Genomic DNA, 563,000 nt, shown 5'->3' on the forward strand with positions numbered 1-563,000 from the left:
GGAGAACCAAAAAATGATTGAATTTTTTCCGAATTTTCGGAAAAAATTTATTTTCGCTTTAGTGCGCATTAACAGGAGTTAGTGCGAGCTAACTCTCCGTTAGTGCGCACTAATTCTGCCAGGAGTTAGTGCGCACTAAAGCAAAAATCGGGGCCCCCGGAAACCCCCTCCCCCCGAACTGCAGGAAAAACGAAATTCCTGTGGGGGCCCCCCGAAATGAAATATGATCCTGAAGCACATCTCTAGTTTCTTCACAGGCGATAAAGTACCATGTCTCATAGCACCAGGGTCACTTCAGACATGTAGAGCAAGCATTTAAACACAGGTTGGCAGAAACTCTAAGCCATGGCTCAAACGCTGTTCTTCACTGTCCCTTGCTGGCAGCAGGTTCTCCAGTCCCTTACTGGATATTCCTGGATTAGCAACTCTAAACCAAATTCAATCTCATCTCATTAGCCTCTGGTTTATGGTTTATTGGTTTTTCTATACCACCACCTTGGCGTTAGCCTTCACAACGGTTTACAATTTAAACAATAATAAGAAATACAATAAATACATCCAATAAAAGATAACAGCTAAAACTTTAGAACTAGATTAAGGGGCAGGCTCACTGGGTAACAGTCCAGGGCAACAACTGTAAGGCTGCTAAATATCAGTTTGAAGGGGAACCAAATTATTAGCCTGCCTGAGGGTAACTTTGGTCCGATCCTGCTCTGCTCCTTTGGGCGGCCTCTGCCCCCCTGGCAGTTTGCTTCCACAAAAAGGAGACTGCATTCTTGCTAAGAAAACCATTATTTAACCTCACCTGAATTTCCCAATGCATATCATATTCCTCTACAATCAGTTCCTTCCTTCTGACTGGCTTTAGTTTAAGATTCTCTGGGACCACACCTCCCTAATCCTGTTGGGACTATAACTCCAAGCAGTCTCCATTTCTCTATTCCTTCCTAAAAGGGGCATTACCTCTTGGATTCTCTTTAGTGTTTTCTATATCTCTGGCTGGCTATTTTCACCCCATCTGTTGGCTGTTCCAATCCTGGACATGTGAGGTATCTACATCATCACACAATACTTAAATTGTAAGCTCTTCAAGGAAGAACATATTTCTGTATTATTTCTTTATTCAATATTAGATATAACGTATTCTTTTAGCTTTACAAATAATAATTATATGGTATGGATGACCCTGAATATCTAGCTGGAAATATACTACCCATGTGCTGGATGTTGGTATCAAAGCACTATACCCTCTGCTAGTTTCTGCTTCACTAGCTACTGTCTGTATCATCATTCAAACCACTGCCTCCACCAAGCTGAATCCATCCACTGCGGCTGCCTCCAGATCTTATTTCTCATCCTCTTAAGTAGGATATATAGCCTAGTGATTAGAGCAGCGGAATATGAACCAGGAAAACCAGAGTTCAAATCCCACTACAGCTCCATGTGATCTTGGGCAAGTCACTTTATCCTTCTGTTGTCTCAGATACAAACTTAGGTCTAGATTCATCAAATCATGATGATTTTTCGCAAGAGGGGACCTATTGTGGGGTTGTTGCCATGATAGTGGGGCCTCTTCCCCAAAAACACATCATGGCTGTATAGCACATTTATTTGATTTGCAGCCAAACACTGCGACACAAAAGGATGCTGCAAGTGGCCCTTTAACGCAATGGTGGCCCCTAAACTCAAGGGATCACCATCATCTTAAGGGGCTGATGCCCCATCCACAAAAAACCATAGTCAAACAGGGAGGTTGAGACCATTTCAACCTGGGGCCACAGACTTCCCAAAAATGAAAAATAAGTGCAAATATGTGCTCACAGTGGCCCCCCAGACCCCCCCAAAGTGTCAAGCATCTCAACCCCTAACCAACCCTGAAGGCTCAAGCCAAACACCCCCAACCCAGCAGCACACATGAAGGATCAAGCTGCTAATCTTACCCCAGTCACATGGCTGGGGCAAGGTCATGTCAGCATTATTTTGGAAAATGGCGCCAACCGATATGGGTGTGAGGGTGCACCCATCCCCAATGCAGGATAAGAGGGGCTCTGGAGGGGGGGGGGCCTTGAGTTTTTGGGGGCACATTGGGGACATAACACTTTGGGGGGGCCAGGGGTGGTGGGATTAAGCCTTTGTGCTGGCCAGGGTGGTGGGGGGCTTGACACTTCTGGGGGGTGGGGGTTAGCTGCTGCATGCATATTTGACTTATTTTTAATTTTTGGAGAGTCTAGGCCACTTCAACTGGTGGCTCTGGGTTGAAACAGGGTTCAGCACTGACCCCCGTTCAACCTCCCCGTTTATTATAATTTTTTTAATGGCCTCTTTAAACGTGCGGTGGGAGCCTCGGGACCCACGTTAGGATCCCAGGCCTCCTGCTGCACATCTAATGCTTCCCTAGGAGGTGCTATTATTTTATTATGGATGACCACCTTCTTGGTCAGCTGCGACGAAATCTTAGCATCAAATTGCGTATTAATGACATTCTTTGCTTGCATTTGAATTATTCCTGCATGCAAATCACATGCAAAAACGTCATTGTAATAGGAGAGGATATCTGGGTGAGGAGATGCAAAATATTGCGCATAAATCACAATATCGCCGCAATATAACACGCACTAGTCCTAACACAGCTTGATGAATTACCCAGTTAGATTGTAAACCCTCTGGCGATAGGGAAATACTTATAGTGCCTGAAGGTAATCTGCTTTGAAGTGTGGAAAAGTGGAAAACAAAATACATACTTAAAAAGATTAAAGCATGAAAGGGGTTGCAGAGAATACCAAGTTATTTATAGCCACCCCCTCCTCCCCATCCACAAACACCAAACTTCTGTTTCATGAAGTATGGTGCAAGACAGTTGCCTCTATTCCCAATTCATGCCTTGGCACTTATCTTAATGATATAGGGTTTTGGGGTATCAATTGTTGGTGTAAGTTTATTTATTTTATATTCTGCTTTTGAAGAAGCAATGCAGAAATATATAATGGTCTATAATGTGGTGATGAGCTGGTGAACCATTAAAGGTCACTAATTCCCTAAACCATTTTGCTGAGAGATTATAAATTAAGAGCTATTGGTAATACCCCTTTCACTCAGTATAATTACTACAGAAAACAATGTATGTGATTCAGACAGATAGCCTGCATCAGAGACTCTTAACAAGGGTTGCCAGCAGGTCTGATTGTCACGATATTCACAATATTCATTAGCAGGTGAATTTTAAAAGGCTGGCATGTCCCAAAACTGGGAGATATGCGAATGTCGGGCCAGCGCGCACAGAGTGTATTTTATTTTTTTTAATTATTTATTTATCATTTTGCACAAAATTCACAAAGAATGACTTTGTATGAAACACATTCATGAGATACAGGAAAAAAAGGGTAACAGGAAAATCAATAAACATAGATAATCATATGATTCTGGCTACATCTTAGACATAACCCTTCTCATAATTTTGTATCTCAGTAAATCTATATAGGAAACTTTGGGGGGGGGGGGGCGTATTTACTATATAATTGAGAAGATATTTACTTAATACAAAAAGGAAAAATAGGCGTACTAACTGCACAGCTTTAACTATTCCTATTCATCAATGTGAGGAGGTTGACTTTTACTAACAAGGAATTCTCTCAAATGGTCCGGATTAAAGAAAACACATACATTATTGGAAATTTTTACCACACATCTACACGGATAGCGAAGATGAAAACTCGCTCCTAGTGCCAACACCTCCGCTCTCATAGTTAAGAAAACTTTTCGCCGCAACTGTGTCGGCCTAGATAGATCAGGAAATATACGGACCATTTGACCTTGGTACTACTCTTTCATATTCTTAAAATAAGCTCTCATTATAAAGCTGAAATCCTGTTCTGAATAAAATGAAATAAACAATACAGCTCTCTCTGTTACTTCTTCTTCTGAATTTTCCAAATACTGAGAGATTTGAAAAATCAGGCCTATTCCCCTCTCTTAAAGAAACATTACCTGTTCTTTGAATCAAAAAGCTGATTTTTTTCACAGGTGGTATCTGCTCAACTGGGATCTTTAAGGCCTCTTGAAGGTATCTTTTAAAAGTCACAATAGGTATTTCACCCATAATCTTGGGGAAAATTAAGAGTCTGATGTTCAAGTGTTTGAGGAAACTTTCAACAGCTTCCAAATGCCTTGAAGAGACTAAGGAGTCCTGCACCAGACCTGTAGATATGCCCTGTAATTTCCTCACTTCCAGCTTTAATGACTCAGTAGCTTGCACTTGCTCTTGTTGTGCCTGAAAACTGTCCTTAGACACCGAGTCTAATTTTTTCCCCAAATCTACTATTCGAGAAGTTTGTTCCTTTATTAGTTTAGACATATCTGCCATCATTCCCCAAAGGGAATCCATTGAAACAACCTCTGGTTTGACCAAATCCTCTGTCTCCAGATCATAGAAACATAGAAATGACGGCAGAAGACGACCAAACGGCCCATCCAGTCTGCCCAGCAAGCTTCACACTTTTTTTTTCTCATACTTATCTGTTTCTCTTGGCAACCTTTTGGTTCTATTTCCCTTCCAGCCCCACCATTAATGTACAGAGCAGTGTTGGAACTGCATCTAAGTGAAATATCTAGCTTAATTAGTTAGGGGTAGTAACCGCCGCAATAAGCAAGCTACACCCATGCTTATTTGTTTATCCAGACTATGTAATTCAGTCCTTGTTGATTGTTGTCTGTATATAGATCCACTTTTCTTCATTTCCCCTGCCATTGAAGCAGAGAGTTATGCTGGATATGCATTGAAAGTGAAGTAGCGGTCTTTCTCCCCTGCCGTTGAAACAGAGAGCTATGGTGGATATGCGTGAAGTAGCGGTCTTTCTCCCCTGCCATTGAAGCAGAGAGCTATACTGGATATGCGTGAAGTAACGGTCTTTCTCTCCTGCCATTGAAGCAGAGATCGTTTAATCCAATCTCTCCTGCTAAGCCACGCTCCTCTCCCACTGGAGAGGTCACTCCTCCAACCGCTCCTCTCTCCAGGGGGTCCGGAGCTCACGACAGAGTAGAGGTAGGGAGTTCTTCCGGGTCACCGCCGGTTCTCCCCGCAAGCACAGACGTTCACCGTCTGTCGATGCTGAAGCGGCAGGCTTTGGTGAGGACACTATTAGAGGTTGTTTTGAATCTGGCGGGCTTAAGGTGATTTCCCCGGGTGATGCAGAGCAGATTTTAAAAGCCACCCGAGTACCTGCATATCTCCTGCTGCATGGACAAAGGTTTGGATAAGTTCTTGGAGGAGAAGTCCATTAACGGCTATTAATCAAGTTTACTTAGGGAATAGCCACTGCTATTAATTGCATCAGTAGCATGGGATCTTCTTAGTGTTTGGTAATTGCCAGGTTCTTGTGGCCTGGTTGGCCTCTGTTGGAAACAGGATGCTGGGCTTGATGGACCCTTGGTCTGACCCAGCATGGCAATTTCTTATGTTCTTTATGTAAATGAAAAGTTTCAAAAAAAGGGGTGGGGGAATGGGCGTGGTCTGGGCATTCTTGGATTTCAATTTCAAATTAGTATGGAAATACTTATGTGCACAGACACATGCCTGGGTCCCCTGCTGTGTAACTTTACTTTTGCTATGGAGGATGTGTAAATAATAAAGATAAATACAGAGATCGGTGGGATTGTAAGGGTTGGGGCTAGCAGAGGAGAAGGGAGGCTGTTAAACTAGGGGGGGGGAAGGGGGTTTAGAAGTCGCTGTTGGGAAAACTGGTAATGGCATTAGCAAGTGTGCCTATTAAAATTTTCCACTTACGCGGCAGATACGGCATTTGCACGCATCTACTTAAAACTGCACACTTTCAGGCTATTTTAACACATGTGTGGGCCGACAAATGTGTGCACATGTGCGCCCGCATGCCTGTTTATAGTCTTTGAGCATCTGTATATATATGGTCTAAGAACAAGACAAATTTTCATAGCTTGGTTGATACTAGACCTGTTGGCAGTCGTTAAGTCTCAGCCCTGAGAACCTCTATTTTACATACTGGATATTTTTATGATATCTTTTAAAGGTTCACTGCCCGGACTCCCAACTCACATATTTAAATGAGATATGATAAAGGCAATAAGTATAAAGCATTACACTATTGAAACAAAGAAACTTAGGGGTAATTCCCAAAGCCATTTACGTGCATACAACACATGCTTGTGCATGAAAATGACTCCATAGAAAACTGCAGGGAGTTTGTACGCATAAAAGTTTGCATATAACATGATTTCACGCATACTTTTATGCGCATAATAGAGTTGTTCCTGGGTATGGAGTTGGAATTTACATTCATATTTTTAATTTAAAAAGCATGACAATAACTTTTAAAACGTGCACTATTGCTTGTGCTCCCAGTTCACCCAGGTAAGGGATAGGATTTCCAACCCCCCTCCCCAGTTTAATTGCCTCCCTTCTCCCCTGTTAGCCCCAGCCCATAAAACCCTGCCGATCTATTAATTTACCTTTATTTTATTACCTACACATTCTCCATAGCAGAAGTGAAGTTACACGGCACCTGGCGCGTGCCTGTGAGTGTAAGCCAATTTGAAGTTAAAATCCAGGAACGCCCAGGCCCTGCCCACTCCCCATCCCTTTTTTGGAACTTTTCATTTGTGCACTTTGAAAATTGTGTGAACTGCGCATAAATTTGCTGTGAAAATGGGTGGAATTTATGTGCAAAACTGCTGCATGTGTTATCCACGACATTACAAAATGACCTAAATGCAATGAAAACTCTTCAGTTCTGAACAAACTTAAAGTCATATGTCACACTGATCACAATATTTTAAGATATATCTGACATCAGGAAAAGTCAGTAGGCATTACAACTGATTTAGTTTAAAAAACTGTGATTGCTTGTGTACTGACCCACTGGGGGTTCATTACTAAAAGAGGCCCTAGTTAACTCCTTTTATAGCTAGGACAGTAAAGGTTGGTAATGAGGGGGAGGAACCATTCGTTTACAGTCCCTCCCTTGAGGAAGCTGGGATGGCCGACTCCCTGGGAAGTGATAGTAGCAACTGTCTACTGAGAGAGTGGAGGCAGTGCTTTGATGGACCGATGCAATAAGACATGCGTTAAAACGGGCACTCAACAAGCAACATCTGAGGGCCCAATGCAATATTTTAATGAGCTACCGGCGTTAAAAACGATGCTCTAGGTAATTATGCATTCCTAGTGCTCAAATACAAGCATACAATTTATCCCGATTCAGATCAATTTTGCCCAATATACACGCACAATAGCAAAGGGCAAAATTGGCCTTGAGCGTGTATATGGTGCATCTCAAATTTTTTTTTTAACTTCCTAAACACTAGGAACCACAGAGATCAATATTTTTAAATTTCTGCTGAGCCCTTGAATCGTGGATTGACTTAACGCCAGCTCTGGGGCTGGAGTTAATTGTGCCACGTTAAAAAGTGCACATTGGGCAGCCAGGGATTTTCTGCACTGGGGGGAGGGGGGGGGGGGTAATAGCTAATAGTCTCGTCTACATGGAATCTACACGTGATCAGCACTATTGGCTATGCATTTCTTTGGGCATGTGTTTTGGGCGCGATAATCTCCTTATTGCATTGGATGCTAGTCTAGCGTGTCCAAAATGCACATCCAACTGTGCGCAAACCTCTGCGCTGGTCTAGGCGCGCTTTATTGCAGCGTCCCCCGCGTTTGAGTTAGGTGGCAGTCAGGTGTGTTTTTCTTGAGTTGAAATTTGGACCTACTTGGAGGATCCAGGCAAACTCTGTCTGGGGATCCTGAGCAACAGTTGGGAGGCTGCACAATCAGTCCTGGGAACTGAACACAAGTCTTCTGCATGGCCACTGAGCAAGTCCCAAATATCTTTAGTGAGTTTTGTTTTGTTTTTTTAAGAATCTGTAGAGATTTCTTTAATCATATAAATGATCTGTTAGCTGAAACAGGTTTCATAGAAATGAACTGCACGGTGCCTAACACTGTCTGTTCTGCAGAGATTTGCTCTTCAAAATTCTTTTTATGAATAAATACTCTCTCTCACATTTCCTCCATCTTTTTACTTTACAGCTTTATAGCTTTGAAAACAAATACTGGCATGCCACCATTGTAATACAACCTGTAATTTACTTGGATATTTGTGCACTATCAACTTTAGTGCTTTTTGCACTGACCGGATGAAGACAGCAGAGCTCTGGAAAGCTAATCACAAAAACACATCTCTTCTGTTTGAATGAATATATCTGAACTGAGGAAGGAGGATGAAAATAATATATCACATTGCAAGGATATGAAAAACAGTTATCTTAAAAATGGGAGGTAAACAGCGTGTACGAAAATACATATTTGTTTTCCCTTTCTTGTGCTGTAGCTATAAAATTAACATTTTTAATCAGATTAAAAAATGGATCCTTTATTTATTCTACTATGAAAAATAAAACAGAATTGCTATTAAATATAATTTATCTGGCACTAGCTCTCAAGCTATGGAGATAGCAAGTGTTGCTTACCTGTAACAGGTGTTCTCACAGGACAGCAGGATGTTAGTCCTCACATATGGGTGACATCACAGGATGGAGCCCTGTACGGAAAACTTTTCTGTCAAAGTTTCTACAAAGCTTTGACTGACACTGGCACACTGAGTGCACTGAGCATGCTCAGCCTGCAATTATCCCTGTGAACCACAGGTGTCGCCCTCAGTCTCGTCTTATAGCTAAAAGCGCAAGCAAAACTAAAATAAAAGTAAAAACGTATACAGACCCAACTCCGCGGGGTGGCGGGTGGGTTTCGTGAGGACTAACATCCTGCTGTCCTGTGAGAACACCTGTTACAGGTAAGCAACACTTGCTTTCTCACAGGACAAGCAGGATGGTAGTCCTCACATATGGGTGAGTACCGAGCTGAGGATGCCTGAAAGTGCACCAAATGCACCCAAGACGCGCAAAAGGCGCAATGACGGGGGTGGAATTTGGAACGGAGGGCATCCTGAAACCCTTAACGGGTTGGTGGAAGGATGCTGGGTAGTTAAACCAAAAAGAATAAGAGTAGACGGACTGGCCAAACATGGAGCATGCTGGCTAGTCGTATCTAAGCAATAATGGGCTGTGAAGGTATGGAGAGAGCTCCAGGTTGCAGCCTGATAAATATATACAAGCAGCAGCGGCAGAGGGGAAGCTATTGAGGCTGGGACAGGCGCAACAAAGTGTGGTTACATACAGTGTTGTAGTGAAATGCCTGCTTGTTCGTAGGAAAAGAGATACAGACCATCAATTAGGAGGAATAGGTCTGTTTGCCCACCGGAACTCGCAGCTTGACTTTTGCCACAGAAGGAAAGAGTTAGGTGGAATTCCTACGGAGTGTAGTGCGATCTAGATAGAATGCAAGAGCACTATTACTGTCCAAGGAGTGGAAAAACCTCTCGCTTTGGTGAGAGGTGTTGGGAAAAATGGACAGAGTACATCCTGAGTAAGGTGAGATGCAACGTCTATCTTAAGGATATGAAGTTGAATACGTAAAACCACTCGGTCACGGAGGAACACAGGGTCGGATGAGTATGTAACAAGGTGTGTAACTCACTGACCCTGTTGGCATAAATGACATTTATGAGGGAAAGAATTTCCCTTGCCAAACTGTGAAATGAGAGGAATGGAAAGGCTCGAACGGAGAACGATGAGACTGATAAGCACGAAATATAGGTTCCATTCCGTGACTAGTGAAAACAGAGGCGGCTTGATCAGTGGATAATCCATGGTAAGCTGACTTAGAAGGGGTTTACCGTTAATCAGGTAACCCCACTCCCAAAAGATACATCAATTGGAACAGAGGTGTACCTATGTGGAGGATTTCTGGGGAGCAGAATCCGAGGGAGGAAGAGAAAAGAGTGGTGTAGAAAAAAGAAAAAGGGTAATATCTTTTTTGTATGCGTCACGTGGGAAATCATGCCATTTTGAATGGTAGGATTTATGTGTGGAAGGTTATGTGACGCTACCAGTACCTGAGAACATCAGTGAGTCTACGATTTGTGACTGACTGGTGAGAAGGCGAATTGGTTACTGGTGTGATAGATTGAGAAGTATGGGAGGCATACTGGTCTTGGCCAGGACGTGGGTCTGAGGAACAGTGAACCCCTGTCCCGGTTCAGCATTAGAAGAGTGCTGGCTATGAGAGGCAGCGGAAGAGACACATTTAAGAGGCCCTTGATGGAAGAAAGGCGTCTATGGGGACGTATTGGAAACATGTGTAGGGAGTAGAATCTGTGCACCGTATGGTTCGATTCGGACGCAGAGGGCAAGTTCAACTGACATCAGCGCTAGAAGATTTTCCCCACTACACATGTAGTCAGAGATCATTCGAGAGTATGGAAACCTATATGGAGAAGGTCTGCTAGTGCGTTTGGTAAGTCTCTTAGATAAGTGGCCCGAGGATGCATGGAGTGAGCAAGGGCCAAGGGTAGAGCTGCGCAGCTTCCTTGCAGAGCAGCGAAGAGGTTGTGCGTACTTGTGTGTTGGAAAGCACATTGTCCCTATGCTGTCTGTCTGTATGCACAAAGATTTGTTGCAGAGGCAGTATTGGAAGGCATAAGGGTATAACTCATGGCTACAAGCTCCAGGAAGTTCCTGTGAAACTGTGCCTGGAGTGGAATAGACGCATATTGGGTTGAGAAGATTTTAGGTCAAACTTTACAACCCTGAGAAAATGTGAGCATGAGCAGAATCAGACTAGGTTTTGGTTCTAGAGTTGCAATATGGATGAGGGACGAAAGCGGTTGAACAGCTTAGACCCACTGATAATGGAATTTCACTGAATCTAAACCATAGCAGTTTTGGATCTATGAGGAAAGTGCATAGTGAAAAAACCCATGGCCCGAAAATGAAGAATTGAGGGGCTGAGGTTATGGAATATGCGCTCAGGGACATGTAAGAAGTTATTAGAATGTCTGCGTGGATGCTGGATAGGAAGGGCATTGTGACTGTGGTGTCCAGAAGTGTTGGTTAAGGGATTTATGGCAGTGACAGTAATCCCAGGTAGTAATGTATAGTGAGTCATGTAGAAGTTAGAGCTCCTTGCGTAGACTGACTGTGGTTATGCAGCTGTTCATGCAAGGAAAGTGTGAATGATGTTGAAAGAAAGAATAGTGTAATTAAAAGTCCCCAACCCCCCCCCCCCCTTCTGCACTTTAAAGCATCTGGTGGAGTGTACCGGGAACCTTGGTACAAAGTGGGGTGGCCGCTCTGATATCCGGCCAGTTGGGAGACCAGGAGGTGTCCAACTGGAGGGGCTGATGTAATCTGGATATCATGTAAGCTCCCACGGGAGCGTGAGCGGTAAAGTCTTACCCGCATTTCTGTGTGCTGTACAAGGAGACATCGAGACCTGTCATCAGGCTTCGAGGTGGACTTGCACTTGAGGTAGTATTTGCTGGATCTCGTTTTTAGCAGATCAGCGAATGCATCTGGAACTTTGGTTCTGAATTAGGAACCAGAAGCCAGAGTATTAATCAGTACAGAGCCCCGTTGCTGAAAACGGGAGGATGTCCTGATGCAATCCCAAAGAAATGATAGAGAGGTTCTCTTGGTATTGTGGCTGGCATAGCGATATGTGACACTAATACGGTTCTTGAAAAGGTACATGACCTAGAACATTTTGAACCATGTGGCCCGAATTAGAGAACACATCTCAATGGGAATGCCGCAGAAGTGGGCACTTACCATCCCACGTGGATCGCCGAAGGATGAGCCAGTGAAGATTTCTGGCTCTGTGGGTTTCAGGAGTCATCGAGGGAGTAGACGCCCGTCTCAACTCTGATGCCTGGTATGGTGGCGCAAGTATAGAGGAGACAGGCTGAGCATGGCTGGCGCTACCACAGTAATATTGTGGAGGGCCACAATCCCGCACCGATGTCAGTGGGGCATGCCTCGGGAACAGGGGAGCCATCTTTGGCTCATGAACCCGGCCCTCGTCGCAGTGGCTCGATGTCTCGTGACGCCAGTGCAGAATTCTTCGGAACTCGTTCCGGTGTTTCTGGAGCACCAAGGACTGTGCGGAACAGTGGCGATGGCAGTGGTGATGTTGCTCGGCCTGAGCATTCTCCAACACCGAGAAGGATAGCACAGACGTGCTGGATGGCGTCGGTGGCGGACGGTCACCGTGTCTGTGACGATGCATGCCACGGTGCTCGGCCCGGTCTTTCCCCAGCACCGAGATGGATGCCCTCACTGTCTTGGATGGCGAATGATGACGGACTGTCAGCATGCCTGCACTGCTTCTGGCACTATGTAGTGTCGTAGGCTAATACGGGGCTTTAATAAGAACCCAAAGCATGGAGCACTGTGTTTAGGCGAGGGCATTACGTGGAGGTGCTATGTCGGTATTGACGGTGTCGATGGCGGCTGAAGCGGCCTTGAGAGTATCGTCAAAAATATATATGAGAAAACGTCGATGATCCGGGCAGCAACGATGACAGTGACGGAAGCACTGACGGCATCGGCGTAGGTATCTATGAAAACGATGTGGCATTGAATAATCGAAAAAACATCGTTGGCATCGGAAAAATGATACCGCATCGAAGGCGTCGATGACTGCATCAATAGGAACGTCGAAGACACCGATGGAAGCGACATGGGTGTCGAGGGCATCAATGTATGGAGGTGGGCGCCGACGGCATTGGTGGCATGGCCACGGACGTCAACGGTATCGATTGGATCAATTCGGGCACCAATGGCGTCGTTGGCATCGATGACACAGACATGGGCACCAATGGAATTGACCCTAGCATGGATGCCCATTGAAATGACTCTGGCATCGATGGACGTGCCCTGGACGACGATGGCATAGACTCTGGCATGGATGGCACAGACGACACAAAAGTGTGGGTCGATGGCATCCATCTGGGTGATGATGGCACCAATGAAACCCAAGGAAAAATCAGTGCCATGGATGAAAAACATGGATGGCACTGATAGAAACGATGCAGAGACCGATGGCATCAGTGTACCATGGGGGGAGGGGTACCGATGGCATCTAAGAATCCAGGACGGTCTGAAGGGAGTACCGACGGTAGTGATGGGGGCATCGACTGTGCGAGGGTACCGAGGAAATCAAAGGACCTGAAATCGACAGGGGCCCTGGCGGCAACAGAAACCATGGAAGTCCCTGTCTCACTAGCGCTAATAACCAGGTAGAGTGTCACAGAGGGACACTCGCAGGCTATGTGTGGCTAACTGAAAACATAGGGAGAGGGAAGGCCGCAGTCGGTTGGCAGGCCAGGGAGGTGACAGGAACCGACCGAAAAAACAGGGCATAGTACTCACTGAGCATCGAATAAACGTATACGAAGGGAGACCAGTGCAGGGAAAAGTGTTTGTGAAGTAAAAGTTTAAGTGTTTCCATGTAGAAAAAGTGTTAGAATTTCTCACAGAGTTCCTAACTGCTATGCTTTCTGCAGAGTGGAAAAAAGAAGAGTGAGGGAGACACCTGTGGTTCACAGGGATAATTGCAGGCTGAGCATGCTCAGTGCACTCAGTGTGCCAGTGTCAGTCAAAGCTGTGTAGAAACTTTGACAGAAAGGTTTTCTGTACAGGGCTCCACCCTGTGATGTCACCCATATGTGAGGACTAACATCCTGCTTGTCCTGTGAGAAACAATGAGTTCTCAAGAATGATTTATAAGAAAAGGCTTTGAATGGTTTGCTTGAAAAACATTGATTTGATTTCTGAAGACTAAATTTAAAACAGATTTTCAAACTGTTACATACCATATTTTATTTTATGCCGTAAATTGTTTAAAATAAGTAACAAAAAACATCTTTTCTTATTTTTAAAAATCCTTACGGACTATATATACACATATGTATATATTTACACAACAGATTAATGTTGCAAAATAGCTTAAGAAATCATTTTGTTTCAGCTGTTCAGTTGTTTTAAATGAAATGTTCACTTTAATGTCTCTGATTTTAATATATTCGTTTGGCCTTAACTCTTCTGCTGTCATGCCAATTAAATTTCTTTTTTATCATTCAACTGTACTGCATTACACATTATTTCTAAAGCGGTGGAAAATCTCACCAATTAGCAAGCAGGGGGAAAGCATGAATGTCATATACTCTCTAGTATATCATCATGATAACCGAACATTAAAACAAAATGCGGCCACTTGTCTGTACACAAAACAAATGATAAATGAAATGGCACATATACGTAGTTACAAAATAAAATATACACATTCATATTAAAATAGCACAGTTTGGACACACATACATCTTTATAATGCAATTGTTCAAGGTGACTCTGCTGGTTTATAAATTCTATTCAAAAAGATTTCTACGTTATCACCACCCAAATGACAGATGTCTAGGATGCAGATGACATGCAGCCTATCCAGGTCACTGGCCGCTTTCACAACTTCACCTAGAAGACAAATACAGATTGCATATATTTGTAAGGAGGTAAATATTTAACCAATATTTTATTTCATGTGCTCTAGTTGCATTTTTATCTAGGTCTTCCTTTAGAAATAAAAAAAACAAAACAAAACTTATTTAGGTACTATGCTTAAACCAGGGCTTCCTAAACCTGCTCTAGTGACCTCATAACCAGTTGCATTTCCAGGAGAGACATTTGCATACATTGGGTTTCCAATGTCACAAAAACAGCAGATAAATTTGAGGGCATTGTGATTCTGGTCCATGAACAGTCCATGATAGAGATTAAAAGCCAACTAATTTAAATGTGAGCTAAAAACATGGCTATGCAAAAACTCTTATGAATTAACTTAAAAAAATTAGAATAGACAGTGCCAAAGACAAGGTGGACAAAAAATAATCGAATCATGAAGAATAAATCAAACGAGAGAATGTAAGATTCTCAAAACATCCTACTGACTAAGATGTGAAAACTATCATTTCATTTTAATTTTCATTAACCTTTGCTTTAAGTATTTGCTCAATCATTAATATGTACTAGAAAATTTCAGGTGATAAAACTACCACCTCTGTAACCAATCATTATGTTTGTAACGTTATAACTATGAATGTTACTTTGTAAACCGTTGTGATCTATACATGGGACGCTATATAGAATGCCTAAATAAATGAATATCAATTATTATAGGAAACTATCTGATAGCTCTGTGCCTCAATTAGTTAGTTACTGGGATAGAGCCAGGTTTTTAACAAACAAATTTGAAATTTTGTATGTAAGAACAGCAAAGGTGCCTGCTCTATACATACTTCCTAAGGTTCCCACCTGGACATCCTGTTATTTCAGGACTGGGATCTGTTCTGAATCTCTCTGTCTGTATTGATAAAGTTCTGAAATCATTTATACCAGCTTTTCCATCCTGTTAGGGATTCTAAGAAAATGTTCACGTGTGATGAGAGCATTCTTTCGGTTACATTGGATATTCCCTCTCTCCATATTAAGCCACCTTCATTAGATATATTTTGCTTTTGTACTCTGTGTCAAATTGATTGGGTATGGCTAACATGCAATGTAGGCTGCGATTCAGTGGCTCTCTAGTCATGCACATTTTGGCAATCATTTAAAAATATTTTGCTGTTTTTCTCCCTAACGCAGAAGGTGCTCTGTGAGAGCTGGATGACTGATGATAACCTTGAGAGGATTTGCATAGTATATTGTTTTTTTAAGAACATGGTATCTCTGTCAACAAGGTCCTCTTTTGAAGAGCTCCCCTTGCAGCTTTATGCAAAACACAGACCAACACATCTGATATAATTTTTGCACTCTCTCACTTGATCACTTTAATATAAAAAGAAAAAACTGCTTGTGGTTAAACGATTACCATAAATAGATTAACATACAGCTCGTTCTAGTTATTCATATATTTATGATAACCTCTTGAAGTTATTTTTAAGTTCCATTTCTTGTGCTGTGGTATTTGAGATACAGACCATTTCCTTACACATTGCATATTATTAATGGATATTATTTTTGCCTCTTTTCTCTTGTGAATAATTATTTATACCATTCAAGACTCCTAATGTGGGGTAGATTTCAAAAGATGCGCGCACAGTTCCCAGGGCACACACATGGACGCATGGATTTTATAACATGCGCGCGCATGTTATGAAATTTGTGGGCTGCGTGCACATGCGCGCCAGATTTACTCTGTCGCTTTAACTGTTGTTATTATCCTAATCACTATGTTCCTTTAGACCTTTCTTTCTAGCAGTCTTTACTTCCAAGTTTACTACCCTTGTTGAATGTAACTTTGTCCTTCCGTTGTAACTATGGTTTCTGTTATAGTTTCCCCTTTTCGATGTAAACCGACCTGATATGGTTCCTACCATGAAGGTCGGTATAGAAAAAGTGTTAAATAAATACATAAATAAATAAATTTTAAAATCCGCATGCGTGGGTGGTGCGTGCGGGGGGGAGGGGGGGGGTTTAGTAAATTACATGCAGCGATGCAATCGGGCCTTCCCCAATTCCCATTAAGGAGCAGACTGGGAGGGAACTTCCCTACCCCCCCCCCACCTAAACTCCTTCCCATCTCCTCCCCACCCCCTAAACCTGACCCAGCGACTTACGGTTGTTTTGTTTTACTACTTACTGCTCCCCTGGAGTAGAAGTAGTTTGTGTGCGCTGGCCGACTGCTGGTGCATGCTTCCCCCAGGACAGTGGCTAACGGTCGCTGTCCTGGCCACCTTCCACCTCGCCCAGACCACATCCCCCCTTTTTTCGGGGCCCAGCAAACGTGCGCGTATTGGCACTTAAGGCCGTATGCGCGCGGCGCACGTAGGGCCCAGCCACACGTGTAAGTGTCGATTTTTATGCGCACGGCCATTTAAAAATTCGGCCGTAAGTGCTTAAAATTTGAAAACCTTCTAGCAGTTGATGGGGGTGTACAGCCTGTTCCATTAGGGGTTTTAGATTTTTTTTTTTTTGTCTTACTCAGGGAAACTCACAGGGCTAACAACGTATGCCGCGCGTGCAGGGAATGATAATGATCATCACTGTAATACGGTCCCCATTGATAGGTCAGATGACCTGATTCATGGACTTCTTAAAAAACAAACGCTATTTAAACACATCATCCCCTGTTACTTTATGACTGAATAAAAAAATGGGAAACTTCCAAGTGGGAAGAAGGTGAGTTATGACTATTAGAGAAGGCAATCCTCAGGTTAATAAATATTCTCTCTCCAAAGATCAACAGCTCTAACAGTAAAAAAAAAAAAAAAAAAAAATTGGTAGGATTAAAGGCTGTCTGAAATAAAACTAGGACCATAATGCTTCAGAGAAAAATCAACCAAAATGCTCTTCTCCTTTCATTTGTCTCTTTACTAAAGGTAAGATGCAGTTCTGGCTAGTTTTAGACCTCTACTACTCAAAACTGAAAAAGGAGAAAAGGAGACAGTGAAGGAGTGAGGAGAGAAATGATGAGAGGATAATAAAGGGAAACAGTAAAAGGGAGGAAGGAGGGGCCGATTTCAGTCTAACTGCAAATGAATTGTTTTTAGTTTCACATCCTCAGTCATCAATAAGTTATCTGAGCACGGCATCAGCCAATCCTGCCTCACTCAAACAAGGAGGCCTAGTTTTCTGGAGCACGGAAGAGGCATTTGCACATTGGTGATTCCTGGTTACTTCCCATTTGGCAAACCCAGGAGGCAATGTCTCTACCCCAACCCCCTTTCTCTCACCAAAAATGAACATTAAAGGCTGAGGAGCTCAGTTCTTACCAGGGCCTGGAAACTCCTGGGACAGCCTTGTATTACTATTCTCGTTAAGCTGACAAGTAGAACTAGATGACAAGAATGACTCGTTGTGAACATATTTGGTGCCAAATATCTGAGACGCTTCAGAAGAAAACACAGGCAGATAAGCAACGTCTATTGCAATTTTGTGATTTATTCCTGTTAAAAAGAAATAATTATTTTAGAAACATTTCTTAGCTTAAACAGCACTGAATCATCATTGGTCATAACCTTTACTTGTTACTACATTGAAATCCACAAATATGTAGTAAAGATATTTTCAATCAAAAACTAACTTAACCTGTAAACGCCTCCAAAACCAATGTTCCCTCATTTAGCTCATTTTACTAAATGGATTTACATCTATTAGTATGACATATTAAAACAAGATTGTGACAGAATCTGTACATCCAGGAGGAGGAAGAAGCCAGAAACCACACCACAGGGAAGGAGAACAGATGTGCTAATAAAGTTCTATGAAAAGAGAAAAAAAAAGAATGTTCAGGATCAAGCTCCTCCCAAACCAACCACACTCTGTTGGACCTACTCAAGGGACAGAGGAGCTGCAGAAAGAGACTGAAGTCCCAAGGAGGGAATGGTACAGCCAGAGAACTAACTGCCAGTGAGACCCGACTGCAGAAGGCAATCAACGATTAACTGATGGGCTTCTCAGAGCACAAGCAGAGAGCCAGGGAGTAACTAGCCAAAAACCTCCAGCACTTTTGATAGACATAATCACTCAAGGCTGGGGGAGCTTGCCAGTAGTCTTGGAGGTTGGTCGGGAGGTCACACTCAGTCACAGACGAGGAGCTTTACAAATAGTGGCACAGGTAGGATTTTTGAAACCCAAGGCGAGATGGAAAGGCAGTCAGCGAAGCAGCCACACTGTTGGCCATATGCACAATATCAGAGAAACAGGGAGGAAGTCACCATGGAAATACAGAAGCTGTTGAAATGTGGGGCAGAATACTATCTATGCAACAACAGAACCAGCTGCAAGTCTTTCATCACAGCAACAGTTACAAGCACAGCAAAAAGCCATACAGCAACTCATGATAAGCTGGCTGGTCCACAACCCCTCCTGAAACCTATTCCTGGGGGAATTGTGCGCAAAGAAATATAAGATCCTGCGCACAAAAACTTTAACTTCTGCAAACTTTATATAGGTCAAAATAATACAATCTACATGACAGTCTTTAAGTAATTACATTTTAAATTAATACAGAAAAAAGTTATTACATAAAGATGCAGAATTTTAAATATTTTGAGCAGAATTTCCCTAGAAATTCACTGTAAGAGTGTCCCTTCCACTTGCTCTCCCTATTCCCCTGGCCACTTTGCCCTCTCAGGCCCCAACTCCTCCACTTACCAGAATCTCTCCCCTCCACCTCTAGGCTCAACTCCTTCCGCTCTATCGCCAGTCCCAGAGTTTGACCCCATTCTCAGTACTGCCCCTCACACGGGCTCTCTCTGTCCCTCCCTCTCTTACACACATGCTCCCTCTCTAATACACATACACATATCCTCATACAGGCTCCCTCACTCTCTCGCACACACACATCCCCTCATACAGGGCCCTCTTTCTTGCATACACACCCATACAAGCTCCCTTTCTCTCTCACACATACATCCTCACACAGGCTATCTATCGGGCCGATACAGTAAAAACGCGGGAGAGCGGGCGAACGCCCTCCCGGCGCGCGCACAGGCCACTCTCCTGTGCATGCAATACAGTATCTTAATTTATTTAAATTAGGCCCGGTGGTAAAAAGAGGCACTAGGGACACTAGCGCGTCCCTAGCGCCTCTTTTTTGACGGACGCGGCGGCTGTCAGCGGGTTTGACAGCCGATGCTCAACTTTGCTGGCATCGGTTCTCGAGCCTGACAGCCACGGGCTCGGAAACCAGACGCTAGCAAAATTGAGCGTCCGGTTTTCGACCCGACAGCCGCAGGCCCATTTAAAATTTTTTTTTTTTTTTAATTTTTTACTTTTTCAAACTTTCGGGACCTCTGACTTAATATTGCCATAATATTAAGTTGGAGGGTGCACAGAAAAGCAGTTTTTACTGCTTTTCTGTGCAGTTTCCCGGTGCCGGCAGAAACTAGCGCCTACCTTTGGGTATACTTAATAGGGCTATCAACATGCATTTGCATGTTGCAGGCGCTATTAGGTTCGGGGGGGGGGGGAGGTTTGGATGCGCGTTTTGGACGAGCTATTACCCCTTACTGAATAAGGGGTAAAGCTAGCGCGTCCAAAACACGTGTCCAAATGACGGCTAACAGTGCGCTCTGTCAGAGCGCACTGTACTATATCGGCCCGACTGTCAACTCTAACACAAAATTTTCAAAAGGGAAACTTTGATAAAATAAGGAAAATAGTTAGGAAAAAAATGAAAGGTGCAGCTGCAAAGGTTAAAAGTGTTCAACAGGCATGGACATCGTTTAAAAATGCAATCCTAGACGTGCAGTCCAGATGTATTCCACAAATTAAGAAAGGTGGAAGGAAGGCAAAACGATTACCAGCATGGTTAAAAGGTAAGGTGAAAGAGGCTATTTTAGCTGTGTTTAAAAAAGGATTGGATAAGTTCTTGGATGAGAAGTCCATTACCTGTTATTAAGTTGACTTAGATAATAACCACTTCTATTACTAGCAACGGTAACATGGAATAAACTTAGTTTTTGGGTACTTGCCAGGTTCTTGTGGCTTGGATTGGCCACTGTTGGAAACAGGATGCTGGGCTTGATGGACTCTTGGTCTGACCCAGTATGGCATGTTCTTATGTTCTTAATCTCTCTCACACGTACACACTCCTTCACAATCTCCTCATATAGTTTCCTTAGCGATAGTTATGGTTCCTTGTAAACCGGGGTGATATGTATACTATACAGGAACCCCGGTATATAAATTCTTTAAATAAAATAAATAATATAGGCTCCCTCTCTCTGAAACCCACACTCAAGCATCCCCCTCTTACCTCCCATGCTCTCTCTCACCTTCCCCCCACACCCCTCTCCCTGCTCTCACCCTCCCCTCCCCTACACCCCCTCCTCTCTCTCTCTCACTCACACACACACACACACACACACAGTTCTCTCTCACCGGGGCGTTTACCTTCGTCGCGAGCGGAGCACACTCCGTTCACAGCACATGGTGGCCTTCCATCTTCGCCTTGAGCGGAGCACACTCCGTTCGCGGCACTCGGAGGCCTTCCATCTTCGCCGCAAACGCGCGCCCGGGTCTTCATCTTCGAGCGAGCGAAGCGCATCCCGCGGTACATGTGGGCCTTTGTCTTTGCACACTCTGCGGCATGCTGAGGTCTCCTCTGCTATTTTCTGCGCAGAATTTGGCAATTCTGTGCAGGGGGGAATTCTGTGCTCTCTCTCTAGCCCCCCGGACCAATCTATAAGCCATTACCTTATCTGCTCTCCCTAGGCAAGCTTGCTTGGGAGCCATCAAAAAGGTCAAAGTCTTTTGTTCAGGCATTCACTGTTTCTCTGCTCATACCCAGCAAGGCCAACTCATTCCAATAGCTGTTTTTCTCCAGCCACGTTTTTGTTTTCTTAGTATTAGTTCTTCTCCAGCAGTTCTCTAGCTGCAGCAGTCCCTCCTTGAGACCCCAGCTCCTTTCTGATGCTCCCATGTGTGGTTGGCTTGGGAGAAAAGCTCGGTCCCTCCCTCTCCCTAAGCTCCTGTCCCAGTGATGCCCTTTTTCCTCCATTTTTTACTTTTGTATAACTATTGACCTTTCTGTTCTTCCCTGGAGCATAGTTTGGGGTTTCTTTCTCCTCCTGAGTATGCAGAATCTGTCACAAAGATAAACAACTTTTAATTTGTATATTCTTCTTTGAAATTTTAGATTGGCATACCAAACTTTTCTCCTGCTGCTGTTGCTAAATATCAGTGAACTTTACGAAAGAAAACAAATGCTGCAGTTTGCGCCATGACTTAAAATGATCAGAATGTAGAGCAGAGTTCAAGTGCCACAACTGAGCACTAAGCAAGCAGAATAATTCTCATAAAACACCCTAAAACTCACCTCAATCTAAATGTTATGTTTTAACTTTGGTCTTCTCTCCCAACTATGTAAATACCATTTAATTCTAAGCTTACTTAGCTTGTTTGTTTTTAGTCTACAGTTTCAAATTCAGTAACATGATTCTTAACCTAGAGCCCCATAACAGTTGATAAAACAAGACCGGTCTCTAAAGGCAGTAGAATAAACTATGCAGCCTCACCAACCTAGGGCAAAACCAGACTCATACCAACTGACTACAGCACATGCCAACCAAACAGTTTGATTCGCAACAGATGCTTGGCAACCCTAAAATATAGAGAACAAACGGAAAAGCCGAAATGATGAAAACTGTTATAGCAGCCACAATTCTTGAGAAGTGACATTCCAAAGTCCCATAGCAGCAGCTTTCCACATAGGAGCAGAAGGGGACTTTACAAACAGGACACACAGACACACACACAGAAGAGCAGCTGATACATCACACAAAGAACTACACTCAAGAACGCTAATCCCAGTGTCTACGTGACAGGCAAATGGACTGATCGGTCATTGGATCGTCCTTATTTGGATTACGTATACCATAACATTTTTTGTTGTAACTGACAATGTATTTTCTGTGATAGAATTTATGTGATGGACCCTACAGTCACATCACCAGTAAGACCTGGGTAACCCTTCTGTTTAATCAGTGAGTGCACAGGTTAGCATGAGGGGGAGGTTACCATTCAAATGCAGCCCCTCCTTTTGAGAGGGCTGGAATGGCCGGCCCCCTGAGAGTCTATTTAGCAGCTCTTCAGAGAGAGTTTAGGAGGCAGTCCCTTTAGGTTTATAGAGAGACGACATGTTGAGGAGCTTTTGCCTTTGTGGTTTTATCAGACTCAGTCAATGGAACTAGGCTAACCCAGCTTGGGGATACTGACCAGGATCGGGAGGGTTTCCCTTCCAGTCTACTCACTAGAAAGCTAGGATATCCCTCTGGATCATTTTCAGGCATTTGAGATTTTTTGTGGTAGAAGCCTTGTGAGACATCTGGGCCTTCTTGGGCACAGGGATTGGGGAACCCTGGGTTTGGGACATACAAGGAAGGGAAGACCTGCCCTGAAATGGTGGTGACCCACTGCAAGGAAAAATTCTGGTGTTAACATCAGTTTTTGGGGAAAAGAAACTATTTTGTTAGAAGATCCAGGAGGAAGTTTTGGCTGCCCTTCCTTCCTGTGCGAAGCAAGAAGGCTGCTCGTTTCAAGGGGATCCTTCCATCAAGGTTCCAGGGAGAAGAAAAACTATGTAAGAACCACAGAGATCCTGAAGATCTACTAACCATGAGTAAAGGAAAGCAAACATCACTGGGGACACCCATCCAGTGTTTCACTACCCCGGGGAAAGAAAGATTTACTCTCTGTGCCACAGACGTTTATCAATTTTATCAGTTTTGGAAGGGGTTTTGACCATTCTAAAAGACCCTGCCCATAAGGGAGTTCATTTTTCTTAATCCAAGAGAGTGGATGTTTACCTGGCCCTGATATAAGTAAGTCCTGCATAGATTGAGGGAAGAGACTAAGTAATTGAGAAGAGAATTCTGTGGTGCTGCTGTTTGAGTTTTGTGCCATTCATCACCGGTGTTAAACAGTAAAGACTAATTTTAGACACTAAATCATTGACTCCAGAGTATTTTATTTAGATTTTTATATTCCGCTTTTCCACACTTCAAAATGTACATCAAAGCGGATTATTTTCAGGTATCAAAGGTATTTCCTCAAAGGGAAGGGCTGCATTTGAATGGTAACCTCCTCCTCATGCTAACCTGCACTCTCACTGATTAAACAAGGGTTACCCAGTCTTACTGGTGATTTGACCGTAGGGTCCATCACATAAATTCTATCACAGAAAATACATTCAGTCAGTTACAACAAAAAATTATATTTCCCTATCCCTATAGGGCTTACAAACTAATTTTTTACCTGAGGCAATGGAAAGGAAAATGACTTGACCAAGGTCACAAGGCGCAACAACGGGATTTGAATCCTGGTTTCCCTGGTTCATAGCCCACTGCTCAACTAGGCTACTGCTCCTCTACATGCACCTTAAGGACAAGTATCCTCCCCAAGGGAGTACAAAGGACAAAGGAATGTGTAAAAAGTACATCTCTATTACACTGGGCCCTGGAAGTATATCTCTCCCCCCCCCCACACACACACAAAGGATCCAGCCTTGGGAGTAAGAGGGAATGTGAAAGAGCTGGCGGGTGATAGGTTCCAGCCCTGAAGAATAACAAATTCTTTTATGGCTCCACCCATGCAGGATAGGCATACTGGGGTTACATTTACATAATATAATTGCATATAGTGATGAAGGCATGCTTTAGAATTATTGCAGACAGGGGGGCCGATGCAATAAAACACGTTTAAACAAAATACGTCCATTAGGAACGCACGCATTTTGAATGCGGGCACATTCTGTCTTATCCCAGATGCAATATTTAAATGAATAGCGTGCGAAAAAGGCACGCATTGTTCAAAACAGAGCATTCATAGCGCCATACATTTTATTGCATTGGACGACCAGTATTGCATCGCAGGTGCGATCTATGTATGCGAATATTTGTCAAAAAGGCTTTTGTCAACTGTAATAAGAACATAAGAAAATGCCATACTGGGTCAGACCAAGGGTCCATCAAGCCCAGCATCCTGTTTCTAATAGTGGCCAATCCAGGCCATAAGAACCTGGCAAGTACCCAACAACTAAGTCTATTCCATGTTACCATTGCTAATGGCAGTGGCTATTCTCTAAGAGAACTTAATAGCAGGTAATGGACTTCTCCTCCAAGAACTTATCCAATCCTTTTTTAAACACAGCTATACTAACTGCACTAACCACATCTTCTGGCAACAAATTCCAGAGTTTAATTGTGCGTTGAGTAAAAAAGAACATTCTCCGATTAGTTTTACAACAACATTTTAACTAAAAATGCAATATTTGAAAATGGTTTTGCTCCCCCAGTATGACATCAGTATGCGTGTCATAATCTTATCTGCAGGGTATATAAATCGCTGCCGCGAGGCAAACTTTCCTTTTGTGCTGAGTTCAATTGGACCTGTACTTGCCACAGACTGGTGTAAACTGGTGCCTTGAATTCCTGCGATTTTTGCTTTAATTTCTTCATTTTCCAAAGGTAAGAGGTGGTTGCTTTCTGCTTATTTGTATGTCCGCAGACTTATTCATTTTTTTTTTCATGTTATATTTTACCTTTTGTCGGCATGGAGGAGCAATTGGACATCCTTGAAACTGTTATCAACGCTCAATTCTTGGACGTTGATCGGTAGAAAGCATCCACAAATTTTTTTTTTGTAATCAACGTGCAATTCCTGGATGTCCACTTTAACATATGAATGGTAGACAGTCAGCCTCTGGGCGCTAACATTCTTATCCAACTTTTTGAGCGTCCTTGCATTCCAGCCCCCAGCAATCGCTTTAGCGATGCCCAAGTCTTGGATGTCGATTTCAGGCCCAGGCCTTGTGTGTTGGCCTGTAGGGTCCGTTAAAGGACCCTACAGGCGTATAAAAATTGATCATCTGTAAACAAGCCTTTTTTTTGTAAAGGATGCCCAATTCATGTATCCCGAAAGGCTGGACTTTGGCTCCATTAAAGCCCACTTTTTTCCTGCTTCCAGGGAAGCCATTGTAATTCCATGATTGCCTGTCTTATGTTCTTATGAGTCCCTTTTTCTTATCTGTTCATGCTGTCTGGGAGGCCTTTTTCTCTCTGTCTAGGCTCTCTGGGAGGCCTGTGGCTTTGTTGTTCTTATGATAGATAGAAAAACAGACTATCTGTCCTGTTTTCTCATGTATCATGCTCTTTTTGAAACTGCCAATAACAGGTGTAAATTACTTTTGTTCCCTGTCTCTGTTTTAGCAGCAAGTGAAATGGAGAACAATGGTCACAATGCTGATGGCCAAGTGGACGGACAGCTCAATGGATGAAAAAGAAAGTTGCCTCAGGAGGATAGATAGGCGGCTGCACAGGAAGAGCAGGCAGGCCCCAGTGGTCTTCAACATCCACTGAAGCGTGTTTGTGATGTGTGCTTCTCTGATGCCGAGAAGGAGCAGCTGTGTCGGAGCTTCTGTGAGAACTACAGGGTGCTCTTCAAATCCAAATCTTCTGCATTGACCAAGAAGCAAATCTGGGCGCTGATTGCACGAGAGGTCAAGGGGGTCAAGACATGGGATGTGAAGCAAATTCAGCACCGCTGGTGTGACACCCGCATGGAGGTTAAAGAGAAGGCAGGCAAAATTGTGGCTTCATGAAAAAGGACAGGTTGTGGACCTGCTTGCACTCTGACACTGACTCCCCTGGAGGAGCTGATCCTGTGAACTCTGCGCCCAGAGGCGGTGGATGGAGTGTCCGCACCCGATGGGTGTGACTCAGGGCGACCATCGAACAACGTGACCACTCAGAATGTGGAAGGAGATTCAGACTTTCCTTCCACACCTCAATTCATGTTCCTGGACATTTCTGATAAGCACCCTCCCACTGAGAGCCAATTGGTCGAGGAGAACCAGTGCGAGGAAGAGTGGACACTAACCCTGCAGGAGGCCACCCAACACAGTTGGTGGAGACTACAGGGTCTCCAGTAGAGCAGCAGAAGAAAGTGATTGGCATGCCTATCATTTGACTGGATGAGCTGGCCAACAATATGGTGACTGACCTGATTGCACGGCAGCAGGGTCACAACATTACTGTTGCCGAGGGGTGGACTGCAGTTCACACTGTTCTCCAGCAAATGCAGCAGGAGAACGCTGAATTCCTGACCAATATGACCTCCCTGCAGGGCCAACTGGTTGTGGCCATGCAGGACTTATCAAAAGCCTTTGGGTCACCTAACCCACAGTGACAGTTTCTATTTCTTACTTTTTCCAATACAATAGTTGTGTGTTTTTACAGGCTGCAATGTCTCTCATTATTCCAGTGTTTTATAGTTATGTTTTATGCCTTCATACGATTTACTCAGCTAGGATCAAGCGTTTCCCCAAACGTGGGAAGCCTGTGAAGAAAAACACAGGAGATAGTGGCATAACCTATCAAGGAGCCACTTTATTGTAGCAGAAGGTCCCCTTTCCCATTATCACTTTCTTCCCTCTTCCCCCAACCCCAGACATCATTGCCATCCTCATTATCTTGCCTCTCACCTGGTATCTTCATCTACCTCCCTTCCCAATCCCCACCTGACCTTGGCATGACCATTGTCATTGTCCTCTCCCCCTACCTTCTCCATCGTATTTTTGCCCCTGCACATTACAGGGACAGCAATGGAGGTTATTGCTGGTCATAATAGTTGGAGAGCCAACAAGATAAGCAACACATTTTGAAATGTTTATAATTATTTACTAATATATATAAAAATATGTACAAAAAATAATAAAAAAAAAAAAAAAAAAAAGGAAGGGGTTGGGATGGAGGGCAGGGATTGCATTTATGTCCTTGGGGGATGAGGAGGAGCGTCACTGGAGGAGGCCCACTTGGCTGGGGCAGGGCCATGAGCGATTGAGCTCTTGCTATAGACAGAAGCTCAATCACCTGCTGCTGGCCTTGTACCAGCTCTGCCAAGTTGGCCCCCACATACACCAGAAGCCCTTCCATTGTGTCCATCCTGCAGTCCAGCCGAACGAGCAGAGTGAGCACAGCATCCAGGTGTGTCTTGAGTGAAGAAGGCCTTCCTCCATCACAAGGCACATCCTCAGATGCAGCCTCTTGCTCCTGCAGATGGCGGGCCGCAGATGGAGCATCTGTTGACTACCCTCCTCGTCTGGCAGGGACACAGAGTGGGAAATGGGCAGGGGTGGCGGTGTCTTGGGCCGTGGTGGTGTTGGAGGTGGTGGTAACAGCAGAGGTGGCGGTGACGGCACAGGTGGCAGTTCGCCCTCTTCTTCCTCCTCCTCCTCTCTGCTTGAAGTGCTGGAAGTGTCTGAAATAATAAATACCAAAGTGTTGGGGAAAAGGAAGACAGAAGGAAGGGTGGAAGGAAGGTAGTGGTCAAGATGCATCGATTTTACACAACTCATATAAATAAATCAAATTCTGTTTCCTATAGGCATGCCACTCTGTTGAGCCTTATCTCTACTCACAAAACCAAATAAGATTTTTATGGAGTAAAGAGCAGGTAATGGACTAATGCAACCATCAATTGCTATTTTCTCAATTTTTGGGGTTGAATAATTGGCTGTGATTCTTAATATACTCACCATCCGACTGCCCACATCTGGCACGGAGGGCCAGGAACCACTCCTCCTTCTCCTCCTATCTTAGACGCCTGGCCCTCTTTTTCAATGCCTCCACTTGACGGCAGGAATTAAAAATGCAAACATTACTATATTAAGAAAATGATGCAGGGCCTGCACCTCCCACCCATTCCACAATTCAAGCTATTTTTAGCGTTTTTGTGTCAGTATTGAAAATCTGCTATAAGGTCCAAGCTACATTTCCTGCTTTAATACCCTACTCTAGGTCTCACCCATACTCACTTCTCTTGGGAAAAAGGCTTGGGCACTGAATTTCACCCTGAGCACCAGCCAGGCAACATCTGCCCTTTCCTGGTTCCGCCGATGCCCAGGGTGAAAAGTGGTGCCTTTAGTCATCCACTACCATGGTGGCCAGTAGGCATATATCCCCCTCTGTAAAATTCAGCAGTTGGCCGCGAGGCATGCTGCCAACAGTTCCACACAAAATGCACGTCTGGGCATGGCTGCGGGGGATGGACGTCGTAAAACATGTGCACAAAGAACCGTGTGTAAGGATGATAAGGGACATCAAAGTTCAGGGCGTCTCTTAAAGGTGCCAGATTTGGGCATCCGAACAACCTGTGATGGGCGGCCCAAATCTGGCGCCTTTAAGAGACACCCCAGACTTAAGCATCCGTCGATGCGGCCCCTCATGGACATTGAAGTCCAGGGCATCTCTCAAATGGACACTGGGCAGTAAGGATGTAAAAGAATTACAATAAACCACAGATACACTCAGCTGAAGAAACGCAATTTATTCACTAAAAAGAAATCAGAAAACTAAAGATAATAATAGAACATCCTTCAGTGCCTCTCTCAGACTCCAAATACAACTCCTGAAATAGAAAACACAAAAGAATGGATTTAGATTATTCCAAATATCTTCAACAGAGGAGAGGGGTTATTTGTAAGACCTCTAAGAACCTACATGAGAAATACTCTGCAATGACCGGCAAACCTCTGAGCCTCGCATGGTAATGGTGGGTTGCTCGGTAAGTAACAGTAGCTATTGAAAGTCTTGATAGACTACCAGGTGGCAAGGAGGAATGCAGGACCCTGTACAAGTTAATTGTTTTATCCAGAAAATATTTTGGTACTATTGTATTAAGGAGTCAGTCCACAGGAGGCAAGGCAAGGCTGAAGTAATGGAAGAATGGATGAGTCTCAAGACATAGAAACATATATAACATAGAAATGACGGCAGAAAAAGAGCAATTGGCCCATCCAGTCTGCCCAGCAAGCTCCCACACTTATTTTCCCATAGATACCTGTTTCACCAACCACCAATTTCAGGGCCCTTGTTTGATTCAAGTTTCCTGCCATCCCCTGCCATTGATGCAGAGTAATGTTGGAGTTGTATCAAAGGTGAGCATAAGGCTTAATGGCTATGGGTAGTAACCGCCGCATCAAGCAAGTTACCCCGATGCTTGTTTACCCAGACTGCACAGATCATTGCTTTGTTGGATGTTGTCTAACGTAAATCCTGTTTTCCACATTTCCCCCTGCCGTTGAAGCAGAGAGCAATGCTATATATGCATTCAAAGTGATGTATCAGGCTTATTTGGTTTAGGGTAGTAACAGCCGTAATAAGCAAGCTACCCCCATGCTTATTTGTTTACCCCGATTGTGAAATTCAGTCCTTGGTTGTTGTTGTCTGAATGCAAATCCTCTTTTCCACATTTCTCCCTGCCGTTGAAGCAGAGAGCAATGCTGTATACACATTCAATGTGATGCATCAGGCTTAATTGGTTTAGGGTAGTAACAGCCATAATAAGCAAGCTACCCCCACGCTTATTTGTTTATCCAGATTGTGAAGTTCAGTCTTTGGTTGTTGTTGTCTGAATGCAAATCCTCTTTTCCACATTTACCCTTGCTGTGGAAGGAGAGAGCAATGTTGGAGTTGCATTAACCTTGCGAAGGCTTATTGAGTAAGGGTAGTAATCACCAGGTAGTAGTCTCCACTCCAATAATCCACCCCCATGCCTCTTCTCTTTATTTCCATCATCTAGCCTTTATGGATCCATAGTGTTTATCCCATGCCCCTTTGAAATCCTTTACAGTTTTAGTCTTCACCACTTCTTCCAGGAGGGCATTCCAGGCATCCACCACCCTCTCCATGAAGAAATACTTCCTGACATTGGTTCTGAGTCTTCCTCCATGGAGCTTTAAGTCGTTACCCCTAGTTCTACTGATTTTTTTCCAACGGAAAAGGTTTGTTGTTGACCATGGATCATTAAAATCTTTCAAGTATCTGAAAGTCTGTATCATATTACCCCTGCTCCTCTTCTCCTCCAGGGTATACATATTTAGGTTCTTCAATCTCTCCTCATAAGTCATTTTATGAAGACCATTCACCTTTTTGGTCACCCTTCTCTGGTCCGCCTCCATCCTGTCCCTTTGGAGATACAGTCTCTAGAACTGAACACAATACTCCAGGTGAGGCCTCACCAAGGCCCTGTACAAGGGGATCATCACTTCCTTTCTCTTATTAGATATTCCTCTCTCTATGCAGCCCAGCATTCTTCTGGCTTTAGCTATCGTCTTGTCACATTGTTTCGGCGACTTTAGATCGTTAGACACTATCACCCCAAGGTCTCTCTCCTGCTCCATGCACATCAACCCATCACCCCCCATCAAATACAGTTCTTTCGGATTTCCACATCCCACATGTACGACTCTGCACTTCTTGGCATTGAATCTCAGCTGCCATATCTTCAACCACTCTTCCAGCTTCCTTAAATCCTGTCTCATTCTCTCCACTCCTTCCGGCATGTCCACTCTATTGCAGATCTTAGTATCATCCGAAAATGACAACCTTACCTTCTATCCCGTCAGAGGGCAAGGCAAGGCTAAAGACATGGAAGGCCGGACAAGACTGACGACATGGAAGGTTGGACGAGGCTGAAGACACAGTTCGAAGCAGCAACACACACTACCAGGAGGTAGACAACCCATTGCTGAGGTGTTGCATGGCAGAAGTTTAAATACCTGGCCATGTGATGTCATCAGGAAGCACTGGAGAGTTGGTTTCCCGCCATGGGGCCTTTAAGTGCCAGCGCACCTAGGAAGCAACAGGGAGAGGACAATGGTGCGTCAAGAGGCTGCAAGAGCAGTGGTGTCCAGCTGCGTGATGATGCCTGCTGTGCTTCGGCGTTGGGGTGAGTGAGCAGGCTCATGCAAGCCAGCAAACATACATTTTGTTTTTGGGGGTTTTTTAAACTGTGTATTAACAAGCTTTTACAATGTATTCTAGCTCTTCAATTTGTAGCTGTGTGTGTACCGTTTGCATATTGTACACCATTATTATTTTATAGTGATGTATAATTTATAATTAATTTTAATACATTTTGCTTTTACTGTTTATATACATTATTACTCTAAACTGCCAAGAGCTGATGACTGAACGAAGAATAAAACAGAGAATATCATAATGCCTCTGTATCGCTCCATGGTATGACATCTTGAGTATCATGTGCAGTTCTGGTCATCACATCTCAAAAAAGATGTATCAGAATTAGAAAAGGTACAGGGAAGGTTTCCAAAAATGATAAATGGGATAGAATGATTTCCCTATGAAGAAAGGCTAAAGAGGTTAGGACTCTTCAGCTTGTAGAAGAGACGACTCAGGGGAGATATGATAAAGATCTATAAAATGAATAGAATGAAACAATTAAACATTAATCAATTGTTTATTCTTTCGAGGGAACACACAATGAAGTTCCTAGGTAATACATTTAAAACTAATAAGAGAAAATATTTTTTTACTCAACGCATAATTAAGCTCTGGAATTCGTTGCAAGAGGATGTAGTGAAAACTATTAGTGTAGATGTGTTTAAAAAAAAAAGGTTTGGACAAGTTCCCGGAGGAATAAACCATTATTAAGGTAGAGTTGCAGAAATCCACTGCTTATTCTTGGAATCTGTCTACCCCTTGGGATCCTGCCAGGTACTTGTGACTTGGATTGGCCACTGTTGGAAACAGGATACTGGGCTTGATGGACCTTTGGTCTGACACAGTATGGCAAATCTTATCTTCTTATTTTAAAGAAATAAAATATGTGCATAAAATCCTACTACCAGTTTTACTTGGCTAAACAGTATAATCCTGCTGTTATCCAAAATAATGACAGATTATCCAAAATAATGAGTTATCTGTGCTTTATTTCTTATATCTACATATTCTTATTTTTATGCATGTGTAGGCAAAATGTCAATATACAACGTAATATCTCTGTCACTTAATGGATGTATTTTATATATGTTTGTGCTTTATTTGTTAAATGTATATATCATTATTTTTATGCATGTTTTATTGTACATCGCTTCAGCCTTTTTGTGCGAAGCGATTAATAAACTTTATTAAATGAAATAAAATGAAACATTAAAGTGCTGGACTGGTCCAATGGAGAATACCCTTTCAGAAGCAGCCATTTTCCATCTGCTTCTGCTGTGAAACGTGCTTCCTCCTGCACAAGGCTCCTCCAGTCTAAAGTGATATGACCCACCCACCCCCACCCTGTGATATCAATCCCAGCAAGGTTAAAGAATCACGGATGAAGCCAGAGACATTCATCATTTACAGCTTGCACTCCCTTCCTACCTGCTGGTCTGTCCCCGTGAAAAATACCCCTACCAGTGGCAACACCTTTCCATTTGCTGCTGCACATTTCCTTCAGTAGCCAGTTCCCTGGTCTAAAGTGATAAGACCCACTCTCCTGGTAACGTCAGTCCTGGTGGGAGTTAAAGGACCACATGAAGGAGCTGCTCCTTTGTGCACGCCATGTGTGAATTAGTGTGCTCAACATGATTCTTAAAACCTATGATGCATGTGTTCTCTCTTTGGTGTTTTATCTTTGTTTAATGGATCTTGGTGCTTACTCTGATTTGTTCCCCCTAAGGCTTATACCTGTTATTGCTAGCCATGGTAGGTATGGGAAATTAGGCCACTGGAAACATCATATGAGGTACTATAATCATTATTGTTTACTTCCTGTTCCATTAGATGTCACTTATGGTATTAGTAAAGTGATACGGAAGAAGATTATGTTAGTTAATGCCAAGCCATTAGAAAAAAGATCCCTGTTTTTTTTACCATTTTGAGATCTCATACACCTGATTTTTTAATGTATCACCGAAACTTAGCTCTTGGAAGAGGATGCTGTACTGATTAACCAGAATTGACCACCTTGTTTTCAGCTGTTTGTAAAACACTGTATAAACAAGTGTGATGGTGGCTTATTATTTGCCTTTAAGGAAGAACTTGGTATGACATTGTGTGATGAGACTATAATCTTGCCTTTTGAAATGTTAGTACTCTTATCTTACTTGTTAATTATTTGCCATGTTATATGCCTTCTGGTCTCAAGTCACTACATTTTTCATCTTTAATATAATGTTTGGCAAGTCTTGTTAATTTGTTCTGGGTGACTTCAACTTACATGTAGATATAGTGCCAAAATCAATCCTTTGTGATCAAATTCTGGATGTGATATTAGCCTTTGGGTGGGATCAGATAATTTGTAATGCAACTCACAAAGCAGGTCACGTATTAGATCTGATATTCGTGAATCCCACAGATTTTCAGTAATGTTTCCTGGTCAGAATGACATTGTAAAAGTGCCTTGGACAAATTACTCTCTCATTACAATGAATAGTTTTTTTGCCAATGTCATAAGACAGATGGCGGTGAGATCACAGTTTATAAAGAAAAGAGCTGGATATTGATGCATTTCAGTCAGAAATGACGTCTGCCTGTACCAGTCTGAGATTGTCTGATGCTACGACAGCTGTGAATGACTTGGGAGAATACTACTCTTCATGAGGTACTTGATGAGTTAATGAGAAATTACTACTTACCTGTAATTTCCTTTTCATTAAGGAGGATAGGTGGATCCACAACCAGTGGGTTATGTACCTCTATCAGCAGATGGAGCAAAACTGACGTCATGGTATATATATATATATATATATATACCCCTTTACTGACATCAGCCTGCTAGTATTCTCTGCAAAAGCCAACTGTGGACAGACCTTTTAACCATGACGGTAATCGTTTTGCCTTCCTTCCACCTTTCTTAATGCGTGGAATACATCTGGACTGCACCTCTAGGATTGTATTTTTAAACAATGTCCATGCCTGTTGAACACTTTTAACCTTTGCAGTTGCACCTTTCAGTTTTTTTCTAACTATTTTCCTCATTTTATCAAAGTTTCCCTTTTGAAAATTTAGTGTTAGAGCTGTAGATTTACTTATTGACCCCCTTCCAGTTATTAGTTTAAATTTGATCATGTTATGATCACTATTGCCAAGTGGCCCCACCACCGTTACCTCTCTCACCAAATCCTGTGTTCCACTAAGAATTAAATCTAAAATAGCTCCCTCTTTTTGGTTCCTGAACCAATTGCTCCATGAAGCAGTCATTTATTACATCCAGGAACTTTGTGTCTCTAGCAAGTCCTGATGTTACCCAGTCAATACTGGGGTAATTGAAATCTCAAAATTATAATCAAAGAGAGTCAATACAGTAATCCGTCTGGTAAACTGTAAACAATGAGGGAAACCAAATTTATTTTAAATATAGCCTAAGTGACGGTGTCAGCAAGCCTGATGTTGTAATTTCTCAAAAAGAACCCAACCGGTCTTTTGATCATTCACCATCAAAAATCTTTTATTAGTAAATCAAAAAATATTTGTGTCTCTAAATTTTTATCATTTTCATTAAAAGTCTAAATAGACATTAAGTTCCAATATAAATCCATGAAGAAGGTTTTGGCAGCAATCTCTTTGCCATAAATAATTTATTTATTTAAAACTTTTATGTACCGACGTTCATAGACATATCACATCGGTTTACAGGTAACAGGGGAGTAATGTTTTGAACTGAGAGAGAAAGATAAAGTTACATGTAACAGGGATAAAGAAGAACTTGGGAGAGTGGGAGAAAATAAAGGGTCAAGTGACCTAGGAAAGGATTTTTCAAGAGAGAGAACAATAACTATATTACAATTGCTTGTTGATTTTGGGGGGGAGGAGGAGTTAATAGGGGAAAGTGACACGGCGGAGGGAAATGATTCAAGTGTATGCTTGTTCAAACAGCTAAGTCTTTAGCTTTTTTTTTTTTTTTGAAGGTGGCTATGCAGTGTTCCTGGCAGAGTTCAGATGGCATATAGTTCCATAATGTTGATCCCGCTAAGGATAGCGCTAGTTTTTTGGTGGATATGAGTTGGGTGAGATTATGAGCGGGAGTGGCAAAGGATCCTTTGTAAGCAGTTCTGGAGGGTCTGTTGGAGATGTGGTATTGGAAGGAGTCGTTAAGCCAATTAATGTTTTGGTTGTGCAGGGTTTTGTGAATGATTGTAAGGCTCTTATGGAGGATTCTGGATGGGATCGGGAGCCAATGGAGGTCTATGAGGATCGGGGTGATGTGGTCTGATCTGCGAGAGTTGGTTAGAATTCTTGCTGCCGCATTTTGCAGCATTTGGAGAGGTTTGATTGAAGTTGCTGGAAGGCCCAAGAGAAGAGAGTTGCAGTAGTCGATCTTCGTGAAAAGGGTGGCCTGGAGGACTGTCTGGAAGTCATTATAGTGTAGTAAAGGTCTTAGTTTCTTTAGTACCTGCAGTTTGTAAAAACAGTCTTTGGTTGTGTTGTTGATGTGTTTTTGAAAACTGAGATGGTTATCAAGGGTGATGCCTAAATCTCTGACATGTTGGGAGAAAGAGAAGGGGTGAACTGAGGGAGGTGGGTTAAGGTGAGCTGGGGAGATGAAAAGGAGCTCCGTTTTTGATGTATTTAAGGCCAGCTTGAGGTTGGTGAGGAGGGAGTTGATTGAGGAAAGGCAGTTGTTCCAGGTTTTTAGAACATTGGACACTGAATCTGTGACAGGGATGAGTATCTGTACATCATCAGCATAGATAAAATGAGTAAGTCCAAGGTTGGCAAGGAGTTGGCATAAGGGCAGAAGGTAAATATTGAAAAGGGTAGGGGAGAGGGAAGATCCTTGTGGTACACCATGTGTAAGATTAATGGGGTTCAATTCATGGTTACCAATTTTGACTATGTAATGGCGGTTGTTTAGGAAAGATGCAAACCAACTCAGGGCTATTCCTGAGATACCTATGTCAGTATGGCGATCAATAAGGATATTATGGCTGACGGTGTCGAACGCTGAGGAAATGTCTAGCATGGCGAGGATAAATGATTGGCCCTTGTCCATACCTTTCAGGATGGTATCAGTTAGGGATAATAAAAGGGTTTCTGTATTGAAGAATTTCCTGAAGCCAAATTGAGATGGGTATAGGAGGATATGTTTTTCAAGGTGATCTATAAGCTGTAAGTTGACTACTCTCTCCAAAAGTTTAGCAAGGAATGGGAGGTTAGATATTGGTTTAAAGTTAGCCGGGTCCGAAGTGTCTAGGTTCGGTTTCTTTAAGATAGGTTTGAGGATGGCTTGTTTCAGAGCAGAGGGGACCCGCCCTAGGGTGAGTGAACAGTTAATAATTTCTGATAAGGGTTTGGCTAATGTGTCAGGAATGGTAAGGAGAGATTTTGTAGGGATAGAGTCCTCGGGGTGAGTAGAGGGTTTAATTTTCTTTAGTAGTGTTGATATCTCAGAAATGGAGGTGGTATCGAAGGAGTCTAGGGAGATGCAAGAGATTTTGTGAGTGGTATAGGGAGTGGGAGGGAAGGGGGAACTTTGCGATGAGGTTACTGATTTTGGTATGGAAAAAGGTTGCTAGTTCATTGCATTTGTTTTTTGCATCATTGTCTGTGAATGGAGGGGGTGTTGACTTTGTGAGGAGTGAGACGTAGGTGAACAGGGCTTTGGCATCATATTGGTAGTGGTGGATTTTTTGAGAGTAGTAATCTTTTTTGGTTTGCAGGATTGAGGTTCTGTAGGAGTGGAGAGTGTGTTTGTAGTCTGCTAGAAAGGAAGGGGAAGGGTTCTTGCGCCATTTTCTTTCTTTGGTTCTTAGTTGTTGTTTAAGGGTCTTAAGTTCTGCTATGAACCAAAGTTTTTTTTAGTGTTAAGTGGTTTTATTTCTTTGGAACTGATAGGACAGATTTTGTCTGCAGAACCAGATTTTGTCTGCAGAACCAGGGAGGAAGACTCAGAACCAATGTCAGGAAGTATTTCTTCACGGAGAGGGTGGTGGATGCCTGGAATGCCCTTCCGGAGGAAATGGTGAAGACCAGAACTGTGAAGGACTTCAAAGGGGCGTGGGATAAACACTGTGGATCCATCAAGTCTAGAGGACGTGAATGAAGAGGGGGTGACTCGCGGGAATGAAGGCTACTACCTGGAGATAATACCCTTATTCAATATACATACACACGGTTAATGCGACTCCAACATTGCTCTAAGCTTCAACGGTAAGAGGAAATGTGGAAAAAAAAAAGAAGGATTTGCATTCACAAAAAAGCGGGGTGTAGCTTGCTTGTTACGGCGGTTACTACCCCCAAACCAAATAAGCCTGATACTTTACTTTCAATGCATATCTAGCATAGCTCTCTGCTTCAACGGCAGGGGAGAAAGTCTGATACTGATTCTTCACTTTCAACGCATATCCAGCATAGCTCTCTGCTTCAACAGCAGGGGAGAAAGTCTGTTGCTTCACTTTCAGCGCATAGCCAGCATAGCTCTCTGCTTCAACGGCAGGGGAGAAAGTCTGTTGCTTCACTTTCAGCGCATAGCCAGCATAGCTCTCTGCTTCAACGGCAGGGGAGAAAGTCTGATACTGATACTTCACCTTCAACGCATATCCAGCATAGCTCTCTGCTTCAACAGCAGGGGAGAAAGTCTGATACTTCACTTTCAACGCATAGCTCTCTGCTTCAATGGCAGGGGAGAAAGTCTGTTGCTTCACTTTCAGCGCATTGCCAGCATAGCTCTCTGCTTCAATGGCAGGGGCAATGTAGAAAAGAGTATCTATCTATCTATCTATCTATATATATATATATATATATATATATATATATATATATATAGACAACAACCAACAAGGACTAAATTACATAGTCGAGTGAACAGAAGCATGGGTGTAGCTTGCTTATTGAGGCGGTTACTACCCCTAACTAAGCTACGTATTCAATTGGATGCAGTTCCAGCACTGCTCTCTACATTAATGGTGGGGTGGAAGGGAAATGGGACTGAAAGGTACTAACAGCCAAGCGTAACAAGTAAGAGGAAAAAAGAAAAGTGCATGGCTTGCTGGGCAGACTGGATGGGCTGTTTGGTCTTCCTCTGCCGTCATTTCTATGTTTCTATGTCTTTGGTAATTCTGTTCCAAGAGCTGTGGGCTGTGTCGATGTTAGTGAGGTCCAATTTCTCAAGTTCGATTGTGAGAGAGTGGATTAGATCTTCTTGAGAGCATGGTTTTCTGTAGTAAATGATATTGCTTTGTTTTTTGTTGGGATAAAGAACTTTATTTATGGTGAGCTTGGACGTTATGAGAGAGTGGTCCGACCAGGGAACTGGGGTGCATGTGGGGGATTGTGATGATGTGAGATGTGAGATGATGTGAGAATTAGTGAATATTAAGTCTAAGGTATGGCCGGCTTTGTGTGTAGGGCTGGATATGATTTGGGTAAAACCCAGGGCTGAGATAGCAGATAGGAAGGATTCACAGGATGGGGATGGGGGAATGCGGTCAACGTGGAGATTGAAAACCCCCAGGATGATGGCAGGAACGTCCATGTCTATCTTATCTGCAATAAATTCGATGAGAAGGGAGGCATTGCTGTTGAGGAGACCGGGGGGGGGGGGGGGGGGGGGAGTGTAAACGAATCCTATTTCGAAATTATGGGGGGAGTTAACCATCTGAGGGATTAGTTTCAATTCTTTCTTTGAAGCCAATAGGAGACCACCCCCTCTTTTTTTGTGTCTGGGGAGGGAGTGAATGTCATAGAGGTCAGTGGGAAGTTGATTCAGTAGTACTATGTCGGTTTGTTTGAGCCACGTTTCTGTAATAGCACAGATGTCTGGCTGAGTGTCTAGTAAAAGATCATTCAGGATCGGGGGTTTTTTAGTTAGAGATTGGGAGTTGAAGAGGAGTGTTAGTGTGGTTAGGCAGAGGAATTCTGCTAGGGGGGGCGATCATAATGGATACTAGTAATCTCAGGTTGGACAGGGGAGAGGGGGGGTAAAACCTTTTTTGGATATAGGGTTGGTGGCTAAGTATGGGGATAGGATATGATTCCATGTTGGGGGAAGGAGTGGGTAAGTTAAGTGGAGTTAGGGTGTAGGGGGGGGAAGGGAAAACACTAACCCAGATGTTGATAGGGGGTGAGGTGTATAGTAAGGGGAAGTGAGGGACGGTGCTGGAGTAAAGGTCTGAACTGGAGGTATGAAGAGTTTGAAAATGATATGTGTGTGAGGTTATTCTGAGAGGGAAAGGACAAAGTCTCAATGGGATAGAGTGGTTTAGGTAGGGAGGGGTGATGGTTTTGTTTTTTGGGGCGGTTGGGATAAGTATAAGAGGCAAGTAGTATGAGGGGAGAAGGGTGGGTGCACTAAGGGGTACACCAAGGGGCCTGCTCCTTTGTTGCGCTCCTTAGGCGCGTGACGTCTAGGTCACGGCCTTACTTTTGTTGGCTGGAGGAACGCCTCCCACAGCTGAGGTCACCGAAGGTAGGCAGAGCAACAAGAAGGAGGCGCGGCTTCAGGCGGGTCGAGGGCCTTGCGGCCTGCTCCGGACCCCGATGGGTCGGCCGCCAATCGCGGGAGAGTGGGCCGGGGTTGGGACGTCGCGGAGGAGGTCGTTGGATATACAGGCTCGGCACTGTTAGTCCTATGGGTCTCAATACAGATCTCGATCTACATATGTTTTTGGGATAAAAGACCCCTGATACCATCAGTCTGATAGGTCCAGGAACAGATAGTTATTCATAAACTTTTTTCTTTAAAATAAACACTTAATATTTCTTTGGGTTTGATTTTCTAATTCATTTATGAACTGTTTATATATGATTTGCATTTTTAAGGACATTACTGTCTGACATAGCTTCTGTCTGGGTATTTAATGAGACGTTCACGTCAGCCTCTTTTCCTCTTTCTTATGGAGAAGACAGTGGAGACGCCGAGTCCATTTTGAAATGGTAGCCTGCGATGCCAAGATAAGAACTTGTTCTTCCTATTATTATTTATTATTAATACTGTTTTGTTGATACTTTCAGGCAAATACTCTTGTATCATCATCTCTCATATGCTCCTGAGGAAGCATTACCGCGAAACGCCGGCTGTGTAGGGCTGTGTTTATTATTTATAACAAAGAGATTGCTGCCAAAACCTTCTTCATGGATTTATATTGGAACTTAATGTCTATTTAGACTTTTAATGAAAATGATAAAAATTTAGACACACAAATATTTTTTGATTTACTAATAAAAGATTTTTGATAGTGATGGTGAATGATTAAAAGACCGGTTGGGTTCTTTTTGAGAAATTACAAAGTCAGGTTTGCTGACACCGTCACTTAGGCTATATTTAAAATAAATTTGGTTTCCCTCATTGTTTACGGTAATTGAAATCTCCCATTATTATTGCACTGCCAAATTGGTTAGCCTCCCTGATTTCTTTTAGCATTTCATCATCTGTCTGACAAATTTGTCCAGGTGGACGGTAGTATACTCCTATCACTATACTCTTACCCAACACACATGGGATTTCTACAGATATAGATTCTACTGAGCATTTAGTCTCTTATTTATTTTATTTATTTATATTTATTGGTTTTTATATACCGACATTCATCAAAGATATCACATCGGTTTACAGTATAACAAAAGCATACACATGGAGAGCGTTTGACATAGAACAGGAATGGGTAATTAAACATCAAAATGGCAACTAGGGGGGGGGGGAACTATTTACAGGGATTAAATGCAAAGCACCGTAAAATTATAAACATTACTGGAGCTGGTTGCTGATGAGACAAAGGGGAAAAGCTTAAGCTAAATGTTGTATACATTCCAGAAAGTCTGTCGAAAACAAAACAGGAAAGGAAAAGGAGGATTCGGCTGTGTAAGCTATGGAGGTATGATTTAATCGGGAAGAGAGCTTTTAGGGGACGGAGGAGTGGAGTCTCTTGTATGATCTTTATCCCTTTGGACTCTATACCCTCCCGGACATAAAATGCCGCACCCCCACCAAGTTGATTCTCCCTATGACAAGCAGCACAGACGGTAAGGCACTTGGGTTTCTTTGCTATAGGCGCCATCAGTCTGCCAGTATGTTCTAAGGGACGACTGAGAAATGTGCATCCAACTGTATCCATGCTACAAAAATTAGGCATTCAAAATTTAGGCATCCACATTTTCAGTGTGCAACCCTGTGCTTCGATGAGCGCCCAAAAAACTGAGTGCCCACAAGGCCGCTCAGATTGTACATATAGGTAAGTGCGTGCATGTAAAACACTCAGACACCCCTATCAATTGGACACCCAACCAAGCGCCCAACTCAGCATCCAACTAGCCGCACAAACTGGGCGCTCAACTAGGCGCACAGCCGGCACTCTCTCACAACAGATGTCCCTGAAGAGGGCAGCCTAATGTGCAGGAAAATGTGAATTGCTGCCACAGCCTACCAAGTAGTGAACAAGAAAAGCCTGAGCGCGAGGCCTAGTCAAAAAGGCTGCTCAACCCGCCAGGCTGCCCACATCCCCTAAGCTCCCCCAGAAGCAGGAACAAATGTTGGATCAGTATGCTGAGCACGGAGACCGGAGGGAGAAGGAATCCCTAAAAAAAACTCCTGCTCTTTTTTTTTTTTTTTTTTTTTATTCTTAATTATCTGAGCTCAGCCCATTGAGTACAGAGCCAGTCTTCAGCTGTGGGGGGAGAGGGCATTGGACTTCACCACCACGCCCGGCTTCCTGCACCTGCCTGCCTTTCAGCTGTTTTTTGTTTATTTTTTTACAACTAAGTCCATGCCAGCTAAAAACCAGCTACCGGACCAAGGCAATCATCTGAGGGAGGAATCCAGTATATTACCTCAGGAATTCTCAACTGAGGGAGAGACCATATGGTATGACCACAGATTAGAGCGAATTAAATTTCTTTCTTCTTTTCTCCATCTAAAAAAACTTTAAGCAATCTCTCGGCAGAGGTGTATAACTCACTTGTTCTGGATCCACCTGTCTAAACACTAAGAAACATCTGTTAAGTCTATCATTAAACATTGTACCAACAGCACTCCTTGGTACATCATGTCTCTTCGAGAGATGAAATGTCATTTACAAAAAACTGAGCGCAGCTGGTGGAAATCTCAGTCTTCAATTGACCATGGCTATTATAGATAACATTTGGGGTTTTATAGAGCAAAAAAAAAAAAAAAATTTTAGTAGGAGACTCAGTCTGGTTATAAATCACGCGAGTTATCTGGACCTTTGAGCTTTTAATGCTTTTTAATGCTAGCAATCTGATTGAACCAAAGGCTATTAGTTTCACCTAATTGTGAAAAAATTTGCACTATATTTTGAAAATAAAATCAGGATTATTTTTCTGGGTTTCCAAAAACTGCCTTTAATTGCTGAACCAATATGTAGAGAGTCTAGCTGGGAGGAACTTCAATCTTAAGTGTGCTTCTGTTTGACCTCTTTCTAAAAACTACGTCTTTGAACCACCACCCCCATTTCATCACTGCTATTCTTACAAAAATTAATTGAGGCAACTATATTAAAGCAGCTTAATGACTACATGGAGGATTTCCCTATTATTGATCCCTTTCCATTTGGATTTCAGAAGTCATTGAATACTGAGACATTGTTAATTTCTGCTGTGGACATCATTTGGCAGGGATTTGATTCTGGCCAAAGGTATTGTCCTTATATTATTGGACACCTCTATGGCATTTAATACCGTTAATCACTTATCTAATTAATCACTTAAAGAAGTTTGGAATCTCCTTTTTGCATCTTACCTGTCAAATCGCCAGCAGTAGGTCTGTACTGAGTCCGGTATTGAGAGTGGGATCCTGCAGGGCTCGGTCTTTTCTACCACCCTTTTTAATATGTTGTGTATTACCTTGTTTTGGTTTGAGCTATAGGCTATACGGCATTGTCATTCAGTTATTTTTCCTCTGTTATTTTGGGCCTCCACTTTTTTACTTCATTTCACTTATGCCTTTCAAAAAGCAATCTATGAGACAATCAAGATTTTATATTTAACATTGCAAAGGCTGGTATTATGATTTTGGAAAAAATATGTGCTAGTGATAAACTCTTGAAATTTATGTTTGAGGAGGGTGAGATACTGATTTTAGCTCAGGTTAAGAGTCTGGCAGTTGTTTTAGATTCCAGGTTAACCATGCATCCTCAAATAAATGAGTTTTTTTAAAGTTAAGAATGCTCTACAGGCTAAAACTATTACATTTGATTTTGGACAATATTGCAAGTGCTGTTTTTATTTATTTATTTATTTTTTTTACAGGGACTGACTCAAAACTCCCTTTATCTTGGAGTGTGTTTACCATATTATCGGGCCAATGCAATATCATGCATTGAGCCTAGTGCACAGGTTAACGAGCGCTTGGATGCGCGTTTTGGACATGCGTCCAAAAACACGTGTCCCAACTCGCACATAGCTAATAGCGCTCATCACATGTAAATTCCATGTAGGTGATGCTATTAGCTATTACCCTGAGATGCAAGAAGTCCCTGTGCAACTGAGGCACACATTTTAACCTGTCAAATGTTATGCATCCCTGGAATAGGCATAAAGTCTTCCCGCACGTCAAGGGCTCAACTTAAAAACAAAAAAAGCTGCTTTTCTGTGGTTCCACAGAAAGCAGCACCATGCAAAAAAAAAAGTCTTGACTAAAAAAAAAAAAATAAATTTCAGGGCACACAATATACTCGCTCAGGGCCATGTATACTACGTGTGCGTAATGTGCCAGTAAATTAGTTGCTGCGGGATAAAACGGACGCTCATAAATCGAGCATCCATTTTGGTAACTTGCACACACAGGGCACTTAATATTAATTTATTCACTGCTTTACTTACTTCCAACTGGTTCATTCACTGTCACATGTCAGTGAAAGGACCAATCCTCTTTCAGAAGGCTGTCCTGAAAGGGGATTGGACCTTTCCACTGACACTCGTCAGTGAAAAGGATCAATCGGGCACAGCCTTGCAGGGGGCTGGGGAGGGCGCTCTGGCCAAGCTTTTGTGAAATCACAGCCACTTCTCCTAGGCGGCCGATGCAGAGTGCTAGGGACGCACAAATTATCCATTGCGCATCCCTTTCAGCGAGGCAGCTCATTTGTGTATTGCATCAAGCGCCCAGGAGAGGTGGATGTGTGCGTGTTCAAAAAACATGCATCCAATTTGGACGCACATGTTTTTTATGTGCATGATATTGCACTGGCTTGTAGGAGCATTGCAGATTGTACAGAACTTGGCCGCCTGCATTTTGACTGGTACAGGTGGTAGGCAACACATTAGACCTGTTGTGCATGAGCTGCCCTGGCATGTAATTGCTGCAGGAATTAAATATAAAACTGCCACAATTATCCATAAGCTTTTGCAGAATGCTAATTCTCTGTGGATGTGTGTTCTACTGAAAATCTGTAATCCTTCATGTGGTGCACTTCGTTCTTCTCAGTCCCTTCCATTAAAAGGGTGTGTTTGTATGAAACTCATGAAATGGCAGGACCAGCCTATTGGAATAGTCTTTCTTAAAATTGAGGATGACATTGTGCATTAAAAAATGATTGAAAACTCTTTTCAGTTAGCATTTATTCCTTCAGTGTAATTGGATCTCTAATTTTTTTAAAATTTGTTTGTTTGTATAAGCTTTTAATCATTTTATTTAGTCTATTTTTTTTGCTATTTTACATATGTTCTTTTGTGAATCGCTTTGAACTAAGTCTAAGCGGTATATACATTTCTAAATAAATGAAAGATAAAGCCTGGAACTTTCTTTGAAGATGTTTTGCTGGATTAGCTAAATAAGAAAATACAAATCAAGCAGTTGTTTAATAATATTTATACTTTTCAAAAGAGTGTCTCAGATACATAGCTACATTTGCAGAATTCACACTTGCTTGAACAAACTAACAGGCAGAGTTTCATATAATAGCACGTCTAAAAGGCACAGTGGCTCGCCAAAACTCACAGCAAAACAGAGGTTAGAGTATTTCACCACACGTTTAACCATACAAAAGCTGAACTAGGAGGGAAGGGACTGTAACTTGCAGCCTTAAACTAGCGCCTCTCAATAACAGATGTTGATGTTACTGCTCCCCCTTGCATTTTGTAAGTCAACATGCACCTAGCTGAGCACTGGGCTGGAATTTGGTGCTTTCCAATTGTTCTGGGATTCAGAATGAGAAGTACTTTACTAATATTTTTGTTGCCCTTTTTTTGGCCAATATGAAATGAAACTTTATTTGCATCTTTACAGAGTGCTCACCAGCTCCATAGCATGAAATCTACTTCTATATCTGAGCTGGCCATGTAAAGCTGAAAAATTGTTGATTTCATGTCCAGTTATCTTTCTTAATTATTTCTTAATTATTGATTTGGCACTCCTCTGTGACTATATGCAAAGCAGTACACATTAACAGAAGAAACAAAATAATCAGACCTGTTTCTTTGATATGCTACCAGGTAAACCTCTGTACTTTGTGTGTGATTCATACTCATTTACATAAATTTAGCAAAGGTCCACTGTGCATGTATATTCTTGCTTACATTAACACTATTTTGTAAGGAACTAAAAATTGTAACAGCTTGTATAAAAAAAATGCAGACGGTAATAACCAATTACTAAGAAAGTTTAAGAAACCAGGATAGTAGTTTTTAGGTTCAAAACACGAGTCTTGCTATTTATATAATTTCATACTTTACTATGTGGATGTGAAGTGTGTAATCAAGTTTTTGTAAAATAAATATTACAACTTTACTTACCCAGTATTGTCAGCTTATAGTGTCCGAGGTTGGTGGCAGTCTGTAATTCATGTATTTCTTTATTTGACTTGCATACATTTGATGAATATTTGCCAGGATAAAGATTGTACTGCTGCATAAGGAAATCTTTATGCATATAATTAAATTTTTGTGGGATACTTTCAGGGAAAATATGACTGTACTGTAAATGTTCAGTTAAACTGTCCTTCACCTCTGTCCAAAGGTCACTTTCCCATGAACCACTGGGAGCCTCTGTTGTCCTTTTTTCAATAGGTTCTTCACTTATTCCACATTCCTCTGCAAATATACAAAAAAGGAACATTAAATGGACCTCTGAACTGATAAGACAAAGCAAGCACAAAGTATAAGCAGAGATGGTAACTTTAAAATATGGGCGTTCACACCCATGAACACTCATACATAGGCGTGCATGCGCATAAGAGGGCATTTTGCAACGTGTGCGCAAATATGCACACACTTTGTAAAATGTGCGCATAAAGACGTGGCTGGTTATGTACATAGGTATGCGCACATTCACGCACACACACTTCTGCGAGAGCGGAACTTCCCGGGTGTGCTGCCAAGATGCCTCAACCAGTGTGCCAGCCCAATTTAGGTACAGAATGAAAATAATCTGTTTCTGTGTGCTGGTATGAAGAGCAAACTCAGGAGGACCTCGCACGCCTGGGAGGTTCTGAAGGAGGCCTTCAACAGAGGAGCCTCCCACAGACATGGAGTAAGTAGTGCATTGGGGGGGGGGGGGGGGGGGCCAGTAGGGGCTGGGGATGGGTAAGTAGTGCATGATGGTGCTTCAGGGGCACGTATGTAGTGCATGGGGGAGGGCACATTTTCCGTTTTATTCACCATTCCCTTTCTAATAATTCCCAACATTCTGTTTGCTTTTTTGATTGCCGCAGCACACTGAACCGACGATTTCAATGTGTTATCCACTATGACGCCTAGATATCTTTCTTGGGTTGTAGCACCTAATATGGAACCTAACATTGTGTAACTATAGCATGGGTTATTTTTCCTTATATGCATCACCTTGCATTTATCCACATTAAATTTCATCTGCCATTTCAATGCCCAATTTTCCAGTCTCACAAGGTCTTCCTGCAATTTATCACAATCTGCTTGTGATTTAACTACGCTGAACAATTTTGTATCTGCAAATTTGATTATCTCACTCGTCGTATTTCTTTCCAGATCATTTATAAATATATTGAAAAGTAAGGGTCCCAATACAGATCCCTGAGGCACTCCACTGCCCACTCCCTTCCACTGAGAAAATTGACCATTTAATCCTACTCTTTGTTTCCTGTCTTTTAGCCAGGTTGCAATCCACGAAAGGACATCGCCACCTATCCCATGACTTTTTACTTTTCCTAGAAGCCTCTCATGAGGAACTTTGTCAAATGCCTTCTGAAAATCCAAGTATACTACATCTACCGGTTCACCTTTATCCACATGTTTATTAACTCCTTCAAAAAAGTGAAGCAGATTTGTGAGGCAAGACTTGCCTTGGGTAAAGCCCTGCTGACTTTGTTCCATTAAACCATGTCTTTATATATGTTCTGTGATTTTGATATTTAGAACACTTTCCACTATTTTTCCTGGCACTGAAGTCAGGCTAACCGGTCTATAGTTTCCCGGATCGCCCCTGGAGCCCTTTTTAAATATCGGGGTTACATTGGCTATCTTCCAGTCTTCAGGTACAATGGATGATTTTAATGATAGGTTACAAATTTTTACTAATAGGTCTGAAATTTCATTTTTTAGTTCCTTCAGAACTCTGGGGTGTATACCATCCGGTCCAGGTGATTTACTACTCTTCAGTTTGTCAATCAGGTCTACCACATCTTCTAGGTTCACCATGATTTGATTCAGTCCATCTGAATCATTACCCATGAAAACCTTCTCCATCATGGGTACCTCCCCAACATCCTCTTCAGTAAACACGAAGCAAAGAAATCATTTAATATTTCTGCGATGGCCTTATCTTCTCTAAGTGCCCCTTTAACCCCTCGATCATCTCACGGTCCAACTGACTCCCTCACAGGCTTTCTGCTTCGGATATATTTTTTAAAGTTTTTACTGTGAGTTTTTGCCTCTACAGCCAACTTCTTTTCAAATTCTCTCTTAGCCTGTCTTATCAATGTCTTACATTTAACTTGCCAACGTTTATGCATTATCCTATTTTCTTCTGTTGGATCCTTCTTCCAATTTTTGAATGAAGATCTTTTGGCTAAAATAGCTTCTTTCACCTCCCCTTTTAACTATGCCAGTAATCATTTTGCCTTCTTTCCACCTTTCTTAATGTGTGGAATACATCTGGACTGTGCTCCTAGAATGGTATTATTATTTTTTTTTTAACAATGACCATGCCTCTTGCACACTTTTTACTTTTGTAGCTGCTCCTTTCAGTTTTTTTCTAACAATTTTTCTCATTTTAACAACTTTTCCCCTTTGAAAGTTTAGCATGAGAGCCATGGATTTGCATACTGTTCCTCTTCCAGTCATTAATTCAAATTTGATCATATTATGATCACTATTGCCAAGCGGCCCCACCACCATTACCTCTCTCACCAAATCCTGTGCTCCACTGAGAATTAGATCTAAAATTGCTCCCTCGACAGCTGTATATACTACCCATCACTTCAAACCCTGTCAGAGTCACTTCAAACCCTGTCAGAGTCAAACACACAGCCCGTTGCACATGCAAGGCAGCATCAAACAGTCAACTGAAATAGGTACTTTGAATATCAAAGGATTTTTCTATTGGTTAATCACACTTGTAAGATGTCATAGCCTCAGAGCTGTTAAATTTTTCCTTCCCCTACACCTTCCCAACTACAGCAATACCCTCTAAAGGAATGGAAGCACATGACACACTATTGCTGTTCTCTTCACAGATAACTCATCGCCGGAGGAGGAGCATGAGGAGGCCGGCGACTACCCAGTCCTAGACCCCACTGTTGCAGCTGCCATCGCTGGGGAGGAACAGGCTGCTCCTCCCCCACCCCTGCCACTATGAGGAGGAGAAGCTGCAGCTATGGCGGTTCCCCACCTCCAAGAGCGACGGATTGATAAAGCAAGAGGGTAGGCTGTCTAACAAAGCCGTTTGGGCAATAATGCAGATTAGAAGCCAAAATAGTCCAAGTGTAAATTTTATTAGGATGGAGACATGAATTCATACAAATGCCCGACTCAGGCAGAGTTTTGCCTCAGTTGGGGCTGCCTCAGGGGCTGTATATAGTTGTTCTCTTTATGTGTTTATGAAAACTGTCTTGGAATTAATGCACCAAATGCTTAATAATCTGGTGGTTTAATTCTTGATACTGTAGCGAGTAGTCTTCCTTCCGGTACAGCAAGGACTATTTTGGCTTCTAATCTGCATTATTGCCCACCTCCAAGAGCTGCATCCCGGGCCACAGCATCCTCTCCTCATCCCAGTTGGGTTTCCTCCGCTTTTGGACTGGGGGAGTAGGGATGCGGAGACCCAGACTGGCCAGCCTTTGCTGGCAAAGGAAGGCCTGCATCATTCTCCACTTCTTCCATCATCATCTGCCGGCCTGGCTGGAGAACCAGGCTCATCGTCTGGCGCACCAAATCCAGGCAATGAGCCTGTTTCTCAGTGGCAGTTTTTCCATGCCGTGCAGCTGATGGTGGAAGAGCAGAGGGCGATATGAGTAGCCCTTGAGGGAATGGCTGCTGCAGCCGCACGCCAAGCTGAGGTCCAGCAGCGCCACAGCCTGGCACTGCTGGCCTTAGCTTGGTTCATGGGTATGTTCCAGCCAGGCCCCTAAATCTGCTGTCTCTGGCCTCCTTACTGCTCTGGCCCCCTTTTCTGTTCTTGTAAATAGTTTTAGTCCCTAGTTGTTCCCACGTCAGTAATTGCTTTTTTTTTTTTTTTTTAATATATGCAAATAGTTCATTTTTTTTAATTTTTTTTTTTAGATTTTATGAAAACGTTTTATAGCCCTAGCTCTACCCCTCCCCCCATCTCCCTCGCTTACATCACAACCACGAGAGCATCTCTCAAATCATTTGAACCCACTTCCACCATGGAGATAGAAGCCATACTAAAGAAAATGAAACCCTCCACCCACCGCTCCGACCAAATCCCAACTAAGCTACTTCTATTGGTGCCAGACACCATTGCCAAGTTTCTGACAGACATAAATTGCTCTCTTTCACAAGGAATTTTCCCTGATGCTCTAAAACTTGCCACCCTCAAACCTTTGCTTAAGAAACCAAATCTAGATCCTAAGAACCTGAACAACTTTCGGATTATCTCGAAGATCACAATATACTCCACCCCTCCCAATACGGATTCTGCAAATCGCTAAGCACCGAAACGCTCATCTCCCTCACAGACCACCTCAACATGGGCCTAGACAAAGGGCAATCCTTCCTGCTGGGGCTCCTCGACATATCGGCGGCCTTTGACACGGTGAACCATGCCCTCCTCCTAAATCGACTTTCCGACATTGGGATAACAGGAACAGCCCTTAGATGGTTCGACTCCTTCCTCAGTAATAGAGGATTCAAAGTCAAAGTCAATAACAAAGAGTCCCCACACATCAGTTCCTCAAGAGATGTACCTCAGGGCTCATCACTATCTCCCACGCTCTTCAACATCTACCTCCTTTCCCTCTGCCAATTGTTAACAAACCTAAAGCTGAAACACTATCTATACGCCGACGACGTGCAAATTCTGATCCCTATAACTGAATCCCTGACAAAAAGACTTATGTTTTGGGACAACTGCCTCCAGTTCATCAATCTCCTCCTCAACAGCCTCAATTTGATACTCAACCCTGCCAAGACGGAACTCCTCCTCATATCACCGGAAAACAACGATACCTTCCAGCTGACCCAACCCAACACCCTAATCACTCAAGCAAGAGACCTGGGAGTAATAATTGACAGCCATCTGAACTTAAAGAAGTTCAATCACACTACCAAGGACTTCTTCTATAAACTTCAAGTACTACAAAGACTTAAACCTCTCTTACATTTCCAAGACTTCAGATCAGTTCTCCAGGCCATCCTGTTCTCCAAAGTAGACTACTGCAACTCCATTCTGCTTGGTCTTCCTACCGCCGCTACTAAATCTCTTCAGATGCTCCAAAACGCGGCCGCTAGAATCCTGACTAACATCAACAGAAGAGAACATATCACACCCATCCTCAGAGATCTACTTTGGCTTCCAATAAGCTACAGAATCCTTCAAAAATCCCTTACCATCATTCATAAAACCATTCACCACCAGCTCCCCATCGACCTGCAACTCCCACTCAAACTCCACACTTCTTCAAGACCCATTAGGGAAGCCTACAAAGGATCTCTGCACGCCCCTTCCACCAAATCCACCCATCTGACAACCACCAGAGAACGGGCCTTCTCGACAGCGGGACCAGCCATCTGGAATGCCATTCCTCCTGATCTCAGACAGGTACCTTGTCTGTTAACCTTCAGAAAAAAACTTAAAACCTGGCTGTTTCAACAAGCCTTTCACCCAACCTAGGCCTGCATCAACAATGCCACAGATCACATACTAAGTCCGCCTGTTTAGTGCACGCTATCTTAGACAATGCATTTACTTTGTTATAGTTATAGAGTTACCTCTACACTTCCGGATTCCTCTCCTTCCTAGTTCCATTACCCCTGTTCATTGTAACTTTTGCATCTTCTTCGTTATTGCTGTTAATCCCCGTTCCATGTAAACCGATTTGATATGATTTATTTATTTTATTTATTTAAACATTTTTCTATACCGTCGTTAAGTTAAATACCATCACAACGGTTTACAGAAGGGCACGATAAAGAGAAATATGGGTGGTATAGATTACAAATTACTTGTGTGCCATCATAGTATGGTAACAATTTAAAATAATAAACTAGGTGTGTAAGTTAAACCTGATTGTTAGGAACAAATTAGGCAGTTTGATTTTAACATTAATATGCTTATGTAGGTTACTAAAAACTTCTAGCTTGGTGCATCCTTATCGCTCAACTATTTTTCTCCATCTTTATAAAATGCTTGTTTAAAAGGCCAGGTTTTCAGATTAGTTTTGAATAATTTCAGATTTGTCTCTAGTCTTATTTCGCGTGGCATGGTATTCCAGAGTACAGGACCAGCCAGTGACAGTGCTCTTTCCCTTACTTGCGTGAGATGTGCTGATTTGATAGAGGGGACAGTTAGTAGAGCTTTATTTGCAGATCTCAGGTTTCTTTGTGGTACATGCACGCGCAGTGCCGTGTTAAGCCAGTCGGCTTTATCATCGTGGATTAGTTTATGGATTATACAAAGTGCTTTATATTGTATTCTTTGTTCAATTGGAAGCCAGTGGAGTTCAGCAAGTGTTCCTGTAATATGGTCACTCTTTTTTTTGCCTGTCAAAACTCTGGCAGCGGAATTTTGCAATATTTGCAGAGGCCGAATTGTAGATTGAGGTAGTCCTATAAGCAGGGGGTTACAATAATCTGTGCTAGCGAATATCATTGCTTGTAGAACTGTGCGAAAATTGTTAATCGTTAATAGAGGTTTTAGTCTTCTCAGGATCATTAGTTTTGCATAACCTTCTTTTATTTTCTGTGAGATGTGTTGTTTCATGTTTAGCTCAGGGTCAATTATTACTCCTAGATCCCTTCATGATTGTATCATGAAGGTAGGTATAAAAAAAGTATAGATAAATAAATATTTTCAACTTTGTATGTGTGTCTTTTCTTTTGTAGGGCTGGATTAATTGTGTTTCACAGGTTACAGGATTTATCTTGTTTGATCAAAAAAACCCCTCCAATGCTAACAGTGGGGCCGATGCAATAATTTTCACGGAAAGCGGGTACTGACTTTTCAGCGCCCGCTTTCTTAACACACGCATGGCGCCCGCAAGGGGGGGTGCCATACAATAGGCAAATTAGGGGGTTGCGCTAACAAGGAGGTGCTAGGGTCACTTGTGTGACCTTAGCGCCTCCTTGCTAAAGCGACCCCGTGTCGGCTGCTGGTTATGAAGACCGACACCGGTAAACTCGGCATCGGTTTTCATAACCAGCCGTCTGCCAGTAATAAAAACAGATGCAGAGTTTAGTACAGCCATCGGTGGGGTGTGCGCCGACAGGCCGCCGGCGCACACCCCACGAATGGCTGAAGATTTAAAAATTCTGAGGGGCCATTGCCACTGCATCCCAACATGCCTGAGAGATGAAGCAGCCACGAGACATCCTCCCCACTGAAGATTCAAGTAAATAAAGAGGAAGAGGTCTGGGTGAGAGTGAGGGTGTGATAACCTGTGTGTAGAAAAGAGAGAGAGCATGTGTGTTGTGGGTGAGAATGAATGTGAGCATGTCTGAGTGTGTGAGAATGTGAGTGTGAAAGCATGTGTGTATGAGAGAGGGAGTGTGTGTATGTTTGTGTGTCCGTGTTTGTGTGACAGCATGTGTGTTTGAGAGAGCACGTGTGTACATGGGAGCATGTGTGTGAGAATGAACGAGAGGGACCATGTGAGTGAAGAAAGGGGGACCATGTGTGTATATGAGAGAGGAAAAAGATTGTGTGCCCCCTCCTATTCCACAGCAATCTCAGGGCAACTGGAGGTCAAACGTTCCCAGGTATGGAGAGAGGAATTTTTTAATCCTTATTAGATTTGTTGGCTATTATTTGATGTGTCTGTTTTGAAATATTTTATTGGTGTTTGTGAAATTAAATAATTTATGAGTTTTTATTGGATGTTCTATATAAAAGTTTTGAAATATTCTTTTTATTAGTATGGTTTTACTATTATTGATATTTTATATTTCTTGATTGTTTAGTTTGATGATATATGAGGAATGCAGTTTTTTAAATTTTTCCATTGTTGCACTGTGGTTTCCAATTCAGTTTTTATCTGCACTTTTGAATTTATACTTTATGGTCTCTTTATTTTGCATTTGGCAAGGGTCTGACTGTGTTTTGCATGAGTGACTTAGGTGAGATATTCTGTTGGCATGTAGTTTCTATATAGGAACCTACAGGAGCTGGACTTGTTCAGTTTTCCTAACAGGTGGTGTATTAGTGTTTTAGGGCCTGTGGTAATATTTGCAGTATTGCTTCTTCATAGGTAGGATTGCTACTATTTGAGTCTGGCAGTTAGGGTGTTATGATATGGCAGGCTTCCTATAGGAATATCATTTACCGGCAAATTAAAGGGACAGCTATGGGGACCACTATGGCCCCCAATATTGCACGCCTTTACATATACAAATTCAAAATACTTTTTCTTTCTCTCTCACATTTTTGGCAGTTTAATTTTTTCCTGGTACAGATATATTGATAAAAAAAACAAAAAGAGCACTTAATGGGTCCTATGTATCAAAATAAAACAGCAAAAGGCACCACTCACTAATAATTATATATTGATGGAGGCTCCAAAACAATAATCAATATTTCTTTCACAAAATGTCAATAGTTATTTTATAGTTTAGACTTATATCCCATCTAAATAGTTCATATAACATCCATCAAAATTGATTAACAAAAAATCTAAAAATGATATACACTCAGTATCGATGGTTGTAATATCACTGTCAATATACCCCAGGGGTAAGTATACCTTTAAAGACTACAAGAAATATATATAATTAACAGGCAGATAATGATGCCAGGGGACAAAGGAAGAGGGGTGGAGGCAGAGGGAAGGAGATGATGATGGGGAGGGGGTGAGGAAGAGGGAAGGTGAAGATGCAAGGGGTGAGGAAGAGGTGTTGGAAGGTGGTGGTGATGCCTGGGGATAGGGAAGAGGGATGGAGGGAGAGGGAAGGTGATGATAATGCAAGGGTGGGGGAAGAGGAAAAGTGATGGACAGGGGTGGTGGGAGAGGGAAGATGATGATGTCAGGGGGGTGGGGAAGATGCCGGGGAGTGAGGTTCCTTTGCTCTATGAGGGCAGCTTAAGCAGTAGCAGAGCTCCATCATACAGGAGCTCCCAGTTAGGGCAGCTTAAGCCCTTTAAGCTTCCAAAAGCACAAAAAAGAGGCTAGCCTTAGAATTTATTTTGTTGTACCTTTTTTTTGTAAATAAATACACATTCAGGTTCGGAAATATCTTTGTATTAGAGTGGTCCTTTCTTGTATAGCCTGCCTTTGATTCATGCAAAGTATCTCCTCCAATTGTGCCTGAGTCAGCTCCTCTTCCTCCTGATTCTCATTGTCCCTCTGGAGGAAGCATATGTGTTTTTGGCAAGGTAATGTAGCATACTGCATGCTAGAAAGATCTCAGACTTTAGGTGGGCTGTATAAAGCATCCTCCTGATCTGTCCAGACAGCGGAAACTTGTTTTAAGTAAGCCAAAGGATCTCTCAATGACAGCCCTGGTCTTCCGGCATGCCCGGTTAGCGACAGTCAACTGCAGTCCCTGGGATAGCTATGGAGATCATGAGCCAGGTTTTATGTGGATAGCCTCTGTCATCTATAAAGGAGAAGCCACGGAAAAGCTGCGATAGATATACTTTTGGGTTTGAGAATGGGAAAATTCACAGGACCAATTTTTAGCAGGCCTGCCGTGCCAACACTCAGTCAACCTAAATATAAGGGACACAATAGGAAGCAGTGAAATTGGTATGTGGTAGAAGGGATATGTGCTTTCCTACCTACACGCCATCCCCCAGTGATGCGACCTTGCTGGAAGCGGTCATTAATTCTTGATTGTGAGAGAATGTAGACATTGAGCGTGGATTCTGGAAACTAGGGTATGACGTTCATGATAATGCCCTTGGCATTGCAGACCACTTGCATACTGAGAGAGTGGAGTTCACCTACCACAAACCACAAGGACCTCGACTAAGCTCCCAAGAGAGGGGAAATGTGCAAGTTAATATAAATCAGTCATTATTTAGTGTTGCTACTGTCTTCTGCTAGGAAAAGATATAAAGAGTTGCGCCTTCCTAAGGCAGCAACCAGGACCTGCTCTATACACAAAGGTGGTAGACTGACTGATTCCAGAAGTGACCCCTAGAGGTGTCTGGAAGGTGCTGGTAGCAAAAAAGGCAAGGGTGATAGTGACCTTGACATGTACTGGCAAGGCATGGCCTCTTTGGGTGGTAGGTTGCAGGTCCTGCTCTAAAAGCTGACAGATCCAGAAACTGCACCCTAGCCCTGTAAACTCTGTGTAAGGTGAGAGATATGTGCAGATGTGGGAGCCCAGGGAATGACTGGTCCTTGTGTGGCAGGGCCTGGCCAGTTCTGCTTCACTGGACAGAAAGACAAGTCTAATAGCAACATATGGAACACTGAGGGGATCTGTAGGACATGTGCTTTGAGTTAGCAGCCAGAGTCTCTCAGTATGCGCTGCAGGGGCAAGATTTGAATTCTGCACCCGGAGGAAAGGGGGGGGGGGGGGGGGGAATATATAAATAAAAACTGTTTTTTCCAAAAATCAGCAAAATAAAAGATCAAAGAAAGGAAAGGATGTGCTCAGCAATAAAGGAACCAGTATGAACTGGAACAGAGGTACTGAGAAGAAGTATACCAGTTAGCCAGTCATGTGCACAGATAGTATATAGGATGGGAGGATTCATACAGAAACTTGTAGAACTGGTTCCAGGCACCCAGTGCTTTGTATGGGTTCAGCCAGTCTCTATCTAGGAAGAAAGGGGGACAGCTTTGCTTACTACTCTCTCTGCTTGAGATTTAAACGATTTGTTTTTACCTTGTGCTTGCTGTCTACTAAATAAAGTTAATTCCATTTGTAAACATTTACATTTTACATCTATGTAGTTTATTTCTTTCTGTTATCAAGGCTCAGGTAAATAAACGAATTAAAAGGAAATTTAGACAAACCGGGAACAAACTCACCGAAGGTTTAGCCCAAAGCAACCTTCTGATATATATATGCTGAGGTTGTGAGGAGACAGAAGGGGGCTAAACAAAGGGGTCTCCTCCTTCTCCTCAGCCGTACTGATCTGAGTACCCATGCAGCCAGGTTTTGTGTGGATAGCCTCTCATCTATAAGGGAGAAGCCCTAGCCTCCTTTGTAGATCCCGGTTCCTGTCTCGTCCCTATCTATTACTCTAAGCACCAGTCTACACCTGAATACCTTATTAAATCAGTGGAGTCCTCTTTATCCCTGATTCATTAAATGCAAGTCAGGTGTATATCCCTATAACTCTCCCAGAGTCCCCCCAGTAGGTCCCAGTCTGTCTCCGACACACTCCCTCCCACCCTGTGACCTGCATCTGTGTCCACTCACCCAGAGAGACCAGCCCAGCAAAGGAAAACACATGACAGAAAATGAACGTTTGCACTGCCTTGCGTAAGCAGGCAGTAGCAAATATGCACGCGCTGTATCATAAGAGTGTCCCTCTTATAAAATACGTCAAAAGCGAAGCCCGTCTCAACCCACCCATTTTTTGTGTGTGAACAACAACATATGTGCACAAATCCTGGCTTTATGAAATAGTGTTCCTGTGCGCCCGGCACAGATGTGCGAGTATCCAACCATTTTCACGCACGCAGGCCTTTTAATATTCACCTTTGAATGAAAATATTATCACTAAAGTCAACCAGGAAATACAGTAAATTACTGAGAACGAAGGTAAAGAAATTAAGTTCAGTAGCAGAGGCTAGAATATAATGCAATAGTAGTGGGTCGGTTAAGGAAGAAAAAGCAGTGTCAGTGCTCGGCTCAGAAGGAACAAAGGCAGCAGGGCTACAAGAGTGAGTGAAAGCATGAAATTGTGAGATTAGGTTGTGTACCATCAAATGACCAATCACAAAAGCTATCTCACAGGAGATTTCCTGACTCATTTCATATCTAAACATACTGATTGATATATCTACCTAAGCTTTATTACCTAGATAAATATATGCATCTACAAGTATGAATTATGCATTCAACCAAACAATTTTGTTTTCTTAAAACAAGAGTCGGGGGAGGACAATTTTCATCTCCCCTGAGGAGCTTGCAGTTCAGTTTCCCTTTGAAAATTCATCCACCATGCATAATGGGGTACAAAAGTCCCAACATATTTGTACTTGCATGGGAGCAGGTGCATAATACTCACATGAAAGTACAGACAGATTTGAAACAAATCTCCGTACACACTTTCACTCCTCAGACACAACCCTGCCCACACGTTTATGCATGCAGTGAAACAGCAAGTGTACTTTTACCCACGTATCGGGGAGGGGAGAGTCAAAGTGTAATTATTAGAGTAAATATTTTGATTACTGCCCTCAAGATTAGCAGTATTTCCAGGCAGAAAAGCATTCCATCAAAACCTTACACGCTGAAAGCAATGAGACATGCAGCTTTCCTGACAAATATTATTCAATTATAAAAACCATTTCAGCATTATACCAAGTTGCACTGATTCAATTTTTAATTTTGAGTAACTACATATACACATCTGGCCAGAAATCTAGTTGAAAATAAATACTACTGGGAAATGTGGTATATTACTTTAGTACCCTCCAGATTAAAGTGAAAATAGCTTATTTGCTGATTTTATTGTATTCAAGTTCAAACAGCCTAGAGTAAGCCTTCCTCCTCCTGAAATTGCAGTCATGTCTTGTCTTCTTTTTTCTATTTGTAGCTTGAGGCTCAAGTTTTCATGTTCTATTTCTACACTTGTTATTGAATTAACATGAACAGATGTAAAACGAGGACAGTAAGCCATTGGCTATGAATAGTAAGCTGTTGCAGCCAATGTTTAAGAGACAAATGGCAGGAAGATAGAACATGATTTTATTTGGAAGGATAAAGCTAATCACCTTTGTTAACAGATCATATATACAAGGAGAAAGCCACCTCCTACAACATAAGGGAAGTGGCTACTCTTTACATCAAGGAAGCGAGAAGCCAGCACATCCATCCATACAACTGATTATTCATACCAGCAATTTCCTTTGGCTCCTTGGGCATTATTTCAAAAGGAACCAGCTTCTTCTCATGAGACTTCACTCCCAATGACTGGGGTCAGACACCCCACTTTCATTTTGTAGTTTGGATTTCATTAAATGGAAACATAACCCCAAAACAAAATCATGTCCCCTATAGTTTCTGTTCATCTCTTGATGGCCATACCTATGCATCAGTAGTAGCCCCCTACCTCCTTTGGGACATGCCCTCAGTGTTGCTCAGTGGCTGGTGAAGTCTGCCACAATCATTTCCCCCTCCTCAGGCCTGGGTGCACTACCTCTTCAGCCACAACAAACATTATGTGTCATGCTGGGCAACTCCCAAAAGTCCATCGAGCCCAGTGCCCTGTCTCCAACAGTAACCAATCTCTCCTTTAGTAGTGCCTCCAGCAAAGTATACCCAGTATTTTTCCCTTTCTGAATCACTTTGCACTTATCCACATTAAATTTAATCTGCCAGTTCTCTAGTCTTGCAAAGTACTGCGGCAATCCCTCAGTCTGCTTATAAGAACATGCCATATTGGGTCAGACCAAGGGTCCATTAAGCCTAGCATCCTGCCTCCAACAGTGGCCAGTCCAGGCCATAAGAACCTGGCAAGTTCCCAAAAACTAAGTCTATTCCATGTTACTGTTGCTAGTAATAGCAGTGGAGCAGTGGTTATTTTCTAAATCAACTTAATCAATAGCAGGTAATAGACGTCTCCTCCAAGAACGAATCCAATCCTTTTTTAAACCCAGCTATACTAACTGCACTAACCACATCCCCTGGCAACAAATTCCAGAGTTTAATGCGTTGAGTGAAAAAGAACTTCCTCCAATTAGTTTTAAATGTGCCACATGCTAACTTCATGGAGTGCCCCCTAGTCCTTCTATTATCCGAAAGAGTAAATAAGCGATTCACATTTACCCGTTCTAGGCCTCTCATGATTTTAAACACCTGTTTCATATCCCCCCTCAGCCATCTCTTCTACAAGATGAAAACTTCTTTAGTCTTTCCTCATAGGGGAGCTGTTCCATCCCCTTTATCATTTTGGTCACCCTTCTCTGTACCTTCTCCATTGCAACTATATCTTTTTTGAGATGAAGGGACCAGAATTGTACACAGTATTCAAGGTGCGCTCTCACCATGGAGCGATACAGAGGCATTATGACATTTTCCATTTTATTCACCATTCCCTTTCTAATAATTCCCAACATTCAGTTTGCTTTTTTGACTGACACAGCACACTGAACCAACAATTTCAATGTTTTATTCACTATGATGCCTAGATCTCTTTCTTGGGTGGCAGCTCCTAATATGGAACCTAAGATTGTGTAACTATAGCATGGGTTATTTTTCCCTATATGCATCACCTTGCAATTATCCACATTAAATTTCATCTGCCATTTGGATGCCCAACTTTCCAGTCTTACAAGATCTTCCTGCAATTTATCACAATTTGTTTGTGATTTAACTACTCTGAGTAATTTTGTATCATCTGCAAATTTGATTACCTCACTCGTCGTATTTCTTTCCAGATCATTTATAAATATATTGAAAAGTACGGGTACCAATACAGATCCCTACGGCACTCCACTGCCCACTCCCCCCAATACAGATCCCTACGGCACTCCACTGCCCACTCCCCCCAATACAGATCCCTACGGCACTCCACTGCCCACTCCCCCCAATACAGATCCCTACGGCACTCCACTGCCCACTCCCCTCTTGTCCATTTAATCCTACTCTCTGTTTCCTGTCTTTTAGCCAGTTTGTAATCCACGAAAGGACATCGCCACCTATCCCATGACTTTTTACTTTTCCTAGAAGCCTCTCATAAGGAACTTTGTCAAACGCCTTCTGAAAATCCAAATACACTACTTCTACTGGTTCACCTTTAACTACATGTTTATTAACTCCTTCAAAAAAGTGAGGCAGATTTGTGAGGCAAGATTTGTCTTGGGTAAAGCCATGCTGACTTTGTTCCATTAATCCATGTCTTTCTATATGTACTGTGATTTTGATATTTAGAACACTTTCCACTATTTTTCCTGGCACTGAAATTTATTTATTTATTTATTTTTATATACCGACATTCTTACATCAAATGCAAATCATACCGGTTTACATAAAACAGAAAAAGCAGGAAATATATTTCCATAGTCAAATACAATGAATATTTATAAAAAATTGTTAACAAGCCATAAGGTAAGAACTTGGAAAAAAAGTTAATTAACAGAAAAAATAAATGAAAGAATTTTAAATGAAGCACAAAGGGTTGCACTAACTGGTCTGTAGTTTCCCAGATTGCCCCTGGAGCCCTTTTTAAATATTGGGGTTACATTAGCTACCCTCCAGTCTTCAGGTAGAATGGATGATTTTAATGATAGGTTGCAAATTTTTACTAATAGGTCTGAAATTTCATTTTTGAGTTCCTTTAGAACACTGGGGTGTATACCATCCAGACCAGGTGATTTACCGCTCTTCAGTTTGTCAATCAGGCCTACCACATCTAGGTTCAGCATGATTTGGTTCAGTCCATCTGAATCATTACCCATGGGTATCTCTCCAACATCCTCCTTCAGTAAACACCGAAGCAAAGAAATTATTTAATCTTTCCATGATGGCCTTATCTTCTCTAAGTGCCCCTTTAACCCCTCGATCATCTAATGGTCCAACTGACTCCCTCACAGGCTTTCTGCTTTGGATATATTTTAAAAAGTTTTTACTGTGAGTTTCTGCCTCTACGGCCAACTTCTTTCTTAGCCTGTCTTATCAATGTCTTACATTTAACTTGCCAATGCTTATGTATTATCCTATTTTCTTGTGTTGGATCCTTCTTCCAATTTTTTAATGAAGATCTTATGTATTAAGTACTTTCAATATTTTTGTGTCATCTGCAAATTTGATCATCTCAATTCACTACCCTCTTTTTCATATCATTAATGAAAAAGTTAAACACTTGTTCCAGTACAGATCCCTGAGGATTTACCTCTTTCCATTGGGGAAAACTGACCATTTATTCCTACTTTATTTCCTATCCACAGTAAGACCTAGCCTCCTATTTCATTAATTTTTAGTTTACAGTGGAGGAAATGCCTTTTATCAGACACTTTCTGAAAATGTAAATAAGCTGTACAGACTAGCTCACTTTTGTCCACATGCTTGTTTTATACCTTGAAAAAATTCAAATAGATTAATGAGGTAAGATCTCCCTTTGCTAAATCCATGTTGCTCTTCCCCATTAAACCTGGTTTACCTATATATTTATAGTGCAAACCTATATTTCCTCTGCTGCATTGCTATGACTAGATCAATGGGGCTGGGCTTATTTCCCTCATTTTAATCTCCCTCCTGTCTAGCCTAGCCATCACAGTGTCCACAGCTTCCTCCAGAACCCAGCAAATATGTACCCCAAGTCTGGGCAATAGCTGTCACTGCTGAGTGATGGCTGAAACAACATCCCCTGGGAGCTGTGAACACTGGCTCCACCTCAGCCTGTTCGAGGAGCAGAAACAGGGATCGGAATGGATTTCAAGCAGTATGCAGAAGGTCCGTTATAGAACACTTTCACTACTATATTAATTACACCATATCTATTTTGGGGATATAAACAATTTGATATTACCAAAGTTTGTTGCAATTTAGTGTGCAAACATTTAGTAGTCAATAGAAAAGTCATGTATACAATATGAAAGATAACTGAAGACTTGGGAAGCTTAATTTAGAATTGGCAGGGCTTTGTAACTCCCGCGGTATGGGAAAAATACTGTGGCTTAGTGAATAAGCCCCTAACTTTGAAGGAGGCAGTTGCCTATGCAAAATCCAGGCCTGAATGTGTGTCATCAGTAACACAAAAAACCACATTAATACAGAGAAAATTTAAATGAGCTGTGGTGCATATAGATGCATGTTTTTGTGTTCAATATAAATCAAGTTAAGCCACACAGTTTGGATTAATCCACTGGCTAACACAATAACAACTACATTTCAAGAAGTGCAGTTAACTTTTTTAGCTGGCAACTGTAGTTAATGTATTTATCCATGCCAGACTACCGCACCTCATCTCACCCAGAGTGTGATGAAAGGGCCTTCTGCAAACCAATTCCCTCTCTTGATGAACCAAGTGGGCCACCTAGGGCCAAGTGCCTGCCTTATCCATGAGCTCGGACCCCACCTTGCTTCAGTCCCACTCCCATGAGCTCTGGCCCTATTCGTTTCTGCCTTGCTCACAGATAATCAAAATGGTACTGGTTGACCTAAAGCTCCCCTTTGACCTGTACGAGCCTATATTACCGGCGGCAGGAATGCAGCAGCATTACCAGTTATGGGAAAACCACTTTAATGCAGTACATGTATGGAAACTGCATATGGTTTTTATGTAAAAATATTAAGAATTATGTACATTTTAATTAGATTATTCAATATCAAATATGCTGTTGTCACTGAATTGGTTAATTTAAAAATACAATTTTAAAGAAAACATTTGCAGTGGATTAATGCCACAAATTATAATAGATTTGAATATAATCAGCTGAGTATTTACATGTATATGCTTCCTAGGAAAACTGTAAAAAGTGCAGAGTTTGTCTTGCCAGGTTTGCATGCTTCCATACATTTACACACATTTCTAGACTCCTAGAAGCATATTATTTTTTATTTTTGAGGTTGGACAAGCTCTGAGAGCTCAGTCTTGAGTTGATGTTTTTTAGATTTGGAGACTAATCCCTGTGTTTGTGTTATGCTACACCACGAACCCTTAAAGTTGCTTCAGATTTGTGGTTTTATTTTGAGATTTTATGAATGTTTTATTGTACACCGCTTTCAGCATTGGAGTATATCTATTGATTGAAGGCTGTGCTCAGCGAGGAGGCAGACTGTTTCCAGTGTGCAACTAAGGAATAACCGTTTTTATTAATTTATAATTATTTTAGAAGGCTTCTGTGTATAATATATTGCTGTTTGTGCTTTCATTATAATCTTTCTCTTTCTAGATATTGATATTGTATATTAATTTGCTATTGGGTTTCTTTAAGATTCAAGGAAAAAAACCAACAAAAAAAAACCAAACAATCTAGCTTTAAATTAGATAAAATCTCTCTCTGTATTTTAATTTAGCTGTCACTAATAATCTCTGTTTAGATATTAATATTGGGGCATACATTTGCTGAGGGTTCATTAAATCATTCAACAACCAACCTCGTTTCCTTAATGCAATAATTCTGCAACCTCCAAAACGTTAAGGAAACCCCTTGATGTGTGGTTTGTGTGTGGTTGCTATCAATGCATCAGCCACTCAATTTAGCTGGCCCATTAAGATAGCTCCGGTGTTTTATTCTTTAGTTTTCTTAAACAATTTTATTTTCTTTTTCTTTTTGTTTTTTCAATTTTTGCAAATCTTCTTTAAAATTGCGTGCTTCTGTTCCCCCGATAAGCGGTACGACCCACCATTCTCTTATTAATGCTTTTGTAAAATATTTACTTATCTTTTAGTTGCTAAATTGCTGCCGCTGTTTATGGGTCCCACTCCACTTGCCCGACACTGGCCATGTTTCGGCAGCAAAGGACAAAAAAATTCCAGAAAGTGTCCTGCTCTACCTAGCTTGGGGGCTGCTGACTCAGAGCCAGCAGGAGTCAATCAGATCCATTGTGGGCTATGCTCAGCGAGGAGACAGGAAGCATTAAATCTTCTTGTGTCCAGCTAAGTAAAAGTTTAACTTAGTAAACCAATCAGGGGGAGGGTCTTTTCAAACTCAATTGCAGATACAGAGTCCTGAGAACAACCTTGACCAAGGGTTAACTGTGACCCACAGACACCTGTTCTTGACAGCTGTGCAGCCCACAAGTCTATTGCCCCACTCACACAGGGCATTAAGGAACTAAAAAAACAACAGGATTACAGTGGGCTCTGGTAGAATTAGACCTGTGATGCGGAGACACACGCTGTATCAAGTGACAAGTACAAAACGCCTTCTCTGTATTAAATATCGAAGAAGTTCTTGAGAAAGAGATTGAAGTGTTATCCGAAAAGAAAGAAGAAACCCAATACATATAGAAATTCCATAAAATGATCAGTCACCAAAGGAAAAAGCTCATTGTGCTGGGTGACTGTCATCAGAGGCACTAATCTGGGAACTCTCAGCGAGGGAAACACTACAGTTAAAAGCCTCCCAGGATCATCGGCCAGCAGAAATGCTATTCAAATAGTCAATGTGATCAAAGAAGAAAGCAAAGACTTTAAAGTTGATATTATCATCCATCTGGGAACCAACGATCTTGCTAGAAACAGCATCCAAGTGGTACAGAGTGATTTCCAATCTCTAGCGAAGCAGATTAGTCACATGGCGACAACCATTGCCTTTTCAGAAGTGTTACCGGTTCATGGAAAGCGGAAGGAGAGGCTAAGCCATATTAATAACTTCAATGTATGGCTCAAATCCTGGTGTAAGGAACAAAGTTTTGGATTTATTAGAGGCTGGGGCTGTGTATGGAACAGTAACGCTCTTTGTCAAAGATGGCTTACATCTGTCTGAGGCAGGAAAAAGGATCCTAAGAGAAATTCAAATCCTATGTCATAAGGCATTTAAACTAGATGCTGGGGGTGGCACCTCCCAAACACAAATGCAAAGGAAAAGGGTGAAGTTGATAACAAAACTCAACTAAATAAGTCACAAAAGAAGTCCAGGAAAAGCAGTAACCTGAATGAGAAAAGCTGGAAAGCTATGAGCACAAATGCTCGTAGTTTGGGCAATTAAATCCTAGATCTGCAAGCCCTAATGGTGGAGGCGAACTTGGACATTGTTGCTGTCACGGAGGCGTGGTTCATAGAATCTCATGATTAGGATACGGCAATACCGGGCTATAACTTAAGGAAGGACAGAGAGGACAGGAAAGGGGGGAGGAGTGGCTCTTTATGTCAGAAACAATATCCAAGCATCTGAGCTGCAAGGAAGATGGGGCAAAGAAGAAGCACTATGGGCCACCCATTTTTATTGGAGTTGTTTACAGGCCTCCAAATCAAAAGGAAAAGCTTGACAGAGATCTGGTTGAAGACATCCAAAAGATGGGAAAGAAGGGAGAAGTGGTGATTGTTGACTTTAATGTGCCGTATGTAGACTGGAGAATCCCTTCTGCAGAATCTAACAATAGTAAAGAGATAGTGGATGCCCTACAAAGGGCTCTGTTCAAACAAATGGTAATGGAACCCTCGAGGGAGGGAGCTATACTCGATTTAGTGCTCACTAATGGAGATAATGTCCAGGTGGGTGCCCACCTCAGCACCAGTGATCAAACGGTATGGTTTCATATCACAAATAGGATACAGAAAAGAAACACAAAGACCAGAGTTTTGCAGTTCAAAAACACAGACTTTGATGAAATGGGGAAGTACCTGGAGGAAGAACTAGAAGGCTGGGAGAACAAGAGAGATGTGGATCAACAGTGGACCAATCTAAAAGGAGCAATTACCAAGGCAACTAATCTATATGTTAGAAAAGTAAAGAAAAGCAAAAGAAAAATGAAACCTATCTGGTTCTCAAAGGAGGTGGCTGCCAAAATAAAAGCTGAGGGGTAGATTTTTAAAAAGTGCGCCTTCGCGTATTTGTTGGCGCTCCAGGCGCAAACAAAAGTACGCTGGATTTTAGTAGATACGCGCGTATCTGCTAAAATCCTGGATTGGCGCGTGCAAGGCTGCCGATTTCGTGTAGCCAGCGCGCGCCGAGCCGCACAGCCTGCCTCCATTCCCTCCAAAGCCGCTCCGAAATCGGAGTGGCCTCGGAGGGAACTCACTTTCGCCCTCCCCTCACCTTCCCCTCCCTTCCTCTATCTAACCCACCCCCCCGGCCCTATCTAAACCCCCCCCTACCTTTGTCGGGGGATTTACGCCTCCCCGAGGGGAGAAGTAAATCCCCGCGCGCCAGCGGGCCGCTAGCGCGCCTAGATACAACCTGGGGGCTGTTCCGGAGGGCGCGGCCACGCCCCGGACCGCCCCGGGCCGTAACCACGCCCCCGGGCCTGCCCACGAAACGCCGCGTCCCGCCCCCAAAACGCTGCACCGCTCGGCCCCGCCCCTGACACGCCCCCTCGAAAAACCCCGGGACTTACGTGAGTCCCGGGGCTCTGCGCGCGCCGGTAGGCCTATGGAACATAGGCGCACCGGCTCGCAAGGCCCTGCTCGCGTAAATCCGGGTGGATTTACGCGAGCAGGGCTCTTAAAATCTGCCCCTAAAAGAACAGCGTTCAGGAAATATAAATGATCCCAAAGGAGCACAAAGAAGAATATCTGGTGGAACTGAGGGAGACAAAGAAAGTAATCAAGACAGCAAAAAGTCAAGCGGAAGAAAGGATTGCCAAAGAGGTAAAGCGAGGTGACAAAACATTTTTCAGATACATCAGAGAAAGGAGAAAAGTTCAAAGTGGTATAGTGAAATTGAAAGGTGAAAAGGATCAAAGTGTGGAAAGAGACGAAGAAATGGCAGAAATATTAAATAAATACTTCAGTTCGGTGTTCACTAAAGAGGACCCTGGAGAAGGACAGTCGCTAGTTAACAAGAAACTGGAGGGAAGTGGAGTAGATGTAATTCCGTTTACAGTAGAGAATGTATGGGAAGAGCTGGGGAAACAAAGTGGACAAAGCCATGTGGCCTGATGAGGTTCATCCCAGGATACTGAGGGAGCTGAGAGATGTGCTGGCGGATCCACTGTGTGACCTGTTCAATAGATCCTTAGAAATGGGAGTGGTGCCGAGTGATTGGAGAAGAGCGGTGGTGGTCCCACTTCACAAGAGTGGGAGCAGAGAAGAGACTGGAAACTACAGGCCGGTTAGTCTCACCTCGGTGGTGGGAAAAGTAATGGAGCCGCTGCTGAAAGAAAGAATAGTGAACTATCTACAGTCAGAAGAATTGTTGGACCAGAGGCAGCATGGATTCACCAAGGGAAGGTCCTGTCAGACTAATCTGATTGACTTTTTTGACTAGCTGACTAGGGAAATAGATCGAGGAAGAGCGCTCAATGTCATCTACTTGGATTTCAGCAAAGCTTTTGATATGGAACCGCACAGGAGGCTTGTGAATAAAATGAGAAACTTAGAAGTGAGTTCCGAGGTGGTGGCCTGGATTGCAAACTGGTTGACGGACAGAAGACAATGTGTGATGGTAAATGGAACTTACTCTGAAGAGAGAGCGGTGTTAAGCGGAGTGCCGCAAGGATCGGTGTTGGGACCGGTCCTGTTCAATATTTTTGTGCGTGACATTGCGGACGGTATAGAAGGTAAAGTTTGTCTTTTTGCGGATGACACTAAGATCTGCAACAGAGTGGACACACCGGAAGGAGTGGAGAGAATGAGACGGGATTTAAGGAAGCTGGAAGAGTGGTCAAAGATATGGCAGCTGAGATTCAATGCCAAGAAGTGCAGAGTCATAGATATGGGGTGTGGAAATCTGAAAGAACTGTATTCGATGGGGGGTGAAGGGTTGATGTGCACGGAGCAGGAGAGAGACCTTGGGGTGATCATGTCTAACGATCTAAAGTCGGCGAAACAATGTGACAAGGCGATAGCTAAAGCCAGAAGAATGCATGTTACAAAATCGGCGTAGATTTGGGCGCACAAATCTACGCCTGCGCGTAAGTACTAAAATTTGGCCCATTTCATTTTTTGTCCTTCGGATTGCTGTTAACCCTATACTGTTTGGTCTATCTTAGTTGCAGTGACATTGTCTGGTCATGAACTGGCAAAATGGAGATATCTTTTCCTGGGGTAATCATTGTTTCCAGAGCTGTCTGCATTCAGTACATCCCCCAATGCAACTCTTAATTGGACCTCCCAGCTCTTCTAAGCCTCCCCATGCCCTATGCATCCTTTGTGGATGTCTTCAGCAAGAAAAAGGCAGAGGTCCTCCCACATCATTGTCTGTACAATTGTGCCATAGAGTTAATGCTCAGTAAAGCATCATCCCAAGGTAAAGTGTACCCTCTTAACCATCCCTGAGATAGAGGTGATGTTTGAGTGCGTCTGGGAGATCCTCGAGAAAGGTTTCTACTTCCCCTGCGGGGGCTGACTTCTTATTTGTTGGCAAAAAACTTGAGTCCCTACACCCATGTATCTACTACGACCGCAGCTTTTTAACATATTCATAAAATACCTAGAGTTGGAACAATTAGTTAGGTGATCAAATTTGCTGATGATACAAAATTATTTAAAGTTGTTAAATCACAAGAAGATTGTAAGAAACTGCAAAACCACCTTAAAAAACTAGAAGACTGGGTATCCAAATGGCAGATCACATTTAATATGGACAAGTGCAAAGTGATACTTGTAGGGGACTAGTGGGCACTCCATGAAGTTAGCATGTAGCACATTTAAAACTAATCGGAGAAAATTCTTTTTCACTCAACGCACAATTAAACTCTGGAATTTGTTGCCAGGAGATGTGGTTAGTGCAGTTAGTGTAGCTAGGTATAAAAAGTTGGATAAGTTCTTGGAGAAGTCCATTACCTGCTATTAATCAAGTTGACTTAGAAAATAGCCACTGCCATCACTAGCATCACTAGCGTGGGATATACTTAGTTTTTGGGGACTTGCCAGGTACTTGTAGCCTAGATTGGCCACTGTTGGAAACAGGATGCTGGGCTTGATGGACCCTTGGTCTGACCCAGTATGGCAATTTCTTATGTTCTTAGGGAAAAGTATCCCAAATTACAGCTACACAATGCAAGGTGCCACATTCAGAAGCACCACCCAGGAAAAGGATTTAAATATCATCGTGGATAATATATTGAAATTCTCTATTCAGTGTGTGGCAGCAGCCAAAAAGGCAAACAGAATGATAGGAATTATTATGGAAGAAATGGAGACTAAAACATCGCTGTATCGCTCCATGTTGCGACTATACCTTGCTTATTATGTGCAGTTTTGCCCAATGCATCTCAAAAAAGATATAGCAGAATCAGAAAAGGTACAGAGAAGGGCGACCAAAATGATAAAGGGGATGGAACGAGACAGCTGAGAGGAGATATGATAAGAGGTCTGCAAAATAATGAGTGAAGTGAAACGGATAAACGTGAATCGGTTGCTTACTCTCAAAAAGTACTAGGGGACACACAATGAAGTTAACAAGGTAATACATTTATTTATTTATAAACTTTTATATACTGTTGTTTGGAACATGCCGTCACAACGGTTTACAAGCAAGAAAAAATAAACACAAGAAAATTAATGAATTGGAAAATAATAAAAAGATAATTAAACAAGATCTGAACATAAAAATGGTTAAGAAATAATTAACTAAGTACAAGCCTTCAAAAATAAAATAACATTATGAATAACTACTAGGATAAAAATAAGAAATCTAAATACTTATTTAAAGACAAATAGGAGAAAATATTTTTTTGCTCAATGCATAATTAAATTCTGGAATTTGTTGCCGGAGGATGTGGTAAAAACTGTGGGTGAAGCGGAGTTTAAAAAAAGGTTTTGACAAGTTCCTGGAAGAAAAGTTCATAAACCATTATATTAAGGTGGACTTGGAGAAATCAGCATGGACTCTATCAACCTTTTGGGATACTGCTAGATAGTTGTGATCTGGATTAGCCATTGCTTGGATAATAGGCTTGATGGACTTTTGGTTTGACCCAGTATGGCAAATCTTATGCTTTTATGTAAGTTGGGGCTTATGGGAGGAATGGGCTGTGATTGTTGTGTGTCCCTGGACTCCTGTAGAGGGCCCCAAGCCCAAGGGTTACATTTGTATTATAGAATGGGAGTTTTTATTGCCTACGTAGAAAAGATGTGGAGAAAAGTCTAGGGGTGATTCCACATGCATTGGGCATAATACTGAAAGAAGCATGGTAGCATGGTAGCCCCAGGCTTCAGTGGGATGGACCAATGATAAAAACAATACTAACATTAACAAAATGTTCTATCTAGAAACAAATCTAACTGACTTTCTGGGATGTATGCATACGCACACATCTGCAGTCTACACATATTTATGTATAAATGTATAACCTGCACTTCAATCCAGTTTGAGGTGGCGTGCAAAAAGGAACAATCATAAAATTTGATACAAGGTCAAACAACCACATAAACAGTCTTTATATTCTTTCTCCTACAATACAGATGTAACCTGCCAGGCTCATAGTTAAACTCTGCTTCTCTACAGCCCAAAAACCAAAATTGGAAATCGATAATTACACCATCAGTCTAGGCAAAAGCTCACTGGAAAAAAAAAGTCTAGAGCTTATTTTGGAAAGTCTGTGTATATGTTACAAGACGGAGATGCTTTGGTAATAAGTCCTAAAAGATTAGGCCCGCTACTGAATATGCCCTCTCTCAAGTCTCAGCAACCTGAGCTAGATGCAATTATAGAACATCTAGAAGGCCCCCTTAGGAAGATCCAAGTGCATGTGTAGGATTATATTGTAAATGTGCAACATGGCATTAATCCATAGAAAGGTATTATTATTCAAAGGTTTGTGCATCATCATAGCTACCTTATATTTAATTTGCCATTCAAAAGTAGCCAATGAAGGTCATGCAATATCGGTGTAATACAAGTTCTTGGTCCCAATCCTGACAGAATCTGGGCAGCCACGCTCTGTAAAATCTGAAGTGTTCTCAGCTGGTATCCCTATAGAAGTTGAATTACAGTAATTCAAACTGGAAACCAGTAAAGCCTGAAGCACCGACCAAAATTCAGTTGTGCCTAATAGGGACTTAAGCCTACATAATAAGCACAACTTAAAGAAACTGGCCTTGACTATAGATGTCACATGGTCATGCACTGAAAATTCGAATCTGACTCTCAAGCTTTTTGCTTGTGATACAATGGGTATTTTACAGGCCTCAAAACTACAGGAAGAAGGAACATTTTCAGGGACTGATATCTAAAGAATGATTAACTCAGCTCTTTCCAGATTGAGGGCCAATTTGTTGTGAAAGAGCCATTGCTTCACTGCCTTCAAGGCAAATTGAGACCATGTTAAATGTAGCTCTCCAAATAGACAAGACAGGAATAAAAAAAACTGTGTCATCAACATACAAGCTATAATCTGTGCCAAGTCCAGAAAGCAACCTACAGATAAGAGCCATATATGTTAAATGATAAAGCCAACAAGGCCAATCCTTCCAGGACAATAACAACAATAAGATGATAATTAGATGTGCTTGTGCCAATTCTGACATGCTGGGTTCTCTCTGCAAGATAAGATGTAAAGCAATTTAATACCATTTCTGAGATTCCACACTCCCTAAGATGGTAAGTTAAAATCTGGTGATTGAATGTGTTGAATGCACGGAAATATCCAGCAGGACAAATACATAACACCAGTCAACATCAAACCCTCTTCTAATTGTAGCAATACTGAGAGATTTTTGAAAACCAAGGATGAAACTCATCGAGGATGGAATGCTCTTGACTTAATCATTCAATATTAGAAAGGGCAAAGAGAAATTTGGACAATAGTTTGCAAAATTTATAGAGTCAAGGGAAGACTTTTTTTTTTTTTTTTAAACAATCATCTTACAGAAGCTTGTTTTAAGCTGGATGGCAACCTCTCTTTCACTAAGGAAAAGTTGAAAGTATTTGCAATAAATTGACATATATGATTTCTCACTGCCTTCAAGAGAAGTGAGAAATGATATTTGTTGAAGGACATGAAGAAGAATTCATTGCTGCAATTGTCTGAGTAAATTCAGACTGTGTCACTCTTCTAAAATAGCCCCTTTTTCCTCCACACCTTCAAACAAGAACATAAGAAAATGCCATACTGGGTCAGACCAAGGGTCCATCAAGCCCAGCATCCTGTTTCCAACAGTGGCCAATCCAGGCCATAAGAACCTGGCAAGTACCCAAAAACTAAGTCTATTCCATGTTACCATTGCTAATGGCAGTGGCTATTCTCTAAGTGAACTTAATAGCAGGTAATGGACTTCTCCCTCCAAGAACTTATCCAATCCTTTTTTAAACACAGCTATACTAACTGCACTAACCACATCCTCTGGCAACAAATTCCAGAGTTTAATTGTGCGTTGAGTAAAAAAGAACTTTCTCCGATTAGTTTTAAATGTGCCCCATGCTAACTTCATGGAGTGCCCCCTAGTCTTTCTACTATCCGAAAGAGTAAATAACCAATTCACATCTACCTGTTCTAGACCTCTCATGATTTTAAACACCTCTATCATATCCCCCCTCAGTCATCTCTTTTCCAAGCTGAAAAGTCCTAACCTCTTTAGTCTTTCCTTATAGGGGAGTTGTTCCATTCCCCTTTTCCTCCCCCTTAGTATCGGGACAAGTCAGAGACTTGTCCCGATACTAAGTAGGAGGAACCACAGGAAGCAGCACGATCAAGCTGGGTAGAGAGAACCTTTCATCCCCCCAAATCACATTAAATCTTCACTGATGGTAACTGTACTATTCGTACCCATGACTGTGCATGTAAAACTGCCCCCCAAAACCCACCCCACTCCCCAAACCTAACCCTGAGTTCATAATGCCCCCTCTTATAGTGGTACAAAAAGTTCAATTATAAGTGAGTCTCCATAGAGGCGCTCTCTCTGTCTCTCTCCCTCTCCCATCCCGAACCAGCATTTGTGATAAATACCATTTCAGCCGGTAACGCACAATGAATGCAGGCATAACGCACAGAAAAAAGGTGTGGTTATTTCCAGCATTAAAACCTGTGTTGCTGTGCATTACTTTATCGCACGCCATGTTAACCGACCCTCATTTCTATTTACTTTGCCCAAACTCCTCCCCATCTGAATACTAATTTGAAATTTGCATACACATTTAACAATGCGGTATTTATCACGTGAGTATGGGCATTATCACATGCATTAGGGCCCTAACGTGTGCGATAATGCCCTGACACATTTTGATAAATGACCCTGACAATTCATTAAAACCGCGTCTGTATCAGTTAACCATGTTTCAGTAATACAAAGAAAATCTGGAGCTTGAGAACATAAATCGTAAAGTGTTGGAATTTTCTTGCAAACAGATTGAGCATTAACTAGTATAGTCAAAGATCATAGAGGTATCTGTAACAAACAGGAAGAATAGCACTGTAGTTTCTTATGAGTAAAGTGAGAAAGTTCGCCAAATCTGATTCTTTCAGAATAACTAGGGGATCTCCTGGGATGATTCAGATTTCATAGTCAATGTCGTCATGCAACCAATGATGGAAAGTAAAGTACTTGGCCACACTCAGGAGCACACACTGCTCCAGCAACTCTGCCAGCTCTTCATCCCCCTACCCCGCACCAGTGACATCTGTGTGTGTGTGTGTGTGTGGCGGGGGGGCCAGAGCTAGTGCCAGACAGTGAGAGCACAGCGGACAGACCAGCTCTCATGCGGTTAGAGCAATTGATGGATGCAGCCTGAATGGCCATTGGGAAGAGGCAGCACACGGGCAGAAAGGCTGCTGGAAACCCCAGGTACAGTGTTATCCACTGGCACTTCACCCACCCTTGCACCCACACCAGTGACATCACTGGGAGGGTGGGGCTAGCGCCAGAGAGTGACAGCACAGCAGACAGGCAAGCTCAGTCAGGCTCTCCCACTGTAAAAGCAATTGAATTGGATGTTCCAGCAGGAAGAAATGTATGTGCGGATCCGAAAAAATCCACCCCAGTCAGAATCCTCCTGTCCCCCCAACATATCCTCAAAAATGCTGTTGATATAACACCAAACAAATTACTGGGGGAAGCGGGGAGACCCACAGACACACACACAGAGATGGTGCCTTAATAAGCCTTTTTTACTGTTGGAAAGTAGACTTTAAAAAAAGAAAGAAAAATTAAGAGGAAGGACATAAAGAAAACCTCTTTTAAGGCAAAGAAAGATATTTTAACTTTTTGTGGGAAATGTTTCTTCGAGGTACACTTGCTTTACATACTATACAAGAGAAAGTTATAGAAATCAGAGCAACAATGGAGGAAAAGAGATGGCAAACCAATGCAAAAAAAAAAAGTTAATAAATCACCTAAAGGATAAAAAGTTCCTAAAATTTAACGTAATTGGTATTCTATCTAAAGGTTTCAAAATTATTTCCCTCAATTATATTTATCTTTAGCTGATATCTTGAAATAGAGTCTCAATTCACACTATTACCAAATGCAATCCTTAAACATCCCAGCTGCCTGTAGTCTACAATTTTCACATGTTTTCTCCTTCATTTTCCACAGGAAATTGGCCTAAATAAATATCTGCAATTATCATGGCATTTTCTGCAATTTCCCAGAAACTTATGTCATGTGATATTCTCTCTAAATCAAGATGCAATTAATTTGCCCATCAATTTTCTCCTATTTAAAAGAAATAAAAATAAACACTCTTACTCAAGGGACATTTGTTGAGGGTCTAGGCCATTCTATGGAAACAATTATGTTGATCCCTACTTATAAGGGGTTTTTTTTTTTTGTTTTTTTTTAGAAAATCTCATAAATGTAACTATCTTTGTGAACACAGAATGACCTTTTCAAGAACTGCACATTCCCTGCACACTTCAGCTATGTATAATATGGAAATGCAACATTACAGAATGACAAACAACCACTGACAAATTCTGCCATAATCAAAAGGTGACAGGGAAATCCAGTACTTTAATATTTAAATTATACGGAAATCAGCATAGACAAACTACCGCAGTGTACAGGCCAGGCATGGTGATAAGGTACCAAAGGCAGATATTTGATCCATGATAATTCAAAGCAGTTCCACCAGGATACGAGCATAGTAAATCATTTTTTTTAGTTTGATATGTTGTGTCAAATTTCACTAAACTGATACAATGTATACTGATACAGGGAGCCTGTGAACAACTGGAGGGGAATGGCTCTTGTACATAAAATTCTACAATGATTTTTTTGCATTATACCAAAGTATATAGAAATATATTGGCACACCCAAAATGATTAAACAATAACCCACTTTCTAAAGCACAGGGAAGATATTAGAAGATCCAGCTAAGTTAAAAGTAAACTTTTATGACCCATCAATAAAAGGTAATGAATTAGGAACAGCTGCCAATCTCTTTAAGATAAGCCTACCTTGTTCCTTTATTTTATTGTTTTATTTATTGTTTTTTTTTGTTATACCGAGTTTCATGATAGGCATCACATCAACCCGGTTTACAAATAACAAGGAGTGTAAAAGCATAACGTAACGTAAAAAACAATATTTTCAATAAGAACCTTGAACTTTAAATACAGTGAATCAGAAAAAGGGAGAGGGAAAGTTACAAAAAACAAGGAAAATAAACTTGGGATGGAAGGGGAGAAATTGAACAGCACAATATAATTATAATTATAATTATAATTGCATGTTCCTGCAATTAACTTTAAAATAGTTATGTATTCACATTTCACAAGGGTCTCTCTGGTAGGTAACTCACCTTCACATCAGTAGCTTGAAACTAATTAAGTTCAAAATCCTCCATCTATGGCATATAGATGCCTATAGGGGAGGGAACTTTTCAAAGGGATTTATGGGGGCCTGGCCGAAAATTGCTCTCCTCAAATGCAGTTAACAGTAAGTGCAAGGTTTACAATGGGCATGGCTTTGGGTGTCTTTAAGTCAGGAGAAGAAAATAGTGCAGGTACTTGATGTTTTCCAAAGCATGCATGCTATTATCCTCAGCTTGGCAGAAGTACAACCGAGCAGGTAGAAAGCACATGGGCAGTTTTAACACATGTACTATATGCAAGTTTTCCCTCTGAAAGTCTGGGTAAAGTGCACGTTAAAACTTTCCATATACTTTGCAACTATGCAGGCTGTTTGAAAATTGCTCCCTTACAGCAAAATATTCCATCCATCTTCTACTAAAGGAACATGGATGTCACATGTCAGAAAGTTTTCCAGAATGCTATGGCTGCTGTGTCTTTTCAGTTCTACTGCCTACAATGAACCCCCAATTTAGCAAAATAGGGGAATTAAGAATTAATAGGATATACATTTACATGATTTTTGTCGTCAAAGGTACTTTCTCAAAGGCTAAACAAACTAGTTTTTTTTTTTCTTACTATTTGATCATTCCATAAATACTAAGAAATGATGTGCACCTACCGCCAGTATCCTGGCAAGAGATTGGCTCTGGTTCATTAATATCTTCTTGCACAGAAGTATCTTGCTGAATTGTAGAATAACTGCTAAAATAAAGCAAAATAAGGTTAAAGGAAACCAGAAATAAAATGGGTTCTGTGATCCTGCTGTTCAATATCTTTTAACCAGTGACCTTTTCCATTCAGATAAAAGAAAAACCTCTCTTAACCTGATTGACTTTTGTTACTATATAAATTCTGTGCAGGATTAGTGATGCTAGGAAATGGACCCAGTAAAGTGCTTTGATAAAAGCACCATTAGCTGAACATACCCACTGTGCAAAACTGCAGATGCTCAGGGCAAGCAGCAAACCAAAACAATTGGAAGGAAAGCTTCAGATAAAGAATCCCCCTTTTTTTTTTTTTTGGTTGATAATTTGTTGCCAAATAGTAAAACTTTTCCCCTTTAGGTGCTTGTACCAATGTGCAGGTAAAACTGCTTAATGTTTAGCAATTGCTCCTTAAATGCTGTGCACTTGTCAAGGAATCACCTCCTCATTCCCAAAAGGAAAATCTAAACACAATGCACTAACCTGCAAGAATGAGCTCGTTAACGCACACATTTCTCTCATGGAAGTGGCTAATTTGAATATTATTACTTTGAGGGTCTTTTGTATGCGATAAAGCCAGCATGAAATCACAGACCTTATTGCAAAAAAAAGATAACTTTACCTCCCTCAGGTATAGTCAAGTTTCATGGAAAATTGCCAATTTGCGTAATCTTCTGCACCTAATTTTCCTACTGTGAAGTTGCTAATGATTCAATTTATATGATTCTTCAGCTCATTAGTGATTTTTTTTTCAAACAGCTTTGTAAATACAAACTACATGTGGACATGCAGCAAATAATGCATATAAAAATTTGCAAATGCGATTATGTGTGCTATTTACTGTCTTTTTGTGGGTAATTGTGTTTGCGAAGCTGTTCCTACTTTAGAGCATCAGTTTCAAAGTCTATTTTCAAAACCAAAATAAATCTGTATATCTCACATCAAGTCAAAATTAAAGAAATATATATTAGCATCCAAGATGGCATTTGCTTTACGGGACAAGGCTGAACTTGTCGAATGTTGAACACTTGACGAGTGTTGAATACCCTTATTTTGCCTTTTTAGGACGGCTAAACGTAAGACTAAACTCAAAGTTGTGCTGGTAGATGCAACGACACAGCTCCATTCTCCCCAACTTTCAGAGAGGACTAATGCTGAGAATTAGAACAATCACTTACATGCTCATCCCCCAATGCTAAGACTCTACAGGTGCCAAAGCATCAGCAAACAAATTCCTTGGGTCTTGCTGTCCTGGGGCTGAGGAAGGCAGATATTGCCAGCTGAAAATTGGACCACAGGTAATAAAGCAAAATGTTGCTTACCTGTAACAGGTGTTCTCACAGGACAGTTCTCACAGGATGTTAGTCCTCACATATGGGTGACATCATCAGGATGGAGCCCAATCAAGGAAAACTTCTGTCAAAGTTTCCAGAACTTTGACTGGCCCCTACTGGACATGCCCAGCATGGCACTAACCCTGCAGCCAGCAGGGGTCCTCCTTCAGTCTTATTTGAAAGCTACAGGCAGTGCCAAAAAATAAAATAACAAAACGTTACGAACCCAACACTGCGGGGCGGCGGGTGGGTTTCATGAGGACCAACATCCTGCTGTCCTGGGAGAACACCAGTTACAGGTAAGCAACATTTTGCTTTCTCACAGGACAAGCAGGATGGTAGTCCTCACATATGGGTGAGTACCGAGCTGAGGATGTCCGAACATGCACCAAATGTACCCAAAGGTGTGCAACAGGCACAACAACTGGGGCGGAATTTGGTAGAGGGCATCCTGAACCCCACCGGGCAGGCAGAAGGGTGTTGGTACGTCACGTTGTAAATAGGATACGAAGGACAGACTGGCCGAAGATGGAATCTTGTCTTCCAGCTTTGTCCAAGCAATAGTGGGCTGCAAAGGTGTGGAGAGAACTCCAAGTGGCAGCCCTACAAATGTCAGGAAGCGGCACCGATCGTAGGTGTGCTACTGAAGTCGCCATGGCCCTCACAGACTGTGCTTTAACATGGTCTTGGAATGGAATGCCCGCTTGCTGATAGCAGAAAGATATGCAGTCCGCTAACCAGGAGGAGAGAGTCTGCTTTCCCACAGGCTTCCCTAACTTGTTAGAGTGGAAAGAGACAAATAATTGAGTGTTTTTCCTGTGGGCAGCTGTACGGTCTAGGTAAAACGCTAGAGCCCATTTACAGTCAAGGGTATGCAGAGCCTGTTCTCCTGGGTTGGCATGGGGCCTGGGAAAAGAGGTAGGTAGTATGATGGATTGATTAAGATGAAAATCCGAAACTACCTTAGGCAAGAATTTAGGGTGAATGCAGAGTACCGCCCAGTCCTGCAGAAGTTTAGTGTAAGGCGGATAGGTAACTAGGGCCTGCAATTCACTAACTCTGCAAGCTGAAGTGATAGCCCAAAGGAAAATCACTTTCCATGTGAGATATCTAAGGTCACAAGAGTGAAGAGGCTCAAATGGTGGTTTCATGAGCCGACATAGAACTAGATTAAGGTCCCAAGAAGGGGCCGGAGGACATAGCGGAGGCGTGATGTGGAGCGAGCCCTTCGGCCAGTCTGTCCTTCGTAACCTATTTACAACGTGACGTACCAACACCCTTCCGCCTGCCCGGTGGGGTTCAGGATGTCCTCTACCAAATTCCGCCCCAGTTGTTGTGCCTGTTGCACGCCTTTGGGTACATTTGGTGCATGTTTGGACATCCTCAGCTTGGTACTCACCCATATGTGAGGACTACCATCCTGCTTGTCCTGTGAGAAAGCAAAATGTTGCTTACCGATACTTTTATGGAAGGCGGCTACCGCACTGACATGCATCCTAATGGAGGAAGTCTTAAGACCTGACTCTGATAAATGCCAGCGATAGTCCAGAAATTTCGGGATTGAACAGGAAAAGGGGTCAAGGGACTGAGAAGAGCAACATGACGTAAACCTTTTCCATTTGTAAGAGTAAGCTTTTCTCGTGGAAGGCTTCCGTGAAGCAATCAAGACACAGAAAACTGACTCAGAAAGGTTAAGTGGTTGAAGGAATAACCTTTCAACATCCATGCCGTCAGGGACAAGGCTTGAAGATTGGGATGTCGTAGGCACCTGTTGTTCTGAGTGATCAGAAGCGGGTCCTTTCCCAAGGGAATGTGCCTGCGGATGGAGAGGTCCTGAAGTATTGGGAACCACACTTGGCGTGGCCAGTGAAGTGCTATCAGGATCATAGTTCCCTTTTCCTGACGTAACTTCACGAGAGTCTTCGAGAGAAGAGGAAGTGGAGGGAATACGTAGAGCAGATTGGTTGCCCACGAGAGGGAGAATGTGTCCCTGGGTTGAGAGTGTTTGCTGCGAATGAGAGAGCAGTAGTTCTCCACTTTGCGGTTTTGCGGGGACGCAAAGAGGTCTATCCAAGGATATCCCCATTGTTGGAAGATGGCGTTCGCTACCGAGGGGTTGAGAGACCACTTGTGCGGTTGGAAGACGCGACTCAGCTTGTCTGCCAGCACATTGTCCACTCCCGGCAACCAGGTGGCCCTGAGGTACATTGAATGGGAGAGAGCTTCCGCCCAAATCTGCACAGCTTTCTGACACAGAAGGAAGGAGCCTGTGCCTCCCTGTTTGTTGATGTACCACATTGCCACCTGGTTGTCCATCTGAATTAGGATGACTTGATTTGAGAGGCGATCCTGAAAGGCCCTGAGAGCATATCTGATTGCTCGAAGTTCCAGGAAATTTATTTGGTGTTTGGCTTCCTCTGGAGACCAAGAGCCTTGTGTCTGCAGATCGGCTACATGAGGTCCCCACCCGAGGTTGGAAGCGTCAGTGTTGAGAATGATTTGAGGATTTGGAACTTGGAAGGGCAATCCCTGGAGGAGATTGGTCTGATTTTTCCACCAGGCGAGAGACAGATGGAGTGAGTCGGTGACATGGACAATGGTCGACAGAGGCTGAATAGCTTGAATCCATTACCTCAGAGTCCAGTGCATGAGTCTCATGGCCAAGCGGGCCATTGGTGTGACATGGACTGAGGATGCCATGTGTCCGAGGAGGACGAGAAATTGGCGTGCATTTGCGGAGTGCTGAGACTGCAGCTGGTGAGCAAGGGACGCAAGAGTCAGTGCTCGTTGTCAAGGCAGGAAAGCTTTTGCCTGTAAAGTGTCCAAGTCTGCCCCAATGAACGATAAGGTTTGAGATGGGACTAAGTAGGATTTGTCGTAATTGATGAGAAATCCTAACGAAATTAGAGTGTGTAAAGTTAGATTGAGGCACGACAGAGCAGCTTGCTGAGTGGGAGCCCTTATTAACCAATCGTCCAGGTAAGGGTAGACGTGAACATCTTGGTTTCTGAGGAAGGCTGCGACAACTACGAGGCATTTGGTAAAGACTCATGGTGCAGAAGCTAGGCTGAATGGGAGCACTCGATATTGATAGTGCTTGGGGCCTACTAGAAATCTCAAGAACTTGCGATGAGCTGGAGTTATCGCAATATGGGTGTATGCGTCCTGGAGGTCCAGAGAGCAGAGTCAATCTCCTCTTTGTAGAAGAGGTAGAAGCAATCCCAAGGTGACCATCTTGAAGTTTTCTCACTGGAGGTACTTGTTGAGGGCCTGTAGGTCCAGAATATGAAGGACGCCTCCCGATTTTTTGGGGATTAGAAAGTACCGGGCATAGAACCCTAGGCCTTGCTGAGTGTGTGGAACGGGTTCTATTGCTCTTGACTGGAGAAGGAGGGAAACGCCCTTCTCTGTACTTTCTCCAGTGCAACTATATCTTTTTTGAGATGCGGCGACCAGAACTGCACACAGTACTCAAGATGCGGTCTTACCATGGAGCGATACTGAGGCATTGACATTTCCATTTTATTCACCATTCCTTTCCTAATTATTCCTAACACTGTTTGCTTTTTTGACTGCTACAGCACACTGAGCCGACAATTTCAATGTATTATCCACTATGACACCTAGATCTTTTCCTGATTGGTAACTCCTAATATGGAACCTAACATTGTGTAACTATAGCATGGGCTATTTTTCCCTATATGCATCACATTACACTTGTCCACATTAAATTTCATCTGCCATTTGGATGCCCAATCTTCCAGTCTCACAAAGTCCTCCTGCAATTTATCACAATCCGCATGTGACTTAGCTATTCTAAATAATTTTGTGTCATCTGCAAATTTGATCATCTCCCTTGCCAGATCATTTATAAATATATTGAAAAGCATCAGTCCAAGTACAGATCCCTGAGGCTCTCTCCACTGTTTACCTTTTTCCACTGAGAGAAATGACCATTTAATCCTACTTTCTTGTTTCCTGTTTTTTAACCAGTTTACAATCCACGAAAGGATATCACCTTCTATCCCATGACTTGGGGCCATTTGGTCTTCTGCTGTCATTTCTATGATTTAGTTTTCTTAGAAGCTTTTCATGAGAGTCTTTGTCAAACGTCTTCTGAAATTCAAATACACTACATCTACTGGTTCACCTTTATCCACATGTTTATTAATCCCGTCAAAAAAATGTAGCAGGTTTGTGAGGCAAGACTTCCCTTCCCTTCCACTCTACGCACAATTAAGCTCTGGAATTTGTTGCCAGAGGATGTGGTTACTGCAGTTAGCGTAGCTGTATTCAAAAAAGGTTTGGATAAGTTCTTGGAGGAGAAGTCCATTAACTGCTATCAATCAAGTTTACTTAGGGAATAACCATGTATAATTTCATCAGTAGCATGGGATCTTCTTGGAGTTTGGGTACTTGCCAGATTCTTGTGGCCTGGTTTGGCCTCTGTTGGAAACAGGATGCCGGGCTTGATGGACCCTTGGTCTGACCCAGCCTGGCAATTTCTTGTGTTCTTGCATACATTTATGCTGGCTGTGTTCCATTATTTATTTATTTAACATTTTTTTCTATACCGACCTTCAACATTAAACTCTGTGATTTTGATCTTTAGAATAGTTTCCACTGTTTTCCCAGCACTGAAGTCAGGTTCACTGGTCTATAGTTTCCCAGATCACTCCCGGAGTCCTTTTTAAATATTGTGGTTACATTGGCTACCCTCCAGTCTTCAGGTACAAAGGATGATTTTAATGATACTTTACTAATTTTTACTAATAGATCTGAAATTTCATTTTTGAGTTCTTTCAAACCCTGGGGTGCATACCATTCGGTTCAGGTGATTTGCTACTCTTTAGTTTGTCAAACTAGCCTACTATATCTTCCAGGTTCATCTGAAACATCATCCTTGAAAACTCTCTCTGGAACCGGTATCTCCCCAACATCCTCAATAGTAAAGACAGAAGCAAAGAATTCATTTAATCTTTCCATGATGGCCTTATCTTCCTTAAGAGCCCCTTTAACCCCTAGGTCATCTAACAGTCCAACAGACTGCCGTGCAGGTTTCCTGCTTCGGATATATTTTTAAAAGTTTTTATTATGAGTTTTTGCCTCTACAGCTAACTTCATTTCAAATTCTTGCTTAGCCTGTCTTATCAATGTTTTACATTTAACTTGGCAATGCTTATACTTTTTCCTATTTTCTTCAGATGGAAGGAGGATCCAATTTTTAAAAGGACTTTTTTGGCTAAAATAGCCTCTTTCACCTCACCTTTTAAACATGTCGGTAATCGACTGACCATCCTTCCAACTTTCTTAATGCATGGAATCATCTGGACTGCACTTCTAAGATGGTGTTTTTAAATAATGACCACTCCTGTTGTACACTTTTAAACCTCTGCAGCTGCACCTTTCAGTTTTTTTTTCTAACTATTTTCCTCATTTTATCAAAGTTTCCCTTTTGAAAATTTAGTGTTAGAGTGTAGATTTACATATTGTCCCCCTCCCAGTCATTAGCTCAAATTTGTTCATATTATGATCACTATTGCCAAGTGGCCCAACCACCATTACCTTTCTCACCAAATACTGCGTTCCACTAAGAATTAGATCTAAAATAGCTCCCTCTATCATCGGTCGTTTATTTCATCTAGGAACTTTATTAGGAAAGGAATGGGTAATAAATTGGAAAATGTCATAATGCCTCTGTATTGCTCCATGGTGAGATCGCACCTTGAATACTGTGTACAATTCTGGTCTCAAAAAAGATATAGTTGCGATGAAGGTACAGACAAGGGCAACCAAAATGATACAGGGGATGAAAAAGCTCCCCTATGAGGAAAGGCTGAAGAGGTTAGGGCTGTTCAGCTTGGAGAAGAAACTGCTGAGGGGGGATAGGATAGAGGTCTTTAAGATCATGAGAGGTCTTGAACAAGTAGATGTGAATCGGTTATTTACACTTTTGGATAATAGAAGGACTAGGGGGCATTCCATGAAGTTAGCAAGTAGCACATTTAAGACTAATCGGAGAAAATACTTTTTCACTCAACGTACAATTAAGCTCTGGAATTTGTTGCCAGAGGATGTGGTTAGTGCAGTTAGTGTAGCTGGGTTCAAAAAAGGTTTGGATAAGTTCTTGGAGGAGAAGTCCATTAATTGCTATTAATCAAGTTGACTTAGGGAATAGCCACTGTTATTAATTGCATCAGTAGCATGGAATCTTCTTGGTATTTGGGTAATTGCCAGATTTTTGTGGCCTGGTTTGGCCTCTGTTGGACATAGGATGCTGGGCTTGATGGATCCTTGGTCTGACCCAGCAAGACAATTTCTTATATTCTTACGTCTCTAGCATGTCCTGATGTTACATTTACCCAGTCAATACCGGAGTAATTGAAATCTCCCATTATTTCTGCACTGCCAAATTGGTTAGCTTCCCTGACTTTTCTTAGCATTTCATCATCTGTCTGATCATTTTGGCCAGGTGGACTGTAGTATACTCATATCACTATATTCTTACCCAACACACATGGGATTTCTACCCATATAGATTCTACTGTGTATTTAGTCTCTTGTTGGACTCTATGCATGCCCTCCTGGACATAAAGCGTCACACTCCCACCAAGTTGATCCTTTCTGTCATTGCGATATAATTTGTACCCTGATATAGCACTCTCCTATTGGTTATCCTACTTCCACCAAGTCTCTGAGATGCCAATTATGTCTATCTCATCATTCACTGCTATACACTCTAACTCTCCCATCTTACTTCTTAGACTTCTGGCATTGGCATACAGACATTTCTAAGTTTCTTTGGTATTTGTATTAACAGCCTGCTTTTCAGTTTATAGGGATAATATGGAATCCTTTTATTCAGGTGATTCTTTATTTATAGGCACATGGACTGTGTTTGCTTTTATTGGAACTTTTCTGTTAAGATGCCCTAACTCTCCTGTTTCATTAGTATCATTTGAAGATACCTCCCTCCAAATCATGCACTGCTGAGTGACTGTCTGCTTTCACCCTTGTACTAGTTAAAAGCTGTTCTCTTTTTTTAAAAAGTTAGTGCCAGCAGCCTGGTTCCACTCTGATAAAAGTGGAGTCCGTACTTTTGGAAAAGTCTCCCCTTCCCCAAAAAGATTGCCCAGTTCTTTACAGAACTGAATCCCTCTTCCCTGCACAATCGTCTCATCCACGCATTGAGACTTTGGAGTTCTACTTGTCTCTGAGGACCTGCACATAGAACAGGGAGCATTTCAGAGAATGCCACCCTGGAGGTTCTGGATTTCAGCTTTCTACCTAAAACTCCTAAATTTGGCTTCTGGAACCTCCCTCTCACATTTTCCTATGTTGTTGGTGCCCACAAGTACCACAACAGCCGGTTCCTCTCCAGCACTGTCTAAAATCCTATCTAGATGACACATGAGGTCCGCCACCTTCGCACCAGATAGGCAAGTTACCATGCGGTCCTCATGACTACCAGTCATTCAGCTATCTACATTTCTAATAATCCCTCCTGGGCAGAAGCCCTAGGATACTCGTCCTCAGTGCGAGAGGGCAATGCATCACCTTGAGAGCAGGTCCTTGCTACAGGATCACTTTCTGCTAAACCAGGGTGATGCTCTCCAACCAGGAGACCTTTCTGATCCAAGGCAGCACCAAGGCTGCCAGACTGGATTTGGGACTTGGCTATTATGTCCTTGAAGTTCTCGTCAATATACCTCTGTCTGCCTCTGCTCCTCTAGGTCTTGGACTCATTCTGAGAGCCAGGAGCTTTTTGCACCAGGTGCACACATATAACCTCTCACTGGCGGGTAAAAAAATCATACATGTGACACTTGATGCAAAACACTGGAAGGCTCCCCCCCCTTGCTGCTGGACTGCTGCCTTCATAGTTAACTTTAGGTTGCTGTGGGATTAGGAATGTGTACAATGTGTGTACACATTGTACACATTCCGGAGTGATTTGTAGTTCTTACAAGAACATCGGTATATAAAAATTAAAAATAAATAAATAAATGTGAGTGTTTTAAATGTATAGGTGTATTCACTAAATCTGATAGTGACCTATAAGGGGATGATTAAATTCTTAGTAAGGATTGTTGCAATAGTATGATTCAGATAAGAGCCTGATTGATTTTTAATGAGAAATTGTCTCTTGCCTATAAATCAAGGATGAGTTAGGGTGGGTGGGAGGAAGGGAAAGAGACCCTAGAATTAACTCCCTCTGGATTGCTTATCTCAGACACACACAAACTCTAAAGAATATACCCCACTATTTCATCTCTCTCCAAACTTATTAAGTCGTAACATTTCCCAAAGCAATACTTACCAATCCTCTTCGGACACCAGCAAGATGATCTCTCAATGCTACCACTAGATTGAGAGGTTTGAGTTTCAGCACGCGCTTCCAGTCCTCTTCTACTGCAAAGGGTGCAGGGCATCTGGAAGCGGTGCTGAGGAGTTTGAAGTCTGGATTGCTCGCTGTGACCTCTAGAGTCCTCTCTCAGGTGCTGCTGCGAACAGTATGCAGATGAGCCTTCCTATCCTCTTCTACTGCAAGGGTTGCGGGGCTTCTGGAAGCTGAGGCTGTGGCGTTCGAAGCTTAGATCACTCATTGTGACCTCTGGAGTCCTCTCCTGGGGACTGCTGGGAACAGTATGCAGATGAGCCTCTGGTCCTCTTTTACTGCCAACTATTGCAACTTCCTGCTAAATGGGATCTCCAAGACAAACTTGAAACAGTTACAACTCATACAAAGCATAGCGGCCAGACTCCTGGTAGACACCAAATCTTCAGACCACATTATGCCCATCCTTCATAATCTTCACTGGCTTCCTATTGAAAGGATAAAATTCCAGATCCTTTTTTCACCTCAAATGCATGTACAAACAGGCCATGGATTATCTCTCATCTCTTCTTACTCCCTACACCTCATCCGGAGAGCTCTGGTCCTCAGAGATGGCCCTTCTTGCCTCCTCTGATGTCCACAAAACTACTGCATGAGAAAGAAAACCTTTAGCTGTTTTGCTCCCAAACTCTGGAACAAGGTCCCGCTTCCCATCAACCTTGAACCATGCTACCTCACGTTCAGAAAGAAAGAAAAGCCATAACTATTTAACCAATCCTTCTCTCTATCTCATAATCTGGCCTAGTCTCTCCACCCAGGAACATTTTCCATGGAGGGCAATTAGAGCTGTTCTAAACTCTGATTCAAATACTGTACTTCTATTCCATTTGGAGATTCTATCAATCTGCTTTGTTAAATTAACTAAGTTCCGCTGCCCTGAGCACTCAGCTTGGAGGTCAATAGAGCTACTGTTTATTAGTCTGGTTCTGGCTTGACCTTATATTGAATGTTAAATTAAATTAGCTCTGGCACTGACTGCCAAAGTTCGACCTTATACTTATGTTAACTGAATTCATTTTAGTACTGTCAAGTTTGAACTTCTGCTCTGAATCTGACTTGTTAAGTTATTCTAATTTATTGTAATCTGCTTTGAGTCCAGTCTGGATAAAAACGGAATATGAAGTGTTTGGAAATAAAATAATGTAATACTGAAATGTGTTTATAACTAAATTTGGTTGATTTAGTTAGGATCAGTATATATTTTAGTTGCTGATTGCAAACTCAGTAAGCAAAACAAATATATGTAAGATGCACAGTCTAGTTTGTTTCCTATTAAGAGGAAAATGCCTTTGCTTGATTTCACCTTATTGATGTTCCACAGTGCTGAGAATCAGGCCAGTGGCTTCAAGCTTTCTTCTAAGTACAAACAGAAGATTTCCAGAGTGATTCAGGCTCAGAAGGACAGGTTCCAAGCTTTCCTTGTTGGTGAACTAAAGTCCACTTGCTTGAAACTGGTGATGGAAGGCTCAAAGTGCTCCAACAAAGAGTTCCTCAACCTTCTATGTTCAAGGACAGGATCAAGAGCTGAGAGAAATCTTACTCACTCTGCTTAAGTTGAGACCAGGGCTCTCACCATTTGAGTAAGGAGTCAAAGAAGAGTTGGAGAGGCAAGAGGTATAGGAGGCTCTGTATTGTCCAAAGTGGCCACATCTGAATTTGAGTTCTGTCTCCCAAGCCCAGTTGAAGTAGAAAAAATATTAAAAAGCAAGCTAAACCAAGATCAGACTCTTCTCAACCTAGATGCTTCCATAACCATAACCAGCATCACCTGCTATATGTGAATGGACTTCTTGGTACGTGCTACATTTGTACCATTATTCAGTATGTACATATTGAGTGTAATGTTGTAACATCACACACAAGTTAGCCACCAGTAAATATGTGCATAAGTAGTTACACCAATTTTTAAAGCAGACTTACATGCATAAGTCCATTTTGAAAATTATCCTGGTGATAGGAGTCGTGGTACTCACCCGCTCCTATGCGGCAGAAACACCGCCAGATCCAGCCGCCATACTGCCTCACCCTGGTCTTCCTGTAGGCATATGCACATATGTGCGCAGTGGTAGGAAGGAACAGACCAGTGCTTACTGATGACATCACCCGCCGGCCCAACTTAAGCCAAAGCCCCACACTGGTTCCTTGCCTCAGCAATTTATTTATTTATTTAAAATTTTTATATACCGGAATTCCTGTATGCAATACAAATTAGTCCGGTTTACAAGTAACGAAAGAGGTTGCCCTGGTCTGGGAAGTTAGACCTGGGTTTTTTACATAGAACATGGAACAATAACAATAAACCATTGAACATTATTACAAGTAACATAGAATGTAACAATAGCATTTAACAGATTTAACCTTTTTTACAAAGAACTTTAGTAGCGAATATGGTCTGCAGTAGACGGTTATATAAAGGTGAATAATGACTGTTAGAATTGCGAATAAGCAAGTACGGTATGAAAATTAAGTGGCAAGGTGTTGGTGACACCCTGCAATGGTTGGATCTGAAAGTCAGGAGGAGGTGCCTATTGGAAAGCTTGCCTGAAGAGCCAGGTTTTTAACCTTTTTTTGAACTCTAGTAGATTGGGTTCGAGTTGAAGGTCTGGTGGGAGCGCATTCCATTGGTGTGGTCCCGCAGTGGAGAGTGCTCTTTTTCTTAGTGTTGATTTGGCAGGAGCTGCGGCTAACGTGCCTTTGTAGGCGCTTCTGATGGGTCTGGAAGATAAGTGTGGACGAAGTTGGGTTTGTAGAGATATAGGTGCGACGTTGTGAATTGCTTTATGAATGATGGTTAATGTTTTATATAGGAATAGGTCTCCTGGTGTGCCTTGGTCCCAGTGCATGTTACTCTTTGCGTTGTTCTTGTCTTGCTCCCTGCTGTTCCCTGCCTTCTTCCTTGCTTTAGTTCTTGTCTTGTTCCATACTATCTCCTTGCCTTGTTTGTTCCTTGTCCTTGTCTTCTTCGTCTTCTCGGTCTTGGCTTGACTTCCTGGATTCTGATCCTGGCCTGGCCTTGGACCTTTCTTGATCCCTGCTCTGACTTGACCCCTTGCTTTGGACTTGACTCTGTGCTGTCTGTTGCCTGCCCTGACCATTGGCCTAATATCTGCATCTGCTGTCTGCCCCGACCTTCACCCGGATTTGGACTGTCGTCTTCAGATAGCCTTACAGACCCACCTAAGACCTGCCGGCCACCAGAACCAAAGGGCTCAGCCTGTGGGGGAGGTGGCTGGTATAGGGGAAGCTCCAGTCCATCCCACTCCAGGGTTTCTCAGCTAGCTGTCGGAATGGGTCTAGTGGACCTACTCAATAGGCAACGCCAATCACACAACAGCACCAAGAGTCCACTAATCCTATGGAATTTACCTCTGGCAAAACTAAGCACACACAAATTATAGCTGCTTGGCTGCATGTAATTTTGCTAAGAGAAATTACACACATTCTTTTTCAAATAAAAAAGTATGTGCATAAGTTTCAACCCTGCCCAGACTCCATCCTGTGGAATATCTCTCCCGTATGCACATAAAAGTACACACATACAGTGTGAATGCTTGTAATTTTACACACACATCTGTTGTGCGATTTTCTAAAGGGCCAATTCTGTGGGTAAAGTACTACTTACCAACAGAAGTCCCTTTGAAAAATGACCTTCAATGGAAAGAAATCCTGAATGCAAACACATGTATTTGATTTTTGTTTCCACAGAATACTCATTCAGCTACCCCATATGAGCATATAAAAATAAGAAATTAGAATATCCTGTTTATTATGCATCTGTCCCAAGATATGCATAGATTTTAATGTTTTAAATTAATTTATATATATAGATACATATCTCTGTCTGCATAATGCTAGGGGTATGGTTGAGTACTGCAGTATACCTGCGCATGTGTGCATGCAGCAGTGCTCACCCAGACCTGCTGAAGGAGGGGCTGCTGCTGTGGGTTTCAGGTAGCAAGGCAGGTTGGTGGGATCAGCACCATGGGGCCAGCAGCAGAAAGGTTGGTGGGGTTACCCAGGCCCCATGGCAGCAAGAGGGCTCGAAGTGGGAAAGAAGGTTAGGGGGTGGACAGGAGGGAGTGAGAGAGAAAAGTTGAGTTGGAAGGGATGGAAGTGAGTAAGGAGATGCCAGAGTAGGAAGGGAAGGCTGAGTGGGGATGGGGGAGTGAGAGAAGAAGGGAAGGGAGAAGCGAGTAGTGCAAGGAGGTGGAGAGAGGAAAAATCACAAGTGTATACACACACACACACATCTCACACCCCCTTGCCATTCCCCTTCACACTACTTCCTATTACCCAAACACACACAATCCTACCGCATCAACCCCCTAAACACACCAGTGGCCTCTGTAAGTAAGCTCTGAAATCCACTCATCTTCTTACTGTTATACATAGACTAATTCCTGATGTGCAGCAGGAACTTCTGGTGTGTCGCAAAACAAAATCTTTTTGCAGCTCTCAGTCTGCTTTTTTGCCCTGCCTTTCACAAACACAAACAGTGCCATCACCTATGTAATTATACAAGGAAGGAAGAGAAAACCATTTTCATATATGGATTTTCTAATGTTTTTCTGAACTTATTGAAAATGACCTTACCCTTACTGGATCAAAGAAACTGTCCTGGCACCTACCCTGATGAACATGTTCCACCTTCCTTGCAAGTTTGGGCTCAAATGGCCACATTTTGCAGACGTTATCATGCCCCCAAATGGATGAATTGAATCATTGCTATAACGCTTTCAGCTTTGGTTTAAAAGTGTTAAAATGTTAAATTCTAAGAAGAGGTGGGCTAACCATGAACCACATTTGGTCTGTGGGATTTTTTTTTTTTTTTTTAATCTAGCCTGTGGCAACAAGTCTTGGCAGAATTGGAAAGAGCCGTCAGAAGGGACAGACAAGGTGGGCAACTCCCAGGGGGGAGCCAATGTGTCTAATCAGGAGGTGGGGCAGCTGCTAGAATGTGGCTACATCATCAGAAGGGTACTTAGGCCAGGCCACTGTGTCACCCACTGGGGACTCCCCCCTCCCCTCCACGGCTAGACCTTCTCCCAGACCTGCTGGGGTGTTGTTCGGCCTGACAACAGGTCTTGCATTGGGTGTAGATGGTGCAGTCACGTCACACCTTCATCAGTTACCCTGAAGAAAGCAACAACAGACCAGGAGAGCCGCTGCAGTGCTCCATTGGAGTCTCTTGCTCCTTGGCTCTTCGGCAGACCTCCTTCACCTGGCAGTATAGGGTGCCACCCAACGTGGTCTTCAGGTCAAAATGTTTTCCCACTTCTGTTAAGAGTATGGCAATTTTTTTTAATTCACTGAATATCACTGGAAATCTCCCATTACAACAATTTACACAATGTTTTCTCTTCTCTAATACCCTATATCTCCAGCTGCTGTTCACGATATTAAAATTGATCACCTACTGTAGAAAATGGAATTCAAAAAGTCAGTAAACAAATTTTGATCGCCGTGGTTACTTGTTATTCAGCTCAGTTATAAATCTAACTAGATCAAGCTTTTTTCTGCTAAGCTAAAATAGATAAACTAAAACTACTTATGGTAATCAGCAATACATAGATGTACTTTGCATTTTAAAAAAGATTTTAATTAAAACAACAAAATGCACTTTGCATTTTAAAAAAGATTTTAATTAAAACAACAAAATGCACACTGTGTGTGCAAGGCCCGGCCACGCACATAGGTCTTTGAAAATTCACTTGTTAATGAGGATAATGTTAAAATTTTATGGATACAGTTTTACCACCTTAACTTGCACCACAGTGCGCATTTTACTCTGGGCCCGGCCATGCACATAAACCTTGGTATGCACCCAGGTGCCGGCCGAGGGAAAAGGGGCGGTTGTCATGGGGGAAGCATGTGCCGGCTATCGCACGGAGATTACTTACTGCTCCAGAGGAGCAGTAAGTAATCAAACAAAAAAAAAGTAAGTAGTTAGGAAGGGGTTAGGGGTCAGAGAGGAGAGGAGAGGAGAAAGGGTAGGAAGGTTAGGTAGGGGTATAGGGAACTGGGGAAGCCCTACTCTTGTTGCCGCGCATGGGCTTTTAAATCCCCCCCCCCTGTACGTGGATGTTAAAATCTGCTGCACACGTGCCTGCGGATATCATATTTTATAACACGGGCGCGTGTTATAAAATAGCCACATCCATGTGCACGTGGGTCTTAAAATTGACCCCAAAATGTTTAACATTTCACTAGATTTCCCAGTAGATGTTGCCAGAGCATAGTACTGTCTCATTATACCATATAATTAAGAGAAGGCTAACTCATGGGCGGGCCTCTATGATTTGGTCATAACACTACATGCAGGAGATCTATGTTCATGTCTCCCTATTTGATAAGGACAGAGCTCTAGAGCAGAAGGGGAGGAGGCTGTGGAATCTTTGCTGGTAGCAGAAAGACTCAATCTCGGAATAAATTTCCCCCTCCAGCCAGAAAGGGAACTCGCCCAGAGATGCCATCTGTGGAAGGGGATATTGCAAAGTTATCTGTATAGATCAATAGTATGGCTGCACCTTGAGTACTGTGTGCTCAAAAAGGATATAGCAGAGTTAAAAAAAAAAAAAAAAAGTACAGAGAAGGGTAACAAAAATGGTTAAGGGGATCGGACAGCTAACTTATGAAGACAGGCTCAACAGGTTAAGGCTCTTCAGCTTGAAGAAGAAATGATTAATGGGGTATATAACTGAGGTCTACAAAATCATGAGTGGAGTAGAACAGGTAAATAAAGGACAATTATTTACCCTTTCAAACAACACTAAGACTATGGGGTACCCCTTTAAGTTAAAAGGCAGGAGATTTAAAAACAATTAGATAAAGTATTTTTTCACTCAATGCACAATCAAGCCATACAATTTGTTGCCAGAGGATGTGGTCAAGGCAGCTAACATAGCTGGGTTTAAAAACAGAGAAATTCATGGACAAAGTCCATAAATAGTTATTAACCAGGTGATTCAGGGAGATTCACCACTTGACATAGGGAGGGGGAAGCAAAAAATTCAATCTACTTTTAGAAATTGATCACTGTTTGAGGCAGGATACTGGGTTCAATGGATCTTTAGTGTGACCCAGCATGGCACTTTTTCTTCTGAAGACACTAATTCATCAGTCACATGAGTTACATGAGCAAAACTCTCTTTGCTCATGCACAGTACTTTATGCTCTCCTGCATATCTAGAAGAGGCCTTATAAATTCCAGTTCAGGTATCTGATTCAGACTGGATTTTGGGTATTTTCTTTTTTGAGCGGTCATTTTCCTCATGCTTCTTTGTTCTTCTAGATGAATCGAAACCAGGGCTTCTGGATAAAAATGGCTTAATGGGGAAGAGCCAGCCTGGTTTTAGCAAGAAGTAGTAATGCTTTATTAATCTATTAGAATTCTTTGAAGGTGTAAATAAGCAAGTGAATAGGGTGAGTCACTTGATATAGTAAACCTGGGTTTTCAGAAGGCATCTGATAAAGTCACTAATGAAATACTCTTAAGGATAGGAAGCAATGCCCTATATTATGGATTGTTAACTGGTTAAAGGATAGGAAACAAAATGGGCAGTTTTTCCCAATGGAGAAAGGTAAATAATGGAGTGACCAGGGACCAATATTGTTTAACATACTCATTAACGATCTAGAAAAAGGAACAAATAAAATTTCTGGATATCACAAAATTATTCAAAGTAATTAAAACATAGGCAAACTGAGGGATTGCAGGAGGACCTTATGAGACTGGGGAACTGGGCATCTAAATGTCAGTTGAAAATCAAGGGCAAAGTGATGCACATAGGGAAAATAATCCTAACTACAGGCATACATTGCTAGGTTCCACATCAGGAGATACCAATCAGGAAAAGGATCTTGGCATCATGGTGGACAATACACTGAAATCCTTAGCTCAGTGTGCAGTAATAGTCAAAAAGCAAATAAAATGTTAGGAATTATTTAGAAAGGAGCAGAGAATTAAACTAAGAATATCATAATGCCTCTAAAACATTTATGGTGCAAAAGTAGAAAATGTACAGAGAAGGGCAATAAAAATGATAAAGGGAATGGAATAGATCCCTTCTAAAGAAGGGCTCTTCAGTTTGGAGAGGAGACAATTGACAGGGCATATGAGAGAGGTTTATAAAATCATGAGTGGTGCTGGGCCTAACCCGGGAGGCAGCGTTGCCGAAGAGGAGCGATGCTACAGAAACTCGGGGAGTGGGGGTGAAACCCTCCAGAGAGCCCCCTACCATCGCGGGACCAGATGAACAAGTTACTCTATCCGAATTTCGACAGCAGGAAGAGGAGGTAATAGACTTTCACCCATTAGATCTGGTGAAGCCCGCACAGCTCAACTTAGAAGCTATTTGGGATGCGATATCTTCCCTAAATATTAATATCGCCTCACAATTGAAACCGGTAGTTAAATCATTAAGTGGGTTGGAGAGCCGTGTGAGTACTATGGAATTACCGATTAAAGAATATGAAGGATGGTGAAAACCTGAGAAAAAAAGTCTCAGCCATGAAGGATATGCAATGCTTAATTGTGAATGAAAATGTAAGCATAAAATATATTTTATTTATTTATTTAATATCTTTTATATACCGACGAACGTTGGGAACATCTCGTCGGTTTACAGAGAACAGAACTTAGCAACAGGCTTTACAATTATCACATGTTTATAAGAGGAACAGTAATTATAATAACAATAACATATAAATAAGAGGGTGGATTATAAAAGTAATAATTAACTAGGTGGGATACAGGGTAGGGGTTACCTAATAAAGGGGGGGGCAGGGAGGTTCTGATAATTTGGGATGGACATCAACATTTGTAGGACGTAAATATTTGTATTTACAATTATTGTCAAGGGATATATACACGTTTGTGAGTAAAATGTTCTTAATTACAATCTGCTGTCCTGATAAATTGGCTTTACGGGATGCATGGGGGGTGGCTTCATGTTAAGTAAAGTGGGAAGGGGGTGGTTGGGAGGTGGGATGGAAGGGGGGGGAGAGAGGGGGGGAGGTTAGAGAATGGTAAGGGGGGTGCTGGTAAATGTGTGAATGTTAAGTGTATGAGTGTCTGAAGAACCAGGTCTTCAGGTTTTGCCTGAATATTTTTGGGCAGGTTTCCTGGCGGAGGGAAGTGGGTAGTTTGTTCCAGAGCAACGGACCTGCTAGGGAGAGGGCTCTTTCGTTTGTGGTGCGGAGTTTAGTAAGCTTCGGTGAGGGGGTGTGTAGTGTGGCTAGATATTGTTTTCTTTTTTTTTTTGTATTTAAAGATTTTTATTAAGGAAAAGTCATCCACAATACAATGGCGTATAAACTGAGACAATACATGAATAACAAAGTGCGAACGAAGGCTCATAACAGAACAATTGGATAACCCTCCTAGTACATAATAAGAGACCTCCAATCCCCCCACCCCCCCCTGGCAACGAGTAGCACAAAGTAACTTAAGAAGAACAGTACAAATAGGAAAAAGAGAGAATTAGCTAAAGCATCCTATTATGTTGGGGCGAAAATCAGTTATCACAACGGTGAGGGAGAGAGCAGACAACAGCTAACAGCCCCAGTGACAACAGCTAACAGCCCCAGTGACAACAGCTAACAGCCCCAGTGTAGATATTGTTTTCTGGTGGGTCTGTTACTGTTGTGAAAGGAGAAATGTTCTTTGAACCAGTGCATGTTCTTGTTGTGAAGGGATTTGTGTATTAGGGTGAGGGCTTTGAAGGTAATTCTAGATGCTACAGGTAACCAATGTAGATGTTTGAGTACAGGGGTTATGTGATCATTTTTGTGGGTGTTGGTAAGAATCCTGGCAGCTGCGTTTTGTAGGAGTTGTAAGGGCTGGATGGTGTTTTTAGGCAAACCTAGTAATAAGAAGTTGCAATAATCTATTTTCGATAATATGAGGGCTTGTAATATGGTGCGGAAGTCGCTGAGATGTAAGAGTGGTTTGAGTCTTTTTAGGGTGTGCAGTTTATAGAAGCAGTCTTTGAGGGTGTTGTTGATAAATTTCTTGTAGTTAAGATGACAGTCAATGAGTACTCCGAGGCTTCGTACATGGGTGGGGAAGGTGAGGTCAGTGGCAGGGCCATTGTTTTGTGTGAGTGTGGGGGTCATGAGAAGGGTGGGAGATATGTTGGGGGGTGATATTAGGATAAGTTCTGTCTTAGTAGCGTTGAGGGCAAGAAAGTTGTTGGATAATAGGCTGCTAATTTCAGAGAGGGCAGATTTCCAGGTTTCAATGGCTTTGTGTATTGAGTCTTTAATCGGAATAAGTATCTGCACATCATCGGCATATATGAAGTGCGGGAGGTCAAGTTTGGCAAGGAGATGGCAGAGGGGGAGGAGATATATATTGAAAAGAGTGGAAGATAGAGATGAACCTTGTGGTACCTCCTTGAGCGAGGTTGTGGGGCTTGGAGGTGGAATTTCCCATTTGTACGCTGAATTGTCTTTCAGCTAGGTATGAGTGGAACCATTGTAGAGCGAGGCCTGAGATACCAATGCTGCTAAGGCGTTCTAATAGGATTTGATGCTTAATGGTGTCGAATGCAGCGGAAATGTCTAGGAGAATGAGGATGTGTGAGAGACCTTTGTCAAGACCTTTCAATATTTGGTCGGAGAGTGAAATGAGTAGGGTCTCTGTGCTATGGTGTTTGCGAAAGCCAAATTGTGAGGGGGCAAGGATGTTGTTTTCATCCAGGTAGTCTGATAGCTGTTTGTTTATAGCTTTCTCAAGGACTTTTGTGATAAGTGGAAGGTTGGAAATAGGTCGGAAATTGGTGAGATCAGAGGGGTCAAGGGAGGGCTTCTTGAGTATGGGTTTCACAATAGCATGCTTAAGGTTTATGGGGATACTGCCAAGTTCGATGGACTTGTTTATGATGTTGGAGATGGGTTTGGCAATGATGCCGGGGATGGTGAGGAGATGTTTTGTGGGGATGGTATCTGTAGGATGTGTAGAGGGTCTGATTTTTTTAAGGATAGATTCGATTTCTAGGGATGAGGTGGTGTCAAATGATGAGAGATTAGTATTAGATTGTTGTTGTGTGGTGTCTTTGGATGTTTGGTTGAGGGGGAAGCGTGACATTATATTGCTGATTTTATTGTGGAAGAATAAGGCTAGTTCTTCACATTTTGTCTGGTTGTCTATGTCTGGTATGTATGGAGTGCAGGGTTTAGTTAAATTGTTTACTAGTTGGAATAGGGCTCTAGGATTGAATTGAAGGTGGTGTATGCGCTGCGAGTGGAAGTCTCTTTTGGTTTTGTCGATAGCAATTCGGTAGGCGTGCATGTGGGATTTGAATTTATTTAATTGGGTGGCAGTAGGGTCTTTGAGCCATGCTCTTTTGAGCTTTTTTAAATTGGATTTCATGTTTTTTAGTTCTGGTGTATACCAGGGTTGTTTGTGTTTTTGAGACATGAGGCAAATGAGGCAAATGACATGAGGCAAATGAAAACTGAGCTCGGGCAAATGAAAACTGAGCTCGGGCAAAGAATATACGATTTATTAATTTTCCCAAGGACTCTCTAATCTCACCAAAAGATATGTGGAGAAAATATCTGTTGGAAAATCTTAAAATACCAGAAGAAACCTTTCCTCTGATATCAAGATTTTATTATCTTCCACCTTTTAAGAAGGGAACTGAGGATCAGCGAGGAGGTCAGATTTTCACTTTGCTAGATTCACATTTGGATATTACAAATATTATTGAGACATCACAGAAGGACACGGTCTTACCAGCCACACTCATGGTTTCCTTTCTTTCAGACAGTGATAAAGAATGGATCCTTAATTCTTTAGGAATCGTGCTGAAAATTTTCTTGGATTGAATGTGCCTGCGTTTCCCGATTTAGCCCGAGAAACTCAAAAGAAGAGGAAACAATTCTTGATTTTAAAACCACAGGTTATAGAAATGGGGGCAGCTTTTTTCCTTACGTTTCTGTGCAAATGCATAATTAAATATCAAAGTGCCTCTTGTGTTTTATATACCCCTTCACAGCTTTCCTCTTTTGTTAGTGAAAAGTATGTACCTTTGGCTAGCTCTTCTCCCATTACCTAAAAATGTAGGTCCAGCAAGGATACCGTTCGTAATGAGAGTGCCTCGTTATACCAGTTTTTTTTCCCTTGATGTTTAAAATATAATTTTCCTGGGGTTGTGGTATTGGATCCCTATTGAGGACTAATACATATTTGGTAAATGATTGTTTGTTACCTCAACTACTTGTTTCAGATATATTATGGAATGCCATGTATGGTTTTTTTTATTCAAGTATGTAATTACTTCTTGAATATGTAATGGAAATTAATAAACAAAGAATTATTAAAAAAAAAAAAAAATTCATGAGTGGTGTGGAACACGTTAATAGAGAACAATTATTTACCTTTCAAATAGTACTAGGACAAGGGGACTCTCCATGAAATTAAATGGCAGCTGATTTAGAAAAAATATAAGGAGGTAATTTTTCTTTTGACAATGGAATTACCACTGACGATCCATGTGAGGATCATAGGGGTCTGGAAGCTATGGATAAAAATAGCCTTTCGCTCAGGTAGATAGGCTCGTCTCCTCTTAGGCCTCTGTACATCAGTATCTGAGTTTTACATTTCATTCAGTATGGTATTGGTAACCAATGTACTTTGTGTAGGGTGGGGGTGATGTGGTCATGCAGTTTGCATCCTTCTCTCAGTTATGCAGCGGAGCTCTGTACTATCTAGAGTTTGTGGAGGGACTTATCTGTTTAGACCCTTGGCACACTGCATTGCAACAATCCAGCCATGTGATTACTATGGTAAGAACAAGTGTGTGAAGGGGGTTTTTTTTTCTCAGCAAATGAGCGCAGTCTTTGTAAGTTGCGTAATTGAACATGGCAGCTCTTTACTGTTGCTTGGATTTTCAGCAGCATGGCAAGTTCAGAGTCCAGTGTGAGATTGCGGTTTTTGACCTGACCTGTGTCTTTAATGGGATTTCATAGGTTCCATGGGATTTTTAGGTCAAGAGCTTATTTTGTATCCACAGATTCTCTGTTTTGTTTATATTACACTGATTAACCCTTGCAGCCTGTTGAACTACCTCCCATTGTAAAAATGTTAATTTAATGTAAATATCTTTATCTAATGTTATCCTCTCCCTTTCTTCTCTACTCCCAGTTCTAGTACCTTGTTATTTGTAACTGCTTCCTCCTCACTAATAGGTTACTCATTTGTTCTTTGTACACCCCTGTTCTATGTAAACCGGCATGATGTGATTGTATCATGAATGCCGGTATATAAAAATTTTAAATAAATAAATAAATAATTTAGATGAAGTATGTTGTTTTTTTTTTTGTCCATTCTTGAATGGTTGTAAGACAATTAGCTTAGTTATCACTGTAGATAACCCCAGGACCATCAGTAACACAGTAAAAAAGCAAGATCATATTAATGTAGTGATTTTAATTGGAAACTGTCTGCCTCCATAATATTCAAGCAAGCAAACAACTGTCTGATAAGAAACAGTCAAGATATAATTTTCCTGTAGAACCTCATGTAGTAATTAAAGAGTAGAAGTACATAATCCTCAAAACAGATTTGTACCTATAAAATGAAAAAAGAGGAGTGTGCTGGAAAACCTTATACAGATTTCTGTGTCCTGCTCATGGTCATAATTCTGGCTTTGAGAGATTCATTGGTGTGAGGAAATTAATCTTTCTATGTCATAGTTTCTGGTTTTCAGACTGCTGATTCAGTAAGTTGGTGTGCTGACATTGAAAAATATTTATTGGTTGTGAGGTAGCTATTCCTGTTGACATATGCTTAGCTTTAAAGAGATGCTAGTTTTATGGAGGGCATCTTCTGTTGAAAACGACTGGAAGAGATGCTGTAATTGCTAGGAAAGTTTCCTAATCATGGAGTAAAAAAAAAAAAAAAAAAAAAGAAAACACTGAAAATTTGTGGCAGTAAATTAAATAGAAACCTATTAAGCTTACACTTTGCTCATGTTTCTGTAAAGTCAGTTCTGTTTTAATGCTTTTGTATGAAAGCTGTCATATCGCAAGACTGAATTGCTATCAGATTTTCTAAAGATTGTCATGTGGATTGCTTCATTAGTCAGAGATAAAACAGCTATAAGGTACTGTTGGAGGTCCTGCAGCTGAACTAGTAAGTGTATAAAGTCAAACAGTTTAACTTTCTTCTGCCATTTCCTTATCCTTCTGAACTGCTACATTCGTTCCTATGTGAAACTTCGTTATGTTAAAACTTAGTTATTTATATCTTATTTTGTTAATAGTATGCTTTTGCTCTCTACTCTCCCACTCTGTAAACTCCCTGTTCATTGTAACTCTATCTTCATAGTTTATTGGTTACCCCTCGTTTCAATGTAAACCGGTACGATAAGACACTAGAGTCTTGAGTATCGGTATATCAAAAGTATTTTAAATAAATAAAATAAATAAACTGCACTGGGAGGATTCTAAGATTCATTGGTGAATAACAGAAAATGGCGGCTTGGTAAACCCTTACGAAGTGCAGCTGGATGCTATCGAGGTTTACTGGTGAATGCAAAGTATTGTGGTTGCAGTGTCAGTCCACTGGAATACGTAGAAACAGGTGAAGGAAAAGAAAGTTTATGAGATTGCTGCATCTGTGTGTGTCTCCCTAATAACTTTGCTTGGTGTCCTATCAATACCAAATTTTCAGGAGTGTTTTTATCCAGATACATGCATATATAGGGACTGTGAACACATGTGTGTGCATGTCCCAGAAAGTACACTCCAGTCCTGAGTGTAGCTTCTTGTTATTGGACTAACTCAATACATCTGTGACTTTCGAGAGCTATACTTCCTTCTTCACGCCAATGCAAGACCTAAAAGTCATTTTTTTATGCTCACCAGTGTGTTCCTGAAATGTGCATATTAATCAGTAAATGAAAACAATCCCTATGTGCCTGGCTTTTAGTCTAACACAGCCTCTGCATGTATCTCACTAAAAAATGTGCATGTCACCTCCGTTTTTCATATTTTATTTGGTAACAGCAGTTTGTAGAAAAATACTTCATCATACTTTTTTTTGCTTTTATTTAGGGTTTTTTGGTTTGGGTTTTTTTTACATATAGGGAGGCTAATTTTTTTTTTTTTTAACAGCCCCGCATATAACTCAAGTTTGTGTGTACAGAGTACACACAGACTTTAGCCTGAATTTGCAAAGCAAACTTGCATGCTGAAGCTCACTTTGAAAATTGCTAGCAGGTGTAAATCTGTGCGAGCAGATTTATGAAAGCATGTGTATAAATGGCTTCCTACTTCAAACTCTGCCTCCTGGAAGGCTTCTCTCTCATGCATGTAAAAGTACGGGTGAAACTGCTTTCAAGCACAACTCCTTGGGCGTTTTTCAAAAGTCCAATTATGCGCATAAATAAAAAATTAATATAGGTATAACACAAATTACCAGAGTAAATCAGCCATCTGATAATTGCCTCTTCCCTCCAAGCAGCTAGAAGTCTGTGTGCTGTTTCACGATGCAGGCACTTTTATCCATATTTAGGGGAGGCGTTTCTTGGGATGTGTTTTGTGCAAGATTAGAAAATAATGCATATAGACTGCATTTTAAAATATATGCACCTTTTTTTCCATTGAAATTATCAAAAGCATAAAAAGCAGATGCAAAGTCTGTGGGTATTTTGTACCCGTGGCAATTTTTAAAGGGAAAGTATGCATATGCTTTCCCTTTAAAAATTAGTTTCAACGTCCATGGGTACAATATACCTATGGACTTTAACCTAGGCAGGACTTTTGAAAATTGCCTCTAAACATTTATTTGATTTATATTCTGCTTTTTTATGCACATTGAACACTTCTTTTTTTCCAACAATTTTCAGTTTAGAAAATTGTGTATGCTTTAATTTTACAGGAACAGATTGCAGCACTGCACTGGACTCACAATGGATTAATGTTCCATATTCAAAGATTTGAGATAATAACAGAGGTGGACAAATCCCAGGTGCCAGATTGTCCAAGCGTCTACAATTTGGTGCCTGCTGCCGGCCCGAGTGGAACCACAGTAGCTGTGGCTAGGCTTCAGAGCAGCTGCTGTTACTGGGCATAGTATGGTTTTCAATGGAGCTGCTGCCATTGTGGTCAGGTCCAGGCTCAAGAAGAACTGTTGCCGCCATCAAAGAAAGAAGCTGCTACAGTCAAGAAGCTGGGAAGATGGAAAGGGAAAGAGTCAGAAGAAAGGAGAGGGAGAAGCAAATAAAGGGGAGAGCAAAGACGAGTAAAAAGATTATTTAAAAAAATGGAAACCACTTGTTATCTTAATAAGGAGGAAGTCAAGTCATCTGGAGATTACAGTGGGGGAGGAAACTCTTTGTATGCCATGTAGTCAAAGGCTGTTTCTCAACCACTAATCAGTACTTTAATCACATTTCTAGGATGTAGCTCAGCATAATGTTTAGAGAACAAATTGTTCCTACCATATTGTACTACTCCCAAAATGGTCCAATATACTATGTAACGTCATCATGGGAGTAGGTAAGTCATCTCATCTTCCAATAGTTTCTGCTAGTGAATCTTAAAAAGGCAACTATTTGCATTAAGGGGCAGTTCCTTAGGCATAGCCTTTTGGTGTCAGTTGCTGTGGGCTTGGTCCTAATTTAAAAGAGACAGCCACGTGATCACAAGGTTGCATGGCTTCAGCAGCGCCATAGGTATTAGAGTACAGGCTCAGCAACAGCAGAAAACCAGAGAAGATAGGAGGAACTCTACAGAGGGAAAAATTGACTACCAAGTAGTAACTTTACGTGTGTCTTCAATGGAATTGGCCCTGAGATGAGCCTCTGAAGTCGCTATGGCTCTCACTTGATTAGCCTTGACATAGTCTATAATCTCTAAACCAGCCAGCACATAACAGCATGCGATACATGTCGTTAGCCAATTAGACAAAGTCCATTTGACAACTGCCCTTCTCAACTTATTGGGATCAAGGATACAAGCAGTTGAAAAGCTTGACAGTGTGGTTGAGTTCTCTTTTGACATTACATCACGGCTTTTTTACAGTCCAAGGCTTTTCACTACTTTCTCCTTTGTGTGCATGCAGACTTGGAAAGATGGTTGGCAGCACAAGAATTTGATTGATATTGAAAGCAGACAGTACTTTCAGAAGGAATTTAGGGTTTGTATGCAGAACCACCTTGTTCTCTTTCTTTTTTTCTTTGATGTATATTACGCTTTCAGCCACGTTAAAGTGGATTACATTCAGGTACTGTAGGTATTATGAAAAAACGGCAAGTATAACAAGTAGAGACAAATTTGCTTACTCTTCGAGCCAAAGTGATAGATACAAAAAAACAACACAATCGAAGGAAGGTTTCATGAGTAGAGCAAAGACTATGGTGAGGTCCCAAGATATTGAAGGTTTACTGAATAGAGGCTTGGAATGCAACAGTACTTTCATGAACTTTGATATTAAAGGGTGGAGAGTAATCAGAGCCCCTTCCACCTAATGGTGATACACCACAATGGCACTAAGATGAGCTTTAACTGAAGAAGGGCTGAAGCATGAGGAAAAATAGATGAAGTCTACTGGGTTACAGGAGAAGGGATCCAACTGGCAGATCCCACACCATGCCAAAAACCTCTCTCAAACTCTAGGATTTTCTAGTTGAAGAGTTTCTAGCTGAAATCAGCACAATGTCCACCTCCTTAGGAAGGAGCAAAGAGGAGACTACTACGTGTTCAACATCCCCGCTGTGAGGGCCAGTGCTGGCAGGTTTGTATTGCAAATCCTGCCATATTACTGTGTGATAAGAGTCAGAAACATCCCCAGTAGTATCAGAGACTGCACTGACAGATGGTCGAGATATGGATATCACAATTACTGTGGCCAGGCCGGTGCTATGATTACCTTCATCTTAACCTGAAGGAAATTCTGGACATTCCTGGCAATAAGAGGAATTGATGAGTATACAAAGTAGGCAAGCGCTCCAGTCCAACCAAGCTTCACCCATATGAATGCATGATCAGACATTTCCAAGGGCCCAATTATAACTTCTGTAATTTGAGAAAATAAAGAAGTGGGCTCTAAAAGATAGTCTATCCGGGATTGGAGGCATGAGCACGTGAAACGTGCATAGTCACAGTCTATGGAATGTAAGGTGCGCCATGCATCCAGAATATCTAACTGCTGAGATAAAAATTGTATTCCCTTATAGTGTGAAAATGTTTCCATAGGCCCAGCATGAGACTTATCTAGTTCCGGATCATGCACCACATTCATATCCCCTCCAAAAACCAAGGGACCAGATTGAAAACCATGTAGTTGATGAACAAGAGATGTGAAAAACGTATGGTCAGAGGTATTTGGGGCATAGACATTACAAAAAGTGATAGGTTTGCTTATGAGAGGCCCTTTAAGAACAAGAAACCTGCCTTCTGGATGCTTAATTGGAAAGAGATTCTTATTTACCAATACCACAATGCCTGCCTTGAACATTCCAGCGGAGGCGCAGAAAACTTCCCCAACCCACCGTTTGCTACGTTCCAAATCACTTAAATGCCTCTCTTGAAGCATAGCAATGTCAGCTTTCTGGTCTCTTGAATGTCTTTATGATCTTCTGCTGCTTAATCAGGGAGCCTATCCGTGAAACATTGCAGGAAATAATTTTAAGGCCAGCAACATTCATGGAGGTTTCAGTTGTGACATGAAGAACAGGCCACTTCCCCTAGCTTGGAGCAACCTGCTAAAAACTAATAACCCTGTATTCCCCCACCAGCAAAACGTACTGATAATACAGAAACTGTGATCTTTTCTTCTCATGACTAGTTATACATTGACCATCCCTCCCCCACTTCCCCCCTCCCTATTCCCTGCCACCCATTCCTCCCCCAAACTATTCCTACCCAACCCACTTCATTCCTAAGAGAATATCCTCCAGTTTAGCGGCACCTCCCCAGTGAGCCCCCCTCCCCCACTCTCATCAACCTAGAAATATATTTGCAGCCAGCACGGCCACTTGATAATACTGACAAGAACTCTAACAAACACAAAGCAATAGCAATTTGAAGTTCAAGACAACAAAGGCACATAGTAATCCTGCAAAGGTAAAAACAGAAAGAGACAAAAAAACCCACAACACCGCTTCAAATATAGGAGCCAGCAGTTGTATTTTGAGACAAATATCAAATCCTCCACAGAAAATCTAAAGAAAAAGCCAGTGGTTCATTCCATTCCGGTTTCTTCATAAGCAGCGTAGGATCCAATTAGAAAAACAGGAAAAAAAAATCAAAACCGGGATATCCTGGTCCTATGTTTATTGAGGGAAATCCAAACTGGTGACAATGTGTACTTGGAAGTCAGTCCAGTTTAGGTCTTGGACCACTGACATGCTAAAATATTTGTTCCACCCAAAGAGCTCACCTTTCACAGTCACAAAGCTGACCTGGCCTCCTCATGGTGGCATATTGAAAGACTACATAAAGAGCCATCAAGGTCTATGACTGGTCCTCATAGTTCTAGGTCTAATGATGCCCGGCCTACATATAGCTCAGTTTCCAAAAAGGAAGGACCAGTAAGCACCAAAATCAAAACACACACATACAAAAACAAAACAAAACAAAACAAAAAACCCCACCCAAAGAAAAACATAAAAAAAACCCAAAATTATTTTAGGCCAAAACAGGTATTCTAGGTGCTGACCACACATTTTCTCAGCATAGCAGAAAATATTAATTCCTCCCCTAGTGTCTGCAGAAAGCGCTAGGCTTCTTCATGAGTGTTGTAAGAGAGGTAGCACCCGCATGAATTATCTTTAATTTTGCTGGATACTGCAATGAGAAACGCACTTTCTTGGCAAACAAAGCATTGCAGATAGGAGAAAAGGCTCTTTGAAGCCCAGCCAGCTTTACAGAATAATCCTGAAAAATAAGGATCTTCCTCTCTCCCATCGTAGGCTGGACTAGCCGACGGATCTCTTGCAATACAGCTGTTTTGTGCTGCAAATTGAGAAAGCGGGCTATTACCACCCAGGGCCTGTCCTGATTATCCTGTCGTGGGCCAATTCTATGTGCCCTCTCGATAACGGGCTCAATGCCTCTGAAAGCTGCAATGATGCCAGCAGCCACTTTTCTAAGAATTCCTGAAGTTCAGTATCTAGCAGGGTTTCCGGGAAGCCTTATGAAGCACGAGTTGTTATGGCACAAATGATTTTCAAGGTCCTCCGCCTTTGCCTCCAACGCTTCTAATATTTCTCCCGCTTTACTCACTGTGCTGCCGGTATTATGAGCGCCATCCTCCAGATCAGAGATTTGCTGCTCAATTGTGTCAAACCTTCGCCTCGTAGTTTCAAGCAAATCAGACAGCACTTCAAACTTTGCAAATACAGCTTCAAATTTATCATCCAGTTTCATGTCGATTGCTTTTCCAACTGCGCAGGTAACTGTTCCAGTCAGGGTATTCATGTCCATTATGCCAGATGCATCCCTGGTTTTGCTAGGGCCATTTTTTTTTTTTTTTAGCAAGTCTATTCGACATGACCCATTGCACTTTCTGCTGTCCTAAAATGGTTGCTTCCCGTTAGAGCCCAATATGAATTTTGGCATTTAATGTTGTAGGATGTAGCTCAATGATGAGGGATATGGGGAGGCCCAAAGAGCAGAGCCAAGATGCGTCTGGCTTCTCTCATAGCATCACGTGATCTCTCCCAACCCCATTAAACTCCAAAATTTTAACTTTTGCAGCCCTCAGAATCCCTCCCCCCCAATCCTTTCCTTTCTCTCCGCCCCTACCTTTATTTAAAGTTGAAGTCCAGGATCACAGGAGAGGTTCCGTTATCCGCAGTAGCCGGTTAACAGGACCCCCTCTCCAGAACACCCCCAAAATGCCCCTTTTATATCTGGCTAAATTATAGCCGGATAAGAGGCTCAATATGTTGTTTAAGCCATTTTGATGGATAACTTGTGAGTTACCCGTCTAAATGGCTTTTGAATATCTACCCCTTTTACTTGCATAAATTTAAAATTTAAATAAAAAAAAAAAAAAAAAAAAAAGACTGTCACATCATAGTATGGACTAAGGCTAATGATTAATGATAAGGCTATAAAGTCTCTGTTTATCTTTGCCGGTAATGTCTATTCTGAAGGTCTTTGAGATTTAATTCAGTATTTGTGCATGAGGGTTCTATGTTCGTTGTATATTCTTAGTTCCTCTACACCATTCCATTACACTCTTATTCACCTGTGGTCGGTATTTCTCTTCTTCCATAGTTGATCTGCATACAGTCTGGCTTGTGATTTCCAGTTCAGTTTTTGCTGCACGTTTCTATTCATGCTTTATGGTCTATTAGGAATTTGGTGAGGGTCTGTCTGTGTTTACCATGTGTGAACAAGGTGAGGTGCTCTGCTAGCTTGTATTTTTTATTTTTTAAGTGGGGATCAATAACAGTGTTTCTTCTGTTTACTTAATAGGAGGTGTATTGGTTTTAGGGCCCAGTATAATATTTACAATGTTGCCTTTTCATACAAAGGATTGAATGCTGGCAGTTAATATTGTTTAAGTATGGGAGGTTTAGTATATTGTAATTGTAATTCAGTTTACTCTTGGCTTTCTGAGGGCCAAGTCTACACCTAATATGCACTACCATGGAATCAATATGGTATTAGGCCTAAGTGTCTTTGTTTTTTTTCTTGTTTTGCTGGGTTTTCTAGTTAGCACCACAGCAATGCATGCAAATATAATATACATGTGATATTTTTATCTCAGAATGCCCTTTTTCATGTAAAATCTGAATTATGTCTGGGGAAGGAGTGACCCCAGTGGTTGGAGTGGGGCCCATGACTGCAGGGTTCTGAAGGAAACCTTGGTACATGGCTTCCAGCCCAGGACTGACACCGCAATGACTGGAGTAAATAAAGTTAGGGGGGGAAAAAAGATTTCCAGGAGTTGTGAAGAGTCCTGGCGCCAGGATTTCTGTACTGGTTCCGATTGAGCTGGAAGCCCAAGGAGCGAGAGGAAACTACTGGGTGAAAATAAAACTCAAAGCACCCTCCATTTAACAGTCTCCTAGCTCATGATGTTATATGTTGTGCTCAGGATGAGGGTGCACTTTTTCACTTGGCCATAGGTGCCACATGGCCTAGCCTCAGCTCTGATATACAGACATCTATCGCAGGCAGAGATTTAATGGGGTATATTCACAAAACTGCTATGAAAGGGGAAGTGTATTACTAGATCATTTCAATCTTCTGGATGTTGACTGCTAATGGTGGTTTAAATGGCAAAATCGCCATTAGCGGTTTCAGACCGCAGCAGAGAAAATGATCAGATATTGGACACTGTAGTTCAGAAGCAACTGCCTTGAAGCAGCCTCACGGCGAAACATCAGCTGATGTTGGCGTACAAAGAATAATGAATGGACTCTCTTAGCATTGTTGAAAGCACATACAGATAAGTCCAATCGTTATGGTATCTGCAAAGCCATTTGAAATTGTTGGTTTAAAGAGTCTATTTTCTACAACTTTTGAACAACATTTTTGATGAATATTGGACATTGAGTACAACTGAAACACATGTACCTGTTTTAAGGAAATACAAAAATAGAAACAAAAAAATCAGTATTAAGAATAAAATGAAAGTTTGGATGCTTGGAGGGTTTTTTTTTTTTTTTTTAAAGACCAGTGATTGTAAACCACCTCTTACATGTTGAATATTCTATCTAGAACAAACATGAGATCCTGAGGTCTTTTTTCCTCCATATTTTAACATCTGAGTAGATTCACACAAAACGTTTTGGCTAAAATTGGTGTTCTGAAGTTTTCTTGTTTTTTGGAAATTGATAATGCAATTAACATGTTTACATACAATATGTACTTAAGTCACATATAATGAAGAATTGCAATATCACATCATCTTCAGCTTACTATGCAATGTTACATCATTTTAAGCTCACTATACTCTGAGGGGTAGATTTTAAAAAAGTGCGCCTTCGCGTACTTTTGTTGGCGCACCAGGCGCCAACAAAAGTACGCTGGATTTTAGTAGATACGCGCGTAGCCGCGTGTATCTGCTAAAATCCAGGATCAGCGTGCGCAAGGCTGCCGATTTTGTGCAGCCGGCGTGCGCCAAGCCGCACAGCCTGCCTCCATTCCCTCCAAGGCCGCTCCGATTTCGGAGCGGCCTCGGAGGGAACTCGCTTTCGCCCTCCCCTTACCTTCCCCTCCCTAAACCCCTCCCTACCTTTGTCGGGGGATTTACGCCTTCCGGAGGGAGAAGTAAATCCCCGCGCGCCAGCGGGCCGCTAGCGCGCCGAGACGCGACCTGGGGGCAGTTCCGGAGGGCACGGCCACGCCCCCGGACCGCCCCGGGCTGAAACCACGCCCCCGGGCCCGCCCCCAAAATGCCGTGTCCCGCCCCAAAACGCCGCGCCGATTGGCCCCGCCCCCCGACATGCCCCCTCAAAAAACCCCGGGATTTACGCGAGTCCCGGGGCTCTGCGCGCGCCGGTAGGCCTATGGAACATAGGCGCACCGGCTCGCAAGGCCCTGCTCGCGTAAATCCGGGCGGATTTACGCGAGCAGGGCTTTTAAAATCCGCCCCTGAATATCTGGCTATTTGATTTTGCAATATAATCTTAAGCCTACTTAATTATAAATTTACAGAGTTGATTTTCATGGTCATGCATCTAAACATGCTAAAGAATACACAAAGTATCATGCTACATTTACTAGATATTATGGGGTAGATTTTAAAAGATTGTGCGCGCACATGGATGCCCGATTTTATAACATGCGTGCGCAGGTGTGCGCATGTTATAAAATCGGGGGTCGGCGCGTGCAAGGGGGTGCACAATTGTGCAACTTGCGTGCGCCAACACCCGCGGCCTTCCCCCGTTCCCTCCCAATCTCTCTCTCTCACACACACACAACCAGTCACCTGCCTGACCAATTTCTCTCTCTCATATACAATAGTGACTTTCCTGAGCAGTCTCTTGCTCTCACACATTTCTCTTACTTACACACACCCACATATTCTCTCATACACTTACACATATGCTGGCTCACTCTCCGTCTCACTCACTCCCACCCACAGCGCACGGTAGCTGGTATGCTGTTATTAAAAGCAGAGTCCTGACAGGCTGCAAACTGCAACAGGAGTGACCTCCCCACAGCGCTAAGAAGGCAGCACTCAGCTGTTTGCTTGTGTTGCGATCGATCGCGGCACAGAGCAATCAGCTGGGAATGTAATTCTATGCCTTTTCTTCTCCCCACCCCAGCCTTTTATTTATTTTTAATTTTTTGCAGTGTGATTATTATTATTTATTTTATGTTTTCTTGCTGGTGTTGTGCTGGCGAGAGAAGGGGAGGTCAGAGTCGGGGGGGGGGATGGGGGGCAGCGGCGCCGTACTCCTGCAGCCCCTGGGCAAAGTGGCCAGCCAGCACCGATCTTCAGCTCCGTGTCCAGGCAACTAATGGATGAGATTTCCCCAACAGCTACGCGGCAGGAAATCCCGGCGGCCGCGATGATTGCAGCACAGGCAAACTGCTGAGTGTAGCGGGGCTGGGGAGAGCCTTGGGATGTGATTTCTGGAGCAGCAGCATGCATGGCCTTTTCTTCTTCCCACGTTCCCGGTAAACATTACTTCCTCTTCCGGGCCACAGGGGTGGGAAGAAGAAAAGGTCACGTTCCTGTTGCCGGCTTCCACAAATGCTGCTGCCTTTCCCCTCGGGTCTCGAATGAGCTGATAGCCCAGGCAGGAACGGTAGCAGTGTTTGTTTCGTTGAGGTGAAAGGGGGAGAAGAGCAGCGGGTGCGTGACACACCTGCTGGTGCTTCGCGACACACTGGTTGAGAACCGCTGTCCTAACCTAACCTCCCTTCCCCTAACCCTCCCGCCCCCAGCCCTATCCTAACCCCCTCCCCCACCTTTATTTTACCTGTTGTGCCTGCCTCTGGAGAGGCACAAGCTGCGCGTGCCAGCAGTCTGCCAGATGCCTCTGGCCCCGCCCCTTTTTCGAAGCCCCAGGACATACATGCGTCCCGGGGCTTTAAGCACATTGCCGGGCCATTCTAAAATAGGCTCGGCGCGCATAGGCTTTTAAATATCTACTCCTATATTAGCCTTGGTTACAGCAGGTATTGCTCACTTATTTTAACATGTGTAGTTCATGAATAAAAGTTTTTTTTTAAATCAATTCCACATTAGTGCTTTTTTTTTCCCCTTTGGGAATTTTTTTTATGAATGATGTAGTTTGAAGATTCATCGTCTTTTATATATTTTACAAATTTGAGAAACAGCAAAAGATCCTGTCAATTAAAATTTGTCAAAAGTCCTTGTCTAGTATATGTATGTGGATTAAATTATTTTCCATTACTAGATATTTATAAAAGTAAGATAATTTAAATACAAATATGGGACAGATTGCCAGTAATGAATAGGCTGTCATCCTGTGTATTTTGTCTACTGCTAAACACATTCCTCCTGTTCTTTAATTAATGCATCATGTTACAGGCATCTGTCTGACATTACCTTTACATGGAGCAAGCATTTTAACATTGTTATGAAGCAAAGTGTGACAGCGCATGCAGTACTAGAAATAAATACATGATTCTTAGTAAAGCTGGCTCATGTCTGTCCTTGTGGCCAGCTTCTAGACACGAAGAGGAAAATTTTCAAAAAGGTACAAAAGCATCTAACCATAGGCAACTAATTATCGAAAGAACATCTAAATATAGCTGCCTAGATAACGTGATTATATTTGGTCACTGTTAAAAGATGTTCCTGGTGAACTGTCAACTGTATGCAAAAGGTTTCTCCCCCTGAACCCCAGCTGCTTAAACAGCAAGGACATAGTCTGGGGTATATTGTTACCAGCATATTTTTAGTCAATTTTGAAAGAGAAAGAACTAGGGCAGTTTATCTTTGAAAACTGGCTAAAAGGTATGTGGATAAAAAAAATACCCACAGAGTTTGCCACTATGTGATTTATTAAAATTTGCCCCCCCCCCCTAGAAAAATTGCTTTAAATGTACATTAACGCCTAATAGGAAAGCTGTTTATCAATATATACACACTATTCTGAGACGGCCTTCCCAGGGCAAAAGCAAAACAGAACAAACTCAGAATTTATGAGAATAGGGCTCACATATGAGCATATTAACAAATTTAATTGTAAACTGACACATTTTCATGTTAGTTTATGGCAAATTATTTCCCACAGAATTTAATGAACGGCTCTACCCAAGTACTACAATCTAGTCAATCCCATAGTAATTTTCCACAGTCCTGGCCATGGCAACGTACCATGGCAAATCCCCCCATCCTGAGGCCTGCAAGGCCATGTTAAGGTCCCTTCAAACCTCTGACCAAAAATCCCTGGTGGTCTTATAGACAACTGTCCCAACTTTCCCCAAGCCCCCACCTGGTCCATAAATTCAAAATTTGAGTTAAGCTGGTTAAGCCCCGGCCCTTTAAAACAAAACAATCCACACCCTCACCAGATGCCTGCCATGCTTAACATAAACTTCTTGGTGGTCTAGTGTGAGCAGGAACAATGGCCATTTGTTCTTGCCCAGGCACTTCTTTGCCCCGCAAGTGAAGAAGACTGATGTGAATATAGCAAGAGAGATTACAGTAAGCTGGAAAATGTTTCTTTGGAGGCAGGTACACTGGCCAGCTAACTAGAGGAAACAAACTGGATGACACACACAGTACTAGGAGGAATGCAATGAGTGTAACTCATTGGCTACCTAGATTATTAGGACAAAGAGGATCAAAGGAAGAAACTATTTGATTATAATGGCTTCACACATTCAAATAATCTTTATTACAACTTTTAATTATCAACTTCAATCTGATCATTTCAGAAGTGTAAATTCTATGCAGAAGCATACAAGTGAAAGCGAGTTCAATTGAACTGACCTAAGTAATGTTAGAAAGCTAATTAAAGCAGCTCTGTTTCTAGAGAGGCAGTTAAAAAGTCATTAAAACAGCTGCGCTCCTGAAGATTATTAATATATATTAATGCATGTGTTTGCTCTGATTTTTCATCTTAATTTTAGAACTTTTTCTTTTCCTAGCCAGGACATATCTCTGTGCTTCAGGATCCCTGATAAACTCCTAATCCCATGCAGCAGACTATAAGAAGTTCCTAAAAATATAGAACCATTACTTGCTATTCTCTCCATCACAATTTTTTTTTTTTTACTGTTGACTTTCACTGGCAGTCCATATTCAATATCATTTGTAACAATATATCTATAACTGCCCAAATCCCAAAACAAAACAGAAAATGAACCAGTGGTTAACAATATAGAATGATCCGTTAGCTCTGTCAATATGTCTCACCAATAGCTGACAGATCACATTTTAGTAAATACAGACTGGCACATTTGCTTAGTAAACAAATAATTACTAACCCCTTGGAAGGGAACTGTATCCTCCAAAGACATTATTATTCTTAGCAGGAATAAGCAAGTAAATCCCAAAAGTTGAATTATTACAACACATTCTTATATTAATTCAATAAAAAGTATCTTCTAAGATTTCAGCCTTCATTTGCTTTTACTGATAGTTCTGTATCCTTGCTTGTCAGTGGCAGAACAGAAAGGAAAGACATTTTAGAGGATTTTCCCTTATACATATCAATGGTGTATATAAGGGTATACTATATGGTGTACTATATCGTTTTTACTCTTAGGAGAGCTTTGTTAAACTAAACTAATTCTTCCTCTGTCAATTGTCCTGTATTGTAATGCCTGTTCATTGTAACTTTCTTTCTTCTGGTTATTGGTTTTTCCCCTGATTATACTGTAAACCGGTACGTCTTGAGCATCGGTATATTAAAAGAATTTAAATAAATAAATAAATAAATAAATAAATAAATACATAGACATACAACTGTTAAAATTTTCCTCTAATGCACGACTGACACAGAGATCTAAAATCAGCAAAATAAAAAGTGGATCACCATGGACACATCTGAGTTACATGGCATCCGATGCATGTAAAAAGTGAGATCTAAAATAAAATCATGTATTAAATTACTAATGATTGTCATCAGTTAGGAAAAGTAAAGACACAAAAAACTATTAAAGTTATTTTCCACTGAAATGTCACCTTCACAAGAAGTAGGTGTTGCAGTAACTTTGTTTCTAATGGACAATTTCCTTTGAAAAGTAGATTCAAGGCCCATAAGCGATCTGCACCTAGATGGGGGAGTTTCAAAATTGCCCCCTAAATATAGACAATATTCTTTACTTCATGTATCAAGGGTATATAGCATAACATGGAAAACGAAATCCCTGATATAATCAAGGCTATTTGTCTTGTCTTTCTTTAAAAGTTCAGTCACACAAACTAAAGGAAATGACAAAAATGTACAATACACTATGAGACCGATGAAATAAGCTACTCAGTAAAACAGGCGCTCGTATTGAGTGCCTGGTTTTTGTTTGTTTTTTTTAAACACGCACACAGCTACGTCTCCTGGATACGTTATGCATATTTTAATGAGCTGCTGCATTAAAAGGGATGCACTAGGGATAAACTGTGTGTGTCCCTAACACGTGCAAGGCATTGGGTGCCCGGGAGACGTGGCTGAACTCGGGTTAGGAAAACGGGCACTCAATTCACAAGCATCCGTTTTCCTAACCTATTCACAGCCACAGGTTAGGAAAACGGATGCTTGTAAATTGAGCGTCCGTTTTCCTAACCTGACTGCCGTCAAGACATTTGTTTTTCATGATGCTACTTTCTGTGGTTCTTCCTACTTAGTTTCGTGATGATATTAAGTGGGAGGAACCACAGAGCAGCAGTATTTTTTGCTTTTGTGCTGATGCTTGGGGTGTGTCAAGACAACGCCAGCTTTGGGGCTGGCGTTAATTTTTCTGTGTTAAAATGTGCGTGGACGCACGTTGATTTTTTGCCGGGGTAATAGCTAATATTCTCATCTACATGGCATTTACATGTGATGAGCACTATTAGCTATGCACTGGTTTGGATATGTGTTTTAGACCGCTAATCCCATTATTACATCGGGAGTTATTCTAGTGCGTCCAACATGCGCATCAACATGTGCACACCATATTGCATCGGTCACTACATGTGAATCTCTTTTTGGCTATTCCAGAGAAATATCTTTTTACAGAATTCAGCTATATCACTTACCTTAGTTTTTGACTTGCAGAGCGTGTGATATACCTGGGCAGGGACATATCCACTGCAGGCCATTGTTTCCTGGAACATGTTCATAATTTAAGAAGTTAGTTTATTTTAGTATAGATTACATGCTGATAAACAATCATACTGGTCATCTGAATAACTTCTGTATTAATAAACCAAGCCGAAGAGAGAGAAAGAAATATTTTTGCATAGTCAAAAGCATGAGACAAAAAAACAGAAATCCTGAATGAATGAGATGTGGTATTTTCCTGGTAGACTACTTACTGCCTGAACTAGGAAAACTGAAGAGCAGAAGCTCAAAAAATCATTACAGTTTCTGGATATATAATGGGTTTGTTACTCATACTTGGTAGTATTAATTTTGTGTGCTGTATTCCTATCTGCAAAACCAATAAACATGAATGATTACAAAGAAATATCATTAAAGCAATAGACTATCTGGAAATTCTTAAACAACAGTCTGGCTATTCCATACTCTTTCACTTCTTCTTTAGGTTTATTCCCAGATCTCTTTCCTTTTTAACTAATTCTTACTTTTTATACCATTTTAAATATAAATCCTGTTCAGTTTTTATTAGAGTGCTGGATACGTGGAACAGCTGCACAGTGTAAGTAGCTGAGGCCAAAACACAGTAGATGATGGCAGATAAGGATTACCTAAGTCTGCCTAGTTATGTTCATCTACACTTCTCTAGGTAATATAGCCCAGCTGTCGGCTGTACAGTCTTCATCGCAGGACATCTTGCTCTGTTCAGGTCTTTGGTTTGTTTTCAATAGCTAACCATATAAGTTCCCATACTGAATTGAAATACTGTATGCCTTCCCTTAATGTCTTCTACTTAGTTGCTCAACCCTGTTCCTTCCATGGCCATCTATATCCAACCAAAAGATGCTTAAATTCTGACATAATACTGGCCTCCACTACATCCACTGGTAGTCTGTTCCAAACAGCCCAAACCCTCTCTATAAAGAAGCATTTTCCTTACATTTCCTCTGATCCCCCCTCCATCATATTTCATATCATGACCCCTTATTCTACATATCTGAATGTTTCATTCATATAGGCCCTTTCCCTTCTTTTCTTCAGCGAACAGATAATGGGGGTAATTTTCAAAAGCACTTATGTGCATAAAGCCCGGTTTTACACTCATAAATGGCACTTTGAAAAAGCCCCAATGTGTATGCAAAAAAACTATGCATGGAAGATGATTTTGCACAGATTTTTATGTGCATATTAAATACGCATTCAAGGGCCAGCGCCGAAGCAGAATCAGGATTTACACACATACTTTCAATTTTCCAAAGTATGTGAGAAAATCTGCACAAACTATGTGTGTATGGCACGCATGGTTCTGTGCACACCTGCAAATTTTCAAAGCAGATTTATGCATATAAATTTTCATGTTTGAAAATGAACCCTCTCAAGTATGTTAATTCTTGCTGGGTAGGCCCCGTTTCATTTTAGTAGTGATTCTCTGAACTGCTTCTGTCCTCTTAATGTTCTTACAATGGTATGACCTTAGAAGTGAATGTAGTATTTAAGATGGGGGTCTCACCTAGATAATGATCTATACAAAGGCATTACTTCCTCTTTCCTGCTAATTCTAGCACTAGACAGCATGGAAGAGGCACAAAAGATCCTTAGACACAAGGATGTGAAAGTAAGTAGGCTTTGTGGTCTTCTATCAGAAAGGAGAAGACTAGATGGACCTTGCAGTCCTTATCTGCTGTCATTTTCTATAGTTTTGTTATGATCTCATTTCATGAGCTCATGTTTCAGCAGTTTGAGCTGCATGTGTCATCAGTGTAATAGCTGCTTGAACTTCCGCCATGTGCGAGAAAGGCAGCCCCTTAATCTAAATAAATTCATAATGGATAGAGCAGGTGAACCTTTATAAATCTTTATTCTGGGGGGGGGGGAACCTAAGATGGCCGCTCCCGAGCAGGCATGTTCGCAGCAGCTCCCGTGATCTTCCTTATCTTACCTGTCTTTTTTTCTGCGTTCTCATTTTCCTCATGGGGAAAAGAGAGTTATAAAGAAGGCGATGCCTCCCAAGACGGCAGCCTCTCTTCGTCAATCCACCATGCTTTAACACATGATTACTTGTTCCATGGCTTGGAACAAGGAAGAGTCTAGCTTGGCAGGAATTGGGGAGCCTTGCCTGTCTGTGGTGGAAGTCTCTCTCTCTCTGCTCCAAACGCAGCTCCACGCTGCGTCCTCCTGGTAGCACTGCTTTTTTCTGGAGAGTATTAGAAGCCCCAAGGTTCTTGCAGCGCCATCAGACAGCGCCTTTATTCTCAGCCCGTGGAGGCCTTGTGGCTCAGCTCGGCAGGAGTTGGTTTCGATCACCAGGAACCGCTGGAAAATTCGGAGACAGTTGCTGCTTTCTCTGCTGTGTCTGCAGGGGCATTGGATGTAAGTCCTATGGCTCCTTTACCTCACTCGCTGGCTCTTTTTGGAAAGTTTGTGGGCTGTTATGATGTCTATTGTAAAGTCGGTGTCCTCACTTGTGTTAACTACGGATTTAACATATTTCAACATGTGGAAAGATATCGGAGGTTGAGACCTCTTTGGAGAAAGCTTGTGATGTACAAACTAATATGATTAAGGATCTCACTTCATCTTCTCGTAGGATTAAAAATATTGAGAACTCTTTCAGGGGCTCTGAACCTGAAATTAATACTTAATTTTCCTCAGATTTCCTTGATTGCTCCAACTGAGCTATTTAAAGGAAGCCTTGTTATTTCTTGAGGCTACATTACCTCCTATTGAGAAAGCTTATTATCTGCCATCTTCTAAGAGAGCTACAGTTCCTGGTATGATGGAAGTTTCCACTAATCTATCTAATTTCCTGGAGAATTTTAGTGAAGAAAATGTGGTCAGGTGAGCTACTGTGCTAGTAACTTTTGTCTTTAAGCAAGACTGTAAATGTTTTTAGTTTGATTTTTCATCATAAGGATTTCTTATTTAAAGGACAAAAAATCTGGATGCTCCCTGACCTATCTAGAGTGACACAGGAACATAGTTATGAAACCTGAAGTTCTGGCTCTAGGGGCCACCTGCATTATTCGCCATCTTTGCAAGCATGTAGTAACCCTAGATGCAACTAGACTTCTTCTTCTTTGATCCATCACAATTGAGAGTGTTTACAGATGATAGACACAGCTTTGATCCATCACAATTGACAGTGTTTACAGATGATAGACACAGCATTGTATAACCATTAGTTTCTGATATGTGGGTTGTGTTAATGGGTAATGTTTCTGCTCAGAAGATCTGTCTCTTTTCATTAAATTAATTGGCCTTTTCTGTTCTCCCCCTTTTTATTAGGGTCTAAGTTGGCGATATGCTAAGGTGAACTTTTCTGTATCTATCTTTCTTTTTTAGCATTTGCTTGGCATTTAGCCTAGTTTTCTTTTTCAAATATGTTGTATATTTGATTTGTACTTAAATGCATAAATAAAAAGTAAAAATAAATCTTTATTCTAAGAAACAGAAGTCAGGACAAGAAAGGGGATATTAATGATTTTCACTGTTTTAATACAAAACTGAGTTATTTATTATTTGCTAGTGGTGGTGGTTATATATGCCTTGTTTCTTTTCACGTGCTTTGTTGATCATGGCTCACCATGTGAATGTGATTTTCTTTGCAAGATACTGCAGTGGTATGTCATTGCCTTGTTCACCTGATCTATCCAGGTAATTGACTATTAAATACTATCCAGACCTGACTTTCTTTACCTTCCAAGATCTGCCTAAGGGAGCAATTTTTAAAAATATGCAAATTGTTGTATAGTTCGCAGGCACTTTTCACCACGGATTCGGCACCAATTTTATGTATTTTTTTTTTAATTTGGTATTTTTCTGATGTATTACTTTTGGTTAGGCTTTGTATATCATCTGAAGCACTGGACAGGTAATTACAAAATTGCAAAAGACAAAGGAAAAACAGGTACATATTTTCCCTTTGAAAACTGTTCAGGGAAAATGTACCTGCAGAGATTTGCACTCCTTGTGGTCAATACTTTTTCCCTGAAAAACATGCAGGGTTTTCAAAATACAAAGCCTTATGAGTTGTTGCAGCCCTCCCATTGTAATTCCCATGCATACTTTTACCCACAAAGGGGCCAATGCAAAACAGTACACTCAGCTGAGCACACTGTTTAATCCATGGTTGGACGCGCGTGCACAGCCCCTTATGCTATAAGGGGATTAGCATGTCCAAAACACACGTCCAACCTGTGGTGAAACTAATAGCGCTCATCACATGCAAATGCAAGTTGATGAGGCTATTAGTTATTCACCCCTGATCTAAAACAAAAAAAAATGTGCGCCCAACCTGTACATTTTTAGGCTCAAAAATTAACGCCTGCCCAGAGCAGGCGTTAATTTCTGAGCAGCCCAAAACGTTGCACAGAAAAGCAGATGACTGTGCTTTTCTGTACATCCTCCAAATTAAAATTGTGGCGATATTAAAGTCGGAGGAACCAAAAAGTTTAAAAGGTTTAAAAAAAAAAAGTGCTGGGATTCAAGGTTAGGGAAATGGACGCTCAATTAAACAGCATCCATTTTTCTAACCCGTGGCTGTGCACTGGTTAGGAAAACAGATGCTCGTAAAATTGAGCGTCCGTTTGCCTAATCTGCTGACAGCCGACCTCTCCTGGGTGCCCGCTAATGGTGCAAAATTGTCCCTAGCGCCTCTTTGGCAGCGCGACCCCTCATTTAAATACTGCATCACGCACCCAGGAGAGGTGCTTGGGCGAACAATAGGAAAGTAAGTGCTGAACCTTGAGCATCTGTTTTCTGCGTTCAAGTATTGCATCGGCCCCAAAGAGTGGACAATTTTCATAGCCCTTTTTTCTTGGGTAAATGCAATGGATAGAAGCACCAGGAATGTTCTGTCATTGCCAACAGAGTTGAGGTGTGAGGTCCTCCAAAAATCTCGACCTTTCCCTTCTCTTGTTTAACATCTTTTTACATCCTTTGGGCAAGCCTCTATCAGATTTAGAGTTAAAGGGGTATTTTTTTTTATAGTTTATTAGTTTTTATATACTAACATATCGGGGTTCCATCATATAGGTTAACAATAAATAAACTTAAAACAGTAAAATCACAATCAATAAGCACAGTAGAACATTTAAATAGGTAATACATAACTTCTAAAATTATGTCAAAATATTGGGACAATATAAGTATAATACAGACATACAGATTGTTGTACCAATTAATGAAGATAAGTTCTTGTTCTGTTCTAAATTAAATAATAAGCTGATGGAAGTCTCAAGTTATAAAAATATCCTTTTGATAATACTTATTAAAATATTTTAAATAAAGTTGTTTATTGAGAAATTGGTGACAAGCACTAAAAACAGAGCAATCAATGATTGGAGACCTTGATTTATATCCCTTTCCTTTGATGATTAAGATGGGAGAGGAAATGGCAAAGGCTACAGCTTATGTTAAACATCCAAGCATCTGGAACGGCAGGTTTCTCAGATAGTCTGGTTCAGGTTCCACCTTTTGGAAGTTCTGGTTGGTTAAGAAATTGTGCCCTTTCTTGAATCTGGGGTGATTTTCATACCTGGACAATTTTAATGGTCTGGGTGTGGGCCCCTCTGAGCAGCTCACACACATGATGTAGATAATTCAGAATGCAACAGCCAAGGCTGCACACTGAGAACTTCAAGCTCTCCTGTTTTGAGCCTTCTGCACTGGTTGCCAATTAGGGCTTGAGTGTAGTTTAAGATACTAGTTCTCATTTTCTGGGTGTGGTGGGTCAAGTTCTGGAAAAGCTGAGAAATAAATTGGATCACTACATTTCAAAAGTTGAGATAAAGTGATACCTCTGTTTAGCGAGGTGACAAGTATACCTTCAAGCCATAGCATTTTCAGTTATTTCATCGACTCTATAGAATTCACTTCTCATGGATATTTGGCAGGAAAAGAACTATGGTTCTTTTAAAAAAAAAAGGTTAAAACTTCGTTATTTCCACTGGTTGATTTCTTTTGGTGTTGGGTGGAAATGTCCTTATCAGTGGTGAGGGATGTAGAGTGACTTTTTTTTTTTTTTTTTAATCTTGGAGAGGGCTGGTAGCAAAGATTTATGTATCAGATATTTATTAAGGATGAGGCATGGTTTTATTTTACTGTATGCCTTATGATTATGTATGCCTCTTCTGTACATCACTTTGGGTGATCCTTTGTTGGATCAGTGATATGGTTTAACACAAATATTAAATTAATAAAATAAATATAGCTTTTGAAATATTGCCCTCCCCATACAAAAAAAAATGAGGCCAATAAAAAATAATGTGAACCCTATGACAAACAAATGTCTAACCAAAATGACTGCAGAATGAAAGAAATCAAATATTGACACCTCACACTTTTTTTTTTTTTTTTTTTTTTTTAATAGCTGCTGGTTTTTGCATAACTCATAGTAGTTATCTTCTTGAACTAAAGTTTAGCCACCAAACAAGTTTTTTTTGAAGGGTGGCATTTCAATTCGCTATCACAACTGATTATCTGACATGCCATTCACATAAGATTTGAACAAATCTCTATACTTGAGTTTGTTCTTCTTTTAAATGTCAAAACTGCACTGAAAACAAATAAAATAACATTTTGCCTTGTGCAACATAAGTATTAACTGTAAATAAAAAGGATCAGAAGTTATATTTAACAAATACCAAGAAAACCAAACTTCTAAAATATAAGAGACCAGAACTTAAAGCTCTGCTCTACAAACAAAACAAAAGGCAAAACAACTCTCTATGCACAGACTTACCGTTTAACTCTTGGTTGGTGCTTTTGGGTTTTTCTCTTGACAGGGCTGGCTACTTTACTCTGCTGCTGTTCTTCCGGAGAACTTTGCCGTGAGCCACGTACATGGCTATTTTCTTTATCCTGGAAGCATCTGTCTTTTTTATTCTGAATGTCTCTCTCTTTAAGCAGAATAGCACTGTATCCCGTAGATGCTTCAGCATTAGATGTTAAACATGGCACTTCTTCCTGTGGTAGGAATTCATCAATAATCAAAGTTTCATTCAAACCGTAACCTCCTCCCATTTTGATGGCAATATTTGTGACAGAAATTCGATTAGAGAAGCTCAGAAATGAACAGGGATCTAATAAGTACTGAAAGAGAGGCCAATTGCTCAGTATTCACTAGAACAGAGGATAAAGCAGACAGGACAAAGTAAAACAGACTCAAATTTCCTGACTCCGTAAAACAAATCAACGCCAGTTCACACCAAGAAGCTTTCTTAATATTTCCATAATCTCAACTTCTCTACTCTGATTTTCTGGAGTAAGCAAAGCAACAAACCATGTTGACCCATCCAAAACAGTCTATCCAGAGCTTTCTTTCTGGAAAATAAAGTGCCGGTACTCATAATGCAGAATTAATTTTTTTTTTGAGGCACCTTGGGGCAAATCAAACAGGTGGAGGAAAAAGGTGCTAGTACTCCATACTGGCATATACCCCGTATCCCCCAAAAAAGAAAAGCCCCTAGATGTATCTAGCCCCCTGTTTCCCTGAGGAGTTCTTGTGACAGCAAAAGGATCAATAGACGACAAGGAGATATCTCCTGTCGCAGGCGGGACTGAGTTAATTCTTGGCTCTGTCTTTGAGCCCGGGGCTGTGGGTTTCCCGGAGGGCTCAACACAGAGAGCAGAAGTATTAGCTTCCTCTGTGGTAAGGGCTTCTACTCCTAGAGGGAACCATCAAACATCAGGGGAACTGAAAGTATAATAGGGAAATCAAGGTACTCTGTTAAATCTATTGTGCCCTGCTATTTCTAAATCTACTGAAATCACCATGGATTCTATCTGGAGTGCAATAATGGTGTTGGAAAATCTATTTCCTCGTTAGTGGATGTGACTTCAAATTTCATGGGTAAATTCCAATCTATCGAATCAAAAATTCTTTTGAACACTCAAAATATTGCAACTTTGGACTCTAAAGTCACTATATTGCAACAAAATCAAGAGCAATTGATTAAGTCTGATTTAATATAGCAGAGGAAATTAGAAAATATGGAGAATTCCATTAGATATCAAATTTTGTGAATATTAAATTTTCCATCTTCAAAGCTCATACCTCCAATGGAAATGCTTAAGAAATATATAATTGAAGTCTTAAAAATACCTGAAGAATTGATGTCTACTTTAGCTAGTCTATATGACTAAAACCTTTGTGATTGAAAGGTTTGAACAGATTTCTGAACCTGACTTGGATTTGACGCAGTTTTTGGAAACAGCTATAGAAACAAAGATAACTAAACTAGGAACTTTGTTTATACAATGTGTTTTTTCCCAAGATAGAGAAATGATCTTAAAAGCTTTTTTTCGCAATAGGAAACCTCTTTTTTTTTTTGGTCAGTCTGTCTGGGTATTCCCGGACATTACACATTCCACTCAAAAACGTAGAAAAAAATTCTTATCCATGCGTGCTGAAGTAGTGGGATAGGAGCTAGATTTAATCTTAGATTCCCATGCCAATATATAGTGAGTATGCAGGGTGCGAGAAATGTATACCTCGAACCCTGATCAATTGCGTAATTTTTTAGACGCACATACCTTGGTAGGTCCCATTTAACATGTAATTTTTGATTACGGTATGGTAAATTTGTAAGTAATACGATATCCTCTAATTGCTTAAATCTCTATTACCTTAATGTGTCAGCTTATGTATATTCACTTTTGAATTTACCTTATTTCTTTAATATTACATAGGTGAAGATATTGCAGTTAGTAACTATATTAATCTCTTTTTTTTTTCTTCTTCTGTCTTTTTCATTGTAATGTAACTGTAATCCCTATCTGTATTTTGTCTTACAATTACCTGTATTATTGGTAAAAATTCTACAAATAAAATTGAAAAAAGGAAAAAAAAAACAACTTTGGTAAACAACCAAGTTTTAAATTGTTTCCTAAAGTTTCCATAATCTTTTTCCTGTCGCAAGGGCAAAGGCATAAAGGAGGAGCAAGAAAAGTAAAAGCCAGTTGGTTTTGCTATCTAGTTTGGATACAATCTGAAGAGGCTTTTGACAGTGGAATAAGCTACATTATGGTACTTGTAGACAGCTCTGCCACTTTCAACACATTAAATCATCAGATTCTAGTTTCACGTTTGCGCAGTATTGGACTAGTGGGTAGTATGTCAAATTAGTTCACATCATATCTAACAGAGTAGACAAGTTAGAATTAAGCCATCTACATCTTCACAGCAGCCAATTTCTACTGGCATCCACCAGAGTTCTGCTTTATCAGCAGTATTTTTCAAATATCTATATGGTCCTACTTTAGGCCTAGGGATATGCTACAAACTATAATGTCAATGGATTTACAATTCTTCATTCCTAATATGTCATTTAGGACTGCAACCTTGGATGTTGCTACCATCTGTTTATCTGACCTACAGCATTGGTTATTCCCTAATCATTGAGTACTGAACATAAATAAGACAGAATGATTGTTTTAAGCAGATATCCCTCTACCGATACCCTCTCCAACTTTGTTTTTGAAGGCTGTAATATCCCCATTCTAGGACAAGTATGCAATCTTGGCAACACACTAGAATCTGACCTATCTATGCAGCCCATATTAAAATTGTAGTTAAGACCACATTCTACAATATAAGTGCCAAATGCTCCAAAGCTAATACCTTTTCTAAATTTTATACAGTACTTCAAGCCCTCATTTTAATGAGAATTGACTACTGTAATTCAAGTTTTATGGGCCTACCTGCAAATATCCCGAAGGCACTGCAAATTGCACAGAACACTACGGCACATATGTTAATCAACGCTAGCATTCAAGAACATCTGTTCTCCATTTTTACATTGGCTCCGGGTTGTATGGAGAGTCAAATATAAATTAGCCACTATAATACATAAGCTCTTAAATATTCAACCTCATGGATCAATTCAATGCTGCGTGTCTACTTTTCTTCATGAACATGAAATCAGAAAACCATGGCATTTTAGAAGATGGCATTCCCACGAGATGCTCACCTGAGAGTCGAAATCAAGCTTTTTTCGTAGCTAGCCCACTTCCCTTCCTGAATTCCTTGCACATGACTAGCTATATGAATTATTTTTAAAAGGCTTTAAAGACATTTATTTAATTGATCCTTCAATTCGAAGAATGATATTCATTCAGTTTGAAATTATCATTCAGTTATGAGGTTTATGTGGTGATAAGTTATTTGTCCCTCCTATATTATTTTGTCCAATTTCCCTGGTATTCAGTAAAAGCTATGTGTCTGAACTATAATCTGAGATTGTTTTTTTTGAGAGCACAACTAAAACTGACTATTTTGCTTGCTATTTCAATCTTATACTTGTACCTACATATTTAGTTAATTTAAGTAGTCTATCAGGCACAATTCCTGCCCTTTCAGCACTACAACAGTGCCACTAAGAGCTCGTCTCACTTGTCCAGTGCTACACTGGCCCTCTTTATCCAGCCTGAATTTGTTGCTATGCTCCAGAACATGTTTCCTTTCGTTTGTCTTACATTACAAAGCAATATATTGGGTTTTTTTTAATGTATTTTACTCTGTTCCCCATCATTTACTAATCTCATAACCCGTTTTATATTATTTATTTGTTGCTAATTCCGCTCTACCTTTCTTTTCTGGCTACTTTAGCCCCCAAGTTCAATGCCCTTGTTTTAGTAACTTTGCTTGTTTCAGCCTTCTTGTTTGGTTACACTTGTTTATCCCCTAAGTTCCATGTAAACCGGCCTGATGTGAATTCTATTCATGAAGTCCGGTATAGAAATAAATGTTAAATAAATAAATAAATAAATCATGAACTGTGGATGAGGGTTATAAAAAAGTCCTCCATCCAAACCATAGGATTTCCTTGTGAAATCCTTCTTGAAAGTCAAGAAAATATGAGATACATTCCCAAACAGATTCAAGGGTGGCAGGTTTACCATTTCAACTTCTAGGCTGTGAGACTTAGAAAAATAATGTTGGGATGTTTTAGCAGACTCCAGTCCTGAGTGATCAGTGTTGGGGAATTCCCCAATCTGAATATATCTTTAATGGACATTTCCCAGAAGAGCGAGAACTGAATCTCTCTCATACAATAGGGAACTATGAAGATCATAGTTCTCCTATCTCCTCTCAGTTTCCGTAAAAACTTGTGACCAGAGGAATTGAAGGAAATGCTTATAGAAGGCCCTGACTCCAATCTAATGTGAAGATATCTGATACTAACTGGCATGTGCTTCTCTTTTGTAACAGAAGTTCTGGGACCTTTCTGATCAGAAGAAATGCAGACAGAAAAATCATGGGTGTGGTAACCACATTTGGATTATCTAATCTGTTACTTCCCCAGGACTTGACTCAATCTCCTTGCCCATGGCTCTGAAAACCATTCTGTGCGAGATGGCCCAGTGTCACAACTGGACAGATTCCTGCCACCATAGGTACAAACCCGTTCCTCCCTACTTGTTGATGGAGAACATGGCTACCTAAATGTTTGTTTGAAGGGAGACAAGTTTGTTGGCCAATCAAACCCTAAAAATCTTCAGAGCATACCTACCACTCTTACCCTTAGCTCGAAGATGTTTATGTGATGAAATTCCTTCTGCGCAGATCTCGGACCCTTGGTATGGAGCCTCTCTATATGAGCTACCCAAACCAGGTTGGATGTATTCATGATTAGGACAACTTGTACCAGAAAAATTTGAAATGGATCAGCCACCAGAATAGAAAGTACCACAAAGGCGGAAAGATGTGGATGCTATCCCAGAGGTGCTGAGTGGCTGAAATCCATTGAGATCTTAGGGTCCATTGGACTTTTCGATTGTGAAGATGTACCACAGAAGTAATGCATACAGATAAAGCCATAAGGACCAACAACCCTGACATGTTTAGCAACTCCAACACATTACAATTTACCCAAAATTCTACCTCGCGACTGATTTCCAGCTATCCGAGAAATGTCCATATTATTCCAGTTTTAATTCATTTACATTGGCTCCCCATCTGCTGGTGCATTAAATTTAAGGTTCTCAAACGTATCTTTTGATCAGCTCATGGTTTACTACCACATAGTTTCCTGATCTGTCTAGTTATTGTCCTTCTCATGCACTATGTTCTTATTCCAAACATCTTCTTGTTGTCCCATCCCATAAAATAATATTCTTAAGGAAACCAAATATAGGATGTTTCAGGTTGCAGGGCCTAATCTCTGGAATGAGCTCCTGAAATCATTAAAAACAGAAAATGACTACTTACATTTTAAAAAATCTTTGAAAGCCTACTTATTTTCTAAGGTATTTAATTCACCATTATAGTGCATGAACTGATTTCAGGGATTTTAATTAGGACTATAGACAGTCTAGGTGGGTATTATAGTGTTTACAATTTTGAAGTTGTCTGCTCTCTCGAATATGTCCCTTTGTCTCGTTTATGTTTTTTTGGTGATTTAGATTTTTATCAATGTTGTACTGTAGCCTGCTGAGTTTCATAGACCAGACGGCTATACATTTTAAAAATAAACAAATAATCATGAATGGTTTTTGCTCATTAATTTTGTGGCACATCTTGAGATATGCTCTTTACCAATTGTCCAAGAGGAGAAACCTGCACCCCTAATTTGCATAAGCGTACAAGTTCCACTGCAAGGCAATCTGTAAACTTGAAGGGTATTGTCATGTGGCCGAAATTCAGCATTCAATATTGTAAGTGTTGATTCTCTATTGCAAATATGAGATATTTCCTGAGAGCTGGAAAGATCTCTGTGTGGATGTAAGCATTCCTTATGTCTAGTGAGCTCAGCCAGCCTCCTTTCCTAGAAAAGGAATCCGAATGTCTAGGGAAGCTGAGTTTTCCCTTACTGAATACTTTTGTTTGAATGCCCTCAGATGAAGGATGAGCCTGAATCCCCTCATACACTTGGGAATCAGGAAATACTTGAAGCAGAATCCTGTCCTTTTACCTCTGGTTCCACTCCATGGGTCTCTTAAGAGCGAGGAAAACGCCTCCTGTAGCAGTTTCTGATGCTGAGAGGCTGCCATTGGTGATCAATTTGGAAGAGTATCCAATAGGCATACTCTCCTCTTCTGTTTATGCTGAGAGTCAGAGTCTGAGATATTCTGGGACAATGGTTTAAGAAGAATCTCATCCTTTGCTCGATAGGAAAATTCTGAGACACTGCCACTGGAATCTAGGGTATGCTCCCTCTGGTCCAGTCAAAGAGCAGTGCCAGGTTTTGGCTAGGTTGTGGACTGTGGCTTTTGGGCCCTCTGCTGCATCAGGAGCAATAGGGCAATGGGGCAATGGGAATCATCTCCTCCCTCTTTGGTGACCCACTTGTGAACTCTTTGGCTATAGATGGTATGACTGGAGCAGCAGTGGAGATGGTGTGCAATAGCCTTATCACAAGCCTTAACCCTATTGCAATTATGTGGATTAAAAATGTCAAAGGTCAAATAGACCAAGTGTTCCATACTCCAGCATCTTGTCTACTAATGACTTTCAAGAGTCACAGTGCTTTGAAAAAGCTGCTCTGTCTGATCTTGCATGTACTGGAACTGAACAGCTGATAGAAAGCTATGCAAATACTGAGCACAGCCTCCAATTTGCCTTCCTCCCAAGAATGCCAAGGGTACGACAGTGAGCCCTAAACTTCTTGTTCTTCCTGAGGGCAGATTAGATTGATGCAGTAGCTGCTGCTTCTCAAACCCTGGAGTCTATGGGGGAGAACCCAAACATCTGTGGGTTAGGGGAGTTTCTCTCGTCAATGGGAAGGAAAGATGAACTAGTATATGGGCAGCAATTGCCCATTCCCATCAGTACAGCGGTGCCAGAAGGGACAGGACGTCAGTCTGCACTGAGGCCTTGCTCCTGTGCGCACTAGGGCCTCCTGTAGCTTACAGCCGAATTCCTCCTTGAAAACTGCCAATGGCTATGACAATACACTAATGAAGGAAAGCCTACAGTCGCTCAGCAGCACATGGTTTGGAGGGAGGTATTTTCGAAGGATACTAATGAAACAGTAGAGTTAGGCTATCCCAATAGAGAGTTCCAATAATAGTAAAAGTAGTCCATGTGCCTATAAGTAAAGAATCACCTGAGCTAAAAGACTCTAAATTATCCATGTCAACTGAAAAGCAGGCTACTAATACAAACAAAAAACACTCTTTGAAATATATGCATGTCAATGTCAGAAGTCTAAGAAGTAAGATGGGAGAGTTAGAGTGTATAGCAATGAACGATGAGATAGGCAATTGGCATCTCAGAAACATGGTGGAAGGAGGATATAATCAATGGGATACTGCCATACCAAGGTATAAATTATATCACAATGATAGGGAGGAGCAACTTGGTGGGGGGCGGGGAGGGGGAGGAGTGATGCTTTATGTCCAGGAGCGAATAGAGTCCAACAGGATAAGGATCCTGAAAGAGTCTAAATGCACAACAGAATTTTTATGGGTAGAAATCACGTGTGTTGGGGAAGAGTATAGCGACAGGAGTATACTACTACCCACCTGGCCAAAATGTTGAGAGACGATTAAATGCTATAAGAAATTAGGGAAGCTAACCAAACTGGTAGTACAGTAATAATGGAGATTTCAATTACCCCAATATTGACTGGGTAAATGTAACATCAGGACATGCTAGAACGATAAAGTTCCTGGATGGAATAAATGCCAGCTTTATGGAGTAGCTCGTTCAGGAATCGATTAGAGAGGGAGCTATTTTAGATCTAATTCTTAGTGGAGCGCAGGATTTGGTGAAAGAGGTAATGGTGGTGGGGCCGCTTGGCAATAGTGATCATAACATGATCAAATTTGAATTAATGACTGAAAGGGGGACAATAAGTAAATCCATGGCTCTAGCACTAAACTTTAAAAAGGGAAACTTTGATAAAATGAGAAAAATAGAAAAAAACTGAAAGGAGAAGCTACAAAGAAGAGTGTTAAAAAATACATCTTAGAAGTGCAGTCCAGATGTATTCCACACTAAGAAAAGTGGAAGGAAGGCAAACGATTGCCGGTATGATTAAAAGGTGAGGTGAAAGAGACTGTTTTATCTAAAAGATCTTTCTTCAAAAAACTGAAAGAAGGAGCCATCTGAAGGAAATAAGAAAAAGCATAAGCATTGGCAAGTTAAATGTAAAACATTAATAAGACAGGCTAAAAGAAAATTTGAAAAGAAGTAGAGGCAAAAGCTCATAATAAAAACTAAAATATATCCAAAACAGAAAACCTGCAAGGGAGTTGGTTGGACTGTTAGATGATCAAGGGGTTAAAGGGGCACTTAGAGAAGATAAGGCCATCACTAAAAGACTAAATTAATTATTTGCTTCAGTGTTTTCAGAGGAGGATGTTAGGGAAACACCCAATCCAGAGACTGTTTTCAAGGGTGACGATTCAGATGAACTAACCTGAATCACGGTAAACCTGCAAGATATAGTAGGCCAGATTGACAAACTGAAGAGTAGCAAATCACCTGGACTGGATGGTATACATCCCAGGGTTCTGAAAGAACTCAAAAATGAAATTTCAGACCTATTACAAGAAATTTGTAACCTATTATTAAAATCATCTGTCGTACCAAAGACTAGTAGGTAGCCAGTGTAATCCTCGATATATAAAGGCTCCAGAGGTGACCCAGGAAACTATAGACTGGCGAGCCTGACTTCAGTGCAGAGAAAAATAGTGGAAACTGTTATAAAGAATAAAATCACAGAACATATAGTCAGACATGATTTAAAAGGTCACAGCCAGCATGGATTTAACCAAGGGAAGTCATGCCTCACAAATCTACATTTTTTTGAAGGGATGAATAATATGTGGATAAAGGTAAACCAGTAGATGTGGTGTATTTGGATTTTCAAAGGCGTTTGATAAAGTCCTCTATGAGAGGCTTCTAAGAAAACTAAACAGTTATGGGATAGGAAGAGATGTCCTTTTGTGGACTGCAAACTGGTTAAAAGACAGGAAGCGGAGAGTGGAATAAATGGACTGTTTTCACAGTGGAAAAAGGTAAACAGTGGAGTACCTTAGGGATCTGTACTTGAACTGGTGCTTTTTAATATATTTATAAATGATCTGGCAAGAGGTACGATGAGTGAGGTAATCACATTTGCAAAGTGGATTGTGATAAATTGTAGGATCAGTGTGCTGAGGAAGTCAAAAAAGCAAACAGAATATTAGGAATTATTAGGAAGGGAATGGTGAATAAAACGGAAAATGTCATAATGCCTCTGTATCGCTCCATGGCGAGTCCAGGGGCCGGAGAGGCTATGTGGATTCAAACCGGGACAACTCTTAAAGGGTTTGCTAGAAACCATCTAGCCTTGGTCTCCAGCATTCCGTGTAAACAAAGTTACAGAAAATTGTTTACTGAGATAACTGCTTCTTTTTGTAACTGCCCAATCTTTCAACTATTTCCTATCCCCTGCCCCCTCTTTCCCCCCTCCCCACTTTTCTCCCAAACCCATCTGAGTTACCAGAATTTCTTGAAGTTCGCAAAGAACCTGGAGAACACTTATTTGAGCGCACAGGTGCCCCTCCCCTACGGTCCGTCCATATAACCATAGACACAGAAGAAAAATACATGTATAGAGGCTTACAATAACCAGTTTAACATTCCAGAATGAAATAATGCAATCTCACTTAATTAACCCCTTCAACACCGAAGTTTATGCCAGTAAGTTTTAGCCTCTCACAGTCTAATATCAGAGAAGAAATAAGAACAACAGGAGGGGCACCCAGAGAAAGCAGCTCACGTGATCTCCTATTATGTATGTTTTATTGTAATCCACCTAGAATATAGATAGGCGGGCTATACATATTTTAAATTGGTAACTTCCACACATGCTCAGTAGAAATGAAAGCTCTACTAATTTGGAGATGAGTCTGTTTGGTGCCGATGGATGACATCACTCACATGTAATGGCTAACCCAGCCTGTTTATCGATGGAAAACATTGAAATTTGTCCTCTAGAAGCATTACATTAAATACAAATTATTGAACAATGGAAAAGAGTTTATAAATTTAAAAAACCTCAAACTATTCTGAGAAGGCTTTGGTTATAACTGAGTTCCAGGGTAAAAATAAAACAGAACAAGAACCATGGTTAGACTAAGAATTTATGAGAATAGGGCTCACACAGGGGGCTTTTTAAATAATCCATGGTAAAATAGTGCATTCTTGCGCTAGTTTACTGCAAATTATTTCCCACAGGATTTACTAAATTGTGGTGCTTAGGACTCACAGTTTAGGAAATTTCATGGTAATTTTCCTATACATCCCTGGCTATGGCAAGCACCCTATCCCGGGCTCGTCATGTTTTAAAAGGGGCAGCAAGTCCATGTTGTCTCTCCCCAATCACTGTCCAAAACCCCTGGATGTCCAAGGGCGTCCATTTTTCTCTCTCTCTCTAAGCCCTCACCTGTGCCATAAATTCAAAATTAAAGTTAGCCCAGCCCCATTTATAAATCAAAATAAATTAAAAAAAAAAAATTAAGGCCCCCCCCCCCCCCCAAGCTCCTACCATGCTTATCATAAAATCTCTAGTGGTTTAGTGGGGGCAAGGATTCATCCTCAATTGTTCCTACTTCACTGGCAGACCTCAGGAGCTCCTTTGCCTCATGTGTGAAGATGACAGATATGCAATTATGGTAACAGAGACTGCAGCAAATTGAGAAGAATTTGTTTGGAGACTGAGAATAGTGAGGAAGTTCAGGTACCCTGGCTTTCTAAGCTGAGGTAACAAATTGAATGACACAGTAGAAGGAATACAAAGAGTGAGACTCATTGCCTACCATAGATTATTTGGACAAGAGAATCTTGAAGGAGGAGTAGCCTAGAGCAGTGGTTCTCAACCAGTGTGTCGCGAAGCACTGGCAGGTGTGTCGCGCACTCCCTGCTCTTCCCCCCCCCCCTTTCAGCTCAGCGAGACAAGCACTGCTGCCGATTCTGCTTGCGCTATCAGCACATTCAAGCCCCAAGGGGGAACGGCAGCAGTGTTTGTGGAAGCCGGCAACAGGAACATGACCTTTTCTTCTTCCCGGCGGGAAGAAAAGGTCATGTTCCTGTAGCCCAGAAGAGGAAGTGATGTTTACTGGGCACGCGGGAAGAAGAAAAGGCCATGCAGCAGCAATCGCATCCCAAGGCTCTTCCCGGCCCCGCTACACTCAGCAGTTTGCCTGTGCTGCGATCATCGCGGCACAGAGCAGTCAGCTGAGAATGTGGCCGCTGGGATTTCCTGCCACTCGGCTGTTGGGGCAAGTCGTCCATCATCTGCTTGGACCAGGAGCTGGCTGGCCACTTTGCTAGGGGCTGCAGGAGTACGGTGCCGCTGCCCCCCCCACCCCTGACCTCCCCTTCTCTCGCCAGCGTGGCATCAGCAAGAAAACATAAAAATAATCAAACTGCAAGAAAAATAAAAGGCTGGTGTGGGGAGAAGAAAAAACAAAATTGCATAAGCAATCAGCTGAGTGCTGCCTTCTTACCACTGCGGGGCGGGGAGGTCATTCTTGCTGCAGGTTCTAGCCTGTCAGGACTCTGCTTTTAATAGTAGTATACCGGCTACCTTGTGCTGTAGCTGCCATGTGTGGTGGGGGTGAGTGAGTGAGACAGATAGAGTGAGCCAGCATGTGTGTAAGTGTATGAGAGAATGTGTGTGTGTGTGTGTGTGTGTGTGTGTGTGTGTAAGTAAGAGAAAAAACGTGTGAGAGCAAGATACTGCTCAGGAAAGTCACTGGTGTGTGTGAGAGAAAGATTGGTCAGAGAAGTGACTGGTATGAGAGAGAAAGAGATTGTTCAAGGAGGTGACTGGTTGTGTGTGTGTGTGAGAGAGAGAGAGAGAGACATTGGTCAGGGAGGTGACTGGTGTGTATGAGAGAAAGAGAGATTGGTCAAGGTGATGTGTGTGAGAGTGTGTGTGAGAGTGAGTGAGTGTGTGTGAGTGAGAGTGTGTGTGTGAGTGAGAGTGTGTGTGTGAGAGAGTGAGTGTGTGTGTGTGAGAGAGTGAGTGTGTGTAAGAGTGTGTGTGTGTGTGAAAGAGACTAGTCATGGGCACTAAGGAAGAAGAGCTTGAGGATAGAACTTCAGCAGCCCTTCCTGCTTCTGGTATGTGCTATTGGCCTACAAGGGAAAGGAGTAGGAGAGTTACTGGAGAGGGTAAGTAAAGGTGGCTTTTTAAGTTTATCTTTCTTGATTGACTGCCATTTTAATTAGGTATTATGTGATGTGTCTGCTTTTAGAAATATTTTATTTATGTTTGGAGAATTTTTAATAATTTTGAAAATTTTTTATGACTGGATGTTATTCCATTTATCAGTTGTTTTAAAACATTTATTATATTCTAGTTTTAGAATTATTTTATATTTCTCGAGGAATGTATAAATAGAAATGTGGAGCAAAAACTGAACTGGAAACAGCAAGAAGCCAAACTCTGTATGCAGTGCAACAACGCAAAAACAAAAACATTAGCTTTGTCTTCACTTTATTCTGTATTTGGTGAGGGTCTGTCTGTGTTCTACATGTGTAACCCAGCTAAGGGTGTTCTGCAAGCTTGTAGTTTCTTGGTAGGGATCTATAGCAGCTTGGCTTGTTGTGTTTTCCTAATATGAGGTATATTGGTGTTTAGGGCCTGGTGTAATTTTTGCAGTGCTGCCTTTTCATAGGTAGGGTTATTACTGTTTGAGTTCCATAATGCAGATGTAACTTTGTGCACATTAGATTGTGTACATTATTGCAGATCCTGGAAGTCTGTTAGGTGCTATATTTCTGTTTTGCACAGAATGCAGAGTGGCTTTTTTGGGTTTCCATTCCAGTTTCTGTTTCCATATTTGTAATTTGTGGTCTCTGTACTTGGTGAAGGTCGATTCTATATGTGTGACCGAGGTGAAGTATGTTACTAGCATGTAGGCATTTGTATTAATATTATTTGTTGTGTTTTCTCAATAGAACACGCATTGGTGGTAAATTACTGTTTTTTTCATAAGGAGGGCTATTGCATCTGATAGGAGAGAGGGTGTTTATGTTGCTGTTACTGAGATGACACCAGAAATCTCTCTTTTGTATGGTAAATTGAACAGGGAATGTCCTAGTTCTGTTCTGTAGCCATTGTTGAAGGGTCAGGGTGGATCCTGTAGATATTTTTTTTTTTTTATTTAATTTTTATATACAGACATTCATTGGAGTATATCACATCGGTTTACATTATAACTAATGGAATAGTAAGACTAAAGTGTCTTATTATTGATACATTATAACATTAAGGATATAAAAAATTAAAACTAATGTGCCTTATAATTAATAGATTATAACATAATAATTTGAGACTAGGGTATCTTATTATTGATACATGGTAACATAGTAACTTTGAAACATCGAAGCATAGTAGCAGTGACACATCGAAACAGAATGAGGTGTCTTTGCTGAGAGGAAAGGTTAGAAAGATCTGCTAAGGGCATGGGAGGGAAGGTCAGGTGGAACTGCAATGAGGCAGAGGGAAGGGGAGGTAGGGAGGGGGAGAATTAGTCTGTGTGTTGGTAGGCTTTTTGGAATAGCCAGGTTTTCAGGTATTTTTTGAATGATTGGGTGGAGGGTTCCAGTCTTAGTTGGGTGGGCAGCTTGTTCCAGAGGGAGGGTCCCGCTACTGATATGGTGCGTTTTCTGGTGGAGGTGAGGTGAGCTAGTTTTGTGTGAGGAATGGCAAGCAGGCCTGTGTTTTGGGACCGCAGGTTTCTCTGGTAGTTATGAAGGTGGGGAGGGTCTTTTAGCTATTTGGGTTTCTCATTGTTGATGGTTTTGTGCAGTAAGGTGAGGATTTTGTATTGTGACCTGTACATTATGGGAGCCAATGGAGTTCTTTTAGTATGGGGGTGATGTGTGAGGAGCGATTGCTGTTTGTGAGGGATCTGGCAGCTGCATGTTGCAGAAGCTGGAGGGGTTTGGTGGAGGAGGCAGGGAGTCCCAATAGTCCAGCTTGGAGAGTATGAGTGCAGTAATCGTGGTTGAATAGTAGAGGTTTGAGTTTTTTGAGGACTTGGAGTTTGTAATAGCCCTCTATGATTGTTAGGTTGATGTGTTTTTTCATGTTGAGTTCAGAGTCCAGGGTGATACCAAGGTATTTTACTTCGTTGGTGAGTTTAATGTTTGGTTGTGTGGACGCAATGTCTTTATGATCTTTGTGGCGGGTTTGTTTGAGATGTGTAGTATTTTTGTTTTTTTGTGGTTGAGTGTGAATGATATCTGAGTGAGGAGGTTTTTTATTTGGATGGAGAGGGATTCCCATAGTGAGATGGTGTTTGGTATGTTTTCTTTGATGGGGAGTAGAATCTGGACGTCATTTGTGTAGTTGCAATATGGGAGGTCCAGGCTGGAGAGGAGTTTGCAGAGGGGGAGCATATATATATTGAACAGGGTGGAGGAGAGTGAGGATCCTTGAGGTACGCCATGGGGGAGTGGGAATTGTTTTGATTTGCAGTTGTTGAGGTGAACTTTGTAGGATGTTAGAGAGGTAGGAGCCAAACCATTTAAGGGTGTTTTCACCTAGGCCAATCTCTTTTAGTCGGGTTAGTAGTATTTCGTGGTTTACGGTGTCGAAAGCGGCTGAGATGTCCAGCAGTATCAGGAGATAGGAGTGACCGGTGTCTATGCCTCTTAGGTCTGTGTCTGTGAGGGATAGGAGGAGAGCCTTGGTGCTGTGTGATTTCCTGAATCCGTGTTGGGTAGGGTACAGTATATTATGGTTTTCCAGGTGTTCCGAGAGTTGGAGATTCACATGTTTCTCTATAATCTTGGATATGAATGACAGGTTTGAGATGGGTCTGTAGTTGGCAGGGTCGGAGGGGTTTAGATGTGTTTTTTTGAGAAAACTTAGATTGTAAGCCCTCTGGGGATAGAGAAATACCTACAGTACCTGAATGTAAACAGATGTCATATCTCAGATCGAATGTCGGTACATAAAAATAATAAATAAATAAATTATGGCACATTTCAAGTCTTTAGGGAAGATGCCTTGTTCAAGTGATGTATTTATTATATCAGCAATGAGAGTTTTGACAGGGATAGGGTCGAGGGGGTGGATGGCTGGGTTTATTTTTTGAATGATTTTCTTAACTTCGGTTGAGGCAATAAGTTCGAAATTGGACCAGGTGGGGAGTACGGTGTTGAGTGGGCTTGGGATATCCTTGTTTGTGTAGGGGTTGGAAGCTTTAAGCTTTGTAATTTTGTCTGAGAAGAAGTGGGCAAGTTCTTTGCATGCCTTTGTGTTGCTGCCTGTGGTGGGAGAAAGATGGTTGGGTTGCGTCATTTTGTAGAAGAGGTCAAATAGGGCTCTGGGGTTGTATTGATGTTGATGGATTTTCTTTCCGTAGAATTCTCGTTTGGCTTTATCGGTGTCGGTTCTGTAGATGTGGAGTAACGTTCTGTATCGGTCGAGGTGGGGTGGAGTGGGATGTCTTCTCCAGGTTTTTTCTGCTTGTCTAAGTAGTCTTTTGGTGTTTTTCAGTTCTGGGTTGTACATATACAGAGTATATGTTTACATTTAGTCCCGTGACAGTCATGTGTTCAGTGTGTCACGCATGTGAGAACCATCTGTCAGGTGTGTCCCAAAAGAAAAAAGGATGAGAAGCACTGGCCTAGAGGTTAGATCAGTGGGCTACCAACCGGGAGACCAGGGCTCAAGTCCCACTGTCGCTACTTGTGACCTTGGACAAGTCACTTTACCCGCCATAGCCTCAGATACAAACTTAGATTGTAAAACCTACAGTACCTGAATGCAATCCGCTTTGAAGTGCTGAAAAAAAGTGTGAAAAGCGGAATATAAAAATCTAAATAAATCAAACGAAGAAACTGACTATAATGGCTTCAATTCACTCAATTTTTACTACAGCTTTTTGTTAATTATAAGTCTGAACATTTGAGAAGTGTAAATTCCAAGCAGAAGTATACAAGTTAAAGTGATCTCAACTGAAATGACCTAACAAATATTAGAAAGCAAAAAAGATCTAGGCATCATAGTGGATAATACTTTAAAATCGTCGGCTCAGTGTGCTGCAGCAGTCAAAAAAGCAAACAGAATGTTAGGAATTATAGGGAAGGGAATGGTTAATAAAACAGAAAATGTCATAATACCTCTATATCGCTCCATGGTGAGACCACACCTTGAATTCTGTGCATAATTCTGGTCGCTGCATCTCAAAAAAGATATAGTTGCGATGGAGAAGATACAGAGAAGGGCAACCAAAATGATAAAGGGGATGGAACAGCTCCCCTATGAGGAAAGGCTGAAGAGGTTAGGGCTGTTCAGCTTGGAGAAGAGACGGCTGAGGGGGAATATGATAGAGGTCTTTAAGATCATGAGAGGTCTTGAACGAGATGTGAATCATTTATTTACACTTTCAAATAATAGAAGGACTAGGGGGTATTCCATGAAGTTAGCAAGTAGCACATTTAAGACTAATCGGAGAAAATTCTTTTTCATTCAACGCACAATAAAGCTCTGGAATTTGTTGCCAGAGGATGCGGTTAGTGCAGTTAGTGTAGCTGGGTTCAAAAAAGGTTTGGATAAGTTCTTGGAGGAGAAGTCCATTAATCAAGTTTACTTATGGAATAGCCACTACTATTAATTGCATCAGTAGCATGGGATCTTCTTAGTGTTTGGGTAATTGCCAGGTTTTTGTGGCCTGGTTTGGCCTCTGTTGGAAACAGGATGCTGGGCTTGATGGACCCTTGGTCTGACCCAGCATGGCAATTTCTTATGTTCTTAAATTAAAGTAGCTTTGCCTTCTAGAGAGGCAGCTAAAGTAATTGAAAGATGTCTGCATTCCTGAAAATTAATGGAGACATTAATTACTTGATAATTTTGTTTCCCTTAGTGTAGACAGATGGACTCAGGACCAGTGGGTATTGTGCTCTTCTGCTAGCAGATGGGAGATGGAGTCAGATTTCAAAGTTGACATCATTCTAGATATACCCCTGCAGTAACCTCAGCTCTTTAATATTCTCTTTGAAAAGCCATTGTGGATATATCTTTGCTTAAATAAGTTGATTAAATTTGATTAAAACTTGAACTGGTTCAACTAATTTCAAAACTGGAGACCGCCAGTGCACTCAACCAATTAATGCTGACACCGGACAAACTGTGGGTGCCTTGAATTAGGAGTAGGCTGCGGCTTACCCGTATGTGCTTAGTCTCGAGATTTGTTATCCGAGGTTCTCCTTTTCTGGGGCAGCCATGGGCAGGATGCTGAATCCACCTGTCTACACTAAGGAAAACGAAATGATCAGGTAAGTAATTTCTCCATTTTCTAGCGTGTAGCCAGATGGACTCAGGACCAGTGGGATGTACAAAAGCTACTCCTGGACAGGGCGGGAGGCTGCCGGTGGCCCACTTAGTACTGCCCTTGCAAAGGCTGCTTCTTCTCGGGCTTGAACATTTAGGAAGTAGAACCTGGAGAAGGTGTGTATGGAGGACCACGTTGCCGCCCGACAGATCTCGGCAGGTGACAGTAGCTTGGTTTCTGCCCAAGAAACTGCCTGTGCTCTTGTAGAATGAGCCTTAACCTGTAGTGGTAAGGGCTTCCCTGCCTCTATGTAGGCTGCATTGATTATTTCCTTGATCCAGTGGGCTTTGGTCGCCCGCGAGGCCGCTTCTTGTTTCTTCCCACTGTGAAGAATGAACAAGCGGTCCATTTTGCGCACCGGTTCCGATCTTTCCAGGTACCGCACTAGGAGTCTGCTGACATATAGATGGCGAAGAAGGTGTGAGTCTTCCGAGTCCTTATGTTCGTCCGGAGATGGTAGTGAGATGGTTTAGTTCAAGTGAAACTCGGAAACCACTTTCGGGAGGAAGGAGGGGACAGTGCGCAGTTGTATGGTTCCAGGGGAACAGTTCCCGACAGGATAGTGCCTGTAGTTCGGAGATGCGATGAGATGAACATATTGCCACCAGGAATACCGTCTTCAATGTTAAGAGGCGTTGTGACAGATCGCGTGTTGGTCTGAAGGAATCCCCAGCTAGGAAGTATAATACTAGATTGAGATTCCATAAAGGCACTGACCACTTTAGGAGTGGTTGGCGTTGTTTAACCCCTTTCAGGAAGCGGGACAAATCCGGATGGGTTGATAGCCAGATACTGTCCACTTCGGCTCTGAAGCAGGCCAGTGCGGCTACTTGGACCTTGAGGGAGTTGAGTGACAACCCCTTCTTCATACCGTCCCTGTAGGAACTCCAGAATCTTGGGAATCTTGGCTGTCCGCGGGAGTATCCCGCGGTCCTCACACCAGGCTTCGAATACTCTCCAGATCAGTATGTATGACAGGGATGTGGAGAACTTGCGCGCGCGGAGCAGGGTGTCAATCATGGCCTTTGAGTAACCGCGCTTCTTCAGGCGAGTCCTCTCAAGAGCCATACCGTAAGAGAGAATCGAGACGGATCTTCATGGAGAATCCGGCCCTGCCGGAGAAGGTCCCTGTGTGGAGGTAGGCACAGAGAGTTCCCCGCAAGGAGCATTTGCATGTCTGCGTACCATGGTTGCCTTGGCCAATCCGGGGTCACTAGTAGAACTAGTCCCCTGTGGTGCTCTATCTTGTGGATGACCTTGCCCAGTAGCGGCCATGAGGGGAAGCGACCAGTAAGTCTTCTTCTGGCCAAGTCTGGACTAGAGCGTTGATTCCTTGGGAGTGTGGCTCTCATCTGCAGCTGAAGAACCTGGGGACTTGGGCACTGAGACGGGTAGCCAGTAGATCCATGGCTGGGAGGCCCCAGCGATTTACTATCAGTTGGAAGACTGTGGTCGACAGCGTCCATTCTCCAGGGTCCAGGCTCTCTCTGCTGAGGAAATCTGCTGAGATGTTGTCTTTTCCAGCAATATGGGAGGCCGAGATCCCTTGTAGGTTTATCTCCGCTCATGCCATGAGAGGGTCTATCTCCAGAGACTCCTGCTGGCTTCTGGTTCCTCCCTGGCGGTTGATATAAGCAACTGTTGTCGCGTTGTCCGACAATACTCAAATTGCTTTGCCTCGGAGTCTGTGGCTGAATTGCAGGCACGCTGGTCTGACTGCTCGAGCTTCCAGGCGGTTTATGTTCCATTCCGCCTCTTCCTTGTTCCATTGACCCTTGGCCGTCAGTTCCTGACAGTGTGCTCCCCTCCCTCGCAGGCTCGCATCCTTGGTAAGGTCCAGTTCAGTGGGGATAGGCTTACTCCTCTGCTTAGGTGGTCTTCCTGTGACCACACTGGAGCTGAGAACGTACCACTGCTGGTAGTTGGAGGCGAATTGAGTAGTCCTGGGACAGTGGGTTCCATCGTGACAGTAAGGCGTGCTGGAGCGGTCACATATGGGCCCTTGCCCACGGGACGACCTCCAGGGTTGATACCATGAGGCCGAAGACTTGAAGATAGTCCCATACCTTGGGGTGTACATTGGTCATCAATCGTCGTAATTGTTACATCAGTTTTTTCTCCTCGGAAAAGGGAGGAAGACTGTTCTGTTTGGTGTCGAAACGGGTCCCCAGGTATCTAGCGTTTCAGAGGGCTGCAGACTGCTCTTGCCCATGTTCACAACCCAACCGAGTTCCTGCAGTAGGCTCTTGACTCTGCTGGTCACTTGCCATCTCTCTTCCGAAGACTTTGCCCTGATCAGCCAGTCGTCCAAGTAAGGGGTACCAGGATCCCTTCCTTCCTAAGTGTTGCCGCCACGACCACCATGATTTTGGTGAAGGTTCTGGGGGCAGCTGCTAGGCCGAAGGGCAGCACTCGGAACTGGTAATGTTGACCCAGTATTGCAAAGCGTAGGTGATCCTTATGGACCGGGAAGTAAAGTTAGGCTTTGGAAAGGTCCAGGGAGGTTAGGAACTCTCCCAGTTGTACTGCCATTATTACGGAGCAAAGAGTTTCCATGCGGAAGTGTAGTACCCACAGATGACGGTTGACGTTCTTGAGATCCAGGATGGGCCAGAATGATCCTTCTTGGGAACGATAAAATAGATGGAATAGCGCCCTGTATTTTGTTGGGGTGTGGGAACCTGAGTTATTTGCCTTCAGACTGAGTAGTCTTGTTAGAGTGTTTTTTTCTACTGCCTGTCTCTTGGTGTGGAAGTGGCAGGGTGACATCATAAATTTGTCTTGAGGGATACTGCGGAACTCCAGAGAGTAACCTTCTTGAATGATGTTTAGTACCCATTTCTCAGACGATATCTCGACCCATCTTTGGTAGAAGCAGGCAAATTGACCCATCTCCTCTTCCTGTGGATGGGTCGGCCCATTCTTTTGTGGAACACAGCTAGAGCCAGCCCCCGGGCCTGCTCCTCTCTTGGTCTGTCGATTCTGAAAGGGCTGGGGGACCTTTAGACCCTACGAGTTCCTGTAGGGTCTAAAGCGCTGTGACCCTCTGCCCTTGGTTCTTCTGGGGAGGGACGCTGAAATCTTTTACTCCTATCTTCTGGTAGCCGAGGCCCTGGGGATTCGCCCCATTTGCTAGCTGACTTCTCCAATTCGTTTCCGAATAAGAGCGATCCTTTAAAGGGCATTCTTGTGAGATTCGCTTTAGATGTCGCGTCCGCAGACCAATTTCATAGTCATAGTTGTCTTCTGGCTGCCACTACCGAGGCAATGCCCCTGGCTGAGGTGCGCACCAGGTCTGAGCTTGGTCCGCAGGAAGGCTGCTGTAGGTTTCATCGTCTCACCGGTATACTTTATGGAGTTATTTGCCTCTCTCGAGAGGAGCAAGCAGGAACATGCCACCAGTGCGCAGCAGGAAGCAATCTGCTGTGTCATTGCTGTTGCGTCGAAGGCCTGCTTAAGGATGGATTCCAATCGTCTGTCTTGAGTATCCTTAAATACAGCCCCTCCCTCAACGGGAATTGTTCTTTGCTTTGAGACGGCACAAACCATAGCGTCCACTTTCGGGAAACGCAGGCGTTCCTTGGTCGCTGGTTCTAGAAGGTATAGGGCTTCCAAGGCCCCGACCCCCTTTGAAGCTGAACTCCGGGGCAGCCCACTCCAGGTCAATCAGTTCCTGAATGGCTTCCATCATTGGAAAGTAGCATGAGGCCTTACGAAGGGACACCAAGATGGGGTTCTTCTTTGGTTCCGCCGTAGGGTCCGTGCCTGGAATACTCACCGTCTTTAGAGTCTGGGAAACAAGGGCTGGTAATTAGTCCTTGTGGAAGAAGCGAAGCATGGTTTGGTATGGTTCTATTCCTGGAGGGATTTCTCCTTCTTCCAGGGAGTCACCGTCATCATCTGAGGTGTCTGGGTCCCTGTCAGGGAAGTTCTTGGTTAGGTGAAGCATGTCGAGGCATCCGAGCTGGGCGGATCTTGTGCTTCTGGCAGGGGTTGAGAGCCTGGGGCGCAGCCGGGGCTGACTGCACCTGAATAAAGGCTTGCAGCCCTTGGAAAAATTCCAACCAGGAGAAGGTCCCTGGGTCCATGTTAATCCCAGGGGGAGTCGGAGTAGGGGCCCCAGAGGTGCCCTTCTGTGGGGAAGCCATCTCAGAGATGCACAGATCAGGGGAGCTATTGTCAGTAGTTCCGGAACCATCTCCTAACAGTAAGGGACTAGGCTTTGGTTCCCCCTGGGCTTCTTCGCAATGTTGACACAGACAGGACTCCAATTCAGGCTGCGCGGCTCTTATGTGGCAGGCTGGGCAAAGAGAGTGCCTTCTGGGGCACCTATGCCATTGCCTGTGTGTGTTTGCGCGCGTGGAGTTGCAAACGCAGCTGTGCGTGTAGTTATGCGCACAGGTGCGATCAGTTGTGTGCATCAGGTGCACTCAGTTGTGCGCATCGGGTGCACTCAGTTGTGCATGCCGCTGTGCGTGCATCTGTATTGGACATGCGCAAGTTAGGCGCATCGACCACCAGGCCTGCCCCATGCGTACCACCGGTCGAGAAGGGAAGATGGCGCAGACAACCCCCCATGCGCAAGATGGCGCCCCCGAGGGTCTCCACATGTGTGGACCTTTGCACCGAATTGGGGCCTAGCCCAACCAAGGCTGCTCAACCCGATCAGTGCTCCCTTTTAACCTCACCGGAGAAGAATTCGGTACGGCAATCCGAGCTCTGGAGACCGGAGACCTGAATTTAAAGATTTTTTCTTACCTGGTCTCGGTGCTTATCGATCGTGAGCCGGACAGTCTCCAGCTGCGGGGGGAGAGGGAATTACCTTTACCGCCATGCTCGTTTCTGCAGCCATTGCCTTTCAGCCACACTGGTGGCTAAGTCCACGCCGGAAACCGGCTACTGGACCAGGGCACACCCCTGAGGGATATCGGAGATCACCTCAGGAATTCTCGACTGGGGGAGGGACCCTTAGGTTCACCACAGGAGAGTGGGGCTCGATCTTCTTTAAGGTAAATTTTGTTTCTTCTTTGCTGTAATTCTTAACACTATTCTAGTGTGTGGATAGTGTCCGCATCTGCTAGGAGATGGAGAGATACTGAAGAGCTGAGGTTACTGCAGGGGTATATCTAGAGTGACGTCAGCTTTGAAAAATGACTGTCTCCCATCTGCTAGCAGAAGAGCACAATACCCACTGGTCCTGAGTCCATCTGGCTACATGCTAGGAAATATATGGTTTTGCTATGATTTTTCATCTTCATTTTTAATTTTAGAACTTTTTCTTCTCCTGGCCAGTTACATATCCTTTTGTGCTTCAGAATTCCAGATAAAACCCTAATTCTATGTAGCAAACTACAAGAATATATACCAAGCAATTCTCAAAAATACTAAGCTATTGCATGCTATTTTCTCCATCATAATAAAATTTTTTTTACTGGCAATCCATATTTGATATTCGTTTTAAAAGCACCTCAAACTGATGCAGCTCATCTTCCAAAACAAAAAAAATGAACTAGTCAAAAATATAAAATGAACTGTTAGTCTTGTCACTACACTAGTAGATGACATGGACAAATTTTCTTTTCCTGTACTTATGTTAGAAAGGTATCCTCTAGTAAATATAGACTTGCACATTTGCTTAATAATGTAACTACTGGCCCCTTGGAGACTTTACTGTTCTTAGCAGATTTAGCAAGTATACTGACATTTAATACAAATTATGCACTTTGTTGCTTGTTTCAAAATCCCATTGTCATAATTCTTCATCTGTGAAAACAAAACAATGCACACGCAGAAACCAACAGATTCTAAACAGCCTTGGTTCTATATGTCTCTATAGCTTCCCATTCAATCTTCCACGCAAGCATGCCTCAGATCTTAACTGTTTTGCTGCATTTTTCTGTCTAACTGAAATATCTGTGGATCTTAAATAAAATTTATTTTGATTTTTTTAATGCTTTCATTGTGATCCCCTGGGCCTCACACGTGAATCCTGCTCCCCATAACATGAATCCATCTCCCAGAATCTGCATGAGTTATAAAGTGCTCAGTAGTCTCTAAGGGTGACCCTTGGAGCACAATCAAGATGATTATTAAAATGTGAAAAGTGAATGGCACAACTAAGACCATAACATTAGGATACATAACCTCAAAATAATAATATAGAGATCTTCAAATTAGAGTTCAGTATACTCATTTGTTAAAAATATGAATAGGCTCACTGTGAGACCTATGATTATAATATGGATCCATGCTTTATGTTTAAGTAAATGCATAAGGTCTTGAAAGAGTTAATACTCTTATACAAGTATACTGAACTCTCTAATATGAAGGTCTCTATATTTTGAGGGGTTGTGAGCACTAAATGTCTGTGGTTGTTGTGTTTTGGCTTTCATCTTTAATACCTCAGTTATATAAGGTTTTGCTATTTACAACTAAGACCATTCTTGGATGATCAAGCAAAAAGGAGACTGATCAGGAAGGCACCCAAGAGGCCATTGACAACTTTGCACTGAAAACAGGAACCTATTAAAAACTGCCACTGGGATTGATTGTTTACTAGCATGTTCTAAAAGGCACTTGTTTCCACTGTTTTGTAAGATTGCTGAAAGTGACTGATTTTGAGTGAACGTTTTCCCTGTTTCAAAACACAGGCCCATGTGGGAGTGAACAAGTAGAAGCATTTAGGAGATGCAATCGATTTTGACACCAAGATAAGCAAGCTCTTCTTACCATAAATGGCGTTTTCTACAGACAGCAGGATGAATTAGCCATGCTCAATAGGTGTCGTAATCAGGCGGCATGACGTGGAGCTCTCTCGCAAACGGGCCGATATAGAAAAACCCTCGGGAGAGCCGGCGAGCGCCCGCTCTCCCGGCGCGCACCCAGACCACTCTCATGGGCGCGTGATTCAGTAAACAAAAAATATGCTGAGGGCCCGCGGTAAAAGGAGGCGCATAGGGACACTAGCGTGTCCCTAGCGCCTCCTTTTTGACAGAAGCGGCGGCTATCAGCGGGTTTGACAGCCGATGCTCAATTTTACTGGCGTCGGTTCTCGAACCCACTGACAGCCACTGGTTCGGAAAACGAACGCCGGCTAAATTGAGCGTCTGTCTTCCAACCCGCGGGGCAGATTTTTAATTTTTTTTTTTTTGGGGGCCTCCGACTTAATATCATAGCGATATTAAGTCGGAGGGTGTACAGAAAAAGCAGTTTTTTCTGCTTTTCTGTACACTTTCCTGGTGCTGGTCGAAATTATCGCCTGCCTTTGGGCAGGCGTTAATTTCTGGAAGTAAAATGCTCGGCTTCGCTGCACCTTTTGCTTTCTGTATCGCGCGGGAATGACTAATAGTGCATCGAAAACGCATGTTGATGGGCCTATTACCCCTTACTGCATATGGGTGCCCTCATGCGACCAAAGGTTCCAGAACTCTATTCAGTCGATAAAGCTAGCTAATTCAGTTCGAGTTGTTGCTGTCCAGGAAGGAAGAGTGGATTTCACATAGCTAATTCATCCTATCTACAAAAAAACTGTTTATGGTAAACAAAACTTGTTTTTTCCATCAATAAGCAGGCTGAATTAGCCTTCTTCAATGGAGAATCCCAAGCTGAGAATTGCAATGAAAGTATAAAGATTTTTCTTCACTTATTTTTTATTTTTTTTATTTTTTTGCATCATTTGCAACCTGTACTCCTTCGTGGACAGCATGCTAAGATTTAGTGGCGCAATTGAGCATTGCTGCTCCTACTGAACTGTCAGTTGAAGCTGCTTTATCTAGGCAGTAATGTGAGATGAAGGTGTGAATAGATGACCAACTGGCGGCTTCCATAGAAATATTATTCAAGTGTGCAATTCATGCTGCTGTGGCAAGAACTTGATGTGCCCTCACTGAGAGGTGGAGGGAATGTGCAGTGTAGCAGTGCCTGATGCAGGTCGTGATCCACTTAGAGTGTGTATGTTTTGTCATTTGGATACCTAATCTGTTTGGATTGTATGAACTGAGTAACTAAAATCCTTATCAATGACAGAGTCCTTTTATAGTAACCTAGAGCTTGCTTAGAATCAAGCATGGGAAATAGTTTCTTTCATTCTTGTGTGGTTTTGGGAAAAAAGTCAGTAGTCAGATGATCTGATTTAAGTGGAATGGTGATACCACTTTTGGTAAGAACTTTGGGTGCACACAAAGCATCATTTTTATTGTGGAAGAATTGGAGATAAGAGTGGAAAGTGGACTAAGGCCTGGATCTTACTTACTCTGCATGCGGAGGTGACAGCCATCAAGATTATTCTCCAGGTGAGGAGTTTCAGCGAGACCAAATCCAAGGGTTCAAGTGAGACTTCATTAGAGATGATAGGACTATGCTGATATGTGGATTAATCTTGAAGGTAGACTTTTGATTAATTATATTGAGAATTCTTATGTTTACCCACTTGTTTATGTAGTTTATTTAGTAGTATTATTGTTATCTAAAATAATGAGGTTAGCTCCTCTAGACTTTTGATTAATTATATTGAAAATTGTTATGATACCCGCCTATAGTATCATTTATTATTATTATATATATTTTTTCAGTGTCTTGTTCTAAAGGTTCACTAACCCCTGAAGAAGCTGCACAGTTGCAGCGAAACACCGGCTGCTGTCGGGTACCTTCAAGATTAATCCACAAACTGTGTGTACTCAGTCTTTATGGACAATATATGAACTTTTCTGACGGGACATATATATACTATATTGTTACTATTGAAGTTTTGTGAAAAAATATATATTATTGTTTAAGATATATGAATTTTTTCTGATGGGATATATAGATAAATATACTATATTGTCACTGTTGAAATTTTGTGAAATAAGTATATATTATTGTTTTGGAGCCTCTATAAATATTTGACAAGAGTGGTGCCTTTTCCTATCTAAAATAACACAGTCATTTAATCAGTGAGGTGTGAGATACAAATTTATCAGTAATGTGTTACAATACAAAAAGTTTAACAATGAAACTAGCACAATGAAATGGCTTTGTATACTGTTACAACAAATGGTTAATAAGTAACAGTATTCTGGCTCATGAACAATGTATAACAAAAAAGTTCTGCTAACTCTAATCTACCTAATTGAACAATCCATAAAATGGCTATGTACATATTCATATGTCAACTATGCAAATCTATATACATGTGTTTTACTCATAACACCTGCAAAGCTTATTAGAAATTCTAAATCTGGTAAGTCTCCTTTTCACAGTGGTCAAATATAAATATATATATAAATATATATATATATATTTTTTTATTTATTTATTTTATTTATTGTTTTTGTTATACCGAGTTTCATGATAGGCATCACATCAACCCGGTTTACAAATAACAAGGAGTGTAAAGCATAACGTAAAAAACAATATTTTCAATAAGAACCTTGAACTTTACATACAGTGAATCAGAAAAAGGGAGAGGGAAAGTTACAAAAAACAAGGAAAATAAACTTGGGATGGAAGGGGAGAAATTGAACAGCACAATATTTACATTTCAGCCTATTGATACATTAGAATAGCAAGTGAAAAAATAAGATATATATATCCATCCAACAATGCGAGCCAGACAAACGTTCAGCCTCGATGCACAGGTGTGAACAGACATCAGGCACTCAGGTGACTTGCGCAGAAAAAGCGCGCGAACACCATTGTGACCTACCATGCACCATCCCAGTGAAGCCTGAGAGCAGGGCCTAGCCCAAAGGGTCGCTCAACCTGCCAAAACTACCGCGACTCTGCAAGTCTCCCATGGAGACAGGAAAGCATGTCGGATCAGCGCACAAACGCTTGGAGACCAGAAACAGAAGAGGGGAGAGTAATACCTAAATCTCCCTCTTCTTCCTCTTTTTTTTTCTTAAAAACTCTTTACCTGATCTCAGCCCATCCCAGTCGAGTACAGAGTATTTCCAGCAGCAGGGGGAGAGGGCTAATGCCTTCACCGCCATGCTCAGCTTCCTGCACCCACTAACCTCTTAGCTGATTCTCTACTGGCAGCTAAGTCCATGCCGGGAACCGGCTACCAGACTGAGGGAGGGGTCACCTCAAGAGAACTCAACTGAAGGAGGGACCATAAGGTATCACCTCAGGAGAAGCAGCGTGTGATTAATCCTTCTATTTTCTCGTTTTCTTTTTTCTTAAAACAAGCAATCCCCAGTAGGGAGATTAATGTCCACCATCTGCTGGAGTCAGAGAATACTGGGAGAGCTGATATCAGAGCAGAGGTATATATACTGTGATGTCAGTTTTGCTCCACCTTCATCTGCTGGTAGAGGTGCATAACCCACTGGTTATGGATTAACCTGTCTGAATGCTGAGAAACATCCATGCGGTAGAATTTAGATATGCATGTAATGTATGCAGAAGGTATTCCTCCCCCTGCATTAATAGATCTGGGTTGAGGAACAATAGCCTCAATCTAATTGAAAATCTTTGGCATGAGTTGAAGACTGTTGTCCAGCAATGCTCCCCAAGGAACTTGACAGAGCTTGAATAGTTTTGGGGGAAAAAAATGGCCTCATACTGACAAATTTAGGTGTACAAAACTGATGACCTATACTAACAGACTCACAGCTATAACTGCTACAAAAGGTGCTTCCACCAAGCATTGACTCAGGGGAATCCAATTGTTGGGTTTCAGTTTTGGATAACAGATGCTTTGTCACCCAATAAAACACCTGTAATCTTGTAAATGTTACTGATTACAAGATTTTTAAGAAACAATTGAAAGCATTTTACTTTCAGCTGATTTTTACTTAAGCTCCTGTGTTTTATATATAATGTATTTTTGTTCAGTTTTATGTTTTGTAATATGATTTTATATTATTTGCCTTGTATTTATTTTGTTGTAAAACACTTAGCATAGTTTTTCTGATATAGGTGGCATGAAAACATCTGTAAATAAATAAATTAAATAAATAAATATTGGCCCTGAAAGATGTGGTGCATGGTGTGTTGATGAATGGAAAAAAAGTCTGATGCACAGACAACAAAACGTGAAATATGATCAAGAAGGTGCAGACTTTCATAGCCTCTGTATTGTTAGTACAATAAAATGGCGTCCTCTACTTCAAGGGTTCCCAACTTTTCAAGGACTATGGACCCCTTTTCAGCTTCAAAATGTTTAATGACCCCCAGACACTTCTCTTTCATTTTTGTATGCCATAACAAAAGAAATAATGCTATGCCCTCCAGAATCATTCATAATCTAAGCTGAATACGTACAGTGGGCAATTTCCAAGGCTACTAAAAAATTGCCCTCATAACTGAAGGTTGAGGCCATTCCACCTTCCAAGCTTGCAGCAATGGGGGAAAAAAGGAAGCAAATTCAAAAAAGGTTCCTTGCTGAAAACTTAGTATGGCTTGGCAGAAAATCAGCACTGGTGTCCACAGACCTGCAATCTAATTTTCAAAGGGAAACCGCCCATGGAGTTTCCTTTTGAAAGCTTGGGCTGGTGGGGGAAATTAGTACTTTTGCTCCTGCGTACTTTTCATCTGTTTTGAAGCAGGTGCACAAATTTTAATAAAATTTCCTTGTAAGTGTTTGTTAACATTAAATAATACTAAGTATATTTTTATGGAACCAGACCAGTTGGAAAAATTCCTCAATTCAAAAAGTGAAACTACTCCCACATCTGAGAACACTGGTGATTAAATTGAAATAACCCAACCACCCTTATGTTTTCAATAATATTAGGGTAAAATTTATTATTAAAATTGCTCCCATGGTTTTCTTTTGAATTAGGCTCTTTCAGTTTCATAGTATATGGAAGGTGAGACATTATGTTGCAGATAAGCTGTGTATTAGGTTTCTTTTCTTCCTTTTTTCTTTTTATTTCTATGGGAAACAGCAATTTTAAACGGCCTTGTTACATGAGTAACAGGTGTGTACCCACAAATGAAGTACTGAAACTTACTTGAGGACTTGCTTTTAGTCTGCTTTTCTTTTATGATTCTTAAAAACACATGCAGAAAATGATAGTCACATAGTAATTTAGATTTTAGAAAAAGCTACACACTAGCCTGCATTTCAAAGGGAAGAAGCTCCATGTCTATCTGTGTGTCCCCTAAATAACTTCGGGGCAGATTTTTAAAAAGTACGTGCGCGCGAACTAAAGTACGCCGGATTTTAAAAGATACGCGCGTAGCCGCGTGTATCTTTTAAAATCCAGGGTCGGCGCGCGAAAGGCTGCGCATAATCGGCAGCCTGCATGCGCCGAGCCGCGCAGCCTGCCTCGGCGGGAATTTTTTTTTTGTCCTCCCCCACCTTTCCCCTTCCTTTCCCTATCTAACCCACCCCCCAGCCCTAACTAAATCCCCCTCCCCTACCTTATTTCGTTGAGTTACGCCTGCCTCTGGCAGGCATAACTTGCGCGCCTCGCCAGCTCCCTGCCCCGGCACAGGCCGCTGTGCCGGAGCACTCTACCTCCCCCCGGACCGCCCCCACGCCTCTGGCCCCGCCCCACGCTCCCGGACACGCCCCCGGACCGCCACCACGCCCCCCAAGCAAAGCCCTGGGATTTGCGCGCGCCAGCGGCCGATGCAAAATAGGCGCGCGTAAATTCGGCAGGATTTACGCGTGCAGGGCTTTTAAAATCTACCCCTTTGTGTTTAATGTCAAATCCAAACCTGGCTGTTGACTCGTCCTCCCTCCTCCTTGATCTTTGACGGTAATCTTTCCCTTCTTCTGTGATCCTCTCTCTCTCCCTTTCTCTCTACTTCTATCCAGCATGATTCCTGGGGGGGGGGGGGGGGTCCTCTCCTCCTCTCCTCTGATAGCCTGCAATCCACTCTTACTCCCTTTAACCAGCTCAATCAAATATTCCTGTCCCCCTCATCCTCCATGTCTTCATTCCTATCTCAATCCTTTTTCCCTGTCTTTGCCCACATACTGCCAACGCTAGCACCATTTCCTCCTTTCTTCCTGGGAGCCGTTCTACTCACTTTGTTGGTGCAGCTCTCCTCTGCGTCAGGCCAGTGGCAGAGCTTGTGACAGTCGTGGGAAATGCTTCTCACCGCTGTGATAACCTAGCTTTCCTCATCATGCAGCAGAAGCTGAAATGATTCTGACAGCCACAATTGGCCCTTCTCTTCTCCACATCTTCAGGGAGTGCAGCAATGGGGATTACAGTCAGTCCCTTCTTTTCCACCTCCACTAATCATGCACAATGCAATTTGAGGCTTCTCATGGGTGTGAATGGCCCCCTTCTCTGTCCCTCCTCCTCCTAGTCTAAAGCAATGTGAGATGAAGTTTTTGGGGTCATAATAGGCCCCCGCCCTCACTCTCCTGGACTATGGAAGCAGCTCTACTAGTCACAGGTAGAAGCAGCCAACTCATTTTCTCTCTGGCTAAACTTTCTGGCATCCCTTCTGGAGGACACCCTGGGATAATCTCACAGACCCCAGGTTGGAAACCACTGCTCTACTTTTTTTTTTTTTTATCTTCATGCCTACATATTCAGTGATAGAAATTTAAGTCACTTTTATCCATTCTTTAGTACAGATCCATCTCTCATACTTTCCATTACTAGTGCAAGGACATAATTAGGTATATGTGTGTGCGCGGTTGTGGTGATAAGATAACGGACGGGATAGGTCGGGTTGCAGTTATAGCTTTGTTTTTATGGTCAGCTACCATTAGAGATTGCCATTTGTGAAAATAGGTCAAAAATTGGATTAATAATATCTGCCAGAAGCCATTTCCAAATTTTCACTATTTAATCTACACAATAAGAAAACAGGAAAAAAAATGGGACTGGGTGCATTCATACCAATGGTTAACTCATAAAATTGGATCACAGATCTTAAAATTATTAATTTTAATCTAATCCTTATACTGAAAATGTTTTCTTTAAAAAAATGTAAACTTGGCAAATCCAATCCGTGAGCATGGAGTCTGAATTGGATGCTGGGTGTGGGGAATGAGAGCTAGGCATGCAAACTGCAAAATTAAACACTGTACCTGAACTGGTCCTGATCCAGAGGCATCGTCAGTCACCCTACTGCAGCTGACGTATGTTACTGCAGCAATTATCCCCTGAATAGCAACACGCTTATGCTCCCTATAATGTAGGGTTTCAATCTCCTTCTTAAGTTCACGTGTAGTAATCAGAACGGATTCAACTGTAAAAAAATGCAATGAAAGCAGTGGCACCACAAAGGGATACAACTCTTCAACAGCTATATGATTTTTAGAGATTTTTTTCTTGCCTCCCATTTTTTTCATTTTGAATTTTAGAGCAGTTTTCACCCTTGTACAGTTTCACCTCAATATATTATGCAAGACAGATAGGCAAACACTTTGATTAGAAAAAAAATGGAAAGTATATATATACTGGTCTTGGACACCTCTAATATTTTTTTTTACAATGTTAGCAAATAATATTCAGAATCTTGGTTATCTATCTCTTGTGGTAATAATGAATACACTTTTCATGTCCATCTAAATCTCAACCACTGCTAGGTTCTGAATGGGAAATGGCCTTTCAGCTTTCAGTGAAGGGCAAGACAGTGAAGGAGTGAAGTGAATAAATTAGCTATGATAGCTCTTGGTACTTATATATTAACGAGCCGATACAGTAAGGAGCGGTAGGAAGAGGTGCGTTAGTGCCGGGCGCACCTGCGTTTGCCGCACGCACAGTCCGGCTCACCTACCGCTCGATACTGTATTAAAATGGCATGCAAATGCAAGCCGCGTCCAAGAAGCGTCCGTGAAGCGTTAGGCCCGCGCTATCCATTTTACTGTATACAGCGCTATACAGCGCCTATACAGTAACCTGGGTGCGCTGGTACCTGTCATTTCAAATGACATTTGAAATGACAGGTACCAGGAAGTGGACGGTTCTCCCACGCTCGGGATGGCCAGTCCTCTCTACCCTCCTCCCGAAGCAACGAAAAGCGAAAAAGGAGAAAAGCGAAACGACATGTGAAGTGTAACTTACTTTTCTTGCAGCCCTCCTCCGGAGACGCGCACCGCGGCTCCCCTGCCTCCCGGGGGCTGCTCCCTGCCTCCCGGGGGCAGCCGGCGGTGACCCTGGCGAAGATGGATGCCTGCACGGGCCCTCTGACACGATCGCTCCCGGGAGAATCCTTTACTGCGCTGCGGCCACTTCTCCTGCGTGCATTCAGCCTGTGCGTGCAATTTGGCCGCTCAAGGCGTGATGTCACTACGTTTGGAATCACGGCATGTGACATCGGCTTTCGCTAATGCACTGCCTTGAGCGCCCGTGCAAGCATCCACCTTCGCCGGCGGGGCCGCTTTCGCCGCCGGCTGCCCCCGGGAGGCAGGGGAGCCGCGGGGCGCGTCTCCGGAGGAGGGCTGCAAGAAAAGTAAGTTACACTTCACATGTTTCGCTTTTCTCCTTTTTCGCTTTTCGTTGCTTCGGGAGGAGGGTAGAGAGGACTGGGCTGCCCCGGAGACCGGCAGCCATGGAAGCGGCCAGGGCAGGTGAGCGAGGGCTGGGGGAAAGTTGCCGCCTACCCTTACCCCTGCCTCTAACGCAGGGGTAAGGGTAGGCGGTAAGTTAGCAGGTTAAACGCGCGGCAAAACTGCAGGTTTAAAAAGCGATAATCGGGGCGCGGGTTACTGTATGGGAGGGAATAGCTAATCCGATCGTTTACATCTCATATACATGCCGCGGGCGGAAGGGGTTACCCGTTGATTTAAAGAGGCGGTAAGGATGGGTTAAAAGGGTTAGAAGCAGGGTAACCGCGGCCGCACTTTACTGTATTGACCTGTAAGTTAGCAGAAGGAGATAGATTTTACTCCTTCTGCTCTGACTTTTTGGTGTTCCTGCGGGGGTGGTCTGGGTCCATCAATCCCAGCATCCTGTTTCCAACAGAGGCCAACTTAGGCCACAAGAACCTGGCAATTACCCAACCTCCAAGAAGATCCCATGCTACTGATGCAATTAATTTATACTATTTATTTATATTTGATATCCTGTCTTTGTGCCATAAGTCTGAAGTGGCAAACAAATTCACTAAAGAGTGGAGGAGTAGCCTGGTGGTTAGAGTAGCGGGTTACAAACCAGGGAAACCAGGATTCAAATCCTGCTGCCACGTCTTGTGACCTTGGGCAAATCACTCTGCCCTCCGTTACCTCAGGTACAACCAGATTGTAAGCCCTCTGGGGATAAGGAAATACCTACAGTACCTGAATATAATCCACTTTGAAGTGCCAAAAAGTAGAATATAAATCAAATAAATAAGATGAACAATAATAAAATATAATCATCACACAACAAAACAATTACAAGCCATAATCAATCATTTACAAAAGAAATCCTATAATATGCCAATCTCTCCTATCCTACCTGGGGTTTGTCTGGTTAAGTCCCAAACAAACCCGTTTGACTATCAACCTCAATGAATCCATTGGTAGCAGTGGAAAACAGTGAACTAAAGCATGCTATGTGGCTGCTAGGATGTGGAATCTGCCACACATGCCAGGGGAACTCTTGGGTTATTCTCAGAAGGCTCTGGAAATGTGTTTCTGATGTCATCCATCAGTGTGACATGCTGATTCATTTTGCCTTCACAAAAGAGGCATCTATGCAACCACATAAACTGGGATCTGACAAAAATGGCCATATAATAGGTTTGCCAACGGACTCTACATTTACTGATTAAGCTTATTCAGTTCTAGTTTTACTTGCATTAATGGACTTGTAGTTCTAGTTGGGGAGCATAGCAGGCAAGATAGTTCATCAGTGATAGGGAGGGGTCAGTGTCTGTGTGTATGAGGGATAAGAAGGGTTGGAGCTGGCTATCATGCCAAGGTTGGGAGCAGTGGATTTCCCAGGCATAAAGGCCCTTTAATTTGGGGCGAAATTAGTACACAGGTACATCCAGAGAATGGCAGCTGTGCTAAAATGTTTTACTTAGAGCAGCCCTTTTAGTGCATTAGCATTCTGTATGATATAGTATTAGTAAATCTCATATTATAGTTTGATTTATCCACATGTGATTTTGGAAGACTATCCAGAGAACATTTATATTTTTACATATAAGACCCAGAACTAATAGAAGAACGCTATAGCCCATGCCAGGTTTGGATCAGGTTGCTACGATAGCACATTTAATTGCAACGCTCACCTTTGCTGTCTTTACAGTACTGTTGAAAAGTAGGTGGAGACGGTGGAAAGGGATAATATCCCCCAATGACAGATCGTGTTTCTAGTTCATCTTTACTTTGAGTTTGAATCCACTGGATGAATCCTTTCACTTTTACATCTGTGATATACGGTTGGCTTCTGTGGCACCCTTAAAAAAATTAATTCAATTAACAAAGCATCTAAAAATAAATCACAGAACTGTTTTAAAGGAAGGCTAAACACTTCTGCAAGCTCAGGTGTAAATTTTCAGCAGCGCAGGTGGTTCAAGCTAATTTTCAAAAGGAAATTATGCTAGCAGTTTCTCCTTGAAAATTTGCTTCAGCAAGGCATGTGGGTACATAGGCACTTTGCTTTAACTACAGGCAGGGTCCATGTGGGAAAGTGCACACAGATTTGAAAATCAAATCCCCATGCATACCTGCCCTCCTCTGTCCACTCCTTGCCCCCAGAAATGCCCCTCTTCTCCTGCAACTAAATCCAGCTGCCTCTTGAAACTTGGCTGCTAGATGCAGCTGCTCAGAAGAGGACAATTTTCAGGCCAAGGGAGTTCATTTTAAAGTCCTTCCCATGTCCACTCTGTAGGAAACACAAAGGCTTTGTCCAGGTTAAAAGAATTTAAAACTCTCCATTCTGTAAAACTTATTACACCTGCTGAAATGTATGCAGGAATTTTTCAGGAAGATTTACATGGATGCTTTTTAAAATCCAAGTCTGCACAGAAGTGCAAATCCCTCTTCATCTCCTCCTCTAGGAATGCCTCCTCTCAATTGAAGATAAACTTATGCACGAGCAGCACACACGTGTGTATGTATACCTGCATATCAAGGGGGCAATTAAAAAGAAAACAACTTCTGAGGGCAAAACACTTTTGTGTGCATGGAAATGCTTTTGGAAAAGACTCTCCCTATCTTAATTAAAGAAACAGTTTGGTCCTGCAATGAGTATCTTTAATCCACTAGGGCAGCCAAGTGAGAAACAGAGTTCTGCAGTAGACTGTCCTGAATATTCACCTTAGAATCTATAGACTTGAAAAATGTATTAAATTAAGTCATCTGACTTGTACATGAGACTTGCCATACCGGGTCAGTCAAAGGTCCATCAAGCCCAGTATCCTGTTTCCAACAGTGGCCAAGCCAGGACACGGGGGGGTAGACAGATTCCAAGCTGCTTAACCCCAGAATAAGCAGTGGATTTCTGCAGATCTATCTTAATAATGGTTTATGGACTTTTCCTCCAGGAACTTGTCCAAACCTTTTTTAAATGCAGCTACATTAGCATCTTTCATCACATCCTCTGGCAACAAATTCCAGAGTATGCCCATGCACTAAAATATACATGGGGAAGACCAAAAAGAAGTCTTAAAATGCTTATCTCTGAACATAAAAGCTGTTTAAAACACAAATGGCTTGAAGCATCACTGGTGGTGCATTCTGCTGAGACATCTCATGAATTTTTAGATTTCAGGTGTTTTGTGATAGATACCTTCTCATCCTCGGGGAGATGATTGTGACAATTGTTAAAATAAAAAAAAAATGATGGATCCTTCGATTATGATGTTTACAACCAGTGGGTTTCAGTAGCAGCATTGAGTGGGGACATTTTTTTTTTAATAGATTTTCTATACATTTTCAAGATACAATGAAAATTTATTTAACTTCGTTCTGATTGGTTATTCAATTATTAAATAGCTGGAAGAAAGTGTTGCCTCCACAGCCATTTTCTAAGACATGCATTTTATTCATAACAAGTAAGGTGAGCATTTAAGTGCAAGCACAAATTGGTAAGTGGTATTACAGAAGCAATGCTCTTATGTTTTGACATAATTCAACTGTTTATTGTTTCTTTTTAAGATACCAAGTATTGCTTTGTGAATTTTTTCCTGACACAGCCCTGAGTGGGAGAAATGTTTACAGCATCGGAGGATGCCAGGATTCAAAGTCTAAAAATTGCAAGAACTCTAAGTTAAGTTTATTAGTGCTTTTATATGGCTTACAATTGTTTTTAATGTTTAATCTTTTTATTACAAAATGTTAACAACATAAACAATAGCCAGGGTGTGGGTGCTCTGCAACACCCCAGCAGCAAATACGTACCAAAGCAAACAAACAGACTGAAACCCCCCACTCAATCCTGCCTTCCCCCTCCCACCTCCAATAACAAAGCACTCAAGGAAGCTAGAAAGAAATTAAGATAACCTGTAAATACATTTCTTGGCTAGTAAGAGTACCTTCTGGCACCACAGTTTAGTGTAGCCATTGGGGAAAATAGAGGAGCATAAATCAAAGGGAAACACTGTAACATTCCAAGTTAATGTGACATTCGTAACGTTAGACACAAATGCCCACACTGCCCTCCAATTTGTATGAATATGCATACAACCCCAGAAGTTATGTCCCAATGTCTCAGGTGCCTGCTGACATTTCAAGCAAGGATCAAAGGGCACTAAGGCACATTTGAACGCTTGAGACTGAGAGCAAAACGCTTAGAGTAAAAATTTAAACAGAGTCTCCCACAGTGGAACAGCGATAGTAATCTTCCATGCCCTGGAAAGACAGTAGAATAAAAACTCCCCTGTTAAAACTGCACTCAACTCCCAGTTCCAGCTCTGCGCTACATTCTCATAACCCGATTCCCGACTATAGATCCTCAAGGATTTATACCAAAAGAAAATGGAGTGTACCTCCAGTTCGTCTTCAAACGAATCCAACTGGATTTCGCATTAATCCCCTTGCAGGGCAGCCAGATCCAAGGAGCTAAGGTAATGGAGCAGCTGAAGATATGCAAAAACCTTAAGAACATAAGAACATAAGAAAATGCCATACTGGGTCAGACCAAGGGTCCATCAAGCCCAGCATCCTGTTTCCAACAGTGGCCAATCCAGGCCATAAGAACCTGGCAAGTACCCAAAAACTAAGTCTATTCCATGTAACCATTGCTAATGGCAGTGGCTATTCTCTAAGTGAACTTAATAGCAGGTAATGGACTTCTCCTCCAAGAACTTATCCAATCCTTTTTTAAACACAGCTATACTAACTGCATGAACCACATTCTCTGGCAACAAATTCCAGAGTTTAATTGTGCGTTGAGTAAAAAAGAACTTTCTCCGATTAGTTTTAAATGTGCCCCATGCTAACTTCATGGAGTGTCCCCTAGTCTTTCTACTATCCGAAAGAGTAAATAACCGATTCACATCTACCCGTTCTAGACCTCTCATGATTTTAAACACCTCTATCATATCCCCCCTCAGTCGTCTCTTCTCCAAGTTGAAAAGTCCTAACCTCTTTAGTCTTTCCTCATAGGGGAGTTGTTCCATTCCCCTTATCATTTTGGTAGCCCTTCTCTGTACCTTCTCCATCGCAATTATATCTTTTTTGAGATGCTGCGACCAGAATTGTACACAGTATTCAAGGTGCGGTCTCACCATGGAGCGATACAGAGGCATTATGACATTTTCCGTTTTATTCATCATTCCTTTTCTAATAATTCCCAACATTCTGTTTGCTTTTTTGACTGCCGCAGCACACTGAACCGACGGTTTCAATGTGTTATCCACTATGACACCTAGATCTCTTTCTTGGGTTGTAGCACCTAATATGGAACCCAACATCGTGTAATTATAGCATGGGTTATTTTTCCCTATATGCATCACCTTGCACTTATCCACATTAAATTTCATCTGCCATTTGGATGCCCAATTTTCCAGTCTCACAAGGTCTTCCTGCAATTTATCACAATCTGCTTGTGATTTAACTACTCTGAACAATTTTGTGTCATCTGCAAATTTGATTATCTCACTCGTCGTATTTCTTTCCAGATCATTTATAAATATATTGAACAGTAAGGGTCCCAATACAGATCCCCGAGGCACTCCACTGTCCACTCCCTTCCACTGAGAAAATTGCCCATTTAATCCTACTCTCTGTTTCCTGTCTTTTAGCCAGTTTGCAATCCACGAAAGGACATCGCCACCTATCCCATGACTTTTTACTTTTCCTAGAAGCCTCTCATGAGGAACTTTGTCAAACGCCTTCTGAAAATCCAAGTATACTATATCTACCGGTTCACCTTTATCCACATGTTTATTAACTCCTTCAAAAAAGTGAAGCAGATTTGTGAGGCAAGACTTGCCCTGGGTAAAGCCATGCTGACTTTGTTCCATTAAACCATGTCTTTTTTTTTTGATGTTTAGAACACTTTGATGTTTAGAACACTTTCCACTATTTTTCCTGGCACTGAAGTCAGGCTAACCAGTCTGTAGTTTCCCGGATCGCCCCTGGAGCCCTTTTTAAATATTGGGGTTACATTTGCTATCCTCCAGTCTTCAGGTACAATGGATGATTTTAATGATAAGTTACAAATTTTTACTAATAGGTCTGAAATTTCATTTTTTAGTTCCTTCAGAACTCTGGGGTGTATACCATCCGGTCCAGGTGATTTACTACTCTTCAGTTTGTCAATCAGGCCTACCACATCTTCTAGGTTCACCGTGATTTGATTCAGTCCATCTGAATCATTACCCATGAAAACCTTCTCCATTACGGGTACCTCCCCAACATTCTCTTCAGTAAACACCGAAGCAAAGAAATCATTTAATCTTTCCGCGATGGCCTTATCTTCTCTAAGTGCCCCTTTAACCCCTCGATCATCTAACGGTCCAACTGACTCCCTCACAGGCTTTCTGCTTCGGATATATTTTAAAAGGTTTTTACTGTGAGTTTTTGCCTCTACAGCCAACTTCTTTTCAAATTCTCTCTTAGCCTGTCTTATCAATGTCTTACATTTAACTTGCCAATGTTTATGCTTTATCCTATTTTCTTCTGTTGGATCCTTCTTCCAATTTTTGAATGAAGATCTTTTGGCTAAAATAGCTTCTTTCACCTCCCCTTTTAACCATGCCGGTAATCGTTTTGCCTTCTTTCCACCTTTCTTAATGTGTGGAATACATCTGGACTGTGCTTCTAGAATGGTATTTTTTAACAATGACCACGCCTCTTGGACATTTTTTACTTTTGTAGCTGCTCCTTTCAGTTTTTCTCTAACAATTTTTCTCATTTTATCAAAGTTTCCCTTTTGAAAGTTTAGCACGAGAGCCTTGGATTTGCACACTGTTCCTTTTCCAGTCATTAAATCAAATTTGATCATATTATGATCACTATTGCCAAGCGGCCCCACCACCGTTACCTCTCTCACCAAGTCCTGTGCTCCACTGAGAATTAGATCTAAAATTGCTCCCTCTCTCGTCGGTTCCTGAACCAATTGTTCCATAAAGCTATCATTTATTCCATCCAGGAACGTTATCTCTCTAGCGTGACCCGATGATACATTTACCCAGTCTATATTGGGGTAATTGAAGTCTCCCATTATTACTGCACTACCAATTTGGTTAGCTTCCCTAATTTCTCTTAGCATTTCACTGTCCATCTCACCATCTTGACCAGGTGGACGGTAGTATACCCCTATCACTATAGTCTTCCCTGATACACAAGGGATTTCTACCCCTAAAGATTCAATTTTGTATTTAGTCTCATGCAGGATGTTTATCCTGTTGGACTCTATGCCATCCCGGACATAAAGCGCCACACCTCCTCCCGACTGCTCCTCTCTGTCATTGCGATATAATTTGTACCCCGGTATAGCACTGTCCCATTGGTTATCCTCTTTCCACCATGTCTCTGAGATGCCAATTAAGTCTATGTCATCATTTACTGCTAAGAATTTCAAAACGGCACCAAAATGTTCTGGGGAATTAGTATATGATAATCAAGATATATAAGAGACACCCCAGTAAATTTTAAATTTTGAAGAATTACTAAATTATTAATAACAATTCTCTGCTCGCAGCCAAGTCTTTGTCTGAATGACCATTGAGAAAAAAATTTTTTTTTGAAAGGACAACCGCAATGTGTGGTGAAACACTTGCAAGCTGCCTGATTTACTAAAACACAAAAATTTTTAGACAAGTAGAGGAAGGGTTTCATATATAGATTTTTCAGCCCAACACAAGGTCTGCCAGATTTCCATGTATAATCATCAACCAATCCTCCTCCACCTGTTGTATTATTTTTAAACTCCGTGCAACCCTAGTGAAAACTGCAACACATTTTTTTGTCCCATTTTTTTGTCGTTGGTGCCCACGTGTACCACGACAGCCGGCTCCTCCCCAGCACTGTCTAAAATCCTATCTAGGTGACGCGTGAGGTCCGCCACCTTCGCACCAGGTAGGCATGTTACCAGGCGATCCTCACGCCCACCCGCCACCCAGCTATCTACATTCCTAATAATCGAATCACCAACTATGACGGCCGACCTAACCCTTCCCTCCTGGGCAGTAGGCCTTGGGGAGATATCCTCAGTGCGAAAGGACAATGCATCACCTAGAGAGCAGGTCCTTGCTACAGGATCCTTTCCTGCTACACCTGGTTGGTGCTCTCCCATTATGAGACCTTCTTCCTCCAAGGCAGCACCAGGGCTGCCAGTCTGAAGTTGGGACTGGACTACTATGTCCCTGAAGGTCTCATCTATATACCTCTCTGTCTCCCTCAGCTCCTCCAGGTCTGCCACTCTAGCCTCCAGAGATCGGACTCGTTCTCTGAGAGCCAGGAGCTCTTTGCATCGCATGCACATGTACAACTTCTCACCGGTGGGTAAAAAATCATACATGTGACACTCGATGCATAAGACTGGGAAGCCCCCCTCTTGCTGCTGGACTGCTGCCTTCATCTCAATTTTGATCAGTTCCTAGTTAAGTTTTAGGTTGCTATGGGAGTAGGAATGTGTCTAAGTTCCTTTAAATGTATTAGTGAATTCACTATATGTCTGGTAGTGGCCTACTGGGGTCTGATCGAATTCTCAATAAAGTTTTTGTTGATGGTTTGTTTTTTTTTGTGCAAGTGGCACCTGCCTATAAATTAAGGGATGAGCTTGGGGTGGGTGGGTTGGTTGGGAATTACAAACAGTCTAACTTTAGTTAGTCAGCCTGAGTGACTCACAGCTCCCTTGATTAACAAATGTTGTTCCCTATTCAAACCTAATCACACAACCTCAACACCTTTCCAAGGTGAGTAACTGAGCTGAACTATTCAACTTTTTTACTTTGGTATATACTGCTCCTAGCTTATTTCTAGCTTCTGGCTACTTTTTTGTGGGGTTTTTTTTTTTGTGGTTTTTTTTTTTTGTTTTTCAATACAATGCACTCAGTTATTATTAAATAAAACACTTTAGCTCTTTAAAAGTCTGGAGGACACTTTAATAGTCAGGCAGACTTTTAAAAAATAAACACACTACCTACTGCTACCTTATTGACTGACTAAATACAAACAGTCTAACTTGTTTATTCACTGTCAACCTACTGCTACCTTATTGACTGACTAAAAATACAAACAGTCTAACTTGTGTATTCACTGCCTACCTACTGCTACCTTATTGAATGACTATTTAAAAATGCAAACAGTCTAACTTGTTTATTCACTGCCTGACTATTAAAGGCACAAACACACAAACACACTAAATAATATTCCCAAATAGTTAACTTTGCCCCAATACTTTTAAAAAAGTCAATGTCAATGTCCCAAGCAAAAACTTACTGATTCCTTTCAGCCACCAGCAAGGTGATCCTCTCCTCTCAGTGTTTCCACTGAGAGGAGAGGATGGGATGGGATGTCAAATTTGGTACATAGTGCAGCAAAGGGCAAAATGGAACCCTCATCAGTTAGAACATGTTTAAGCATATGCCCTTATGTGTCCATTCCCGAAAAGGTCGAGTACAAGAGCCCAGCCCAAAATCCACATTTCCAAGAAAGGGAAGGAAATGCGATATGCAATAATCAGCTTTGGTGAGTTTACAATACCAGTGCCATATTTTTATTATGGATACTATGAGAACACTACATTGAAGGGGGGCCGGCGAGGCTAAGTGAGAACTATGCAAAATGATCCGGGGGAGCCACCAATAACTGCTTGATGAGCATAGGAGTATAGGGGTATAGAAAGTCATCCCCATTAACCAATCCCCTATATGCTGCAAATTACATGCTGCATTATAATACCATATATTGGCTAAGCCCATCCTTGTAGAAGAAGCGAAGCATGGATCGTGTGTTTCCGGCAGGGTTGAGCCCGGGGCGCAGCCGGGGCTGATTGCACCTGAACGAAGGCTTGCAGCCCTTGGAAAAATTCTAACCAGGAGAAGGTTAATCCCAGGGGAAGTCTGCGTAGGAGCCCCTGAGGTGCTCTCTTGTGGAGAAGCCATCTCAGAGATGCACAGATCCGGGGAACTATCATCTGTAGTAGTTCCAGACCCATTCCTAGACAGTGAGAGACCAGGCTTTGGTTCCCCCTGAGCTTCCTCGCAATGCTGGCACAGACAGGACTCCAGGCTGCGCGGCTCTTATGTGGCAGGCTGTGCAAAGAGAGTGCCTTCTGGCCTTCTTGGGTGCTGTGCTATTGCCTCTAGCTTCAATGTGCGTCTGTAGCTGTGTGCGCGCTGTTATGCATGCCCCTGCGCGCGCAGTTATGCACTCCGCTGGGCACACGTCTGTATTGACGCACACAAGTTAGGCGCATCGGCTGCCCGGCCTGCCCCGCACGTACTGCTGGTCGAGAAGGGAAGATGGCGGTGATGCCCCCTGTGCGTAAGACGACGCCCTGATGGTCTCCACGTGCACTCTTGCACTGGATCCCAACCAGGGCTGCTCAACCCTATCGGTGATCCCTTTTTACATCGCTGGGAAGGAAATCGAATCGGTACAGTAATCCAAGCCTCAGAGACCTGAATTTAAAATTTTCTCCTTACCTGGTCTCGGAGCTTACCGATCGAGTGCTGGGACGGTCTCCAGCTGTGGGGGGAGAGGGCTTTACCTTTACCGCCGTGCTCGGTTGTGCACCCGCTGCCTTTCAGCCACTCTGGGGGCTAAGTCCATGCCAGGAACCGGCTACCGGACTAAGGCACACCTCTGAGGGATATCGGAAATCATCTCAGGAATTCTCAACTGGGGGAGGGACCCTTAGGTTTCACCGCAGGAGAGCGGGACTTGATCTTCTTTAAGGTAACTTTTCTTTTTCTTTCTTCTTTGCTGTATTTGTTAACACTATTCTAGTGTGTGGGATAGTGTCCGCATCTGCTAGGAGACAGAGAGATACTGAGGAGCTGAGGTTACTGCAGGGGTATATCTAGAGTGACATCAGCTTTGAAATCTGACTCCGTCTCCCATCTGTTAGCAGAAGAGCACATAACCCACTGGTCCTGAGTCCATCTGGCTATACGCTAGGAAATTTGATCTTCTAAATTAATATATAGGTCCAACAAAACACCCAGACTCTTCCCTTGGGGTCTCAATGTAAGAGGAACCAAATCTAATATAAATTGAGAATATCATTGGATATGATTTACCAAACCAAAGAATCTTTGTCTTAGAATGGATTGAAAGGTAATCCATTACTCCTCATCCATACAAAGATTTCTGTCAGACACAGTAACCTTCAAAATAAAACTTGCATAGTCAATACTTTGAAAACAAATTTGCACATCAGCATAGCATTGTAAGTTAAAACTGAATAATCTAATTATTTTCAAAAGAGGACAGATACATATTAAAGCATGAAGAACAAAACTGTTCCTTGCGGAACTGTACAATCCAGATAAGCTGGAGAAGAAGCCCTATCCTTCCATAAAGCTGTGATCTACCAAAGAAGAAACTTTCAGACCACTGTAAAACCCTCTAGTTAGTAAAATCTCAGTCTCAATCAGGCAGTTTATAAATTCAAAAAGCCCAATAATGAGAACCTACCTCTATCCAGAAGTAACCTAAAGCCATCTATCAAAGATATTAAAGTCATCTCGTATTAAAACTACAGCAAGAGACTGACTGGAAAGGATCCAAACATTTACTACCTTTCAGGAAATCCTCTAACTTCTCCAAAAATGGCCATTCAATCAGTTTAGCCAAGAATGGAAGATCAACAAAAGGACAATCATTTTCTATTTGGTACAGATCCAGCAAAGGCCTTTTTTGGTAGCATTTCACCAGGTCAAATATTAAAGTAGCTAACAAAGTAGTTTTTTCCCCCAAAGTGAGGGGAATTGGGCATTTCTACCATCTAAGTAAAATCTACAGCTGGGACACCTAGAGATTTCTAGGAGGCGCTATACCAAATGTAAATACATTTTAAAAAATTATTTTGTTATGAAGATGTAAAAGGAATAAAATGGATCTCAACAATAAGAAACTACTCCATTTTCTGAAAATTGGTAAAGAGTATTTGCTTTTTAGAAAATCTTGTAAGGATCTATGTACCCTTTAAATGGTGTAGGATAATATTTCATGTTCTAGTGCCTTGGTGGGGAGATGGAATATTTTTTAGAATTTGAAATGTATTGTTCATTGTTTTTGTGTATATTTTTGTGTTGTCTGTGCTTTTAATTTTTTAGGATGTATTATAGTGTGTTTTTCTATCTGTTATTTTATGGTGCTTGTTCTGGGATCAGCTTTGGCTAACAAATTGAACAAATAAATAGATGGAATGCCTCTTTTATTGTTTTAAAAAAAAAATCTTCAAACTTCTGACAAGACAGTTTCTTCCTGCTCCTTTGGAGCTCCAGCTCTGTCAGAACCAGTGTTGGGATCTTTCCCCTATTTTATAATCTTACCTCCAAAACATCCTCAGCCATGGCCATGAAACAGGGATCTTTCCCCTATTTTATAATCCTACCTCCAAAACATACTTAGTCTGGGGACAGTCCTCAGCTATGGCCATGAAACAGGTCTCCCTCCAGAACCCTGAAATCATGGGCCCTGAATCTAGCCATTATTTATCTATCTGTAGATCTCCAGACCCCCTTCCCTGACTGACAAATGCCCACAATTGTATATAAAAACCATATTTTATTTATTTATTTATTTTATTTATTAACTTTTATTTACCGACATTCGTGAAGCACATCATGTTGGTTTATATACCTAGAAATAGGAATAACCTTGAGCGATGACTCCCCTTGTTCCACAAGGACTTTGCATGCTGCCCCACTGAGAGAGCAGAAGATCTGACACATTTTACAGAGGCAATTTTCCAAGGGAGTGTTCGCCCATGGCAAAAAACCCTTTGAAAATTGTTCCCTGCATACGAAAGTATGCAGCCCACAGTTTCAAAATTAACTTCACCATAATTTCCATTTATTTCTTTTTAATCACACTGACCTTAATTAAAACACTAGTATCTGTCTTCAATGGCTCAGTTTGCTGTGTTTAATCTTCGCCTTTTTCTTAGCACTTTCAACTGAAATAGCTTAAGATGATACTTGAAAACTGAAATCCAAAACATTTTGAATAAGCTCCAAGTTTAAAGCGAGGACCTACCTCAGATCCATAATAGCTTTACAAATCAACTCTAATATGGTTTGGAAATTCAACAGTCTCTCTCTCAGTCCCATTTTTCAAGAAGTCTGTATTTAACTCTTGAACAAACAAAATCAGTCTCACTTTCCCTCCTTCAGCGCCAATCCTAACTCATGATCCAGCAATTGATAGTGATAAGACTCCCATGAAAAGTATGCTAAGCATTCTGATCCACAACTTCAGGAGACAAATTTCCAGGCTGAGAAATAGATCCAAAATGGGGGAAGATGCCATGGACCCTACACTGCCATCTGCAACAGCTGCTGCATTCAATAGCCCACTAGCTTGTATGAAATACACATTCATTGGGCATGATATTAACCTTCGATGTATCTTCCAACTGATATGCACTTGCTTTTCTTCATGTTCCCCCACATACCTGCAGGGCTCAACCCAAAACAGAAATAATTCCATATCCCCAAAACACCAATCTAAAGAGCAGCATAGTGAAGAGCAATCCAAACACACTTGAATAGCAGGATGCAAGTTTGCTTTTACCTTGCTTATAAATATTTTTAAATAGCTCTTTTCCCTAGTTGTAGTAATCTTATTGACAATAAGTAAGACGACATTCACCTTGATAGCTATAATTATGGGCTTCGATTTTGAACATAACTGAACTGCTCACAAAACATCAGCACTTTTTAAATGTATTTATTTTATTTTTAAATATTTTTCACCCGCTTTTCCTACATTCAGGAGATAAATAAAGATATGCAAGTGGTATGATACAAATATTTTTCAATTTAGGCTCCATTTTAAAATATCTGGCCTGTATCAGTGGTTTCTATTTAAAAGCTCCTATGCCAAACACCATGACATCCTTCTGAAAAATTCTAATGCTCCTTCATTTAAAAGAAATAATGTGTCCGATAGCAACCACCTTGCATAAGAACATAAGAAATTGCCATGCTGGGTCAAACCAAGGGTCCATCAAGCCCAGAATCCTGTTTCCAATAGAGGCCAAAACCAGGCCATAAGAACCTGGCAATTACCCAAACACTAAGAAGATCCCATGCTACTGATGCATCCATTTAAAAACTGTACATTATGAGTATGAGCATAAATAGGACTTATATTGTTATCTGGGTATTCAATGGATTTAGGGGGCTTCTTTTTTTTTTTTTTAACCGAATTAGGGCTGAAATAAATTTTTAGGATCTTGATCCTTTTGCAATTTTTATATTTTTATTCTTTGTGTAGTAATATTTTGTTTATAGTTTACTTTATTATTTTTATCACCATTGTTAATTTTGTTATGTTTTCTATTTTTGAATTCTGTTGCACCATGCCCTAAGCACCTTTGGCAATAGGACGAGTAATAAAAGTTTTAAATAAGCAAATTGTCATGGCCATACTGACACTGAAATTGGAGTGGGGCTGGATGCTGACAAGATCGGCTTGTGCAGAGCAAGGTTCAGGTATTATTCTGCCTGTGCAGTCACTTTCACTCAAGTTGAGTCCGCAGTTTCAGGTACCAGCAGGACTTAAAGCAGTAGGTGCACTCCGATAAGACTGAACTGCAAGGAACTGAAAGGTGCCCTCCAAAAAATGAGAGACATGGAACACACAATAAGACTAGGGGGCAACCAGACAAACAGAACGGAACAAAGACAAGGATGTCACAAACTGGGACCACAACAAGAACAGCAAGAGAGGAAGGTCTCAAAATAGGGTCACACCGAACAGAACAAGCATTGAGACAGAGCAAACCAACAGAACTAAAAGGCCACAAACGAGAGCCAAACAGAGTCAAAAGAGAAGGCTACAGATTTGGACCAAACACGCGAGGACTACAACTGGGGTTAACTAGGACCCAAGCTGAGGCAAGTTGCTTACTGTGAGGCTAGCTTTTAACTGTGGCAGTGCAAGAAGAACATGGCCACCAGCAAGACCTTCAAGCCATAGAGCTTGGAGAACTAACCAACGGGTATTCATAGCTCACTGAGGACCCCTGCTGGCAAAAAGCACACACTGCCCACAGATCTTCACACAAATAACAAATATTCATGACTGGAGCAACCTTACTTCCCTATGGCCATACATGCCACAACCTCCCCTTCAGTGGCTGCACACACCAGCAGTGGCTACAGGTTGCAATGCTTCTCACCGAAGGATCCAACAGGATAGGGGTTTCATAGTAATGATGACTTTTTCTATTCTTACCATCTTCAGGTAGTAACTGCCACAGCAAGATATATCATTTTTTTGTGACACAGAACTGGGAAAGTTTTCTGTGCTATCAGAATAAAACTTCTAAATGCTACCATCACAAAAAAAAAAAAAAAAAAAAAAAAGGAATAATGTACTAGAGATTGCTCTTAAAACTCACCAGAACACAGGTGTGTACTTCCATGGTACATAGGATGTCACAAATAAGGGCAGCAACATTTTATATTTAGTTATTTGCTTTGCAAACATGATTACAGCAATAATGTCCCAAAGGGACCAGCTGGAAAGAACACGCTCCTTCTGCTGGTTAGAAAACAAAAGTTCACTTCACTATACCAAAGTTTTACTTAATATCATCTACACCACACATTTGCCTTACTCACCATACTATACAAAATTCTGTACTTGCAATATTAGGCATAAAATGCTTGCAGTTTTATTGTCCAAAAGTATAAAACAATCTATAATTATCTGTCAATGTAAAATGAATTTCAGAAGAGCTTATACATACCAGTAATAAATATTTCACTTTCATTAGAAGTTGTGAGGTAAACAGACATAGAAGAATTTTCATCGATATTTCGTACAATCCTCATCTGTGTGCACACTAAGTAGGTCACTAGAGATGAGGAAAAATATGTAAACTTTAATCAATTCACTACCATGGTGTTCTGAAGTTCACCAAAATGAATATTTTAGGCTCCATTTCTTTACAATGGAAGTAGAATTCTGCAAACTGTACCTCAAAATAAATCTGATACATGGGTACTTATTAAACACTTTTTGCTATGTTCAAGATGTAAACTGCATGCAATGAGAACTAAGACTGACATCTGATAGATTGTGCACTTTCTTGCTGATTTAAAAAGCCCATTTCACAATTCTTATTTGTAAAATCAATGTACAAATAACATACAAGTAGAAACCAACAGATTCTAAAGTGCCTTGGTTGTATGACTCCACATAGCTTCCCATTCAACCTCCCACATATGCATTTCTCTGCTACATATCCCCTCAAGTAATTATGTCCCACCAGTCTAAATTACAAAGGTAATAGCCTTACCTAAGATCCTCAGTGCCCTGGCTGAAGCTGTTTCCAAGTTATAAAAGGGGGGGGGGGCGGGCGGAGAAGAGGACATGCCTACATAGACACCAAGATGAGGTCATACGTCTCTCTTCGGATAGACTCAAAGTCTAAAAATCATGACACTAAGTTCTCTAGCAAGGCATGAATTACTTTTATAAATCTGATCATCACCTTTTCATTTGTTAAAGATGACAAATTTTGAGCTGATAAAAGCTCTCAAACTTGGATATTGTAACTTATTGTAAGTACATGATGAATATTTTTCATTCTACTAAAGACATTTCTCTGATGCTGATTTGTAAAAAGTATAATGCAGTGACAATGTGAAGGCAGAGAGTATCTTGAGGAGTTAGATCATCATCATAAGGGCCATAGAGTGAAGGAAAAAATAAAAGTATCTAGTAGCAAATGATCTAATTTAAGAATAAAATGTCACCCTCAAGTGAATTCGAGAATGTAAGACACTAACAAGGCATGTGTTTGTGCGAAAGGCACAGAACAGAGAGGGAATTAAGATGTCCTACATGGCATCCCTCACTAGCTCTACATTTTCTGAAAGCACAAAAGTATAAAACTGCAGGTATCAAGACAGAAAATGTTCACTTTAAATGCAATCAACTTTAATTTTCCATTCACACAAAAAAATTAAAGGGTTAAAGTACATAAGAACATGCCATACTGGGTCAGACCAAGGGTCCAACAAGCCCAGCATTCCGTTTCCAACAGTGGCCAATCCAGGCCATAAGAACCTGGCAAGTAACCAAAAACTAAGTCTATTCCATGTTATGTTTGCTTGTAATAGCAGTGGCTATTTTCTAAGTCAACTTAATTAATAGCAGGTAATGGACTTCTCCTCCAAGAACTTATCCAATCCTTTTTTAAACCCAGCTACACTACCTGCACTAACCACATCCTCTGGCAACACATTCCAGAGTTTAATTGTGCATTAAGTGAAAAAGAACTCTCTCAGATTAGTTTTAAATGTGCCACATGCTAACTTCATGGAGCGCCCCCTAGTCTTTCTATTATCTGAAAGACTAAATAACCGATTCACATCTACCTGTTCTAGACCTCTCATGATGGAGAAGAGGAACAGAATCAAGTATTTTTGCTGAACAACTGTTTAAGAAGTATATATACTTCTTACAAACTTTATAAAATCTTACAGTTCCACAAAATAAAATATTTTAGCTTGATATTATTTACTATAATATACTCATGTAAATCATTTTCATAGTAGTTTGCTGATTTGGTTATAGAAAAAAAAGTTATGAAAACATTTTAGATGTACTAAAATACTTTTGTCTACAAAGATGTACAAATATCAGTTAAGTACTTGGATGAATATGCTCAAATAGGTCAGGCTGAGACGTTGCAAAGAGCTCCAGGACAAACGGTTGCTCTGAGGTCCCATCAATAATTTGAACCCAGCGATATAACCAAAAGTCTTCACTGTTATCTGATGAGATAAAATGTTGCAAAAGCAAATATAAATCACACTAAACACAGAAATCTTAGCAATCTTTTCTAAATGATTAGAAAGGATTAAACTGGAATGCAGTGGGCCAATCCAGTGCCTCAGTGGCAATGCTATGCATTGTCATGCAAAAGGTCCCCGAGTCAGGTCTTCTGTTTCCTGGGTTGGCTGGGGGTGGGAGTGGAGGGGAGGGAAGATATACATTAGAAAGCACCCATAGAAATTGCCCTTTAGAAAAGTTCATGAATGATACACACGTAAAATTACTCTCATACACATTATATGCATGTACCTTTACGTGCATATAAGGGAGAGGTGTTGCAGAGAGTGAAATCTGGGCAGGGTTGGAACTTATGCGCACACAATTATTTTAAAATTGTCTCGGAAAAACTATGCACCCTAAACAGATGTAACTGTGTGTGCTTTGAAAATTGGTATAACTTGGGCGCATTACAGCCAACCAATTTATGCAGTCTGATATAAAATTACTTCCCCCATGTGAAAATATCCCAAGGTAGTTGCAAATGAAGGCTCAGGGTGCTAGGATCCCAGTTCTTAAACCAAATGAGCTGGAGACCCAAAGGAGCAGGAGGAAGCTGCAAGGTTAAAAAAAAAAGTATGCAGTACCTTTTATTTGATTCCTTTCAGATCTCCCTACAAAGGTTACCAGACCAATTACATCACATGAATGGTTGTGTGGTAGGTCATTTAGCTCTAACCTAAAAATAAAAACATTTTTGAGTCTCAGTAATACAGTTTTTACATTCAAAACCTAAAAGAATTGTTCTTCAAGGCAGCTAAGTATTCACAGCAAAGATTCTTACGTGAGGTAGAGTATATGCCAAGTTCAAACACTGGCCTTGACTACATAGTGGACATTATCATGCCTATTTTATATGCTATTCACTGGTGCAAAGGAAGCCAATGTAAGCCTATAAATATCGGAGTGATATGTTCATTACGCTTTCTTCCAGTGATGAGACATGCAGTGGCATTTAATAGTAACTGAAGCTTTTGTAATGAAGGATCAGGAAGACCAAGATAAAGTGCACTGCAGTAGGCAATGTGAGGAAAAATGGAGGCTTGAACTAGAGTGTGGAAATCACTTTGATGTAGGAGATGCTTTAAACCCGAAACTACCTGCAATTTATAGAAACCTGTTTTAATAACGGTTTTAATGTGTGGCTAAAAAGAAAAACTGGAGTCTAACCATACACCCAAACTTTTAATACTGTCATTGATAGAAAAATACATTTTGACAATAACAATGGAGTAATGTTGAATGACTGAATAGGGTCTTTGAAAGAGCAGAAATTCTGCTTTGGACATATTGAGGGCTAACTTGTTATGATGGACCAGATAACACCAAGGAAGTTGAAGACTGGGGGGCCCTTAAAGAACACAGAGTGAAAGCAAGTCTTTTAGATGCTCCAGTACTCATTAACTGCAGATGTCATCAATATGGCAAATATTGTCTTAAAATGAACTAAACTGAAAACACTGATCCTGAGGAAAGGAATGTTAACTAACAGGTTATGTATTAACTACTTAAGATTGAAGAAAAAGGGGCAATATTTTATAACTATTGACCTCCTCACTAGCCTGTGTGTTGCCTTATGAGGCTGAAAATATATGACAAGGAGAAATTACTACTTATCTGAAAATGTGCTTCTCTAATAAAGACAGGTTAATTCACGACCATTGGGTTATGCACCTCTACCAGCAGATGGAGACAGAGCAATGCTGACATCACGGTATGTATACCACTGCTACGATAATAGCCTACCAGTGTTCTCTGCAAAAGCCAACTGTGGACAAATTAACATTTGATTATAACCATTAACAGACAATATATATATAACATATATACAACAGTCGGTATATAAAAATAAATAAACAAACAAACCAACCAACCATTCAAGCACTCAGTAACAGGAAACAATGAGCTCAGCCAAAGAGTGTAACATCACTAATCTAGGGATTGAAATGACACCTACCAGTTATCCCCGGAATGCAGCCACTTAGGAGGACAATAGAACCATAAACCGGCAGCCAAGGGCAGGAAGGTGGATTAATCTGTCTTCAATTTCCTTTTCTCTAATATCAGGTAAGTAGTCATTTCTCAGCACTCAGACAGGTTAATCCACGACCAGTGAGATGTACCCAAGCTACACCCGAAAACAGCGGGAGGCTGTCTGTGTTCCGAACACTACTGCACACGTAAAGGCTGCATCCTCCCAGGCCTGTACATTCAGACGATAATACCTGGAAAAAGTATGTAAGAAGGACCATCTCGCCACTCAGCAAATTTCGATGGGAGACAACCATCGAAGATCCACTCATGACACTGTGAGTCCTAGTGGAATGAGCCCTAACCTGCTTAGATAACTGCTGCTCAGCATCCACTTATGCGGCCATGATAACCTCTTTAATCCAGTGGGCTATTGTAGCCTGCAACGCTGGCTCACCTTGTTTACTCCCTCCATGGAGCACAAACAGCTAATCAGTCTTCCTAAGAGGTCTAGCAACCTCTAAATACCTCAACAGATGTCACTTGACATCCAAGATCCACAACAGATGATATTCTTCCGCATCTCTTTCCACATACAGCATCAGCAAGAAAATCGATCGATTCAAGTGAAAGACCAAAACCACTTTTGGCACAAAAGACAACAGGCGCAGCTGGACCGCCCCGGAGATACTCACAAGAACAGTTCCCAGCAAGAAAGAGCCTGCAGTTTGGAAACTCTATGCGCAGAACGAATTGCCACCAAAAAAACCAGACTTCAAGGTAAGTAACCTCAAGCAGAGGGTATTCAGTGGCCGAAAGGTGGAAGCCACCAGAAAATCCAGAACCAGATTAAGGTTCCACAAGGGCACCAGCAACTGCAAGAGAGGCTGAAGATGATTCAACCCCTTCAAGAATCAGGCTACATCCAGATGTACAATGATTCACCTGGCCCCAGAAACAGGCAATAGCTGCCACCTGTACCTTCAAGAATTAAGGCCCAAGCCTTTAAATCAACCCATCCTGCAAAAAGTCCAAAATGAGTGTGATTTTAATCGAACAAAAATGAACCCCATGTTCCTCATACCAAGCCACAAACACTTGCTAAACGTGAACAAAGGCTAAAAAGATTGAGAACTTCCGAGTTCGAAGTAAGATGGAAACCACAGCAGTAGAATATCTGTTTCACCAACTGAGCCCTTTCAAAGACCATACCGTAAGACAAAACAGTCAGTCCTTGTGAAGAATAGGCCCCTGTTGCAACATCTCTCTTTGGAGGGTAAAACGGAGAGGAGAGCTGAACAAGAGCCTCTAAAGCAGAGCTTTCCAAAGTGTGTGTCGCGACACTTTAGTGTGTCGCCTGAGGTGTGCCGCGCAAGCCCGGTGCACGTGACACACCGGCAAGTGGGAGCCAATGCGGCTGCCGGTGGAGCTCATCCCACTGGCGGCTAAGCAGTGAAGAATCGTTGTACTGTGTGCCGCAGACACACAGCAGGAAGATCGGTAAGGCCGTGGTGAGTTCACGTCACCACGGCCCGAAGAAAAAGGGCACGTCTAAACGTGCAGGTGCTCCGCCTCCTTCCTGCCCACGCGGCCCCGGAAGAAAAATGTTGCCGGAGCCGCACGGGCAGGAAGGAGATGAAGCAGCCGCGTGCAGAAGAGGAGCCGCGTTGTTGCAGCGGGCGAGAAGAGGCCCGGTAGCAGGGCCCCCACCGCGGATCGGATCGGCCCGAGAAGATCAGAGTCGCCGCGATCGGCCCGAGAAGATCAGGGCCGCTGCAGAGCCGATCCTGCAGCGACCCGTGAAGAGGAGGCCCAGAGGTAAGAGAGAGGCTGAGGGCCCGTAGAGTGCGTGTATTAGCTGAGTTGAGAGATTGGGTGCCTGTATGAGCTGAGCTGAGTTGAGAGATTGGGTGCCTGTATGAGCTGAATTGAGAGATTGTGTGCGTGTATTAGCTGAGTTGCGAGATTGGGTGCCTGTATGAGCTGAGCTGAGATGAGAGATTGTGTGCGTGTATGAGCTGTATTGAGAGATTGTGTGCATGTATGAGGTGAGTTGAGAGATTGGGTGCCTGTGTGAGTTGAGAGATTGGGTGTGGGAGTGAAGACCTCAATATTTGCAGATACAGCATGTGAGAGCCTGTGTGTGTGAGAGAGAGACAGCATGTGACAGTTAGAGCCTGTGCATGAGCAAGACAGCATGTGGGAGTGAGAGAGAGCCTGGGTGTGTGAGAGTCAGACAGCATGTGTAAGAGAGAGACTGTGTATAAATGATTGTATGAGAGAGAGAGAGCATGTGAGAGTGAGAGCCTGTGTGTGTGTGTGTGAGAGAGAGAGAGAAAGCATGTGAGAATGAGAACCTGACTGTATGTTTGAGGGAAGAAGATAGATGGAGAGAAAAGAAATAGAAAAAAAGACAATATGAAATGAATTGGCAAAAAAATAAGAAAGGGGAGGTGGAACAAAAAAGCCTGGGACCAACCGATTAGAAAACTAAGATCAGACAGCAAAGGTAAAAAAAAAAAAAAAGAAAGAAATTACTTTTTACTGATTGGCACATGTAATCTTTGTTAATGTCAAGAGTAGCACTTTCTCTATGCGGATCTCACAATGTATGAGATCAACATGGAGGAAGTGGAAACCCACGGGGCCTGCACAGAGGAGGCAGCAGAATGGGCTTCAGTGCCAATAGCAGCAATCAGCGCCTCCCCAATAGCCATGCGGCATCAGTGGCAGCAGAGGAATGAGAGAGGCTCCGAGGTTGCTGGCAAAAGAAAGAGAGGGGGTCTGCCTTTAGTGTGTGCATGTGTATGAATGGGTGCCTGCCTGGGGGTGTATGTGTGTGAATGGATGGGTGCCTGCCTGGGGGATGGTGAGGGAGTGGTGTGAAAATGAATGGGAGCCTGCCTGGGGGGTCAGTTTTAGTGTGTGAGAATGACTGGGAGCTTGCCTGGGTGTGTGTGTTTGTGTGAGAATGACTGGGAGCTTGCCTGGGTGTGTGTGTTTGTGTGAGAATGATTGGGAACTTGCCTGGGTGTGTGTGTTTGTGTGAGAATGATTGGGAACTTGCCTGGGTGTGTGTGTTTGTGTGTATGTGAGGGAGCCAGAGAGAGTGTGTATGAGAAAATCCAGGGGAGTAAGAGTTTGTGTGTGGGGTGTGTGTGGAGGGGGAGAGAGTGTCTTAGAGCCTGAGAGTGTGTCAGTGTCTGTGAGAGCGAGAGGTTATGGTGGGTATAAGAGCATGAATGTGTATGTATGTGACAGTGTATGTGTGAGAGAGAATGGACATGTGAGTCTGTGTGAGAGAGGATAACCTCTGGGAAATTGTAAAAAATGTATATGATTTTAATTAATAGAAATTCTATTTATCAGTAGTTTTAAAATATTCTTTTATTAGTATGGTTTTACTGTTATAACTGATGCTTTATTTTCTTGATTTTATTTGTTTTATGAGGAATGGTGGTTCTGTTTTTCCATTGTTAATACACAGAGTCTGGCTTCTTGGAGTTTCCATTTCAGTTTTTGTCTAATTTGTGCTCCTTTATTTTGTATTCGGTGAGGGTCTGTCTCTGCTCTGTGTGTGTGACCATGATGAGAGATTCTGCTACCATAGGGATCTATAGCAATCTGGTTTGTTTTGTTTCCTCAGTAGGTGGTGTATTGGTATTCTAGGACCCAGTGTAATATTTACCCATGCTTTTTCACAGGTAGGGTTATTGTTGTTTGAGTCCTTGGTGTTATTACTGTTATGTTACGATGGGATTGCAGTATAGATTTTGAGTGTCTTTTTTACGAGGTTTTATTTTAGTTCACAATGTGCCTGGCAGTGGAAGGTGTTTGTGCTGCTGTTACTGTGAGGTGACACCAGAATTTGAAAATATCTTTTAGTATGATGAGCTGTAAGGGAAAAATCCAAGCTCCATTGTTTGGGGGATTTTCAGTGGATGCACACAGTTACAGAACTGGAGGTGCAGGATTTATATTGACATTCTGTCCCTTCCTATAAATTCCAGATTTCACTCTCATAGCCATATAGAATTAGTTGAATGAGACTATCAAATAATTATATAGTGTGAAACTGGCCAGCTTTTTAAAATTATGCAGAAGACCCTTTGGACTTTTTTATTAACACCAAATATTCAAAAGCTGTGTTCATCCCATCAAGCTCATATATCTCATTAAAGAGGTAAATTGAATAACACAATAACTTTATTTTATTATTGTTACTCATAAATTATAACAACATTAATCTTGGAATATTATATATTTTTAATATAAACGAAAGGTTTTCACAAGATATGTTGTGTTGTGAAACATTTTATTATGTATATATTTAAGGAAACATACATAACTTGTCGAAATACATTTCATTCATTTAACCTTTAACCTCCGGTTTGCTTGTAGACTAATTACTGTGTCCCGAAATTATGTTTGTCTAAAAAGTGTGTCACCAACATGAAAAGTTTGGAAAGCTCTGCTCTAAAGATCTGCGTACCATGGCCTTCTGGACCAGTCAGGAGCCACCACAAACATCATCTCATTGTGCCTCTCGATCCTCCAAACCAGCCTGCCCAACAAGGGCCATGGGGGGGGGGGGGGGGGAAGGCATACAGAAGCCTGCTCTTCAGCCACTCTTGCACTAGGAGCATCGATGATCAGAGACTTTGGATCTCATCTGCAACTGAAAAAACAAGGTACTTTTGCATTGCATGATATCGCTAGCAAGTCTAGATATGGTAGGCCCCAGCGGCCCACTATGAGCTGGAATGCTTCGTCCAACAATTCCCATTCTCCTGGATCCAGACTCTGACTGCTGAGAAAATCGGCTCTCACATTGTTTTTTCCTGCAATGTGGGAGGCAGAGATCTCCTGGAGAAGTACCTCCGCCCATACCATGAGCTGATCTATTTCCTGCAATACTTGTTGATTCTTGGTGCCTCCCTGGCAATTGTTGTAAGCCATTGTCATCACATTATCTGACATCACTCAGACCGCTTGACCCTCCAAGCAGTCGGTGAACCACATGCATGCCAACCGAATGGCACGTGTTTCCAGACGATTGATGCACCAGAGCGACTCCTCTGCACTCCAGGGGCCCTGCGCATGTGAATTCCCAACAGCGAGTCCCTCACTGGAGGCTTGCATCCATAGTGAGCACCAACCAGCCAGAGCCTGCAAGGAAATACCCTTCATAGATGGTCCGCCTGCAACCACCATTTCAGTTGGATGCCGATCTCCACTGGTAACTGAATCCATATCAAATAGTCCTGAGACTGTGGACTCCACTAGACAAGCAGTGTGCACTGAAGAGGACGCATATGCATCCTTGCCCATGGAACCACCTCTAGGGTGGCCGCCATCGAATAGAGATCCTGTAGGTAAGACCATACTGTTGGGTGAAATGCTTCTATCAATGGTCACACTTGAATCATCAGCTTCTGAATGAGGATCTCTGGCAGAAAAACCCTGCCTTGCTTCATGTCAAAACAAACACTGAGATACTCCAAGCATCTGGGATGGCTGTAAATAGTTCTTGACCAAATTCACCACCCAAACTAACTCCTACAGCAGGGAAACTGCCTTGCGCGAGGCCTGACAACATTCTTCCAAGCTTTTGGCTTGAATTAGCCAGTCGTCTAGGTACGAGTGGACCAGAATGCCATCTTTTCTCACCCCCTGCTGCTACCTTCACCATCATGACCTTGAAGAAGGTTCTGGGAGCGGTGGCCAAACCGAAAGGAAGCGCTTGAAACTGATAATGTCGCCACAAAACAGCAAACCGCAGAAACTGTTGATGCTCCAGATGAATGGGAATATGTAGATATGGCTCTGACAAATCCAGGGATGTAAAACTCCCCCATCTGTACTTACACTATTACCAAGCGTACCGTTTCCATGCGGGCCCGAGACACTCACAAATGAGGATTGACTCCCCTGAAGTCCAATATGGGCCAAAAAGAACCCTCCTTCTTGGGTACAATGAAATAAATGGAACATCAGCCCATATTTTCTTGTGATTATGGCACTGGAATCATGGCCCTCAAGCTCAGAAACCTCGACAACAGGGAGTTGCAGAGAGACTCCATGAAGATGTCCCAAGGAAAGTTGAGAAATTCCAGAGCATAGCTGTCCCTTATCACCTCCAGAACCCAGTGGTCTGACATGATCCTGACCCACCTCAGATTAAAAAAAAAAAAAAGGAAAAAAAAAAAAAGAAAGATAGACAACCCCCTATCTCCTGCTCCAGGAGGTGGGTCGGTACACCTTCATTGAGGGGGTCGGAAGGCACCGCTACCCGAGCCTGCACCCCTTCTGGGATGACTGGGCCGAAAGGTCTATGACCTACCCAAATATCTAACCCTCTGTGTTGCCGCTCCTCTGTAGGTTTGAAAATGTCTGAAACCCCTAGTACGGCTTCTCATACTGAACAGGTGCAGCACCTGTTTATCTTCTGGCAACTGAGGAATATGGGATTCACCCCACTTATCAGCAATTTTTCCAACTCACTTCCATATAAGAGTGATCCTTTAAAAGGCAATTTTGTAAGATTAGACTTTGAAATTGCATCTGCTGACCAATTCCACAGCCACAGCTGACGTCTGGCCACTATCACCGAAGCCACCCCTTTGGCAGAAGTACAGACCAGGTCACAGTCCACATCCACCAAATAGGTGGCTGCCGGTTCCATCACTGCCTTGGAATTCAAACCAGTTTCATCGACCTCCTGAGATAGAATCAAACAAGAGTGAGCCACCAGGGAGCAGCAAGAAGCTATTTGCAAATTCATTGCTACTGCTTCAAAGGCCTGCTTAAGGATAGCCTCAATTCTTCTATCCCGAACATCCTTCAGTGCCACTCCTTCTACCGGAATGGTCATCCGTTTGGTGACAGAACACACCAGTACATCCATTTTCAGAAAATGCAACTGCTCTTTAGCCACCAGATCCAGGACATACAGACCTTCCAAGGCTCGCCCCCCCCCCCCTTTAAAATTAGCTTACGGAGCGCCCCATTCAAGACCAACTCTTGAATAGCATCCATAACAGGGAAGAAACATGACGCTTTACACAAAGTAACCAGACATGGGATCAGTACTCGGTACTCCCAGCATCTTCAGTGTCTTAGAGATTAGCGCTAGCAACTTATCTCTATGAAAGAAGCACAACATTGTTCTATAAGGTTCCAACCCCAGAGGAATTTCCCTATTCTCCAGGAGAAAGGATCACCTTCCTCGTCCATGTCATTCAGGTCCCCCATCAGTGTGACACGCAACAGCCTGAGACGCCTTCCGACGTTTACCTGTGGCACCAGCTTTGCGGGATTTCGAAGCCTGCAAACCTGAACTTTCATGTTTGTCTGGCTCTGACGAACGAGTCTGTACAAAGGACTGCAGTACATGAAAAAATTCCATACAAGAGAAAGCAGAAGGGTCCATACCACAACCAGGGTTCTGTCTGGTGCCCAGTGAGTTGCCCGCCCCTGCTGAGGAACCAGTTTGGGGAGTCTCAAAACCAGGCGAAACTTCTGAAAGGTCCCCCTCCTGTTCCCTTCTTATAACCTGTTGGGAAGGGCCTTGCTCAGCAAAATCAGTTGGAGATAACTCGCCATGAGCCTCCAAGCAACACTGACAAAGATTAGAGGGAACCCCCAGCTGTGATGCCAGAATATGGCAAGCCATGCAAATCACAAGGCGCTTAGGCTTCTTTGCTACCAGCGCCATGGAAAAAGGACTTCTAGTGGCAGCACGCTCAACACCACAAACATTGAACAACTGTGCATCCAACAGTGAGTCCGTGTCCAGCAAGCTTGGATATGACGCCCAAAAATTAGGACATCCAATCATGTTGAATGCTCATACTACACACACCCAAAACTTGGACATCCAATCACGTGCTCCAGATGGACGTTCAGTCTGGATGTGCAGGTGCGAACCAACATCAGGCACAGCTTTCGCGGGTGACTTGTAAAGAAAAAGTGCACAAACGCTCTCGTGGCCTACCACGCGGTGTCCCAGTGAAGTCTGAGAATGGGGCTAGCTCAAAGGGCCGCTCAACCCGCCATGGAGAAGGGAACACACGTTGGATCGGTGCACAGAGGCTTGCAGACCAGAAACAGAAGAGGGGAGAGGAATCCTTAAATCTCTTTTTTTTTCTTTTTTTTTTTTTTTAAGAGTAAGAAGAAAGTCTTTACCTGAGCTCAACCTGTCCCAGCCAAGTGTAGAGTCAGTCTCCGACAGTAGGGGGAGAAGGCTAATGCCTTCATCCCCACGCTCAGTTTCTTGCACCGACTAGCCTCTCAACTGAATCTCTCCTGGCAACTAAGTCCATGCCAGGAACTGGCTACCGGCCCGAGGCATTCGATAGTGAGAGATCACCAAATATTACCTCAGGATTACTCAACAGAAGGAGGGACCATAAAGTATCACATCAGAAGAAGCGGTGTGGGATTAATCCTTCTCTTTCTCCTTCGTTTTTTTTTTTTTTTAATTTAAAAAAAAAAAAAAGCAAGCCTCAGTAGGGAGATGCATGTCCATCATCTGCTGGAGACAATACTGGCGGGCTGTCAGAGCTGGGGTATATATACAGTATTGTCAGCTTTGCTCCATCGCCATCTGCTGATAGAAGTGCATAACCCACTGGTCGTGGATTAACCTGTCTGAATGCTGAGAAAAACCATTTTATGATCTTACCATATTGTCTATTGCCTTCAAATTGAATTGACTAGGGAATTCCTCATTTTATGCTATGACTAATCAATATTTAATTTTATATTAGGCTGTGCAATTTTATCACAACAATTAAAAAGCATTACAAATTTAGAATATATATACATAGACATCTAAATGAATAACTGGTTATAGATAAGAGTGTTTAAAGTGGATGAAACAGTGCACTACTGTTCATGTACACCAACAAGTGTCTGTTTGGACATTCAGAAATGAACAGACACCAGCAAGGTTTTGATCAGTTCTAGTTGCCCCATCTCAGAAATGACTGAGTGGAATTAGAAAAGGTACAGAAAAGGGCAACAAATGATGAAACAGATGAAATGGCTCCCTAATGAAACAGCAGGTTATGGCTCTGCAGCTTGGAGAAGAGATGACAGAAAGGATATAAACCAGAATTGGTTACCTGTAACAGGTGTTTTCCTAGGACAGCAAGAGTTAGCCCTCACACATGGGTGACATCATCGGATGGAGCCTGGCATGGAAATCTTTCATCAAAGTTTCTGGAACTTTGACTAGGCACACTGAGCATGCCCAGCATGCCCTAAATCCATGCAGGATCCCGCTTCAGTCATGTAACATAGAATTATGATAAAAATAAATTAATAAACCATAGGAGAAACCCAACTCAGCGGGGTGGCAGGCAGGTTTTGTAAGAACTAACATCTTGCTGTCCCAGGAGAACACCTGTTACAGGTAAGGAACTCTACTTTCTCGTAGGATAAGCAGATGGTAGTCCTCACACATGGGTGAAGCCCTAGCTACAGGCTGCTCCCCAACACAAAAGAGGACCAACAAGCACCAACCAGGTGCTAACAGGCACAACAACTACAATGCAGTTGGTAACAGAGGCAGAGACAGCCTGAACCTGTTTGAGGGTTCTGGAACCTGTTTGAGGTTCTACACCTCAAACAGGTTCCAGAAGACAGACTGGTCGAACCTACTGTCACGTCGGCCATCCCTATCCAGATGCAAATGTATGGAGAGAACTCCACGTTGCAGTCTTGCAGATCTCCTCCATGGGAACTGCTCGCAACTGGCCATCGATGTTGCCATGGCTCTGACAGAATGAGGCTTGACATAACCCCCCAAGATGCAGTCCTGCCTGGGCATAACAGATGAAGATGCAATCTGCTAGCCAATTGGATAGTGTCTGTTTGGCAACAGCAACTCCCAACCTATTCCTGTCAAAAGAAATGAAAAGTTGGGTGGACTGTCTATGGGCTTCTGACCACTCCAGAAAGAAGGCTAAGGCTCTCTTGCAATCCAAACTGTGCAGTGCTTGTGCGAATGGGCCCTAGGAAAGAATGTTGGCAGAATGATTGACTGGTTAAGATGGAAATCCAACACCACCTTAGGCAGGAACTTAGGGTGTGTGCGCAAGACCACCCTGTTATGATAAAACTTGGTATAAGATGGATAAATCACTAAGGCCTGGAGCTGCTGACCCTGTGCGCTGAAGTGACCGCCAGCACAAATATGACCTTCCAGGTTAGGTACATCATGTCACAGGTATGCAGTGGCTCAAAAGGAGCTTTCATCAGCTGAGCGAGCACCATGATGAGGTCCCAAGACACAGCGGAAGGCCTTAGGGGAGGCTTCAACTGAAGCAGGCCCCGCATGAAGCGTACAACTATGGGCTTTACAGAGATGGGCGTTCCCATCTACTCCTTGATGGTATGCTCCAACAGAGCTCAGGTGAACCCTAAAGGAGTTGGTTTTCAAGCCAGCATCTGATAGGTGCAGAAGGTAGTCACGCAGTTTTTATGTGGAGCAGGAGACAAGATCTAGGCCTTTTTGCTCACACCACACAGAAAACCTCCTCCACTTTAGTCTGTAGGACATCCCTAGTGGAAAGCTTTCTAGAAGCTTCCAGAACCCATGATACATCTTCAGAAAGATCAAGCAGCTGCAGGATCAGCATTTCAACATCCAGGCTGTGAGTGACAGGGCCTAGAGGTTGCGATGAAACAGCCTGCCCCGATCCTGCATGTTGAGATCTGGGGAGGTCCCCAGACTGATTGGTTCCCAGAAGGACAACTCCCGTAGGAGAGGGAACCAGAACTATCTTGGCCAATGGGGTGTTATAAGAATCATAGTCCCTGGTCCTGTCGGAGCTTCAGAAGAGTCTTTGTGACCAGAGGGAGCGGAGGATACACATACAGAAGACCCTTGCCCTAGTGGTGGGCAAAGATGTGCGAGGCAGGTTTGCTGTCTGACCTGTACAAGGAGCAGAACCGAGTCACCTTTCTTTTGCAGGGGGATGCAAACAAGTCCACATCTGGGTTCTCCCAGAGGCAGAAGATCCGTTTGCTACCCTTTGGTCAAGTGACCATTCGTGGGACCTGAAGGTCTGACTCAGTCTGTCCACTATGTCGTTCTCTGTTCCAGCCAGGTACATGGCCCGGAGCACATCCCATGGGACAGAGCCCAGGACAATATCTGTACCACTTCCTGACACAGGAGGTATGACCCCCATGCCTCCCTGCTTGTTGACATACCACATGGTAACCTGGTTGTGTTTGGATCAGGACAATTTTGTTGGACAGTCTATACCTGAAAGCTCATAGACCATACCTGATCGCCCAGGGTTCCAGGAAGTTGATTTGACACTATACTTCCTGAGCGGATGACAGACCCTGGGTGTGGAGCCTCTCTACATGGGTACCCCACTCCAGGGTGGATGCATTCGTGATCATGACAATTTAGGTAGGGAGATTTTGGAAAGATAGTCTCTGCTCCAAATTCGAAAGGATGTGCCAAAAGGACAAGGAGTCCTGGAGGAACGGCGTGACTCGGAATACGGTCCTAAAGTTCTGGGTGGCCTGGCGCCACTGCGAACTTAATGTCCATTGGGACCTGCACTTGTGCAAACATTCTAAGGGAGTGATATGGACGGTTACAGCCATATGGCCCAGCAACTTCTACATGTGCCGGACTGACATCTGCTGGCTCTGCAGTCACCTTCGCTATGGACATCTACTGCCCTGGCACACGGAAGGAAGGCCTTCGCCTGAGCTGTGTCTAGCAGGGCTCCTATAAACTCAAATTGAGGTGATGGGCTGAGGTGAGACTTTGGGTAATTGATGACGAACCGTAGTGACTCCAGCACCCGGATAGTCAAGTGCAAGGACCGATCTGCGTCTGCCCACGAGGCGCTCTTGACCAGCCAATCATCCAGATAAGGGACAACATGCACTCCCAGTCTGTGGAGGTGCACCCCCAGCATGGCCAGACTTTTGGTAAAGATACGTGGGGCCGATGCTAGCCCAAACAGCAACACACTGTACTGGAAGTGCTGTTTTCCCACCACAAATCTGAGATACTTCCAATGACCTGGGATGATCTTTATGTGAGTGTATGCGTCCTTTAAATCAAGGGAGCATTGCCAGTCCCCTTTTTGTGCGAGGGGAATCAGGTGCCCAGGGAAACCAAGTTGAACTTTTCTTTTCTTAGAAAACTCGTTAAAGGCCCTCAGGTCTAGGATGGGACGGAATCCCCCTGTTCTCTTTGGAATCAGAAAGTACCAGGAGTAGAATCCCTGCCCTCTTTGCCCTGGTGGGACAGGCTTGAACACTCTGGCCGTTATGAGGGTGGAGAGCTCCTTAAGAGGTACCTCCTGATGTTCTACCGGCCCCCAAAATGGGCAAGGAGGAGAATTTGGTGGGACACCCAGTAGACTTGACGGATGAGGGACAGAACCTACTGGTCTGAAGTTATACTGGGCCAGCGATTTGCAAAGAACCATAGCCTGCCCCTGACTATGGGATGTCCAGTATCTTGGGTATGGGTGACTGGCTGATGCTCCCTACAATCTAGTCAAAACCCCATCCTGGGATTTGGCTGGGACTCCGGTTGGGGCTTGGGAGTCTGCTGCTGCCTGGGATGGCCACGAGATCTCATCCTCTGGGAACTGGAGCGAGGGGCCGGAGGATAGTACTTCCTCAGGCCGTCCCCATGGCTGAGGAAAGCGGGTCTGAAGTGCTAGAGGAGAATTGTTGGATGGTGGCCCAGTTGCGGGATTACCACGACATCGCATCCCTCACCTTATCTTCGAAGAGATTCTCCCCTGTGAACAGCAGGTCAGGGAGTCTTTTCTATACCTCTGGTCGGAGATCAGAGGCCCGCAGCCAAGCCATTCTGTGGGCATAGATTCCCGCTGCAGAGACTCTCGCTGCCATCTCGAAAACATCATAGGTGGATCACATCTCGTGTTTTCCACATTTTAGACCCTGATGCACCAGCAACAGGAAGGTGTCTTGCTGCTGTTGAAGTAGCCACTTGGCCACCTCCTGCACCTGCTTTCAGAGGTTGCAAGAGTATTGGCTCATGTAGGAAGCAATGCAGGCAATGGTCACAGCCCCCTGAAAAACCTTATTCCCAAGGTCATCCACTGCTCTGTGCTCTCTCCCCAGGGGCACCAAGGCATGGGTCCAAGAGCGCTTGGCCGTCTTGAGAGCAGATTCAACCACTATCTATTGGTGTGCCAGCTGGTGCTTGTCGAATCTGATAGCCTGTTGGACGAGGTAAACCCCGTCCACCTTCCTGTTAACAGGAGGTACCGTGAGGGGGTGCTCCCAAATCCTCAACAGCAACTTCTTAAAGATATCCTCTGAGAAGGATTCCGCAGTGTCGTCCCTCAGGGGTCATAAGGCGTATCATTCTCACTGTAATCCACATGGGATGGGGCCCTAAGTCCTCGGCCTTCGTCCTGGGGTCTAGGCACCGGTAGTACTGGCACCGAAACCGGCAAAGCTACACAGGGGACTACAGGCCCTGGGGCCGGCACAGACAGGGCTTTCTCCTCGGAGGAACTGGCAACAACTACATTGGTTGGGGGAAGCATTGGTGCCCCACCGAGCATAGATGGCTCCCCAGGAACCAGCAACAGCTGGGTTGACAACACACCAATGAGCACATTGAGACACTCCAGCAGCGGTTCCAGCAGGGAGAACCTGAGTACCAATACCGTTGATGCCACCAGCTCGATAACCCACAGTGCCTGGTCGACCGCCAGCTGGACTCTGCACTCCAACTCTTCCTCGAAAGCTGCCGATGCCAAAACGGACTAGGAGGTAGGAGGAGTGGCCAGATCTTCCTCACAACCACGAGGTGGATCGGCGATAGACATCTGGACCATAGGAGACCGTCTGGGGTCCCCAGCATCAATGGAGGATAGGCACTCCTCACCAAGGGGTTGCTTCGGAGGCATCGCGTCAAAAGCCGGCACCAACCAGAGTCTGGCACCGTGCATCAAGGGTGACTGGTGCCAATGCTTCCTTGGCTTTCCCCAGTGCTTGGTCCAGTCTTTCCCCACTGCTGAGGTTGAAGACGACGATGTTGATGTCCTCGACCTGGAAGAGATTGACAGCAGCCGGTCCCTGGCACCCCTATCCTCCAACAGCATTGGCGGAGCGTAAGGCCTCGCTGGTGTTGATGGCTCAGTGTCCATCGGTGTGCCTCCTGGTCCTTCGGCGTCGATGCCACTGTTGCCAAAGTTGATGGCTCGGACTTCCTCATGCCGAAGAGCTTCTCCATCTTGTCGAGGCAAGCACGACATCCTTTAGGAGTTATTTGGTCGCATATGCAACACCCCTAGGCAGAGGATGCACACCTTGTGCGGGTCCATAATGGACATGGTCCTTGGGCACTGAGGGCATAGACGAAAACCCAAGACCATGGCAAGGCAAACTGAAGGGATGAAAAAAAACAGTGAAAGCAGCGGGCGACCGATGCTAGTGGGCACTGAAGCACAGGGGATGGATTGAAAGAAAACTTACGAGAGGGAACCAAAGAGGGACCTGCGGTAGGAAAAAAGATAATACATACGGAGGGGTGGGGGGGGGGGGGGGCGGGGTGTAAGTTTTCCAAAATATACTTTATGAAAATCAACACAAGCTCAGAAACCACGATGTGACAGCTCCAGGAAAAGAGAGATTGAAGAGGGACCCCACGTGGACGTGTGGATTAGGGCATGCTGGGCATGCTCAGTGTGCCTGGTCAAAGTTCCAGAAACTTTGACGTTTTCCATGCCCGGTTCCATCCTATGATGTCACCCAAGTGTGAGGACTAACATCCTGCTTGTCATAGGAGAACAGAAGTTTATAAAAATATGGGTGGAGTAGAACAGATGAATACGGAGCAGTTATTTTACTCTTTCAAGTAGTGTCATGGATTGCAGGTAGTAGATATAAAACAAATAGCAGAAATTATTTTTTTCACTCAACACACAATTAAGCTATAGAATCTGTTGACACAGGATGTAGTCAAGACACCCAGCACAGCTGAGTTTATAAAGGGTTTGGACAAGATACTGAAAGAAAAATCCATAAATAATAATTAGCCATGCAGACTTGAGGAAAGCCACCACTTATCATTGAGAGTGGGCAACAAGAACTGGACTAATCCTCTGGGATCTGCTGGGTACTTCCTGAAGATCAGGATTGGCCACTACTGGACAGAGGATGGCATGTTTGATGGACCTGCGTTTGACCCAGCATGTTCTTAACTCACTAGTGTAGGCAATCAATAAGTAGGTACATTGTCAAATATCTCTGTTTTGCAGTAAAGTTCATCCATTTTTTTTTTTGACACTTAGGAAAAAAAACAAACAGTCTTCTTACCTTGTGATAAACTGATATTTTACTTCTGGCAATTTCCACTCTTCTTTAACTAGTTTTTCTGGGATAATGCGAATTTTGGCAGGCGGCTCTCGAGGGTTCAGACATATTTCTGAAAAACAACAATTACAAATACTTTCCAGTTAGGTAGTAGTAAAACAAGTCTGCTTACTTGTAAACGGGGTTCTTTGTAGCTAGAGGATCAATTAGCCATTATGTGTGAGCGACATCTGACACACAGACATGGACCCAGCTCTCAGAACTCTGTAAAGACTTTACAGAGCATGTACAGGAGTCTTCATGTGCACGCAAGGAGGTCAACTTTCCAGGGAGGCGGATAGATAGTAAAGTATGGCTAATTCATTCTATCTACAGAGAACTGTTTACAGGTAAGAACATTTACTTTATCCATAGACAAGCAAGCACGAATTAACCACTATACATTGGGAGTCCCAAGCTGAGGGTCATAATGTGGAGCAACTACTGAAACAAGCAACATAGACACTACCAGAGGAAAGTGGACTACTGGGCAAACAAGCTTATTCTACCCCTAGTTTTTTGTAACTGCTTCCCCTTTGCACCAGTTTAGTTCTACTGTTCTATGCACCCCTTGTTTCTATGTAAACCAGCATGATGTGACCTGTTCATGAATGCCGGTATATAAAAAACCTAAATAAATAAATAAATAAATAAATAAAACAAAACAAGCTGCACAAAACTGCTTGTCCAAATTTATGATCCCTTTAAGACATACTATTAAGACAGTAGTGGAAAATGAAGGTACGAAGAGACAACCAAGAAGCAGCAGACACGCATGGGGACCCCTGTACATGGCAAGTCCGAGTTCTAACAGCTGGGTCTATATTTGCGCCATCAGATGACATTACCCATACATATTTACATCCCGGGAAATTATGCAAGTAAAGTACTCCCCTAATAGTAATACAATCTGGCAGATTATTTGGTCACCTCAAGAAAGTAATTATTTGAACTGAGAACTAAGTAATTTGGATACATTTAATTTTTATGTAGCTATAATTTAGATTTTTTTGGTACATATTTTCCTGGGGTGTACAAAATGATTAATTCAAGACTGCTTGTCTATGGAAAAAAGAAACTTCCATAACACTATAACGAACTACAAAAAATATATTTTTACACTGTGCCTATTACAGAGGCAATTTTTGAATTATTTAGAGTGTGATCCAGAGGTGTGGCCCATTCTAGGTGTTTTTGATGGAAATTATTTATCGGGATCAAAATCCCAGATTGATATTTTTGTGATACAAAAAATGTTCTACGAAAAAAAAAAAGTTGCCATTCATAGTTACTAATGCAGGGCATAAGTATCTAACTAGATAAACGACGCTTGACCGACGTGCCGCAAATGCGCAGTAGAGAGCAGCTCTACTGCGCATGTGCGGGCGAGCACGTCGGTCTTAGGCAGCGTCAAAAAAAAACAAACATGGCGGCGGCGGTGGCGGTAGCGGGCGGCGGCGGCCAGTAGCGAGGGAGGGAGGGACGGACTGAGAGGGAGGGACGGACTGAGTGGGAGGGAGGGAGGGAGTGGGAGGGACGGAGAGAGAGAGTGGGAGGGAGTGACTGACTGAGTGGGAGGGACTGAGTGGGAGGGAGGGAGGAGTGGGTGAGTGTGTGGGAGAGAGGTAGGGGGTGGGGAAGAGTGAGGGGAGAGTGAGAATGAGGGAGAGGTGAGAGTCAGGGATGTGAGTAAGTGGAAGGGGGAGAGGGAGAATGAGGGAGAGGTGAGAGACAGGGCCGCAGTGGCGGCGGCGAAGACGGGCGGCAGCAGTGAGGGAGGAGAGAGAGAGGGAGGGACTGACAGAGAGAGGGAGGGACTGAGTGAGAGGGGAGAGAGAGGGAGTGGGACTGAGTGAGAGGGAGGGAGTGGGACTGAGTGAGAGGGGGGAGGGAGGGAGTGGGACTGAGTGAGGGAGTGGGACTGAGAGAGAGTGAGTGGGACTGAGTGTGAGTGAGAGGGAGGGAGGGAGTGAGTGAGACTGAGTGGGAGGGAGGGACTGAGTGAGAGGAGAGGGAGGGTGGGGAGGAGTGGGTGAGTGTGAGGGAGGGGAGAGAGAATGAGGGGGAGGTGAGAGACAGAGGGATGTAGCCCGTTTTAACGGGCTTAACGGCTTGTTTAATATATATTAATTATAGGTCTGCAGGTGAATTCAAACCTTTTACTTGTCAAACAGATGGCCACAGGCAATGTGGACTACACCTGCTTAATCAACCAGTTTAGTTTGTTCTGATGAAACAAACCCTTGAAACATACCCACAAGCTGGCTATGTAAAAGTTATGAAGTTCCACTTCCTCATTAGCATTTCCCTTAACAATTAGAGAGAACATGCTATAATGTAAAACTTCAAATTATTACATCACCCAATACTCCTGAATTGAAAGCAGACGGTTTAAATTCGTATACAATAAGCATTTCTACTTAATTTCCCTACAAACATCTTAGAGGCAATTTTCAAACAGCCAGCCTAGATGCAAAGTATGAGTATCGCGCATCTAGTTTTCAAATAGAAAGCATACATGTGCTTTTCCTTTGAGAACTGCCAATGAGTACAAGAGACCTGTGGACTCTGCACCCATTTTTCCTGTGAGAAAGAGTTTACTGAAAAACAATGGGCCAGATTTTAGTAGGTACGTGCGGGCGTAGATTTGTGCGCGCAACCCGGTGCACACAAATCTACCCCCGATTTTATAACATGCATGCGCAGCCGAGGGCATGTTATAAATCCAAGGTCGGCTCACGCAAGGGGATGCACAATTGTGCAACTTGGGCGCGCTGAACCGCGCAGCCTTCCTTTATTCCCTCTGGCCCCCCCCCCCAATCTTCCCCTCCCTTCCCCACCTAACCCGCCCTCCAGCCCTATCTAAAACCCCCTCCTGACCTTTGTTTCATACGTCACGCCTGCCACTGTGCCGGGCCTATGCAAAATAGGCCCGGCGCATGCAGGAGCGACTTTAAAAGTATTACGCACGTAACCCTTTTAAAATCCGCCCCAATATGCCTACATTTAAAAATCCTAACTATGCGCATTGTTTCCCATCTCTGTTCCCTGGAACACCTCCCCTCAACCCAGAAAAATGTACATGCACTATGGAACACTACACACATACGTTTTAGCTAGATTGAGTAATGGCAGTTATCAGACAACCAATTTACCCAAGTATATTGTTATTTACCCAGGTAAAAGGCTTTGAAAATTGTCCTCCTAATTTCCAATATTTTGCATAAAAGCTGAAGTACAATTTACAGAGCAATTAAGCCACAACCAGTAAAGGATCTGCATTTATCACAGCCTGTATATAATGAATCTTTGCTCCACATGAAGACATGCAAGTTATCCAATGCAGGACTAATGAAAGGATTATACTGCTGAATGCTAACATTTTTGATAAAGTACCAAAATCTCTAAAGCCGGTGAAAAGCCATGAAGATTCAGACTTCTAGATGTGTTTAAATTTCTCTCCAGAACTTTGAAAAAGCTGTTGTTAAAGTTGATTAGTACAAGAACATTGCAATTTACTGTAATCTTTTTCTAGTGATGTAGTCAAAATTGTTTATGTGCTTTCAACTTAGCTAGTGCCAGTTTTTGGATTGAAACATACAATTATATGATAGAGAACCAAAGCAATGTATAAAGTGTAATCTACATAAATAATCCACAAAGTTAAACTGAAAAATGATGAAAAAGCAGCTATAAAGCTAACATTTTATTTATAACTTTTCAGTACCCAAATTCATAGATGCAACTTAATTTGTTCTAGTTCATTTCTATAAAGGGCATCAAGCAGAGTGGCTTACCTGTAACAGGTAATCTCCTAGGACAGCAGGATGTTAGTCCTCACATGTAGGTGACACATGAGATGGAGCCCGGCACGGAAAACTTCTGTCAAAGTTTCTAGAACTTTGACTAAGCACACTGAGCATGCCCAGCATGACACTATCCACATGTCCATGTGGGGTCCCCTCTTCAGTCTTATATCATAGAATTTGCGAAAAATAAAACAAACCTAAAGAAACCCAATTCCGCGGGGTGGCGGGCAGGTTTCATGAGGGCCAACATGCTGCTGTCCTTGGAGAACACCTCGGAGAACAGTCCCTTTTCAGTCTCGAAATATAGAATTACGAACAAAAATAAAACAAACATAGGAGAAACCCAACTCTGTGAAGTGGCGGGCAGGTTTCCTGACAACTAACATCCTGCTGTTCTAGGAGAACACCTGTTACTCTAGGACAAGCAGGATAGTAGTCCTCACATTTGGGAGAATATCTGGCTACAGCCTGCTCTCATATACACATGGGACACACAGCACTTAACTAGGTGACAATGGGCACAACAAGCTAGTGCTGGTGGCAACAAAGGGAGTCAGCCTGAACCCGAAAAAGGGACCTGAGGCAGAAAGAGTTGGGTTTAATTACTGAAAAAGGTTTTGCAGGACCGACTGACTGAAATGGCTATCATGTTATTTACACTTTTGAATAATAGAAGGACTAGGGGGCATTCCATGAAGTTAGCAAGTAGCACATTTAAGACTAATTGGAGAAAATTCTTTTTCATTTAATGCACAATAAAGCTCTGGAATTTGTTTCCAGAGGATGTGGTTAGTGCAGTTAGTGAGGCTGGGTTCAAAAAAGGTTTGGATAAGTTCTTGGCAGAGAAGTCCATTAACGGCTATTAATCAATTTTACTTAGGGAATAGCCACTGCTATTAATTGCATCAGTAGCATGGGATCTTCTTAGAGTTTGGGTAATTGCCAGGTTCTTGAGGCCTGGTTTGGCCTCTGTTGGAAACAGGATGCTGGGCTTGATGGACCCTTGGTCTGACCCAGCATGGCAATTTATATTCTCATATCAACCTTCCCTGTCTAAGCACTAGTGTGAAGCAAAGGTGTGGAGGGAACTCCATGTCACAGCTTTGCAAATCTCGTCCACAGGGACCACTCATAAGTGGGCCACTGAGGCTGCCATGGCTTGAATGGAATGCGCCTTGACATGGCCTCCTAGCTGTAGATCTGCCTGCGTGTAGCAGAACATGATGCAGTCCGCTAGGCAGTTGGACAAGGTCTGCTTGGATACAGCATATCCCAATCTAGTTTTGTTGAAAGAAATGAGTTGCGTGGATTGTCTAAGGCCTGCTGTTTACTCCAGACAGAAGGCTAAGGCCCTTTTGTAATCTAGGCTGTGCAGAGCCTATTCACCTATGTGAATGAGGCTTAGGAAAGAAGGCTGGCAGGATGATTGACTGATTAAGGTGGAAATCATTCACCACCTTCGGTAGGAACTTAGAGTGTGTGCGTAGGACCACCCGGTAATGAAAAAACGTCGCGTAGGGTGGAAAGGACACCAGAGCCTGAAGTTCGCTGACTCTGCGCACCAAGGTGACCGCCACCAGAAAAATGACCTTCCAGGTCAGGTACTTCAGGTCACAAGAGCGCAAAGGTTCAAAAGGAGTCTTCATCAGATGGGCCAAGACCACGTTGAGGTCCCAGGAAACCACAGGGGGGTCTGAGGAGAGGCTTCAGCTGGAGAAGACCCTGCATGAAACGGCCTACAATAGGCTGTACCGAAATGAGTGAACCATCCACCCCCTGGTGGTAAGCCCCAATCGCACTCAGATGTACTCACAGAGGTGATCTTCAAGGATAATTTTAGAGGGCCTTTTAGTGATTCAGCCCCACAGAATATGAAAGAGAAAATCTTACACTTAAATAAGTTAAACACCCAATTATCAAGGGGCACATCAAAAGATTCCAGCATTTAACCCAAAGCCAGTTGTCCTGAAATAATTTGTGAAGTACTATAGAATATGATTAACTTTATAAGTCATACTAGTAGTTAGTGGGACACTATATTTCGTTCTCATGGTACAAAACCAAAGGCTGCAGGATATTAACTCAATAATTCAAATCTCTCCAATATTTATGTATGGAAAATTCATAGGATAAATTAACATTTTACATTTTCAAACAGATTCCAGGTCCACCATTATTCTTGAGAAGGACATATCCAACCAAGCCAGTACCTAATCGGTTTCCTCCCTCACCCTTAAACCATTTTAGGCATGCATCATCTCAGCCCACATGAAGATTTATAGCTTAAAACAGTGCTCTGATCAGGCATCCTTGTAAACATTTAGCTTTTTTTTTTTTGTATAACTAAGGATAATTCACCAAGATGCAACATTTCATTTCCAATGTCATTCTGATCCAATGCATCTGCAACTTGAAAGAAAATGGATCATGTTGGTTTTGCTGCAGAATTTGTCCAACATTGGTGGTTTATAGTGCTATCCTCTCTTTTAACATGGTCCATAAATGGCTAATCCATCAGTCTATGACAGGCAATTTTTCTTAGTTCATTCTGGAAGGAGCAAAAATGTCTAGCTACTTGTCAAAAAAAAAAAAGAAAAAGAAAAACACAGCTGTAAAATGGAAGCCGCTGTACCCATTCATAAGGAGATAAATGTGGCTAATTTCTACTCTACACGTACATGTGCAGCAAGGATACAAATGGCTGCAAGAACTCACTTGCTCTCATATAAGAACAGAACATTTATCACTTGTTACCCTGCATTATTAGTTCCTAAATTGTTTTTAAATATTAAAAATCTGGATTGGAGGGTTTTCCCCATTCAGTCCCAAAGATTCTTCCAATGTTAGCACCCGTTCACTGCTTGCAGGAAAGCGTAATGCTGACATACCAAAACCAGGTTTGTTTTTAATTGACTATTTGGACTTCAGTAAGGCTAACACTTTGCATAGAGGACTTGTGAACAAGACAGATGGTATGGGCAAGGAACCAGTTCAGCAACAGAATACAGAAGGTGGTGTTGAATGAAGTAAGTAAAGTGACCACTGGGGAATTATTCTGCCTGGTGCTAGGACTGGTTTTTTTCCCCCAATATCTCTATTAACATCATCACACAAGGACTTGCAGGAAAATTGCAGATCAAACAAAAATCAGTAAGACAGGCTGGAAGGGATTAAAAAATGAAAGGGGTCTTTACAAAAATTGAGTGGTCAAGTGTTTGGAAAATGAATTTCAGTGTTAAAGTATACAATCATGCCTTTGCGGCACAAACAACAAATTAACTACACATTTAGAAGGACAACAACGTAACTGCTAAACAAGAATGATATCTAGGATTTATCATTTCAGGTGTCCTCAAGTAAGTCAATGAACATAATAAAGCAATAGGGAAAGCTAAAAGTATGTTTAGTTATATAATTAGATGTAACAGGAGCAGGAAACAGGAGGCAATATCACTAGTGAGACTCCAATTTGAGTACTGTATTAACTTCTGGAGGCCATAGTTTTGCAAGGACATCAAATGAATGAAAGTGATTCAGAGAAGAGCTTAAAAAAAAAAAAGATACATGGTCTGCAATACAAACCCCATATAACGAAAGACTCAAGACTCTTGGGAGGATGCAGCATTGCAAATAACTCACCCTTCACTCCCTAGAGAGCAGAGGTAAATGGAGAGGTGATCAAAAGAAATAGGAAGCATGAGGTAGCCAGGTCAGAATCATCAGGCTACAACTGTGCATTCATTGGTTGATTTGTTTCATTCATTTCGGCGGTACACATATATCTCACGAATGGATAGTGTGTATGCAAAATGTATGTGTAGTTTGGCAACAGACGCAAGAGTTCACTGTGGGGCAGATTTTCAAAGGGATACGCCCAAAAATCTGCCCCAAGCTCCCCCTGCGCGCGCCGAGCCTATGTTGAATAGGCTCGGTGGCACACGCAAGCCCCGAGACGCGCGTAAGTCCCGGGGCTTTCCTGGGAGGGGCATGTCGGGGGTGCGGCCGCCGTTCCGGCCTGGGGCGTTTCGGGGGCGTGGCCGAGGCCTCCGAAACTGCACGTAACTTTCAGAATAAAGGTAGGGGGGTTTAAATAGGGCTGGGGGGTGGGTTAGGTAGGGGAAGGGAGGGGAAAGTGGGGAGAGGTGGAAGGCAAGTTCCCTCCGAGGCCGCTCCGAAATCGGAACGGCCTTGGAGGGAACGGAGGCAGGCTGCATGGCTCGGCGCGCGCAGGCTGCTGATTTTGCACAGCCTTGCGCGCGCCGACCTCTGATTTTAAAAGATACGCGCGTAGCTATTAAAATCCGGCGTACTCTTGTTTGCGCTGGGTGCGCGTACTTGAAGAATATAATCTGGACATAATAAATAAATAAATAAATAAAAATTAACATGTTTGCATGATGCCGCCCAAACAGATGCACAATACTCAGCAACAGAGTACTCTAGAGCAAGTGCAGCTGTTGAAGGATCTAGTGTCAGCTCCCCAAGTACTGGACAGTTTCTGTATAAATTAAGGCATGGTCTTCAGTTTTTGATATAATTTTTCAATACGGCTCCTAAAAGTGAGGAACCTATCAAGCATTATATCCAAATATTTGCCATGGCTAGTGATTCACAGGTCCCTTCCGTGAACCACCATACTTACCCTGATACCGCAGAAAAGGCCCGACGCTCCTCTGGGCTGTCTTAGTCGCGTACATGCATTCCTCCTGCCATCTCTTAAAAGGGGCGCTGTGGGAAAGTCCCTACAACGCCTTTTGATGTCATCACCGCTCCTGACTACTTAAACGCTGCCCTGGACACTACTCGATGCCTCAGCAACAGGTCTCCTGGAGTTCCTGTACTCCAGTGCATGTTGCTTCTTTGCCCTTGCTTTTCCTTGTATTGTTCTGTCGGTGTTCTTACCTTCTCCTTGTTTGGTCTCGTCCTCATTGTCCCTTGCCTCTTCTGTTCCTTGCTTGTCTATCTTCGTCCCCTCAACTTGCTTCTTTGTTGTCGATCTCAGCGTTAGATCTGAACTTCCTTTGCCTGCTGCCTGGAACTGACCCTTTGCTTCAGATCTGACCATGCTGTCTGCTGCCTGCCCCAACCTCTGGCCTGTTCTTTATATAAGCTGCCTGCCCCAACCTCTAGCTTGTTCACCGTCTCTGCTGTACGCTGCCAGAATCCACCCACATTTGCTTGGACTCACATTTCTGAACTGCTCTAGGGACCCACCTAAGACCTACTGGCCCCCAGAACCCAAGGGCTCAACCTGCGGGGAACAGGGTTGATATAGGTGAAGTTCCTGTCTGTTCCGCAGCAGGGCCTCTCTGCCAACTGATGGGGTGGACCTAGTGGGTTCACCCACTAGATGGTGTCAACCATTTCTCAGCAACAAGGGTCCACACTTCTGAAAAGCTTTACAGTTTACTGAGGTGCTGGACCTGGCAGAGCTCAGTGCGCTCCAAGCCATTCTGAGCCTGAGTCAACGGATCCAACAGCAACAGGGAATTCTCGACCAGATGACCAGGCTCCTAGAGACACTAGCCATTCGTATGGATGCCTTAATGGTGGCACCTGTGGTACCACCTGTGATGGTACCACCGCCTCCTTCACAATCGTCTTCATAGCTTCCACCTCCTCCACACTACCTCAGAGACCCTGAGTGTCGCAGTTTCACTATCCAGTGCCACATGTGTTTTGAACTGCAGCTGGCATTATTCCCCATGCACTGGACCAAGATCACGTACATGCTGTTTTTGCTTGGTGGCACCGTCACGCCCTTATGGGAAAGGGATGATCCATTGTTAGAGAACCTGCCAGAGTTCCTGCAGCAGTTCAGGCTCATATTCAAGGAAACTGACCAGGCATCCGCTATGGCAGCCGAAATCTTGAGGATCTGCCAAGGGTCATATACAGTCAGGGAGCACATGATCCAATTTTCTACCCTGGCATCAGAACTACATATTTTGGCAAGTCCTTTCCAGCTATATTATGATGAGTTAGCAGGCCGGGAGCTCCCCCCTACACTGGTCGCTCTCATCTCCTTTGCCAGTCATATTGACCGACGCTTCTAAAAGCATGCCCAGAAAGCAAAGGCCTCCTGATATCTGGTAATTTTGGCACCCCATTTCCTAACCGGAACCAAACCCCCACAGAAGAACCTACACAGTTGCATAGGGCTAGTCTCTCCCCTGAGGAGAAGCTTCGTCAGAGACAGCTGGAGTTATGCCTGTATGGTGCTGGACAAGGGTACGTGGTATTACAGTGCCCTCTGATGTAGGGAAACATCCATGCCTAGGGTTGATTGAGAAGGTAAACCTAGGTTGCACCCTATCCTCTCCCCAGTTTCCTGTCCCCGGTTTACTTGCCATGGAAGCTTTCCTGGATTCCGGCACTGACAGGAATTTTATAGATGAGGCTCTCATCTGCAGATTCCTACCACCACATTACAACAACAATTTTAAAGTTAATTCTGTAATCAATACCGAGATAGAGAGACCTGGACAAGATTCATTACATTTAACATTTAATTTTGATCATTAACTATGTTACTGAACCCTATGGCACTTTTGTAATCGGACAAATTGCAGCGTTATTACTTTTATGTGCCTTAATGTAAACCGTTGTGACGGTCCCCACCAAACGATGGTATTTATTTATTTAGTAATTTTTATATACCGACATTAGAAAGGCACATCATGCCAGTTCACATATTAACAAAAGCGAAGAAAATACATTATAACAGGGGAAAGGGAAAAGGGATAAAGAAAATAACTAAGGCAGAGGCAAGAAAATATAGGAATGTAACATAGGTTAAATAGGTTCAACAACAACTGAGAAGCAACTAATAAATAAGGAATAAAATAAGTTCAAGAACAAATGGTAGATAACATACTCCAATGGAGGGGGTAAGAATTTAATGCTATATAGGGAGAAGGAACAGGGTAAAAAGGTGTATTATACAAAGACAGTTCTGGGATTCACAAAGGGAGTTAGATTAGATTTAGGTATAGAAAAGATTTTAAATAAATAAACAAACAAACCAACCATGATCATCGCCTCAGAATATGGGGCCTCCCAGGCTACCTCACCAAAGTGACCAAGCCTATTATCTTCCAGATGGAGGCCCTCCACAGTGAGACCATCTCCCTGTATGCGACACCCAGGGCCAGGAACCCAGTCATTCTGGGCCTACCGTGGCTTCAACTTAACCTTTGCTGGATTGGGAATCTCTGGAATTGGCCTGTTGGGGTCCTGTCAGGCCAAGTGTCTTTCACTCATTCAATCACTAGCCATACTGACCATGGTTACCATGTTACCTGGGCTTCTGCCATAATATGCAGTGTTCACAGATGTTTTTTCAAAGAAGCCAGCCAAAATCCTACCTCCTCGTTGGATATTTGACTATACCATTGATCTCCTTCTTGGCAAGATGCTGCCCAGAGGTAGAGTCTACCCAATATCTGCCAAGACAGAGGCAATGAGAAAATATATCCAAGAGAATTTGGACTGCGAATTCATCCGCCTGTCTTCTTCGCCTGCCAGGGCAGGCTTCTTCTTCATGGGCAAGAAAGATGGGACACTGTGCCCCTGTATTGATTACAGAGGTCGTAACACTATCACGAAGAAAAAACGCTCCCCCCTGATCTCTGAGCTATTCGACCATCTATGAGGTGCTTTTTCACCAAGTTAGATCTTCATGGAGCCTATAACAATCTAGATCCGCCATGGCTACAAGTATAAAACTGCCTTAGCATCCCGAGGTGTTTCAATCTATGATAAACAAGATCTTTCGGGACTTGTTTTACTCCCACATGGTGGGCCTACTTGGACGAAATCTTGATCGTTTTCCAGGTCCTTGCCTGTGTGAAACAGGTCCTCCAGAAGCTACAGGAACATAGACTCTATGCAAAGCTGGAAAAATATGTATTTGAGCAACAGAACTCCCCTTTCTGGGGTACATTATTTCCCTTTCAGGGCTCAACATGGATCCTGCCTTGATGAAGGCCATCACAGAATGGAAATGTCTAGTGGGACTCAAGACAATACAGCATTTTTTTGGGCTGTGCCAACTTCTACAGGCACTTCATTCCCAATTATTCTTCACTGACCACCCTGCTCTCAGCCCTAAGAAGGGGGCAGATAATAAAAACTGGACAATGGCCCCCTTATGGCTTTTGAATCACTGAAGGAGGAGTTCACTTACGACACTTGCCTCCACCATCCAGACCCCATCAAGCCCTTCATTTTTGGAGGTAGATGCATCCACCCTTGAAGAAGGCACTGTCCTCCTGCAGCATAATCATGAAAACACTCTGGTAACCTTTTCCTACTTCTCAAGTAAATTTTCCCCAGCTGAGAGGAATTATACCATAGGACAGAGGTTCCCAAACCTATCCTGGGGGGGGCCCAGTCAATCAGGTTTTCAGGATATCCACAATAAATTTGCATGCGCTGGGCAGCGAGACAATCTGCTTCAGTCTGCTAAAAAGCTAAAACTTAGGAGAAAGTTTACTTTTCAGCAGGACAATGATCCCAAGCACAAGGCCAAAGCAACACAGGAACAAAAAAATGTGAATGTTCTACAATGGCCAAGTCAAAGTCCACAACTCAATCCAATTGAGAATCTGTGGCATTATTTGGAAATTGCAGTCATAAGCATCATTGAACCAATCTGAACAACCTGGAGCAAATCTGCCAGGAAGAATCAGCAAAAATCACTCCGAAATGGTGGGCAAAGCTGGTAGAAACTTTACCCAACAGACAAAGCTGTTATTGCAGCAAAAGGTGGTTCTACCAAGTTCTAGTCTGAAGGGGCTAAATACTTATCAAGGAGTATTTTTCAGTTTTTTAATTTTATTTTACACAAAATGCAGATAAGTAATGAACTTTGACTTCGAAAATTTACTTTAAGAGCATGCTGGTTTGCAATAAACCTGTCTGAAAATCTGTGTGTTGTCTAATCCTCACAAATCTGCTGACTTTTTAGGGGGGGGGGGGTCGAATACTTTTGCAAGCCACTGTATTTAAGAAAAATAGAAAGTTTTACTCCATGCATAATTAAAATCTGGAATTCATTGCCAAAGGAGGTAGTGAAAGCTGTTAGTGTAGCTGGATTTAGAAAAGATTTGGACAAGTTCCTGGAAGAAAAGTCCATAAGGAGAAATTACTACATACCTGATAATTTCCTTTCCTTTCCTTTAGTGAAGGGTAGATCAATCCCAAGTGGGTTATGCACCTCTGTCAGCAGATGGAGCACAAGCTGATGTCACGGCTATATAGTCCCGCCCCGACATCAGACCGCCAGTAATCTCTGAAAAAGCCAAACTGTGGACAAACCTGATTAAACCTGAACATTATTAGCAATAGTCAACCATTCGTGTTTCTCAACCAACAGGAAAACTGAGCTCAGTCAAAAGAGCTACAGAAGTCACTTGTAAGTTATCAATGAAGAGCAGGAATCATACTCTGCATCGCTCGCCCTAAGAAGGCTAACTATAAAATCCAAATCTGGCAGCTGAGGGCAGGACTGGGATTGACCTATCCTTCACAAAAGGAAAGGAAATTATCAGATAAGTAGTAATTTCTTCTTCCTAAGCGTTCAGGTACGTCAATCCCAACAAGTGGGATGAATAAAACTAATCCCAAAAAGGGTGGGAGGCTGCCAGCAGCCCAGTCAAAACTGCCTGTGAAACAGGCTGCTGGGCTTGATGGACCCTTGGTCTGACCCAGCATGGCAAGTTCTTATGTTCATTGTACCTGAAGACTGGAGGGTGGCCAATGTAACCCCAATATTTAAAAAGGGCTCCAGGGGCGATCCATGAAACTATAGACCAGTAAGCCTGACTTCAGTGCCAGGAAAAATAGTGGAAACTATTCTCAAGATCAAAATATTAGAGCATATAGAAAGACATAGTTTAATGGAGCACAGTCAACATGGATTTACCCAAGGGAAGTCTTGCCTAACAAATCTGCTTAATTTATTTTGAAAGGGTTAATAAACATGTGGATAAAGGTGAACCGGTAGATGTAGTGTATTTGGATTTTCAGAAGGTGTTTGACAAAGTCCCTCATGAGAGGCTTCTAAGAAAACTAAAAAGTCATGGGATAGGAGGCGATGTCCTTTCGAGGATTACAAGCTGGTTAAAAGTCAGGAAACAGAGAGTAGGATTAAATGGTCAATTTTCTCAGTGGAAAAGGGTAAACAGTGGAGTGCCTCAGGGATCAGTACTTGGACTGGTGCTTTTCAATATACTTATAAATGATCTGGAAAAGAACATGACAAGTGAGGTTATCAAATTTGCAGATGATACAAAATTATTCAGAGTAGTTAAATCACAAGAGGATTATGATACATTACAGGAGGACCTTGCAAGACTGGAAGATTGGGCATCCAAATGGCAGATGAAATTTCATGTGGACAATCAAGTTGACTGAGTGAATGGCCTCTGCTATTACTGGCATCAGTAGCATGGGATCTTCTTGGTGTTTGGGTACTTGCCAGGTTCTTGTGGCCTGGTTTGGTCTCTGTTGGAAACAGGATGCTGGGCTTGATGGACCCTTGGTCTAACCTATGTAAGGGCAATGAAGGCTCACACCTAGCTTTCCTGCGCATAAAGCGCATCTAATATATATGCAGAAAAAATGTGCATACAAGCCCACACATCTAGGCCACTCATCCTACTGGACGCCCAAACTGAACACCCAAGACAGATGCCTAAATTGGGTGCACAAGGTTTGCATGCAGAAGGAAGAATGCCCAAATGCATGCACAAATGTGAATGCACATCCAGGTATGCAACCAATCATGCGCCAATGGCCTGAAGCAAAAAAGTACCCCACAGCCTACAAAATACCCAAAATGGGAGACACCTGGAAGCGGGGGCCTAGCTAAAAACGGCTGCACTCTCACAAAACTCCCCATAGACATGAGCAGAGCAGCAGAATGCAGAGGAAACCGGCCTTTCTCCTGCTATCTTCCTGTCACTGACTCCTAAAAGTAAAAAAACAAAACAAAAAAAACACCTTTTTCTTGAGCTCAGCCCTCCCTGGCTAAGAGAAGGAACGGGTCCCGCCGAACCTCTCTCGGCTTGCAACCACTAATTGGAATTTAGGTCTACGCCAGACAAGGCTACCGTACTGAGGCACTCTACAGAGGGAGGAACCGCACCGTATCACCTCAGTAGGCAAGCGGTGCTACACAGACATCTCCTTTCCACTTTTTTTTTTTTTTTTTTTACACTCACAGGCAATCCCCCGAAGGGAAATGCATGTCCACCATCTGCTGGAGATGGAGAATATTGGTAGGCTGATGTCAGGGAGGGACTATATAGCCGTGACGTCAGCTTTTGCTCTGGCTCCATCTACTGGCAGAGGTGCATAGCCCACTCGTTGGGAGTGACCTACCCGAACATTCAGGAAACCATTATTAGGGTGGACTTGGAAATCCATCGCTTATCCCTGGGATAAGCAGCGTGGAATCTGTCAACCTTTTGGGATCTTCCCAGATACTTGTGACTTAGATTGGCCACTGTTGGAGACTGGATACTGGGCTTGATGGACCTTTGGTCAGACCCAGTGTGGCAAATCTTGTTATTAGGAGATAATTGCTTCTCTGTGTTTCATATCAATGTGGATCAGGTTCCCACCAAGCTCCCTCCCTCTCTGCTCCTCACCCCTACCAGTCACCCTCTAGCTCACACCTCCCTCATCCCCACCTGTCTTCTCCCTTTTTCTCTCTCGCTCCTCTTCCCCACTAGTCTCTCAATCCTCCATCCTTGTTCCGAGCCAGCCATTCCCTAAGCATACCAACCAATCACCCCAGTTCACCAGTCAATTTATCCATTTCTCGCCAATAAGTCATCTACTCCTCACACCAACCCAGTTAGCAGTCAACTCCCAAACGCCAGACAGCCCATCCTCACTAGCCAGTTCCAGATGCACTCTTCACCACCCTCCCATGCCAAGCTGGCTACAGCCAGCCAAGATTCCAGTCTTTTATTCTTCCCTCTGACTGTGCTGGCTGCCATTGTTGTCCTGGTCAAAACTATTATTGCTCCCTGGTTGGCACTATGTTGCTCTCATGAGTTTGAGATGCCCAGTGCCTGAATGCTGGTACTAGTCTTGTGAGGCTGTAAATCAGTGAGAAAGTTCAGGGACCACATGGCTCAAACTCACTGAGAGCCACATAGTGATGACAAGAAGAGAAAAGCAGTTCCAAAGAAGGCAGCAGAGACAAGGGAAGCTGGGCAGGAAAATTCTGGGCACACAGCAAACCTTCTGTTCACCATGGTAGCCAGGATTTGTCAAACCCTGATCTAGTCAATGGACAAATCTGCTTCCAGAAAATAAGTTAAAAAAATCTGTTTTTAAGTTTGAAAATAAAAAATGTTATAAGAAAGTGAGTTATGTTGACAAAAGCCTATGGCCAAGAATGGAATAGATATATCACATACTTTATTATTTTGACCAAGAAAGCTGGATTCAGAGCTTGTTTTTCAACTGGATCTCGGAAGTATAAGGAAATAAAATAACTTCCTTAAGGTCACAGAGAGTGGGGATTTCTCCTAAATTAAAGTCCAATGCTGTAATCCAATGATTTTCAGTTCAGTCCCTAATCCATCTAGTTTTCAGATTACCTATACTGAATATTCACAAGAGACATACAACAGGCTAAGAACTCAGTTGATGAATACCAATTTCCCATACATATTTATTATGAAAACAAAAGAGGCTAAACTGCTAGACTGTCACAAGACTTAGGATGAAACATCTCAACAAATATCTTTTGAAATAAGTATAATATCTTGATAAACAGATGACCACAATTAGAATAATGAAACTGAAAAATGTTCAGCAGGCATGACACCTGAATACTTTACCAATTCCAGTAAGTCTTTTGATCTCTGAATTCCCAGGAGTTGGCTGTGTTCTATAAGGATAACTTTGCTTGATGGTATACTGCTGTAGAAGAAGTACAGTACCAACCTTCAACCTTTTAAACCATTCAGGGCACAGAGCATGCCATAAAACCATAGACATCATGCCTGAATGGTCAGCAACTTCAAAATAAGCCTAGAAACAATCACAAAAACAGCAACATGGTTAAGCAAAAATCTACAGGTCTCATGAGCATCTTCTAAACTATTTTCAAAATGGCAAAAAAGAATTAATACTACAATATTTTATCATAAGGAAGTCTACAGTTGACATCACTAGATCCAAGGACCAACTAACAATATACCCTCTTGAGAAAAGCAGAACATAAGAGATATGACTGTGGGTCCTATTATCTGAATATATTCTTCATTCTATGATCATATTAAAAATCTATTTTAAAAACAAGTTATTTGAACAATGTATATGCAAAAGAACAAACAATCAAGAACAGCTTGAGAACCAGATATTTTATCCTCATAGAATGGTTTATCTTTGTAGTTAAAGGTTTAACTGAATATAAAACTTGGCATCATTTACCTTCAATAAATAAATATAGGGGCTTAGGGGGGGGGGCCTAGTCATTTAATAAATGAAAGAAAACCTTTGTACACTGTCCTCTCTGGGTTCCTCATGAAAACATGGTATCATTGTATTTCGTATTATGCTGTCTTTCCATGTAATTTTAAGACACACCTACAATGCTTTCCAACATTCTGTGAAAAAGATTATGAGCGACAAAGCCTTAGAACATAAGAACTGCCATACTGGGTCAGATCAAGGGGTCCATCAAGCCCAGCATCCTGTTTCCAATAGTGGCCAATCAAAGTCACAAGTACCTGGCAAGTACCCGAACATTAAATAAAATAAAATCTCAAGATACTACAGCTTATTAATTAATAGCAGTTTATTGATTTTTCCTCTAGAACTTATCCAAACCTTTTTTAAACCTAGTTACACTAACTGCCGTAACCACATCCTCTGGCAATTAATTCTAGAACTTAACCATGCGCCTTGTTGGTCAGAGCCCACAGACAGTTTTAGGGGTGCCAAAAAGGTTAGTAAAATGGGAAATGGAAAAAGGCTGACAATTTACAAATCGAAGCAATTGAGTCAATTCTTGTTACTCTGCTGAGACTCTATTGCTCCAACTTACATAATTTTGTTGCTGCAACACAGCAGGACACAAATGTTCACCACTGCAGCATGGCACGCCATAACATGAAAGCTTTCAAGCTTTAGTAAAAGGGCCTGTAGTTCCTTCACTAAAGGTCTATACTCCTGTTAGGGTGGCAGGGAAACTAAACCATTTGCTATGACACCATGGTATGGGCCAGGCTATTGGTCAGAGGGTATGAAGCTGAGAGCGCAAGCAAGAGAAAAATCAAGTTTCTTATCTCTTTATGATTTTGGAGAAAGGGAAAAGCCTGTTCCCATCATCTCCAGAGTCATATAGTGAGTATAGAGGGCCACACAGACAGTTACTGTAGTGATTTTTTTGATACTTTACTATAAAGTGGCTGTTTCTGAGGGATCCAACAGTGGGGTAGAGAGGATCCTCACTCTGGGATCATCTTTCTGAGGGGGAATAGAGGACCCTGTTCTGTGATCAAAGATCTTTGAGTGAGGAGCAAGAAGTGTGTCAGGTACCCATCCAGAGGTAACCAGCAGTGTGGAAAGGAGAAAAGAAAAGAGCTGTCCTTCTGGTGTTCCAATCAAGGGAGTCCATTTGAAAGAAGGAGAGAGGTATGCAGCAGAAAGATTCAAACACTGCATATTCAGATGCCAAAATGGATCCTTGGGAGTCAGGGAGCCCAGCACCCCAGGAAAAGGAAGAAGAAGAAAAAAAAGAGAGGATCCCAGGAGGGTATAACAGCAAGGATTAGCAACCGGCTTCTGAAATCTCAGTAGCCACTTTTTGACTTTCAATAATGAAAGACTAATTTAGAACTTTCTAATTTTTACTTGTTTTAGTAAAGACTTGTTTTTGGAACACCAATAACTTGTGTGCAGTGTCTCCTTGGTGTTACGTCATTAAAACACCTTGAGTCCTTAAAAGTAATCCTTCCCACGCTGGAGGATTCACGCAGGGGTTTTGCTGCCAATCTTAAAGGTGTACCAGAAGTGGGGGCTACACTTTCATTAAAACACAGTAAAATAAAATCATTTCAAAGACTAGAAGTTGGGGAAGCGACGTCATCCCATTAAGATGGATGTCTAAACGGTGTTCTCCCGACCACATTTCCCAATTTGTGTGATAACTATATAAGTGTGAGAAACCCGACTAATTCCATCAGCCCTGAGTTTGCAATTACCTGGACAATGTCGAGCGCTGACAATCAATTGGATCTGAGTCAGTATTCATTCAATGTGATCGGATCCCATTTTGAGGGCCTGGCAAGCATGACAGAGCAAATGGAAGAAAATGCTACAGAGGTGAGCATGAAAGACAAGGTATCTATGCAGATGGCAGGGCAGAGTGAACCGCAAAAGAAGGAGGAGGCTGAAGATGCTTCACCCCCTTCAAAAAAACAGGCCATATCAGGATGATATAAGGAACCACCATTCATCGGGCCTCTGAAACAGGCAAGAGCCGCAACCTGTACCTTCAAGGAATTATGGGCCAACATTTTATTAAACCCATCCTGCAAAAATTCCAGAATGAGCGGTATCTTAACCGAATGAGAAAGAACACCTCGACCCTCACACCAGGCCTCAGACTCTGCAAACCCGGACATAGGCCAAGGAAGTGGAGAACCTCCGAGTGCGGAGCAAGGTAGCAATCATTGCAGAAGAATATTCATGCTTCAACAAGCGAGCCCTTTCAAGGGCCAAACCGTAAGATAAAACCAAAATCGGATCTTCATGAAGAACAGGTCCCTGCTGCAACTGATTCTCGTGTGGCGGAAGATGAAGAGGTGTCTCTACTAGGAGTCTTAGCAGATCTGCATACCATGGTCATCTGGGCCAATCCGATGCCACCAGGAGTACCAGCCCCCTGTGGCTTTCGATCCTGAGAATCATCCTGCCCAACAAGGGCCACGGAGAAAAGGTATAAAGCAACCTGTCTTCCAGCCAGTCGTGTATGAGAGCATCTATGCCCAGGAACCACAGATCTCTTCTGCGACTAAAGAATCGAGGAACCTTCGCATTGTGAGAAGTTGCTAGCAGATCCAAGAATGGAAGGCCCCAAGCGATCCACTATCAGCTGAAATGCCTCATCCAACACCACCCATTCTCCTGGGTCCAGACTCTCCCTGCTGAGAAAGTCTGCTCTGACGTTGTCTTTTCCTGCAATGTGAGAGGCCGAGATCACCTGTGGATGTCCTTTTGTCCATTCCATAAGTTGGTCTAGTTCCTGCGACACTTGCTGGCTGTTTCTTCCCCGTCGATTGATGTAGACTACCATCATCCTGTTGTCCAACATCACTCGGACCGCTTGACCCTGAAGTCTGTGGCTGAACTGAAAGCATGCCAACTGGGCCACCCAGGCGATTGATTTTCCAGAGGGACTCTTTGGCATTCTGATGCCCTTGGGCTGTCAGCTCCTGATAGTGAGCTCCCCAACCCTGGAGACTCGCATCTGTCGTGAATATCAACCACGTCAGGGAGGTCACCCTTTCTCAGATGAGCCTCCTGCAACCAACACTGGAAGCGAAAACTGATTTCCATCGGCAAGTGGAGGAGAACTGAATAGTCCCGAGACTGCAGGTTCCAGCGAGACAGCAATGAGTGCTGAAGATGACACAAATGCGCCCTCACCCACGACACCACTTCCAGAGTTGCTGCCATCAAACCAAGCACCCGTAGATAGGACCACACTGCCGGGCATATAGTGCTCACCAACTGATGCACCTGAGACATCAATTTCTGAATCCGAACTTCTGGCAGGAAAACTTTGTTCTCGCTCTTGTCGAACCAAACACCCAGATACTCCAATGACTGATATGGTTGAAGACTGCTCTTGGCCAGGTTCACCACCCAACCAAATTCCTGCAACAAGTTCACCACCTTGCGGGTCACCAGGCAGCTCTCTTCCTGAGACTTGGCTCGAATCATCCAGTCATCCAAATACGGGTGTACCAGGATCCCATCTCTTTTCAACACCACGGCTACTATCACCATAACCTTGGAAAATGTTCTGGAAGCAGTCGCCAGACCAAAAGGCAGCACCCAAAACTGATAATGGCACCCCAATACCGCAAAACGCAGAAAATGTTGGTGCTCCAAACAGATGGGAATATGAAGGTAGGCCTTAGACAGATCCAGGGAGGTCAGAAATTCCCCTGGCAGCATGGTCATTATCACTGAGCGTAAGATTTCCATATGAAAATGAGTCACCCTCAAATGACAGCTGACACTTTTGAGATCCAGGATAGGATGAAAGGAGCCCTCGTTCTTGGGAACAACAAAATAAATGGAATATCATCCCATAATTTCTTGAGACATAGGCACTGAATCCACAGTCCTCAGCCAGAGGAGCCTTAGAAGCATAGATTCCACTGCCTGCCTCTTCTGCGGGAAGTGGCAAGAAGAAACCATGAACATGTCCTGAGGAATACTGCGAAATTCCAGCGCATATCCTTTTCATGTCACATCCAGGACTCACTGTTACAATGTGATCTAGACCCACCTTTGATAAAAGAGAGAGGCATCCCCCTATCTACTATTCCCAAGGTGGGTCGGCAAACCTTCACTGGGAAGCTTCGGGGGGGGGGGGGGGGGGGGGGAGGGAATCTACCACCCGAGCCCGCTCCTCTCTTGGGCTGTCTGGGACGAAGTGACTGACATCTATTGAAAGGCTGCATCCTCTGAAAGGTTGACCCTCTATAGGGACAATGCTTGGAACCCAAAGACGAATCCTCATACCAGAGGGGCACTGCAACTGCTTCTTATCCTCCGGCAAACAAGGGACTGGAGACTCGCCCCATTTACTGACCAGTTTCTCCAACTCACTCCCAAAAGAGGCTTCAACTGAACTATATTACAACTATAAATGATGTCTGGCCGCTACCACCGAAGCCACTCCTCCGGCCGAGGTACGGACCAAATCGCAGCCCACATCTGCTAAAAAAAAAAAAAGCGGCAGCGGGTTCTATAATCACTCTGGAATTCACTCCAGAATCATCAGCTTCCTGAGAGAGAAGCAGACAAGATCATGCCACTAGTGTGTAACAAGAAGCTATCTATGAAGTCATTGCCACTGCTTCAAAGGCTTGCTTAAGGATAGCCTCAATCCTCCTATAATGCACATCCTTCAAGGCTGCTCCTCCCTCCACGGAGACTGCATCTACCTAGAGACACCACAAACCATTGCATCCACTTTGGGAAAATGCAAATGCTCTCTCACTGCTAGATCCAGGGGTACAGGCCTTCCAATGTCTGACCCCCTTTGAAATTTGCCTCTGGGGTGCCTCATTCAAGATCAATCAATTCCTGAATGGCATCCATGATAGGGAAAAAACAAAAGGCCTTACACAAGGAAACCAAAATGGGATTCTTTTTTGGCTCAGACATGGAATCTGCACCAGGAACACCCAGCATCTTCAAGGTCTGGGAAAGCAGGGCCGGCAGTTCAGCTCTATGAAAGAACTGCAACATAGTCAGATACGGTTCCAGTCCTGGAGGAATTTCCCCATCTTCCAGGGAATCAGGATCTGCCTCATCATCAGTGCCATCTCTGTTCCTGTCGGGAATACCTGCAGCGAACCTAGGTGTGCTCCGGCGCTTAAACATAGGACTAGCAGAAGGAGGGGCCATCGGCTGAGGATCCGATCTGACAGGATTTGCTGAAGCTCAGGACTGTGCCGAAGAAAGGATTGCAAACCCTGAAAAAACTCCACTGAGGAAAAAGCAGCCGGATCCAGGCCAAACCCAGAAGGAACTGGAGCAGGGCCTACTGAACTGCCCTCTCCTGCAGAGGAACCAGACAAGGGAGTTCCAAGATCCGGCGTACCTCTAGACAGAGCTTTAATCAGACCATCATTTGGCTGGGAGGATCCAGGCTTAACAAAATCAGGAAGGCAACCCTCCCCGAGTCTCTAAACAGCATTGATACATGTTAGAGGACGCGTCAGACTGAGATGCCCGAATATGACAGGCAACATAGAGAGAAAGGCGCTTAGGATTCTTGCTCACTGGTGCCATCAGTACACAGGCGACGGAGAATGTGTGTCCAGCTGGATCACATTGAAAAATTTCAAACACAAAATTTATGCACACAAAAATGAGGTACCTCAAGAGCAAGTGCTGCACAGAACACATGCACAAACTGTCCACCAAAGCCTGGGCACACCACCACGCTTAAAAAATTTGAGTGCGCAAAAGGCGCACCCAAAAGTGAGCGCACAACGCGTGCGCAGAGCTGATGCACTGCACACACTGATGTCTGGTAGAGGGTAGTAAAGTGCACACAAAAACGGCACCGCAGCCTACCACGTGGCTCGCAGGAAAAAAATCTAACTGCGGGGCCTAGCTAACCGGGGCCGCTCAACTTGCCCAGCTGCCCAGTTCCCCAACCCCAGGGGAGTGGGAACAAACATCGGAATGGCACGCCGAGCACAGAGACCAGAGAAAGTCCTGCAATCCCCTCTACACTGTCTCTGCCTCTAAATTCCTTTTTTTTTTTTAAACTTAACAGAGCTCAGCACTTACCGGCTGAGTATAGAGATGGTCTGCAGCTGCAGGGGGAGAAGGCATGTGCCGTCACCACTACGCTCAGCCTCCTGCACCCGCTGCCTTAAATCAGCTAAGTCCACTCTGGGAAACCCAGCTAGCGGACCAAGACACACATCTGAGGGACCACGGAAATCACCTCAGGAATTCTCAAACTGGAAAAGGGAGCATCTGGTATAACCACAGGAGAGCGGGGATTTTCTCTCTCAATATTAAATTCTCCTTCCAAAATCTAAAGCAATCCCCATAGGGAGATGCACATTCACCATCTGCTGGAGATGGAGAATACTTGCAGGCTGGTGTCATTGCAGGGGGTGTATATTAGATGGTGATGTCAGTACTCCTGGGGGAATTCTGCGCAAAAAAATCTAAAATTCTGCGCACAGAAACTTAAAATTCTGCAAACTTTATATTGGTCAAAATAAAGACAGTCATGTAAATTGTGTTAAGTAATTACATTTTAAATTAATACGGAAAAAAGAATTTTAAATATTTTGAGCAGAATTTCCCTAGAAATTCACTGTAAGAGTGTCTCTTCCACTCGCTCTCCCTACTCCCCTGGCCACTTTGCCCTCTCAGACCCCAACTCCTCCACCGGTCAGTATCTTTCCCCTCCATCTCTAGGCTAAACCCCTTCCACTCTATCGCCAGCCCCAGAATTTGACCTCGTTCTCAGTACTGCCCCTCACATGGGTTCCATCTGTCCCTACCTCTCTCTAGTACGCATACACATGCCAACTGAATAAAAGTATTTACAGAGAATTAGAGAAGTTGAGGCAAGAGTAACAACTTCTGGAAGCAAAGGATACAGCATATAAGATGGATCTGATAAAACAGGAATATGGGTTTGGAAACAAGGCTGGAAAGCTTCTGGCACATAAATTAAAAGTGAAGTATACACAATCTCAGATAGTTCAACTCAAGGATAAAGCAGAGTTGATTACCTGTAACAGCTGTTCTCTGAGGACAACAGGATATTAGTCCTCACACATGGGTGACATCAGATGGAACCCCAATGCGAAAAATTAGGTCAAAGTTTCTAGAACTTTGACTAGGCACACTGGGGGACTTTAAGCAATCAGGGTTATTATTGATGGAGTTGCCACAAGAATAGTTGATATCAAAATTTTCTGAAATAAACAGAACTGTTTGTAATTCTCAGTGGAAGAGAGATTTGTTCTGCACCAGTGTGCCTGAGTACTTGTACCGAAGCAAAACCCTTGCACATCCGCATTATAGGTTTTAATTACCCCAATATTGACTGGGTAAATATAACATCTGGACAGGCTAGAGAGATAAAGTTATTGGATGGAATAAATGAGTTTTATGGAGCAATTGGTTCAGGAACCGACAAGAGAGGGAGCAATTTTAGATCTAATTCTCAGTGAAGCACAGGATCTGGTGAGAGAGGTAACTGTGGCAAGGCCGCTTGGCAATAGTGATCATAATATGATCAAATTTGAATTAATGACTGGATGGGGGACAGTAAGCAAATCCTAACTTTCAAAAGGGAAACTTTGATAAAATGAGAAAAATAGAAAAAAAACTTAAAGGTGCAGCTACAAAGGTAAAAAGTGTGCAAGAGGCGTGGACATTGTTAAAAAAAAATACCAGCCTAGGAGCACAGTCCAGATGTATTCCACACATTAAGAAGGAAGGCAAAACAATTAGTGCATGGATAAAAGGCGAGGTGAAAGAGGCTATTTTAGCCAAAAGATCTTCATTTAAAAATTGGAAGAAGGATCCAACATAAGAAAATAGGATAAAGCATAAGCGTTGACAAGTTAAATGTAAGACATTGATAAGACAGGCTAAGAGAGAATGTGAAAAGAAGTTGGCCGTAGAGGCAAAAACTCAATGTAAAAACCTTTTAAAATATATCTGAAGCAGAAAACCTGCGAGGGAGTAAGTTGGACCATTAGATGATCGAGGGGTTAAAGGGGCACTTAGAGAAGTTAAGGCCATCGCGGTTAGATTAGAGTTCTTTGCTTCGGTGTTTACTGAAGAGGATGTTGGGGAGATACCCGTTCCAGAGAAGGTTTTCATGGGTAATGGTCAGATGGACTGAACCAAATCACGGCAAACCTAGACGATGTGGTAGGCCTGACTGACAAACTGAAGAGTAGTAAATCACCTGGACCGGATGGTATACTCCCCAGGGTTCTGAAGGAGCTCAAAAATGAAATTTCAGATCTATCAGTAAAAATTTATATCCTATCATTAAAATCATCCATTGTACCTGAAGACTGGAGAATGGCTAATGTAACCCCAATATTTTAAAAGGGCTCCAGGGGCGATCCGGGAAACTACAGACCAGTTAGCCTGACTTCAGTGCCAGGAAAAATAGTGGAAAGTGTTCTAAATATCAAAATCACAGAACATATAGAAAGACATGGTTTAATGGAACAAAGTCAGCATGGCTTTACCCAAGGCAAGTCTTGCCTCACAAATCTGCTTCACTTTTTTGAAGGGGTTAATAAACATGTGGATAAAGGTAAACCAGTAGATGTGGTATCTTTGGATTTTCAGAAGGCGTTTGACAAAGTTCCTCATGAGAGGCTTTTAGGAAAAGTAAAGAGTCATATAATAGGTGGCGATGTCCTTTCGTGGATTACAAACTGGCTAAAAGACAGGAAACAGAGAGTAGGATTAAATGGACAATTTACTCAGTGGAAGGGAGTGGGCAGTGGAGTGTCTCAGGGATCTGTATTGGGACCCGTACTTTTCAATATTTATAAATGATCTGGAAAGAAATACGACGAGTGAGGTAATCAAATCTGCAGATGATACAAAATTGTTCAGAGTAGTTAAATCACAAGCAGATTGTGATAAATTGCAGGAAAATTGGGCATCCAAATGGCAGATGAAATTTAATGTGGATAAGTGCAAGGTGATGCATAGGGAAAAATAACCCATGCTACAGTTACACAATGTTGGGTTCCATATTGAGAGCTACCACCCAAGAAAGAGATCTGGGCATCATAGTGGATAACACATTGAAATTGTCTGTTCAGTGTGCTGCGGCAATCAAGAAAGCAAACAGAATGTTGGGAATTATTAGAAAGGGAATGGTGAATAAAATGGAAAATGTCATAATGCCTCTGTATCGCTCCATGGTGAGACCGCACCTTGAATACTGTGTACAATTCTGGTCGCCGCATCTCAAAAAAGATATAGTTGCGATGGAGAAGGTACAGAGAAGGGTGACCAAAATAAGGGGAATGGAACAGCTTCCCTATGAGGAAAGACTAAAGAGGTTAGGACTTTTCAGCTTGGAGAAGAGACGGCTGAGGGGAGATATGATAGAGGTGTTTAAAATCATGAGAGGTCTAGAACGGGTTAATGTGAAACAGTTATTTACTCTTTCAGATAATAGAAAGACTAGGGGACACTCCATGAAGTTAGCATGTGGCACATTTAAAACTAATCAGAGAAAGTTCTTTTTCACTCAACACACAATTAAACTCTGGAATTTATTGCCAGAGGATGTGGTTAGTGCAGTTGGTGTAGCTGTGTTTAAAAAAAAGATTGGATAAGTTCTTGGGGGAGAAGTCCATTACCTGCTATTAAGTTGACTTAGAAAATAGCCACTGCTATTACTAGCAACAATGGCATGGAATAGACTTAGTGTTTGGGTACTTGCCAGGTTCTAATGGCCTGGACTGGCCACTGTTGGAAACCGGATGCTGGGCTTGATGGGCCCTTGGTCTGACCCAGTATGGCATGTTCTTATGTTCTGTTCAAATGGAACTCCAAGACCACCTTAGGCAAGCAGGAGGGAACCGTACGCAGCTTCGGAGGCACCCGAAGGAACTCTAACTCGAAAATGCGACACGCGGAACATATAGCCATCAGGACCACTGGCTTCAAGGTCAATAACTGCAAGGAAGGGCTATGCAGTGGTCGAAACGTAGGGCCCGCTAAAATATCCAGCACCAGGTTAAGACTCCACAAAGGAACCAGCAACTGCAAGAGAGGCCGAAGTTGCTTCACTCCCTTCAAGACACGAACCACAACAGGATGGGACAATAGGGAGGCACCACGTTCCGTGCCTCTGAAACATGTAAGAGCCAAGGAATTAAGAGCCAATCACTTCTTCAACCCATTCTGCATAAAATCCAGAATAAGTGGGATCTTAACCAAATGAGGAAGAACACCGCATTCCTCGCACCAGGCTTCAAACACTCTCCAAACCCACACATATGCTAGAGAAGTGGAGAACTTCAAGCACAGAGTAAGATAGCAAGCACTGCAGAAGAATATCCATGCTTCAACAGGCGAGCCCTTTCAAGGGCCAAACCAGATCCTTCTGAAAAACCAGCCCATGCTACAACAGATCCATACGTGGTGGAAGACTAAGGGGGTCCTCCACCAGGAGTCCCCGCAAATCCGCATACCACAGATGCCTTTGCCAACCGGAGCCACCAGGAGTACTAGCCCCCTGTGGATTTCGATTCTGCGAATGACCCTGCCCAGCAAGGGTCACGGAGGAAAGGCATAAAGCTACTTTTCTACCAGCCACACCTGTACGAAAGCATCGATGCCCAGGGACCATGGATCTCTCCTGTGACTGAAGGATTGAGTAACCTTCGCATTGCGAGAAGTCGCCAACAAGTCTAGGGCCAGAAGACCCCAGCGATCCACTATCAGCTGAAACGCCTCAGCTGAGAACGTATGCTCATACATTGTCTTTTCTTGAGATGTGAGAAGCTGAGATTATCTTAAGATGTCCTTCCTGCCATTCCATACATTGGTCTATTTCCTGCGACACTTGCTGGTTCCTCCCTGGCTACTGATGCAGGCCACAGTCGTTGCGTTGTCAAGACATCACACAGACCGTTCAACCCAGCAGTCTATCGCTGAACTGCAGCATGCCAACTGGACTGTCCGGACTTCCAGAGAGCCTCTTCGGCCCTCCAACATCTCTGGGCTGTCGGTTCCTGACAGTGATCTCCCTAACCCTGGAGACTCGAATCTGTTGTGAGCAATAACTAGTTTGGGGAAGATGAAGAAACTCCCTCTCTCAGATGAGCCTGCCGCAACTACCACTGGAGGCGAGAGCAGATTTCCATTGGCGAGTGGAGCTGAACCGAATAGTCCTGAGACTGCGGGTTCCAATGAGATAGCAGTGAGCGCAGAAGAGGATGCAAATGTGCCCTCGCCCACGGCACCACATCCAGGGCTGCAGTCATCAAACCGAGCACCTGTAGATAGCTCCACACCATCAGGAGTATAGTGTCACCAACTGAGCCACCTGAGACATCAACTTTTTGATCCGTGCGTCCAGTAGAAAAACCTTGCCCAGCCTCGTGTCGAAGTGAACTCCTAGATACTCCGACTGAGAAGGCTGGAGACTGCTCTTGGCAAGGTTCACTACCCAACTCGAGCTCCTGCAGCAAGGAAATCACCTTATTGGTAACCTGACTGTGCTCCGCCAAAGACTTGGCCCAAATCAGCCAGTCGTACAAGTATGGGTGTGCCAGAATCCCATCTTTTCTCAACGCCGCCGCCACGACCACAACCTTGGAAAACATTCTGGGGGCAATGGCCAGACCAAAGGGCAGCAACCGAAAATCATAATGGTGACTCAGCACCGCAAAGTGTAGAAAACGTTGGTGCTCCAAACAGATAGGAATATCAAAGTAAGCCTTGGACAGATCCAGAGAAGTCAGAAACTTCCCGGATTGTAAGTCCAATATCACAGATCGTAAGGTTTCCAGGCGAAAATGAGTCACTCGCAGATGACGGTTGACCCTCTCTTGAGGTCTAGGATGGGACAAAAGGAATCTTCCTTCTTGGGTATAAGAAAATGAATGGAATAGTGTCCCATATTTTCCTGAGACGTAGACATAGGAACCACAGCCCCCAGCCAAAGGATTCAAAGAAGCATAGACTCCACTGCCTGCTTCGTCTGCGGGGAGTGGCAAGGGGACATCATGAACACGTCCCAAGGAATTCTGCGAAACTCCATATCCTTCCCATATCACTTCCAGGACCCATTGATCTGATATGATTTTGACCCACCTCTAATAAAAGAGAGAAAGGGCTTCCCCTTATCTCCTCCCGAAGGTGGGTTCGCAAACCTTCATTGGGAAGCTCGGGATGTTCTGCCACCCGAGCCTGCTCCTCTCTTGGACTGTCGGAGACAAAAGGACTGAGACCTACCAAAAGATTGAGTCCTCTGAAATGGAGAAATTACTTACCTGATAATTTCGTTTTCCTTAGTGTAGAGAGATAGACTCAGGACCAATGGGTATAGTGTACTCCTGCTAGCAGTTGGAAACGATCAGATTTCAATCTGACGTCAGCCCCTAGTAGGTGTCCTGGAGATTTGCTTCCGCCCAGGCCATCAGGGGGTCTATTTCTAAGGAGACCTGTTGGCTTCTGGTTCCGCCCTGCCGGTTGATGTAGGCCACCGTCGTGGTATTGTCAGACATCACTCTGACCACTTTGTCTCGAAGTCTGTGGGCGAACCGCAGGCAGGCTAATCTGACCGCCCGTGCTTCTAGGCGGTTGATGTTCCATCCTGCCTCTTCTTCGTTCCACCGCCCTTGGGCGGTTAGCTCTTCGCAGTGTGCTCCCCACCCGTGTAGACTGGTATCTGTGGTGAGCAGGGTCCAGGATGGGGAGGATAATCTTGATCCCCGGCTCATGTGGCTGGTCTGTAGCCACCACTGTAGCTGGGTCTGGACTCTGGCCGGTAGTGGTAGACGTACAGTGTAGTTCTGGGATCGTGGACTCCACCGTGATAGAAGTGAGCGTTGCAGGGGCCTCATGTGGGCACGTGCCCATGGTACCACTTCCAGTGTGGATGCCATTAGTCCGAGGACTTGCAGGTAATCCCCATGCTGTGGGACGGGAGGCGCACAGTAAGGTCTGGAGCCAGTTCCACAGCTTTGATCTCCTCATGGGGGGTCAGGCTGACCTTGTCTTCCTTGGTGTCGAATCGGACTCCTAGGTATTCCAGCGACTGCGAGGGCTGAAGAGAGCTCTTGTTCATATTGACTACCCAATCTAGGCTTTCCAGTAGAGTTATGACTCTGCTGGTTGCTTGGTGGCTTTCTTCCGGCGATTTTGCTCTGATCAGCCAATCGTCCAGGTAGGGATGAACGAGGATTCCTTCCTGAGTGCTGCCGCCACCACTACGATTATCTTGGTGAACGTCCGGGGTGCAGTGGCTAACCCGAAGGGTAGTGCCCGGAACTGGTAGTGTTGATTCAGGACCTTGAAGCGTAGGTAGCGCTGGTGTTCCTGATGAATTGGGATGTGTAAGTAGGCCTCCGACAGGTCCAGGGATGTGAGGAACTCTCCTGGTTGTATTGCACGTATGACCGAACGTAGGGTTTCCACGCGGAAGCGTGGGATCCTTAGGTGTTGGTTGATCGACTTGAGGTCCAGGATGGGCCTGAATGTACCCTCTTTCTTGGGAACAATAAAGTAAATGGAGTAATGTCCAGTATTTATTTCCCGTGTAGGTACCGGGGTTATGGCCTCGAGGGCCAGGAGTCTGGTCAGTGTAGCTTCCACTGCCGCCCTCTTGCGGGGGTCGTGGCAGGGAGATTCCACGAACTTGTCCGGAGGGGTTCGAAAGAAGTCCAGGTAGTACCCCTCTCGGATGATGGCTAGGACCCACTTGTCCGAAGTTATCTCGACCCATCTGCGGTAGAATAGGGTTAGCCTGCCCCCTATGGCTTTTTCCCTTGGATGGGTCGGCTGAATCTCATTGTGGGGTGCGGCTGGGGCCTGGACCCGAGCTGGTTCCCCTCTTGTTGTGCTTGTTCCGAAAGGACTGGTTCCTGCCCATAGGGCGGGGCGCTTGATAGTTGTTCTTGTAAGGGTTGAAGCGCTGTGAGCTCCTGCCTCTGGTGGACCTGGGGAAGGGGCGCTGGCTTCTCTTCGCCTTGTCCTCCGGCAGGAGAGGTAATGGGGAGTCACCACATTTGTTGGCCAGTTTCTCTAGTTCGCTGCCGAAGAGGAGAGATCCTTTGAAGGGCATTCTCGTGAGGCGTGTCTTGGAGGAGGCGTCAGCAGACCAATTTTGAAGCCAGAGTTGTCTCCTGGCTGCCACTGTGGACGACACTCCTCTGGCTACTGTGCGCACTAGATCGGATGCCGCATCCGTGAGGAATGATAGTGCTGATTCCATGTCTTCTCCCGGGGTGTTGTTCCTGGCTTGGGGTAAACAGGAACGTGTCACCATGGTGCAGCAGGCCGCAATCTGCAGGGACATGGCTGCCACCTCAAATGATTGTTTCAGTATGGCTTCCAGGCGCCGGTCATGTGCATCCTTGAGCGCCGCTCCTCCCTCCACTGGGATGGTAGTGCGCTTAGTGACCGCGCAGACTATGTCGTCCACTCTAGGGCACGCCAGAAGCTCCTTGGTCGCTGGGTCCAGGGGGTACATGGCCGATAAGGTTCGGCCCCCTTTGAATGAGGTGCATTCCACTCCAGGTCAATTAGCTGTTGTGCCGCCTGTAAGAGAGGAAAATGGCGAGACATCTGTCGCAGGCCCTCCAGCAGGGGGTTCATTCTAGGTTCCCCCGAGGTGCCTTGGCCCAGGATAGTGAGTTCCGATAGGCATTGGGATACAAGGTCCGGAAGCTCATCCTTTGAGAAGAAGCGTCTCATGGTTCGGTGTGGCTCTGTCCCCAGGGGACGTTCTCCCTCCTCAAGGGGCTTGACTTCCTCTTCGGAGAAATCCGTGTCCCCGTAGGTGGGGCTTCTGGGTGGTGGGAGCCTGTGCCTAGGCCTCGAGGGTCCTGGGGCGTGAGGGTCTTCTGGTGGTGCATATGGCTGGTCCGCCCGGGGTTCAGTTTGCATCTTGACAAAGGAGTGAATCCCTTTAAACAACTCTACACAAGAGATCGACGCTGGGTCTAGGTTGAGAGGCGCCGGTTCCCTGGGGGTCCCCGTTTGTGGGATGGACTCACTGGGGCCTGCTAGGTTCAGGGTGCCTCCTGAGGAGCTTGCACTGGGCCCTGGGTGGGACTGGCACTGACCTGGATCTCCCAGGGCCTCCTCACAGTATGCGCATAGGACGTCTGCTTCCTCGCTCTGTGCGGCTCTGATGTGGCATGCTGGGCAGAGGCCTTGAGCTTTTATTCCTGTTTCTGGAGGTGCCATTTCTGTGGGCGCATATGTTCTTATGCGCTCCATTGCGTCTGATATGTGCGCGCAGATGTGAGTCTAGCCGTAGATAAGCGCCTTGTAATGTACGCGTAACTTATGCGCGTAAGGTTTTATGTGCGTCTAAGATTATGCGCACAAATAATTTTGTGCGCTTAGCTTAGTTTGTGCGCTCGGATCGGACGGCGAGCGGCGCGGCGAACAAGGCCAAAATGGCAACGGCGAGCGTGCAGGCAATATGGCGACCTCCTCGGAGGGTCTCCACGTGGGCAGACCCTGGAACAGCCGGGGCCTAGCCCTGCTAGGGCGGATCAACCCGGTGGCACAGATTCCGATCGCCGACCCGTGTTCTTCCTCGATCTTTGGAGACCGGATTAAGTAGAAGATTTCCACCTTACCTTGTCTTTGGTGCTTCCCGGTTTCGCCCCGGGCGGTCTCCGGCAGCAGGGGGAGAGGGCAAATACCTTCACCGCCGCGCTCGAGAGGATGCACCCGCTGCTTCTCAGCTGCGCCCGAGACCGGGGGCTAAGTCCTCGCCGCGATTCGGCCGCTGGACCGAGGCTGCTTCTGCGCCGCGCCCGAGGATTCGGGGGCTAGGTCCCTGCCGCGAATTGGCCACCGGACCGAGGCTCACCTCCGAGGGACCACGGAAATCACCTCGGGAAACTCAACTGGGGGAGGGACCCAAGGGTATCACCGCAGGAGTACGGGGCTCATCTTCAGGTGGGTTTCTTCTTTAAATTTCTTTAATTTTGGTCCAACGCTCTGAGAGCGTGCAGATAGTCCCTAACTGCTATGGAGACGGAAAATACTGAGGTGCTGCACTTCCTGCAGGGGTATATGTACTAGGGGCTGACGTCAGATTGAAATCTGATCCGTCTCCAACTGCTAGCAGGAGTACACTATACCCATTGGTCCTGAGTCCATCTGCTACACGCTAGGAAAGGTCGGGTTTCTGTAGTGATGAAAAACGCTTGGACACCCCGATACGACCCCTCATAGAAAAGAGGTGCTACAATAGCTTCTTATCCTCAGGGAACTGGAGATTCGCCCCACTTTCTGGCCAGCTTTTCCAACCCAGAGTGAGCCTTTAAAGGGCATTTTTGTAATATTAGTTTTGGAGGCTGCATCAACTGACCAATTCCGCAACCACAGCTGACGCCTGGCAGCCACACCTCTGGCCAAGGCGCAGATCAAATCACAACTTGCATCTGCCAAAAAGGTGGCAGCGGGTTCCATAACTGCTCTGGAATTCACCTCAGAATCATCCACTTCCTGTGAGAGAAGCAGATGACCAGAACATGTCACAAGAGCGCAACAGGACGCAATCTGCAAGGTCATTGCCATTGCATCAAAGGCCTGCTTAAGGATAGATTCAATAAGACTATCAGGCACATCCTTCAAGGCCACGCCTCCCTCCATGGGGCTAGTCGTTTGTTTAGATATGGCACAGACAAACGCATCCACTTTGGGAAAATGCAAACGCTCTTTTATAGCTGGATCTAAAGTGTATAGGCCTTCCAATGCCCGACCCCCTTTTAAATTTGCTTCTGGCGTCCCATTCACAATTATTCTTGAATGGTGTCGATAACAGGAAAAAAGCAAGGATTTTTACGCAAGGAGACTAAAATGGGATTTTTCTTGGCTCTGACATAGAATCCGTCCCAGGCACTCACAGCATCTTCAGTGTCTGGGAAATCAGGGCTGGTTGTTCATCTCTATGAAAGAACCATAACATGGTTCGATATGGCTCCAAACCAGGAGGCATGCCTTGGCGCTTAACCATAGGTTTGGAAGAGGGAGGGCCACTAGCTGAGGGTCCGACCTGACTGGAGTGGGCAAAGTGGAGGACTGCACCTGAACAAAGGCTTTTTAAACCTTGAAAAACTCCACCCAAGAAAAAGCAGCCAGATCCAGACCAAGCCTAGAAGGCGGGCCCAATTGAACTGCCATCTCCTACAGAAGAGCCAGTCAAGGCAGTATCAAGATCTGGAGCACTTATTTATTTAAATGTTTTATATACCATCATTCCATGTGAGAATCACTAGTTCACAACAGTTTACAGGTAAAACATTCATAAATAAAATGAGTGTAACAAGGTGGATAGACAATGATAGAAACAGAAGTAATACAATGGTAGACTTCTAATGTAGAAAGAGTAAAGCCAGCCAAAACTGTAACCAGACCATCATCAGAATGAGAGGAGCCACGGGACATAAGAAAAATATAGCTTGGCATTTCCAAGTTTAAAATTACTAGTTTTGGGCTTCTGTCCCTCCCGACACAGCTGGAGTGGTGAAACACTCGTGTCAGGGGACCTACTTGTATTTCATCTACATACCTCTACTTAATAAAGACTGATGTCGCTTGGCACCTGTTATACTGATTGATTTGAAGTTTAAGGATCTGCACGCATCTTGCCGCTACACTTCAATATATTGTGGTTTCCCCACTGTGGGTACCACATCACTTCTCCACCCTTATTTGTGCAACAAATTAACAGTGACATTTCTTTTTTTGGCAGTGCCCATTTAAACACTAAACCAATTATTTTTTGACCGTAGATAATAATAGAGACATTAAGAACTACAAACACAAACAGTTGTTTTCAATACCATTTTTGCAGATAAAACTATTTTACCCGCATTTCAAAAGGATGCATGCAATTTTTCTCAGTAAGTGAAAAGACAAAGGAGATCAGTGTAAAAAGGTGCCTTTATTGAAGCTTGCCCAACTCTGGCCGAGTTTCGTTCTCTTAAGAGCTGCCTCAGGGGCTACTTTTTTAAAAATATGTATCGGTTAGTTTTGATTTTGAAGGATTCAGTTGAAAGTCATCAGAGATTGTAATTGGCCACTCTCAGTGTTGTTGATACAGTGGATCACGCATCTAATAATATATCTATATGACATCGCATGCTGGCACATAGGCTGTTTTAGTGCCGAATTGTATCTAGCATAACAACTTTCTGTATTTAGACCGTCATTGTGAACATCGGGAGGAAACTGTGACGCCTACAGTTGGGCAAGCTTCAATAAAGGCACCTTTTTAAACCGATGTCCTTTGTCTTTTTGCTTACCAGCATATTGGATCGGCTTCCGCTTTGTTTTTTTGGGTGCAATTTTTCTCAGAAAATCTACCTGAACAAATTAGCAGATACAAAACATGCGCGGGTGGTTTTGCTGGGATACTTTCCTTTGTGAAATTTGGTGCAAAGTCTGCAGGTAAAAAAGTGTCCACTCTCTGCAACAATACAGGCAGTTATAAAATTATCTCCCCCCACCCCCAAAAGTATTAAAAAAAAAAAAAAAAAGACATGGAAGTTTAAAATTTAGCAAAGAGTAAAGGAACAGACTTAAAGTTGTACAAGTTGGACCCCACCTCAAAGGGCTTAATCTAAAAGATGACAACTAAACCACAAGATCTATAGGGAGGGTTTGCATACTGTACTGTCTCTCTCTTACCTGGTAAGGTATATCATGTTTTTTGTCAGGCTTCCCAAAGTACCGTAATCTGGACTTGTGTAAAATTTTCACAAGCAATGGAGGAAATGATTTTATACTCCCCCAAAGCATTTCCAGGAATAAAAGGGAGGCTACTTTTGATACTAGAAGGAAAAAGAAAAATAACTTAAAAAAAAAAAAAAGTCCAACAAAATGTAAAGAATGTTTCCTATTGTTAAATAATCACACCCTCAAATTCACAATACTTGACATTGCCTGCATAACTCTACAAAGCATTAACTTTCATAAATAAACAGAAGGGCAAAAAACACAAAGGAGAAATTACTACTTTCCTGATAATTTCCTTTCCTCTAAGGAAGGCAGGCCAAGCCACACAAGTGGGTTGTGCACCTCTACCAGCAGATGGATACGGAGTAAAAGCTGAAGTTATGGACATATAGCCCTGCTCCAAAATCAGCCCACCAGTATTCTCTGGAAAAGTCTAGCTTTGGATAAATTGATTATACTTAGGGAATACTAAGCTCAGACAAAAGAATTAACCAGCCCCTCAGTTTAGTGAATGTTAAGACACTTACCAGTCCTCCAATGAATAGAAGGAACAACACTCTAAAACATCCATACTTAATGGGCGAACCAAAGAAAAAAAAAAATTGGCAGCCAAAGGTGGGTCGTGGATTGGCCTGCCTTCCTTAGAGGAAAGGAAATTATCAGATAAGTAGTCATTTCTCCTCTCTCTGCACTCAGGCAGACCAATCCACACAAGTGGGATCTACCAAAACTACTCCCAAACAAAGCAGGAGGCTACCCGCGGTCCAGTCAACATTGCACATGTGAAGGCAGCATCCTCCTGAGCCCAAACATACAAGTGGTAATGTTTGGAAAAGGTGTGTAAGGAGCAATATGTTGCTGCTCTGCAAATTTTGACAGGAGAAAATAATCAAATCTCCACCCATGATACCACCTGAGCCCTCGTGGAATGTGGTCTAACCTGCTTTGGCAAAGGAATCTCAGCATCCACATAGGCAACCATGATAACTTCCCTAACCCAACACGCCAAAGTTGCCCGCGTCGCCAGTTCACCCTGTTTACATCCACCATGGAGCACAAACAGTCGGTCAGACTTTCTGACAGATTTAGTAATCTTCAAGTACTGCATCACATGCCACTCGACATCCAAGGCATGCAAAAGACAATACTTGCTCATCTCTATCCCTGTCCAGTATGGGCAAGTTTTCAAATAAAACTCCAAACTACTTTCGGCATAAAGGAAGGTATGGTCTGAAGCTGAACCACCCTCGGAGTCATGAGCAGAAACAGCTCACGGCAAGAAAGAGCCTGCAGTTTGGAAACCAGACATGCTGAACAGAATACCATAAGAAAAGCTGTCTTCAAGGTAAGCAGCTGCAAAGAGACCATGTAGTGGTCGAAAGGTAGGACCCGCCAAGAAATTCAAAACCAGATTAAGGTCCCACAGAGGCACAAGTAGCCGCAAGGGAGGATGGATTTGGCATCAAGAACCGGGATATCGCTGGATGACAAGACAAAAGACCCACCATTGACTTGCCCCCTATAACAAGCGAAAGCTGCTACTTGAACTTTCAGGGTGTCAAGGACCAAACCTTTAAGCTATCCTTCCTGTAGAAATTCCAAAATCATTGGAATTTCCAATTTGAGAGGCTGAGAACCTTACTCTTCACACCAGGCTCTAAAACTCTCCAAGCTCTAACATAAGCCAGAGATGTAGAAAATTTGCTGGCCTGGAGCAAAGTGGAAATCACTGCAAAAGAATAACCACGCTTCAACAACTGAGCCCTCTCAAGGGCCAAATCTTAAGACAAAACTGACCTGGATTGTCGTGAATAGGTCTCTGATGCAACAGATCCTTCCTGAGAGGCAGTCTGAGAAGATTGCCCACTAACAGCCTCTGCAGATCAGCATACCACAGCCTCCGGGGCCAATCCGGAGCCACCAGAAGTATAGTTTTGGTCTGGCTTGCAATCTTTTGAATGATACTGTCTATCTGTGGCCATGGCGGGAAGGCATACAACACCCCGCCCCGAGGCCACACCTGGACAAAAGCATTGATATACAGAAGAACTGCAGAACTTTCTTATTGATGGAGTTCTCCAGTAGCTCCAGATACAGGCGATCCCAGCACGCCACTATAAGCTGAAAAGCTTTGTCTGCTAATTTCCACTCTCCTGGGTCAAAGCGCTGCCTGATGAGAAAGCCTGCCCTTACATTGTCCTTTCTGGCAATGTGGGAGACATATTTCTTGAAGATGTTGCTCTGCCCATACCATGAGCGCATCTATCTCCTCCGACACCTGTTGGCTTCTGATTCCGCCCTGATTGATGTAAGCCACCATCTTTGCATTGTCCGACATTATCCTGACCACCTGAATCTCTAGACACCGTATGAACTTCAAGCACGCCAGCCAAACAGCACATGCTTCCAATCGATTGATGCTCCTGAGCACTACAGTGGCTTTGCGCCACCAATTCCTGACAGCGAGATCCCCAACTCAGAAGGCTCGCATATTTCGTGAAAATTAACCAATCCAGTGTCTCCAAGGAAACTCCCTTCCTGAGATGATCCTTCTGTAACCACCACTACAACTGGATGCTCACCTCCAATGGCAAGTGAAACCTCACAGTGTGCTCCTGTGACTGCGGACTCCACCGGGAAAGCAATGTGCACCACATATGCAATCTCGCCCAGGGAACAGCCTCCATCAAACTCAGGACCTGTAGATAAGACCACTCTGTCGGGTGAATAGTCCTTCTTAGGGCTTGAACTTCAGCAATCAACTTCTGAATGCGAGACTCTGCCCTGCTTCATACCGAAACGAACGCAGATATACTCCAGTGTCTGAGATGGTTGTAAGCTGCTCTTGGCTAAGTTCACCACCCAGCCTAGATCTAGCGAGAAGCCAGGTGACTCTCTTGGCCCAAATCAACCAGTCATCCAGATACGGATGAAACAGAATGCCATCCTTGCACAAGGACACCGCTACCACTACCATGGAAAAGGTTCTGGGCGCAGTGGCCAGCCCAAAACAAATGACAACATACCAGAATGGCAAACCACAGGAACCGCCGATACTCCTTGTGAATGGGAATATGCAGATATGCCTCTGTCAGGTCCAGAGACGTGAGAAATTCCCCTGATTGCACTGCCATTATTACAGAGTGCAGAGTTTCCATTCAGAAATGAGTCACCCATAAATATCGATTGACACTTTTGAGATCCGGGATGGGTTGAAAAGACCCCTTTCTTTTTGGGTCAATAAAATAAATGGAATAGCAGCCTGCATTTTCTTGTGATTTGGGAACAGGAATCACAGGTTTCAAGTCCAACAGCCTCTGTGAGGTAGTCTCCCCTGCCACCATCTTCTGTAAAGAGTTGCAGGCAAAAACCATAAAGGCATCCGGAGGAATGGGAAGAAACTCTAGAGAACAGCAGTCCCTTACCACTTCTAGGACCTGTTGGTCTGATGTGATCTGGACCCACCTCAGATAAAAGCAAGATAGCCACCTCCTTTCTTCTGCACCAGTAGGTGAGTGTGCACACCTTAATTGTGAAGATCAAGGTGTTCCTCACCCACAGCCCATATCCTTTTGAGGCTTTCTGGGCCTAAAGAACCTAGATCTACCAAAGGGAGAAGGCCTCTGAGTAGTCGCTCCTCTACAAGGACAAAAATGTCTAATTTCTAGAGCGGCCTCTTTCCCCCAAAAGGACGCGATGTTGGCTTTTAATCCTCTGGCAAACGAGGGACCTATTTGCCATTTCTCCAACTGAAGAATAAAAGAGAACCCTTAAAGGGTTGTGAGATCATTTCTATCAACCAATTTCACAGGCACAGCTGACGTCTATCTGCTATCACGGAAGCTACCCCTCTGGAGGCACAGCCCGCATCAGTTAAAGCGGCGGCTTCCGGTCCGAGACGATCCCGCTCCTTCACCTTCCTGAGAAAGATGCAGTCTAGTTCGAACAATAAGGGAGCAAGAAGAAGCAATCTGCAAATTCAAATTCATCACAATGGCCTCAAAGGCCTGCTTAAGGATAGCCTCAATTCTCCTACCCCGAGCACCCTTTGGAACTGCCCCTCTCCTTCTACTGGAATAGAGGTCCGCTTGGTAATAGAACATACCAGCACATCTACCTTCAGGAAGCGTTAACTGTTCTCTGGCCTTCAGATCCAAGGGGTACAGACCTGCTAAAGTGCGTTTCCCTACCTTGAAAGTTTGCCTCTGGAGCACTCCATTCAAGGTCAATCAACTCTTGAATTGCCTCCAAGAGGGGAAAGAAACTTGACATTTTGCGTATGGGGTTCTTCTTTTGCACACCCACAGAGTCACCCCCAAGCCACACCAAGTGTCTTCAGTGTCTGAAACAACAGATTCAGCAACTCATCTCTATGAAAGAAACAGAACATAGTCTTATTTGACTCTAAATCCAGGGAAATTTCTCCCTCTGCCAGAGGGAAGAAAAACAAATCCCCATAGTCAGACGTATCCTCATCCACATCCTTCTGAACATCTCCAGGGACCACTTCACCACAGTGCTTGCATGTAGTGGCTGACAAGTGGAAACCCCGAACATGTGAATATGATTTAGAAGGTATCGCCATCTCCATTAGACGACCCTGCAGAAAAGACTGTAGACTTTGGAAAAGCAGGGTCTACACCAAGTCCCATAGGCCAAAATTGGACGCACTCAGACACAACAGCCCCCCGAAGATGCCTGTCATCGGGAAGGAAGACGAAGGGAACACCCTCGTGTCACCTTCAGCCCTGCTCCCCTCTGTCCGACGGGATGGACAGACATTGGCAAAATCACCTCAAGCATCCAGACAGCACCGACACAGACTCACAAAAATCTCTAGCTGTATATGACAAGCAGCACAGATCGCAAGGCACTTAGACTTTTGTCACTGGCACCATACTTCCCCACACTGAGCTGTACACAGCTTCTTGTGTGCCCAAAATTAAGGTACATGCACAAATACGTGCTCATCAGAAGGCTGCAGAAGTACATGCATAGGCAACCTGGCACGAAACTACACAAATAAATATAGGCCACGACCTTATGTGCACAAGTAAGCATGTACACGGGTGCCAATGCCGCTACACTGCTTTGCGGCGAGAATGCACACACACAAGCATATAGGAAAAAAAACCGCCACCACAGCCTACCATGCGGCTGGAGAAACCAAGCCTGAGAGCGGGGCCTAGCCAAAGGTGGCTCAACCTGCCAAGCCTGTGCTGCCTCTACACTTCACTAAACTCTACAGAAGAGCAAGAGGAAAGAAGGGAAGACGACACCAATCACCAACGAGGAAAGATGACCCAGTAAGGAAAGTATTAGGGAAAATATCACTTCCCTAATATATTCTTTTTTTTTTTTTTTTTTAAACTTTCCTTTACCTGAGCTCACCTCTTCCTGGCTGAGAGCACAAACAAGTCTCTGGCTACAGGGGGAGTGGGTGAAAGCTGTCACCACCGAGCCTCCCTCATACTCCAACAGTTTTTTTTTTTGGGTTTGTCCACATCTGGTTAGGCTGCCAGACTCAAGACACTCTGAGGGAGGGATTCACTGGTGTCACTTCAGGAGCTGAAGCAGTGCTTCCAAACCTCTCTCTTTTTTATTTTTTTACTACACACAATCCTCAACAGGGAGATGCATGTCTACCATCTGCTGGAGATGGAGAATACTGGTGGGATGATGTCAGGGCAGGACTATACATCTGTGATGTCAGCTTTACTCCATCTCTATCTGCTGGTAGAAGTGCATAACTCACTCGTGTGGATTGGCCTGCCTGAGTGCAGAGAAAATGACTAATAACACACAGGACAAAAATCAGTGGAAAAGTCATTGTTTCATTTTCAGTTTTGATCAAACAATGAAATTCCTAGAGAAAATAAAAACTAAAAACAAAGTTTCTAATTGTATTTAAAAATCATTAAAAGGTTTCATCTACAAAACAGATTGCTCAACTTTCACAGTACAACTTTCCATAAGTTAAATTCCAACATGACTTATCTTATATGACAGTGGCTTGAAAACCTGTACTGAAGGACTATCAGCCAGTTGGGTTTTCAGGATTTGCACAATGAATACACATGAGATAAATTTGCATGCACTGCCTCCATAGCATGTATATTTTTATCTTCTGCATATTCATTGTGGATACTCTGAAAACCAGATTGGTGGAAGGTCCCCCAGGACAGGTTGGGAAACTCCGTTATATGAAATATGCTCTCAGAACACTACAATATACTAAACTTGCACTCATAAAGCCAACTGCCAGCAGATACTACATTTCAATTTAAACCGGACACAGGCCCACGTTTTGGTAGACTGCTCTACCTTTCTCAGGACTAAATGTCTTTCCCTTTACTTTATCATATGCTCACAAGTGGTTTTTCAAAATGGCAATTGGTCGTCAAGTTGTGAAAGTTGAACAATAGCTTATATAGATGAACTCTTTTAGTGTTTTTTGCATACCATAGACTGCATTATAAAAGAATTTCCAGAACTGGTACATGACAGAGTTTCAGTGCTATATTCTGATTCTGCTTGCAGCCCTTTGCGTGACAAGAGACAGTAGGTTAAAAGCATAAGCACATTATATTACGCTGATACCAAGTTCTTAAATTTATTGAAAAAAATCTCTTGAATAAAAATTTTTTTGAACATAAAATTTGGTGACTTGCTTTTTGTTGATATAATTTTTTTTTTACATTTATTGAATTATTTAAAAATTATACAAAGCTTTAATACCTTGCATTAGAAATACATGAGTATATAAACAATCAATTCTACTTGTCTACGCCCCTCCAGGTGTCCTGGAAACAGACCCCTCTCCTCTGGTTGAACTAACCACCTCCCTCATCAATCTGGACGCCCCAGCCATAATCTTAGGAGACTTCAATCTCCACGTCGACAACTCTATACTATCACCCAACTGCGAAGCCTTGCTAACAGCATACTCCGCTTTAGGTTTCTCTCAACTAGTCAACAAACCCACACACAAAGCTGGCCACACACTTGACCTTATCTTCGTAAATACAGCAATCAAACCGGTCCAGCACCCCATCTGCACGAAGGTCCCTTGGTCAGATCACTCCCTTATAACAGCGTCATTCTCAATAAAAGATACCAGTCCATATCGCATTCCCTCCCCTTGCTTTTCCTACAGAAAAACATGCCCCACGGAAGATCTTAGCAATCACATATCATCACATCTCAGTCAAGTAGATCTCACCAATCCGAATTCAGCTCTACGATCTTGTAACAACATCACAGAATCCATTGCCAACAAACTATGCCCGCTAACAACAAAAAAACCACACCCTAACTCATCCAAAAGGCAACCGTGGTTTACACCAGAGCTAAAAAAGCTTAAACGAATGCTAAAACAAAAAGAGGCTAAATGGCGCAAAAACCCATGCACCATCACCCTATCTACCTATAAATCAACTCTCCACCAATATAAATCCAATACTTTAAAATCCAAGAGGAACTACTACGCATCCAAGATACACCACCTAGTCTTCGACGCTAAAGCCCTCTTTAGCTACGTTTCTAACCTCACACAAACAAGCCCTCCAGAAATCGCTCTCACCCAAGCTAAATCTAAAGCGGAAGAACTAGCAATATTTTTCAACAACAAAATCAGCAAACTTCTAAAACAGCTTCCCCCCAACACCGTCTCTACATCAACCGCATCTCAGACCGCCGTCAACAATACCCGCTTAGCCGAACTGGAACTCACCTCCTCCATCGAGATCCAAGATACTCTACGGAAAATGAAACACCATCCTCTCACCCATCAGATCACATCCCTTCAAAACTGCTCCTATCAATTCCAGACTCTATCTCCAAATCCCTGGCAGACATCATAAATTGCTCAATAACACAAGGATCTTACCCAGATGACCTCAAATTGGCCTCGCTTAAACCACTACTCAAGAAACCAAACCTAGATCCTAACGACCCAAACAACTACCGACCGATCGCCAACCTCCCCTTCATAGCCAAGATCATGGAGAAATTGGTGAACACCCAACTCTCAAACTACATAGAAGAAAACAACCTCCTATTCCCATCACAATACGGATTCCGCAAATCACTTAGCACGGAGTCCCTCCTCATCTCCTTAACAGACTACCTCATCCTGGGCCTTGATAAAGGACAAGCCTTCCTACTGATCCTACTGGACCTTTCGTCAGCCTTTGACACCGTTAACCATTCCCTACTCATCAACCAGCTAGCCTCCTTGGGTATCTCAGGCACAGCACTCTCCTGGTTCATATCATTTCTCAGTAACAGAAGATATAAGGTCAAGCTTCAGAACAAAGAATCCTCACAACACCCTTCATCAGTAGGAGTCCCACAGGGCTCTTCCCTGTCTCCTACTTTATTTAATATTTACCTCATACCATTATGCCAACTTCTCACCGACCTCAACCTCAAACATTTCCTGTACGCGGATGATATCCAGGTCCTGATTCCCATTAAGGATTCCCTTGCAAAAACGCTGACTTTCTGGAACACATGCCTTCAAAAAATTCAACTCCTCCTCACCAGCCTAAACCTGGTACTAAATTCCGGCAAAACTGAACTCCTGCTCATCACCTCTGAGAACAGCACCATTTCATCGACACAAGACACACCAACAATCACACAAGTGAGAGACCTAGGAGTCCTAATTGACAATCGCCTGAATTTCAAAGCCACTATTAACAAAACAACCAAAGACTGTTTCTACCAACTACAGGTGCTGAAAAGAATTAGACCTCTTTTCCATGCCCAAGATTTCAGAACCATCCTGCAAGCAATCATTTTTTCAAAATTAGACTATTGTAACACCATCCTACTTGGTCTTCCCGCTTCTTATACTAAACCGCTTCAGATGGTACAAAATGCAGCTGCACGAATACTGACAAACTCCAGGAGAAGGGATCACATAACCCCCATCCTAAAGAGCCTCCATTGGTTACCTATACACTTTAGAATAATATACAAGGCCATCCTTACCACATACAAAAATATCCACCTACTGGCTCCCATCGACCTACAGATCCCTCTCCGACTACATAATTCATCAAGACCAACAAGAGATGCATACAAAGGATCGCTACAGGTACCACCGTCCAAATCTACCAGACACATCACACTAAGAGATCGGGCATTCTCTACAGCCATTCCACCGTTATGGAACTCCATCCCCTCAAACCTCAGACTGGAAACATGCATCTCAACCTTCAAAAAAAGACTAAAGACATGGATATTCACACAAGCATTCCCGGACTCAAACTGATCCATCTCTTCCACGCCAATCCTCATCTTCACATACACCATGACTAACTATCATGTTTGAATTTGTATATTATTTTACACTATTGTTTACATGTTTGAATTAATAACCTGTCCTCTCTCTTCTCTCTCTGCCAAGTTCTATTCTCCCTGTTATATGTAACTGCCTTTTTCCGCACCATTGTTTTAGTTTTGTTTACGATGCACCCTTGTTTTTTATGTGAACCAGCATGATGGGACTGCGTTCTCGAATGCCGGTATATAAAAACCCGAAATAAATAAATAAATAAAATAAAAAGGCAACCACAAAAAGGAAAATACAAAACACATTACTACTCGATTCCTGAATATCAATAACACATGTGGTACCACTACCAAGTTTGGCCACCAGATGTCACTATCCCTGTAGTATAACCCTCTAATAAGGAGCCATCGCTCAGTCCCTTCCACCTGGAGGTTCTGGATTCAATGCCTCATTACTATTTAGCTCAGCCATTTTATTACACTGTGGGGTTCAGTTTGAGAAAACAAGTGATGAGTAAAGATATATTTTTTTCCCACACTCTGGTAGGGCCTTCTGGCCTTGCCCAAAGGAGTTTTCTTTTAGAACAGATACTTCATCATGCTCTCCCTGCCCGAGGGTCCTCCTTATTATAAGTTACAGAGTGTTTGAGTCAGATATCCTCTTGGGGCGAAAGGGCTCTCATCCAGAGGACTGAAGACCTGTGAGTCTACTCTCAACCAGAACTGGGCAATCACAGATCCTGCAGGGAGAGAGAGTGAAGGCTAGAAGAATCTTGTTTTTGGAAGAGCCTGAGTTTCACCCTGCTTCTTTGTGGAAGGTCATCCTCGCCGGCTGTACTCAGAGGATGGGGATTGAAGACCAGTGAGCCCATTCACACTCTGAATGTGGCAAGCACCCATGACAGCAAGAATACCGGTCAATTTTAATTAATACGTCGCCACTCAATAAAGATTTGGCAAAGATTTTTTGGGCATCTATTTCTTCGTTGTTTCCTCAGGAGATCCCATCCAGATTTCCACCCAAGGGACCAGGACAGGCTGGGTGTCTGATATTGTTTGGGATAGTTGTGGGTGGATCCTTGGGCCGGTGGCAGATGACCACGCACCCGGGGGAAGATCCCGAGAGGGACCACCGGTCAGGCTCAGAGTTTGAAGACAGTCACACACCAGTTCTTTTATTAAACAATATTTTGAACCACCAGAGATGGCAGTAGTGAGCTGGAAAGCCCGGCTGGGCTGTAGTCCCTCAGACTGGAACAGCAATCCCTGGGGGCTGAGCTGTAGAGAAACTAAGATATAGTGAGTAGGAAGGGTATGCAGATGGTAACACTCACACAATGTCCCAATAAAGCCCAGGAGCTGGAATATATAGGCCCCCGAGGAGCGAGTACTTGGTTCCAGGGAAAGCTCAGAGAGAACAATGGTAACTCACAGATGTAGCTGATATAGTTGGTAGAGATGACTTCCAGGCAGAAGGGTATATGAAACAAGTCTGGGAACAAGGGCCCTCGTGGAGCGAGTACCGGTTCCAGACTGTCACCTGAAAAACAAAGGAGAGAGCGAGGCCCCCCGAGGAGCGGGTATCTCTGGTAAGTCCAAGGAGGCAAAGTAGCTTAGGTAGCGAAACCCTTGCTAACTCGATGTGTTAGCAAATACTGAGACCTTAAAATATCCGTCGCGGGTGACGTCATCTTTGGGGGATGCCCATTGCCGGTATTTCAGTCAGGGCCGCACCGCGCGCACACCCCATGGCCTCCAGGAACATGGCGGAAAGCAGCGTCAAGCCAGTCAGGGAACGCCCGAGGACTTGCGGCAGAAGGACGCTGCAGCAGCCAAACTTCCTGCAGACGGAGAGGGAGGCGCCAGAGAGGTAAGGAGGATGGAGAAAGGGCGTCGGGCACCGAAGGACACAACAGTACCCACCTTCAAAGGGCGATTTCCTCTTCGGTTACCATGCTTAGGTTTTGAAGGATAAAGCATCTCTTTGTCCAGGATATTGGTCTGAGGCTCCCAAGAGATCACTTCGGGGCCGAAACCTTCCCATTTTAGAAGGTATTCAAAAGTCTTGCCTATTTTACGAACATCCAGAATCTCTGTGATTTTGAGTTCTAACTCGTCTTCTGTACTGAAGATAAGTGAGTCTTGAGATATTGAAAATAGTTCACTAAGAGTTGTATCATCTTCGTCCTGATATATTGAAGAGCATTCATTGATTAGTGTATTGTCTTCGTCTCGAGGTATTGCAGAACCTTCACTGGTTATTGCATTGTCTTCTTTCCCCCCCCCCCCCCCCCCCAAGGCAAATGTCCACAACTCTGATGGTTTTGTAAAGCCCTTCTGGAGATTTTCTCCCATATTTTCCGACGTTGCCTTATTCTCAAAAGCTGTAAGAATGTTCACCTGTCCTTTCAGAGGCTCAGCTTTAGACTTCTGTCGTATGACACAGTCATAGGGCTCCAGTGGAGACAGAATATCAACTACTTCTTTGGAGAAGATATCCCCGAAGGGGGTGTCTTGGAGCGGCAGGCCCGGTACTGCTGGAGTCGCAGGTCTGGCAATAATAGGTGATATCTCCTTAAGGCATTTCCCATGACATTCTGGGCCCCAGTGGGAGAGATCCAGAGATGCCCAGTCGAATTGGGGTTGGTGTACTTGCAACCAGGGTAACCCCTGGACGATAGGGTGCACAGCCCTCTCCAGTACGAAGAAGGAGAGCGATTCCGTATGAAGAGCTCCAGTGCAGAGAGTAACTGATTCAGTTTGGCAAGTAACATCTCCCGGTAAGGGCTCTCCATGAACGGGGGATAATCGTAGTGGGTTTTTCAACTTGATGAAGGGAATCCTCAAATATTCCACTAGACATCTGAGAATGCAGTTTCCTCCTGCCCCCAAGTCCACCAGGGCAGGAGTCTGAACCGTGACTGGTCCATAGGTCAAGGAGACTGGGAGAGAGAGCGGAGAGGGCGCAGTAAGGCCGAAGAATAGTCCTCTTGTAGGACTTTGGCCCGTTCGTGCTTTTGGACAAATAGAGCATTAGAGACATCATGGCCAGACTGACCACAGTACATGCAAAGGCCACTCTTCTTCCGAAATCTTCTCTCTTTGGTAGTCAAGTGTCCACGACCAAGATGCATAGGTTCATCTGTATCGGCAGCAGGGACTAATGGCACAATCCAAGGTGTAGAGACAGCACTGACCTGTTTCAACCCGGGTACCAACCTAGGCCAGAGTTCCTTCACCCTGTCCTGGAGTCATAGATCAATCCGAGTAGCTAAGGCTATTAATTCGTCCAGCGAGTCAGGTGTTTGGCAAGTTGCCAGCTCGTCCTTCAAATGGTTATCCAGGCCTCTGCAGAAGAGAGTCTTGAGACATCTGGGGTCCCAACAAAGTTCTGCCGCAAGAGTTTTGAACTCTATGGCAAATTCAGCCAATGATCTGTTGCCTTGCTTCAAGTCCACTAAAGCAAAACCGGCAACAGAGGTTCGAGCAGGGTCATCAAAAACAGATTTAAACAAGTCCATAAATCCTTCTATGTCCTGCAAAATCGAGTCCTTGCGTTCCCACAAGGTGGATGCCCAAGACAGAGCTCTACCATCCAGGTATGAAAGGATGTGGGTAGTCTTGGAGAGCGCTGTACGAAATAGAGACAGCTGTAAGGCAAAGTGCATGCAGCACTGGTTCAAAATGCCCCGGGACTTCTGGATTTCTCCAGAAAAGTGGATTGGAGCCACCAGGGGTACAGCAGTCTTCAAAGTTACCTCCAATGACTGACCTTCTTGGTTGGAGGTTGTGCCTTGAACCTTCTGTGTGTAGTTGATGAAACGCTGAAGTAAGTTTCTCCAAAGTGTCTTGCTGTTCCACAATGCATTGGGCCAGGCCCGGTATGGCCTGCAAATCACTGGGTTGTGCCGGATCCATGGAGTTAGCAATCTGATATTGTTTGGGATAGTTGTGGGTGGATCCTTGGGCTGGTGGCAGATGACCATGTCCCTGGGGGAAGATCCCGAGAGGGACCACCGGTCAGGCTCAGAGTTTGAAGACAGACACACACCAATTCTTTTATTAAACAATATTTTGAAACACCAGAGATGGCAGTAGTGAGCTGGAAAGTCCGGCTGGGCTGTAGTCCCTCAGACTGGAACAGCGATCCCTGGAAGCTGAGCTGTAGAGAAACTAAGATATAGTGAGTAGGAAGGGTATGCAGATGGTAACACTCATACAATGTCCCAATAAAGCCCAGGAGCTGGAATATATAGGCCCTCGAGGAGCGAGTACCTGGTTCCAGGGAAAGCTCAGAGAGAACGATGGTAACTCACAGATGTAGCTGATATAGTTGGTAGAGATGACTTCCAGGCAGAAGGGTATATGAAGCAAGTCTGGGAACAAGGGTCCTCGAGGAGCGAGTACCGGTTCCAGACTGAAAAACAAAGGAGAGAGCAAGGCCCCCGAGGAGCGGGTACCTCTGGTAAGTCCGAGGAGGCAGAGTAGCTTAGGTAGCGAAACCCTTGCTAACTCGATGTGTTAGCAAATACTGAGACCTTAAATATCCGTCGTGGGTGACATCTTCGGGGGACGCCCCCGAGGTTCGTGCCATTGCCGGTATTTCAGTCGGGCACGCGTGCCCCTAGGCCTCCAGGAACATGGCGGATAGCAGCGTCGAGCCGGTCCGGGAACGCCCGAGGACTTGCGGCAGAAGGACACCGCAGCAGCCAAAGTTCCCGCAGACGGAGAGGGAGGCGCCAGAGAGGTAAGGAGGGCGGAGAGAGGGCATCGGGCACCGGACACAACAGTGTCCAAGGAGAAGATATCTAATAGTAGGACTTTTCAGTAAAGTTTGGGGACACCTCCATTAGGATTCCTGCACAGCCGTTAGGAGAGTTATGCACATTTAAAATCACCATGGGCTCTACCCAGAGGTCTGGAGGATTAAGGACACCTACCTACAGAGGAAAAACAGTAATGTACTATCAGTCAGATATAAACTCACACTTCTGGATAATGGACTTTAATTTATTATTAGCAATCAGTAAACTTTATTTTAACACTCAGACCTGGCCCTGTCTGGCTCATCATCTGGACCATAAGCAAGAGCTTCCCCCCCCCCCCCACCCCCAGGATTAAGAGTCGGCATGGGATGGAACGGTTAGCCGGAGCAGTCCCAGAAGACTTAAATTAGTTGTGTACCCTAAGGAGGAACAATCCTCTTAAAAAAAAAAAAAAAAAGGGGGGGGGGGGAATTACATACACACAACAAAATGGAGGTACAGAACTAAATGGAGCCCTAAAGAAACAATTAACAAAAATGAAAAGTAGCTTAACATGATAGCTGTTACTCTATAATGGATCACCACACCAGACTTAATTGTTATCCAAAGAAGATAAACACTCTTCTTGAATCCAAAAAGGATAACTGTCCGGAGAGAAAAAAAAAAATAAAACAATCATCCTGATACTTATTGATACATTTACATGGACAACTAAGAAGAGCAATGGTGGCCTGACTTAAGGCCAAAAACGCCTTCCTTCTCTCCTGCATCACCGGGGCTAAGTCAGGAAATATTCTAAGCCCTTGGCCATGAAATAAAGATGACATAGATCTAAAATATTTTTGCATTACAGAACACAAATCTTGTTCATTAATAAAAGAAAGTGTTAACTCTTTCAATAATTTCTATTGCAGAACTCTCAAGAAAGTTAGGTTATCGAAATCCACTGCCATATCAGTAGGCCGAGGAGACTAAGACTGAGAAGCAGATGGTAAAAATAAGCTCCGTTAATTGAGGTGGAACTTGCACTGGATCAAAAAAGCAGAACGTCAAGAAAGTATCTTTTCAAAGTAACAATAGGGGAGTCCCCATATTTCTTAGAAAGTTAAGCATTCGCAAATTCAAATGCCTAGATCTAACCTCGTAGATAGATCATTCTGATCCTTTATGTAGCAACATTAAAAGACTGAATTCCTTTCCTCTCAGAATCTATTATGGATTTTTTCCTATTAATCTGTTATTTGACCTTCATGTCTCTCAACCATAGGTTCGATCTTAGCAGACAGGGAGTTAAACGATAAAAAAAAACAAGCAAAAGCAAAATTAACAAAATCTTTCCCATCAGGGTAGCATGAAAACCTAAAAACTAGTATAATGTCTAACAATTATTTACATTCCTCCAAAAGGAACTACAAAGAGGGAAGATTTTAAGTCTTTGAAAACAAGGGAGTTCATCTGTAAGACAAAAGTTTACTGAAAGGGCACTCCACGATGAGGGGCCCACTACTGCGAAAACTTGCTTCCATGTACTCTCTCTTTTTACAACTCTAGGGGTTTCTTACCTTTCCCATTACACTTTTAGTTTATGACCTGGTGGATCCTCCTCCACTGCTATAGCATTATCAATCGGTATGCCTCAGGACCTCTTTCCTTCTCCCTCTGCAACTTCTTCCCTCTGTGCTCTGACCTCCTTTCATGGCTTTTAATTCCTGTGGTAACTTGGTGATAGCAGCTTGGAAACAGCCAGAAAGAACAAGGCACACTGCTTCCCATTTGTACAATTTATTTACAGTGGGGAATAAAGAGTAAACCAAAATCAACAAATGACACAGCTCACTTCAACTCCAGGTAGATACACAGTCCTCAACCATAGGAGGTTTTCTCATACACGGCTTCCTGAGGCCTGTCTAAATCTTCCAGGTCCTGAGCTCTTAAACTCTAGTGAGGGGCTCCTCCTTTTCACCCAGGGCTCCCTGCGAGTTTGCATTTTAAGGCGGACTGGGTAAGACAGCTGTGCCCGGTCCTTTAAGGTTGAGGTTCTATATACTCCCTCATAGTATCATCTTTATGAACATGACTCCCAGATCTCTCAATCTGGTCTCAAATCTAAGCTAGCTTGTCTTACATTGCCGCCTAGATTCTGCGCCCCCCCGCCCCCACCAACCTTAAAAACTTAACATGGCTAAAACAGAACTCATTATCTTCCCCTTTAAATTCACCTCCCCTCTTTTCTCTATTTCTGTGGATAACTAGAGTCAGCGTGTAATGATAAATGGAACCTATTCTGAAGAGCGAGTCATGTTGAGTGGCGTGCCACAGGGATCAGTATTGGGACCAGTTTTGTTCAATATCTTTGTGAGCGACATTGTAGAAGTGATAGAAGGTAATGTTTGCTTATTTATGGATGATACTAAGATCTGCAACACAGTGGATATGCCCGAAGGAGTAGAGAGAATGAAAAGTGATTTACGAAAGCTTGAAGAGTGGTCGAAGATATGGCAGCTGGGATTCACTGCCAAGTGCTGCAGAGTTATGCATTTGGGACATGGTAATCCAAGAGATGTATGTGATGGGAGGTGAAAGACTGATGTGCACGGACCAAGAGAGGGATCTTGGGGTGATAGTCTCTGGCGAAAATGGCGAAGCAATGTGACAAAGCAATAGCTAAAGCCAGAAGAAAGCTGGGCTGCATAGAGAAAATGGAGGTGGCGATGCCCTTGTACAGGCCCTTGGTGTGAGGCCTCATCTGGAGTACTGTGTTCAGTTTTGGAGCCCTTATCTCAAAAGGAAGAGAGACAGGATGGAGGCGGTCCAGAGAAAGGGCAACCAAAATGGTGTGGTGTCAGTATCAGAAAACCTATGAGGAGAGACTGAAGGATATGAATATGTATACCCTGGAAGAGAGGAGGCGCAGGGGTGATATGATACAGATCTTCAGGTACCTAAAAGGTTTTAATGATGCGCAAACATCAAACCTTTTCTGTTGAAAAGAAATAAGTAGAACTAGGGGGTCACTGAAACTCCAGGAAGGACACCTCAGAACTAACGTCAGAAAATATTTCTTTACAGAAAGGGTAGTGGATGCCTGGCATGCCCTTTTGGAGGAGGTGTGAAAACAAAGACAGTGAAAGAATTCACAAGGGCATGGATAAATACTGTGGATCCCTAAAGGCTAGGGGATGGAAATGAAGAAAAGAGTGCACAGAGTAACTTGATGGTGCGGCAGTTATTACCCTTAACCAATAAGCCTTGATACTGTTGATGCAACTACATCAATGCTCTCTGCTTCAATGGCAAGGGGAAAAGAGGAATTGATTCGTTCAGCAATCAACGAGGGCCCCAACTTTTACGGTCTGGGAAAACAAGTATGGGGGTGATTTGCTGATGTGGTGGTTACTACCCTTAACCAATAAGACTGATACTTTGATGCAACTCAAACATTGATCCCTGCTTCAATGGGGAATTGGATTCAACAGCAATCAACGAGGGCCCTGACGTTTATGGTCTGGGAAACAGATAAGCATAGGGTAATCTACAAAGCACAGCAGATACTACCATAAGCTTACTGGGCAGACTTGATGGACCATTTGGTCCTTTTCTGCCGTCATTTCTCCCAGTTCTCAGTCTGTAACCTTGTGATTGTCTTAAACACCCCTCTCTTTCTCTACATACATCCAAAACACTGCTAGAATGTGTTATTTACCACCAAAATCCATCCCTTTTCTAAATATGCTATCAAATTCCATAACCTATCACCTCCTGCTCAGACTATTGTAACCTGTTCCTCACAGGTCTCCCACTAAACCATCTCTCTCCACTACAATCTATTCAAAATCCAGCTGTATGACTTATGCTCCATTACTGTCATTACACCCATAACTTCTCTTCTCAGGACACTCTATTGACTCCCAGTCCCTTCCCACATACAGTTTAAGCTTCTCTTGTCCATTTACAAGTGCATTCATTCTGCAGCTCCTCAATCTGTCTCTCCTCTCCCTACAACCCATTCTGAGAATTACACTCATCAGGCGAGTCACTATTATCTATGCTCTTCTCCTCCATCCTAAACGCCAGACTGTTCTTCCTACCTTGCTTTGTTGGACGCCTGGAAGAGGCTTCCTCAGTTGGTAAATCATGTTCCCTCTCTGGCTTTATTCAAATCCAGTCTAAAAATCCACCTTATTGAGACTGCTTTTAAAATCTTAACCACTGGGTCTTCTGATCATGTTCCATAGTAAATGAAACTTCCCTTAAGTCTCTTATTTGTCCTGTCTGCAGACTCTATTTAGGGACTCTTCTATGTATTTATGCAGCGCTGTGAACATCCAATAGCACTACAAAAATAAGTTGTAGGAGAAGTACTAGGAGCAGCAGCACGGTGATGGAATTTAAAAATGCTTACAGCAGATATAGAGAGCCTTTTGCTGCTTTGCAATTTTCTGGTAATTGGACTTTTCTTCTTGTAGCACCAACATTTTGGAACTTTTTTTTGTTTTGTTTTAACCGAATTGAACCATTTCACCCTTCCCCTCCTCTCCTAGTAGAATCATGCCTATAGCATCAATCTACTCCTCTCTCTCAGATCATTTTCTCCTTGCCAGGTCTCTAGCAATCGAGTCTTACTTCTTCATTTAACCAGAAATGTTTTCTCAGCTGCTGGTTGTTGTGCATTTATAATCTAAAATGTTTTGGTGCAATTGTTTCCGAAAAAGGGAATGTTATATATAAACTAATAAATATAGAAAAAATATTTATTCTGTAAGAAAAGCAGCAACTCAGTCACGTAAGCGAGACTGAAATTGCTGGCCCTTATGTGTCAAAATTATACTTAAGCCACAAATAGCAAATAGCAGAGTGGAAAAATGTTTTGAAAACAGGTGCCAGCCAAACTTTAAGACCTACGGAAAGTTTTTTTGTTTTGATTTTGGCAATTTTATTCTTTGCTCTCCCCGTTTCCATCCCAACTTCTTTTCCTCTCTCCAGGAACTCTTCCCTCCTTCCTAGCTTCTTCCCTTCCTACAGATTCTGTCCTTTCACTGGCAGCAGCTGCTGCAGTATTACTGTGTTTTGCTAGCTGCAGCCTTTGCCACAGCTCCCTCTGGCCAGCCCAGGCACCAAACTCTTTACTGTTGGGCACCGGGCCTCAAGTTTTAGGCATCTGGACAATCGGGCTCCCAGCATTTTTCCAGTTCTGAGGCATATTACTTGAGGATGTTTTTGGTATCTGCTCTATACAGTAATCATGCTAAGAGACTTTTTACAGAGCACAATAAGTCGCTGGCCCCCAATTATGGAATAGCATCTCCGAACAGCTAAGGATTGCCCCCACCTTAAAATCTTTTAAAAGAACTTGAGGAGGCAGGGAGGAGAGGACTGGCGAATCACCTGGAAAGAAGCAGCAGATCCCGGGGGTAGCTTTGCTGGCCCCGACGTTCTCCAAGCAGGGAGGAGAGGACTGGCGAATTACCTGGAAAGAAGCAGCGGATCCCGGGGGTAACTTTGCTGGCCCCGATGGTAATTACACATCTATCGTTGTCTTTGCCTGCTTGGGGCATCTACCGGAGGCGAGACCCAGAAGTGATTATAAATTTTGAACTGTCTGCGGCACGCAGCAGTCGCTGGCGTGCTAAAGCTGCGCGCGCGGTCAAGCAGGGCTTTGCCGGGCTTTCGCCAGTTTTGCCTACCGAACCATGGATTGCCGGACTTTGAGACCTGATCAACATCTTCAGGTAGGATTTACCTATGCCTTCTCTCCTCTAAGGCCTCCAAAGTGAAATCCCTGTTTTGTATTTATACATTATACCATCTAATACAAGTTTAATGTTTGGATACCAGTATCATTTTCCTTGCAATTATGCCACACACTAAAAGGAAGGCCAAGTTAAGGCCCCCTGAGATGTGGCTAGAGTAGAAATGGGACAAAAAACTGTATTGGAATGGTTAGACCCTCAAAATACCCCACATGGGCAGACCACTGTGGGAGAAGTATTAGAACGGAGTGCCTCTCCTCAGGTCATCGAAACATCATTGAGCCCCGGGGCGCCGGCTCCGCCATCACCACCTGGAAGAGAAAGGTGTTTCTCCCCGGTGAGCCCAGGTGGTTTGCACGAGGAAATCTTAAATCCTCTAGATCTTCGAGATAAATTAGAACAATCTAATAGAAATATGGAACCCTTTGAACAGAAAAGGCAAGAAGTAATACAACTGAGCATGTTGGAAAGTTCCACTGTTTTACCGAAAGAGACTAGTACACTAAGACAAATTAACTCTGTTAAAGGAAAACAAGATAATATTGATGTAATAATTAAATCGAATATTTTGCTAATGAAACCTGCAAATATAACTTTGGAAAGTCTGTGGAATTACATGGTAAAACTAGATGTTTCAATAAATAAGTTAACCGAAGTTGTGATGAAAACTTCCAATTCGTTAGTACAAAATACTGCAGAGTTGGAAAAGCAAAAAGAGGATGCGAATGTAATAGATAAGCGTGTACTTCAGATTGAAAAAATTCAGAGTCACCAGATAAATGTAGAAGAAGTAGTAAACAAAAGATTAGAAAATCTAGAAAATGTAGTAAGATCATTGAACTTAAGAGTCAACAATTTTCCGCTTATAAAAAAAAATAGATCCATTGGAATTATTCAGGAATTATTCATTACAAATCTTAAAAATTCCTGAAAAATGCTTACCAGTGATAGTTAAAGCCTTCTTTTTAGGGGGCAAGAAAAATGAGACTGAATTAGATTACATAACAAAGAATGGTAAAGGAAAAGAAATTGGAAGTAATTCCATAGATTTATCTGATTTGTTACAATAGAAACAAAGAGAATTTGAGTGAATGGTGCTGTTTGACGGCACTTTTTGCAGACCTCAATCTGATCGTTGCAGAAGGCTGCAGAGTGAAATTCACTTGTGGTCTTACAGATGTTTGATGAGCTCACATATACTTTTGAGGCGTTAACATTACAGATAATAGCCCTGCTTCAATTGATTGCCCCTGAGGCAGCTCTGTGAGAAAGAGCGAAACTCGGCCAGAGTCGGGCATCATCTAATAAAGGGCATTTTCAACTACCGATTCTCTTTGTTTCTATTGCTACACAGCCAACTGGATCGGCTACCGCTTTGTTTTTTGGGTCCATCTGATTTGTTACAAAAATCTCAGGAAGAACTAGAAATAAAAACAAGGGGGACTATTAGTTCAATTTGCGTTTTCCACATCAGGGACAATATAATGAAGCCTTTTTTCCAAAACAGATCAAATACTTTCTACGGTCAAAAAGTATGGATCTTTCCTGATCTTATAAAATCTACAGATCCGTAGAAGACATTTTTTGCAATATAGGAAGGAAGTAGTAGACAAAGGGGGATATTTTATTTTAAAATACCCATGTAAGTGTATTGTTAAACTGGATGGTAAGATCTATTCATTCATAGACCCAGATGGCCTTAAAGACCTCCTCGCAATAAAATGACCGGCATTAAAATAGAATTAGGTCTTAGATAATGTATATTTTCCTTTAGCTCTATTTTTACCTGATTTACCGTTCAAAAATGAGAGGATTTCACTTATATTTCCTTATACAATTACTAATGACAGAGGGTTGATAAGGAAAAGAATGTAAATGATTAAATTATGTTATTGCCTGATTGGTCATAATTCAACTCAGTCATTATGATGTTTCATTGTATTTTGTTTATTGTAATTAATTGGAAAGCAATAAAAGAATTTATAAAAGAACTTGAAAATCTATTTTTTTGTTATCTGCCTTCAAGTCAGATGATGGGTCCAAAAGTTGAGTCTGTTTTATTTGTTTGATACCTGCTCTTTTGTGTATGGAGAAGCAGCGTGAGCTTGTCCCACGTTGCTGAATGTAACACGGAGCAAGCAGGGAAGCTGATAGGGAGTTGGGGGGGAGGGGGAGGGAACCCATAGCGACGGCAGCAGTTTGAATTGCTGCCTCGCTATTGGTTACCAGGGGCTAACGAGTCTTGCTTCAGTCAGCTCGGGCAGCGAGGCAAAGGGCAGTGCTTGCTTTCCCTCCCGCCCTCCCTTAAACGATGGATGGTGTAAAGGAAAGATGAAGGAGGCGGAAACTCGAGCCCAAAGTTATAAGTTTTGTATGCGATTATAAAAGATATCGGGCTAGATTTTAAAAGCCCTGCACGTGTAAATCCGGCCGGATTTACGCGCGCCGGCACGCCTATTTTGCATAGGTCGCCGGCACGTGCAAGGCCCCAGGATGCATGTAACTCCCTGGGCTTCGTAAAAGGGGCGGGAGGGCGGTCCCGAGTCCCCCGGCACTGCGGCCTGTGCCGGGGGATGCTGAGGCGGCGCGAGCAAGTTACACAGCAAAAGGTAGGGGGGGGGGGACGCGGAGGGAACGGAGGCAGGCTGCCGATTTTGCCTTGCGCGCGCTGACCCTAAAGAACAAAAGTACGAGCGCGCGTATGTTTTTAAGATCTACCTCATTGTCTGTGTGTCGGGGGGGGGGGGGATGATCTTGTGTAGTTTGGGGCTACTACACAGGATGGCCGGTGAGCGGGGGGGGGGGGGGGGGGGGGGGGCGCCGATGCTCTGGCCATAAACCTACCCTCGTTGGAGCCGTGGCGGGGTAAGTGGAGAGGGGTGACGATGTGGCTTACCATTGGGACGAGGTGGTAAGCGGAGTACAAGAAGAAGAAGGGGTGGAAGGAGGCTGGAGGGGGAATATTTTGGACTTATTGTATTAAATGTTTAAGGGCTCGGGTTAAGTTGTTTAATAAACTGCGGCCCATGCTTAATGCCAAATTGGAGTTTGTGATCCTTGTGCAAGGGGTGGGGGGGAGAGTGTCAGCGAGCAAACAGTCTTGCCTACCTGTGTTATGTTACTATTATGTTACTTTATTGTGAATGCATTTTTGTACTCCACCATGAGCATTTATCTAATCGCATAATATACATTTTAAATAAATGAAATGCGCAAGAAAGCATTCATGCACATCCTTTCACTGTTTTATCCCACCTCTCCATATTAGACTGTCATATGCGAAAACCTCCTATAGAACTGAACTTTTATGAATGATGAAACTTTAGTAAAAGTTAAAATCTGAATAGATTGTTACTTTGATTTGGATTTAGTTACTTGCCTTTCCAAATCTGTGCCCAATGCCAGTTACAATTCATAGTACAATCACGTGAGGGAAAGCTTTTTTGACTCAGGACCACATTAGTGGCTCTTGCCTGAACCATGGGCCAGTGGGAGAGGAAGACAACACCGAGGAGTAGAGGGGAGGGGGTGACCTGGTCTCTTTGCCTTGCCTCTGGAGGAAAAGAGGTCCAGTTAAAGCACTCAAGTGCATCTGGGGCCATGCAAACGCATGTGAATGAGGCTATTACTCATTCACTCCAAATGCAAAAAGATAAATGTGCATCTCAGAGCAGGCGTTAATAGCTGAGCGCATTGAAAAGTACAAAAAAGCAGAAAAAACTACTTTTCTGTACTTTTTTAAAGATAAAAAAAAAATAAAATAACTCGGCAGACTGCCGAGTTATGAAGACCGACGCCGATAAATTCAGCTGCCGTTTTCATTACTGGCAGACAGGCAGGTTATGAAAACCGAGGCCAAGTTTACCGTTGGTCTTCATAACCAGCAGCCAAGGCGGATCGCGTTAGCAAGGAGGCGCTAAGGTCGCACAAGCGACCCTAGTGCGACACCCCAATTTACATATTGCATGGCGCCCCCCTTGCGGGCGCCATGCGTGCATTAAGAAAGCGGGCGCTGAAAAGTCAGCGCCCGCTTTCCACGAAGATTATTGCATCGGCCCCTCTGTTCCTTTTCTCCTCTGCTGGCTGTTGTCACTACTATTAAGAACATACGAAAATGCCATACTGGGTCAGACCAAGGGTCCATCAAGCCCAGCATCCTGTTTCCAACAGTGGCCAATCCAGGCCATAAGAACCTGGCAAGTACCCAAAAGCTAAGTCTATTCCATGTTACCATTGCTAATGGCAGTGGCTATTCTCTAAGTGATCTTAATAGCAGGTAATGGACTTCTCCTCCAAGAACTTATCCAATCCTTTTTTAAACACAGCTATACTAACTGCACTGACCACATCCTCTGGTAACAAATTCCAGAGTTTAATTGTGCGTTGAGTAAAAAAGAACTTTCTCCGATTAGTTTTAAATGTGCCCCATGCTAACTTCATGGAGTGCCCCCTAGTCTTTCTATTATCCGAAAGAGTAAATAACAGATTCCCCTGAGGCCACTCAGCCATGCTTCAGGAACACCTGAACATTCAACTTCATATATTCAGGAAACATGAGGATAAGTAATGTAAGTTATTTGAGCAGCGTTTATGTACCCCAGGTTTTCCAGCCCGATGCTGCCGGGGACAGACAGATGTTCCTGGAAGCACGGCTGTGAGCCCTTATAGAAGGGAAATGGTAGCTGACAGAGAGGGTGGTACAAGGCACTGAAATACTCCCTGGCTTTTCTTGGGAGCTTCACCACCATTGGGCCATGGATTGGAACTTATTTTGCCGCAGGCTGCACAAAAACAGAAGGACTGGATTTAGTCCATGAGCCATAGACTGGCCACCTCTGACATATATTGTAAGTCTTCTGAGAAAGGGACTTAAGTTGGTACCTAAGGCAATGAAGGGTTAGATACCTTGCCCAAACTCACAAGTATCAGTGAGAGAAACAGGATTTGAACCCTGGCTTCCCTGGGTCTCAATCTGCTGCTCTAACCACTAGGCTGCTTCTCCATTCCAGTTTCTATCTTGATAACTATGTTAGATCTGTATGATAGTAATGATGAAAATCAATATATTTGTTCATATTGCTGAACTTACCATTTATATTAAATTGTTCCTCTGGCAGATTTTTAATCCAGATGTCTCCATATGGATCACAATTATTCCATAACGGGAGATAATGCTTTCTTTCACCCATCAGAGGAATATCAGGACTTTGTGTATTTTCTGTTTGTCTATATGAAATTATGCTTGTGTCAGGACATTCTCCTCCACAGTCAAGCTCTTCTATACATACTACACCACAACTTAGTTTCTTTTCATTGTATACGTAGGCACACTTTATAATTTTCACTTCCATACCACATCTAAGCATGTTTTTTTTGTACCAGAAAGTTTAACCGATTTGAAAGTTGCCATTTTTCTTTGCAAAGCCCGTCAGTGAAGGTAACGTCATAGCAATAGGAAGGAGGACTACAGCCAAGGTTTTCTGATGGGTTGCTGCACCAATCTGCCAGATATCTCTGAATTGCAAGGATAGTGACAGGAACTGCATCTTGCAAAAATATCTTCAGTGTTGGAGAGTTGATCAGCTTTGTGATGACAGTTTTTATCCAAGAGCTTTCTTGTGAGATATAAGCACTAACCACGGCACCATTCGTAGCAGTGCTGCTGCACTCAGGGGCTACCACATTAGTCATCATTCTGCAGTCTATATAAAAAAAAAACAGTTACACATAGGCATCAGCCATTAAAATATACATTCTATAATCTATGCCTTCAGGTTCAGATTTGGCAAGAGATAAACGGAAATCACATACACATATGTCCAAACAAATCAACTACCCATCTGCACTATTCTCCAGTCTATAACATCTACATCCATTTGTAATCTAAACACACACAACTGAATCGTGCATATCTTTGAACATTTAATTACACACATGCATTCCATACAAACATCCACTTACAAATGTACTGCCCTGAGGTTTACAACAATAAACATTGAACCATCAGCCCGGCATCCATGTCAACTTTCACTTTCACTTATGCAGCGTCCTCAGACCGTACCAAGCATTCCATGGCGGCCGGAGCCGGGGGTAGAACCTGCGCGGCGCTCTGAGTTCGGTTCAATCCTCCCGGGCCTGGAGGCAGAGCGCACTCCTCACCAACCCAATACCGAAGGGAGAGGCCGCCTCCTGTGCAGCTGACGTCATAAAGAAGCGGCGAGAAACCGGCAACGCACCTCCTTCCCCCGCTTTTTCTCTCACTTTCTCTCAACCGCGCTGCACAGTACGATCCACTTCCAAACAACCTTCCCTTCCGCACGCCGTCTTGACCACCACAATTTTCCCCACCCTCCAAGCTGCCGGAGCAGCCCAATGAGGAACGAGGAAAAGCGGGGCTTGGTCCTCAGTGCTGCCAATGAGCGGCCACGGAGCAGCGCGCGCGATTCGTTTAAAATAAGTGCTCAAGCTGCATTCGGACGCGTAACTGCTGCTCGCGGTTATGGGTTGCATCTGTAGTCCTTGCTCTTTATTTTTTCAGCAGCCTTGCGGCACCATATTGTGATTGAAGGTCCCATGGCCTGAAATCGCTTTTCTTTTTTAGAGACTTATGAAGATATTTCGAGCCCATCTTCGTTTTTTCTCCCATTGTGTGACTTTTTGATGGCACCAAATTACTTGTTCCAGGGTTAATGAGAGAGAGAAAGAGAGAGCGTGCATACCTTTTTCGACATTATCGTTTGTCTCCCTGCAAAAATTACTCTTAATTGTAACATGTCTCCTAGGAATTGTTAATACTGTTCATAAACATATAACACAGAGTATGATGACAGAAACGAGTGTGGCGTGGTTATTGTAAAAGGGCAAATGCAAGGAGAGGTCTGAATCCTGGTTATCCATATTAATAGACCTCTATCATATCTCCCCTCAGTTGTCTCTTCTCCAAGCTAAAGAGTTCTAACCTCTTTAGCCTTTCTTCATAGGAAAATTGTTTCATCCTTTTAATTATTTTGGCCACCTTTCCTGTACCTTTTCTAATTCCGCTATATCTTTTTGAGATGTGACCAGAACTGTACACAATACTCGAGATCGCACCATGGAGCAATACAAAGGCATATTGATAGTCTCTGTTTTATTCTCCATTCCTTTCCTAATAATCTCTAGCATTCTATCTGCTTTCTTGGCTGCTGCTGCTGCACACTGAGCAGAAGATTTAAATGTATTTTCAACGATGACACCTAGATCCTTTTCCTGAGTGGTGACTCCTAATATGGAACCTTGCCTTTCTTCCCTAAGGGCATCACTTTGCACTTATCCACATTACATTTAATTTGCCGTTTGCATACCCAGTCTCCTAGTTTTGCAATGTCCTCTTGCAATTTGTCACATTCCTCTTGTAACTTAACCACTTTGAATAATTCTGTGTCATCAGCAAATTTAATAACCTCACTTGTTATTCCTATTTCCAGGTTGTTTATAAACATATTAAAAAGCAGTTGTCCCAGAAAAGATCCCTGGGGAATTCCATTATTCACATTTTCCATTGGGAAAATTTACCATTTAGCCCTAGTCTCTGTTTTCTATCTTTTAACCAGTTGGCAGTCCACTATAGCAGCGATTCTCAACTGGCGTGTCGCAACACACCAGAGTGTCACCAAGGACCAGCAGGTGTGTCGAGGCTCCCAGTGTCCCACTGCCCCACTTGTGCTTCCCTTCTCCCCAGGGACAGACTGGCCGATGCAGTTGGTAGGGGAGTGCCGCTGCTGGAAGCCAGGCCAGTGGAGCCGAAGAGCGGAGAGATGCTGCGTGCCACCGTCAGAAGCCAGGCCGGCGGTGGTTGAAGAGCGGAGAGACCCTGTGTGCCGCGCCGGAGGCCAGGCCGCCAGGACCAAAGAACGGAGAGACCCTGCGTGCCACCGCCGGAAGCCAGGCCGGTGGTGGATGAAAAATGGAGACCAGGTTTATTGGGCCAAACAATGAGAAGAGGTACTCCAAGTGGTTGGGCCTGTATCTGAAGAAGTTTAACAATATCTTCCATGATACAGTTTCCACTCGCCCCAGTGTCTATGAGAGCGGTGGTGGCGAAGAAGCGTGTCTCCCCTAGGAGAGAGATAGGGAGCAATAGTTGAGGGCCAGAAGCAGTAGCACCTAAGCTCTGGACCCCCGCCGGGCTCAGGCTTTGGAGTTTCCCGGACGCACGGGGCAGGTTTGAAGAAGGTGACCAGAACCACCGCAATATAAGCAGAGGCCTGCTTTTCTGCATCAGAGACGTTCCTCTGGGGTCGAACGACCGCGATTGATTTCCATGGGCTTCTCAGGAGGCTGAGGGGCCGGTAAAGCCTTCAATGGAAGACTCACTGCACTTGATGGTTGTGGAGCAGAAGCTCGGAGGGCCCTAACCTCCTGATGACGTTGTTGGAGACGGTAGTCAATTCTACCGGCTAGGTAGATCAATTCTTCCAGGGAGATGGGGATCTCGAAGGCAGCCAGTTCGTCCTTAAGAGCCGGAGACAGTCCCTCAAGGTACAGTGCCCTTAAGCAGTCTTCCTGCCAACCAAGTTTAGTAGCTAGTGTTCTGAACTCTACTGTATGTTCAGCAAGCAGGTGCGAGCCCCTAAGGAGGTGGAATAGGTGGTGGCCAGCGACCGCTTGTCGGCCTGGGTCCTCAAAGGTCCGTCGGAAGAATGAGATGAACTGGGGGAGCTGGTGAAGGATGGCGTCAGAACGCTCCCAAAGTGGGGAAGGCCAGGGCACGAGAGGATAAACTTTGGGCAAGACTCCCTGAGTTGGCCATGACAGTCTCCTCCAACTGAGAGCATAGTCTTTCCACGGAGGAGGCCAATGTTTCCAGGACCTGTTGTTGTTCTTGGACACAATTAGCCAGACCAGGAATGGCCTGCAAGGCGGGAGACTCCACCGAGTCCATGGCCTTGGCAACCTGTTGCGCTGGAGGTGGACCCTTGGCCTGGTGCAGGATTGGTACGGCCCTCTGGTCGGACCCAGAGAGTGCCCACCACCAGGAGGCGGAGCACACAAGGAGACAGAGGCTAGCTGGAGCTTCACCAATAACAGTCCGGGGTTTCCGCAGGTTGAGCCCTTGGGTACCCGGACCGCCTGAACTTAGGTGGGCTTCCGGTGGTCTCCCAGAGAGGTATCAGAGAGGTGTGCCCACCACAAGCAAGGGTGCATGGCTGATGCAGAGTGGATGAGCTAAACCTGGACCGGCAGCTCCGGAGACCTCAGGGAGACAACAGTTCAGGGATGTCCTCCGGATGAGAAAGGCAGTGCCTGCAGGTCTAGTCACATGGAAGCCGCGGTTGTTATCCGAGTATGTTGGCCCAATGGTCACAGGGGGCCAGAAGAGAGTGTCCAAGTGAAGCGCAAGAGTCAAAGCCAGAGTATCAGTCCAAGAGAGGTCAGCCAAAGTGGGGGGTCAATACCAGAATCAGTCCGTGTGTAGTCAAGGCAAGCGAAGGTCGGTTCCAGGCAGCAGACAGTAGAATGGTCAGGCAGGCAGTGTCAGTTCCAGGCGGCAGGCAAGAGAATGGTCAGGTAGGCGGTGGTCAGTTCCAGGTGGCAGGCAAGAGAATGGTCAGGCACGCAGAGATCAGTACCAAGAAGTCAGTCCGGATAGGCACTACCTGGGAAGGATACAGGAACAAGGAGATGCTGGAACAGGAGATACTTGAAACAGAGGCAAACTATCACACCAACGGTGTCGACCCGATTGCCAAGGCGAGGCTCTGGGGAAAGAGCATCGCCTTATATACCAGGGCTATGTGATTAATCTCCGGGCACCGCAGACCGAGTTCCCGCACTTGGCCCTTTAAAGAGAAGAATCTGTTGGTGTTTGCTCCCCCAGAAGGGCCTCGGAGGGAACTTTTTTTTTGTCCCCCACCTTTCCTTCCCTTCCCCTATCTAACCCACCCCCCAGCCCTAACTAAATCCCCCTCCCCTACCTTATTTCGTTGAGTTACGCCTGCCTCTGCCTCTGGCAGGCGTAACTTGCGCGCGTCACTGGCTCCCTGCCCCGGCACAGGCCGCTGTGCTGGAGCATTCGGCCCCACCCCTGGACCGCCGTCACGCCTCTGGAACGCCCCTGGACACACCCCGAATGCCACGCCGCCCCGACACCCCCCCCCCCCCCAAGCAAAGCCCTAGGATTTTCGCATGCAGGGCTTTTAAAATCTACCCCTGAGTGTTTATTACTTACACTACTAGAGCGGTATCATAACAGACTGCCACTCTGTGGGAGCCAACCCACAACAGATCATTAACTCCGCCTACGGAGTATTACAAATCGCTAGCTCCTCCCCTTGGGGAATCAGCACTGAACAGATTGCTAACTCCTCCCATCTCGAGGAGTGATCCTTAACAGATTGCTAACTCCTCTTCCCTCTGGGGGAGCAAACACCAACAGATTGCTAACTCCGCCTCCCTGGCGGCCATATATATAACAGATTGCTAACTCCGCCCCCTTGGCGGGGAGATCCATAACAGATTGCTAACTCCGTCCCCTTGGCAGGGAGATCCATAACAAGGATGGAAGTTCTCTAGCTGCAAGTTCGTCTTTCAATTGGCATAAAGACCGTCCAAATAAATAGCTCGGAGACAATCCTCTTGCCACGCCAATTCAGTGGCTAGAGTCCGAAACTCAATGGTGTAGTCGTTGAGAGGTCTCTGACTGTGTCGTAAACGTAAGAGATGGGTACTGGCCACAGCCTGCCTGCCAGGATCATCGAAGGTCTGACGGAAGACGGTCACAAAACGTGACAATTCTTGCAGGAGAGAATCCGAGCGCTTCCATAAGGGAGAAGCCAATGCCAATGCCTTGCTTTCCAATTGGGAAAGAATAAAAGTCACCTTTGTTAGTTCTTCCTGAAGATGGAAGGTTGCAGAGCAAACTGCATATAGCACTGGTTTACAAACCCTCTGCAAAGACGAGGATCCCCGTTGAAGCGGGGTGGAGTGGGTAGGGCTAGCAAAGCCCTGGTAGGCTGACTAGTGCAGATGTCGGAACTGTGACGCTTGTGTGAGTATCCAGTCGAGCGTGAAGACGTTCGACAGAAGAGGCCAATGCCTCTAGGAACCACTGATGTTCTTGTATCTTCAAGGCCAGGCCAGGAATGGCCTGGAGGGTGGAAGGCTCTGCCAAATCCATGGCCTTGGCAATCTGTTGCGCTGATGGTGGACCCTTGGCCCGAGGTGGAGTTGACGCTACCCACAGGGCAAGCCCTACGGGTCCCCTCCGTCGATGGCAGAGCAGGCTAGGAGACAGAGACCAAGTGGAGCTTCGACAATGCCAGCCCACGTTCCCCTTAGGTTGAGCCCTTGGGTGCCGGGGCCGGCTGGACTTAGGCGGGCCTCCGTGAGATGACTCCCAGTTGGTGTAGACAAGGGTACGCCAGAAACCAGCAGAGGTGTTGATAGGCCGAGGACAGTCCGGACGAGGCAGGGTTCCAAAGACCTAGACGCCAACAGGAACAAAGGGAGACAGGGGGCGTCTAGGCCCCTGTCTCCCTTTGTTCCTGTTGGCCAGATCCGTAGAGGACAAGAGAGTCCTAGGCAAGCTGGAATCAGGACAGGCCGCAGAAAGGCACAGTACCAGGAACAGAGCTGCGGTCAGAGCCAGGAGATAGGTCGGATGTGGTCAGACAATGCGGAGGTCACATACCGAAGAATCAGTTCAAGTGTAGTCCAAGCAATGCAGGGGTCAATACCAGAGAATCGGTCCAAGCATCGTCCAGGCAATGCAGGGGTCAATACAAGAAAATGGTCCAAGCATGGCCCAGGCAATGCAAGGGTCAATACCAGAGAATCAGACCAAGGAACAAGGAGAAGACGAGGAGACACGCAGGGGCAGGAATGAGGACAGATACTGAAGACAGGAACGAGACGAGGACAGTAACCAGGAACGAGCAACCAGTACACGAACAATGTGGAGACCTGTTGCCAAGGCAGGGAACAAGTGGCTGGGCCCTGCCTTTTATACAGAGGCCCAGTGATGTCATTATCCAGGACCGCAGGCTACTTTCCCGCCGTGGCCCCTTTAAAAGAGCAAAAGTTGTTCTCGCACCTAAGCTGGACCCCAGAGGAAGCAGGGTAGCAGTGTCACTCCACGGCCCACGCAGGGAGGCCCACTGGGTGCCAGGAGGAACCGTGCAGGAGTCAGAAGCGGGAGAGGTGGCTGCAGGCGCTCAGGGATGGAGGTGGCTGCCCACTGCTGCGAGGAAAGGTGAACCGCAGCTGGCAGCTGAACTCCCGGGGTAAGCATGGGCGTGGGCCATACACGGCTGGGACACATAACACGATATATCTTGCAAGCCCCTGCGGACAGACTTCCGACCTCTATTGTACATAATATTTTAATTTCTCCCCTTAGGAATGCTTGGATTGCCTTAGCCAAATTGATGAAGATGCCTCGGGTTGGTGCTTACTTGTTGCCAATTCAAGGTAACCTGGACTTTACTCCAGGGCTCTCAATCTGCTGGATTCCAGTTTTGGGCCTCTAAGGGAATCACTCAGTTGAGGCATATTCTGGACAACACAGGCCATATGCTCACGCTGCAAGAGCTGACACATTTATATAACCTTCATGGTACTCAGACATTCCCGTATTTACAAATACAACATTACGTTAAGTCCTTGCCAGTTGCCTCTTTGCCGACAGCCGTATTTCATTCTTTGGACGCTCTGTTCCATTTTGATAAAGCACAGCGCCCCTCTTTATACTAATATTACAAAAGTTTAAAAAGTTTCACACGTATAGATAATTGTTCCATATTAGCGGAAAGATGGAATATGGATGGGGGTTTTCACGGTGTCTGCACCCCTTCTTCAGTCTTGTTTTAAGCATGTGTCTGCTGTCTCCCCGAACATGTATTATAGAGAAATGCAGTACAAGTTCCTTCGGAGAGCATATGTGTCAGCCTTAGTGGCCTTCAACTCGAAACTCTTTCCTACAGCAGTCTGTGAATAATGCCACATAACTGTTCGTACACTATCCCACTCTTTTTGGTTATGCCCTTCTATCAAGCACTTTTGGGGACAGATTACATGCTATGTAGCCAATTTGTTAGGCATTTCATTCCCGCTCTCTCCAAAACTGTGGTTCTTTAACTGCATTCCTCCTTTACTGGTTCGAGGTACAGGGCTGCGTTTATTTCTTAAGAAAGCAAATTTAGTGGGGAAAAAACTGATTCTCCTATGTTGGAGAGGATCTGAGGTCCCGTCTTTCTGGGCATGGTGTAACTACTTACACCATATGATGCAGATGGACAATATGACATCCCACTTTTCTCCAAATCACCGACACAAATTCCTGCAGATATGGGAACCATATATTCAAGCTCTACCACATAGATCCAGGAGTTTGATTTTGATTGACTGATATCCATTGGCATTGACATTGGTTCTGTACATTGATGGCCCAGTGCTGGACTTGTCTTTCTGATTATGGTGGGGGAGGGGGTAAAAGGGGATAAAGGGTAGGGTTGTCAACAATGTTTGCATTTTATTTATTTATTTTTTAATACTTATTAAACGCCTAACACAAAAAGGTCTAGGCGATTTACAACATACATACATAATATCATTAAAACAAAAACATGACAAATGTATAAAAAAACACAAATCATCAAGTTTCATAGAAACCACAATCTCAACAATATTATGTAAACACATAATACAATTGTAATCAGACAAAGATGAATCCTAAATCATACCTAACAAAAAAAGGTATAAAAATCTGTCACGGTCATAAATTCTCATGTTTCTACTTATGGGTGCATCAGAAACCCTGCATCCTAAGTCTTGCTGATTATTTACCATTTAAGCTAATAAAACTATTTGAACAAAAAATTGCTATTTTCACGAATTACTTGTTTTTTTCATATTTGAACTCTTCAGTATTCTTTGCAGCTTTTGTTACAGGAGCTTTTTTATTATGGTAGTCAGTCAGATTTAAAGTTAAATTGGACATATCAGAGCAATGGCTATCGGGAAATGGAGTGCAAACAAACGGGTGGGGCACCACATTAAAATGGCTAAAACATGAAATTAAATACTTGGGTTTATGGCTCCCTGATATCCTACATTTATTGCATTCTACTAATGTCTCCAAATTTCAATTGGCCATGAAGGTTGCTTTGAGGACGTGGACACATTTAACTCTTTCTTTAGGGGGTAAGATACAATTATTTAAAATGACCATCTTTCCTAAATGGCTCTATAGGATGAGTGTCTTTCCTATTGTTCTTGAAAAAACAGATATTCGCTTACTCCATAGAGAGCTGAGATACTTCTGATGGAACGGAGGGAGACCAAGAATAAATTTGACTCATTTGATGTGTGTTGGGAAGCAGGGAGGTATGGGATTACCTGAGATTAGTCTTTATAATTATGGTGCTAATTTTCAACATCTGGGAGATGGACTAATGGATACCTCTTGCTATTGTGATTTGACATTTGAAATGGCAGTAGTTTTCCCTCAACGAAATATAAAATAGCAAGGTGTATTAACCAGGCACCCTCAAAACATATAGCAAACAAAGTATAAGGTGCCTGAATAAATTTAACAATATATTTTATTAACAAAACAATGTATTATATAAATTACAGAAAACAACCACATATGCACATACAATATTGCAGTATTAAAAAATAGTTCCCACATTCCCAACTAAGGACCCTATTTTCACCGATGAAGCCAGCTTCTTCAGGGGACTCGATAGCACACACAATCTAAAATCCCTGCAAGTGCACACAATTCAACATGCTTACTATACCGTTTATATAAAAACATTCAAATATGTTTTAAAATGCAGCTGCCTGTATGATCATGGTATTGAACCTTTATTAATTTCCAAAAACAGTGAATAGCAACATACCTGCAATAACAAAACAAAAAATATTTTAACAAATAATACAATGGACAAAAATCCCATATACTTAATCTAAATACATATTAAAAAAATCAAACCATTTACACTATCAGTCACAAAGCTGTATACCCGAATTTTACCACACCCTTATACATCCAGGATATAAGCAGCGTGTAAAAGTGGTTTATTCCAAAACCGATCAAAATGGATAATCAAAAAACATAATAATGCAGAAAACTAACATTACCACAATGAACCATTACTTATGAAAGTGTATCACAATGATATCTCTAAAATATCCTTACAATTACTCCATCATGGTGTCAACTAGCAAAAGACGCCTAGCATGCGCATAAAATATAGACTTTACATCTGCTATGGATGCCATTGCCGTGTAAGTTAAAATTTAAAGAAAACTAGGCAGATCTGTGGGTTTTAAGAGTTGGAGCTAACGGGGGAGTAAGGACAGAATGGCGTCGGTGTACGCCCCTTTAAAAATTCCCCGATTAGAATGGTAGAAGTGAGATTTGCATGCACCCACTTAAAATTTGGTGCACATGAGCACCTGGCCAGGCTATTTTATAACATACACACATATGTGTACGTATGTTATAAAATGACTGCGTATCTAGGTGCATAATGATGAATGTGCTCAAATGTGCACTCGTGCGCTGGAATGAAAGTTACCATCTGTGTCAAACCACTCCTACAAGCCCTTACTATGAAATCACAACATATAAATCAAATGAAACATTCGTAGCAAAGAAAATACTCCTTTTATTGTTCATCTATAATAGCTTGCCCTTATACAATTTGTTCCTAGAGCAGGTACATTAAATGAGAAATTACCGTACAAAATCGCCAATACAACATAGCACACTAACCTAGATATAAATAGCAAAAACAAATGCAAAATTTTCAGTGTTTGTCCTTCCTGACTACAATATCCATTACACTGCTGGGACTCTTGTGCCGCATAATGGTTTTCTCTCATTTGTTGAGAGGATGTTCAAAAAAACCTAAATGCAAAAAGCTGTATAACCAAAGTATGCGGAATGAGGACAGAGTGCTAAAAAGAAAATGGCTGTTGTCTAAAAACAATCTTATCTTTTACATTTGTCATGAGAACAAACAAATAAAATAAAAGGAATGTTTCGTATTACTGCGAGGGAGCTTTCTCGCTAATACACAGGATGGCACAGTCCAGGGCATAAGATGAGTATTTGCAAAGAGTAGACAACGAATGTGCTTTGGGATTGTTTTTCCCTCTATTATCCCCTCAGTTCTTTTCCAATCTCAATGTTTCCTACAAAATAACAGGAATTCATGAATAAGATTAAAATACCATGTCTGGTGAGAACCCAGCAAACGTCTTTAGCTATGGCCTTTAAACCATCACTGTGCCACAAAGATTAGCTTCAGATGGGTAGGATATCAGCAGGAAGATTCAATGAACCTTTATTATCTGGCAGCTAGGTTCATTGCCCACTGCTTAGAGCCACCCCTCCTGAAATAGCATTTGTTTTTCTGTAGATTGCAGGTTGCTTGTGTTTCATTTACCTTAAATACAGTTGTCTAAGCTCAGCACATAAACTGGCAAATGGACCAACCAAGCAAGAACAAAGAAACCTTTGCAAAAGCAAGATAAAATTAAAGTGCCAAGTTTCATTTAGCTTTAAGTGAAGACGGGTAGTGTGCTAGTCTTACAAATTATATTTTAAGAGCATTTTCTGTGTTGCATGACTCAACTTCTGTTTTGTTGTCTCTTTTCATATTGGATGTTCAAATATTAAAGAACAAGGGTATACAAATTGTTATGGGGTTTCAGCATAAAACATTATATTGTTTTCTCCAGTTTCAGTATGTTGCTGACTTTCAGGTCTTCTTTTGGGAGTTGATATTAGAAAGGCATATTTTTATAGACCACTATAAACCATCAGTGATCTGAGTTTAAAAGCTTCATAATAGAAGAAACTTTAATGAGTATTTCAAAAGGATGGAATAGGTAAGCCATAGCTTAAATTTCATTGCTCTGGACGACAATCAACTTGCTTCGCTCTGTATAATCTTTTTAATCAAAGCACTGTAGGAAATAAGGTCTATATTATGGAAACTATCTAGCTGTCATAATTCCAGAGAGAAATTATACATTTAAAATAAATTTATAAAAAACAATTGAAATATCATCCCTTTATTACCACCATTCTACTACTGCCCAAATAAAAATGTGGAGGGTTTTTTTTGCTGTTACTTGAGAAAATATTTTCTGTCACTTGCCAATCTTTTCTCAATGTTACAACAGAAAATTTGCTGACTTATAAACTGTTCTGACAGTTAAGTAAGAAATTATCTTTATTGAAGAAATCCCATCAAGGGTTCAAAGATGGCTGTCAGTCAGATTCTGGAGATACCCCTAATTGTAAGGAACTGGGTAACCACCATGGCAGTTCTTGACTGCTCCTGATCTATTTGATGAGGATAATTTGGTTATTTCTTTTTTGATTGTGAACCCCTTTAGGTGCATTCTTGGGGCTACCTTTTGTTTTATTTGGTTAAGAGATTGGATTATTCTGCAGTCTTTGCAGTTTATCATGAAAATAACTAAACTCGTTACTTTGCTGTTTCCTTCCATGGATTGTGAAATTTCTCTGGTTCTGCACATGCTTAATTGTCAGGTGCAGAAAAGGCAAACTGGTTTGCAAGTCTGTGTCCAGGGGCAAGCCAACTACACTTGCAAGCCATTTTACATTGCTTGGGGCTAGATTCATCAAACTATTGCATGTGAAGAGGGGCATGTTTTATGATAATAGCCTATTTATCACAATGTGCACTATCTTAGCACAGGTATTACCACAGAGTGCAATACCTTTTTTGCAGTAATACCACAATTATTGCAGCTCCTACCTGCAAATACTGAGAGAGAGAGACTAACTAGATATAAGGGCTGTCTAGTCTAGTAGTTAGCTATTTATATCTCTATAGGAGGCCCACCTAGTAACTCGAGGTAAGGTTTAGGCAGTAGTGTAGGGGGTTAGGGGCCACTTTGACATGCAGAGTGAGACGTACGAACAGAACAGTACACTCTTGTGAAGATTTGATGTCCTTCAGAGTGAGGAAATCACACAAGATAAGATTTGTACAATGTTCTCTCAACGTAGATTGATGTTACCCAGGTAGAGAGTCCATCAAGCTAGGTTGAGAGAACATTGTACAAATCTCATCTTTGTGTGAGTTTCCTCATTCTGAAGGATGTCAAATCTTCACAAGAGTGTACTGATCTATTCAGAGGTGGATTGGCCTATCGGGGCTTTGGGCATGCCCCTGTGGGCCGGTCACCCCAATCACGTGACAGGTGTTGCTCGCGGCCACCAGCAGCAGCCATCCGCCTAAGAGCTGCTTTTGTATTTTTGCCACGGCACCAGCCCCGGTTTCATGGGAACGACAGCAGTGTAGGTAGAGGCTGGCAACTGTGGCTGGCCCTTTTCTTCTTCCCACACCTGCCCCCCTGGCCCGGAACAGGAAGTGACGAGCAGTGGGGGGCACGGGAAGAAGAAAGCCATGCCACATGAAAAAATAGCGGCGGCAGTGGCGGCCCCGAGCAAAATCAGAAGCAGCCAGAAATCGGCACAGGAGACGGCAGAATTAGCCTCCTGTGGCCGATAGGAATCTTCTTTCTTGGCATGCGGGGACTAGAGGAGGAGGCTGCTGCAGCTACCGTTTGTGCTCGGGGGGGGGGGGGGGCAAGAAATGAGAGAGAGAGAGACAGCTTGTCTGTAAGTGAGAGAATGTATGTGTCATTGAGAGTGTTCATGTGTAACTGTGACTGAGAGCATTTGATTGAGATCATCTATGTAAAGTGTGTGAGAGAGAGCATGTGTGTGATTGAGAGAAACTGGTCAGAGAGGTGATGTGTGTGTGTGTGTATATATAGGAGAGACAATGGAAGTGACTGGTCAGGGAGATGACTGGAGTGTGTGTGTGTGTAAGAGAAAAACTGGTATGTGTGTGAGTGAGAGAGAAAGTGATTACGGGAATGAGAAGCCTGTGCATGTGGCGAGAGCTAGCATACGAGTAAGTAATCTGGGTGTGTGTGAGACGCCTGTATATGTAAGATAGAACATAGAAGTGGGAAGCCTGTGTGTGTGTGTGTGTGTGAGAGAGAGACTGATCAGGAGATGATTGGTGTCTGAGAGACAGAAACTTGTCATGGGGGTGTGACTGGTATGTATGTGTGTGAGAGAGAGAGAGACTGGTCATGGGCCCTAAGGAAGAGAACCATGAGTACAGAGCTGCATCCACTATTGCTGCTTCTGGTGTGTGCTACGGCCTGCATGGAAGAGGAGTAGGAGAGCTGCTGGAGGGGGTTAGTAAAGGTGGCTTTTTAAGTTTATTTTTCTTGATTGACTGCTATTTTAATTACTGAATATTATGTGATGTCTCTGCTGTTTTGAAATATTTTATTGGTGTTTGGAGAAATTTTAAATAATTTTTACGAGTTTTTAATTGTTGGATATTATTCTGTTCATAGTTGTTGTGAAACATTTATTCTGCTTATTAGTATAGTTATACAATTATTTCTGCGTTGGGATCTATAGCTGCTTGGCTAGTTCTGTTTTCCTAATAGGAGGTGTTGTGGTGTTTAGGGCCTGATTTAATATTTAAAGTGTTGCTTTTTCATAGATAGGGTTGTTACTGTTTGAGTGCATTCCATAATACAGGTGTAACTGTGTGCAGATTAGTTTATGTGCATTACTGCAAATCCTGGGAGTATGTTAGGTCGGTTCTGTGTATGTGACCAAGGTGAGGTATTTTACTGTATCAGTCTTATTTGTTGTATTTTCTCACGAGGACATGCATTAGTGATAAACTGCTGTCTTTTCATAAGTAGGGCTATTGAGCCTGGTGCTTGGAGTTTGTGTTGCTGTTACTGAAATGACACTAGAACCAGAATATATTTTTTGTAAGGTGAGTTGTATGGGGAATGTCGTAATTCTGCTTTACATCCATAATTGTGGGTCAGGGGGTTCCGGTGGATGCAAACTGTACTTTTACATTTAGCCCTATGATGTTCATGAGTTCTGTTATGGCTATGGCTGCTGTGCAACCGCCTCACCACCAGGGGTCCCTCAAAAGCAGGCTTTCCTGACTGGCCCAGTCCATCTTCCTTGTTTTCTCTATGTTCTGGACTTCCCCTTATAACCCTGCCTGGCAGTTCCCTCGGTGCTTCGGCATTGAGCTCGTTTGGGATCCCTGCTCTAGCCTTCCTTACCTTGCTGTGCGTGTGACCTTCGGGCCTTCTGCTCTGCTTTGCCTTGCCTTGCTGTGCGTGTGGCCTTCGGGCCCTCTGCCTTGCCTTGCCGTGTGTGTGTGGCCTTCGGGACCTCTGCCCTGCCTTGCCGTGTGTGTGTGGCCTTCGGGCCCTCTGCCCTGCCTTGCCGTGTGTGTGTGGCCTTCGGGCCCTCTGCCCTGCCTTGCCGTGTGTGTGTGTGGCCTTCGGGCCCTCTGCCTTGCCTTGCCGTGTGTGTGTGTGGCCTTCGGGCCCTCTGCCTTGCCTTACTGTGTGTGTGTGTGGCCTTCGGGCCCTCTGCCTTGCCTTACTGTGTGTGTGTGGCCTTCGGGCCCTCTGCCTTGCCTTGTTGTGTGTGTGTGGCCTTCAGGCTCTCTGCCTTGCCTTGCTGTGTGTGTGTGGCCTTCGGGCCCTCTGCCCTGCCGTGTGTGTGTGGCCTTCGGGCCCTCTGCCTTGCCTTGTTGTGTGTGTGTGGCCTTCAGGCTCTCTGCCTTGCCTTGCTGTGTGTGTGTGGCCTTCGGGCCCTCTGCCCTGCCGTGTGTGTGTGGCCTTCGGGCTTTCTACCTTGCTATAAGGTTCCTTGACCCTGCCCGGATCCTGACACTGTTTGCCTGCCGCCTGCCCTGACCCAGCCTGGACTTGACACTGTTTGCCTGCCGCCTGCCCTGACCCAGCCTGGACTTGTCACTGTTCACCTGCCGCCAGCCCCGACCCAGCCTGGACCCTGTCGCTGTTTGCCTGCCGCCAGCCCCGACCCAGCCTGGACCCTGTCGCTGTTTGCCTGCCGCCTGCCTAGACCCAGCCTGGACTTGGACTTTGTCCCAGCCTATACCCTGCTCCACATAGTCACAGCCATCGTCAGAGACCTTCCAGCCATCCCTGTCTCTCTCCACCTGGAGCCACCCTTTTGGGTGGTGTTCACGACACCGGACCATAGCTCAAGCGTAACATGTTCAGTGTGTCACGCATGTAAGAACCATCTGTCAGGTGTGTCCCGACAGAAAAAAGGTTGAGAAGCACTGCTCTAAAGCCCACTCAGACTCTCCTCTCTTGGGCCCTGCCTAGATTTTCCCTGACCACCAAAGTTTTTTTACTTATTCACAGACAGAGGGAGAGAAAAGCAAACATAAGTGAGCATATCTGAATGTATGAGGCAGTGAGGGTGTGTACGTCAGCATGTGTGAGCGTTAGAGTGCAAGTGTGTCAGTGAGCATGTGTGCAAGGGAGAGAATGACAGCATGTGTGAGTGTGCATAAGTCTGAGCATGTGTATGAGCGTGACTGGACAGATGAGTCAGAGTTTGTGTGCCACTGAACATGTGTGAGTGTGACAGGGCGAGTGTGTCAGTGAGCATGTGTGTGAGGGAGAGTGAATGAGTCAGCACGTGTGTGAAAGCATGCATAAGGCCGCGCAAATTATAAAATCGGGCGTCCATGTATGCGCACTGGGTAGCACGCCACATATACGCCTGTGCGCAGGTCTTAAAATTTACCCCCATGTACATATGGAAGAGTAGCATGCATCTATAGATGAGATTCCAACATCTTGTAATATGTTGTGCCCCTGATTTTAACTGGCTATAATGAAATGTCTATTAAAGGAATTAATAACCTATTTTTCCCTGATCACTCAATATTTCATTTTGAAACAAAAGTATGAGAAGATATTTTTTTCTTTTTCTAAGTCTTAAGTTCCAGCAGTGATTAGTTTCTAAAAACTGATTTTAATAACTGCTATAAGCAATTTCAAACTGTATCCTCTATCAGATGCACCCACTGCAACATAACATCGTATTCTCTTTCAAAAGGTATCATTTAGAATGCAGGTACCCGATTGAATCTCTCTCAGGCCATGCGATCAATAGCGGGTGACCTGTCTCAATGAGAAATCAAATACACGTCTAAGTTTATTGCTGTTATTGTATATCTAGTATTTTGTTTTGATGCAATCAGCAACGCTTCAGGTCTCATGAAGCTGGAAGAGACTGTCAGAAGATTGCATAAGATTAATAAGAAAACCTCGCAAGACAAAATAGTCTTGAGTCTGAAGGATACAGCCATGCAAACAAAATTATATGTGACTTTGATTAAAGTGGTTTGGAAGGATACTAGTACTGGAAACCTCCAGTACTGCACATGATTTTACAGAACAGATGCATCTTAAAATTATTATGTTATTGTTTTAAGAACAAAGTGATATTGCATAGTCCAATTGCCCTTGCCCTTGTCATACAGACTTATTGTCTGACCTTGAGCAAGCAACTTTATCCCAGTCCACCCAGACCACTACATGCATGTTTGGAGGTTTAGAAATAAGAAACAGTATAGTTAAATATAGGTAAATGTTTTAACAGTATTACTTTATTATTAGTCTTTCAAATATACAACTTTATAAAGATATCCAGGAACATTACAAAAATACAATATAATGCTAATTTGTGTGGTTTCTATTTACAGTACATGAGATGTTTTAGAAAAAATACATTGGCAATAACAATAATTTGGGAAAAAAATGTAAGAAGTCCAATACTGCTGGAAAAATACACTTAGAGGGAGCGATTTTGATACTGGCTGTCACCTGTTCATTTTCAAAGGGAAACCACCACTGTTGCACCCCAGGTATTTTGCACGTGCATTGAAGCAGGTGCAAAGTACATGCATTAAAGTACCGGTGGAGATTTCAAAATTAAACTCCACATGTACTTTCACTCCCTTGGGTCTGTCTTTAGCCCATTTGGGGGTCGAGGGGGGTGGGAAGCTGGGTTGAAATTTTCCAAGAGGCTTTTTATGTGGGTAAACATGTTCACTTGCATCACAAATTTTGAATACTGCTTCCAAAGTGTATACAGTAAACAAAGCAACCAGAAGGTAAAGCTCTATAAAATTCTGCCAGGAGCTCAAATTACCAGACATTAGGAAGGCTATATTTAATGATGCCAGTTCCTCAATGATCATCCTGAATCCTGATGCATTTTTACTGCTCAATAGCACATAGGCAAATGCATGAAAGGAAACAGAATTTGGTAACCATTAACCTGAGCAGATATGAACTGGAAATCATAAAACAGTTTCACATAAACAGCATCAAGGTCAAACTTTTGTGACTTTTCCAGAGGCTCAAGATTTTGGAAAATTCCCTCCTTCTCCACCAACTGATAAAGAGATCACGCAACAGAAACTAAGGGGGTCATTTTCCCTTGGCAGTGCATTCGACCTGCACTACTTTTCATGATCTTCCATTAGTTGACCTCGCTTTTGGCACAGAACTCAAATAAAAGAGAATACATTAGAATCAGGTAAAAAAATAAATGCACAGGATGTGATGGGCTAAAAGAGTTTCTCCCACTTTGTCTTGATGGGCAAAATGTTTTTTTTATATAACTAACCCATAATGACTGGACTTGAAAACATGGAGAAATATGTAGTGGAGTTATAGAACAATTAGAAATGTAGAGATTTCTCAGGGGATCGAAGCTGACAATTCTGAAGAGTTGTAAACTAGCTACAGAAAAGGGAGAGACCGAACTCTAGTCAGAAGCTTTATAAATCTTAACAATTTTATTTTAAATATTATGACAACACGGACTAGAGCCAAGCTCACAGGAACCTCACATTTCACTGTCAACTTCTTTGAGTGTTGTTTGCTTATGTTTAGTCCATTTTTAAGACGTTAATCCAGCTATAAAATTTTCTTCTGAGGTAGAAGCCTTCCTGAACTCTAGAGTAATATCCATGTCTGCCCACGCACCCTCTTCAATACATATTATCAATTTAGATTTAGATCTATTAAAATTTCTTTAAAATTTTGTTGGGTGGAAGCTACCCATTCTGAGTCCCTTTAGGCTATGCAGAAATCTCTCTTGTGCCTCTTATCTCTGATTTTTGCCTGTAACCGCTGATGCGATGATAGCTGGTCTTTAATGTCCTGAATCTGCCCTGATCCTTATTTTTTTGTGCATTACAGCTGACATGTAACTTTTTCACAATGCATTTCAAACTGGTTTCAGTTTTAAATGCTTTCCATTATGGTTAAAACCACTTTACAATTTAAAACCAGTCTGAAACTGGTTTCCAAACTCGTTTGCTAAGAAACTTAAATGAGGACTGCAATGTACTCTCTATGCACTCTCTTCAAAAATTCAATATTTACCATGATAAGTTTAGTTACTTTCTAATAATGGCTTTGAATTAATTTAGCAGTGAGCTCTTTGGAGGTTTCTGCCCCGAGATCACTTTGAAATTGTTTCTTACCTTTGGTCTTCCTTTTTGAGCCCTAAAGAAAAATAGTAATTGAATTCTTGGTGAATCTTCAGAAGCCTTTGCTTTTCTATCATATATGTACCTGTACCTTTTGTACTATCTGTCTGAACACTTGCTTTGCTGTTCTTATCACTTTCTTGTACCTTTTTCTTAGTCTATATATAATCTAACTCTCACTTTTCTAACGTTTGACAACGCTCATTTCTTTGTATGCCTTTTTCTAGTGTCACAGATTTTAACAATTTTCAAACATGTTTTCAACCATGTCTAATTTTCTCTCTTCCAGTTTTCTTTTCTATGTCTCTATTTTCTTCTGGTTAAGGCGGGCTACTGAAGCCTTCTGCAGTAGCTGGGAGAAGCTGCAGTGCCCATTCACTGACTGGTTGGTTCTGGGGAAGGAGCATTATTGAACCATCAAGGCTGCTTCAGTGACAGCGCCCCCCCCCCCTCCCCCCCTCCATCAGATCAAGCTGTAGAGCTCTTGTAGCAATCTGGAACCCAGATCTCTCACGTAACAACAATACGTACAAAAACAGGTTTACTTCACCACTGTTGTATTTCTGAATACATTCAGTAGTGCAGGATAAATTCTTCCTGTAGAATTGGTTGATTTATAGTAGGTTTACTTCTCTCCTAACCATCTCTGAATGCTGATTTCTACTTTAATCTCTCAGTTATTTTATCCTTTCTTCCCAATCATCCTTTCCATGACATGTAGAGGGACATTTTCAAAGGTATTTACACAGGTAAAATCACCCGCTTGAAAACCATCTTCCTCAAAAAGCTGCTTAAAGTATGGGGCAGGTTACGCAGTGTGGACCTTTAGCTCCGTTAAAAAGAGATGTTTCTGTGCACGTTTAGGTCAAAGGAGGAAAAACGGCATGCGCACATGGGATTTCCAAAAGCACGTGCGCTATTTTGTCACCTGTTTGGCATGCCACACAAATAACAGGTGCAAAATAGGTGGACGCTTTTAATGTGCATACATTGCTCCTGTTTATTTTCAAGGGGAAACAAAATAGGTTTCTCTTTTGAGAAATGATGCATTGTACATGGCTAAAATAGCCATGCATCGCGCACACAACACCGGCTATTGGAAATGACTCTGACTATCAGGTGAATTTTAAAAGCCCGGTGCGCCTCAAAATTGAGAGATCTTAAGTTGGGCCGGTGCGCGCTGAGTGGATTTTAAAGGCTGCCCAAAAATGTGAGTTTCTTCTGTTGCGCACACAAATGAAATATTAAAAAAAAAAAAAAAAAAAGGGTGGGGCGTAGTTTGGCGGGGTATGGGCATTTTGAAATTAGCCTGTAAATACTTGCATGCACAGGCGCATGCCGGGGTCCCCTGCCGTGTAACTTTACTTCTGCAATTTATGACATTTAAGTAATAAAAGTAAATAGACAGATTGGCGGGGTTTTAAGGGTCAGGGCTAACAGGTGAAAAGGGGAGGCTATTAACTAGGGGGGGGGGGTTTGGAAGTCCTATCCCTTACCTGGGTCAACTGTGAACTGGGAAAACTGGTAACGGCATCTGTGTGCGAGCCTTTTAAAATCCCCCCACTTACGTGGTAGAAGTGGCATTTCCGTGCACAAGCACGCGCCCACTTAAAATTGTGCGCACGGTCAGGTTATTTAATAATATGCGCACACACACACGCATGTTATAAAATGGCCGCGTCCCTGGGCGCGGGTCAACGAACTTGCACACATGTGCACCCGCGTGATTTTTCCCATCTCTTCTCCTCGTCACACTTTCCCATCCTTACTGAACACTCTGCACTCTAGATATTTACTCTTCCCCCTTGTTTCTTTGTCACATTTTTCATAGGTTTAACGTTGCCTCGTTTTTCTCAACCTAAAGGTATTATTTTTTCCCCAGCAATTTATTTTGTCTTTGCCCGCTGCATGCCAACTTCCATATTTCTACTGCTTGTGTTATTACTTTTAATATCGGCTATTTCTCTTTTCTAAGTTTTGATTACATTGATTTTCTGTTTCCCTTTGACAAGAGACTCCGCCACTGTCCTTGACTGCAAACTCCGTTTTATCTAGCCTCCACAGTTAACCAGATGATCTTCCGATCGGGTAAAACTCAGGCATCGTTGAAAGTTAATGGATCATTTCAATTAGAATTCTCTCCACTTTCTACTCGGCCGGAGCCCTTTTTTTTTTTTATATGTTCTTCCTTCTTTCTATCTCCATGCGGTTAACGACAAATAAAATGTTTTCACACTGCTGTTTTGTTCCATTTCTCTCCCTTTCCCGGCCTCCCTGTTCTTTCTGAGCTTTCCTCTACGCACGATAACCACGCTCATTGGGCAGAAAAAAACAACTGAGTTTTATTGGAGACGTAGAATGGGAGTAGCTATTCTCCCAGAATCAGTTTTTAGATCATTAATGATTATAGAAGTACCACAATTGTTTGCGCTGAAAAGAATTATAAACAACACTTCTTCACGAGGAAGTGCTGATTTCTGCTAGTATTGCATATTCCAGAAAAGAAAAACATTTGGAATTTTCTCTCTCTCCCCCAAGTACAGAAGAGCTGTCAAAATGTTTGATAGTTTCTAAAAATCTTTTAATAAATCGGTTCTTTGGATATACTATTACTACATTAACAATGCAATACTGGTGCATACTGAAAAAGTCTATTTACAGGACAACAAATGTTACTGATGGCCTTTTCATTACCTTAAAAAATAATACACCAAGTTAATACTTCATATGTACTGGATATATGAATCCTGTCGACCTTGGTTCTGTAACATTAGTGGATGCACAAAAACAGGTAGGAGTAAGTTTCTGCAGGACACAACTAAATATCCTCGAGCCAGCCCGAGTATTTTTCTTTTTCTTTGCAGCATGAGGGGAAAAGGAACTGGATAATTGGGTGATTTTATGGCTCAGGAACTTTTTCACAAGTGAGGCCACCATGGATTTAGAAAAAAATATTCTACAGTAAATATTTGGCAGCAATTATGTCTCACAAATGTCTTACAACCCCTACTCTGTTAAGCTTGTTCGCTAGCAGACTTTATGCCATTGGTGTTACAACTTCCTTTAGAGCGTGACAAGCCCATCTAAAACACATGAAACAAGTCAAAACAATTAAAAACTCAACATGGTTTTTGCCACTATTTATCCAACAGTTTAGTATATTACATATTGTAAATCTTTCTATACACATGCTGCTGTCCAAGTAGTAGTACACAATCAGAATGATAAAAGAATTACAGTAATTGTGCAAAACCAACATTTTGTACTTGCGTGGGAGTACACAGAGTTTGGTATAATTATTCTGTAGAAGCTACATTTCTCCTTGTAATTACTCAGTGCTACATCTGAAGTCCAGCACAGCCCCGTGTAACATCTTTTAGTTTAAAAGATGAAAAGCAACGTTGCTCTCATTTTTGAGGTGCTGACGAGAACGCTGGGTTTGCACGGGACAGAATAAGTATAATAACTGTAGATCCATTAATACTGATAGGGTATTTGAATGTAAAAAAAAAAAAAAAGAGAGAGGTGCAGACTGATGGGCAAAACTTCACATGCCGAGCACTAGTATGAACTGCTGGAATCCGCCAGGAACCTGAAGCCTTTTTCTCTCGTGACAGCTTTCACCAATTGAACAACACATTTTGTCCGAGTGTCATGAAGTAAATTTGACTGCTACCACCAGACTGGACTGTTGCAAAGAATACCTTGAAACAAGGAAATGGGTGGGAAGTGGTTAGTACACAGTGCAAATGGAATTGCGTTCTTTGTACTGCTTGCAACCAATTAATGTTCCCATGGAGATGATGAAAACCGTATACTGGAATTTGTATGTCAGAACAAAAAAAAAAAGGCAGACTTTTTACGTTTATTTTGTTGTACCCACTTTAAGAGAGTCTGCAAAAGCGGAATCAAGTCAACATAAATAAATAAATAAAAACTGGTATAAAATATTCCTATGTGAATTACAGTAATTGCTGACCTAAGGCCTGAGTTACTAAGCTTTTTATTCCCCCACAGACAGAATGGGAGACTAGTCTTACTGAATCAGGCCCCTAATTTGGGAAATAATTTAAAAAATTCATTACCTTGTCGTTTCTTTCACACAGAAACTTTAGCTTTTGTGCTTTCTTGTGCATAAATACACCTTCCAGATTTCCTGTTTCCCCAGAGCGGAGTTCAATAGCCTTCTCTCCCCAGCCCATGACCTGGTTAGACTGAAGATAAGCTAAACAAAAGGACAAGGCATTCAGAAGTTAGAGACACACCACAATCATAAATGGTCTCCCAACAACCGACAATTATGGCACCAATTCAAAACCTTCTGGAATATTCTGCATCACGGGCAGGTGTCAAGTGTCAGTCGGCACAGGCCTCAAGCAAGTCTGGATTTCAGGATGTCCACAACATGTGTACATGACATTTATTTGCATACACAACAGCTCTAGCTTACAGCAATTTTACATATTTGCTCGTTCTGAAAAACAGGCCTGTTCGTGGCTTTCCAAGGCTGGAGATGAAATTCCCATTCTGCACCACTGGACAGAATTCTGTGCTAAAGCGACCACACTGCACATTTTAATAGCTTTAATACCAACTGGTGCACAGCTGTAACAATCTTCAGTACTGAAACAGATCCTTTGTTTTCAGTTGCTTGGAATATCCCACTAATCTTTTGCATGCAGCATGTGGACCAACAGCAAATATCTGTTATCAAATTCACTCAGATGTGCAGGTCAAAGAGAATGGGCATCTGATACAGTACAAAATAAACCCTGGTGCTTCTGTAGCTTCCAAGCTAATACTTGATCTCTTGGCTCAGAACACAGAAGACCCTCTGGAAGCCTACAGCCCACAAATAATGCAGTCCACTATGCTTCTTAGATTGCATTTTGCTGTGAACTGATGAGAAATGTACATATAAAAATAATAACACTTCAGAATAAAATATGGCAAGATACATATTTACTCACTGTACATAAAAAAATAAAGGTCAACAAACAAGCAGTAGGTGATACCTTTTATTGGACTAATTCAATACATCTGAGAATAGAATACACAAGTTCTAGGTATTGCCTTTTTAATGCACTAACATAATTGCATTAAGCTAGTTCAATAAAAAAGGTATGATCTACATCTTGTTAAATGTTTGACTGTTGTTATTGTTTTCTTGGATGACTTTCATTGTAACCCATCTTGGACAACTTGCTAGAAAGGTGGGATATAAACTTAAATATTTCCAAGCATCCTAGTGGACTAAAACAGCAATATATTACTAGGATGCTAGTTGGACAAAAGTATTCTTAGTGCTGCTTGCTACTACCATACTGTAAATTGGCTCAGATTGATTAAATTATTGACTGACAACTTTTAGTGCATCCATGGGAAAAGCCAAATATTGACTGAAAGAACATAGCTCCTTTTAACTTCTTTCCATCATTAAAATGGTTTTTCATTAAGCTGTTTGTTTTATATTCTGTGGTAAAAGGTCATGCTAATGCTGCTTTTTCACGCCAGAAAAAAAAAAAGTGTCCATCATGTTCCTGTTTGGAGTGTTCTAAGTCCAGACAAGCATTTTGCTTATATAATTTATACATCAACTATGTATGTAAGTTAATATTGCTTGCAGCTAAGAATATTTGGTATGATGCAAAATTATATTTTGCAATCTGTTTGTTGCTGTTGTGACCGTCGCTGCCCGACGTCTCCACCCTGCCCACCTTACCGCTGTGGCGACTCCCTCTTTGCTTGTTGGATGTTTGGCTGCTGCGGCATCATCTTGCCGCCTTCCTCCGGCGTCCCCGGACCGGCAAGATGCTGCACTCCGCCATGTTTCTCAGAAGCCTAAGGGTGCGCGCGCGGCCCCGACTCAAGTACCAGCAGTGGCTCAAACCTCAGGGGCGTCCCCCTGAGATGACGTCATCCGTACCGGATATTTAAGGTCTCTGAATTCGCTAACTAATCGAGCTAGCAAGAAAAGGTTTTCTTACACTCCTAGTTACTCTGCCTCCTCAGACTTACCAGGGGTACCCGCTCCTCGGGAGCCTCGTTTCTCTTTTGCCTTTCAGGTCGCCGTCTGGAACCGGTACTCGCTCATCGAGGGCCCACGTTCTCGGACCTGCTTCTGAATACCACTTTTGCCAGGAAGTCATCACTGCCTACAACACCAGTGAGTTACCATCTTTCTCTACATCCTGGGATCGCTGTTCCAGTATCTGAGGGACTACAGCCCAGCCGGGTGCTTCCAGCTCACTACTGCCACCTCTGGTGATTCAATATACTGTTTAATAAAAGAACTAGTGTGTGTCTGTCTCCAAACTCTGAGCCTGACTGGTGGTCCCTTTCGGGATCTTCCCCCGGGGGCATGGTCATCTGCCACCGGCCCAAGGATCCACCCACAACTATCCCAAACAATAACAGATTGCTAACTCCATGGATCCGGCACAACTCAATGCCTTGCAGGCCATACCGGGCCTGGCCCTGCGCACTGTGGAGCAGCAACCTTGGAGAAACTTACTTCAGCGTTTCATCAGCTACACACACACAGAAGGTTCAAGGCACAGCTTCCAACCATGAAAGTCAGTTACAGGAGGTAACTTTAAAGACTGCTGTACCACTGGCGGCTCCAATCCGCTTTTCCGGAAAAATCCAGAAGACTCAGGGCTTTTTAAACCAGTGCTGCATGCATTTTGCATTACAGCCATCATTGTTTCCTACACCTCTCTCCAAGACTATCTACATCCTTTCATACCTGGATGGTAGGGCCTTGTCTTGGGCATCTACCTTGTGGGAACGCAAGGACCCCATTTTACAGAACATATAAGGATTTATGGACTTGTTTAAATCCGTTTTCAAAGACCCTGCTCGAACTTCTGTAGCCGGTTCTGCTTTGGTTGAATTGAAGCAAGGCAACAGATGTTTGGCTGAATTTGCCATAGAGTTCAAAGCTCTTGCAGCGGAACTCCGCTGGGACCCCAAATGTCTCAAGACTTTCTTTTGTAGAGGCCTGGATACCCGTTTAAAGGACGAGCTGGCTGCTCGCGAAACACCTGACTCGCTGGACGAATTAGTAGCCTTGGCCACTCAGATTGATCACCGGCTCCGGGACAAGGTGAAGGAACTCCGGCCTAAGGTGTTACCTGGGTTGAAACAGGCTAGTGCTGCATCTGCACCTCGGATGGTTCCAGTAATCATTGCTGCTGATAAAGATGAACCGATGCAACTTGGTCATAGATGTTTGACTTCCAAAGAGAGAAGACTTCAGAAGAAGCGCGGCCTTTGCATGTACTGTGGTCAGCCCGGCCATGATGTCCAACATGCTCCATTCGTCCAGAAAACGGATGGGCCTAAGTCCTGCAGGAGGACTGTTCTTAGGCCATACTGCACCTTCTCCTCCGTTCTCTCTCCCAGTCTCCTTCACCTACGGACCGGTCGTGGTTCAGACTCCTGCCCTAGTGGACTCAGGGGCAGGAGGCAACTTCATTCTCAGAAGTCTAGTGGAAGACTGGAGGAGTCCCCTCATCAAATTGACAGATCCACTACTGAGTCACCATTTGAGGTGGGTTTTGGACGTTACCCAGCACCGCCACTTCCACTGAAGCTCGGTGACGTCCCCAGCAACTCAATCCACTGCTGCTGATATCCATAATGCTTTCCACATTTCACTTCTGAAACCGCTCATTCTCAGCGAATTCTCTTCCAAATCTCAAGACCCACCTGTCATCAATGCAGAAGACGACTTAGTCAAAGAAATTCTGGATATTCGTAAAAGAGGCAACACTTTTGAATACCTTCTGAAATGGGAAGGTTTTGGCCCCGAAGAAAATTCTTGTGAGCCTCAGACCAATATCCTGGACAAAGAGATGCTTTGTCAGTTCCACATCGTGCATCCTTCAAAACCCAAGCCTGATACCCGAAGAGGAAATCGCCCTTTGAAGGGGGGGTACTGTTGTGACCATCGCTGCCCGACATCTCCACCCCACCCACCTTACCTCTGTGGCGACTCCCTCTTTGCTTGTTGGATGTTTGGCTGCCGCGGCGTCATCTTGCCGCCCTCCTCCGGTGTCCCTGGACCAGCAAGACGCTGCACTCCGCCATGTTTCCCAGAAGCCTAAGGGCGCGCGCACAGCGCAGCCCCGACTCAAGAACCAGCAGTGGCGTGAACCTCAGGGGCATCCCCCTGAGATGACGTCATCCGCACCGGATATTTAAGGTCTCTGAATTCGCTAACTAATCGAGTTAGCAAGGAAAGGTTTTCTTACGCTCCTAGCTACTCTGGCCTCCTCGGACTTACCAGGGGTACCCGCTCCTCGGGGGCCTTGTTTCTCTTTTGCCTTTCAGGTCGCCATCTGGAACTAGTACTCGCTCCTTGAGGGCCTACGTTCTCGGACCTGCTTCTGAATACCACTTTTGCCAGGAAGTCATCGCTGCCTACAACACCAGTGAGTTACCATCTTTCTCTAAAGCTCTGCCATCCTGGGATCGCTGTTCCAGTATCTGAGGGACTACAGCCCAGCCGGGCGCTTCCAGCTCACTACTGCCACCTCTGGTGATTCAATATACTGTTTAATAAAAGAACTAGTGTGTGTCTGTCTCCAAACTCTGAGCCTGACCGGTGGTCCCTCTCGGGATCTTCCCCCGGGGGCGTGGTCATCTGCCACCGGCCCAAGGTTCCACCCACAACTATCCCAAACAATAACAGTTGCCATAGGATGCACATCAAAACATATGCTCAGCAAAGAAGCAATCATATGGATGAAAGGATCTACTACATATCATATGCTTCACCTGCCCAGGGAACAATAGGAGCAGTCTTATTACTAAGAATACAGAGATGGGTAAAAGAACACATACAACTAATTATTAAACTGTTTTATATAGTTTATCATATTTCTGTAAATATTTTATTGAAACATCTGATCTCACTGCTTAAGGAACTTTGGTGAAGCTATTGTAGTATTTGCAGGGTAGGATGGGATGTTATGCACGAAAGACCCTAACTAGAACAGAAGAAGAAATAACATTGTCTTAATCCTTGTAAAAATAACCTCAAAAAGGTGTTAAATAAGATTGGTATCAGAATATTGTAAGTGCCTTAGTTCAAATCTACAACCTTTTGCCACGCAATGGACCATAAACTCAATCATCAATGGGACAAGTCACCAATCATATACTACTTATAGTTTCTTCTTTATTCAAAAAATAGTGTGCAATGAAAAGAGTTTTAAAACAACTATACCATCACTCCCTTACAACTCAAATCAAACTTATCTGATAATCCATTAAAATTGGCCACCATCAGCAACAGCTTCCAAGTGGATCGACTTACTAGTGTGAGTTTCTCTATATCCACTCTTGGAATTTACACATGAAACCCACCATTCCTTATCATCCATGCCAGACCAGTCTAGTCAAGTGGGTTATGTCTTCTTGCCAGCAGAAGGAGACAGAAAAGAAAACCTCAAACCTGACTTTACTCCCTCTATAAAGGTCTGATGCTGCCTTCAGTTCTTCAGTATTTCTCTGTCTCCAGAAGATTGTGCAAAAGTGTGGACTGGTGCTTCAGCTAAGAGAAGGCTGATTCTAAAGTTTTAGGCCCAGACTCTCAGTGGAGTGTAGGCTGAGTCCTGGGCCGTTTTTGGAAATGGTCCTAAGGACTGATTTCTCCCCACATGAAAACAGACTCATTTGGGGGTCTGAGTTCCTACACCAATGGGTCAAGCACCCAGTAGTCTCTAGTGACTTTTTTTCTCTTGGTGGCTCCAGCAGCAGGGGTCTTAGGACAATAGTGTTTAGGCTGATTTCCCTGGTAGAATGGGCTCCTAGGGTAACAGGGCTTATTTTCCCTGTAGAGCGTGCTCCTAGGGCAACTGGGATCCTAAAAAGAAAAGAATATAGCACAGACTCTTCCCCTGACTGCCTCTGGCTCCTGTGGGGCTTTGCCAGATTTGAACTCAGAGGGTTGGCGTTGATTCCCTCTCTCTGCCTCCAGTGGCTTTCAATTTCTCCATGAACAAAAAGAAAAAAAAGGGAGGTGAGACACCACAGATTAGTTATGGCAGCTCAGCATATCAGCCGGTACATTCTGCCTGGCTTGCGAGCAGGCATGTACCAGGTAAGAGAGTGTGAGCTGCGAAAGATCAACACAGAGTGGACACGCCAGAAGGAGTCCAGAGAATGAGATGGGATTTAAGGAAGCTGGAAAAGTGGTCGAAGATATGGAGAGCTGGGATTCAATGCCAGGAAGTGCAGAGTCATGCATCTGGGGTGGAGTAATCCAAAAGAACTATATGCGTTGGGGGGTGAAGGGCTGATGAGCATGGAGCAGGAGAGAGACCTTGGGGTTAGTATATAATGACCTGAAGTCGACGAAGCAGTGTGACACGGCAATAGCCAAAGCTAGAAGAATGCTAGGCTGCATAGAGAGAGGAATATCTAGTAAGAAAAGGGAAGTGATAATCCCCTTGTACAGGTCCTCAGTTCTGGAGACCGTACCTCAAAGGAGACAGAGACAGGATGGAGCAGTCCAGAGAAGGGTGACCAAAATGGTGGGTGGTCTCCATCGAATGACTTATGAAGAGAAATTGAAGAACCTGAATATATATACCCTGGAGGAGAGGAGGAGCAGGGGTGATATGATACAGACCTTCAGATACTTGAAAGGTTTTAATGATCCATGATTGTCAACAAACCTTTTCCATTGGAAACAATTTAGTAGAACTAGGGGTCACGATTTGAAACTCCAGGGAGGAAGACTTAGAACCAATGTCAGGAAATATTTTTTCACTGAGAGGGTGCTGGATGCCTGGAATGCCCTTCCAGAGGAAGTGGTGAAGACTAAAATTGTGAAGGATTTCAAAGGGGCATGGGATAAACATTGTGGATCCCTAAAGGCTAGCTAGAGGATGGGAATAAATAAAAAAGCTTATCCGGCATGGAGCGGTGGTTGTTGCCCTTGGCAGAAATGTGTGGATGGCCTGAACAGAGCGGCAGTTACTACCTTGGGAAGCTTGCTGGGCAGACTAGTTGGACCATTTTGGTCTTTTTCTGCCTTCATTACTATGTTACTATGTTACATTGCCAAAAGCAAAACTGGGTAGGGTCCCTAGTTCAAGCTGTGGCTATGGTGCATATGGACACAGAGCTTGATCAGGGCACCTGTTTTGGCAGGATTGTCACCTATTTTACTGTCGCTTTGATTTCTATGCCATAGGCAAGAGCCTTATAGGTTGAGAGGGGAGTTAAGATCCTGGGCAACTGAAGCGGGGAGAGGAATCAAACTAGTAAAGAAACCACAGCTCTAGGTCTAGGCCAAGAGCCACAGCTAGTTTTCTAGCATTCCAGAAATCCTGGCTTCTAGCTCAGAAGGCAGCCAACGTGGTTGTGGTCAATATATAACACCATTAGCTGATGTGAAGAAACTGAGAGAACTAGTAGCCATCAGATACCCTGGTAAGTGAAACGGATTTGGTCTGGGATGGAGTTCCCTACAGGATTTAGCAGTAGCTCACATGGCCAAACTATCATTGTAAAAATGTTTTGAGCTGACACTTTTGAGACTCCAAAGTGTAAGCACCAGTAGACATTCCTGTAGGGGTGGGTAATAAATACTTTTAAATAAGTAGATAAATAAATGGTCTATGCCCTAATAGGAGTCAGGTGGGGCTCTTCCGTGAGTTGATATCAGATCAGCCTGCAGAAGCTCCAGGATGAGCAACTTTTTTGGCTGAAAAAGGAAAGTAGCCACAAGGATGTTTGGATATCCTAGCAGAACAATGACCAGCATCAATCTTCGGTATGTGTTTCCATCAGAAGGCTGGAAATTCCCTGGACTGAGTTCTAAAGGTGCAGCAGGGGTGCTCCTTTACACTTTCCCATAGTCAGAAGATTCTTCCATTCTTTTAAGAGATACTTAGCAAGGATATTTAAGATCGGCGGTTACAGACTTTGGTGGTGTGAAAGAGGACCACAAAGTAGACCTAACAATTCTGAGCCTCTGCAAGGTCAGTTTACACCAGGAGACGATATTTCCCTTTTAAGGACCCATTCCTTGGAATGAAGGCCTAATTCGCTAATCTTGTAGGAAGCAGAGACTGGTGCTGGTTTGTTGCAAGAGACACAAACATGGAAGCTCTATCACTACTCTTTCAAATTATATCCTTTCTTCCAAGAACATAAGCTCTCTGCTGTGGGAGGTCTTGTCGACTTCGAAGTGAGTTTAGGGGTCAATTTTAAAAGCATTGCTTTTGCTAAAATGCCCACATATGTGCATATGAGGGTGTATGTGGGCTGTGCATAAGTAACGTGGATTTTAAAAGCTGTGATTTACGCACATATGTATGTGAATAAAAACTAAGGGGGTGGAAAAGGGACAGGGCATGGGTGTTCTGGGGTGGTACCAGCACTTACACATGTAATTCCATATTTTAAAACCAGAAGCCACAATGCGCGGCGGCTTGTTAGGCCATTAACTTTACTGCTGCTCCTGATGAGGAGCAAATATCCAGATCTTGTGTTTTAGGGCTTACATGATAGGGTGAGGAGTCTGGGTAAATTGGGGAGGGGTGTGCAGAATGAATAACCAGAGGGGTCTAGAAGACAAGATTGATTGGGCAAACTGGTGGTTGGGTGCACTTGCGCTCGTTTTAAAGTAGCCTTTTAGTTTTGAAGGGATTTGGCATCTCTTCTTTTTGAACTTCGTAAGATAGCATCTTTTTGAGTTTTGTTGTTAAAGGTAGTCTTTTGGTAATTTTAAAGGAAAGGATATTTCTGTGCCTGATATGTTCCTTTTTTGGGTGTAGTGTTTCACTTCTGTCTGAATCTTGTTTTTGTCACATGATGGTGAGAAAGTCAGGTGATGTAGGCTGGGACAGGGATGGCAATCAAGTCCGTTGGAAGTCACCTTTGAGATGCTTGTAAGTGACCAGTTCTTCTAGGATAGGCTTTGGTCTGTAAATGTGTCCTGTAAAAGCACAGGGAGTTGTTTCAATTTCAAGAGAAATCAAGGAGAGGAGCACTTTGGCCTGCTCTAGCAACAGTTTGAAGATTTCAGAGGACCAGTGAACCTGCTCCTTAAGGGGTAGATTTTAAAACACATGCCGATTTTATAATATGTGCTCGTTGCCGTGCGCATGTTATAAAATGCGATACCTGCAGGCACAAGGGGAGGGGGAATTTTAGTAAAAACTGCATGACGACCCGATCGGGCCTACCCCAATTCCCTATCCCCCTACCTAACCTTCTTCCCTTTTCCTCTCTCCTCCCCAACCCCTAACCTATCCTATCTACCATCATTTTATTTTTATTTTAGAACTTACTTGCTCCAAGGAGCAGCAGTAAATTTTGCTGGCACGTGCTTCCCCGGGACAGGGTCTAATGGCCGTTGTCCCAGCTGGCCCCCGTCCCGCCCCACCCCTTTCACAGAGCCCAGTACTTCCACACGTACCAGGAGATACGTGCATGGCCGGGCTTTTTCTAAAATGCGCTCGGCGTGCTCACAGCCCAACCATGCGCGTATCTCCCAGTATTTGTACGCATTGGGTTCTGAAAATTTACCCATGAGGGTAAAGAAGTCCTCATTTATTTATTTATTTTAAGAATGTATAGCCTGCTGATCTACCAAACTCAGTGGGTAACAGTTCTACATAATATCCAAAACATTAAAAACAAAATAAGCCAACATAAAACATAAAAAATGACAAAATAAAACAAAATGCATCTACATATACAAAAACAGACTGCCAATAAATAGTGCAAGCCTACATTATCCCTGTCTTTCCAGAAGATAATGACAGGGCTGCACCCTTGCCTTCATTGCATCCCTGCTCTAAACACTTCAGTGAGAGTGTGCAGGCAGGGAGACTATATGATTTATATATACAGGAGTTTTGAGAGTTATTGTGGCTTCCTCCTGCCTGGACTGGGCATTCGTCTGGACTGGTCTGGCATGGATGAAAAGGAAGGTGAAATTTAAGCTTACTTGCTAATTTTCTTTCCTTTAATCCTGCCACACCAGTCCAGAACCCATCAAAGGAAGCTGTGGTGATCAAGGGCTCTCGGTTTGATAGGTTCAGAAATCCAACAGTAAGTATTTTGTTGTCCTATCTGTAGGCAGCTGGACTATTTGTGAGCTTGGCATAGAAATTCTTATTCCTGGGTTAATAACCTTGGAGTAAAGTTTTTTTGGCTGTATCAGATTTTGGTTGTGATGGTGATTTGCAAACCAAAACAAACTGCCTTCGTTTTTTTTTTTGTTTTTTTTTAGCTTTGACAGGATACTTAAGGCAGTACCAGACCTTTTTAGGGGGAGTGAAATCAGCTTTGAGATTTTTTCTTTCTATCGCCATCTGCTGGCAGGAGGGCATAATCCATTCATCTGGACTGGTCTGGCAGTACTAAAGGAAAGGAAATTAACAGATATATTTCACCTTAATTTCCACATTTACCAGAGAAGCCATTTGCTTATGGGTTCTGGTACAGGTATTCAAAGGAAGCTACAGCAGCAGGATGATTCCTCATCCCACTAGAGTTCCTGTATACAATAAGCTGGATATATGCCTACAAATCGTGAAACAACAGGATGGAAGAGGTATGCTTCATTTTGTATTGAGATTTGAAATGTTCAATTTTCACTTCTTGACAATACATTTTAATGTGGATTGGTGCAGGTAGCAGGTAATATACTTTCTTACACTTGGAACTGAAGTTAGGTGAGGAGCAGTAGGTTTGTGAAATAACCTATTTGTTAACATAAAAGAATGTCAGAAAATTAAAAAGCTGGCGAGATATAAATTACCATCAAGTAGTGTGTATGCTGGTAGGGAGGAATTTGTTTTTAGCTTTCACAGCTCAGCAGATGTTCTAGCTTCCATGATTTATAAGTGATTCCCTCACTTCTAAGATATTTCCATGAGGCATATGAAGGTCTTTACCTGAGCTATGGAAACAAATTGTACTCTGCTACTTCCTACTGTTCTATATTCATGGACCCTGAATTACCCTATATATTTTTCTAGCGCATTTTAATAAGCGTATGCTAAAAGCAATGAAAGGCCCAGTTTAAAAAGACATATTGCATTTGTATGTGTGAAGTACATTGACAGATAATTCAAAGATGTAAATCAGTCCATCTTTGTATTTCATACAGAATTAGCTTCACACAGCTTACAATAGTAACAGAGGTTAACTGACAATTATTTTTATGAAACTGAGACATAAATTACCATGGCCAAGAGTCATTATTTCACCTGAGTGCAATAGCTTCCTTTTCTCGGTGTAATGCAGTAAGACACAATACTGCACATGGTCAGTTAAACAGCATTGTTTAGGGCAATTTTGTGATTGCCCAGGCAGGTTGCAGGTCTAAAGGGACCTGCAAGCAAATTTTAAAAAGGAAATTCCGCCTAGAGTTTCCTTCTGAAAATTCAGGGTCAGTGGGGACTGCAGTTACAAAAGTAACCATGGACTAGTACTATGTACAGTAAAGTAGGCACGTGGAGTTCAAACTGAAAACCTATCAGGTTACTGAGGCTCCTGCAAGAAAGCCACTCCAGTGTAGGATTCAATAACTAATCTTTTCCTGACAATAAAGTTTTGGGATTCAAGAACATAAAAACATGCCATACTGGGTCAGTCCAAGGGTCCGTCAAACTCAGCATCCTGTCTCCAACAGTGGCCAATCCAGGCCATAAGAACCTGGCAAGTACCCAAAAACTAAGTCTATTCCATGTTACCGTTGCTAGTAATAGCAGTGGCTATTTTCTAAGACAACTTAATTAATAGCAGGTAATGGACTTCTCCAAGAACTTATACAATCCTTTTTTAAAACCAGCTATACTAACTGCACTAACCACATCCTCTGGCAACAAATTCCAGAGTTTAATTGTGCATTGAGTGAAAAAGAACTTTCTCTGATTAGTTTTAAATGTGCCAGGTTTTAACCCAGATGTTCAGCGTGAGGGAGCAACTTTTCAAATGCAGAGAGGTGCAGTGCATGTAAGGGATGTAGTCTCACCGCGAGGGAGATACTATGATTAGAAGTAAGTGGCAGTGTGAATCCCAATCAGTAACCGTTGTGGTCCTATAAGATATCGCAAGTCTGAAAAAGGAGTGGTACATGGCTGAGTAGTTAAACTGTGGCTACAACAAAGCTGGTTATCCATGACAACCACTGTCTACCCCCACCACTTGGAAATATATTTTAATCCAGTCCATAGAGAAGGATCAGAGCACCTGAAGCAAGATTGATGTGGCATGATCAATAGACTGTGGATGAAATGTGCTGGAAAGCAGAAAAGCATTACATTTAAAGATAAGTGACTGGACATTTTCCAGTGTGACGGTTTTAAAAGAAGTGAATCTTTTGATGCAATATATGGAGTTCCCCTGAAGAAGCCTATTACATGGCAAAACTTAGGCCTATGTTGGGATAATGTGATAATTTATGAGTACAGTATGCTACCCTTTGAAAACTGCTAAGGTAGACTCTGTAAGGTATTATATTCAGGAGGATTTTGGAACTATGATAATGATGGTTTGACTTTTAGAAGTGTGTTTGATGGTGTGGGTTTAGTGTAATGTGTTTGGTATGTATGAGGTGTGTATGCGTGGTTTAAAAGAAGGGGGGTGAGCATTATAATGTGCAAATTTTAAAAGTATAAATTTTGTAGCAGAACCAAATAAAAGATTTATGTAAAAGTCTGGTAGTAGGGTGACTGGGTATATTACATGTATATATGTATATCTATATCTATATATATATTTTAACAGAAAGCACAAGTCCTGACTCACTCTTGCAAGATTTCAAAAGCAAAATTTAAAGTTCAGTCTGGTCCTGGTTTTGAAGGCTTGGCCCTCAGTCTTCAAATCACTGTCAACTTCCCTTTCAGGGCTGGTGCTAGCATTTTTTGATGCCCTGTGTGAACAATTACTATGCTGTCGCCTCTTTCCCCCCTGAATTTGGCCCTGTCCATTCAGTGCCTGCCAAACAACGGTCCAGCTCCCTCCAGAGATCTAAATTTTAAAAACTGACACCCCTCCCACATTCCAAAATCTTCATCCCCTCCCCCTAATCCATGGCTAGTGCAAGGGACTTAGGTGCCCTGGGTGACCCTTATAGAACTTACTCTCTGGTCCTCTTCACACAAACAATTAAGAATTATGCTTTTATAGCAAATTTTACCTGAAAAAGAACATTCAACGTACAGTCTCATGAAACAAAAAATACTTATGTTAACATTGCCTAGGATTTCTAAAAAGAAGTATGAGTTCTGGTGTGTTCTCTCTCTCCAAAGATAGTTCAGTAAGGGTTAGATTTTACAAAACTGCGCCTGCGCGTACTTTTGTTCGCATGACCGGCGCAAACAAAAGTACGCCGGATTTTAATAGATACGCGCGTAGCGTGCATATCTTATAAAATCCGTGGTTGGCGCGCGCAAGGGGGTGCACCTTGCGTGCGCCGAGCCCTAGGGGAGCCCCCATGGCTTTCCCCATTCCCTCTGCCCCCCCCCACCTTCCCCTCCCTTCCCCTACCTAACCTGCCCCCCAGCCCTACCTAAATCACCCTCCCTTCCTTTATTTTATAAGTTGCAACTGCCTCTGGGCAGGTGTAGGTTGCGTGCGCTGGCTGAGTGCCGGCGCGCGATCCCCTGGCACGGCCGCTGTGCCGGAGGCCTCGGTCCTGCCCCGCCCATTCCCCGCCCCTTTTTTCAAGCCCCGGGACATACGTGCGTCCCGGGGCTTGCGCGCGTCGCCGGGCCTATGCAAAATAGGCTCGGCGCGCGCAGGAGCGGGTTTAAAAGGGTTACGCGCGTATATTACGCGCGTAACCTTTTTAAAATCCGCCCCTATTTATAATGACAACTATTACATATAGATATGAACCAGGGTTCGAATGTCACAATCGCTCCTTGTGGGGAAGTCATTTTACCCTTCGTTGCCTCAGGTACAAAATTAGATTGTAAGCCCTCTGGGTATAGAGAAATACCTCCAATAACTGAATGTAATTTGCTTTGCAGTGCCAAAAAGCATAATATAAAAATCTAAAATAAAATAAATAAATAAAAAATAGGGATCATTTAAAAATAAATAAATAAATAAAAATAAATAAACCCAAAAACATTTACCCAGGTAGACAGTGATTTGCTTGAAAATTGCCCTCCTCAGAATGTCTAAACATTAAGTGGGGCTCACTGTAGCTAAGCTTTTAGTTGCCTTAAGAAGGAGTGTTCCCAGGGGTGTTTAGCCAGGGAGTAAATTACATATGCACATTGCTATATTGAAATCTCCATGTGTACATTCCCCCTTTCTTCTGCCTGCAGAAAAAGGAGGTGCAAACTCCACAGATACTTTTGTCATTTGGTATCTGCATAAACACATTTTCCATAGAAAAACTATGCATATGGTTTTCCTTGAAAATTGCCTATCGGGTCGGTGGGTACATAAATACCTATGGATTTTGCACCATAATGTGCATTGGTAAGGACACTGAAATTATTGTTAATTCAGAATATTCAGCATTGCGAGAGGGGTGTGTCACAAAGGTCTGTTTTGCATACAAGGTTTAACACTAGCCAATCAAAGAAGACCAGCTTCTGCAATGGTCTATGCACTCACTATGGCCATTATGAAAAACAAATATTAGGACCTTCCTTTAATCTTAGCAAAGTTTATTAATATTCTACCTTCAAAATTAGTTCCTATACAAAGCAAAAATAATGGATTTTAAATACTATTTTTAAAGTTTTGTGAAGTAATGGGTTTGTTTTTTTTAATTTAACCTGCAAGTATTCATCTGGTCATTTGGATTTCCAGCTCAATTAGAGTTTGCTTCTGTGGGTCTTCATCTAATTCATTGCAATCATTACATAAAAAGTCCATCACCAGGGGCTCTAATGGTACCTTTTTCTGGAACTCAGCTAACTTGAAACTTACATCTGGTGTTTAGGTGTTACAGTTGATTCATGGCTGAAGCTTTCTCTTCCCCAGAGGCTGTGAGCATTGCCTCTGTAGCATTCCTACTAGCTCAAAGCGCAGAAGCCTGGCACCAGAATCAAATTTGGGACTTCTGCATGAGCACTTACCACTAAGCCCTTGGAGTGGCACTGTTGTAAAGTATCTTAGTAACAGTAAAAGAATATGGTAAAGAAATTTATAAAACAAGAATTAGGCAGCAATATTAATTCTACAAATTGTTTTAAGAGCGATAGCAGAAGATTATTCTCAACAGACAACAAGGGGCTCACATGTTCCTTGGTTGTAAATGGACCCTGAAAGGGGGAGATGGGGTTATAAGGATTACCTAGCAATATGCTAATCCTTACATATGTATGTAGTTTGTAAGTACACTCTCTCCCTGCTAAGGTCTGTCCCCAATTACATTCGGACTTCTCTTTCTCAAGTATAATGTAACTACCCCAGTCCCATTCCACTGTTGAAGAGGCCAGAGACATTTCTGCTGTTTTATAGTAGAAGACTTATTTTATGTCTGTAGCAAACCTCTGAATACCTGGCTCTGCTCTGGTCATGGGCCCAGAGTAATACTGATCACAAGAAGTCCAGAACTAACACAAGCAACAGATATATGCCCAGTACTCAAGGAAGACAGAAGATTTAAAACACCCTCCCTACTGCAGAAACTGTAAGTAAAAATGAAATAGGTTGATTGCTTCACAAAAGAATGCCTTCTAGTATAGATTTCAGAGCAGTTGACTAAGTTGACAAGCAGAAGTTATCAGCTTTGAAAGCTAGAAATGGAGATGCTACTTAATAAGGATAATATGTAGAAAGTAATTTCCACAAATTGACCTACTGAAAATGCAGAAGGCTGGGATGAAAAGGACATGAAAGCTTATAGAAGCTTATAGTACATATACAAAGGGAAACTACTGCAAAGGGGATGTGGGACTCATTAAAGATATTACATGAGAAATTGAAAGATGCAATCTGTTCTTCCTTTGAAATCTGTATGCAATAAGACTACATGAATTGCATGGAATGCTGTAGAATATAAATGCTATGCTAGAACTTACAGAATAGATAAGATGCATGGGAGAAGAAATGAGATAATATGCAGTCTGTCTGATTTGTATGAGGCCTTGATTAATGCTCTAGAGACAAGAACAGATTATGAGCTCATTTTGGAATATGTGAAATGAAAACTGAGTGATGAATTCAGTTGAAAAGCAGAAACTAAAGTTCATAGAGAAGTGAGCATGGTAAAACAGACAAAAGGAGTCAAAACAGCTTGCACAGTACACAGGGGAAGCAAGTGGGTGGATACAACCCAGAGTCTGCTATCCCTGCAATAAAAGAGATTGTTCAGAGTAGAAATCTGAACAGCACAAGAGTGCTACAGGGCCAATAAAACAGACTATTAATATTGCCAGCAGTGAGGCAGTTGAGACAAGTACTGAAGAGAAATGGAGCTGTAGGTTTAAAGATTCACAAAAAAAACTGTTCAAATTGGTACAAAGACTCAGAGGCAACCAGCCACATGACAAGCAATAAAGAATTTTTCACATAAACTGATTATGGTGTAAAATACAAAGTTTCCCTTGCAGATAGGAAAAAGCATTGCTGTCATGAGAACAGGGCAGGATGGCTGAGATGTACCACCACTGCTGGAAACAGGGACAAGATACCTATGAAAGATATATGGCTATTGTATGTGCCAGATCTACAGGAAAGCCTACCAGAAAAACCCCTGACCAGTAAGAGCTTTACTATGCGCTTTCACAAAAATGTATGTACCATTCAGAAGGGGGACAGTAATCCTGCTAGAAGGAATTGTAGGTGACAACCTGTACAGGCTCATCAGTGGAGAAGAGGAAGTTGAAGCAGCTGCTCAAATTTCTACATCAGAACTGCAATTGCACGTGGCACATGCACCTAAGGCACAGATGACAGTGAATGAATGAATGAATGAATGAATGAGACAAGACAGCATGAGATGCGGCAAAATAGAAAGATTCCTGTGAGTCACCTAAAAGAACTTACCTTTTTAAAACTGAAACTGGCAAGTTTTATCTCTCCTTGAGAGATTTTAGAAACATGGTACAGTTGCTGGTGATGACTGGACTAGACTACTGTAAACTCCATTTAATTTGGCCTCTCAGCATCTTTAATCCACATTTTCTAACTTATTCAAAATATGGCTGTGACCATTTTACATTTACGGAGAATCAAATTTAAAGTCCTTACTCTGATTTTTTAGGCTTTTCACAGGGATGGTCCTGATTACTTGAGGGCAGCTTTAAAGGAATATGCCTTTTCTCAGATGTGGCACTCAGCTAGTAAAAAACACATTTTGCATTCCTTCGGTAGAGCATCTGTCCAACAACCAGGCCAGATATTTTTCTATCACAGACCGAGTTTTTTGGAATTCCCTCCCCTTACACCTCCCATCTAGAAACAGACTATTTATCCTTCAAGAAAAAACTAAAACCTTTTTTCCAGCAGGCATTCAATTTGGGAATTAAGTGATTTTATTTCTATCTTTGGTCATTTTTACTACTGCAACTATATGATACGATAGTGCTATGGTCTGTACTGCTTTATTAGATTTTGTAATGAAAATAGTTGTGATCTTAGTATATAATTGTATTTTTTATTTTTAGCTAGTTACCTGCTATGAGCAAAAATTTAGGACTAGCAGGCTAGAAATGCATAATATAAATACATAAATGAAACTTGTCACGTGCGAGAAATGCTCCAGGCTGGCTATAAACAAAGCAAGGAACACTGAATTCTACTCCCTGCAGCTAATAAGGTGACAGAATGCTGGAGCATGTACTTTGATGAGACACCCTTGCCAAACATCATGCTTCCAAGCCCTGGAGTGGCAGTGCCCAAGAGCATCATGACCAACATGGGCTGAGATATGGTGCAGAGCAACTGGGTACTGCTACCAATATGGATCGAAATGAAACTGCGATGCAAGCAGTTGAGGTGAAGATGGAGAACTTCGGACCATCCAGACAATTTTTAACAGGTGGCACCCAAACAGGAATCTGAACTTCAAAGGACAACTTGCATAATGAAGGGCATACTGGCAGCAGATTCTTGTACAAGGCACAAAAATCCAAGGTATACCAGAACCTTCACCCTGAGAGGACATGGAAAAATGGAATAGAGTGGCACAAGAAGAAACAGACTCTCTCTAGATAGAAAGACACAGTTATATGATTTCAGCCAGAGACCACCACTGTGATCTCACAGAAAGGATGAACCTCACGAAATTATGATTCTGCCATCGAGAAGAGGTGCTGGAAGACCAACAGCAGATCATTATCAACCAGATAACAAGGGATTAAATTATCCCCCGACTATAAACAGACCCTGACAGGGGTGGGGAGATGGAAATGTAAGGGTTTCCTAGCAATAAATTAATCTCTCTCTTAAGTACAGTGTAACTTTGAGTATATTACCTTTATTGTTTTCTGCATGCTTCTGGTGAAGACTCCTGATTCATTTCTACTACATAAAATCAATAAAGCTTTTTTTTTTTTGCTCAGTACCATCAAAGCCCTCAGATTTTTATAAGTTGTTATGCCTATTCATTGGACCAACAGAAAGATGCTGTAGAACCTGAGCTTTTGAGACAGCAGAGGCCCCTTTTTCAGTTGCTTGAATCTGAAGAAGTCATCTGAAGAAGGGACCACTGTGGCCTTAAAGCTTGTGCATTACAGAATCTTTTTTTAAATTGCTCCACTACAAGGCACCACAACCTATAAAGTCTCCAGTTTTTCTCTGACCAACATGGCCACTAGAATTCTACGCTATAGATTTTTCCCTCCAATGATATATATTCCTGCTACATAAATGCAGGCCTCGGATCCTAGTATTCTTATTCCTTATTTCATATATATGGCTTTCCTCAAATCCTATTAACTTCAAATTGCTTAACCTCTTTTCCTATTTGATATGGAAGTATACTGCATAAATCTTTGAATATCCTATACCTCTACTCATTGACATATTAAGCAGACTAAGTATGGAATGACAGTGGCTCTGCATTTTAATTTCCCTCTGGACTGGCTTTTCATATTCCCATTTCTGATTAATAAGTTGACCACAAAGGTCCCACCTTAAAGACTTAAAAGGCACTTATTTTTGGTTTCCTAACCCAGATCTGTCGGTTATGCTGTAGGAGTTTACCTCCTCTCCTTCCCATCTGCCTTCAATCATTTTCTAAGCTACTAATGGGATAATGTAAACTGCTTTTGTAGCACTTTGCTAATTATGCAGTCTATAAACTTTTAAATAAATGATTTACATACTGAGAAACTCATCTGAAATGTAATTAGCAATTTATAATAATAATAACAATATTCAATGTTTCAGAAAAGATTATGACTCTCAGTGTGCATAGGAATAGGAGGCATCAAGAATGACTTCTTTGTTAAAATAAGCAGAATCTACCTCATAAAAGGAAATATAACTGGGTGACTTGCAATACAACTGATTGCCGTCTTAATGGAAAATATTTTGAACTGTACCCTCAGGCTATACATAAGACACAAAACAAGCTCATGAGCTAATTGATGGGGAGAGCCAGATGGGGCCCATATCTGACTTATTTTATTTATTAAAACATTTGTAGGCCACATTATCCATGGTTCTAAGCAGATCACAGGTTTACATCCATAATTAATACACAGATAAATCACATAAAACAAGTTTAAACAAGACAAGAATAAAAGAAAATGAAGTAGAATAAATAAACATAATGCACTAAAAATCCAGAATGGAAAGGTAGGTGTCAAAAATCTATACAATATAAAAATCAGATAATATAAAAACAAACAACAAATATGTTTAAATAAAAGGTTCCCAACGATACCCACATAAAATCATAGAGTCAGTGACAGCATGATAGGTGCCAATGATATATGTACTTGCCAGGTTCTTATGGCCTGGATTGGCCACTGTTGGAAACAGGATGCTGGGCTTGATGGACCCTTGGTCTGACCCAGTATGGCATTTTCTTATGTTCTTATGTTCTTAATATAAATATTTACAGTGAATCCATCTAAAATAGTCTAAAAGACATTAAAGAGGGTCTGCCTGAAAAGATGTCTAATGATTTTGTTTAAAAGTTGTAAAACAGATCTCCCTTCGCAGAGCTTCACTAAGATTATTCCAAAGCATAGGACTAGAGATGGCGAACAAACATTGCAAGGTGTTACGATCCTGCTCGCGGAGCCCATCCAGCAAGCAGGCCCTCCACCTACTGCTTCACTCTGACGCCACTGGTCCCTGTTGATGCAGCCTATGCCGCCCTGGACTGCCACTGCTTTGCGGCCCGATGCCGTTCTCGCGGCAGGAGGGGCCGCCGCTATCCCTCTTCGCGGCTGGGAAGCCGCTGCTGCTCCTCTATCTTTGCGGCCTGGGATGCTGCTGACTCTGGCGCTTTGTTCTTTATGGCGGAGTGCCGCCCCCTTGGACTCCATTTCTGCATATGGCTTCAAAGCCGCCGTCGCTGTCTTCATCCCGGCAGAAGGGGGTGCACTGCCGACGCTGCCTGAGCGGCAGGGAAGCCGCTGCTCCTCATCCATGTGGCAGGGATGCCACCAACGCCGACTTCTCTATCTCTCTTCGGGCCCTGCATAGGTGCGGGTGCACGCCTCACTTCAGTATTTAAAGGGCCAGCGGCGGGAAAAGTCCAAGGCCCCAACGATGATGTCATCAGTCTTCACCCCAGTCCAGCCCTATCAAAAGGGCTCAGCTTCACTCCCTCAGGGCCTTCGAATCGGATTCCATGGTCATCCAGGTCTCCTCTTCTCCGGTCAAGGTCTTCTGTGGTCTGCTCCTGTCCACATGGCTTCGTGTTCCATGTTCTTCTTGTTCCTGATCTTCTCCGTCTGATGTTCCCAGTCTCATCCCTCATCAGAGATCCTTCGTTGCATGTTCCAAGCCCTGATGTCCCTCGTCCAGGAGTCCTGATGTTCTTCGTCCAAGTCCTGATGTTTCATGTTCCAGTCCTGGTCCTGATGTCCTCTTCGTCTCCAGCTACTCGTCCTCCTTCCAGGTTCCTTGCTACTCTACCTTTCCGGGTGTGCCACCATCATGGTCCATGACCAGCCCATTGGGGGCTGTGTAGGGCGCCTCGTGGTACAAGGTCTACGTTCATCTCTGCAGCGCAAATCTCCGGAAGGCCCTTGTTTTTAATACCGAGGTCTGTTCCTGAATTCCGAGTACCAAGTCTTGAAATCCTGAGTCTTGTATCCTGTCCCGGTCTTCGGAACATACTTCTGTCCATGTCCAAGGTTCTGCTAGAACCTGCTCCACTTCAGAGTGGTCTGCAACCAGCCACCAGCGGCTGTGTAGCGGTGCAGGCCTCTCCTGAATCTTTGTCATGTCCTGGTTTCAAGTTCGATTGCTTCGTCTGGAGTATGCTTCACCTTTGGCGTGGTCTTTGACCAGCCATGGGCGGCTGTGTAGGGCGCGCAGCAATGCAGCACTCTCCCTGTACTTTATCCTGGATCCTTGCCTGAGACCTCCAAGTATCCTGAGTCTTGTCTGAGCCTTCCAAGTATCCTAAGTCCTCGTCGGAATCCTCCAAGTATCCTGAGTCTTCCAAGTCCTCGGAGTCCTCCAAGTATCCTTAGTCTTCTAAGTCCTTGTCTGAGTCTTCTGAGTATCTTGAGTCTTCTTCCAAGTCTTCCAAGTTTCACGTAACCTCATCTACGCCCTCCTATATCCTGAATCTTCTGTTCCAGTTCCATGAGTCGTCATGTTCCTGCCCTCAACCTCCGTCTGGCTCACGCACTCGTCGCTCCCTAGTGCAGGTCTGGAAGGGCTACCAAGTGGCCGGAGGACTAATCCTGAGACCAGTATTGCATTGCTGGGTCTCATTGGTGCGTGTAGGTCCAGTAGAGGGCTGAGTCTGCCTTGTTCCAGTTCCTGACGTTCCTTACCTGGTTTTCAGTCCAGCCTTGTTCATGCTCCGCCCGTGCCTGTACTTGCTCACCTCCCACAGTGTGCGTCTTGGGGCTCCTCCCTGAGCCACCCAGTGGCCCAAGGGCTCAATCTCCCAGAAGCAGGCAACCGCGCCTCCATGTCCCTCAACGGGATTTGAAGGCCTGCGGTTGTAACATAAGGTACAAACTTATAGGGTCATTTATCAAATCACATTATGGCATTTTTGCATGCATTAACGCATGCAAAAACGCCTTAATGATTGCGATAAGTGCCATAACGCATGGCGTGATGCAAAAAATATTGCTCAGTTTTAACTCCGAAAATAACTACCTACACCTTTTTCAATTGCGTTAAGCTGTGCGATACACCCATTTTAGGGGGGGAGGGGGTGGAGAGAGAGAGAGAGAGAAACTCGAGGTGAGGTTTAGGTAGTAGTATAGGAGATTTGATGTCCTTCGTAGTGAGGAAATTCACACAAAGATGAGATCTGTACAATGTTCTCTCAACCTAGCTTGATGTTACCCAGGTAGAGAGGCCATCAAGCTAGGTTGAGAGAACATTGTACAGATCTCATCTTTGTGTGACTTTCCTCACTACAAATGTCATCAAATCTTCACAAGAGTGTACTGTTCTGTTCGTACATTTTACTCTGCATGTAAAAGTGGCCCCTAACCCACTACACTAATACCTAAACCTCACACTAAGTGGGCCTCCTGTAGAGATATAAATAGCTAACTACTAGAAGTCTCTCTCAGTCTCTCTCTTTTTCTCTTTCACACTTTGTAGCTAGAAAATACAATTATGTAGGTATTATTGCAATGTGCAAAACATTAATGCACTATGCAGTAATACCTATGCATAGAGCACATTGCAATAAGTAGGAAATTAACATAAAACATGCCCCTTTTTCTACTGCAATGTGATATTTACAGCAATTTGATAAATCTAGCTATTGATGTTTTTCCACTAAAGGGGTCCCACTATTGTGGGAGGTGTCACTACGATAGTGGGTTCCTCCCCTGAAAAAAACATCACTTTTGCATCATGTGACTGGGGCAAGATCAGGTCTGTGCTACTTTGAAAAATGGTCCCAACCAAGCCCAGGGTTAGGGACTGCCCCAGGCCCCAACGCTGAATCCTTTTTTCATTTGAAGGTCAGGGGTTGCATGAGGGGGGGTTAAGGGGAGTGGGGGAGTTTTTCTAACACTTCTGGGATCCGGGGAGGGGGAGGTTTTAGGGACCCTATACCCTAACAATTATATTTTGTTATCATTGGGGGGGGGTGGGGTGAAGGAAGGGGGGACCTGCTGGGACATTATAGTTTTGAAAGGGGAGTTGGGGGGATACACTTTTTAAATTTGGCAGGGTTGGGGGACCCATCACATAAATGGCTAACTTCTATTTTTTCATAGGACATGTCAGGGCTGTGGGGTGAACAGGTGGTCATCTTTGACCCTCGCACACCTTTTTATATTTTTTATGGCCTTTAAAAAAAATTTAGCAGGTCTAACGTGGGAGTCTCAGGACCTGTGTTAGGGTCCCGAGCCTCCAGCATTAGATTAACGTTTCCTCAATAGGTGTTAGATTAACATGGCTGACAACTTTCTAAGTTGGCCGCCTTAATTTATTAACATCAGATTGCCTATTCATGAGCTGCTTTGCGTGGATTTGCAAAATTCAAGCATGAAAATCGCATTCAAATAAGCTCATTGTAATGGGAGGGGATCTGTACAGGGCTATGCAAAATAACACGTATATTGTGTGATATCACTGCAATAGGACTATATCGTGCAATATACGCTGTTTAACACGCGTTAGCGCCCTACCACGGCTTGATGCATCTCCCAGTTAGATTGTAAGCCCTCTGGGGATAGGGAAATACCTACAGTACCAGAATATAATATGCTCTGAAGTGCCTGAAAAAGCAGAATATAAATCAAATAAATGATGTAGTCTTTTCTTTATCTTATTATTATTAGTACTATTCCGGACTGAAAGCTAATGTTAGCGTGTCTATGTTGCTGTGGGATTCTGGGATGCTGCTCACTCCCTCTCTGCTTTTTTCCTCGCATTAATCCAGTTTGACAATTTTAGACATTCCAGAAATTTTTCCACCCTTCTAACACTACTGCTTGGGAGGCATCTCTTCAGATGATATGTTGGAGCAATGGAAATGAAGCCAGCGTAAATACAAATATTTCTTATGGATAAAAGGAAAACAACCCAGGCTGCCTGTCGCCCTTCTGAGCAGAAACAATGAGCAAATAAATGCAGATGTTCCAGGAATCACACAGGCCTGGGCTAGCCTTGAATAGGCCTGTCAAAAGATGCTGCGTTCTAAAAGCCCTGCCGTATGGGTGCATGTAGAGACTGAAGCAACATCTCCTCAACCCTTGGCCACTTAGTGTCTGCAACAAAACAAGCGCTATTAAAATAAGGAGGCGGCTTTGATTCTCATACGTTTGCTCACGGTTTTCTTTAAGGTGTTAAAGCAAAAAAAAAAATTAGGCCAAGCAGCGTTGAGCACGCTGGTCTGGGTTAAAAGTGGGTTCCTATCACTCGCTTCACATCGGTGGTTTTCAGTTTGATTCACAAGGACTAAGTCTTTTCCTTTTCAAATCCCAAGGCCTGACATGTCTCATGTTTTCATAAAGGATTTTTTTTTTTAATTTTTACTCACACTACGATTTTGTGAACTTTGATGGCGGTTTTGGCCTACGAAGATTCTAAAGGAAAAGGAAGGGAAATCTTAATTCTGGAAAGGTTTATTGAAGCACGAGTGTGATCTAGGTGTGAAGCCGGGTCACCCATCTCTCCCTGGGTTCGTTCATCTTTTTAACAGACAAATGTGATGTCAACTGTGAGCCCTGTTGCATGGGAACTGCCAAAATGTTTTTAGAAAAAAAATGCTGAGGCAAAGCCGAGCCGGTAGTCTTCAAAGAAGAATGCCATTATTCTTTTCCATTAACCTTACGGGTGAAATGCATCTTCATTAAGTCAAAGGTGATTTTCAAGTGCAAGAGTTTTCAAATAAACATTGAAAATACAGCTACACATTTTATAATGGAGGAACATACTCACCTGCTATACAGTACAAATACTGACATATAATCGTTATGTGTGTGTGTTGGGGAGGTGGGGGGCTATAATAAAATCTCGGCTCGGAAGCACGATGAGGATAAGTAATTGTAAGTGTACCCATCAGCTGGTGGGGTTGAATTTAGCTCTTCAGTGTAACTTTCTATACCTCACTAAGGGACGCTGTGCCAAGTTAAACAGTGAGAAAAGGGTGTGCTCTATGGGCAAGAAAACAAAACTATGTGCATTGTGCAAAGTTTAAGAACTCCTGTTCTGGGAATCAGAAATGGGAGTTCTCACCTTGTATCAGTCAAGGGTGTTTTAAAATTCTGAGCTGTTACGCGTGCAGTTCTGCGACACTTTACCCACAAGGATAACGAGATTCATTATTTCCGTAGAACTGTCAGCGTGCGCAGTATTGTACAGGGCTGCGCTGTCCCCTGCCCTGCGGAGCCCTACAGCCTGGAAGGTCCGATTCATCAACGGATGCTCCCGCTGGCAAGGGAATGAAGGGAAAACTCCTCAATAAATCAGGAGATGAGCTGCTGTTGCAAGGCTCATGCTGTGCCACTCTAATCACTGTGCCATCCTGCATTCTGCCTGTATCACACTGAATGGCAGTACAACTTTTCTCCAACAAATACAAGCCTTGGAATCGATGCACAAGCTATGAATGTTTAAAGCTTTCCATTCTATTGTTTGAATAGGCTCTATTTATACATACCCACAGATGTTGGCATCTCTCCCCACTGCAGAATGGTCTCCTTTGTGAAACGCCCATACGTATCAATGTAAACCCCTTCGTCTTCGTAGGTGACCAGCAGTCCCATACCACTGGTGTTGGGGAGGATGATAACTGTATGTGGGTGAATATTCCCCTGAATCTGAAATCACAGTTTACAAAGACATCTTCTATTAGAAAAATGCCCTGCAGGTTCAGAGGGAGTATCAGCCAAGCCTAAGGCACTTATAGCAATAAATAATAAACAGTGCACATTAGATTCTTGTACCTAAAAGAAATGCATTATACTAACATTTTTCTTTAGATCTTTTTTAATACTTTTTAAAAATGAAACCACTGTTTAATATTTCACATTGCACTTATAAATTGTGTGTTTTATAGAATTAGAGATGCTGCTGGGAATTTACTAGACTGCCTTATGTCTGTAAGCGGTTAGAAAGTGAGAAAGAACATGTAAATAACCTATTAATTAAATGGGAGAACAATGTTGCCTACTATTTTGCATCTTTTATTTTCAGGAGTCTTTATCTGCTTCCTAGAGATCCAGTTTTTATGCTTCTTGAAGGATGACTGATTTACCATCTGATGTCCCTATAAGGATAGCTCACCACTTTATATTCATCAATTCCTCCATAAAATGTAAGACCTTAACCAATCAAAATGCTGAAAAAAATAATGTAATGCATATTACAGATAAATGGAAACACTCGATATACGTATATAAAAACCATTGTTGCTAATGAATGCATCTCACAAAAGTCAATAAAGTTTCTATGCATACAGAGGATGTTAGAATAAATTGAAATAATGCCACATATAAAAACACCTTATTCTTCTGTAAATAGGATCTTTCCTGTGGAACACCTTAATTGCCCAATGTCATGCACAACTATTGTCATCATAAGACTCTGGTACGTGGTCTCTGTTATCATAAGCAATAATTTGTAACCCTTTCTAGCACACACATTCAATTTCACGTCACCCACAGGAATAGGAAATGCAGAAGCTGTACTTGCCAGATTGAATACACTCAGGCCAAGCACCTCAGTCCATGTCTCTGCCACTACTATCCGCAACACTAAAATGGGTATCCAGAGTCGGAGAGCAATTTTAATGCGTTGCCTTGGTATTCTCATGAGCAAATGAAGCAGGCAAAAAGATTTAAAGAAAAACTAAAAAAACAACAAGTCACTGTGTCAAAGAGCAATCTGTTACTTTAAATCCAAGCTGGGGCTGTTGATAGGAAGCTTTCTAGTGATCATTTTCTTGTCTATTGGGTGATGCATGAAACAACAAGACAGCCTTGCACTGATACAGCCCCCTGTAGCAGCCTGTTATTTTAATTCCCTGACTCTTAGAGGGAAGGGGGTGGGGGGGGGAGAGGGACGTTTATTTTTAGCATATTCTGCCTTATGGAGAAAGAGCACAAATCTCAGAAGGGTGTCTGATATCCAGGGCATAATTCATTTGAAAAATATCATGCCCAATTTATGAAACCTGCTCTAATGTGTTTTTATTAAAAATCATGGCTGAAAGAACTCATTTGAAAGAACTTTCTGCATTTTATCCTTCATAGCAATTAACTAATAATCTCTTCAGCAAGAGATTATTTGCCTTGCTTAGTAATAAAGTGGCATATACAGAACGGTATGCATTAGTCCCTGATTAAACTCATAAACCTCCCAGGGCTTTGAATGAGGCATTAAAGAAGAAGGATGCTATTAGATCTGAAGAATACTCATCATGCAGAAACAGGAGTACAAACACTAAACTCCCAAACTAGGAGAACCAACAAGAATGCTCATTGCAAAAAAAAAAAAAAAATATATGTATACCTTTTTATTGGATAAACAATAAAAGGTCAGTATTCAGAAGAATTTGTCCTGCTAAGTACCAGACTTAGCTGGACAATCTGGTGCTTAAATATGTCCCCCCACTGAGTGGCCAAATTTTAGCTGAATAAGTCACTATCTGGTTAAACCTAGCAGAATAAAGCAGAGTTGCTTACCTGTAACAGATGTTCTCCAAGGACAGCAGGATATCAGTCCTTACACATGAGTGACATCATCCGATGAAACTCGGCATGGAAAGCATGTTAAAGTTTTTAGAACTTTGACTGAGTCTTATGTCTATGGCATGCATTATACCATGCATCCACACAAGGTCCCTTCAGTCTGATAACCTAGCAAAAGATTACACAAAGTGGAGACCCAATTCCATGGGGAGGGTGGGTGGGTCTTGTGAGGACTGACATCCTGCTGTCATTGGAGAATACCTGTTACAGGTAAGCAACTCTGCTTTCTCCGAGTGCAAATAGGATGGCAATCCTCACACACGGGTGAATCCCTAGCTACAGGCACACCCTACATAAAAGAGGACCAACAAAAACAGTGTTAATGGGCACAACCAGAAGAATATTTTCGTTGGCAACAAGCCTTATATATACATACACACACACACAGCCTAAGAGGGACAGTCTGGAACAAAAATAACAGGCCCTAGGTGGGAACAGAATTGGGTTCTATACCTCAAACAAGTTCCAGATGACAGACTGGACAAACCAGCTGTCATGTTGGCCATCCCTATCCAAACAGTAGTACGAAGTGAATGAATGGAGAGAACTCCATATTGCAGCCTTACATTGGGACTGATTGCAAGTGATCGCTGCCATGGCTCAAACAGAGTGAGCCTTGATATGCCCATGAGATTCATGTCTGCCTGAGCATAACTGAAGGAGATGCAATCTGATAGCGAACTGGAGAACATCTGTTTGCCAATGGCAATCTCCAGCTGTTACCACTCATGGACCACTGTGTCACGCCCAACTGCCGCCATTCCATGGCAGAGATGTGCTGCTGTGGGTCCCCCCAGGTGCGCGCGTGCGCACAGCAGCCCATTTTTTAAAGGGCCCACAGCAGGAAGCCTCAGCGGTGCAGGTGATAGATGTCATCAAGCTGCCCCTATTTAAAGGGCAGCTTGACTTGTCTTTGGGGCCTCAGCTACAGGTCCCCTGTCTGAAGCGTTTTCCTGCTGTTTGCCTGGATCTCGTCAGACTGTGCCTGAAGCATTTTCCTGCTGTTTGCCAGGATCTCCTCAGACTGTGTCTGAAGCGTTTTCCTGCTGTTTGCCAGTATCTCGTCAGACTGTGCCTGGATTATTCTTGCTTGCTGCCTGCCCTGACTTGGATTGTGCCTCCTCTTGCCTGCTGCCTGCCCTGGATTGGACTATAACTATACTCTGGACACCTCTTGCTGGCCATTGACCCACTCAAGGACAGCTGTCAGGCCCCGAGCCTAGACCCAGCCTTCGTCGAAGTGCCCACCTGCTATGGCAGAAAGCTGGGGACCCCTTCTATCCTGTCACAGCCCAAGAGTCCATGTAAGTAACAGATAGCTGAGGCCATGGACTCGGCAGACCTATCCGGACTTCAAGCCATACCAGGATTAGCACAGAGAATCCAACAGCAGCAACACTTCCTAGAATTCCTGGCCAATTCCTTGGATCACCTCAGCGCTCGACTCAATGCCACCGCTAATCAGGCACCTACTCCTCCTCCTGAGACATCCAATATGGCCACTGCCGCACCCACCATCCGCTTGCCAGTACCGACACGGTATACCGGAGATCCTGCGCTGTGACGAGGATTTCTCAATCAGTGCTTTATGCACTTTGCTCTTCAGCCAGGACATTTTTCTACAGACTTTGTAAAAACCACCTTCATCTTATCCCTCCTTGAGGGGAGGACCCTGGCTTGGGCCTCCCCCCTATGGGAGCATGGATATCCCCTCCTTCAAAACCTGCAGGAATTTGTAAAGACTTTCAAGCAGGTCTTTGACGAGCCAGAATGACTCATTATTGCAGGTTCTGATCTGCTTCATCTCCGCCAGGGTGCTCGCCCACTTATGGATTACACCATAGAATTCAGAACTTTGGCTTGTGAACTTAACTGGAGAGAGGACAGCCTCTGTTGTAACTTCTTGGAAGGATTGTCTTCCAGGATAAAAGACGAATAGGCAGCTCGCAATTTACCTAACTCTCTGGAGGAACTTATCAATCTTGGTGGAAGGATCGACCACCGTCTTCAACAACGGTCTCAGGAATAGAGAGCCCGCCGACCGTTACTTCTCGCCCTGACCTTTTCTCGTTCTCAAATGGAACCTCATGCAGCACCTCTCAGTCCTTCAAGCACCACCGGAGTCGAGGAACCCATGCAATTGGGAAGAATACAACTCTCGATGGAGGAGAAACTCCAATGGCGGAACCTAGGGTTGTGCTTTTATTGTGGTGGAGCTGGCCACATCCTAGCATGATGCCCACAGAAACTGAGAAATGGGAGGACCTAGGAGCTGTCAGGGAGTTGCTCCTGGGTCTCACCACTCCTGCTCCCAAACTCATCTTGCCCATCATGATGGAATTGGAGGGGCAAACTCACTCCAAGCAAGCTCTCATTGACTCCGGCTCCGGGGGAAATTTTATCACAGGCAATGGTCCATCTCTTGGGAATACCGGTGGTTCCCCGGAACAGTCCCTTAATCATTTCCTCTATCTAAGGTAAAGCCGCTACCAGACAGAATAACTTCCACCACAGTTCCTATCCAACTTCAGAGTGGAGCCATTCATACGAAGGATCTCCCATTTCTCGTGATCAAGAAAGCCATTCATCCAGTGGTCCTAGGACTGCCATGGCTAAGATATCATTCTCCGCAGTTTGACTGGGAGACATTGGAACTAGTCAAATGGGGGCTTATACTTGGACAAGGTGAAACTTCTATCTACCTATATAGTGACTACGGCCCTCTTGGGACTTCCTCCACCTTATGCAGACTACGCTGATGTATTCTCCAAAGCCAAAGCAGAGGATCTCCCTTCTCATCAACCATACGATTGTGCCATCAATTTGCTACCAGGTACTACACCACCCTGCGGCCAGGTGTATCTTTTGTCTGCTCCTGAAAGGGAGGCCATGAACTTGTATATCAAGGAGAACTTGAATTGAGGATTTATCAGACCCTTTCCTCCCCTGCAGGGGCGAGCTTCTTTTTTGTCTCCAAGAAAGACGGTTCTCTTAGGCCCTACATAGATTATCATGGACTAAATGCCATAACTAAAAGAGACTGTTATCCTGTACCCCTCATCAAGGAGCTGTTTGACCGACTCCAAGGAGCCCGAATTTTTACCAAGCTGGATCTCCGTGGGGCTTACAATCTAATTCGAATATGATACGGAGACGAATGGAAGACTGCTTTTAACTCTCACAATGGACATTATGAGTATTTGGTGATGCCCTTCGGGCTATGCAAAGCCCCTGCAGTTGTTGCATCCGTCGGTCGCAGATGGCTGCGACCACTCTGCCTTACTTCTTTTTCTCCCATTTCTCTCTCTTTGGGCAAGATGGCTGCCTCCGCTGCCTCCGCTGCCTCCGGTGCAGAGTGCCTGTCCTGACTCGGACTGTGTCTCTGACTCCTCTTGCCTGCCACCTGCCCTGGATTGGATTGTACCTTGGATTATTCCTGCTAGATGCCTGCCCTGACTCGGACTGTGCCTCAGACTCCTCTTGCCTGCCGCCTGCTCCGGACTGGATTGTACCTTGGATTACTTTTGCTTGCTGCCTGCCCTGTGCCTCAGACTCCTTTTGCCTGCCGCCTGCCCTGGATTGGACTATACTCTGGACACCTCTTGCTGGCCATTGACCCCCTCAGAGGATAGCTGTCAGGCCCTGAGCCTAGACCTAGCCTTAGTTGGTGCCCACCTGCTATGGCAGAGAGCAGGGGACTTCTTCGTGGGGCCTTCCACCCTGTCACAGCTCAAGAGACCACGTAAGTAACACCAGCTTGCTCTGATCAAAGGAAACAAAAAGCTGGGTGGACTTTCTATGGACTTTTGTCTGTACAAAATAGAAGGCCAAGGCTCTCTTGCAGTCCAAACTGTGCAGGCTTATTTATTTTGGTGAGCCTGAGGCCTGGGGAAGGATATTGGAAGGACAAATGACTGATTAAGATGGGAGTCTCAACACTACTTTAGGCAGAAACTTAAGATACGTATGCAAGACTACCCTATCATGATAAAACTTAGTGTAAGTTGGAAAAGTCACTAAGGCCTGAAGCTCATTGACCCTGTGCTCTACAGTAACCGCAACCAAAAATATGAACTTCCAGGTCAGGTACTTCAGGTCACAAGAGCGCAGCAGTTCAAAGGGAGCTTTTAACATCTGGGACAAAACCATGTTGAGGTTCCAAGATACAGCAGGAGGTCTTATGGGAATCTTCAGACGAAGCAGACTCCACATAAAGGGTACAACTAAAGGCTGTATAGAGATGGTCTTACTTTCTACATGATGATGATATGCACCAATTGCACTAAGGTGTACCCTAACCAAGTTGGTCTTATGAGCAGCTTCAGAGAGATGTAGAAAGTAATCAAGCAGTTTTTGTGTGGAGCATGAGGAGGGCTCTATGGCCCTATGCTTATACCACAGATCAAACCTCCTCCACTTCAGTCCCTAGGACTTTCTAATGGAGGCTTTCTGGAAGCTAAGAAGACATAAGACACATCCTCTGAAAGATTAAGAGATTGTAGAGTCAGCCTCTCAACATCCAAGTGGTGAGCAAGAGGGCTTGGAAATTGGGATGGCACAACCTGCCTTGGATACAAAGTGATGAGAAAAGGGGAAACCCCCAGGTTCCCAAATGAACATCTCATGCTGGCGTGGAAACCAGATCTGTTTCAGTCAATGGGGGGGCTATGAGAATCATGATCCCTCTGTCTTCCCTGAGCTCCAACAAAATCTTCACAATCAGTGGAGATGGAGGATACATGTACAAAAATCCCTGACCCCAATGGAGGGTGAAAGCATCCAAGGCTAGATTGTTATGTGCCCTGTGTGTGGAACAGAAGAGAGTGATTTTTCTGTTCCAAGGAACCACAAATTGATCCACTTCTGGGATGCCCCAAAGGCAAAGCATCTGATTTGCGGAATTTCAAGGACCAACTCAGCCTATCCGCCAACCTGTTCTCCAGATCAGCCAGATAGGTGGCCCTGAGAACCATCCACCCCCCCTGAGAAATTGTTGCGTTCGTGGCTGCTCTACGCTCTCACTCCACCCTCTCTATGTCTGTGGTGACTCCCTCCGGGTCTGATGGACGGCTTGCTGCCGCGGCGTCTCCATGCCATCTCTCTCTGGCGTACCCGGACCGGCTTGACGCTGCGGATCCGCCATGTTCCTGATGACGTAGGATGTGCGCGCGCGCGCTCCAATGTATGTACCAGCAAGGGCACGAATCTCAGGGGCGTCCCCTGAGATGACGTCATCCGCTTCCAGTATAAAAGGTCTCATACTTTCGCAACAGATTGAGTTAGCAAGGATTACGAATCGGACATGAATTCGGACTTTGATTCGGACTCGCTACAGATTTGTCCAAGCTACTCTGCCTCCTCGGACTTACCAGGGGTACCCGCTCCTCGGGGGCCTCACTCTCTTTTCTCTATTTCAGATTGCAGATAGGAACAGGTACTCGCTCCTCGACACTCTGAAGATTCTCTACTGCCTGGAAGCTATCGCAGATACAGATATTTGTGAGTTATCATCGCTCTCTCTGAGCTTTCCCTGGAACCAGGTACTCGCTCCTTGAGGGCTTAACTCTTTCCAGCTACTGACCCTCCTTAAGACCTTATGTGAGATTTATCATCTAGTTCTGGCTATGAATACAGCATACCCTGTCTACTCACTATTTATAGTCTTTCTACAGCTCAGCAACCCTGGGAGCGCTGTTCCAGTATCTGAAGGACTTCAGCCCTGCCGGGCACAACAGCTCACTACTGACACCTCTGGTGGTTCTACTATCCCGTCTAATAAAAGAACTATCTGTGTCTGTCTCCATAACCAAGCCTAGCCGGTTATGGAGACAGATGACAGCGCCCCCAGGATATCCTCCTGGGGGTACTGTCATCTTCCATTGGCCCAAGGATCCACCTATTTACATTTCTCTACAGCTGAGTGCCCTCTCTAACACTCCGCTGATACAGATTGCTAACTCTGCAGTCTATATCCTAACTACGTTACTAACTCTGCTTACAGAGCATAACAAGATTGTTAACTCCTCCCTCTACAGGAGCAGACCATAACAGTTTGCTAAACTCCTCCGTCAACAGGAGTATCCAGCAGCCAGTTCATAACAGATTGCTAACTCCCATCTGCTTGCTCCTCCCATCAGCATAGCAGATTATAACAGATTGCTAACTCCTCCCATCTTGAGGAGTAAAGCCTAACAGATTGCTAACTGCTATCTGCTTGCTCCTCCCATCAGCATAGCAGATCATAACAGAAATGGCCCAGGCCCATAATTGGACCACCTCGTAATATTGGAGATAGGAGCCCATACTTCCCTGCTTGCTGAGGTAATACATCACCACTTGATTATCCATTTGGATCAGTACAGCTTTTTTGAACAGCCAATACCTGAAAGCCCATAGTGCATATCGAATTGCCTGGAGTGCCAGGAAGTTTATCTGGTACTGACAATCCCAGTCAGACCAAGTGCCCAGGGTTTAAAACCTATCTACATGAGCTTCCTGACCCTGGTTGGACACATCCATGGTTAGGACAATTTGAATCAGAGGAATTTGGAAGGGAACATCCCGAACCAAACTGGAATTGTCCTGCTACCAGAACTGGGAATTCTGAGTACTGGAATAACCTGGATGTAGTTCCAAAGATCTTGAGTGGCTTGAAACCACTGCGACCTCAAGATGTGAACAGATGTGCCATGGGAATAATATGAACTGTTGCAGCTCATGCCCAACAACCTCAACATGTGCCAAGCTGATGTCTGCTGACTCTTTTGACCTCTGCAGCAATGGCCATCAGGATGATAACCCATTGTTGTAAGAGGAAGGTTTGTGCCTGATTCATGTCTAGGAGAGCTCTAATAAATTCCAATTGATGATGAGCCCTAGTAACTCCAGTATCTGGATGGTCATGCGCATGGACTCCTTGGCTCCTGCCCAAGATGTGTTCTTGAACAGCTAATCATCCTGATAGGGAAACACACACACCCTCAGTTTGCATAGGTGTGCCCCACAATGGCTAAGCTTTTCATGAAGACATGCAGGGCAGATGTGAGCCCAATGGTACAGGTTTCTCACCATGAATCTGAGATACTTCCTGTGACTGGGGAGTATCGTGAGGTGAGTTCAGGTGTCATTTAGATCGAGAGAGCATAATGACACCTGCAGTCCCCTTTCTGCATGAAAGGAATCATGGTGTCCAGGGAAAACATCTGGAACCTCTGTTTTTATGAACTTGTTCAAGGCCCTTAGGTCTAGGATGGGATGGAGACCCCCTGTTTTCTTTGGAATCAGGAAGTGGAGTAAAATTGCCACCTTCTTTGCTCTGGTGGAGCAAGTTCAACCACTCTGGCCATTCAGAGGGAGGAGAGCTCCGTGATCAGCATTTCCTGATGTACAAAGTGCACTCAAGAGAGGATCAGAGGGTGATTTTGTAGGACACCAAATAGATGTAATTTGTACCCTCTCCAAACAATGTTGAGGACCTACTCATCCAAAGTTATACTGGGCCACCGATTCACGTAGAACTGTAGCCTGTCCCCGAGTGGAAGATCCCCTGGAAAGGGTACATTTTCTGGGCTACATTTCCTGCAATCCAGTCAAAACCCCATTCTAGATGTTGGCTGGGACGCCATCTGGTGCTTAGTTGCCCTCTGCTGCCTGGAATGATTGCAAGGGGCTTGCTGAGATTGGGGCTGAGGGGGTAGAGAATAGTGTCTTCTCGGGCAGAAGAAATGCTTCTTCTGCCCCAATCTTGGGTATCTCCTGGAGATCAGGTGCAGAGCAGCTGAGGAGAACTGCAGGAACATCAGACAGTGATAATGTATCTCCCCTTGTCCTTCACTTGATCCCCAAAGAGATTTTTTCCTATACATGGCAGTGCAGCAAGTCACTCCTGCACTTCTCGATGGCGATCAGAGGAGCACAACCAGGTGAGTCTGTGTGCCCCTATCCTAATTGCAGACTCTTGATGACACCTTGAAAAAATCATAGCTGACTGGACCCCGTGTTTTCCATGCTCCCAACCCTAGGTCACCAGTGACTGAAGGGAGTCTTGCTGCTTCTGAAGAAGTTGCTTGGCCACCTCCTGTACCTGCTTCAGAATGTCCCACATATATTGACTTAGGAAAAGCTGGTAGGCTGCTATGTGGGGCAATAAGAATAGCGACCTGAAAATCTTTCCTCCCAAGGGTATCCATGGCTTTGGGATCCTTCCCCAGGAGCATCCAGGAATGGGTTTTAGAGTGGTAGGACTGTTTGAGAGTGGATTTGACCACCACAGATTGGTACTTGTTGAATTGGGGAGACTTTTGGATGAAATAAACTGTATCTGCCTTATTATTCATGGGAGCTACCAAGAGGGGGCTTCTCTTCCATCATCAACAATAACTCGTTGAGGATCTCATGCACTGAGACTGCTACAGTCTCCTCAGGAAGCTCCATATATTGAAGGATATCGAACATTTTGTGCCCGAAGTCTTCCTCTATTAAAGGGGATGGCCTCCACCATTAACCTCATAAAACCTGTGGAGAGGTCCTCAGATGGGAATTTCCTTTTGTCTGGGAGGAGGGGGAGGTGAGGGAGCAGACGGGAGATCTGTACAGTGGGTCAGACTGTAGCTTACAGAGGAGGGATCCCTGAGTATTTTATCCCCGGCCAGCAGGTCTGTGACCGACTTGGCTGGCCAATGGGGTCTGGACCTCTTCTGAGATCAATGCTGAGACAATCAGCATCGACTCTGATGCCCCTCTGAGCATCAGCGAGGCAACGGGCACTGACATTGATGCCGGTGTCATTAAAGTGCTGACGAATGCCTATAAGAAATCAAGCAGCAGCTCAAGAAATGACAATGCCAGTCTCGGTGCCATCAATACCCCGAGGCACTGTAGCACTTTTCCCATGGACTGCTGCACATGTCTCTCCAATTCCTTCTTGAAGATCACTGATGTCAACACCAACTGGGAGGCAGGAGGAGTGGCCACATCCTCTTTAGAACTGAGAGGAAGATCGGTGGCTGACACCAGGACTGGTGGAGACTGTGGTGAATCCACGGGAACCTTTGAGGATGAGCTCTCCTCACCATGGGGGTTGCTTTGGTGGTTTCTCAGCAAGAGCCACACTATCCCCGTGCACAGCACCATGTTTTGATGGGGACTGTTGCTGATATTTCTTCGGCTTCTTTTGATGCTTGGCATGGTTCTTTCTAGTGCCAAGATCAAAGAGGACGAACCCAAAGCCTTCTTTGACTGGGAGGGGCTGGGCGATGGCTTGTCCCCGGGAAGCCTGCCAGCTGCCAATGCAGAGGGAACAGATGGCTCCCTGATGTTGATGGCTCCATACCCATTGGTTCAGCTCAGTGTCCTTTGATGTTGATGCTTCCAATGCTGATGCCTTTGGATCAGTCTTCTAGTGCCCAAACAGATGTTCCATCAAATCCAAATGGGACCAGCACTGTTTGGGGGTCATTTGAGCACATATGGGCAATCCTGGACATATGTGATGCCCCCAAACAGAAAGGACACATCTATTAAGGGGGTCCATAATAGACATAGTCCTCTGGCAACAAGGGCATCACTGGAACTTCAAAGATATGTCAACGTGAAACAAAAGGAATACTAAATCAAACTCAATGGCGGTGGTAGCCGATGGTCGGCGGGCACTGACAGCACCACCACCCGGAAGGGAACAGACTGCAAAAGGAAATTTAGAGAAACGCTGAAAAACCTACCTAGAGATACTAATGGGAAGACCACAGGACCCCAACGATGAACAGCAGGGCAAAAACCACAGGAACTGAAACAAGAAAAGTGCAAAAGAAAAATCCTAATAACAGTGAGAACTGAGACCACAACTACCAGGCTCCAGTCCATGTGGAACTGTGGTATAATGCATGCTACTGGCATGCTCATTGAGGCTTAGTCAAAGTTCTAGAAACTTTGACATTAGCTTTCTGTTCCGAGCTCCATTGGATGATGCCACCCATGTATGAGGACTGCCATCCTGTTTGTCCTCAGAGAATAAAAGAGGTGGTGTGAGGGCATTCCAGGGAAAATCAATATTTTTTGGCTAACTTAGCCAATATTCAATTATTTGGCTAAGCAGATAACTCTAGGACTGCCTGAGAGCAATCTTGAAGTTATCTGGGTGCATGTACCCGGATAACTTAATACTTAACTGACTATATTTAGAATATAGGCCTAGATTTATCTAAATATAGCAGAAATAGCGCCCATGATAAAAAACAAAGGGGGCATGGTTAGGCTAACTGCAATGCTCCTGCATCGAAAGGTTTTTATCGCACATGCCGTTCGGGGGGGAGAGAGAGAGAGAACACTGTAAGAGGTGGCACGTTTTACTCAGAGCGGGGATTGGGAGGTGGGTTAGGTTTGGCGGGGCAGTTTTACAAACACAGTAGGAGGTACAAACAGCATAATTGACATCACTGAAGATTTTCTGCTGAATGAATCGATGAAAGGTACAAGAGGAGTTGATTTGTACAATGCATTCTCTACCTTACTCTGAGTGAAATATTGTTCTCTACAGAGGCTCTCTTTCTCTTTCTCTCTCCCCCTTCCCACCCTATTTGCATACTAGCTGACATTGTGCTATTTAACGCACATGTCACATTTGCATACTAACTTGCGTTGCACTATTTAACGCATGCGTTATGATGTTATCATATGCATTAGCGCCTTAATGCAAGCATTAAGACCCTAACACAAAATCATAAATAATCCAGATAGCTGGTTAAGTATATTTAAGAAAAAAAACCCTCCTGGGCCTTAAAGCCTGACTCCTCAGGCCCCCCACCCCCCAAAAAAAATATTTAAAGGTACTGTAGGTTAGTGCCCAATCCCCCTCCCACCTCCCCTAACCACAAAAAAAAAAAAAAGATTATAGTGAGGTGAGGCTGCCCTCACCCCCACCCTCAACCTCCATGATATGGTAGGAAAATTCACCAAGTCCCCTGCTGCTCGCCACTCCACCTTCCCTACCTACACCATTCTCCTCACTCCCTTGGGACCACCCTAAACCCCAGGCAGGAGCACAGTACGGTCTCTTTCTGTCAGAATAATGATGGAAACGGCCAGGAGTGGGTAAGGTCTAGGTGGGTAGGGAAGGGGGCAGGATGGGGCTTAATGAAGTTGCATGGAGGGAGGGTATCAGCCTCAGGTCTCTATGACCTGCATCTTATTTAAAAACAAAACAAAACAAAAAAAAAACTATGGTGGTTATGTGGATTGGGAGGGGGAACCCAGAAGGTTTTTTTTGCTCTTTTTTTAGGTGCCTGGCTTTATTCTGAATATAGCCTGCTAAGGTTAAACTTACCTGTATGCCTTTAAACCTATCCAGCTATATTCAGAGTAAGGTCCATATTCAATCACAGCTGGATACAATTATCTGGCTAACTTTGGACAGCTCTTATGGCACAATCAGAGCTAGCCAGATAAGTTATTCAGCTAACTCCTTCACGAAACACTTTTACTTTATCTGGCTAAATGCCTCTAAATATGGACCTCAGTATATCTGGTTAGGTTTAAAAGTGTATTGCTAGACGAGGGAAGCCGGTTTTGGAAACTGAATGAATCCTTAATGCAGGACATCTCTTTTGTTCAGTCTTTGGAAACGCAGCTACAGGAATATTTCCGTTTGAATAGCAGTCCGGAAATCTCTCCCTGTATTTTATGAGACTGCTCTAAGGCAGTTGCACGGGGGGGGGGGGGGGGGGTGTTTCTCCTTTCCAGAGCCACCGCTTGCAAGCACCTTGAACAGAGTGCCCGCCGTGTTCTGCTAGATAAAATCACTGCTTTGTCTCAGACTCATATGAGGACCCAATCCACTCATTGCTATCAGAAACTGCTAGCTCTAAAATCTGAGCTATCCCAACTTGATAACAAAACACATACTATATGCCCTGGAATCCACCAAGCAGAAGTACTGGGGGGGGGGGGGGGGGGGTGGAACAAGGCAGGCCGCCTATTGGCGCATCAATTGCGGGTCCGGCTTTCCCAAAACACTATTTCCAAAATTAAGGACACGAAGGGTAGCATCTTAACGGCCTCATCGGACATTCGGGCAGTTTTCTCGAACTTCTATCAGGAGTTGTATGCCCCGGTACAGTCCATTAAGCAACCAGATATAGATGAATATTTACAGGATATTGGTATACCTGGCCTGACCCCTGAATAGCAACAAAGCCTAGATGCTCCCATTATGACTAGTGAGATAGAGTTGGTGATCAAATCTTTAAAACCGAGCAAATCTTCTGGCCTTGATGGCCTTTTGGGGGTTTACTATCAAAAGTGTGTCTCATCAATCGCTGAACCCCTGGCTCAATTTTTCAATAACATTAGAGAGGTGGTGGTATTGGACTGCAAAACAACGTAGCAGGAATAACTGTGCTGGCTAAACCAGGAGGAGACCCTGCACAATGTGGCTCTTACAGGCCCATTTAGCTTATAAATGTGGATCTAAAAATCCTAGCAAGGGTATTAGCCCAACGCCTTAGTAAATTTCTCCCACAGCTTGTTCACTCCAACCAGGTCGGGTTTATACTGCAGCGCATGGCTGCGAACAATATCCGAAAAGTCAAAGACCTAATTTGGTGGGTGTGCAAGGAACAGATCCCTATGGTACTACTCTCCCTTGATGCCGAAAAGGCATTTGACCTTGTTCACTGGCCTTTCCTTTTCACCACACTAAGGAAAATGGCATTTGACCTTACTTTCTCCAATGGGTACAACAATTATATGCTAACCCTTCCGCACAGGTTAAAGTAAATAATGGGTACGGCCCAGTTTTTACCATAGGGAGGGGCACCAGGCAGGGGTGCCCCTTGTCCCCCCTGTTATTTGCCATGTACCTAGAGCCTTTTGTGACCAAGATCCGCTTGGCAACCGATATACAGGGAGTGTCGCTGGGCAACTCGGAGCATAAAGCTTTGCTTTTTGCGGACGATATATTGCTCACCATAACAGATCCGGCCCACTCCCTAGAGGGTGTTACACTGGCCCTTCGACTTGGCAGAAGCAAATTTTTTACTTCATTTGGCACAGGCGCCCCCCGCCCCAAATAGCATGCTAAGTGTTATATCTACCGAAGCTACAAGGAGGTTTGGGAGTGCCTAACATTACATGGTACTACAGGGCCTCCCAACTAAAAGCCATACTAGATATCAATCGCTGCAAGGAATCTAAAAAATGGGTGTCTATCGAACAGGCTATACTGGGAACTATGGCCTTATCGGCAATATTCTGGCAACCACGCAATACTTGGCGACCGGTGGGGGGGTGTCTCCTGGTCTCTATATGTCACTTTGAAAATTTGGAAACAGAGTAGAATGCGGCTGGTGGGGAATTATAAATACTTTTATCAAACATCTCTCCTTCATGATACCCAAATGCCGGCGGGCTGCCAGACTTCACTGTTGAGCTCCTGGCGAGAGAGGGGTGTCACTACCATAGGACACATGATGTTGCAGGGGACAATCCTTTCATTGGCAGGGATGGCAGACATATTGCCCTTTGGTCAGAGAGACTTCTTGGCCTATGCTTAGGTGGCACATTTTTTGCAACGCGCCCATTTACTACGCCCTGGCCGCTCCCTGTTTGAAGCCTTTGTTAATCATAGTGATAGGATTAAGGGGCCTATTTCTAAGATATATCGAACTTTCTTTCCGGAGGAACCGGAACCAAGTACATTTATTACGCAATGGGAAGTTGACCTGGGGGAGCGATTAAGTACACATACATGGGAAGCTGTAATGTATTCAGCTAGGAGATGCTCGATATCTGCAGGATTGCGAGAGAACTGTTACAAAATGATCTCTAGGTAGTCCCTTACCCCTGACAAATTACATAGAATTTACCCCTCTGTTTCGGACCTCTGTTGGCGTCACTGCGGGAACCAAGGCACATACTTTCATGTTTGGTGGTCATGTCATAAATTGCTACCCTTCTGGGAGGTTGTATTTACCTGGATTAGTGAACTTTTACAGCTTGCTCTATTGCCATCCGCTACTGTTGCACTACTGCACGTACACCCTGATGTTATAGGCAAGGCGTAACAGCGTTTATGTACGCATATCTTCATGGCCGCTCGCAGCCTGATAGCTATCAGGTGGAAAACTGACCAGACGCCCACCCTTGCGGATGTCATAGGGAAGATGCACTCCTATTACAGGATGGCTTCTCTAACTGCTGCCAAATATGATAGAATGCCTTCCTTTTTGGGAACCTGGAAACCGTTTACTGATTATATTGCTGACCTGGAATATGCTACTGATGCTATTCAAACTTCTTTTCATTGGCATAATATGGAAAACAGTGCTTCTGTTAATGAACACGGATGCATTACTATATTTTTGTTTTTGTAATTGTTTGCCCTTTATACTATTACTATGGAATCTGCTAGGCTGAATGTTAAGGCTTGCAGTCCTTTTTAGTTTACGAAGGCTTTGGACCGGACTGCAGCTCTATCCAGGCTCCACCACGCCTGGGGGTGATGGGGGAGGGGATTTAGATTCACTATGTATCGCAATGTGCATAATTTTACTGTTCTTGCATTCTTATGTTAAAAGCTTAATAAAATTTTCAATTTAAAAAAAAAAGTGTATTGCTAAATATAGCCGCATAATTTTAGTCATGTATATTCAGTGGGAGACTTATCCTGCTGAATATCCATCACAAGTTATTTGGCTAACTAACCAGAAGACTTGTCTGCTTGCCAGCTTACTGAATATGGAACTATATATTTCTTGACTAGCTTTCAGCAATGGACAGTCCCTTCCTCAGGTCCAAAACAGAATGAGCAAAAAGTGACACCACCAGAAAATACAAAAGAATCATAAAATACATTACAATGACAGTATGAAGGGGATAACATTGCCACATCACAAAACAGATATAGTTATGCTGGAGAAAGTACAGAGAAAGGTGACCAAAATGATAAAGGACACAGAACTGCTCCCCTATGAGGAAAGGCTAAAGAGGTTAGGGCTGTTCAGATTGGAGAAGAGACGGCTGAGGGGGAATATGATAGAGGCCACAAAATCATGAAAGGACTTGAACGGGTAAATGTGAAATGGTCATTTTCTCTTCCAGATAATACAGGGACTAGGGGGCACTCCATGAAGTTAACAAGCAGCATATTTAAAACGAATCATAGAAAATTATTTTTCACTCAGCGCACAATTAAGCCAGAGGATGCGATTAAGGAAGTTAGTGTAGATGGGTTTAAAAAAGATTTAGATAAGTTCCTGGAGAAGAAGTCCATAAACTGCTATTAATCAATAGGGAATAGCTACTGCTTGTTGCTGGCATTAGCAGCATGGGATCTATTTAACATTTGGGTACTTGCCAGGTACTTGTGACTTGGATTGGCCACTGTTGGAGACCCTTGGTCTCACCCAGTAGAGCATATCTTATGTTCTTAAGTAGATAACATGGAAATCATGTTCTTTTATGAAACCATTTTAGATAATACAGCAGGTAATATTCTAACTTCCTGCTAAGGTTTCCAAACATGTTTTAGCAAGAACCTTCAGGCAATATTAAAATGCTAATTTAGTCATAAGTTTATCACATCACAAATGTCTCTTCTTCAGGTGAAGCAGAACCAAATTGGCACCGCAGTTACAAAGGACATGAGGCCAAAGATTCTTAGGAAGGAAAACATGTAAAAGGACGAAGGGAGAAAACTGCAGGCATGAAGAATTTATCTCTAAGAGTGCTGTGCTTTACATTTTGCTTTACTGCAGGTGAAATTTAATTAAAATAGGGAGACCTTGAGCTTCTATGGATAAGCCTTCAGAGAGGAAAGTTATCTCCTGGGTTTTTAAGTGACTGAGATGTTTCATATCTGCACAATAGGCTTAGACAAGAGTTACACTATGTTTCTTACATGAGTTGGCAGGTAGAGATCATAAACTGTCCCCGAGTCAACGTCGATGGCATGAAACCCCACTGCCGAACCATAAATGACCTTTAGCCTCTGTCCATTCTCGACAGTCAAGTCAACTGATAACGGTTTATGAGGCAGGGATACAAATGACTGTGAAGGAAAAAAATAAACAAGTAAACAAATACACATCCACATAAACAATTAGTTTTCCAACACAGAGACTGTTGTACAGAGCCAACGGTGGATTGTTCCCACCACTCAATCAGTAGCAACCTCCATTTGATATTAAGGGCCTGATTTTAAAAAGCCTTTACTGGAGTAAAACTGGATTTTACTCAAGTTAGTTCACTTCACTCGAGTAAAGGGGCTTTTGGAAATTACTACAGTATATACCATTGGATTGTCCATAGGCTAAATAAGTGCACTTTACTCTAGTAAATGGTTTTTGAAAGTTGCCAAGTTAGTATGTTACATTTATGCACGTAACTCCTTTGAAAATTACACCCTAAATATGTGTAGACCAAACAATGTCATGTCGTGTCATGTTATTTGGGAGCTGATTTTCATTTTCATTAATGCTTTCCCATTTTTTTTTCATTTTGGAAAGAATGTGCCCTATCTGCAAAATAGTGCACTCTAAAATGATAGAAGAAAAAACTCATAAAGTTGTGTTTTTTCCTATTGTTTCAGTTTTAAAACAACAAACAAATGTTTAGCTCTACTAGACATTATCTAACAGTAGAAGCACCATTGCAGACACATAATTGTAGAAAAGATTTGTAAAGGACTCATTCAAAATCAGTTTTAAGGGGTTTTTTTTGTTTTTTTTTACCCAGTTTTGGATCATTACAAGCAGAGTAAGCTGAACTAGATGGACTCAGTTCAGTTCTGTAAGTTTTTTTTTAATGAACATGTCAGACCTGCCAGTTCTTCCTGTGGTTTGTCTATCAACCTCCAGAATGACCACGACATGCACAGAGCATGGCATTCTGGGACGCTTTCCTCATCAGCTCCAACAGGGACATACAGCCCATACCTGCTCTGAAGAGGGGTACAGAGACCTTTAAACATCTTAAGTACAACAAAGCAATCCACACTCATTCTTCCATCTCCTTTTCTTCACTGTCTATCTGGCACAGAGAAATGGGACTGATTCAGACCTAGCATTCTGGATCTTTAATGACCTCAGACTGCTCTTAAGTCCTGTTTTTTCCAAACAGTTTCAAAAGATGATATCAAAGTAAATCTCTGCATGCAAAAAGACAGATTTAAGGACTGGGCAATAGTCCCATCTTTAGTGGGTGCACACTTTTGGGGGTGTTCTGGGTTCAGTCCGTGCACACTGGCATTCTGCCCAGGGGCTCTGTCCTGGGGGGGGGGGCCTAATCTTACTGAGGACTACACTGGGGGCTACCTCCGGGGCTTATCGCCTGCATGTACACAGAACTACCTCGAGGGTTTACCCAATATAAACACACAATTACTGGGATTATGCCTGGGGCTCGAGCCCAGGAGCTTAATGCCTAAATAGCGACACACACACACACTTTGATTCAGTACATCACGGTTCCAGGTACCTAGGAAAGAAAGTTCATTGGAGCAATAAGAGGATAGAGCAAATAAAATCATATTATATAGAAGAAGTAATGGTAAACAATAAAGCAAAATTGCTTACCTGTAACAGGTGTTATCCCAGGACAGCAGGATGTAGTCCTCACATATGGGTGACATCACTAGATGGAGCCCTATCAAGGAAAACTTTCTGTCAAAGTTTCTAGAAACATTTGACTGGCACACTGAGCCCACTGAGTATGCCCAGCATGCCATGATCCCTCGAGCAACAGGGGTCTCCCTTCAATCTCGTTTGTAGCAATAAGCGTTAGCAAAAATAAAATAATAAAATGGTTGGACCCAACTCCGTGGGGTGGCGGGTGGGTTTCGTGAGGACTACATCCTGCTGTCCTGGGATAACACCTATTACAGGTAAGCAATTTTGCAAGCAGAATGATAGTTCTCACATATGGGTGATTAGCAAGCTACAGGCTGAGTCATCTTTCTGCTGGACCAACAGCAAACAACTTGTGCAACGGGTACAACAACAGGTGTACTGTTGGAAAAAATGAGGCAGCCTGAAATCACAGCAGGTTGGATGTGGAAGGAGTTGGGATTATACTGGAAATAAGTTCTTTAAAACAGATTGTCCAAAGGCTGAATCTTGTCGTCTTTCCTTGTCGCAGTAATGAGCTGCAAATGTGTGAAGAGAACTCCATGTTGCAGCCTTGCAATTGTCAGCAATCAGTACTGAACGATAGTGTGCCACTGAGGATGCCATTGCTCTAACTGAGTGCGCCTTCACTCGGCCCTGGAGAGAAAGACCTGCTTTTTCATAGCAGAATTCGATACAATCTGCTAGCCAGTTATTTTTGCCCACTGCTTTACCCGGTTTGTTTTTATCAAAAGAAACAAAGAGCTGGGTGGAGTTCCTATAGACTTTAGTGCATTCTAGATAATAGGCTAGCGCTCGTTTACAGTCTAAGGTGTGTAAAACTCTTTCGCTCTGGTGCGAGTGAGGTTTGGGAAAGAATGTGGGTAAATTTATAGACTGATTCAAGTGGAAGTCAGTGACCACCTTGGGAAGGAATTTAGGGTGAGTTTGGAGTACCATTCGGTTATGTAGAAACCCGGTATAAGGTGAGTATGTTACAGGTGCTTGTAACTCACTAACTCTTATTTATTTATTTATTTTGAACTTTTATATACCAACATTCTTGTATAATATACAAATCATATCATATCTTCTAGCAGATGAAATAGCTATTAGGAAGAGAACTTTCCATGTAAGAAATTTAATATCTCATGAATCTATGGGTTCAAAAGGGGAACGCATGAGCCTTGCTAGTACTATGTTAAGGTCCCATTCTGTGACTGGTGGCTGCAAAGGGGTTTTAGTTTAATTAAACCTCTAATAAACCTACTGACAAGGGGTTGCGCTGATATTGGGGCATCACCTACTCCCTTGTGGTAAGCTGAGATAGCACTCAGGTGTATCCTTACTGACGAAGTCTGGAGGCCAGAGTCTGAAAGGTGCCAGAAATAATCTAGGAAAGATGATGTGGGGCAGGAAAATACTTTTCTGTGTGCACCACGTAATAAATCTCTTCCACTTGCATCGATAGGATTTTTGTGTGGAAGGCTTTCATGAAGCTACAAGCACTTGAGATACATTAGTTGAAAGATTAAGTGGTTAAAGGATTATGCTTTCAACATCCAGGCTATGAGGGATAGAGATTGAGTTATGAGAGTGGGTGCCATGCCCAGGCAAATTGATTCCCTGATCGAGAGGTTGAGAAGTATGGGAAACCATACTTGTTGAGGCCAATATGGGGCTATGAGTATCATTGATCCTTTGTCCTGTTGTAGCTTCACTAGAGTTTTGGTTATTAGCTGTATCGGAGGATATGCGTAGAGAAGGCCGGAGTTCCAGGGGCGAGCAAAGGCATCCTTGGCTAACTGGTTTTTCTGTTTGAGTAGGGAGCAGAATCTGTCCACTTTGTGATTCAGTTCGAATACAAAGAGGTCTATTGTTGGCTGACGACTTAGGCGATCTGCAACTACATTGTGTATGCCTGTAGATAGGTGGCCCGGAGAAACATGGAATGTGTCAGGGCCCAGTCCCAAATCTGTGCAGCTTCTTGGCAAAGGAGATAAGAGCCTGTACCTCCTTGTTTGTTCAGGTACTACATGGCAACTGTATTGTCTGTTTGTATTAGAACAGTCTTGTGTGAACAGTCCTTGAATGCATAGAGAGCAAAACGTATAGCTTGAAGCTCCAAGAAGTTGATTTGGAAGGTTGCTTCGAGTGTTGACCAAGTACCTTGAGTCTGAAGACTGTCTAGATGTGCTCCCCAACCCCAAGGACCTGGTTGCTGGAAAGGTAAGCATGTGAGAAAATTGTTCGTGTTTGCCCACCAAAGGAGAGATGAACGTAACTGGTGGGTTATTTGAATTGAAGACGATAGTGGCTGAATGGCTTGGAGCCACTGAGATGTCAATGTCCATTGGGTTACTCTCATGGCTAATCTGGCCATAGGAGTGATGTGAACTGTAGAAGCCATGTGGCTGAGTAGAGTTAGGAACTGATGGGCCGTCGCTGTTGGCTTTGTGCGCAGAGAGTTCACTAATTTGGAAAGTGTCTCTGCGCGGTCTTTTGGAAGGAAGGCTTTGGATACGATGGGGTTCAATTCTGCTCTGATGAATTGAAGAAGGCGAGATGGTATAAGATGGGATATTTGGTAGTTGATTAGAAATCCCAAGAAGTGAAGCAGATCGATTGTTTGCTTGAGCGAGTTGAGAGCTCCTTGCTTTGATTGGCTCTTGATGAGCCAGTCGTCTAGATAAGGAAACACATGTATACTTTCTTTGCGTAGATGGGCCGCTGCTACTGCTAGGCACTTTGTGAATACTAAGGGTGCGGAGGCAAGTCAGAATGGCAGTACCCAGTATTGAAAATGTTGATGACCCACCAGAATGCGCAGGAACCTGCGATAAGGGGGAAATATTGGAATGTGAGCATAAGCATCTTGAAGATCCATAGAACAGAGCCAATCTCTTGTCTGAAGAAGGGTAAGCATTGTGCCTAAGGATACCATTCTGAACTTTTCTTTCCTTAGAAATTTGTTGAGTTTTCGTAGGTCTAAAATGGGACATAGGCCTCCTGTTTCCTTTGGAATGAGAAAATAGCGGGAGTAGAATCCTCTGCCCTGCTGAGGTCGGGGAACTGGTTCCACTGCCCTGGCTCTCAGGAAGGTGGATAATTCTGTTTGAAGAAAATTGGAATGATCTTTGTGTACCCAAAGCGAACTTGGTGGGGAGTGGTTGGGTACTTTGAGAAAATCCAGATGGTAACCTTGTGCGATAATGGATAGTACCCATTGATCTGTTGTGATGTTTGACCAATTGGGTAGAAAGAAGGAGATCTGACCTTCCACTGGTAGATCCGGGATCGGGTTGGTGGAGTGGCTGCTGTCCTCGGGCAGGTTTTCAAAATCCCAATGCTGGGCTTGTCTGAGGAGGAGGTTGAGGCTTAGGTGCCCTTGGTTGCCTGGATTGACCTCTCTGGGATGGTCTTGATGCTCTACCATGAGGTGCTGGAGGATAGTATCGACGTGGTTTGTAATATGGTTTCCTGGTGTCCTTTCTGGCTGTGCGCCATGCAGAAGAGGGTGTCTCTGCTGGGACAGTGGAGAATTGGCGCAGAGTTTCAGAATGTTTCTTTAGCTGCGCCACAGCATCTTGTACCTTCTCCCCAAAAAGGTTGTCTCCAGTACAAGGCAGGTCTGCCAATTTTTCTTGAACCTCAGGCCTGAGGTCAGAAGCCTTTAGCCAAGCCCATCTGCGGGCACTAATTCCTATTTCAGCCATTCTGGAAGATGTTTCAAAGCTATCATAGGCTGCACGTGTTTATGCTGCTTCTAGGCCTTTATAAATAATGTTATTAAAGGAATCTTGGTATTGCTGAGGCAGAGATTCAGATAATTCCTGCATTTGCTTCCATAAATTGCGCTATTGAGTCATATATAATTGATATGATGCAATTCTGGAGACAAGCATGGAAACTTGGAACATTTTTCAGCCAAGAGTATCTAAGGAGTTTTGCTCCTTGCCAGGCGGCATAGACGAATGTGGGCGGATTCTTTTTGACTTTTTTTGGGCAGACTCCACCACTACAGATTGGTGTGGGAGCTGAGGATTTTGAAAACCTGGTATATGCAAAACCAGGTATGTGGAGTCAGTCCGCTTGTTTACTGGTGGAAATGAACAAGGATGTTCCCACAGTCTATGCTGGAGATCAATGAGGACTTCATGCACTGGAATGGCAAATACCTCCTTAGGAGGATCCACAAATTGTAAGACCTCCAGTGTTTTTTGTCTTGTATCCTCTTCAGTTACCAACTGGAAGGGAACGGTGTCTGACATCTCTTTCACAAAATTGGAAAAGGAGAGGTCTTCCGGTGGTGACTTCCTCTTTCTTCCGGTGGGGATGGGTCCGATAAAATATCCACTGATGAAGAATCGGTGTCCCCCTCGTCCCAGGTATCTGATGAAGGACGCCATGGAGGAGTAGAGTGAGGTATGAAACTTGGCATTGAAGGCATTGATGGTTTCATCGGTGGCATCGACGGTGGAAGTAATGGAATCGATGGAGAAATCTGGAGTCTCAGATTCTAAATCCCCGACAGCCCTGTATTGGCTCAGGCATCAGTGAATCCCCCGAGGCTTCGTCTGCCCTGGGATTGGGAATCGGAGTCTTCGTTCCCAATGGCAACGGTTGCATTGGGAGGGCACCGATGAGGGTATCAAGCTTAGCGAGTATCGGTGCAAATAGTGATAGGTCCTCCCTCTGCAATTGGTCAGAATAACCTTATCAAAAATCCCTAAGCCCCATCTAAGCTTCATGGCACCTGTAGTTTAATTGACCCAGAGGTCTGGCCAATTTAAAACCTTAGCAAGGAATGCCTCTGGCCTGCCTTGCTAAGGCAGGTCCACAGTAACTGGTCTCAGTATCTTCTGTCATCCTTTGCGATCTCCATGCTGGTTGTTGCATGGAGGTTGGGCCGTGTGGATGCAGAGTTCTTACCCAGACACAGATTAGTTTGAAGGCCACCTGTGAGTGAACTTGTATTTACTGTTTTGCACTGTGAAATGATTATTAACAGGTAAGAGTCTGTATTGAATCAGTTTGTGTGTGACTATTTGTGTAGGGAATAAGTTCCTGGGTTCAAGCCCCCAGGTACAATCCCAGTAATTTTGTGTGTTTATTTTAGGTAAGCCCCAAGGTAGTCCTGTGTGCACGTAAGTGATAGCCCCTCAGGTAGCCCCCAGTGTAGTCCTCAGTGAGATTAGCCCCTGGGCAGAATGCCAGTGTGCACGGTCTGAACCCAGAACAGGGGGGAGGACCCAAGTTTTTGCCAAGCATCTAATTTACACTTTGGTTAAAACTTGTGTGGTTCCAAAACTGTCCAGAAATGTATTTTTGCATCACTTTCGTGGATATTTTTTGTTCAGTGTTTTCTGTGCTATGTCGTGGAAATTGCTATGTGTGTGCATTTGTTTTCAAGCAAAATAAAAAATGTGATGAAAACCTGAAGTTTCATTTTGTTTCATTTGAAAACAAACAAAAAAAAAATCACAAAAATTATTTTTTTTGTCTCTGTCGTCAGTGAAAAAACCTAAGATCAACCATAATTTTTTAATGCAACCCCCTCCCCCCCCCACCACTCGGCCAGTGATGTACCCCATCTATGAGGGTCGTAGCAGTCCTAAGAGGCAGGGGTAATCCCCAGTCACTCCTGCCAAACCCAGGTCCCAGTTGCCAAATGGTGAGGCCAGCACCATTTTGTTTTATGAGACTGGCACCATTTTGTGATATGGCCATACAACAGAATAGCACTGGCCTGCATCATTTTGAAACCAGGACCTGGCAGGGCAGGACTGACCGGAGATCAATTCTGCTGCATGGATGGGGTAAGTTACTACGTAGGAGGAGGATGGAGGGATGGGCAAGGCCTGAGTTATTTTTTATTGAAGCAGCACTGGGGAAGGGGGTTTAGGCAGAATTTTTTCTTTTTGGGTTTGTTTGGTTTTTTTGCTTTTTGTCTATTTCATTTTCTTTCAGTTATATGTTTATTTTGTTTACACCACTAAGTGATATGAAGAAAAAATAAACATAAAACAAAATGAGAAATGAAGAAAAAGACAAAAAACAGTGAAATGAAGCACAATTTTTGTGCGTGTACATATGAAGGAATTGTGTGAGATTTTGAATGAACCTTAAGTTGTCCCTAACCCTCTGCGCGCTTTACCAAGAGACTAATGCAATTGCTTTCTAAGCTTTGGAGAATGGTTGTTAGAAGACAATGAAGCAACACTATATAGTAAAACAACTTGTGGATTTCCGCATGTATGCTGCAATTCTTTTAGCAGCCAGTGTCCTGAATGAAAAAAAAAAAGATCTGGTCATTTGTTTTCTTCATGTAGCAAATAAAGAAGACCTTAAAAACATCTTAATAAGCAACAGACTTATTTCAAGCAAAAATTCTACCCCTCACACTTTACACTGTGGTTACATGATCATCATGCGTTTGCGCAATTGACACATTTTACCCAAAAATGAGACAGCTCACCTTGAAGGCCATAAATTTGTGATACGGTTTTGGAGCCCAGGCATAGACTTCAACTGAATTCTTCAGTGCAATAACAAGAAATTTTATCCTTTCATACTTAACTGTAATAAAAAAAAGAATTTCTCAATCATTTAGCTGATTACCAAGACTAAAAATGTTAAAACATAGAAACATGATGTTAGAAAGACTATATGGCCTGTCTAGTCTGCCCATCCTGTACAATCCCTACTACTGCCCAAGGTCATCACCACCACTTAAAGATACCACAAAATACCCTACCATTAGAAACCATCTGATCTCATCCGCTCCAATTTCCCCCACTGTCTATCCCCCACTGGTTGACTGTCCCAAGGATATTACCACTGTGCTGGGAGATCGCCCCAAGGACACTGCTTTGCTTTTATCTCTGAGTCATTACTGTCTATCATGGATTCAAAAATCAAAATAGATCCAATAACACGTAACCTAATGAACAACAAAATCAAAAATCAAAACCTTAACAAGGCTGATACATTTCTACAATGCACAACAATCTCCAAAAACCAAAACATCAAAACTTGCATTCTGTTCACCCTATTATTACTATTGAATGCTCAATCAATTAAAAAAAAAACCACTTATCAAGAATATTATAGATGAACAACAACCTATAATTTTTTGCATAACTGAAACCTGGCTAAACGACAAGGACAATGTACTCTTAAACCAATTATCTCATCCTAAGATCTATTCCATATTCCATGACAATAAAGTAAAGGTGGAGGCCTACTAAAAAGAAGTCCAATTGACACTAAAGAAAATAAAAATTTACCTTCCATATGAAGTAGCTATTTTAAAATCAAAACAAATTAATATCAGATTGGTATACTGCCCACCTGTCTTACTCCAAAATGATTGCTCACCCATTACTGAATTCTTCACAAAAGAATGCCATACTCCAGAAACAACAATAATCTTAGGAGACTTTAATCTGCACTTAAACATTTCACCAAGATCCGCTACTTGTGACTTGTTCCTTGATGCAATGGAGGCCTTAGGATGGACTCAACACATCTCTGAAGCCACACACAAAGCTGGCAACATGCTTGATTTAATATTCGCAAATCCTAATTACCACAAAATAAGTACTAAACACATGACAATTGCATGGTCTGACCACCATCTTATCAAAGCTGTTTTAATAAATAAAAAACTAAAAACTCTAAGATGAAAAGCACCTTAACATTCAGAAAGAAAATAAAAATAGAAACACTAACTATAACTAGCATTAGAGATCAAAATTAATTATTTCAACCTAAACAGTTGCTATGATACATTCAATTCATGGGAAAATATGATAAAAAAAATTGCAGATAAACATAGCCCTATACAAACAAAAACTAAACAAAAATAAAAAAAATCAGAGAAAATTGAACCCCTGGTATAATGAAAAACTGAAAAAGTCCAAAAAACTTCTAAGAAACTAGAAAAAAGATGGCAAAAAAACCCCTACTGATGAATCACTTAGAACAGCGATTCTCAACCGGTGTGTCGCGACACACCAGTGTGTCGCCAAGCACCGGCAGGTGTGTCGCGGCTCCCGGAGTCCCAATGCCCCGGTTGTGCTTCCCCGTTCCCTGCCCCGGTGGGCCAATGGCAAGCCTCCTCCATTCTTCCTGCCCCCACGCAGACCAATTGGAAGCCTCCTCCTTTTTACCTGCCAGTGGGAGTAGAAAGAAGGGAGGAAGCTTCTGATTGGCCAGTGAGGCAGAAAGAAGGGACATAGCATAGATTGGGGGTTGGGAGGAGTGGCAGTGTGGAAGCAAGGCCACCACAGGAGCTCATTCCCCTGGCGGTGAAGAGGAAGCCTGACCTGATGAAGCAAGGCTGCCACGGGAGCTCATCCCCATGGCGGTGAAGAGGAAACCGATGAAGCAAGGCCGCCACAGAATCCCATCCCCGTAGTGGCAAAGAGGAAGCCTGACCCTGGCCAAGCAAAACTGCCACAGGAGCCCATCCCCATGGCGGCAAAAAAGAAGTCCCGCTGGAGTAAAGCCGCGGTGGAACTGGAACCCATCCCTGGAGCCCATCCATGGCGGTGAGCCCTGGTGCATGAATGTGAGAATGGGAGTGTGGGTGTGAATGGGAGTCAGGGTGTGGGTCTGAATGGGTGCCTGGGTGAGGGCTGGTGTGTGTGCGTGGGTGTAAATGGGTGCCTGGGTGAGGGCTGGTATGTGTGTGGGTGTTGGTGCCTGGGTGAGGGCTGGTGTGTGTGGGTGCAGGATGGTGTGTGGTTGTGAATGGGTGTGAACTGGTGTGTGTGGGTGTGAATGGTGCAAGAGTATTTGTGTGTGATTTTGAGCTTGTATATAAGAGAGAGCATGTGTGTGATTGAGAGAGAGAGACTGGTCGGGGAAGTGATGTGTTTCTGGGTGAGAGAGTCTGGTCAGGAAGATGATTGTTGTGTGCGTGAGAGACCAAGACTGGTCATGGGGTCTAATTTGTGTGTGTGTGTGTGTGTGTGTGTGAGTGCATTCAGATGTTTTGTAGATAGACTAGAGCGGTTCAATCACTCTAGTTCGTAACTGTCGTGTAGTTTTTCCCACATATATCATTTCACACGGGCACAAGATGATATACACTACTCCCATTGATTTACATGTAGTATGTTGTTTCGACTTAATAGATCATTGAGGGTTGTTAAGCTGAACTGTTTCAGGTCAAACTTTTGTTTGAGGGAGGCAGTATACAAGTATAACATAACATAAGAGATAATCCCTGCTATGAGAAGCTTACAATTAGAAACATACAAAGATAAGAGGTTTCAGGAAATGCATAATGTGCTGAGATTGGGAAGGGATCACTAATAAAGCAGCACAATTTTTGAAGGTGTAAGGAATTTGCCAGCAATATGAGTGACAAGATACCTCAAAACAGATAAGGTAATACTGGTGCTGTAACCTCTCAAATGTTCATAGAGAGTTTATCAAAGCAAATGGTGCCAAGTTATTGATAGACTGATTGTATAGATTCACAGATTTATTTCTGTTTCACTAAACAATGTTGAAGCAACATATTGCATTATCTTCTTTGAGGTGAAAGGAATAAAATAATTTATACACTCATCATGTATTTGTTAAGGTAGACAAAAACCACACATATATAAACTTTTCTTTAAAGGGTGATTTGTATGCATCACAGCTAATTACACAATGATAAAACTCTTACTAGTGAAAAGTAATGTACATGGTAAAAAATAATCCCAATTACAATGCTGGATTCCGTATTAGGAGTCACCACCCAGGTACTGTAGACAATACCTTGAAATCTTCAGCTCAGTGCGCAGCAGCGATCAAAAAGGCAAATAGAATGTTAGGAATTATTTGGAAAGGAACAGAGAACAAACCTGAGAATATCATAATGCCTTTGTATAGATACATGGTGCAACCATACCTTGAGTATTATGTGCTGTTCTGGTCACCCCATCTCAAAAAAGACATAGTGGAGATAGAAAAGGTGCAGAGAAGGTCAACAAAAATGATAATAGGGATGGAAAAGCTCCCTTATAGAGAAAGGCTATATGAATTAAGGCTCTAGTTTTGAGACGTGCTCTCTGAGAGGGGATATGACTGAGATTTATAAAATCATGAGTGGGGTGGAACAGGTACATAGGGAATGGTTATTTACCCTTTCAAATAACACTAACGGGTGGATTTTAAAAGCCCTGCTCGCGTAAATCCGCCCGGATTTACGTGAGCAGGGCCCTCGCGCGCCGGCGCACCTATTTTGCATAGGCCGCCGGCGCGCGCAGAGCCCCGGGATGCGCATAGGTCCCGGGGTTTTTTGAAGGGGCGTGTCGGGGGCGGGGCCGGATGACGCGGCGTTTCGGGGGTGGGACCGGGGCGTGGTGCCGGCCCGGGGGCGTGGTCCAGGCCTCCGGACCAGCCCCCGGGTCGGATGACAGCGCACCAGCAGTCCGCTGGCGCGCGTAGATTTACATCTGCTTCTCGCAGGCGTAAATCTAGGGACAAAGGTAAGGGGGGGGGGTTTAGATAGGGCCGGGGGGGTGGGTTAGGTAGGGGAAGGGAGGGGAAGGTGAGGGGAGGGCGAAAGAAAGTTCCCTCCGAAGCCGCTCCGATTTCGGAGCGGCCTCGGAGGGAACGGAGGCAGGCTGCGCGGCTCGGCGCGCGCAGGCTGCCCAAAATCGGCAGCCTTGCGCGCGCCGATCCAGGATTTTATAAGATACGCGCGGCTATGCGCTTATCTTATAAAATCCTGCGTACTTTTGTTTGCGCCTGCTGCGCGAACAAAAGTACGCGATCGCGCGTTTTAAAAAAATCTACCCCTAAGACTAGGGCACACTCCATGAAACTAGCAACCGGCGGATTTAAAACAAATCATAAGAAGTATTTTTTCACTCAGTGCACAATCCAACTATGAATTTTATTCACAGGACAAGGTCAAGGCAACTAACATAGTGGGATTCAATAGAGGGTGGGATAAGGTCCTGAAGGAAAAGTTCATGAACAGTTAATAGCCAGGTAGACTTGGGAAAGCCAGCGCTTATCCCTGAGTGTGAGATACAATAAATACATCAGCTACTAGGGGATCTGACAGATACTTGTGACCTGGACTAGCAGCTGGGTCTGCCTGACAGGCTGCAAGTTCTGTAACTATTAGCAGTGGAAATGCAGATGCTCACGTCGTGAGGTGTGTCTAGCAAGCTACACAATGGACTTTGGAGACTTACTAGTAATGGCAGTTAGTTAGACCATATTATAGTGATGATAGAATCAAACTAGGAGCTTGTTCTATCCAGCAGATTGCTAGTTCTTAAATTAACCAGAAATCCTAATGGAAACATAGGTGCTCAAGTAGCTCAGTCTGTCTGGCAGGCTACGCAGGGGACCTAGGAGACTGTATATTTGGGCAATGGTCACGCCAGTATTACTGGTTCTGTAGATTATTAGGCAATCTTGTGGTTAGGCATGGAAAAGGTGGGTGCTGGAGCGAACTAAGTGGAGATCTTGAATGCTCTTCTATCCATGATGGTGGTGCAAAAAGGAGATCATAAGGAGAACCCTTGCAGGTGGTCATGCTCTGTGGCTGGCAACTGCGATGTATCCATAATAATGTGAATAGGGTAACTGGGCAGACTGCGTGGGCTGGATGGTATTTGTTTGCCATCATTTATTATTTTACCATGAAACAGGCAGCGGTTATTAATGCCGTCAGCAGCAGAAAGAAGCCTCATGGTGGATCCTGCCATAACTGGGATGGAACATAAATCTAGCACTACATGAAGCATAATGTGAAGAAATCTATTCAGCACTTTCTAAACTGTCTTGATGGCACACAATCTTGGAATGCAGATAAGCCAGGCCAGTTAACTATGTTTTCATTTCCGTACAGTTTGAAAAAATGAAAAAGTTTCCTGGTTTCAGAAGAAGATGCACGACTTGAACATTAAATGATCAGCCAGTTAAATTATACTGCTGTGCAATTTCATAGCGGACAAACTCCAGCTCTGAAGCTTTTGCTACTAAGGCAGCACACTACTCAATAATACTGTCAGGGGATGGCATATTAGAAAACCTCCAGCAAAGATCCTTACTGAATAGGGCTCTCAATTACAAACAAGATAAAGAGCTTATTAAGTTAATTTGCTGCAATCTACTGTAATTAAGTATGGAAATGAAGTAGCATTTAAGTCATAATAAGCAGAAGATAAATTCATATTTGGGGCACCTGGAGTAAACACAAAAATGTTTTTTGGGAACAAAATGATGAAGGCTGTGTTCTTCTTTTCTGCAGTTTGGAAGTGAACATCTGCATGTAGAATGGAAAGGAGCATCAGGGTGTTGTTTGCCTGCATGCTTCCTTACTTTATATTCAGTGCCAGTGTAAAAATGGAGATCCAAGCTCTTTGGAAAACGCTCAGGTGCTCTGCATCTGTTAGCTAGGAGCAATGGTGTTATTCTGCATACACAGTTCCAACCAGAAACATTTTGCTACACCAAATATTTGTAAAGGATGTGGTGTGTATGGGGGACATTGGAACTGTAATTTAAGCTCAGGGAAACAGGGATGGTAACTTTCAAACCGGCACATGAGTGCACTTTGGTTTGCCATAACGCGTCTAGTGGATGATAGTAAGATTAACTTCTTTTAAGGAGTCAACACCTTGGTTAAGGGGGATTTCTCAGTAGTCAAGGAGGAAGCACTTCGTTCTAGTGGGTTTCCTCCAGCGACTAACACCTGTAGGGGATTCTGTGGGTCAAGCCAATCTAATACTGTCTTTTGTCCTACTTCAGGAATTGTCGCTTCACTAGAAGGCCGTATTCTGGCCTTTCTCTTAGTGTGCGGCATATTAAGGAAAGAATGTTTAAACCATCAAGAACAAACAAGTATTCAATGGTAGATGTATATAAATTTACAAGATTTCACTAAAGAAGTCAGAAGGAGGTCTAGCTCTTACCTAAAGGAATTTTTTCAGTCTGTTCGAAGCATTTTCTGTGGAGTAAACATCCAGTTTTCTAGAGCGAAATCCCAGCGAAGGCCCGGCGAAGCCCGGCAAAGCCCAGCTTTGCCGCGCGCCCCTTAAACGCGTGCGGCTTTAGCAGCGCGCCGGCTCTGCTGCGCGCCGCTACAATACTTGAATTTAAAGGTCGAAGCCCTGGTCCCGCCTCCACTGGAAACGCCCCCTCAGACTCAGGAAATGAAGCAGCTGATGAAAGTCAAGCCGTCGGGGCAAGCTACCGCTTACCCCCGGTATCTGCTTCAGATAGGAAAAAGGTGTAAACGCTTAGCTCTCCTCCCGGCTCGGGTTTCAAGGCACAGCTTGTTTTTCAATTGAGTTTGAAAAACAAGTACACGACTTGTTCCACCATCATGAGTCCATGAATGTATATCTAAGGTAAAAAAATCCTCTCAGTGAATTTTATTGAGAATTGTATTATCATACAAAACCAATATTGTCTCCATAAGTTAAATATAATATGATTCTTTTTGACTAGGAATAAACCGTGAAGGTTTTTAACACTGTTTCATCCTGTAGGTCACCATTTTAGAATACTGTTAACCACCAAAAATGTTTTATTTTTTATTTTCAATTTTGTATTTATTGTTTTATAGATTTATTTATTGAAACAATGTTTCATATGATTTGATTTCTAGCTCCTGAGGCAGCCGTTGTGAGAACGGCCAGAGTCGGCCAGAGTCGGGCTGTATTATTCTTTTACGTCTCCACTTCAATAAAGGATTTGAAAAAGACCGAGGCATCTATTCTCTTTGTATTTCCTACCTTCAACAGTAGTGCTCAAAGCTTCAGTTAGAGCAACAATGGGGCCAATGGAAAAAACTCGCGCTGAAAGCGGGCGCTGTGTATTCAGCGCCCGCTTTCATAACGCATCCCCAGGCACCTTTCCTGGGGGCGTGATGCAATATTTAAATTAGGGCTCGCATTGTTGAGGAGGTGCTAGGGGCGATTGCGCGCCCCTAGTGCCTCATTTAGGGGCGGACTTTAAGAGCCCTGCTCGCCTAAATCCGCCCAAATGCGGGCGGATTTAGGCGAGCAGGGCCCTGCGCGCCGGTGAGCCTATTTTACATAGGCTCACCGGCGCGCGCAGACCCCGGGACTCGCGTAAGTCCCGGGGTTCTCCGAGGGGGGCGTGTCGGGGGCGTGTCAGGGGCGGGCCCGAACCGCGCGGCGTTTAGGGGGCATGCCGGGAGCGTTTCGGGGGCGGACCCGGAGGCGTGGTTATGGCCCGGGGCGGCCCGGGGGCGTGGCCGCGCCCTCCGGACCCGCCCCAAGGTCGCGTCCCGGCGCGCAGGAGGCCCGCTGACACGCGGGGATTTACGCCTCCCTCTGGGAGGCGTAAATCCCCCAACAAAGGTAAGGGGGGGGCTTAGACAGGGCCGGGTGGGTGGGTTAGGTAGGGGAAGGGAGGGGAAGGTGAGGGGAGGGCAAAAGGAAGTTCCCTCCGAGGCCGCTCCGATTTCGGAGCGGCCTCGGAGGGAACGGGGGTAGGCTGCGCGGATCGGCGCGCGCCAGCTATACAAAATCGATAGCCTTGCGCGCGCCGATCCAGGTTTTTAGCAGATATGCGCGGCTCCGCGCATATCTACTAAAATCCAGCGTACTTTTGTTTGCGCCTGGAGCGCAAACAAAAGTAGGCCTATTCGCGGAGTATGAAAATCCGCCCCTTACAGCGCAAGCCAGAAAGAGGTCCGCTGTGGTGGCTGTCTGCCGGTTAAGAAAATGGATGCTGAATTTATCAGCGTCCCGTTTTCCTAACCAGTGCACATGTAGGGGTTAGGAAAATGGACGCTGATTCAGCGTCCATTCTCCCAACCTGACTACTGGCACCAGAAGGAGTGTATAAAGTCAATATTAAAGTGTCGGGCATTTAATATTAATTTATTCATTCCTTCACTTATTGCAGATTTGTCCCTTTATTGTCACATGTCAGTGAAAGGACCAATCCCCTTTCAGAAGGCTGCCCTGAAAGGGGATTGGTCCTTTCACTGACAAATGTCAGTGAAAAGGACCAATGGGCAATAAGTGAAGGAGTGAATAAATTAATATTAAGTGCCCAACACTTTAATATTGATTTTATACACTTCTTCTGGTGCCTGTATTCAGGTTTGGAGAATGGATGCTGAATTAACCAGCATCCATTCTCCAAACCGCTGCTATTGCTTTTTCTAAACTTTTTTTTTTAATTATTTTTTTAAAGAGTTGTTCCTCCCCATAAGGGGATTAGTTAGCGCCTCTACAACCCACGTCCAACTGCAGGTGCACTTTATTGCATCAGCCCCAATGTAATTAGGAGCTGCCTTCTCCTATACACAAAACTGCTTCCCTCCAGCAGTCTACTCAGAGTTTTAGTTAGGTCAGCAATGTATTCAGTAACTGTCTTCTAGAGATGCGGGGATCTCCTGATCCTAGTTGGGCTCAGACTCTTCCTCCCCAGCAGAGTTCTGATCACAGAGCTCTCCTTTCTGTAGTACTTTAAGGTGGACAGGTATCTAACCTGGTCCCACACAAGTTGAGGGGTAGTAAGACCATTCCTTCACAGATATCATAAAATATAAATAGAAACGTGCCGACAAAAATTGAACTGGAAACCGAAAGCCAAACCCTGTATGCAGTGTAACCATAGAAAAACAAATATCACTATTTCTCAGAAAACATCAAACTATAAAATAAAGAAATATAAAACAATCATAATTATAAAACAATATGAATCAGAAGAATAAGTATTTCAAAATAGCTGATAAATAGAAGAACATCCAATAATTAAGAACTCATATAAACTTTTTTTTTAAATAAACCAAACACCAATAAAATATTTCAAACCAGGAGACACATCAAACACCACCCAATAATTACAACCAATAAGGATTTTTGAAAAATCCCCCATTCTCCATACCTGGGAGTTTTTGATTCCCACTTATCAGGAGACTGTTGATTAGTGGGGGGAAGGGGAACAGCACAGAAACTTTCTTCACTGTCATATAAATACATGGTCACTCACACACACCCTTGCATTCTCTCTCTCTCTCTCTCTCATACACCCACCCATGCACTTTTTCGCTCTCATACACATACCCATGCATTCTCTCTCTCTTTATTACACCCACCCAAGCACTCTCTCTCATACACACACCCATGCATTCATACACACCCATGTACGCTCTCTCTTTCTCATACACACACACCCATACACTTTCTCTCTCATACACACATCCAAGCGCTCTTTCTCTCTCATATACACACCCATACACTCTCTCTTTTACACACACCAATGCACTCATACACACACTCAGGCACTCTCTTTCTAATACATCCACCCATGCACTCTCACACAAACACTCCCATTCACACTCTTTCTCTCTCACACATACACACATGCACTCACTCTGTCATTTACAAATACACACCCCCATGTCCCCCCTCATACAGCTATGCACTCACTCTCATACACACACCAATGCACACTCATACACACAAACACTCCCATTCACTCTCTGTCTGGCTCACATGCCACTCCATGCATGCTCTCTGTCTTGCATACACACATACCCAAGCATTCTCTCTCTCTCTGGCATACATACACACACTCATGCACACTCACACATACAACACAAAGTCAGGCCAGGTCTCTCCTCTAATTTGGGTCATTGGAGGAATAGGGTCTGCCAATGGCTCTGCGGGGTCTCTCTGTTTCTTTCGGCTGATGGCCCTGCTGGCACCAGACCTCTTTTCTTCTTAGGGCTGCCAGCAGGATGGGGAGCACTGATGGGCCTGCAGACACTGATGGGCTTGCAGGGCCTCTCCTTTGCTTCGGACTGAGGACTCTGCTGGTGTCAGGCCTCTTTTCTTGTTTGGGCCACTAGCGGGACGGGATCCACCAACGGCCCTGTGGGGCTTCTTCTTTCTTTGGACCAAGGGCCCTAGTGGCGCTAGGAATCTTTTGTTCTTTGCGCCAATGGTGCTGCGGGGCCTCTTCTTTTCTTTGGTTGATGATGAGCAGCAGAATGCGCCATCAGCCAGACTAGAGCATGCCTGCGGTGGCAGATACGGCAAAAAGCCCCAGTCACAGCTAGCAGAGAGAGTGCGGAAATGAACACCCTGCCACCTGCTCCCCCCGCCAAGCCCTGATGTAGAGCTCCCTCTATAGCTGGGGAAGACCAGCAGCACCTTCACCAACAGGGGTAAAAACTCACAGCAGATATAAACGGTCCAGTACCAAGCCACCAACAAAAATCTCAGAGACTATTTCTGGACATTTTAGCCCTCCCTTTGGCTTCCTGACATGAAACAAAAAATCCGTACAGTCCGGAAGAAATCCAGACAATTGGCAACCCTAGCCCTCACACCTGCTTCATAAAAGTAAGAGCAGAAGGGCTATATAAATAAATGGCACAAATTAATTCCTAGTTAGTTATAGGTCTACATTGTGAGCTTATCAAACATTTTCTACCATTACTATAAGCACTGGGTTTTCTGTGCACCTACCTGCTCTCTCGTACATTCTTCTTACCCACAAAGATAATGAGAAATGAAAGTACAATAAATCATAGAAAGTTAAGGGAAAGGTTGTGAGGTGGAAAAATCCTAAGTGGTGAAGAAAAACAGAAATGTGCAGTGGATGGTTGAAGAAGGGCACAAGATCAGAATGCCTACACCAAGGTGCAGTTTTCAGTAGGGTATGAAGATGTATTCTGGCACATGTGTACGGCTGAAGCTCTTATATGAAGACTGGTATGTTGACTTACAGCACTATGGTTTAATAAATGAAGACAGATTCATATTGAGGTAGACTTTCAATGACACGTGCGCGCGTCCATGTGTGTGCAGTTCCCGGCGTGCGCACATGGAGGCACCGATTTTATAACATGCACACGTCGCCGCGCGCATGTTATAAAATCTGATACCTGCACCCACATGCGTGTCCGATTTTGTATCGGCACGCACATGTGCGCGTGGGTTTTGACTCACACTCGCAATGGGGGGGATTTTATTTAAAAAAGCGTGGCGACACGATCAAGTCATCCCTAGTTCCCTCCCTGTCCGTTCCAATTAAGGAGCGGACTTGGAGGGAACTTCCTTATCCCCCTACCTATCCTTCTTTCCTTTTCCCCTCTCCTCCCTGACTCCTAAACCTACCCTAACTATCCTATTGTTTGCTGGTATAGAACTTACCCGCTCGATGGAGCAGGAGTAAGTTCTGCGCACCGGCTGGCTGCCGGTGCGAGCTTCACCAAGACAGCACAAAATGTGGTGCTGTCCCAGCTGGCTCGCCCCCATCCCTGCCCCAGGCCCGCCCTTTCTGCTTCGAGCCGGTCTTCAGCACGTACATGGAGATATGTGCATTGCTGGGGCCCTTTAAATATCCCCACAGCGCACCAGCGTTTGAAAATTTAGCCGATTTTATATTACTTAGGTATTCTTGAGACTGGTTTTGCACACAGTCAATGCTTCTCATATGCTACCTAGAGAATCCATACATGGATTTTTTTTTTCCGTTAGGAAAATCTTCATACTAGTTGGGTGGGTTTTCAACTTTGATGTTATATGTATACCACCACCAGTGAACCACATAATACTTCAGGGCAAGTGACAAGATACAGATGGAAAAAAAGAAAAAAAACCAAACTTACCAACTTTGTAGTGTACACAGCCTTCCAAGTCTCCCACTGAAATCCAGCCCTGTCGCTTCTCCACCTCAGGGTCATTCCGTAAAATCTTGTTTCTCAGCCAGGATAAATAATAAACTCGCAATTTATTTTTCTTGCCTGCCATTTGGTGTAGAGAAAAATTAGTTGGATGTTAAGAGACATACATACATACTATACATTTCTCCCATAGACACAATGAAAAAAACTGTTCAGTACAATCTGAGAACCTTTACAAATCAAAGTGACAGTGTAAAACAGGAAATCTTCATGAACTGTACTAATGTTTTTGTGTCTGAAATTGTTTAAGCTAGAGTGCAATGAACTTCTGAGCTTAGAGCTCAGGTGCTTAAGAAAAGCTGTTCACAGGGATACCATAGGCCATGGGGTAGCCAGATTGATTCCAAAAGGCAGCAACTCTAGGAACCAACTGGGTCTGTGCCAGCAGGTTGGTGGTTGCTGGATATTGTCCAGCAAGGGCCTAGGGACCTGGGAGACCAGATATTTAGGTAACCACCTCACTAGTTTTGGCAGCTGGTGGAGGTAGGTGGTTGGTGCTAAGTAAATTAACAAATTTACAACAATAACATATAAAAATAATATCCTTTAAAACTCAAAAGACAATACATAAATATTCAGACAAATAAAATGCGGCTCATCAATCAATTTTCTGTCTCTGCCTTCCTTACCTAGGCAAGTCAGTTTTGCCTGAAAAATCAAAATAGCCAAAGGAACAATACCACTAGCTATTGGTAGATATAAATCAAGTATTTAATTTCTTCCAAAATTTCATTAAATTTACCTCTTCTTTCACTTCCAGAGGTAAAGTATTCCATAAACTTGAAATAACATTGGAAAACGATCTGCTACCCAAACGGAAATGTTTAAATTTTTTCACTGGCAGGAGATGCAAATACTGTCTTCCTACAGAACGTAGATTTCTTTTGGCCACATGCCATTCCAAAGAATCCTTCAGTAAAGGAAAGCCTACATTGGTCTATAATAGGTAGCAAATGCAACTCCAACAACAGGGTTTTGACTGAAGTTCTCCTAGATTTGCCCATAACCATTCAAGCAGCAGTGTTTTCAACCTGATCCCCAATCCCTAAAAGTTCCCAGCGATGTAGTAAAATAGAATGATCCACCAGGTCAAAATAGAGAGGTTGATCAAAACCAATAAAAACATTTCACAACTGTGTCACAACTGTGTCATATTTATTCATTTGATTACCTATGTACCGTTTCATAGTCTTATTTTTTCACTTGCTATTCTAATGTATCAATAGGCTGAAATGTAAATATTGTGCTGTTCAATTTCTCCCCTTCCATCCCAAGGTTATTTTCCTTGTTTTTTGTAACTTTCCCTCTCCCTTTTTCTGATTCACTGTATTTAAAGTTCAAGGTTCTTATTGAAAATATTGTTTTTTACGTTACGTTATGCTTTACACTCCTTGTTATTTGTAAACCGGGTTGATGTGATGCCTATCATGAAACTCGGTATAACAAAAACAATAAATAAATAAATAAATAAATAAATAAATTTCCCCCTTATTCAAATAATGGGAGACGTTTTTCACCCAAAGAAATCATCAAAGTCTTTGTACTACAGTATTTCCAAAAGCCTTCTCGGGCTTCATCCAACACATCATTATCAAGTAGATTGGTATTTACTCAATTATTGGCCTATTTTTCTAATAGTTTAGCCACAAAAGGTAAATTTGATACGGGCCTATAATTCTTACATTCTCTGGGGTCCATAATCTCCTTTCATAAGAAAGGAATAACAACTGACCTTTTCAAAAGTGAAGGTACTTCACTCAAATTCAAAGAAGCATTAGTGAAAGTCAACAGCCCTTCAAGAATTTTATTTAGAAAATCCACAAAAAAATCTAGCGGGGCAAGGATTAGTAGACAATTCATGGTTTTTATCTTACACAACAACAATTTTAATTCAAACAGAGAAACTGTGTCAAAGAAAACTAAGCCGTCTCCTTCAATAATCTTCTCAAAAGAGTTAAATACAGACAACTCCATATTATTCAATGACATCACATCTAAATTCTCTTCCTTCTCTGCTTCATGGGAAGACACTTCATTCAGTCCTTCCCGAAGCAGAATAATCTTCTACTGAACAAAAACAGTAAATTGCTCATAATTAGGAAGATCATCACAAATCAGTTGATCATTTTTGTTAATCAAAAGCAGGTGACAGTACTGAATAACATTCAGATTATTATAGAACATAAAATCATACTAAAAAAATATTGATTTTTAGCCAAAACAATACATTAAAAATATTCTGTTAGCACTCCACCACTGATCACAATCTTTCTGTAAACCAGATTTTTTTCCACAACCTCTTTAAATGTCGACAAACTCTCTTTAAATCAGTTAACTTGTCTGAAAACCATGGAGATCTGCTTCTCTTATCATTTAACTTCTTTACATTCACCACTGAAGCTTCCTGCATCCCCGCTTTTACTAACTGATACCACATAGCTATCTCAGAATCAACAATATCAGATCCAGCACCATCAAAATCTGAATCCGCCATCTCCTCCAAAAATTCTCTAAATTTAAATTCATGAACTTTTCCCCTTTTGGTCCCTTAATTCCTTTATTTTCTTGAAAAGGAGACACTTCACAGCAAAGATTAAACAATAACAAAGAATGATCAGACCAAGCTAATTTCTAAGATCCCAAAATCCACAAATTCTCATATCCACAAACAACTCGAGAGCCAAAAATAAGATCTAACATATGGCCCTTCACATGAGTCGGACCCTGAACATTTTGAATTACATTCAAAATCTCCAATAAAGATAAAAACTGCACATTCTTAGCCTGAGGGTTTATCTGAATGGAGATTAAAATCTAATATTATAAGATAACTATGTTTGGCTGCTTGAGTCAACAAAAACTCTAAAACTTCTTCATAGCAAGTTGATGGGAGATCAGGAGGACTATACTAGAGAGAAAAAACCAATAGAGGCCGGATTTTAAGAGGTACACGCGTGTATTGCCATAATTATGAAGCATAGGGTTTCCATCCTAAAGTGAGTCACATGCAAATGCCGATTGATTGCCTTCAGATTAGGATCAGTCAAAAGGAACCCTCTTCCTTCTTGGGAACAACAAAATAAATGGAATAGCGCCCCATATTTTCTTGCGACCTGGGAACTGGAATTACAGCTTTCAGATCTCTCAGCCTTCTCAACGTAACCTCCACTGCCACTCCCATAAATGAATCCGGAGGAATTCTAGAACAAAGGCATCTCTTACCATCATCAGAACCCACTAGTCCTTCGTAATCTGGGCCCACCTTTGATAAAAGTGAAATAGACTACCGCCTATCCCCAGCTCCGGTAGGTGAGCCCCAACACTTTCATTGTAAAGATCGAGATGCTCTGGTCCCGGAGCCTACATTCTTATGAGGCTACTTGGGCCGAAAGGAATGAGATTTTCTGAAGGAACAAGACTTTTGAGCAGCTGATCCTCTGTAAGGACGAAACCAGTGGGAATCCCTAAGCATGCTTTCACCCCAAAAGAACGCAATGCCACTTTTCTTTCTTCCAGCAATTATGGAATCTTGGATTCACCCCATCTATTTGCCATCTTCTTCAACTCACTCCCAAACAGGAGAGAACCCTTAATAGGTAACTCTGTCAAATTCAATTTAGAAATAGTATCTGCGGACCAGTTTCGCAGCCACAACAGGTGCCTGGCCACTATCATGGAAGCTACAATTCTTACGTCTGAACGTCCCAAGTCACAGTCCACATCAGCTAAATATTTGGTTCCTTGTCCCATCACCGGCCAAATATTGGCTCCTGCTCCTTGAGTCTCTTGAGAGAGATGCAAACCTGATCGAGTCACAGGCAGCAGCAAGATGCTATTTGCAAATTCACTGCCATGGTTTCAAATGCCTGCTTGAGGATGGCCTCAGTTCTCCTGTTCTGGGCATCCTTCAGAGCTGCCCTCCCTTCATTTCATATTGGGCCTGATTTTAAAAAGCATTTACTCGAGTAAAAACCAGGTTTACTGGAGTAAATTCACTTTACTTGAGTAAGTGGGTTTTTGAAAATTGCTACAATATATGCCATTGACTTGTCTATAGGATTTACTCACATAAGTGCACTTTACTTGAGTAAATGGCTTTTGAAAATTGCTACAATAGTAGCTACATTTATGCATGTAACTCCTTTTGAAAATTACCCCCATTATTTTTTATTTATTAAAATGTATTAATTGCTTAACACGATGGCCTATGTGATGTACATCCTTCAACTAAGTATCAACCTTCGGGAATCGCAACTGCTCCCTTGCCTTCAGATTCAAGGGGTACAGACTCACCAAAGAACGTCTCCCTTTAAAGGTTGCTTCTGGAGCGTTCCACTGAAGGTCAATTAACTCTTGAATTGGCTCCAAGAAGGGAAAGAAACAGGACACCTTGTGCAAGGTGACCAAGATCGAATCTTTCTTTTCTAATCCTGCAGCATTACCCCTGTCTATTCCAAGCGTTTTCAGGGTCTGAGTCATTAGATCTGGGAACTCATCTTTGTGAAAAAAAAATGGAGAAGAGTCCTATGTGGTTCTAAGTCTGGTGGAATTTCTCCCTCTTCCATAGGTGTTAATTCTGTATCCCCATCTGACGGGGATCATCTGACGGGTCACGATAGTCATCTGACGGGTCACTATAGTTATCTACCTCAACATCCCCAGGGACAGCTTCTCTGCAGCGCTTGCCTGAATTGGACAGCATGGGACTCCATAAGACATGCCCCCTTTTTTCTGGGCTGCTTCGGCTCCACTGGACACCCTTTCAGAAAGGCCTGTAAACCCTGGAAAAATTTCACCCAGGAGAAGGAGGATGAATCCATACCAGGGTCCATAGGCCCAAACATGGAACTTTCCGATCCCTTCCCTGGGGATGTCCCTCTCATCTGGAACAAGGGAGGAGGGGACCTGTCCATTATAGCACCTCCTACCCCTCCTCACTCTGAGTCCTCCATTGGACGAGGGGATGCCCCAGTGGTTGCAAAATCTTTAGAAGACAAATCGCCTTGCCCCTCCAGACAGCTCTGGCACAGATGAAGTGAAAGCGATGGCTGAATTGATTTTATATGACAAGCAGCACAAATAGCAAGGCACTTAAACTTTTTTTTGTCTCTGGCACCATTATCTTTCTTTCCACATGGAGTCCTGCATGCATACCAATGCGTGCATAGGCATACCTGTGCAATTACACACTCAAATCTAGGTCACGGGCTTAATGGCACACATGCCTGTGCATGTGTACGTCTACAATAAGACACTGCCATGCTGTGTGTACATGCGCACGTGCCTGAGAGCACAGTAAAAATCTGCTCACCATTGCCTACCACACAGCTGACTAACTGAGCCTGCCATGCGGGGCCTAGTGAACGCTGCTCAACCCGCTGCCCCATATGGCCTCAGTCTCCACTAACTCCCCAGAGAAGTGAGAGGGAAAAGGTAGTAAACGTCGAGGGGGAGAAATGACCCAGTAAAAAAGAGGGGGGACCTAACACGTCCCTCCTATCTCTTTTTTACCTGAGCTCAGCCCTTCCCTGGCTGAGAGCACAATCGAGTCACCAGTTACGGAGGGAGAGGGCAAAAGCCTTCACCGCAGAGCTCACCCTTGTCCTTTTTAAGTCTAAGCCTGACAAGCATTGAGACTTAAACCGCATAATTGAGGAGGGACCAGTCAGGTGTCACCTCAGGAACTTAAGCACTATGTCTAATTCTTCTCCTTATCTTCTATCTTCTTTTTTTTTTTTGTTTAACACGAACAATCCCACTAGGGAGATGCATGTCCACCATCTGATGGAGATGGAGAATACTGGCAGGCTGATGTCGGGGGCAGGGCTATATGTCAGCGAGTCTGTTTTTCTCAGTCTCCATCTGCTGGTAGGAGTGCATAACCCAACGGTGTGGACTGGCCTGCCTGAGTGTAGAGGAAGTAAAAGTTAACTGGAAGAGCTTTGGAAGGTGCATCAGTCATATGGCCTAAAGATCTAGACCCCTGCACCTGTAAGCACTGCTCACCTTTACCTGGTCTGGGCACAATGAATTTTGGTTTCAAGTACTCCCAACTCTTTCCTTTTTCATGATGGAAATATTTATGAAATGCAAATAAAGAACGGAGACATTCAATCTCTAAGTTTTCTGAGCCTGTTAAAGATAACACAGTGTGTTCCAAAAGAAAAGGTGAAAGAAATAAAATTGCAGTGACCAAGAAATCTGGAATATTTCTTTAATTTCTAATAAACTCAACCTAAAATGAGTTGGGGGAGAGGTTCACTGGATTAGGCGATGGCCTCTTCCTCACTCAAACCAATTAGGTGAGCAAATGCCTTGTGTTGTATTAAAAACTACTTCATGCTTTATGCGCAAGATGCTTTTTTTTTTTTTTTAAAGAACTGGAATCAGCTATACCTGATATTGTAATGAGCACATTTAACCCTTCCAGGACATCCATTTGGTAAAACCTTCTCCTAGTAATCAGTGAATACACCCGGCCTTGTCCACTTCTGTCGAGTAGCCATAATCCATTCTCTGTCCCCACTAGTAAATTGACACCTGCCGATAAAAGCGAATTCTGTAAATGACATTCTAATCATGTAGAAAAATGCTGACTTAAAAAAAGCACTTGTTATTTTTATTATGATAACTATAATATACATCATATGGTAGATAGCACCCTATGTTAATTCCTACCATTCTCTACATTCAGCTCTACTAACTCATTATTTATATTTGTTTTATTGCCTTTTCTTATTTGTAACTCAAGTTGATTTATGTAAAACAATACATATAAAAACAAAGTAAACCCCCTAAAACATCAATGAGTTATATTAACATATTTGATTCACAACCCCATACCTAAAAACATAGAAGTCCATTCTCAGAGCAATTTAGTCGGAAAAGTTCCTATTGATCCAGCTAAGTAATGCATTTTAAATATTCAGCTGAAGTCAGTGGCCGCCACTTAGCCAGAAAAATACTAAATATTTATTCGGCTAAGTGGTGGGAGGGGAATGGGCATCATGGGGAGGAGCTGAGTTAGCCGGATAAGTTGTCTCGCTAATTCCCAGGTTAACTTATCCGGCTAACTCTGATCACCCTGTAGACCTGTCCTAAAGTTAGATAAACTTATCCTGCTAACTTTAGGATAGTTGGATATATTTAGTGGTGTGGCTGAATATATAGGCTAATTTAATTGGAAAAGTTTATCTTACTAACTTGCCGAGCTGCTCATGGCTGAATATGGGCCTCATAGTTTTCTCATAATACTATTTCAATACAGCCCAGCCGTACCCATAGATAAAACAATTATTATCTTTCTTGACTTCTATATAGTCTTTTCACAACCTTCAATACACAATATCAAGCCAATACTATAATCCTCACAGCAGCTAATTTATAACTTCCTCATCCCCCCTCCACTTCTCAGTGATAAAATTTCCTAAATAGGCAAGTTCTGATACTTTTCTTAAAAGCTAAGTAATTTTGTTGCAGTGGAAAAAGCGCATTCCTCTATATGATTTAATTGGACTTGAAATACCTGGAATAATCAATGTTCTGCTGAGATGATCTAAACTGGCAATTTAGTTTACACTTACACAATTTATCCTGAAGATAACCTGGTGTCATTCCACGAGGAACGTTATTTGTTAAGGTGCCAACCTTAAATAAAATCCTGGTTTGAACAGGAAGCCAGTGGATAAACCTTTTAATCCCCGAGAAACAGACTCCCTGCCTCTTACAGTAAACCTGCCGGTATGCAAGCCATTGTATTTGGGATTATTTGAATCTGTTTTAGAAGCTTTTTTTTTTTTTTTGGTAAATCCACCAGAATAGCATTACAATAATCTAATTTTGGCATAAGAAGAACCTCTGCGATCTTTGTCAAATGCGGGATCGAGAGAGATGATTAAATTGCTGAACCAGGTTCAGAGTGGTGCATGCAGGCTTTAGAGTCCAGCATTACCCCTAGATTGTCTGCTGCTCTGCAGACTGGAAGATCATAGCCAGCTAATGAGATACGCAGGTTCTCTGGAGGATCTGATTTACCGATCCAAAGAGCCATTGATTTCAAACTGCTCATTTTCTTCCTATTCTTCCTGTGAACCAGTCTGAGACCTGATTTATTGTAGTCATTTTACTGAGTGACAGGGTGGTTCTCCCCCCACCCCAAGAGATTGGGACAAGTGGGAAGTACAGAAACTGCCTTTCACGAGGCATAGGGAGGAGTTAAAGAGTTGGAGCTGGTGTTCCCACAAGCGCTGTTGAGGAGTCTTGTAGTTGGAGCTTGTTGGAGAATTTTGAAGTTAAAGACCTGGTTTGTTGTGCTGGGAGACAGGGAGGGACAGCAAGGGGCTGTGGACTGGCCTGGCTTTTCATTTCTTGGAATCAGTGGAAGATAAGGGAATTCTACTAGGAAGACAGGAGGGAACCAGGAACTTCTAACCATCAGAAGAAAGTGGGGAGATTGGTCTTGGGCATCTCCTTGAAGAGTGAACATCTGGAGGAATTTCTGGATTGGAAAATACTTGCAGTGCATAAGACCTATGCATGTGAAAGCAATTGATGTTACCCAGGTAGAGAGTCATTAAGCTAGGTTCAGAGAACATTGCACAAATCTCATCTTTGGGTGAGTTTCCTCACTCTAAAGGTCATCAAATCTTCACAAGAGAGAACTGTTCTGTTTGTATATCTCACTTTGAATGCCATAGTGGCCCCTAACCCCTACACTAATACCTAAACCTCACCTCGAGTGACTAGGTAGGCCTCATATAGAGGTATAAATACCTACCTCATATGAGGGCATTATGGGTAGTCTCTCTCTCTCCCTTTCCCTCTCCCTCTTCCCCCCAGTGGTTGCAGAAGGGCCCTGATAGCTCAGCTGGATCTCCAGGAACTTAAAATGGTCTCCCCAGTGGTTGTGGTTATATGTAGGAAATACAATTCTGTCACATCGCAAAGCGCAAAAATGTTATCGCAGTTTGCACTAATACCTATGCAAAGCGCACTTTGCGATAAACTGCCTATTACCATAAAACACACCCCCTTTTCCTATCGCATGTGATATTTAGTGCATTTTGATAAATCCAGGCCTAAGTTAACTGGGGGGGGGGTAGAAATAATGCACATGGTTTTGAAAATGTCAAGCACACAAGCCATTTTAGTCCCCCTGACCTAAACACCCCCTTGGGAATGCCTCATTTTAAACTGGCTAAAAGGATGTGTACTATGGATGCCCAGATGTACTTTTACCAAGTTGGCAAAACAACAGCGCCAAAGCCTTCAAACAATTAATCAAAAACACAATTCCTCAAACATTACAGCTCAACAGCTGACATTGCTGAGGGGAAACACTATCATCATAGGAATTGTGCGAGATGGAAAGCAATACATTTGTATAAAATTTTTTAATACATTTTTTGGTAAATGTTTTTGTTGCAAACAGAATACTTTCATGTCTTTCATTTCATGTATCAAAAATACTTAGCTCATTTTTATAGCATGGAGTACACTCTCGAAACGCTGTCAGTGTCGGGTGGTGTCTGTGTTCCTCGCTATAAAAATGAGCTAAGTATTTTTTATACATGAAATGAAAGACATGAAAGTATTTTATTTGAAACAAAAAAAGTATTAAAAAATTTTATAAAAATTTATTGCTTTTCATTTAACACAATTCCTATGATGATAGTGTTTCCCCATAACAATGTTGGCTGTTGAGGTATAAAGTTTGAGGAATTGTGTTTTTGATTAATTGAAGGCTTTGATGCTGTTGTTTCGTCAACTTGATTAAATAGTTACAGCGTGGCTGGAGTATGTATTGTGAATGGCAGGCGTACTTTTAGCCAGGCAAAGGAGGGTAAGAGTTTCAGCTAAGCCATTAAATAGCTTTTTTCAACATTTATTTTCTTTTACTAAACTCTCGCAACTCATTCAAAGCTTGTCTTAAATAGTATTTTTTTATTTTGCATTTTTTTGATTCAAATATCACCCCAGATGTACTAATGCTACCTCTCAAAGTATTCAGCAAGCTTCAATGACTTCTGCATGCATTGCATAATTGAACCCGCTTTTGGATGTTCTTCTTAACAATTGAAAGCACACATGGAATTATCCTCTTTTCATACAATTATCCAGTTATTTTATTTCTCCTCTGAGCTCACCCCAAAGAGCAGCACATAGGATCTCTGAATTGAATTTCTTCTTGTATTTTCGAATCTCTGGACTGTCACTCTGGGGACGAATGTTGGTTGGGTTGACGTTGACCACGGAGCCCTTCCTGGCATTCTCTCGTCTTGGAGGCTCCAATTTGGAATTACAGGCTGGAAAGGAAAAGAGGGGCAAAGGCAGTCAGTTAAGGTTTTCCACCGAGCTGTGCACGTATCATTAGTTAATCATAGGTAGCACAAGGCTAATAAGGAATCTGCTGGCTTTTGCTCCTTTTACTTACATGAGCCAACGGGACTGGTGGGCGGCGAGATCTGAAGAAGTCTCGGGTCGATAAATGAAATAAACGAGGAAGCGGATGATGAGCTGCTTGTAGACTGTAAAGAAAGGTAAAGTCTGCAGTATAAGTATGCTATGCAAAGTAGAAGTACATAAGAGAATATACTGAAAGTATAAGAGATAGAATATACTGAAAGCATGCACGTTCCTGCAATATTTCACACAAGTACGACCAATTCGAGGGAGAGATAGTAAATAAAGTTATTTTAAACTATTTCAATGCCATATTTAAATTCCCCTTATTTATGGGCTCCTCATTATAGCACAGAAGTGGCATATTTCTGAACACTAACTTGATTCTAATAATGCTTTCAGATTAATTCCAATATTAGGGGCAGTTTTCCAAGGGATTCTTCACAGGTAAATGAGTGTTTACCCTTGGAAAAAGGCCTTTAAAAAATTGACTCCCCCCTTCCCAGTGTGGGGAAAATGGGCGGTGCCGGGGGAGGCAGGGTAAGAAATTAGGTACATGCGGGTATTGCAAAGCAGGTGGGGCACAGAAAACAACAACCCGTGACTCCAGCCATCGTGGGATTTTAAAAGGGAAACTCCACAGGGAGGGGGGAGGGTTTCCCTTGGAAAATTGGCTTGCAGGCCTGCAGTTGCAGAAAGGGTAAGTTTCAAAACTGTTTGCCTGAATAGTGATTACATACGGGCTTCCAGACGGTATGTGTAATTTTAGCTGGGTAAAGAGAGGGGGTTCCCATGGATGTGAGTTTAGGTCAAGAAGAAAACAGTGCATGGAATGGCATTTTCAATCCCTTCCCAGGCTGCCCACACAAATAGTAGGTGCAAAGCTGCCAGTGTTGCTGTGAAGAATAGCATTCGGTGAAAGCAACGCGGGAAGCCTCTGGGAGGCATGAGTGCACCGCAATCCTGCCGGCTCTGGGGACTTTCAGGGGGGCTGGGGCTGTGGAGGTGAGAGTGCGGTTGAAGAGGGAATCTGGAGGCAAATCTATTTAGCAAAAGCACAGGATGGGAGCTTGGGGTAACTTTAACCCCACTCTGAAGTATGGCCCAGGCTTAGCTGAATAACTTACTCGGCTAACTCTGAATATCGGCATTTTATCCAGCTAAGTGAACACAGCCCCAGAACACCCACAGCATGCCTCCTAGTTATCCGGATACATCTTATCTGAGCAATGTCTTAGCCAGGTAAAATGTATCCAATTGAAGGAGCCAGATAACTCAAAAGTCATCCAGATAAACCCCTTTGAATATTGAGCTCTTTGATTATTGCCTAATGGAAAAGTGCCCTCAGAGATTGTGCCTGTTTTTTTGATTAGAAATTATACACATAGGGCTGGATTTTCAAAGCCTTACGTGTGTAAATCCATCGGATTTTCGCATGTAAGGGGGGTTACGCGCACCGGGCCTATTTTAGAAAGGCTCGGCGACGTGTAAGGCCCCGGGATGCGTCTAAGTCCCGGGGCTTCGAAAAAAGGGGCGGGGAGGTGGCAGGGCAGAGCGGGGCGAGACCAGAGGCCTCCGGCACAGTGGCCATTTTTCACTGTGTCGGAGGATTGTGTGTTGGCAGCCTGCCGGCAGGCGCAACAGGTAAGTTAAAGAATGGGGGGGGGGGGGGTTAGGATAGGGCTAGGGGGTGGGAAGGTTAGGGGAAGGGGTGGGAAGGATAGAGTAGGGGGAAGGGAATGGGGGAAGGCCACGGGCGTCGGCGCGTGCAAGACGCACCAGTGTGCACCCCCCTTGCGCGTGCCGAAGCCCGGTTTTATGACATGTGCGCACCTGCGCGTGCATGTTATAAAATTGGGCGTCTATGTGTGTGCGCACTGGGCAGTGTGCCTTGTTGACCAATACATGAACTTTTACCCATAGACAGGTTGGGTAATACTCAAGCCCCCACATCCATAAGTAAAATGTGTGTTTATCAGCAGAAATGGCTTAAAATATTGCCCTCTCTAGTTATTAAAAAAAAAGTTGCATATACTGGCTACCTGCAAAGTCTGCCACAGGAGAATGTTTCTGGGGAGTGGGAACGGGGGCAGGAGGCAGGATGCTCACCGGCTCTAACCCCCACCGCTGTTTCACTCTGCCCTGCTCTCCATCTTCAATTTAATTCTAGATGGTCAGCAAAGTCCAAAGCCTGCAGAGCAGTGGTCCCCAATTATTTTCCACAGTGGGTTATTTTCAAACGAGGACATGTAGTGTAGGGCCATTCCACCACCCGCCTCGGCCCAGCCCCCTGTTCCATCACCCCTGCCTGCCTCCTTCTCTGGTCCCTCGCTTCCCCCCTTTTACTTATCCCTCCTCTGATCCATTGTCCCCTCCCAACTGCCTTCTGCCTGGGGCCCATCGCTCCCAGACTTCTGCCCACTCCTCCTCTAATCCATCACCGCCTCCTCCAGTTCATTCTCCTCCTCGCCCCCCCCCCCCCAGCCTAGCCTCCAGCAGCTGAAACAGAGACTCTCTCAGCTTCCATTCCAGGCTCTTCTTCTGCTGCAACAATCCTGCTACTTAAGGCTTCCATCTTCTTGTCTCTCTCTGCTGCTCCCTCTCGTCTTCCTCTTCCCTCTTTCCTAAATTCCTCCCTCCCGTCTTCCTTCTCCTGCTCTCACTCAGGGCCGGCAGAACCACTAGGCAAACTAGGCCTGGGCCTAGGGTGCTAACCATTAGAGGGCGCAAGCCTTGTGGGGCCGCCAGCCGCGAGTGGCAGCAAGGAGGAGAAGTAGAGTTTTCAGCTACTTGTGGTCCAGTGCGATTGAGGCCACAATGGGGGGAGATGTAGGGCAAAAGGTGCCTAGGGGGCCTAATCCCCTTGCACTGGCCCTGCTCTCACTCCCCTTTCCTCCCTCCTCTCTCTTCTTTCCCACTGTACTCTCTGCTACTTTCCCTCCCCTCTTCTTGATTCCCCCCTTTTCTCTGCTTTTTTTGCTTCCGGTCACCTCTCTTTGCTCTCATTCCTTGACTTTCCCTCCTTTCTTCCTTTCCCAGTCAGCCTCCCTCCTCCTTCGGTGGGCCAGCCCCATGGCTGCTACCTCCCACCCCACTCCCCCCCCCCCCGGTCTGATTGGTTCTCCTAAGCAGAATGAAACCAATCAGCTGCAGGAGGCGGGAGATAAGCTGCCGTCCGCTCTGTCTGTTGATCTCATAAGCGTGAGAGGTAGAGAGGGTTCTTGCTGTCCCCATGCTGTCCTCCAGAAGTTGTTGCCCTGTATAAACCCACGGGTTACCCCCTGAGGTGCGCTGGCCCTGGTCTTGCCCTTTAGATAATTTGTTTTTGAGATTTATCTTAGTACATAAGTGGTGCGGCTTAGAACTTTTTTTGTGAGTGCACATTTTTATGGACTGTGTAGTGGATCATTAGACGATTATAAGATTTTTCTGTGCTCTGCCAATTTTTTGTAAATGCTCTTAAAGCAAACTAATGATACCCTATACCAGTGGTTCCCAAATCTGTCCTGGGGGAACACATACACACTCTCCACTGTATGCAAATTTATCTCCTGCATATTCATTGTGGATATCCTGAAAACTGGACTGGCTGGGGGTCCCCTAGGACATTTTGTGAACCACTTCCCTATACATTTATAGAAGCATTTTTCAAAAAACATTTTTTAATGTTTGTCAACTGTTGTCTACCTTCTGCAATTGCCTATTGTATACAAAATGTTCTCTCATTTTCTGCTCACATTTCCTGGGCAGCAGCCATATTCTCTATATTTTATTTTCTGAGGTTTCTGTGTACATGAGATTCACAGAAAGTAATATTTGGACATGAAAGCATCAGAAAGGAATATACCGAGGGAAAGAGGGTGCTTGCCAAGAACAGTCAGGAGTGCAAAAAAATAATAAAAAATAAAATTATAAATAAATAGAAAGGCTTATCAGTATAATTGTACGTTTTGAACAATGCTTTTTTTTGGCTGTTTGAGGGTGAATAAAAATCACATTATAGAATCCCCACAGCTTGCCAAGAGTGGGGATTCTATAATGTGATTCTATAATGTGGGGAAAAAAAAGAGAAACTTGTTCTAAGCCCCCGCAAACGTTACAGAGAAGTACAAGATAGTGGAAACAAAAGTGAAAAAATGTGAACTTTTTTTTTGGACAGGCTGAAGGGCTACTCTGGTTTGGCCTTTTTTCTTTTGGAGAATCAGGAGGTCATACCGGAAGCAGAAAGCATGAATGAATGAAGAACAGAAAAACTCAGCAGCCTTGCCAAATAAGCAGGAAGGATATTACAAAAAAAAAAGAATATATTGCTGGGATTCTACCTGCCCGTGTGTGGAGTGGCTGGGGGCTCCGTAGCTGTTTTGTCCTGTTTGGTGCTGGCTCGCGGAGGTGTCCGGAAGATGGCTCTGCTGCAGGAGATCTGGGAGGATGTAGTTTTGATTGTGCAGGCTCCGGAGACCTTGGGGACCGCTGCAGGTTTGCTTCCCTGCAGGCTGGTAATTCACAGTAAAACAAGAGAAGCAAACGCAAATTCAGGAGCTTTGTCTCTGAGTGCTACTGCATAATTCTGTCTGTTTAGGAAAACAGATTGAACCGAGTGAAAATATGTGGTACAGCGATAAAAGGGGAAATCAAACAGGCTTATCGTACGCGGTGCCAATCCTACCACTTCCAGCACCTAACCAAATGGCCTCATTTTTCATGGCTGTCCTCTGCAATGTGGGTGATGGCCTGCAAGTGACGTGGGCACCATTTTCTTTTAATCTAATGAAATCAGTTCAGAATTAATCATGGCAGCATCAAAGTTAAATGTATCTGACATCTCAATAGTTGGATAATCACATGAGAAGCTAGGCACAGTTTCTAAGTGTGTCCCTGTCGTCGCTTTTCCTGAAGACTCAAAAGGTCTTATAGAGTACTGTTAGTGCCTTCTGTTTTCTGGTGAGGATGTGAGAGCACTGTGCAGGACTGGCTTATAAAATGTTTCCCTAACAGGCACAAAATGAGAGAGAGAGGCATTTATAAAACAGGGACTTAATGTCACAATTTGGTGGCAGTGACTCATTCTGACTGCATGTGACATGAACAACAGATGTTATTTTTAGTGAAAGGTGGGTGTAGATTGGGACAAGGGAAAAAGGCCGAGTCTAGGCACCCCAGTTTTAGAAATATACCGTAGAACCATGATAGCAGAAAAAGTCCATGTAGCCTGTCTAGTCTGCCTACCCACACCAACTACTCTGCCCTACAATCTCTTCCACTCCCTCAATGATGGATGCTCAACCATAGTCACTTCTCAAAGAAGCAGTGGAATCTACAGCTTTTCTCCCATTCTGTGTCTGGTGAATCAGGCACAGATGTTTTGTAAGCATTGTCACATTCAATTAAATAAATGACTTTACTCATTTCTGTCTTCCCCTTTCACCAAACAACATTCAATAAATCTGTCTTCAGGTTTTTCACTGGCTCTTTAACTGCATATCAAATCCAAGTAAGATTTAAAGCATCATTTTGAAAAGCATCAATCTGTAATTTGAAGATGTCAAGACCATGATGGTAACATAGTAAATGACGGCAGAAGAAGACCAAACTGGTCCATCCAGTCTGCTCATTTGTGATTCCTGCACTTGGGGGTAGGACATAAATTCCCATTCCCAATCCAACACCAGCTTCCCCCACCTTGCCCCATGCCTTTTACTTGACATTTCAACCCCTTTCCTATCACTGCCCTCCATATCAGTCCCAAGCATGCCCAGAATCTGTTCAGTGCCGGCCTCCACCACCTCCACTTGTAGGCCGTGTCAGGCCTTGTCATCTCTCTCTATGATTCTTAGAAGAATCCAGCACCCAGGTCCCCGCCCTTGTCTTATTACAGAGTTTTCTAATAAACCATACAAGCTACCAAAATAAGTGAAGCCATTGTCCAGAACACCAGGCTACTCCAGTGCTTTCTTGGAAACCCAATGCAGGCTCTTTGGGTTGTATCTGTCTCACTGCATATTACTCCAATGCCATTCTTGGAATCCTGGTGCAATCTTACCACTGTGGCTTGGGTCAGAACTGCTGCTCTGCAGGGTACCTCGATGCCTTCCTGGAAGCACAGACCGTTTGGTTTATAACCGAGGTTAGCCCTTGGCTGTTTTCCACAACCATCCCCCATGGCCTGTAATGCCACTAGGTCGTATTCCCCTTTACTCTGTATTTATCCCATAACTTTGCAAAACCTGATACTATTTTAGTTTCCAGCACCCATTCAGGAAGAGCATTCCAGGCATCCACCACCACTCTTTTCGAAAAAAAAATTTCCTGCCATGGAATTGGGGGGCGGGGGGGGGGGGGGGGGGAGGTCACAGCTGGAAACTACGAAGAGGTAGATTCAGGAACAACATCAGAAAATTTACTATGTTACTATCCTTTTGTAGTTTCATATCATGATCTCTAGTTCTGCAGCTTTTTTCTAATGAAAAAAAGTTGCTTCTTGAGCATTAATACTTTTCATATCATATTTCCTGTGTCTTTCCCCTCCTCTAGGGTAAACATGTTTTTGCTCTGTAAGCCTCATCTCATATGAAACCATCTAGCCACCCGATGGACCACATCCCGACTAAACTTCTGCTCCTCATCCCAGGCACTATATCCAGATCACTGGCCGACATCATCAACCTTTCCCTTGCCCAAGGAATATCCCCGGATGATCTAAAAACAGCATCCCTTAAACCCCTCTTGAAGAAACCCAACCTGGACACAAAAGAGCTCTCCAACTTCCGACCCATATCCAACCTCCCTTTTCTTGCGAAACTCACAGAGAAAGTGGTGAACACACAGCTTTCGGACTTCCTTGAGGAACACAAAATCCTATACCCTTCCCAGTATGGCTTCCGTAAGTCATCCAGTACGGAAACCCTCCTCCTCTCTCTATCAGACCACATCCTCTTGGGACTAGATAAAGGGCATTCATTCCTACTTGTCCTCTTAGACATCTCCGCGGCTTTCGACACCGTGAACCATAACATCCTTCTAAATCGCCTCTCGGACATCGGATTATCTGGATACGCCCTCAGATGGTTCAACTCCTTCCTCAATAACAGAAGCTTTAAGGTCACAATCAATAATAAAGAATGCCCTAATTTCAAATCTACTCTAGGCGTTCCCCAAGGCTCTTCCCTATCCCCTACCCTCTTTAATATCTACCTACTGCCCCTTTGCCAGCTACTCACAAACCTAAACCTAATTCACTACCTATACGCAGACGACATTCAGATCTTGATCCCTATAAAAGAATCCCTTCCAAAAACACTTTCCTACTGGGAGAACTGCCTTAAGTCCATCAACAGCTTACTCACCAGCCTAAACCTGGTTCTCAATGCAGCCAAAACAGAAATCCTTCTTATCTCCCCCGACCGTCCAGACAGCTCAGAACAGACAGTCTCTAACCCACAGACCACTCAAGTTAGAGATCTGGGAGTCATTCTTGATAACCATCTGAACTTAAAGAAATCAATCAACAATATCACTAAGGACTGTTTTTACAAGCTTCAAGTTCTTAAAAGACTTAAACCCTTTCTTCATTTCCAGGATTTCAGAACGGTCCTCCAGTCAACACTGTTCTCTAAAACTGACTATTGTAACATTCTCCTTTTAGGACTCCCGATCTCCGCCACCAAACCACTACAGATGCTCCCGAACTCAGCAGCCAGAATCTTAACCAACACCAACCGGGGAGCTCATATCACCCCTATACATAAAAACCTGCACTGGCTACTAATAAAATACAGAATCCTACACAAAGCACTCACCATAATCCACAAATCCATCCACAACCAACTACCACTAGACCTTCAGTTCCCATTAAAAATATACTCATCCGCAAGACCAACTAGAGAAGCATATAAAGGAACCCTTCAAGTCCCCCCAACTAAATCCACATGCCTAACCTCCACCAAAGAACGGGCATTCTCCACAGCGGGCCCCATCATCTGGAACAACCTGCCGACAGACCTAAGACTGGAACCCTGCCTGCTAACTTTCCGAAAAAACTCAAAACCTGGCTTTTCCTACAAGCCTTCCCTTAAGCTCGAACATTTCAACATAACTCAACCAGACGCTTCGCAATTGGCCAGACGCCCACTCCAGCCACAGTATAGACACAGTTCTCATCCTCTAGTTTTTTGCTATCCTTTTATTTCCAGGCTACTCTAGCCCCCAAGTTCTATCTCCCTGTTATATGTAACTGCGCTTCGGCCTTCCTATTATTTGGTTATGTTTAGTTAGTCCCTAAGTTCCATGTAAACCGGTCTGATATGAATCTTGTCATGAAGTTCGGTATAGAAAAATGTTAAATAAATAAAATTGATAAAAATATAGCTTTAGTTATCTCCTCTTTTTTTCTGCTAATTATGCCTCTCCCTAGCACATGAGCAACCCTCTGGCTGTGGCCACCGCCTTACCACAATGTTTCGCTACCTTAAGATCATCAGACATGATCCCCACGAGGTCGCTCTCCTGGCTGGTGTACTGTTATGCATGCAGCAGGGGATGCTCTAATTGAGGGGCGGTTCTATAATGAGGCAGGGTGAGGAGGCTGCTACAGGCGGCAAGATTCAGAGGTGGCAAAATTGCTCCCTGAAACCTTCCTGCCACAGCCGCCTCACCCTTTATTCTGTCGGCAGGAAAACCTGCAGTGCTGGCGGCATGGAGCAGTGACCTGCTGGCGGGGGTTTCTGTAGCTAGCGTATGGCCGACATCCACCATGCTCTCATAATGTGGCTGAAAAAACGCTTCCCCTCCTCCCGATACAGCTCTTTCTCTTGAAGACCAGAGCTCTGCCTCCCAAGGGAAGAACTGATGCGCTGGCTCCTCGCGTCCCCCTAGCCCTCAGGGCTATCCGTGAAGGCGGAAGTGGGGTGGGGGAAGCTAAATCGGGACAGCACTGCTACTTAGCTCGGAGACAGCGTTTTCAGGCACTTGTTTCTCTGCAGTGAGGAGCAGTGTGGCCTGTGGGGCCGCACGAATTGTCATCAGCCTCCTTTAGTCCAGTCGGAGCAGAAAGAGTAACACGGTGCTCAGGCCACAAAAAGAAGCAATGGCTCCCCCGTCCCCCCCTGGCAGTCAGGTACAGGAGAAAGTGCAGCCCACAGTGTGGCAAAAAAGATGCATCAGCTCCCTTCCCCCGAATGTCAGGAACAGGAGGAGCAGCGTGGCTTGCGGTGACGCTAGAAGTATCAATAGCCTCCCCGCCCCCGTCGGGAACAAGAAGAGCAGCGCGCTGCACAAGTCACAAAATGAAGCATCGTCCTCCCCCTGGCAGTCAGGAGCAGGAGGAGAAGTGAGGCCTGCTGGCAGAAGGAAGAAGTGCCATCGGTCTAACCTCCCTATCGTCAGGAGCAGGAGCAGCAGGGCCCCAGGCTAGAAGAAAAAGGAAAATCCTGATGGGCCACAGCAGAAGGATTCTGCTGCTGATCTTGTGCTTCCAGAGGAAGGGAAACAAATGAGAAAGCAAGTGTGTGTGCATTTATATTTGAGCATGTGACAGTAGGTGTGTGTGTGACTAGGCTTTTAAAAGGAAGCATATGCCATGTATTTGTGTGAGTGTGTGTGTGTATATATATATATATATATATATATATATATATATGAGAGGGTGTTTGTGTATGTATGTGTGGGTATATGAGGGTGCTGCGGGGGTGTGTGTTTGAGGGGGTGTGTGTGTATGTATATATATATGAGAGGATGTGTGTACGTGTGTGTGTTTATATATATGAGAGGGTGTTTGTGTGTTTATGTATATATGTGTGTGTGTGTATATATATATATATATATGCGAGGGTTTTTGTGTGTGTCTATGAGGGATAGTGCCTGCGCACATATGTGTGTGCGTGTGCAAGAGTACCTGTATATATATGTGAATGAGAGAGATTAAAGTCTGTGCACCCTCTTTCAATCTACAACAATCTCAGGAGGAAAGGAAATCTAAAGTTCCCAGATATGGCGAGTGGGAGATTTTTTTTTTTATCCTTGTTAGTTTTAATTATTGGATGTGATGTTTCTGCTGTTTTGAAATATTTTATGTGTTTGCTGTTTGGTAATATTTTAAACATTTTTATACGTTTTTGAATTTATCTGCAGATTTGACATTCTTTTTATTGGTTTGTTTAATGTTTTATACTTCTTGATTATATTTGCATTGCTTACAGAGTTTGGCTTCTTGTTATTTCCAGTTCAGCTTTTGTCTGCACGTTTCAGTTTATATTTATAATCTCTTTATTCTGTATTTGGTGAGAGTCTGTGTTCTGCTTGTGTGACTGAGGCTTTGGGTATTCTGCTAGCATGTAGTTTCTGTGTAGGGATTTACAACAACCTGGCTTTAATCTGTTTTCCTAATAGGAGGTGTAGTGGTGTTTAGGGCCTGATGTAATATTTGCAGTATAGCATTTTTCACAGGTTGAATGCTGACAATTATGATATGGAAGGCTTACAATACTGGAATTGTAGATCAGTTTATTGCTGGCTTTCTGTGAGCCAAATCCACACCCAGTGCACTTTACCATAGGCTCAATACCATATGGGATCCAGTAAACCACCTTGATTACTATGAGAAAGGTAGTTTATTAAGTCTATTAAACTATTATTATTGAAAGTGTGGGTTTTTTTGCAGTGTATGCCTATATAATATATATGTTGTGTGATATTTTTACTTCAGAAGATTGTACTTTGAATGTCTGTTTTCCATATGCAATCTGCCTTGTTAGGTTGGGGAAGTTAATACATTTTAAAATGGAAAAGAATGCATACGTTTTAATTATGTGGGGAGGGGAGGAAAGGGGGAATGAAAGGCTGTAAGGTTTGTCTAGGGCATCTAATACCCTTGTATCAGCCCTAAGAGAGAGTGTGTCACACACACAGACTCCCACCATTCACCAACCTCTCACACCCCCAGGGGCAGATCCTGGAGAAGGGCAATAGGGAATGGGGGAATCCTATTTCTAGACCCAGGAGGTGGGGCTGCCCCAGCCCATTAAACATTTCTCCGGCGCCCCCTAGTGCAGATGCCAAAGACTGAGAACAAAACAATAACAGGCCCAAAAACTGAGTGGTTAGAGCAGTGGGCTGCAAACAAGGGAAGCCAGGGTTCAAATCCTATTGCCATTCCTGGTGACCTTGGCTCTCGGTGATTTCACCTGCACTGGGCCATGGGGGAGGGGGGTGCCATTTCATCCTTCGCCTCAGGCAGCAGATTGCCTTGAGCCGCCCCTGCTCTAACTGCATGTAATGATCAGGTTCTTGCTTCTGGCTGTGCCACGGATGCTACATAATAAAAGTTGGATAATATCTGCTGGCTCCCTCTAATATTCTACATGTACAGTACATCAGCTTCTCATCCCCCATCATGTACTCATCCCTCACATTTCTGCACCCTTTTAACCCCTCTGCAATATCACTAACAAAGATATTGAACAGAACTGATCCCAGGACGGATCCCCGAGACCCATCACTAATCACGCGTCTCTTCCATTTGCCATTACCTTACGTTGGCTCTCATTCAACCAGTTTCTAAACCAGTCCGCCGCCTTGGGACCCACCCCCAGGCTACTCAGTTTATTAATGAGCTTCCTATGCAGAACAGTATCAAGAGCTTTGCTGAAATCCAAGTGCACGCTCTCAATCTAATTTCTCGGGTCACGCAGTCAAAGGAATCAATCATATTTGTTTGACATGATCTGCTTCAGATAGGCCCATGCTGCCCTGGATCCTGGAACCCAATGGGTGCTTAAACCCTGCCCTAAATATTGGAAATCTCCTTGTAGCTCACTGATTCTGTTTCCAGTCAGGTCATTGCCTCCCCCCCCCCCCCCCCCCCCCGATAAACTATGACACCAACGTCTGAATCCCTTCTTTCTTCTCTGATGGCACTAGGAATCTAATTTGTATTCCTCCTAGCTGAGGATCCTGGTAGGCATCTGACCTTTTGGTCTCCTTCCAAATGTGCCCCCAAGTTAATCCAACCATTGAACATGATTGAACACCGCTTAGAAGCTTATCACCATGGAAATACTATGTACCATTTACAAATGTAATTTTGCATAGAGTGTATTAGGTTTGTTTTTTTAAATGGTTGAATTACCTTCTGTTCGCTTGTGGTACTTTGAGGTTTCAGTTCTATTCCATCGGGAGCTCTTGTCCTTGACAAATCTTCCATTCCATTGCATAACAGCTGCCTGGTAACAAACCCCAAGTAAGGAAAAGATGAAACCCAGTCAAAAATCATTCTCTACTAGCTAGTTAAACAAACAACAGGTTTCTGACAGATGAAACTCATTTTACCAGTTCTCAAGATCTGATTCACTAAGGTTTTTCTCCCCGTCTATGTCCTACGGAAAAACTGGGCCCTAAGACCTGACAGAAGGTCAGCAAATATGCCGCCTTGCCCATGAAGTTCTCCGTGTACAGAGGATATCTGAATATCAAGAAACTACTACTAAATTCTCTATTTCTTATGTCTAAAATCTCCAGGTTATGAATACATTGCATTTTTCTTCTTGTGCACTTCAGGGCTATCCATGTTTTCATGTGACATGGTAGGAACGTTCACAAATGGTGTAACTAGAAGAAATGTAACTCTTATTTATTTATTTATTATTTATTTAAAGTCTCTTCTATACCGATGTCCGTTCGCACATCGCATCGGTTCACAATAAACAAGAACTTTTAGGCGGAGCCCTTACATAAAACAGAAAATATACAGGTAACTATAGGGAGGAGCCCTTACATATAACCAGCGAAGAACAAAAACCAGGGGAAGGGTCAAGGGTAGGGGAAGGGTCATGGGTAGAGAAAGCAAAAACAATGTTATGTGACATGAGCCTTTCATTTCACACCCATGTGAATATGGATGAGCAACAATGTCACCAAATCTCCCAGTTTAAGACAGATGCCTTATTTGGACAAAAAAAAAGGAGATTTTTCCCACTTTCTCTCTCTAAAATTTTCCTTTGCTTCAATGCATTTCAGCGGGAGACCCATCTTACTCCCAGATTTCCTGCCTTTCTCATATTGTCATGCATGAAGGGAGCAGGCGGGGCTTGACGCCACAGGAAGAAGCCGATGTCGTTCCCGATGACGTGAAGGGATGTGCACCGATGGAACAGAACTGAACAAATGTGAATTCCTTTCTCAGAGGGGGATTTTATAACTCCCCGCATAGCACACTGTACGCGCAGACTTTACCAAGGATTTTCAAAGTACGTGCTCGCACGCATGCTTGTTCTGAAAATCCTCGGGCAACAGTCTTAATGCGTGCACAAATTACTTTGCACCATATTACACCTGCTCCAAGCAGGATGTGACTTGCGTGGGGTGAACCTACCAGCATTCTTTTTAAAACTGGAAAAGGTACCTGTGCAAGCCACAACTCCTCCCGAAATGCACAAAACCAGGTTACGTGTGCTGAGCTTGGGGCAATTTTACAGCAGCCATTTACGCACACAAAAATGGATTTTATGCATGGAAACGGTTTTGAAAATACCCCCTCAAAGATCAGTTCTGTCCAAAATCAGAGGGCTCAGAGAAACTCCAAACCTTGGCTTCAGCTGAAATAGGCCTGGCCATTTAGGCTGATAAAAACTATCACAAATGGGGCGTGGGAGTTCCTAAAAGTGCTGCACATTTCTCTAATCCATTATCACTAGGCAAACTAGGTCTGGGCCTAGGGCGCCAACCATTAGGGGACGTGAGCAATGGCGTACTGAGGGGGGCCAACGCCCCTGAGTGCAGGGCCATAGGGAGACGCTGATGGCCGACATGGAGGCTCATGCAGCTGCCGGTGGACTTCATCCCACTGGCTGCTGAGAGGGACCTACTGCTGTGCTGTGTGTCAGACACACACAGCAGGAAGACTGACGGGGCTGTAGTGGAGCTCATCTCACCACAGCCCAAAGAAAAAGGTCACGTTCAAACCTGCAGGGGCTCCTCTTTCCTTTCTGCCTGCGCGGTCCCGGAAGAAAAACGTTGCCGGAGCTGCACGGGCAGGAAGGAGGAGGAGCATCAGCCGTGTGCAGAAGAAGAGCAGCATTTATGGTCCTCCGCAAATCCCATGTCGTGGCGGGCTGAGAAGAGGAGGAGGCCCGGTAGCAGGGCTGCCATGGATCCCACATCGCAGGTGGCCTGAGAAGATCAGGGCCACTGCAGAGCCCATCCTGTGGCGACCCGTGAAGAAGAGGCCCAGAGGCAAGAGAGAGGCTGAGGGCCTGCAGAGTGTGTGTACGTGTATGAGATGAGTTGTGTGAGTGTGAAAGTGAGTTGAGAGACTGTGTGTGGATGTGAGGACCTGAATGTTTGTAGAGACAGCATGTTAGAGCCTCTGTTTTGAGAGAGACAGCATGTGACAGTGAGAGCCTGTGCTTGAGCAAGACAGCATGTGGGAGTGAGAGTGAGACAGCATGTGCAAGAGAGAGACTGTGTGTATGAATGATTGTATGAGAGCGTGAGAGCGTGTGTGTGTGTGTGTGTGTGAGAGAGAAGGCATATGAGAATGGGAACCTGACTGTGTGTTTGAGGGAAGAAGATAAATGGAGAGAAAAGAAATAGAAAACAAGACAATGTAAAAGGAATTGGCAAAAAAAACAAGAAAGGGAAGGTGGAAAAAAACACCTGTGACCAACTGATTAGAAAACTAAGATCAGACAGCAAATGTAAAAAAAAAATAAATTGATTTTAGTGATTGGCACGTAATCTTTGGGAATGTGCAAGAGTAGCACTTTCTCTATGGGTATCTCACAATGTATGAGATCAGCATGGAGGAAGTGGAAACCCACAGGGCCTGCACAGAGGAGGCAGCAGAACGGCTTCAGTGTCAGTAGCAGCAATCAGCACCTCCCCAACAGCCATGCAGCAGCAGTGACAGTGGCAGCAGAGGAATGAGAGAGGCTCTGAGGTTGCTGGCAAAAGAAAGAGAGGGGGTCTGTCTTCAGTGTGTGCCTGTGTATGAATGGGAGTCTGCCTGGGGGTGTGTCTGTGTAGGAGAATGAATGGGTGTCTTCCTGGGGTTTGTATAGTGAGAATAGGTGCCTGCCTGTGTGTGGTGTATGTGTGTGTGAGAATGAATTGGTGCCTGTCTGGGGGTCTGTGTGTGTGAGAATGAATGTGTGCATGCCTGGGGGGTGGGGAGGGAGTGGTGTGAAAATGAATGGGAGCCTGCCTGGGGTAAGAGTGTGTGTGTGTGTGTGTGTGTGTGTGTGTATGTGTGTGAGAATGACTGGGAGCTTGCCTGGGTGTGTGTGTGTGTTTGTGTGTATGGGAGGGAGCCAGTGAGAGTGAGAGCATGAGTATGCATGAGAAAATCCAGGGGAGTAAGAGCTTGTGTGTGTGTGTGTGTGTGGGGGGGGAGAATGTTTTAGAGCCTGAGAGTGTGTCAGTGTCTGTGAGAGCGAGAGGTTATGGTGGGTATAAGAGCATGAATGTGTATGTATGTGACAGTGATTGTGTGAGAGAGAATGGATATGTGAGTATGTGTGAGAGAGAGAGGATAATCTCCTAATCCTCAAGAATATCAGGGTGACTGGAAATCAAGAGCTCCCACGTATAGACAGCAAGGGCTTTTTAAAATCCTTATTAGTTTTAATTATTGGGTGTTATTTTATATATGTGCTGTTTTGAAATATTTTATTAGTGTTTGGGAAATTGTAAAAAATGTATATGATTTTAATTAATAGAAATTCTGTTTATCAGTAGTTTTAAAATATTCTTTTATTAGTATGGTTTTACTATTATAACTGATGCTTTATGGTTTTTGATTTTATTTGTTTTATGAGGAATGGTGGTTCTGTTTTTCCACTGTTAATACACAGAGGGACAGATTTTCAACTCCCAAGGCGGATACCTCGAAGACGCTTTTTAAATAGACCTCGAGTTTGAGGTCTTGCAAGTCGCGCAGAGCGGCCCCTCCTGTAACCGGAATGGTAGCCTTCTTCGTGACCACCATCACCGAGGCATCCACCTTAGGTACCTTGAGGAGTTCCAAGTACTCTTCCGGGAGCTGGTAGAGCTTGTCCATGGCCCTGCCTACCCCTCAGGGCCGCTTCTGGAGTCTCCCACTCTCTGGACAATAATTGGAGGAGCATGGGATGGAAAGGGAACGTCTTCGCTGGCAGGTGGAGACCTGCCAGACAAGGATCCCCCTTGTTAGATGTAGCGCTGGGCCCTGCTGGGGAGGCTTGATATCCAATTCATCCAGGACATGCAAAATGAGGGAGTCCAGCTCTTCCCTCTGAAAAAGGACCCAGGGATCGTCCCCTTCCACCTGAGACAGGGCAGTAGGGTCATCCAGGTCGGGGTCACATAAGGGATCCTGGGGAGGCTGAGGGTCAGGAAGAGTAGGCTGGGAAACCACCCTAATTCGAGAGCCGGGGGAAACATCTGGCAAGGTCCCACCTAGAGGAAATCCCGATCCCTGGGGAATCCCCACTGCACCCTGGGATTCATTAACCGGATGACCTTCGGTGGAGGAGGGACGAGAATAGGATCCTGCTGTTGCTGCTGGCTCAGCCGAGCCAGATTGGCATTATGCATTAACAATATAAATTCAGTCGAAAATGTCCCAGAAGGGGGGGAGAAGGGGCCGGAGGATCCCCCCCGCTGCGGGTCTGCATCCGGCAGGGCAGCCGGGGTAAGAACCGGAGGCGAGGAAGCCTGGCCGTGGTCAGACTCAACGCTGAACTGCATGGGAGCAGGACTCTGAGAAAACAAAATGGTACGACCGGGGGGGGGGGGGGGGGGGGTGCGTGGAGGGGAGGTGCAAGGGAGAAGTCTCGCCTAGGGCTCCTAATCCCCTTGCACCGGCCCTGATCACATGATCACTCTAAATGTGTTTCTACAGTCTTTAACACTGACCAAAAAGCATCTCATTACTGCCTGTCTAGAAGGGGGGAAAAAACCAAAAAGAGGAGAGCTGTGCAAACTGAACAGAAAGCCGATGCACCAAAAGCAGTCTCTAAAGTTGTAAAACTGCACTTTTGAATTCAGAAATCTGTCTGTCTCCAGCAGAGGTTGGCAGCCTCCTCCAAACACGGTGTGCCCGCTCCTCTGGCATGCAGGAGGCTATAGAGGGCACTGCCAAACTGGCAACCCAGTTTCAACGCACAGCCGCTCCCACGTATGTCTTAGAATGTATTAATATGTTGAGGAGTAAATTACATTTTGACTCTTTCTCTATCTAATATTTTATGTGAAGACAGCAGAATCTGTACCCTCGTCGCTGGCACTGAATATTAGAACAGTTTACTGTCCTCGGCTGAGCTGATATGCTGGCGCATGAACCCACCTGATGGGAGACAGTTACAAAAAATAAATGAGCAGCCAGAGTGCTGCCTGTACGGTGTCACCAAAGACCTGATAAGAAGAGGGAAAGAAGCCAACCTCTTGTGGCCCCGTTCGTCATCATCGCTACTGCCAAATTCGTCACTGGAGGAGGAGCACTCCGTTGCTTTGAAGAATAAGCTGGTACTGTCTTTTCCTTTGGCAAAGAAGGCTGGTTTCTGAGAGAAGAAAGAGAACTGTAATTGAGGCCTGCGAAGACTTACATGGACATATTTTGGTTATTTTCTTTCCTGCTTCTTTGCTCAGAACCGACCTCCATCGGGTCACGATGCCATGAGCCTTCGCACGCTGTTCACTAGGGTATTTTCCCCCTATTTTTATAAACTTCCTTAGGACCTTGCCCGGCAGCCACAGACCTTGATTCCCCCTGGAGCCCAATATCCGTGCACCCCAGTGCCAGCCAGTAGGTGCCACCATTCGGCAATGGCTGGGACTCCAACAACCCCCCCCCCCCCCCATCCTCGGAGGCCTGCGAACTTTGCCTCCTCAGCGTCCCCAGACCCGTCCAGTCAGCCTGTGGAGTGAAAACCAGGCCTGGGAAGCGAGCCCTCCTTATTCCAGTGCACGTTTACCGTCCCCGAGCCACCTGAAGATTCTTAAACGCCAACGAGAAATATGGGCAATAAAATGGGACAATTCTGTATTAACCCTGCATAACTAATTCCAGCACAAATTCTAGAGACAGTGTCTAACTATGGCACAGGGTGCCTTCTCTGCATACGTGGCTGACGTTTGCTTTGGGGATAAAAGTAAGCATTAGCACAAGTAAGGCTAAACAGAAGGATCCAAGCTTCGGAAATGCAAGTTACCACACCAAGTTCTGCTGGATTGAGGAGATGTGTTTAGCAAAAGGGTCCCTTTTACTTCTGTCTTTATCCTATCATCTTGAAACTATTAGTATAAAAAAAATTATAGTGTCCCTATGATATATAAAGAAACATTAGCACAAGAATGACAGTCTACACCCAACTATTCTCTTTAGGCCTAGCACAGTGTGGCACACAGGATGCTAACATTATAAGAAATGCAGAATCAACATTTTTACAGTCAGAATGAAAACCTACGGCAATCTCCAACAGCACTGGACTTGGCCCGTTTTCAGCCTTTTTTAACTTCTGGAGATGTTTCTGGGAAAGCAGAGCCTCTGGCTTTGATGACCCTGTAATTCCCAAAGTACATCCTTAAAACACAGGAAAGACCTAGAGATCGTTTAAAATCCTGACAAAGTTCTACGGTAGCAGATTACTTTCTCTTCGGTAATAATTAAAGCACTTTAGCAGCACTTGAGGAAATTCTGCAGCATGCCTGCTGTGTTTGAATGCCTTTCATTAAAGCTGCAGTTGAGTTTAACATAACTGGTCCTGAAGTTGCACAAACACCAGCGTGTGGGGGGTAGAGATGGACAAATAAAACAGCAATTCAGGGCTGTGATCTAACACTTCTCCCATTTTCTGGATGCTATCGGACCTGCACGGGCAGGGGGGGGGGGGGGGGGTTCTCAATGGCCATCCTGGATCACACAAACATGATCTGACAAAATCGCAAAAATAACAATATCCCTGTTATGATCAGATTGTAGTTGTTGGGTTTTTTTTTTTTTTTTTTACTTGAATTCAACACCCAGTCTATTTCTTGTTTCCTTAGTGAGACACTGAGCTGACTCAAGAGCAACAATATTAAAATACTCCTTAAGGAGAGATTTTCTTATCAGATAAACATCCAACTTCTGTATCAGAGACAGAGGCCACATAGAAAATTAAATACTCTCTCTCTGTTTTTTTTTTCTAAAGATTGGTATTTGGTTACTAAAGTATTAGTTTTTCTTTGTCCCCTCCTAAATATAGGTAATTGTGGAAGTGTATGGTGTATTTTCATATTTTATTTACTTTATTGTATGAAATATAATACATATACCACTTTTTTCTTTGTTTTCATAAATTGTAAAATGTGAAAATTAATAAAATATAAATTAAAAAAAAAATACTCCTTAAGGGAGCAGAACACCCCAAAAATAGCACTGTATGCTATTAGAAGGAGAAAACGTAACTTCATAAAGTTATCTCTTCTGTAACTGAGGCAGAAGGGCTGGGAAGGGAGTGGCGGTGCTTCTGTCTTGGTGCCACACACCTGTCTGCCCTCTAACCCCCACTCCCCACCCCACTGAGCCCCACTCCCCACCCCACTGAGCCTCCCTGGCGAGGGGCTCTGAGAACACAAGCCTCCTTATCAGACTCCACAAGGAGATGAAGTGCTCTGGGCAAGGGCCCAACAGGTCTCTCCACCCTGCAACAAATTATGCGGGGGGGGGGGGGAGAAATGATTTTGTAGACATTTCTTTATACTTTCTAATGCTAGATTTGCACATATGGGAAATCTTTTTTTGCTGTAGACTGGTTCGGCCTCAGCTCCGGGTTGCATTAAAAAGGCTTTATCACGACTCTCTGGCTATCAAACTTTATCGCCTCTCCGACCCATCACCAGCCAAGCTCCATCGGCAGCTGGGCGGCAGGATTGGCTGAAATGCATTTATAGAACTTGCACATTTAAATCAACATTCCTGTGGGTTTGGACAAGCAACAAAACTCTTTCCTTTACATCATAAGCCAGCGCTGTGTGCTTTAATTATATGCAAGAACCCAAGGAGCCTGTTTAGCCATGTGGGAACATTTTTGTTTCCAGGACTGGTGAGGTTTCTCCCTTAACCAGTAAAAAAAAGGCAGATAATGCAGACACCCCCTCAGGGCTGAAATTCTCTTACACAGCAAATTATTCTTTACGCCACTCTAAAGCAATTATACAAATGAACAGGTCTTTAGCCAGGGAATAAAGCAATTTTTTCTTAGTTTGTTTTTCATGACTTTCAACAACTTAAATACTGCGCACTTTTCAATTAACCATCATATGGAATGGAAACGTGCACAGTTCTTGGAAATTTGTTTTACACCTCTAGATATACACTTTGAATTCACTGTACTTTCAAAAGGGGGCGATTTTCAATAGCCTGCCTTGGGAGCAAAGTACATGGGCTGCACCGAGTCCCCAACCCGAGCGGTTTCCCTTTGAAAAAATGATCAGGGTGAAGAGCAGATTCAGAAAAAGAGCCCTGCCATTCCTGCAGGTTGTCGAGCGGGGGCGGAACAGTGCGCGCACACGTGGAAGTCCCGTGTGCCTTTTTCCTACAGGAATTCCTCTTTTTTTTTTTTTTTATATTGCTAAAAGTAATGCACTATGGCAGCCATGGGCATCTTTAGCTTGTATGTGAGGATACCCAACTTCGGTCGGGGAATTTTACCCAGGCAAATGCCTATTTATCCAGGGCTTTGAAAATTGCCTTTGTAAAGTCCAATGCAGACAGAGCTCCGGAGGTTTGTATGTAAGCAACAAATTGATGAAATGGTAAACAACGTTTGGCCGAACTGGTAAACCACGAAGGTCTCTAAGATTCGATGTTTACAGACTGCATACCAAACTAACCGCATCATTCATCAAAATGTGTTAACGCCATAACTCATGTGAAAACTATGGTAATGCATGGTGTGAATGCAAATTTTTGGGGTGGGTGGGATCAGGGAGGAGTTTTAGGCGGGAGTTAGTTAAATTGGGGCAATATCGCATGGTTTTAATGCTGGAAATAACTACACCTTTTTTCCTGGTGTTAGGCTGTGTGATATGCCTGAAATGGCCATAACACAATTCATGATAAATTTTTATAACTGCATTTTAGTCATTTCTGGCTTGGAGAGGGGAGAGTGGAGTGGAGAGTAGGTAGAGAGACAGAGCCTCTGGTGATGGCCTCACTGTGTGCACCTATTTATATTTCTATAGGAGGGCCACCTGATAGGTCGAGGTGAGGTGTTGGTGGTAGTTTAGGGTATAGTTTTAATTTAATTTAATTTAAAAACTTTTCTATACCGTTGCCAAGTTAAATACCATCGCAACGGTTTACATGTAGGCACATATTTAATGTAGGTAAAAGTGTACTATAGTACATTCTAACAGGTGCCGTCATAGATTCGGTTACAATATATCATTATACATAGTTATTTAGCGAAGTAGTTCATGACCAATTGTACCAAGGTACTTACACCGGTAGTTTTATCACACCTAGTATTATAGTTATGCTTATTGTGATGTAGACTTCATAGACTAATCTACTGTAGGGTTCTAAGTACTGTGTGTCGGTGCTTTTCTGTCTTTTCCTGAATAATTTCTCTCTGTTCTCTTGTCTCCTTGTAAAATGCTTGTTTAAAAAGCCATGTTTTTAAACTTTTCTTGAATGCCTTGAGATCACTTTGTAGTCTGATCTCTGGAGGCATTGAGTTCCAGATTACACAGCCAGTTTTGCATGTAGAGTAAGACGTACGAACAGCACAGTATACTTTGGTGAACATTTGACATTTGGAGTGAGGAAAGTCTCAAAAAGATGAAATTTTGTAATATGTTATCTCACCCTGTAGAGTCCATCAAGCTAGGGTGAGAGAACATAGTAGAAATTTCATCTTTTTGAGACTTTCTTCACTCTAAATAACATAAATTGTTCACCAAGGTGTACTGTGCTGTTCGTACGTCTCACTCTACATGCAAAACTGAAAACTGGCCCTTAAACCCTAAACCACCACCAACACCTCGACCTGTTAGGTGGCCCTCCTATAGAGATATAAATACTTCCCCCTACTATAAGGGCCTTGTAGATAGTCAGTCTCTCTCTCTCTCTCTCTCTCCCCCTTCCTTAGGGTGTTATCAATATGTTAGTAACACTTTTTGATGAATCTAGGGGTGAGTGAGCACTCTTCCATCAGACCTCAGAAATAGAGAATTCACATTTCATGATCTACAATCATAAGTCTTCTGCAATGAGCACCCTCTTCTCAAAGGGATACCCTAAAACCCTTCTGATGCTGGCTGCTGCTCATAAAACCACTTGTGAAATTTGTATCAGTGCCATCAAGTGAAGTCTTGGATACCAAGGCTGGTAACAGAGTGCACCAGCTCTATATAGCAATGTTTAATCTCTGTTTCTGAGATAATGGACAAATCTTTCATTATCTTGCTATTATGATGTAAGTTACAATAGAAGCTGGATTGCTAACTGGTGAACACTAAAACATCAGCATGTTTGGTTCTCAAACTTGATGGTTTTGCTATTGGGCACGTGTTTTGCAGTTTAGGAGCCCACTGCCATCATGGGAAATGTAGTCATCTGAACACCATTTGTCAGTTGAACTCGAATATCATGGAGAAAGTTCAATTACACTAAAGCTTCATATTATGTTCATATCATATTAAGGTGTACAGTTCACATCTAGCAATATTCCAGACACTAGGAGTGCAGCATTGGACATCCAATGCACGTAATTATTCTGACTGATGAAAGCCTGCATGCAGTAAGGATCACCTGATGCTGATCTGTTGCTCAGATAAGATCCCATTTCCCAAGGGCTGTTTCCAGGAGCACTGCTGGTACCACCTGACTTTTCGACCTGTTCCGGCAGGAATGGTTGCACACCACTTAAAATAGAGACAAATGAATATCGTTTTGAAAGAAATAACATGTTTCAGTCATTATTAAAAACGTCACTGCCTAAACGGCAGGCCTGGTTGCTATATAATTCTCTTAACAGCAGAAATCCATGCCAACAAAGGAAGTAATACCAAGTCTGGCTGAGGTTGCCAGACTTGGTATTACCTACCATTGACCACAGATAGCCATAGAACATGTAAACATGTTCAGAGGAAGTGAAATCACGCAGCGCTGAATGCTGGCTCCTCTGACGTGATGCGCACACCACTTTCTTCAGGGGGAGCTATATAGAAACACACACCAGGGCAGGAAGTGTTGCTGTTATTCACTTCCTGCCATCCTAACCAAATGCATAATGAGTGAGTGTTTGTGGTTTGCTTAACATACTGCAACGACCTGGTCATGCTGGTCTGCTTTAAAGAATGGATTGTCCTGCCACAAAGGCAAGAGCAGTAGGCTCCAGAGAATATGAGGCTTTAAGCAACAATAAAGCTGAGGTGCAAAGCACCACCAGCAAGCATTTAGCTTTCACTAAGTCAAACGTATGCATCAGTAAGTTCAAGGCAGGCCATCAAACATTGAAGTCAACTTTTCAAAATGTTTGAGAGTGGGGCTGGGGCTGGTCAGGCATGCACAGAGCTGGCGCCTATGCCATCAAACATGTTTCAGGCTGGACATCAGAAATCTTGCTGGCCATACTGCAGAAACACAATGGTTAAAGGGAATAACTTCAAGTACCTCTAAACCAGCTCTGAACTGTCATGGCCATGGTCAGTTATAGAGACCATGGCCTGAATTTTAATAACTGGTCTCTGTTCTGCTATCAATGATAAATCAGCATTACTTGAAGCACAAAACCCAGAGGGACTTACCCGGAAAGGCATCTCTGGTGGCCTGGATGATCTCTATTGTAAAACTTGGAGGTTGTTCTTTCTGGAACCTTAAAGATTTTAAGAAAATGAGTTTATTAGGCACTATGGCACTAAGAATTCATTCAGTAACTGCAACCATTCACATCAAACCTGGAAAAACACATGGAAAAAGAGAGGTATTCTAGTGGGAGTTTTAAATCACGCCTCATTATCATACTCCTATTTGGCCAAACAATGGTGTAGGTATTAAAAATGGTCAACATAAAAAAAACCTCATAATATAGTAAAGGATATAAAAAATGTATTGCAAAAGTCTGATTTTTCCTAATCAGACTTCTAAAGGCATTTCAAACATTGCAGAGTTACTGACGTAGGGACTGAGAAACCTTACACTAACCTTGCAGAGCAGCTTGGTTTGAAATAAGACTTTTTTAGATTACCTTTATAGGGCTCTCTTATGATCCCTGCTATTTATTTTTTCAGTCCTGTTCTATTTGTAAGCTTGAAAAGTGAACACCATGAGCTCAGAGAAGTTATTTGCTAAGGTTAGTTTAATGCAAAGATATCTGAGCCATTGCTGAAATAGCCATTTAAAGCTTTGGGAACTAATTTCTAAGGAGCTTTTTCTTCTAGGTCCTACTGTTTTAAGCTCAGCCAAGTGATGTATATGAATATACGCACACCATCTTCACCCTTCTAGTGATGGTTGATTTGGGCATGGGAGACTCATGAGCATTGAAGGCTCACGGTAATATTTTATTGGCCCAAATGACTGGAGAGGTCATCCTGAATAACTCCTCTAAATTCAGGACAACACTGATGCTCTGAGCTTGAACTTTCACTAACAATCTTTGCTCGCTCAATTCCACTTTCTGTTAACAAACTCTGGCCTGGATTTATCAAAATGCGATAAGTATTGCATGCGATAGCAAAAGGAGCATGGTTAATGCTAATAGATAGTTTATTGCAATTTGCACTAATTACCTATGCAAAGAGCTAAGTTAGCACAAATTGTGATAATGTATGCAGACCTGTTTATGAGAGAGAGAGAGAGAGAGAGAGAGAGAGAGAGAGAGAGAGAGAGAGACTAACCATAATAACCTCTCCCTAGATAGGTATTTGTATCCCTATAGGAGGCCCACCTAGTAACTCGAGGTGAGGTTTAGGTATTAGTGTAGGGGGTTAGGGGCCACTTTGACATTCAATGTGAGACGTACAAACAGAACAGTGGTCTCTTGTGAAGATTTGATGACCTTCGGAGAGAGGAAACTCACTCAAAGATATTTGTGCAAGGTTCTCTCAACCTAGCTTGATGGACACTCTATCTGGGTAACATCAAGCTAGGTGGAGAGAACATTGCACCAATCTCATCTTTGGGTGAGTTTCCTCTCTCCGAAGGTCATCAAATCTTCACAAGAGACCACTGTTCTGTTCGCATGCCAAAACGCCTTAGCGCATTTTGATAAATGACCCCCTCTACTTCTTGTTGGCGTCTCCTGCAATTTCACATGGCCACAGAGAGGCTGTAATAGTATTTTTGAGGACTTTCTGAAACCTATGGGATAGGAGGGAGTGACTGGTAAGAAGGTAACTGGAGGTCAGGGAAGCTGGGAGCAAGGAGGGACAGGTCTGAAGAAAGAACTGAAAACATACTTGTTTATTTCAGCCTTTAAGGTCTGGTGAATTAGGCCTGCTTAAACACTGTTTATTTATCTTTATTATTTCTGTAAGTTGTTTTGGTCTTGCATTTTATGGCCTGTTTCATGTTCTTGATTATGGATGTTTAATATTGTACTCTTAAGCAACCAAAAAAACAAAGTATAGAACACTTTTTTGTGAGGTGCTAATATGCACACCAATTTTACAACTGATTCTAATAGAATTATATTTATCAGGAATGTTATATCTTTTTTATCTTTTTTTATCTTTGTATATATAATAATATAATTTGAACCGCATCAGCAAGCCTGACAACGGCAGTGAACCCACTTGCCGTCCGGACTTCTCGTCATGTGCGGCAGATGTTGTTTGAATCTTATTAAAGTATTTCTGATAAGAGGCAACTCATTAGATATCCTCTGGATCCCGTTTTAAATGAAAAAAAAGCATCAAGAAAGACCGCACTGTCCAAGCTAACACCCGACAACGGCCGGTGTTTCGCGATCACAATCGCTTCATCAGGAGTCAATATTCACAAATTCCTTCGTTGCGGCAGATGCTTTCTGTAGGACCTGATGGTCTCTCAGTATTTTCCAGCCGTACGGGACAGGACACCCTAGGACGTCCTGTCCCGTACGGCTGGAAAATACTGAGAGACCATCAGGTCCTACAGAAAGCATCTGCCGCAACGAAGGAATTTGTGAATATTGACTCCTGATGAAGCGATTGTGATCGCGAAACACCGGCCGTTGTCGGGTGTTAGCTTGGACAGTGCGGTCTTTCTTGATGCTTTTTTTCATTTAAAACGGGATCCAGAGGATATCTAATGAGTTGCCTCTTATCAGAAATACTTTAATAAGATTCAAACAACATCTGCCGCACATGACGAGAAGTCCGGACGGCAAGTGGGTTCACTGCCGTTGTCAGGCTTGCTGATGCGGTTCAAATTATATTATTATATATACAAAGATAAAAAAAGATAAAAAAGATATAACATTCCTGATAAATATAATTCTATTAGAATCAGTTGTAAAATTGGTGTGCATATTAGCACCTCACAAAAAAGTGTTCTATACTTTGTTTTTTTGGTTGCTTAAGAGTTTGTCATACAAAACAAGTGCTTCGGTTCTTTGTGTTTTATTTTAATATTGTACTCTGCCATGAACTATCAAAGTAATGTGTGGAATATAAGACTTTTAATAAATGAAATGAAAATGAAATCAGAGGAGGTAGAGGAGAAATGCTACACTGTGGAATACAAATAAAAGCCCCTGAGATCATCTTTGGGATTTGTTTTAGCATAACAGATCTTGGAAATAGTTGCAATGATAAATATATTCTCAAATGTGAAAAAAATACACCGTAGTAAGCATAAGCGCGAGAGCACTGCGCAGGAATGCTTCTGTTACCTTGGGAGCCTGCTCCTCCTTTCGTCCTGAACTCCAGAATGCATGGCCCTGCCCAGGGGACAGAGGTGTCAGGGCCATGTCGGACAGGGAGCTGCTGTGGTGGGCGTCTCTGCTGGCGCGGAAGCTTTCATTCTGCAAATGCGTAAAACACACAGACTGAGGGCTCTGCTGCTGCTTGGCAGCTGCAACGCCACTTAATTCTTCCAGCAAACAACTTGCTGGGAAAAAAAACCCAGGAGCAAGTCTCACTTAAAACACTGACCTTCTGTGTCTAATTCAGCGTCCTTTAATAAAGACATTTTTACAAAAACGAGCATACAAAGACATTTTCAGATCAACCTAGAAAGAAGAGGCGCCCTCCCCCATTCACATTCTTGAAGCATCAGGTGCCCAGCATAGCCCAACCGGACATTATTTTCTGTGCCTTATTCCAAAAGGAGTTTCCCCTATTCTGCATCTGTGGAAGAATCCCTTATTAAGTAAGAACCTATGGGAGCTTGACCATGGCTCTGTTTCAAGAAAGGCTGCTTCCAAGGGGCTTGGAGAAGGTAGAAGAGCAGTTTTAAGAATGTCAAAAACAGCAACTTTACAGTAAAACCCATCCGCGGCTATTCACACTGCACCTGATGCATTATGCAGGCGTTACACCATGCAAAGCAGCTATAGCTTTCTTTGACATCTATCATATAGAGCTGTCAACTCAAACCACAAGCTGGATGTACGTGGTCTGAGTGTCATGTTTCTCAGCATTAGGTAGGTGGCCATGAAGCCACGCATATTCTTCTTCACAGGTGGGAACTCTTTATCACTCGGAATTCTGTACTGCATGCTTAAGCTTCACTATAGGAATCTATATCTAAGCAGTAACCATCAATACTCAACGTAACCAATCTTTCCAAGTACTGGGGTTCATTTAATGTAAAAGTTTGAATATAAAGGGCCAGCCCTGTGAGTCGTATTCAAGTCTGTTGACTGATGAGGCCACTAGAGTTCAAAAGAGGCACAGAGCCGACCTGCTCTATTCTGGAGAGAGAAGGACTGCTGGTGCAGTGACCCCTGCTGGTCAAAGGAGTGCAGCACAGGATAAGTCTCAATGGAGATTTCCCTTCAGCCTTTGGGGCCAGTGAGGCTGCATGTATCACTTGGGCATGTCACCAGAGGCAGGGCAGGCATGGATGTCTACAAAAGGGGAAAAAAGAAATACTGGGCTAAACAAAATTAAAACTTGGAAATAAGATAAATTCATGCATTCAAATATGGATGCAATTTCATGTTTTTTGAAGTCAAAATCTCAAATTGTCAAGGTTAGAGAAGAAAGTTTGGAACTTTTTGAGCATGGCATAAAATGACACAGGCCAGGGGTAGCCAACTCTGGTCCGCAAGATCCACAACAGACCAGGTTTTCAGGATATTCACATTGAATATGTATGAGATAGATTTATGTACATTGCCTCCATTGTATGGAAATCTATCTTATGCACATGTTTAATTCTTTATTTATCCATTTTCAAGTGTGCATCAAAATTAAATCTGAATCAGAAAACAATGAGGCAATAATCACATAATAAAAGCAATACAAAAATTCAACAAAGTATTCTGTCTCATAAGATTCCAAATCCTCAATAAGGAGAATCCTAACTATACTGTAGTAAAGAGGGGAACAAAATTCCAACTCGATATATAAAAGAAAATCTAATAACAGGGGAAAGTTAAATAATATATTCAGATCATGACTGATATTCTAAGGCATTATCGACCAACAGAGGTGGAATATCTGCTGACTGTGGGATTTTATCACTCAAAAAAGAGACTAACTGCGATGAATGGAAAAAAATATATGAGACACTGATATTTTATAAGACATTTACAAGGAAATTTAAGAGCAAAGAAAGCACCTAATTCCAAGACTCGAGGTATTAACAGCAAAAATTGCCTCCTCGTCTGAGTTTGTCTTGAAATATCAGGGTAAACTCGTACTTTAAGATTCAAGAACAATTCCATACGGTGACAAAAGAAAAGTTATAGAACCCAATCTCTATCTGATTCCACAAGGAAAACAGCAATTAAACTAGCTGGAGTAACTACTTCAGACAAAGAAGATTCCGAAATTGTAGTCAAATTTAAATCTGGTGGCCTAACTGGAGATAGAATTTTTCTTATAAGGTGGCAGGTAATAAGCCCTCGAAATAATAGATAAAGTTTGTTGAGGAATCTTCAAAACCTCTAAGAAATATTTTCTCAGCATTTCCTTAGGAGACAAACCAGGATCTTGATTTTCTAACTGTTCCAGTCGAGATGTAATGTATTGATTTTCTTTCAATATATTCTGCTGAAGAACAGGATGATTGGCCACTTCAATTTTAAAAGAAGCATTTGTTTCTTTTAGAGATTTACTCTCCGATTCCAATAACCTCACCTGGGTCTCCAGATCATTTAAACACTGTGCAAGAGAATTTATTTGCAAGGAAATGTTATTATTCAGAGTCTTAATTGCCTCCCAAATCATATCACGAGACAATATGGCAGGACTGGTCTTACCAAAGTAAAAGGTTGCAAACTTGTTTCCTTTTCCACATCTGCGGTCTCCTCCTCTCTCCACCACACTACCTCTATACCAGTAAATTGCCCAAGGCGTCTCCAGTGTTGCTTTAGCTGGGCTCGCAGTCCCAGAACTCAACTCAACGGATGTCATGTCTTCTGCCAACGCTGAGTGTCGATGCTTGTCTAGCGTCAGCGCCTGCACAGGGTTCGAAGGTGCGATCCGATCTTCCAGGGACAGAGAAACCAACGAGTCAGGGAGGGAATCAAGTTCAGCTCCTTCTGGAGACCTCTCCAGCAAATCTACTCCCGACATAAACGATCGCCGACACACGTGAGCATCCATAGGTCCCGAGCAAGGCCTGGGGAGGAGGCAACTGGGATTTCCCGCTCCCTGGCTCTCTGCTTGTAGGCAGAATGAGGTATATACACCCAAGAAAGGAACAGGAAAGAGGAGCCCTTAACTGTGTCTTGCTAGTGCGGCCATCTTGTATCCTTCAGGGGCCTCCCTGGATCTTATGCATGTTCATTGGGAATATCCTGAAAGTCTGGTCTGTTTGTGGCCCTCGAGGTCTGGAGTTGGCCATCCCTGATGCAGGCCAAATATCACCAGCAAGATTGCCACCTCACCCGGGTCAACCAGAGCAGGCTGATCAAGTCCTAATGTTGCCCATTGCTCACATAGAAATTCAGTTCTCACTTTCTTAGAAGCATTGTAAGTTGAAGCAAACCATGGGAGCCAAACCAGGATTCGGTCAAACATTGCCAGGCATCTGACTATTTAGTCATTGCAGAATACTATGGAATGCAGGTCAATGTTGTTAAAAAGTGTAGTGAGATTTTCCACCTGCCCTATATTGAATTATTCTCTTGTATTGTCAGGAAATGAATTTGTCGATTGCTGTTCCTTTCATTTGATGCATGCTACAGCCAAAGAAATAAAAACAAAGGAGAAAGCTGAGCAGCATACAAGAAACTGCATCAGATTTCTAAGGTTTAAGCTTAGCTCATCTACAAAGTATGATTTCTCAATTTGACAGTAATAATTCAAAAAATAAAAGTATTGTTTAACTATAACAAAAGGAAATACTCTACACTGTAAGTTAATGCTTTAGTAAACATATTTCAGCAGCCTTTCCTTATATACTGTATTAAAACCACTTTTGGACTTTCCAATGATTTTCTATGATTTTTGTAGTTTTCTCAGACTTTCTTTGGCTTTGAATTTTTACCAGTTACCCAGTAGTATATGCAGTTTCTCATATTCCTTTTTCTCCTTTCCTTTGGCAATCTTTTCTTCTGGGATTTTATAGCACTCGGAAGCCAGTGCAGCTTATGGAAGGCAGCAAAGTAGGTTCCCTAGGAAATGACTTGGCAATCCGCCTGCCACCTCGCGCCAAAATTAAAAGTTGTGCACGGCCTTACAGCGGAACCCGAGCGTTTCAGTGATCTGGCTTGGAGGGAATGAATGCATGGATTACTGTCTTTCAACTTCACGTCACCTGGACACAGGGCAGGCATTCTTCACTACCCAAAACCATCTCAGTTTCATCAATGACGACTCCTAAATTGGAAATCTTATCCCACACACTTGGTCAGCATTCCCCAATTAAGGAAACCAAGCACCTATCATGCATTCCCCATGCCTGCCTCTTAGGATTCCAGTCACCTCCCACACTGAGTCAAGGGCACCGATAATAATAGTAATAAATATTACATATCATCAGCAGAATGTCAGTGACCTGAGGGTAGCAATCAGAGGGCAGGCCATGCACTCACTGGGGCGCTCCCCAGTAGACCCAGTCAAGGTTTGGAGACAGATGGGAGCACAGCATCCACCCCCGAAATCACAAAGAAAATAAACTCTTGTCAAGCACATATTTTTGTTCCTACAGTGGTTGTGTTACACTACGTTTCAGCGTGCACCAGTCTTCAGGTCAGACAGGTTACACGGCTGCTTTAACTTTCAGTGGGCACATGGGAGAAAAGGAGGCAGAGAGACTTAATTTGCTGCAATTGTTCCCAGTCACGGAGTAACACAGAAGTTTTGCAACTGCAAAAAGAAAGAGAGAGTGAGAGAGAAAAGAAACCTCATCCCAATCTGCCTTGCAAGTATGCAAAGCAAGAAATACAGTTTGGAAACTTCCAAAACAATCAATTTCATGCGTTAAGGCAGAGGAAGGCGAAAAGAGCCACAATCAATTAACAAAAAAAAAAGAAAAAGATCCTGCTTGGTAATTAAAACAGCAGAAAAAATAATTATCCTGCTGGGCTGGAGATGACAGGGGCAGGGTGGGGGACTTGTAAGGCAACGGTCTGCCCACCCCCACCCCCTCACGCAGGAAACACTGAGAAAGATGCAAGAAGCAATGGAAATCCACCCAGATGACATCATTTTCTGACGTTTGCCAAGAGTGGCACAGGAGAGAGACCAAGGTACTAATCTCCCTCCTGTGATTTCTGCAGCTGCGAGCTGCAAGGACTGGGACTTCTGCAATTATACACGAAGACAGGAAGGAGTGCGCTCTTATGTTCTGTGGAGACGAGGAATGCTGTAATTTCCCAAGGAGCAGTATTCTCGCTATTAAATTATACCCCGAGTATTTCACTGCTCTTAGACATGTCTACTTGCTCAGCAGTAATCCTTGTCTCGCACACTGTTCGAGCAATGCTACGAATTTCTGACAATTGCGGAACCTTGCCCAAGTCACCCAGCCTAGGCCGCTGGCGCTGGCTGTCAGCAGAGGACTTTTTCCAGGGTAAGCCACCTCGCTTGTCTGCTCTCTTCTTCCCCTCTCGCCTCGTCAGAACGCTTTGGAAACAGGGGAGCCAGGAATCCACAGCCCGTTTGCCCATCCGGACGCAAGGTTTTTTCCAACCAATCATGGCATCCATGCAATTTTCGTGACCACCTCCCTCCCCAACCCACCCCCATCTTGACTGCACATCAGAAGGGTCATCTTATATTTATTAATTTGTTTTAGGAAGCAATCCAAAGGGTTTCCTCCCCTCCCCCCCAACTTAATTCTTTGCAATGCCATTTTCTCCTCTGTGGAGCCACGATGGGCACCTGGAGCTCTCCGGCTGCGGTTCTCTTACCTGGGTTAACACCGCTCTTTGCAGGGCAGGTGTGCAGGGACTTGAGCTGCTGCCGGATCCAAGCCTGCTGTGAGGCAATGCCTGATGCCCCAAGCCTGCCCAATGAAGATTATTTTGGGCCACATCTGTCTTCGTTTGTCTATCCTCGGCCTAAAAATAAACAAGAAAGCAGTGACATGCTTATTTTTTTTTTATCTTCAAAATATACTTCCCTGTTTTGAATCTTTCCTTTTAAGTCGGATGTTTAACCTGTGAGCAGATTTACCTGGAAATAATATCATTACTTTTATTTGACTACTGAGCCTATGCTATAAAGTCAAGTGTGCGCATTGAAGACCCTCTTGTGCAGCTGTGAAGGAAGGCCCTGCTGTGTACCTTAGGGAGGTCCAAAAAGACGTTAGCGTGAGCACACTACAATCAGCAGGTCCGCGTATGCAAACGAAAGAATGTCACGTGCAAATGGGGATTTACCACGTGCTCGGTAAATAACGTATGCTCATACGCGGAGCTATTTATCAAGCATTCGCTAAGCGAACGCTGCTTAATATTTGCCCAAGACTGGTGTTAACTTTTGAACATGATCCTTGTGCTTACCATGAGGATGCTAAATAGTGTGATCACGCTACTCTGAGCTCGCTGTCGAGAGGGCTCAACTAACAGGAAACAGAGAGTGTGAAAAATGAAAGCCAGGGATAGAAAGGACAGTGCATAAACTGTATCCCCAGGCCCTTGGGGATTAATTCATTTGGCCACATTTCTCCTTGACAAAACGAAAAAAAACCAGCTACAGCACACTTTTTGAGGGAATTCTTGCACACATCCGCATATTCACACCACGAATGTGTCTCCTCAAACAAAACAGTTGCACATCGCAAAGGGTCTTCAAAAATTGCTCCACAGCTGACGATGTACAAGCACAGAGGTTTCATACTGGTGTGAAGACAGACGGGTTCCAGCATGATTCTCAGGATCACGGTTATCCTTGCTATGTCCATGCATCTGGTGTCTGGTGTGCCTCAAAGGTCTTCCCTCTCCTGTACTCTTTGTAATATTTATTTGTATCTGCAGGCCACCTTTTTTAATCTTGGAATGTGGTTTATTGTAGTTACGTTGACAATCTGCAATTTTGTCTTAGATAAATTGGGGATGGCACATTGCCAGTGCAACATTTTCGAGGGTATATGGAGGCAATTCAGAACTGGTCAGGGCAATCAAACTGATTCTGAATGCAAACAACACAGTAGTATGTTGTCTAAGCAGACGAGGACTGGTCCCAGATTTGGGTACCATTCAGTTTAAGGATCATGTGCTTCCAATTGTAGCTGAGGCAAGGGATTTAGGTGTGCTCCTTGACACAAAACTGAGGCCGCAGACAACCTGAGTATCAAAGTCAGCCTTCTTAAATTTCAGAATGGTTAGTCAGCTGAAAACTTTGGTGTCTCAATCAGATCTGAGCACAGTAGTCCAAGTTCTTTTATTGAGCAAACTTTATGACTGTAATGTCCTCTATGTGGCATTGCCCAAGATATTGCTCCGTGTCTTACAGCTGATACAGAATGGAGCATCGTGTGTTTTGACTGGGGTGGAACAGATGCACTGGCTACCTGTTTCAGACAGAATTTATTTTAAGATCTTGACTTTAATTCATAAGTCCCTTTATGTTGCCGACTGGCCGATTGATCCAGCAGTATCAATGTACCAGATACATTCTGCTGGGAAGAATTATTGAGCGTGACTAACTTTAAAGATTTTCGTATGCAGGAGGCATTCTCTTCCATCTGGAATGCTTTGAGAAGCCAAGAGAAAAGGAAGAATACTGCTTTTTAAAGAAAAAGTTGAAGGCTGATACTTTTAAGGAAGTTTATACGAAATGAGTATTGTCTTATTATTGTTACTGCTTGTTTTATGCTAATTGTGTATGTTGAAACATATGTTTGGAAGTAGCGGATTATAGGTGTCATGATTAGAGCATATCAAAGCATATCACAGTTACCGTGTAAAATCATTTTCAGAAAAATCTGTCAAAGCATCCTGGCAAATAAATGTACAGTGTATATAATATTCTTTTCTGGTAGCCAATGCAGCATGAGAAAACTGGAAGCTTTCTTAATGTTTTGTAATAGTTATGCATGGGTGGCATTGCAAGATAAGCTCTCTGGCATATTTTGTCATGATGCAGTAGATTTACAATGATGCGTCATGCTCCCTTCTGGCTAAGATATCTAGAGAAGTGCAGCGTTACTCAACTCCACTCTCTTGTTTCTTCTACAAATAAATATACCTACAGTTTCCCCACTAAACTGAAGCTTTCTGTATGTGTGCATGCACGTGGATAAAATATAAAATTGGAAATAATGATGGACTGGCAGGTCTAATGGCTATCCAGAAAGTGGAAACTACTTTCTACCTCCTTGAAAATCCAAATAGCAGCAAAACATAAGAAATGTAATTCAAAGACTCGGCTAGAGAGAGAATAACTCTGATTGAAGAGAAAGGCAAGATTTCAGTCGCTGTACGGGAGACTAGCTGTTGGATTACTATTCTCATGATTTTCTAGGCCTGAAACGTAATGACGACTCATGATTGCCAGTCAATACCTAAGCAGTGTTAGTTGTATACAGGATGTGCTAACAGTCTAAGCCCAGATGTAAGCTGGAAAAGGAGAAAAGGGTGGCAGAATTCTACTGATCAAATGATGGGTAAACCAACTTAAGTTCTTTATTACTGGGCATTTATTTCTTGGCCTATGAATTACAAAATCATCTTTGTAACAAAATTCAGTGGTCAAGCGACTGGTCCAGGGCAACACTGAAGACACACAGAAGCCCCTGAAACCGAAGCTATGCACTTTTGAAGCCACACGTGCTTGTTGGCCCTCCGTCTATGCTACATATTTGGCATTGGTGGGATAGAGGCTGAGATACATCACAGCAGGGCCTGCTCCTCTTGCTGACTTTAGCCCAGGTATATCGGAGCAGAGCTGCGAGGCGATCCCTTCCAGCTTACCTCTTTGCTGGTGCTGCTTGCCTGTGCTGACGAGCTCTTTGGGAGGTACTTATTCTTCTGTTTGTGATCGTGCTGGAGAAATAACAACTGCGTCTGATCTTTCGGCAAGGTACGATGACCCTTCTTACTCTGCTGCACTTCTTCTGTCTTTCTCTGCAAACAAGAAAAAGTCAATACTTTAAGAATAGTTCTTTTTTTTAAGTAATTTCTTTTTTATTTGACTTTTCAGATCAATAGCTTCCCAGGAAGTTGTAGCAGTATGCACAGATATTTTTTTTCAGTTTGCTTTGTTTTTCATTTTGCTTTTTCCTTTTTTTTTCCTTTTGTTTCATTTCCTTTATTTGAAACAAAAACAAAATCCCCAAACCCCCCCAAAATATTTATAAAAAAACAATATATGTCAGGTCCCTGCCCTGCAACAACAATAACAAAAAAACCCAAACAAACAAAACCCTTCTGGATCTTTCCCCCAATACCCACACAACCCCCACCCCCAGACCCTCTTACCCCCATTTAGCAATCTTAAGTCTTTCCAAGGCATGAGCTATCCCCAGCTGCTCCTGCTCTACCAGTGCTACAGTTGTAAATGGAGTCAGCACATTGAGGTTGGCACCACTGTTAATTTCTGGTGTACAAAATGGTGCTGACCTGGGCCAGGCCCAGGCCAGTAGCATTTTCTTGTGGTATGGAAGATATTAACAATGGTGATGGCCTTGGTCTGCCAGTGCCATTTTCAATAGCTGTGCTGGTAAAGTAGGAGCAACTGAGGATATCCTGTCCCGTAAAGACTTAAGACTAATAACTGAGGTTAAGAAGGTCTGGGTGGTGGTGGCAGGAGGGGGGGGGGGGGTGGATCGGGGTAGGCCCAGGAGTGGTTTTATTTTTGCAGTGGCAGGGCTCAACTTAAGTTTTTAAAATGAAATGAAGGAAAAGGAACACAATTTCATTCTCTTTTTTTTTAAATTTCATTTTAAAAACATAATGAAACAAAAACAGGGAATTTCGTTAACATTTTCCGTTTCGTTTCAAATGATTGCACATCCCTAGCAGGTTATAAATTCAAGTTTTAATTGTTAAAACTGTAATATGGGAACAACTTCAACTACCAGCTCCCCAAATAATCAAAGCAATTGTTGCAGAGCTGCTGATAAAATATTTTGTTTAGAATATAAAAGGGAACTACAACTAACAGAGATGACCAGTTCGTGAAGACATTCTATAGTCTTCCACCCAGGAAAAAGATCTAGGCATCATAGTGGATAATACTTTAAAATCGTCGGCTCAGTGTGCTGCAGCAGTCAAAAAAGCAAATAGAATGTTGGGAATTATTAGGAAGGGAATGGTGAATAAAACGGAAATTGCCATAATGCCTCCATATCGCTGCATGGTGAGACCACACCTAGAATACTGTGTACAATTCTGGTCGCCGCATCTCAAAAAAGATATAGTTGCAATGGAGAAGGTATAGAGAAGGCAACCAAAATGATAAAGGGATGGAACAGCTCCCCTATGAGGAAAGGCTGAAGAGGTTAGGGCTGTTCAGCTTGGAGAGGAGACGGCTGGGGGGGGGGGATATGATAGAGGTCTTTAAGATCATGAGAGGTCTTGAACGAGTAGATGTGAATCGGTTAATTACACTTTCAAATAATAGAAGGACTAGGGGGCATTCCATGAAGTTAGCAAGTAGCACATTTAAGACTAATTGGAGAAAATTATTTTTCACTCAACGCACAATAAAGCTCTGGAATTTGTTGCCAGAGGATGTGGTTAGTGCAGTGAGTGTAGCTGGGTTCAAAAAAGGTTTGGATAAGTTCTTGGAGGAGAAGACCATTAACTGCTATTAATCAAGTTTACTTAGGGAATAGCCACTGCTATTAATTGCATCAGTAGCATGGGATCTTCTTAGTGTTTGGGTACTTGCCAGGTTCTTATGGCCTGGATTGGCCACTGTTGGAAACAGGATGCTGGGCTTGATGGACCCTTGGTCTGACCCAGCATGGCAATTTCTTATGTTCTTAGCTTCCATTGCAGCTCACTAAACACACACACAGTTGACTGGCTAGTGAAGACGGACCATCGTCTAACATGAACTCAAGCTCACTGAACCTGAGCATTGGTTGTCTGCTTCTCTATAGGAGCTGACTGACACCACAGCTACAACGCGTAAGTTTGGGGGCAATGGAAAAATTATGAATGAGGAACAGAACCATTTTGGACTCCTGTACTTCAGGTCTATCTCAAGGAATACATCAAACTTACAATTAAAAAAAAAAAAAAAAAAAGCACGGTATACAATACCTGTTTCCTTTCTAACTTTTTCTGTCCTTCCGCTATCTTCCACCTCTCCTCCTCGGAATGTTTCTTGTCTTCTTTAACTCTCTCCTCTCTCTTCTGCCCCTCTTTTATCTCTGCACGTTTCTGCTCATATTCCTGCTGCTTCCGAAGCTCCTGCTCCTTCTTCTGATGCTGCAGACATGCCAAAGGAAATTAGGCTGCTTGCTATGTCGCTTTTCTCTGTGTCACTGGTGCTGCACGGCTTCAAAGGGGCATCTATCGGTCTACAGCAGCTGTACCACATTACAAACATAAGGAACTTACAGAGCCCCTCCCCCGCCAATGGTATTGAAAGGTAAGACCTGTGCCGGGGGGGAGGGGCTCACTGGAAAGGAAAGTGTAATAAACCTCCCCCCCCCCCAGCAGGTTGCCTTCTAACTATTATAAAGGAGAAACCTTCAGTTAGACTTTTAGAGACAGATGTACTAAATGATTTTTATCCATTTTTTGTCTATGGGGAAAAAAAATCTTATATTTTATATAGTAAATAGCAGCATATTTCAAGAAAAAGAGTGTAATTTTTGTTAGAAGCAAGAAACTGAAGAGATGGAACATGTAAAATATTCTCCCAATGTTATTAATGAAGCTGTGGTTATTAAAGAACTGACGGGGCCCTAACACAATCCTGGCAGTTGGTCACAGCCTCCTCTGACTTCTTTCAGGTCCCTCCTCTCTGCCTTATTTAAAAAAAAAAAAAAATTCTTTACCATATGTTAAGAAGGACAGTTAATAAATACAACTTTCCACAACATTAAAAACTCTGAGATGGCTTTAAGGCCTAATGCACATCTTTGCTTTCAACACGCATATCTCATGTTTGAAGCTGGCAACTTAACATAAGAAGATACAATGTGCCAACCTGGGTAAGACCAAGAGCCCACCGAGCCCAGCATCCTGTCTCCGGTGGCCAATCCATGTCACCAGGAAGTACCTGGCAGATCCCTTACCTAATTGCTTATTCCCTGGGATCAGCCGTGGTTTTCCCCAAGCCTACCTGGCTAATAATTGTCTAAGGACTTTTTCCGTCCAGGAACTTGCCTAAATCTTTTTTAAAGCCACCTACGCTGCATGCCTTGACCACATCCTCCGTCAACGGATTTTGCAACTTGGCTGTGTTTGTTTTGAATTGGCTACCAGTTAGTTTCATGGAGCGTCCCCTAGGCCTAGTACTATTCGAAAGAGTAATAGCTGTTTCTTGTTTATCTATTCCAACCCATTCATAATTTTATAAATCTTTGACGTATCCCCTCCCTAGTCATCTCTTCTCCACGCTGTAGAGCTTCTTTCTTCACGAGGGAGCCACTCCATCCCCCTTTTCATTTTTGTCTCCCTTCTCTGTACCTTTTTTAGTTCCACAATATATTTTTTTTGAGATGGGGAGACCAAAACTGTACACAATATTCAAGGTGTGGTTGCATTATGACAGCCTCAGTTTTGCTCTCCCTGACATTCTATTCAATATATTGTCCAGCATGGCTCCAAGATCCTTTTCCTGGATGCTGACTCATAATACAGAGCCCAGCACCGTGTGACAGCGATTTGGATTGTTTTTCCCTATGTGCATCACTTTGCATTTGTCCACATTAAATTTCATCCGCCCCCCCCCCCCCCCCCCCCCCCCCCCCATTTCTCAAGTCTGTCAAGGTCCTTCTGCAGATCCTCCAAATCTGTTTTAACTATTTTTATAAATTCATAAATAAAATAATATTTTTGTGTCATTTGCAAATTTGGTCACTTCATTTGTTCTCTTGTCCAGATCATTAATACAGATGATCTCTGAGGCAGGGCTGACTTTAAGAGGGTGCAGGGCCCTGGAAAGCTGAAATTATAGTACCTGGGATGAGGCTTCTTAGGCAGAGCTGGGCCCCGCCAGCGAGCAGGGCCCAGGGCAGTCACCCCAAGGAAGGCCATAACCTAAGGCAATCCACTGTTTACCTCTTTTCATTGACAGAACTGACCATTTAGTCCTACTCTGTTTCCTCTCTTTTAGCCAGTTATAGTCCACAGTAAGACATTACTTCCCATCCCATGACTTTTTAATTTCCTGAAGAGTCTTTCAAAAAAGACTTTATCAAACATCTTCTAGAAATCCAAATATAGAATATCAACTGGCTCACCTTTGACCCCCTGCTTATTAGAATTCTGATAGATCATCATCCATGCTGACGCTTCCCCCTTAAATTGACTTCATCCGTACGCCTAGTAATTTTGTTCTTAACAATAGCTCCTACCATTTTACCAGGCACTGATGTCAGGCTCACTGGTCTGTAGCCCTTTTTGAAAATTGGTGCTACTTGGCTATTCTCCAGTCTTCAGCTAAACAGAGCTAAACAGGTCTGATTTTCAGCATATCTGCTAGGAATACCCATGTATATTTGCATATATTTAGTCAGAAAGCCTGATTATATTATATATTTTGGTTACTCTGAAAACCAGGGCTATTTGTGCTTCTTGAGAACTGGATTTGTCTATCCCTATCTAAAATAGAGGGAATTTACATATCAAACAGGTCCATTCGGTCAACCTAATTGGTTCATTTATTACTTTCTAGAACATAAATCAGTTCTGTATGGTGAATATGCTGCAGAATTAAAGGTTCAGATTGGGTCCCCCAAATATTTTTTTCCTTTGCTTGCTTCAAAGAACATTGCTGGAAACTGCAGCACCCTGCTCTCCCCAAAACCTGGTGCAAGAGAAATTAGGCCCTCTCTGGCCATTCCTACATCTTCCAGCCGTTTCCTCTGCTCCTTTTGCTGTTCTATGCGTTTCTGGCGCTCTGCCAGCAACTGCTTCTTGTACTTTTCCTGGTCCTTCAGCTGCTGCTGCTGTCGCTGGGGATCAGCCCGGCTCTTGTTCTCCTGCTGCAGCCGGAGAAACTCTCGCCGGAGGGTCGACTCGCCAGGCAGATTCACTATCGAGCTGGAATGACGGAAACAGTGCGCATGGCCAAGAGTCAACGAAACGAAAGCCACCGAAACAGAGCTGACTTCTGAAACACTGCATTTACAAAGTAAAAGGGAATCCCAGAATTTCCTACACACATTACAGAAAGCAGCAAGCACAGCTGGAAGATATTTCTTGGACATAATTATATGTTCTTAGCGTGCACACTGAGCTGCTAGTGGATAGGCCCCTTTACCAATCATCATTGTGTTGGATTTGGCGATGGCTTTGCATTTCAAACTGAGCCGGGCATTTATCTCAGTTTGAAATGGAAGGCCACCGCCAAATCCAAAATGACTAGGATTGGTTAAGGGGCCTATACACTAGCAGCTTAATGTGCATGTTAGTAAATAGCACAAAAAAGGCATGCTACATGCTAATAACTTAGCATGCACGCTATACCGGTTCCTTAACATGTTAGTGGGTAAACGTCAGTGCTGATCTGCTGTCAGGTTATGCCAGATTGTTAACCTAGGCAAACAATGTTATTCTAGGCAGATCACAATTTAAAAGACAGACAGCAGTTGTACCAATAGCAAGAATTGTAACTGGAGTGGAAAGTGGAGGCTGCCACTTGTCATGATCTAATACCTTTATTTATTTATTTCTGGAAAATTAGCCCTGGCATATTTGCATGGAAATTAGGAAACGCTGCATTCAAATTAGGTTTTTGTGGGCAAGTCTGAAAAACTGTGATATGCTGCATTCCGCACACTATCTCACACTTGCCTGTTACGGCTTAAAAGTTAACACCTGCCTCAGACCAGGTGCAACATTTTTTTTGAGCCCATGTTGCATCTGAAAATTCCCTTTACTAACAACCAGCCCAAAGTGAAAGAAGCAGTTAGCATGGGGGAATTTCACTCCCAACCACCCCTGTCAACACAAGCTGAATATTCACATCTTCACGTCCTTCACCCCCATCCCGTCCTCCTGCAGCCCTGATCTCCCCCTCCTCCCCCCAACACGAAAGATCCCCTGATTCCCGTTCAGGACGCCTCTTTTTGGAGACAGGAGAGATAAATTGCATCGTCTGATTCACAGAAGAATGTTCTCATAAGAAAACAGATCCAACCGGAAGAAGGCCATAAGGAAGAATTCCCAGCTTTCTAGAACAAAATGAAATATTTTAGTAATTAAAGCCAACTTGGCAAAACGTTTGACACTTTTTTGGGCCAGGACTGACTGAAATCAATAATACCTCATGGCAGAAAGATCTCTGGATCAGATGAAGGCTCAGAAAGGAGCCAAAAATACAAGCAATGTCATTAAGACGGGATGGTATAATCTCCCACAGACAATGTTGCTTAACAGAGAAGAGAACTGCAATTCTGTGTAGGCAGACTAACAATTACAGTCAGAGAAGAGCTACAAAATGTTTGGTTATAAAATGTCTATTTTTTAAAATAGGGCAACAGAATCTTTGAGGTGGAAAATCTTTTTTAGGTGAATTTGGTTCAAGCTGCAAAGATTAAAAATTTACAGATCACCCAAGACTTGCCCATTTTTAATCTTTCTGTTTCCTGTCTAGCCTGTCCAGTGCTGTAGTTATTCCTCTGGCTGATGAAGCACAGGCGGTGGTTCCCTCCAGAGCCTGATAGATGTGAACCCTTGAACTCGACCAGAGGTGCCACTATTTAGGTCTGTCTGGGACTTCCTCCCACCCAGAAGCCGTAAACACTATTTATTTTACTTATTTACTCAACTTAATATACTGCCTCAATCCAAAAAATCACCAAGTGGTAACCATAAAAACATCTAACACGCACAAATATAAACCAACACTCACCAATATCAAATAATAAAATATAATCAAAATAAATACACAACCCCCAATAATAATAATATAATATACACTACTCAGTTCTAAAATAAATAAAATTGCATCCTTGCTTCATAAATGACCTTTTCATCAGCCCCAGTCCTCACTGGACAAAGCAGCAGGACTTCAGTTCAGGAACGAAAGGCAGGAACCATGTGAGACAGACCAGTCCTTGCTGCTCAAAGGCCATCGATTCTCAAATTTTCATTGTACCAGTTCTGAAAGGGTCCTTTTAATACGCCTCTAACACACTTTCCTGCTCTTAGAGAACACCCCAAAAATGTTATCACTGGAACCCACCTATCAAGTGGTAGCAGCCTTTTAGAAACGTTATTTGCAAATACTAATATTCAAAAAAATTGGTCAGGCAAATCTGGGCTGAATTTCATGGGTATTTTACGGGAACACATTTAATTAATGTTAGGAGGCAAATCTCTCTTCAGCAGCCTTTTACTTTAGCATAGCAGTAAAGATATTTGTTTATTCCTGTTTTATGCACAGACAAAAAGCAAACTATATTACAATAAAACAAGTGTTGAAAGTTTTCTTAATCATCAGAAAAGCCTCTGATCACCAATTTCGCCAGCTCATTCTGTACCTTGGTTCTCCTTCATCTTCATGCAACTCATCTTCCTCTTCTTCACTCCCGCTATAATATTCAGTTTCATCTAAAAGAAAGGAACAGAAGCTGAAAGTAAGGGACAAGTTATGATTGATATTCACTTTAAGAATCTCTCAAAAAAAAATCTGATTGCAGCACAGGGCTACAATTAGCAAGTGTGAAAGGCTAGCCAGAAAAGGCAGGACACAGAGGAACAGGGAGGACAAGACCAAGAGACAAAGCACAGCAAGACTCCAGGACACGGGTAAGACAGACAGACAAAGTGAGAGGACAGGCAGGTCGAACAAAAAAAAGACATTTATTATCTGAGGCCTGTATCCTAATTGCCAGGCAAGTGTTGGTGGGAGTGCTACGGAGGCAGAACTTTCAGATCTCAGGCTGTAGAATATTGTATGTAAGTGGCCCCCAGTGGGCCATGGACATGCCCTCGAGCCCCGGCTTTCCTGTTATGTAGTGTATGAAATGGCGTGGGAGATATTAATGGGGGCTTTAAATGAGTTGCAGCTATTCATTGGTTATCAAGTAGTCATAAGTGAACATCCGCTAGATGATTTTCTTTGGCCAGCAAGAGTCTTTCGGCGAGAAACATGGCTTACATATGTCATGATCATCGTGTTGGATGAGGAATTCCCTGGCTTCTACCTCCATGAGGGCAGTTTTTGAGAGTTCTAGGCAGCCAGCAGATTTACAAGACTCCCAGGCTCTAGGTTGTGGTTCATAGCTTAAGTCTATAAATGACATGTACCGAGAGCAGCAGATCCAAAAGGTCAAGTAAGGTAGTCTGGAGTGGGGGTGACTAGAGGCAACACAATGCTCCTGACAGGAGGGAACCAGTGGTTTATCTGTAACGTGGCCCAGTCAATAGATGGTTGGTGGTGTCTGAGCACAACAGGATTGATTGCCTTGGGTAGCACATAGAACTTGAGGTTTTCTTGATCAGAACCAATCTGCATGGTGATAGGCAAAGTGCCAGTCATGTGACCAGGCAAGGGTTCGCCATAGACAGAAGAAATAACACAAGTTGTTGTCAAGCTGGTAGTAGGGCACTCACACTGGCATAAGAGTGACTCCTGAATAAAATTGATCCTGGCTCCAGAGTCTAGAAAGGCTTCAATTTTAACAAAGTGTTCACTGAAGGTAAGAGGCACCGGTATCACCAGTTGTGGAGAGGAAACTGGATGGTTGAAAATTGTCTTCCCAACTAAGCTTCTGTTCATGAAATTTCCTGGTTTCACAGGACAATGGATAGTGAAATGTTCCTGTGCGGCACGGTAGAGGCAGATGTTATGCAGTCTTCGTCTCTGTTTCTCTGCTTCAGAAAGTCATGTCCTGCCCAACTGCCAGGGTTCTTAAAAGGTGACAACCTTCAAAGGATTTGAGACTAGCAACAGGGGGTTTAGAAGCTTAGGAGCCACATGAATGGATCTATGGGATGTCTTCTCTTGAGCTTGTTCCTGGAATCTTAGTTCAACTCCTATAGCCAAGGCAATAAGTGCTTCTAGGGATGGAAGAAGGTTCCAAGCTGCCAGTTCGACCTTTATTCTTCCAGATAATCCTTGCCAAGAAATGGCAGTTTGGCTGTCTTCACTCCAACCAAGCTCGTAAGCCAAGGTATGAAATTCCACTGCAAACTCGCTGACAGTGAGAGTGCCTTGATGAATGCAAAAAAGTTCTGTGTAGCGGATGAGGCATGTCTGGGTTTGTCAAGGATCAGGTGGAACTGTTGTATGAAGTTATCCAAATTTCTAAGAAACAAGTCATCCCATTCCCACAAGGGAGAAGCCCAGATGAGAATGGGCCTGTGAGAAAGGATGTACATTATCTTGACACGATCAGAAAGAAAACAAGCTAGCTGTAGCTTGAAATGCATTTTGTAAAACACTGAGGAATCCTCTGCATCCCTTAGGATCACCACTATACCTCGGAGGTGGCAGGAGCTGCATCGTAGATTCCACAGACCAAATGGGTGCTGGGGTAGGGTTCACCAGAGCTGGTACTGGGACTGGACCGGGAAGTTGGATTTGAACTGCATCTAATCACTGAGACAAAGTCTGAAGTAAACTGGTTACTTGATCAAGTTGCTACTGGGCCTCTTACATAAACCTGTGCAGGAGACCACTCAAGAAATTGTTCAGTTTTTTGCTCCTGAAATGGGTGGCCAATGTAGCAATTGCCCTTTGTGGAGGAGCATTCACCGAGCTCATGGCTTCAGCAATCTGTAAGGAACAGCGTGAGCATGAGCCCTTTTTGTTGTGGCACAGTTGACGCAACCTTGCAGTAGAGTCCTAAGGTCTGTGTCAACAGCTGGCGAACATGCCATGGAGAGGGCCAGGCTAAGGCAGAGTCCAGGACAGTCTGGGACTCAGGGCAGGGTGCTGACAAGGCATGGTGGAGGTCCAAAACTAGGGTCAGATCCAGGAGGTAATCAAGAAGTAAGTCAAGGTCCAAAGCTGAGGTCAAAGCCAGGGAGACTAGCCAGAAGAAGCATAACACAGAAAAATAGGGAGGACAAGACCAAGAGACAAAGCATGGCAAGACTCCAAGACACGGGCAAGATAGACAGACAAAGTGAGAGGACAGACAAAAAGACAAGCAGAATGGGGCAAGGCTTGGGGCAAGACTGGATGAAGGCAAGGCTAGATGAAGTCAAGGCTGGAAAAAAGGCTGGACGAGGCAAGGCTGAAAGAAGGTAAGGTTGAAACACAGGCTGGCTGAGGCAAGGGGCCTGTTTGCTGAGGTGCCAGTCAGTAGCATGGCTGGAGTTTAAATACTCAGCCGTGTGACATCATCTGCTGAGGATTCCCACCGCAGGGCCTACTAAAGAGGGTACGCACCGCAAATGTGCGCCAAGGGGAGGGAGGGAAGCCCCTGAAGAGGATTCCACGTGGCAGGTCTGGGTGTCAACAGCGTCAGGTGAGTAAAGCCGCTTGTAGGTTGTCCCACAAGCAGCAATGTAATATGCAGCACTCAGTAGAAGGAATACCGAATGAGCTGTGGGTCATTCCCTCTTGGTGAAAAAGCAATGGAACAGCCAACAGAGAGCTGCACCATAAAGGCATGCGCAGTGAGAGCGTGAAGAAGCCAAGCCGATGTTTTTGCTCTGTTTGTCGTGGCTGTAGTAGTGGAGCTGGAGTGAGGGATGAGCGAAACCTCTAAGTCCAAGACTGGACCTGAAGCCTTCATATTGGAAACATTCTTTCTCTCCTGGTCTCTACCTGTGGGAGGTCTGGGGTTACCCATCGGGAGGCTGGGGCAAAGCAGGGGAGACGAATGGGAAAAAAATGACCTACGCGCTAAAAAAAAAAAAAAAAAAAAAGAGCAATGATAACAAAATGTCCCCTGTTAGCCATTCACTTTAAACATCAAACTAAGGGGTCATTTTCAAACTGTCAGTCCTGGGACAAAATCCATGGTACTTTTACATGCAAATTTTGAAACCGGCTTTCAACGGGAAAGTAGGTGTGTACTTTTGCTTACAAATTTGCTGCAGTTATAAAGCACCCGCAGACGCTTGCAGCTGCCTTTGGTGGGGGTCTGCTTCTCACAGAAATTAGCATGCATAAATTGGAAACTACAATCTCTGCGTATCCTCCTCCTCTCACCCCCTACACGTGCCCTGGGGGGACACCTCCTCTCAATGAGGCTAAAAGTGCGCGCGATTTTCAGATGATCGACCGGCACAGGCGAATCGCTTTTTTTCTGCCTGAATGGGTGCGAAAATCATTTTGCTTACTTAACTCTCCTTCCTCCCAGTACTTGCTCTGAGATTGTTAGCTGTAGCCCTGTTAACGAAATCTCTAAATGCTTCATTATGAAGAAAAATGGTCTTTTCACGTGTTTACTGTATGCAGATTGTACCACATCCCCAGATGAGCCATGAATGTAAATATGAAGTTTTCTTCCCCTGCTCCCCCCAGAAAACTCAACCCCTTCTGGCATATTTGTAATGATTATAATTAGTCTCTTCTCAAGTCAGACATGTATAAGCCCTAAAATGCAACTTCATACTCCAGTCTGCTTCTGTTCTGAAATCTTTCAACACAGAAATTATACCTTTCAACTGTAATCTTGTCTCAGATAAGAAATGTGTACCACAAAATATGGTCAACTGCAAAAAACTGTTCACTCAGAGAAAGCTTTAAGGGCCCTGATTTGAAAATATTTTCTTCCATTCTATACTTACTTGTATATCCAGGCAACATCATCTATACCTCTTTCTGCTCTGACCTGGTGAACGGAGCAGAGCTCTTGAAAGCTAATTACTTATATATTAAGTTAAAAAAAAAGTATCACCTACGACTTGTTTCTTGACGTTTCCAAGTGGAATAACACAGCAGCAACGCTGCTTGCTTGGATCTAAGGCAAAAAGGCTTTTCAAAATGACACTCAGAATGCTTCCCCAAGACAAAGTGGGCCAAGCTTTTCATTGTTTGTCTTGTCCTCCTCGCTGATTTTGCTTTTCTAGATCAATTGAGAAATGCTTCAACTGGGGTTTCACTATGAACCTTCATTTACAGCTACCTCCCCAAGTTTCCCCATCTTTCACTCCTCTCCCCCTCCCCAGGTCTGTCACTGTAGCAACCGTCCTCTTGCACGGGCAACTTTCTGTCCGCCTGTAGACGTTCTTGAGCGATGCCTGGAACAACTTTCTTCATGGAGGACCAAGATTTAGTTTGAATTTGCTCACAATGACTACTTTAGCTATGGTTTCACAGCAGACAAAATAACATCATTAAAATATCTATTTCTTCCTACATGGACAGGAAAAAAATCTGATACAACAAGCTAACTCAGCCACAATGCATAAACAAAGAGAGGCAACTGCTCTCTGGTCCAAAAATATTCTCTTTATTTATTTATTCATTCATTCATTTTACAGTTTTGTAGCCCGCTAATCCACAGACCTTAGCGGGTAACAAGAATTACACACATAATGAAAACACAGTAAATTACAAACAGTACAAAAACTAATGCAATGCCTAGACTAAACAAACAAAAATTAAATTAAACAAATAGATTAAAATCTTAAACACAACAGCAAAAAATTGCTAGTCATCAATTCTAGGTAAGAAAGCTTTGAAGAAAAGATACATTTTTAATATCTTTCTAAAATGTAATAGGTCATATTCCATTTTTTATGGTTTTGGGAGCCTATTCCAAAGGGTGTAGCCTGCGATGCTGGAAATACGGCAATGTGACTCAGCTAAGCGAATGGATTTATGTGGAGGGATCACCGACAATCTATGACCTGTCGAGCACAAATCGCGAGGAGGACAACAGAACACTGGCTGTGGAAAAGAAGAGGGAACAAGGCCCTTAGTGGCTTTAAAAATTAGAGAAAGTACGGTATTTTAAACTGGCTCTGTGGAGTGCGGCCAAAAGTGGGGAGATATGTGCATGTAACAAAGTGCCAGAGACCAGGCGGGCTGCTGAATTTTGGATAAGTTGCAGCACATGAATTGTATTTTTTTTCAGGCCTAGACAGAGAGCATTACAGTAATCTAATGAGTTCATGATCACTGTTTAAATTACCAGCTTAAAATGTGAGAGATTGCAGTGCATTAGAAATTCACAGAACACTTGATATGGGCAAATAACTGCTGGATTATACAGTTCTCTGACCCTCAAATCAATACATATTTAGGCTATACATTTTCTATCAGGGTCTGTACAATTTTTAACCAGAGATGTTGTAATCTCTCTCCTGATGGCGCTTCTATGTTCCATAATTCTGGTTTGCATTGGTCACAGTGACCACAAGGGCGAGATCCTCTTTGTGGTGGCATTGTTTATGTTACAAATGGATGAATGTGATCTCAAAACCAAAAAGGTTTCTCTAAAGTTTTTTTCAGACTACAGCAATAAAAATATTGATTGCGAAATCTATGTTATTTGCGTTCTGTGATAAAAGCACCAGGATCATTGTGAACCTAAAATACAGAAAAGAAAATTATTCCTTACCTGCTAATTTTAGTTCCTGTAGTACCAAGGATCAGTCCAGACAGTGGGTTATGTCCCCCTTCCTTATAAGGCAGTGCACCCTCTGCTAATCCTCAGTATGTAGTATATCAAAGCAAAGAGGAAAACCAGGATGGATCAAGCAATATAGAACTCAGTAACTAAGAACAGCGTGCACTGGGCACAAACTGTGTCAAACAACAAACTTGCAGAACAAACCATTAACCAGCCAAAGGAAAAGGCGCTGAAGAACAATTTGAGCAGAAAGGCAATCCCAACCCAACCAACACTCAGGGAGGGCGTCTGGACTGATCCTTGGTACTACAGGAACGAAAATTAGCAGGTAAGGAATAATTTTCTTTTCCCTGTACGTACCAGGATCAGTCCAGACAAAGCTTCCCTGCTTAGGGTGGGCCCTGGATAGCCCTGCTCGAATGACCCGAGAGACAAAGGAGCCAAAGGTAGACGACTGTATGTGCAGATGATCGTGGCGAGCAAAGATATGTAACGATTTCCAAGTTGCCGCACGACATATCTCCTGGGACGAGACCGATTGTCTCTCCGCCTAGGAAGCAGCTTGAGCTTGAAGAGAATGGGCCTTGACACTCGCTGGAGGCTGGCAACCCACCCCAATGTACGCCGCAGAGATCGCCTCTTTGAGCCAGCGAGCAATGGTAGTTTTCGTAGCCTTGGACCCCTTCTTCGGACCATGCCAGAGATCAAAAAGATGGTCTGACAAGCGAAATTCATTAGTGACCTCCAGATAGCGAATGAGGATACGCTTGACATCTAGTTTGCGGAGATCCTCCGAATCGTCAGCTGAGAAGGATGGAAGCTCTACTGTCCTATTCAAGTGGAAACCACCTTGGGCAGGAAAAGGGCACAGTTCGCAAGGAAACTCCCGAATCCATGAAACAGAGTGGACCAAGACTCTCTCCCTCCTGAAAGCAGTGGCTACCACCACCATCACCTTCATGAAGGTCCGAAGGGCGGTCACTAGTCCAAAGGGCAGAACCTGGAACTGCTGTCCCAGAATCTTGAACTGCAGAAAACGCTGATGTGCCTGGAGGATGGGAATGTGTAGATAAGCCTCCGTCAGATCCAAGGAGGCCAAAAATTCTCTGGTATGCACCGCCGCTATCACTGAGCGCAAGGTTTCCATCCGGAAGTGGGGAATCTTGAGGGCCCTGTTGACCATCTTGAGATCCAAGATCGGGTGGAAGGAACCTTCCTTCTTGGGGACTACGAAGTAGACCGAATAATGTCCCCATCCTACTTCCAGGGGGTGCACTGGACGAATCGCTCCGAGAGTCAGAAGCCTGTCGAGTGTCTGCCGTACTACGAGTTGTTTCTGTACTGGGCCACATGGGGAGAAGAGGAACCTGTCTCTTTTTGTTCTCTGGCATGGTCCAAAGAAGGGGTCCAAGGCCACGAAAACTACCATTGCTCGCTGGCTCAAACAGGCGATCTCTGCGACGTACATTGGGGCGGTTTGCCAGCCTCCGGTGGGTGTCAAGGCCCATTCTCTTCGAGCTCAAGCTGCTTCCTGGGCGGAGAATATTTCTGGAACCATAGAACTGCAAGCAACTTTCTTTTTTCTTTATTTTCCTAGAACAGAATATTAAAGCAGTAGGTACTCATTATCCAATTTATTTGTACAAAATAGATATTCAGTTTAATATTACTAGCAATTATGAGTCCATATTCAGAAGCATTTAGCCAGATAACTCAGATGTTATCCAGCTGAATGAATATTTGGGCACTTACCTGGCTAAATTCTAGCTGGATAGGTTAGGGACATTCCGGGGGTGTAACTGGGAGGAACTTAGTTAACTGGATAAGTTATTTGGCTAGCTCCAATATTCAGTTAGCCAGATAACCAATCCGGCTAATTCTGGTCAGCCCGAACACCTGCCTTAAAGTTAGCTGGATAAACGATAAATAAATAAATACCAGGAAGCTTTCACACTTGGATGAACAAATTATTTATGATTTTATTGTCTTATTCTGAACTGTTTCACATTGTGTTGTTGATATTGATAGCTATTTTATTGTTCATTTTAAGTATTATTTGTTTTATTGTAATCCTCGTAGAACAGGAGTGCTCATAATCAGGGGAACAAAAATTAATGTAAATAAATAAATAAATAAATATTTTTTAATATATAAGGTTAAGTTAGGCAGATTTTATCCAGCTAACTAGCCAAGCCACACAGCAGCAGAATATGGACCTCTATATCTTTTTTAGTTCAATGTATTGCACCATACAGGTACTTCACATGATTTATTGATATGGGCATTGTTGTTGTTGATCCCATTGGACACAGTTGCTGAACTTTATTATTGATTAGTAAAAGTCCAGTTCACATGCAGGTTTGACCTAGTTCTGCCAGGGCTTCTAATTTACTATAAGGCTACGGCAGCTGGCCCAGAAATTCCCTCACAATAGAAAGCTGAGCTGCTTACCTGTAACAGGTGTTCTCCAAGAACAGCAGGATGTCAGTCCACATACATGAGTGGCATCATTGGATGCAGCCCAGCCCGGAACTTTGATCTCAAAGATTCTAGAGCTTTCAACATGCCCTACTGAGCATGTGCAGCTGTAGTCATCACCCTACCCCTTAGGCAGAGTCCCTCAGTCCATGATATAGCTAATACATGGAGAAGCCAACTCCCAGGTGAGGTGGGTGGGTTTCATGAGGACTGACATCCTGTTGTCCTCAGAGAACACCTGTTACAGGTACGCAACTTTGCTTTTTCTGAGGACAAGCAGGATGGCAGCCCTCATACATGAGTGATTCCCAAGCTATAGGCTGCCCACATAGGACAAAGCAAGAAACCCCACCGTTCTGAAAGCACCACCTCTCTCCCATTTGCCTATGAGGTAGCCAACCCAAAAATGGGACAAGATAGGGAAAGAGTTGGGTTCTACAAAAGAAAAGCAAAGAACAGACTGAGGCAAAATACCCTGATGTGTAGCAGAGGTGTCTAAGGCAGGGGTGTGATGTGAAGTCCAGCAAGAGGCATACTTTGCCTCTCGGGACAATTACAGTCAGGGTTTTGGATCAGCGAACCCTGACAAGCAAAGCAGATCTAGATCCTCCTGGATTCAGGAAAAGGCCTAGAGAATCAACCAAGAGAAGAATTATTGGATGAAGACCATACAGTTTCCTTCGGTGTCACAAGACAACTGAAAAACCAACTGCGGCCAGAAAGCCCTCCAGAAAGAAACTGCAGGCCACTAGCATCTGAAGGACAGAAGGTATTTGTGAAAGCGTGCCTAATGATTGGCTGATAGGCACCATGGGTAGAAAAACCCAAGCAACACTTGGAAGAAGAAGCGGCAACAGTGGCAAGGCCTGTGGCAGACCCTACATGCCAAAGTACCAGGCAGATCTGACCACCCAGGATAGACGTCAAGAGTGTCAGGGGATGAAAGGTAATCCCTGAAATCAGATTGTTAGCTCAAAAACCCTCAAGTAGGGAGTTAAGTTAGGCCTGAAACACCTCTAGACTGTATTTAAGAACCCAACCAAACATCTCACTGCTGATTCCAGTAGAGAGTTACCCTCCTCCCCTGATGTAGACCTCTCAGAATGATAGGAACAGCTGAAACTGAGAGCAAAATCCACCAAGAGACAGAAAGCAGGGATCCTGTAAGTACAAACCCCTGTAGAAACAGGACTTCTTTACCAACCCGGCAACCTGAAGGGTACCAGGGCAGGGTCAGTCTGATCTCGGAACAGACTGCCCAACAACCTGGCCTAGCTATCAATATCCAAGGCCATGATTACATATATTTTCCCCAAGGAATCATGCAGTCCAGTAAGTGGAACAATGGTTGCACGAACTAGAACCTCCCTGCCTACAGATAGGGTTAAAGCTAACGGGGAAGTATAGCTCACAAGCTACCACAACAAAAGTGTAGCACCTCTGTTGCGGGATCTCTCATCCCCTAACTCACACAGTCATGGCAAGAGGTTGAAAGGTATACCTGCCAACTGGGATGCAAATGGACCAGAACCCTCCTTATTGAGGTAGGGTCCCACATGCGAGAATGACTGGCAAGTGCATTCTTCTGCGAAAACTGCACATTGGGCTCAGCAGGTATCAAAAACGTCTCTCCTGTGCAGGAGAAAACCCTAATCTGTGACAGGGTGCTTCCCAGAAGGGGAAACCCTGGGTATGATGGGGAGACTGAATCCAGAATAACTCTCTCATGAAATAGACCCGTTGCACCTTAGGATGACCTAGGAAAGAGCTCTAATACCTGACTTGCTCTCAGATCCTGCGGGGAACAGAGAGCGAGCACCAGTCAGAGGTAATGAAATCCCTTTTTCAGGAAATGGAGAATGAGGGCCACCTTTTAGGAGTGGACAACATAGCATCCAAGGGGAACCCATAAAGGTAATCTCTGGAAACCCAGTCAAGTCACCCCTTTCCAAAGGGACAGGAGAGCAATGGGAATCATGGCCTCCCGATCCCAAAAAACCTTCCTACTCTCCAGGGCAGAGTGGGTTACTGTCGCTGAGGTTCATAAGTGACCAAATCGGCAGCAGGCAGCCATCCCGTCAAATGGGGAAGGCCATCAGTGTAATCCATGGAGCAGCAAGAACGGTCCAATGATTTCTGCGGCTGCTGCTGTCCCCCCCAAAGCCCGCAGGTCCTGGCCTGTAAGGAGGTGCACCGAGCTTGAGGATGGCAGCTCACATATGCACCCCATCGTCGAGCTTGTGGGTAGAATATCAGGGCACAACAGGAACCGATGTTAAGGCTGGCAGTTCTACACTGCCAAAAAGCAATCCAAGAGTGTGTGTGTCCCATTGCACCCTATGGTGCAAAACAACCAAGGAAGCTGATACCTTGACACGACGATGGTGGTCCTGCTTTCTCTGGCATGGCAAGCCAGGAACACAAAGGCAAGGTATGGGTCAAAGCACGAACAGGAACTGCACACAGAAGCAACATGCACTGTGAACAAGCACCAGGGGACCTGTTGTTGAAGCAGTGTCCTGGAAGCCCTATATATAGGGAAAAGACTGTTGAGGTCATCAGGGGGTGGTTATGGGTGATTCCGGCCCTTTAAATCTTGTGATGTTGGCTCACACGCTCCTAGGAGCCTGAGCCAGGACAGCAATGTCAGCGGCATTCTGTTGCATGTGAGCAGTGCAGCCACGACCAGCCATAGAGAGAGGACCCAGCTGATGCTGACAGTGAGTGCGGTGGATCATGGGGGCCTTCCAGCGAGCCACCCATACTAACGCCACCACCTCTCTAATTTCTCCCTATACTGAAGCCCTCTGCAGCCTCCTCTCTCTTCCCCTACAACAAACCACCTACTGTTTCTTTTCCTCCACCTCAAGCCCATCATTAATGCCTTATTTTACCCCCACCCCCAAGACTTCTACTCCCTCCTCTCTCTCTCTCCTCCTCCAACTAAAGACAAGAATGAGAGAGTGAAGGGGAAGCATGAGGAAGAGAAGGGGAGAGCGGAAGGGAAATAAAAGAAATAGATTGGAGAATGGAGGCAGGTGGCAGGAAATGAGGCAGCATTTTAGAAGGGGGAGAGACAAGCTGGATTAGAGAGAAGTATGGTAAGAGAGAGAATGTGGAGAGAAAAGAAGAAATAGGAAAAAGAAAAAAAAGGGATGAAAAAAGGAATATCAGAAAAGATGGAGAAAAGAACCAGGAGGAAGAATGGAAAGAAATATTAAGAAGTGAGCAAAGGAAGTTATTCAGACACAAAGAGTAAAGATGGGGAAATAATTTTATTTCTTATTAAAAAAATTAAAACCAGAATTTAATAAAAACTGATTATGCCATACAATCAAGCAGAATGCTCCCCTCTCCCTCTAGGCTGACGCAGTCTATAGGGGCTTTGGGTTCTGATGGCTACTGAGACAGAAGTGAATCAGAGCCCAGACTGGGTTTGACGTTTTCTAAATGGACCCATAGTTGCTAACTTTTCACAATGATTGGAGGCAGGGCGGTTCTGGGGGAGGCAAACAGGGATGACCTCTGTGGGCTCCAGACTTCGGACGGCCTGCCCCACTAAGATAGCCCCATCCCCAACACTATAATTTCAGCATTTCAGAGCCCCGCTGTGATTGATTTGACTGGGCCTTGTGCCCTCCTGAGATCAGCCCTGACTGGGTACGCTCAACAACACAAATTACCCCTTCCTGGACACAGTGAAGGATTTTACTCAGCACTGGGGGCGATAAAGCAGCCACAAAATTCAGCTTGTGTGGCTTATCTTTCACCAAAATTGCTACACTCATGTAACTCTCATTCTCAAGTTACTATAATGGCTCAGTTCAAGTTCCTCTTACTCACCTACGAGAGCTTTCCCTCTGCAGCTCCTACTACCTCTCCTCTCTTGTCTCTTCCTAAACCCCTCCTCATGAACTCCGTTCATCAGGCAGGTCCCTACTATCTCTACCCTTCTCCTCTACCGCCAACTCCCGACTCGGTGCTTTCCACCTGGCTGCACCATATGCTTGCAACAGACTTCCTGAGCTGGTACGTCATGCTCCCTCTCTTACCTTATTCAAATCCAACCTCTTTTTGAGGCTTCTTTTAAACCCTAACCCCCTGATTATCCCACTCACAGCCACATTCATTTTAACCATTTACTTAATAAGTGAAATTCCCAATTTTGCCCTATATGTTTGTCTTGATTAGACTGTAAGCTCTATGGAGCAGGGACTGTCTCTTATGTGTTTTGTGCAAGGCTGCATATGCTGAGTAGCTCTGTAGAGGTGATAAATAGTAGAAGTAGTAAAACTACACCTACAGAGCTGATACTAATGAGTGCATCTTACATTTCTGTGCCAGGTCAAGGGCATGAACTCAGATCTAATCAGAGCCATGCACTCACTGCTGACACAGAGAGTGTGAAACATAAGTGATTAAAATATTTAAGCCACTTTGCACAATGGAATGTCACACGTTTAATGATCCCTCCTGGTAAAGTAAGACAGCCTATGACACTAATAAAAGGAGGTACCTGTAGTAAAGCAGGGACAGGACCAGAACTCCTTTTATAAAGGGGATTTCCTAGCCCGTTATTTGACTTCTTTAATGAAAATCACGGAAGATTTACTTTGGATTGTTACAAGGAAGCCTTGTTACAAAGCGATGCATCATAAAGAGAGACCAGTGTTATTTGCCCCATGAAAAAAAAAAAAAAAGACGGGCACAACCGTACCTTTCTCTCCCTTTTTCTTCCTCGTTCGGTCCAGGTGGTCTTTGAGCATGATCCGCACCTGCCGCTCACTTTGCAAATCTCGGATGAACGAATGCTTCAGCAGAGTTTCGGTGGGAGGGCGGTGGGTATAATTCTTAACCAAGCAGCTTTCAACAAAATTAAGGAACTTTTTCGACCTGCAAAAGCATGAAAACCGACGAATGGCGAGTCAGTGAGAAGATTCCACGTGGGTAAACACAAAGTCTCAGCCTTCGTTCTACCATGCACTGCACATCTCCTGCTAACTTTCAGGGAAAACGCCATCAATGTTTACCATTTCCTGGACTTCAGCTTGGGGGGTGGGTTTCGTGGTATGAGAAAGAGCGCCCTCATTGGATGCATGTCGCACAAGGCTGAAAAATGCAAGCAAATGGGCACATTATGCAAGAGAAGGACAGTAACGTTGTATGTTTTACTCGAGACAAGCTGTAAACAATCTGCACACAGGTTTGACAGCTGCAAGCAACTGCATTACTTCAACTGAACTCTCACAATGCTTTCTTGCATGAGTAGGGATCTTATGCTCAGAGCTTAATTACACTCCTCCGACACTAAAGAACGTGCAGGTCACAGTGCCCGGGGTGCCATTTTCAATATGAAGCTTCTGCTGGCAGATAGCAAACCCGCTCTCTCCTGCCCATGAAGCCTTCTAAGGGACATTAGGGAAAGGATGAATGAATAGGGACTGGGGGTGGGCAGGAGGTTAAGGTTTGGACCACTACAGCATCACCAATGGTTTTTTGTGGTACAGGAGTGGGGTGCATTGGGATAGGACTCCTGAAGTCACCTTACATTCACTAACACACCCCACTTCATGGCATAAAGTTAATTACACCTCTGAAGGTGTAGTGAATTTTCCAGGTTTTGTTTAGGGTGCATTAACCCTTGCAGGTGTTAACACTGGATAACACATCCAGCATAATATCTAATGAGGGCATTAGCGGTTTTCATTTATATGTGAGTTAGCAATGGAAACTCTAGTGGTATTGCTAATGCATATGCAAATTACACATGGGAAACAGGGTCGTAGCAGCCATGCCATAGTACACAGTGCTGCACATGCACCACTAAAGTTACAAATTGGGGATCCATGCTGTCAAGCCCCTCCAATAGTCCCTGCTTCCCATATTCCCCTGCTCTCCCCCTCAGTGCCAGTCTTCCCTTGATCTTCCTCAGCCCCAACCGGCCCCTCTAAACCTTAAACACAAGAGGTACCTTCCTCTTGCAGCCCTGCAGTGAAACATCCCTATTTGTACTGCGGGGCTCTGTATCTATGGAGCATTGCATAGTTCAAACATCTGCTATGCAACCCCCTGCAGTTCTAATAGTAGATGTTTGAAGCATGCAGGGCTCCGTAGATACAGAACTCTGTGGTTCAAACAGAGGATGTTTCACTGCAGGCTGCACGGGGAAGAGGAGTCAATGTTTAAGCTGCAGCCCAATCAACTCAGAGGTCCTGGCTGAGGCAAAGGATGAGATTGGACAGTGCAGGGGAAGAGCAGGGGAGGGGAAGGGTTGAAGAGCAGGAGAGAAATGGCACTGAGGGGAGAGGGGAAAATGGGAGGTAGAGGCTGTTAGGGGGAAAACCAGAAAGAATGGGAAGCAGGGACTGTGCGTAGTGCAGGGGAAGAATTAATCTGGGGACTCAATGAGAGCAGGTATTGGGGTGAAGAGCAGGGGAAGAATGGGGACTCAGGGAGAGCAGAGACAGGTATTGGGGGCAGGAGACAGAACTGGAACTCTGGCATAGAGTTGGGGGGGGCAGGGCAGGGGCTTGTGAGGGACCTGAGCTAGGACGAGGGGGGAGAGTAGAGACTTGGCAATTGGATGGGTAATAGTGTGTGTGTGTGTGTGTGTGGGGGGGGGGGTTGATTGGTAGAGGGGAGAGTATGTGTGAGGGTGTGAGATGGGGTAAAAGAAGGGGGCTTAAGAGTGGGGAGGGATTGAGAGGGGGTGTGAATGGCTTGGAGGACTAGATAGAGGGTGAAAGGTAGTGGAAAATGAATGGACTGCTGTGGAGTGGTGTGAGAGGAAAGGGATGGGTCTGTGAAGGGGTGAGAGGGTGGGAATAGGACTGGGAAAGTGGAGAAAGAGGGGTCATCTGAGACTGGGTAGGGGGAAAGAGAGAAGAATGGGTTGGAGGCCAGGGAGGGAATGAGTGACAGGGAGAGGATGAGAGGCACAAGAAGGTAGATGAGGATAGGGAGAGTACAGAGGGTGGTGGAAATGGGGAATTAGGGAATGGGTGAAAGACAGAGGGGTAATAGGATGCTGGAAAACAAATAAGAGGGGGCTGGAAGGAAGTGAGAGTGGGAGATGGAAAGCTGATAGGTAAGAGGTGACGAGGAAGACAGAGCTGGTTGGTTAGAGAGGAGGAAAAGAGGGGTGAAATTTAACTATGAGTGGATAGAAAGGCAAAGAAGTGAGAAAAAGAGAAAAAGATGAAAGGGAAGGATCAAAGTCTGAGATGGACTTAGAGAAGGAAAGGAAGAAGACAGGAGTAAAATGCAAAGTGGAATGGAGAAGACCAGGACCAACCTAATTATTAAAAAAAATTGCACACACTAAAGGTAGAAAATATTTAATTTTCAGAGAGTGGAATATGTCCACTCTCTGAACCAATGTTAGGAAGTATTTCTTCATGGAGAGGGTGGTGGATGCCTGGAACGCCCTTCCGGAGGAAGTGGTGAAGACCAAAACTGTAAAGGATTTCAAAGGGGCATGGAATAAACACTGTGGATCCATAAAGTCTAGAGGATGTGAATGAAGAGAAGAGGCATGGGGGTGGCTTGTGGGAATGACAGCTACTACCTGGAGATTAATTCCCTTATTCAATAAACATACACAAGGTTAACGCGACTCCAACATTGCTCTATGCTTCAATAGCAAGAGGAAATGTGGAAAAAAGGATTTGCATTCGCAAAAAAGCGGGGGAGTAGCTGCATTCACAAAAAAGTGGGGGAGTAGCTTGTTTGTTGCAGCGGTTACTACCCCAAACTAAATAAGCCTGATACTTCACTTTCAATGCGTATCCAGCATAGCTCTCTGCTTAAACGGCAGGGGGGAAAGACTGATACTTCACTTTCAATGCATATCCAGCATAGCTCTCTGCATAAATAGCAGGGGGGAATGAAGAAAAGAGGATTTATATTCAGACAAAAACCAACAAGGATTGAATTACATAGTCTGGGTAAACAAGCATGGGTGTAGCTTGCTTGTTACGGCAGTTACTATCCCAAATCAATTAAGCCTGATACTTCACTTGGAATACATATCCAGCACAGCTCACTGCTTCAACGGCAAGGGGGAATGAAGAAAAGATGATTTATATTCAAACAACCAACAAGAACTGAATTGCACAGGCTGGGTAAATAAATAAGCGTGGGAGTAGCTTGCTTATTGCGGAAGTTACTACCCTTAACCAATTAAGCCTGATACTTCATTTAGATGCAGCTCCAGCACTGCTCTCTACATCAATGGCAGGGGTGGAAGGTAAATAGAACCAAAAAGTTACTAATAAAGGCCAAGAGTATCAGATAAGTATGAGAAAAAAATAAGTGTGAAAGCTTGCTGGGCAGACTGGATGGGCTGTTTGGGTTTCTTCTGCCGTCATTTCTATGTATCTATGTCAGCTTATATCTTTGCATTTTGCTCAGTTCAAGAGGCAATGCATTTCTGTTTCTTTTTCTCAAGTGTTGTGCTGCATGCAGCATCAGGCTAGTTTGAATTTTCATTTCAGCTTTTGTCGTCATTTTTCTGATTTTAATTTGTGGTCCCTTATTTTGTATTAATTGAGGGTCGGTATATGTTTGGTATGTATGCCTGAGGTGAGGGATACTGCTAGCTTGTAGTATCTCTCTTGTTCTGTTTTTCTAATAGGGGTTGTATTGGTGTTCTAGGGCCTACGGTAATATTTGCAGTGTTGCCCTTTCCCAGCTACAGTTGCTGCTGCTTGATTCCAGGGAGTTAGTTAAGTTATGAAAAGGCAGGTTTGCTACATAGGTTCTGAGTGTCTTTTTGCAGGGTTTTGTGCTACACTTCACAAAGTTTCTGGCAGTGAAAGGAGTTTGTGTGGCTGAGATGACACCAGAATATGATTTTTTTAAAATGGTGATTTAGTGAGGGCCTGTATTCCTTTTGGGGCGGTAGGGAACCATCTTATCCCTCACCTCTGCCGTCATTTCTATGTATCTATGTCAGCTTATATCTTTGCATTTTGCTCAGTTCAAGAGGCAATGCATTTCTGTTTCTTTTTCTCAAGTGTTGTGCTGCATGCAGCATCAGGCTAGTTTGAATTTTCATTTCAGCTTTTGTCGTCATTTTTCTGATTTTAATTTGTGGTCCCTTATTTTGTATTAATTGAGGGTCGGTATATGTTTGGTATGTATGCCTGAGGTGAGGGATACTGCTAGCTTGTAGTATCTCTCTTGTTCTGTTTTTCTAATAGGGGTTGTATTGGTGTTCTAGGGCCTACGGTAATATTTGCAGTGTTGCCCTTTCCCAGCTACAGTTGCTGCTGCTTGATTCCAGGGAGTTAGTTAAGTTATGAAAAGGCAGGTTTGCTACATAGGTTCTGAGTGTCTTTTTTGCAGGGTTTTGTGCTACACTTCACAAAGTTTCTGGCAGTGAAAGGAGTTTGTGTGGCTGAGATGACACCAGAATATGATTTTTTTAAAATGGTGATTTAGTGAGGGCCTGTATTCCTTTTGGGGCGGTAGGGAACCATCTTATCCCTCACCTCTAGCAGCAGATTGCCTTGAGCCGCCTCTGACTGCTGGCACCAATTACTGATAAAGTAAAGCTATGCTCCTGCTCCTGGTTGCCGACACTCTGAACTGCCATCATCATCATCAAAGGCCGGCTCAATGTCACATATGTCAGCGCATCAAAGAGGCCATTGTGGGCCCAGCCTTTGTTGATGCTGTCAGTCTGCGGAGGCAGCTCAGAGGGTTGGGTCACATGGCAGCAGGAAATTTTGTGGTGCACCAACTTCAGCAGTCACCCTATGCCCCTATTGGTAAAGATGTGTGTACATGATTGTAAGCTGATTCCCTTGATTACCAAAGGGGCCGATGCAATACAGGGCGCTCAGCCGAGCGCACTGTTTAATCCACTGTCGGACGTGGATTAAACAGGCGCTAATCCATCCCCTAATGCAATAGAGGGATTAGCGCCTATTTAACGTGCGTCCGACGTGGAGTGAATGAGTTAACGCTCACCACATGCAAATGCATGTGAATGAGGCTATTACTCATTCACTCCAAATGCAAAAAGATAAATGTGCATCTCAGAGCAGGCGTTAATAGCTGAGCGCATTGAAAAGAAGTACAGAAAAGCAGAAAAAACTGCTTTTCTGTACTTCTTTTTTAAAGTAAAAAAATAAAATAAAATAACTCGACAGACCGCCGAGTTATGAAGACCGACGCCGGTAAACTCGGCCTCGGTTTTCATAACCTGCCTGTCTGCCAGTAATGAAAATGGCCGCCGAAAAACGGCGCTTAGCGCATTCTTCCTAGCGTGACCCCCTAATTTACATATTGCATGGTGCCCACCTTGTGGGCGCCATGCGTGCGTTAAGAAAGCAGGCACTGAAAAGTCAGCGCCAGCTTTCCGCGAAGATTATTGCATCGTCCCCCATGATGGTTAAGAGTCACTCCCATTAATACAGAAATCTTCTGTTCTTCCTAGGCTTTCAGGATCCAGATCTGTCAGGACTCGCCACTGACAGGGCTTGAACAGGGGCAGCTAGGAAAGGAAGACTGGGTTAGCCTAATCATTAGGCTAAGCCAGGAGCACAGAGAAGATTCAAGGTCAAGGAATGGCCTCAACAGATCCTCAAATCATTCTCCATGGATTGGCAGCACATCCCTGGGGAATCTCCATCATTTGTGATCTGAGAATTGTGAGTGCCATGAGGCTGCTCACTGGACGACTTTCAGCTCAGTTTGGGAAGTTCAGTGCGCAGTGAAAATGCCCTTGGAAGAGAATAGAAACCATCTGTCCCAGGAGATAGGGAAATTCCCCTAACTCTTCTAATCGAGCAAGAAGAGGCTGGCACACCTCTAGCCAAGGAGTTCCCTATTGGAAACTTGTATCGTAGTTCAACTGCTCTTCACAGAAATAAAGAACTGTGATAACTCATTGTTTCCTGTGGAATGCAACCAGTTTATCTCTACCTTGATATAAAGTCAGACCAGTCTGGAACCACTCTTGCAATGCAGAGTAGTCTGCTATGATTTGGAGTTGCCTATGCTTAATAGGGATTTGCAAGAGAAGCCATATATGAGAGTGGATCATTTTCTTTACATTCAGTTTCCACCTTAGGTTCACTATGACAACTGTCTGATCTGTTTAGGCATTAACCCTTGCAGTATCCGGCTACACTGGAATAAGAAAGCATTATCAGCAACTAGAAGGCTACCCAGCTCCCTCTGCCAGGGAACCCAAACTTCTTGCAGCTGTGCACGGTTTTCCTCTATGTGCCATGTCTTCTAGCGCCACCGTGCACGCCTGTCTAGCTGCGCCTGTGGATCCTATCAATGGCACCTAGAACTCCCAGACCCAGCCTCAGTTCGCTCTGCATCCTGTTTAATGAACGCTCCAGCTTGGACTGTTACTCTACAGCCCAGAACCTTTGGGTAAATCCGGACATGCAGACTGCAGGGTCCAGGACCCAGGACCCCCCAACCCATTGAATAAACACGGGTTAGAACCCGGCAAGATCAAAACAAAGTGTTTCTCTGAATCAGGCTCTCGGATTGATTCACAGCCACTGCCATGCCTTCCTTGCTTTTGCCATTAGCCTAGCTCTTCCCATAAAATGACCTTTCATGACGCCCGGCTTCTCCTCGATGACACAGCTGCTTTATGGGAGGAGAATGCGTGCACATCCAGGGCAACTGTAGGGAAACCCAAGGAAAGCTTAACTAAGGGTCCCAAGCTAGCTCAGTAAGTCTTCTTTCTTCTCGAGCGGGAAAGCATTCCTGCCATACACACGTTCATTTGGACACCTTTGTTCACTAATCTGAAAAACATGAAACCACTAATATTTTGTTTCTTGCAGTTTGTTTTGAGTGGGAGGGCTGGGCAAGGCTCTAAGTAACATGATGAAAGGGAATGGGTTTCTTTCTTATAAGCAAAATGTATTACAACAGACTGTACAGACCTACAGCATGTGCACTTTACGTATACACTGAGCCCAAGCCACTCAGAATGGCTACCAATCAACATTTCAACCTCAGAATTAAAAAGTGAGTGAACCTTCAAATGTGTGAAATTGAAAAGCAGAACATTCTGAATGTTTGTTTTCTGAGAAACTAGCCTGAATGTGTGTGTGTGTCGCTTCATTTCATCTCGCAAAGGCTATATGAAGGGGGGCGTGGCCCGTGACGCTGTGAGACTTTGTAAGCTATGACCTGTTCTGGAAGCTTCTTCTAAGCAGTCATCCTGGGGAAAGCCAAGTGAGATACTGTTTGTAAGAGCAGGCTTTGTCTCCCGGGGAAGACCTGTGTAATTCAGGTCTCCTTTTTCTTGGGAGGATGAGATATGATTTCACGACGCAGCCGATATCTGCACCCGATAGAATAGTTCCAGTCATTCCTACCTCTTTTCTGCCCATCAAGATGGGGCAACCATCGGTCCCCCATCCCTGAGACTAAGCTGTGTGATATCAACTACTAAACAGATGATCAAATCTAGCATCCAAAGCCTCAGTATAGGCCTCCTGTAGTATCTAAGCAGGGGACAATGCACTTGGATGATTAGCTGTTGAAGTACTTGCACCCTACGTTCAGTTGGGCTTTACTAAGCCACATAAGTCATTATAAAGCAATTACTTACGAGGCGCACCCTCTGCCATTTCCATTGCTGTGATTCCTAAAGACCACAGGTCACTCTGCAGGGGAAAGAAAAAAAAGAAAGAATTACACACCACAGGATGACACATCCACTGCTCGTAATCACGCCCATCCAATCCCTCCCCCCACCCGCTGATTTTTTGAGGTTGCCTCATTTACCGATTCAGAGTTAAAGCACAACTGCAATCCACAAAGCTCTCACCAAACCCTCTTCTACTCCATTCAAAACAAATCAGGAAATAATCCTCGTGAAATTCCAGCATACCCCGCCTTGTGGTGAAGAAACTGAAAATCATCCATTACTTATCTTGTTAGTATCGGATGCTTGTGTTAAAAGGCCTGAGCTCCCTGGAGTACATAGAGAAAGACCTCATGCAAGCAACTAGTATGAGCGTTGCCAGCTTTCAAAGAGGCAGAGGAAAACTTTCTCAAAACAGAAGACTTTACGTGCTTCATGGCACTTGGTCCTGGCCTTTTGCGTGAGCAGGGGGGCAGAAGCACTTAAAAGTCCTGGAGCCTGATGGAGCAGTGATTTCCCTGTTCTCTTTCAGCATTGCCTCAATGTGCAGCAGGAGCGGGTCCGGGTCACATTCTGCAGGGCACTGAATCAGTGCTTTGGAACTCCCTGGCATGGCGCTGACCATCTATTCCTCGTCCGTTGGCAGGCATTCCAAAGCACGGATTCAGAGGAATGCGGGCCACGCGGGCAACTGACAGGACAAGGGAAAGACTGTGGCAGGAAAAAAAAAAAGATGAAAGTGGAGGGGGAGAAGAGGCCAGAGTGAGTGAGACAGAGAATGAAGGAAACAGAATAGAGACAAGACAAAGGAGAAAGCACAGACAATGAAGGAGCAAGTGGAGAGGGGGAAGGAGGAAGAGATAGGGAGAGGTAAAAAGGGAAGGACAAGACAATGGAGAGGGACTAAAGGAGAAAAGAAGAAAAAAAAAAAAAAGAGGACAGAGTGAAGGATTAGGTTTAAAGCAACGACTGAAAAAATAGAACAGTGCACTGCTGTTGTGTTCATGACCTCCTTGATCCCTGGAGGTTGAAACTTCTTCAAGAGTACTGCAGCCGAGAAGGGAAAAAGATCCCCACCACGTGTGGCCCCCTCGCTCGCTTGATCCTTTCACGAGGACAGAGTTCTCCCCCCTGACAGCACACTTTGCTTTGCCAGATACAGCACATCCCACTCAAGGCGGGGAAGGCTGGTGGATGCCAGGGGGTGTGTCGCTTTTGTGATAGGAGGACTGGCGTCCCTCTCAAGCCGGACTGAAAATCAGCGAGGCACCGATTGACTCCTGGATCTGGGCTCTTTTCCCTGACCTTTAGGGCAAAAAGCGCCGCAAGGCTGAGAAATAGAGTTTTCAGCAGTGCCGAATCAGAAGCACCTTCCGGGGGCTTCTTGGGCACGATAGCTTGTGGGATCGCTCAAGGTTTGAGCACCCTGTGTGCCGCGCTCACAGGGTGCTCAGACCTTGAACAAGGGACCTGGTACCCACTTTACTAGCCAATTCTTCCCGCAGCCCTAGTTCATCAAGCTGCTGAGCTAATATTGTGCTGCACAGAGAACCTTTGGCAAATATGGATTTTTAGTTTTCAACACAACCGCCTGGCACCTCGATGTGCTATTTATTATTGTGCAATAGAATCATTCTCATATTAAAACCTCACCTCACTAAGGAACCTGAAGCTATAACTGTTAAATTGTTTTACTCAGTGATTTTCATGACAGAAAAAGTTTTTGCCTTCCCTTTTTTTTTTTTTTTAATCACATGGCACAGCTTCCACAGATTTTTATTAGCCAAACTCTGCTTACATTAGCAACGCGCACTTGCTGAAAACACTTACTCTGTAATCGTAAGTGGAGTCTGGATTCTCATCACAGGCTATGACCTCTGGTGCCATCCAATAAGGCGTCCCGATGAATGTGTTCCTTCGTCCAATAGTTCTATCCAACTGAGCACTCACACCAAAATCAACTGAAAGAGACAGGCATGTGGACAGAAATCATCCAGGTTCATTTTAAACCCCATGTTTGTCTTTCACATTTTCACCTCCGTCAGCTGTCATGTCTAGAGGGAAGTTTCCTCCAGGACCTACCCTGCAGTTCTGCTCATTGGCCAGTAGGGGGTCACCACGGTAGCAGTGGTTCTCTCTCCCCTGGACCTTTCACCCATCACCTCCAAAACACACCCAAGCCCCACTGATCCCCATGGAGCAGGAGATCAGAAATCAAGACTCCAACACTGCACAATGCTGAGGTCAAACCACAGACTTCATAAATACATTATTTTTCTAACACCTTGGAAACCCAACCCAACTCAGTAATAAAAATAAAAAAAAAGTAACTACATCAGAAGTTTATTCATCCAGAATATACAATGGACTCCACTCCAGAAGTACTAGGAGATAACTTTCGCAAACTATCTATGAGGACCATACCAGAAAAGAAACAGAAAAATAACATTATTAACCCACTCCATCTCTGGTATATGATAATAAACTACAGCATACAACAAATTTAAAGTTGAACTCACACAGTTTCTGAAGTTAACTGGATCATATTATTCACTTTTCTAGGATATCGGTTTTAAATACCATCGACTGGCACAGAAAAATCCAAGATACTGTAATCGAATTCCAGCCAGTAAATAGATATGAGTGAACTAAAATAGGCCATCCAGAGCCCAGGCAGAAAATAGGCCCAAAAATAAAACAAAAATAAAAGAGGAAGGGCCAGAAGAGCTTAATGGTTAACTTCAAACTAGCATCCTCTTCCTGACTGACTGCCTTCCAGCTCCACTTCCTGGTTGTGTGAAGCCAATCAACTGAGCCTGGGTGAGTCTTCTGACCTATCCCCTGCAGTCCTGCTGCTGGAAAAAAGATGACTGGAGTGGAGACATAGTTTGTTGTCCTTTGCCTGTCTTCTCCTAGTTTGGGGATGGGCAAACTCTTTAGCTTGAGGGCCACATTAGTGGGCCTGAGTGGATGAGTAGCTGGTGAAGGTCTGGTGGGGGATGGGGAGGGAATCCCCTGGGAGTTGCAGCTGAGGAGTGCGGGATCCTCCCTTGGAGCTCTGGCTGTGAAGTATGTGTGTGTGTGGTGGGCGGAGATCCCCAGTCACTTCCCACTCAAGGATGTCACAACTAATGGAAGTGACATGCTCTTGCCGCTGCAGGCAGGGGATCCATGTCACTGCTGTGGGCCGGATGGAAGCCACCCGCAAGCCATAGCTGGCCTGTCTCTGTTCTAGTTCCTACTTTTGCTGCAGCCAATTAGTTGAGTCCTCCCCTGTGGCCCCTCATGGCACATGGAGAGAGGAAGGGGTGGCTTGGAGCTCGATCTTTTTGGACTACTCAGTGCCCAGGCTGGCCTCCAGTTCCTTTCTGCTCCTGTCTGCAGCACAGCTAATCAGCTGAGTCCTCTCCTGCCCTCCTCAAAATTCTGGAGAGTATGAATCTGGCTGTCAAATTTTGTCTCACTCAATGTCTGCCTTTCATTGTTCCTGCCAGTGCTTCTTGACTGCAGGTAAAGAAGCAAGGGGAGTGGTGGAATGGAGCTTGCTGTTTGAATTTAATCTCAGTGTTTTTCAGTGCCTCCTGCCATAAGGTGCATGGGAAGGACACTGCACTGTGGTGTGTGTGTGTGTTTGTGTGCTAACATTGTCTTTAATTCTACTGCTCCTCCTCCATAGCAGTTAAAGGCATAAAACTTACAAAAAAAAGTAATTGCTTTATCTGTTTTCTCATTATTATTATTATCTCTGGCAAAGAGGAGCCTGAAAGTAAATGTTTGCGCAGAGCTGGCAGGGGCCTAGGTACGGCACTGCTTCCAGCCCTTTGGTCTATGGCACCAAGATTATTTTCTTCTATGGTATTCCGTACCTTAGATGTATTGCCATATTAGATCAGCTTAAACATGTAGAAATAAAGGTGAACAGCAAAGTGAAGGCAAAACATTGTACTGAACTAAGTTAATATATTTGTGACTAACCTTTGAGAGATGGACTCCCTTCATCAGTTCATTGCAAAATTATCTAAGTGAGAATGTTAGTTACACGAGCTCAGATAAGTAAATCGTAAGCTAGATTGCACCTTGACGTAGCCTGGACTGTCCACATTTTTCTACCAATAGATTAGAGTTGACTTACCCAGCTTCACTTCTGCATTTTCCGTCAGTAGTACATTCTGTCCTTTGATATCTCGGTGGATGACATGGTGAGAATGAAGATGTGCCAGTCCCTGCAAGACAGCCACTCAATTGAGTACTTCCGTTTTTAGAATAATGCAGTTTAGCCACTTTCCTGGTATTTGGTGATTCAGCAAGGAGAAATACAAGTGACTGGGCAAGGTCTTCCTGGTGTAAGTGACTTTGGCAATGTGAATGGGCCAGAGGTTGAGTCCAGATTTTAAGAATGTGACTGAAGTACTGATGCTTAATGTGAAATATTTAAAACATGGCTTCCTAATTCTGGTTCTTGAGAGTTCGCAAATGGTCTGATTTTCAGCGTAACCAATCTATGTAGCTTTGTTCTCAGACGAAATGCATGGAGACACATCTGGTGAACATTTATTAAAGATGTCCTATTTGTGGCATAGAGCAACATAGCTGGGAACCCTTCAAATGCGATTTTCAGTCTCAGAACTAACTATGCATGTGTTGAATTATTCTGAGGTCAGCATGTAAGTCAACACAATACTTTTTGGGTCCCTATTTACCTGATAAGTTGGAAGACATTTTATAATGGGGATGTTGAAAGCTGTTTTGCTTTATATATAATGGAAGCCTGCACCCTCAGGGGGTGCTGTAGCATTCTCAGCACCTCTAGTTCATCTATGCCTAGGGCCCAAATTAGCAATAATATAAAAGTGTATAAAGATCTAAGATTTGGAGACTGGAAACTGTGCTTAGTTTTGTTTTTAAGACTCACCCTGAGAACCTCCCTGCAGATATATGCTATCCAGTCTTCTTTTAAGCAGTTACCTTTGGACTTCTTCACCAAATCTGTTACTGAACCAGCTCCACAATACTCCATAACCAACTGTGGAACAAGAAGCAAATTGCAAATGACTTTAAGATGTAGCAAGTTTAGTGGTACTAAAACAATTTTACGGTTCTTTCTATGTACTGGTGCATTTCTTTTTAATGCTGACTTTGTATTCTGAGCATTATTTATTCCAGTCAGGCTGAAATGCTTTCCAAATATCCCCGCATTACTATTAACAAATAACAACCTTGTGAGATACACAGGAAAAGTCAAAACTGGTTCATGCAATCCATAGTTGTTAACTATGAAATTGAGCAATGCCAAGAAGGATATTAGGCCTACAATTAAATGATCATAATAGCAGTAGCTATTTTAGATAAAAGGAACATTTTCCTTATTATACAGAGTTACTATCCAGCAGATGTAATGTTTTAGAATGGCAACCGAAAAATCCTGCATGTTTAATTAATAACATCTGATGGGGAAGGCATTTCAGTCAGATAAAGAGAAGTACAGGGGTGGCCAATTCCAGTCCTCGAGAGCCACAAACAGGCCTGGTTTTCAGGATACCCATATTGAATATGCATGAGATGCATTTACATATAATGCAAGCAAAATCTGTCTCATGCAGATTCATTGTAGATATCCTGAAAACCCGAACTGTTTGAGCTCTTGAGCATACACTGTTAATTTGTGGGGTTCCTAGTAGGGGGTAGGAAGAAATACAAATTTTGTTTTGTTATTTGTTTAATTTGGGGGGTTCCCCCACAAATTTTGTTTCATTTAAAGTTTATTTCATTTGTTTTCTTTTAAGAAAAACAAAATAAACATCAAACAAAACCCCCCCAAAAACAGGATTAAAAAAAAAGAAACAGAGCCTCCCGTACTCACCACTCATCACTCCCACCTGAAAAAATGCTGGGCCAGGATCCTCCCCAGCCCCCACTTACCTGGTTTGGGGGGGATCTGACATCGAGGCCTAGGCCCAGGCCAAAGCCTCAGCCTTATATAGGCTTAGGCCGTGATAGGTTGCCTGAACCTCAGCCTAGGCCCTACGCAAAGCCTATGTGAAGCCTAGTCCTGACGCCAGGGCCTAGGCTCAACAGTGTGGCTTCAGCCAAGGCCCAGGCCCGATGCCTTGGTCCGGTCCTGAGACCAGGTCCTGACACCTGGGCCTTGGCCCGGACCAAGAATTGATGCCGGGGCCTCGGCATGGACCAAGTGTGATGCAGGGGCCTGATCCTGAGGCTGAGTACCAATGCCTAGGCCTCAGTCTAAGCCAAGGTTGGGGCTCAAGCATAACACCGAGACTAGAGTGACTAACTGTCCGGTTTTGAACTGGACAGCCGGGTTTTACAGCTTCTTGTACAGTGTCCGGTTGCAATGGTAACCGGACACTGTAAAATCCGGTTAAGCAAGGCCATGTCTCTCTCAATCCAATATCCAATTGGCAGTGGCAGCAAAGCACCAATCAACTGCATGCTCTTGTCTTTTTGGTGGCTGGGGGCAGCCACAGAAGATAGAGAAGAGAAACGTGTATTGCCTTGCTTTCCTGGAGGAGCATTTCCCAACTTCTCCCTCTAAACTCAGTTTCCCTTATTTACTGACCCTCCTCCCTTGCCTTCCTCAATGACTCAGTAAGTCTCCATTCTCCAGGGACTATAAGGCCTAGCTTCTGCCTGCCCGTCTGCCTTGCAATATGTGGCTGGGGCCAAAGACTGCATGAGACATCTTGTCTCATTGGATCATCTCTGAGTTCTCACTGGTAGTGTTAGCTGAGCTGAACTAGTGAGCTCTCCAAAATACAATTTTCCTGCTTCAAAAGGCTGTGCCTGTCTGCGTTGCCATTACTACACATGCTGCCTTTATCTGCCTGCAGTGCTGCACTGCTGCTCACCTTGCTCTCAGCCCACCCACCCCTGCAGCTCTCCTCTCCTCTCCTTCTCCCTTATCTAACCTCCAGGTAAAGTTGCTCTGCTTGTCTCCCTCCCATAGTCCTTCGGCCATCTTATTCCCTTTTTAAATGGTGTATGGGCGTGAGTTGATGTAAATTTCATTCAGGTCTTTAAAGAGAACTAAAAGGATACTGTACACTTTCACAAAAGGTCTGAGATAGCCACAGCTCATTCATTAGGCCAACAAAGAAAGTAAATAAATGTAATCATGTATGTAATAGAGGGAGAGCGAAGGAGCATGTGTGTGTGTGAAAGAGAGAGGTAACAATTCCTCCCCCCCCCCCCAAAATATGACAATCAGGGTGACAGGCATGGAGAGCGGGGAATTTTTTATCCTTAAGAGTTTTAATTATTGGGTGGTGTTTGATGTTTGCTGTTTTGAAATATTTTATTGGCATTTGGGAAATTAAATAAAATTGTATGAGTTTTTAACTATTGCATGTCATACTATTCATCAGCTGTTTAGAAATATTTACTTTTTTTGTTACTATTAATATTATGACTGATGATTTATATTTCTTGATTTTATTTCTTTTATGAGGAGTGTTGATGTTTCTGTTTTTCCATTGCTGCACTGCATAGAGAGTCAGGCTTGTTGTGGTTCCTGTTTGTACTTTATTCTGTATTTGGTGAGGGGCTGTCTGTCTTCTGCATAAGTGACCAAGGTGAGATATTCTGTTAACGTGAAGTTTCACTATAGGGAATTATAGCAGCCTGGTTTGTTCTGTTTTCCTACTAGGTGTATTGGTGTTTGTGTTAGGGATATTTACTATACTGTAATTGTAATTCATTTTACTTATTGGGAGCAGCTGATATATCAGGGACCCTCCTTCATCACCCTGAGAAGCTGGAAGAGAAAGGTATGCAAATGAGGGGGAGTTTGCCTCTGGTCTTTACGTGACCAGTCATAATAGACAGAAAAGTTGACAACCCTAGTCGGGGCCCAATCTGACCAGGTCCTGATGCCTGGGCCAGGGCCTGGACCCAGGCCGACGTGAGGCATGACCCGGAGGCCAGGTCCAGACACCTTGGCCTCAGCCAAGCCCAGGGTACGAGGCCCAGGCCAGATGCTGGGGCCTCGTTTGGAGACAAGGTCCTGACATCTGGCCTCAGGCTGGACCCAGGCCAGTCGCCTTCTTCTTGAAATGACACTGTCTGATGGGGAAGCACCATGGTAAATTAACTCTGGCGCATCCTCCCCAGTGGTGGATGCCATTTTGATGTACAGCAGCTAATTGAACAACTGTACATGAAAATGGCACCTTCCAATGGGGAGGGATGCATCAGAGTTATTTTATTCCGGCACGTTCCCAGTGGATGGAGTCATTTCAAGAAGAAGAAGACAAAAGATGTCTGAAGAGGACCTCCGAGGCTTGGGCTCCAGACCTGAGCCTGATTCTGACCCTGGGCCGAGATCCTAGCTAGGCCAGGCATTGAGACCCATTCTCCAGACCAGGCCGAGGTGCAGGCGTTGGAACCCAGCCTTCGCACCGGGCCCCAGGGTTGTGCCTGGGCCCTGGCCTAGGCTGAGGCCCAGGCGTTGGGACCTGGCCTCCAGACCGGGCCAGGACATCAGATAAAAAAAGTGGAAAAATGTGGGCAGTCTGGGCTTTTGCTTGGGTCTCAACCAAGGCCCCAGCATCAGGCCAGGGCCTCGGCAGAGACCAAAGCATCATGCTCTGGAGTAGGCCGCAGGCCCTTCATCAGGCCTAGGCCTATACCAAAGCACCAGATTTGCGCTTTGCGTAGGCCAGGGCCCCTGCTTTGGGTCTCGGCCTTTTCCCTAGGCAAGGCCCTGACTTTGGGCCTAGGACTAGGCTTTTGTGTTTTTTTTAATTAACTTTCAAAACAAAATGAGATTCTGATGAAATTGTCAAATTTTAAATCATTAGGTTTTGAAAATGACCTGAAATGAAATAGGAAATTTTGGTTCATTTCCTATTTGGTTTCTCCAAAAGGCCCATCCCTACTTCCTTGGTCTCCAAATCTATGCCCCATGCCCATCCCTTTTCAGTACCCAACCATTCTAGAAGGGGCTGTGGAGAATCTCTGTTCCTGCCTCTGGGAGCATTTTATTCCCCCTGTCTGGAGAAAGCCATGAAAATGAGATGTGGTTCCCATCATACAACAAATGGAGGGACAGCAGTTACTTGCCACAGAGAAGATTTTTTTCTGTTTTTCAGAGAAGATTTTTGTTCCATTTTGTTGTAAGAAATTTTTGCTCACCATTCCTGCCCAGGAAAAGTTTAGATTTTATCAGTTGATGCAGTTGGGACTTTCCATCTGTGAGATCCAGTTTGGACACCAGAGGAGAACAGGATACCCTGGTACCTTAAGTAGGAGCCTGGCTTCCCCACTTGGAAGGAAAGGTTTTTTTCCCCCCTAGTGCCTGCCACCTTGAGTGGCACTCAGAGGAGCAAGACTGAGACTGTGGTTAGAACTTGGACTGTATGAAGATCAAGTGAGTAGCTGTCATCTGATTTATTTTGAAGATTATGTCAGTAAAGTTTATTTTTTGGAACACCCCAGTGAATTATTGGCAGAGGAGTCAGCAACCATGAGTACATGGAGAGAGAGAGAGAGAGAGAGAGAGAGAGGGAGAGGTATTCCTCCTATGCCTTGGGTTCTGGAGGTTCAGCCTCTCCTCCATTCAGAAAATCCATGCCTCGTTACTGTTGTGAGACTGGGTGAGGACTTAGCCCAAACACTGTGTGCCCCCCCCCCTGCACATTTCAGGCTACAGCCCCAAGACAGGGGGCTACATGCAACTTTAGGAACGAGAAGTGGAGAGAATGCTCCACCCTTGACAAAGAGTACTCATAGGACTTCCATTGCAATTTTCACATTCAATCTAGCACCAAGGCGAAAGCTTCTGCAAGGAACAGAGGCTACATTTAGGAGGCTAAACGTAGCACATCTGGAGTCACCTTGAATGAACTGACACAAGGAAACGGAATGAAATGTGTACCCAGAGCTGATCATCCTGCCCCGCCAGGCTCTTCTTTACAAAAGCCCCGTAATACGTAGCGATGTTTCTGTGATGAGAGTACTTTTTCAGCATATTCACTTCCATCTTGATTTCCTCTTCCTCCTCCTAAAAAAGAGCAGCATGCATAACGGGTAAGTCTCAGGCAATCAAACAGGCCTCAACAGGCGACTCAACTCGGAAACAGGATGCTATGGAACAGAAATGAACAAGAGGCTAAGAACACCAAGAGGTTTGCATTATCATCAAATAAAGAAAATGCTTACAAGCAAGTTGAAATATCATTCTAAAATGTAACATAACTTACAAATAAAGAACTCAGGCCTAGAACCACTAAGCCACAAAGTTTCATCACGGAATGGGTCAGACTATCGCGGGGAGGGGGGCCGTTACCTCCCTCTCCCGAAAAAACTTTGCAGCTCTATGGTGCGTTCTTTTGTCTCGCAGCCAAACATCATGGGGCAAACGAACACGCTCGGCGGCCTTTTAATGTGATGGCAGCTCCAACCTCCAGGGACTGCCATTGCCTTAAAGGCTGCCAGACAAAAAAAAAATTGAGCAGCCAAATGGGGAGATTGAGCATGGTCAGGACTGATCCCATCTCAACCCAGGGCCATCTCAACCCAGGCCCAACTCTCCCAAAGTAAAAAAAAAAAAAAAAGATGAGTGTCACACAGCAATGGCCACGACCCACTCCCTAAGGTAAAATTCTGCTGCTTGCCTCATCTCTGGTACCAAACGATATGAACACATTAATCCTACTTTAATAGATTAACATTGGCTATCCATCAATGAACGCATTAAATACAAAATCGGAATGCTTGTACACAAGCTTCTCAATGAGCAAAAATGTCACTGGGCCAATGCTATCCTCAAATTTTACCAGCCAATCAGACTACTTTGTTCTTCACAAAGAGGTTTACTTGATGTCCTATCTCCAAAATTCGCCAAACTCAGGACTACTCGCGAATGCGCCTTCTCCATAGCAGCACCAACGCTATGGAACTCTTTCCCAATTGAAATGAGACTTTGTGATTCACTTCCTCAATTTCGAAACTCATTAAGACCTTTTTATTTAATCTAGTTTACGGTTAATTTTACCCTACCATTTTACCTAGTTGATTAATATTCATATTTTATATTTTCAAGTTACTGTTTTTATTTGTTTTTATGCAACACATTATTATTTTGATTTTAAATGTATGTTGTTTTCTATTATTCTTGTTTTAAATTGTGTATGTTTTTATGTTCACTGCCTAGGCCTTCTTAGTGTTAGGCGGTTAATAAATGCAATAAATGTAAATGTAAAATTAAGGTATCATTGCCCCCCAAGGTGAAATAAGGTATTGTTACAAAAATTAGGTGTCCAGGCACAAAACTTCACATGGTCTGGATCTGATCCTCAGACTTTTCCCTACTCATATGGCTGGGGTAAGGTCATTTCAGTGCCATTTTGAAAAATGGCGCCAATCGGGCTGGGTGCGAGGGTGCAGGAGGGTAGTTGGAAGAAGAGGGTGGATGCAGGAAGGGGGGGCCAGGGCCTATCTTATTTGTTTTTTTACCTTTCGGGGGAGGGTGGTACTCAGGACCCTATTTGAATTAGTGACACCTTAAGGGGAGGAGAGGGGTTACTATAATGTTGGCCTTTAAGGTGGATAGGGGGGCTTAATTTATTGATTTGACCCTTTCGGAGGGAGGTTGGGGCCATCACTACATGGGTTCATTTTTCTATTTTTTTATTTTTTTGGGAGTCAAGGCCACCTCAACTGGCAGCTCCAGGTCCCCATTTTAGTGCACAACTTTTTTTGCCAGCTCTTTAGGATGTGAGATGAGAGCCTTGGGATCCGCATTAGGTTCCTGGGCCTCCCGCCTCACATCTAACACATTTCAAATAGGTGTATGTATTTTATCGTGGCTGACCACATTCTCGGATCTCGGTCAGCCGTGATAAAATATTTGCATCAAATTGCCTGTTAATGAACTTCTTTGCATGCATTTGCATTATTCTTGCATGCACATCACATGCAAAGAAGGTCATTGTAATAGGGGAGGGAACCTGGGTGGGGAGATGCAAAATAGCTCATACATCGTGCGATATGGCCGCAATAGTGCTCTATCGCAAATTAGTGCACTACCATGGCTTGATGCATCTCCCAGTCAGAGTGCAATAATCTGCACGGTGACGCTTCACTGGCGACTATAGATCTATTTCCCCTTCCCGCTGTCCAGCTCCTCTAGTTCTCTCAGAGCTTCTATGAATATGCTTTAATTCTGCTTGGCCAGAGCTGAAGTTTTGCAAGTGTAAATTTTGAAATATTCATTTGACTTTGACTGTAACTGCTGGATAATAAAATGAGAGGCAATTTTCAAAAAGCATGCATGGGTAGAAAGTCCTCGGGTGTGTTGATTCTGTGGATATCACTTAATATTCAAAGGCAAAGTACAATAAAGCCACACGGAACTTGTACCGTGAAGATTTTGTTTTTGGCTGGAAAACAGCACATGTAGATCTGAAAATCTAATCTATGCACATTGTTTTCTAACAGCTGTAAACATGTCCCCACCCCCACCCTGAGGAATGCCTCCCCTCAATCTGGCTATAAGCAGGCAGGCATGCTGTGGGAGCATACACGTCCTAAGCCGGACTGACTGAAAGTACTTTTCAGACTGGCAATTTATCCAGGTGAATGACTTTGATAATTGCCCTCATCAATTATTGCATTTTTTCAAAACTTGATTTACGTTTGGAATAGCTATGAACACAGGCAGCAGTGACCATCTCCTGCATCTCTCTCCCACCTTCACCATTATCTATAACTAAAAATAAAGTACACCTGATATGGTGTCAACTGAATTAAAAAAAATTTTTTTCTCATACATCCTTACCTGTGCCACTGGGTAAACTTATTACTGCCGAAACAGTGTTTTGTGTTATGCTATTTCGTTTCCTGTGTATAAAGTTTCACTCATTCCTTTTGTTTTAGTGCACCCTGTATTTTTACAACCTGCAGATTTATTTTACAAAATGTGCTAAAGCAGCATAAATAACATGAAATTAAAATTTTCTTTGCGTCCTTTCAGATGGGAAATAACACAAAATGAGATAATTAATACAGTTTATGATTTCATGCGGTTTTAAAATGACAGCACGTCCCTACAAAACGTTAGGTCCACGATGAAGAATGAGAACAGTTCAGTCAAGTTTCACAGCTATCTACGGACAATATCCCCTTCACCAGCCTGAACAGTGAAATCCATCAGGTTCAACGGCCTTGGCATTGCTCTTCTGCTTCCAGTTGGCTGATGAAATTAATGACTTAGACACCTTTCAAAAGGGCATTAGTAACTTGCCGCTCTCAGATAACAGGAAATATCACTCGTGAGGAGAAGCACACATCAGCCACAGCTCTACTCTCAGATTTAAAGGTCCCACCACACCCTGCCTGTCGTATGAGATTGCAGAATTTCCTGACCGACATCCAGATGTCCCAGAGTGACCACAGCATCCTGCTGCTTATTCAAAGAGCAGAAATGCAACTTCAGCCAAAAGGGAAAACGTGAACGATAAAATAAAAGTGCTCCAGTAAAAGCTTACCGCAGATAACAAAGCTTTTCTGAAAACCATATATATAAAAAGACATGAGTTTATGGATGAGTGTTTGATTTCTTTTTTTAAAGGATCTGAAACTTTTTCTGGCCAAATAAACTCACTGTATGACTTAATAATAGATACAAATTTTCAAACGGTATTCTCAGAAGCAAACGGATCAACATGGGAGTTTTTATAGAAATAGTTGCAAATAACTTGATGAAGACTTCATTCAATGTTTTTTAAAGATAAGCAGTAATGCCAGAGGGCATGACATGACACTGCATAAACAGCTGGTTTCTTATGAAAAGCATCAAAATGCAACAGCAAACAAAGATTTTGGAAAGTCTCATGATTAATTTTGGTTCTGTCCTCTCCCGTTAGATTTGCTTTGTGTCAGTTAAGCAAGACATAATTTGTATGCAAAACATCTAAGCACAAACATGCAGTCTGGAGGGATTCCAAGGCATCCCTTACAAGGTACATTATGGAAACATGCCATTCACATGAGCACTTGTCAGTTTAGACATAAGAACATGTCTTATAGGGATGCGCATGAGTTTTGAATGAATGGCAAAAATGCAATGAATGAGGCTATTTTCAGTTTGTGCAAACCAAAAATTAGCCTTGGAAGACAGTAGTTGAAAGGTTTTGGGTATTTTTGTATTTATGCAAAAGAAAAAAAAAAATTCAGACTCTGGCAGGACCAGGCTTCAGCCTAGCCCCATCCCTGGAGCCCAGCCCAGGTCTAGTCGCTTAGGTCCAGGTCTATGCCCAAGGCCTAGGTGTGGGTCTGACACTGGGGCTGGGCCAAGGCCAGATTCCATCGCAAAATCCCAGGCCCAAGGCCAGGTGTCATTGCCAGTGCCCAGGCCTAGACTAGGCCCAGTCATGAGACCTAGGCCTAGAGGCCTGGGAGCAGGCCTTCCAGCGTTTTCTTTGCTTGATCCAGCAACTAAAAATGATGTCCTCCACTAAGAGGCTGCACTGCGCTGACATCACTGTGGCGCCTTCTTCCACCACAGATGACACTATTTTGTTGGTGCTGGACCCAAGCCCAGATCTCAGCATATGGAACCTGGGCTTGGGCCTAGGCTTAGGCCTTGGCAACCCGGACCTGGCTTTGGGCCAGTCCCCAATATCAGGCCTAAGCTTAGATCCAGGCCTGGGCATCAGAGACATAAACCAGCTTCAGGCTGGGTCATGGGTCTGTTTTTTATTTATAGTGAAGTCAGTGGGGTTTTTCTCCCATTGACTTTACTATACAATTAAAACTAAATGAAACAAATAATAATAATGTTTTAGGGCTGAAACTAAAGAAACCAATTGAGGTTCCCCTGAATGATTTTATGCCTGTTCTTATGAAGTCATCTAAAACATTGGATTATGTGGCATATAAGTCTTTTTAAGTAAATAAATAAGCAAATTAATAAACCAAAACAATTTTTTTTCCTCTCTACATTACTAATGTCCTGTCCTTTGTAAGAATAAGTGCCCAAGACAGTAAATTGCTGAGGCATGAACTATTCTGGATATATCATCCTCATGAAAGGCAGAGGCACTTTGTTCTATTTGACACAAAATACTGGTGAGGCTGAAATTTTATTTATGGATTTATATTCCGCTTTTTGGCTCGTCAGAGTGGATCACATTCAGGTACTATAGGTATCACCCTATCCCCAGAGGGCTCACAATCTAATTTTGTACCTGAGGCAACAGAGGGTAAAGTGACTTGCCCAAGGTCACAAGGAGTGACAGTGGGATTTGAATCCTGGTCTCCTGCTTCATAGCCTGCTAAAAACCAAAGACAACGTTCAAATTATGGATACTCCATGAATTGGGGCTTGCATGCACAAACGTTGCCCTACATCCATCCCCGGTTGTGCTCCAAGCTGCTGCACAGCCTTGAACTCCTACAGCTGCCGCTTGATAGTGGGAAGCTGGCTGCATGGCATCTGGAAGCAAACCCCAAATCGTGGAGAGAATTATTTTTAAATTATTTTAGTGCTATATGCCTTGCCATGCTAACTTATTTCTAGTGGTGTAATGGAAAATAATTGCACTTGTGTGCCCACATCCTTATCTACGTGAGACATAAAGGTGCCCACTGAAGAACTGAAGTATGTATTGCTCCTGGAAAGCTGGATGAGATTGCTGATATACGGGCCGATACAGTAAAGTGCGTTCCACTGGAGCGCACTGTTAGCCCGGGTTTAGACGCTTATTTTTGATGCGCTAGCTTTACCCCTTATACAGTAAGGGGTAATAGCTCGTCGAAAACGCGCGGCCAACCCCCCTGAAACTAATAGTGCCCGCAACATGCAAATGCATGTTGATGGCCCTATTAGACATTCCCGCGCGATACAGAAAGCAAAATGTGCAGCCAAGCCGCACATTTTACTTTCAGAAATTAACGCCTGCCCAAAGGCAGCCACTAATTTCGGCCGGCACCGGGGAAGTGTAAAGAAAAGCAGAAAAAACTGCTTTTCTGTACACCCTCCGACTTAATATCATAGCGATATTAAGTCAGAGGCCCCAAAAATAAAAAAAATGTAAAATTAAAAAAAAAAGAAATGTAAAATGTGCCCGCTGCCCGCAAGATGGACGCTCAATTACGCCGGCGTCCGTTTTCCGGACGCTGGAAAAATTGAGCGTCGGCTGTCAAACCCACTGAGAGCCGCCGCTTCTGTCAAAAAGGAGGCGCTAGGGACGTGCTAGTGTCCCTAGCGCCTCCTTTTACCGCGGGCCCTCATTTAAATACTTGATCATGCGCCCAGGAGAGGGGCCTGGGCGAGCGTTGGGAGACCGGGCGCTCGCCTTGGAGCTCCGGCTCTCCCGCGGGTTTTACTGTATTGGCCTGATAGTGAATGAATGAGAAGACATTCAGAATACATCAGGTCACAACCATACAACATACAGGAGAACCTAGCAGGGAAGAATCCATCCAATCATATATAGAAATATGTGACATTTATATGAGGACTTGTTTATCAAAAGGCTGCTTGTCAGCCTATATTTAGAACATCTGAAACCAAAATACAGTCCAGGTAGTCCAATGGAAATAGTTATTTTATGCATTTATATATTTAAAAAATGTATAGGTTGCTTTATCCAAAATCTTAAGGGGCTTACAATAAAAACGTACATAAATACTATAAACTAATCAGTAAAATAAAATCTAGCAGGATAAACACCTACTGTGACAAAAATACTAAATAACAATTAACATTATGAAAATAAATGTGCTGCGCTATAGTGCTGCAAAGAGATGAAACTAGGTGATTAAGTTAAACACCCTTTTGAACATATGAGCCTACAGATGCGTTTTTGAACGTTTTACAGCATCCTTCCTTACGAAGCATGATGGGACGTTCATTCCACCACAAACGTCCCATAACAGAGAAAAGCCTGTCCCTAGAATCTGCAAGCTTAACCATTCGATGCCTTGATACGTCTAAGTAGGCAGTGATCCGCAGATTTTAAACTTCTTGAGGGTTGGTAAATGTTTAAGAGAGAGCTAATGCATGCAGGAGGTTCATGGCTCAGGGCTTTGTGAATCGTCACTAAAATTTTGAGTTGCACCCTCCATTCTACTGGCAGCCAAGCACTTTACAGAGCACAGGTGTAATGTGATGGAACCTTCAGGCATCGGTAAGAATTCTTGCTGCAGAGTTTTGAATGACCTGATATGGACAGCTGAGAGAACCATTTGGGTATCCAATCCAGTTCACCATTGATAGCATGAGTGGAGTGGAAGGGAGGAGTAGCAGCCCGCTGGTCTGAGCAGTGGGCAGGGAAGCCAAGGTTCAAACCCATCGTTGCTCCTTGTGACCTTGGGCAAGTCACTTTACCCTCCATTGTCTCAGTTACAAACAGGCCGATACAGTACAGTGAGCTCCACCGGAGCGCACTGTTAACCCGCGATTGGGCGCACGTTTTCGACACGCTAGCTTTACCCCTTATTCAGTAAGGGGTAATAGCGCGTCGAAAACGGGCGCCCAAATTCCCCCCCCCCCCCGAACATAATAGTGCCCGCAACATGCAAATATATGTTGATGGCCCAATTAGGTATTCCCGCGCGATTCAGAAAGCAAAATGTGCAGCCAAGCCGCACATTTTACTTTCAGAAATTAACGCCTACCCAAAGGTAGGCGTGCTAATTTCTGCCGGCACCGGGAAAGTGCACAAAAAAGCAGTAAAAACTTCTTTTCTGTGCACCCTCTGACTTAATATCATGGCGATATTAAGTCAGAGGTCCCAAAAGTTAAAAAAAAGTTTAAAAAAATGTTTTTGAAATCGGCCCACGGCTCACGGGTTGAAAACCGGACGCTCAATTTTGCGGCGTCCGTTTTCCGAACCCGTGGCTGTCAGTGGGCTCGAGAACCGACGCCAGCAAAATTGAGCGTCGGCTGTCAAACCCACTGACAGCCACTGCTCCTGTCCAAAAAGAGGCGCTAGGGACGTGTTAGTATCCCTAGCGCCTCTTTTTATCGCTGGCCCTAATTTAAATATTTTAGTTTATTGAATCGCGCGCACAGGACACTGGCCTGTGCGCGCCAGGAGAGCGGGCGCTCTCCCGCTCTCCCGCAAACTTTACTGTATCGGCCTGAAAGTTAGGACTTCTTTTACTAAGCATTTTTCTCCAGAGACCCAGAATGGGTCTCTGGAGAAACGAACGGGAGAAAAGCCTTGGTAAATCAGGCCCTTAGATTGTAAGCTCTCTGGGGACAGGGAAAGATGTCTAGCGCCTGACTGTAATCTGCTTTGCTGAAAGATAGAATATAAAATCACATTAAAAAAATAATAGATATGACATGAGCAAACTCTTAGCCATGACCAACTATGAAATATCAAGATAGGAATATCCAAAACTGATGTGAAGAAAAAAAAGCTGAGCCTTTCCCTAAATGTATATTTACTGCTGCAAACTGAGAGACATGAACTATAAGATTTGTTTTGGCCTGCTGTTTTCTTCTTTAATTTAGAGTAGCTCCTTGGTATTAGCACCCTTTAGAAGAAGAGGGATGGAAACAGGACAAAACACATCATTTATCCAGGACCCTCCCCATTTCCAGACCTTTTTTTTTTTTTTTTTTTACAGTATATGAATACTGGATAATATCCTATTCTGCCTGCGAAGTCCTAGTCGACCTTTCCAATTGCACTGTAAGGCAACATTATTTTGTTTTAGGAGGGACATAGTGTAATAAATTGTCACGTTATTCCTTCTGTCAGGCCGATGCAATAACTCGTGTGCTGAAACCATGCGCTGAAATTCAGTACACAGTTTCTTAACACACAGGTTGACATTTTTTAAAATTCCTGATGCAGTATGCTAATGTTATGCTAATGCATCGGGCATTAAAATGTGTGTGAGTTAAAATGTGCGTTGAGCATAGGCTGAACGCACATTTTATCGCGGGGGGGGGAGGGGAGATCGCTCTGCCACCTTCAGTTGCGAGGAGGAGGTGCAACCTCTGCAGTGCACCTCCCTAACGCCCTGCAGCAAAACCTGGCTCCCCGGCAGCAAAGCTCACGGCAGGCATCCTGCAGGGGAGGAGGGATGCACGGCAAGGGCTGTGCCTCTCGGCCGGCCGGCTCCATGCTAGCGCTTCACAGCAGCCTCCCTCCCTGACTCTGGTGCACTGCCACCATTGAAAGCAGCTGCAGGAGGCTCGCCCGCTTCCTCTCCCCTCCCTGCTGCTCTGCTCGGGACCGGGGCGGACAGCAGCTGGAGCCCAGTGAGTTGGCCGGTAAGCATGGGACAAAGGCCGTCAGGCATTCCAACTCCTGAACTTGCCCGAGCCACTTCTGCCACCAACGCTGGAAAGTTGACTTTACCACTGGGAGCAAAGTTTCCAGCGTTAAGAAAAACTTGGGTTAGGCCACCAAGCCTCTGTGCCATCTGGGAGTAATGGTTAATGCCCTCATTAACATGGGAATTACATGCAAGGGTACTAAACCTACCACACATTTCTGAACACATGTTTTGCAAGTGTAAAACCTCTTCCTGCAGTAAGGTTTATGCTCACAGGCCGATGCAATATTTGTGCGCAGAAAACTGGCACTCAATGTTGAGCGCCCGTTTTCCTATCGCGCGCCCAGCCACCTCTCCTGGGCGTGCTTTGCAATATTTAACCGAGGGGGTCAAGCTATAAAGGAAGTGCTAAGGAAAATTGTGCGTCCCCAGCGCCTCCTCCACATCGGGCGCACAGGAGAGGTGGATGTCAGTGTGGGTTAGGAAAACTGATGCTCAATACGAGTGTCCATTTTTACCCACTACTGGCATAATATACACGCACAAGATACACAGCCTGGATTGGTTATCTTTCACGTGCATAATGGACCGCCAGAATTATTTATTTGTTTTCCAAGACTTTTCTTTTTACTTGAATCTGCTTTCTGCGGTCCCTCCTACTTAGTATCACGAAGATACTGATAGGAGGAATCGCAGAAAGCAGGAGTTTTTGTTTTTATCAATGAGCCCTTGAGCGTGACAACCCATTGACTGCACGGGACATTTTTTGCATCATGGTTATCAGCTGATACCCTCATCTACATGGAATTTACATGTGATGAGCGCTATTGCCTACGCGATGGTTTGGACGCGCTAATCCCCGTATTGCATCGCAGGTTATGGACGCCCGTCCAAAATGCGCATCCAATCGTGTGTTAAGCCGAGCATTCAAGTGCAGGTAAAACTGTGCATTCGCCGAATGCACCTTTCTGCATCGGCCTGTTTGTTAGGGTCCTCCTACCCCAAGTGGCATGCCTGGGTGACAGGTGCCCTTACCGGCCAGGAGAAGTCTCCTCCATGACCTAATCCGCAGAAACACTCTTTTGTCTGTCTAGGCTAGGGGGTCATCGCAATAGTGGAAACCTCCCTCCCACCTCTGTGGCGTGCATACCCAACCCCTGCGAACACCGCTGGGAATGAGATTCCAAGGCGAGTCTCCTGTGCTGCAATGCAATGCCCTGATCCACAGGGCTGACCCTTTTTTCACTCTCCTTGGATTTAAAAAGGGTTCTGCTAGCCATATTTCTCTAGCGGGAGCTGGCAAGGGGGAGAATGTTTTCATGTGAGAAAGACTGCACATTTTCTACATAATTTTCCTGGTGTTCTGGCAGGCTCTGAATAGACACCATGCCATTCTATTTTGGTCAGTGCATTGACGTCGAAGGAAAGCAGAGTCTATTTAGTGGTTCTTACATTGCTGGAAAAGTCTGACACCTTTGTAGCCTAGTGAAATTTGGAACTTTCTAATTATTGTTATTTTATAAAGGTTTTACAAGAGCAAGTCACTTCACTCTGGGGCAGATCACATTACAGTTTAAATGCTGTTGGCAATTGACACAAGTGGTTAAATATGAATGTAATCTAAACCAGATGCATAAACAGCATCAGCAGCAGTGATGCTTGAATGGAGTCAGGCTTATCTTGTTTTGTAGCAGCTCTTTGTTTTGGGAAATATTGGCATCTTATATGATTTTAAGGCCAGGAAAAAAGATGTGTGTGAAATATTGACCAGAGAAGTCAAAGCAGGTGAATTTTAGAGGAAATCATCTGGATTTTCACCATATTTGCAGGGAAACTTTTATCTAAGTCCTAGTGAATCTGGGAGAAAATCCAGGCATATTTATTGAAATTCCCTGCGGATTTGACGATTCACAGAAATCCGCCTTTGGCTCTGTCTGCTTCAGATTTCTGCAGCTTTGCTCAAAATCCAGTGCACATTTGCTGATATGTGGATTTTTATAAAATAAGTTTGGGGAATCTGCTGGAAATTCTTGCAATTAGCTGGAAAACATTTTTTTTTTTTTTCTAAAGTTTGCACATCCCTGGTCAGGAGTCAGTTTTGGAGATATGAGGTCACTTCCTGGTGCTGTAGAAAACTGGCATCATTTTAGTGTTTGGCCACCCATTATTGCACTATAATAACTCCCAACCAGTAGCACTATCAGCACAGCCAACCAAGCTGCCTTGTTTGAAATGCTCATCTCATGTGCATGCTGCTTGAGCTCATGTACATAAGATGGGCATTTTAACAAAGACAGCTTTGTGATTGGCTGTGCTGATAGTGCTACTGGATGGGAGCTATTATAGTGCAGTAATGGAACTGGTGGCCAAAAAAATGGCACTAGAGCTTTCTGTAGTTGCTTATCTATAGTACCAGGAAATGACCTCATATTCCCAAACCTGATTCCGGGCTAGTGATGTGCAACTTTTAGTACTCAGCATCTTTTGGAGCCAAACAGGACCATACAAAGTTTGCACATCTGGCATAGCTTGCTTGTGCCTTTACCTTCACCATCTGAGCACAGTTTCTAAACCCAGCCAGGCACAAACTAATAAGACTGCACAGGTATCAAAAAAATAAAAGTGTGCTAGTGCCAGAAGTGAGTCTGCAATTTGATCAAGTGCTTGAATATAGCGTTGATGTGCGTGAAACCTCTCCCTCTTCCAGCGGCTTTTAGGAGCTTATCTGAAAGTTTGCTGTCAGTGGGTGTCACTCTCCAACAGAGTTCAGTATGGGTGGGATTTGGATGGTTTTGTCAGAAGCCAAAACCATAGACTTTATTGCCATTTTCTTTCTGGTACTTTTAGTTTCCAGCTCAATAGGAAACTGAGCTCTACTGGGGCTACAGTAAGCCTTAATTCATAACTATCTAGCTTTTTTCCCCATTCATTTTAACCCTCCCTCTCTCCAGTCTAGCTCAGACACCGTAGGAAGAGTCCTTGACTAGAGGCCAAAGACCAAGGCTTTTTCTAGAACATGGGGTGGCCAACTCTGGTCCTTGAGAGCCACAGACAGACCAGGTTTCCAGGATATCCACAATGAATATGCTTGAGATAGATTTGCATGCACTGCCTCCTCCACTGTATGCAGATCTATCTCATGCATATTCATTGTGGGTATCCTGAAAACCTGGCCTCTTTGTGGCTCTCAAGGAATGGAGTTGGCCATCCCCTGATAAGAACATAAGAAAATGCCATACTGGGTCAGACCAAGGGTCCATCAAGCCCAGCAGTGGCCAATCCAGGCTATAAGAACCTGGCAAGTACCCAAAAACTAAGTCTATTCCATGTTACCATTGCTAATGGCAGTGACTATTCTCTAAGTGAACTTAATAGCAGGTAATGGACTTCTCCTCCAAGAACTTATCCAATCCTTTTTTAAACACCGCTATACTAACTGCACTAACCACATCCTCTGGCAACAAATTCCAGAGTTTAAATGTGTGTTGAGTGAAAAAGAACTTTCTCCGATTAGTTTTAAATGTGCCCCATGCTAACTTCATGGAGTGCCCCCTAGTCTTTCTACTATCCGAAAGAGTAAATAACCGATTCACATCTACCCGTTCTAGACCTCTCATGATTTTAAACACCTCTATCATATCCTCCCTCAGCCGTCTCGTCTCCAAGCTGAAAAGTCCTAACCTCTTTAGTCTTTCCTAACCTCTTTAGTCTTTCCATATGCACATGCACCCTGTTCTAGAACAGGGTGCATGTGCATATAGATTCTGGCCACTAGGTGTCACTGTTATGTGATAGCCGAGAGAATTCTCCTAGAGGGCATGAACACTGCCTCTGCAGCATCACAAGCCATAGCCAGCCCAAGAAGCAAAAGCTGGGCTGAAGGTCTCCCACCAGGCCAGCCCAGGCCAGGCACACTGATGCAATCAAATTTCAGTCAGTTATGGTTAAGCGCTTTTAACAAGGTTCTGCTTCATGTTAACTCTACAAGAATATCCAGAATAGACAGATGAGAGTTCTGAGTATTTTTACAGCCACAAAATATAAGAAAACCTTTTGTTGCCAAGCATTTTGGAGGATATGAGAGGGCATCTGAGGATATTGGGAATGGAAAGAAGGCATTCGAATATTTGGCCACTAAGGTTTCCTCATATTTTTGGCTAGAAAAACAGCTCAGAGTTCTATCTGTGTCCAATTCTAGAAGCCAAATCTCTGAAAGGTTAAAGGCAGTCCAAAGGAAAGCTTCCAAAATGATACAGGCCTTAATCTCACGACATCGCAAAGGTCTAAATAAATGCAGACGTATCAAGTTTCAGTGGGAAAAAAGTTTGAAAACAAGTTGGAGAGGGTAGGCTCAGGAGTAACATAAGGAAGCAGTGCTTCCCAGCAAGGGTGGTGGGTGAAATAAACAGCTCCCCAAAGAGGGTAGTGGGGCAAAAGCATTCAGAGACAGCCCAGGCCTACTGGTGGAGAAATGAGGATGAAGCTGCAGATCCAGCAGGGTGAGCAGACTTATTTATTTTAAAAAATCTTTTGTATACTGCCATTCAATAAATATCATAGCATACAAGGCAATGAACATACATTACAAATAAAAACATAAAATACAAATGGTACATTTAAAAAATAAAAGAGTATAAGAAATAAGAGTAAATGAAATAAAAGTACAAAAAATAAATAACAAAACATTTCTCATCAAATATCACAGTACTACAGTAGGATGGAGTAATAGAAAGATGAAATGGGCCTTGGGGTCATTATCTGCTCTGATGCTCTGTTTTCTGTGTAACAAGATGCCAAACTATTAGTTGAATATTAATAGAAAAGGAAATCTAAAATATGGAAAATGACATCATGACTGCTCTGAACAGCAGAGCTGGGGAAAGGATGCAACTTTTAACTACAGAATGTCATTCAAACCGTACACTTTTCCTAATATTGTCTAATGAAATGCTTTCCTCATAAAAATAGTAAAGAATGACAAAGTTCAAGCTGATTTTTCTTAATCATTGCTAATGCTTGATCACTGACAGCTTCAGGCTTCCAAAAAGGCTGAGGCAACATGCACTGTGCGACCCCAGATAAAACACATACATCAATGTGCAGAGGGATTCTGGCTGTTATGCACGACAGCCTCACAAATTTTGGTAGCTGTGTAGATGTCGGATTACGTATGGGTCTTGTAAGAATCAAAGAGGAAGGTGGCAAGGCCTGAAACAGCCAACCAGTGGAAGACGTGGAAGTCTGCACTGTAACGGAATCTGGATATGCTTGAGAAGGGGGGCTATGATGTCTTTAAGATCATGAAAGGTCTTGAACGAGTAGATGTGACTCGGTTATTTACACTTTCAAATAATAGAAGGACTAGGGGGCTTTCCATGAAGTTAGCAAGTAGCACATTTAAGACTAATCAGAGAAAATTCTTTTTCACTCAACGCAAAATAAAGCTCTGGAATTTGTTGCCAGAGGACGTGGTTAGTGCAGTTAGTGTAGCTGGGTTCAAAAAAGGTTTGGATAAGTTCTTGGAGGAGAAGTCCATTAATGGCTATTAGTTTACTTAGGGTTTAGCCACTGCTATTAATTGCATCAGTAGCATGGGATCTTCTTGGTGTTTGGGTACTTGCCAGGTTCTTATGGCCTGGTTTGGCCACTGTTGGAAACAGGATGCTGGGCTTGATGGACCCTTGGTCTGACCCAGCATGGCAAGTTCTTATGTTCTTATGGATACATGCAGGACTGAGAGATTGGGTACAAGACTGGGGGGTGGGGAATGGTGGCAGTTCGTGTTGGTTTATGTGTGGCACATAGGCTCATTTACCCAGTGCAGAAGAGAAGATGAATCTCAAGTGGGCAGACTGGCTGGGACATTTGTGTTTTTTATCTGCCATCATGTACTATATTAGTATACTTGACAACGAGAACATAGCGACGATAAGTTAGTTTTAGCCTTACGTTTGCGCTGAGATTTTGCTGAGGAGGTGAGCTTCTGCAACCACGGTGTGATCTGAAGATCAGAGGAGGAACAGAAGTCAGTTCCTAGCAAATTCTCTGACAGCGTGCTATAACGGTGACATAACTTTGTACATGCCAGCAGGACGGTGCCAATTAGCTTTGCCTTTCACTCAGCCTCCAGAATACAAAAAAAAAAATCCTTCTGACATTTGCATCTTTGACATGCTCTTTCCCTACTTAGCTGTCACAGAGAGAGTACAATGGACTTGATTTTTATGTCAAACAGGGGAATGAATAGCATGTGAGGAAAAAGGATGTGATGGGACACAGCAGGAGCGACGCAGTGCTACAGGAAATCTTCTGTGTACTGTCTCTGGAAACCGATAATAAACTAACGCGAGGCAGGAAGAAAAAAGCTTTTTCCATTCTTATAGAGTGGCAAAGTGTGAACAGCTACAGGCTCTTACTGCAATAACCAGGAGTGTGCTCTTCATTTTTTTTTCTTTCTTTCTTTCTTAGTGGTTTATTTGAAACTAAATAAACAGAAACAAATGGGGAAAAAAAACAACCCAGATCGAAACAAAAAGCAAAGTTAAGGAAGGGGCCAGGGTCCCCTTTCTCACCACCCAAAAACACCAGCACTGATGCCCTCCTCAGGCCTTTCCCTAACTCCCCACCCGGACCCATCTTACCCTGTGTCCATGGGGATCTAGACATCCAACGGAGGCAGGAGAAATCCCCAGCTGCTCCTGCCCTGCCCTGGAAGTGGCAAGCCCTGAGCCTGGCGCCATTTTGTTCTACAAGGTACAGTGGCACCATTAACTCACAAAACAGTCATTCAACCAATGCCACACACAATAACTGTCTGTTTATATAACCAAACACAGGCACAGCTTTCAGCAAACTTGTAAGTTTTTTTAAATATTTTCTTGTTCATTAAAGGTTAAATTTTCAAAATCTCAATTGGGATCTCTGCACGTAAAGCAAGGAGAATTTTCAGTCACCTAAAACTACACGCATAAGGTCTTAATGTACGTGAACCTGGCCACAGGGGAAAAAAAGAGACCTTTCTGAGGGCATTTCACAGCTGAGTTACGAATCTATGCAAGTAACATTTTAAAAAAAGCATTGGCGTGACAATAGCCTGCATACGTTTATGCCATCATTTTGAAATGGGCACAGATACGCATGAATATTTAACCACCTAACAACTTCATATTCAAATGCAATTCGTGCTGGTACCTTGTGTTTGAAAAATTGAGTTGTTATGTGTGTGCTTAAAAGTACACAAATGACTGTGCAGCTAGGCGCACTGCTGAAAACATACCCGAGCCTTTAAGATGTCCAAAAACATAAGAAAATAAACCATGCACTCACCTCTGTGACATTCATGACTTTGATTGCTGCCAACTGTCCAGTTTTCACATGACGACCCTGTGACAACGGCAAAAGCTGTAAGTGCTATCGAAGAAACAGCATTTCTATAAAACACTTTTCATGCCCATGAGGCATAGGATGCTAATTATGAACATTACAATTAGAATCATTATTAGGTATGAATATGGCACATATTTCCTGCGTGCCATAGATTGATTATGCTAATGGAATTGTACATATAAATAAAATAAAATAAAGAAATAGTTGAACTTTCTTGGTGTTTATAAATTATAAATTAATTTTTAGGCACTTAGATGTTTTTGGAGGCCACTGAAAATTGGTGTATATTTGTATTTTCTCATTGCGAACAATATATATTCGGTAGGTGCTTTTTTTAGGGGGGATTCAATTTTTTCTAATACACTTTTTTAATTTTTAAAGCCTTTCAAATGCTTTATTTAAAACTGATATTAAAAGCAAATGACTTACACAGGATAAAAATAACATACAGAAGCCTAGTAAAGTTGCCAGCCCGCTTGCTCAAATAGCAGGGTTGCCAGCTGGCTCCGGAGTTTCAGAACAGGTTGGTCCAGTCCCAATTTTTTTTTTTGGGGGGGGGGGGGGCAGGGGCGCACACGGGGTGTTCCCCATTGCATGCAGGGACTTGTAGTTCTGATTTCCTTATTGTACTCCTTAACAAAGGCAAGAATACAAGTCCCTATGTCAGTGGCGTAGGCACAAGTTTAACATGGTTGGGCTGTAGGCATGCAGGACTGAGACCTACTAGTTGATTTCTTATTGATAAATAATGCCAAATACTGCACCCTAGAATGGCTTTCTAAGTAGTTTGCAACAGCCATTATGTATCATGCGTAAAACATTTTACCTCGATTATTAATCTGTATTAATTTATTTTCTATTTATTGCAGTTTATAAATACACACATGTATATCATGTAAAAAGCCAAGAAAATAAATAAACAGATCCAGTAAACCAGGTAATACAACAAAAATCAATGTATTCTTTCATGAATCCTCTTTGCATTAATCATCAGAGCAGGTGTAGAGCAGAACTAGGACAATTCACATTACAACAAACATGAAAAAAAAAATATTCAAACTCTGGTGTAAGACCTCAGCAAAAAATATCCCTCCATTGCTAAACATTTTGTGAAGTAACATAAATTCCTGCAAAAAAGAGACATCTAAAACCTTACCCTACCATACAGTTATAGCACTAACTCTCGGGACTCAAATAACAGTAACCTTATGAAATAGCAGCAATGCAAATACTACACCAGGCACTAGAACATTAATACATCACCTACTGGAGTAACATAACAAACTGGACTACTACAGAGAAACTACATGCGAGCAGAAATACTGCATTTCAGTCATACAAAGGCAAAACAGAGACCGACCCTTACCTAATACAGAAATAAGGGCCTACAAACTAGAAACAGAAACATGCAGACAAAACAAATAAAAAGCCTGAGAAACCAGACTCTGAACAATGAAATACTGAAGAAAGAGCAAAATACAAAAATATAATGTAACCCAGACCACTTTTTGGGTTACCAATAGGTCCTGTAACAGCCTAATGTGGTTAGGGAAATAATAAGTAGGGGAGTATTCATTCATGGTCAGCCCTCCCGCTGGTGGAGCTGTAATGGATACCTTAGTCCTGAGAGGGTTTTTAGCAGAGCTCTGCAACAGGGTCTAGGGGCAGTATTATTTGGAAGTCAGAGAGAGAGGTTGTATTTTCCCAAGTTGGATTTTGGGCCTACCTGGAGCCTCAGAAACCCTTGAGACCCCTCCAGGATAGGCCACAGGCCCTCCACCATTGGATTCTCCCCACGAGGTGCAGAGTGGCTGCACTGGGTCTATTCTGGGATTTTTGAGCCTTATTTTGAGAGGAACCCTGAGCTGAAGATACCCAGTGTTTAGGGAAGCCCTGCCCAATAAAGGTGATTACCCGTTGCAGTGGATTCCTGCCGTTATCTAATTTGGGGAAGAAGATTTGTTTTCCAATATCTGGGAGGAAGTGTTTTTCTGCCCCTCTTCCTGCCCAACAAGGGGACTGGCAAGAACTGCAGTCCACAAGGATTCCTAGCACCAGGGATCCCACCAGAAGATTAACTGTGAGTAAAGATCGGACACCCATCTAGCATCTACCAAACGTCCTGAGGGATAGAGACATTAATTCTGTGCCATCGGGAGGGGATTCCTGTCAATCCAAGGGGGCCTGGCCCAGAGGGAGCACTGCACAATCGAATCCAGAAGTGTGGATGGATTCCTGGCTTAATAAAGACGAATGCACAGACAGAGGAGAAAAGATCTGTAATTCAGAGAGAAACTGCAGAGACTGTGGTGTCTGATTTACCATATTTAATTGTGCCATTCAACGGAACTGGATCAATAAAGCACTATTTTGGACACTGCCTACCTGGTCCAAGTGTGGTTTGTTTGGCACCCAACACACAGTACACAGTATAATGAGGGAGCTCCAATACAGCTCACTAGCAACCCCATAATGGAACCAGAGAGGACTCCTTTCTACCCCTAGTCTGAAGGACCTATACCTTGGGATGGGAGGAGAAGTAAAAGCTAGCCAGGGTCCCTGTCCCAAGGAACTTATAAATAACTTTATGTCCCCCTCCTTACCCGACTTGTACACTAAGGAGAGGATATAATAAGAAATGCACATTCCCAAAAAAAATGCATATGCCAATTGCTAAAATCTCAAAATAATTTTTTTTATCTTTGTTGTCTGAACTTTGTATTTTTCTAATCAGTTGGTCCCAGTCTCTTTTCCCACTTTTTCCTTGTTGGTCATTTCCTAATTCTTTTTCAGGGTCTCTCTTCTTATTGTTTCTTCTCCTACTTTCTTCCTTTCTCATACACATGGAAGCTCATGCTTTCTCTCCCTGTCCCAACACACAAACTCTCACTCTCTCTCACACACACGCCCAGCTCCTATTCTCACAGACACACACCCAGGTTTCCATTCTTATACACACACCTACGCACAACTAGGCTTCCATTCTTATACACACATACAGACGCACACTCAAGCTCCCATTCTTGTATAGATGGATGCCTACTCAGTCTCTCATTCTTAAACACACACAGGCTCCCATTCTCATCCACACACACACACCAAGGCTCCCATTCTTATACACACACACAGACACACACCCAGGCTCCCATTCTTATACACACACACACCCACACACACACAGACGTACCCTCAGGCTCCCATTCTTGTATAGATAGATGCATACTCAGTCTCCCATTCTTAAACACACACAGGCTCCCATTCTCATCCACACATACACACACACCAAGGCTCCCATTCTAACCCACATGCACCCACTCAGGTTCCTATTCTCCCACACTCACCCACTCAGGCTCCCATTCTAATCCACACATATTCCCAGGCTCCCAATATCACCCACATACACCCTAACAGGCTCCTATTCTCACTCACACATGCATACAGGGCCTTTTCATTAGGCACAGCCAAACTCCTACTTCTACCGCAGTGGGGATAGGATTCCGCAAAGGCCTTGTTGCTCCAGCCCTCTTCTTTGCTGTCACAGGGATGGGATCCCATGACAGCATTGCTCCAGCAGGCCTCTTCCGGTATTAGACAACCCTGGTTTATGCCACTGGTGTTACATAAAAATAGCAATACATTATCTCCTTTTTATCTTTGGTCCATGTAACTGTTTCTCTTCCTATCAGTTTACTCATTAGCTTCTGTGGTCCGTTTTCTGCTACAGCAGGTCCATGAATAGGGTTGCCATGGCCTATACCAGGGATGTTACCTTCACCTCAAGGGTCTGCACCCATCATTACTTAGTGCTGAAGCTAAGGGTGGGCATCTTTTTATCTTGAGTGACGTGCAGTCAGTGTGAATTTTTCTTTTTCCTTCCTTTCATACTTCCTTCTTAGTAGTTGCCTTGCTGAGAGTTGTTCAAGATTTTATACAACGAGGTTACCATGTTTACTCAGCAAGATTTGGGGATCCTGTGCTGTACACATCCAAGAAGAGTTCCTGTATTCCAGGGTGAAGGATGAAGGGAAGGTCTTGCCAGGAAACTAAGAGTACTCCATCAGGCACAGAGTGCTTATTCCTGTGGGGGAGACGAGGATTTTCTTGGAATCTAAGTCTTCTTAAAATAGTAGACACCTTTGGAAGAACCAGGAGGGATCCTCCAAGCCCTGTCCGAGTATTCAAGTGCTGCGTTTTGGAGACTATGCTGAAATTATCTTTGGAAGTAAGACTGTTTTGTATGCTGATCTGTTTTTCTGCAATTTTGTACATGCTAAACTTTTGATTCTCTTTGGTAATTCTGTTTTCTGCTTGGAACACAAGATCTTGGTGTTATTCTTAAGATCAATCCCCTTTAGGGCCCTACCGGTTAAGCTTGTCCCCATCACAGAGCCTGTGTTCCCAACTCTGCAGTGAGTGAAGCAGGGTTCATTAGGGATTGGAAGTGTGAATCCCCCACCCTTGAAAGGAGGGGGAGGGGGGATACGCATATGCATGGAGTTGGTGTTGCAGTTGTTTAGCTGATCAGAACTACAACTTCATGCATGCAACTCTAATGGGTAGGACTAAATGCAAAAACAAAAAAAACCCCCAGAATTCTTTAAAAAAAAAAAAAAAGAACTTGCCATAACCACATAAAAAAGAAGACAAAGACATACATAGAATTGATTTCATGTAAAAAGAACCTCAAAGCCTTGGCTTAGGCCTGGTGAAGCTTCAAATTTGATTATTTTGTTCTATCAAGAAAATGCTAGCCTGAATCTGTGAACCTTGCTCCTGCAAAGACGGCATCTGTGGATCATGCTTTTTTTTGTTTGTTTTTTTTTAAATCGGGAGGCCTGGCTTTGTCACTAGACACCCATTATAGAAACATAGAAACATAGAAATGATGGCAGAAAAGGGCCAAATGGTCCATCCAGTCTGCCCAGCAAGCTTATGGTAGTAACTGCTGTCCATACAAGCCACCTTTATAATGATCAGTTTCCCAGACTGTCAAAGTCGGGACCCTTGTTGGTTGCTGTTTGAGTCCAATTCCCCGTTACCTCTTGCAATTGAAGCACGAGCAATGTTGGAGTTGCATCAACAGCATTAAGGTTTATTGGTTAAGGGTAGTATCCGCCGTATCAGCAAGTTACTCCCATGTTTATTTGTTTTCCGAGACTGTGCAATTCAATATCCTTGTTGGTTGCTGTCTGAAACTAATTACCCTTTTCCTCTTTTCCCCCTGCCATTTAAGCAGAGAGCAATAATGGAGTTGTTTCAACAGCATAAAGGTTTATTGGTTAAGGGTAGGAACCGCCACACCGGCAAGTTACCTCATGCACTCTTTTCTTCATTCCCATCCTCTAGCCTTAAGGGATCCACAGTGTTTATCCCATGCCCCTTTGAAATCTTTTACTGTTTTTGTCTTCACCACCTCCTCTGGAAGGGAATTTCATGCATCCACCACCCCTTCTGTGAATAAATATTTCCTGGCATTGGTTCTGAGACATCCTCCCTGTAATTTAATTTTGTGACCCCTAGTTCTAATGATTTCTTTCCAATGGAAAAGGTTTGTCAATGATTGTGCATCATTCAAACCTTTCAGGTATCTGAAGGTTTGTATCATACATATTTAGGACCTTCAACCTTTCCTCATAAGTCATTTGATGGAGACCCATCACCATTTTGGTCAACCTTCTCTGGACCGCCTCCATCCTGTCTCTGTCCCTTTTGAACCGAAGTACTCCGTGAGGCTTCAACAAGGACCTGTACAAGTGGATTATCACCTCCTTTTTCTTTCTGGTTATTCCTCTCTCAATGCAGCCTAACATTCTACTGGCTTTTGCTATCACCTTGTCACATTGCTTCACTATCTTCAGATTGCTAGACACTATCACCCATAGTTCCGTGCACAACAGCCCATCACATACAGATCTTTTGGATTATCACACCTCAGATGTATGACACCGCACTTCTTGGCACTGAATCCCTGCTGCCATAGCTTTGCCCATCGTTCAAGCTTCCTTAAACCATGTCTCATTCTCTCTTCTCCTTCCGGCGTGTCCACTCTGTTGCAGACCTTAGTATCATCTGCAAATAGACAAACTTTACCTTCAATCCCTTCCGCAATGTCATTATCAAAGATATTGAACAGAACCAGTCCCAACACCAATCCCTGTGGCACTCCAGTTAACACCGTTTTCTCTTCAGAGCAGGTTCAATTTACCATCACACGCTGTCTTCTATCTGTCAACCAGTTTGTAATCCAAGCCACCACCTTGGTGCTCACTCCCAAGCTTTACTAAAATCCAAGTAAATCACATCGAGCGCTCTTCCCTGATCCAATTCTCTAGTTACCCAATCAATCAAATCAATCAGTTTCATCTGACAGGACCTTCCCCAGGTGAATCCATGCTGTCTCAGATCAAGCAACCCACTGGCTTGTAGATAATTCACTATCCATTCTTTCAGCAGAGCTCCATTAATTTTTCCACCACCAAGGTGAAGTTAACTAGCCTGTACTTTCCAGCCTCAACTCTGCTCCCATTCTTGTGATGTGGGACCACCATCGCTCTTCTCCAATCACTCGGCACTACTCCTGTTTTCAAGGATCTATTAAACAGGTCACACAGCAGACCTGCCAGCACATCTCCCTCAGTATCCTGGGATGAACCTCATCTGGCCCCATGGCTTTGTCCACTTTCAGCTTTCCTAGCTCTTCCCATACATTCTCTTCTGTAAACAGTTTTGTCTATTCCACCCCCCTCTATTTTCTTGTTAATTAGCGAGGGTCCTTCTCCAGGGTCCTCTTTAGTGAACACCGAAGTGAAGTATTTGTTTAATATTTCTGCCATTTCTTCGACTCTCACCACACATTGATCCTGATCACCTTTCAATTTCACTATACCACTTTGGGCCTTTCTCCTTTCTCTGATGTATCTGAGGAATGTTTTGTCACCTCGCTTTACTTCTTTGGCAATCCTTTCTTCTGCCAGGCTTTTTGCTTTCTTGATTATTTTTTTATCTCCCTAAGTTTTACCAGATATTCTTCCCTGTGTTCTTCTTTTTGGGATCCTTTATAAATCTTGAATGCTGCTTTTTTTTGCTTTTATTATGTTAGTCACCTCCTTTGAGAACCAGATTGGTTTCTTATTTCTGTTTCCTTTTCTAACATATAGGTTGATTGCTTTTGTAATTGCTCCTTTTAGTTTGGCCTACTGTTGTTTCACCTCTCCCATTTTCACCCAGTCTTCTATCTCCAGGTAAGTCCGCATTTCGACAAAGTTCGTATTTGTGAAATGCAAAATGTGGGTCTTCGTGTGACTTTTCCATGTCTTATTTGCGACGTCAAACCATACCGTTTGATGATCACTGGTGCTGAGGTGGGCGCCCACCCAGACATTAGAGACAGTCTCCCCATTAGTGAGCACTAGGTTGAACCCTCCCTCTTGGGTTCCTTTACCATCTCATTGAAGAGAGCCCCTTGCAGTGCATCCACTGTCTCTCTTGGACTTTGACTTGACCAGTTTGAAGGGAAAGGTGTAGTCCCAGTATCTCTGAGGATTTGGGGCAAGAGTCTGATTGCCTGAGCAAACTGAAGAGTAAGGATATGAAGTTTTGATACTTTTTGAAACAAAGGGCTAAACTGATTGCGATAGTGATGCTGTTTTTCCAGTCTGAAGAAAACTTCGAACAGACCAATTGTAGTTGGATGTTTTTGCATGTGGGGACAGTTGTCCTGCAGGTTTTGTGCTCAGGTTTTCTTTTATTTGCTGATTGACTTCTTGCAGGAATCCCATTCCAGTTTTCCCACATTGCAAGGGAAGCAGTTTTTCTCCATGGATAATGGCGCAAGAGAAGTGAGAAGGGAGGTAAGACAGAAGATGGACACATTAACAATCATCGTCATTGCTACTAATATATTTTTGATGCTGTTTTGTATTTTTGGCAGTGTCTTGGATTATTTTATTTAAGCTGTAGTAAAGACTATTTTGTTTGGACACCATTCTTGGACTCCTGAGAGTATTTTTCCTGATTTTCCTATCCTTGTTGTTATTGCCTTCATTGCTCCTTCTCTGAACTTTTTGGCACCTGTTGGAGGTCTTCTGCCTTCAGTGTGAGCATTGAATATAGATAGACACGTCAGAGGGCCCCAGAAGATTAGTCTTCCTTCCTATCTGGACTGAACCCGGACCCAGATACCCCAAAGTGACAGATAAAGCACTCAACTTGGGAGGAGGGCAGGCCATAACCTTGCCTGTTTAAGGGGCAAGGAGCCATAGCTAAGCATGACACTTGTTCCCCTTCCCGACTCTCTGCTAACTCGGGACCTTGGACATTGCACTCTCCTCCTTTCTCCTACTAACAGCGGCCCAGGGTTCCGTCGAGAGTATGGGAAGCAACAATGGGAAGACACTTCTCTCCTCTCCCATGCCTTCCATGCTTGTGCTCACGCCATCCCAGTTCTCTCCTGCTGACGTCTGCTACAAAAGCCACAGGACTCTAAGCGGGGAGGGTTGGACTCTGGTGGCCCTGGCACCAGCACTAACACTTCCCTCATATAGTCACATGCCCTCTGGATGCTGCTTACTTCTGGATGACATTTTTGCTTTACATCTTCATGACCTCAAGGAGAGTCAGGGGCGATAATGTCATCATAAGGAAGGTAATTTTCCTGGGTTTTCTGGTTATAACTAAAAAACCTGATTTTTTAGGGGAGGTTTCTCTGTATTTTTAGGTTATAACAATAAAACAGAAGCTTAAAACTATTAGAGATGAGAGAATGATAGGAGATGTATATGTAGTGCTATATGTAGTATACATTATGAATGAGGAGGCTGTATAAAACTGATAATGTGTATTTAATGTTTGTTTATTGTATTTATTATGTATGTGTATTACTGTAAACTGCCCTGGTGGCTTTTGCTGATTTGTGCTGCATAAAATTTGTTTAAAATAAATATCCTTTTAAAAAAATCAGAGTAAATAAAGGCAATAATGGCATCTATTATGGGAAATTTATCAGCTGTGCAAATGGGCAATATCTGTATATTTCATCTTGCAAAATCATTTTGCCATACTGCTGAAGAGTTAGAAAGGCATTCGGGCCTGCTGTGAAGCTGCTTGGCTCTGTCCTGCATTTATTTCTGGGCTTCATATCTTGCACCACACCCTTCCTTCTCCCACTCCAAATTTTGTAGATTAGAGGCCAAGATGAAAATTGGAATTTCTGAGAACTGTGAGCCACAAACTGTGGTGTTCTACTTCAGGGTTTACCCTCACCTACAAGGTCTATTGATCGAATGAGGTGCTGATTACAGACGCACTAGGCACAGGCATAGGCAGAGCCATGGATTTTAGTCACCAGATTTTCTAAGCAGGCACCCCAACCTAGGAAAAGGTCAAGGTTGCCTCCTGCAAGCCCAGTGTTTGTGCAACATTTGAAATGGTTGGACAGTTATTAGGAACGGAGAGTTCTCAGTCATAGGGAGCTGCTGCTGCTGCTGATGAAGGAACCAAGCCAGCTGCTATGAAAAACGTCAGAATAATAATGCTCACATCCTGCTTTTTCTTCTTTTTAGCTAGTCAGTTCCAAAAATACCAACTTAGTTTTCAAGCCAAACAAATACCTCCCCAGAGTAAAATGCTATTCTGCTGTCATACGATGTATCATGTTTCTTCTTTCAACAGAGAAATCATGTGCTGCCTTTCTCACTCTCTTGATTTCATCTTCCAATTCTTTTGCAATCTTAAAAAAAAAAAAAAAGTCCCCAGAGCTTACATCCTAAAACCATCATGAATATAGGATTCAAGAGGAAAATAAAAATTAGACTTGCCTGTAAAATGTGAATTTATTTATAACTTAAATTTATAAAACTGCCTATCCAACCACAGTCTCCAGGAGAAGACAATAAATGGACTGGCCCTTTGGAATTCATTGCCAGACGAATTATGATTACTTACTGATTATACAGTATTTTGCAAACAGCTTAAATCTATTTTATTTACCGAGGGTTCTTTTTTAAATTAGTTTATCTAATTTGTTTAAAATGTTTATTTACATGATTTGTGTCTTGTATTTTTTTCTACGTATATAGCTGTTTTGGCTTTTATGATGTATCTATTTTATTAATACTGATGTATCCAATTTTATCCACATAGTACAACTATGTCAGTTACTTGGAATATAAATATTGGTAAATAAATAAAGACAAACAAGCAATGCTAAAGACCTATGGTAGGAAAGCATCTATCAAATATTATTAATAAAAAAAATACAGAAAACAAAATAACCAATGCCACAACATCAACTAAAAAGAGCTAGGTAGAGAGTGCATTAAGCTAGGTTGAGAGTATATTGTACAAATGTCATCTTTTTATACCTTTCATCACTGTGACCCTATCACCCCCAGCATGTCCCCTCTCCCTACCCCAATCCCAATGGGTGGGGAGCCATGTGCCTTGTTCTTCTTCCGTTCTCTTCCACTCCTCCCCACCTCTCCAGACCCAGGCGCATTCTCCTCACCCCTATCATCCCAATCCCAGAAGCATTCCTCTCCCTCTCTCCCTGGCAACCCCCAAGACCTGGGGATGTACTGAGAAGGTAGTGGAGAGCATTTTCGATAGCTCCCACCGCCAGAGGCGAGGTCATGGGAGTATGTCTGGCTGTTCCGTCATTGCTGCAAATGGCGATGCCGCTGAAAGCCGCCGCAGTGGGAGGCTGCCAGCAGAGCAAGGGAGGTAAAGAAGGTGGCAGAGAGCACATCGGCAAGCTCCTGCCGCTCCAGCAAGGTTTGGGCCTTAATCAATGGCATCCTGGTCCAGTTCTGCCACTGCCACCCCGAAAACTGTGGCACCCCTCATGGCCAACTAGTCCTTCCACTGGCCCTGCTTAGCAGAATGCAAAATTTGAGTGGGAGCATAACTGAATCTGTTCTTCGAATAGGCAGGTGCAGTGCCTCTTAGAAATGTAAAAGGCATTGTCAAGGCTTTGAAAAAGGGCACAATGGCTAACTGGGAGGAGAGGAAGCCAGTGAAGGTGTTTGAGGACTGGTGTAATATGTCCAGAAAATAGGACCCCAGGGAGAAGGCAGGCTGTCACGTTCTGGACCAATTGCATTTTTTTGCAGACTCTTTTTAGAAAAAGCAACATAAAATGAGTTACAGTAGTCCAGGAGAGAAGATACTAAAGCATGAATGACTATTTATACTGTAACATTTAGTCATCCCAAACTGTACAAAGTTGCCGTACTTGGAAAAAAAAAAAAGGCACTTTAACAGATGGCAACAATCTGAGCATTGCTGGATAATGTGGAATCAATTACGAATCTTAAGGCTGCAAACTGTCTGCCAGTACAGAGAACACTAGGATTTATTACGTATTGTTTTAATAGTTTTTATTTTATCGATCCTATTGGGCATCGCTCAGCATTTTTTTTCTGGAAGAGTGGTATATACATGTGAAATAGTAAATAATATTCTACCTCGTGTGGACACAGAGCCCCTTCAAGGGGTTGGATGCACCGTAATACCGGTTTCACGGCACGTTTGTTACCACTTCACTAAAGCAAAATGATCATAATTACTAAAAGATTCAGATCAGTCATCCAACAGATGAGCGACAAAGAAAACAATAGTTAAACCATTTATAACATTTTTCTAGTAAACAAAGCCTCGGTGGGTGTCCTGACTAGGGGGTATATTCTCTGCTGTCAAAGTGACACCATAAGCTGGTTTAAACCATGCATGTTATAGATATTTGAACCCTGCTGGACAGGTCTCCAAAAACTAAACTAATGAATACATTTGCAAACAAACAGATGGTTACAAAATTCAAAGGCACAATTCATTGTTGAGATTATTTGAGGCCAGCAGTTCATTATTTCACAGATCATTCGGGCTTACTTGCAGCTTAAAGCAATTTACAAATTTAGAAAAACATAAAACATTTGCATACAAACCCTTATCAAATATCAGCAATATTCAAACTGGTATTGATTACAACTCATAACATTTAAAATAAAAACAACAATACCTAGGAATTCCCCCTACTTAAAACCTACAAATGCTGCGCGTTTATCGCTGCTTCCCACTTCAGGATAAAACCCCCTAGATATCCATGCCTTAATGCTCGTTCCAAATCTTTTCATCTGGAGGAGAATTCTATCATTTAACTTTAATGGGCCGCCATCTAAAAGGTGCGTTCTGAGGTCTTATCTACTCCAACCACTGCAGGTCCAGGAATTATCAGCAATTCTTTTTCCAAGGACCTCAAACTACGTCCTGGCCTTTCATTATTAAAAAAAAAAACAAAAAAAAACCAAGAAGAAGACATTAATTTCAAATTAACACCTTGTTCATTCACAGGCTGGAGAGGAAAGGGAGGCAAATTCTATTTCCTTGCCAAATTTGTTCTGCTGAAGTAAACTGTGTGAACGAAGAGGCACAAACAGGACAGACTTGCCCAAAATAACCTCGGTGTTTGTTCTCACCTCACTCACATGTAGTGCGAAATACGCTGACCACATTTATAAACGTTGCATTGCAGGGAAACACGTGGATCGGAGTTGCTAGCCCACTCTACAACCTTGCTCATCCAAAAGGAGACTTTTGCAAGACTCGCAATGGCAACACAACGGCCTGCTGGTATGACAACTGCTGCACCTGCTTGGTTAAATTTGGGAGAAGTGCAACAAATTATGCACAGGAGTCAATGGGCACACGGCAGAGCCAGCGATTACACACGCTGGACCACATATTTTTCCCTTTTCACAGCATGAGAACAAATGCAATGGGCCAAATGTCTCCAGACAGTAAAATCATTTATGTGGTTTAGGAATTTTGCAGAACCAAGGCCAAAGGTGCTAATTTGGGGCCAAAGGGTTTTCCCCCCCCCCTCATCTTGTGTCTATGGGAAAAATGCTCAGTACATTTGGCCCTTGATTGGATGCTGTCTACCCTATCATACGGAAAACAAGCTTCCAATATTAAAATGAATAGCAGACTGCCCTTTCCTGTTTGCTCTGGCTAGCATTCAGTGCAGCATGAGGAAACCATTCACAACTACACGCCTATAATTTTATTTCTCCTCAGAGCTAGGCCAGCCTTCTCTACATGAAGACATTCTGTTTTGAAAGAAAACTTCTTTTCACTTGTCCAGATTCACAGTGAATTGGCTTTCTAGATCAGACTGGGGTCACCATCAGGGTCGCATGCTTGCAAATATCTCATGCATGTGCATTGCGGATATCTTGGAAATGCAGACAGTCACCAAGGACAGGGCTGAGAATCATTTGGAGAATGTACCATCTTTGCAGTCAAATGAACAGAAAAGACCAAACTCCCCTCTTCGTCAGCGCTCCATCCTGGAAACGAAACATTTGAAGTGACTTAATTTTAAAAGATATTTAAATTTATCACGCTAGAATGTGCAGTGCCCAATTTGTTTCCTGCTCAATATGCTCTTGTTCTTTTGCCAAGAGCACGCTTCCTATATAATTGAGCGGTGTTTTTATTTAGTGATTAGGGGCACTATGACTCACTTTTTACTATTTTGGCATTTAAATGACCTTCTGCTTGAAATAAAATAAATTATTGTTTTCTCAGTCACTCAGCCCCATACCCTCTTCCCTTCCGTCACTCCCCCTCACTTCCACTCACTTTCTTCCCTTGCTTCATTTTCCTTCCCTCTCAGTCATTCACTCCTCATTCCCGCTCGCCCCTCAGTCACTCTTTCCCATTCACCCCCTTTATTTTCCTCCCCTCCTATTCCTCCCCTTCCTCTCCTTCACTTACTCTCTTCTGTTTCTCATTCTTACCCCTTCCCACTCATCACCAGCCCCTATCTCCCACCTGCCCACTCATTCCCTTCCCTGACACTCACAAACTCCCTCTCAGTCACTCACCCTCTCCTTCCCATTCATTCATGACCCTTCCATTTCACTCACTCACCATCCTCACCACATCCTTCCTTCCCTCTCTGTCCCTTCCCTTACTCCTCTATTACTTACCACTCCTCCCAGCAGTGTGGGACCTCTCCTTTCTGGGGGGGGTTGTGGAAACCCCACCAGCATGCCAACAATTGGGCCTTGCCTCACTGGCAGGCAGTGGAATCTCCACCAATGCACCAGGTGTCTCCTCGCTGGCGAGGTATGGTAATCCTACCAACACACCAGGTGTTTCCTTTCCTCTCCTTTCCCCCCATATAAGTGATGCAATTGGCTTTCACGGAAAATGTAAGAGCCAATCGCAACACTTATACAGGGACAAGGAGGCATGCAGGCAGATGAGTGTCTGCGCCACATGGCATCCTCAATAAAGATGCAATTGGCTTGCTGGAAATCATTGGCGATTCACCACATCATTCAAAGGAGACTGCATGAGACTTTGCTGATGATGTTGGCACTCAGCAAACATTGTGGGCCAGACCTAATGTTAATTTGAAAACGTTTATTAGGCCAGATAAAAGTCAACGATGGACACAATTTAACCCACGGGCCATAGTTTGCCCAACCCTGCTCTAGAACGCTTTGCCCATCACTTCAAGGGACCATTGAATGTACAAAGCCCATCCAGAAGCTGCTCTTTTCCACCAGGCCTTGGATTGCTAAGGACATGAACTCAGGTCAAGAAGTACTGTTTGCTGCCGCTGTATGGGGGTTTTTTGTTCATTTTGTTCTGTTTTTAAATTTCTCTGCATGTTCACACTGTAAGCCACCTAGAACTTTGTATAGGTGATATATAAGTCACTGTAAACAAATAAATAAATAAATAAAAATGTCCTATACTACCTGAGATGTTTATAAAATATATATCCATTTATTTATTTGTTTGTTTGTTTTTCTATACTGACGTTCACAAATGGGTATCACATTTGTTTACATGACAACTTGTGGGATAATTTGACAGGTCATATTATCTTTACATTGTAACAGCAACCGCATCTTATTATCATAACAATATAACCGGTAATGATTACAGTATAACAGGTGAACTTATAATATAACAGATAAACATCTTAACAATCTAACAGGTAATATTCATAAACAGTTTGGAGATTCGATTGGAGTCTTATGTAGTAACGTAACTGCATTAGATCATTGAGGTGATTGTGAGCTCTTGGTATGAGGTATGCAGCTGTTCTGGGGGCAGGGGGCTTATTTAGATCAGTTGGAGGTCAGATTTGCACTTTATTGTGGTCTTGACAGGATGTTCTCTTAGTGAGTTGTGTGTGGTGTTGGAGTTTTTGGTTGTTTTATTGGTTGTCTTACAGTTGTTTTACAGTGTCGGGGGTTCACTGTTGGTGGGAAGGCTTTCTGAAATAGCCAGGTTTTTAGTGATTTCTTGAAGATCTGTTTCGAGGGTTCCGTTCTGAGTTTTGAAGGTAGTTTGTTCCACAGTGTGGGGCCAGTTGTTGAGATTGTGCGTTCTCGTGTTGAGGTGAGGTGTGCCTGTTTGTTGGAGGGGATGGTAATAGACCTGTGTTTTTGGATCGTAGGTTTGAGAGTTGTGTGGGTGGAGGGTGTCTTTTAGCCAGTCTGTCTTTTCATTGTAGATGGATTTATGCATGAGAGTTAGGGCTTTGTATTGAATTCTGTAAGTTATGGGGAGCCAGTGGAGATCTTTTAGTATGGGGGTGATGTGTGTGGAGTGTTTACTGTTTGTGAGGGATCTGGCTGCCACATTTTGCAGTATTTGGAGAGGCTTGATGGTGGAGGCTGGGAGTCCTAGGAGGATGGAGTTGCAATAATCGAGCTTGGAGAAGATGAGGATCTGGAGCACTGAGTGAATAGTAGTCTTGATTGAGTAGCAGGGGTTTGAGTTTTTTGAGGAGTTGTAGTTTGAAGAAGCCCTCTTTTATTATTGTGTTGATGTGTGAGCTCGGGGTCTAGAGTGACGCCTAGGTCTCTTACAATTGTGACGAGTTGGCTCTTATTTTGCGTGAATGAGAGGTCTTGAATATTCCATGCAGGGGGTTTGTTAGAAATGCATAGGATTTCTGTTTTTGTGTGGTTAAGGGTGAGCGATATTTGGTTTAGGAGTTTTTGTATTTGAGATGAGATGGAGTTCCATTGTAGTAGGGTGCTCTGGATATTTTCTTTCGTGGGGGGGAGGATCTGGACATCATTCGTGTAGATGAAGTATTGGAAGCCCAGATTGGTGAGGAGTTTGCATAGTGGGAGCATGTAAATGTTGAAAAGGGTGGAGGAGAGTGATGATCCCTGCGGGACACCATGTGAAAGGGGAATTGTTTTGATACATTGTTGTTGAGTGTTACTTTGTACATTCTGTTCGATAGGTATGAGCCAAACCATTTTATTGTGCTGTCGCCTAAGCCAATCTCGCTTAGTCTGGTTATAGTTTATAGACTGAAATAGATTAATCTAATTTCACTAGACATATGCACAGTATATGTAAGTATATTCATACCACATCCAGTAAAGGGAATGTGGGTTATTAATGAAACTCAAGATATATTTCTCCAACCATGCTATTGTGAGGGAGTATACCAGAAACTCCCTCAAACTACGTTAAGGTACTGGCCACAGAGATCTAGCTTGATCTTCCTTAAGGATCAGCCCAACAAGGGATTCTGGGCCCAAGAAGGAGCCTTTCAGCCTAACAAGTTGGCAGGGCCCAGAAGGGTTAGAGAGGCCCCAGGGTGCAGGCAGGAACCAGGAATATGCTATGTATGATACCCAGTATTTGTGAGGTACATGAACTTCAAGGTGAGCTACCTAATTTGTTTTTATTTGCCCTGCACTTTGTTTTCACTGTAAATAACTTGCACTTAAGGAACAGCCAGTTTCTGCCTCCTTTTTCCTCTGGCTGTTTCCAAGCCACTACCACTCGATTTACCACAGCTACATCTATCTAGCTATTTATCTGTCTTTACACACATTCACACTACTGTTTTATTAACTGACTTAGCTTTCTCTATACTGTATTAAAAGAGGTCACAATGCCAAGCCTCATACTTAAATTTTTATTGAAACTGCTATTCTATGGCAGAATTTTTAGTGTACATCTTGGGTGTTAACACGTACAAATGTCAGAAACATAATTTCTCAGGATACAGAATATATAATAGATGTGGGGAGAGAAGATCTTTTTTTTTTTTAATTTACTGCACAAGACCCTGTGTGATTCCCATATGTCTTTGCCCTTCCTTAATAACAAATCTGTAATTTAGGAACAAGACAGAATTCTACCCCATCTACTTATCACACGTATTCTTTCCGTATATGGTCCATTAGGAGGCAACACGCACTGCACCATTATGCAGGCTTATAGCTCATGAGCTACAACTGAAACAGAAGAGTCTAAAGGACAGGCTTTAAAGAGATATGACAGTCAGCCATTCACTCACCAATAACCATTAACAGTGGTGTTTTAACGTTCAATTATACTATGTATGGGGCTATGCCCAGACATGTCTCTGTGTGTAAGTAACAGATTCTTCTGCAGGCTCAGCTTCAAACCATATATCACATGAAAATCAGAACCCTCTCTCACACTGACTACTTTCCAGTGAACTCTTTGTCTCTAGGGATCATGAGTCAACTTCCTTTTTGCAAGCTATCTTGGCTATGAACACTGATGTTGCTTAAGCTACCAGTGCACAGTGTGTCTCTGCACCACCAGAGCCAAGTTAAGGAAACTTATTTCAGGTCTAACATATGAATGTAATGTATTAGAATGTTTGCAAGTATCCTGTTCCTCTTTTAGAGGGTGATCTTCACAAGCCATTTACTTATGTAAAAGGGCTTTTTGGAAATTGTTCACCCTGTATGTAGGTAAAAGTATGCGCACTGCGCCACAACGTATGCACTTATACCTACATTGAGCGGGTGGCATTCCGGGCAGAGATAGTCCAGAGGTTAGTCTATGCATAGTTTGGGTTTTTCAAAACCATGTGCATTGTTTTGGAAAGGTATCCACAGAAAAAGTAGGTGGAAATCTCCCTAGGTGATTTTCTAAAGGAAAGTACATGTGTACTTTCAGAAGGAAACCCGTACCTGAGGACTTTGCACCCTACCTGCATAGTTTTTAAAATTGCCCCCTCCAGACCAGAGGCGGGGGTGTGGCACATTTATTTTCGGGCCTTAATATCAACCTGCACACAGAAGCGTACACTTAGCGATTGCAATAAAGGATCAAAATGGGCTGAACACATGGTCAGAAATACGTCAAGATTCAAGAAGATGGAGGAATGCCAATGGGCAGCCAGGACAGATCAGCAAGTTACAGCATTCAATCCTGAAACCCATCTCATTTCTCAGGGCCCTGTGGCCAGCCTCCATTTTTACTATAGCAGCATCACCTGACTAGCAGCCAGTAATAATGATTATGCCTCTATTTTACTTGGTAATAAATCACTTAAAAATACTTTTCCTGGATAAAGCAAGACTTAAATTAGTGTGATGTGCTATTTTATTACTTTCTTAAAAGGCAGAATATGCCACACCAGAGGAACACATCAAGGAAATGTCAAAAGTAAAATTCACAAGCACAATAAGCAGGCATGACTTTGGAAGAGTGCCCAAAGTGCAATGACAAACTCTAAACAACTTCCACAGGACAGCTCACTAGGAGTTCCATTGTACTTAGTGGGCTCCCTGAGCAAGACAGAAATATCCTGTGATGTATCTTATGATTTATGAGGGAAATGAGTAATCCTGCACCTGTATAGTAAAGAGCTTATCAGACTTCACTCCATCAGCAAGGATCTTCATTCATGAACATTAGCTTGGTGGTTAGAGCAGTGGGCTGAGAACCAGGGAAGACAGGGATCAGAATCTAATTCTCCCGCTGAGGCTCACTTCACCCACCATTGTATCAAGTACAAACTTAGAATGTAAGCCGTCTGGGGCAGAGAACTACCTACTGTACCTGTATATAACTTGCATTGAGTTTGAATTTGGAAAGGTGAGTAATTAAATCTAAAATCCAAATCCACCGCAGTTAGCTTGGGACTAAACCTAGCAAAACTGCCCCAGAATAATGCACGTTTATCGGCATTCCCTTACTTAAACTTGCATTTTCTTGCCAACAAAAAGTAATTAGTAAATATAACATTTTCTTAGTTAATGACATTATTTGAAAGGTGTTTGTTCCCTGGGCTTCATTTACATTTCAATATATGTCAAGGTGATTACAGGACTTTGGAGGATATGATATCTTGGGCTTGGGGGAAGTGTAATTTTCAAATAACCCACATTTTCAAAGCACATTTTGAAAATTTCACGTCTGTCCCTAGTACACAGGTACACATGCACAAGAAGAGAAGGTATCACTTTCTGTGTGCGTACATTGATGCACATAATTTAAAAAATCAAAAGTATGCACATAAATGTTTTATCCAACCCAACTCTGCCCCCCTGGAACACCGACCATGAGTGTGGAGAAGAGTAATGTGCACGATCGAATTATGCGCATACATCCCCCCCCCTCAAAAAAGTCAATTTACATGCACAAACTGGGATTTATATGCATAAATACTTTTTGAAAATTACTCCCATAAATTGTACGTATTGAAGTGTTTGGCTTCTTTCTATTTCAATGGGGAAAAAAATTCTGTGGATACAGAAATCGTTAAATATAAATAAATAAATTATATTTTTTATATTTAGCTTTCTTCTTAGGTAATTAGCCCTCCTAGCCCACTTCCTATGGTAAGTAAAATACAATTGGTTCTTACCTGCTAATTTTCTTTCCTGTAGTACCACAGATCTGTCCAGACTCCTGGGTTTTGCCTCCCTTCCATCAGATGGAGACAATGTTTCATTGATACTGCCACATAACCTGGTGTGTCACCTGCAGTCCCTCAGTATTGATAAGTACCCAAGCCAAGATACCAACAAACACAACCACAAATAACGTACTCATATCTCCCTGAACAAGCAGAAGGAAGTGGAAACTTAAAATGAATAAATTTCTAACCTTAAAAACATGAGGAACTAATCAAAACCTGTGCCATTCTTCAGACTAATTACAATAACAGAAGAGTGGACTCTCCAGTTTTCCCCACATTAACTGGGCGGGACTCTGGACTGAGCTGTGGTACTACAGGAATGAAAATTAGCAGGTAAGAACCAATTTTCCTTTTCCTGTATGTACCCGGATCAGTCCAGACTCCTGGGATGTACCCAAGCTTCCCTAATCAGGATGGGACTGCTAGAGTCCTGTTCGAAGTACATGTTCACCAAAGTCCATGGAGTCTGGGGTGTGGACATCAAAATTATAATGCCTGGCAAAAGTGTGTAATGATTTCCAAGCAGCCGCTTATCAAATCTCTTGTGGCGATACCTGTTGACATTCGGCCCAGGAAGCTGCTTGAGAACGAGTAGAGTGAGCCCTTAATCCCTCGGGGATAGGATGACCCTAACAGATGTATGCTGAACCTGTAGCTTCCTTTAACCACATGCTATGGTGGATTTTGAAGCTCTATGACCCTTATTTTGCACCACTCCATAGCACAAAGAGATGGTGCGACAACCAGAAGCTTTACATCCAAGAGTTGCAACTCTCTCGCGTGAGGCACTGTAGCATCCAAATTTGGAATGGCTGGAAGCTCTACCAATTGACTTAGGTGGAAGAAAGGAAGGAACTGCCCACAACAAGACTCCAGAATCCGTAATTCTCAAAAAAGGATCCCTACATAAAGCCTGAAGCTCCGAAATCCTTCTAGCAGAACAAACTGCTACCAAGAAAACTACCTTTAACGTAAGATCTTTCATAGTAGCCCTTCTAAGAGGCTCAAAGTGAGCTGCACAGATACCCTTAAGGAACAAGTTAAGGCTCCAGGAGGGACACAACTTCTGAACTGAATGACGCAAATGCTTTGCCCCCCTCCCCCCGCACCACATCTGGATGTGCAGCTGGAGCCACTCCCTGCATTTTGCCGCAAAGACAGCCCAAGGCCACCACTAGACCTCTGAGAGAGTTAAAGGCCAAACCCTTCACCAACCCGCTTTGTAAGGTCAGAATATGCACTATGGATGCCCGAGTAGGCTCAACCCCCTGCTCCACATACCAAGCCTCAAAAACTCTCCAGACCCTCACATATGCCAAGAAGGTGGAAGTCTTTCTAGCTTGCAACAGAATGGAAATGACATCCTTAGAATATCCTTTCTCCCTTAAGTGTTTCCTCTCAAAAGCTGTTAGGGAAGATGGAGACCTTGAGCATGGGAAAGCTCAGAGGCCTTCGCAATCTGTTATGGAGTGCTAGGAAAGCAGTCCCATTTCTGAGGAGATTGTGTGCCCTTGGATCTCGGCACAACCCCAGAGAACTCCAAGGCAGAACCGAAGCTGGTGCGACATGTCCGAGCCTGGGCTGAGACCAGGAAGCCAGGCCCCTGCTGATCTGCACAGGTTCAGTGAGACCAACCACACAAGGTTGGTCTCTTAGTGGTCCTCCAACTACTCCAAGCCCTTTCAGACCTGCCGCTGGGAATGGCAAAGGTCGCAGGCCGGACAGGAGACAAGGGCAGACGAAGGCTCTGGAACATGAAGACTCAAGACGAGGGAATAGCCACTGCTATTAATTGCATCAGTAGCATGGGATCTTCTTAGTGTTTGGATAATTGCCAGGTTCTTGTGGCCTGGTTTGGCCTCTGTTGGAAACAGGATGCTGGGCTTGATGGACCCTTGGTCTGACCCAGCATGGCAATTTCTTATGTTCTTATGTGCTAATTAAATGGTGGAATTTGTTGCCAGAGGATGTGGTGAAAGCAGTTTTCCTGGAGGAAAATTTCAGAAACCAGTATTGGCCATGTAGACTTGGAAAAACCACTGCTTAGGAACAAGAAGGATTGGGTCTCTTTGGGAGCCTGCAAGGTGCTTATGACCACTGTCTGAGACCAGATACTGGGCTGACCTAGTAAGGCTTTTCTTATATTTCTCTATTTCCCATTCTTTCTTGAATTCTTGTCTCTACCAGCTCTGCTGGGAGACTGTTCCATTCATCCACTACATTTTCTGTAGATTACTCCTGTGTCTATCCCCTGTCACCCTCATCCCATTCTAGTGCCCCCTTTCCATTGAAAGAGCCCTGCCTCCTGTACAGTTATTGCTTGGAGGTACTTAAGCATCTCTGTCATATCTGCCTTTTCCCTCCTTTCCTCCAGGGTATACATGTTTACATCTTTAAGTCTGCCCCCATATGCTTTATGATGAAGACTGTTGACCATTTTAGTAGCTGTCCTCTGGACTGACTCTATGCACTTTATATCCTTTGGAGGTGCAGTCTCATTGTACACAGTATTCTAAATGAAGTCTCACCGTAGACTTTATCCAGAGGTATTATCACCTTTTTCCTGATTGCTTTTCCTCTCCATATGTACCCAAGCATCCTTCTGGTTTTTGCCATCAGCTTATCTACCTACTTGCCCACCTCAAGATCAGATATGAGCGCCCCAGATATCTCTCATGTTTTGTGTATAGAAAAGCTCCCCTCCCACTATACTGTACAGCCCAAATGCATAAATGTTTAGTATTAAATCTTAGTTGCCAACTCTAGACCATTCCTTAAGCTTCACTAGATCCCTCCTCATGTTTGTCCTTACTTTCTAGGGTATATACCCTCTTGCAGATTTTGGTATCATCAACATAAAGGCAAACATTCAAAAAGAGTTTAAAAAAGGGATTAGACTAGAAGATAAATCCATTGTAGGTTATAACAGACAGCAATGTCTCTCAGGATTTAATACTTCCCCAAACCAAGACTGCTAGAAACTGGAAAAGTTACAGTAGAGTTGACAGCGCTGTACATGCCTGGTCTCTTATACAATAGGGGTTCTCAAACCAGTCCTTGGGATACACTTAGCCATTCACGTTTTCAGGATATTCACAATGAATATGCATGAGAGAGTTTATATGCCCTGTCTCCATTGTATGCACATCTATCTCATACAAATTCTTTGTGGATATCCTGAAAACCTGACTATCTGGGTGGGTCCTGAGGACTGTGTTGAAAATCACTGCTTACACTTTCTCTAAGCCAATGATTCTCAACCCAGTCCTCGGGACACCAGCCCGTCTGGTTTTCTGGATAACCACAATAAATGTGCATGAGATTGGCATTAAATTGAGACAGTGCATGCAGCTCAATCTATCTCATGTTTATTCATTATGGACATCCTGAAAACCTGACTGGCTGGGTGTGGCCAAGAACTGGGTTGAGAAGCAGTTTTCTAAGCATCCACGGTTTACCTCTGCCAGAGATCGGGTGCTTTCTTGATGGTCCAGCAGTTCTTATGTTCTTAGAATAAGGTTTGCAGCCACCATTTGCTATATTTTTATCAAGTATCACTCCGCTTTGCCTAGGGTGTTTTCAGAATAAGGAGTTTCTTCAGATGGTTGAAGGGATTGCCACCCATCAAAGAAAACTCTGAAAGTAAAGATAAACCCCTAAGTGTGACCTCTTGATTTACAAATACACAGCACATCATGTAGAAAGAAGAGGAAGAAAGGGGTAGAGAGCTTCAGAAATCAAATGCATTTTCCTGATTAAAATAGAACAGTAAAATGTGATATTCCTAATCAGTTATAACCTACTAAAAAGCATCCTTTATTCTCTCAAAGAAAGTGTAATAATTAACTGCCAGGAAATGATGAATTTTCCCAACACAGCTGTCAAAGTCACCATTATAAATCATTTGTTATGACTTAGGATCGGGCAGTGGCGGAGAAATTGATCATTGCTGAAATTGAAAAGTACATTTTAGTGCGTTTTCTTCAGATTTGTGCCTTAGACCACGAAAAAGGAAAAGTTAAACTGCAGATACACCAATGGCCTCTTTACCACCTCACAGCTCTCCCGCGTTCTTTTCTTGCCGAGGTGAGGGGCAACAGACCTCCGTTGCCCCCTTTCCTTCCAATTTAAATGTTCGTGACGGGACTCCATCCACGCAACTGTTGGAAAGAAAGTTCTGGGTTGACAGTTTTTTTGCCATTCCCTAGTGGCCAATCCTCCCTGCTCTCATGATGTGTTAACATGTCCCAGCATGCCTCAGGAACAAGCCTGCCAATAGTAAATAAACCTCCTCCTCTCCAGGCAAGTGCTGTCTCCGCATTGTTTTCCGCCTCCACTAAGTCATATACACATCCAGCCTTATGTGTTTGCACAAGAGCTTCAGGGATTTATTCCGGATAGCATCGCCAGTGATGGATAGGGAGACATTAGTCTGGGACTTCCAGGTCTGCTGTTCTTTGCTCCACTACTCTGTGCTGACAGCCTTACAAGACATCATTCACAACAGTCATGCAATTAAATAATAAATTGACAAAAATAGCCTCAACAATTCCATATTGGAATATTTCTAGGACCTAGGGCATGCCTGTGCCACCTGTATTGAAACAATGAGTCCTACGTCCCAATGAACACCAACAGGCTGATGCAATAAGACATATGTTAAAATGAACACTTGTATTGAGTGCCCGTTTTCCTAATGCACGCACAGTCACATCTCCTGAGAGTCTGATGCAATATTTAAATGAGCTGCTGTGTTAAAAACAGTAAGGGTCCCAATACAGATCCCTGAGGCACTCCACTGTCCACTCCCTTCCACTGAGAAAATTGCCCATTTAATCCTACTCTCTGTTTCCTGTCTTTTAGCCAGTTTGCAATCCACGAAAGGACATCGCCACCTATCCCATGACTTTTTACTTTTCCTAGAAGCCTCTCATGAGGAACTTTGTCAAACGCCTTCTGAAAATCCAAGTATACTATATCTACCGGTTCACCTTTATCCACATGTTTATTAACTCCTTCAAAAAAGTGAAGCAGATTTGTGAGGTAAGACTTGCCCTGGGTAAAGCCATGCTGACTTTGTTCCATTAAACCATGTCTTTCTATATGTTCTGTGATTTTGATGTTTAGAACACTTTCCACTATTTTTCGTGGCACTGAAGTCAGGCTAACCGGTCTGTAGTTTCCCGGATCGCCCCTGGAGCCCTTTTTAAATATTGGGGTTACATTTGCTATCCTCCAGTCTTCAGGTACAATGGATGATTTTAATGATAAGTTACAAAATTTTACTAATAGGTCTGAAATTTCATTTTTTAGTTCCTTCAGAACTCTGGGGTGTATACCATCCGGTCCAGGTGATTTACTACTCTTCAGTTTGTCAATCAGCCCTACCACATCTTCTAGATTCACTGTGATTTGATTCAGTCCATCTGAATCATTACCCATGAAGACCTTCTCCATTACGGGTACCTCCCCAACATCCTCTTCAGTAAACACCAAAGCAAAGAAATCATTTAATCTTTCCGCGATGGCCTTATCTTCTCTAAGTGCTCCTTTAACCCCTCGATCATCTAATGGTCCAACTGACTCCCTCACAGGCTTTCTGCTTCGGATATATTTAAAAAAGTTTTTACTGTGAGTTTTTGCCTCTACAGGCAACTTCTTTTCAAATTCTCTCTTAGCCTGTCTTATCAATGTCTTACATTTAACTTGCCAATGTTTATGCTTTATCCTATTTTCTTCTGTTGGATCCTTCTTCCAATTTTTGAATGAAGATCTTTTGGCTAAAATAGCTTCTTTCACCTCCCCTTTTAACCATGCCGGTAATCGTTTTGCCTTATTTCCGCCTCTCTTAATGTGTGGAATACATCTGGACTGTGCTTCTAGAATGGTATTTTTTAACAATGACCACGCCTCTTGGACATTTTTTACTTTTGTAGCTGCTCCTTTCAGTTTTTTTCTAACAAATTTTCTCATTTTCTCAGTTTCCCTTTTGGAAGTTTAGCGCGAGAGCCTTGGATTTGCACACTGTTCCTTTTCCAGTCATTAAATTAAATTTGATCATATTATGATCACTATTGCCAAACGGCCCCACCACCGTCCTGTGCTCCACTGAGAATTAGATCTAAAATTGCTCCCTCTCTCGTCGGTTCCTGAACCAATTGCTCCATAAAGCTATCATTTATTCCATCCAGGAACGTTATCTCTCTAGCGTGACCCGATGATACATTTACCCAGTCTATATTGGGGTAATTGAAACCTCCCATTATTACTGCACTACCAATTTGGTTAGCTTCCCTAATTTCTCTTAGCATTTCACTGTCCATCTCACCATCTTGACCAGGTGGACGGTAGTATACCCCTATCACTGTAGTCTTCCCTGACACACAAGGGATTTCTACCCATAAAGATTCAATTTTGTATTTAGTCTCATGCAGGATGTTTATCCTATTGGACTCTATGCCATCCCGGACATAAAGCGCCACACCTCCTCCCGAGTGCTCCTCTCTGTCATTGCGATATAATTTGTATCCCGGTATAGCACTGTCCCATTGGTTATCCTCTTTCCACCATGTCTCTGAGATGCCAATTAAGTCTATGTCATCATTTACTGCTATACATTCTAATTCTCCCATCTTACTTCTTAGACTTCTGGCATTAGCATACAAACATTTCAAGTTTGTTTTTTGTTTGTATTTTTATTCTGCTTTTTAATTGATAGGGATAAGTTAGAATTTTTTAGCTCAGGTGAGTTTTTAGTTACAGGCACTTGGACTACTTTTCTAATTATTGGAACCTCACTGTCGGGATGCCCTAATTCTAATGCATCATTAGTATCCTTTAAAGATACCTCTCTCTGAACCATGCGCTGCTGAGCGACTGTCGGCTTTCCCCTTTCTTCTAGTTTAAAAGCTGCTCTAGCTAAGAGAAGAGGAATATGGCGGCAGATAAAATGTATTACAGGCAATCACTTCATCTCTAAACCATGTAAAATTGGAGTACTCAAATTAGGGGGCATAACAACTGGCAAAGTTATTGGTAAAAGGTGGGTAATCACCCAGTTTAAAGCACTTTTAATACATACTATGATTAAAACTATTACGATACAGCCACTGAGCCCAATGGCTAGATATATGAGAATATTTGTACCTCAACCATGTATTTGTTCTTAAAGTGAGAGGAAGGGCTTACGCCACTCAGGTTCAGCTAAGCAATCAGAGAATAAATTATAATTTTCACATAAATGCTTAGTAAAATTAAAAATTATAAGGGTTTTATCAGTAACCAACACAACATTGACGTTGGTTTAGCCAAGTCAGCACTGCTAGTTAAGATCACTTTGTGGAATGGCGAACAAGGGCCCTGAAAAGCCCAACATGATCTCTCCCCAGAAGTAATCATGGGGATACAAGAGGAAATTTTAGAATTGTTAGCCCATGGTATCATAGAACCCTCACATTCCCCATACAATATGCCCCTGTATCCTGTCCAAAAGGACAATGGCCGCTGGTGCATGGTACATGATCTCAGACATCTTAATTACCGGGTCGACCCTGAGTTTCCTTTTGTAGAAAACCCACCCTACTGAAGAGTCACTCCATGGAGAAAGTGCACACTGTTTTGGATTTGTCAAATGCCTTCTTTTTTATACCATTGCACCCATCATCATGCCCCTTAACAGCCTTCCAGTATGAAGAATGAAAATATCAGTGGACTCACCTTCCCTGAGGTATTCTGAAAATCCCTCTATCTTTTCCATGGTCTTAGCACAGATCCTGGAGCCTTTCCAAGCACAATTGCCACCTGATATAACACTGATACAGCATATTAAGAATATAAGAACATAAGAAACTGCCATACTGGGTCAGACCAAGAGTCCATCAAGCCCAGCATCAATGCATATCCAGCATAACTCTCTGCTTCAATGGCAGGGGGAATGAAGAAAAGTGAATCTATATACAGACAACAACCAACAAGGACTGAATTACATAGTCTGGGTAAACAAATAAGCATGGGTGTAGCTTACTAAATGCGGCGGTTACTACCCCTAACTAATTAAGCTAGATATTTCACTTAGATGCAGTTCCGACACTGCTCTCTACATTAATGGTGGGGGTGGAAGGGAAATAGAACCAAAAGGCTACTAAGAGCCAAGAGTAACAGATAAGTATGAGAAAAAAAAAGTGTGAAACTTGCTGGGCAGACTGGATGGGCCGTTTGGTCTTCTTCTGCTGTCATTTCTATGTTTCTATGTTTTCAACAGAGGCCAATTCAGGCCATGAGCACCTGGCAAGTACCCAAAAACTAAGTATATCCCATGCTACAGATGCCAGTAATAGCAGTGGCTATTCCCCAAGTCATCTTGATTAATAGCAGTTAATGGACTTCTCCTCTAAGAACTTATCCAAACCTTTTTTAAACCCAGCTACACTGACTGCACTAACCAATCATCTGGCAGCAAATTCCACAGCTTAATTGTACATTGAGGGGTAGATTTTCAAAAACGGCGCGTTTGTGTACTTTTGTTGGCGCTCCAGGCGCAAACAAAAGTACGCGGGATTTTAGTAGATCCGCGCGTATCCGCTAAAATCCTGGATCGGCGCGCGCAAGGCTGCCTATTCCGTGTAGCCGGCGCGTGCCGAGCCGCGCAGCCTGCCGCCGTTCCCTCCAAGGCCGCTCCGAAATCGGAGCGGCCTCGGAGGGAATTCGCTAACGCCCTCCCCTCACCTTCCCCTCCCTTCCTCTACCTAACCCACCCCCCTGGCCCTGTCTAAACCCCCCCCCTACCTTTGTTGGGGGATTTACGCCTCCCAGAAGGAGAAGTAAATCCCTGCGCGCCAGCGGGCCGCTGGCGCGCCTAGACGCAACCCGGGGGCAGTTCCGGAGGGCGCGGCCTCGCCCCCGGACCGCCCCGGGCCGAAACCACGCCCCCGGGCCTGCCCCCGAAACGCCGCATCCCGCCCCGAAAACGGCGTGCCGCTCGGCCCCGCCCCCGACACGCCCCCCTTGGAAAACCCCGGGACTTACGCGAGTCCCGGGGCTCTGCGCGCGCTGGTAGGCCTATTGAACATAGGCGCACCGGCACGCAGGGCCCTGCTCGCGTAAATCAGGGCGGATTTACGTGAGCAGGGCTCTTAAAATCCGCCCCTGAGTGAAGAAGAATTTTCTCCAGTTAGTTTTAAATATGCTATTTGCTAACTTCATGGCGTGCCCCCTAGTCCTTCTATTATCCGAAAGAGTAAATAACCAAATACATTTATCCATTCTAGACCTTTCATGATTTTGAAAGACCTCTATTTTATCCCCCCTCAGTTGTCTCTTCTCCAAGCTGAACAGCCTTTCCTCATACGGGAGCTGTTCTATCCAGTTTATCATACGGGAGCTGTTCTAACCCCTTTATCACTTTGGTTGCCCTTCTCTGTACCTTCTCCTGTGCAACTATATCTTTTTTAAGATGTGGCGACCAGAATTGTACATAGTACTGAAAGTGCAGTTTCACCATGGAGCGATACAGAGGCATTATGACATTTTCCATTTTATTCACCATTCCCTTCCTAATAATTCCTAACATTCTGTTTGCTTTTTTGACTGCCACAGTACACTGTGCCAATGATTTCAATGTAAATGCATGGGTTATTTTTCCCTATATGCATCACCTTGCACTTGTCCACATTAAATTTCATCTGCAATTTGGATAGCCAATCTTCCAGTCTCACAAGGTCCTCCTGTAATTTATCACAATCTGCTTGTGATTTAACTACTCTGAATAATTTTGTATCATCTGCAAAGTTGATTACTTTACTCGTCATATTCCTTTCTAGATCATTTATAAATATATTGAAAAGCACTGGTTCAAAATCAGATCCCTGAAGCACTCCACTGTTTACCCTTTTCCACTGAGAAAATTGACCATTTAATCCTACTCTTTGTTTCCTGACTTTTAACCAGTTTGTAATCCACGAAAGGACATCGTCTCGTATCCCATGACTTTTTAATTATCTTAGAAGCCTGTCATGAGGGACTTTGTCAAATGCCTTCCGAAAATCCAAAATACATTATATCTACTGGTTCACCTTTATCCATATGTTTATTAACCCCTTCAGAAAAATGAAGCAGATTTGTGAGACAAGACTTCGCTTGGGTAAATCCATGCTGTGTTCCATTAAACCATGTCTTTCTACGTGCTCTGTGATTTTGATCTTTAGAATAGTTTCCACTATTTTTCCTGGCACTGAAATCAGGCTCACTGGTCTATAGTTTCCTGGATCACCCCTGGAGCGCTTATTTAATATTGGGGATAGATGGTTTCTCACAGGCACCTCAGTTACCTCTGTACAGTTATGGACGGAGCGACTACTGTTGCTGTTAGTTGATGAGGGTTTCAAGATCAATCCAGCAAAGGCCCAGATTTGTTGTTTTCCTAGGTTGAAATTCTTGGGAATGTGGCTTGGGCAAAAGGGCAAAGAGATATGCAGAAATGCAGAAGGAAGCTCGCAGGATGACCGTTACCAAAACAATGACACGAGAGAATTGTTGGGATTATTGAATTTCTGTAGAGTATGGATCCCAGTTTATAGTGCTCGATCCAAACTCCTGAGGGGACATGTAAAAGGGGAAGTGAAGGGATCAGACCTGATAACACTCACACAAGAAGATCAGGAGATTATTTCTGAATTGGTACAAGCAGTCCTGACAGTGCCTTTTAAAATCTTTCTATATAGCAGGCCAGCCTGTAGATTTGGTAGTATATCATGGCCATGCATGCTGGGAAGCTTAAGCTGCTCAAGGAGAAACAGGGAACCCTTTGGCATTCTTTTCAGGCTCATTTTCCACTGTAGAAGATTCTTTCACTGTGAGCAAGCAATAGTCGCATGCGCACAGGCAGTCCCAAAGCTCTACAATCACATACTTGGAGTTAACATTTCTTTAATGGCCCCACATTCTGTTGTTCAAATGTTGAAGGATTCTTTGATTAGTTTTTTTGCTCCCAGGCTAGGAAAATATCAAGTATTACTGCTAGGGTCCCGGGTTACAGTGATATATTTTCCAAAAATGTCACCCTATACTTTTTTGTCCCAAATGTTGCAGTCTACTCCTTGGTGGGATAGGCTAAGATGAAAAGAAAACAGAACCAATTGTCATGATGCTGAGATAAGAAGAAACTGGTAAACAAAGAAAGAAACTCTATATAATTTCTGAATAAACTCTCTATATAATGTGCAGGCAGAAAACTGAAGGAGCTCCGTCAGTGACTGTCAAGTCATTTGTCCCTCCTTCCCGATACTCTGTCTTATTTTGCAAACCAATAAATGCTTCTAACCTGACTGAGTACCAAGTCTGTTTATCCGTAAACAACGGGATAAGCACTGTAAGAAGCCTTCATTGTATGGCCAAGCTTAAAGTGTGAGGAGATCGTGCCTCAGTGATTTGGGAACAAAATAGTCCTTTTTACATTTTCCACAAACATGAGATATACAACTGTACACCTTTCTGAGACTGTGAGGAAATGCTTGTTTATTGTGATAGGGCAGTGGATGCTTGGAATCATCTATCAGCAGAGGAGTTGGTAATAACCAAAACAGTGATGGATTCAAGCAGGCTCAGGAAAGGTAGAAAGGGTGGTGGAAGGGCATGGGAAGAGGATGATGACAGGTGATTGGGTAGGATCTGCAGTGGAACAGTAGGCAGAACCAACAGGGCAGTCTAATTAGTCATTTGCAGACAATTTCACGCATTTTTGTTTTCATAGGCTGTCAGGCCAGGCCACATCCAATGAGCAAGAACTGCCACAGATAAGCATAGGATTTTGAGACCTGGAACATCACTGACTTTCACTGACCTCCTTACCCACCATCTGTTTAGTGGGGTGCATCAGCTCTTATAGTGGTTGCCAAGGGAAAGCATGTGAAACTCATGCTGCTTCCTGAGCAGCCACGCATTGAAAGTCTTCAGCCTGGTGGTTTGGATGGATGCCTTCCCCAAGGAGTCAAAGCTGTTCTTTACCTCTGCATGTAAAAGTACCTGCGTCATGAAGCAGCATGGAGCACTTTTACCCATGTAGCAATGGGAGGGGGCTTGGGGGAGGGAGAGGACATGGCCAGCAAGGAACCTGCAGGGATTCCATCATTGTGCAGGCCTGATGGCATTGACTTTGTAACTTGCAAAGTCCATGGGCATGGAAATGCCTGCTGTAGCAGAACCAAGCCTCCGTATGCTTGGAAACAATCCACAGACACAGAACAAATAGTGCTCTCAGTGATATGAAAAAATATTACAAAAGGAATGTGAATTTAAAGAAGATGCTTTGGGGGGACTGTAGTACATAATAGAGTGAGGAATCTGCCCAGCTGGGAGCAGACTCTGTAAGATGCAGTTAACTCAAAGTAATTATCCACCTGCGTTAAATGGTGTTTATAATTTAAAAAATGATAATTTGGGGGACTTTCATACACGGCTACTCTTGCGTGTGCTGGCCACTGCAGGCCGGCAGCCAGGCCCTGTTACCCTCTTCTGCCTGCTCCAGCATCTGGCTCCACTTCCCTCACGGCTATGAGCCGCCATCTCTGACCTCGGGCCGTCCCCGGCGCTCCTGTCTCCATGGCAGACTCCTGTGCTCCGCGGCGGGCCTCTCTGCGTGGTCCGCGGAAAGATGCCACCATCCCGCGCTGCGCTCCTCCCTAGGCACGCGCATCTCTGTTCCTTTTAAAGGGGCCACGGCGGGAATCCAACCTGCGGCCCCGGATGATGATATGACTGAGCTCCGGTATAAAAGGCCTTGGCTCAGCTCCTGTTAGTCGCCTTTGCAACAGGTCTCCACGCTGGATGTGTCCTTCGTTGCTTCCTTGGTAATTTCCTTGTGTTCCTGGTTCCTGTTCCTTCCATGTTCCTGAATCTGGTTTTGTCTTCTCCTGGTTCCTGTGCTTCGTTCTACTCAACTAGAATTATGGACTGATCTTCTCCTGGACCCGACCTATGCTTTGCCTGAGCACGCCATTGATCTTCTCCTGGACCCGACCTCTGCTTTGCCTGACTATGCTACTGATCTTCTCCTAGTCCAGACCTCTGCTTTGCTTGACTACTCTATTGATCATCTCCCAGTCCTGACCTTTGACTTGTCCGACCGCGTCACTGATCATCTCCTGGACCTGACTTCTGCTTTGACTTGCCATCGCTCCTTGGTTGCCGCCTGCCCTGACTTCAGCTGGTTCCACAATGCCTCTACAGTCTTAATCCTGGACTTGGCCTTTCAGGCTTCGGCCTGCTCTTACTCGGGCGCCCCCTTGTCTGACTCTTCTTCTTTTTGGCGCCCAGGTCTCCGGGATTCCGCCTCATCCAGTACAGACTTTCCATCTCTACGGTTGCGGGTCCCTGGCTGACTTCCTCATTATCTCCCAAAAGACCTTGGACGGAGGCCCACCGAACTCCAGCCGGCCCCGGTTCCCCAAGGGCTCAACCCGCGGGGAACGAGGGCTGGTATTGGCAAAGCTCCAGCTGGCCTCCGTCAGTCAGCCAGCTCTGCCTACCGATGGTGAGGACCCGTAGGGCCTCCCCTACGGGTAGCATCAACCCCACCTTGGCCCAAGAGTCCACCTCCTGTGCAACAGCTACCACACACCACATAATGTGATATGAGTGCCTTCATATAATTATCGATCAACCTAAGTCTCTTCTTATCCAATACTTTTTTTTTGTTATAAATTTTTGTTTAAATGCAAATAAAATATCCTACACATAATAGCTTGATGTAACTCTTGGAAAAGTGAATCGTGATTCATACAAAGTCCATGCTTATCCGGATGCGGAGCCGCATTTCGAAAGAATCCGCCTCAAGGGTTACTTTCCTCTCTCATGGGTCTCCAGTAATGGATGATGTTTCTGCAAGTAAGCCTGGTCACTTGGTTGTTTTTGGGCTCTCTGGCAGCAGCCCATGATGGGGCAGCAGCATCCTGTCACGTCTGCAGCACCACTGGCCTCTGAATTTTCCAAGGGAAACTTTGCAGGGCTATGATGCTCAACCCACACTGTATTAACAAGGCTGCTTATAGCCACTGCACAGCAGCATGGATATCAAATCAAATCAAAACACAGAGGTGCAGCAGCAGCTCAGTACAAACAGGTATAATGCGAGGAGCCAATTTGGTTGCTTCAGTGTGCAGACATTTCACAGGCGAGTTGCCTACCAGCTTTTTCTAGCTTGTTAAAATACAATATGTTATTATCTTTCCTCCAGTCTTTTGCTTTACCTTTGTGTTTTCTTTTGATCTGACTTTTACTCTGTTTTTATTACTGCTATGCAACCCTTTGGGTGCTTTGTTGCTCAGTTTTTCTAGATTTCCCAGGAACTGATGACATGTCAATTTTACACAGCTCCATGGCTGCTTAGGGTGAAAGACGACCAAAGGTTCATAAAGTCCACCCTTCTGATTGCCTAACAGCCTCTCTCTACGATAGGGGAGAAGCGAAAAACACTGTGCATCTGTAGCTAGTTTTTTAACAGTGAAAAAAAAGCCCCTTCCTAAGCCTAAACACAGACCCCACCGGCTTAGAACCTTTCCCTGGCAGGTAAAAAACCCACCCTCTTCAAACATTACAAAAATGGACCAAATTCAATATGGAAACTGTTCATTACATTCTTAAAAAAGTATCAAAAAAATCTTGGCATAGAAAGGGTTGGTAGTTTCATATCACTTCCATATCATATCACTTCCATATCATATCCATTTCATATCACTTCCATATCATATCACTTCCACATAACACTTCCAAGCCACCCCTAATCTTCACCTACACCATGGTTAACCTTATCTTCTATCGTTTACTTGTGTGAATAATAACCTGTCCTTTCTCTTCTAAGCCAAGTTCTTAACACCCTGTTATATGTAACTGCCTTTTCAGCACCATTGTTATAGTTATGTTTACTATGCACCCCTGTTTTATGTGAACCAGCATGATGTGACTGCTGTCTCGAATGCCGGTATATAAAAATCTGAAATAAATAAATAAATAAATAAATATCAGGCTACATACTGATACTCCAGGGTGATCAGAGCCATTATCTCTATATAATCATCAACTACCAACCTCTTTCCAAAAACGTACTATTTTTTTTAGAGCAATTAAAACACTGTATGTTGCACACCAAAAAACTAGAAAAATATTCGTATAGAGTACTCTCTCATGAATTCTAAATAATGTACTAAACCGTTATATTTGTAAATCCGTGGATTTAAGAGGGTGGATTTTTTTAAATTTTACTGTAGTATTGCGAGGCATGAGACAAAGGGAAAGGTTCTAAGCTGGTGGGTCTGTGTTTAGGCTTAGGAAGGGGCTTTCTTTCCCACTGTTAAAAAACTAGCTACAGATGCACAGTGTTTTTCGCTTCCCCCCTATTGTAGAGAGAGCTGTTAGGCAATCAGCCTAACAGCAGCCATGGAGCTGTGTAAAATTGACATGTCAACAGTTCCTGGGAAATCTAGAAAAACCGAGCAACAAAGATTTTTTGATATATTTTTAAGAATGTAATGAACTGTTTGCATATTGAATTTGGTCCATTTTTGTAATGTTTTAAGAGGGTGTTCTTTTAAATTTAATTGTGTTTGGAGCTACACCTTCTAGTGCAGAGTTTTTTTGTTTTTAACAATACTAAGGGGCATCTGTACCAGCTTAGAATAATCTTGGTATCCTTGAGATGTTAAAAACATGAAAAAGAGTTAAAGCATCTTGCATCCTGCCTAGTACAACGGGTATGCTTTTGGCACCAATTTAATAGTTTACTTCAAGAGGACACAGACACTGTGAACCGAGAGGAACTCGGTAACCAGACGTAGCTCGAGCCTCCAAGCATTTCTGTGTAGTTGCCGTTTCCTGCTATTGTAGGACTGGATTAGATGCTTTCCTTCATGGCTTCTGTGTGTTTGACCGTGCTCCAGTGGGAAAAGAAAACCAGATGGCAAACAATAAAGTACCCCTGCTCGGATAATGTTTTTAAAATCGCCCCAGAGAAGACCTGTGACTTTTTTTCCGAATACCACAAGTTTGACGCTGTGCTAAGCAGAGCATGTGTGCAATGCTGGTCCCAGGGCATATTGCGAAGCAGTGGCATTTGCACGCTGTAAGCACAACCACCCGCTGGTAAGGGGTCTTGTCTTTGGGGCAGTGCAAACACTACAGTGAAAATTCTGCTAAACACAACAGAATCCTTCTGCCATGTTAGCAAAAGAAATGTTTTGCTGGAGATTATGTTATGTAAATGAGGTTTACTGAAAGAAGCTCCCTGGCGAGTTATCACTGTTTATTGAAAAATACAAGCGGTGTTCATGGACGTGCATACAGAATAAGTAAGCAGTGTGGAATCGAAACTAGGATCAGAACTTAAGAACTTCCACCCGGAAGTAACGGAGCCTGATATCTGGGATGCAATCTATACACATGCGTAGATAGGACTGCTCCCTCACAATCCCCCCCGATCTGTCTGGAGAATTTGGTGTGGTTAGGATACCAAAGAAAGAACTTATTAATGGGATATATACACACCCAAACACACACAGACTCAGCATTCTCATAAGCCTTATTTTTCTTCAGAAAGGATGCAAAAAATCTCCCCTAGCAAGCAGAGGTGGTGGTTGAACCATTCCTAATGCCCTGAGGTGCCCAGGTTCTGCCGAGGCTGCATCTTATAACTTGCAGAGCTGGAGTCTTAAGTCATTTGGAGCCTCAGGTTCCACTGGACACGCGTCAAGAACACGGAAATATCTCTTTCACTATCATACACAAACACACACACACATTCACTTTCTGGGAGACTCAAGCCATGCTTTCACCCGTCACTACAGGCAGGTATGAATGATGTCCATTACTAATATGGATTAGGAATGCACATCCATTTTAAAAGCAAATGGTAATCTGAACCAAATGTTACAATTTCACCTACTACACAGCCTCATCCTCCCTGTCTCCTTGGAGCTCCATTCCATGCCATCCATGTCAGCTCATTCAACTCAGCCTGTGGTGCAGCCTCCTTGCCAGCAGACATCCTCAATGAACCTTGTTTCCAGCCTTGCCAAGCTCCTCCTCCTCCTTGCCTACACCACACCCAAGCCTCAGTCCTATAGAACCCTGCCTATTTGCAGCTTCAATGTCTTTGCATCGAGTCTGCCTAGGCTCCCTGACCACTTGTATTGCCTTCTGGCCATCCGGCCTTCTCACTTCTTGCCTTGCCTTGTGACCTACCTACCTACGCCTTTTCTAGCTCTGTGGCCTGTCTAGGCCTCCTTAGCTCAGTGTGCGTTCGAGCCTTTATGTTTGGTGTTCCTTGCTCTGTGTGTCCTGTCCTTGTCCTTGTCCTGTCTTTCCTGCACTCAAGCTTCCATTCCTTGCCTGCACTCAAGCTCCAGTTCTTACCAGCACTCTGTTCCAGCATGAGGTCCTGCCCTTGCCAGCATTCACCAAGATGTACTGATGCCATATCCAAGCTCTATTGGTCCCCAGATCCCAAGGGCTCAACGTGTAGGGGAGAGGGCTGGCTAGACGGGACTGGTCCTAGTCCTGATCTGTCTCGTGGCACTCCCTGGATGGTGTTCCCTCTGTCCAGGCCAGCCAACCATAACACCAAATATGGCCATTTTTGTTTCATTTTGATGAATCAAAAATGGCCATGAAAAATGTAGTTTTTGTTTCAGAAAATAATGGAAACTATTGCAAATAGCATGCACTATTTTCTGAAATGAATAAAAATGAAATTAAAAAAGTCTCCCCTCCAAGAAAGAAACCCCACTGAAATGAAATTTAGGCCAAATACAGCCCATAAACAAAAGAAAAGGACCAAACTGAAAATTTCAGCTGTGCATATTTCTAATGCAGATTTACTATTAACACAATACATGGACTCCACAGAGCATGCACAGAGAGTCCTTGGACTTTGCAGTCATTGAAAATGCATCCTGGGTTCATGGAGCTAATCACCAACCAACAGCGGGAAGCATGATTAGAGAATGACTGAGGTCAGGCTGCTCTTAATCCCATGAGGAAGGGCCGCCCACTGCCAAGAATTACATACACACCCCTCCCTCGTCGCCACACACACACACACACACACACACCCCCGCTACAAGCTTTAAATAGCAAGTTTGCCAATGAGCAAGGAACAGGAAACGTCCAGCATGCAGACAGCTTTGCTAGGGGAGGAGGAATTAACCTTCAGATACACACATTTTGTGAAAACAAGCCACCTTTCTCCATTTGCTTTCGAAAATATTGTTGTCAACCATGCTTTTAAGTCCTGGTTCTGCCAATTTTTATTTGGACATGTTTGTACTACCCGGCTTTGTATAACAAATGTAACTCTTTGTTCTCTCTCTTGAAAGGGCTAAGTGTTCTTCATGGACTCGAGGGGGCCATTGCGCATCTCATTGCTGGGAAGGCGCCACTCAGTACCAGAGAGGAGTCCCTGATTCACTCTTCCAAACCCTGGCATGGATTCTTCAGTGGGAGATGGGGGAGGAGGGCAGAAGGGAGGAGGAAAGGATTAATCTCCACACTACACACAGGGCCAGATTTTAGTAGGTATGCATGGGCGTAGATTTGTGCGCGCAACCCGGCGCGCACAAATCTACACCCGATTTTATAACATGCGTGCGCAGCCGCGCACATGTTGCAAAATCCAGGGTCGGCGCGCACAAGGGGGTGCACACTTGTGCACCTTGGGCGCGCCAAGCCCTGGGGAGCCCTGATGGCTTTCCCCGTTCCCTCCAAGGCCGCTCCGAAATCGGAGCGGCCTCGGAGGGAACTTTCCTTCCGCCCCCTCCACCTTCCCCTCTCTTCCCCTACCTAACCCGCCCTCCAGCCCTACCTAAATCCCCCCCACCCTTTTTTTTTTTTAATTTACGCCTGCCTCTGGGCAGGCGTAGGATGGCCGGCGCGCAATCCCCCAGCACGGCCACTCTGCTGGAGGCCTTAGTCCCGCCCCCAGACCTCCCCGCCCACGCCCTGCCCCTTTTTTCAAGCCCCGGGACATGCGCGTGTCACCGCCCTATGCAAAATAGGCTCAGCGCGCGCAGGAGGGTTTTAAAAGGGTTACGCGCATATATTACGCACATAACCCTTTTAAAATCCGCCCCACAATGTTTTGGTGTTCCAGTAAATACAAGTCCTTACTAAATAATTCAGATTAGAAAACTGCAATGCATACACAAGTAGGTACTGAAATTTCACAAAGGGGTCTCTAATCTTTTCTTGTGCATCCTCCCGGGATTGTCTCACTCCTTTTCCTGTGGTTTAAGGGAGGGATGCCCAGCCAGTCGGGTTTTCAGGATTTCCTTAATAAATATGCATGAGAATATTTGCATATATATGGGAGGCAGTGCATGCAAATAAACCTCATGCATATTCTTGAGATATCCTGAAAAAATGACCGGCTGGGTGGGCTCCCAAGGTCTGGTTTGAGTACCCCTGGTTTAGGGCTCCCTGACTTCTGACCTGAAGATCCAGTGCTTTAAATCTTCCACACTTTCCTCCTTCCTTCTGCGGACTCCTGAATCGCTGGATCAGAACACCGAATGGGAAGCTCTCTCTCTCTCTCTCTCTCTTTTGCCTCACTGAATACCCCTTAAACTGTATTTAAAATAGAAACCTAGAAATGATGGCAGAAAAGGGCCAAATGGTCCCGTTCAGTCTGCCCAGCAAGCTTCATATGGGTGTAACTGCTGCTCCGTTCAGGTCACCCCCGTGTTTCTCTTAAGGGTAGTAACTGCCGCTCCATGCAGTTATCCCCAAGCCGCACGATAAACCCATAATAACTGCGGCTAGAAACATTTCTACTGGGTGATGAGCTTTCTTGAAAATTCAGACAGTGCTGCTTGACGTGCATTGCTCATGGACTTTGCTTTAAAAGCAGCCCTATGCTTTTTCCTTTATGCCCGAGCATCAATACTCAGACCGTAGAAGTCGGGGCCTTCTCAATTGTTGTCTGAATCCAATTCCCCTTTTCCCACTGCCGAAGTGTGGAGCAATGTTGCAGTTGCATTAAATATTTCTTCATGGAGAGGGTGGTGAATGCCTGAAATGCTCTTCAGGAGGAGGTGGTGAAGACGAAAACCATGAAGGAATTCAAAGGGGCATGGGGTAAACACTGTGGATCCCTAAAGGCTAGAGGTTGATAATGAAGAAAAGAGTGCATGGGGGTAACTTGCTGGTGTGGCAGTTGCTGCCCTTAACAAATAAGCCTTGATACTGTTAATGCAACTCCATCATTGCTCTCTGCTTCAACAGCAGAGGGAAAAGGGGAACTGGATTCAGACGGCAACCAACAAGGGCCCTGACTTTTACAGTTTGGGGAACAAATAAACATGGGGGTAACTTGCTGATGCGGTTTTTCCTACCTTTAATCACTAAGCCTGATACTTTGATGTGGCTCCAACACTGCTCTCTGGTTCCCTGGCAAGGATTAAGGGAAACTGGATTTGGACAGCATCCGAGGGCCCTGACGTTTACAGCCTGGGAAGCTGATGAGCATGGGGGGTAACCTGCACAGTGCAGCAGATACTGGCATAAGCTTGCTGGGCAGACTGGGTGGATCATTTGGTCCTCTTCTGCCGTCATATCTATGTTTCTGAATTTCTATCACGGCTTATTGACTAAGGGTAGTGATCTCCATGCCTTCTGCTAAGGGTAGTAATAGCCGCACCAGCTTTTCTCATTTCCGTCCCCCAACCTTTAGGGATCCACAGTGTTTACCCCATGCCCTTTTGAATTCTTTGACTGTTTTTGTCTTCACCATCTCCTCAGGAAGGGAAATTCCGGGCATTCACCGTCCTCTCTGTAAAGAAATATTTCCTGTAATGCAGGACAACTAAATAAGTTAAGAAAGAAGTGTATGATGCTATTATACATTTTCAGAGAACGTCTTACATATTTTCTAGATGTTATCTCCAAAAAATGAAACAGCTGCAACCATAAATAACAACGCTGCCCCCCCCCCCCCCCAATGCAATTATTAGCATAATTTTGCAGGAATGCTGACGTTTGAATTGTGTCAGTCTGGTTCCACGGCAAACAATGAGATGCAGGAAGCGTGTGAAGTGAAAAACAACGGCAAGTTGAAAACAGAGCCTCTTCAAAAGGGCTGGAAAGAAAGGAAAGTGTGATGGATGCAGAACACCGGTTATTACTCCAGAAGTGTTATTAGAGGGGGGGGGGGGGGGGGGGGGAAGGATGTGCCCTGGTAAAGCTGGTCCCACTGTTCCAGACAGATGAAAGAACTGACTGTGCCCAGAAAAATACCAGACAGAACTGGTCAAAATGTCACAAAAGGACTTTTTTTTTTCACAGAGATTCATTACTTTAGATTACGAAAATTAAAGCAACCCTGACCCTCAGGTCAGTTTTAGGAAACAGGGTCGGCCTCCTGTTTCTTACACGTTCTCTCCGTAAGCACCCACTGCTTGCCGCCATTGAAGACAGAGTGCTGGGATAGATGGCGCTACGAGCTCATCCACTGTGGCCGCTTTGATGTTCCTACGCCTCCATTCTCTTTTGCGTTGCCCATATTTCACGTCCTTCTCTATCTTTGAGGCTTTCAGGGCCATTTTAATGGGAGTGCACCTGCAAAAAGCCTGCGGCTACCTGTGCATACAGGGTGTGCAGTTCCACCGATTCCATACTCCTGCAGCAACACCTCCCACTTTCATCTTTTCATAAAGATACGGCTATTAATGGCTTCAATACGAGCGCAAACGGTGCTGCTGCCTGCAAAAAATTCTTCAGCGGCAAGAATTTTTGGGATCGAAGCCAGCAAGCAGGCCTTCGGCACTTCATTCTGCCCACGCACTCCATCACACATTAACACTTCCTATCCCAGCAAGCCCTCAGAAACCTCCCCTCCATGACATCTGTTTGCTTGTCAAAGAAGGAGCAGTGCTGGCAGTCCAACAGGATAAGGGTGGTGGGGGAGGGGACCTTGTCATTTTTTTTTTTTTTTAATACTTCCAAGGTTGGCTAAAGAAACAGCAGTGCATAAAAAGGAAATCTTTCATGGAGGGCGATGGAGAGATTGATGGAATTTTCATAAAGCTTAGTTAAATCCGCAGCTATGGACTGGATGTTGTGGGGAAGGGGATTCCGTGCCACGAGAAAGTATTGCGAATGCAAGGCAAGTTTGCTTCTCTAGCTGTCTCTACCTCTCATGCTGCTTTTCCAGAAGCCAAGGGGGCTTCTATCAATTTAACAAAACAGATGAGGTTTCCAAGTTGCTCGCTCTGGGCTGGAAGGGCAGGGCGAGTAATCAAAGTTGACTAAATAAATGCTCTTTTCTACGAGTCCCTGGAATTGCTCTTTAATCAAAATCCCAGCTCCTTGCAAGTAAAGACATCTCTTGGAATCACAATATTACTGCTTAATAATAATGTTCTTAATGATAACAATGTTAATAATAATAATAATAACAATGCTTGTTAGTCTTTGTGTAGCAGCAGCGTACAAAGCTCTGAACTAAATAATGCATATGTTAACCATGCCCCTGCCCCAAGAGCTTACAATCCATATGTGGATATAGGGAGGTTAAGCAAATTAATCAAGGTCAGGTCAAGAGCATGGGGAAGGGAATCAAAGTGAGGTTTTAAAGTTTGCAATTCCAGGCTTAATCTAAACATTACACTCACAATTAAAACTGTAGTTAAAAAATACTTCCAACATATTAAAATAATTTACCAAATAACTTTCTGATTGAGACCTTCCTCCCAGCACAGTCTCACCAGTTCCCTACAAACCCCGTTCCCAGGAAGCAATTAAAATACATACAATGGAGAATGAATTTAGGATTTTCCCAGGACTGGCATGTTCATCCTGGGCATGGTGCGGAATTAGCCGTGATATCTTCACCATGGGAGTATCAGGACCGCAAGCTTTCCCTTTAGGTCTTATGTTCTGGGCTTCCCCCCTATCCCCGTCAAGACATCCACACAAAAAAAAAAAAAATGAACAGATCTAAATTATATAGCTGTGTTCATGAATGAGGTTTACCACAGGTCCAAACATTGCTAAGAGCGAAAGTCATATGCATTTCACAGCTGTTTCATTAGATTTTTTTTTTAAGAATTATTTATATATTTATATCAATTAAAAAATTAAATAGTACATTTTAGTAGAGGAATTTCACAGTAGAAATAAACGTTTAACTGTTATCAGTACGTAACAATGCCTGTAGCCTTTCATCAGAAGGGGTGAGAAGGAGTAAAGGTTGCATGGGTCAACAGACAGGCAAATGGATGCATGGTTTGGAATATTTCTAGGCAGAATTGGATTTAATTGCGGTGCGCCCCTAGGCACAGGGGTTCCCCCCTCTGAAGTTGCAGGGGGCAGGGTGAAAGAGTTCCCTTGGCAGCTGCTTCATCAAAGCAAATTCTCCAGTCACATCAGGGGGAACATGAGGAGGTGATGGGGGGAGGCATTCGAATCCATCCATGACATAGATCTACATACAAGGGAGGCAGTGCATGCAAATCTACCTCATGCATATTCATGAGATATCCTGAAAACCAGACCTGTTTGTGACGCTTGAGGACCGGAGCTCGCCACCCCTGATTTATGGACTTTTCCTCCAGTAACTTGTCCAAGCCTTTTTAAAACCCAGTAACACTAACAGCTTTCACCATATCCTCCGACAACAAATTTCAGATCTTAATTATGCGTTGAGTAAGAAAATATTTTCTCTTATTAGTTTTAAATGTATTACCTAGTAACTTCATTGTGTGTCCCCTGGTCTTTGAACTATTTCAAAGGATAAACAACTGATTAACGAGCCGGAGAGTTCCTAGCCCCTTATGCAATAAGGGGATTTGTACGTCCAAAACACCTATCCAAACCAGCACTTAGGTAACAGCACTTATCACATGCAAATTCATATTGATGAGGCTATTAGCTATTACCCACCTATGCAAAAAAAAAGTGCACCCGATGCGTACGTTTTTTACTCTCAAAAATTGACGCGTACCCCAGAGCAGGCAGGCGTTAATTCTTGAGGATCCCCTAAGGTTAACAGAAAAGCAGAAAATACTGCTTTTCTGCAGTTCCTCTGACTTAATATTGTGGCGATATTAAGTCAGAGGAACCGAAAAAAGGAGTAAGGGAGAAAAAAAATGTTGCCCACAGTCAGGTTAAGAACATAAGAACATTCCATACTGGGTCAGACCAAGGGTCCATCAAGCCCAGCATCCTGTTTCCAACAGTGGCCAATCGAGGCCATAAGAACCTGGCAAGTACCCAAAAACTAAGTCTATTCCATGTTACCGTTGCTAGTAATAGCAGTGGCTATTTTCTAAGTCAACTTAATTAATAGCAGGTAATGGACTTCTCCTCCAAGAACTTATCCAATCCTTTTTTTGAACCCAGCTACACTAACTGCACTAACCACATCCACTGGCAACAAATTCCAGAGTTTAATTGTGCGTTGAGTGAAAAGGAACTTTCTCCGATCAGTTTTAAATGTGCTACATGCTAACTTCATGGAGTGCCCCCTAGTCTTTCTATTATCTGAAAGAGTAAATAACCGATTCACATCTACCCGTTCTAGACCTCTCATGATTTTAAACACCTCTATCTTATCCCCCCTCAGCCGTCTCTTCTCCAAGCTGAACAGCCCTAATTTCTTTAGTCTTTCCTCATAGGGGAGCTGTTCCATCCCCTTTATCATTTTGGTCGCCCTTCTCAGTACCTTTTCCATCGCAACTATATCTTTTTTGAGATGCGGCAACCAGAATTGTACACAGTATTCAAGGTGAGGTCTCACCATGGAGCGATACATTATGACATTTTCCATTTTATTCACCATTTCCTTTCTAATAATTCCCATCATTCTGTTTGCTTTTTTGACTGCTGCAGCACACTGAGCCGATGATTTCAATGTGTTATCCACTATGACGCCTAGATCTTTCTTGGGTAGTAGCACCTAATATAGAACCTAACATTGTGTAACTATAGCATGGGTTATTTTTCCTATATGCATCACCTTGCACTTGGCCACATTAAATTTCATCTGCCATTTGGATGCACAATTTTCCAGTCTCACAAGGTCTTCCTGCAATTTATCACAATCTGCTTGTGATTTAACTACTCTGAACAATTTTGTATCATCTGTAAATCTGATTACCTCACTCATCGTATTTCTTTCTAGATCATGTATAAATATATTGAAAAGTACGGGTCCCAATACAGATCCCTGAGGCACTCCACTGTCCACTCCCTTCCACTGAGAAAATTGCCCATTTAATCCTACTCTCTGTTTCCTGTCTTTTAGCCAGGTTGCAATCCACGAAAGGACATCACCACCTATCCCATGACTTTTTACTTTTCCTAGAAGCCTCTCATGAGGAACTTTGTCAAACGCCTTCTGAAAATCCAAGTATACTACATCTACCGGTTCACCTTTATCCACATGTTTATTAACTCCTTCAAAAAAGTGAAGCAGATTTGTGAGGCAAGACTTGCCCTGGGTAAAGCCATGCTGACTTTGTTCCATTAAACCATGTCTTTCTATATGTTCTGTGATTTTGATATTTAGTAGAGATGTGAATTGTGTCCTCGATTGTCTTAACGATCGATTTCGGCTGGGAGGGGGAGGGAATCGTATTGTTGCCGTTTGGGTTTTAAAAATATCGTGAAAAATCGTTAAAATCGTGAGCCAACCCCCTAAAACCCACCCCCGACCCTTTAAATTAAATCCCCCACCCTCCCGAACCCCCCCCAAATGCTTTAAATTACCTGGGGATCCAGCGGTGGTCCAGAACGGCGGCGGTCCGGAACGGCCCCCTCAATTGAATCCTTTTGTCTTCAGCCGGCGCCATTTTGCAAAATGGCCGCCGCAAAATGGCAGCGGCCATAGACAAAAACGATTCGACGCAGGAGGTCGTTCCGGACCCCCGCTGGACGTTTGGCAAGTCTTGTGGGGGTCAGGAGGCCCCCCCAAGCTGGCCAAAAGTTTCTGGGAGTCCAGCGGGGTTCAGGAAGCGATTTCTTGCCGCGAATCGCTTTCCGTACGGAAAATGGCACCGGCAGGAGATCGACTGCAGGAGGTCGTTCAGCGGCGGTCCGGAACCCCCGCTGAACGACCTCCTGCAGTCGATCTCCTGCCGGCGCCATTTTCCGTACGGAAAACGATTCGCGGCAAGAAATCGCTTCCTGAACCCCGCTGGACTCCCAGAAACTTTTGGCCAGCTTGGGGGGGCCTCCTGACCCCCACAAGACTTGCCAAAAGTCCAGCGGGGGTCCGGAACGACCTCCTGCGTCGAATCGTTTTTGTCTATGGCCGCCGCCATTTTGCGGCGGTCATTTTGCAAAATGGCGCCGGCTGAAGACAAAAGGATTCAATTGAGGGGGCCGTTCCGGACTGCCGCCGTTCTGGACCACCGCTGGATCCCCAGGTAATTTAAAGCATTTGGGGGGGGTTCGGGAGGGTGGGGGATTTAATTTAAAGGGTCGGGGGTGGGTTTTAGGGGGTTTTAGTGTGCCGGTTTTCCTGCCCTCCCCTTCCCCCGATTTACGATTTTTTAACGATAAATCGGGGGAATTGGTATTGTATCGTGGCCCTAACGATTTTTGACGATTTAAAATATATCGGACGATATTTTAAATCGTCAAAAAACGATTCACATCCCTAATATTTAGAACACTTTCCAATTAACGAGCGTCCGTTTTCCTAACCCGCACTGACAGCCACCTCTCCTGGGCGCCCCATGCCGAGGAGGTGCTAGGGACGCACAATTTCCCCATGAGCCTCTTTTTTTACTGCGGCAGCCCATTTAAATATTAAAATGAGCGCCTGGGACAGTTGGAGAGTGGGTGCTCAATTGTGTGCACCTGTTTTACGTGCACCGATATTGCATCGGCCTGAATGTGCATAGTTTCTGGTGTGTCAGGCTAGCAAATACCTCTCTGACTGTTCATCTGGGAGGGTGTTAAACAGAAGCAGATGTTACTGAAGTCAGCAGTAGCAAAACCCATACTTCCTTCCTGCAAAGCAAAGTGTCTAAAATGAAAGTAGTAGACTTCCCTTTCACGCCCGTGATAGCCTTGGTTCAGTAGGTATAATATGCTAAGGATGGTAAAACAGAGGGTACGTTCTGAAGGATCTTTTCTTTTATGGTGATAAGCTCCACTCTGTATCTATAAGGATCGCGAGCAGCTTAGGTGTCTCTGTACCTCAAAATACATGTGCAAGAGTGGAAGGAATTTCAGGGCTTGTGTTTGCAGTGACAAGACGGAAAAATATACGGTACTTATTATTATTATCATATTATTTTTTTGTGTCGCGCAATCAGCTGTACACAGCACTAAGTCAGCCCCTTGGTTTACACAATAGAGCCAGGCTACCACAAAGAGCAAGCCCCGAAACGGCAGGTTTCTGGAGCCAACTCTAACAAAGTAAAACCAATAAATCCACAATGACCCCAGCTATCAGCTGAAGCAGGCACAAATGTTAACCAGATAGAGCTGGCTCCATGCACGCCCAACTCTTTCTGATGAAGCTCTGCTGCTGACTGCAGTCTCCAGTCTAATTCAGGCCCCATTATTACCCAATTACAACTGGATAAAATCACCGGTTCTCATGCGCAGGCTGATGAAGTGATTTGGAAAGTGAGTACAGAGCCATGATTTGACCTCTTTCACTCCTGCATGCTTACCGCAAATATAGTCGACAGTATTCGCAGTGCACAAAGGCATGTTTTACAGCTCCAGTCCAGCAGAGGACCTTCCTAATCCCAAGCACACCAGAAAACATTCAAGATCTGATTTCTTCCTTCCATTCTCCATTGCCCTCTTATGTGCTTCCCTCAGGTAACTTTTGTTCCTGCAATGTCAGGCAAGTCATAATCTCTGGGCACACACACACACACCTTTCTCTAAACAAGATGGAGATCTGTTGATCCAGCCAGAACGAGCGCTTCTAACTACTTCACTTAAAAGATAAGTCCCCCTTGATGCAGGAGATCCGAAACGCCAGCTGACGTCGGGGTTTGGTTCCCTTAAGTCTATAATTTGTTTTTGCCTCTAGGCATTTGACTTGCAATATAAAATACTTAAAAAGTTTTAATTGTGACTTTTCTTGTTTAAGGCACTCTTGTGGGCCAGGGGGTGGATGATTGCGTCGACTGGGTAATCTCCCTTCTTAAGGGAGGTCTTACACTTGCACCCGGCTTGCTGTTGCCCCAATTTTGATTTCGCTAACCTTTTTAAATACTGGTGTGCATCTAGATCGCCTTTTTGAGTTCTTTGTGATACTGTGCCTTTTCAGCGTTTGACACAAAATACAGGAACATGTAAAATGCCATACTGAGTCAGACAAATAGTCCTTCAAGCCCAGCATCCTTCCTCTGAAATGGTCAGTCTAGGCCACTCGGAGGAACTCGGCAAATCCCTATTTGAAAGTCTGTTTCATGCTGCTGTCCCCAAGAATAAACCCAAGTCTATCTGGCTAATAATTATTTATGTATGTGTCCTCCAAAAATGTGTCCAAACCTTTTCTAAATTTGGTTATACTACTAGCTTTAACCATATTTTCTGGCAACACATTCCACAGCTTAATTTCTTAGAATTGTTTTAAATCTGCGACCCAGGAGATCACGTGGTGCAGTGGGTGACGTGAGGTGGGACTCTCTTTGCTCTGATCGCTCACCTGTCCAATCTATCTCTATCCAGGGCTAATTTTGGCTTCCAATACTGCAACAAGGCGAGAGAAACTGTGCATGGCTAGGGTGTCTGAGGTGGAAGTGGCATGTCAACACGATTGGCTCAGAAAGGCAAAGATACAGAAAAGTCAGGGGAGGGGAAAATGGTGGATGCTCGTTATACCCTGGAGCACACAGTTGTGAGAACTACAGCAAAAGCAGAGTTGAAGGCGGCGGTGGTGGACGCTTTAGAACCTGAGTTTAAAAACTTTGTGGATATGATCGAGGAAGTAACAAAAAAATGATAAGTATATGAATCACAATTCACAGATTTAGAATAACGGGTGCTGGAAAATCAAGACACAATTCATACAGCCAATGAGGAACTTACTAAGCTGAAAGTGACAGTATGAAAGCAAGATGAATGGCTAGAAGTGTTGCGACCGTCACTTCCTGATGGCTTCACTCCGCCTACCTTTCTTTTTTAGCGGCTCCTCCTGCTCTTCACGGATGCCTGGCTGCTGCGGCGTCCGCCTGCCGTCCTCTCCGGCGTCCCAGGACCGGCTTGGGCGCTGCCTCCCGCCATGTTCTACAGGTACCTTAGGGCGTGCGTGCCGCGCGGCCCTCACTCTTATTTCCTCATTGGCGCGTTCCTTAGGGGTGTCCCCCTGTGATGACGTCACGCTGCCCGGATATTTAAGCCTACAGTATATTGCTAGCCATTGAGTTAGCAAGGGGAATCTTACGGATGGGATTCGCTCTCCATACTCAGCTACTCTGCCTTTCCCAATTCCATTGGACTCTTTCTGCTAACGGGGTACCCGCTCCTCTGCTTCTTTCAGGTTGCTAACAGGTAACCGGTACTCGCTCCTCGAGGGCCCATGTTCCCTGACTCGCTGCCTGCATCTATCTCCTACTTTGAAGAATGTGCTACAGACACCATCAGTGAGTACTACTATCATCTACTCCTCATCGCTGTCCTCCCTGGAACCAGGTACTCGCTCCTCGAGGGCCTGCCTCCGTTCCAGCGCCAGTGCCATCTCCTATGTGGAACTGCTGAGTGAGTACTTTGCTCCCAGGGATCTGGTACTCGCTCCTCAAGGTCCAGATCTCCTTATCTCGGGGCTTCTCCATATTTGGGACTCTGTGAATGTTCTATTGTACTCATTCTCTCAGTTCTCCCACTACAGCACGGCTACCGGAGGAACCGCTGTTCCAGCGCCATGGGGAATACTAGCCCAGCCGGGCCACATCTTCTACTCACTACTGCCACCTCTGGTGGCTTCTCAAACTGTCTAAATAAACAAGTAAACAAATACACATCCACATAAATAATTTGTTTTCCAAAACAGAGTTTTTTGTTGGAGTGTTCCCACTATTCAACCTCTCTAGACTTTATCTAAAAGAAGAAGCACCATTGGAGGCACATAATTGTAGAAAAGAAATGCAAACAAAACATTCAAAAATCACAGTTTTGAGGGATTTGATTTTCTGTGTTTTGGATCATTACAAATAATGGCTCTCACAGAGCAAGCTGAACTAGGTGGACTCAGGTCAGTTCTGTAAGTTCTCTTTAAATGAACATGTCAGCCGGGCCAGTTCTTCCTGTGGTTTGTCTATCAACCTCCAGAATGGCCACGACATGCACAGAGCACATCCCCTCATGGCATTCTGGGACGCTTTCCTCATCAGCTTCAACAGGGACATACAGCCCATACCTGCTCTGAAGAGGGGTACAGAGACCTTTAAACATCTTAAGTACAACAAAACAAGCCACACTCATTCTGTAACCCTTTTCTGGGGTGGATGTTAATTCCCAAGGGCACACAAACTCATTTTCTATTTCTGGGGCTGCTCCGGCTAAGCGCTTCTCCCCTCTCTCTCTCTTTGTGCCACATGATGGGTCCTTTTTGTGGGGGAAAGCTTAATCTTATGGCCCAGGTGGTGGTGGATTTCTAGCGCTTTCTTCCTTAATAACTGTAAAGTTGTTCCTGGGACAAACAGGTAGGGCAAGGTACTGTGTGTTCAAAATAAAGATAAATCAATTTATCCAACAGAATTGTCTGGCTTACGGTTGTTAATCATCCGCTGGGTATGTGTCCTTTCTCTTAGGGTCCTGGGGCCAGGGAAAACCTACTTGTGGGGAATCCCCCTTAGATCCGGAAAACTCCTACCCGAGTCCAATTTATTTATTTAAAATGCTTCTAGTCCGCTACCTCCATAAGATGTTCGGCGCGGATTACGATCATAAAGTAAGTAAAAACTAACATATACAAACAAAATAAAACATAACCAGCCACGTATAATAATATTACAGTAATCTTTAAAAGAAAATAGCACTCTTTAACCAAAAGCGGCTTCATAAAGTACCGCCTTCAACATCTTTCTAAACATTTTACTGTAACTTTCTCACTTCTGGCAGGAGCCACGGCGGAGAAAACACGCCCTCTGGGTCTAACTAACTTCGTGACTGGCAGAACATCTAACAGCCATAAATTCTTAGATCCCAAAGTGCGTGCTGGGGTGTAGGATCTCATAAGATCCCGATATATACAAGGGGCATGAATTTAAATACAATAATTAGCAACCTAAATCTACCTCTCCATTTAACTGGGAGCTAATGTAATTCTCTTAGAACTGGGGAAATATGCATTGCTCTCGAGATCCCAGTCAGAACTCGCGCAGCCAAGTTTTGTATTAGCTGCAATTGTTCAATCACGATCATCCAACCTGTGCCCTGGTCCCTTTAGGTGGAGATCCTGTGTGGGGGATATTTCTTTCCCAAAGTTCTGTGGTCTGTGACTTCTCTGAAGGAAAAGTCTGTGCAGAATGGGAAACAGGAGGAGGGGTGGATCAAAAAACCGCCCCACAAACAAAATGGGATGCCTTCTTGTTTTCAAAAATCTCTCTGAGACTGATGCTATGCTGTCACTGGTGCTTGCCTCTTCTAGGGAGTACAAAATGGCTCAGAGGTCTCCAGCCCTTGTCCTTTGGGTCCTGGGGGGGGAGGGGGCCAGCTCCAAAAGGGTTCAAGGTTTAAACAACAGTCCCAGTCTCAAAAAAAATAAGAGAATTTCTAGCCATTAAAAATACCACGCTAGGTAGCACTGTCACTGGTGCTGGTCTCCCCTAGGCAGTATAGGGATGGCTCACAGGTCTTCAGGACGCCAAGGTTTTCCTCAGAATGAAAATCCAAAAGGAATCTGGCAAAAATCTGTGTCTCGTCCAAAATGAGGCAGGGCCTCCCAGACAGGGAATATACTGTGGGGAACCTCCCCTGCCAAAAAATGACCACACTGAATGTACTGATCACCTCACTAAGGCCTAGATTCATCATTCCGCTATAAATATGAATATAGAGGAATGATGAGCTGCGGTGAAAAAAGGGGCAGGGGGATGAGAGTGTGCAGCCGGCCGCATCGCGGTGGTGCGGTTTCACCCGCCGCAGGTGCGGCCACACCAGACACTATCGCCTCCATAGCACTGCGGCAAAAGGTGGTGCTATTTCCTGTTCTACTGCCGGCGATAATGGCAGTGGTGCCGCCACCTCATTAGCCTTAACCCCGCCCAAAGTCCTCCCTAACTCCACCCCTTCCCCTAATTTAAATTTTACTGCCGCGACGCGCCCATCACATTTTAAAGAATGACCCTTTAAGTACCCTGAGACAACCAATCACAGCCCTCCAGGTTGGGAGGGGCTGAAAAGGAATGGAAGTCTCACAGAGCTGTTACTTTTATAATAAAGGACCTAGGGTGGACCAGGGGATCTGCCACACTTCCATTTCCCTTTCTTCGCTGTCTAAACTCTGGCGCAGAGAAACGGGACTGATTCAGACCTAGCCTTCTGGATCTTTAATGACCTCAGATTGCTCTTAAGTCCTGTATTTTTCCAAATAGAGCACACACTTTCCAAAAATGATATCAAAGGAAATCTCTGCACGCAAATGAGGACTGGGCTATAGTCCCACCGCGTTACTTGTGCATCTTTAGTGAGCGCACCCTTCCGGGGGGAGGACCCACGTTTTTGCCATGCACCAAATTTACACCTTGGATAAAACGTGTGTTATTTCAAAACTGTCCGAAAATGTATTTTTGCATCACTTTTATGGATTTTTTTGCTCAGTGTTTTCTTTGCCATGTAGTTTCATTTGAACACAAAACAACAACAAAAAGAAAACAAACCAGCACCAAAATTAATGTTCTTTCATTGCCTATCATTTTGGAAAGTCAGTGAAAACCCCCCTCCTAAGATCCATCATAATTTGTAAATGTAACCCCTCCCCCAGCTTCCCCCTTCTTTCCACTGGCTGTAATGTACCCCATCTGGGGGGGGGGGGGGGCGTCGTGGCAGTCCAAAGGGGCAGGGGTAATCCCCACTCACTCCTGCCCCACCAGGTCCCAGTTGCCAGATGGTACCCGTTTTGTTTTACAGCCGTTTCTTGTACTGGCCTCAGGGCCACGAGACTGGCACCATTTTGTGATACGGCTGTACAAAGACTAGCACTGGCCTGTGCCATTTTGAAACCAGGACTTGGCGGGGCAGGGGTGTCTGAAGCTCTCTCCTGCCCCATTTGGACTGCGACGGCCCCATGGATAGATTGTTCCTACCTACGAGGAGGGCTGGGGGATGGGCAAGAAACATATTTATATTTTAAAAAAGACAAATGGTAAAGACAAATGAACGGAAGCCAATAAATAAAAAAACCCCCGAATTGAAGCAAATGCATAGCGTAGCAGATACTGCGATAAGCATGTTTATGCCTGAGAGAGGGGCCCCATTTTTCAAGGGCAGGTCTTGTCCAGATAAGGATTACCTTAGGACACTGTGGTGTTCACTGGCATCTTGGTTTATCTTGCATACAAAAAATGATCTACCCTTATAAACACTCACAATAATCTCATTCCTTCAGGTCAGATAACATCAGTCCAGCAGTGCTCCAAAGCCACTAGAGTTGACATATAAGATCCAAACTGCACACAGCTTTTCTTGTATTTATTTACGAACCTGAGAGGAATGCAAGAACTGAGACTCTTTTATCTAGAGGTTTTATTTTTTTCATGATGGTTTTACGCTGCCTGAAAATATGGAATCTCTTTCTGAACTAATATTTGGCTCTCTGTCGGGGAAAGGCCACAGGTTCAAGTCAACGTCTAGCTTGGATGGCTTGAATTTGTACCTCGATTGCTAGAAACATTGGCTCAAAGCCCCCATTCACCCTGAGCACCCTATTCACTTTCTTCTGCCTGTTTCAAATCTTCTGTTAGGCTTCTACTGCTGGCTAGGGGCAGAGGGAAATATTATGGCGATTTAAATGTGTGCAATCAGACATGGACACATCTAGGAGACATCTCCTGAGTGGCAACACTGGAGCCAATGTCATTTAGAGGTTACAGCACTGAACTACACGTCAGAAGTCCTGGGACACCAGCTCACATCCCCTGTGAGTCACATGCTCTTTGCTAAGCTGTCACTGAGCAATAAGAAGAATCAACATATTGCTCGTGCACTCTTCAACCTTATGGAACCTTTCGTGCGATGCAGGTATCAGAAATATGCTGCTGAATTATCAACCCCAGTGGTGGCTGCACATATTTCTGGAGTATTTTGCTGGATTTCTGTTGTCAAGAAATATGCCACAGTAACCCAAATGGTCGATATTACAAAATATTTTCTTTTGAGCATATTATTAAAAATGTCTTTGTTTATCTGCTATTAAGAACACACTGGACAAATCCTATGGAAGATGTGGAATATATGATTGTTTAAATAAATAAATGTGAATACGCAGGTAGGTGGCTCACTGGCCGTGCTGTCCACTGTCATGGGGGAGACTCCCAAACCCTGCTTCTGCTCCTAAGGCCAGCTGGAGGAGAATGGAGGGAGTCTTGGTCATTGTTCAAAAGCAATCCCTATTGGCCAGACTGAGGCTGCATACATACAGACTGGGTTCCAGAAGGCACTGGACCATAGCTAAGATCTGTTCTTGTAATGGCTGGCCTAGCTGGAAGGGCGAGAGATTTAAAATCAGGGGAAAGCCCTGGGTAGTGAATGAAAGCTCGTAGTGCCACAACCCAGCACAGGTCAGTTCTAACTGAGCTGAAACTGGGCTTTACCTGGTACGATATTCCCTCTCAGAGAAGGTAGTGTTTATGTGCCAGTAAAAGTATGGCTACAGCTGGTAACATTGCTATGCAAGCATTTTAACACAACACCGAATAATATCCTTTGTCAGTCAATGAATCCAAAACCTACAACTGATTACAGTTAGCTTCTAAGCAACAAAACTTTCAGCCTAGTTCAAAGAGCTTATGATTAAAGAATTCAGGCAAATGAAACCAAGCTGTGACCGACCAGTTCATTCTTGATAAGTTCTCTGCATACTGGAACAAGTACACTAAGTGCAGCCTTTCCTCATGGCTAATTTACTCACAGGCTAGAAGCTTCTTAACCAGTTGGTCATTATTCAGATGTAGATGTGGACCTCGAATGCTTTTCTCATTCCTAAGGAAACTTGTCCCCTCTATTGCAGTATTATTAAGTGCTCATGCAGTGCAGTGGAATAAACTGTACTGAATAGTCTGCATGGGAATGAAACTGTCTCCTTTATTCACTACTCACAAGCACCACAATCTCTGGAAAGCGGCAAGACAGCAGAGATCACTTTCAAGTTGCAACAGTAGATGCAAATGGAATTTAAACCCTTTGGCACCTAAGCTCTAAGTGGTGACCTCCATCACTCTCTTGAGTGCTTCCTCATCTAGCACTCCTCGTGGAGTCCCTCATAGTGAAAGGACAGCTAGGATGGATTTCAGAGAACCCTCTCCAGGGGCCTAATGCTGCTCTTCTAAGGAGCTGGCTCAGCAGGCCTCCCAAGTCTCACATGATATAGCAAGGTTCTGTTCCTTTTCCCCTGAGCACGTTCAGTCCGTACCTGATTAGGTCATTATTGCCTTCTGCACAAGGGTGACTGGAACATGTAGTAATAGGGATGCTCCCCTAAACATACGTCCCATCAACGCAGAGAATGAGAGGAAGCCCTTTGTCCACCCAGCCCACAGCATCTGCCCAACTTCATACACTTGGGTTACAAGATCATAACCACATTGTTATTATAATGACTTCAACAATAGTTCCTGATTGAGATCAAGGTTACATTAATAAAACTTACTTTCCCTTCTCTACAGCCCAGTTACATGCTGGTTCTTAAATCATACACTCATTGAGCAGGGGGTAATGCAATTTTTAAGCCACTGTTCCTTGGCTTTCCCTTTTTTTCATTCCAAAGTAGTGGCTTACTGTAGGAACAGCTGACAAATATCTTCTTTACAGCTTTCGTAGTGAATCGCTTTATCCAATCAGGTATGCAGAGTGGTAAGCATATTCTGCAAGGTGATGCGACTCTCAACCCACGAAATATTTACTTGCTGGTGTCAAAGGGCAAAGGAAATCATAACAGTGAAGCCACGGCTCATCCCGGCTGAGATCTATCTCAGATATTCTCCTAGTGTAATGTTTCGGAGGGTGGACCCCTTGCCCAAGGTGGCGTTGATGCTACCTGTGGAGGAAACCCCCACAGGTCCCACCGTCGGCAGGCGCGGACGGGATGGTGCAGACACCTCACAGGAGCTTCACCACTACTAGTCCGTGTTCCCCTCAGGTTGAGCCCTTGGGTACCGGGGCCGGCTGTACTTACGTGGGGTCTCTGGAAGAAAAGGAGATGAAGCCAGGTGGAGCCTTGGGTCCAGTCTGGGAGCAGGCGTGAGGACACACGAGTAGTCATAGGCGAGAATCAGGACAGGCAGCCGTACTCGTAGTTGAGGTCCCAGGCGTAGGTCGTGGCAGGCGTAGGTCGTGGTCGCGGTTCCAGGCTTAGGTCCATACAGAGAAAGATACTGTTATGGTTTTGAGGTGTTGGAGTGGATTCTTGGGTACTGCGGTGATGGCCACACCCACAGGGAGGAGCCCCATGAGAAACCGCAGTACTAAGCTAGACTCTATACACGCAGATACAGAGAATTCGTGTTTATTATACAGCTTGGTGGTACTGCCCAGGGGTGGCAGCAGTCAGGTAACCAGTAGAAGTAGTCCAGGGGTCCTCAGCAGAGGAGACTAGTCCCACACTCAGGTAGATGGTAGGCTGTGCAAGGTATTAGAGAAGTCCCAGATGCAGATTCGCAGTGCAGAAGCTGGAGGTGAGACAAACTGACAAGGTTAGTTACTCACTGAAGTAGATAGCTGTATTGATGAAGATCCTGGCAGGCAGAAGCGAAGCAGTTGCAGGCACTAGTGTAGGGAGCACAGGCCCTCGAGGAACGAGTACACGGTTTCCCAGATAGATACCTGAAAGAGAGAAGATGGGCCCCCGAGGAGCGGGTACCCAGGTTATTGATGAGTTACCCCGAAGGGCAGAGAGAGAGAGCTTCCTGCGCAGCAAGGAAGTGGCAAAGCAGCTTAGACCGGAGGCAGTCCAATCCATTCATGATCCTTGCTAACTCAGTTTGCTAGCAAACGAAGGGCAGGCTAAATACCCGGATGGCGCGACGTCACTCGGAGGGGACTCCCCTGAGATTCCCGCCATGACGTGGATAAAGACGTGGGTGGCATGCATGCGCGTACCCTAGGAGACCCTCAGGAAATCCTTGGCGAACACCGTCGCCGTTCCGGGGACACCGGAGAGAGCGGCATGAAGACGCGGCAGCAGCCATCTTCCCAAGGCTTGAGGAGAGAGAAGGAAGAAAGGTGAGGCACAAAGGTCGAAGCCGTCTGTGACCGATGAACGCAACAAGCACACGTGGTTGTGGTTCCAAGCGTAGGTCTGGTCAGGTAGCAATACTTGTAGTCGGACTTTCAAGCGAGGGTCGAATACCAGAAGAACGTCAACAGATCGGGAACGCAGGAGAGATCCTCCATGGAGGAAACAGGAATGGAACCTAGAAAGCCAGAAGCCAAGGCCAGGTCTGCTAGCCAGGCCTTGCCTTAAATAGGAAAAGGCAGGAGGGGCCGCGGCAATTTCCTGTCATGGTCCCTTTAAATCCAGAGAGGAGCCCAGTGGGGGAGGGGCCCATACTGGGAACTGCCCGCCCGTCGGGGAGGCCCTGGTCACGAGGCCTACCAGCGCGGCAGCAGAGGAGACCACGGGGAAGAGCCTCGGGAGCGGATGGCAGCCACAGCCAGCGTGCCCGGGTCTGAAGCAGCAATGCAGCGGCAGTGAGTGGTGGACTCTGGTTGCGGGATTCCGCGGCTGGCGGCCATAACACCTAGGAAGAAGTTTGAATATTGTGACTACTTTAAGTGGGTATCTTTGTATATACACTTTTGAAAATTCTAGGGCCTGAATTTTTTTTTTTTGTGGGTATTTATGTATTTTTTTAAATGTAAATACGTGGGGGTCCATATTGCGTAAGCTAGGCAGCAGGTAAAGTCACTCAGATATGCAGCAGAGCATGCTCTGTGTGCTGAATATAATGTGCTAAAGTCAAAGGTACCCGTATTACTTCGATCGGCCCTCAGGCACAAGCAGACTTACCCTGATAGCACTACATATCAAGTTTAACTCTGCTCCCAAACACTGCCTCTTTTCTATCTGGCTGAATCTTATGCGAGTACTGCGTTACCCACACAAAACTAAAAGAGAACGTGAGTGTGTGTGTTGGGGGGGAGGGGGCGGACAGGATTTTTGGAAACAAAGATCTATCTGATTAACTCGTGAAGTGAGCCGGACAAATCTTTTCAATATGGATCAAGCGGAACTCTGCAAGAGTTTATGTAAGCCTACTACACAGATCACAGGAATTTCGCTAGGATTAAGCAAGTCCATTTCTTTCACTAACAATAACATTTTCAAAGGCCCGTGCGCGCAAATACTGGCGGTTACGTGTGTAGCCAGGCCCTGCCCACACCGTGCGCATTTTCTAAAGGGCCCGGCCATACGTGTAACCACCGATATGCGCAGACGTACAGGGCCTCTCAGAAGGGGTGGGGTCGGGGTCAGGGCAGGCTGGGACAGTGCCATTCACTGCTGTCCTGGGGAAGCTCGCGCCAGCAGCCGGCCGGCGCATGCAGATTACTTCTGCTCCAGAGGAGCGGTAAGTACTGAAATAAACAATTTGGGGTTATATAGGTTAGGTTTAGGGGGCAGGGAGGAGAGGGGAAAAGGAAGGAAGGTTAGGTAGTGGGGTAGGGAAGTTCCAGCCCAGTCCGCTCCTTAATTGGAGCGGACTGGGAGGGAACTGGGGGAGGCTCAAGTGCATTGCCACGCGTATTTAGCGAAAATCCCCCCCCCCCCGTGCGCCACCCACACATGCACATGACCATTGGATTTTATAACATACGCGTGCAGTGCATCCATGTGCACACGCCAGGAACTGCGCACACGTGGACGGCCACATGCTGCTTTTAAAATCGACCCCTAATTGTATCATCTTGCATGTGTTTACTCTGTTGCTTTCATTGGTTTGGGAGGTAGATCCACTGTTATTTGCTGACAATGGGAGCATACAATTTTTGCCTTCCTGATTCACCAAGTGAAAATTAAAGTGCATTAGATTAGACAGTATATATTCCAGTTGTTGGGACGATACTTTGAAATCCTTGGTTCAGTGTGCGGCAGTGGTCAAAAAAGCAAACAGAATGTTAGGGATTATTAGGATAGGAATGGAGAATAAAACAGCTAATGTCATATTAATGCCTCTATCGCTCCACGGTGAGGCTGCACCTAGACTACTGTGTTCAGTTCTGGTCACTGCATCTCAAAAAAAATATAGTTGCACTAGAAAGGGTTCAGAGAAGGGCAACCAAAATGATAAAGGGGATGGAATGGCTCTCCTATCAGGAAAAGCTAAAAAGGTTAGGGCTGTTCAGTTGGAGAGACAGCTGAGAGGGAATATGATAGGGGTCTATAAAATCATGAGTGGAATAGAATGGGTAAATGAAAATCAGTTACTTACAATTTCAAAAAATACAAAGACTAGGGGACACTCCGTATTCATAACAAACTGGAGAATTTTTTTCTCACTATTAAGCTCTGGAATTCATCGCTGGAGGATGTGGTTAATGCAGTAAGCATGGCTAGGTTTAAAAAAGGTTTCAACAAGTTTCTGGAGAAGAAGTCAATAAACTGTTATTAACTAGGTAGACTTAGGAATTACCCACTACTTATTACTGCATGCTAGCAGCATGGGCTCTATTTATTGTTTGGGTACTTGCCAGGTACCTGTGATCTGGATTGGCCACTGTTGGAAACAGGACAGTGGGCTTGCTGGACACTACAGTCTAAATCAGTATGGCATGTCATTAAATTTTAATCCAGCATGTAGGAGAAATATAAATCATACAGGATGAGAGAGCCAATGCATAACAGATATATTTAGCATGCTAAAAATCATAAGCCTAATGTAAAATGTTAATACTTCAAGAAATTTAGCAGAACGCAAATGTTTCCTTGAAAAGTTATATGCCACAGCAAAGTCATGCCCAGTTTTTACTGAGTGTGTTTCTGGTGTTGGTCTCCAATAGGGGTGAGCATTCATTTTCGACGTATTGGCAATCCATAACGTATATGTCCCTATTCGTTGTATTAATGAGGTCACGAAACGTATGGCGAACCCCCACGAATACAACGTATCTAATGAATAACCCCCCCACCCTACTGACCCCCCCAAGACTTACCAAAAGTCCCTGGTGGTCCAGCGGGGGTCCTGGAGCAATCTCCTGCACTCGGGCCGTCGGCTGCTGGTATTCAAAATGGCGCCGATAGCCTTTGCCCTCACTATGTCACAGGGGCTACCGGTGCCATTGGTCAGCCCCTGTCACATGATAGGAGCAATGGACGGCCAGCGCCATCTTGTGCTCCTACCATGTGACAGGAGCCAACCAATGGCACCGGTAGCCCCTGTGACATAGTAAGGGCAAAGGCTATCGGCGCCATTTTGAATACTGGCAGCCGACGGCCCGAGTGCATGAGATCGCTCCAGGACCCCCGCTGGACCACCAGGGACTTTTGGCAAGTCGTGGGGGGGGACTCCTGTGACATTGTGAGGGCAAAAGCTATCGGCGCCATTTTGAATACCGGCAGCAGCCAGCCCGAGTGCAGGAGATCGAGCCAGGACACCCACTGGACCATGGACTTTTGGTAAGTCTTGGAGGGGTCAGGAGGGTGGGGGGTTGTAGTTAATTAAATTTAAAGGGTTGGGATGGGGTTTTTTTTAGGAAACGAATACATACATAACTAATGAACGGATCAGGGGCCCTGAGAATGGATGCAATGGATTTGGCTTCCCACGAATACCAAATGGGACGAATCCATCCCTGCTGCACATCCCTAGTCTCCAACAATATTCTGAGCTTGAGCCTGGCATTAGACTACATTTGGTACACGCTAATTGTCAGGGAATTCTGGTAGACTTTAAGGCCATGATTTGGTGCCATGGCAGAAATTAAGAAGCGGGCCCAGCTAGTGCCATCAAGCAGCCTTGTCATGGGGGGGCTCCTTGTGGTGCTAAAGCCTCTAGGTAATAGCCCTGCTTGCTCCCCACTCTCCTCAAAACTGATCCTGAGTGCTTTATCTGTTGGTCTGTTGTTTACTGACTTGTGACAAACAAATGGAAGAAAGGCATGGGTGTGCCCAGCTGAACAGCAGGCAGGATGTGCCCCATCCAGTGGTAAAATGCCTGATGCAGAACAACAATTTGCTGCAGTGCCCACGTCCTGTTAACAATAACAGGAGCTGCATGTTTAATTCATCACGCCATCCACTGAGACTTTATTCCATGGCATCAAAATGAGCTCCCTACAGCCTTTCGTATATCAGCCAGTACAAATGCCAAGAAAACTACTGAATTATGTCTAGGGCTGATATAACACTGGGCCAACTCTTTTCATCCTACAGCCCAGAGGAATATTTTGGAATCTAGTAGCATAAAGGTCCTGATAGGGGACAATGAATTTTCTATTTTTTTTTTGGATCCTGCTCCGCTGGGTTTCCAGCTCAGTAGGCGGCAGCCTTCACACACAGATTCCTAGGTGTTTGTCCCCTATTTTATATCTCCTTTCCCCACATATGTACCTAGTCTGATCATTGCAGCGGCCACGCACCGGAGCTTCTTCCAGAATTCTCCAACTGTGAGCCCTAAATTCAACCAGTAGATCTTACCAGCAGCGTAACCAGAATTCAATTTTTGGAAGAGGGGGGGGGGCAAGGTTAACATGGGTAGGCAGTTGTCATACAAGTCTAGGCCCTACTATTTGTACTCTTAAGAATACATAATGCCTTAGAGTACATCTGCCAATGGATTTCTAAGTAGTTTCATCATGAGTGATGCTTTCAAATATTTTAATTCTATTATTTCAAGCACTTACCAACATTAAAAATACCTTATTAATCTATATTAATTTATTTTATATTTATTGCAGTTTATAAATACACATCATGTAAAACGTAACAGATATTTAACAGAAACATCAGATCCAATCACGTTATAAAACAAATATCAATGTACTCGTTTATGAATCCTCTTTCCAAAAATGCAGAGAATATCATAACAATAAAACAATTATCATAATCATCATCATAAGATTTGCAACAGGTGCAGAACTAAGACATACAAAAAAAAAATATTCAAATGCTGGTGTCACCTCAGAGACAGCAAAACAAACCCTCTCCAATGCCAAACACTTTGGGGTAGATTTGCTGGCCTATGATGTCTACCAGCACAGCCTTGATCTGAGGGGACAGTAAGGGGAGGGGGGGACGACACACTGCTTGTTTTGTTATCAGTATTAGCGTTGGTATTGCACAGTTGCCATTGATGGTTGTTATGTGTTGGTACGATTATCATGTGCACCCTCTCTTCATTAGTGTTAAAATGACTAAATAAAGTTATTAAAAAAAAACAAAAAGAAAAACAAGCTGCGCGAGCGAGTCCATGTGTGTGCGCTACCCGGCGCGCTCACACATGGACCTGTGATTTTATAACATGCACGCGCATGTTATAAAATCGGGGGTCAGCGCGCACAAGGGGGTGCACAATTGTGCACCTTGCGTGCGCCGAACCGCACTGCCTTCCCCCGTTCCCTCCCCCCTAGCCTGCCCTTCCCAACCCTTCCCCTAACCTTTCCCCCCCCTTGCCCTACTCTAACCCCCCCCCCTGACTTTTATCTTACTTTTTGCGCCTGCTGGCAGCCTGCTGGCACACAATCCTCCAACACAACGGTAATGGCCGCTGTGTCGGGGGCCTCTGGCCCCGCCCACGCCATGCTCCCGGACCAGGCCTTTTTGCAAGCCTCGGGACTTACATGCGTCCCAGGGATTTATGCACATCACCGGGACTTTTGAAAATAGGCCCGGCGCGCGTAACCTTTTTAAAATCCCTACAAAAAAAACAAAATAAAACACCTAGAACCTTTCTATGCCATACCATAACAGCAGGACTCAAACAGAAGCAACCTTATCTACAAAAAGGCCACGAAGGCAAACATTACACCAAGCCCTAGAACACTAATACACTTCGTAGTGGGCATACAGAACAAGCTGAACTGCTATAAATCCCTACTGGGAAACTACACACTAGGCAAAATACTGCACTTCTGTCACACATGTGCAACACAGACAGAGCCTTGCCTAATATAGAATAAGGGACATACAGACAAAACTGAAATGGAAAGCCTGAGAAATCAGCCTCAGTCTCTGTGAACACTGGAATACTGAAGAAACAGCTAAATACAAATATATAAGAAATGCACATTCTCAAATATAGCATATTCCAGTTGCTGAAAATCAAAATATATTTTATTCTTTGTTGTCTGATCTTATTTTTCTAATCAGTTAGTCCCATTCTCTTTGTTCCCCTTGTCTGTCTTTTCCTAATTCCTTTTTCAGGATCTCTTTTATTCTTTCTGTTTATTCTCTCTCCTCTTGTCTTCTTTCCTTCCTCCTTCATACACACACAGATTCTCTCTCACATGCACTCTCTGAAACACATGCTTTCTCTCACACAGGCTCCCACTCTCATATGCTCTCTCTCTCACATGCAGGCTCTCATTCACAAATTCCCACTCCCACACACACACAGGCTCATGCTCTCACAGGCAGGCTCACAGACACACAGAAGCTCTCTTACATTCTCTCTCTCACACAGGTTCACATTCCCACACAAACACACAGGCTCTCACATGCAGGCTCATACCCACACACAGACACACACACACACACAGACACACATACACAGAGGCTTTCACTCACTGTCCTTCACATGCTGGCTCCCACTTCCACACACATACTCTCCCTCACACATACACTCAGCTTCTCCAATCCCATGTTCTCTCACACACACACACACTTCCTGGCAGGCTCCCAGTCACTCCAACACCCCCCTCCCCCAGGTAGATCCCAGTCACACCAACACCCCCATCCCCAGGCAGGCTCTCACACACACACACACACACACACACACGGCAGGCTCCCATTCGCTCAAAAACACATCCAGACAGGCAGTCTCCCATGAGGAGCAGAACGGGGAGCCCGTTCTGCTGCTGCTCCTTCTCATTTGCCAGCCCCTGCATTATTCAAAACTCTTACAGCTATATTTTCTCTTTGCTGATCTATGCATCGCCACAAGTGTTTTCAATGCAGTAGAGCCGGCACATGATGAGGAGGAGGAGCAAGCAAATGGGCTTTCTCCGGTCAGGTTTCTCTTCTCGGCCGCCAATGGGATGTGATCCACCAGAGGCCTCCCGAGCCTCATTCTGTTTCCGGCCGCCAGTGGAATGGGAGCCACCGCTGGCCTCCCAGACTGCCTTCCCTCTTTGGCCACTGCTTCTCAGGCTGCCGGGCTAAGTGAGCGGGCCTGAGGTCAGAGTGGGTAGGCCATGTCCCATCCAGGCCCACCCATGGCTTCGCCACTGGATCTTACCCTTGAACGATGACCATGATCCTACTCTCCTCCCCCCCCCCCCACCCCCATCGGTGACTGTGAAGGCTTCCTCTGCAGCTTCAGGAGGTGGAAGACCCGACTGGCAGATTGAACCGGGGTGGGATCTTCTGTATGGCCACAGACAGCACCACCACTGAAGCCATTAGGACCCAAAGGCAAATTGCTCCTGGAAGGCAAATCCCCTTCAAAAATTGCCTTTCCAATGAGTTGTCCGTGTTGGTGCCCTGTGAAGTTGTTACTTGAAAACTCTTATCCAATGCCACTCTCCCACTGACAAAAATGGTAATTTCAGGCCTAGGAGCTGAGGCCTAGAGTTCATTAAAGTCAATTTCTGGAAACAATATTTATATCATCTGCCAACCGCCATATCCACGTCTCATAACAAAAATACCTGTTTGGAGATTACCAGCCATCCAATTTACAGCATATAATACTCTGTTTCTTTTTGATTTAAACAGAGCACAGGACTATTATACTGTAAAATGACTTTTTTTTTATTGATGTATCCAGGAAACAAAAAAAAAAATCTGTTCCTAGGTACTAATGATCACATGGACTACTGGGAGAGAAGCTGGAGGAATTTCATAGCTAAAAAGTAGCAATGCTCTTTTGGTTTATGTACAGCTCTACCCTGGAAAGTACTCAGAGTTAAACATGTTCAGTGATCAGTATTAGAAAGCTTCATTGTTCTGGAAAAATACCATTCTTCCTCCGTGATTAGCACAACGCGCAATATGCATTTCAAAGTTTCTATTTGCTTCACTACATTTCTTTATCTCTGGTTGTTTTTCTGTGCAGAGCTGTCATATGTCATATCTTTCTTTCTATCTATCTATAGAGATTGATAGATAATATACACATAAACAGTGAGTGCTGTATAATTTTTCTTAGCTATGACTGATCTGCTGGTGGCTCTGGAGACAGTTTGCTCAGCTTAGGTTCGGGATACACATTTGTCTTGTAGAAGGCCCAGCGGCATCCAAATGATTCCATTTGTATTTGATGCTGGCACCTTCCTTTCATTTCCTTGACTTCATTTGTCTCTGTTTTATTCTTTTATTCTGTCCAAGCTGGCCTTGTCTGAAACCATAAACATTCCTGCTGTTTGCTTTAGTATGCCCTACTGGCTCCGATTCGAGGCCTATATAGTATACTGTGCTCGCTGCTAAATAGCAGCACTTTCTAACGTCGCTATCAGTTACTGTTCTCTGCCTCCCTTACATGCTTTTGATGTTCATAATTCAAAGAAGCCACAATGGTCTACAGTATTAGTTTCTATTTGCCTCCACCGACTGTGCCCTTTAAGTCTAGATTTTGCCAACTCGTACAGATAAAAGCATAAATGCACAGTACAAAATTAATCCAAATTAATTTTGTACTGTGCATTTATGTACTGTGCATCTCGCCATCAACATATCCAACACAGCAGCTGTACCTCATCTCCTTGTATATAATTTAGTCTCTGCTAAACTACCTTTATTTCCTCTGATCCCAGTTCAATAGCCCTTGTTAATTGTAACTGCTTTCTTCGACACGTTACTTCTGTTTTGATGTATTTATTGCACCCCTGTTTATTTGTAAACCAGCATGATGTGATCGTTTCATGAATGCCGGTATATAAAAACCTTAAATAAATAAAAAATAAATAAATGTACTGAATCAAAATTTCAAGATGTATTTCCGTCTTTGAAGACATAAATCCCTCACAATCCATAGAAAAAACAAGTTTGACTTTATTTTGATCACCCACTACTTCCTATCAGCTACGGAGCATCCTTTATTAATTGAGAGTGTGGAACAGACTTCCAGTAGAGGATCTAGGCAGAATTCAAGCATACACCGGTTAGTTTAGACACAAAGAGACCTTAGTGGCAGGAAGAAGGAAAGAGAACACCACTCATAGAGTAAGATCTATGAGTGTAGATCAAGGGGTCCTTTGCAGCTGACATCTTTCAGGTTTATATTTCTATGTTTCTTCCTTTGTGTTACGGTGGCTTCACACCCTTACCAAACCTTTTCCCTGCTTTCATCTGCTGGGAGATGTTTTGCTTTTTTGGATCCTCCCCAGGTGTTGGCCATTCTCCTCTGTTTTGGCATTGGTTATGCTCCCCACATATAAACTGTGCTGAGCGTGCTCAGATTGTGTTTGAGTGGAAGCCTGGAATTTTGTTTGCTGGTGATTCCAGTTGGGCCCCATGGCCTGAAGAAGGGGACAGATATCAGGGAGCAATCCTACTGCTGTCCCCTCACAGACCAGAAAGGGGTTTTCCCTGTGTGGAGAGGAAAGAGTTTTTTGGATTTTGTGAGTTTGTTTTTCCATGACCTGCCCAACCCAGAAGGAAATCCTCTTTTTGCAAGGAGTAGGATTTGAGACTGACCGTCTCTCTAGCAGTCACGTAGGCTGGCAGTGCTCTGGAGAGATTTTTTTGGCAGAAAAAGTGTTGGGTTTTTCCTGGGGTTTTTTTTTCCAGGGGAGGACTTGTTTTTGCCTTCACCTTCCTACTCCCCGTTTTTCAGACACTACCTTCCTTTTTCAACTGTTGGGGAAAAGTACATGGATTCAAGTTGGAAGATGGACAAAGAGACTGATCTCGGGAGTCATCATTCTTTTGTTTTATAATGATGATTTTTGCTGTCCTTGCGTGGATATTGCTCTTTAAGTTGCAAAAAACAATTTTTCTTTTGAACACCACTCCCAGTCTACTGCATGGTTTTTTGTTCTTTTATCTCTTACTTAAGACCTGCTTGATGAAAACAGCCTAAGTGAGTACCATTCGGGCAAGGTGAGGAGTAAGATACCCCACCCCCTCCCCATCATTGTGCGCCCCGGAGATTCAGATCCTCCTCCCCATCGGTGGAAGCCCGGTGCCAGAAGTGAGATGCATGAGCCAAAGATTAGTGGACTGGAACACTGAGAAAGGCCTTGGGCATTGCTGTATCCTTTGGATTAGGTGTTCTGAAACCAAGAGGGGGTTACAATTGAAATCCATTATACTGTGGAACTCAAACGTATACCACAGTGAGTCCTGAGAAAATATAAAGCAGTATAAAGCCTATGAGGCTTTAAAAAGTTTTGGTGGCAGAAATATCGAGTTTCTATTTATGTTTTATTGTTTTGTTTTACTAATTTATTTTATGGTGTTATACTTGTTTTGTAGTATTGGTTATTGTACTATGTCATTTCATTTTTAAGTGTAAAATTGTAAACTGCCTAGAATTTCAGATGGGCAGTCTATACATTTTAAATAAATAAAGATATATCACAAAGATCTAAAATATAGGAGGCAAGATACAATATATCATAAGGATATATTGCAGGAGGCAAGAGGAGAGGAGGTAAAGCCTGCACTGAAGCTTTCTGTGATCTTGCCTAAGTCACTTTACCTTCTTTTCTTGCAATCCACCTATTTGATATTAAAAAAGAACACAAATGTATTCCTTTCCCTCTCTCTTCCTTTACATTCGTTTGAAAGAAAATGGGAAATATTAACAACATTACCTGTTTCATTTTTAAAATAAAATGAAAGAAAAACAGATGCAAATTTGTTTGTTTATTGTTTCATTAAAAAACAAACAAACTGGAAACCCAGTCAGGGCCCCCTGCTTCTCCTCAGGTTGCCACAGAAAAGCCCAAACCCCCAGCTCGATGCCATCCTCCAGACCCATCCATGCCAATTTCACCCCATCCACAGGTCTTCAATGGACAGGAGTGATCCTCAGTTGCTCCTGCCGCTGCTGGCTTTCAAAATGGCCACCAAGTAACCCAAAATCTGCCGTCGAGCATAATGGCGCCAGCCTCAAGACGACCAGTATCCATTTTGGAGACCAGCAGTTGTGAGGTAGAGGTAACCGGGGATTGCTCCAGCCCATTGAAGACCCACAAATGAGGTTGGATGTGAACTGGAGGGTCTGGGAAGGCTCGGGAAGCTGGCATTGGGCCCACCGGGGGAAGAGGGCTTTTATTTTTAAAACTATGGCAATTGGGGGGGGGGGGGGACCTTGGACCCACAGTTTTTCTTTTCTTTTGACTGTTCTTTTACATTTTAAATAAACAAAACATAAAAAGCGACAAAAAGCAAAAGGAAAATGAAAAACAAAACAATATTGAGAGCTTGACAGCTCCCCTACTTTTCAGGTATTTCTAGAACGCTGATACTGCAGAGGACTCAAATCATGGTCTGTATCTGCTGCTCTTACTTCAGAAGGATGCCCCCTTGCTGCTGAGTGGATACCATTTCTCCTCTGCTGTGCTGCCTCTCTAATGTGCTACCAGTCTCTACCGTCATGCACACTCCTCATTCCAATGCGTTTCTAATGCCATGGTTCACATATGTAGGCGTTTCATGGGTCACTTTGCTCTTTTGTTCTAATTCATTTTCTATGTTTCACATTTGCACAGTACTTGCAGTGCAATACACGTGTCATGCACACAGTATTGGGTGCCATGCACACAGTATTGGGTGCCAATCACACTGTACTGTATCCATGCACACTGTATTGGCTGCCATGCAGTGTACTGGGTGCAGGCTTTTGAAATTTTCCACAGGGATCCCCGTAATGCTGTCCTCCAAAGCCTCACTCATTTATCTATTGCACCCTCAAAAATACTTCAGTGATCTAAAACATCCCATAATCTTTGTTTACTGTCCTAGTACTTTAAACAATCATTTACATACTGTACCTAAATCACGGTTTCATAAGGCGTTTGTAAAAGTAAATTTATGTTTTGCTTTCTTTTGAGTGCCAGCTCCCTAACCTTACTCTTCCATTCTTCATTTTAGCACCATTATGGATGATCATCAAATGTGCTGGGTGAAAGGGAAGATATTAAACTGATTATAAAAACACTCAAACCTTATATACTTGTCCATACGTCCCATTTCCAACAACTTCCACCAACTCAAATATTCCTGCTGGTTCCTGTGAACAACATGATAAAGAGACCGTTAGTCATGGAAAAGGTAAGAGACAGTTCACTTAACAGGGAGGGATCAGAACAAGGCTTTGATTATCATGATATCCAACTAGGGACACAATACATCTCTCTCTACGTATATCATGCTATGTTTGAGTGTCGGTCACTCTATCAGATGTGCTCAAAACACCATATTTGCACTGACTTTACAGCCCATCTATTGATTGATTTAATTTCCTTAGGATCTACTCTCTCATCACAACTTCCTTAACAAACTACTGAATATGAAATATAATAAAAATGATTCTGACATGGGACACATGAAAGGTCATTTTCTATGCGCTTCACAGGGGTAAAATTGTCTTAACGTTCTGAACACAGCCCAATCTCAGTGTGCAAACTTGGGTGGAGAAGCCCATGTACTTTCTACCCACTGAGTGAAGTGTGTGCACAATCTCACAGGATGTGTACGTATGTCTGCTGGGGCAAAGTATGTGTGCTGTGTTGTAGCATGTATGCTTTCAACTGCTGAGGAAAGGTATGTTTCTGGGAGGGGGGGGGGAGGAGGGCAGGAGGAAGTCAAGGGAGTGAGTGTGCACATGCAGAAATGTCTTTTTATTCTGTCATTTTTGCTCAGTCCTGTGAGGGAGTCTATATGAAACTCCCTCAGACTACCTTAAGGGACCGGCACGTCTTGCCCTGTCCTCCTTAAGATCCAGACCCACAGGGAATCCTGGGTAAAGTAAGGAGCCCCTCAGCAGTTTATGAGAACTCAGTGCCTGGAAGGGTTAAGGAAGTCAGGGGTGGGGGCAGCAGGCAGAGACCGACCATATTCCAAAACCAGTTATGTTTAAGGAATGTGCGTTACCTGAAGTTAAGGTCAGCTGCACAGACTGTTTTGATTTTGATTTTCCATTGTAAATAAACTGCACCTAAGGAGCGGCCAGAATCTGCCTCCTTATTTCTCTGGCTGTTTCAGAGCCACTATCGCCCTAGTTACCACAGGTCCTTACACTAATAGAATAGAATATTATCAAATTTATCTGATGATTACAAGGTAGCAAAACAGTGTGACAGAACCAAAAAACGCTGTGGTGCACAGGGAGAGGTTTCACCAGCAGAAGAAAAAAGGAGGTGATATAGTCTCTACTGATGTCATGGGGGGGACACCTCATATAGAGTATTTTATCAAATTCTGTAGCTGTACCTTCAAAAGGACAGCGAGAGTATAGATGCTCCAGAAAAGGGCTAACAAATGGTGCAGGGTCTGCATCATAAGGCCTCTAATTATGCACACCTAGAAGATAGGAGGGAGAGGGGGCTTATACTAGAGACAGTCAAATATCTCAAGCATATACATAATGCAGAAAAAAGGAAGCATTTTCTTGTTGAAAAGGACACTGTAGAACAAGAGGTCCTGATATGAGGCTAAAATGGGGGTAGACAGAAGTAAAATAATATTGCATCACAGAAAGGGTGATAATTAGGGAGCAATTAAAAAAAACAGCTGAGCAGATAAGAACTGGGTTATTCACCTGGGTATCTTTAGGCAGATATTAAACCAAACAAAAGTGGCTGATTTTTGGACTGAATGTCTATCTAAATCTAGCCAGACAAAATGTAACTGCTACGATTCAGGGATTCAGTGGCAGGGATCAAGTGGTTACATTTAGCCAGTTAGCACTGAAAATCAGAGTTAACCAACTCAATGAGAATACCTGCCCCAGCAAAGACTCTGGCCCACCCTTTTTCTGACCAGCTACATTTGTGCATTTTATCTTCATAAATTTAGCTGGCTGGGGGGTGGGGTGGGGAATATTTGACTAGGTATTTATTTTTATTTTATTTAATTTGATTTATATTCCGCTTTTCACACTTTTTCAGCGCTTCAAAGTGGATTATATTCAGGTACTGTAGCTATTTATCTGGCCAACTTCCAAAGTCACCTGGTATAGAGACAAAAAATAGTTTACAAAATCAAGAAACATAGCGGATGCTTGGATATGAAGACACCACAGTAAACCTAGTAAACGATGGCAGATATAGGTCAAATTGGCCAATCTAGGGGTGGCCACCTCTTGTCCTCAAGAGCCATAAACAGGCCTGGTTTTCAGGAGCGAGATTTGCATGCACTACCTTCATTGTATGCAAATCCATCTCATGCATATTCATTGAAGATATCCCAAAACAGGCCTGTTTGTGTCTTTTTGAGGACTGGAGCTGGCTACCCCTGGCCTATCCAGTTGGCCCAGTTAACATTTGTTCACTTGGATAGATATCCATATAAATTTCCATAAGCAATAGCAACTACCCCCTTTTCCATGCCTTTTACCTGACCTCTCAACCTTTTTCCCACCATTGCACTCCAAATCTATCCAAAGCATGGCCAAAATCCAATAGCATGATCGCCACCACCTCCACTGGTAGGCCATGTCAGGTTTTGTCATCTTCAACTTTGTCTCTTACAAGATTGACTGAAGCTAACACCCAGGCGCTCTTCTATGCCTTATTACCAACTTTTCTAATAAAATACAGAGCCACTAAGGTTACTGAGGCTGTTGCTAAAAATATTTGGCCTCCCCATACTCAGTGAAGTTAGGTTTTTAACCATGGCCCCTCCATGCAGGCCATCACAACCTTCTCAGAAAACCAATGCTCTTGTATCTCTGCTGTTCAGAGTTGTAATCGCTGCTCTTTGCAGGTTATGCAAATGCTTTCTTGGAGGCCTGATGCTCTTGTACCGCTTCTGTTTAGGGTTGTAACTGCCCTTTACACGCCGAGAAGGTAAATCCTGAAGGTGTCCCTGAGCTTAGCCCAAATTGGCAACACTGCCAACCTTGCCCCTGAACGGCTGTCCCTTCCGGCTCCATGCAGCTCCCAGTAACTAATTCTCACATTGTCCTTTTGAGACTGTGAGGACAGCACAGGGCTCAAGCACAATGTGGCTCAAATCTCTGAGAAGTAGGCAGTGCTGAAAGGGAATGAGGGGTGGAGCTCATCGTGCACATTGAGAGAAGGTGATGGTGGATGGGGTGGGGGTGGTTGGGGGTGGTTATGAAAACCTTTGGGAGGGCTGCTGGCCTGGTTGAGACTGACTGGGGGATGTCTGAGGCTAGGATGAAGGCAATGGAGGGGGATGATAGAACCTGATTGGGGGTGGATACTAGGGATGATTGAAAATTGGGGGCACCAAAGGAAAGTGGCTAATGCTGGGGGGAGCTTATTTAGAGGGTTGGGGAGGGACTAGACCCCCCCCCCCCTCCACCCTTAGGCAGGATCAGTGCAAAATTATTAGGCAATTTAGGTGAATCTTCAGTCTTGTGCACGCTGCCCCTCCCCATTAACTTTCAGGCCTGTAATCCCCTGAGATTTTGATAATTAATCTCAACAATCATGATGAGCCCAACACCACCTCCTCCCAGAACAACCCTGTAAAAACACATAATTTGACACAGGAAGGCTAATTTTTAAAAGTTATTTATGTGGGTCAACACCAATTTATCAGTTGCGCCTGTCGGTCGCAGACGGCTGCGACCTTTGCTGCTCACCTCATTTTGCCCAGTTGCCTCGATTCTGGCTAAGATGGCCGTCTTTGCCTCTGCATGCTGACCTCCTTGGCGTTCCTGGAACGGCGAGGGCGATCCTGGTCGCCACCTTGAACCCGGAGTGACCTAGGGAACGCGCTCGTGCACGCCAGCCTCCTTCTTGCGCATGTCATGGCGGGAACCTCGGGGGCATCCCATCCGCATGACATCACTGCCTACGTGTATTTAAGCTAACCGGACTTTCCTACTTATGAGTTAGCAAGGATTTCATCTTGCTATTCCTTTCTCTGAGACGCTTCACATCACTGTTCCAATGTTCCTGCCTGAGTGGCTCAGGTACCCATTCCTCGGGGGCCTTGCTGCACTCAGGGCTATCCGCTCCTCGGAAAGCCTCTCCTACCTGTCTCACCTTCTTCAGCTAAGTGGGTTCTCCTGCACCGGATCTCCACTGCTGCTGAACGTTTTCTCTACTGCATTGTGAGTACAAGACCTACTCTTCAGTTCTTCATCTATCCTGCTGTGTGGGATCCTCGGGTTACCCCGCTCTGCGGACCACTACGGGACCACGCTGTCTTGTGCCAATTGCCAACACCTACCTCTGGCTTACCCCATGCTGCGGACCACTACCAGAGCTACAAGAGCCTAGTGGTTAGAGCAGTGGGCTATGAACCAGGAGCCCAGGCTTTGAGTTCCGCTGTTGCTCCTTTCAACCTTGGGCAAGTCACTTTACCCTCCATTGCCTCAGGTACAAACTTAGATTGTAAGCCCTCTGGGGATAGGAAAATACCTACAGTACCTGAATGTAATCCACTTTGAAGCGCTCTGAAAAGTGGAATTTAAATAAATTTTTTAAAAAAAAGCAATAACTTTCCAGGTTACCCTGCCTTGCGGACTACTATCGGATTTATGCTGTCTTATATCAGTTACTCACATCTGCCTCCGGCCTACCCCGTATGACGGATCACTACCACACACAAGATTATCGAGAAGCAAGGATTCCCCGGGTTACCCCACCCTGCAGACCACTACCGAAGAATCCATCCCGGGTCTTCTAATTCCAGGACTGAGTTCACAACCCGCTCCTTGGGTTTCTCTTTGCTGTATAATAAAGATTCTCTGACTCCTGTGTCCATCGCTGCTGAGAACCCGCCTGTTGTGGAGAGTCCCCACAGCGCTCCTCCCTGTGGGTGGAGTCAGCTCTTTCCACGACCCAAGGGCCCACAAACCAAGTTAAAACATAACATTATCCCTGTGAAAAGGCTTTTTTGAAAATTGCCACCCTAAAATCATCTAAAACTGTGCAAGTTTCAAAGGGAAAATGCGCTGCTCCTTTCCCTTTGAGGACAGGAGAGAAGCCCACAGATAAAAGTATCCACAGACTTCGCACCAACACATGCAGCTTTAAAAATTAACCCCCCCCCCCAAACTTTGTTTTGTATGTAGCTGGTCCCCTGTTTGGTTAGTTAAAATGCAAGTGGGGTGATACGGATTCAGATCCAAGTTCAGATGGGGTGTGTGTTGGGAAGGTATCGTCCTGGGCCCGACGCGGTCGGCCACCATCCCAGCCACGATCTCACTCTCTCCCAGGTGCCAAAATGTCCAATACAGCAGCGAGGAAGCCAAAAGTAACAGAAGGCAAGCCATTGTCCACCCATACAGTCAACGTACTCTTCAGAACTCCTCTCTCCATTCTCCAACAACTCTCTCCTGAAACCCAGGGATGGTTTCAAGCTCCTCTCTCTTCCTCTATCGCCTTCCCTGTGAGCATGCACGTGGGGATATTCATATCCCACTGATAAAGGTGGGGTTATGGCAAGGGGAGGAATCCTAAATATGAAAAACCCCCTCCCACTGCCCATAGCTGGAAAAATGATTCATGGGAGTAACGTTAGTGACTGGCATAGCCCTTTCACATGTGCATATTCCTAATGTCTTCATGTCGATCATCAATGCAGTAGTGCCATGATTGATGGGAGATTTCAATAACTCCTCCAGAAGGAACAGCATGGGTGAGACAATAGCCATGAACGAGCCAAGTGACCGAACTTATGAGGAAACGCTATGAACAAGAGGAAGACATTAAAATTGCTGTGAATTTATAAAGCCTCCCCGATGCAGGATGATCTCCGAAACACGGCCGTGTAGAGAAGAAGATTGGGACTTTAAGTGAAGATTCATAAGATAGGCACCGTTATAGTATTGTGCCTATTTTTCAACAAATAGCGATTTTAAATGTATAAAAAAAAAGGACTCTGGACTGATGAGAGTTATTAACTGCAAAACAAAAAAGTGATACAAAACGAGTGATACTTGTAGCACCTTGACACTCTTTGAAGGTCCTTATATATATATTTAAGAATTCTTTCTAAAAAAAAAAGGTTTTTTTTCATATAAAAGGTTTTGTTAAATAGTGTGAGGATTGCAGTGAATTATATTACATTTTTGAGCAGCAGGAATGTTGTGAGAGTAAATGAAAAGAAATCCATACCTCGTTGGCTGAAGGCAGTTTCTGAAATGATTAGCTGGATGGCCTGGGCTAAACCAGAATGTTTCCCCTTACTACTCACCATACAAAAACATTTCAACTTTGTTTGTCATTTCAGTAACAGAGACATAAAATCCCTCCATTACCAGGTAAAATGATGACATTAAAAAAAAATAATAAAACAAAGTCACTCAGAACCTATAACAGCAAACCTGTCCTACCGAAACAGCAAAATCCCACTACTCAAACTGCAACAACCCTACCTATGAAAAGGCAGCAATGAAAATAGTACACCACACCCTAGAATAGCATGGCTGTTCTTCCCAGAAGGGAAAAGGAGTGGCCTAGTGGTCAGAGTGATGGGCTGAGAACCAGGGAAACCACTTCCCCTCCTGACACGGGATCCTTGTGACTTTGAGCAAGTCGCTTTATCTCCTGCTGCCTCAGGTACCCACGTGGACTGTAGTGCTCGTCAGGGATGGGGGTTTATTGTACTTGAATTCTAAAAAAACGCTGCCAGCTGCCTTGAGCATTATTTGGAAAGGCGGGCTATGACTCCAAATGCATTATTAGCAGCAGTACCCCTCCTATTGGGAAAAACGGAACAAGCTGGAGTATGCACAAAGTATACGTAAGCAGAATACCTCATGTCAGTGAGACACACAGAACACAGAAAAACCCTTACCAAACACAGAATCAGTGACCACAACTTATGAATGGAAATATACAGACAAAAGCTGAACTCTTGACCAGAACAGGAAGGAAGGTGAAAACCTGAGGAGGGGAGGGGCTGGATTAGGGAGCTGGCTGACTCTTTGCATTGCTCGGTGTTCTGTCTGCTCCAGGCCCACCCTCCCTTCCTGCTGACTGCACACTGCCTGGGATGGGAGGGGCTGGAACAGGAAGGAAGGTGAAAACATGAGGAGAAGAGGGGCTGGATTAGGGAGCTGGCTGACTCTTTGCATTGCACTGTGTTCTGTCTGCTCCAGGCTCACCCTCCCCTCCTGCTGACTGCACACTGCCTGGGATGGGAGGGGCTGGAACAGGAAGGAAGGTGAAAACATGAGGAGGGGAGGGGCTGGATTAGGCAGCTGGCTAACTCTTTGCATTGCTCTGTGTTCTGTCTGCTCCAGGCCCACCCTCCCCTCCTGCTGACTGCACACTGCCTGGGATGGGAGGGGCTGGAACAGGAAGGAAGGTGAAAACATGAGGAGGGGAGGGGCTGGATTAGGGAGCTGGCTGACTCTTTGCATTGCTCTGTGTTCTGTCTGCTCCAGGCCCACCCTCCCCTCCTGCTGACTGCACACTGCCTGGGATGGGAGGGGCTGGAACAGGAAGGAAGGTGAAAACATGAGGAGGGGAGGGGCTGGATTAGGCAGCTGGCTAACTCTTTGCATTGCTCTGTGTTCTGTCTGCTCCAGGCCCACCCTCCCCTCCTGCTGACTGCACACTGCCTGGGATGGGAGGGGCTGGAACAGGAAGGAAGGTGAAAACATGAGGAGGGGAGGGGCTGGATTAGGGAGCTGGCTGACTCTTTGCATTGCTCTGTGTTCTGTCTGCTCCAGGCCCACCCTCCCCTCCTGCTGACTGCACACTGCCTGGGATGGGAGGGGCTGGAACAGGAAGGAAGGTGAAAACATGAGGAGAAGAGGGGCTGGATTAGGGAGCTGGCTGACTCTTTGCATTGCTCTGTGTTCTGTCTGCTCCAGGCCCACCCTCCCCTCCTGCTGACTGCACACTGCCTGGGATGGGAGGGGCTGGAACAGGAAGGAAGGTGAAAACATGAGAAGAGGGGCTGGATTAGGGAGCTGGCTGACTCTTAGCATTGCTCAGTGTTCTGTCTGCTTCAGGCCCACCCTCCCCTCCTGCTGACTGCACACTGCCTGGGATGGGAGGGGCTGGAACAGGAAGGAAGGTGAAAACATGAGGAGGGGAGGGGCTGGATTAGGCAGCTGGCTGACTCTTTGCATTGTTCTGTGTTCTGTCTGCTCCAGGCCCACCCTCCCCTCCTGCTGACTGCACACTGCCTGGGATGGGAGGGGCTGGAACAGGAAGGAAGGTGAAAACATGAGGAGAAGAGGGGCTGGATTAGGGAGCTGGCTGACTCTTTGCATTGCACTGTGTTCTGTCTGCTCCAGGCCCACCCTCCCCTCCTGCTGACTGCACACTGCCTGGGATGGGAGGGGCTGGAACAGGAAGGAAGGTGAAAACATGAGGAGGGGAGGGGCTGGATTAGGCAGCTGGCTAACTCTTTGCATTGCTCTGTGTTCTGTCTGCTCCAGGCCCACCCTCCCCTCCTGCTGACTGCACACTGCCTGGGATGGGAGGGGCTGGAACAGGAAGGAAGGTGAAAACATGAGGAGGGGAGGGGCTGGATTAGGCAGCTGGCTAACTCTTTGCATTGCTCTGTGTTCTGTCTGCTCCAGGCCCACCCTCCCCTCCTGCTGACTGCACACTGCCTGGGATGGGAGGGGCTGGAACAGGAAGGAAGGTGAAAACATGAGGAGGGGAGGGGCTGGATTAGGGAGCTGGCTGACTCTTTGCATTGCTCTGTGTTCTGTCTGCTCCAGGCCCACCCTCCCCTCCTGCTGACTGCACACTGCCTGGGATGGGAGGGGCTGGAACAGGAAGGAAGGTGAAAACATGAGGAGAAGAGGGGCTGGATTAGGGAGCTGGCTGACTCTTTGCATTGCTCTGTGTTCTGTCTGCTCCAGGCCCACCCTCCCCTCCTGCTGACTGCACACTGCCTGGGATGGGAGGGGCTGGAACAGGAAGGAAGGTGAAAACATGAGAAGAGGGGGCTGGATTAGGGAGCTGGCTGACTCTTAGCATTGCTCGGTGTTCTGTCTGCTTCAGGCCCACCCTCCCCTCCTGCTGACTGCACACTGCCTGGGATGGGAGGGGCTGGAACAGGAAGGAAGGTGAAAACATGAGGAGAAGAGGGGCTGGATTAGGGAGCTGGCTGACTCTTTGCATTGCTCGGTGTTCTGTCTGCTCCAGGCCCACCCTCCCCTCCTGCTGACTGCACACTGCCTGGGATGGGAGGGGCTGGAACAGGAAGGAAGGTGAAAACATGAGGAGGGGAGGGGCTGGATTAGGCAGCTGGCTGACTCTTTGCATTGTTCTGTGTTCTGTCTGCTCCAGGCTCACCCTCCCCTCCTGCTCTGCCTGGGATGGGAGGGGCTGGAACAGGAAGCAGAGTAGCCTGGCACTGGGGGCACTGCCCCACAGACTCATCGGGGCAGAGGCTTGGGTAATCATGCACAGGAAAAACCCAAATTGCTATACTCTAAAGTTTGCCTAAAGGCAGGGCCAGCTCTGCCCCCCGGGAACTCCAAAGGGTGCCCCCCCCAAATGTTGCACAGGAGAATCCCCTGCCTTCCTGAGAGCTCCTTAACCCCAAAATGGTGGTAAACCAGTCTTGGCAGACTAGACGGACCTCATGGGCCTCACCTGCCTGCATTTCTAGGTTTCTGCATCTTACACAAACAATTCCAGAAGCAACCACGTTAAAATTCTTCCATAAGAATTCCTGGAACTGTGGTGGCAGTGAAAACTCCTAGGAGGAGGAAATGTTTATTAAAAAGCTGTTTTCTGTGCAACTTGGGTTTGGCAAATACAAGTCTATCTCTCGGGCTTTGCATTTGTGGGGAGAAAGGAATGAGGGGAGGAGAGACTCGGGTTAGGTTCATGGCTTCATGGCTTAGATAACAGAGAAATTCACTTTTACATAAATGGTGTACGCCCTGTGCCTTGATAGATACAAGGAAATAAATAAAACCCGGAGGGCCCAGTAGTCAGAGTTATCTGCATATGTAAGTCGGCTGGATAAGACTTATCTGGCAGCACAGCTATGCTGCTGAATATCCCTGCATTTGGCGCTACTTAGCTGGATAAGTTATAACTGAATAAATTAGATCTGCGCTATGGCGGATCTAACATCCAATTAACTTAACCACACTTATCTGGCTAAGTTATCCGGTTAAGAAATGCCGCCTCATTAAGCCCACTGTCCGCCCACTGGATATCTGGCTACTTTCCCAGATAAGTGGCTTATCTGGCTAAGTGATGGCCTCTGAACATAGCGAGATACTCAGCAGTCACCACTTAGCTGGGTAAGTCGCTGAATATCAGCATCCCCACGCATAAATGCTTTGTCTAGGTCAGTGTTTTTGCTTCTGTAATTGCCCAGACTTCGTCTGCCTTCCTGTCACATAACATTTTGCGATACGGGCAGATTAGCAGAATCCAATTCATTAATATATTTCTTGACTAGCTTCATCAGGTCGACCTGTTTATTATTATTATTTACATACGGGCCGATGCAGTAAAGTGCGCTCAGGCTGAGCACATTGTTAACCCCCGTTTGGCTGTGTGTTTTGACACACAATTTTTACCCCTTATACAGTAAGGGGTGATAGCACATGCAAATGCATGTTGCGGGCCCTATTAGTTATTCCCGCGCGATACAGTAAGTAAAATGTGCAGCAAAGCCGCACATTTTAATTTCGGCCGGCACCGGGAAAGTGTACAGAAAAGCAGAAAAAACTGCTTTTCTGTACACCCTCCAACTTAATATCATAGCGATATTAAGTTGAAGGCCCCAAAAATAAAAAAAGAAAAATCTGCCCACGGCTCGCGGCTTGGAATCTGGACGCTCAATTTTGCCGGCATCCGTTTTCCGAACCCAAGGCTGTCAGCGGGTTCGAGAACCGACGCCGGTAAAATTGAGCATCGGCTGTCAAACCCGCTGACAGCCGCGGGCCCTAATTTGCGTACAGGCCAATAATGAATCACGCGCCCAGGACACTGGCCTGAACGCACGTCGGGAGAACGGGCGCTCACCGGCTCTCCCGCGACTTTTACTGTCTCGGCCCGATAGTGCTCCCAGATGTATGCAGTTCTATTCAAAAACACATCAGAAACAGTCCCTGCTCCTTGGAGCTTACATCTAGTCAAGATCGACAGGCAAGACATTAGAAGTGTATAGTGTGGGGTTTTTTTTTTTTTTTGTTGGTGGATTTTTTTCCTTTCATTATTTGTTTTACTTCATTTGTTTTTGGGGCATGCTGTTGGCAGCAGACATTAAAAGCTGGCTGCCAGCCACGCTGACTAGAGCTGCTTCAACTTTTAAAAAGTCCCCGCCCCAGGCTTCCTCTGACCTCCCTGTAACTTATCTCCTCCTGCTCCATTTGGACCTCAGGAATTCGGTAAGTTAAGGGGGAAGGGATGAAACAAAATGAAACAAAAAGAAATAGGAAAGGTTATTGACATTTCCTTTTTTCTTTAAAACTAAAGGACAACGCTACAAGACCCAAAGTTAAAAACCCAATATGAGGCTTTTAGTTAATGAGCGAGACTGTGATTGTAAAGAACCATACCAGGTGGGTTATAGGTGGGGTTAACTGAGGAAGGAGAAACTTAATTGAGCAAACCTGGAAGGAATGAGGCCTCTTAAGAATAACAGCCATGAAGGGAGTGTTAGCTCCTGAAAGCTAGTCAAGAAATGCACGAAGTTTGGCCAATAAAAAGGGCAACCAAAATGGTAAAGGGCATGAAATGGCTCCCCTATGATGAAAGGCTAAAGTGGTTAGGGCTCTTCAGCTAGGAGAAGAGACGGCTGAGGGAGGATATGATAGAGGTCAACAAAATCATAAAAGGACTTGAACGGGTAAATGTGGAACGGTTATTTACGCTTTCGGATAATACAAAGATTATGAAGCACTCCATGAAGTTAGCAAGTAGCACATTTAAGACTAATTGGAGAAAATTCTTTTTCACCAGAGCATAATTAAGCTCTGGAATTCATTGCCAGATGATGTGGTTAAGCTTAACTGGCTTTACAAAAGGTTTGAACAAGTTCCTGGAGAAGTCCATAAACTGCTATTAGTCAAATTGGCTTAGGAAATAGCCATTGTTTATTACTGGCATTAGTAGCATGGGATCTATTTAAGGTTTGAGTTCTTGCCAGGTACTTGTGAGCTGGATTGGCCACTTTGGAAAAAGGATGATGCTGGGCTTGATGGATCCTTGGTCTGACCCACTGTGGCAACTTCTTATGTTCTTAATGTTCTTTGTTTATTGACCTATATTTCCGGGCATGATTGCTTTTGAAGGCCAGTGGATAGGTACATTCTTGTTCTTTAGAATGTGGTCTCATGGACACTTTCCTTCATGTTTTTATTCTTAAATGCATAATCTGTGCACTGTGCAGTATTTCTGTTGCAAACAAGGCAACCAGCAAAAAATCACCATGTATCAATTAAAAATATTACTGCTGTGTTGCCTGAGTGGTCTGTGACTGCGTGGTCCAGTGGCAGCGTGCAGCATCGCTAAATGGAGTAATCTAGATTCACTTCCTGGGTCAGGTCTTCCTCCCTCCCCCTTTCCCCGGGCTGGGGAGGCTGCTCAGGCAGTGTTCACAGCTTTTGGGGAAGGGGGAGGGAGCCATAGGTATTGCGCAATGGTGACACCTAGTGGGCAGACTTTGTCCCATGATTGCAGAGTTCTGACTGAAGCCTTGGTGCAACTGGACTAATGTAAGTTGACGGGTGGGGTGGTGAAGAGAAGGGAACATATGGAGGAAGCCTTGGGAGAGATTTCAAGAGCATCGCTATGAGCCCCTACCATCAGCTATGTGCAGCCTCACCCTGGGCCTCTTGCTGGCAGATTTGTGGGTACTTCTTCTCCCCTCCTCCCGACACGTTGGGGAGAGGCATCATCATTTTGGGCCCAGCTGCTCTCTATAACCGTGGGTGCTGCCATGCACTGCTGCCAGCATGCAGCCGAAGCCTAGGGCTAAAGGGGCGTGCCCCTATGCTCAGATGGGGAGGAAAACGAAAAGCAAAGTGTGTTAACTTCCTGTCCAGCGCCTGGACAGGATTTGAGGATCCCTAGATAATCACCCTCAGCGACTGGAAGAATAACCTGTGAGTGACTTTGATGGGGAGTATCCTTAAGTGCTGGAGACAGCCAGCCGCCAGCCCAATCAACAGGTTCCCCCCTTGTGTGAGAGATGCCGCATGGGAATTTAGATCATGCAAGGCCTATGGCAGGAGATGTGAGTGGGGCGAGGGTAGGCGTGGCATCCCCTGCAGCGGAGGCTTCGTCTGTTGGGGCTCTCTTGTCTATACCTATGTTGAAGTTGGAGATAGTGAGGAGACGTTTGGAGAATGACAACTAAATTAGATAAGAATTTGACTCATTCGGTTTCTCAACTCTGTAATTGTGCTTCTGTATCTCAATCTAAGTTTGGGAACATCTAGAAGAACTTGAAGGCTCTGTAACTATCCTTATTAATCCTCAAATACTTTCTTTACAAAATTTTGGGTCTATTTAAAGAAACGATAATTTAATGGTTCACAATCAAGTTGAGTCGTTGGAGAATCATTTGAGGCTATTTTAAGATTCTGCATTATTTTGAATTTCCCCTTTACGGGGTTAATGTCACCTAATGAAATGTTTAAGAAATACCTTGGTGAGATGTCAGCAATGAAGGTAAAATGCCAGCTTTCTCTAAGATATATTATTTGCCAAGGCAAAAGGGTAGGCTGCATTCATGGATGGTCCTGCGTTAACTACCTTTCTTGAGTCTTCGATAGATATTGTTACAACGAGGGCTACTTTGCTTCTTTCTGTGCTGAATGAGACAGGGATCTAGTATTCCTAAAATATTTTAAGAATACAGATTATTCTTTTTTGTGGGCAAAGAGAACAGGTCTTCCCAGCTGTTTCCCCAGCCATTCAGGCTCGAAGGAAACAGTTTTTGTTATTAAAACGGAATGGCCTTCTTAAATTTCCATTGAATGTTTAATTACATTTTAGAATACTAAGGGGCCGATGCAATACTTTGACACAGAAAGCGGGCGCTGAACAGTCAGCGCCCGCTTTCTTAATGCGCCATGCAATATTTAAATTAGGGGGTCGCGTTAGCAAGCAGAGCCCGAGTGCATCAGCCCCTCCGATGGTTAGGAAAACCGACGCAGAGTTTATCGGTGTCGGTTTTCCTAAACACCGCACAGCCAGGGGGGTTCAGGAAATGGACGCTTCTCAATTGAGCGTCCGTTTCCTGCAACTGACTGCCGGCGGTTTTTTAAACTTTTTTTTTGTTTGTTTAAAATTTGTTTACTTTTTCCTCCTACTTAATATCGCAACGATATAATCTAAGTAAATATATCTAAGTAAACCAGTTCAGAAAAGCAGAAAAAAAATGCTTTTCTGTACTGCCTCCTACTTAATCGTTGCGATATTAAGTAGGAGGCAGTACAGAAAAGCGTTTTATTTTTCTGCTTTTCTGTACTGGTTTAAGGCATGCTCAGCAATTAATTCCTGCTCCTAGACGCACATTTTTTTTTTTTTTTGCATTGGGAGTGAATAGCTAATAGCCTCAATCACATGCATTTGCAAGTGATTGGTGCTATTAGATTCACTCTGCGTTGGACATGCGTTGTAGAGGCGCTAATCCCCTTAGGAGTAGATTTTCAGAAAGCGCGATTTGGCGTACTTTTGTTGGCGCATCAGGCGCAAACAAAAGTACGCTGGATTTTAGTAGATACGCGCGTAGCCGCGTGTATCCGCTAAAATCCTGGATCGGCGCGCGCAAGGCTACCGATTCTGTATAGCCGGCGCGCGCCGAGCCGCGCAGCCTACCTCCGTTCCCTCCGAGGCAACTCCGAAATCGGAGCGACCTCGGAGGGAATTCTCTAACGCCCTCCCCTCACCTTCCCCTCCCTTCCTTTACCTAACCCACCCGCCCGGCCCTGTCTTAACCCCCCCCTTACCTTTGTCGGGGGATTTACGCCTCCCGGAGGGAGACGTAAATCCCCGCGCGCCAGCGGGCCGCTAGCGCGCCGGGACGCAACCTGGGGGCGGGTCCGGAGGGTGCGGCCACGCCCCTGGGCCCGCTCCCAAAACGCTCCCGACACGCCCCGAAAATGCCGCGCGGATCGGGCCCGCCCCCGACACGTCCCCCTCTGAAAACCCCGGGACTTACGCGAGTCCCGGGGCTCTGTGCGCGCCGGTAGGCCTATGTAAAATAGGCCTACCGGCGCGCAGGGCCCTGCTCGCCTAACTCCGCCCGGATTTAGGCGGATTTAGGCGAGCAGGGCTCTTAAAATCCGCCCCTTATTGCATAAGGGGATTAATTAGCACCTGTACAACCCGCGTCCAACTGCAGGTTATGCAGTGCGATCGGCTGAGAGCACTATATTGTATCAGCCCCTAAGTTTGTATTTCTTGACCCTTTGCACGTGGAAACTTTTTTTTTTATTTCAAATAAGAGTGGGGAGTCTCACTTAGCGCCTGTGGGACAGCAGGCTTAAAGAATTTGTGCTCTTGTTCTCTGGGAAATTTACTTAGATATATTTCCTAGTTGTTGTTGTTATAATCCCTCTTCATGTATGTGGATTAGATTTTGATTTGTATTTTATTTTTGCTTTCTATTTTTTTCCTGTTTTGGTATTACTGTGACAAGTCAATTGTTCCTTGATTTTCACTCGGTTTAAATGAAAAATTTAATAAAACGATAAATATAAAAAAAAAAAAAAATAAGGGGAAAATAATCCCCAATTAATTGCCAATGAAGGCCCACGTTGCCAAGCCCCAACCCTGGTTCTGCTAGAGCTGGAAACCCAAAAGAGCAGGAAGAAACTGCCAGGTCAGAAAAAATAATATTGCAGGTAAGCCATTACTTTTGACATTCATTTCAACCTCTGGGATTTCCCAGTTACTTTATTGTATCGATTTGGGACACCTTGGCTTTGCTGTCACAACTGGCAGGATGGGCGGCACGCAAGACACTCAGACCCCAGTTTGTGACGTGCATCCAAATGTGGTCGCTCTTACAGGTTCGGCAGAACTACAGGCGAGGGGGCTGAGTTTTTAAAAATAAGAACTTGGGAGTAATCTTTTTAATTGCTAGACAGCAAGTGTTATTAACTTGCTGAGTGTACTTTTGATATATTGCAAAGTGTGTGGTTCTTACAGTTTGTCTTTACAAAAAAAGAGTACATTTTCTTTGTTCCATGTTTTAGGGCACTAACTACAAATACTGCTATTTCACCAGCTAGGCACATGTGTTTGTGGCAATCAAAAACCATATGCTTTGTTTAAAGGTCCCAAGGTCTTAGCAAGGCACTAAGATTTCTTCGATGTAACATGTGTCCTACTGACTCACACTATCACAAGAGCTCTATGGGATTTCCTATATCTGTAGACAGTTTTTGCCTGAAGATTTATTCCTCTGGTGTATATTTTTGGGACCTCTACTGAATTCAGCAGGAGGGAAGGGCAACAGTTCATCTCAGATACTGGGATCCATGCACAACATCTGGAAGAGCTGAAAGGATACTTCAAAGAGCTGCTGCAGAGTCCTCACAAGATCAAGACTAGAGTAGTAAATGTTGTGTTCTAGTAGAGAATGCATGTAATAAATCACTTGCTTTTGCAGAAATGTATGTATTCTAGAACAGGCAAAAATTACCCACAAGCAATGCTGGTGTTGGATGGCAGATTATTCTGTTGGCATCTTTTCCCTAGGTATTTATTTCACTATTAGTTGCTATTCATAAACTGCTTGATGTCATGAGCAGGACTTAAGAAATGACAGGAAACTGACAGGAAGTCTTGATGAGACTGCTTTGCCCTTCTGTGCTCCTCCCACATTATGGTCACACGTATTTTGCAGAGTTCTGACCGGTTCTTGCACTGTCCTTGTGTTCTCCTGGTGCGACCTTAGGCAAGTGCAGGTCGGGGACCAGGGCAAATCAACCTCGGCATGCCCCTGGAATGCTGACATGCATGGCTCCCCTCTCAAGCTGACAGAAAATTATAGTATTGGGCGATGGGACTATCATGATGGCATGCCCCCCCCCCCCCAAAAAAAAGTGCAGGGCCCAGGGCGGTCACCCCTGTTTGCCCCCTCCTCTAAGGACATACTTGCTGCTGGGCATTACTGATTTATCTTCTGCTGAATCTTTAGATGACTAACTGCGGGTGCAAATTGGCCCACGTTGCCAAGTCCCTCCCAACCCTGGTTCTGATAGAGCTGGAAACCCAAAAGAGCAGGAGGAAACTGCCAGGTCAGAAAAAATAATATTAAGGTAAGCCATTACTTGTGACATTCATTTCAATCTCTGGGAGATTGAAATGAATGGGATACCAGAGTGTGGTATCCACTTTGATCCCAACTTTCTTTCAAGCACCCTATAACTTTCATAGGAAAACCCTAACAATTGCCATGTTGCCACACTTTCTTGCACAGATGCCTACAGTTTTGATCCCAGCCCCGCTTCATTCATCACTTTCAGATTAACTGAACTAATGCACTGTACCATATGTGAACCTGGTCTTCAAGCTTCCCTTATCCGCAGACCATCCAAAATTTCGGAACTCAAGGTCGCTGACCCGGAAATAGGCCAAGCAAGACTCACTCATGACTCTTCTTCGACTCTCACTATTCTGTCTGCTGTCACTTCATTTCACAGAATATGTGTATACCTTTAAGGCCCTTCGCAGCATTCGATATCTTTTAGGCAGGATTTGGCATCAGGGTGACAACATTGCCCTGTGACTTAAAGTGGTTGGCAGACCAATACTAAGTCGGGGGGGGGGGAGGAGGGTTGGGCAGGTTGCCTGCCCCTCGCCTCATGTCCAAAAGGGCATCATCCTGTGCTCCCATGGCGGAGGTGTTGGCAGGCAAGCACAGAAAAAAAGCACAGGGCCTGTGAGCTTGTGCAGGCTCACAGGATGCGCCCTGGCCCCTCCCCTTGCACTGCAGTGGTGTGTTGGGGGGGGGGGGGGGAGGGCACAATTCTGAATATTTCTGAACAGTAACCTCCGAAGCAGAAAATGCAGATCCCAGCAATGAGGCAGGCTTTGCTACCGTTCAGACCCTTAAGGCAATGTACAGATTTCATCCTGCTTCTGTGGATCACATCTCACTTCCCTGTACTTTCCACCTGTTTGCTCCCCCTCGCACCTTTAAACAGCGCACCTCATAATAAAAACACACTCAGATGCATTAAACTTCAGCATCTTCGCCTTTTCTTCACTTAATCCAAAAAATAAATGGCTAAAAAACAAAAAAGTTGTCTTGATAACTTTCCTAAGGTTAATATTTAGATTCAGTTGAAGAAATAGTTGCCGGTCAGGTGAGTTTTAAACTGTCATTTTATTAATTTCATTGCCACCCTTGGATGTCCTTCAGTCTTTAAAAAATTGCAGGCAGTCTTTTTTGACTACAGGAGCGCCCCGGAGCCCTCATTCATTAAAAAAAAAAAAAAAAAAGTAGCAAGAAGCACCCTCTCAGCACAGAAAGCCCAAACTTTCCAACTCTTCCAAAAGCAGCGCACAACTTGGATCCAGGCGCGGTAAAACGAATATCATGCGCTAACAATCTCCTGTTCAGTCCTGCTGTACCGACCTGGGGTCAGGGGCGGCTGGCCGCACAGGTAGAAAGTGAAATCAGGATCGTTTTTATTTATTTTCACACGTTCAGCCTAGTCCTACTTCCAGCCCCCCCCCACGTGAAGCAGCCAGCGTGACAGCTTGGGGGCATCCCCACCCCGGTCCCGTGCGGGCTCAGAGCGCTTTCCGCCCCCACCCCAACGAACGCGAAAGGCACAGAAGCAGCGAGCGAGCGCGGTGTCGTCCCCCCCCGCGAAAAACCAAGAGAGTTCTCGGCACGACTCACTCACCCTGAAAGCAGACAAGTCCATGTTATCCAGGCTGCGGGCGGCGTACTCTCTGGCCATGTCCCCTGCAACTTCGGGAAATCTTGAGGGGGGGGGGGGAGATTTTTTTTTATTGTTGGTTATTTCTTCGCGCAAAGGATCGGCATTTAATTTAATTCTGTCTTTTTTTGGGCGGGGGGGGAAGGAGGGTTGGGGAGGTTGTTGCAGAGCTGAGCTAACGGTGTCAGTCCATGGCTGTAAATCTGTGTCTGTCTGTCTGCGCGACAAACACAGGAAACTTCGATCCCGCTAAACCCGGAAAACACTCATACAGCGAGGAAACAGAAACAAATCCGCTCTCTCTCTCTCTCTAAGAAAACAACATTGCGAGGATATTTGCCAGAGAAAGTTTGGGAAGGAAGTGACGTGCCAGATGGTTTGGAAGCGCTCGGGACATTATTATTATCATTGAGTTGTGATGATCGGATGCCAATAACAACATGTCTGTAGTGGGCCGAGATTCATTATCATGTTCCGTGTCTCTGTTTTCTGTAGCACCCCCTACCACAGCTTTTTTGCTGGAGCTAAACATGGGGCTTTATGAGAGACACTGAAAACGTCTTGCCTCAGTTGACATTTGCATTGTCCTGGCTGGCCCTCTGTGTAATGTAAGATTGCATTTGACATAGCAGGAGAGAGACAGCGTCTGAACTGTGTTCCCCAGGGGGAACCGAGTTTTTTTTTTTCTGTGCTGGGGGCAGAAGTTCAAAATTACACTCCTTCTTCCACCCCACTGGACTTACCAACTGCGACTCTGGCACAACCGTCTGGCCATTTCTCTTTCTATCCCCACCACCCAGACCAGGTTCCATGGGAGCCAATGTTTTAATGCAACTGGAGGTGGTAAACTCAACACAAATTAATCTTCCCACCCTGCAGGCAGTGAAGAAGTTTGCTTAATATTGGGGATGCCCAAGTATCAACAGCACTCACAGAGATGGCACTATGAAGCATTACCCCCGCCCTGCTTCACATCCCTACAATCTCTCTCCCACCTACTGCACACACACAGCATTTCTCCTCTCTTTTTCATCAGACCCTGCCGTATATTTCTCACTCCCCTCCAACCCCTGCCCAGCATCCTCCTCCTCCTCCTCCACCCAGTGGAGGAGTGGCCTGGTTAGCACAGCAGACTCAGGGAAGCCAGGGTTGCTGCCTCTGCTGCTCCTTGTGACCTTTGGACAAGTCACTTCACCCTCCATTGCCTCAGGTGTAGGCTAACAGGCCGGTGCGATATCGGCGCGCGTTATAGGGGGCGCTCATGATCGAGCGCCTGTTATGTTCGTGGACCCTTGGGCTGGTTAGGACAGAAGACGAAGTGCTGTAGAAGTCTACTTTAGTTGTCCCAACCAGGAGGCGGTTCGGAGGTTCGAAGCAGGCTGAGACCCAGGACTTATGGTGGAGCCCTATGCGACCAAGGACTCCGTACCCCGTGGGCGGACGGACAAAGAGGGCGCTTGAAGATTGCAAAATCTTCACCCTGGAAACCAGCACTCTCCCGGGAGAAGCCCTTAAGAGCCTGGTCGCTGGGACTTAGGAGATTCACCCTGGAAGCCGAAGTCCCCCCAGGAGGAGCCCGTAGGGACCCGGCCACTGGGACTTAGGCGACTCCTGAAGGAGAGGGTGGTCCGGATGCAGGCGCCTCCTGCAGGTCGTGGTTCCGGACGGCTGGCGCCTCCAGCAGGTCGTAGGTAATCCCAAGTCGGTCCCGGAGTCGAAGTCCAAGGGTGGTCCGCAGCCAGTCCAGGGGTCGGTATCCAGAGAGGTTCACAGCCGGTCCACGGGTCAAAGCCAGAACACGATCCAGAGCCAGTCCAAGGGGTCAGAGCCAGAACACGATCCAGAGCCAGTCCAAGGGGTCGGAGCCAGAAGAATCAACAGCAAGGGGAGCAGGCAGAAGCAGGACGAAGATAATCAGGAACGCAGCAACCACAGGCAACACCCAGGAACCTATTGCAAGGCATTGGAGGATCCTAGAAGCAGGACTCATATACCTGCAGGCGTCTGACGTCATCCCCAGCTGTCCTGCTGATTTTCCCGCGCTGGCCCCTTTAAGGGGAGCTCCTCTCCCCGCGCGCGTGTCAGGGGGCGGGGCCAGCCGTGTCTAGTCGTCGATGTCTCTCCCGAGGAGGGAGAGACGTGCTGGAGGGCCTGCAGGCCCGAGGAAGCTCTGAAACGGCCCGGGCCGCCCCCGAGGTAGGTGGAGGGACCGGGGCACGGCCCGGGACCGCAACAGCGCCTGCTCCCTCAACGCGCGCCGATCCACCTCTCCGGGGTGCGCAATGCTACATGCAAATGGGCTGGTAGTAAAGGGGGGCGCTAGGGGAAATTGCGCGCTTCTTGCACCTCCTCGGCAGCTGGCGCCCGAGAGAGGTGAACTATCAGCCACTTAGGAAAACGGACGCTTTAGAGTGTCCGTTTTCCTAACCTGTGCACAGCCACGGATTAGGAAAATGGACACTCGTTAATTGAGCATCCGTTTTCCTAACCTGACCGCAGGCACACTTTTTATTTATTTATTTAATTTTTGGGGGGACGTTTCTAGCTTTTTTTTTTTCTTCCAACTTAATATCACCACAATATTAAGTTGGAACAACTACTGAAAAGCAGTATTTTCTGCTTTTCTGTACACTTTTTGGGCTCCTCAAGACTTGACGCCAGTTCCAGAGCTGGCGCTAATTTTTGAGAGTAAAAATGTGCACGAGAAGCACACATTTTTTTTTTTTTGCATGGAGGGAGAATCAATCATCAACATAAATTTGCACGTGATGAGTGCTATTACCTACGCGCGCGATAGAACGCATGTTTTGGACGTGCTAACCTACGTTTTGCATCAAGGGATAATCGTGGGTTAGCCATGCACTGCAGCCAGCGCACGATATAGCATCAGCCTGTACATGGCTGATTCACCAAGTTTCATTAGGCCATTTACCATGCGAAAAACGCTGTTTATGTGCAGTACATGGCCTAACACGAGAATAACACAAGGTATTTAAAATACCTCACATTATTTGAGCCCTGGCACCATGCATATTTCAATGAGCTCCTGAACATGAAAATGCATGCTAATGAACTCATAAATACACTATACGATGCAAGTCAAATAATGTGGCTTGCCGAAAAATTGAAAAAGCCACGTTGTTTGAATTGACGTTAGCTAAAACTCGAAAGATGCTGGGATAAAGGGTGGTGGCAGGGCCTGGTGATGAGTTTAAAATATTTATTATTTAAATATTTGGACTTTGGACTACCTCAAGGCAGTGTGTGTGTGTGTGTGTGTGTGTGTGGGGGGGGGGGGGGTGTTTCTATGGAGACCACCTTGGTTTTTGAGCACTTTTTGGGTGGGCTCACTAGGGGCAACACCATCGCGTGTTGCTAGTGTTATGAACAGGAGAGTGGACCCTTGTTCTGAGGTAGAGTCTGCGCTGCCGAGAAGGAAGTAAACCCTCGTCGGTCTCTACTGTCAGATAGCGAGGCCTCTTGAAGATGTTGAGAGGACGACTTCACCCTGGAAGCTCATGATCCCCCCAGGAGGAGCCTTTAGGGACACGGCCGCTGGGACTTAGGCGACTCCCTGAAGAACGAAGATGGTCTGGATGCAGGCGCCTCCTGCAGGTCGTGGGTTCCAGAAGGCTGGCGCCTCCAGCAGGTCGTGAGAAGTCCGGGAGTATAGTAGAAGAATAGTCCTAATCCAGTCCAAGGGTCGAAGTCCAGAGGAGGGTCGAAAGCCGGTCCAGAAGCAGACGGGAGAATGGTCTGAAGCCGATCCAGGAGCAGAGAAGGAGAAGGGTCCAGAGCCAGTCCAAGTCGATACCAGAATACACCACCACCAGTCCAAAGGTCAGGAGCCAAAGAATCGGTCCAACAAGGAGAAGAGCAGGAACGGAGCAAGGAGAGGATCCGGAACAGCAAACCAGGAACCAAGCACAGAGTCTCAATACCAAGGCAAGGTCTGGATGTCAGACCTTGCCTTAAATACAGGAACCAGGAGGCGGAGTCTCAGGAGGAGCCATGACAATATCCGGTCATGGCTCCTTTAAATCTTTGCTGCAGCCGCAGCAAAGATTTAAAGGAGCCATGGGGGCTGAGGGGGGCTGGACCGCCAGGGGGGCTGGACCGCCATGGGGGCTGAGGGGGAGGAGCTGGACCGCCAGGAACCAAGCAGCCGGGCGAGACAGCGGCAGCCGCCGCAAAGAAAGTAAAGTAGGTTCACTTACCACTGCGGGAGCCTCCAGTGCCCTCGGTGAGTAGACTACTTTTGAGAACACTGACCCGACTCTGGCCGTGGCCCGGCATGACTGGCGGCCATGACACCTGGTCGTGGGGCGCCGCGGCCGGGGTTCCTAACAGCACCCCCTCCTTTAGGCCTCCCCGAGAAGGCTTCGGTTTACCAGGGTGGTCCACATGAAAATTTGTGAGAAGAGACTTATCCAGTATATTCTTGGAAGGTTCCCAGGAATTCTCCTCAGGTCCGAATCCCTTCCTCGAGAGAAGATACTCCCATGTCTTGCCCCTTTTCTGGACGTCCAGAACCTCATGTACCTGGTAGATGGTCTCATCCTCAGCCCTATGCTGCGACACTTCGGGAGGTTTCCGAGAAGGCCAAGTGAGGACCAAAGGTTTCAGAAGGGACACATGGAAGGAGTTATGAATCTTCAAGGTGGTCGGTAAACGGAGTTGGTACGTTACAGGACCAAGCTGACGTATTACAGGAAAAGGTCCAATATAACATGGCGCCAACCGCATGGAAGGAACTCGTAATTGGATATGGCATGTGCTAAGCCATACTTTCCTGGACGGAACTGTGGAGCTGCACATCGATGCTTGTCTGCGAATGTCTTGGCGGAATGAGCAGCTTTCCGTAGCATGCGCTGGGTGTGAATCCAGAGCCGCCGTAACTGTACTGCGGTAAGCTGAGCTGCTGGTGATGGTACTGGTAAGGGCAATGGTAGAGGCGGTCTAGGGTGTCGCCCAAATATAATCTGGAACGGAGACATCCCTGTTGCAGTGCAAACATGCGAGTTATGAGAAAACTCAGCCCAAGAGAGAAGCGTCGCCCAATCATCCTGGCGGGCGTTGACGTACATCTGCAGAAATTGCTTTAGCGCACGAATAGTGCGTTCCGCCTGTCCATTAGCCTCCGGATGGAATGCAGTAGTGTAATCCAGGACAATGTTAAATTTTTTGCAAAGATAGAGCCAGTAACGGGCCGTGAATTGAGGACCACGATCAGATACGATATGCTGTGATAGGCCATGGAGACGAAAAATATGAAGCATAAACAGTTGAGCCAGGCGAGGAGCTAATGGTAGGGAGGGAAGTGGGACAAAGTGGGCCATATTAGAGAATCGATCCACAACCACCCAGATTACTGTATTGCCTTCAGATGGCGGAAGTTCCACAATAAAATCCGTGGAAATATGTGTCCAGCGTTTCTGGGGAATAGGCAGTGGCTGTAAAAGTCCCCCAGTCTTCCCAGTAGGGCACTTGTGTTGTGCACAAGTTGGGCAAGAATCCACATAGGCACGAATATCCTTGTGCATGTCGAGCCACCAGTAATATTGTTGCAGAAGTGTTTGCGTTCTAGCTCTGCCCAGATGTCCGGCGAACTGAGAATCGTGTCCCCATTGTAATACTTTAGTACGAAGTCTTTTAGGTACCACAGTCTTGCCTGGTGGGACTGTGAACGTAGTGGAGAGGATAATGCGAGCAGGATCAATAATATTTTGGATTGGCTCCTCGATGTCCACATCGGAGAAAGATCGGGACAGAGCATCAGCAAAATGTCCGCAGCTTTTTTGGAAAAAACGTCCGAGAACTGCTTGTACTGTGATGGCAGACCCTCCAGCTGAGAGGCACAGATGAAGCTGGAAGAGGGGCTTGACCCGTGAATGCAGGTCTCTTGGCATTTAGATCCCCAATGGATTAGTTTTAAAGAGGTCCAGTCGAATTGTGGGTTGTGTTGCTGTAACCAGGGGATGCCGAGAACTATAGGATGAATTGCTCTTTGGATGATATAGAAGGAGATGCTTTCGGTGTGACATTCCATTGGTACAGTGTGATGAGTTATCCTCCCCGGCAGGGGATCTCCATGAATAGAGGACATAATTAGTGGTTTTGGACACAAGCAAGTGGGAATGCGTAGCTGCTCTACCACATCTTGTAGAATAAAATTCCCACTGGCACCAGAATCTACTAAAGCCAGAGTGGAGAACCGATGGTCTTCGAAATCCAAGGTAACCTGCAGAATTAGTGGGGGAGCTGGAGAGGTGATGCCTAGGGTTACTCCCCCAATGGAGCCTAGGCATTGGAGTTTCCCGGATGTGTAGGACAACGGGCAATGAGATGACCCGCTCCTCCGCAATAGAGACAGAGGCCTGCCTTGTGACGTCTTTGACGTTCTACTGGAGAGAGGGGCCTCGTCCCAATTGTATAGGTTCCTCAAAAGTTCCTTCGGGTTTAGGTGTGGTTTGGGAGGCAGGAACCGAACGGGAAGAAGTGGTATCCGCTATGTGCTTCCTCGTGCTTGAACCCTCTCGCGCTCTTTCCTGTAGTCACCGATCAATTCGGGTTACCAAATCCACAATGGAATCCAGAGATTGCGGTAACTCGCGGGCTGCCATTTTATCTTTTATTCTGGGCAACAGACCCTCTAAGAAAATGGACCGGAGACAGTTCTCCTCCCAATGGAGTTCAGAGGCCAAAGTTCTGAATTCGATGGTATAATCTGCAAGTGGTCGCCCTCCTTGTCGAAGTTGTAAAATCTTGGAACCCGCAACCACTTGTTTCCCGGGATCATCAAATACCGCTTGAACTAGTTCCAAGAATTTAGGCAGATTTTGTAGGACCGGGTCTGACCGTTGCCAGAAAGGGGAAGCCCAGGCCAGGGCCTTACCCTCCAACAACGATAGGATATATGTAGTTTTGGTAAGATCATCTGGAAAGAGGGAGGCTTGAAGATGAAAGTGCATGCTGCACTGGTCGAGAAAACCTTGACACAGGCGAGGGTCTCCGGCGTATTGTGGAGGAGTCGGTAAAGGAATCACGGACCGGGTATTATACTGCATCACCGAAGGCAGTGGTGGCGGGACGGCTTGAGCTGCAGCCATAGAATCCAGATGGGCGTTAAGTCGTTCCAAGGAAGCCGCTATGGATTCTAGTATACGTTGCTGCTCCATGACCTTCTGGGCTAATCCAGGAATGGCCTGATGAGCTGAAGCCTCTGCCGGGTCCATGGCCTTGGTATTCTGTTATGAAGCGGAGAGTGGACCCTTGTTCTGAGGTAGAGTCTGCGCTGCAGAGAAGGAAGTAAACCCTCGTCGGTCTCTACCGTCAGATGGCAAGGCCTCTTGAAGATGTTGAGAGGACGACTTCACCCTGGAAGCTCGTGATCCCCCCAGGAGGAGCCCTTAGGGACACGGCCGCTGGGACTTAGATGACTCCCTGAAGAATGAAGATGGTCTGGATGCAGGCACCTCCTGCAGGTCGTGGGTTCCAGACGGCTGGCGCCTCCAGCAGGTCGTGAGAAGTCCAGGAGTATAGTAGAAGAATAGTCCTAATCCAGTCCAAAGGTCGAAGTCCAGAGGAGGGTCGAAAGCCGGTCCAGAAGCAGACGGGAGAATGGTCCGAAGCCGATCCAGAAGCAGAGAAGGAGAAGAATCCAGAGCCAGTCCAAGTCGATACCAGAATACACCACCACCAGTCCAAAGGTCAGGAGCCAGAGAATCGGTCCAACAAGGAGAAGAGTAGGAATGGAGCAAGGAGAGGATCCGGAACAGCAAACCAGGAACCAAGCACAGAGTCTCAATACCAAGGCAAGGTCTGGATGTCAGACCTTGCCTTAAATACAGGAACCAGGAGGCGGAGTCTCAGGAGGAGCCATGACAATATCCGGTCATGGCTCCTTTAAATCTTTGCTGCAGCTGCGCGCGCAGCCCTTAGGCGCTAAGGGGGAGGAGCCGGACCGCCGGGAACCAAGCAGCCGGGCGAGACAGCGGCAGCCGCCGCGAAGAAAGTAAAGTAGGTTCGCTTACCACTGCAGGAGCCTCCAGTGCCCCCGGTGAGTAGACTACTTTTGAGAACGCTGACCCGACTCTGGCCATGGCCCGCCACGACCGGCGGCGGCCGGGGTTCCTAACAGCTAGTGTTACGAGCGCGCGCGGTCGTCTCGGGCGGGGGGTGAGCCCTTGGGCCACGGCAGGACCCCAGGAGGAGCCCAAGGCCACACCGTGGGAGGTGAGCTGAGCAGGCATGGTGAGCCAGGCAGGCAGGAACAGAAGCAGGAAGTCCAGCCCTCAGCCGGACCGGCATGCCCATGGTAGCCAACACGGGGAAGTTGACTAATGAACGGTCCTCCGACTGTTCCCGGCCCTTTCGGACCTGCCGCAGGGAACGGCAATGGGCAGCAGGCCGGACAGAGGCGAGGGCAGACAGAGTCCTTAGCAGAAGACATCAGATGGGGCAGAAGCAGGCTGAGGCAAGACAGAGACATCAGGACAAGGGCTGAAGCGAGACACAGGAAAGGTCCAGGCGAGCGGGAACTCCGATGCTGGGATACTCACATCTGAAGCCCCCTCGGCTGGCAGAGAAAGACATCCAGGCAAGGGCTGAAGCAGACACTGTAGACAAGGCTGGACGGGAACATTGCACTGTCCATCAGGGCGCCCTACTCAGCCCACCCGTGGGACTGAGTCACGGACCACCCTGTCCCAGACGCGCCCTACACAGCCCAGGAAGGCTGGTCGCGGACCACGCTGAGAAGGAGAGTGCGGGGAAGACCCAGGCGAAGAGGAACTCCGATGCTGGGATACTCACATCCGAAGTCCTTACGGCTGGCAAGGACAGGAACAAACATCTAGGCAGAGACACTGGACTAGGAACCATGGAAGACCTGGATCAGCACGGTTACAGCCAACTGTAAGGCCTGATCGAAGGCCCCGTGCAAGTGAACAGACAGTCCTTAAATACTGGAGGTAGAAGGCAACTCCCTGGGAGGAGCTTGCCAGGACCGCCCACCACGGGTCCTATAACTAGGGTAGAGAGCTGCGGGCCAGCCCCTAGAGAAACGGGCGTGGCTGGAAGCAGGAAGTCCAAACGCTGAGGCTTGCAAGCCACAGGCATGCCTCAGGAGCAGCTAGGCCTCTCAGGCCCTGGAGCAAGTCCTGGATGATGCGCAGGCGAGGCCCTGGCTTCAGAGCGGCCTCTGGAGGAAGGTAAGAGACCTCCTGCAGCGCAGCAGCAGGGGGGATCGCAACAGCTAGGGACTCATTCAACGCTGCGGTACCTTTTCTCACAGAATTTTCACTGTGGGGAAAAGCTGCGGGATCATTTCCCTCAGGGAAAAATACCAGGGCTTAGTGAACGAGCCCCTTAAATGGCTAGCTCTCTGGGGCAGAGCAATACCTACTGTACCTAAATGCAGGCATTGACAGTGCGTCAGGCTAAGTCTCTGGCCATATTCCAATCCAGTCTAGAAACTCACCTTTTTTAGGCTGTTTTTAAATGTTAAACACTCATCTATGATAAATACATTTTCCATAAGGCTATTGATGGTCATGCATGTTTGACTTGTAAGCTCCATGGAGCAGGGACCCTCTCTTAGGTGTAGCACTGCAGAAATGATAAGTTGTAGTCGTATAGCAGTGTAACTCACCCTGAGATCAGATTTGGAAAGATGAGTAGTTTAAATCCAAAGCTCTCCCCCCCACCCCCACCATCTCCTGCTACCCTTTCTCTTCCCTTGCCCAACAACCCTTCCCCTCTGTATCCCCCACCCAGCAAACCTCCCACTCCTTGACCAGCATCTTCCCCTACCCAGCGTTTCTCCTTCTCTCTCACGTACTGCACATCATCTCCCCTCCCCTTTCCATCTAGCATATCCTCCTCTTGCCCCACTTCCTGCATATCCTGCTGCTCTTTATCTCCCTTAGCCCCTGCTCAGCAACACCTATCTTTCTCTCCAACCCCCTGTCCAGGTTCTCCACTTTCTCCTACACTCAGCAACCACCTCACTCTCTCCCCCACCTAGTAACTCTCTCTCTCTCCTGCATCCTCTCTCTTTCCTCCACACCCCAGCATATCTCTCTCCTTCTCTGGATCTATCCCTTCAGCCCAGCACCCCTCTCTTTCCCCTGACCATGCCCAGCATCTCCATCTCTCTTCCCCCACCCCCAAGCATCCTCTCACCCATGTAGCATCCCCCTCTGTCTCTTTCTTTCTCTTCACCTGCTCAGCATCTCCCCCTCTTTTTCTTCATCCCCTGTCCAGCATCATCAGGTTCACACAGTCGCTGTCTCAGTGGTGGTGGTGGCAGAAGCCAAGAAAGTCAGCCTAGGGCCTCTGAGTTGAGGGGCACTCACTTGTCTTGCAGCTGTCTCACCTCCCTCCTTCCAATGGGCTTCCTGATTTGAAGGAAATTTGGGCAGAAGGCTCCTGCAGAGTCTGTGAGCATGCATCAGCATGCATCAGCTCACAGGCCCCAGGCTGACTTTCTTGGCACTTGCTGCCACCGCCACTGCAGCCAATGGCCAATTAAACTCTGGAATTTGTTGCCAGAGGATGTGGTTAGTGCAGTTAGTATAGCTGTGTTTAAAAAAGGATTGGATAAGTTCTTGGATGAGATGTCCATTACCTGCTATTAATTAAGTTGACAACCACTGCTATTAGTAGCAACAGTAACATGAGATAGACTTAGTTTTTGGGTACTTGCAGGTTCTTATGGCCTGGATTGGCCACTATTGGAAACAGGATGCTGGGCTTGATGGACCCTTGGGCTGACCCAGTATGGCATGTTCTTAGGACCTCTTGGGAATGACACCTGGGGCAGGCATCCCATCTGCCCCCACCTCTCCCTCCCCCCCCCATCTTGGCACTGATTTCTTATTCTACATGAACATCTTTTCTTTTTTTCGGAGGAGTAACATGAGTTTAGATTTAGCAACATATATGTGATTTAAAAAAAACACATTTGCCTGAATGTGCATTGGTGTTATGAAGGGTATAGCCAGTTTGACTTTAAAGGTTTGAATGAAGAAGCCTCACATGCACGAAGGGAAAGAGACTTTCTTCAAACCTTGAGTGCTCCTGCCATCTATATGTGGGGCCCTGTTATCTGTCTTACACTGTTATGAAACTGAAATGCCGGATGTGACATGGAAATCCCCTCCCCAAGCAGTGGCGTAGCCAGAATTGATTTTTTGGGTGGGCACAAGGTTAACATGGGTGGGCTGTAGGCATGCAGGTCTACTAGTTGTTTTTTTACTGATAAATAATGCCAAATTATTTAGCATAGCATTCACATCTACGCCTAAGTATGAGGTTTACTTAATGATACAAACATAATTCACGGTGATTTGTGGTACTTTAGCCTTCTTATTATTACGATTTTATACACGGCTCCTACCTGTCCATAAATTTTGAGAGAGCGGGTGTGTTGCTTATATTTAAATTGCTAACATCTCAAAATATAGATATATATTTTTACCTTTGTTGTCTGATCTTTGTATTTTTCTAATCAGTTGGTCCTGGTCTCTTTTTCCCATTTTTTCCCTTATAGCTCATTTCCTAATTCCTTTTCAGTGTCTTTCTTCTATTACTGTCTTCTTCCCTTCCACACACACACACACACACACACATACACGCTTTCTCTCACAGACTCCCTCTCACACACTCAAGCTGTCACTCTCATATGCTCTCCCCCCCCCCCCCCCCCCCACAAGCTCACATTCAAGTTCTCACTTTCTCACCCCTCCCCAGGCTTATATTCTTATGCACACACAGACGCACATCCAGGCACCCATTCTCACCCACACACATAAACCCAGACTCCCAGTCTCACCCACACATATTCAAGCTCCCATTCTCATCCATACATATACACATTTAAGGTACTATTCTCACCCACACATACACACATTCAAGCACCCATTCTTATCCACATATTCAAGCTTCCATTCTCACCCACCCACACAAACACAGGCTCTCATTCTCACCCATATATACACACATTCAAGCTCCCATTCTCACCCACCCACAAACCCAGGCTCTCATTCTCACCCATATATACACACATTCAAGCTCCCATTCTCACCCACCCACAAACCCAGGCTCCCATTCTCAACCACACATACACACATTCGAGCTCCCATTCACCCACATATTCAAGCTTCCATTCTCACCCACATACACACCCAGGCTCCAGTTTTCACCCACACACACTCTCATTCTCATCCACACATACACATTCAAGCACGTGCACAGCTTCCGCTTTCTCCCCCAGAGCAGGAAGATCAGCTGCCTCTCCTGCTGCCACCGGCCTCCTGCTATCTTCGGGCGTCGGGCGGTATGGCCCGCCGAACCTCCTGTCGGGGGGGGGGAAGCGGAAGCGCAGCGCACAACGTCCGCTTCCTCCCCCCCCCAAGCAGGAAGATCGGCGGGCAGTACGGCCCGACGCCCGAAGATAGCAGGAGGCCGGTGGCAGCAGGAGAGGCAGCTGATCTTCCTGCTTTGGGGGAGAAAGCGGAAGCTGTGCGCGGCGCTTCCGCTCCCCCAAACAGGAAGTTCGGCGGGCCGTTTGGTCCGAAGATAGCAGGAGAACGGGTGGCAGCAGGAGAGGCAGCTGATCTTCCTGCATTGGGGGGAGGAAGCGGAAGCTGCGCGCGGCGCTTCACCTCCCCCCGAACAGGAAGACCGGTTGGCCATACGGCCGCAGCAGCGTTTCCCCATGTGTGCCGTGATGGTGCGCGAGGCGTGGGTTCTCTTGTTCGCTGTCGCGGGGATGGGATCCCGCGACAGCCTTGCAGTTCCGGTGCCAGTTGGGTGGGCCTGGGTCTAAGTTGGGTGGGCACCTGCCCACCCAGGCCCACCCGTGGCTACGCCACTGTCCCCAAGGTTTCACTCTTTTGTTCTATTCCCTAGAAATACCTCCCAATTTTATGTACAAGGAACTCCTACTTTCATCTCACTTTTTCAATGCAAACATCACACTCATGAAGTCGATTCACCCAAAATCTTTTTGGCTCCTGGAGGGTGAAACGTTGTCAAAACCTGAATGGCAGAGGTCACAGGAGCATGTATTTGGCCGAAGAGTAGTCTGTCTGTCTCCCACTCTACAGAACGGAGCGACTTGGATGAACCATTCAGCATCACTGCTCCTGTTGCCCTGCAGAACAGGCTATGAGGCTAGTGATGCTGCTTTTACTGACCCCTGAAGAATTAATGGCCTCATCCATAAAGGGACGCATATCTGGTTGGGTACCTGGACTGCCCCTGTTCTGCCTGAAAGCTGTTCTTTATGCCATCTCCCTATGTTTTCCACTCCAGATCTGCCAGTGGGTGTGTACATTCAGGGTATGAAGGTATTCATCATAACTGGGCATCTTCCATGTGCAACATTCATTTCTTTATGTTACTGGGCAATCACCTTCGGGGTCCCTACTTCTGAGAAATAAAATCCAAGAGGCACAGCATGGGATCAGACCTTTTGAAAAATTATGACTTAAATGGTATTATTTTTTTCTTTAAAAGTCTTCTAATAGTTAATAAATTGAAAAATAACATAATTGAGAATTCCCAATCTGCACCTCTTCTTTTGCCACAGTCTAATAATTCAGGCACATATTAAGGATAACCTTAATACCCAATATGATAAGATAGCTTTTTCCATAGAAAAGAAACTGAAGGTGGCAGGTTTATTTTATGAAGTCAGAAGAAGAGAGGGTCAGAGGAAATGTTGCTGCACTGAGAGGGCACTTGATGACCACAATAATCTCCCAGTAGAGGGGTTGCAAGCAAACCAGTGACAAGATCCAGCCAGATATAGAGGGAGCTGGTAAGGGCAAGGGAGGGAGATGACTGTGATCAATTGCGATCAACTGAGCTGACTGAGATCCTTGCCTGCTCAGAACTATGATGTTACTGGTACTGTGTTAAGGAATTCAATGGGAGAGTTAAATTGAATTGCCGCCTGTTTTCAAAATACATTGTTCTTTAGCTATTTTAGCTAAAAGAACTTCATTCAAAAACTGGAAGAAGGATCCATCACAAGAAAATAGGATAAAGAATAAGCACTGGCAAGTTACATGTAAGACATTGATAAAGCAGGCTAAGAGAGAATTTGAAAAGAAGTTGGCCATAGAGGCAAAAATCCCTCACAATAAAAACTTTCGTAAATATATCCAAATCAGAAAGCCTGTGAGGGAGTCGGTTGGATCATTAAATGATCGATGACTTAAAGGAGCACTTAGAGAAGATAAGGCCATTGCGGAAAGATTAAATTATTTCTTTGCTTCATTTTTACTGAAGAGGATATTGGAGAGATACTCGTTCCAGAGAAGGTTTTCATGGGTGATGATTCAGATAAACTGAACCAAATCACGGTGAACCTGGAAGATGTGGTGGGCCTGATCAACAAACTGAAGAGTAGCAAATCACCTGGACCAGATGGTATACGCCCCAGGGTTCTGAAAGAACTAAAAAATGAAATTTCAGACTTATTTTAATTAATGTTTAACCTATCATTAAAATCATCCATTGTAAATGAAGACTGGAAGATGGCCAATATAACACTGATATTTAAAAGGGATCAGGGGTGATCTGGGAAACTATAGACCGATGAGCCTGACTTCAGTGCTGGGAAAAATCATGGAAACTGTTATAAAGAATACAATCACAAAATATTTAGACATACATGATTAATTGGGACACAGCATGGATTTACCCAAGGGAAGTTTTGCCTCAGAAATCTACATGTTTTTGAAAGGGTGAATAAACATGTGGACAAAGATGAACCGGTAGATATGGTGTATTTGGATTTTCAGAAGGCATTCGACAGTCCCTCATGAGAGGCTTCTATGAAAACTAAAAAGTCATGGGCTAGGAGGTGATGATCTTTTGTGAATTGCAAGTTGGTTAAAAGACAGGAAACAGAGAGTAGGATTAAATGGTCAATTTTCACAGTGGAAAAAGGTAAACAGTGGAGTGCATCAGGGATCTGTACTTGGATTGGTGCTTTTTAATATATTTATAAGTGATCTGGAAAGGGGTACGACAAGTGAGGGGATCAAATTTGCGGATGACACAAAATTATGCAGAGTAGTTAAATCTCAAGTGTCAGGAATTCCAGGAGGACCTTGCGAGACTGGAAGATTGGGCTTCCAAATGGCAGATGAAATTTAATGTGGACAAGTGCAAGGTGATGCATACAAGGAAAAATAACCCTTGCTGTAGTTAAATAATGTTAGCTTCTATTTTAGGAATTACCACTCAGGTAAGAAATCTAGGCATCATAGTGGATAATATATTGAAGTCGTCGGCCCAGTGTGCTGTGGTGATCAAAAAAGCAAACAGAATGTTAGGAATTATTAGGAAGGGAATGGCAAATAAAAGGATGGATGTCATAATGCCTCTGTATCGCTCCATGATGAGACCGCACCTTGAATATTGTGTGCAATTCTGGTCACCGCATCTCAAAAAGGATATAGCTGAAATGGAGAAAATGCAGAGGTGGACAACCAAAATGATAAGGGGCATGGAAAGTCTGCCCTATGAGGAAAGGATAAAGAAATTAGGGATGTTCAGTTTGTAGAAGAGACGACTGAGGGGGGATATGATAGTCTACAAAATCATGAAAGGACTTGAAGAAGTTAATGTAAATTGGTTATATTTACTCTCTCAGATAATAGAAGGACCAGGGAGCATTCCATGAAGTTAGCAAGTAGCTCATTTAAAACAAATCAAAGAAAATTCTTTTTCACTCAGTGCATAGTTAAGCTCTGGAATTCATTGCCAGAGGATGTGGTTACAGAAGTTAGTATAACTGGGTTTAAAAAAGGTTTTGATAAGTTCCTAGAGGAAAAATCCATAAACTGCTATTACGGTAATTAAAAAGCAATAGTAGCTTGAGATTTATCTAATGTTTGGGTACTTGCCAGATACTTGGACTTGGCTTGGCCACTGTTGGAAACAGGATACTGGGCTTGATGGACCCTTGGTCTGACCCAGTATGGCATTTCTTATGTTCTTATGTTATGTACAATTGAATGCATCTTATGTATTTCTAGGATGTTCTTACCCTTTCTCAACAAGGAAGACGTTATTAGGGAGGTAGTCTCTTTTCTGGTTATTTCCTGTCCAGAAGGTCTCCAAGCTAAGAGGCAGATTTTAAAAGGGTTATGCGTGTAACCCTTTTAAAAGCCTCCTGCGCGTGCCGAGCCTATTTTCCATAGGATCGGCAATGCGCGTAAGCCCCGGGATGCGCGTATGTCCCGGGGCTTGAAAAAGGGGGCAGAGCATGGGTGGGGCGGTCCAGAGGCAGGGCGGGGGTGGGATCGGAGCCTCCAGGCACAGTGGCCATTTGCTGCTGTGCCCGGGATTGCGGGCCGGCCATCGCCGACGTGCGCAACCTACGCCTGCCCAGAGGCAGGCGCAACTTAAAAATTAAAGGTAAGGGGGGGGTTTAGTTAGGGCTGGGGGGTGGGTTAGGGAGGGGAAGGTGGGGGGGGGGCAGAAGGAAAGTTCCCTCCAAAGCCGCACTGCGCAGCTCGGCGCATGCAAGTTGCACAATTGTGCACCCCCTTGCGCGCGCTGACCCTGGATTTTATAACATGCGCGCGCACAAATCTGTTAAATATAGCCAAAACTGTTGTATATTTGCATTGTTATGAGGAGAGATTGAAGAACCTAAATATATATACCCTGGAGGAGAGGAGGAGCAGGGGTGATATGATACAGACTTTCAGATACTTGAAAGGTTTTAATGATCCACGGTCAACAACAAACCTTTTCTGTTGGAAAAAAATCAGTAGAACTAGGGGTCATGATTTGAAACTCCAGGGAGGAAGACTCAGAACCAATGTCAGGAAGTTTTTCTTCATGGAGAGGGTGGTGGATGCCTGGAATGCCCTTCCAGAGGAAATGGTGAAGACTAAAACTGTGAAGGATTTCAAGGGAGCATGGGACTAAAACCATGGATCCATAAAGGCTAGACTCTGTGTAGTTCAGTCCATGTTGGTTGTTGTCTGAATGCAAATCCTCTTTTTCACATTTCTCCTTGCCTCGTTTCCATAGTGGGAATGAAGAGAAGAACCATTGGAGTGGCTTGCTGGAATGGTAGCTACTACCTGGTGATTACTACCCTTACTCAATAAGCCTTCACATGGTTAATGCAACTCCAACATTGCTCTCTGCTTCAACGGCAAGGAGAAATGTGAAAAAGAGTATTTGCATTCAGACAACAACCAACATGGACTGAACTACACAGTCTGGGTAAACAAATAAGAGTGGGGGTAGCTTGAGTATTGCGGCGGTTACTACCCTAAACCAACTAAGCCTGATACTTCACTTTGAATGCTTATACAGTGTTGCTCTCTGCTTCAATGGCAGGGGGAAATGTGGAAAAGAGGATTTACATTCAGACAACATCCAACAAGGCATTGATCTGTGCAGTCTGAGTAGACAAGCATCGGGATAACTTGCTTGATGCGGTGGTTACTACCCTTAACCATTAAACCTTATGATTCATCTTTGATGCAACTCCAACATTACTCTCTGCATCAACGGCAGGGGGTGGCAGGAAATTCAAATCAGTTACCAACAAGGGCACTGAACTTGATGGTCGGTGAAACAGATAAGTATTAGAGATGTGCTTCGTTTAAACATTTTGGTTTGGGCTTTGGATCGGGCGCTCCGCGGGAAATTTCAGTTTCCCATGGTTCATTTTTTTTTTTAGCGATTTTCAACGAAGTGCATGTTATGAACGCCGGCCGCAGCAGACCTGCGGCTCAGCCCCCTTACCTCTCTCAAAGTGATCCAGCACCTAGTCCCTCATCCCTTCCTGGTTGAGGTAGATGCCTTCACAATTGGAGCAGGGGCGGTCCTGAACCAATGCTCTGCATCTGGATCTGTGGTCCCGTGTTCCTTCTACTTGTGCAAATTCTCTGCTGCAGAACAAAATTACAGCATTGGAGACCGTGAGTTACTCGCCATCAAGCTGGCTTTAGAGGAATGGTGCCCGTGGCTAGAGGGCATCCAACACAAATTTACAGTGTTCACAGATCATAAAATTCTAGAAACCAAGCCCAACGTCTCAATGCCCGTCAAGCCTGATAGGCTCTGTTCTTTTCCAGATTTAACTTCGAGCTTTGCTACCGCCCGGCAGAGAAAAATCTCCGGGAAGATGCCCTATCACGTTCATTTGAACCTGAAGACAACCCCGATGAACCCAGTCATATCATTGACCCAGCCTGCATTTGTCTTTCGGTTACTATCCTCTTCCTACTGGGAAATCTGTGGTGCCCCGTCGACTCCATGAAAGAGTCCTCCGGTGGGCACATGACTCTGTTTGCCGGCCACCCAGGACAAGTGCGAACCCTAGCACTGCTCCAGCAGTTTGTCTGGTGGCCCACTATAGTCTCTGATGCTAAAGCATTCGTCTCTTCTTGCAGCACTTGTGCTCAACAGAAACCCCCGGTCGGGCGACCTTGGGGTTTACTCCAGCCACTTCCAGCTTCCGAAGAACTGTGGATACATATTTCCATGAATTTCATTGTGGATTTGCCACCATCTAAAGGCCACATGGTCATACGGGTTACAATTGACAATTCTCCAAAATGGCCCCACTACTGGGCCTACCATCTGCACCCGAATTGGCACACCTGTTCTTTCATCACATCTTCCGAGTTCATGGTTTACCCAAGGACATTGTTTCTGACAGAGGCCCACAATTCATCGCCAGATACTAGCGCGCCCTTTGTAAAATGTTTGGCATTGACACCAGTTTAACAATAGCATACCATCCTCAAGCCAATGGACAAGCCGAGTGTACAAACCGCTCTTTGAAGTCCTTCCTCTGATTGTCAGGACAATTGGTCGGAGCTTCTTCCTTGGGCGGAGTTCTCCCACAACTCCCACATTGCCGTTGCCACAGATACGTCGCCCTATTCCATCTTTTACGGGAAACAACCGCGACCACTGCTGCCCATACCATTGTCAGTGCCTTCTCCTGCTGCGCAAGCCACTGCTGATGCCCTCAAGGCACTTTGGAACCAGACGAATCTTCACTTATGCCAAGCCGTTTTCCGGGCCAAGAAATCTGCTGACAGCCATCGATGCTCAGCTCCTGAGTTCCTTCCTGGCCAAAACATCTGGTTAAGCACCCATTATATTCGACTCAAGATACTTTCTCAGAGGTTTGCACCAAGGTATATTGGACCTTTTCCAATCATTCGTCGTGTCGGACCAGTAACTTACCAACTCCGGTTGCCGCCTACATTGGGAATCGACAATATGTTCCACATATCACTCCTAAAACCTGTGGTCCTATCCTGGCCTTCACGAAAGGCTCCTGCACCTCCTCCGCTGGTCGCGGAGACTGACACCATTTATAAGGTCCACAAAGTCCTTGATGTCCACCGTAGAGGCCGCCGATGGGAATACCTCCTTTCCTGGGAGGGTTACAGCCCTGAAGAAAATTCGTGGGAGCCAGCCAGTAACATCCTGGATAAGAAACTCCTTCTCCAGTTTCATTGTGCCCATCCGGGCAAACCCAGACCTCCAAGGGTGGGCGTAGAGGAGGGAGTACTATTATGCGTGCCGGCCGCAGCAGATCCGAGGCTCGTTCCCCTCACCTCTCTCAAAGTGATCCAGCACCTGGTCCCTTGTCTCTGGCAGCTGTGGGCCGCCGGCTCCATCCTCAGGCCGCCCCTGGGGCCCCCAGCTCTGCAGCTCCTGATGCTCCGCAGAGAGACGCCATCCCGACCAGCGGCGTGCCCCTCCCTAGGCGCGCGCGCACAGCTGATCCTTTAATAGGGCCCGTGGCGAGAACCTGGCTGCGGCCCTGGATGATGACGTTGGCTGAGCTCTGGTATATAAGCCCCGGCTCCGCTCTCTCAAATTGCCTTTGAAACAGGTCCCCTCGCTAGTCGAGTTCTCATTGCTTCTCCTGTTTGCCTTCATTCCTGTTTTCTTGTTCCTGAGTTCCTGTTCCTCGTCTCTCCTTTGGATTGCTAACCTGGTTTGACCTCTGCATCACCTGACTATTCCGTTGCCTCTCTCCAGCCCCAGACCTCTGCATCACCTGACTACTCCGTTGCCTCCTCTCCAGCCCTGGACCTCTGCATCGCCTGACTACTCCATTGCCTCTCTCTCCAGCCATGGACCTTTGCATCGCCTGACTACTCCGTTGCCTCCTCTCCAGCCCCGGACCTCTGCATCGCCTGACTACTCCGTTATCTCTCTCCAGCCACGGACCTCTGCATCACCTGACTACTCTGTTGCCTCTCTCCAGCCCTGGACCTCTGCATCGCCTGACTACTTCGTTGCCTCTCTCCAGCCCCAGACCTCTGCATCACTTGACTACGCCATTGCTTCTCTCCAGCCCTGGACTTCTGCTTCGTCTGATCATCCTTCTGACTCTCTCCTCATTTAGACCTCAGCCTTACTTGCCACTGCTTCCAGACTGCCGCCAGCACTGATCCCAGCTTGCTTCAAGACGCCTCTTCAGCCTTTGTCCTGGATGTGGTTCACTCAGGCTTCGGCCTGCTCTTGCTTGGGCACCCTCTGTCAGACTGTGTTCCTATTGGCGCCTGGGTCTCCGGGACTCCGCCTCATCCAGTACAGACTGATCACTACATTAGTTGCTGCCTCTGGGCTGACCTCGATCCATCCATTGACAACCACTGATGGAGGCCACCTGTCCAGCCGGCCCTGGCACCCAAAGGCTCAACACGTGGAGAACGAGTGCTGGTATTGGTGAAGTGCCAGCTGGCCTCCGTCCATCAGCCCTCTCTGCCTGCCGATGGTGGAGACCCGTAGGATCCCTCCTGTGGGTAGCGTCAACCCCACCTCTGCCCAAGGGTCCATCTCCGGCGCAACAGAGCGTTAGTGCACACTAATGGCCCTTACTGCGCACTAACAACCAGTTAGTGCGCACTATCTATGCATTAGTGCACAGTACAACAAGCGAGATAGTGCACTAGCTAGATGTTAATGCGCATTAAGGCCCATTAGTGTGCGCTAACAGGTTAGTTCGTGCGCACTATGAGGTTAGTTAGTGCGCCCTAATAGAACTTACAGTGCACTAAGTATGTAGTAGTGTGCTGTAATTAATGTTAGTGCGCACTAAAAAATGCTACTTAAAAATTAAAAAGTATTTTATTTATTTATTTATTTATTTAACATTTTTCTATACCGGCATTCGTAGGACACATCATGTCGGTTTACAAGTAACTAGGAAAGGAAATTACAACGAACGGGGAAGGGGGCTAGCAGGATAATGTATAAAAGTACAGGTGAGGAGAGTCAACGAGCAGAGTTACAACTCTGCTCGTTGACTCCTATCAATTCATGAGGAGTTGACTCCTATCAATTCATGAGGAGTTCATTAGCTAGAGAAACAGTGCGCACTAATTGGTATTACTGTGCATTAAGAGATACGCAGAGTGCAGTAACTCCGTTAGTGCGCACTAACACGAAATACGAATTTTGCCGAAATTTCAGCAAAAATCACTTCGAATATTGGTGCTACCGAACCATTGGCCGGGCCCTATCACATGGTAGGAGCAATGGATGGCCCGCGCCATTTTTTAAGATGGCGCCAGCCGTCCATTGCTCCTACCATGTGACAGGGGCCGGCCAATGGCACCGATAGCCCCTGTCACATGGTAAGGGCAAAGGGCCATCGGTGCCATTTTGTTTACTGGCAGCCGACGGCCTGAGAGTGGGAGATCGCTCCCGGGACCCCCTCTGGACCACCAGGTACTTTAGAAAAGTTTTGGGGGGGGGCCGGGATGGTGGGGAATTCTAAATAATTCAATTTAAAGGGTCGGGGTGGGGGTTTTTTTTCGGCTCTGCACAGCCGGAAAAAAAAGCGTTCAGAACCGTGGGGAAACGAAGATTTCCCACGGTTCTACGAACCCGATACCGGAAACGAGTCCGGTACCGATTCACATCTCTAGTAGAAATGCTGTTCAGTCAATGTAATCTATGAAGTAAGTAAGAACTCTGAAGCTGATATTATCATCCATCTGGGAACCAACAACCTTGCTAGAAACAAATCCAAGTGGTACAGAAAGATTTCCAGACTCTGGCAAAGAAGATTAGGCACATGGAGAAGACTATTGCCTTTTCAGAAATGTTACCTGTTCATGGAAAGGGGAAAGAGAGGCTCTAAGCCATATAGATAACTTCAATGCATGGCTCAAAACCTGGTGTAGGGAAGAAAGTTTAGGATATATTGGAGGATGGAGCCGTGTATGGAATAGTAAAAGGCTCTATGTCAAAGATTACTTATATCTGTCTGTGGCAGGAAAAAAAGATCTTAAGCGATAAATTCAAATCCTATGCCATAAGGCAGTGGTTCTCAACCTTTTTTCTGTCGGGACACACCTGACAGATGGTTCTCACATGCGTGACACATCATAGGGCTAAATGTAAAATTACAGTTTGTATCCACAGGAACCCCCCGTGACCCACAGTTATGAATGTAAAGCAGAACTATGACATTCCCAGTACAACTCACTGTACAAAAATGATATTCTGGTTCTAGTGTCATCTCAGTAACAGCAACACAAACTCCTTCTACTACCAGGTGGCTCAATACCCCTCCTTATGAAAAGACAGCAGTTTATCACCAATGCATATCCTCTTGAGAAAACACAACAAAATAAGACTGATACAAACGCTTACATGCTAGTAAAATACCTCACCTCGGTCACACACACAGAACTGACCTAACATACTCCCAGGATCTGCAGTAATGCACAACAACTAATCCGCACACAGTTACACTTATATTATGGAATGCACTCAAACAGTAACAACCCTACCTATGAATATGCAATGCTACAAATATTAAACCAGGCCCTAAACACCAATACACCTCCTATTAGGAAAACAGAACAAACCAAGCTGCTATAGATCCCCACACAGAAATAATTGTAAAATTATACTAATAAATAGAATAAATATTTCAAAACAGCTATAAACAGAATAACATCCAACAATTAAAAACTCATAAAAATTATTACAAATTCTCCAAACACCAAGAAAATATTTCAAAACAGCAGACACATCACATAATATTCAGTAATTAAAATGGCAGTCAATCAAGAAATATAAACCAAAAATAAGGCAGTGTATACACCTAACTAGTGCTTATTATATCACACAAAAACATTCCAAATGGAGTAAGGGCAAAAGCACATCATATTTTGAAGCACAAAGAAGATTTTTAATGTTTTTTTATATATAAAAGCTTTTATTTATTCAATCCTTAATCTTATAAAAACAAATTACATATAGCCAATCCTAAACACATTTTTTGTAGAAATTATTTCTTTATATAAAAAACATTTAGCACTTATTAACAATGCATTAGAATATTGACTGCATCAATGTTCAAAACCCTGAACTAAACTACTACTAATCTCAAGCTAACAATAACAGTGCTTATCCTTTTAAATAATACAATGTTAATCACTGTTACTGAACATCACAAATTCAATTAACCAATCAAACAATACATTACTCAACCTGTCCATTAATTATCATATCCACATGAAAATTGTTTTAACAATGTCTATTAAAAAATATAATATGACTATACGTCCTTAACCTTTTAATTTATGAATCATCATGTGAATATAAAGGATGAAACATATAATACTATTCCAAGCTGTGGTGTTCCTGATGGTATTAAATCCTGTCCCAATAAGGCCCTTGTTTCACCATCCCGGCTTCTTCAGGGGAACTTTCACAAAGGAACGGTCAACAGCGAGTAAATCACCCCAAACGATCAATTTTGAAAAAATCAAATAAAAAGTCATCTTAAAATCAAAAACTCTTCTTAATATTCCCTTCTCATTTTAATAAATATAACTCTATTTTCCAGATGTATCCAATGAAGCTGGGGTTATATATGGGTTTTGGGGTTATATATACCCTATAGTATATAAAACCCCAAAACTACCAAATATGAAAATATGTATACATATGTATACATATATACCTCTTTAATATGATGTTATTATTAACAGTCTTTATCAAACATTATTTATACTAACAAAAAACATCAACATAAAATTTTTTTTTTAATTATACAAAAAAATCAATACTTACCTGATCTCACTCCCACCTTACCGTCAAGGGGCGAGCCAGAATAATCACAGGGTTCAATGTTGCCTCGCAGCTGAATCAATCAGTTTCAACTGTCAATACAGTTCTCGTATACCGAACCCACCAGTTTACCTAAAATATATACACACACACACCTTCTGAATAATGAAGATACCCTAAGTAATCTGGTATTTGATGAACAGATTCTGATATAAAGTGAAAACTCAGTCCACATCAGTGGTGTGCTGAGGTGAGAGGCAAGCTACCCCTAAATTAGCACCAATGTCTGGAAACTGTAAGCTTGCTTATATTTAAATCGATAACAGAACTCCACTGCTGAACCTGAAATAGAGAAGGGGTGTCAAACAGAGCAGAGCTGCTCATTGAGAGGAACCGTTACTTTACCTAAGCTGAAGTAGATCAAGCACTGAAGATCATTGCTCCAGACGGTGAGAGTGATTGCAGAGTATACAGAAACAAAGACAGGAGTGCTTTGGTACTTATAAAATCCCAGGAGAGGAAATACTTGGCTCCATATTCCCAGACTGGATAAATATATAGCCACTGTCTTAAGTTAAGGATTCATAAGCACCTGGACCTGTGAAAAGTAGTAAGGGTGTGTGTAAAGTGAGAGAAAGAGGGTGTGAACATAATCTCTGCACCACACTAAAAGGCAATTCCTAGACTAAGGAAACATAATTATCCTTTTCTTTTTCACAAATAGCTGGCCAAGTGTCAATAAATCTTCAAGGACATACATTAAGGGAACACTGTTTAGAACACCTTCAGAAGATACGCAGGGTTAGTATAGATTAGGAATACTCTATCATTTTATTTATAGACTAGAGAGGTTCCTGTTTGCTCCAGAGACAATGCACCCAATACAGCTTGGAGATAACATCTAGGGAGCAACATCAGGGACCCTCTGGTACTCCAGCTATTCCTGCGAGCAGCGTTCCAGCAAGCCACGCCCACTAACAGCAGCAGAGGGTACGAAGATTCCTTCTAAATACATTCAGCCAAGTGTACACTAGCTAAACTGGAATTTACAGCATCGCAGAGAAAGAGAGTACAGCGACATTAAAAGAGCTGGTATAAGAAAAGAGCACTCAATCCAGGAAACTCAGTAATGCGGGCATCCAGGACATCACTCTCTCGCACCCGTCCTTTTACATTCCAAATAAACACAACTGACAACAGATTTCTTTGGGTTAACAAGGCCGCAGCTTTAACAAAAACCTTGGAGGCCCAAGCCCCTGAGTTAACATAACAAGTGCAAATAACCAACCAACATAATCGTCCGCCACTCCTCCAGCAAGACGATCCACGCCAGCCACACGGCTCGTCCTTTGGCCCACACCGAGTTCCAGACTCCCACCGCCTGCCAGCAAGGAGCCAACCCGGTGGACCCCTGCCGCCAGCCAGCAAGGAGCCAGGCCCAGGTGACTCCCGCCGCCTGCTAGCAAGGAGCCTGCCACCGACAACTACCCCAGTTTTCCGCCATTTCAAGTTGCCACATAGAACCATTTATCAGATACCCCATGTATAAGCTGTATCAGCTCGGGCCTTCCGCACCTGCCTTCCCTCAGCGCTGCGACAGCAAGACACAACACCAGTTACAATCAAAACAATAGAAGGGCGGGTGGGAGGGAAAACGGCCTGCCGGCTCTCGGGGCAGTCGCGGCGCAGTGCAAAGGCTGTCGGCGCGCCTGCCTCGAAACTCCTCCCCCTGAGACTTGCTCCTGTGCTCGCCGCCCAATCCTGGCCGGCCAGCACCTCGGCCGCTTCGAACCTGCCAATCCCAGCTCACTGGCAGCAGGAAAACTTTCCCCGCTGCACCCCTCCCATCTCTCTGACCCTAGCCTGACCTAACCGCCTTCCCCTCCCCTCTTTTACCATGCGGTATCCCCGCGGGTCAAGGCCAGCTCTCCTGAGCGTGCCTGGGCCCGCATTATCTTGGCCAACCCGACACAGGGTCAGGCTGACCTCCCGAACTCACAGGGACTGGAAAGTTCACTGTAAGAAACAGAGAAAAAAGCAAAGATTAAACACAGAAACAGACTAACCAGAAAAGAAAAAAACAAAACACCTTTCCTTTACTTACCTGCAACTGGGGACTGGTGATCTTGTCTTGCTGTGTCTGAAAAACAGATGCAGTTTCTTTAAAGTAGCATTAGTTTCTATATTCTTGGTATAGAAAATAGATCAGATAATAGCCAAACCATACTTATCTGATTGGCTAATTAGAAAGTTAGGCAAACCGGTTCTTTTCAAAGTAGTTGTTAGCTGTAACAAAAGAGAAGAAAGATTGTGTTAAAGATAAAAGTTCACAGTGCGCTTATAAAGTATTCGTACCTGCCTTGACAATCTAACTTGTGTTAATAAAATTGAAATTAAATTTATCCTTTGTATTGTGTTCTTCTGAGTTCATCTCTATTAAGTCTCTGACTTCCCTCTATATCCCTGGGAGACTTCCTGGGTTGGTTCTGCCTCATATTTCCTCGGAGAAGATCCAGCAGGAAGAAGAGCAATACCGATTTTCATCTCTCAGTTGGTACTTTGGTAACATCTGATAGTGACTCCCTTATTGACATCCGAAACCCACTAGTTGAAATTTTCCCCTCAGCCACCGAAGCAGGAGAACCACTATCACAAAGTGTCCAACTGGTGAGAAGCATAAAATAAAATGTTAAACAAATCAAAATAAATCATAAAAAGTAAAAAAAAAAAGGCCCTGTTGGAATAAAAAAAGTTTTCAGCATTGCCTTAAATGTCTTGGTGCATAATGCCAAACGCAAAGGGGTAGATTTCCAAAGGGTTGCGCGCGTAAGATATGTGCGCAACCCCCGAAAACCTACCCCTGCCTCTCCCTGCGCGCGCCTAGCCTATCTTGCATAGGCTCGGCGGCGCGCGCAAGCCCTGGGATGCGCGTATGTGCCGGGGCTTGCAGAATGGGGCGGGCCGTGGGCAGTCCGGGGCGGGGCATGGCCTGAGCCTCCAGGGGTTCTAGGTAGGGCTGGGGGCGGGTTAGGTAGGAGAAGGGAGGGGAAGGTGTGGGGGGGGGGTGGAGGGAATGGAGGCAGGCTGTGTGGCTCGGCGCGCGCATGTTGCACAATTGTGCACCCCCTTGTGCGCGCCGACCCTGGATTTTATAACATGTGCGCGCGGCTGCGCGCACATGTTATAAAATCGGGTGTAGATTTGTTCGTGCCGGGTTGTGCGAACAAATCTGCGCCCGCGCGCAGGTTTTAAAATCTGCCCCAAAGTCTCCGGCAAGGTATTCCAGAAAATGGGCACAGAGAAGGCACGCTCTCTGGTTTTGACAGGTGGGCCTGGCACATCAAGTAGACCGCATTTTGAGGATCAGAGCAAGCAAGACGGATTGTGTATCCTCAACACAGCACTGGCCCATGGACATGAACTGAATGGTAACAAGTTACATACCATCAGAGCAGCTTTGTATTTCACGTGCTGCTCGATTGGTAACCAATGCAGTTCAAACAGAGCTGGAAGTGATGTGATCTCTTAATCTCCCTCCTGTAATTAACCAGGCAGTGGTATTCTGAGGTAACTTGTAAAGGACGAAGGGAATATGCCAGCAGGTCTATAAAATCACATTACAATAATCTAAAAAAGTCAAAATCATGGCCCGAACTACAGTGTGAAACTCATTGTTTCCTTATGAGGGTTTTAATCTCTGTAGCAGCCGTTTATCAAACTCAGATTTTACCATTGCATGAATATGTTGTGAAAAGGTCAAACAGGAGTCCATTTGAACACCCAGGCTCTTCATGTAGCATTTGTCCTGTCTTCGGAGGTCGCACTCTAGTTTGAATTCTTAGACAGTCAGCTAAACCTTATCTTTGCCAACTTCAAATGTTAAAGATCTCAGTTCTTAAACCCCAAACAATGTTTACTAGAATGAAGAAAACACTTCAGCATTCACAGTGACTTTCAAGGTGAGAAGAATAGCTGTACAGACAGCAACCTGGTTCAGCTGTTACGAGTTTCTGGAGCTCAGCAATCAGACAAGTCAACTGCAGCTGTAATCACTAGTTGTGACTACTAGTTAATATTGTAAAGTAGCAGCTGAGGGAAATAAATGTAGAGAGACGAAAGGATGGATGGCTTCCTAGGAGCTTGAAGTGGATGCTGGACAGCTGTTGGTTTGCAAAAGCTTGCATATCAACCGAAACCTCAGCAGTAAGTTAAGACAGTCCCAGATTGCTTTGAGTCAAGGGACCAATAGGAAGAGGAGAGAGAACACAGACAGAGATAGAAAGCAAGCAAGAACATATTCAATAAGAGCTCAACAACATTCAAACCCTATCCGATAAGATAAAAGAGAGCTCCACATCCAGCAGAGACTTTAAGCTAAGCAATTATTGTAAGATGACACAGGTTGGCAGCATAATAAATATATACATATTATTACTCCTGGGGGAAGTCTGCGCAAAGATTTTAAAATTTTGCGCACAAAAACTTAAAATTCTGTGCACAACGTGTTTCTTAACCCCCATTCCCACAGAGTTGTCAGACATCCAGGATTCAAACCCCAGAATAAGACTGGTGAAGAACAGTCACCCACTTTCCACAATGTTACGCCTACATAATGCTTTTTCTACATTGGAGATAGAGGAAACTTCAGCAATAGATTTTGATGTGGTTTCTAAAAGGGAAGTCACCCATTGCACCCTAAATCCCTGCAACAGAACGAAATATCATAAAAGAAAACTACTTCTGCTGGGAGACTCAATAATCAGAGGAACCAATTTGGGAGCACATTTTGATGGTTACACTATAGTTAAATGCATTCAAGGATCCTCAGTCAGTAGAAATGCAGACCAGATAGTCCAAGTCATTGAAGAAGAAAATAGGAACTTTGATATCAATGTTATCATCCATCTGGGGACCTTTGACCTCAATAGAAATGGTATCCATGAAGTTCAAAATGATTTCCATAATCTAGGCATGAAGATAAGAAACACCGCAAAGGCTATTGCATTTTCAGAAGTATTACATGTTCATGGAATAGGAGATGAGAGGCTTTGCCAAATAAATAAATTCAGTACCTGGCTCAAATCCTGGTGTACAGAAAATGGTTTTGGATACATTGAAGGTTGGGTCATGTATGGAGCAATAAAAGGCTATATGGAAAGAATGGCCTACATTTGTCTGCAGCAGGAAGAAGGATGCTAAGTGAGAAATTCAGATCTTACATTAATAGACGTTTAAACTAAAGTATGGGGGTGGCATGAGATGGCCCTTGATATTGTCTTGTCACCCCCAAACAATGCAAACACTACAGGACATGCAAAGTGAAAATAACAAAATCATTCTGTTTGGAGGTGGACCCTTAGCCCGAGGCGGAGTTGATGCTACCTGTAGGGAAGCCCCCACAGGTCCCCACCATCGGGAGGCAGAGCAGAACGGAAAGCGGAGGCCGACTGGAGCTTCGCCAATACCAGCCCTCGTTCCCCACAGGTTGAGCCCTTGGGTACCGGGGCCGGATGGTTTTAGGCGGGCCTCTGCGTGGTTGATCCTGTGGAGGGTGCTCAAGGCAGGAAGCCAGGAAGCAGCAGATACACAGGGTCCAATGAAGCAGGCGAGGAGTCAGGAACACATTAAGTCTGGACTTGTAAATAGGCAGAAGCCCAAAAAAGGCCAAGTCCAAGTAGTCAGCCGGAGGCAAAGTCAGGTTCAAGCTGGTGTCAGGGCAGGCGGCTGGAGACAAGGTCAGGTACAAGCTGAAGTCAGGGCAGGCAGCTGGAGACAAGGTCAGGTACAAGCTGGAGCTAGGGCAGGTGGCTGGAGACAAGGTCAGATACAAGCTGAAGTCAGAGCAGGTGGCTGGAGACAAGGTCAGGTACAAGCAAGGGTCAAAGCCAGAAGTCCATCCAAAGCATGGTCAGGAACAAGCAAGGGTCAAGCCAGAAGTCTGTCCAAAGCATAGTCAGGAACAAGCGAGGGTCAGGAACAGGAAACTGGAACTGAAGCGCAAGGACTGGAACAGGAACGCAGGACTGGAATAGATCAGGTACAGGAGCAGGAACAGGAACACGGACGAGCAGGAACTAGGCACACTACTAGAAGCGTGGAGACCTATTGCCAAGGCAAAGACTGAATGGCGGAGCCTGCCTTAAGCAGCAAGGCCCAGAGACATCATCATCCGGGGCCATGGGAAGGTTTCCCGCCGTGGCCCCTTTAAAGTCATGGAAAGCGCGCACGCATGCCTAAGGCAGACAACCTGAAACTACGTGATGGCAGCGTCTCCCCTCGATGCACGTGGGGAGACCTGGCTGGGACCGGAGGTGGCCGCGGAGCGGCCGGAGGAACCTGGGAGCATAGCAGGAGTGTGAGCACATCGGCGACTGCCTTCCGCTACCAAAGAGGAAGGGCCAGGTCCGGGACCCAGACACGGGGGTGAGTAGAGCTGGTCATGAGCCTGCTGCGGCCGGGATACGCAACACATTCAGCTCAAAAAAACAGAAAAGGTTCCTAGGAAGTACAACATAGCAAGGGAGAAAAATTGGAAAGCTATGACTACAAATGCTCATAGTTTGGGCAATAAACTCCCAGACCTACAGGCCTTAATGGTGGAGGCGGACTTGGACGTTGTTGCTGTCACGGAGACATGGTTCACGGATTCTCATGACTGGGATATGGCCATACGGGGCAATAACTTGTTAAGAAATGATAGAAAGAACAAAAAAGGTGGAGGAGTAGCACTTTATATCAAAAATAATATCCAAACAACTGAACTGCAAGGAAAGTGGGGTAGAGAAGAAGCATTATGGGCCATACTAAAAAAAGATGATGATACATCCATTTTTACTGGATTGGTGTACAGACCTCCGACTCAAATGGAAGAACTAGACAGAGATCTGATCAAAGACATTATAAAGGTGGGAAAGAAGGGGGAAGTGTTGATTTTTGGTAACTTTAATCTGCTGGATATTGGCTGGAGAATCCCTTCTGCAGAATCTAACAGCAGAAGAGAGATAGTGGATGCCCTGCAAGACGCTCTGTTCAAACAAATGATAATGGAACCCACAAGGAAGGGTCTCTAATGTCTGGGTGGGTGCCCACCTCAGCACCAGTGATCATCAAACGGTATGGTTTCATATTGCAAATAAGATCTGGAGAAGTCACACAAAAGCCGGAGTTGTGAACTTCAAGAAAACAGACTTTGTAGAAATGGGAAAATATCTGCAGGCAGAACCTGAAGACTGGGAGAAAGTGGGAAAGGTCGAACAACAGTGGGCCAAACTAAAAGGAGCAATTACAAAAGCAACAAATCTGTATGTTAGAAAAGTAAATAAAAGTAAGAGAAATAAGAAACCAATCTGGTTCACAAAGGAGGTGGCTGATGTAATAAAAGCAAAAGAAGAAGCGTTTAAGAAATATAAAGGATCCCAAAAAGTGGAACATAGGGAGGATTATTATCTGGTGAAACTGAGGGAGACGAAAAAAGTAATCAAGAAAGCAAAAAGTCAGGCGGAGGAAAGGATTGCCAAGGAGATAAAGCGAGGTGACAAAACATTTTTCAGATACATCAGAGAAAGGAGAAAGATCCATAGTGGTATAGTGAAGTTGAAAGGTGATAAGGATCAATGGGTGGGGAGACATGAAATGGCGGAAATATTAAACAAATACTTCAGTTCAGTGTTCACTAAGGAAGACCCTAGAGAAGGACCATCACTTGTGTTATGATCATTGGCCATGGGCGGCCACGGTCAACCCAACTTACATCATGCCATGCCCTGCTCTCCATTTCGGGTGAACTCGCAGCTGTGGCTAGCCGTTACCGCCGCATACCTCCTGGTTCCTGAGATTCCACGTGGCGGCTACACGTTGACTCTGGGCCTTCCTAGGTGCGCGCGCCACCGGGCCTCCCTTTAAAGGCCCAATGGCGGGAACTGCAGGGCTGTCCACAGCTGATGACATCACAAGCCTGAGATATTTAAGCACCTCCTTTGGTCTACACTAATCGACTTGGCAATGAGCTCCCTGAGCTCCATTGGTGCTTGCTCCTGTTCTCCGGACCTGCCATTCCTGCCTTGGATCTCGGCTCTGCATCTCGGACTCTGGCTTGGGTACCTGCTCCTTGAGGGCCTGCTCTGTGCTTCCTGGCGGAGATACTCTAGATTTTTTTGGTCCGTGAATACAGTTATTTGATGTTGAGTGCCTTTGAGCCAAGGCCGCCATTCCTCAAATGCAAGCTTTATTGCTCTTTATCACCGATCCAATAGTTCTTCTCTGCCGGGGAGAAACATCGTGAGAAGAAAGAGCAGGGACGCAAGGCTTTAGAGACTCCAGTCTGGCTCAATACTGCCCCCATGCCGACATCAGAAGAGTCAACTTCTACAATAAAGGGCTTGTTGGGGTCAGGATGCCACAAGCATGGTTCCGTGGAAAAGGCAATCTTTAGTCTCTCAAATGCGGAAATGGCCTCCGCAGACCATTTTGAAGCGTTGGCACCCTTGCGGTTCATTGCGGTCAAGGGTACTGTTCAAGAAGAGTAGTTCTTTATAAAGCTTCTATAATAGTTGGTAAACCCCAGGAATCGTCTTAGGGCCTTCAGGCTGGTAGGTTGGGACCAATTTTTGATACTCTCGAGTTTTTGAGGGTCCATCTGGAAGCTATCTTTAGACACGATATAGACAAGAAAAGGCACTGAGTCTTTATGAAATTCGCACTTGGAGAGTTTGGCGTAGAGCCGGTGTTCACGGAGTTGGCGTAGTACTTGCTTGACATCCTCTAGATGAATGGGCAAATCCTGGGAAAATATCAGGATATCATCCAGGTATACCAAGACACTCTTGTACAGCAGGTCCCACAAGATGTCATTCATCATGTTCTGAAATATAGCGGGTGCGTTGCAGAGGCCAAAGGGCATAACTAAGTACTCAAAATGGCCATCTCGAGTGTTGAAGGCTGTTTTCCATTCGTCGCCACTACGAATGCGAGCTAAGGTGTAGGCCCCCTTCAGGTCGAGTTTTGAGAATATTTCGGCCCTCTGAAGCCGGTCAAACAGCTCTGAGATTAAAGGCAGGGGGTAGCGGTCTTTAATCGTGATCTCATTCTGACCTCGGTAATCGATACAAGGACGTAGGGTACCGTCCTTCTTCCCCACAAAGAAGCAGCCTGCACCGGCTGGAGACTTCGATGGTCTAATAAACCCCTTCTGTAAATTCTCCTTGATGTATTCGGACATCGCCTTATTCTCAATCGCTGAGAGTGGATAGACACATCCTTTAGGAGGTTCAGTATTGGGTTTCAGTCTTATGGCACAGTCATAGGACCTATGCGGAGGAAGGATATCAGCAGCTTCCTTGGAAAACACATCACTGAAAGATGCGTATTGGGGTGGCAGTCCTGGCATCGCTGGAGTAGTAGGCATACAGATGACAGGAGCAATCTCCTTAAGGCACTTCCCATGACAACCTGGGCCCCAGCGGGAGAGTTCCAAGGATGCCCAGTCAAATTGGGGTTGGTGCGACTGCAACCAGGTTAACCTCAGGACGATAGGGTGCATGGCCTTCTCTAACACAAAGAAGGGAATTGACTCAATATGGAGAACTCCGGTGCGGAGAGTTACCGGTACAGTTTGGCAAGTCACGTCACCCAGTAAGGGCTCTCCATGGATGGAGGATAGGAGTAGCGGAATCTTCAAGGTGACGAGGGGAATCCTCAGATGTTCCACTAGGCATCGAAGAATAAAGTTGCCTCCTGAAACTGAATCCACCAGGGCAAGAGTTTGAACCTTAGACGGTCCACAGATCAAGGAGACTGGGAGAGAGCGCGGAGGAGAGGGCGTAGTAAGGCCTAAGAACAGTCCTCCTGAAGGACTTAGGCCCATCCATTTCCCAGACAAATTGGGCATGTTGGGACATCGTGACAGTCTGTCCACAGTACATGCCTCTTCTGAAGTCTTCTCTCTTTGGAAGTCAAATGTCCGTGACCAGGTTGCATCGGTTCATCTCCACTGGCAGCAGGAATTACTGGAACCATCCAAGGTGCAGGTTTAGCACTAGCCTCCTTCTGACCAGGTCCTCTATTAGGCCGGAGGTCTTTCACCTTATCACGAAGCCGGTAATCTCTTCTAGTAGCCAAAGCCATTAGTTCATCAGCGAGTCAGGTGTTTCACGAGCGGCCAGCTCGTCTTTCAAACGAGTATCCAGGCCTCTGAAGAAGAAGGTCTTCAGGCATTTGGGGTCCCAGCAGAGTTCTGTAGCAAGAGTCAAACTCTATTGCAAAATCAGCCAGTGGTCGGTTGCCTTGCTTCAGGTCCACCAGAGCAGAACCGGCAACGGTCACTCGAGCAGGATCATCGAAAACGGATTTAAATAAGTTCAAAAATCCATCTATGTCCTGCAAAATAGGATCCTTGTGTTCCCACAGTGA

At 43.9% G+C, this 563,000-nt stretch overlaps 2 protein-coding genes across 5 annotated transcripts; both read right to left on the minus strand.

Annotated features, from left to right (window-relative positions):
* Positions 1-13,598: 13,598 nt before the first annotated feature.
* Positions 13,599-252,877, minus strand: RADX (RPA1 related single stranded DNA binding protein, X-linked). Its single transcript, XM_029607574.1, is given in 17 exon segments — positions 13,599-14,394; positions 17,691-17,864; positions 45,897-46,193; positions 76,838-76,920; positions 115,789-115,857; positions 122,592-122,815; positions 154,122-154,282; positions 157,256-157,423; positions 171,349-171,456; positions 173,261-173,383; positions 174,029-174,120; positions 190,758-190,866; positions 207,466-207,658; positions 226,784-226,926; positions 251,737-252,019; positions 252,021-252,349; positions 252,709-252,877. Coding segments are annotated over 17 exon segments (2,694 nt in total). The 5' UTR covers positions 252,716-252,877; the 3' UTR covers positions 13,599-14,263.
* A 21,319-nt stretch (positions 252,878-274,196) lies between these two features.
* On the minus strand, positions 274,197-528,732 carry NRK (Nik related kinase). Of its 4 annotated transcripts, XM_029607580.1 has the most exons (32): positions 528,450-528,473; positions 509,664-509,729; positions 440,439-440,495; positions 439,062-439,113; positions 423,748-423,873; positions 418,768-418,878; positions 417,988-418,078; positions 415,686-415,816; positions 413,820-413,874; positions 406,255-406,333; positions 405,942-406,117; positions 392,750-392,819; positions 390,110-390,305; positions 387,351-387,518; positions 385,053-385,205; positions 382,047-382,196; positions 376,410-376,541; positions 373,342-373,409; positions 372,344-372,456; positions 368,013-368,107; positions 366,988-367,106; positions 361,700-361,793; positions 353,901-354,071; positions 349,610-349,703; positions 349,323-349,481; positions 345,574-345,717; positions 339,103-339,237; positions 326,956-327,056; positions 318,773-318,922; positions 300,789-300,948; positions 275,155-275,294; positions 274,197-274,773 (listed from the first exon to the last, which is right to left on the minus strand). In XM_029607580.1, the coding sequence occupies exons 3-32, from the start codon at positions 440,447-440,449 to the stop codon at positions 274,690-274,692; spliced, it is 3,528 nt and encodes a 1,175-aa protein (XP_029463440.1). In that variant the 5' UTR covers positions 440,450-440,495; positions 509,664-509,729; positions 528,450-528,473; the 3' UTR covers positions 274,197-274,689. The 4 variants fall into 4 exon arrangements, with proteins under 4 accessions (XP_029463440.1, XP_029463438.1, XP_029463441.1 ...); XM_029607578.1 differs by lacking the exon at positions 439,062-439,113 and having other exon boundaries at positions 528,450-528,732; XM_029607581.1 differs by lacking the exons at positions 353,901-354,071; positions 439,062-439,113 and having other exon boundaries at positions 528,450-528,732.
* Positions 528,733-563,000: the final 34,268 nt, after the last annotated feature.

Source organism: Rhinatrema bivittatum, chromosome 6, assembly GCF_901001135.1.
Source record: "Rhinatrema bivittatum chromosome 6, aRhiBiv1.1, whole genome shotgun sequence".
NCBI lineage: Eukaryota > Metazoa > Chordata > Amphibia > Gymnophiona > Rhinatrematidae > Rhinatrema > Rhinatrema bivittatum.

What these genes read in the sequence shown, in the direction of transcription:
- NRK (XM_029607578.1), bottom strand. Translation starts at nt 528,506, where the DNA reads ATGGCCAGAGAGTACGCCGCCCGCAGCCTGGATAACATGGACTTGTCT. An exon ending in CAAGCAGCACCAGCAAAGAG is followed by an intron (nt 382,197 to 385,052) that starts GTAAGCTGGAAG and finishes GTTTATTTTTAG; the next exon opens with GCCGAGGATAGACAAACGAA. An exon ending in AGAGATGCCAACATCTGTGG is followed by an intron (nt 275,295 to 300,788) that starts GTATGTATAAAT and finishes CCTTTTGTTTAG; the next exon opens with CTTATCTTCAGTCTAACCAG.